The sequence below is a fragment of the Neovison vison genome, chromosome 13 (genome assembly GCF_020171115.1).
Source record: "Neovison vison isolate M4711 chromosome 13, ASM_NN_V1, whole genome shotgun sequence".
In the NCBI taxonomy this organism is placed as follows: domain Eukaryota; kingdom Metazoa; phylum Chordata; class Mammalia; order Carnivora; family Mustelidae; genus Neogale; species Neogale vison.
The window spans coordinates 73573516-74150231 of record NC_058103.1 but is presented as its reverse complement, the minus strand read 5'-3'; the positions used below and the strand labels follow the sequence as shown (position 1 = coordinate 74150231).

The following is a 576716-nucleotide window of genomic DNA, read 5'->3' as shown; positions in this document are numbered from 1 at the left end:
TTTGTTTTCTATGCATTCAGTATGCCAGGTTTTTTTTTAATAAGGGTTTGCATGGTCTATTTCTTTCCATCTTTTGCATTCAGCCACTGTGTGTACTATATCTCAAACTTGCAATGAAGTCTCATATATATACATCCTCAACTATTCATTGAAAAAAAATAGAAACAATAAGAAGAGAATTTTCACAAGCTTCTAAACTTACCATTTACCAGTATCTATGCTCAAATATTCTGCCTTTCCTCTTACTATATTGTAATTCCATGAGAGCAAAGTCTTTGCTTATTCTCAACACGTACAAGCATACCTGACAAAGAGTAGGTCTACAAAAAAAAATTGTTGAATTACAAATGATTAATAAAAAATACCACCATCAGTACTAGAGAAAAAAATTATCATTAATTCATTCAAGGAAACCTTGTTATGTTCCCATTTTTACAAACTGACGGTATAGTAGAGAATAGAACAGATATCCTAAGGAGTTTATATTTTAGTTAAGGGAATAAACTATTCCCTGCTGTAGGCACTTTATATGCATTTTATCTTTTGTTTAAAAATTTTTTCCAGCTTTCCTGATGTAAAGTTGCCTATATATAGGCATATATATATAGTCTAAATTGTCTAAATATAGACAATAAAATTTTCTAAATTGTCTAAATATAGACAATAAAAATTGTCTATATTATTTTATAGACAATATAAAAATTGTCTATATTTAGGGTGTCCCACATAATGTTTTGATATATGTATACATTATGAAAGGATTACCACAACAAAGCTAATTAACATATCCACTATCTCACATAGTTACGTGTGTGTGTGTGTGTGTGTGTGAGATAAGAACACTTACGGTCTATTTTCTTAGCAAATTCCAAGTATGCAGTACTATTAACTATACCCTAACTAATATCCTAATATCTTAGATATTAGGTCTTCAAAACTTACTCACCTGGCATGACTGAAACTTTATTTCATCTTTTGACATACATCTCCCCATTTTCCCCACACCCAAACCACCTTAACACCACCATTCTACTCTCTATTTCTGTGAGTTTGACTTTTTAAGATTCCTCATACAACTTGATTCATGCAATATTTGTCTTTCTGTATTTGGCTTATTTCATTTACTGTGTGTTCTTCAGGTACATCCCTTGTTGTCACAACTGGCAGGATTTCATCTGTTGGTGGACATGTAGGTTGTTCTCCATTCCTTGGCTATTGTGAATAATGCTGCAGTGAACATGGGAGCACAGATATCTTTTTGAGTTACTGATTTCATTTCTTTTGGATTTATACCCAGAAATGGGATAGCTGTATTGTATGGTTGTTCTACTTTTAACTTTTTGTGGGACTTCTATACTGTTTTCCATAGTGACTGTACCACCAACAGTGCTCAAGGGCTCCCTGTTTTCTTTCTTTCTTTTTAAAAAAGATTTTATTTATATATTTGACAGAGAGAGAGAGAGAGAGAGAGAACGCACAAGCAGGGAGAGCTGCAGGCAGAGGGCAAGGGAGAAGCAGATGCCCCACTGAGTCCCACTTGGGACTCAATCCCAAGACCCTGGGATCACGACCTGAGCTGAAGGCAGGCACTTGACTGAGTCACCCAGATACCTGGCTCCCTGTTTTCTACATCCTCACCAACATTTGTTATCTCTCGCCTTTTTGGCAATAGCCATTCTAACAGGTATGAAGTGGTATCTCATGGTGGGTATGATTTGCATTTCCCTGATGATTAGTGATGTTGAGCCCCTTTCTATAAACCTGCTGGCCATTTGTATGTCTTCTTTGGAGAAATTTCTATGTAGGTTCTTTGTCCATTTTTAAATTATTTGTTTTCTTGTTTTTGAGTTGCTTGCGTTCTTTATATATTTTGGATGTTAGTCTTTTATCAGATGTGTGGTTCACAAATATTTTCTATAATCCCATATGTTCTCTTTTCACTCAGTTTGGCTATTTCCTTTGTCATGCAGAAGTGTTTAATTCAATGCAATGTAAGGGTCTATTTAGCCAGAATGATTTTATTTCGGTTAAACAGTGATTTTGTTGTTTATGCAGTAAAACTTAAACTGACCCTGCCCCCCGCCCTGCGCAGGGGAACTTACTTAAAAGCAAGTCCAGGAAACCAGTAACATGTGGCCCACTAGTCCCTGATAACAGAGCCCAAATACAAGGGTGGGTCAGGTCAAGTGGAGATTTAACAGAGCCCGAATGCAGGGATGAGTCGGGCCAGGTAGAAACATCCAATCAGTGGGGAGGGCATACTGTCTCCCTAACTACCAAGGAGTGTGGGCCCCGACTTTTGGGCGCCTTTTGGGCACCAATTCTGACCAAGGTGATAGGCTTGTTCAAATAGCTACTATGGGGTGAATTGTAATTCAACTGGCCACCTGTGTGTGACCTAGCACGACTGTGCAGCTTTCTCTGTGTGTTGCAATCTCATTGGCCACCTGTGTGTGGCCAGGCTCAGCCACATGGCTTTTGCTCTATAAAAGTTAGTCTGTGAGGCTAGGAGTTGCTCACTTTCTCCATAAGAGGTGGCCCCAAGTGGTCGGTTTGATATTTGATGCTTGGTGTGAAATAAAGCTTTGCTTGGCCTTCGCTTTGTATCAGTCTCGCTCCTTTGACCACGGACCTAACAGCAATCCCACTCATTTATTCTTGTTTTTGTTTTCTGTGCCTTTGGGGGTCATATCTTAAAAAAAAAAAAATAGCTAGCTGAGAGGCTCAAGCTCTGACTGTCTTTCAGTGCTCTGTATGAGGTGAGTTAGAAACTGCTCATGGAGGGTGGTTGGAATTACCAAGCATCAGGCCTCCTGCCTTTCCATCCCTTCTTTGTAGGGGTAAAATCTTAGTTCTGCACCAATTCCCAATCTTGCAAACCATACCAGTGGTAGAATGATGCCTTTCCTTTACTTTTGTTCCCAGCTGTCTTAACAGATTGGGCTCTGCCTGTGGTTCTGCACTGGTATGAGGCAAAATAGAACCCAGCCCCACAGAGGGGGGCCCCGGAGGCTGGGAAGCCAGGTGTATGCTTGATTCTTACTCCCCACTCTCCAAACACCTACTTCTCCGTGGAAGAAATCACAGGCCCAGGCAATCTTCTTGGTACTGAGCTAACTTGATGGGGTGGAAGGACAGACCTGGGTTCAGTGAAACTGGTCTTCTTACCTGGATCAATGTAGCTATTCTCAGTTTGTGTTCCTCTGGGGTGCTTTTAATTCTTAGCTGGATTCTGAATTTGTCTCCAAGGTACTAATATCATTGTTAAATCAGTGTAGTGGTTCTGTGTAGGAAGAGATGGTCTGCATCGTGTCTTCTAAATCTTTCCAAAATTGTCAAAGAACTGTTACTACACTTATTCTTAGATGAGAAAGCTGAGGCTTAACTCTTCGATCCAATATCCGCTATAGCCAGAATTCAGACTGAAGTGTTCAAACATATATTTTAAGTACTAGTCTACTGTGCTTATACAGACACATCAGGGCTTATATCCTACACTATATTGCAAATGGCAAGGAGAAAACCTGGCAAGAAGGTTAATCAGAGCGGGTCACCTGGGTGGCTCAGTGGGTTAAAACCTCTGCCTTCGGCTCAGGTCATGATCTCAGGGTCCTGGGATCGAGCCCCAAATTGCGGGGGTGGGTGTCTCTGCTCAGCAGGGACCTTGCTTCCCCCACCCTCTCTCTGCCTGCTTCTCTGCCTACTTGTGATATCTGTCTGTCAAGTAAATAAATAAATAATCTTAAAAAAAAAAGAAGAAGAAGAAGATTAATCAGTGCTTTTGAGGAACTGTAGCTACAGCAGCAAGATGGCAGTGTTTTCAACGGCCTTGCCTATAGAAAGATCGTGTGTAGGAGGGGCGTGTTGTCTCTGATTGGCTGATCACAACCCCTGCGAATCCCTTTGTTTAGTGTTTTAAAAATGTTGAATAGACGAGTCAGCTTTTGGGGGCAGCCCTGTGCAGAAGAAGGATGGAGAAGCATCTGAGAACCCTGTTGGTGGTTTTGTGGCTCCATTTTTGTTGTAAGTTAATGCCGAGTTTTAGCCAGGTTGACGCAGGATGTTTAGGGAACATTCTCTTGGGATTTTCAGCAAAAGTGCATTGCATTGGGATCGGAGAAGGGAAGAAAATGGGGTCATTTTATAGTTTACCTGGGATTCAGTGGAGAGAAGGAAGAGTGGCAGATTAGGAAGCATTCAAATGGATATTCTATTTCTTAAATCTCACTTTGCTTTCTGGATAGGGGTGAGTGGCAAAGACCAAGTGGAACAGAACCCTCAATCCCTGGTCATCTTGGAGGGGAAGAACTGCACGATTCAATGCATCTATTCAGTGACCCCCTTTAGCAGCTTAAGGTGGTACAAGCAGGGCACTGGGAGAGGTCCTGCTTCTCTGATAGTCATGGCTAATGATGACGGCAGAAAGTCCAATGGAAGGTACACAGCGACTCTGGATACAACCTCCAAGCACAGCTCCCTGCACATCAGAGCCATCCAGCTCAGCGATTCAGCCCTCTACATCTGTGCAGTGAGCGCACTGTGTTCCCTGGGCATTTGCAGCCAGTACCCAAATCTGCACCTGCAGCTTGTTAAGGAAGTTTAGGAGGTGAAGTAGAGCATTGTTTTTTTTATGTCATTTATACTTTCACAAGTGAGCTGATACTTCTTTCTTGCATATAATTTTAAACTTAAACTGGGATGTCTACAAAGCATAAAGTTCTCTTCATTCAACACATAAATTTAACTGCCACATCTGGCTATTCCCAAAGGTAAGACTGTCATATTGCATTACTGCTGTTGAAGTAAATAATAATTTTGCTTTAAAGGGACAGATCAGCTCTGTCTGGTGTCTGGCGACTAGTAGAATGTCAACCAAGTGGAAAAGCAACAAGTTGATAGGCTGAGGACAATATCTGATAAGCTTCCTTCCCCCTGACAGATTTTAGCTCTCACTTAATGGCTATTCAAGTTCTGAGGAAGTATTCTGTGGGGAGAGATGTGCTTTACCAATCTATCCATGCTCCATATCAAGCCACCTTTCCAGATGCACCCCCAACTCATTTATTGCCTTTTACAGCTGCTCCTTCCGAGAACGTCTCTGCTCATACTATTATGCCAACATAATACTGGCAGGCACAGTCACTCTGAGACAGCAGGGCAGCCGTCCCAGGCTCTTCAACTAATAGTATTCTAGAAAATAAACATAAGGGACAGAATGTCTTCATGCTATGGGTAGTCTTAGATTGCACAAATTAGCTATGATGTTCTTTTTTGAGACACTTTGAGAAATTTAAATATGGTTTGAGAGTTAGATGAGATAAATATTTGTTTTATTTGAAACGTAGATATTAACTGAGAGAAAGAAAGAGAAGAATATATAATAAGATATTTAAAAAGGTAATCTCTGAGTGCTAAGAATAATTTTATTTTTATATCTTTTCTTGTTTATATATCTAATTTTCTATACTTCACAGGTTCTGCTATATCAAAATAAAGGTCATAAAAAACAAAAACTTGGGACTTCCAGTTTCTTGTTCTGTGTGTAAGGAGCTTTATTTTTTATTTTTAAGATTGCTTGATTGGTTGATTAGTTTATGAGAGAGAGACAAGCAGGAAGGGCAGAGGGAGAGGGAGAAGGAATCTCAAGCAGACTCCACAGTGAATGCAGAGCCCAATGTAGGGCTGGACCTCAGAACCCTGATTTCAACACCTGTCTGAAACCAAGAGTCAGATATTGAACTGACTGCACCACCCAGACAACCCTGCATGTAAGGAACTTTAAAGTTACCACTTGTCCTAGCAACTAAAGAGTTGAACAGGCTGAAAAATTGACAACTGTTCTTGGGTATGTAGAGGAGGAGAACACAGGACAAACTGCTGTCCCTTTTGGAGAGACAGACAGTGGAAACATAGTTGCAGCTTATTGGAGCAAAGAGTCATGAGCACAAACTGCATGGGGAACCAGTGCTGGACAAGAAACCCCAAACTGTAACAAGTCTCAGACAAGTCTGAGAGTTAAAAACTCCAGGGCACACAGTCATAGGGGAACCCCACAATATTGTGAGATTACATCTAGAAGCTCAATCAGGTACCCACAGTATATACTGGAGAAAAATCCCCTAATGCTCTGCAGAGAGGGGTGGGGGAAGAACTACTTGGAAATGCACTAGAGCAATCTATTCTTCCTTCGCAAGGCTTGCCCTCAGAGGAATAGTTAACAGGCACTTAACCTGCCAGGGTCCTATCAGAGCCTAACTAACCTAGGGGAAAGGAAATACCCAACTCTGGCCAGTTTAGCCATCTTGTCCCTCCTAATGAGGGAGAAAGAAATAGAAAAAGAAAACTAGAGAAGTTCAAAATCCAGAAGCACAGGCTTAGTCTTCCACTTCCCTTTAGCAGGACCATGGATGCTTTCCCTCTTCCCATCTCTCACCACCACATTCCCAAAGGTTTATTTCAACAAATCCTTTTGCCCAGTACATCCTGTCTCGCTATTAAGGAAAATGACAAGGCAAACCAAAAAACCAAAAGCACACTTTGGAGAAACATAATAACAAGACGTGACAGAGATGTTGGAATTATAAGACCAGGAGTTTAAGACAACTACAATTAATATGCTAAGCCCTCTAATGGATAAAGCAGACAGCATGCAAAAACAAATGAGCCATTTCAGCAGAGAGATGGAATCGCAAGAAAGAATCAAAAAGAAATGTGAGAGATCAAAAGCACTTAGAATAGAAGCACCTGAAGAAAAAAAATCTCTGAACATGATGGTATCTCAACAGAAACCTCTAAAATTGAAAAGCAAAGAAAACAAAGATTGAAAAAAAAAAAAAAAAGAACAGAGTATCCTAAAGACATGTCACAGCTACAAAAGTTGTAACATATGCCTGAAGGAAATATCAGAAGAAGAAACAAGAACAGTGAGAGGAAAAGAATAAATAATTGAAACAGTAATGGCTGCTTATTTTCCTCATTTAATGTCAGACACAGATTTGGGGAACTCAGAGAACACCAAGCAGGATAAATACCAAAAAAACAAAAACAAACAAATAAATAAATAAACGACTCTTAGGCGTATCACTATCTACATAGATAGTGATTTCTATCATACATAGAAAATCAAAGGTAACACCCACAACAACAAATCCCTAAAAAATCAAAGGCAAAAAAAACCCCTGCCTGTAGAGGAACAAATATAGGCATTACATCTGACTTCTTTCAGAAACTACACAAGCAAGAAGAGAGGGAAGTGAAATGTTTAAAGTCTGAGAGAAGGAAAAAAACCCACCAACCTAGAATTCCGTACCCTGTGAAATCTTCTTTCAAAAGTGAATGAGAAATAGAGGCTTTCTCAGACTAGCAAAAATTGAGGGAATTTTTTCCTGCTAGACCTGCTTTGCCACAGACATTTAAAGTTCTTTAGAGAGAAGGAAAAGAATATAGGTCAGAAACTGAGACTGACATGAAGCTGTAGGGGCCTGGTTAGCCAGAGGGAGCCATTTGGTTATAAACTTAGATTCACTCCACCCCTCCCAGAGGAACTCACTTGCAAACCCCGATACAGGCGTGGGCCAGGCCGGATGGAGACATCCAGTCAGTGGGGTGCACATGTATTTGCCATGGTGAATTGGAATTCAATTGGCCACCTGTATTGTTGACCGAACTTGACTGTGCAGTTTTCTCTGTGTGTTGTAATCTCATTGGCCACCTGTGTGTGGGCTGGACTCAATCACCTCTATAAAGGTTAGTCTGTGAGGCAGGGGTGTAGTAGTAGTAGTCGTTGGGGGTAGTCATGGGGAGCATCGGGTCGTGGGAAGCAGCATCGCTGGGAGCAGCGTTCCCGGGAAGGGCTGTCGTGGCGTAGCGTCGTCATAGTGTCGTCATCTGGTAGCATGGTAGTCGTCAGGAGCGTTGTCGTCAGGTAGGGGAGTCGGGAGCAGCGTCGTTGAGGTTGATGTCCTTGTCGTCATCTCCTCTTTGTAAGAGACACCCCGACGGGTTGGTTTGATTTTCTATGCTTGGCATGAAATAAAGCTTTGTTTGACTTTCGCTTTGTGTTGGTCTCGTTCCTTTGATCATGGACCCTAACAAAAGCAAGGGAAAACATCAAAAAAAAGACTAAGTGAAGGTAAAATAGAAAGTTTCATTTTCATTTTAGTCATAATTGATCTAACAGACACACATTGATTTTATTTGTTATACGATTATTTATTGAACACACAATAAGTGACAGATGTTTTTGTAGATTTATAATGTAGAGTACTGAACAAAACAGACAAATGAAGATACCAAAAGACCTTCCCTAATGAGGTGTAAATCTAGATTGATCTATGGTGTTTACTTTCTTATAAAGGAATATACAATTAAATTTATTTTCCAATGTATGCATTTTCTTTGCTTGCTTTCTGTAACTGGCATGTTTCATGTGCTGATGAAAGACATAGACATTGAAATTTGCACTTACTAAATGATGTGATGACAAAATTACTAAACTTAGAGCACCTATATTTCATTATCTATAACAACATATAACCTCATCACATAGTTGTAAGGATTCAATTCAATTAATTAAATTAAAATAATGGCATTAGCAGAAAATGATTTTTCAACTAATGTTTATTCGTGGACATAGATGGAATGAGACAGTGAAGATAATTTAAGAAAAAAATAACAAAAAATATCAAATATAAACTAAGGCTTAGGTTTCCATCATTCTACTATTGATTATGTTATTTTCCTATGGTGATGGCTGGGAGTCTTCCTCTATTTCACATATCCCATCCAATTATCTGAACAGACTGTAATGGCTTTCTTGGGTTTGTTTTTGTTTTTGTTTTTGTTTTTATTTCATAAGTGTTACGCACAACAAAATCACAATTTCTTGCTTCTATTGTATTTTTTTTTTCTTTAAGTAGGCTCCATGTCCAGTGTGGAATCCAAAATGGGGCTTGAACTCACAACCCAGAGACCAGGACCTGAGCTGAGATCAAGAGTTGGATGCACAGCTGACTGAGCCACCCAGGCACCCTACTGCTAGTGTATTTAATGTAAATTGTAAGACGGATCCACACGACTTTATGAGCAGGGGTTAGATACAAGATCACTGTACTGAGCTACAGTGTCACTAGGTAGGTTCCGATGCAGGGGCTCATTTAGTAGATTTCTGCACTGAGAAAAGAGAAAAGACCCTCTCTAGGTTTTCCTTGGTGGAGGGATGCTTTTTTTATTATTCAATTTATAACTTGTACATGATACATGCTGAAGAATTTTATAAAAAACAAAAGGAAAGAAAACAGTCTAGGGGACAAACAATAGGTGTAGCTCTCCAACTAATCTGCACGTGGTCTTGACATGGTGCTCTTCCCTTATGATCACTTTAGAGATCAGGAGTAGCTGAGTGAATATGTGCCCAGGCAAATGGATCTAATTCTGGGAATCTCTCTGCTTCTTGTGACAACTGAAGGATAAACGAGGCTTGTAGTGTCTGAGAGCTCTCAGACTCCAAGCTGAGTCCTCTAAAGTCTGAAGATAGGAAAATGGAGAAGTCCTTGGGAGTTTCACTTGCTACTTTCTTTGGCAGCTGTGCTGTGAGTTTTGGGGCTTTGGAGATATGAACGAAAAGATCAGATCCTATTCGTTTTTGCCATAAATCTGCAAGCTATGGAAGGGTGGCTAGAAGTACCAGGTTCAGCTGGGGGGATTGTGAAAAGACACTCTATTCTCGCAAAAATAATCAGCCATTAATAAATCTTTTTCTGTGGTTCTATTTAACCACAGTTGAGCAGCTCATATACATTTGAATAGAACCCTTCATTCCTGAGTATCTAGGAGAGAGCACACACCATTCTTAATTATACAACTTCCATTGGTTCAAGCAGGATTCTGGGAAAGGGTGTGCATCTTTAACTTTAATTCAATCAAGCTGAAAAGAACAGGCAGGCAAAAATTTTAAAGAACTTCCTGGAAAGGAGAAATTGTATAGAGTTTTGCATATTCCAGCCTGTCATCCTGGAAATTAGACCATCTACTTCTGTTTTTGTGGTCCAGTGCTCTCTGAGCACAACCCAATAGCTGGGCCTCTTGACACAAGCGGGTGGGAGCGACCCTGTTTTCTTTATTTATAGAGGGAATTTTCTGTATCATTTTTGACTCCAAACAGAGGTGAAGGATAATATACCAACTCCCTTATGTGATGAATCTGAATTTATATTGACTTCAATTTCCTTTAGTTGCTACTGAAATTTCATTGCTCACTGCAGATTATACTGATCCTGGACCTGGGTACCCACAGAGTGCCTTCCACTGCTGTCACTGGAAGAGGGCAGACTCCTTTGTGGTTCAGGCTGTCATTCCTTGAAGCAATTTTTTTCCAAGTGACATCCTCACCAGCAGCATTTTACTCATTTGTTTATAATCTTCATGACATCTTCTATATCCATGTACAGTTTATATCATTATTTAATAACTTAATACTAAATTGACTTTTATATTAAATAGACTTTTAAAATAACTACATAAAAATAATGTAGCTCGCTTTAACTGATGCCATCTGTGAAACCGTGTATTTGGTGTGCTCATATATTTTTATTACAAATTAAAACAACGTGATTTATATATAACAAATAAAAATATACTACCTAACAAATTTCTAGTATCAATCACACTTTAGGAAATACTGATTCAGCCATACCCTTTATTTAACAGACGGAAGAATTAGGATCTATAGGCATTGCATGACATACTCAAAGCATGACTTACAACAAAATGGAAGGTAAAGGTAGAACTGAGATAGTTTGACCCCTTATCAATTTCTTCTTCCACTAAAGATGCAAAGTAGGATCTAGAATTTGAAGGAATGAGTTATGTGTCTTAAATTTAAATTAAATTTAAAATTTTATTATTTAATTTCCATGTTAACCTTAGATTAGTTAGAAGATATAAACCCCCCTTCCAAAATAGAACAGTCCGGTAATTTCATGATATAAAAATGGTAAATATTATTATTTTTCAATTTTTTGTGAGTGCACACATACAGCTATATTTTTTCTATGAAAGGTACTTACAATGTACCTGGTATTTATTAGCACACTTCTTTCTCTCAATATTGTAATAAGGGAGGTATTTCCCTGCCAGGAAACATATATGCATGTGAGATACTATATATATATTTTTTTAAGATTTTATTTATTTATTTCACAGACAGAGATCACAAGTAGGCAGAGAGGAGGCAGAGAGAGGGAAGGAAGCAGGCTCCCCACTGAGCAGACAGCCTGATGCGGGGCTCAATTCGAGGACTCCAGGATCATGACCTGAGCTGAAGGCAGAGGCTTTAAACCACTGAGCCACCCAGGTGCCCCGACATATATATATTTTTTAATAAGTAATCTCTATGCTCAATGTGGGGCTTGAACTTATGATCCTGAGATCAAGAGTCACATGCTCCACCGACTGAGCCAGGCTGGAAGCCCCAGGAAACACAAGAAACATATATTAAGGGCTGGGTTTCCATTATATAGATGTATTTTTTAAAATAATCACTTTGTTTCATCTTTTAAAAATTTAATTTAATTTATTATTATTTTTTAAGATTTTATTTATTTATTTGACAGAGATCACAAGTAGTCAGAGAGGCAGGCAGAGAGAGAGGAGGAAGCAGGCTCCCCGCGGAGCAGAGAGCCCAAGGTGGGGCTCGATCCCAGGACCCTGGGATCCTGACCTGAGCCGAAGGCAGAAGCTTTAACCCACTGAGCCACCCAGGCGCCCTAAAATTTTAATTCAATTTAATTATAATTCTAGTTTTAGTTAACATGCAGTGTTATATTAGTTTCAGGTATACAATATAGCAATTCAACAGTTTCATACATCACCCGTGCTCATCACAAGTGCACTCTTTAATTCCCATCACTTATTTCACCCTAAATTAACCACTTTTTGATATTATTTCCAACCATCCAGTACTACAGACAATGCTTTTATGAACATCATTAAAGCTGTAGCTTTAATGGAATTGAAATTGCTTGGATAAGGGAAAAGACATGACACTGAATGTCTGATTTCCCTGAAGAATTTTGTAACTGAGCTATGACTTCAATAGGAATATAGGAGGCTGCTGATTTTCTAACACTTTACCAGATAAGGATATTATTATTTTAAGGTGGTTTCCATTTTACTAAGTGAACATTTTCCGTGTTTTAATTTTCTCTTCTTTTAACCTGCAGGTTTATGCATTTTGTCATTAAAAAATAAGATTGGAAAACACCGGGGTACACTACACAGTTAGAATAAATATCCTTTCATAAAACATTAAACAGAATTTGAAAAACACTCTTCTGGTCCAAGCTACCTTCTAACAGGTCTTTTTTCTCTAAAAGCAGTCTATTTCCTGCTATCTCTATCAGTCTGTCTAGCAGTCTATCTCTGCTACTCAAAATGTGGACCAGCAGTATTGCAACTTGTGCAAAATCTCGGGCTCCACCTTAGATCGATTGAATTTAAGTCTGCATTTTACCAAGAGCCCCGGGTAATTCTATCACTTAAAAGTTTGAGAAGCAGCAGCCTGATTGGTAGCCAGAGGGATTGTTCAAAGCATAAGTCAAAAGTTGTCTCTACGTGCCTAAAATGCTTCAGTGGTTTTCTATTAACTCCTACAGTAAAATACAAACTCCGGGTTGTGATATACAAGATTAGGCATCATTTGAATCTCTCCTGACCCCTCAGTCTCAGCTCTTAGCCCTCCTTCCCTGTCTCTCTGTGCCACAACGACACTGATCTCCTCTCAGTTTTCTAAATTTGCCATATCCTTTCCCACATTTGGTCTCACTCTTTCATCCATGTGAGATGCTCTTCCCCTACAGCTCAGCAACCTGACTCGTTTTCATCTCTCAGCTCAAATAGCACGACTGTAGAAAAAGCCTTCTGACTTCTGCTGGTCTCTCTGACTAATGCGACCCCCCACAGACCTCCTCCTAACTCTCCATCCCAACACCCCAGCTACTTCCCTGGTGGTAGTAACCTCCGTGTGCAGTTATATGGTTGACTTACGTATCGATGTGGTCATTGCCCATATCTCTGATTAGAATACAAGCTCTGTGAGGCCAGAGGTATCATTTATTTTGCTCATGGGTTTGTTCTTAGTGACCCACAATTGTCAATTAAATGAGGCAAAAGAAAACTCAGGGAGCTTACTGCTCCATCATTCTACTGAATGAATGCATGAAGAAATGGAGGAACGAATGAATGTTTTGGCCCTCCTTTCTGTCCCCCTTTTTCATTCTTCTCATCCCCAACCCAACATTATCTATATTCTCTTTGCTTAAGTATGTGGTACAATTTAGTTCTCTGTGGCCCTTATCCTCCTGATTCAGATCCTGGCCTTCCTTTGCTCAGTGGGGTCTGCCAAATAATTATATCCACTCAGAGTCTCAGCCTGTCTTCACTCAGCTGAACTCACTGTAACTCACTGTATAATCTGAATGAGCTGAGCCAGCTCAAAGGCTAGTAACCCCATAATGAAACACCTAAAAGGAAAAAGAAAAAAAGACATATCCAAAAGGCTTTGGAAAGTAGAAAAGTGAACTCAAGTCAAATAATCATGAGCACATGTCAAAGTTTTATTTCAAATTATTGCAAGAGGAAAGCTCCTCAGGAAACAAGTTCAAATAATCAGCCTTGTTAGAGACATTTCGTAGGAGACTAGATTTTTTTAAAAGTCTGATTAAAGTTCATTAGTATGGTCAGAGGACTGGTTCATTATTATTCTATTTTTGAATGTCTGTGCACTGAATATTAGGTTCGTCAGATTATTAATAATCATTTGAGTGTGTTAACACTAATTTCCCAGGAGTTTATTTCATTAAAGTAAATCAGAAAATTGCTCTAGCATTTTATCAGAAATTATAAGTCCCATATGGGGCTATACATTACATTCTTCAAAAAAAAAGTCCATTCTAGACCAGTTTGGGGAAACTTATCTTTCTCAAAGGCATTCTAATCTTTACTATAGTATTTATAAATGTGGGAGAGAAGGGGTTTGGCAGACTTGGATGTTAACCTTCTTACAAGCTAATAATCTTATTGTTTCTTTGAAGATGCAGGACTCCTAGGTCACAGACAAAGCATTTTATTTTTGCAAAGCAAGAACACTGGCATATTTGCTTCAGTTGCCTTTGCTCTTAGTTTTCACAGGGTGATATAATGGGTGCACAGAAAAGTTATGCATGCAGTGGGATTATGTCATAGCTAAGGAACACTGAGCTTGGGGAATTTACTGCTTTTTTAGCAAGCAGCAAGCAAGCTTGTTCTTTGTCTCCGAGAAGACATTACCATATTGCTCAAGGTTGCTTGCTGCAAGCACAGTGTTAAAAATTGGTTCAGGTTGAGTGGTCATGACCTTACATTACTGGCACACCTAGCAAGATTTGTAGAAGTATGAAAGATTCATGGTGGATAGTCTTTCAATAATAACCACTCCATGGTCTTACACTGTGCATTTCTAGACATGTTTCTCATGAATATGCCAGTCCATCAGCCATGCTGATTAGTCTGACTGAAAGAGACCAAGACTAAATCCATTCAATTTGTCTTCAACAGCAGTTGATTCAAGCTACTGTTGGCAGAACTCTAAGGAGCATGATGACACCAATTTGCAGCATTAACCTCAACCATGCCTCCTAGGATCCCAAATTCAGTCATCTGTGATTAAATCCCAGGATACAGACAGCTAGGATATAAGTTAATATTCATTATGATCCATGCAAGGGAGTTTAAACTGACACACAGATCTTTGGTTTAATTGTCAAAAAAAAAAAAAAAAGACAAAGAAACAACCACGTTCCTGATAAAATAGTGTTCTCTGGCCCTTTTCTCCCCAGACATCAACATATAACCCAAGAAATCACAAGTTAACCCAGTTAGGGATTTATTGTTAAACTTGATAAGAGTCAACATTCCATCACTTTGGTTAAGCTATATGAGCATTGTTACTGAGTATTTGCAAACTCTAACACTTCATGAGGCATTGCTCAAGACTGCTTGGATGTCAGAAGCATATATGTTGGTACCAGTCAGATTGGAAAAAGGCTGTGCTGATTTATATTTGTGTGCACATGTGGGGATAGGACTCCATGTTGAGAAGCTTCCACTGATGGTGTCAGACACAGCAGAATAGTTCAGGACAGGCCATATTCATTTCAGTTTTTCTGTTTTCGCAGAATGTGCAAGAGGATGCCCAACCAGAGGAGGTCAAATTGCCAACTGCAGCTGTTGCTTGGCCCCAGCAGCCCACATGGTTGTCTTGCCAGGTGGCGTCCTGGATCCAGCACACAGAGACAGCATTCATCCCTCCCCCTTCCTGGCCTCTCAAGGTCTAAGGTTTTCCTTTCTCAGGTGCCAAGACTGTTGCTCTTTTTCTACTGCCACAAAACTGGAGATTTTTTTTTTAAAGATTTTATTTATTTATTTGACAGAAAGAGATCACAGGTATACAGAGAGGCAGGCAGAGAAAGAGAGGGAAGCAGGCTCCCTGCTGAGCAGAGACCCCGATGCGGGACTCGATCCCAGGACCCCGAGATCATGACCTGAGCCGAAGGCAGCGGCTTAACCCACTGAGCCACCCAGGCGCCCCAAAACTGGAGATTTTTATATGCAAGGAAACACACTCGTCTTTACCCATTGTGTGCTCGTTAACATCACTGTATTGTTTATGTACTTGACTTTTAAATTGTACAAAAAAAAAAAGAGGAGATACATACAATGTATGGCACTGCCATGTCATCGGTACCCAGAAGGTGGACCTGAAGCACATTTGAAATAGGTGAATTTAAATGGACACAAAATTATACTAGCATTTTCAATCTGAGATAAATCCCCTTTGAATGGAGGCTGCTCTGCAGTCCTTTAACGTTCACAAGACATATCTTAAAAATGTACTAGTGTTGAAAATGAAGACTACTTAAATCAAATGAGAGAGGGGACTGTGGATTTCCTTTTTGATTGATTTCTCAGCACTGTCCTTCCATCATCCGAAGGAGTTCCATATATTCTTTAGACAGCATTAGGCACGGAAGCTTCTGCAGGCAGGACAGCACTGATGCTATGTGGATTCTGTCATTCTGCCAGCACGGATATGGCTTTGCAGCCACCACAGTATTAAGTCTATTGGAAATTTATATTCATTTTTGTGACAAATCTTAAAAAAGGGTGGGGTGCTTCATATAAAGACTCTGCTTCAGGTCCACGTTCTATTTTTAAGGCTTTGTATTTGGTGTTCATAAATTTCCCAAGACCATGTATGGCTGCTATTTTCTGTGGCTGTCCCATCTCCTTTGGTTTTTACCTTTACTGAGAAGTGACTATGCGGTTTCTGTCCAGTGGAGTGTACTGTTAGAGAAGGGATTCCAATATTAGCCTCTTTTCCCTCATTCTGTTTCTGCCACAGTTTGGGAAGGGCCTGACCAGTCTCGTTGGTCTGGATACTGATTGCATGACTAAATGGCCCCTGAACGGAAGAGGACTGTGCCACTGCTCATCCGTAGCCACCAGCTTCTGTGAGGACACGTGACGGGCTGTGGACTAGGAAGGACAGCTATTGTCTGTGCTTGTTTCTCTGTAGCCCCAGGGAAGCTTCTGGCATACATTGCCCTCAGATAGACCTGGTTTGCTGGCTAGGGTAGGATGGATCTGCATAGAGTGCAAGACCAGATCTGCAACTTTTGGAAATGAATCCCTAAATACTAAAGCCTTATGCAAGAAAAGGAAATAAGAAGAATTAGGAAAATGAACATGTACACTAGGTTTTATTTATAGTTTACATATTGAAGTCAGATCCATCTCTATAGTAATAATGATAATAATAATAGCAGCTATAGTAAGCAGTATTTTGACACACATGTGTCATTGGTGCAAAACGGTATGAAGAATCGCAAGTTCCTCTAGCCCTTGGCCTTGCTAAAAAAAAAATATTGCCCAAGTTTTGAGCTAGAAACATGTTTATTTGGTCATATTTGGGGCCACTGTCTTGAAAGGTTTCTTTTGATTTCGAATAAATTTCTTTAAAAATTGGAGATGAGGGAATGAGATAGGAAGTGTCTGGCCTGATATGGAAAAGAGTACACAATATAAAATCCTCCTTGAATCGCATGAACCTCACAGGGCTTCTAAAATAGAATCCTCTGACTGCTTTTTCAGTGCAGGAAAGTGGCTGTTTTCTGTAATTGCTTTTGCTCAGACAAGTGTTACCATTTTATGTAAAACACATAACTGACTTGGACCACACACACTGACTTGGACCATGTGCTTCTTAAGATTTTAATTTTACTAAAGTGGCAGAGTTTTACTCTATCAGTTCATATAATAAGGATCTACATTTTGAACATTTCTTTGATGACTATCATGAGTCCACAAGATGGCAGTGTTTTCTCAGGGAGTGAAGAAACCTCAGGGTGTGTGTGTGAGAGAGAGAGAGAGAGAGAGAGAGGAGGGGCTTGGTGGTGTAGCAGGGGTGGTGAAAAAGTCTCTTTCTTCCTAATTGGTAGGAAAGCAGAAGAATTTGAAATGTCTGACCTAGACTCATTTTTTAGGGCTTAAAATCTGAATCCTCAGTGAACCTGGGGAAGAAAGAACGATGAAGTCCTCAAGAGTTTTACTGGTGATCCTGTGGCTTCAGTTAACCTGTGAGTTTGGGGCATCTCTCTGGGAATATAAAGTCCAGTATTTGGAGTTATCATCTATTCTGGGCCTGTGGGTAAAAACATGAATGATTTCCCCCACGAAGGGAGGGGTGGGATAGGAGGCCTGTGAAAATTCATTTAAATTCTGGAGAGTGAGCATCCACTACCCAAAGACTATCCTTTGACTGACCCCTGTCTTTTTTCATAGGGATGAGGAGTCAACAGAATAGAGTGGAGCAGAGTCCCGGATCTCTGAGCCTTCGGGAGGGAGATGCTGCCTCTCTCAATTGCACTTACAGCGACAGTGCTTCCCAGTACTTCACGTGGTACAGACAGTATTCCGGGAAGGGCCCTGAGTTGCTGATGTACATGTACTCCAAAGGTAACAAGACGGAAGGAAGATTTTCGGGACAGGTTGATAGAGCAAAACAATATGTCTCCCTGCTCATCAGAGACTCCCAGCCCAGCGACTCAGCCACCTACCTCTGTGCAGTGAGCACACAGTATTTCCCTGGCACCTGCTGTCTGTACCCAAACCCTCTAGGATCCCAGCACTGTCTGATATAGAGCCTAAGCTTCAGGGTAGAGAAATTCTCTTTGCTCTCTAGAAGCACACAGGAATTAAAAGCATTAGCCATGGCCATAAAATGCCTTATACCCATAGGCAGAGCATGGGAGCACAGAATGACTTCAGATTTCCTGAGAAGAATCGCCAAGTTAAGTATATAAAAAAGTTCCAGACACTGAGGAGTTTTGTTATGGTGATTAAAGACCTGCATGGATCAATTATGAAAGTACCATATGGTATTGAAGATGATGTCTTAGAAAATGTTGTTGAGGGAAGGAAGTTGATAACACCAAAGATTATACCAAAAGACCCCTCCTCTGGGGGGCGCTTGGCTGGCTCAATGGGTTAAGCCTCTACCTTCGGCTCAGGTCAGGATCTCAGCGTCCCGAGATCGAGCCCCACATCGGGCTCTCTGCTCAGCGGGTAGTCTGCTTACCCGCTCTCTCTGCCTGGCTCTCTGCCTACTTGTGATCTCTCTCTGTCAAATAAATAAACAAAATCTTTAAAAAAAATAAAAATAAAAACCTCCTCTGGAATTGCCCTACAACTTATGCCCAAGTCCAGGAAAAATGTTTCTGGCTTGATAGAATTAAGGCCTTGTGGTAGATGTTACAATTACAGGGGGAGAATGTAAAAGTCACATTTACTATAAAGCTGAAGATATGGCCCATTAGACAGGACACTGTTTATGTAGTCTAAAGTGTGGGAAAATCTGGAAATGGGGAGTTAAGATTTCTGTTCATTTTTGTTCCCATAATCACTGATAAAAAGATGCAACCTGGAATTTCCTCTCATTTCCAGTATGCTGGCTGCACTCCATCCAGCTTTATTGAGTTCATATAGATTCACTATCTGTATGTTGTATTTTTCTTACAATTATAATTCTGCTCACTTTTCTGTTTTTTTTTAGTGTGAGGCCTCCATCATTTGGCAAAATTTATCAGTCTGTTCTGACCACTGACAATTAGAACAGGACTCTCCCTTTCTCTGCTTAAACATGGGGTGCCCAGATTATTCTCTCATAGCATAAACACACATCAAATGTGTTCACCCGAAACCAAGGAATCTTCTTCACACTTTCTACCTGACAAAGAAAAGTACTGCCTTTGTAAGTCTTCACTGATTAGATAATGTCACATGTTCCAAGCTAATTTTAAGTATCATCCAGCAACACAAGGACATATGAAGCTCAGCTCCACTGAGGCAATTGATTTTAGTCCTTCTGCCTGATGAATGGCTTTCAAAGGTAATATAAAGCCTCTCAACCCTACTCCAAAGCAGAATATTCTCTTCTGTGACTAATTTCTCAGTGAAGTAAATTACTCTTCTATTTTTACAAAACTCCCATTTCTCCCTTATTTTGGGACTAATACCATGTACTACAGAAGGTGACGTGATCACAGATTCAGAGAGGAAGGAACACTTTCTGCTGAAGTTCTGATGATCACCTCTCTGAAATGGGAACAGAAGACAGCTAGCTCTCTCAGATCCTTGGTCCTGCCTGTGGAGGCAGAGTGTGAAGCTGCACAGAAGAGATGTTTGTTCTGGTTCCAGGTCCTCACCAGACACTAAGCCCCTCCTCCCTGCAGCTGGCTGACGTTATGCAGAGAAGAAACCATGACAAAAAGAGGCCAGAAGAGGAAGACTCCTTCTTACAGTTGTTGAAACTCATCAAAGCCACGGACTTGCCCAGCCCCACCTCCCCACTCTTCCTGTAGCTCTGAAGGCTCAGTGATCTCGGCTACTGTCCCACCTGCTCAGGAAGCCCAGAGTGTCTCCACTGCTCAGCCATGCTCCTGCTGCTCATCTCAGTGCTTGACGTGATTTTTGCCCCAAGTGAGTAACATTCCCTTTCCTTTCCTCCCTACACAAAAGTGACCATGTTCTAACTGGATGCGGAATAAAGACACCTTCTCTTACCAGGTAAGTCCGTCTTGGACTCACTGACTCGGCATTGACGTTACAGGAGGAATCGGAGCTCAGTCGGTGACCCAGCCCGATGCCCATGTCACTGTCTCTGAAGAAGCTGCTCTGGAGCTGAGGTGCAACTATTCCTATGGTGGAACTCCTTATCTCTACTGGTACGTGCAGTACCCCAACGAAGGCCTCCAGCTTCTCCTCCGGTACTTTTCAGGGAACACCTTGGTTAAAGGCATCAAAGGTTTTGAGGCTGAATTTAGGAAGACTGAATCCTCCTTCCACCTGAGGAAACACTCAGCGCATGGGAGTGACACGGCCAAGTACTTCTGTGCTGTGAGTGACACAGTGTCTGGGACTGCAGGTGGAGCTGAACACAAACCTCCTGAGACACTGGGACTTTTTGTGACTCAGGACCTCAAGAGAGAGTTTCCCCAGATCTCTTCCTCAGTGAAGAAATATAGGGCAGGACAGGCTGGGCTCTGGGAAACGCTTTATTCTTGAGTAGTTGCTTTAGCAGTAATGCTGTGTTGCATTAAGATAGACTTTGTTCCAGATAGAGGTCTTCTGATGAATTTCTCCAGGAGAGACGCACCTCCACCAATTCCCACGCCACTTCCACTCTGAGTATGTCATGAAGTGTCAGAGTTCTGAAGTGGAAAAGGCAAGAGCATTTGTATTTTTAAAAAATCACTTCTAGCATTCATTAAAGTAATTAGCACTGCCTCAGGTGTTGATCTCCATGTGGAAAACGGAAGTACTTGGTTATGATGTTAGCAGACAAGCTAGGCCACGTACGTTCTCAACAAAGGCAATGTGTACAGCATAGATTTTTAATCAGTGTAATATAGTCTCCACCTAGATTTGAAGCTTAACTGCTAGCACCTAAATATCCAACTGTGTGACACTGACATACTTTAACGTAAAATAGACTTCACAATACCTAGATTTCCATTCTTGTGTAACAGAAAGCCAGTGAACCTAATTTACATGATTCTTAAAGCAATATTGAGAATCTAAATGCCACCCAGTCATAATTGTTTTCTGAAATAGTTATCCCAGTGATTTTTGAATTAAAAATTTAAGGCTCTTAACCCACAAAAGGATATCAAATGTAATATCTGCTGAAAAACTCTTAGGTATTTTGTAAGAAGCCACACTAATTCATGATATAATATAAAATAGCATACTCAACAAAGATTTCTAGTCTTTCAAACCACATTAACGAAGTTCATAGGAAAATAGATCTCCATGACCAAAGCTCACGGTGTCAAAGATTACATTAATTCTAATAGGGGTATCCAAAACCAGGGAATATTTTTATTTCCTCTGAAACAGCTGTATCAAAGAGCTCATATGTTTAAAATGTTTTATATAAAAAAATAAAATAAAATAAAATAAAATGTTTTATATACACGATTATAACTCTAAATTATTATATGTGATTTATGTGATTTAAAAAATTGCCCCAAAATGTTATAAAAGTTTGTACACACAGGAATTAAGCCTCACAGAGCAGAAATTCATTTTGAAATTAGTAGTAAGTAAGCAATTATACTTCATGTCCTCCAACTTCTTTCTACATCTCTGTTCACCTCCTCTTTTTTACAAAGATTTTATTTTTAAGTAAGCTCCACACCCACCGTGGGGCTCAAAGTTACAACCCAGAGATCAAGAATCACATGCTCCTCCAAACAAACCAGCCAGGCACCCTATCCCCCCTCTTTTATTTTCTTCTGGGAAACATCTCTAGTATACTCCCAAAATAATATCTCTACTTAATCTACTGATAACATTTCTTTCTATCTTTTCTGGGGAAAAGGACAAAATGATCATGTTCTTATTAAATCTTTATCTAACTGTCCTCTGTTATAAGAAATGTCTCCTTATTTCTGGGTTCATTTTGTACTTTTCTGGGATGCTATTTGGGATATGAATACACACACACTCACATGTTTGTCTTTCCTGCTATCTTAAGTGTCTTAAGAATAGCCACAATGTTTCATTCAGTTTTTGATTTCTTAAGACCTAGCACAAGATCTAGTTTAAGAAGACCTTCAATAAATTGCTGTGGAATTATTTTTAAATAGATTGGAGAAATTACATGCAACCCTGAAGGTTCGGTTTGACAAGCTATTTTAAGATAATAGCCTTCATTAAATGGCATTTTGACAAAGAAACCAGTTCACTTAAAAAAAAAAAAAAAAAAAAATCCCCAGCCTGGTTTTCGACCAGTAGGGGCACTCTAGGCATTACTCTAAATGAGCGACTTTTTCCTTCTAGTTCTGAGATAGTTGATGTTAGTGAAAATTTGAATAAGAGCTAGCAGCAGTTGGGAGAGCTTCTGAACTAGTCATACCTTTTCAGGACAAGGAGATCACCATATACTCATCTGTGAGAACGGTCTGCTGCTGTGATGGGTGTGACAGAGAGGACTCCAAGCAGAACTGAGCATCATCTAGAACAAAGGGAAAGCTGGAAGCTCCAGGAGAAAACATTTACAATACTTATTTGCCATTTTGATGTTTACGACTAAAAATTATAAAGTATGAGCCTTTATCCTCACTTCAAAATTATTCCAAAGATTTCTACTTTCTGTTATACCTCTTCTGAGATTAGAAAAACAAGATAAAAAGGAGATGAGAAGATGAAATGGGAGAAAAATAATGAGCATAGGTAGAGAGAGAGGAGAAAAGAGAGTGAGGAGAAGAGAGATTGGGGAGAAAGAAATAGGACACTTCAAAATGTGTCCTATATGTCATAGTCACAGAACAGAATCGGCCAGGTGTACCTGCAGGGTATACGGGGAAAGTGTTGGAAAAGAGATGAAGGGAGATAAAAATGAGATCAGGGTGACCATCATACACATGTTCTATTTCCTTCCATCAACCAAAGTCTTGTTGGAGACATTGTATTTGTTCATGATGACCACAAGTCTGAGATTTACAGAATTCTCCTAATTACATTTAATTATGTTCACTTCTTTAAGGGAATTGAGTAAATTAACAATGCATTCAATGATGTATTCCTTCTTTGACACAGCTTTCCTTTTTCTTTTTTTTTTTTAAAGATTTTATTCATTTATTTGACAGAGAGACAGAGATCACAAGCAGGCAGAGAGGCAGGTAGAGAAAGAGGGGGGAGCAGTCTTCCTGCTGAGCAGGGAGCCCGATGCAGGACTCGATACCAGGACCCTGAGAACATGACCTGAGCTGAAGGCAGAGACTTAACCCACTGAGCCACCCAGGAACCCCATGACACAGCTTTCTTATAAGTGAATTCTCAATCACTTTTCAGATTATGTGTCCTGATTTTCGGCTAAGGAAATTGGGTCACTGACCCTGATCATTTTTTCAGGCTGTACTTGACCCAGATGAGGACTTTATTTCTCTCTGAAGCTTCTTTTTCCTTTCTTTACTCCCCTCTTGACATGTCTGATTCCTGAGGGCAGTCTATGTGGAGGCGATCCTCCACATAGAGAATGATAAGCCTAGATGTTTCTGTGCCCTTGGTCAGCTGTGTAGCAGTCAGCAGGGCAATGTCAGTACCCTGCTGAAAAAAACTAGAAGGAAAACTTTTTGCTCTCTGATCTCTTTGTACTGCTCTTCATTAAGGACAGACTCAGCCTACTTGTTACTTTCTTTTCAGCTATTTGGGGGCTAGAGGATAGGCTTTCTCAAGAGAAAAGCTTCCTTCTCAGAGCCCAGTGATCTTGGCAGGCCAAGCTCTCTCAGTGTTCCATAGTTTTCTCCTCTTCATCCTCGAGTTCCCTGATATCTGACCCCAGATTTATATGTGACTCCACATAGGATTCCCCACTTGAGCTCTCTTGGCATAGCCTGGCTGGTCACCACTCTTTGGCAAAGCACAGGGAGTCAGGGACACTTTCAGTCTATCATTTTTTCTAGAATTGCCTTCTTTCTAAGCTAAATGGGTGTTTATTTTTATTAACATGTAATGTATTATTTGCCCCAGGGGTACAGGTCTGTGAATCATCAGGCTAACACACTTCACAGCACTCACCATAGCACACACCCTCCCCAATGTCCATCACCCAGCCACCCCATCCCTACCCTCTTCTCCCCAGCAACCCTCAGTTTGTTTCCTGAGATTAAGAGTCTCTTATGGTTTGCCTCCCTCCCGATCCCATCTTGTTTCATTGTTTCCTTCCCTACCTCCCAAACCTCCTACCCTGCCTCTCAAATTCCTCATATCAGAGAGATCAAATGATAATTGTTATGACCTGTTTTTTAAAAAAACTTGTAGAACTTAAATTCTAAAGCGCCACTTCTTGATGTAGGGAAGGTCAGAATCAATGATGATGGATGAAAAATCTCTTGATCTGGTAATGTTTAAACATTTCATTAGCATACTTGTACAGAAGTTTAAATTTCTATGAAATGTGATCTATCAATATTTTCTATTATGCTTTCTGACTGACATGCTTAAACAAACTATGACCACCCTAAATTTATTAAAAAATAGCTTATCTTTTATTTTATTTTAAAATGTTAAGTATTATCTCACTTGGAATTTATTTTGTAACAGATATTAAGGTAGCTGTCCACATTGATTTGTTAATTTCTAAATGACTCTCCATTTATCAAGGCACATTTCATTTTTTTTATCTTACCTTTCCCCATTTTTGTTACAACTAAGTTTCCATCAGTAATTTGTATGTTTGAACTTTCAATTCCATCCCATTGATCTATCTGAACCTTTATAGTAGTACACTTTTTCAATTAGTAAGGCATTCCACTTTGTTTTATTAACTGTAGAGGAAAATGCCTCTTCATTCTGAGAATGTCAAGGCTTCCTGAAAGACCAAGATCATCTGCAGTATCCAGTTTTGCCTCTAGAGGAAGATGTTGCACAAATTGAACTTCACAAAAGCCAGAAACCAACCAGGTCTTTGAAGAAGAGCTTTCACTTTACATACCGGTAAACTCACTTACCACTCTGTCAGTGTCCATGTGGCTGAACTGTTTGCAGAAAAGAGCCCGTTTCTCTGCAGCTCTGACATGAAGGCCACCCTCCTCTCAGTCTTGGTGACAATATTCACACTCGGTGAGTATAATGCCTTTTTATTCTCTTTCTGGTGTCTTCCTGATTTAGATTAGTTGAAAGGAATATTCTCCTCAGTCTGCAAGACTTCTCTGATGTTAATTTGGTGTCACAGGAGGAACAGGAGCTCAGACAGTGACCCAGCCTGAGGACCACATCTCCGTCTTTGAAGGGGACTTCGTGCAGATCAAGTGCAACTACTCGTATTCTGGGAGTCCCATACTCTTCTGGTATGTCCAGTATCCTAAACAAGCCCTCCAGTTACTCCTGAAACACATCTCAGGAGAGAGTACCAAAGGCTTCGTGGCCAACCTTAACCGAGATGAGACATCTTTCCATCTGAAGAAACAATCAGCTCAACAGGAAGACTCAGCCATGTATTACTGTGCTCTGAGTGACACAGTAACTGGTTTCATAAGGGAAGCAGAGCACAAACCCTTTAGGAGTTACAGAAAGTAACCTGAGCCAAAATCAAGAGTCTGACACTTAACCGACTGAGCCACCCTGGTACCCCTCTTCATAAGTTCTCTATACGGCCATGGTGGGGTATTCTTTCTCTGGAGACTCACGTTGAGTTTACCTCTTAGATATAATATCATTGGTTGTCAGTTAGCTATAGATTAATCTCAAAAATTTGTCCAAGGAAATTCTCATTACCAACTCTGTTTAATTAGTTTTAAAGATAGAAGTGTGTTTCTTCTGTCTAGTAGTACCTGGAAAAAGTACTTCTGAAATAAACTATATAGCACAGCAAAAAAAAAAAAAAATTTTTTTTTCTTGGCCCAAGACAACTCTCCAGTGGGTTGGGTCTCACCTCTCCAACTCCTCTGCCACCCAATCCCACCCCACATATGTTCATCACCTTATACCTAAGCACAGTTCCTTGAAGGTACTATACTGTTTCATGGCATGTGAATGCCTTTCCTGTCATGCACTTCACGGACTCCGACTAACTCAACCAGAAGAAAAAAGAAACCCACAATAATCCGAATCTAATCAGTAATTATTAATACAAGTAATTAAAAAGAACTCTAAAGAACATAGAAATAGCATATGCAGGGAGAAGCTCTTACTTTAGGATTAAGCCAGGGTTCCCAAGTAAGTGACATATTATAATACCGTACTCTCCAAGGATTCTGATCTCGCTGGGGAGTATGTGGCTGCAGCTTGCAGAATGGTGGAGAAGTGTGCTAAGGTGCCAGAGAAAAAGGCTGGAAAGCAGAAAAACACCTACCAGGGTTCCAACAAAGTTATAGGAAGCTAGAAAAGGAGCAAAACTTGCTCTGGGGACTCGGCAGTCTTGCCAGGAAGCTGATGTGTGGCTGTCACTGAACCTTATTGCGAGTGAATCCCACTGCATGTCCCTCAGGCTGGCTGGACAAGAACTTCAGGAACAAGAAATGCAAAGACATGCCAGCACCAGGAAAAGAAGCTTATCCCTCCTGCCCTTCCACGTTCCTCTTATTGGCATAGCTTGATATCATGTCAGCTGGTGACAGAGAATGTTCCATGGAGCGGGTCCAATATCGCAAAGGGGGCACTTATTTGGCAATAAGAAAGAAAGGCAATAAATCAATGACTGGCACACTTTATTCTTATGGTTACTTATCTTTCATAGGTACCTCTGCATGCACATTTGAACTTCTAAACAACAATGAAATGACTATGTTACAATCTAGCAAGCTAAAACTGTCCTTTGAACAAGAGAAGTTCTTAATCTTTCCCCAAAATGAGACCTGTAGTCCCAACAGTCATTAGCCCTCTCTTGCTGTATTAATCACTTCTAAAAATTCAGAGGAAATTCCATTGAATATGCTGTTATGCACAGACTAAATCACAAAGTTAATCTCTGACAATTTATACATAGTGGTGAGAAGGAGGGAGAAAGAAGAAAATGACAGCATATACAGAAGAACACACACGTATAAAGAACAAAGGGAAGACAGAGAAAGTTACCACGTTCTTGGAGTCCAGATTTTGTCAGGGGGCTGCAGGTGACACAGCTCCGTTTCCCTGCCCGAAGCCAGAACCCTGCTGGATTTGGGTTGTTTGCCTTGAAAAGTGACCCCAAACTTCATTCTCAAAGGATCTGAGCCCTAAATGATCCTGCTTTTTCATGTATTGCTCTGGTGTTCCATTAACATTTACAATGAAAAGTTTCCCTTTCACCCCAGCTAGCTCACCTCCCAGTTCTTTCCAGAGGTCAGTAATGTTTCCATTTCCCTTTTTTTTTTTTTAAGATTTTATTTATTTGAAAGAGAGATCATGAGTGGGGGAAGGGAAAAAGGGAGAGAGAGAAGCAGACTCCCCCTTGAGTGGAGACCCCAATGTGGGGTTCCATCCCAGGACCCTGGATCATGAGCTGAGCCAAAGGCAGATGTTTAACTGACTAAGCCACCCGGCTGCCCCTCTGTTTCCTCTTCCTGCTTCTCAATATACTTTTCCTGTATACAGCCAAGTAGATACAAATAATAATGGAGCTAGATTCTTGGGAAGCGGTAGAAGAGTCACTTAATTTCTTAGAGCCAGGGCTCATCTTTTAACCACTAGTAAAAAATTTCATCACAAATTTTTTCAAAAGTATGTAGCAGAGACCAGACAGATTAAAATGTAAACTCCTTAAATTACATCAGTTCTTGCTCAGAAAGCTTTACTCTTTCTTTGTCTCAGAGTGACAAACACCCAGGTTTGCTGTGGTAGTCACCCAACACAAACCTTCTTCTAGAAGTACCTCCTAGCACTCTCCAATCTCCAGCCAACAACCTCTCCCCTTCTTCCTTTCTTTCCTGTCTTCCTTATGTTTCTTCCTTCCCCTCTTCCTCATCTCTCTAGTTTACACACAGAACATCTTAAAGTCAGTTTTTGAAACCATTTAGAAAATACTCTAGGGGGTGTTTGCCATTCTTTTTTACTGCTCAGCATCAGGAACCATTTTCTTGTAACAACAATAATTTTTGAGTCATTATTAAATGTCAGGCTCTGCTCTAAATAGTATTTTATTATCTCATCAATCATTTCCAGAACTCTAAAAAAGCAATATTATTATTACGCATCATCCACATTTTATAGTCAAGAGAAAACAGGCACAAATGATATAAACAAGTACTGAATGGGTAGATCTAAACTTGACCTTCCTGGCCTGATTGCAAAGCTGGTTCTCTTCCTGTACCCTACCGATTGCTTCCATAGAAACAGAAATATCAGATACTCATTATTAGGAGATGCATTGTCTCCCCACCCAAATTTGTACGTTCCTAGCCCCCCAGTACCTCAGAATGTGACTGTATTGGGAGTAGGGTTATTAAAGAGGTAATTAAGTTAAAATGGAATCATTAGAGTAGGCCCTCCTCCAGTATGACTGCTGTCTTTACGAGAAGAAATTAGGATTGGACCACAGGCATAGAGGGAGGACAGTGACGTCACGGCAGGAAGTGGCATCACTGCTTTATAATGGTTTCTGATTCGCCCTTTTTTCCTTTTAAGAGTACATTCTATCAGGGAGCCTGGGTGGCTCGGTGGGTTAAAGCCTCAGCCTTTGGCTTGGATAATGGTCTCAGGGTCCTGGGATCGAGCCTTGCATCGGCTCTCTGCTCGGCGGCGAGCCTGCTTCCTCCTCTCTGTCTCTCTGCCTGCTTGTGATCTCTGTCTGTTAAAGAAATAAATACAATCTTTTAAAAAAAGAGAGAGAGAGAGAGAGAAAGTACATTCTATCAGCAATATGATGCTGCTACCACAAGATGGCAGTGTCTCTCCCCAGACTCAATAGGTTTGAAATCAGTTTGTGTGTATTGAAAACGATTGGTTGGCTTCTGATTGGCCAGGTAAGACTCCAGCATCCAGACAGAACAGATAAATATACGCCATAGAAACAATGTTTTCGATTGAGTACCCTGGCCTCATTTCAGTCCATAGAGCCGAGTCCGCTGTGATCCCAATAAGGAGAAGAATGGAGAAACTCCTGGAAGTGTCTTTGTTGATACTTTGGCTTCAACTGCCCAGTAAGTTGGGGCTCTTGGTAATGGAAACGGGGGGGAGGGGGACCAAATTTATAGGAACAGGGTGACCTATGCTCAGAGACCACAAGACTGAGTTTGGGCAAACTCTTCTTGTTAAGTTGAAAATGTACCCGAAAATTATGGAAAGAAATGTAAATACTAAAGAGTAAAAGTTCAATGACTGACTCTTGGTGTCTGTCTGGCCTTCTGTTTTTGCCTAGGGGTGAACAGCCAACAGGAACAGCATCATCAGGTCCTGAGCTTCCAGGAGGGTGAAAATGCCACCATGAACTGCAGTTATAAAACTTCGATAAGCAACTTACAGTGGTATAGACAAGACTCGGGTCAAGGCTTTGTCCAGCTGATTTTAATACGTTCAAATGAAAGAGAGAAACACAGCGGAAGGCTACGGGTCATCCTGGACACCTCCATCAAAAGCAGTTCTTTGTCCATCATTGCTTCCCAGACTGCAGACTCTGCTACTTACATCTGTGCCACAGGACACAGTGTTCACCAGGCACTTGCAGCCTCTGCACAAACTCTGCCCAAGCTGCCCCTTTGAAGCCCCACAGTAGGAAGCATTCGTGGTTAAGTCTTCACAGGAAAGAGAGTCTATAAAGAGCGGGCAAGATGAAAGACGGACCCTCTCATATTCATGATTTCTTTGGAAGCACCTTGTACCAAGGCGAAGGGCATGAAGTTTAGAGTGAGAAACTACAATGCCAGGTTCAAATCTGCTAATCCCAGTTCTATGGCTTTGGGCAGAGCATCAGCACAGCAGCCTTCCCTTTCCTCAATGGAAATGAAGGGCTTGGAATGACAAGCCCGAAAGGCCCTCCAAGCTCTAATTTTATCAGGGAAGAAGCTAAACTCTGGACACTTATAGAGGATGAGGAAGGAATTCTCTGTATTAGAAGGTCTCATATGTTCAATCCTCTGGTGACCCAGATGGCCCCTTGAGATGTATGTGTGAGATTACTATCACCTCCCTCCAATTCCTGTATAGAAAAAAGAAGTAGAAAGGATCTTGGAACTCTTTCAGCCAAATTTCCCAATTTAAAGCTGAGAAATGGAAACATTGTGTACCCATAGAAACAAAACTCCAAAAATTATTCTGCATTTACTAGTCCTGTGATTTCCAAGCCTCAATCTCCCCACAAATCAAAGGAGAACTTACAAGATAAAGGCAGAGCAAGTGGTTCTCCCCACTTGGGTGAGAGATGTATGTTCCCCACTGCCACTGCCCTGAAATTTTATTTTTAAAAAGTGGGTACTTCTATTATCAAACACATAGCAGTTTTCATTTATGTCTCTTCCTAATAGTAAATAAATGTTGGATATAGTTGTCAAGTATAATTCAATTATCATTAACATACAGTGTTATATTAGTTTCAGGTATACAGTATAGTGATTCTACAACTCTATATATTACTCAGTGCTCCTCATCATAAGGGTACTCTTAATCCCTTTGCCTATTTCACCCATCCCCCCATCCACCTCCCCTCTGGTGACTACCAGTTTGTTCTCTATAGTTAAGTTTGGTTATTTATTTATTTATTTATTTATTTATCTATTTCTGTGTTCACTTGTTTTGTTTTGTGAATTCCAAATATGAATGAAATCATATTGTATTTGTCTTTCTTTGACTGATTATTTTGCTTAGCATTATACCATCTAGGTCCATCCATGTTGTAGCAAGTAGCCAGATTTTATTCTTTTTCATGGCTGAGTAATATTCCGTTATGGTCATCTCTAGCTATGTCTATAGATCTCACATCTTCTTTACCCATTCATCATCAATGCATACTTGGATGGCTTCTACATCTTTGCCATTGTATATAATGCTACTATAAACATAGAGATGCACATATCTTTTCATATTAGTGTTTTCCTTTTCTTTGGGTAAGTATCCTGTAATGGAATTACTGGATCATATGGTTTGATGTAACTTTCTTAATTAAATTTTGATACTACTGGAAATGTGTTTGTGGAGAAAATTGGGCATTTCTATTTATGTACATGTTTGGTGAAAAAGGTGGGGGAGGATAGAGGAATGTTCTACAGGGCAGTGGTTCCCAAATGCCAGACTTCAACCATCAGCATCACCTATATCAGAATCATCTAGAGCACCTTTGAAGATCTGAAGTATTAGGCTCTATCCCAGCTTACTCCCTCAGTCGCTGATGGAAACAATGAGTTTGTGTTCTTAATGAACATTTTCTGTATCAGTTTAGAGATTCGTTCGGGCTCATGTCACAGAAAACTAAAGTGATAATATTTTTAACAGGCTGGAATTTATTTTCCTCTCACACAAAGAAGCTCTATCATATGCAGGGGTGGTATGCTGGCTTCATCATGTTAGGAAAGATCAAGTGTCTTTCTAGTTCACTGCTCTCATCCTGAAGGTGTCACTGTTGGTTTTATACTTTAAAGAAACAGCTAGAGATCTGTCCATTTTATACACCCTCCAGGCAGAAAGAAAGAGAAAATCAGAGGGCAAATGGGCACATGATGGCTAAGTTAATCTTTTCCAGAAACTATACCCAATGGCTTCTATTTCCATTTCATTTTCCTGAGTGTTATTTAATGTCTCTACCTCTCTCCCATCTGCAAGTGAGGCTGAGATATCAGGACTATCTTTTGTTTTAACATGTTGCCACCCACGTTAAAATCAGGATTCTATTAGTAACAAAAAGGAGACAATGGGCATGACCGAGGGAATGAGCAGCTTCTGCCACAGCCTCACACCAGGGTGTATCAAGGCTCATATGCTTTTTACCTATTCTTAATTATTTATTTTTGAAACACCAAAACCAATCTATCTCCCAGTTCTGTTAAATTTCTCCAAAAGTCTTCCAGAAGACATCACAACCCCCACAACCTCTCAGACTCAACTCCACAATCCTAATTACAAATCCACCTTAATCCTTCGTTTCCCCACTCTTAGCACATTTAACATTTGACCTCATGACTCCTCAGTGTAATCCTTTGGAGTCTGGTCAGAGTGCAAATTTGACAAGGTCAGTCACCTGGATCTACACCTGCTCTTAGAATAAAGAAAAACTTAATGACCTACAAAACCTTGCATGATCTAGGATCTTGCTACTTTGACAAGCTCATTCCACAATATCTCATCTCTCTCTCTCTTCTTCCCACTCCCTGTCTGCCTGTCTCTGTCTTTACAAATACTGGTGTTATTTAAGTTCCTTAAAAGCATTTTGTTTCTCCTATATGACCCTTTCAGAGCAACTTTCGGTGATTTTCTCATTCTTTTTCCCTCTCTGAAATTTCTTTTCCCTCCCTTCAAAAGAGTAAAAATTACCAAATGTCTGCTCTTTCTTGTACATCTGGTGAAGAGTAACTGAAGAAACCTTGATGTGTACTCTGAGAATCATAGACCCCTGCCTTTTCAAACTTGTAGTTTTTCTTTTATTTCTTTGATTATTTTATTAAAAGCTATTTCCACTACTACTCCGTGAGCTCCCTAATAGCAGGGACTATATCTGAGTTTTTACTCCTTAATCCTCAGCACCAAAATATCTTGGGCATTAAGATCATCAAGTCTCCTTCTTCTCCTTTCTATTATTTGCTTATTTAATATCCTTCCTTTATTTTAAGCATCCTCAAAGATAATATTGATAATATTGCAATGAAAGGACAAAAAATGAACACATGGCTGAGTCTCTCAGACTGTAACCTGTGGGACTTTGGAGGTTTTTGGGTAAATTCCCAGGGCTAAGTAGGGGTTGGCAAACTATAGCCCACAGGTCAACCTGGCTGCCACCTGTCTTTGTAAATTAAGTTTTATTGGGAAAAGAGCCATGCCCACTTATTTGTGCACTGACTCTGGCTGCTTATACTGTGACAGCAGAGTTGGGTGTCTGCTCAGAGATATGACTTCAAAACCTAACATATTTACTATTTTACAGAAAAAAATTCTGGCAACCCCTGAAAATAGGAATTACTTGAGAATTTTTAGATTTGTGGAGTTTTCTGTTTGATGACAATAAAATAAAACAATAATAGCATATTTCTAACAGTCTGTATGACCAACTTAGAATACTCTCCTTGGTTTTGATACTTTTGTTCTTTATGTCACTTTTCCTAAATTAAAGACAAAAGAATTAATGACATTTTACAAATAAAGACATCACAGTTGTTTAAATGGAGAAAATGGCTTGAGAAATCTTGGTTATGATATGGCATGTGGTACTAAACACGGGCCAGACTCCCAAGAACCTATGTTACCATGGTTACCACAGTGTTTCCATTGGAAAAGGGTGAGTCACTCACACTCAGTGTTTGAATATATACAATTCAATAGATTTAAGAGTAGCAGTAAATGCATAATATGTTTTTCTTTTCAGTAGTGAATTTTGGGAGTTTTATTACATTATTTATTTTACTTTTGTAAAGTGCTAAGTTAAATGACTGTTTTTGAATAGGAAAAGTAAATGTATTCGGAACAACTGATTATAATAATCCAGACAATAATACATGAAGCTCCAAATCATTTCAATCCAGTCAATTACTGAACTACACATATCTTTAGTATTCCTCTAATGAGTCTACACGAATCCTTTAGTTTCAACAGATGATCATCCTTCATGTTATTTGAACTTGAATTTGATTGATTTTATATTTTGTTTGCATTTTTTGTTTGATGTGGTAATTGTGTAAGAACTATGAGCCTAAAACATTTATACTGAACTTCATTTTGGTGTATATTATGGCATCATAATATTTTTAAAAAAATAGTATGAGAGTGGTTCCTTATATGAAGATCTGTAACTTACTCAATTTTGAGAAATACTGAATGCACCTGTTATTGAGGTCTGGGATCTGACTCTGGAAGAAGCTGGGAACAGGTAATACCAGCTTACGCTTCATAAGAAGATAATTGTACCTACCAGACATATCCACTCATTCATTAATCACTCATTCTTAAGGTAGTTTTTGAGCATCTCCTAATGGCTTATATATTTTGAGAAACTGGCCACTGAGACTAATGAGATTAAGTTCCTGATCTCAGGAGCACCAAGTCTAGTTTGAAAAACAGAACACAAATGATTCTACTATGAGGTAGTAATGACAGTGTAGATAGATATGTAAAGTGGGAACAGAGAGGGACTCCCTTGAAGACCTGGGGGTGTCCTTTCGCAAGGAAATGCTGTGTAAATTGGTTCTTAAAGAATGACTAGAAGTTACTTAAGCAAAATCAGGGGAGAAAGGGAGCACATTGTCAGCAGAAAGGCTCTTCCCTTGGCTGGAGGGGGAACAGTGGATGCATGTGTCAAAGAAAGTCTCAGATCATGCTTTTTTTACACTCTCAGTATATCCTAAGTATACTAAGATAACCTCAAACTAGCTTAATACTCAGCGTGAAGAGACACTAGATGCTAGGATTAAGGAGATTTAGGGAGCCATGGTGCCCTGCATCTTAGAGAGGGTGATAGAGGTTTACCCATTGTCTTAGTCTCAGGCACCACCTTGCAGTCTGCAAAAAGTCCTTCCAGGAGCCCTCCCCCTCCCCCTAAACTCCTATTTCCTTTCTATGTCTACCACTTCAGCTCTGGGCCAGGGTAAATACCAGTTCAGTTGGAAAGTGGCAGGCAGGATCACGGGGGAACCACAGAGGGCGCTGCTCTCTTCAGTCTGTGGTTTGACACAAATTCATCTTCCATTTCTGTACACGTCTTCTTTTTTAGAGCCTGTGAGATGAACTTGCAGAGCAGTTTGTCTTGCTAAACACATGAACCCAGATTTTCTAAAAGAGTCCACTAAAGGATCAAGAAACTAGAGGAACAGCCCTCTCAGCTTTGGATGTATCCCCAGATAAAACCTTCTGCTGCTTCTCCACAAGCCATGCTGTCTACTTCCTACTCAGGACTTGTAATCCTGCTGATACTGAGTAAGTAACATTTATTCAAAATTCCCAAGATGTTCTATTCTTTGGTTTTAGGATGACTTTTTTTTTTTTTTTACCCTTCCTAAAATGGAAACTATCCTTTTTATATTATCAATATAACAAAGTCTTTACTTCTTTTTCCCCTAGGAGGGACCAGTGGAGACACAGTGACCCAGACAGAAAGTTCTGTTACCCTCCCTGAGGGGACACTGTTGACCTTGAACTGCACCTACCAGAGCAGCTACTCGGTGTTTGCTTTCTGGTATGTCCAGTACCAAAACAAAGAGCCCAGGCTCCTCCTGAAGAGCTCATCAGAAAACCAGAGGGTAGAGAATCACGGTTTTCAGGCCAGTCTTAAGAGTGACAAGTCCTTCCACCTGGAGAAACGCTCCGTGCAAATGTCAGACTCAGCCGTGTACTACTGCGCCGTGGAAAGCACAGTGAGAGCAGCAGTAGGGGGAGCTGAGCGCAAACCCAGAGGGGCACAGCAGGGGCCTGGATGTGCGCAGGCTGGAGGGCAGAAAGGCGATTTCTCTGGAGTCAGTGTGCTGGGCTGGACACGGATAGAGGGGAAGGAACGAATTCCAGCTCAGATGTCTCCTCGCTCAGGAATCCTGGCGTTACTCTGAGCTAGGAATGGAAAGAGGTGATCTAGGTGAAAACGTAGGTTATAGATATGCTTGTAAATAGACTCCTATAGTACATGGCCTTTTGTGTCCAGCTTCTTCACATAGCATCATCTTCTCAAGGTGTATCTATGGGTCAGTACTTTATTACTTTTATGGCTGCACAGTAATCCATTGTATGGACACCTCATATTTTCTTTCTCCATTCATCCTTTGATGGGCATTTGGGTTGTTTTCACTTTTTGGCTATTGTGAATAATGCTGCTATGAACATTCATGTATGGCGTTCTGCTCTTTTAAACTCTAATATATTGGTTAGAGGTTTCTGAATATTTTTGGTTTTTTGATTTTGCTTTTTTTGGTACTAACATTTCTTTGTGGATATAAAATGAACAAATATATGAGAAAGTGCTCCTTACAAATAACGATTTATACCAAAGTAAGATATTACTATTCTAAGGCATAACTACAGTCATTCAAAAAAATTTCTAAACATCTACTCATATGTGCCAGTTATTTTAATAAGTATTGGGAATACAGTTTAGGTAACAGAGTTTCCTGTCTTAGAATTTTATAACACAGTGCATTAAAATACCGCATAAGTCTTAAAATAATAGCTTTTTTCACAAATCATTTTATTCATGCACTGACTTCTATTTGTTCCCAAATATTTATGGTGCTTACAGTTTTATGGGCATTGGGCCAGGCACTTTAAATTCCTCTCCACCTCTCTCTAGATACTACCAAATTCTCATTTTACAGATGACAAAATTGAGGTTTAGAAATGTTAAGTGACTTAAGGTTACAAAACCACCTGGGAGCAGTAGTTGGTCTAGGCCCAAATCTGATACGTGACCAATATTCTTAATATTGAGGCTTCTAGAAATCTGTCCTTTTTTTTTTCTCCCAGAATACTATTGTAATCTTAGATTTCATAATTGTCGATGTTTTCCTTTGGTGGAGAAGAACCCAATGCAATAGTAAAAGCTGTAGTTTACTCAACTGGCAATCACAGGAGTCTAGATTCATTCTTACTAAAGACAACACAGTCACCATCCTTTACGTTCTTGAACCACAAGGCTGCTCATACACTGTCTGACTGAATAGCCTGGCTATTTGAGGAGTCATCGCTGAGCCCCAGGGGCTGTTATCAGGAGACATACAGGTATTTAGCATGGAAATGGGGGCTATATTTTCCAAATACAAACAAAAATACTGGATGTGGCAAACACATCTAGTCATTGACTGCAGGACACAATATTTTTGCTTTTGCTACAGTGTAATATCTCATTTAAAAATTCTTTTTCAAATAATTAGTAAATGCAGGTATAATGTCAATATGATGTGAAAGTTTTGATTCTCATGGATTTTTCCAAACACACTGATAATTATTTCACATCAAAGAACTATGAGGGGCAAGTTTCTCACTACAAGAAAACCTGAACTCTACTTTAGTGTCAGCTGAGTTTGTTTTAATGGTTTTAAGAATTTCTAGGGTTTTTAAGGTAAAGTTACCATATGAAGCTGAGAGTGAGAATAAAAGGCCAGGGAGCTATCGTCACCTCTTGTGATAACAATTCTGATTTATGAAGAGTAATAATATTAAAAATGTTGAAGAACTGACTCTCAAAGAGATACATATTCTCATGGACCTAAATCTAGAGAGGCAAAACACAAAAGTACCAATATTTAAGGCTGTGAAGAGTTTACTGACTATAATGCAAGGGCCAAATGCCAACAGATATTGAATTCCACTGCTATTTTTGCTAAAATTTCTGTTGTTTTTGAAAATGCTGTGGCTACAAAGTTGTATGTTATTAGGATTTTCCCTCTTCTGTTTTCCACCATAATTTATGTCTGTAGTTTGGAAGAGCAGGGCTATTTCAGAAATATGTGTATTGAGTTATTACAGAAATTCCCGAGCTTAGGCACTGAGTAGCATTTTCTAGACAGTAGCTCCTGTGTCTACTGAGAGGTAGGCAGGGCCACTTTATTTCCCTTAACTAAATAATTTAAGGTATATTTCCACATATTTGCTGACAGTCTAAAGAAGAAATGTTCTAAGATGTGAGCAATAATCACACCAGCCTTCAAATTGTATTGGTTTCAACCTTGAGCACTACCAGAATAAACATCATCAAAATTCTACATGTCAAGACAAAAGCTAACAAGGAAATGGCACTTTCCCCTGAGAAAATATTCAACTCATAGGTAAGTTGCAAGACACTAAATCTTTATAGGTTATGGTGGGGTTTTTTTCCCTTCTTATTTTAAGAGTATGTAAATATTTTTTGATACACCTGAAATATGACTGACGAATGAATTTTCCCCAAGATGAGGTCATAGTTGGCAAAGAGGATATTCTCATCCTCTATCCAGTTAAAATGCAAGCTGCCTTGGAAGTGGGGTGAGCTTTCTAACCTGCTTCAAGAAACTAGGAGAAAGTATCGTCCACTCTCAGAGCACGAGACAGTCTCTCAACTCCTCTGCTCATCAATAGGAATATGGATGGTACTTTGGTCACTGACCTGTGTCTCTACTAATAGTGTTGCCATTGAACAGATGACAAAATTGAGGTTTAGAAATGTTAAGTGACTTAAGGTTACAAAACCACCTGGGAGCAGTAGTTGGTCTAGGCCCAAATCTGATACGTGACCAATACTCTTAATAGCTAATTGATTGAGCCTTCTAGAAATCTGTCTAGATGCCCTCTCTGCCTCTTTGTGGCCAACGACCTGTCTATATACACCTCTGGGGATCATACTTTCTGGAAGGAAGATGGGGAGCACAGCAGGAGACAAAAGATGTGTTTTGCTGCTGGAATATATGGCCTAGGCACCGAATCACTGCCATTTCATCATTTCTTAAAATGTGGAGTAGTCTTGGAGAATAGATAGTCACCCTTCTTACCTTACAAGGCCTAGGTCTCCTTCCAAACACAACAGATGTAATCCCTCCTCTAAACTTTCCAATCATGGAATGCCTGGGTGGCTCCATGGGTTCAGCATCTGTCTTCAGTTCAGGTCGCAATGCTGGGCTCCATTATCCGGCTCCCTCCTCAGTGGGAAATCTGCTTCTCCCTCTCCCTTGGCTGCCCACACCGCCCTGCTTATGCTTGCTCTCTCTCCCTCTCTCTCTCTCACTCTGTGTCAAATAAATAAATAAAATATTCATTAAAATTTTTTAAAAAATCAAATAAATAAACTTCCCAGTCACTCCTTAAGCCTTCTTGGTACTTGCCACTTGATACCTTGTCTTGTGGTCCTGAAAATTCGTATCTAGAATGACACTACAAACAGAGTGGGTAAAGTGAAGAAGACACGGAGTGTCTACAAGAGCATGGAGCAATGGGAGTTCTCAGATGCCACTGGAGGCAACGTGAACTGGTACAACCCTGCGAACCATTTGACAACACCTACTGAAGCAGAACATATACATAACCTGTGACCCAGCAATTACACTTGTAGGTATATACCCAACAAAAAAATGTGACCCCTGTTCATTCAGAATCAATGTACAAGAATAAGAACACATACAGCATCAATAATTGTAGGACCCTTAAGCTAGAAAACAACCCAGGGGCCCATCAGCAATTTCAAGGGTAAATAAATTCTGATACCAGACTACACAGCAAGAGAATGAATCAACTTGCTATATGCTCAATATAGAATGAATAGAGTGAAAAATGTCAGACACTAAAGAAGCTGAAAAATCAGTCAGACTAATCTAAGAAATGATAAGTCAGGAGAGTAGAGGTGGTGGTTATCTTTATGGGGAGATAGTGACTCAGAGATTGAACAAAGGAGGTTTCTAAGATGTTGATAACATCCAGGACTTCAAACTGGGTGTTAGTACTATGGGTGAGTTCACTCTGTGAGAATGCACCAAGCCCTACCCTTAAGTTTTGTTTATGTACATATAATACACTTCAATAAAGTTTTTAAAGGTATACATTATTTCTCCATTAATTGGATTCTGAGAACACAATTCATAGTCAATCTATTTTCATATCCCCATTGTCCCTCACACTATGCCCTCATTTAACAGATGCTTAATAAAGGTTTGTTCAGTAAGACTGAGCTACTTTGGATATGTATTTGCAAAGATTCTTTGCTCCCAGTTCCAGGAATACAACATGCCAGGTGGACTTGAACTTCCTTCTAGAGTTTTCTTCTCCAGAGGGCTGCCCAAGTTGAGACACTCAGCTGCTCACATCCAGTTTTCTGTAACAGCCTTTGAACTTGCCTTCCTTTTACCAAGGTCTCCTCCCTGGATCCTACTCCATATCTCACAGGATAATTTACTCTTTTAAAAAACACAGCATTGATCACAGTAATCCTCTGTTTAACGACCTTCAGTGACCATCCTTTGTTTGCAGTATTAAGGTTAAAGCTCTCCGTGTGACTCTCAGTGGCCTCTAACAGTTTTGTCAGGAACTTTCTGCTTCAGCAGATTAAGTCTGACTCAAGAATGAAGTTGGGGAACATTCACTGTACTCTTTAAATAGCCCTGCCTACAGCCTATTTCTCCCATGATCTCCTCTAACTGAGTGCTTGCCATTCGATTCCTCCCAATCCTAGAGATCTCAGACCATTCCTGCCTCATGAAGAATTTCCTGGTCATTCCAGCTCACAGTGACCTCTTCTTTCCTGTGAAAGCCCTGCCACTAATTATTGCCTCTGATAAATTAACTGATATTTTAAAAATATTTCAATTTTACCACCTAACTTGACAATGCACTTTCATAAGCATTATCTCATTTACCCCTCCTAATAATGTGAGTAAGCCATGGAACAGAGAGTTAATCTCATTTTCCAGTTTAAAAGCCCTAAGGTTCAGAGAGGTGAGGTGACTTAAACCAGTGTGCTCAGCCATGGGTACATCCCAGGCTCATCCAAGCTCTCTATACTGAATTACCTGGCTGTGGATGTATATAATATCACCCCAGAAAGATTATACATCTTTTGAAATGTGCTTATACTTTTGTATCCTTCAAGCACTGGACAAGGCATTTAGGGGCTCAGCAATTCTACCCCCACATTGTCCCCACTCAGTTCTTCTACCCCCACATTGTCCCCACTCAGCTCAAGGACTGATAAAAACATACTACTTTGGCTCTATGAGACTTCTGTAGCAAAAGTTGAAGAAACACATCATTTCATCTTCAAAATATTTAGCTTTAGGGAGTAGGGAGAAGGGAGGAGCCCTTCTAAGGCCAGGCAGTCTTAATTTTACCTCTGTATCCTAGGCTGTAAATTGGGGGAAAAAAAAAAAAAGGTTCAAAGGAAGCCAGTTGAAGTAGTAGCAATGAACTTCAAGAACCTCAATTTAATCACAATAAAATAAATTTCAAATTGATTGCATTCCAGATATCATTTCTCAAATAATTCAACTTTCAGGCAAAATGGAGAGCTTTTTAATTCTGAAACTCAGTTTTAAAAATGTTAAGATATATCAGGGACGCCTGGGTGGCTCAGTGGGTTAAGCCTTTGCCTTCAGTACAGGTCATGATCTCGGGGTCCTGGGATGGAGTCCTGTGTTGGGCTCTCTGCTCGGTGGAGAGCCTGCTTCCCCCTCTCTCTCTGCTGTCCTCTCTGCCTACTTGTAATTTCTCTCTCTGTGTGTCAAATAAATAAAATCTTTTACAAAAATTTTAAGATATATCAATAAAAAAAGCTTAATTTTATTTATGCCATGGATAGACAATACTAAATCTTTCCAGAAGCAAGTCAGAGAACTAATGTGATGAAATGAGAAGGGAGAAGGATTTAGGCTATGTTTACACACGAACCCTGAAGGTAAACACTTCCTTAACATTCTGGACTCCTTCACACTGGGTATTAGATACCTGAGCAGCGAAGGTTAAACCTCTTGATAAACAGGCTGAAGAAAGGGGTAGGGAGACAGAAAAGCAAAAGTAAAGCTAAACACTAGAAATAAGATATTTAAACAGGTTTCATTCACCCAGTGATAAATGCATCAGCTATCTATTACCTGTCTGATCCCTCATTCCACCTGCCTAGGCCTGGGCTACAAGGGAGTACGGGCAGGAAATAGAATTTACTCTACTTATCTGATCCTCACCAACTGAAAGCAATTTGAGATAGGAATCACATCTTGTTTTGGTTTATATGCTTTTCATGGTGTTTTGCACATCATAGATATCTGCAAATTTCCAGAATGAAAGCTTGAGCTTAGGGATTCCTGAACATGCAGAATAGATTAAGAGCAGCAAGGTGATATGCTTAGCTAGAGAACCTTGCCAACATAACTCTACTCAAGACCATAATTTTAGTAAGAGTTAAAACAAAGTTAATTTTAATTGGTGACAAAAATCTATTCAAAGTGAATATTTATCATCTGAAGAAGAAGAATCATTCTTGTATTCACTGATTTGATCATAGTAATTTTTATTATCTAAAAGACGCTATCCCTCAGAGCCTATGTAAGAAAATATCACAGCTGTGTGTTCACAATAAAAAAAGTCCCAATGCCTAAAAATTACATAAGCCGGGAACACTGTTTTGACTTCTTACTATAATACAATCATACCCTGCATAAAGCAAACCCAATCTGCAGAAATATAGAAGCAACAAGCTATGGAAGTGACCCTTATAAATCTGCTGGGTTTGTTTCATTAGCACAAGTAATTACAAAAGAAACTAAACAAACAAACCAACTGAGACCTTAATTGACATTCTTGAATTCTGTAATAAAATAACATAGCAGCAGACAGCTAAATACTATATGCATGCCTCTGGAATGAAGAGAACCTGGCTAAGAATATTAAACCTCTAAGCCTGGCTTTCTAAAAGAAAATACTAGGGTGCCTGGGTGGCTCAGTTGGTCAAATGTCCGACCCAAAAATATGACACAGGAGTTGGAAAGATCAGACATGTACTTTAAAATAATTATAGTAGGGGTGCCTGGGTGGCTCAGTTGGCTAAATGGTTCAAATCTTGATTTTGGCTCAGGTCATGATCCTGAAGTCCTGGGATCAAGCCTTGTATCTGGCTCCCTGTTGGTTGGACAGCCTGCTTCCACCTCTCTACTGCTTGTGCTCTCTTGTGTGTTACTCTCTCAAATAAATAAATAAAATCTAATAAAAAAAAAAATTCTTTCTCTCCTTCTGTCCCATCTTCCCGTTCATGCTTGTTCTCTCTCTCTCTCTCTCAAAAAACAAGTAGTAAAGTAAAATAAAATAAAATAAAATAATTATGGTAAAAATGCCAAAGGATTTAATAGAAAATGTAAACAATACACATGCAATGATGTAGAAATTTAGGAGAGGTTAGAAATATGCATTAAAAAAAGGAAGTGATTAAAATGAGCTAAAGAGAAACTTGGCGATAACAGAATAACAGATCAGTGAACTTGAAGACAGGTCAATAGAATTATCTCAGCTAGAATAAAAGAGGTAAAATGGTATTAATAAATAAATAGAAGAAACTTTTGAGATGTGAGGGACATAACAAATGGCCTAACATGTGTATAATCAAAAATTCCCACAAGGAAGGGAAAGGATGGAGCAAAAAATATGTATTTGAAGAGATAATGGCTGCGAACTTTCACATTTTTTTCAATTAACATATAATGTATTAACTGCATCAGGGGTACAGGTCTATGATTCATCAGTCATACTCAATTCACAAACCCTCACTGTAGCACATACCCTCCCTAATGTCAAGAACTTTCACATTTGAAGAAAGCTGTTAATGGACAGATTAAAGAAGGTCAGAGAATCCCAAGTGTGAAAAATACAAAAGGAGACCCATGTAGGCACATCACAGACAAAATTCTGGAAAACAAAACAAAACAAAAAAAAAACAACTTAAATGAAGATCAGATCTTAAAAAGCAGTCAAAAGAGAAAGATAGACCCATTATCTTCATGTAGGATCAAAGATACAATTGATAATTAACTGGCTACTAAAAACAGTAGAAACAAGAAGACAATAAAACAACATTTTCTTTTCTTTTTTTTTTTTAAAGATTTTATTTATTTGACAGAGATCACAAGCAGGCAGAGAGAGAGGAGGAAGCAGGCTCCCCGCCGAGCAGAGAACCCAACATGGGGCTTGATCCCAGGACCCTGGGATCACGACCTGAGCCAAAGGCAGAGGCTTTAGCCCACTGAGCCACCCAGGCGCCCCTAAAACAACATTTTCAAAGTGCTGAAAGAATCAAAATATGATCTCCTCGAATTCTCTTATTTGCAAAAATATCCTTTAAAAATAAAGGCAAAATAAATATACTTTCAGAGAGACAAAATCAAGGATTGTTTGCCTCCAGCTGATGTGCAGTCCCAGAGGTGTTGTAGGTCTTCATGTTATCATATGGAAATGCAGATTCACAAAAAGAAACGAAAAATATCCGAAAGGGTAGATACCTAAGTAAATTTTTTAAGTTTTTTTGGTAATTATAATAACTTCACTTACTTTAAAAAGCTACTATTTCTGGGGTGCTTCAGTGACTCAGTTGGTTGAGCATTAGACTCTTGATTTTGGTTCAGGTCATGATCTCAGAGTCGTAGATCAAGCCCCATGTGGGACTCCACACTGGGCATGTAACCTGCTTATGATTCTTTCTCTCTTTCCCTCCACCTCTCCCCAACGCCAGTTCACTTGCTCTCTTACTCTCTTTTTCTCTCTCTCTCTCTCTCAAAAAAAAAAAGAAAAGAAAAGAAAAGAAACTGTTTCTTTAAATCAACATAAAAACAATGTGTTGTGGTCTTACAGCATATTCAGATGCAGCAAGAACACATTTTCTTCATAAGGGGAAATAATTTTACTTGAAAACAAGCTAGGACAAATTAAGATGTTTGTTTTCATCTCAAGTGCTACTCCTAAAACTTGCACAAAGCAGCAGAGAGTATCTTTGAGACCTCAGAGCAGGCAGCGATTTCTTGGCACGGTACAAAATACACTAACCATGAAAGAAAGTCTGAGAAGTAGGACATGAGCAAAATTTAAAATTTCTACTCATCAAACAACAATAGTAAGAAAATCAATAAGCTATCTAAAGTCTAGACAGAAGTGATGAGGGAGCAGGAGGCTGGTTGAGGACAAAGCAAAAGCTGGCACCTTGCCCCCCCTCTCCACGCGCTCCCCTCGGTAATATGTGTAACATTCCTCAGGCACCCCTGACCGCCATAAACGAGAAACAAATAGTTAACTTGCAGAGATCACAATCCAGCAAGACAGGAATCTCCCAACTATCTTGATGTTAATGGCTTGCTAAAAGACTGCGTGGGTCTCTCAGCACCTCCTAGGCCCTCTTTAGCATATGAAAACTCCGTTGAAAACTTCCTTCACCTCATCTTCCCCCAACCGCAGGGTACATAACCTGCCATCCCTCACAACCCGGGGCAGTAGCTCTTCCTGCCCACGGGTCCTGTCCCCGTGCTTTAATAAACCACCATTTTGCACCAAAGATGTCTCAAGAATTCTATCTTAGTCATTGGCTCCAGTCCTCAGCCCACCGAACTTCAGCTCTAGGCTCTAGAACTTCATCAGAAGTATTCCAGAAAGAAGTATTTGGAAAACAATTATTTCCAGAATATAAAAAGAACCCTCATAAATCAACAATAAAAAGATAACACAATAATAAAATACATAAAGAGGATGACTAGTAAGTAAATAAAATGGACTCAACACTATTAATCATTAAGGAGATTCTGATTAAATTCATATGCAGATGCTATTTCACCCCCCACCCCCCACCCCCCACACACACACTAAAAGGCCTAAAACAAACCATAGGACAACTTCAAATATTGGCAAAATCATGGAGCAGCTGGACCTTCCATGCACTCCTGGTAGAAGGGAAATTGGTACCATCACTTTGGGGAACAGCTATGGCCCAAAAAGTCCTCAAATAGATATTTACTGAAGAGAAGTGAAAACACAGCCCAACAAATGACCCATACAAAAATGTTTGTTGTGGGCTTACTCAGATTTGCCACAAACTGGAAACGACCTAAATGTCCATCAACAGAAGAATAGGTAAACAATTAATGGTATGTAAGGAATCTTACTCTGCAGTAGAAAAGAATGAACCACTGACTGATACACACAAAAATAGGATGGATTACTAAAATCTATAGTAACTGACAGAAGCCAGGTCCTTCTGGCTGTATGATTCCATTTAGATGAAATTCAAGAAAGAAAAAAAACGAAGCTTGATTGAAAGTAGAAAGGCGGTTTCCTCCGGGGAGGACAGTTTGACCAGAGAAGGTCACAAGGGGACTTCCTGGGGTTAAGTAAATGTTTTCAATTTTGTTTGGGTGGTGATTACATGGGTATATAAAATTCTCAGACTCATTGAAATGAGCATATAGACACTGTGCATTGTTTTGTAAAGAAGTTATATTTCAATAAAAAGAACCAATATACTGGGTGGTTTAGTGGGTTAAGCCTCTGCCTTCGGCTCAGGTCATGATCTCAGGGTCCTGGGATCGAGCCCCACATTAGCCTCTCTGCTCGGCAGGGAGCCTGCTTCCCTCTCTCTCTTTGCCTGCCTCTCTGCCTACTTGTGATCTCTGTCTGTTAAATAAACAAATAAAATCTTTTAAAAAAGAACCAAGATAAATAAAATAACCCATACATGGAGAAGTGTGCACCTGAATAATTACAGAGCGAGGTGAATTGTCACATACTGGAAACACCCAAGTAACCAGCACCAATATAGAAAAACAGGACATTACCCATGTACCAGGCCACTCCTGTACCTTCCCCCTGTCTCTACCACCCTCGGTAAGCACTATCCTGACATCAATTGAACAGAATAGTTTTCTCTGCTTTTGTACTCTGTGCAAACAGAATCAATTAGCATGTACTCTCATAGCTGGCTTCTTTCATATAATCTTACCTTTGTGAGATTTATTCCTATAATTAAGTGTAGCTGCTGAGGTCTTTATTCTGAGAGCTGTATTCCATTTTGTATAATCATCTCATATGTATATATTTAGCCTTTCAGCATAGTCTTTGTCGCTTCTTAGTCTTGGGTGGTTGTCAAAAAGGTTGGGAGTATGCTGTAATCACAGCAGACAGACCACAGCTGTTCTGTAACAATTAAAAAATATAAATAAATTTCTGCAACACCTACAGAACATTGGACAAATTAATTTTCTCTGTACACATTTTATTTTACTGTGGTTCACTTTTGTTTATTGAGGTATAATTTTTTTCTGCAATAAAATGCATAGATCAGTCTGGTGTGTCTTGAGAGTTATATATATCCAAGGAACAAAACAATATATAAAATATTTCCTTCACCTCAGAAGTCCCCTTGTGCCTCCCTCCAGTCAAACCTCTCCTCTTGGAGATAACTATTTTCTGATAGTTGGACCATCCTGGACTCCTAAAAAACTCTTTTCTCACAATATAACATGGATGTTAGATGTCACTAAATTGATATATTCTCTTCAGGAAGAAAAAATAAATAGGTGATTAAAAGCTGCAGTTGACTGAATCCCAGTCATAAATCAGCACATTGATGCCAAGCAAATCAAACACAGACTTCCTCGCTATGAAAATAGGAAGCTATTGAGCTACTGTTTCTTGTGAAACTTCTGAGCCACAGCTGCTGCTGCAGAAAGCTGAAGAGATATTTGCAATTTGTGAGTGGCTACATTTTTGATATAAGAAAATAAGAATGCATAGTCTGGTGAATTTGACCTTGTTTCAACTGGAGGGTGCAATATTTAAAAGCAAGATTTTTCTAACACTCTTACTATTGGTTGCTGTTAGACACGTGCTGCTGGTCCCATTTTGTCAATCACGAAACTTGCTGTGATAGCATTAGAAAGACAAGGAACTTTATCCAGTGGAAATTTCCTCAGAACCCAATGCCTTGGAGTGCATGAAGAAAAGTTATGACAATTGAGGGTGAATAGTTTTCGCTTCTTGTCTGGAAGAAATTTCTGTGAGTATATTTTATTGTAGACTTTGGCTGGAGATAAAAAAAAAAAAGCATACACTGTACAAAAAGATGGATGACTATTTGTCCTTAGAAGTCACCATAATCATAAGTAATTGTATTTCTTTTGGAAACTTACCAGTCCATCATAGATGCACTGGCTGAAGATGGCAAATGGTTGCATCCTTAATATCCTACAATTCAACTTAATTCATATACATGTCCAGATATAATGGTTGTGAATTAAATTACAAAAAGACTAAATAAACAAAGTAGACTCCGTCCCCACCATGTAAACAAGCCACACATGACACAAGCCCACGGATAGCAAATGGTATTTCCTGTTGTGGCACAGAAGTTTCTTACAGCTCAGTAACGGTGTGTGCACCCTGTGAGGCACAGGGCAGGCATTTAGATCTGAATTTGAGGCAGAGCACAGCACATTTCACTCAGAGGAAGTGCTCCAACATGCTACTCCCCAGCCTGCTGAGAGCAGTGATAGCCTCCCTCTGCCTTGGTAAGGCTAGTAAGGATGGCCACAGACATAGATTCAAGCTCCTCTGAGTCCTGAGTCCGGGGCTAGAGGCAGGTGGGGTTATTATTGTCTGGTGGGGTATAGGAGGGGAAATAATGGGCAGGGAAATCAGAACTCTCAGTCCTATGTGAGTTCCTTAAAACCCTAGGGATACTACCAGAGGAATCAGCCTCATTCTCTCTCTTTTCTTTTTGCAGGATCCAGCATGACACAGAAGGTAACTCAAGCCCAGTCTGCCATCTCTACACTGGAGAATGAGACTGTGACCTTGGATTGTGTATACGAAGTTAGTGGTTTGACTTATTATTTATTCTGGTACAAACAACCACCAAGTGGGGAAATGATTTTCCTTATTCATCAGGAGTCATACATGGAGCAGAATGCAACAGAGGGTCGGTATTCTCTGAACTTGCAGAAATCAGACCATTCCATCAACCTCACCATCACAGCATTACAGCTTGCGGACTCAGCAGTGTATTTCTGTGCTCTGAGAGACAACACAGTGATGCAGCACCAGAGGGAGGCTCACAAAAACCTCAGATCTCCACAGGAGGCATCCCCCAGCTCTGAACACCTGGGGAGTGGCGAGTGGAAGGAAGAAGCAGGGGCTGCACTTATGGGGGTGGGGATTCTGAGGTGGATGCTTCACTGGAAGGAAAATGCTATTTCCCTGGCTCAGAGAGCATATCAAACAGTGTCATTCAACAAAAGCATCTTTATCTTCAATTCTTTACTTTGCAATAGATCATTTAGCAACAGATTAAAAGGAATTTGTTGGTGATGATTACATTAAAATGGAAGACACCAAATCTAAATGGTTTCCTTGTTTCAATCCGTAGTGCCAAACGCAGTCATATGGTGCCTAAATCTGTCTTGGGGTTGGAAAGGGGGTCCCTAGGAGGCTTCATTTGAAGGATTCAATGTCTTCCACAACCTGAAGCTAAATGTGCTTCTCTGTCATGGATATACTTGTGCTCTGCAGAACGTCCCCCTCCTTATGCCCTCTTCTGGTCACTAACTGCTCTTCCAGAGAAACCACAATCCCATAGATTCATTTTGCCTGGTTTTGAACTTTATATTAATAAAAGATTCAAGTTTGTGTTTTTTCTATCCCATCTGGATTCTTCTCTTAGTACTCTATTTCTGAGATTCAGCCATACTGTGTATAGACTAGTTTTTTTTGTTTTTTTTTGTTTTGTTTTTGTTTTAATTACCGTGTGACTACATTACAGGTTAGCCATCTACTTAAATGGTTATTTGGATTTTTCTAGTCCTTGGCTATTATCAGTAGTGTAGCATGAATATTCTTATAGTGTTCTTTGGTGAACATAACTACATACTGCTTTGGGGCATATATGTTGGAATTTCTGGATGATTCCTAGAACTGTAGGCTCCACAGAGTAAGGAAGACTGCATGTATTACATGTACAGAATACTTGGCACATAGTGGCTCCATATTAAGTATTTGTTGTTTGAAGAAGAATAAATTGATAACATCAACAGATAATGAGTTTCTAGACTTTGGATGCATATGATAAGTATGGGTTAATTATTTCTTGTATTTGCCCATTTCTATGACCATGAGAACACTCCTTCTGTTTGCCAAAAATTCCCTTTCTTTTCCTACAGATTTTTCTCACATGACACTGTTTTCCAGGTTTGCAATTTAGATGGTCTCTAATTGGTAGCATAGATGGGGGCATCTTCATCACCTGAGTGAGGATGTAGAAAGGCATTTATCTTTTTCAGTTTCTTGTGGCCTAGATGCCTCTTATATATGTGTGTGGATTCCTCTTGGTTTAGGCTAGTGTTTTATCCCTTCTCTGGTTTGATCTCTTGGGTTTTTATCTTAGGATTTGAACCTTAATATTTACTGTGGCTGGAAATAGGAGTCCTATAAAACTAGGGGTGATGATGGCAGGGGCTGTGTGGTCTAGGCTGAAAGAAAATCACAGCTAACTCAGTTCTCTCTGTGTCCCCATATTTTTCAATTTCATCCCGATTTCTGGACCATAAATGAAATGACCTTTATACTACAGGTGTTCTCCACACAATAGATATTGTCCTTGTATATAATTGTATTGTCTCAAACTGTCTATTGCCCTTTGTCTTTACTCTTGCCATCGTGTGCTCTACTTCACTGTATATTTTTTCTTTCAAGTCTAGTGACCTAGTTGATTTACTTAGCTTTTGGGTAGACATTCCTGTTATTGGATGTCTTAATCTAAGACTTAAGGAAATGAGCTTGTTTTTCTAATTTCCTGATGCTGATTCCAAGTGCTGAATTATTTCAATCAAGAATACTTTAAAGCTCCTAGATTCTTAGCCCTTAATGAAACTTTTAAGATAAAGTTTAAAAGTTTATATTAAGGGCTAATAAAACTATTAAGCCCTTAATAAAACTATTATCCTCAATTGTAATACTGGTCTTTTCAAAATCCTCTCATGAGAGAAAAATCATCCCTGTCCCTGTGATAATAGGAACAAACATCACTACATCCTAGAGGAACTGAGATATTTGGTCTTGGAAATGTGTCTGTGGAAAAAGATAGTTAAAAGAATATGGTTTTAGTGAAAAGTAATAACAAGAAGAGAATATTCTTTTCTTCAAGAAACATGTGCCCAATTATCAGAAAAGAAGTTAAAAACAAGGAAGGAGAATCCCACTTTTAGTTCAGGTTAAAGTTCAGACTTAAAGATGATAGATGGGTATTTTTCTCAGAGAATTTCAAAATTTAAAAAAATGTGAATGTTAGGCAATATTACAGTTACCCTTTGTCATGTTACCCTTTGTCATGTGACCACTTAGCAAATTTATACTAGAAAACATTTGAGAGCCTGATGAGGTGAGAAAAGTTTGATTTAGGAATCATATTTTTAAATTTACCTTTTAGGTAGAGAAATCATGGTAAGTATAAAAAAAATTGCAAGCTCACTCCTCTGTGAGAAGTCTTCAACTTACATTTTGGGTATGCTGCTTTAAGCTAGTTACATGATCAGAGCAAATTGGCAAAGCCCAAGACAAAGATAAGGGCACATTCCTCTTTTTAAAAGAATCTTTTAAAAAATTATAAAAAGTTAACTCAAAATGGATCAGGGACTTAAATGCAAAACATAAAACTATGAAACTTCTGGAAGAAAACATAGGAGAAATTCTTCAAGACTTGGGGCTAGATATGATACTAAAGTTCTAAGATTTGACACTAAAAGTATCACACACACACATACTTAACTACATCAAAATTAAAAACTTTTCCTCTGCAAAAGACCCTGTAAAGAAGATGAAAAGATAAGCTACAGATGGGGGGGTGGTAAACATTTACACACCATGTAAAGTTAAGGCATAGGGCTTGTATCTAGAATATAAAAAGAATCCTTACATCTCAACAGTAAAAAACAAATAACAATTAGAAAATAGACAAAAGAGTTGAATAGATATTTCACCAAAGAGGATAAAAAGATTGCTAATAAGCAAATGAAAAGATGTTCAACATGATTAGCCATCAGACCAATGCAAATTACACCAACAATGAAATAGCACTATGCACCTACAACAGTGGCTAAATTTTTTTAAAAAATAGTGATAACACCAAATACTGGCAAACATGTGGAGAAACTGGATCATTTATAAATTGCTGGTAAAATGATAAGGCACTCTGGAAAATAGTTTCATAGTTTCTTAAAAACTAAGTATGTCCTACTATATGATCTAACAGTTGCACGCTTGGGTACTCATCCTAGAGAAATGAAAGCTTATATCCACATAAAAGCTTAGACATGAATATTCACAACAGCTTTATTCATAACAACCAAAATTTGGAAACAACCCAAATGTCCTTCAGTGGGTGACTGATTAAGCAAGCCGTGGCATATCCATACCATGGAATACTACTCAGAAATAAAAAGTAACCAACAGGTTGGATATACCCAATATCTTGGATAGATCTCACACTTTTATTACTCATGTGGAGTGAAAAAAAAATCTCAAAAAGTTATGACTATGCAAGCCTATTTATACAACATTATTGAAATAAAATGGTAGAGATGAAGAACAAACAGATTAGTGATTGTCAGAGCTTAAGAGTGACATGTCAGATGTCATGCTACAAAGGGGATAGCATGAAGAAGACTTGGGGTAGGAAATTGTTGTGCATCTTGATTGTGGCAGAGGATCTATACATATAATACACATGAATTTATCTATCTGTACATGTATAAAATTACGCAGAACTACACATACACACATACAGTCAAATGAGTGAATGCAACACTGTGGAAATCTAAATAAGCTCTGTGGAGAGCTTATTTATTGACATTAATTTCCTAGTTTAGATATTATTGGAGCAGACTCAGTGAAGTGTACGTGTGACCTCCGTGTAGGTTTTTTGAAGCTTCCGTGAATCTATAATCATTTAAAATTCAAGATATTTTAAAAAATTTCTATGTATTCATTCATTCATTCATTCATTCATTGCGAGCACACAAACAGGGGGAGGTTCAGAGGGAGAGGAACAGTCTCAAGCAGACTTCCTGCTGAGCACAGTGCCCGATGAGGGGCTCCATCCCATGGCCCTAAGATCATGACCTGAGCCAAAGCCAAGAGTTGGATCCTTAACCAACTGAGCCATACAGGAACCCCCCAAAATTTAAAATGTTTTTTGAAAATTTAACAAAATTCCCATCAAACTCACAGTTGTGAATTAACTTCTCTGGCTCTATTACACATCACATATTCAGCTCCCCGGTTCTTGTCATTCCTGTCCTCCACAGAGCTCCTGCTCTAATCTTGCAGTCATCTTTTCATTTTCTGGGGTACACATATTCAGTGACAGAGAAAAACTGCCTTTAAATATGATTTGTACAAGTCAGAGTTTGCTAAGTCTGGCTAGAATAAATCATATAAGTCAATGATAAATTGTATACAAGTTAGTGCAGTGACTTTTAGATCACTAAGAAATTATCTAACTCTCAAATAAAAAGCCAAAAAACCAATGAGCGTTGTACTGTTAGCACTACACATTCTGTGTATCTCGTATTTTCTGGTTACTGAGTGAGAGGACAGCAGATGGAGTGACATCAAAGCAGTGCATCAGAGAGCTGATTTTTTTTTCTGGGGTGCAAAGCATGCCATTTGGACAAGTCTGAAGAGAACTCATACAAATGGTGGTTAATGCAACAAGATAATGCATATTCAATGACAAAATACAATGGCATGTCATAGAACCAAACAATTAGACAATACTAGTTTTGCCATAGCCTAGCTTAGTGTTACTAATTTCAATATTAGTATGAATACTATTTTTCTGAAAATAAATAAATTGGAAAAAAAAGAAATATTAGTTACCCTCTAAATTCAATAGCTCTTGTTTTTTGTAGTAATGTGATACTGTCTAGAACATGATTACTTTGAAATTTTTATCATATTTACTTAAAAACAGACATGCTGCTTCTAAAACTCAAGTGAAAACAAAATGTGCAGAAAATCAGAATCAAGTTTGAAACAGAAGAATGATGGGGATGGAGTAGACCCAAAACTCTATCATCCATCAAATATTATAAAGCTGGAATAATTAAAAATAATTAGTACTAGCAAATGTAGAACTAGAGAGACTATGGAAGAGAAAAGAGAAGACAAAAATAGAAACAAATTATGAATAGGAAATTACTATACCACAAAAGTACTGCTTATCAGGGAGAAAACAATGAAGGAGCAGATAATGTTGGGGCAGTGAACTAGCCACTTGAGAAAAATTGGCCCCAAACTTCCTCCTTAGATCAAAGTAATTCCATGTGGTAGACTAAAAATACTAAATTTTAAACATAATAGGAAATTTCAGGACTCTTTAAAAACAATCTTAGCAAGAATAAAGACTTTCTAAGCATGACTCAAATTTCAAACTTCAGGCAGAATGAACAACAAATATTAATAATATATAAGAGCACATCAAAGCAAACATTTCTACATGGCAAAAACTTCATCAAAAGCCAAAATCAAGTGCCAAAATGGAATAAAAGGGTTCAAAACCAGAGAAAATATAACTTTACTATATAAAGAGCTTTTTAAAATTAATAGCTACATTAACCCTCCAAAAGAAAATTGCAGCAATAATAGCTACAATTAATCAGGTATATTTACTATGTCCTAGCCATTATTCTAATTGCATATAACTATATAAATATATACATAATCTATCCATCAATATATATTTCAAATGATACAGCAATTCTAGAAGGTATGTACTAATCTTTCCCCACTATTCAGAAAAGCAGGAAAAAGGAGGCTCCCCACTAAGCAGGGAGCCCAACACGGGACTTTATCCCAGGACCCCGGGATCATGACTAGAGCTGAAGGCAGATGCCTTCACCCAGCTGCCCCAGTAACACTTACTTTTACCATATATCATTTACTTATGTAAAATGTTTGTGATTTGCATGGATAATAGTTACCCTCCCCCAACACAGTAGTGACCTTCTGTTTCCTTTGAGATCTAGAAGTGGAGAGGTCTTTCTTCCCCTCTGTTATGCTCTTCCCTCCCTTCTATAACTCTCAAGTTTGTGACCCTGAGTTTTGGTCACAGTTGGTCCCTAGAGCCAGGCATAAAATTATTTGAAGAAATGGATTTCTTATATTCCCTATCTCTAATCAGTGAGGTTTCCAGACATTGCCACACCCTATTTGATTTCCCTCTTTTTGAACTCAGGTCCTTTTAAAGGTAAGATTCTGCTAAGATTCTCGTGTATTATATGAAGAAACACAATCCATTACACCTACACTTGGGTCCAACTCCTTTATAAACTCTGGTAGCAGTTTAAAGGCTATTCAAGGAACAATGAAATAACTAAAAGTGTAAATAAGAGAAGGCTTTTCTGACTCTTTGAACCTCATAGACACTATGCTCACCAAAAGCAAAATGTCCTTCCCTCAATCTTTTCTTTGTGGGCTGCATGGAGTGGGTGCTGTGAGATTGTGTTGTTGACCAGGAGGTGGCAGTGGTTCCATTCCTCTCCTTCCTTGATTCTTTAAACATCAAAAGCATGAAAGTTACCCTTGATTGGCTGAGTCACTAAGAGAAAGGCTCTCTCCCCTGTCAGAGAACAAGAGCCAAGCCGCAGAGACAGCGCCTCAGAGAAGATTTGGAATCATTACAAATTGTACCAAGACTCAGACGTCAGGATGGAGAACATGCTGGAATGTGCTTTCATAGTTTTGTGGCTTCAGCTTAGCTGTAAGTTGGAGATTAAGAGAGGAGAGCCACCAAGGACACATTTATCCAAAGCTGGGGAGAAGAGATAGGGGTTCCGTGTCCGCTCACCGCCGGGTTTTTTCAAAACTGTTGTACCAAAGGCTTTGTATCATTTCTGATTTTGTTTTCCTGAACAGGGTTGAGTGGAGAAGACCGGGTGGAGCAGAGTCCTCAGACCCTGAGACTTCAGGAGGGAGACAGTGTCAGCCTCAACTGCAGTTACACAGTCAGCACCTTTAACGGGCTACAGTGGTATAGGCAGGATCCCGGGCAAGGCCCAGAATTCCTCTTTGTCCTATATGCGGTTGGTGATGAGAAACAGAAAGAAAGACTAAGAGCCACACTATTAAAGGAGGGAAGTTCTCTGCACATCGAAGCTTCTAAACCTGAAGACTCAGCCACTTTCTTCTGTGCTGTGAAGACACAGTGCTCCCAGGAAGCCTGGGAGCTGTACCAAAACCCTGCAGTTGCATTCTGGAATAAGGGCATCTCTGTTGTTCCTCTTCCTCAAGGAAGTACTTAGCATTCAGAGCCTCTTTCCAAGTGGTCCTATGTAGAACGAAGTCTTGTGACACAACTAGATGGCACAGATTACTGTTCCTTCTGTTCTGGTCTCTAGGATAGTTTCCTTTTCCTTTGTGTGTTCCTGCATCAGTCTGCTCTTTGAAACAGCCCAGGGCTTTCCTCACCTGGATACAGAAGGGATAGCTGTGCAATGGACAGCCTTGGTTTCTTGTTTTGGGTCACTTGAAAAGAGATTGACTAGAAATACACACTCTTCCCAGAAGTTTTTTTTTTTTTTTTAAAGTGCTTTATATTCTCTTACAATAATCTGGTCACATCTTTATTAAGTGAATCTTTCCCATTTTAATACAGTCTTCTTGAAGCCCACATCTTCACCAGCCACATTTCTCTATTTCTCTTCTCCTTAATCACCAAATTAATGGAAAGAATTTTCCATACTCACTGTGTCCATTTCCTCAACCCCCATTCTTCACCCCTGCCAGAATCTGGCCTCTGTTAGTATCAGTCCAACAAAATCTTTATCCTTCATTCCCATGACTTTGGTGTTGTTGAAACCGATGGATTGATGTTTTATCCAGTCCTCATTCTGTCTGAAATTCTCAGCAGTCTCTCTTCCTTTCTTTTTAAAACTAAATATTCTTTTTTTTTTTCTTACCACGATCATACTTCATATATTTACAAAATCAAATAGCACCCTTTTTTGGTCCCCACTTCTCCACATACTTCAGTCCTCCCTCCCTGGTGGAAATGCTTTTAATTCTCAGGTGGTGGCAGTGATATTCACTTCAATATTTTTAAATGCTGTTTCTTTGGGGCATCTGGGTGGTTCAGTCAGTTAAGCATCCAACTTGGTTCAGGCTTAGGTCATGGTCTCAGGGTTCTGAGATGAGTCCCAGATGGGGCTCTCTGCTCAGCAGAGAGGCTGCTTCCCCTCTCTCTCTCTCCCTCTACCCCTTCCCCCCTTCATGCACATTCTTGGTCTCCCTCTCTCAAATGAATAAATAAATCTTTAAAAAAAATAAAATTTTCTGTTTCTTTGTTTTTTCCCTCTTTTTTGTAACTGAGTTACAACACGTATAACCAAGTGCACAAAACTTAAAGCCTACAGCTCAACAAACCTTTATACTTCTTTATAGCTATGTAATACCATCCGGATCTGCAGAGTGAATATACCTGTTGCTCCAGAAGATTTTCACATGCCCCTTCCAATTCAACAGCCCTTCTTTCCGCTCTCCACCCTGAGTAACCACTGTTCTGACTTCTGTAATCCATTCTGGAACTTCACTGCCTAGAATTGTGCAGGATGGTGTAGTATGTATTCTCATATCTGGTTTCTTTCACTCAGCATAGTTATCTTTGCAATTCATTGATTCTGCCCTGTGTATCAGTTGTTTACTCTTCCTTATTGATACGTAGAGTTTCTTTGTATGAATAAACAACAATTTACTTCTCCATTCTCCTTGAAATAGACATTTGGGTTATTTGGATTGTTTACAGTTTGGTGCCATTATGAAAAAGTCTGTGTTTTGGTGGACAGATAAACTCATTATTTTTGGATAATTCCACTAGAATGGACTTACTGGGTCAGAGAGTAGGATATATTTAACTCTAGAGCCAGCTGGTAAACATTCTTCCCAAAGCATTGAACCAATGCATGAGAGTTCCAGTTACTCCATATTCTCACCAAAAAGTGATATGAGTTTTCATTTGTTTTTAATTTAAGCCATTCTGGTGATGTATAGTGTATCCATAAAATTGTGGATTTAATTTTATTTTCCTGAGGAATATTGATGCTGAGCACCTTTTTATACGCTCACTGGCCATCTGGATATTCTTTTGTGGCCAGTATGTGTTTCAAGTTTTTGCCCATTTGTATGTTTATTATCCACATGCATACATTCTTTATATTTTCTGGCTATGGACTCATGTTAAAATTCTGTACTGTGAATTCCTTCCTAATCTGCTGTTTGGCTGTTCACTTTCACAATGATATCCTTCAATATACAGATATCCCTAATTTTAATAAAGCACAGCTAGTCCTTTTTTCCTCATATCGGTTAATATTTTGTGTGTGTGTGTGTTCTGTTGAAAAATCTTTGCCTACTTCAAGGCATGGGCATGTTTTTCATTTAGGTCCATATTCCACTTCACTCCAGTATTTGTGGTAACATGCAATGGGTGTCAAGTTTCCAGTTGCTTCATAACCATTAAGAGAAAAGATCATCCTTTCTCTCCTAGAATTGCAGTGGCATTTTTGTCACATATCAAGGACCTTACATATGTAGGTCTCTTCTTGCACTATCTTCATTCCATCTATCGAACAAAGTGTTTATTAATATAGTTTTATAAAATTTGAAACTCATTGTGTTTTTCCTTCATCTTTGTTCTTCTCCAAATTATTTTATCCATTCTAGGTCCTTTACAATTCCACACAAATTTTAGAATCGATTCCTAAATTCTAAACCTTTTTCAATTTTCACAAAATTTCTGTTGCAATTTTGATTGGTTTTGCATTAAATCTATGAGATCATTTTGGGGAGAATTGATATCTTAGCCACCCTGAGTTTTATGTTGTAAATTTAGACTATCAATTTATTTAGGTCACCTTCTATTTCTCTAAGCAATATTTTTTGTTTCTTTTTTATTTAAATTTAACTAATTAACATGTAGTATATTATTAGTTTCAGAGGTAGAGTTCAGTGATTCATCAGTTCCATAAGATGCACAGTGCTCATTCCATCAGGAAATGGTTTTAATTTTTAAGATAGTGATCGTACACCTCTTATGTCAGATTTATACCCGTGGATAGAGATCTCAAGCAATTTTTAAAATGTTATTTTCCAACTGTTGCTTATATATAGAAATACAGCTGGTTTTTATATTGACCTTGTGTTCACTGAACTTGCTAAATTTAGTAGTTAATTCTAACCGTTTGTGAATTTGTTTGGATTTCCTACCTCCATAATGATGCTACTTGCAAATGAAGAAAGTTTTATTTATTTTCCTTGCCTTATTTGCCAGCCTTTGTGGCAGAGTCAGTTTCCTGGGAATACTGAGATCTGCTTATTATGACAGGTGGGCAAAGATTTAAAAATGCAAAGAATATAAACAGACCGAGTGGAGTCTGGAGGCCTACCTTTTCAGTTAGACCAACAATTGATCTCCTCATAAACGGACTCTGAACAACAGACTCAACTGTCCCATCCCTGTATTGTGGAGAGGAGATGGGGGAAGGACTAGAAATCAGGGAAGCAGAAATGGAAGCTTCCTGACTTAGGGAGAGAGACAGAATTATTCTTTTATCCACATCACCTGGTTTTGTCCAATTTTAGCCCATTGGGTTTATAGCTTTACAGTTTTACCCAACATAGCGAATAATCCCAGGATTCTTCTTTTAACCTGCCCTCATCTTTCCATCCTCATTGTGACCACTGTTGCCTTTATTATCATTTATTGAACATTTAGCATATGCCAAGTACATTGCCCAGCACTCTACTTACTCATTTCATAATACAAAAAACTGTGAAGTAGTATTAACACATTTTCAGATAAGGAAACGGAGACATACTGGGTTGAAAGGTGAAGGAATTTCTGAGATAAAGGATAATATTGTGGGCACCGTAACATGAGATTTAAAAATAAGAATGCCTGAGCTAACCAGCTGGACAGTACTTCTCAAATGTCTGGATATTTAAGAATCACATGAAGACTTTTTTCAAAAGTACAGATCTGATTCTGATCAATAGATTCTGAGTGAATAGGTCTGGCATGAGGTCGGGGGCCACATTTTGGTGAGTTAGTGGTGATTTGGGTTTAAGGGACTAGAAGATCTTACCTTGAGAAACCACTGTCATTGTGAGGCTGCTGCCTTTCAGGAGGATGGGTGACACAGACCTGTAGGTATTGGGGGTAAACGTAGATGAGAAGTGCTGAGGGACCCTCAAGCCCTACTTTGACATGCCTGAGTGCAGCTCACACCTTATTTCTGCTTAAGCCATATCCCATTTTAGTTAGTAGAAAATTTCCTTCTTAATGATAAAAAGACAATAATTTTTTTTCAAAAACAAAAAGAAAATTATCCAAGGTTTGAAAAGCAGCAGAGAGGAATAATGGACAGACAAGCCTTCTGGTTGCAGACTTAACCAGAAAAAATGGCCAGAACAACTTCTTCTACTCTCCAACATGGATAAAAGTTTATTCGTTCTTTATATTTTTTTTAGATTTATTTATTTATTTATTTGAAGGGGGCAGCAGAGAGAGAGAGGGAAAGAGCATCTCCAGCAGACTCTGCACTGAGCACAGAGTCCCACATGTGGCTTGATCTCATGACCTTGAGATCAGGACCTGAGCTGATAATCAGAGTCAGACGCTTAACCAACTGAGCCACCCAGGCACCCTTATTCTTCATTTTTAATTAAAAATTAAAACCTTTCTATATGTTAAAGGCCATAAGTCAATTATCCCTTAATATTTTCTCCTCTCTTCCAACATTTAAATATATTGTATTTAATTTATTTTAATTAATCTTTTTACTCTTTCTGGATTCTTTACAACATTTTAACTTCATATTAAAGAAAGCTGGTTACAACACTCATAAAGATCTGCTTGCTGCAGAATATAGCACACTAGTTCTCTAATCTCTGCCTTTATAGTTCTCTTATTAATTTCCAGTAAAGACTACAAGATAATGTATAACCGTTTCATGACCATGTTTAATCTTTTGCCATATCCTTATAGTCAGGCTTTCCCTTTCCAATATTTATGTTGAATTTTGTTTAGTATGAGGTTTATTATTTAATTTTGTCCCCCAAACTTACCCAATATTAATGGAACAGTCTTAATGCTCCTAATATTATTGGAATATATAAGATATATTTATTTATATATTTATAATCCATATAATATTTATACACCCATATATATTTTTATAATATATTATTATGAGATATTTATATTATATAATATATAATTATGAGATATATTTATATATTATGTAATACATAATTATGAGATCATATGTGTATATATTTTCATATTGTCTTTTGAAGAATTAGAAATCTTTATTTAGAATCATCTAGGGGTGCCTGGCTGGCACAATTGGTTAAACCTTGGACTCCTGTTTTAGGCTCAAGTCATGATCTCAACATGATAAGACAAAACCCCACACAGGGCTCTGCTCAGTGTCAGGTCTATTTGATATGATATTCTCTCCCTCCCTCCCTCTCTGCCCTCCCCCCTTTCCCTCTGCCCCTCCCCTTGCTCGCATCCCTTTCTCCCTCTAAAATAAATACATAAAATCTTTTTAAAAATAAGATAAAGAATTGTCTATAGAATTAAATTGTCTATAGAATTAAATATTCTTTTTCCAGTTAGATGAATAGTATGTACTGAAGGGCATTTTCCACTGCCACAAATTTGGCAGCTAGGACCCAAAACTAGGGACCAAGAAGGCTTAAGCATCTACCATTTTCCATTAAGAAAGTCTCACAGCCAGGCATTCCCTCTAGGATTTATGAAGAAGTGAGTGAACAGGCTCTATATCCCCCAACCTCCAACCTTCACCCCCTTAAGCTGATATGAAGAATGGGAGGAGCCAAGAGGGAAAAAAAAAGTGTTCCCCTTTCCCCAAAAGCCACTTGAGGAGTCTGCTTCTGAATCAGATTGTGATCTATGTTTACACCTGTTTAACAGAAGACAAGGAAATTGGAGAAAGGTGGTGGAGTGGGGAAAGGTAGCAACCTGGCTGCCTGGGTTTCTCCACTAGGCATGGTGAGGACCAGCGAGGATCATCTGGGCAAGTGGTGCCTCTGAAGGCAGCAGGGCCTTCACTGTTCTGCAGCGCTCCCAGCAGAAGAAAAGAGAGCGCGAGAAGCTGAGGAGAACGCCCCTGAGTGGGGACCCTCTGGGAGGGGACCATCAGCAAGGGGAGAACCCAGGCTTGAGGAGGCCCCTCGGGGTGCCCTGGTCTCTCATGGGGATGCCCGCCTCATGGAGGCCATCTAGAAAAGAGGAGAAGGAAGTGAACAGAGTAGCCAAACTGACCTCACTGTAGCCAGGGGCCAAGACTCAAGTTCAGAGAGCAAAGAAGAGATGGCAATCTATGGAAGATATAAACAAGACTACACTGAGATTTATTTAATAACTGAAAATGGCCCAGAGGTTTTGCTGTTTTCTTTCCAGGAATTCTTTAAGGGAATAAGGTCCAGCATCCCTCCAAAGCACCTGCCAATACTTTAAGCCTCTTCACTTGTCTTTGATACTCTTTCCTATCCCCTTAGAAAATGTTTGCTCCACCTAGCAAATGTTGATTTTGTCTTGGTTAAGTAAACTTGCATTATATCTTTGTAACATCTCCTAAATCTACAGTTGTTTCAGATCCTCCCATTTGCCCATATGGCTGAAATTTTGAAATAAAATGACAAGCAAGGCATCTGTATTTTCTTTTTCCAGCTGTGTGTCCTCTCCTTGAAGTGATGAGCCAACAATTACACCACTGTCTGAAAGGAAGATAATGTGGGTTTTTTTTAACAATGAAAAAAAAAGCAAAAACTCTTAATATTCCAAAAATTGTCCTGTCCCACATGGTGATCATCCTGAAACCACAAATGACCAAAATTGAAGTCCTTTCTTTTTTTCTTTTTTTTGGGGGGGGGGAGATTTTATTTATTCACTTGACAGACAGAGATCACAAGTAGGCAGAGAGGCAGGTGCAGAGAGAGGAGGAAGCAGGCTCCCGCTGAGCAGAGAGCCGGATGCAGGGCTCAATCCCAGGACCCTGGGATCATGACCTGAGCCGAAGGCAGATGCTTAACCTGCTGAGCCACCCAGGTGCCCCAAGTCCTTTCTTTATCATCATAAACACATCTCATCGATTCTCCTCTAGGTCTATAAAGCAACTTTACTAAAGCAGACTGTTGGACTTGGATGGGGTGGGAAGGAAGGCCTTCATGTGTTTAGTCACAAGAGGGGGATGGATGCTCTATTGTCAATAGCATCCCTGATCCACTGGGGGAGAGAGTGTTTGGCTAGCATTCAATATTGAGGTTGTATAGAACTGTGACAAATGATATATTTTATTCTCTTCATTATAAGCAGAACAGTCTGTGCACAGCTTCCAACATTCAGTGATTCCTGGCCTTGTCCCAATCCATTATGAAAGGTTTTCATTCCACTTAAAATAGGACGACAGAGGAAGATGGGAAGTGGCTTTGCCACTTTCGAGCATAAATAATCTATTTTTGTCATTTTTTTTGCAATGATAGAGAAAAGTAGAATTTGGGGGGGGAGTGGGAAGGAAATTATTTTATTCAATCTATTTCAGTTCTCTTAAATTTGGGAAGATAACAGGAAGAAATTTTCAAGGTCACTCCTCCTCCCTTCTTACAGAGCTTTTCCTCTCCCTCCTTTCTGTCCTCCTCTGTAGGTCAGCTGTGTGTGATCATGAAACACACACAAACACACACACACAGAAGGAGGAAGGTGGGTTTTGAGCCGGTTTGTGGAATATAAAAGCGGGTGCCATTCCAGGTCTCTTGTTTTCTTTATACCAACTTGTGAAGTCTCTGAATGCCCTCTAGAGATACATGATCCCTGGCGGTATTTTAGGAGACCAGAGAACCCGAAAACCCGCCTTCTAGATCAGGCTCTGACCTTCACCTTCCCAGTCAGTTTGAGCACGTCACTTTCTGCATCTGAGTCTCATTTGCTGAGTCTTATTTATCTGGGCTTTCTTGGTCCTCTAATGTACATTATTTGGTGGTTTTCCTGAACATAAAGAAAAATCCTTTGAACTCCCAGACCATCAGTTTATTGATAAGCTATATCCTCTCTTGGGTTGTGAAAAGGCAGTAAGAAATGGGTTCTGGGCGGATGCTGTCCTTATTTTCCTCTTTCAGACTCATCTTCTTAGAGTTTAAAACTCATAAATCTCCTCAAGAGAACCCCTGGGTTGAAAGCGGATGCCTTTGTTCATGTTGTTACCCTGGTTCCAAGGACAACACTAAACCAGGGAAGTGTTGTCAACCAAGAAACTACTATCTCACCTGCTACTGGAGGCCTGGAATTCCCCAGCATGACAGCCACCAAGGGAGGGGCTACAGTGACTCAGCTGGTGTGTCTGTTGTCTTACCTGTTACCTGATGGGTGAGAAATGATATAAAATGATATAAAGGGGGGCGCCTGGGTGCCTCAGTGGTTTAAGCCTCTGCCTTCAGCTCGGGTCATGATCTTAGGGTCCTGGGATCGAGCCCCACATCGGGCTCTCTGCTCAGCGAGGAGCCTGCTTCCCCCTCTCTCCCTGCCTGCCTCTCTGCCTACTTGTGATCTCTCTCTGTCTATCAAATAAATAAATAAAAATCTAAAAAAAAAATGATATAAAGGGACTTCTCAAGAAGGTGTGAGCTGAGGAAAGCCAGCACTTCCGGGTTGAAGTGGCAAGAGGAGGGAAGTAGTTCTAGGAATCTAAAGAAAGCAACAGCAACCGGATAGTAAAAACTTAGATTTCTTTTCTGATATAAGCATTTATAATTTGCGTTTTTCTCTATGCAGGGATATTTGGCAGTCAACACATTTGGTATTTAAAACTTTGTTGTCATTCAGGAGGAGGAAGAGAGAGAAACATTTCTCTGGCAATGCTGGGGTGGGTCCTCAGATGGCAGTGTTTCCATTTCTACCTCCTACTCTTTGCAGATTAGTATGGGGTTGGGGGTGGTGAGTGCAGCTGTGTGAGCATGTGACCTTCCTCCCTTTGGCTGGGCTGATGCTGTTTCCTATAAATGTTTGAACATATGTGGCAGCAAAGCAGATTCTTCATCTTGTGAGACCTTGCCAATACTGCAGAAACAAGAACAAGTTTCAGTGACTCTAAGTGGCAGAAAGAATGGACAAATCCCTGGGCTTGCTCATCCTTTGGTTACAACTAGACTGTAAGTTAAAGAGATTTGGAAATGGGCAAAGAACAGACAGACCCCAGGGCATTTCTACTGGGGGTGGGGGAGATAAGGACTTGTATCCAGTGTGATGTTTTGCATAGATTGAAAAAGCAAAATCATGTTTTTCTGAAAATAAATAAATTGGAAAAAAAAATAAATCTCTAGGAATAATTAAAAAAAAAAAAAAAAGAAAAGAAAAAGCAAAATCAAAAGTAATTTCCAAAGAAGAGTTAGCCACTAACCCGCCTCTCTGTGTTCTCTTTCTGGGCAGGGGTGAGCAGCAAACAGGAGGTGAAGCAGAGTCCTGAAGCTCTGACTATCCGAGAGCAGGACAGCGTGGTTCTCAACTGCAGTTACACGGATGGCACTCTTTATTCCCTTCAGTGGTTTCGGCAGGACCCCGGGAAAGGGCTCACACTCCTAATGATAATTCTGTCAAATCAGAAGGAACAAACAAGTGGAAGAATTAAAGTCTTGTTGGATACCCCGGCAAGACAGAGCTCTTTATACATTGTAGCTTCTCAGCCCAGCGACTCGGCCACCTACCTCTGTGCAGTGAGGCACAGTGCACAACAGGCTCCCGCCACCAGTACCCAAACTCTGCAGCTGGGGCTCCAACCACACGTCCTGTCTTGAAGCTGAGGGGCCTTTCTCCATCGAGGGGTTTTGTAAATTGACTCTCTCCCCAGATAGAAGCAATTAAATATGCAAAACCTCCTCTATATAGGTACCTATACATAGATACACACACATACATATATGTTTGTATACATACATATATGCATATAATACACATATGCATCTGGAGTTAAATTTGACCTTTCATTTTTTATCAACTTCAATTTAAATAATAGCTTTACTGAGATTAATTCCCATGTCATACAATTCACGCTTTTAAAATGAACCATTAAGGGGCACCTGGTTGGCTCACTTGGTTAAATGACTGTCTTTGGCTCAGGTCATGATCTCCGGGTCCTGGGATGGAGTCGCGCATTGGGCTCCCTGCTCAGCGGGAAGCCTGCTTTTCCTTCTTCTACTCTCCCTGCTTGTGCTCTCTCTTTCTCTCCCTTTGTCAAATAAATAAAATCTTTTTTAAAATTTTTTTAAAAATACAATGAGCCATTAAGTGTCATCTAGTACATTCACAGTGTTGTGTAACCACCAACTCTACCTAGTTTTAAAACCTTGTCATCAGCCTGAAAGGAAACCACATACCCAGTAAAAGGTTATTCACCCTTCTCTACTTCCCCCACCCCCTGGTAACCTCCTTTCTGTCTCTATGGGTTTGCCTATTCTGTTCATTTCATATAAATGGAGTCATACTGCCTTTTGGGTATGGCTTCTTTCACTTAGCCTATTGTTTTGGAGGTCCACCCAACCCAGGATCAGCTGGAGAAAGGCAGACACTCACCACTACCCAATCACATAGGATGCCCTACTTCTAGTTAGGCTGCTACATCTTCTCCATTTTTTTTTTTCCTTGTTTTGCTAGAATTTTGTCAGTTTTACTGAACTTTTTAAAGAACCAGTTCTTTGTTTCATTGATTTTCTCTACTGTTTTTCCATTTGCTATTTAACTGTTTTCTGCTTTTGTTATTTCCTTCCTTACACTTGTTTTGGATTGATTGTTGTTTTCGGGTTTTTGAGGCGAGCCCTTAGATGATTGATTTGAGACCTTTATTCTTTTCTAATATTTGTGTTTAGTGTTATAAATTTCCCTCTCAGCACTACTTTGGCTATGTCCCACAAATTTGGATATATTGCATTTTTATTTCCATTCAGTTCAATATACATTTGATTTCCTTTGAGACATTCTTTATGACCCTTTAGATTAAGAATTGTGTTATTTAGTTGTTAAGTATTTGGAGATTTTCCTGTTATTTTTCTGTTACTTATTTACAGTTTTATTCTATTGTGGTCAGAGAGCACACTCTTTATTATTTTTATTCTTTTACATTACGCTTATTAAAGTTTGCTTTATGGCTCAAGATACGGTTTTACTTGATATGTATTTCATGGGCACCTGAAACCAATGTGTGTTCTGCTGTTGTTGGGTAGGGTGTTGATGGGTAAAGCTGGCTACTAGATTCTGCTGATTTGTGGTGGTGTTGAGTTCTTCTACATCCTTGCTGATTTTCTGGCTAGTTGGTCTCTCTTGTGGACAGAGAGGTATTGATGTCTCTATAATTCTAGATTTGTCTATTTCTCCCTTTAGTCCTGTCAGGTTTTGTTCCACTTATTTTTCAGCTGTTGGTGGGTGCATACACATTTAGGATTGCTATGTCTTCTTGGTAATTTACCCTTTTTATCAGTATGGAAGCTTCTTCTCTGTTCCTGGTAAATTTTTTTGTGCAGAAGTCTATCTACTTTATCTGATATTAATATAGCCATTACTCCTCTCTTTTGATTAATGATGACATGATATATCTTTTTCCATCCTTTTACTTTCAACATACCTGTGTCATTTAAAATGAATTTCTGGGCGCCTGGGTGGCTCAGTGGGTTAAAGCGTCGCCTTCAGCTCAGGTCATGATCCCAGGGTCCTGGGATCAAGCCCCGCATCGGGCTCTCTGCTCAGTAGGGAGCCTGCTTCCTCCTCTCTCTCTCTCTCTCTCTCTCTTTCTGCCTGCCTCTCTGCCTACTTGTGATCTCTGTCTGTCAAATAAATAAATAAAATCTTTTTAAAAAATTTAAAAAATAAAATAAATTTCCTGTAGAGAGTTATTATCGGATTATGTTTTTTAATCCACTTTTTATTTTAACTCTCTCTTCATTGGTATATGCAGGACAGTTTCTGTATCTTAACTGATATACTTATATAATTTGCATTTAATGTCATTGATATTTTATAGATAGATCTGCCATTTATATATTTATTTTTTTGTTCTCATTGTTTTTTGTTTTCCTGTGTTCTTTCTTTTGAAATTCTGTGAGTTACTTAGCATTTTCTAGAATTCAATTTTAGTATATCTACAGTGTTTTAGATGTATCTTCCTGCATAGTTTTTTTTAGTGGTTGCTGTAGGTACTACATTGTATATACACAACACAGTCTACTAGTGATGTCATTTCACCAATTTGAATGAAGTCTAAAAACACCGTCTCCTTTTTACACCCATTTATCCTTCCTTATTCATAGTATAATTTTCTTGAATATTTCGTGTATATATATATATACTTAGAACATCATTAGACATTGTTACAATTTTTGCTTAATCCATTAAATGTAATTTAGGAAACATATTTATCGGTATTTTTGTTTACTGTGTTCTTTCTTCCTTCCTGATGTTCCAAGACTCCTTCTTTTATCATCCATTTTTCTGTTCTGGATTGACAGCTCTTCTGTTTTAGAAATTGGAAAACATTCGTTTACTTCCTTCTGGCTTCCTTGGTTTCTGTTGAGAAATCCACTGTCCTTGGAATTGTTTTCCCTTAGGTAGGGTGTCATTTTTCTCTAGCTGCTTTCAAAATTAATTTCTTTCTTTCTTTCTTCCTATCTTGCTTTCTTTCTTCCTTATTGACGAAATTTTTCTTTTCTTTCTTTTCAGATCTTACTGTGATGTGTTTGGGCATGAATTTCTTTGTTTTCTGATTACCGTGCTTTAGCCTCTTGAATCTGCATATTTATGTTTTTTAATGAAATTTGTAAGTGTTTAGTCATTACTTCCTTGAGAATTTTTCAGGCCTGCTCTTTCTTTTCTCTCTTCCTGGGATTCTGATAATTCAGATACTGGACCTTTTGACCTAGTCCTACAGGTCTCTGAGGCTCTGATCACTTTTTTCAGTCTGCTTTTCTCTGTTGCTCAAATGGGCAGTTTCTATAGTTTTGTCTTCTTGCTCATTGATTGTCTATTCTGACCTATCCATTCTGCTGTAGTGCTCATCCGCTGAGTTTTTCATTTTGCTTTGTATTTTCAGTTCTAAAACTTCCATTTAGTTCTTCCTCATATTTCTTTGCTGAGTCTTTCTTAAAAAAAAAAAAAAAGATTATATTTATTTTATTAGAGAGAGGGAGAGAGAGAGAGAGATCACGAGCAGGGAAAGAGGGGTAAGAAGGAGAAGCAGTCTCCTGCTGACCAGGGAGCCCAGTGATGGATTCAATCCCAGGACCTAGGATCACAACTTGAGTGGAAGGCAGATACCCAACCAACTGAATGACCCAGGCACCCTCTTTTTTTTTAAATCTATTTTGAACATGTTTATTGTTGCTTGTTGAAGCACTTTATATGATGGGTGTTATAAAACACTTGTCAGATCATTATAACTTCTGTTAGAATGAGTGAGGTGTTGGTGTTGATTGTATTTTCTCATTCAAGTTGAAATTTTCCTTGTTCCTTCTATCATGATTTTTAGTTGCAGCCAGGATATTTTGAGTATTATGTTGAGAAACTATGGAGCTTATTGAAACTTTTTGTTTTAGATGGATTTTTCTGACATCATTCTGTCAGAGGAAGAGAAGGTTCAACCTCATTATTGCCAGGTAGAAGTAGAAATTTAGGTTCACCATTCAGCCTTCTTGATACCCAAGAAAGATAGTGCACTTCATTACTGCTGGGTAGGAGTTGGATCTCCAGCTCCCCACATGGTCTCCACTAACACTGTGGAGGTGGCCTTGTTACTATTGGGCAATAGTGAAAGTCCTGGCCTGTATTATCCCTATTAGACCACTCCCGTGGGGAAAGGGAAAAGCACTTCATTACTCCTGGTGACAGTGGAAGTCCAGACTCCCCAGAGTGGAGATTCTTCTCCACTCACACCTAAAGAACAAAGTAAAGTTCATTACCAGAAGGCAGGAATTAAAGTTCCAATTCTCTATTTGTCCTTCTCTGACACTACATTAGTAGAGGCACTAAAGGTGCCTCTTTATGTTTGGAAATCAAAAGTCTAGGCTCCCCACTTGGTATTTGATTGTGATGGTATGCATGGGGTCACAGTTTTTTCTGTGGTGTTTGGCTAAAATATAGTGTTTGTCATCTAAACATTTTCTATCTTGTTAAACAAAACCCTTTTCTGGCCCTTGGACTAGAGAAAGCAGGCTTTTTCAAGTCTTAAAGGTAATATTCTCTGTAATATTTAGACCTTTTCACCTGGATGAACCATGATGTTCCCTTCAGGTATGAACCATAATGCTTAGAATTTGCCTAGGTTTGCAATGGAATGATTGTCAGTATGCACGGAGATGAGGTCTGTGGCCTATGTAGTAGAAGGCATTTGTTTTTCCAGCTAGGATTCTTTCCTACTTATTTTAGTAATTATACCTCATACTTGCTTTGAGGCACAACTCCTCTTCCACTTTAAGTATACGTGGTTTAGGTGAGGTTCTAATGTTGGCTTTAGTGATGGAGTCCAGACTGATCAGTGGACTGGATCTCTCTTGGCCACGTTTTTCAGCCTTGAGAGCCCACTGGAACAACCCTGGGGCTTAAAAGAGCATTGAGGGGTGCCTGGGTGGCTCAGTGGTTAAAGCTTCTGCCTTCAGCTCAGGTCATGATCCCAGGGTACTGGAATCAAGCCTGAATCGGGCTCTCTGCTCAGCAGGGAGCCTGCCTCCTCTCTCTCTCTCTCTCTCTCTCTCTCTCTGCCTGCCTCTCTGCCTACTTGTGATCTGTCTGTCAAATAAGTAAATAAATAAATAAAAGAGCACTGATAGATACCTGGGTCCATCTCAGGCAATTAAATCACGTATCTTTGGGTGGTTCCCCAAAACTGAAGCATTGTGTTTCTCTCTGTCTCTCTCTCTCTCTCTCTTTTTTTTTTTTCTAGCTGTCCCAGATTCTAATGTGCAGTAATGATAAAAGCTGGATCCAGATACAGTTACTGGTGTAAGTGGAGGCTTATGGCTCAAGTCTTGAGAATTAGCCCAATTCTATACAGACAGTGACTGGTTCAAGGGTGAGATATGATTTGAGGGCTTTTTTTTTTTTTTTTTTGAGATTTTTATTTCTTTATTGGGTGCCTGGGTGGCTCAATCTGTTAAGTGTCTGGCTTCAGCTCAGGTCATGGCCCCAGGGTCCTAGGATCGAGTACCCCACCGGGTCCCCTGCTTGGTGGGGAAACTGCTTCTCCTTCTCCCTCTGACTGCTACTCCCCCTGCTTGTGCTCTCTCTCTCTCCCTCAAATAAAGAAATAAAAAAATTTTAAAAGATGTTATTTATTTATTTGACACAGAGAGAGAGAGTGAGTACAAGCAGGGGGAGGGGCCAGTGGAGAGAGAGAAACAGACTCCCTAATGAGTTAGGAGCCCCACATAGTGTTCAATCCCAGTACCTTGGGATCATGACCTGAGCTGAAGGCAGATGCTTAACCTACTGAGCTACCCAGGTGCCCCAACTGGGGAAGTTTATTCAAGTGAAAAGTACGCTCTCAAGATAGGAGAGAGAGTGAGCTCCGGAGAGAGTTGCACTGCAGGGCTTCCTGACTGAGCTCATGGGTGTTTCCTGATTGTCAGCTTCCTCAGCTCCAAATCTGAAAGGAGACAAAAAGAAAAACCCAGGAAACGCACCATGTTATTCCTTCTCAGGTCTCAAAGTCACTAGTTGGTTGGACTTCTTATCGCCACCATTTTTTATTTTATACACAATGTTTAGGGATTTTAATCATACAGGACTTAGAGAAAAGTACATCTATTCCATGCTCCCAGTAGTGAAAGTTCATGCATTTAATTATCAGAAGAAGTTCATAACATTGTGTAATTATTTAAGCTTCTTTTCCTGCAGTTCATATTTCTAAACCTTATGGCATTACATAGTTCTGCATTTAAACAGATTTGAAAAAACAATAATAGTATCATGGATGCAGAGAGAAACATAGTATTAAGTCACTCAATTTTGTTATTCATGTGATCATTTACAGTTTCTATTTGTGTTTAATATAAAATGGAGTGAACATTACAAGGGGTAATTTTTAAGTGCAAATTTAAGTCACAGACAAATCATTTATTGAATTTAAGTAATATTCTAAAAATTGAAATACCTTCTTTATTAAATTGTTAATTACTTACATAAAAACTAAAGACTGAATCAAGAAAATAAGTCTTCTCCCAAATATACCATAACTATTAAACATTTTTGTGTATAGTGGAGAAAAGTCTTAAACTCTTAACTTAAATCTTAAACTTAAACTTTGTTTGATCCAGATGTCAAATAAGCTAGTCATGCCACTAGTCATGGGCCAGAATTTTTCCATCACTGAAGTCCTGCTTTGTCAGATGGCGATCATCTGTTCTGATTTCTCTCATTTAGCTACTCCCACCAAATCTGTTTTTTAATAACATTTGATCCTCAGCTCCTTCCTGTCTTCAGTCCCATCCTCTATGTTCTCTTTCTTCGCATCCAGCATTCTCCATGTCATATTTCTTCAACTGCTTTGTGTTTGTATTCTCATCTCATTTCATCCATTTGTTATCCTATGACACTTGTATTAGTCATGGTTCTTCAGAGAAGCAAAATTAATAGGATATACAAATAGATAGATAGATAGATAGACAGATAGATAGGTAGATAGGTTGATTGATTGATTAAAGGAATTGGCTCACCCATTATAGAGGCTGATAAGTCCCACAGTCTACCATCTGCAAGCTGGTAGGAAAGCCAGTGGTATAATTGAGTCCATGTCCAAAGGCAGGAGAACCAGGAGCTCCATTGTATGACAGCAGAAAAGATGGATGTTCCAGCTCACGAAGAGATAAGAAGTAAGAGGGAGAGAATTTGCTCTTCCTCCACCTTTTTGTTCCACTCAGACCCCCAGTGGACTGGATGATACTTGCCCACAACAATGAGAGCAGATTGCTGTTCATTCCACTCAATCAAATGCTATTCTCTCCTGGAAACACTCTCAGAGACATATGCAGAAAGAATGTTTTACCAGCTATCTGGGCATCTCTCAGGCCAGTGAAGTTGACACAGAATTAACCATCACAACACATCTGCTAGATTTCCCTTCTGGGCCAATCATAATTTTTAGTCATATTGCTTGACTGATGAGCATAGTTGGTAAAAGTTACATAGCCATACAGAAGGTTGTCTCCATATAGTTATGGTTTTTAATAGCAATTGTACATGAAATGGTGCATGAAGATATTTTATGTTTCTGTAATCTGTTATCATCCCATACTCCGCAATATATCCCTTGAACCTCTACACTGCCAAAATGATGTATCCACCACCTTTTGATTAGCCATGGTGGATGACTATAAAGAGAATTGATATCAATAAATGAATTTTCTTCAACTTTCTGCATCCCAACTAAAATTTTGCTGCTTTTTATACATATAATTTACCCCCCCATAATAATGTAAAAGTCATCCCTCCTATTTTGAAGCAGTACCTTGTGCCCAAACTCTTTATCCATACCATTCTGTCTCACTTCTTGGGCACTTTAGCCCACTCTAATTACCCAAACTCTATAGTCCTTTTTTTGGGAGGGGACACTGTTTCCCTTTCATCATTTAAAATATTCAAGCTTTCTCATCTTAAAAAAATATCTAAACTACTCCCCAAACCCATACATGCCTCTCCTGCCACCAATCCATTTCTTGGCTCCTTGTCCCTTTACTTGGTTCCCTGTCCCTGAGTCATAAATGCTCCCATCTTGTCACCTTTCATTTCGTACCTCCGCGCATTTTGGTTTTTGCCCCAACCCTTCTTCAAATCTGTTTTCTCAGAAGTCATCAATGACCTCTTCAGTGTTAAATCCAAAAGCTATTTTTAAGTTGCATTAAAACACTAGGTGAGTATTTCTCAAATTTTAACGTGCACATGAATCTTACTAAAATACAGATTCTGATTCGGGAAGTCCAGTTGGTGTCTGAGATGGTGCATTTCGGAGTAGCCCCCAGTGATGCCCATGCTACTTACCACATTTAGAGCAGCCACTTCCTACAGTGTTAGCCACTGTAGGAAACTTTTTGGAAACTTTCTCACTCTGATACTCTGCACTCCCACTTAAATATTAAAGATCTGGGACTTTCTCACTCTGGTACTCTGCACTCCCACTTAAATATTAAAGATCTGGGACTTTCTCACTCTGGTACTCTGCACTCCCACTTAAATATTAAAGATCTGGGGACATCTGGGTGACTCAGTTAGTTAAGCATCTCCCTTTGGCTCAGGTCATGATCCCAGGGTCCTAGGATGGAGTCCCTCATTGGGCTCCTTGCTCCTCCCTCTGCCTGCGTTTCCCTGCTTGTGCTCACTCGCTCTCTCTCTGACAAATAAATAAATAAAATCTATTTTAAAAATTCAAGATTTGGGTGATCTTCTGCATGGTCCTTTTATACTAATCTTTGATTATTCTACATCGTGAGCCTTCCTCCTGCTGTAAGCCCTCTTTCTCTCTCAATCCATATGCTGTAGTTCAGAAATTCCGTCTACTCATCTGGCTTCAATTAGGCTTTCAGCAGTCTAGAAGACTAGAAATAAGACCGGGTTCTGGAGTTCGATCTAGATTATAATTCCTGCTCTGCCACTTAAAAGTAATGTGATCTTGTACAATTTCACTTAACTTCTCTGAAGCTAGGTTTACTCATACTAAAATGAAGAACAAAATTAGTAACCCAACAGATTGTTACATTAAGATATTCCTTATGAAGTATATAGGTGACAAATAATTCCTAAATCATTGTTTTTGTTGATTTTTGATTGTTGATTGATTGAAAGCAGATTTAATGTGGGGTTAATCAGGTTTAAACTTCAGGGCCCCTTATTTGGTTCTTTCCAAGACCCTGGGAAGGGCCCTAGCATTGTGCTCATGTGTCATACATTTTGTAATGCGTGACAATCTTATTTCAAAAAATAAGATTATAACCACAGTCAGTTAAGACTCTTGCTGTTACATTCCAGCTTGCTCTCGTTGCAGTTCTACTCCTGTCAGGGGCTGATAAACTGGCCACAAGCATACTTTTGTCTAGCATACTCACTGGCTAAGGTGAGTTTGAATTAAGGATACATTTAATTTGGATTTTGTGGGGCCTATGTAAGTGGCTCAGGGTCACATCAGTATATTTTTAAGTGTCTAGCAAGATCTCACAGGCTAATCATCAGAGACAAATTTTGAGCAAAATTTTTTTGACACTAATATTAATTATTTTATATTACACTATATTGCTGTTCCTTTGCTAATGTCCATTAACAAGTCTTTGTTTCTTAGGCCTGATGGTCTACTGTTGGCAACTTTCCAGTGTTTAAAACTATATCCTACCTTCCTAGCTGGTTCCAATCCGCTTTCATAGTTTTACTGCCTCCTGTTACTGTATCTGGGTATGCCACTCTATATAAACTTGATTCCCTAGCTTTTGCTAGAGGATGCCTTTGTTTATGTTTTCCTTTGGTATAAAATGGCCTTACCCAGTTGTATCTATTAAAGTTTTTATTAATTTCTTGCTGATTGGTTATAAACTTTTTATATTTATGGGAATAATGTAAAACTTATAATACACCAGAACAATGAAGACATTAGCAACTGTGGTAGGCAAATTCTAAGATAACACCTAAGATGTCTGCCCTCTGGTGTATATGTCCTGTACAATCTCCTCCTCTTGAGTGTGGCAGGACCTAGACTATGATGGATGCCACTTCTGAGACTAAGTTATGTTCGGGATATGGCAAAAGTAAAGAGATTCTGCAGACATAGTTAAAGCCCCTAATCTGAGTTTGATTTTGAGTTAGTCAAAAAGGACATTATCTTTTGTGGGCCTGATCTAATCAGGTGTGCTCTTTACAAGAGGGCTTAGGTTTTTCCTGAGATCAGAGAGATTCTCCTGTTAGGCTTGAAGAAGCAAATTGCCATGAGCTCTACAAATATAAGGAAATGAATTCTGCCAACAACTACATGAGCTTGGAAGAAGACCCCCACACTTCAGACAAGACGGTGGCTTTAGTTGACTTCTTGACTGTAGGCTTGTAAGTTCTTGTGTAACTGTGCCTACACTTCTGACCCACAGAAACTGTGAGATAATAAGTAGGTATTGTTCTAAGTCACAATGCTTGTGGTAATTTGCTACACAGCAGTAGGAAACTAATATAGACTTAATAAACTGGTTGATGAGTATCATCAGTTCATAGAAAACTTGAAATGTAATAAAATCTTACAGTAGTACATAGTAACTTAATAGATGTTTTCCAAAATTTGACTATAGTCTTAAAAATTTATGTAGCATTATCATAATGCACTGTGAATTAAAAATTTTTGTGATCAATCATGCTAGGAGTAAAGACTGAATTATCTTTTTTTCTGTCTAGGAAATATTACAATTTGTTGTCAAATGAAGGGAAAACTAAAAAGCATGGAGCCAAAAAACAAAGGAACAAAAAATATTACATAAATACAAAAAGCATTACATAAAGGTATTTATGTATTTATTATTACATAAATTACATAACAAAATATGTAATTTTCTAGATTTTATGATGTTGGTGGTATTCATTTTATAAAATTTGTAATCGTTGTGATTTTAGTTTTCATTCTAAAAAATTATTTTGTGAGGAAGGTTTGCGAAAAAACATGAATGTGTCCTTAGCGCCACTTGGCCCCTAGAGGGCGCTGTTGCCTAAATTGGAAATGCTTTTTCTGTGAAAGCTCCCAATAGCCCAAGAAAACCTTCTTTCCCTGCAGCTTAAAGAGCTGTTCTGGTGACAGTGTTAGACAAAGACATGCAAAGAATCTCAGACACTGGGGGCAGACAGTTTTGCCCAGACAGCATCTCTTCGTAACAGTCCCTAAGAAAAAGGAATCTAAATCCCCTATCACTCCTCCTCAACCTCAGAGCCATCTGGATTCAAGTACCGGAGGCATCAGATCTTATTTTATTTATTTTATTTGTGAGGAATTTTCCAGAAAGAAATTCCCTGCTTCTTCAGTGTTCGGCCACTACCTTCATGTTCATCTTGACGCTTGGGGTGCTTCTGTTCCTAAGTAACATTCCATTTAACTCCCTTGTCCGCAAATAAAACATTTTTCTGGTTTGACTCTGAACATGGACATTTTCTTTTAGCAGAGTTCGCTGACTCAGCGTTGATGTTTCAGGAGGAACTGGAGTTCCAGTCAGCGACCCAGCCTGATGCGCACGTCACTGTCTCTGAAGAATCCCCTCTGGAGCTGAGGTGCAGCCACTCATCTTCTTTCCAGCCCTATCTCTACTGATACGTGCAGCACCCCAACCAAGGCCTCCAGCTTCTCCTCCTGTACATATCAGGGACACCTTGCTTCGAGACATCAAAGGTTTCAAGGCTGAATTTAAGGACAGTGAAACCTTCCATCTGAAGAAACCCTCAGCCCATGGGAGTGACTCAGCTGTGTACTTCTGTGCTGTGAGAGACACAGCGTCTGGGACTGCAGGGGGAGCTAACACAAACCTCCTGAGACATTGTAACTTAAAAGACTCAGGGGGTGCCTGGGTGGCTCAGTCCTTAAACCTCTGCCTTCAGCTCAGGTCATGATCCCAGGGTCCTGGGATTGAGTCCCACATCGGGCTTCCAGGGAGTCTGATACTCTCCCTCCCTCTGCCCTTACTCCCGGCTCATGAGCAGGCATTCTCTCTCTCTCAATCTCACTCTCTCTCTCAAATAAATAAATAAAACTCAAAGAAAATTTTTTGAAATAGTGATGGGCAAAGATTGTTTGGGGTTGGCCATGTGAGTTGGCATAAGGCAAATCAGAGAATTGCTCTGCAGAAACCCAGGACAATTGCTTATGTCAACCTGTATTATCTCCAGAATATTTTACTAGTATCCTGAGAGGCTTCTTTCAAGAACTCAACACTGGGGCACCTGGGTGGCTCAGTGGGTAAAAGCCTCTGCCTTCCTCTCAGGTCATGATCCCAGGGTCCTGGGATTGAGCCCCACATCGGGCTCTCTGCTCAGCAGTGAGCCTGCTTCCCTTCCTCTCTCTCTGCCTACTTGTGATCTCTATCAGATAAATAAATAAAATCTTAAAAAAAAAAAAAAAAACCTTCAACACTATGACTAAAATATTTGAGAATGGGCCTAATTAAAGCTGACATTTTAAGGATACATACAGGTGACCTTTAGAACGAAGGGAAAAGGGCCTTCTTTATTCAGTGGTCCTTGGAAACAGACACCCTAAATCAAACACACTGTCCTGTTGGAGTTCCGTGCGAAATCTTAGGTTTCTTTGTTTTATGAGTGACCAGCCTTTCTTTATCAGACACACCCAGGTTACTGCTCCCCTCTTTTTCTTTCCTCTAATTCAATTTCTCTAGTACCGTTGAATGCCTAATAATAATTAGTGAATCCTTCGTCATCTTTTCTTTCTTATACTTTTTCTCACAGTACCATTAATAAACATTTGCAATATTCTTGAGCAAGTCACCTGATCTTCTGTGTCTGCAGATCACTTGACTTCAGTAAAAATATGGAGACCCTCATTTTCCATTCCTTGAACATCCAAATCCATCTGTTATTTATAGAGTCTGAGATAAGAGCACAAACTAAAATTATATTTATGTTTTGAAACTTATTTTTCTTTTAAAATTATCAAAGCTAAAAAGCAAAGTACAAAAAATAGTAATCAACATTTTTAATAAAACGTATTTAAAACTGAAATTTTATTTTAAAATTTTAAGCTTAGTTATATATGTTTTTTACAAAAATAAGATTATTCACAGTTTTAGTGTCAATGTTCATCTAGTTGCTAAAGTAAATAACACCACTTTTTATGTAGGTTTGGCCTAGAATAAATATGCATCATTTTGAAGTAGTATTGGTAAATTCTTCAAAGTGTTCCAACCATCATGAGCAACTGTTGTGAGTCCCATACTGATGTGAGGAGCCCTCAGAGCCACAGCTGTGTACATAGAGAAGCAAGAAAATGGATACTCAGCGCTCCCAGGAAATAATATTTCATTATGCAAGAACCTGTTATATCTATGCCATCTGAAAGGAAAGCCTGGGTTAGTTCACTGATTTTTTTTTTCTTTTCCCTCAAATCCACCCAATTCCAAATCAAAATCTGCAGCAGCAGAGTTCACAAATTTTTCTGATAGTCAAATGCAGTTTCAGAGGCAGTCATTAAGGTATGTGAATAAGCGTTTTCCCTGAGCCTACATGGAAATTAGTAGTGATTTAAGGTTGCGGACTGTGCCCAGATCTGAGTGACAGAGATGCCTGAATACTTTGATGTGTGTGTGTGTGTGTGTGTGTGACCAGTGGTCCTGTCCACATACTTGCTCATCTTCACTGTTCTTTGTATTTAAAAAGTGGACAACCCTTCAAAGATTGCCCATGTTTGCTTTTGTTACTCTCCACTCTTGTCACCTGCATAGAAGGCATACGGTATCACATCCTACATTGAGCTCCCGCCTATAATAGAGATTTAGAGTAGTTGTTGTTGTGTTGGTGTTCGTGTAGTATTTATGGCATGCTTTTATTGCTGTGTCCTCCAGACCTTTATTACATTTGAGAGATGTTGTCTCCCTCACTATTATCATAAGCTCTCTGAAGGGAGATCTAGTGGCTAATTCAATTTTGTATTTTCCCAGATCTGGAACGCTCTTAAATACATTGGCTAAACTGCATTGAATCACACTGGAGGGAAAATCACATTGGGGGCTTCATTTTTTATAAGTTCCTAGCTAAGAATTAATTAAGTAGACTGTTTTCATAGCATTACCTAAAATTATATTACATGAAAGTATTTATTTTCATAAAAAGGCACTGGAGGGGGTTCATGGTCTAATCCATGGTTCTCTCCATCCTTGTGTACACTTCTGTGTTTTGAAGTCAGTCCACAGGTACACCCCTGACAAGGATGGCTAGGCTGAGCTATGTATACCTACTGAGTAAGAGGTGTTTCTTTTTTAAGGTTCTAGCCCATTAGGAGGCACTATAGGCTTTTCTTAAACCAGGACTATGCTCAGGGACCTAGTCATGAATAGTACTAATAACAAGTAGTAGAGAAAGCAAAATAATTCTGTTTGAGGAAAAACTAAAGCATATAGGAAACGTGCTTTTAGCTGAAATTCACTTCAATTAATAGCTCTGCCTTATTCCCTGATTCAAGTGCCAGAAGTTTCTAGCTGTAATGCATATATCTGTGTTTACAGTGTTATGATCTTTATCTGTATCATTACCTTAATCTGGCTCTACCAGAAAAGACTTTTAGGGGCCCCTGGTTGGCTCAGTGGGTTAAACCTCTGCCTTCGGCTCAGGTCATGATCTCAGGGTCCTGGGATTGAGTCCCGCATCTGGCTTTCTGCTGAGCAGAGAGCCTGCTTCCCCTCCTCTCTCTGCCTGCTGCTCTGCCTACTTCTGATCTCTCTCTGTCAAATAAATAAGATCTTAAAAAAAAAAAAAGAAAGAAAGAAAGAAAAGACTTAGATTTGAGAGTCCTATAAAGCAAAAGGGAAGATGAAGAATTCCAAAGTTCAGAAATCAGATTTTTCTGATTTGTTTCATTTTTGCTGCCTAAGAATTTTCTGGATCAAGGGAAATAGGAACTTCTGGTCACAGATCCAAAATTATTTCTAAATCATCACATGCCACCTTTTCTTTAGTATTATTTCTGTCTCTTTCCTATAACTAGGAAACTAAAAAGAGAGAAGACAGAAAAGCTAAGAAAAAAAGGAGAAAATGAGGAAGTAGAAGCACACTGAGGAGAAAGTTGGAAGGAAAAGAGAAAGAGAAATTAGAAAAAATATTCACAGAACTGCAAGTGTGAATCACAGGAAAATTTATAGCCAAGAATTAGAAAAACAAAACATTATGCAGCAAAGTGAATATGTAGAAATAATGTCCAAATTGACCCTATTTTTTCCCCTCACAATTTACAGTCTTATTAGGTTCATTCCCCATAATAATATTTACCACCAGTCTTGGTAATTCCAGGAGAGTCTCAAGCCATAAATATTTCACATATTCCAATAATAGGAACTCATTAAGTATGTAATATATAACATTTATGTTTTTATTATTTGGCACAACTGAAATGACTCTCATATAATTAATTCATAGGTGAGTAAACATCTTTTTGTCAGAATACTTGCTTTTCAGATTTTAAAATGTGGAGATTCTTTCTGTGATCTCCCTCCCCCATTAGCTTAGATGAAGCCGGCTCCCCAGGGGGCATCCTCTTTCCTTCTCCCATGCTGTGACTTCCAGGATTACCAGCAAATGTTCCTGAAGTATCAGAGTAATGCTCTTTGTCATACCCCACACAGCCCCTTCTCAGTGGGCTGGGGGTGGGGCTTTGTGTCCCAGAGGTCAGGCCAGAGCAGTGCATGGGTGAGGATGATTGGTCGCAGAAGCAGAAACAGTTCAGATACTAGCCGTGACACTCACGCTCCAGGGTTTAGTTAAATATATCTGGAGGTAAAAATGTCCTGGTCATCAAGGAAAAGCATCATCGAGAGGCTATCAGTCACTGTGCTGGGACTTTTGTGCACCCAGGTTTGCTGTGAGTAGTGATTGTCCCCCATGGGAATCTTAAAGGATTTAGTAGCTGCAGTATTATTGAGGGAGGAGGGAAGGGGCTCACAAGTCTTATAGACTTTCTATCCACATAATCTACGGGGATGTTTTCCAGGTTTTGTAGGTGTTACAGTGACCATCACCCTGATCGTGTCTCCGTTTCTTATCAGGTGTGACAGGCGCGGAGGTGGAGCAGAAGCCCCCAGTCCTGAGTCTCCAGGAGGGAGCCAGTGCCACGCTACAGTGCAATTTTTCCACCTCTGCCACTAATGTGCAGTGGTACCGCCAGGATCCTGGGGGCCGCCTCATCCTCCTGTTTTACATTCCTTCGGGGACAAAGAAGAATGGAAGGTTAAGCTCTACGACAGTAGCTAAGGAACGCCGCAGCTCGCTGTACATTTCCTTGTCCCAGACCACAGACTCAGCCACTTATTACTGTGCCGCAGAACCACAGTGCTCCCCAGGCACCTGCAGCCTGTGCACAAACCCTCAGCTGTTCTTGGCTCCTCCTCCAGCCGGCTCCTCCAGCAGGAGCCCATCACGCAGCACCTGCACAGCTCACTACTCTTTACTCTATTGGTAGAGTTGGAACCAGACACTTTTTGGTCCTACAGATTTGGGACGTTGGTCTTCATCTTCCCTTCTCAACCCGGTATCTCTTTCTCTGCACTATAAACCACTATAAACCTCTAACTTGGAACATGCAAAATAGCTAATAAGAAGACAGAAATAAATATTTAAGCCACAGTAGGATGGACTCCAAAAGGGCAAAAAGTGAAAGGAATTAAAAGGGAAAAAAAAAATCACTCCAATAAAGATGTTACTAGACAATGATCCCCCTTAGCTGGGTGTCTCAGAAGTGTTCAGGTTTGTTTCAGCAGAATGTGTCCCAACAGACAATTGCACACAGTTGCATTCCATCCTACTAATGCAGCCAAACAACAAAAAAATCTTTTGCTGAAAGTTCATGTATGAACTTGGTCACTGAACACAAAACAATTTTTTTTTTATAGTTTTGGACTCAACATGTCTAAAATTAGTTTCTCAATCTAGTAAAAGTTCTTGGCAGCATTGAGTTCTTCTGAAAGCTCTGGAGGAGAACCCATTTCCTTGCCTTTTCTAGCTTCTAGAGGCCACCTGGATTCCTTGGCTCATGACCCTTTCTTGAATCATTCTAGACTCTTGCTTCTACTACTGTATCTCTTTCCTCTTCTGGAGCCAAATCTCCTACCTCATTTTTATAAAGACACTTTTAATTCTATTTTGGTCCTACTCAGAAAATCCGGGATAGTTCATATCAGGATCCTTACATTAATCACATATCTAATCCCTTTTGCCATATTTGTTCACATGTTCAGATACCCAGCATATCAGGACCTGGATATCATTGGGGGCCATTATTCAGACCACATGTAGTATAGCAACTCTAAATTTCCATTCCCCACCTCCTTTAGGGCTTGTTTTTGTTTGCTTGTTTATTTGTTTGATGACCTGACTTTTTCAGTTAAGCCAATTTTCCCCATGGTATGTGGCCTCTGACATTGGTCCTAGAAGAACGGTGTTGGGCATATGCCCAGACATGCAGGTATGACAGTGGTTTTAGCGAGACACTCTTTGGCAGTCCTTTTCCCTGATCTATAGTAAGTAAAGTCCCTGCCCCTATTTGTATGACACCTTGCAATTAGCCTCAATTAAGTGTCGGATGATTGTTCTGTCATTTTCAACAATGTCTCAGGGGGCATAAATTGCTTCAAGCCCCTTCACAGAGGTAGTCTTTGAGATTTATTATTGAGGCTTGTTCTGATGCCTAGAGCATTCTTTCTCTCTCCCTTTCCTGTTAAATTTCTAGCCAGTTCATGATTTAGCTTATTGCTGTCCTTGAGCTACCTGCCTTTTATTAATTGCTTACAACCAAAATCTCCACTGTTTCTAAAGTACCCTTCAACTTGAACTTCCCGATGCTCTGTTCCAGATGAAGTCATCTCTAGGGGAGAGTTCTGTTCTTACAGCTTCTTCTCTCCCTGGGCATAACCTCCGTGCCACTACTCTGGAGTGCTGAGAAAGGACATTGGTATGCATTTCTCGGAGTGATATTCCTGCTTTATGAGCAGTGTGCTAAGGGCAGTAGTTTCTGTCTTCTGGACAATATCCAGAGACTTTAATTTTTTAAAAAGTAATTCCGCCAATTTTGATTTTCACTAGTTATGATTGCTTTGCTGGGGACAGTATCCATGAATCTGATGTGGGAAACAAAGGTAGAAAGAAATGTAGATAAAAATGCCTTTATAACCTGCAGCCCATTGACAAATACTTGAGGCAAGCAGAGTATAATGTTCCTCCAGGAAGCTCCCAGCTATCTTAATGTTAACGCCTTACTAGAGGGAAAAACAAGCTTTGTTTGACAATAGCAAGGCCTTCAGAATCCTGAGAGTCGTCTTTAGTGTATGAAGATCCTTTTGGAACTTCCCTTACCTTTACTTCCCCCAACCTCAAAGTATAAAATCAGTTGCTCCTTACAATCCTGGGGCAACAGCTCTTTCTGTCCATAGGTCCTGTCCCCATGCTTTAATGAAACCACCTTTTTGCATCAAAGACATCTCAAAAACTCTTCCTTGGCCATCGACTCTGGGCCTCACCTCACCAACATTCCAAAACTACCTCAGATCTACTCACACTGCCCTTCTGGAATTTACAGCCTCCTATTCATGTTACTAGCACATAGAATAGGCCTACAAAGAGAATAGTCAAAAGTTCAGCTTTTCTTTGAGATACACGGATTTTCTCTATCGAGAAAAAAACCCATCGTCTTGCTTTTAGCCTAACCTTGCCCCAGATATAATTAATCAAATACACCCTGTATCATCATCGTAAAACAACCATGGTTGGAATACCATATCTTTTTTCAAATCAAAAAGCACTAGTTGTGCTTAGAGCTATTATCCAAAATAAATGAAAACTAAGGCTCATCTCTGAATTTCTGACTCTTTTTTTTTTAAAGATTTTTATTTATTTATTTGACAGGCAGATATCACAAGTAGGCAGAGAGGCAGGCAGAGAGAGAGGGGGAAAGCAGGCCCCCCACCATGCAGAAAGCCCGACGTGGGGCTAGATCCCAGGACCCTGAGATCATGATCTGAGCCAAAGGCAGAGGCCCAACCTCTTGAGCCACCCAGGCACGCCTGAGTTTCTGACTTTTTAACAGAAAACAGCATGGTGTTGATTTTTACAAAGTCCAACAGTGTCGGTATGAGGTATGAGGTAGGAAAGGGTTGGAGTTCAAAGCTAACAGCCAAGAAATAATTCTTGAGATGTCTGCAGTGCATAAAGGTGGTTTTATTAAAATGGGAACAGGACCTGTGGGCAGAAAAAGGTGCACTGGGGTCATGAGGAGTGGCCCATTATATACTTTCACGTTGGGAAGTGGTTGGGGATAGGATAAGTCTCCAAGGAATTTGGAAGTAAGGTTTCCAGGAGCTTGAGGAGGCTAGCTATTGTTAGGAAAAGGTCATTTATTACAGTCTAATAAAACCTTAGTCAAGAGACCCTTCAGATGTATATGGGTGGGTCATATACCTGGGGGATTATTGCCAACATATACCTTGGGGATAGAGATGAAGGAAGTTCCCAAAGGAATTTTTATGTGTTAAAGTAGACTTTCAGGATCCTGTGGGGTTGGGATAATGTTAAGCTAAGATTGCCTTTTGCCCTCAGCAAAGTATTAACATAGAGGCAGCTGAGCTTCCAGAGAATCACTCTGCCTGCTTCAAGGACTTGTCAACGGGCTGTAGGAAGTAAGGAAATTTAATTTTTTCTCTTGTCTTTGCTTCCCACATCAGGTACATCACATCTGTTGAAGATATCACAATTAGAAGACTATTATATGATTATTATATAAGACAATTATATGACTATATTTTCCACCAATAGAAAATAATGAACAACTTAGACACCCATTGTCTTCGGTTCTATTCCCCAGAGACGCACCTTGAGATGAGGATTTGTGCACCTGAAAAGGAAAAGGTCAGATTTCAGATGATGTTCCCAGATATTCCATCAGCCTGATTTTGTGGAGAGCTCTAGAGCATAAATCCCACCACATTTGCCTTATTCTTTGATGGCAGTTGGTGCATATTTTCTTGTGAACTATTTGGACTTGGGCAATTAAATTTTTAAAAAATCTTTTACTATCTTTTTCCTGCACCCCACAACAAACCTAACATCAAAGATGTCTGTTCTTGTTTGAAACTCAGTATCAGCAGTATTTGACATGATATCAAAACTCATAAAATCATCAACATTTATGATTATGGGAAAACAAATTTCTCTTTGCAGCTCATTCTAGTCAGAATTATGATGTTTACAGCTCTGTACATCTGCTAAGTTGCTGGTTCCAAAGTCAGATTTTTCAAAGCAGTTGTGGACTGTGTAGTGATGGGTGATTTTGTCCACATGGCAATAAGATTCTTCATTGAATCAAGAACACAACATTAAAAAAAAAAAAAAAAACCTCTATAAAAGATAAATTACCCAGTTTAAAAATGGGCAAAAATATTTGAGTAGACTTTTCACAAAAGCTATAGGAAAAGACCAAAAAGCACATAAAAAGATGCTCTACATCAGGGGTCAACAAAATATGGCCCACAAACCAAGTCAGGCAAGCCATCTATGTTTGCAAATAAAGTTTTATTAGAATGAATCAATGCTCATGTATTTTTGTGTTATCAGTGGCTTCTTTCATTCCACAACAGCAGAGCTGAGTAGTTGTGGCAGAGACTGAATGGCCTGCAAAGCCTGAAATATTTACCATTTGGCTCTTTATGGAAAAAGTTTACCAAACTTTCTACATCATTAGTTATCAGAGAAATGCAAAGTAATACCACAAGATCACTATACAACCATTATGTTAGCTGAAAAAAAAATAGCTGACTATATCACATTTTGGCAAAGATGTAGGACAGTTATCTACATTAGAATTTATTTAAGGACATGTTCTCTTCCATATAAAGGGCTCTCCCTGATCTGATATGGTACTATAGGAGGAAGGAGAGCCCACGCAGTGACCCAGTCAAGGGCCAATTTCCGCACCTGAAAGGACCATAGGGCAGGTGAGATTGACAGGATCCCTCTTGCCTCTTGGTAGGTCCAGCCTCACAACCAAGACCCCCAGATCCATCTGAGATAAACCTCAGTAAACAGAAGCAAGGGTTTCATAGGGGAACCCAACAAGAACAAAATCTCCTCCATCTGAAGAAATCACTGGCTCAAGAAGACTCAGCCACTTACTTCAGTGCTCTGACTAATCCAGGGATTTCTGAACACAAACCTTTAAGCAGCTGCAGAAAATTGTTCAGTGTAATTTTCTATATGGCCACCAAGAGGCAGTGCTACTTCAGAGAAAATTAACCTTGGTCTCACACAGGATCAACTCATCAGAATTTTTAATCTTTTAAAAATTTAATATATGTCTTCTGCTTTGCTTCAATTTGTATCTATCAGTCATCTATCTATGTATCTACGTAACTATCTGCCTACCTATCCATCCATCTACCTAAACAATATCTGTGTTTATTCTAGTCTGTTTGAAAAATATTACTTTGAAAAGCAACACTTTTTAAAATAATATACCTTGTCCTTCAAGGTCAGGACCATATTAACTCCTTTAATATGAACTTGTGTTATTTTCACCATACACAACCAACCTCCAATCACTAAGTTAATGTGTGCCTAGAATTCTTTTATCCCATTATTTTTACTGGGAAACCTACAATGAATTAAGTCCCAGTTCAAGGGTCTCCTCCATTGGAACTCTCCTCTTTCTGGGCCCAGAGACAGAATTCATTATTCTTTTCTTTGTCACATTGTATAGATACACCATTCTCTTCTGTAAGGCTTTATTTGGCTAGACTGGAGTACTGCTAGGTTGACTAAAGATCAGGACTGTGTCTCTTTCATGAATGAGACCCAAGTGTTGCCAATTTAGTAAGCAATTAGCAGGCACTCAACAGGCAGTCTGTTATATATTTTGGAAATATGCATTAATGAATGCATAAGTGAAAAAGAAAAAAACACATCACAAACTCAGCAAAAAATTTTAAAAAATCTCTTTAGGGTACTGGACTGGAATGAGATTAGATTGTAGAATGAGGAATGGGGACTCTTAACATTGACTCCTGTTGGACTGTGATATACTTATTCTTTTATTAGATTTGAGATGATATCAAATACAGATATAACAAAATTTTCTCTGTGTTCAGGAAAAGAATATGTGCTTCTTAGTTCTTCTAATTTCTATTATTTATAATGCAGATCACCCCTATTTTTAGGAATGTTTTGGAGTTTATCCTCAATTTCTGTCTCTGTGTCCTGCTGTGTTAATATCTAAAGCCAAATTGGTTCTTTGTATTTTCATATTTTACCCATAAAGACAAAGTGTGGAGAAGTTTCATGTGTGTTCAAAGTCAGGTTCAGCACTACCAAAAATGCTACACCACTGGATGGTCAAGGCCCCAGATCTTTTGAAATCTTCAGAATCTTTCCATTCTCTGTACCCATTTGGAGATCAAAGCTCCTGAAGGACAGATAATTCAAGTACTTCCTAACTTCTTTCCCCCAGGCATATTCTTAAAGACATTTAATTTACCTAATTTCTATTTTAGAAGAAATATAAAGAAGTTGAAATTGATTTAATTACTTTCTATCATTTCTTCGGCTCATATAAAATATGGACATATCTGAAAAATTGTAATAAAATTTAAGTTCCCTAAGGGGAAAGGGACCATATATTCTTTATGCTCTGCTCCATTACCCTAGCTGGTAAGGGGATATTGTACATTTTGTGTGTCTTTAATAGGCTTTAATTAGCACTTGTAATAAAAAAAAGAAATGCCCCCATACAAGCTGATCTTGTGGCTTCATAGTCCACATAGTCCCTCTCTTCCCCACCATAAATGTAATCTTTATTGACATATTATAAGTCATATATATATGGCTTGGTTTATGATTTTTAACATTTTAGGAGATATGAGGAAAAGAAAGGGGGATTTTGAAGGAAAGATAGTCTAAATGCATCCTGATCTGTGTGTAAGGAGGAAATCTCTGATTCCCAATGAAAGTATTTTCCACCATTCTAAGTTAAGACAAAATGAGGAAGTGCTTTCTTTGACAGAAATACTTTCAAGTGAACTCACTTGTGAAGGGGCGGGGACTGGTGATGGAATTAAAAGCGGATGTGAACTTTAGGTTAGAGTCCTAGCAGGCTAGGAAGACCAGAAGACCAGCTGAGTTGTCACTGAGCTTTGGTGTCAAGAGGAATGGCCAGGATCCTGAGAACACCCATTTTAATTCTATGGCTTCAACTAGGCTGTGAGTTGTGGAGGAGTAACTCCAGGATACGTCATTAATCTGGGGGGGCGGGGGATGCGGACTTTGGTATACAGACAACCTCATGCAGGTAGGGAAATACAAATTTGAGGACCTAATGACTTTCTGTTATCTTTTTAAGCAGGGGTGAGTGGCCAGCAGAAGAATAAGAGTGGCCAGCAGCAAGTGAAACAGGTTCCTCAATCTCTGACAGTCCAGGAAGAAGAGATTTCTACTCTCAACTGTACTTTTGAGAACACAGCATTTGACTACTTCCTATGGTACCGACAATACCCTGGTAAAGGCCTTGAATTACTGCTAGCCATGATGTTGGTTGGGAGTACAAAGGAAGATGGAAGATTCAAAATTTCCCTCAATGTAAGTGCCAAACAGTTCTCATTGCACATCACGGCTCCCCAGCCTAAAGACTCAGCCACCTACTACTGTGCAGCAAAAGCACAGTGCTCCGCAGGCACCTGCAGCCTGGCAGCAAACCTGAAGCTGAGGCTCCAACCAAACCCTACTGTGTAGAGGAAACACACACACACACACACACACACACACACAAATTGTTTGGTCACAAAAAAATTTTCAATCCATTTAAAAGGACTGAAATTTTTATAGAATTTATTCTCTGACCAAAGTGAAACTGATTGAGAAAATCAATTGCAAACAAATGTCTCTTGAAACTTATCTAAAGAGACAGTAGAAATTAAAATTTTATTAAGAAAAATTATGCTGAGTCAGTAAGTTTTTAAAAACTCTGAGAAAAAGGAACAGCTTACTAGACAAAATATATTATCAAAAAAACATTAGTAATAAAGGGGAATTTTAGCCTGCATGTGAACTTCACTACAAAATTAAAAATGAGATGAAGGATGTATTTGTAACCATATAACCAAGAAAATACTAGAAATTATTTTTACATAGGGAACTCCTACAAATAAATAAGGCAAACATCCAATATAAAATAAGTAAGAATATAAAAATACCCTAAGAAGAGGAACTAGACATATGAATGAAGTGAATATATAAAACATCAACTTCTATAGTAATCAGGGGAAATTAAATTAAATTAAATTGAAAGAAATTACTATTTCATTTCTATCAGGTCAACAAAGAATTAAAAGTTTGATAAAAGTATGTTGACAAGAATACAGGGAGATGAGGACTCTTATCCCTTTTCAATTGGAGAAAACCATACAGAGAACAATTTATTCAAACACTTAGGAGAACAATTTGCCTAACATAATAAAGAAGATATACATATCTTAAAAATCCAGCAGTTCCAATTCCTGATATCTACACTAAAGAAATTCAAACATTTGAACAAGGAGTCATCTACAGGGTATTCAAGACAGCGCTGTTTTAACATAAGAATAATCAGTAATGGCCATAATCGATAAATAGTGGAGTATTCACACAATGGAAGTGTAACATAGCTATTGCAAGCAAATAAGTAGTTCTATGCAGATTTTCTTAAATGTGTCTTTAAAAAAGGGGCAGAATGGGATGCCTGGGTGGCTCAGTTGGTTAAGCAGCTGCCTTCAGCTCAGGTCATGATCCCAGTGTCCTGGGATCGAGTCCCACGTCACACTCCTTGCTCAGCAGGGAGCCTGCTTCTCTCTCTGTCTCTTCCTGCCACCCTGTCTGCATGTGCTTGCTCTCTCTCTCTCTGACAAATAAATAAATTAAATCTTTAAAAATAAATAAATAAATAAATAAATATAAAAAAGGGGCGGAGTGTAAAAAGTACCATGATATGTACTGCATCACACTTATTTATGAGAAATGTCAAAATACAGAGTGTGATATATTGTTTAGTGATATGTATCTGTAAGGCTAAAATTTTAAAAGACATGCATGGAATATTCCTAATAGTGATAAGTACTTTAGAAACAGGAGAAGGAATAGGGGTCACTCTTTTAGTTCTGTTTGTAATGTTTAAGAGAGAGAGAGATATCTGTAGAAAACATAACAAAATTAAATATTTGTTTGTTCTCATTGCCAGGGCAAAGATGTCTGCTAGACAATTTTTATACTTTTCCATGTGAAAATTATTTAATAATTTTTTTCTAGCTCCACCAGTTCATAGAATGGAGAATGCAATGCTTATTACCTTACAACCTCACCAGATGTGTTCCCAATAGGCTAAATAAATGCCAATAAAAATTTCAGTAGAAAAATCTTTCAATTGGATTGGGAGTTAAAAGGTATTCAACCTGAAATAAACAACACGGAGACTTCCTTCCCCAGTTCACACTGTGCATGTTTTCAATACATAAAAAGGGAAAGTGGGGGGAAAAATCAATTGGCTCAGCAATGAGAGATATGCCCCAAGATGTCAGTATATGTTAGAAATAATATATGATTTCAATGAAGTTGTGGGGTACAAAATCAATATACAGAAACAAGTTGTGTTTTTATATGCTAATAACAAACTATCAGAAAAAGAAATTAAGAAAACAATCCCATTTACAATTGCATCAAAAAGAATAAAATGTCTAGGAATAAATTTAACCAAAGGGGTGAAAGACCTGTATAATGAAAACTATAAGACACTGATGAAAAAAATTGAAGAAGACACAAATAAGTGAAAATATATTTTATATTCATGGATTGGAAAAATTGACATTGTTAATACAGTCATACTATCCAAAGTAATCTTTGGAATCAATACAACCTCTAGAAAAATTCCAATGGCATTTTTCACAGAAACAGAATAAACCTAAATTTGTATGGAATCACAGAAGACCCTAAATAGCCAAAGCAATCTTCGGATAGAAGAACAAAGCTGGAGGCATCACACACACACATCCTAATATCAAACTATATTACGAAGTTGTAGCAATCAATACAGTATGGGATTGGCATAAAACAGATACAAATATAAATGGAATAAAACAGGAATAAATCCATACATATTTGATCAATTTATTTGTTATAGAGGAATCAAGAATATACAATGAGGAAGGGTAATCTCCTCATTAAATGATACTAGGAAAAGTGGACAATCACATGAAAAAGAATGACACTGGACCCATCCATTTATTACACCATACACAAAATTCTACTTAAAGTGGATTAAAGACATGAATGTAAGACCTGAAACTATAGAACTCCTGAAGAAAACATAGAGGATAAGCTCCTTGACATCAGACTTAGTAGTGACTTTTTGGATTTGACACCCAAAGCAAAGTCAACAATCTAAATGTCCATCAAAAGATGAATGAATAAAAAGAACTTGGTATATATATGTACAATGGAATACCATTCATCTACAAAAAGGAAGGAAATCCTGCCATTTTCAAAGAATGGATGGAGCTTGAGAGCATTATTCTAAGTGAAAAAACTCAGAGATAAGACAAATAGTGTATGATTTCACTTATTTGTGGAATCCAAACAATAAGGGCAACAATAACAACAAACTCATAGATACCAAGGACAGGTTGCCAAGAGACAGAGATTAGGTTGGTGGGCAAAATGGGTGAAGGTGGTCAAAAGATATAAACTTCCAGATATAAGATATACAAACCTTTGGGATGTAATATACTGCATAGTGCAGTAAAAATTATAAAATAAATATACTATATATAGTATATGAACTCCCCTAGTTCTCAAAGTTTGTTTGGCTTCTTTTTCTAGCAGTCTGCAAAGTTGGATAAGAAATATGGAAGAGTATATATGTATGACTAGAGTAGCTTTCATTGGATGGAGAGAGATGAGATTAAAAGAAAATAATGCCCATATCAGAATGCATGTGCAGATCAGAGGATAGCCATTATCAAGGATATAAGAAGGAGGGAGAACAGGGAAGATGTGGGACCCTCAAGAGTGATTCTGTGGCATCATAAGATATGTGAGTTTGGGGATCTCTGTAACAAAACCAAGAAGAGTCTGAGGACAGTTTATCATAAAATAATTCAATTATTCTCATTTGGGTTTCTTTATTAGGTGGCCAAACAAAAATAAAATTGGGGGAATTTGATAATGTGACATAAATCCCTTCACAATAGGATAAGATGGAAAACAACCTTTAGTCCTTCAATGTCTAGAGAGGGGAAATACTTTCACTTTGAAAAATATTTATACTATTAATAACTTGGGAGGTTCTCACTGATAAAACAGCATTTTAGGAGAGGTTTTGTTTTCACAATAACTATAATAAGTATGGTAGAATTGTACCAAACATTACCTGTGCACACTCCTGGCAACAACGTGGCCAAATTTATTTGAATTTAGAGGACTCACGGATTCTCCCTTCCTGTGCTTTTTGTTTTGTTTGCTTTGTTTCTTTTTTTTTTTCTTCCTATAACTTCTAATAATTAAGCATAGAGTTACATCACAAATGAATATGATTCACTGCTGTTACATTTGGTATTCCAGTACACATCTGGAGAGGTTACAGAAGTCAGAAGCATATTTTCTGAGCAATGTTTGCTGTTGTGAAGTTACCAGTTCTCATGGTTTGGTGGTAAGCAGGAAGGAAAGGAAGTCATGATTTCTCATTTTTCTCATGGAGGGAAGCCAAAGTTCCAGTGAGCCCATTTCACCTTAGAATCAGTTTGGAGGCAAGAGAAGAATCGAAAGATGAGTAAGTATTTGCAATCAGAGCCATGATTTGAAGTAAATTTGTTTCAGGTAAGCCTGTCAGATCTTATCACAGATTAATTTACTAAACTTGGAAATTTTAAGTAATAAATATCCTTCTCATTATTCCGTAGGTATTAAGCTTGAGGCTTGTTCTTTAGCAGATATAAACATTTATTGTTAAATCACGAGGAAAGACGCAACAACATTTGGGACAGACCGAGTGGATGTCATAGCACACTCAAACTTGATCCAGCCAGAAATCACATTTCAGAGGCCACTGCTATATGCCACTAAGGGACCTCTGCCTCTACTATCAGAAATACAGCAGGGCCATTTCAACAAGAGGGAAATCTTGCCATCATGCTGTTCCCCAGACTGCCATGCCCACAGCACATGGTCTCCTTTGCTAGGTTACAAATAATTGCCCACCAAGGCATCAGTTACCTGTAAGCACTCAGAGGTGCGATGGGACAGAAGGGTGGATGTCTCAACTGATTATAAACTCTCTTCCCTGCAACATTCATATAAGTTACTTGGACCTTAGAATCAAAGAACTGCCATTGTTTTAAAGATCTTGTCTGTACTTTCATATCTAGCTATTCCCCTTTGGTACTTTTTGATTAATTCATTCATTTAAACAATGAAACCAAATAGAAGAATGATGGCTACATTCCATATGGTCAGTAACAGGATATAAAACTTCAGCCACTGTCTGGTGTTGACATGTCCTAAGTGTGTACAACCTATAGATGTCGCATCTGTAGGAGCATTGCATCACCGAGAGATCTAACATGCTTATCTTGACTTTATTTTAAAGAAAAAAAAAAAAAGCCACAGAATTTAGTAGGTGAGACCAAACACTCTGGACCAATGAGAGAAAATGGGACATCAGGGAAATTCTCGGACACATAATCTAGTAAGTACAATTCTACTCATGGAGGCAATAAGATTGAATATACTGATCCTTTTCTGAGTCTAATAAGTGAAATTCAATGTCAGATTTCAAATGAATAATATTTTATTTGTTTTAATTTCATGAAAATAAACTGAATGGATTCGGAAAGTCAGAGGGCTGATTATTTTTGTCATTTGATTTTGAAGTAGCTTTATTTACTCTAAAAATTAAGTATAGCCTTAGGAGTCAATAAGGAAGAAGAAAAAGAGATGCACTCATTTCTTTGGATAGGATTGCCTTTCACTCTTTCACTGAGAAACCAAAGATCTGTGAGTGTTGGTGTTTTTTGATTGTTGTTGGTTTTTTTTTCTAAAGATTTTATTTATTTATTTGACAGACAGAGATCACAAGTAGGCAGAGAAGCAGGCAGAGGGGGGGTGGGGAGAAGGCTCCCCGCCAAGCAGAGAGTCTGATGCGGGGCTCAATCCAAGGACTTTGAGATCATGGCCTGAGCCGAAGGCAGAGGCTTCTACCCACTGATCCACCCAGGTGCCCCATTGGTGTTTTTTTTTTTTTTAATCATTAGGTTCTGGGTAGACAAAAGTATGGATCAGTTAAATTAACAACCAGTAAGTAGATTTACAAGGAAAGTCCACGAGCCACAATAAATTCTATTTCCAATGGGCCCCTAAAATTATTCCTCTGCAGATTATCAATGTTATGTCAACTGGTTCAATCTTTATTTCCCCTCAGCTCAAAACGTCAATGCTAGTTGCTTTTTCCATGTCCCTTTTCAGGTACTGTCTAATTTAACTATCAGGGAAAGACCAGTAGAAAAAGTAAGGGTTTGGGGTGAGCCAGACTCTTATCTGTGCATGGACCATGTGGTTGATGAATATAAGAAACGCTCTTTCCTGTTTGGGGGAATAGCATCAGAACTCGGGAACTCTGTGTATGTGCTGCCAGGAACTCAGAGACATACCTCTCAGCCTGAGCAAAGCTAAACACATCTGTACCAGGGAACACAGCCCACATGCTGCTCCCCAGCCTGCCAAGGGTATTCGTGGCCTCCATCCACTCTGGCATGGATGGCTCCAGATAAGGGTAAACATGTTAAGAATGAAAGAACTGCATGCTGGTGTATGGTACTTCAAGTGCCTTTGAGGAAGGAAGGAAGACTGGAGAGAAAGAAACATTACATATTATTATTTCAGTTTGGTCTGTCTTTGGGTCCTAAATTAGTCTAATTCTCTCTCTCTCTCTCTCTCTCTCTCTTTTTATCTTCTAGAGAGAGGGGTATGGATCGGGGTAGAGGGAAAGAGAGTATCCCAAGTAGGCTCCACACTCAGCATGGAGCCTGACACAGGGCTCAATTTCTTGACCCTGAGATCATGACCTAAGCTGAAATCAAGAGTCAGAGGTTTAACAGAAGGAGCCACACAGGCACCCCAAATTTGTCTAATTCTTTTTTTTTTAAGATTTTATTTATTTGACAGAGAGATCACAAGTAGGCAGAGAGGCAGGTAGAGAGAGAGAGAGAGAGAGAGAAGCAGGCTCCCTGCTGAGCAGAGAGCCTGATGCAGGGCTCGATCCCAAGACCCTGAGATCATGACCTAGGCCAAAGGCAGAGGCTTAACTCACTGAGCCACCAGCAGCCCTCAAATTCTTCTAATTCTTAACCATATTTTATTTACTACATCAGCTCTGTTGTCTGATTTTCCCTTCAGGATCCTGTATGGTCCAGAAAGTGACTCAAGTCCAGCCAGCCCCATCCATGTGAGGGGGCAGCCATCCAGTACCCTGAAGTGTCTGTGTGAAACAAAGCAGAGCACATACTATACTTTTGGGGACACGTATTTCCCTGTGGAGAGATCACTTTCCTTGTTCATCAGAATTCTTTTGACCAGAACGCAAAGAATGATTGCTATTCTATAAACTTCCGGACAGCGGCTAAATCCATCAGCTTCACCATTTCAACCTTACAGCTGGAAGACTCAGCAAAGCATTTCTGTACTCTCCAGGAACAGAGTGTTTGAAATGATAACAAAGCTGAACAAAAACCCCAGAGCTCAATGAGAGACCCCCTGCTACAGGAGCCAAGCTGAAATGCATACCTGAAGATCCCAGAAAAGAAATGTTAGTGAGTGTGGTAGCTTAGTCTGTGGTCTGAATCAGATTTAGTTCTAAGTTAAACCTTTTTCTATCTAATTTGGAAGCTGGTGTCCAGAGTAACTTTCTTCTAATACATTCTCAGTCTTGAATTTTTGACTTAAAGTCTATCATACAAAAAATGTGCAAAGTTGTCTGAAGTTCAATAAATTTGCCCCATAATGATTTAAAGTGGCAGTATCACTTAAAGATGTTTACATCACAAATCTGGGTCCACTTATCTGGAATCATCATGAAAACCATCTCCTTAGACTTTTCCTTTTAGGCTTTATGTCAGTTAGGGTATAATCAGAGATGCAGAACCAGCAACCACAATGAGTAGTGTAGAATCAGAGATCAGTTATAAGGAGGTGACCTCATGCAATTGTGATAGCTGGTGGGGAAGTCTATGCCGAAATGCATATGCAAAGCTGTTGTCTATGCACCTAGTATTGAGCCTGAATTTACTGGATGTCAGTTAGAGTAACATTTGTGAAGGAAATGTGGATGTAAGCAAAGTCATGGACAAACTAAGACTTGTAAGAACATACTAGAACTTGTAAGAAGACAAGTTCTTCTTGTGTAGAAGAACTTGTGTAACCCACAAAGACAAACTAAAACTTGCCTATCTCCTACCTCCTTCAATGGTGGTGGCTGACCTTCAGGAGGGGTGGGTATTCTACCTGCATAATTGGCCCAAGACAAAGAGAAGCTGAACTTGGAGCTGTGGTGGGAAGTGAAGGAGGTAAGAGCCAATAGAAGACGAGCAAGTGAATTGGCAGCAGCATGTGGGAGTTGCCACAGTGCCTGGAGCCCTACAGCAACCTGCAGAATGTGAAAAATATGGCTGCTGCTTCACAGCTACCTTCTGATCTTGCACAAATGTCTTTTGTGGCTAACCCAGAACAGTACAAGGAAGCAAACTCTGGGAGACATACTTCCCGCTTGTTAAGATGAGACAGTACAAAGCTACCACAGTACCCTTCCTGTGGACTTGGCATCCATATGTACCTCTTCTAACAATGCTTAACTTTCAGTGAAGACAATAGCAACATCACGCCTTCTGCTATTATGACGCAACTATTCTTCATCCAACCAAAAACAAGATAGCCTTCTCCCACACTGAAGATACAAAGTTTATTTATTGATTTTGGGGTGGTGTTCATTTCCTCTTCCATTTGAGTCACCCTCTGCTAGTCATATCCTGTAGCTTAACTACTGAGATAAAATGAGATATGATTAATTTATGTTACCATATCTTACGCTACTATGTATAGGCAAATGGGAAAAAGAGGAGTAAAAAAAGGTTAATATATAAATATATGCATATGAAAGGGAAAAAATAAATTCTCATAGGTGCTGCTGTTTGTTTCTGTAAATGGTCATTTGATCGTAGTTGGTATTCATGACCACCTTTTCCATCACCCGTTCCATAACCTTTTTGTGTATAGCAAGCACTTCCACTCACTGTTATACTTAGCTTTCTATAATACAAGTTCCTTATTCAGCAGCAACGTTATGTAGAATTCCACAAAGTTGCATAAAAAATTCTGTTAAGTAGGGGCGCCTTGGTGACTCAGTCAGTAAAGCATTTGACTCTTGATCTCAGGGTTATGAATTCAAGCCCTGCATTGGGCTCCATGCTGGGCATGGAGCTTACTTTAAAAAAAAAAAAAAATCAGCAAGTCCACCACTGTGGCTTTGGCAGAAGCATTGCAGGCACTGAAGGCAAATCCATATTCAGAGTATCTATTAAGTGGGGAAAAAAAATATTGTGATACCCTGAGAAACTTGATACATTGTGTTCTAGGAAACATCCTTAAGAATGATACCTGACTAAAAAAAAAAAAAAAAAAAAAAAAAAAGAATGATACCTGACTTATCATCAGAACCAATAGAAGATATCAAGAGAAAACATTTTTAAAGTCCTTAAAGAAAACAAAACTTTTAAACTGGCTTCCTATGAATATGAAAGTATATCTTGATGTTTCTTTACTTTTAAATTGAAGTATAGTTGTCATATAATATTATATTAATTTCAGATGTACAATATGGTGATTTGACAATTACATACATTATTAAATCCGATGATGAATGTAGTCACCATCTTTCATCATATGAAGTTATTATAATATTATTGACTATATTCCCTATGCTGTACTTTCTGTCTCTATGACCTGTTTATTTTATAATTGGAAGTTTGTACCTCTTAATCCTCTTTGCTTAGATTGTCTTTGTTAAAAATCACTTCTAAGAAGGTGAAAAGTCAATGCACACTGGTAAATTATATTTGCAATGTATATTTCTGGAAAATAATTCAAATGCAGAATGTATAAAAATCTCATATGATTCAACAAGAATACCACCGATAAAAATGACAAAAACATGAAAAGTCACTTCAGAAATATGATATCCAATAGCTAACAAACCTACAAAAAAACCTCTTAATAGTATTACTTGCTAGGAAAATGAAAAAAAAAACAACCCACTTGAGTATTTCATTTGCCCTGAGTATATGAATGTAGCTAGGTGGAAATAACCCAAATAGAATAGCAAGAAAAAAATGACTACCTCTCAGGAAACAGGCAAGTGAGTGAATTTCCTAGAAGCTTCTGTCACTGAACCCATGTAAAGAGAAGAAAAAGCAGTAACAGGTCACAGACCTGGACATTGAATTAAAGGCAGGCTTTACTAGGAAAAAAGAAAATTGGTATTTATTAAACTTATTATATGTTAGACACCGCAGTATGCATTTTAAAAAATATTTTATGTATTTACTTATTTATTTACTTAAGAGAGAGAGCACAAGCAGGGGAGGGAGGCAGAGAGAGAGAAGAAGAAGCAGACTCTCTGCTACGCAGGGAGCCCAGATGAAGAGCTCCATCCCAGAAGGCCAGGATCATGACCCGACCTAAAGGCAGACTCTAAACTGACTGGGCTACCCAGGCACCCCTGCAGTATGCATTTAGATTCACTATCTAATTTTCACATTGCAAACCCTTTGAGATAGGTTATATTGTTCCCAGTTTTTAATTTTTGTTTTAAAAAAATTTTAAGGAACATACGTGTTCCCATTTTTTATATTTAGGAAATAGACATAGCTTTCCTAACTTTAAGAGCTTCTCTAACTTTTATTGTCAGCCAGGGTGTAGCATCTTACAGGGCTCCTACAGAGTAAAGTTGGGAATATGGAGAAGAAATTGGCCCCAGTAAAGGGTAGCTGCATTTCCCAGCAATGGTGACATTACTGGTTTCAACTGGAACTCAAAAGGAGCTGGAAAAGAAGATAACGAAACCAGCTTCAAATTGCCCTATGATCAATAGATGAAATCATCCACTAACCAGTTAACAGTGCTGAACGCTTTAGCAAATCTCTCATACAACAGTGTTCTGGGGATAATACAGGGCTACAGGAAAAGAAGAGATATTGTTCCTTAAACACTCGAAACATGTTTCCATATAAAGTTATGCGCTGCTTGCCTTTGCCCTCTCTGCCTGTAATACTCTCCCCTCCAGATATCTGCATGGAGTATCTCTGAACTTCCTTGACATCCTTATTCAGATGTCACCACTTTGTGAATCTTTTATCTCTCCATTTTTCTACCCGGAGAACCAGGTTCTAGTATACCTCCAGTAGCAATAACAAAAGCAGGTCTTTGCTGAAATTCTGCCACCTGGTGTTCTGCTAAAATACTCTGTGACACTGACCAGCTCTGCCCTCCAGGGATGACAGACAAGTTAAATAGTGGTGAAGACTAGTCCCACTGGGAGCCACAATGACTGAATCAAAATCAGTAAACTTCCCATTGCAGTAATCACGCAAGAGAAGAAGAGGAGGGCTGGCTGATTTTTAATCTTTTGCCTCGCCAGTTGTAAAAGTGATTGACTTTAAGTGATAAATACAATATGTGGGATGATTTGGGACGGAGAGTAATAGGTTATCATGGAAATAAAGCTTGGCATTGTTGCAGAGGTTGGGAGGTTTTTCTTTGTTAAGTGAAATTGTGTTTACTGCTCTGTCCTCTATTGTTGTATGGAAATAACCTGAGAAGCAGGAGCAAGAGTCAATGATGGAATAAAATAATAATTGCATTGTAGGGAATCATGCTTGATTTACTCTGTTCATGTTATAACATGCCACCCAAACTCCCAATACGACATCATAATGCCCTGACATCCCATTAACGTTAAGAAACATGATGGACCAGGGATACTTACAGTAATACCTGAAATAGGCTATGGAAATTACAAAACACATCTCAGAAAATACTGAGCTTTATCTTGTCAATAAACTCCACTGCAATTTCAGATTGTGTCTCCCAACTCTTCAATATTTTATACATTACATGCATCTGGTTGAGTGCCTAAGGTAGGGAGGTTATTATACTAGGTGATTTGCATGTGTGTTCTCATTTAATTCTTATTGGAACAGGTCAAGGTTGGCTGCTTCATCCTTTCAGGAGGCAGTGTAGCTATGTGCTTGAGACCGTAAACCTGGGTTGGATTTCTAAATCTTCCATTCATTAGTTAAGATCTTGGGCAAATTATTTAATAATTTTTATGCTTCAGTTTCCTCATCCCTACAGCATGGGTACTGGTGGGAAGTAAATGAGATGATGCATGCTAAACCTCAGCCCAGTGCCCAATAGAAAGACACTGGCTACTTACAGAAAAGAAACTTGAATATAAGAGAAGTTAAATACCTTGCCATGTAAGTGACAGAGTGGAGGCTTCCCTCCATATCCTATGTAGAGCAGATAACTTTTCCTCTCCCCAAAAGTAATTTTCTATTTCAGTATAGTATTATATATTCTTTACAGTGCTCATCACTATTTAAAATTACATTATTTTTAAACCTGTTTGTTTAATTTTTTTTTCTTTTCCCACTGTACCTTGGGCCTTTTCTATCCTCTTCACCACTGCTTCTTCCCTGCCTGAATGATGCCTAGCCCAGAGGAGGTACAATCAATATATATTTGTTGAATGATTATGCAAAACATGTTTTGCATAATCTTGAACAAGTTGAACACTGGGGACACGGAGCCCCGTACGATTGAAAATCCGTGTTTTTAAATTTTGACTCACCAAAAAAACTGCTGAGAGCCTGCTGTTGACCAGAAGCCTTACTGATAACAGTCAATTAACATATATTTTGCTTGCTATATACATTATATACTATATTATTACAAAACTAAGCTAGACAAAAGAAAATGTTATCAAGAAAATCGTAAGGATGAAAAAATAATTTACTGTATTTATTGACACTGTAAGTTTACAAGATAAGTTGTCTGTTTATAAGATAAGTTGTCTGTCGGTATCTACATCGATATTGTCTTATAGGATACAAAACACCATAGATGCGATACATATTACTGACATTAGACGTCAAAAGTGAAATGATAATGTGAAAAAGAAATTCATATTTATTTACCGGTATAACAGCTCATGCATTGATAATGAAGAAGCAGCAATATGATTGCTTTATGGAAATCTAGTGTAATCGATATGACTGCTTCCCAATCACAGTGTGTAGCCTTTGCGTATAGCTATAGTGTAATGATTATGACTCGTCATCACTAGGGTATAGCCTCGCCTCTACACTGATGAATGAATCATTATAAAATTTTTATGGCATACGGCACCACAGTCATATTTATAATATGGTACTGGAAACATGGTTACATTTTTTAAAAACCATTTACCTAATCCACAGTTTTTCCTATAAAGAGAGAGAGAGGCATACTTTACAGTAATGCAATTCTTTGAAAGCAAAGTGGTAAAACGGTAAGAAAACTAGTGTATTACTAATTTTATATGAACTCTCACTTACCTATGCCTCTATAAGGATACGTTGTGAATGGTTCCATGTACAGTAAGTATTTGTGTGTGAAAGTTTTGATCAGTTTTGACTTTTATAATACATTGGTGTATATTTTATAGTAGTAAATGGTAAAATAGCCTAGTATCTTCATATATTTTGTACATTGACATATCTAACTTTTTCTTAATTTTTCCCATATTTCTAGTCTATCCAGTTCATCTGCAAGTTTTCCAAATTATTGTAAATCCCCCACAATTTTCTAATATATTTATTGAAAATAAACCTCTATGTGGTCCTGCACAGTTCGAACCTGTGTTGTTCAAGGGTCCGCTTCATGTCTAGAGTCCTTGTGATTCCAGTAATAATGTAAAGGATCAAGCTGGACTAATTCTCCGTGTTTTTTATCTAGAATTGTCAAGATTTCTACCCTGCAAGTCGTTTAAGACACGATTTAATCTATGCAAGGTATCTAGTGGTCAGTTGGCGTGGCTTCTATTTCAGGCAAAATAGGCAGTGACAGCTTGCAGATTTGGCCTTACTGGGTATGGGAATACTCCCCCTGTTCCAGGTACCCCTTTCTTGTTAAGGATGTTGTCCCTCCAACGTGTGAGCGAACTTAGCAGTGGACCAGTATTTTCATCAGATACAAACTTCACAGCAAGTTGTCTTTCTGAGTAGTGAGGCCAGGTGCTCCCTCTAACTGAGGCATCTGAATGCCAGGATCCAAAGAAAAAAGGAGCTTGACTTGGAATGGCCTTTGTTTATCGCAAAGCTCACCCCTAGCTCTAGCCCTTACACTTCGGAATCAGGAGACATTTCCAGGATTCTCTTTTCTTAGAGAGGAAAACTCTAAGTTAACCATCGAGATGCCTTTGCAGCCTATTCCATTTTTCAGAATACGGTTTGAGTATGTGGAAGGCACTCTCTTCTAGTATTAGCCACTAATAAAATACTGTTTCCTTTGCTTATTTTAGTTGTTCATAGAAAAGGTTTGAAGTCAACTTATAGCACTAATTTCCCAGAGGTAGGTGTATATTCTGAATCATCTTAATTAATGCTATCTTACACTATTAAATTTTTCCTGGACATATCTTGTTTCTCCAACACATTTTCACAGACAGCAGAGAATGTTGCTTTTGTAATTTTCAGAGCTTGGAGGGAAATTCTAGACACAAAAATCACTGTTTAAGCAAATATGTGTCTGTTAAATCAAACTAAAATTACACCTGGACTATGACACAGGTAAGACAGACCATAATTACTATTTACTTTTTAAAACAGCTTTATTGAAGAATAGCTTATGTTTCATAAAGTTCATCCATTTTGAATTTATAGTTCAATGGCTTTTAGTAAACTAACTGACTTATAAAACCATTACAATAGTCCCTTTTTAAACATTTTATCACCCTCAAAAGATCCTTCATTCCAATTACATTAAATCCTTGTTTCCATCCCTAGTCAACCACTGAATCTACTTTATCTCTCTCTAGGTTCCTCTTCTGAATAGTTAATATATATGGAAGGATTGAATAGGTTCACTCTTGTATCTGGCTTCTTTCCCTTAACATATTTTTTAGATTCATCTATGTTGAAGCATATAGTAGTATTTAACTCCTTTTTATTGTTGAATAGTATTCTGTTGATGAATATACCACATTTCATTTATCCATTTTCCAGCTGATGGATATTGGAGTTTTCCCTCATTTTTGGCTACAAGGAAAAATATTCGCAATATAGATGCCCGTTATTCTTAGAACATATATTCTCTAACATTTAAATCATTTATAGGGCATCACAAATGTAGGTGGCACAACAGTTTCCAAAATTAGACTCCAGAGAGAGAGAGATTTATGTTCTCATTCTTATTATGCCACTTACCAGATGTTTGACCTTGAGTTAATTAGTTAAACTCTTTGAACTTTAGTTTCCTTGTTTGTACACTGGGAATAATACTACTCTTGTGTGACTTTTGTATTAGTTTAGCACCTACTATGGATAAACATTCACAATTTGAGGTGATTTGCAAGTTCTAATTTTTTTTTAATTCATAGAAAGATTTCTAACCAAAATGCTTCTCTTAACCCCTAGATTGCTATGCACCTGCCACTCTCTCTGCAGCTGAGTAATGGCAGTCTGTGATGAAACAGATGAAACGCCGACTTCTGAAGGGCTGTCAACTCTCTTTTTGTTAGGAGCCCATGGGTATTTCTTCAACACTTGTGAAGCTAGCTGGACTCAAGACAACAGTTTGAACCCCAGGAAACTGAATCTAGGGCAGAGTTGGTTGGTGTGTTTCCAGGACATTTATATGAACTTGTCTCTGATTGGCTGGACAATCAGATGCAGAATTCTGTTTTCTGAAGCAGAATATTCCACAGATCTGGGCTGCAGGCTGTTTCCTCTGCTGAGATCCTTGCGCGGGATAAATGGAGAAGGGTCCTTTGGCAGCCTCGCTGCTAATCCTGTGGCTTCACATTGGCGGTAAGTCCTTGGAATTTGGAAGACCTTTTGAACGTGGATGATGACAGAGAAGGGGGGGGAGATGCAGTCAGGCACCCCTAGGTTTTACTTGGGAACGTGTGAAGAAAATGGAAACTGTAGAGAGACCAATTTCTATGTCTGACTCTGTCTTTCTCAACAGGAGTGGGCAGCGTATCGAATGTGGAGCAGAATCCTCCTTGGCTTCATGTTCAGGAAGGAGAGAACGCCAATTTCACCTGCCGTTTTCCTTCCAGTAATTTCTACTTTTTACACTGGTACATATGGGAACCTGCACAAAACCCCACATTCCTAATTTCAGTTACTTTAAATGGGGATGAAAAGAGGAAAGGACGAGTAAAAACCACTCTTAATACACAGGAGGGTTATAGTTCCTTGTACATCAGAGGATGCCAGCCTGAAGATGCAGCCACGTACTTCTGTGCCATGACACAGTGCTCTCCAGACAGCTGCAGCCCATACCAAAACCTGCAGCTGATGCTGCTCTGGCACCAGCATTGACAAGGGCCATGTGTGGGGCACCTGAGTGGTACAGCTGGTGAAGCCTTGACTCCTGGTTTCAGCTCAGGTCCTGATCTCATGGTTATGAGATCCAGCCCCAGGTCCCTGGTGCTCAGAGAGGAGTCTGCTCGAGATTTTCTCTCCCTCTCCCTCTGCTCTTCCCACTCATGCTCTTCCTCTCTCTTAAATAAAAAATAAGTCTTAAAAAGAAGAGCCATGTGTGGGTAGAAAAGGCAAATTCATTGAATTATAGTGTTTTCAATAATAGGGGAGAGTGCAGACATAGATAAACAAGTCTTCTAGTCATTGTAGCTCCCTCAACTAACTGGACTGTTATTGAGCACGACGAACCTCAACACCCAGCAATATATCAGCCACATCACTGAGTTAGATCCCTTGCCTCCTCTTGGCACAACCAATTCCAAATGAACTAGATGGTTACTCCGCCCTATCTAAAATAATCTGGTTAAACTAGGGTAATATTTACTCTTCATTGTTGCTACATCTAGTCATTCTGTCATATCTCTTCACAGGTGTGAATGGGGCATGTAATATGCACTCTTCTCACTGCTGGCATGGAGATCTGAATGTTTCATACCAGAACAGGCAATACTGTCTCTGTTAACCCACTGAGGGTTTTACTTTTGGTTCAGTTCAACCTTTCCCCTACATGATGTTCCCCTACATGAATATCTGGATTTCATTCCTTCTTATATGTGACTATTTGCATTTTTGGCCATTTGCATTTATTTATTTATTTATTTGTTTATTTATTTAACATAGCCTCCATGGTCCATGTGTAGCCCAACATGGGGGCTTGAACTCAGGACCCTGAGATCAAGACCTGAGCTGCGATCAAGAACTGGCCAACTGAGCCACCCAGTCATCCCTGGCCATTTGTATTTTTTAAAAATCACTTGTGAAATCTGAAAGGAGAACTGATAAGGGACGTTTACTAGGACACTTGGTCTGTCCTCCAGCTTATACTGTGATTGTGCTAGGTACCTGAATGCTGTGATGATCTAAGTTTCTTCATTTGTAATTTCCAGGCATAGGAGGTGAATGGAGTATCTGGAGACATACATATGGAAAGATTGTTTTTCCAAAAATCATTCACAGAGTAGTAATAAATTTATTTGACCATCTGACTAGGAATGGTTGAATCTTTTATATCATTGGCATGTGTGTAGAAAAGGAAATGTGCAATACAACACTGAGTGAGGAGAACCTACAGTCCACTGCACACTAGTGTTGGTAGAATAAAACAACACAGAAGAAGACCAGTCGCTGTTCAGCTGTGGGTCAGCTTCCCAAACAAGATCTCCATCATTATTGGCAAAAGATCAATGGTAGGAATTTCGAATATTTTTAGTAATGATCCTGTGGCTTTAGCTAACTGAATTGGTAGAAACAAAAGACAAAGGAAGTCGTCAAGGACAGAGTTTAGTTCATTTGTGCATTGTTGCAATACAAGACTTCACAGGCTTTTCTATGTAATAGACCATAGAGAAGTAGATTATGTTTACACAGTGATTCCAAATAGAATGCCACTTGGAACTGGTCCATGACTCCAACTTATCTGGGCCCCTTGCTTATCTTTGGATGTGAGGCAAGAAAGCTCTCTACACACATGTGATCAATTCCTGGATACAGTGGCATGTAATTTGGAAAATCTACTGTTAAAAGTATGGGGGGAAATGTAAAATCTGGAATGCAGAGTCCTTACAAAAAAAATCCATGTCTTTACAAAAGTCGTGTGTAACCAAGGAAATATGAATAAAAATTCTCAGTCTCTGTTCTAAAGTTGATCTGAAATTGAAAATAAATCTGTTAAACTTTGATTATTCACAGAAATACAGGCACGTTCTTGTAAATAGTCCCCACAGTTTTGGGGGGGGGTTGTTTGTTTGTTTTTTAGAGTTTAGTAAATGGAATGAGAAGAACAAGTGAAGTATAAAAATGACATTGAACAAGAAAACCTTCCATCTCCCTGTTTTTTTAGGGCCCCAACTTGAACAATTTGCCACCTGTTCCTGGGCTGTGGAGACCCAGAGCTCACATTACACCCGAACATTGTCACCATGTCTTCTATGCCAGAGCAGGAGCCCAAGGACCATATTCGAAAAGAAGTTTGGTGAAATAGGCAGCTGTTCCACGTTGAGCTATTAGAGACCATCAGGAATCAGATAGTGGAAAAACATTTTAATTCTTGCCAATTTCCCCCAAGTCCTCAACAAGAATCTGCAAAGGACTTCAGTGCCACCCGTAGTTTGCGGCATAACAAACCGCCCCAAAACTCAATGGTTTTAAACAGCTACCATATTACTATCTCATAATACTTCTGCTCCATGTGACATCTGAGGATTGACTGGACTGAAACACCCCCAAATTGCTCACTGACATATCTGGAGCCTTAGAGAATGTCCGGAAGGCCGGGCTCAGCTGCGACTCAATTAAAATGAATCACAAAGCTTGCCCAGATTCACTGTGGAGGGGGAGCATGGAATTCAGGAAGCACGGACATTGGGGGCATCTTGCCAAAAAGCTAAAAGAATAAACACATTCCTTAGGACAGATAGGTACCAGAGTGCTAATGAAGCACAGCACATATCCAATAATTTTCAAGGTCATGTCAGTTTGATCTCTTAAGCAGCATTCATAGCCATTTCCTTATCTTTATGCTCCTGCGACTGTCCTAATTCAGGCATTCAGCATCTCTCACTTGGATGATTGCTATGGCCTCTTAATCACGTGCTGCCTCTAGTCTCAGCTCTTTGAATCTCACCACACAGCCTCTAGAATTATTAAAAATATATATATTTGATCAGATCACTTCTTGTTAATCTTTGGGTAATGAAGAACCATTACAAGTTGTAAAGATCAATCTTATATTAAAATAGATGAAGCCATTTATCATTTTCCCCTAAGTTATCTTCCTTTTTTTAACTTATTTGAAAAAAAATTTTTTTTTACTTATTTGGGAGAGTGAGAAAGGGAAAGAGTGATAAAGGGAGAGAGTGAGAGAGAGCACAAACAGAGGGGAGGAAGATTTGCTCTATCCCAGGACTCTGGGATCATGACATTAGCTGAAAGCAGTCACTTAACTGACTGAGCCACCTAGAGATTCCCTCTAGTTATTTTCTAATTTCACCGTCCACGCTCTCTCACTACGTACTCCAGATGCATATTAACTATTTAAAAAGTCTAACCATTTATGTACACACTGAACTCTTTCTTAAATCTGTGCCTTTGCATTTGCTGCCCCCTTTGCCCAGATTATACCTTCCTTATTGTCAAATGCACACAAATCTATGCGTCCAATGTGTCCCAGTTCAGACAGCATTCTTGATTTCTTTTTTTTATTTTTTTACTTTTTAAAAAAGATTTTATTTATTTATTTAACAGGAAGACAGTGAGAGAGGGAACACAAGCAGGGGAGGTGAAAGAGGGAGAAGCAGGCTTCCCACCAAGCAGGGAGATGATGTGGGACTAGATCCCAGGACCTTGACCTAAGCCCAAAGGCAGACCCTTAAAGACTGAGCCACCAATGCATCCCTGGCATTACTTATTTCTTATCTGAAGGATATCCTTTCATAAGATAACACATAACATTTTAGTAAAAATAAATATTCTTGAATCTATCCTCCCTTCTGATAGCTTTAACAAGAATATTTGCTACTTTGAGCTATCTTATATTTATATTCAGTGCAAGCATTTCCTACCAGGAGTGTAGAGATTCCTTCTACTCCTTCTGCCAATGCATGGTCAGGTCCTCTTCTCCTCACTTAGCAAATTTCTACGTCAGGCTGATGAACCCAGAGAGAGGTTACACCAGAGACTACAGTTTGTGTTAGGGAAGAACGCCAGACTTCCCTGTGCCAGGTTACACTTCTTTAACATTCTGTGACAGAACGATGAATACACTCGCAGGTGCCCCTTCCCCACTCTCTGCTCTTGGGGACGGAAAGGAGTCTACCACTAGAGCACTGATAGCTTTGTCTTCATTTTGGGACCCATGTCCAACACTCCTGTTGGGAAGAAAAAGTATTCCATAGTGTGCATGTCCAAAGGTTTATCTTAACCCATAGGATTTTCATTTTCTGGCACATCCAGAGACTGCCTCTTGTTCTGTTTCTGTATTACACATCGATTCAAATTCAGATCCACCTTTGATTCTAAATGAAGTGTTGAGATTTCTACTATTAAAAACATTTACATGGCAATACTTCAAAGACATGAAAACTCCTATAGTGGGCTAACCGCTGGGCCCCCAAAAGATAAGCCCACATCGTAATCCATGGACACTGTGAATATAACCTGATCTGACAAAGAGCCTTGCAAATGTAATTAGGTTAAAAATAGCAATATAAGATCATCCTGGATTATCCCTGTGGTCATAAATCATAAATGGCAAGTGTCCTTTTAAGAGACACACAGATGAGAAGGCCTTGTGACACATTCTTGCTGGAGGTAAGAGTTTGGAGTGATGCAGCCCCAAGCCAAGGAGTGCCGGGGACACCAGAAGCTGGAGGAGGCAGGGAAGGATTCTCCCCTAATGCATTCAGAGGGAGTACTGCCCTGCTGACGCCTTGATTTCATGCTTCTGGCATCCAGCACTGCTAGTAAATAAGATTTTGTTCTTTTGAGCCACCACATTTGTGGTAGTTTGTTATGGTAGACCTAGGAAAAGAATAGTTTCTCCCCCAAAGTAACATTTCTTAGAACCTGAGGAAGTGGAGTGCAGAGGGAAAAACAGACTCCCCACTGAGCAGGAAACCCTACCTGGGCCTCTGTCCCAGGAACCCAGGATCACAACCTGAGCTGAATCCAGATGCTTAACTGACTGAGCCAATCAGGCACTCCTCCAAACTAACATTTCTAAATAGCTACAACCAACCCTTGATTGTTTACCTTCATAGAAGGATATATTTAGATTGGTCTTTGGAAAATTTTGAGTTCAAACTTTCACATATTGTATATGAAAGCAACTCTTTGCCAGGTGTTAGAATAGTTTCTGCGAACATTGAGATGAATAAAGACAAATATTGACTGAGTGACTATCACATGTCAAGGGACTTTACTCGTGACCCATCAGTGAACCAAACAGACAAAATTCCTTGTATTCATAGACCCCACGTTCTGGAGTAGCATGGTCCAACAGAACTTTCAGAGATGGTGGAAACGTTCTATACTTGTGCTGTCCACTACCCACTAGCCACTAGCCCTTTGTGGCTACTAAGCATTTGAAATGTGGCTCATACAGCTGAGAAACTATATTTTAAATTTTATTTAATTTTAATTACTCTAAGTAGTCTCGTGTGGCTAGTAGCTACCACATAGGACAGCACAGTTGTTGAGGATGATACAGTACATACCCTCAAGATATACGAGGCAGCTCAGATAATGAACAGATCATTATAAGACAGGACAGTTAAGTGCTATGGTAAGTGAGAGTGAAAATCTGTGAAACCATATAGAGTTATTCTACCCAAGTGTTGTGTTTTATGGAAGCCTTCATAGAGAAATTCATGTCTGCTATTTCAGACCTTTTTTTTCCAAATTATATTGATTTTTTAAAAATCCCTAATATGTGGGAAAGTAACATAGTGGGGCAGTAGAGATGACCTCTAAATAGGGTAATTAACAACCAGGGTAATCTGTATGACGACAGAGAATTCGGTACTTTTATCTTCTCCTTAGAGATCATGAGTGACCTAACAAAAAAAAGTGAGTCTTTTCCCCATTTATTAAAATATTTGTGGCCTCGTATGTTCTGTTAACACACGCACAGACCCATGCTACATGATTCTGGATGAAACTGGAAATGACAAATGGAATTTTTTTTTTCCTTTTCACACCCCAGTTGTAAATCACAGAATCCATTTTTAAAAGACAAAGTATTACTCCCTTAACAATATTAATGTCATTAAATTCTTGTTTCCCCAAGTCTTGACAAATATATATACCACTGGAATGAGAAACCATGTGTAAGAAATCAGCTATAAAATCAGCAATTCTCGAGTCCGGCCACAGGGAGGCAGCATCTGTAAGCATAGACCCTCCTCCGAAAGTGGCTGAGGAAAACGGTCTGATTGGCTGTCTTAAAATTACAGTCACTTCTTTCCCCTACTCTCCAAAAGGTAGCGGTAGACTACATTTCTTTGGGTCTGGAAGACGCTTGTGCAGGGGAAACACATTTAGGAGCACCCATATTAGTCTACTCTTTCTGAAGAGGGAGGAGAGAGATGTTACTTACAGTACCAGTGCTGATCTTATGGATGCGAATATCACGTGAGTTTGAGATTTCCCTCATTGTTTCCCGAGAATCCAATACAGTGGATTATTATCAGCAGGCACCTGCAGGAATGAGGTTTTCTGATTGAGAGCAAAAAAATGGAAGGGGGAAACTAAAAAAAAAAAAAGAGAAAGAGGGACTTGGGGAGGGAGACATGGAAAGAAGGAGAATATTAGACAAGAGTGAAAGGCCATTGTAGCTCAGAGAATGGGGATCCAATGCGATTTTCTCTGACGTCCCCCCTCCTTTTTTAACAGAAATAAATGGACAAGAGATAAAGCAAAATCCTCAATTTTTGCTTCTACAAGAAGGAAAGGACTTCACCATTTCCTGCAATTCCTCAAGCATTTTAACCAGCTTCCAGTGGTACAAACAGAGGCCTGGAGGTGGTCCTGTTCTCCTGATCTCGTTGCTTAAGGGTGGAGAAGTAAAGCAGAAAAGACTGACAGCTCGGTTTGGAGAGTCTAGAAAGGACAGTTCTCTGCACATGGAGGCCTCCCAGACTGCAGATGCAGGAACCTATTTCTGCGCAGGGACACATTGCTCTAAGAGCACCTGCAACTGGTCCCCAAACCTTGATGTAGAGATCCAGGAACAACCCCTCTTATCTCTCCTTAGGAAGAAGTCATAGAAAGCTGAAGTCATGGGGTGTCTGGTGGCTCAGTCAGTTACGTGTCTGCCTTCAACTCAGGTCATGATCCCAGGGTCCTGGAATGGAGCCCCACATCTGGCTCCCTGTTTCATGGGGATCCTGCTTCTCTCTCTGCCCTCCCTCCTATTCTGCTCTCGTTTGCTGTCTCTCCCTCTCAAATGAATAAATAAAATCTTTTTTAAAACGCTAAAGTCAAAATGTGAAAAACTAAATGTTAAATAATAATAATAATAAATCTCTAAACTCAAATAGCTTAATTGGAGAATTCTATTAAAAATTTGAAGAGTTAGCATAAATTTTACAGTTTCTTCCAGAAAAGAGAAAGAAAGTAATTCCTAACTCATTTTAAGAAGCTGGTATTTCCCCGATACCAAAACCAGGCGAAGACCATACAGAAAAGAAAACTGCAGAGAAATTTCCCTTGTGAATATAGGCACAAAATTACTTCACAAAATATTAGCAAGTAGAATTCATCAATTTATGAAAAGAATAATACCAAATGCAAATGGATTTTTTTTTTCAGAGACTCAAGTCTGCTTCAATGCTTGGAAATTAATTGATGGAATCCACCACATTAACAGACTAAAACAGAAAAATCATGTTAATCTATGCAGAATTTTTTTTTGCCATAATTCAATGCTCATTCATGGTAAAAACTTTGAGTAACATAAGAGTAGTGGGGGACTTCCTCAATAGCTAATGGTATGCTCACCAGTAAAATACTATACACTTTTGCACTAAGATCAGGAAAAAGATGAGGTTATTCACACTTGTCAGTTTAATTCAACATAATACTAGATGCTCGAGCCAAGGCAGTAAAGTAAGTACAAATAAAGACAATCATATAGATCAGAAAAGAATTAAAACTTCCACTCCTTGTAGATAACATTATTGTCTAATGTAGAAAATTCCGATGTGTATACAAAAAATATCCTAAAACTATTCAGTGGGTTCAACAAGGTCATGGGATACAAGATAAACATACAAAAGTCAAATGCATTTCTATATGTTAGCAGTGAACATGTAAACACATAAATTAAAAATATAACGCAATTTATAATGCTTCAAAAGGATCCCAAACTCATAGGTGTAAATCTAATAAAACATTTATCAAAATATTGTGCTGAAAACTCCAAAATGTTGATGAAGGAAATCAAAGAAGACAAATGAAGACACCTCCTGTGTTTGTAAATTAAAAGGCTCAAAATGATAGATATGTCAATTCTCCTCAAAATGATAAATACATTTTACATAGTTCCTGTTGAAATCTATGCAGGGTTTTTTATATGCAAGATTATTCTAAAATTTATATGAAAAGGCAGAATACTAGAATACCTAGAAGAATCTTGAGAAAAGAAGAATAAAGTGGGAGCAATCAGTCTATGTGGCTTCAAGCCACAGCTATACTAATCAAAATGATGTGTTATTGGTGCAGAGATAGAGATATAGGTCAATGTAAAAACTAGAGAACCCATAAATAGATCCACACAAATATACAAGACTGAATTTGTTTTTCTTTTACAAAAGTGCCAAAGAAACTAAATGGAGGAAAGATAATCTTTTCCATCTATGGTGTTGGAGCAAGTGGACCTCCGTTGGCAAGAAAAATGAAACTTGATTTAAGCTTCACACTTCATAAAAACTAAGTTAATAAAATCAACCTAAAGTGTATCACAGACAAATGTAAAATGTTAAATTGTAAAACTCTTAGAAAAAGCATAAGACAAAAAAATTTTTATTGTGTTATGTTAGGCACTGTAAAATACATCATTAGTTTTCAATGCAGTGTTGCAAGATTCATTGCTTATGTATAATACTCAGTAAAGGTCTGTCAAAAGTATGTGTTTTTATCTAGGGAATATTGATAACTAAAAGAACATCCAGGTTCTGTTTAGAAGGATGAAGAAGTAAATTCACTATTTGTAGGGGACAAGCAAAACCTGCCATAACCTGAAAAGACTCTCATGGCATCATGGTAGATTATGTGGTCAATGCGATTTGTTAGCCAACACCTTTCCCAAATTAACAGTACCCTAGAATCTAGTGTGTGGTTCCAGTTTGTTATGATGGTGTATGAGGGAGTTCAGCCAGTCTTTGTATTTGGCAGGATGTTGAAATGGAAGAGAGAGGAATGTGTTGCTCGATGGCGTCTATAAAAGAGCTTTGGAATTGTTGCCTTTGGGCTTCATGTTAAATAGGAAGCAAAAGAATATAAGAGAGGAATGATGTTCAGAAACAAAGTAGGAGAGTCAGGTCCTTAACACCAACAGAAATAGATGGGAAAGAAAGAAGATTCACAGTCATCCAGAATAGACATCCCAGACTCTCCTTGCACATTACAGCTTCTGTTGCTGAGATCCAGGCAATTATGTACAAGCAATGAGGGCAGCGATAGTGGGACTTCAGGGATTGTGCTCCAGGTGTGTCCTCTTCCACATGGGTTTTGAATGGGAGGTAGACATGCTTTCCTCTAGGGCTTCTATCTATAATTAGAAGCAGATGCAGATTTTGGAGTGGGATGTAATGCAGTATATGAGAGCTGATTCAGCTAGACAGCCAGATTTTGCTGATTCTTGACACCTGCTGAGAGACTTGAGCACCAGCTAATCTTACTGTGACTGTGATTCTCTGTACTAAGACCCCTTGCAAGCACGTCCAGTCCTTCCTGTGATCGACTTTTTCCAGAGAAGAATGAGGCCCCAAGGGATATTTTTTTAAGCTGACATAACTGTCTCTTACCCTCCAATGAAAAGTTTCTGCTGTGTCCTCTAAATTCCCAGTCTGTTGCAAACAGACATCCAGTAGCCCCTGTGGAACGTGCTTCCATGCTTTAACCAAGCGTGACTCTTTCTCTTGTGGTTGCTCCTTATTCTCCCTCATCTAAAACACCTCAGATTTAGAGAGAACGACATTCTCTTCACCACCACCCACAAAACCCAGACCATTGTCTCTATACCTCTCACCCCTACTTTCCCCACTTCTTTTTGCATCTTTATAAACACCAGATACTTTTCCTTATATATTGAAGGCTATAACACAGTTAGGAGCCCAGTGTAATCTAAAATACCACATGACTTAAGTGTTCACAAGGGCCATTCAGAGAGAGCCTGAATTAATCAATTGTAAAGACTGTTAATTAGAATCCCCTTTAGTCATTAATTCCTGTGCCCACACTCTAGAAATATCCCACGATAATTCTCTGGTTAGATATTGTTCCACCAATGAAATCTTACATCAGGTCTAAAACCTCACATGCTTACTTTCAGCCATATCCACTGGCTTATTCTGTGGCGATATATGACCATTTGGTTCCTGGATCTCTTTAATGTCATGTTATTTCTCAGAAGCATTTTTTTTTTAATTTAGAGAAAGAGAGAGCAAGAGGGGTGAGTGAGGGTGGGAGGGGAAAGGGAGAGACTGAATCCCAAGCAGGCTCCACACACAGAGCAGAGCCCCACAGAGGGCACAATTTCATGACCCTGAGATCATGACCTGAGCAGAAATCAAGCATCAGGCACTTAACTGACTGAGCCACCCAGAAGCCCCCTATTTTTCATCTCCTTATCTACACCATCTGAATTCCATGGCCCTACTTCAATCAACTTTTAGTCATTACCCAATTTTTTCTCTCCCCAGTTCTGTGTCCTGTCAGTGGCTTTATTAATTCCTAATTATAGATAAGTATCTGCTTTCTCCTAATGTATGCCTTATCTGATAAGCAGAGTTCAAAATAATCACACAAGTGTGCAGACTGGTGCCATTAAGACATGCTGTCATCTTTGACACTAACCAGGTCCCCAGTGTTGCCTCAGAAGTATTCTCTGTAATCATCTCCCGCTGTCATTTCCTGTAACTATTTCAGAAATTCTCACACTCCCCAGACTTTTTAATCCAGAACTTCCTCCATTTGCTTTCTTGGGAGACACTTAATTTCTATTTATAAGAACAAATAAGATTCTATTAGAAATTAATAAACATTTCAACTTTCTGCCATCACACTTTAAAAAATTGTTACAATCTAAACAGATCCTGTCCTCCTTCTTTCCAATAAAACTGGAAATAACTATTTCTCCCCTTATCAAAACTTGATCCTTCTACCTTTGATACATATTCCAATGTTTTCTGTCTCATCAGAAGTTTGATCCATTGCCTTGAGGACATGTAAATAGATCCTAATCTTTAAAATTTTTAAAGACCCAACTACCACTTTAACAGCTTCCTCTGGTTAACATCATATTAGGGGGTGAGTTTCAATAAATGAATTAGGGTGGGGGGACATATTAGTCCATAACAAGCAGCCAATGTGATTCTTTAAAACTTAGGTTTAAAACATCCTTAGGAAGCCACTAAAAATACAAAACTACAAAAAGAAAAAGTCGAATAGCAAAGAGATAACAGGATGCCAAGGAACAAAAACAGAGGACGCAAACAGAAAGTGAACAATGAAATAATAGATCTAAATCTAACCACATCAATAATTACATTAAACACAAATAGTCTAAATACACAAAGTTAAAGAAGTTTAAAGACAAAGATTGCCAGTACAAGTTTTTTTAACCCACTTCCGTTCTATTTCCATGAAACCCATGTTAAATATAATGACATAGAAAGATTAAAAATAGAGTATGGAAGAGGACAGTCAAGCAAACACTAATTTGGGAAGACTATTAATGTCAGACAAATTGGACTTCAGAAAAAGAAATATTTCAGAAATGAAGAGGGATATTACGTACTTAAGAAGACATAACAATGTTAATGTGTATGCTCCTAACAATAGAGCTTCAGAAGACTGGAAGCCAAAACTGTTAGAACTGAAAGGGAAAATAGACAAATCCATAATTACACTTGCAGACTTTTACCCTTTGTGCTCAATACATAGTCAGAAATCAGAAAGAATATAGTAGACTTGCACAATACTATCTACAGATTTGATCTTACTGATACCTATTTCTAGAACACGCTGCTAAACAACAACAGAAAACAAGTAAAGCATTGCTTAGAAGAAACAACTTTATTCTTTTATCTCTTAAAAAATTACCAGTTACAAGGGCACCTGGGTGGTTCAGTCAGTTAACTGTCCGCCTTTGGCTCAGGTCATGGTCCCAGGGCCCTGGGACAGAGACCCACATCTGGCTCCCTGCTCAGCGGGGAGCCTGCTTCTCCCTCTGCCTTTCTCCCTACTCATGCTCTCTCTCAACTAAAATAAAAACAAAATCATTTTTAAAAAATTACCAGTTATGATGATCTGCCACAAAATGAACACTGTATACACATGTTGAACTGTACTAGGATATTCTGAAGTAACTGGTAAACACGTAACATGTTTTCACACAAGGTGGAACAACACTAATTATTAAAGGAACTGTGCCACTGTGCTTTCCCTTAGCCTCTGAAGATCAAACACAAGAATTTTCAAGTCATGTAGAAGGTCAAGCCTAGGAACAAATGATAAGGCTGAACAGTAAACCATGACTCAGAGTAGCCATGGATTAGCAGAACCAGCATACCAGGAGCACATACGTTCAGAATGGAGTGGATGGGAGAGTATATGACCCTTTTCTATAGTAACGTATCCACTTCCCCTTTACTTTTCATGGACTGCATCCCAATATAACAATAGAACAATGTGCTCACATCTCATTTAACTGTCAGAAGGCCCAGAAAACATAACTTTTTCTATAATCACACATCTAGTACATTATGGAGAGTAAGTTATGACTATTCCTGGTTGTAAATTTAAGCCAAATAATTTAAATTTATGGTATCATGGGAATATTCTCCTGTATACCCATGTCAAGGACAGGCAGGGTGGAGGAAGGGCAGGGGGAAATAGAGAAAACTGGGAGAAATACTTTGAAACAACTCAGCACATATGACTGTTCAGCTGTCCAATCACCAGATAGATATACTCTATCGATGCCTGTTGAACATTGGGGTGTTAATAAGCATAAATACCTTGATATGATGGGAAAGTATATACACACACACCTATGTGGATAGGGTTTTGCATATATATATTTATTTGTACACATAAATATAGTTTGCCATTATTTTGTTGTGTTTGTTTATATTTTATTTCTCCTTGTGTGTTTCTCCTTCCCTCTCACTTGTGTTTGAGCAAGTGGTGTGTCTCTGCCTCAACATGTAAATGATGATGTCTGGCAAGAAAGCTGTATTTCTTCTGGCTTGTTTCGAAAAACATAAATTTATTCAGGAATGTATACAGTTTATGGAAGCAGTAGAGGTTGAACAGAGGGTTTGTGGTAGGAAATAGGAAAGAGAAAGTGGCCAGGAGAGGAGAGCAGGGTCTCCAGGTCCCAGAGCAGGGGAGAGTGGGGAGGGGTGGGGGGGGAATGAAAGGGGCAGGTCATTGTTTCTTGACAATTCTTTTAGATTTAGTAAGACCCAGAGAGAGAAGGTTATTTGGTGACTTTAGGAAGAATTCTCAGCCTTGCAAGAGATTCTTGGGTCTCCATAAGCCTGAAGGCAGAAGTCTTCTTGGAATACCCCACTTAAAAGAACAATTTACTGCATATTGGATAATATTTTTAATAGTTATGAATCCTCTCCAAGAGGGTCATGTTTGTGCTTCCACTCATAGATCCGAGTGACACCATTTACAGTTTGTGTGAATGATGATTGGCAAAGAGTGGAGCTTATCTCTGATTGTGTTCATAACCACACACATCATTCTATTTCTTGAAGTTTAAGATCTTGAACTTAAAGCATCTTAGGTTTTGTTACTCGGCCAGAACCAATGGAAAAGACCCTGGGGTCTGCAGTTTGGATCTTGAGGCTTCGCCTTGGATGTGGGCACCGAAGCTGTCAAAGACTTTCCCAACAGGCTAAGGGAAATAACATAGTCATGCTCATTTGGGATCATTCAGGGTTTCCTGCAAGAAGGGTACAAAAACGGTCTAAATTCTATAGTAAGATTAAACTTAGATGTCTTATGCTGCCTTGCCAATCAACAGGGAACTGGGTTCTTGAACTCTGCATTTCAAAGCAGGAGAGAGGTTGAAGGTGCTATTCCTGTTTCTTTGTATATTTCCCAGGTATGAGCAGAATCCCAGGAAGGATGGCCAATATCCTATTTGTAATAAATTTAATTTGGGTTGGAAAAGAAGGGAGAAACTAAGAGCCACCCTTGCTTATAAGGAGACTCAGAGCTCCCCGCACACTTCTGCCTCCCAGGCTCTGTGTTCTGTGTCCTTTGGAAACCTGCAGCCTGTTTCCTATCCTGCCGCTGGAGTTGTGATCCGGTGTTGAGGCAGCAAACTTGTCTTCAACAGGTGTTTTGAAAAAGTAACCCCAGTGAGTTAAATATTTTTTTTTCCAATTTATTTATTTTCAGAAAAACAGTATTCATTATTTTTTCACCACACCCAGTGCTCCATGCAAGCTGTGCCCTCTATAATACCCACCACCTGGTACCCCAACCTCCCACCCCCCCGCCACTTCAAACCCCTCAGACTGTTTTTCAGAGTCCATAGTCTCTCATGGTTCATCTCCCCTTCCAATTTACCCAAAAGCACATACCCTCCCCAATGTCCATAACCTTCCCCCTTCTCCCAACCCCCCTCCCCCCAGCAACCCACAGTTTGTTTCGTGAGATTAAGAGTCACTTATGGTTTGTCTCCCTCCCTATCCCATCTTGTTTCATGGATTCTTCTCCTACCCACTTAAGCCCCCATGTTGCATCACCACTCCCTCATATCAGGGAGATCATATGATAGTTGTCTTTCTCCGCTTGACTTATTTCGCTAAGCATGATACGCTCTAGTTCCATCCATGTTGTCGCAAATGGCAAGATTTCGTTTCTTTTGATGGCTGCATAGTATTCCATTGTGTATATATACCACTTCTTCTTGATCCATTCATCTGTTGATGGACATCTAGGTTCTTTCCATAGTTTGCCTATTGTGGACATTGCTGCTATAAACATTCGGGTGCACGTGCCCCTTTGGATCACTACGTTTGTATCTTTAGGGTAAATTCCCAGTAGTGCAATTGCTGGGTCATAGGGCAGTTCTATTTTCAACATTTTGAGGAATCTCCATGCTGTTTTCCAGAGTGGTTGCACCAGCTTGCATTCCCACCAACAGTGTAGGAGGGTTCCCCTTTCTCCGCATCCTCGCCAGCATCTGTCATTTCCTGACTTGTTGATTTTAGCCATTCTGACTGGTGTGAGGTGATATCTCATTGTGGTTTTGATTTGTATTTCCCTGATGCCGAGTGATATGGAGCACTTTTTCATGTGTCTGTTGGCCATCTGGATGTCTTCTTGGCAGAAACGTCTGTTCATGTCCTCTGCCCATTTCTTGATTGGATTATTTGTTCTTTGGGTGTTGAGTTTGTTAAGTTCTTTATAGATTTTGGACACTAGTCCTTTATCTGATATGTCGTTTGCAAATATCTTCTCCCATTCTGTCAGTTGTCTTTTGGTTTTGTTAACTGTTTCCTTTGCTGTGCAAAAGCTTTTGATTTTGATGAAATCCCAAAAGTTCATTTTTGCCCTTGCTTCCCTTGCCTTTGGCGATGTTCCTAGGAAGATGTTGCTGCGGCTGAGGTCGAAGAGGTTGCTGCCTGTGTTCTCCTCGAGGATTTTGATGGATTCCTTTCTCACATTGAGGTCCTTAATCCATTTTGAATCTATTTTTGTGTGTGGTGTAAGGAAATGGTCCAATTTCATTTTTCTGCACGTGGCTGTCCAATTTTCCCAGCACCATTTATTGAAGAGGCTGTCTTTTTTCCATTGGACATTCTTTCCTGCTTTGTCGAAGATTAGTTGACCATAGAGTTGAGGGTCTATTTCTGGGCTCTCTATTCTGTTCCATTGGTCTATGTGTCTGTTTTTGTGCCAGTACCATGCTGTCTTGATGATGACAGCTTTGTAATAAAGCTTGAAGTCCGGAATTGTGATGCCACCAACTTTGGCTTTGTTTTTCAATATCCCTTTGGCTATTCGAGGTCTTTTCTGGTTCCATATAAATTTTAAAATTATTTGTTCCATTTCTTTGAAAAAGATGGATGGTACTTTGATAGGAATTGCATTAAATGTGTAGATTGCTTTAGGTAGCATAGACATTTTCACAATATTTATTCTTCCAATCCAGGAGCATGGAACATTTTTCCATTTCTTTGTGTCTTCCTCAATGTCTTTCATGAGTACTTTATAGTTTTCTGAGTATAGATTCTGTGCCTCTTTGGTTAGGTTTATTCCTAGGTATCTTATGGTTTGGGGTGCAATTGTAAATGGGATTGACTCCTTAATTTCTCTTTCTTCTGTCTTGTTGTTGGTGTAGAGAAGTGCAACTGATTTCTGTGCATTGATCTTATATCCTGACACTTTACTGAATTCCTGTATAAGTTCTAGCAGTTTTGGAGTGGAGTCTTTTGGGTTTTCCACATAGAGTATCATATCATCTGCGAAGAGTGATAATTTGACTTCTTCTTTGCCGATTTGGATGCCTTTAATTTCCTTTTGTTGTCTGATTGCTGAGGCTAGGACTTCTAGTACTATGTTGAATAGCAGTGGTGATAATGGACATCCCTGCCGTGTTCCTGACCTTAGTGGAAAAGCTTTCAGTTTTTCTCCATTGAGAATGATATTTGCAGTGGGTTTTTCATAGATGGCTTTGATGATATTGAGGTATGTGCCCTCTATCCCTACACTTTGAAGGGTTTTGATCAGGAAGGGATGCTGTATTTTGTCAAATGCTTTTTCAGCATCTATTGAGAGTATCATATGGTTCTTGTTCTTTCTTTTATTGATGTGTTGTATCACATTGACTGATTTGCGGATGTTGAACCAACCTTGCAGCCCTGGAATAAATCCCACTTGGTCGTGGTGAATAATCCTTTTAATGTACTGTTGAATCCTATTGGCTAATATTTTGGTGAGAATTTTTGCATCTGTGTTCATCAAGGATATTGGTCTATAGCTCTCTTTTTTGATGGGATCCTTGTCTGGTTTTGGGATCAAGGTGATGCTGGCCTCATAAAATGAGTTTGGGAGTTTTCCTTCCATTTCTATTTTTTGGAACAGTTTCAGGAGAATAGGAATTAGTTCCTCTTTAAATGTTTGGTAGAATTCCCCCGGGAAGCCATCTGGCCCTGGGCTTTTGTTTGTTTGGAGATTTTTAATGACTGTTTCAATCTCCTTACTGGTTATGGGTCTGTTCAGGCTTTCTATTTCTTCCTGGTTCAATTTTGGTAGTTTATATGTTTCTAGGAATGCATCCATTTCTTCCAGATTGTCAAATTTGTTGGCGTAGAGTTGCTCATAGTATGTTCTTATAATAGTTTGTATTTCTTTGGTGTTAGTTGTGATCTCTCCTCTTTCATTCATGATTTTATTTATTTGGGTCCTTTCTCTTTTCTTTTTGATAAGTCTGGCCAAGGGTTTATCAATTTTATTAATTCTTTCAAAGAACCAGCTCCTAGTTTGGTTGATTTGTTCTATTGTTTTTTTGGTTTCTATTTCATTGATTTCTGCTCTGATCTTTATGATTTCTCTTCTCCTGCTGGGCTTAGGGTTTCTTTCTTGTTCTTTCTCCAGCTCCTTTAGGTGTAGGGTTAGGTTGTGTACCTGAGACCTTTCTTGTTTCTTGAGAAAAGCTTGTACCGCTATATATTTTCCTCTCAGGACTGCCTTTGTTGTGTCCCACAGGTTTTGAACCGTTGTGTTTTCATTATCATTTGTTTCCATGATTTGTTTTCAATTCTTCTTTAATTTCCCGGTTGACCCATTCATTCTTTAGAATGATGCTGTTTAGTCTCCATGTGTTTGGGTTCTTTCCAAACTTCCTCTTGTGGTTGAGTTCTAGATTCAGAGCATTGTGGTCTGAAAATATGCAGGGAATGATCCCAATCTTTTGATACCGGTTGAGTCCTGATTTAGGACCGAGGATGTGATCTATTCTGGAGAATGTTCCATGTGCACTAGAGAAGAATGTGTATTCTGTTGCTTTGGGATGAAAAGTTCTGAATATATCTGTCATGTCCATCTCATCCAGTGTATCATTTAAGGCCTTTATTTCCCTGTTGATCTTTTGCTTGGATGATCTGTCCATTTCAGTGAGGGGAGTGTTAAAGTCCCCTACTATTATTGTATTATTGTTGATGTGTTTCTTTGATTTTGTTATTAATTGGTTTATATAGTTGGCTGCGCCCACGTTGGGGGCATAGATATTTAAAATTGTTAGATCTTCTTGTTGGACAGACCCTTTGAGTATGATATAGTGTCCTTCCTCATCTCTTATTATAGTCTTTGGCTTAAAATCTAATTGATCTGATATAAGGATTGCCACTCCTGCTTTTTTCTGATGTCCATTAGCATGGTAAATTCTTTTCCACCCCCTCACTTTAAGTCTGGAGGTGTCTTCGGGTTTAAAATGAGTTTCTTGGAGGCAACATATAGATGGGTTTTGTTTTTTTATCCATTCTGATACCCTGTGTCTTTTGATTGGGGCATTTAGCCCATTAACATTCAGGGTAACTATTGAGAGATATGACTTTAGTGCCATTGTATTGCCTGTAAGGTGACTGTTACTGTATATTGTCTCTGTTCCTTTCTGATCTACCACTTGTAGGCTCTCTCTTTGCTTAGAGGACCCCTTTCAGTATTTCCTGTAGCGCTGGTTTGGTGTTTGCAAATTCTTTCAGTTTTTGTTTGTCCTGAAAGCTTTTAATCTCTCCTTCTATTTTCAATGATAGCCTAGCTGGATATAGTATTCTTGGCTGCATGTTTTTCTCGTTTAGTGCTCTGAAAATGTCATGCCAGCTCTTTCTGGCCTGCCAGGTCTCTGTGGATAAGTCAGCTGCCAATCTAATACTTTTACCATTGTATGTTACAGACTTCTTTTCCCGGGCTGCTTTCAGGATTTTCTCTTTGTCACTAAGGCTTGTAAATTTTACTATTAGGTGACGGGGTGTGGGCCTACTCTTATTGATTTTGAGGGGTGTTCTCTGAACCTCCTGAATTTTGATACTCGTTCCCTTTGCCATATTGGGGAAATTCTCCCCAATAATTCTCTCCAGTATACCTTCTGCTCCCCTCTCTCTTTCTTCTTCTTCTGGAATCCCAATTATTCTAATGTTGTTTCGTCTTATGGTGTCACTTATCTCTCGAATTCTCCCCTCATGGTCCAGTAGCTGTTTGTCCCTCTTTTGCTCAGCTTCTTTATTCTCTGTCATTTGGTCTTCTATATCGCTAATTCTTTCTTCTGCCTCATTTATCCTAGCAGTGAGAGCCTCCATTTTTGATTGAACTTCATTAATAGCTTTTTTGATTTCAACTTGGTTAGATTTTAGTTCTTTTATTTCTCCAGAAAGGGCTTTTATATCTCTGGAGAGGGTTTCTCTAATATCTTCCATGCCTTTTTCAAGCCCGGCTATAACCTTGAGAATTGTCATTTTGAACTCTAGATCTGACATATTACCAATGTCTGTATTGATTAGGTCCCTAGCCTTCAGTACTGCCTCTTGTTCTTTTTTTTGTTGTGAATTTTTCCGTCTTGTCATTTTGTCCAGCTAAGAGTATATGAAGGAGCAAGTAAAATACTAAAAGGGTGGCAACAATCCCAGAAAAATATGCTTTAACCAAATCAGAAGAGATCCCAAATCGTGAGGGGGGATTTCTCCCCCCTGACGATTGGGTGAGGGATCTCCTCTGATTGGGATCTCCTTTGATTGGGATCTCCCAATCTCTTCTGATTGGGATCTCTTCTGATTTGGGGATAAAAAGAGGTTCAAAAAGAAAGAAAGAAAAAAAGAATTAAAAAAAAAGAGATTGAATTAAAAATTCAATCAAGAATTTAAAAAAGAATTAAGAAAAAAAAGATTGAAGAGATTAGGATCTCTTCTGATTTGGGGATAAAAAAAGGTTCAAAAAGAAAGAAAGAAAAAAAAAGAATTAAAAAAAAAGAAAATGAATAAACAAAAGTATAAAAAAGAAAAATATATATATTAGATAATCTAGTTAAAAAACGTTAAAAGAGAAAAGGGTAAAAGTTATAAAAAATTTTAGCAGAAGAAGAGAAAAAAAATGAAAAAGAAAAAAATTAAATTAACTGCAAGACTGAAAAATCACAGGCAGAAAGCCATGAGTTCCGTGGTTTGTTTTCTCCTCCTCTGGAATTCTGCTGCTCTCTCCTTGGTATTAAAACTGCACTCCTTGGTAGGTGAACTTGGTCTTGCCTGGATTTCTTGTTGATCTTCTGGGGGAGGGGCCTGGTGTAGTGATTCTCAAGTGTCTTTGCCCCAGGCGGAATTACACCGCCCTTACCAGGGGCCGGGCTGAGTGATCTGCTCGGCTTTGCTTTCAGGAGCTTTTGTTCCCTGAGCGCTTTCCGTAGAGTTCCGGAGGACGGGAATACAAATGGCGGCCTCCTGGTCTCCGGCCCGGAGGAGCCGAGAGCCCGGGGCCCCGCTCCCCTGTGCGCCCTCAGCGAACAGCTCCCAGTAACTCACGTCTGCCCAACCTCCGGCCGCGCTCCGAGCTCACCGAGCTTGCGACCGGTTCAAGGCAACTCCAAGCTGCGAGCTTACTGTCGGCTCTGTCTCTGCAGCCGGCTTTCCCGTTCCAATATCCGCAAGCTCTGCGACACTCGGACACCCCCGATCCTTCTGTGACCCCGCAGGACCTGAGGTCGCGCCGACCCCGTGTGGGCTTCGCCCCGGTTTAGCCTCCGGAGCGATGTCCCTCAGCGGAACAGACTTTTAAAAGTCCTGATTTTGTGCTCCGTTGCTCCGCCGCTTGCCGGGAGCCGGCCCCTCCCCCCGGGGTCTATCTTCCCGTGGCTTTGGATTCACTTCTCCGCCAGTCCTACCTTCCAGAAAGTGGTTGTTTTTCTGTTTCTAGAATTGCTGTTCTTCTTCTCCTCGATCTGCCGATGGATTTGCAGGTGTTTGCAATCTTTAGATAAGCTCTCTAGCTGATCTCCTGCTAGCTGAGGTAGTCTCAGCCTGCTACTTCTCCGCCATCTTGACTCCTATCCGAGTTAAATATTTTTGAGTCTGAAAAAATTATCTCAGAATGTAAATATATATATTTGATAATGTAGCTACCTATGCCTTAATTTGTCAACTTCTCTTCCTCTGCATCAGCCATGTCAGTAACTCAGTTAATCCTCTCACTTTTTGACATTACATAATGTGATGTTTTAGATCAATCAGACCTACACACTGAGTTACAGCAATGGTTTTTCATAATTTCCCATCTCCTAAATGTTGGTTATATCAACTTATTCCCCACCCTTGCATGAATGGGACCTGCAATGTGAATATTTTACTTTTTTAAAGATGTATTTATTTATCTTAGAGAGAGAGAGAACATGAGCGGGAGGGGCTGAGGGAGGGGAGGGAGCATCTGAAGGAGACTCTGCTGAGCCCAACACAGGGCTATATCTCATATCCTTGAGATCATGACCTGAGCAGAAACCAAAAGTCAGCCACTTAACTGTGTGTACCACCCGAGGTGACACGTGAGCATTTTACTTTTGCTCTGGTTTCTTCCATACCTACATGGACATTTCTTTCTCTGTCCCATCTCACCATTCCCTTTTTCTGCTTTTCTGTGGTGCCCTAAAACGAAGAGGCAAGAGGAAACTGACTTTTGACTCTTGTCTATTCATCCCTAATCTGCAATCATAGACAGGTTTCCTTCTCTACTCTGAAAGGACAATTTCACCTACCTTACCTCTCACAGGGTTGTTCTAAAATGTATTCTAAAATTAAGATGTCCATTGATCAACTAATAAGAAACTCATAAAGAATTATAAAAATGATGGGATGAGCCTCATTGTGTGGGTAGGGTAAAATGTACACTATTTCTGAAATGGATTGGATAAAAAATTGCAATCTGGTCAATGTACAGTTATTCATATAAAACAGAGTTAGAGAGAGTGGTGTTGATGAGTCAGCTAGAAACACAGGCCAGTTAATTAATTAATAGCACTTGTGAACACCCAAAGGCCCTAAATCCTAGACCCCAAAATGAAGCTCTAGCTCTGCACAGAAAACACCTTCAGAACTGTGTAAAGCTACAAGTTGACTTGAATAAATTGAGCAAGATATGAGATGTTTTTCTTGGAAAGAAAAGAGGTAATCTCAGCCTTGGATAGAAAAGATTTCCCTAGGCCGAGATTTAGGAGATAAAAACACAAGATATCTCCAGCATCCACATTACAGACTTAAGTTAAGGGAATAAAAATATCTCAGTGGTTGAGTTGAGAAAACAAGTCAAGGAGAGGAATATCTACAGCTGCTTTAAGAGGAAATATATATTAGAATATTCATAAATTCAAGGTAATTTTAATAGCTAAGTGTATATTATTTTTCTTGAATCCACCACAATCCTTGGATGCATATTTATTTTCTTCAAAGAACACAATGATCTGGAGTGGTCGTTCTACCACTTCCTTATCAGAGTTCTTCAAACTTTGATCATGTGGAAATCTTGTTAAACTACAGACTATGATTCAGTAGGACCTGTAGATCTGCATTTCTAACAAATTCCCAGGTGATGCTCTTGGTCTGCTGACCCGCTCGTGGCCAAGTTTACACAACCTGAGAGACAGTAATCTAAGGTGGTCAAGTTTATGCATTTTTTAGCATAGACTCAAATCTGCCTAGATTTGAAGCCTGACTGCTTTATGATCTTGGGGAGCTTCTTAACCTCTCTCTACCTTAATTTGCTCCTCAGTAAAAATGAGATTAATATTAGCTACCTCCTAGTGTTGTCAATGGGATTAAAGGAGTTGATTTATATAAAGTTTTTAGAGGGGTTGATAGTACTGCTAGTTGTATGCATAGTTTATTAAGTTTACCAAATTAAAAATACCTCTTTTGACCTACCTGGATACTTTGTATACCAACTGATTAAAAAGAGAAAGGTGACTAATTGGATCTTGTGGGCTTATCCTACCTCTTCACATGACCTTTTTCAGAGGGCAGGATGTTCACACAGTCTGGGTGTTTTCAGTTAGGATGATTGTGACATGCTCTTGGATTTTTCTGAATAAGGACCCACCTCGACCTTTTGCTAAGAACTGTTGCAGAGGAATATGAGGAGTAGAGATGTGCTATAGGGAATCCTTTAAATAGGTTGATTGAAACACAGTCTGATTTATGTATATAATCCCAGTGTATCCTCAAGACATACACATGGAATAAGTAATATAAGCCCCATTCTACTGCATAGGAAGCTATTAGATGAGTAGGTGAAGTAAACCGATGTCACCTCACTGGTAAATGGCAGTGGTGCAGTGGTGCAGTATCAATCTAAATATGTCTGATTCCGACATCAAACATTTAGTCAGAATGTATTCCTCTACCACCAAAAGATTTTGTATAATTTGTTTTTAATATTCAACATGCTATCTGTGTTAATGAGTTCTACGCTCCCTTGAGAAACTTTGTGGCACTGAAAAGAATACAGAACTGGCACCATGAACTCTGTTTCCTTCTACCACACTTCTTCTGCAAGGCAGACCCAGGGGAGGACCATCCATATGGGCCAAAAGGCTGTCATGGCTGCATGCCTTTGAGGGACTCAGTGGTTCTTTTTAAGTTCTGAGAAATGGGGGGAACACCCCGGGGTCAACAGTTGACCTCAGCCCTTCCCTCTCTAGCTTCAGAGCACTATTCTAGTTCTCATGCTTCTCACTTAACTCTCTGTGTGTAAAGACAAGTGGGCAAGCTCTCCCCAAACAAATCTTTGTTGGGCTACCTCTTTAGAACTTTAATAAAATCTCTTCGACAAAAGTCTGCCTTCTCCCCAGGTGGCTAGCCTCCTGAATAAAGTTCATATTCCTTTTCAGTCAAAACTCATCTCTTGAGTACTGGACTTTTGTGAAATGGGCAGCTGAACTTGAAGATCAGTAACAATTATACGTGAGACAGATCATTGTGTTGTTTGAGCATGACTAGTTTTTATTTTCATTTTATGTATGATTACAAACAGATCCATTTATAATGGGCATCAAAAGAAACATTTCTTTGACGACTGATTGAGGTTGATAGTGATTCTATTTTGCTTCAGAATATGAGTAGTTACGCAAGCTGATTCCCTCTCCAGGGGGCCTGCTCATGTCCCTCTTCAGGAAAGTTACAACCTGGAAGAAAATCTGGCATGCTTGCGGTTGCTGGAGGAGAGACCATTTCTGTTTCCCTTGTCTTCCTTTGGCTGTGTACACTCACTCCAGTCCCTTCCAGCTCGATTGGGTCCCCTCCTCAAGCTCATGCTGATGTGTCCTCTCCCCTGACGTAGACCAGAGGCATTGATGTGCAGCAGATTTCTTTAGTCATCAACTATGACCTTCCCACCAACAGGGAAAACTATAACCACAGAATAGGTCCTGGTGGATGATTTGGCCCTAAGGATGTGGCTATTAACATGGTGACAGAAGAAGACAAGAGGACTCTTCAAGACATCAAGGCCTTCTACAACACCTCCATTGAGGAGATGCCCCTCAGTGTTGCTGACCTCATCGGAGCGGCTGTCCTACTACTTAGCCCCACCCAGGGTACAGTCTGGGGGGCTGAAGAGGAGCAGGAGAGGGGAGGGAAGGGATCCAAGGGATGGACATCTTGTCATTTTTTTCCTTTTTTTTCTTTGAATAAATGCCACTTTTTGAGGCAAAAAAAAAAAAAAAGAACATGCGTAGTTAAATAGTGTGGCTTAATTCTATCAGATATTATGACTAATATAACTCATGACAAAAGGATGATACAGTACTTAAAACTCAGTAGTACCAGATGGAGCATAAGATGGCAGAGAAGGAGGAAAAACATTCACCTGGACATCCTTCATACCAAACAAAATCTCATTATACTTGGATACAACTAGTCACATGGCCAACACCAGTGATCTTTACCAATGGGTGTGAGCAGTAGCTAAAACAATCATGATGCTATTTACCCAAGATTTTAGGAAATCTGAATACATACTACATTCACATCACAATATATACATACTTGAATCACTAGATTAATGTACACACACTCTCTTATGCATTCATTCAACAGTTTGTTAACTATGTATCGACATTTTTCTGCCTAGCAATTGCTAAGGCCACAAAGGTGAAAATGGTACCATCTTTTTGTCGAGGAACTTGTAGGGGAATCCAACAAATGCAATCACAATACTATGTGTTGAAGACTTTGCTGATCATAAGTCAGGGACCTAATGGAAGAGTAATGCAATAGGATATCAGAAAAGTATTCTTTTTTTTTTAAAGATTTTATTTATTTACTTGACAGAGAGATCACAAGTAGAGAGGCAGGCAGACAGAGAGGGTGAGGCAGGCTCCCTGCTGAGCAGAGAGCCCGATGTGGGGCTCGATCCCAGGACCCTGAGATCATGACCTGAGCTGAAGGCAGAGGTTTAACCCACTGAGCCACCCAGGCGCCCCAAAGTATTCTTAATTAAGTAATATACAACAAGGTTGGGGCACCTGGGTGGCTCAGTCAGTTAAGTGTCTGCCTTCGGCTCAGGTTGTGATCTCAGGGTCCTGGGATCAAGTTCCCCAACAGGCTCCTTGCTCAGTAGGGAGTCTCCTTCTTCCTCTCCTCCCTGTTACTGACCTCTCTCTCTCTATCTCTGTCTTTTTCTCTCTAGTAAATAAGTAAAATCTTAAAAAAAAAAAAAAGTAATATACAACAGGGTTATTCATCTTTAATTTGGCAAAAATGGGTTTATGACCGGGTGCTTACCTATGCCATATTGACCCAAAAAATATACTGTAGTTTCAAGCACAAAACAACACACACATACACACACACACACACACACATCTAGAAATACAGTTTGTGGACACAGTACTGCTCACATGCTTGTTAAGGATACCAGAAATTGTAAGATGATATTTCCTTTATCGCTGTTATTCTGTCTGAAAATGATTTTTTGAAGAATGTGTTTTACGTTTCTGAAAAAGGTCATTAGACTCTACTTAAATCTTGATTTTTGTGCATACCCAATGAAATTGGGAGAAAGAGAAACATTATTGAAAGTAAATCACTTTCCCATCTCTCCACAGGAGGGTACTATTTCAAAAGGCAAAATCTTCCCAGAGTCAAAGCAGAGTGTGAAGGTGGAGGAAGGGGAGGCTGGGGGGGGGGAGTGATTCGATTGGCTGCCACACAGAGACCTCTGCCTTTTAATCCAAAGCATCGTGGGTGGCAAGAGTTAACCCAGCTCAAAAAAGCCTCCTTCAGAAGGGTATCTTTCATGGGCAGCTAAAGTCAGTGACCAAGGCCATCCTGTGACAGGAAGAAGAGATGCTCCTGAAATTCTCAGTGTTGATCCTTTGGATTCAATTGGCATGTGAGTTTGACAAGTTCCTGGTTATATTAACTGAAAATCCAAGGGAAAATTAAAGGAAGAAAGGGAGAGAGTGAGGGAAGGAGAAGGGGGATAGGAGCAAGGAAAAATCTTATCAGGCTGGGAAAGAGGCCCCAGGGCTCCTCCCCAGCGCCCACTGCTTTGGTTTTAAACAGGGGAGAGCACCCAGCAACTGGAACAGAGTCCTCGCTTTCTAAGCATCCAGGAGGGAGAAAATTTCACTGCCTACTGCAACTCCACGAGCACTTTCCCCAGCTTTCAGTGGTACAGACAGAAGCTTGGGGAAGGTCCAGTCCACTTGATGACATTATCTAAGGGAGGAGAAATGAAGAAGCACAAGAGACTAACAGCTCGGTTTGGTGAGATGAGAAAAGACAGCTCCCTGCTCATCACTGCAGCCCAGCCTGTGGATGCCGCCATCTACATCTGTGCAGGCACACAGTGCTCTCAGGGAACCTGCCACCTGCACCGGAACCCTGCTGCAGGCTCTGTCACACTGTGTTCCCTGGTTCCTCCTCCCACATCTCTTGACATGAACAGTGGTAACAATCCACAAGATGTGGTAATCATCCACAAGATGATTCCTCTTGTGGAATCATCTCCGCTTTCTTTCCAGGTATTTCCCACATACACTGGAGAACACGATTCCTCTGTTATAAGATGAACTTCTAAAAATGCAGCTCACTATTTGTACCAGTAAAAATATGGGTCTACAGCTCCCTGGGGAGGGCAGTGAAGGAGGAAGGAAAGGAGTTGGTACAGAGGGACAAATGGTAGATCTCAGCCACAGTGCAGCATAATTCCAAGGAGTCGTTCCATCTTCCTAAAGACCAAGGCAGGGATGGTTTGTAACAAGGAGACAGAAGTGAATGATTCTGCAGCTTTATTCTAGTAGAGCTGATAAAATTGCTACCTCCCAGTCTATTAAACTAAAATAAAAGGATAGTAAAAAGTAAGTAGAAGAAAGTTGGTACTTTTTTGGGCAGGAAAAATGTCTAACATATACTCCAGTAACATCCAACTGTGATTTCAAAGTAATATCCCCATTTGGTGGATCTGAACTGTTTCAACATTAACTACAATTGCCTGTATTTACACAGGATTTGCTTGGCGATTATTAGACTTTGAAAGGCAGATATCAATAACTTCAACTTCTCTAGGCTGAAGAAGATAGGATATTTTTGGTTTTTAAAAAAATCCTCTATTTGAGTGTAGCTGACACACAACGTCACATTACTTTCAGGTGTAGAACATGGTGGTTCTACAAGTTTATACATCTTGCTATGATCACCATAAAGATAACTACCATCTGTCACCATACAATGCTATTAAAATATCATTGGCCACATTCTCTGTTATGTCTTTTATTCTGGTGCCGTGCCTGTGCCTCTCACTCCCCTTCCTCCTTGTTGTTTACCCCTTATCCCTTCCCTTCTGGAAGCCACCAGTTTGTTCATAAGAAGTTGGAAGCTGATGGTTCCCTCCACCTGGCAAGCCTCCCACTGGCCCAGTTTTATACTTGAAGAACTCCTATTTGTCTCTAAAGCAAGATGATATAATGCAAAACACATGGGTGTTTTGAGTTATCAAAGCCAGTTTCAATTCCCATGTGCAATTTTCTAGCTCTGTCTCCTTAGGCAAGTATTCATCTTCATCCAAGCTTCCTATTAATACATGAACTACCCATCTTGTTGAACTTCTGTGACTTAAATGAGATAAAATGTGTAAAATTACATGAAGACCCAGGTGCAACTTATATACTCAACAAATGACCTATAAATACGATTATCACTGCCTCTAAGGAAATGTGATCACTACTGTGAAATTTTTACTGACTTCTCAAGGAGGAAACACTTCATCTCTGCCCAATATTCTGAACCTCCACCTTAGTGGTCAAGAAGGCAGACACTGCAAGTTGCCAACCTAATCACCATTGTCTTCTGCCTCCTTATTAACAAACCATCAGTGTCGATTTGGACTATCTCCCAACTATCTCCTCACCTCAAGAAAAAAAGGGGGAGTGGCACTGGGTTGCCCAGTCTGTTAAGCATGGGACGCTTGGTTTTAGCTCAGGTCATGATCTCAGGTTCATGGGCTCGCCCCACATCAGGCCCCACACTTAGCAAGGGTATGCTTCTCTCCCTTCTCCCTCTGCTCCTCCCCACACTTTCGTGCTCTCTGTCTCTGTCTCTTTGTCTCTGTTTCTCTCTATCTCAAATAAACATATAAATCTTTAAAAACAAATAAACAAACCCGCACTATGTCTCACATCCTTTCTTACAACTAAGGGTTGCACATAACACAGTTCTGACCAATGAGATATAATCAGAAACCTGCTAGGAGTTTCCTGTAATGGTTTTGCTGTCCTGGTACAGAACTACATTTTTCTGTCCCCCTTCCCAACTATTTTCTTCCTGCAACACAGAAGTGATAACTTTATCAAAAAAGCAGCTGTCTCCTCCCCAATCCCACATGTGTCCTTTACATGTCAAGTCAAATACCTCCCCCACATTTATTTGTATATGAAAATTGAAAATTTTTAACAAACCATTGTTTGGTTGAATTTTCTGTTACTCACAGCTAAAGTGTAGCAGAATTGACAAAAAATGAGTTTGTGATTTTCGGGGTTCATGTGTAAATGCAGAAAAAAAGATGTGAACAAAGTGGTGTGTTTACACAAAGAAGGAACCTGCATTTATATTGATTTTATGTACTTCTTGAAGTATTAATGTTCTTATAATTTTTTTATTAAGAAAAAAACCTTCATCTTCCACAGTAAGCGGCCTCATTTAAAAATTTCCATCAATTTCCTACACTCGTGGGAGACTATGGAATTCAGTTTCTCATCTGGTCTTTTAACCATAGACGATATCAGTTTCCATGTAAATAATTGATAACTGTAGTCATATTTTTGCCCCTTTTAGATTCCAAAGGTTATTTTTTGTTGTTGTTTTAAATTCTGTATTACTCCAGGAACCTATTCTAAAGAACTCCCTGAAAGTTTTATCATACGGAACTCCTTCATCTTGAAGATTGTAAGGGCAATTATAAATTAAAGCTAAAAAAATAAGTTCTAATCCTCCCAGTATAAAAAGGGAAAACACTCTCCCTCTCCTTTTTCTTAAAGTATTTACTTTAGAAAACTTGTAGTTATGAATTTCTCTGTCCCTTTGAGATGTATAAATCTTTTAAAAAGCTGAATAGATCTCTTGCCAGCTTTATAATCCAAGAATATTTTTCTCAAGCACCTGGAAGCCATCTCTTTGAAATGGAATCATCAAGAATGATGGCACTCCTCTCTCTCTCAGTTTCTGTGGGAGGATAGGAGACTGAACTCCACAGACACCTAGCTCTAAGTTGCAAACTTGCCTTCTGTCATAAGGATATGAGAAATTCTTCTTTCAGATAAAGGCAATTAGCCAACACAGGTGCTATCCCAATTACCAGGTAAATTAAGGAGGAACTGTGACAAATGGCCCTGTCAAGTCCTTTTACCTGAGGACTAGTTATTGTTTATTTTGAGAAAATGCTTATAATGGGTTGTTTCTGTGGGGCGATATAAAGGGGTAAAATTTCCTGCTGTTTGTTCGCAATCTCTTTAATGGATTGCCCATGGTGCCTGTCACCTCTGGCTTAATGATTCTTCAATAATAAATCTGTTTTCTTCTCTCTCTTCCTTTGGGGAGAAGTGTTTTGGACTGGCAGGAGATTTTGTTTTTATTGTCCCAGAAGATGGCTCCCATGCCTTTCCATAATCACTGTTCTTCACTGGCTGTCTCCCTGAAAAGTGACCAAACACTGGGAAAAGTACAAAGCTTCCCATGGCTCTTCCGCTTAATGGCTATGTAACTTTGGGCATTTTAGAGAGGAATGATTTTCTCCCAAGTACCTTGGGAGAAAGAAGTAAGCACAGTACCTACAGTGTCATCATGAGGATTAACAGTGTTTTGTGACTTGCCTAGCACAATGGATTAAAAATGAAAAAACTGGGGTGTAGGAACCACAGCTTGGAACTTCACTGTGTCCTGGGATATGTTCTGTGTATATCAGGAAATAAAGAAAGGGCTGTTCCTGTCTTGGGACAGAGGAACCCCCTGTCTTGGGGACAGAGGGGCATTTGCCACAGCCATCATGCTTGCGAGACCTAGAAGCTGAAGAATCCTCTGCCCTACCACCGCCAATCAGAGCAATTATTTCGAAGAGCACCTGGGCCACTCATCATGCTCCGGGAGCATTCTGAAACATGCTGTTTTGTTTTGTTTTGTTTTGTTTTTTAGACTTGAAAAGGACTTTGTTCATTTTTTTAAACTACATAAATTTTATTTATTTTTTATTTTTTATTAACATATAATGTATTATTTGCCTCAGGGGTACAGGTCTGTGAATCGTTAGTCTTACACCGATCACAGCACTCACCATAGTACATATCCTCCCCAGTGTCCCTCACCCAGCCGCCCCATCCTCCAACCTCCTCCCCCTCCAACAAACCTCAGTTTGTTTCCTGAGATTAAGAGTCTCTTAGGGTTTGTCTCCCTCCCGATCTCATCTTGTTTCATTTTTCCCTCTCATCCCCCCACAGACCCCAGCCCTGACTCTCAAATTCCTTATATCAGAGAGATCATATGAAAATTGTCTTTCTCTGATTGATTTATGAAACAAGCTGTTGATGTCAGAGGCCACACTCAGAAACTCTGGGTCAGGACTGCATTGCTCCTGGTACATGGTGTCAGCATGAGGTTAGTCCACAAGGGAACACTTGACCCTGAGAAAAGTACATTTCAGCTTTCAGGATCCATGCTGAATGAAGAATGCAAATCCCTCAAACAGAAAGACAGCTACTAATTTAAGCCAGGGCAACAAAGGAGGAGAAAGAAATAGGTGGGCCAGAGAACTGTTAAAAACATACATGATCCTGCTTTCTTTTCTTTTTTTTTTTTTCCCAATTTATTTATTTTCAGAAAAACAGTATTCATTATTTTTTCACCACACCCAGTACTCCATGCAAGCTGTGCCCTCTATAATACCCACCACCTGGCACCCCAACCTCCCACCCCCCCGCCACTTCAAAACCCTCAGACTGTTTTTCAGAGTCCATAGTCTCTCATGGTTCATCTCCCCTTCCAATTTACCCAAAAGCACATACCCTCCCCAATGTCCATAACCCTACCCCCCTTCTCCCAACCCCCCTCCCCCCAGCAACCCACAGTTTGTTTCGTGAGATTAAGAGTCACTTATGGTTTGTCTCCCTCCCTATCCCATCTTGTTTCATGGATTCTTCTCCTACCCGCTTAAGCCCCCATGTTTCATCACCACTTCCTCATATCAGGGAATGATCCTGCTTTCTTATCACCCCTTTTCTTTTTACCTCCAAAAGTCAGAATGAAGCTGGAGATTAAAACAAGACAATTTGTTTTATTCTTCTGTAACTTCTGGGTTTCATGAATCCATATTTTTTAGCATCAGGGACCACTATGAGCTTTCATTTATTCATGTAGAAATTGTTGTTCTTCTCTAAGCCTTGCCTATACCTCATGTAAGATCAGAAATTGAAGGATCAGAAAAATAAAAACAAAGAAAGAGGCCAAGAAAGAAGAGGTAAAGTACCTAAGGGCAGAAGCAGGTGGAAAAACAAAAGGTAAAAGAAAATGGCTGAGGGTTTTTGAACTGAAGACCATTGTCTACATGAATCTCTCAGCAGAGCATCAGAAACACTTAGGGCCAGGGGATTTAGGGCGAGTGGCTGTCCTATGCATCTTAAATATTTAATAGCATCCTTGGCTTCTACTTAGTAGATGCCCGTGGCAACTGTGGAGGCCGAGAAAAATTAAGGCCATCCCACCTCAGGTTTAGCCTTAGTGTAAGTACAGCCATCTTAGCTTCAGCAGCCATCTCAGGCCCAAGGGCTGGACTTTCCTTTAGTTCCAGGGACCCCCACCCTGCTTTAGTTCTAAGAAAGTACCCCACCCTGCAACACCCCGGCAACAACTAATCAGCTTACTGCAGAAAAGTCTGAAACTTCTCCTCCTCCCCCCGCAAACCTCTTGTAATGACCCATAAAAACCCCTGCCTTAAATAGCCTCAGAGTCCAAGTCCCTACTCCGCTGCGTTGGGCATACTTGGGCCCAAGCTTAAGCATGTCATCTCGGGGTCCAAGTCCCTACTCCGCTGTGTTGGGTATACTTGGGCCCAAGCTTAAGCTTGTCAAATAAACCCTCATGTGATTATATCGGTGTTGGCTCCTTGGTGGTCTCTCAAACACGAAAACTTGGATGTAACAGCAACCCCCTCCCCTCCCCAGTTGTGACAATCAGAAATGTCTCCAGGCATTGCCAGATATCCCCTGGAGAGCAATAGTCCTGATTAAAAACTAATTCTCTATATGTTAAATTGATAAAGTGGAAATTTTCAGGAAATAGATAGATGATGGAGAGAGATGATAGATATTTCAGGTATTGTGTATACACACACACACACACACACACACATACACACACACACATATATATATCTCCTAAAAGTATTTGCTCTATCAGTTAACTTATAGACTATTTAACATTTACTTCCTCAATCCTTTTCACATATATGTAAAATATATATGAAGTGTGTGTGTGTGTATACATACATATATATGAAAAGGACTGAGGAAGTAAGTATTTTTCTTTCTATGATTTTGATGAATTTCTTATTTCTATAGTGTTCAAATGTCCTGACCTCTTATTCTATCATTTGACTTTCATAAATTCAAGAAATAAGATACATGGAATGTAAAAAAGGTCAATTGGTTATATATATTTGTAATATTTATGTGACTCTATATATCATGTGTATATATATAATTCATATGTATATATGTACGTGTATATATGTATATATGTATATGTGCATGCATATATACATATATATATAATAAGTCATTCACAACTGAGAAAATTTTCTCAGTCTGATCATGTCTCAGGTTTCTGTCTGTCAGTATCTCTTCCTAATAATATATAAACTGTTTCTCTATTCTCCCACTGAGCTAACATTTTTCCCATTTTTTAACACTAATTATGCTACCTAAACTCAGAGTTTAAAGAAAAAAATATTCTTAAATGCTGGAAAGACAAATCTTCCATTATCCTCAACACACACACACACACACACACACCCTTACAGTGTGGGAAGGTGCCCTAAGCCACAAGTAGGCGGAGCTTCCCTCTACAAAGCTGAGTGACAGTGCTTTGGAGTGGCTGCTGCCAAATCTATGTAATGAAACTGACAGGTTCCAGAACCAAGTTAGCTTCAAATTCCAGGTATGATGTATACCATTATTTAAAGGGACTTGATGCAAGGAATATCCATACAACAGAAGAGTCAAGAGCCATGCAGACACAAATGGGAGTCCTGCTGGGCCTCCTGTGGGTACAAACTTGCTGTGAGTTAAGAACATCCCAGAGGGAACTTGAAGAAATTTCACAACTGACCTTGGAAAGAAGCAAGAGAGGGAAGGAGAAGTGGAGGAAGAGAGAGAACACCAGTCTCTTGGGCTGTGTCCTCTACCATGCGGATGGAGGCTAGGGGAAAATATCCTACACTTGGGAACAGCAAGTCATTTTGCAGTTACCCTCACCCATGCTTATTTTTCTCTTTCTCAACAGGGGTAAGAGTACAGATGAAGGTGGAGCAGAGTCCTAGGGTCCTGATCCTCCAAGAGGGCAGAAATGCCTCTATGATGTGCAATTATTCTATCTCCATGACCAGTATGCAGTGGTTCCAACAAAGCCCTGAAGGACACCTCACGTTCTTGTCGTACATTGCTTCTGGAACGCAGCAAAAAGGAAGACTAAAATTCACAGTCAATATCAAGGAACGTAACAGCCACCTATATATCACAGACTCCCAGCCTGGGGACTCAGTCACTTATTTCTGTGCTGTGGGGGCACAGTGTTCTCCAGACACCTGCAGCCTGTACATGAAGCCAGAGCTGAAGACCTACCCAACCACAGAGTGGAAGCAAGGGCCCAGTATGATTTGAATTGCATGTCCATTGTCTTGCATCTCCTGATTTATGCAGAAAGCAATTCTAAATGAACCACAACTTGGCACTACATTGCAAGCATGTGCATGGTTTGTTCTGAGGTCCCTGTGGCAATCGTGGTACTAAGTAAATACTACAGATTGATCCACTCTCTCATACCTGATTCTCTTTCTGGACAGGAAGGAGCAGTCAACTTCAATGTGGACAGAGCCTCTCACTTCATCTCTATGAGCAAGAAAACAGTGATCTCACCTTTATCTCTTCTGCATCTTTCTAGCTTACATCTTTCTAGCTTACAATCTGGAAAAAGCTCCATGATCCGTTTTCTAATATATTTAAATGGGGCATAATAAGAGGAGAAAAAACAAAGGACCACTATTAGTATGAAGGATGGGCAGAACTTTCCACATCCCAGACCAGAGATTTAGCCACCTGCTTCCATGCAGTGTACACACAGAGCTTCCCACCTGAAGCCTGAACCCAGGAGTGTGACTATAGTCCCTGAAACCAGCAACACAGGAGAGATGTTTGCATGCTTTCACTCGCTTCTACCATGATGTGGAGAGCTGCACATTTGATCAAAGTGATTCCACTTTCAAGACACTTGGAAATACTGACGAATATTCAATGTAGTGAGCATCTCTGTCCTAGATTAAACCATGCGTAACATCCTAATCCCTAAGTCAGGGAACCAGTGAATTAGCAAATCCAGTGAGAAGATCCCTGAAAACCAATTATAAGGCTTATGTTAAATGGGTATTTTCAATGGGTATTTTCACCCTGAAAGCTGTTTTCTTCCCTATAATATAGCACAAGCTCATGTATGAAGGGAAATCATAAAAGAGTCAAACCCACGACATAAGGAAGTATCAAAGAAAGAGCAATGCTATGCTTTGTAATCCTTCTCTTGTTTTTTGTTCCAGATTTTTACAGTGCATTTAATTCTTCATTCTGTTCATATTTAATACTACCTATTTATATCATTTCCCTCTCTGTTGTTATTTGGAAAGCCATTGGACAAAAGCTAATTTCCAATAACAAGTATGCTATATCATCTGGGGCGAATAAGTCACACTTTTTGTACCTCAGCATTTCCTCATTTAGGTAAGGACAGTGTTTCCTGCTGCCATTACTCATACTTCCATACATTCAATTATTCAGCAAATATTTATTGATTACCTGTGAGATCCTGGATAGGCACTTTGACTAAATGAATAGTTCCTTTCATTGAACAAACAGTTTAGCAAAGAATACATTTTTGCTATCATAATGTTCCTGCAAACTAAGAGAAGAACTGAATTAGGAGAGAAAAGGATATTATGAAAACCAATAGCTGACTGTCAGTGATAGCTTTCTGGGGTATGTGATGCCCCAGCCTGAAACTTAATAGTTTAATAGAAGTTCATCAGGCTGAAGGATGGAAGAGAGTGGGGAAAAGTGCTTCAGGTCAAGGAAAACTGTGGGTGGAGTGTGTGTGTGTGTGTGTGTGAAACAAGATAGATCATAGCAAATTTAAATCCTAAACTATAATTTGCGAATGATAGGACACCATGTATGGGTGACTCTCATGCTATGAGAAACTTAAAACAAACCAGATCCTTGAAATAAGTTGTCTATATATTATAAGACAGTAAGGTGAAGGGTATTGGGAGCACTCAGCATGCCTACATAGTTACAGAGCATGGACAAGGATAACTGCATTGAGGACTAATAAAAAGAATTGTGAAACTAATTAATGATAAGAAACCTTGCTTTTCTAGAGACCCTGATTCCTTTTTAAATGTGAAGGCATTTCTTTTCTTTTTTTTTTTTAAAGATTTTATTTATTTATTTGACAGAGAGAGATCACAAGTAGGCAGAGAGGCAGGCAGAGAGAGAGGAAGGGAAGCAGGGCCCCTGCTGAGCAGAGAGCCCGATATGGGACTCGATCCCAGGACCCTGAGATCATGACCCGAGCCGAAGGCAGCGGCTTAACCCACTGAGCCACCCAGGCGCCCCTGTGAAGGCATTTCTAAATAAGCTGCACAGATATGATAAATATGATACATTTTGACTATAGAATAAAATGGACAATTGCCTTTAAAGAGAGAAAATATGTAAGAGTATTATCTTAAGAGAAAAAGATTTTCTGTTCTTGCAGTATAGCTGATAGTGGAATTATCTTCTAGCCGTAAACTACTATGAAATTGGAAAACAAAAGGAAGAAGTGTTTTCAAGGAGTGCAGACCGTGAATGCTTGCAATCCTTGGGAGAAAGCAAGCCTGCAAAGGGACTCCCCTGTGCACTCAGCGTTATCTCTTCTGAGACTGTTTTCTACACCTTAGCACAAGGACTTGGAGCCCAGCAGAGAGAAGGAGGCTTGCTGAATGGCAAAACAAGAGATGATAATCAGGGTTGTTAATATAACTAGGATCAGCGGGAAACTGGTATTGGAGAGAAATGAGCCTCATATAATAGGACTGTGACATCGGTACAGGGGTTTTTCTGAGCCTACACATAAACTGTGCATGCACAGAGAAAAACATTGGAAAGCCTGGCAGAAAACAGCATCTGAGGGTCTAAAGGCTCCAAGGAGATTTCAGAGGTTGCACTATGCTGAGAAAACACTGAAGCTCTGGCCTTTCCAGAGCAAAGAGGTCTTGCTCAGCACCTTAGACTTTCAATTGAGTTACCAGAATAAGGACTGAACACTAGGAGAAGGGCTGTGACTAAAACAAAAAGAAAATTGAAAAGAAAAATACCTCTGCTGTAACAGAGGTTAAAGTCAGCCTCAACAGAATCTAAGTGATCTGATAGTAATTTAACAAAGTTAATATTTTTTAGAGGTAGACAAAATAATCCAGGGTTTCTGCAATTATTACCCACATTATGTAGCACACAATAAAAAATATTAAAAATGTTATGAAGCAAGAACAAGGGTTACATAATGAATAGATGCAGACCCAAACTGATTCACATTTGGAGTTCACACACAAAGATTTCCAAAATAAATATGAGTGCATTGTCCAGCACTGTCTCCTGTTGCTGACTCTGGTGACCAACCACTACTATCTATCTGGCAATGAACTCATGGGGATGATAACCAGATGGGGCAGTAGCTTCCCTAGATCCCTCCATAAACTTCCCCTCAAGTCACACTTCCACAGCTAGATGTGCTTGGTTCTTAGATTGACTGGTTAGGGATTCCTTCTTTGACTATCCAACTGCCCTTAGACCTTCACTACTCTGGCTCATGTCACAATCATGTAAGATGAGTTTCCTGTAACTTACCTTTATCCCACAGCACTTATGGTAACTCTGCTTCGCTGACTGTACCCTAATTGATATCCTAGGCAAGAATATAAGTGTATAAAATGAGAATCTTTTTCGTTTTCAAGAAATGTGTGTCCAGATACGGATTGGAAGAAGTAATAGAAACCTAGTATATGTGCTTGCTAGAGCCACCATAACAAAATAACCATTGTGTTTTCCTCAGTAAGAACTCTTACTATCATGCCGTGTTGTAAGGATGTACCTTCACAGTAGTCATCCAATGTAGACCAACAGGTGTTTAAGATCGAAGATTGTTCCATAACTATGTCTGGAACCTTAAACCAAACATAGTGCCAGGTACCTCATAGAAATGAAATAAATGTTGACAAAATATTTAAATACATGAATGAATCAGAGAACATTCCTTCACTAGAAAGTTTGAATTATGAGGTTTTAAACTATATAATATAAAATACAGACAACTTATCAGATTGTCTTGAATTGGTTGGTTAGTGTGATCTGGAATGTTAGTTTCATTATTATTCAAATAAAATTTTAAAATGTTTCTTTAAAAAAATATTTTATTTATTTATTTGACAGAGAGATCACAAATAGGCAGAGAGGCAGGCAGGGAGAGAGAGGAAGCAGGCTCCCTGCTGAGCAGAGAGCCCGATGCCAGGCTTGATCGCGGGACACTGAGACCATGACCAGAGCCAAAGGCAGAGGTTTAACCCACTGAGCCACCCAGGCGCCCCTAAAATGTTTCTTCCCATATAAAATACGCACTGAAAGTTATTTATCTTGTGTTCTGTGTCTTTGCTCAAATCAATTCTAAAAAACTATTTTGAGATTTATCATTAGCTGAAATCATTAGTTGCCCTACTGATTAAGCATTGAAAACACAATAAATTCTTCTTGCCTAGTCCATTGGATTCAAATGAGGAGACATAAGCTATTATACAGACCAAGAGTGAATATAAACAAACATGCTGCCCTTTGGCAACTTCTGATGCCTTTCAAGATTATGGCTTCATGCTGTTTATAAACTTTACAGGATCATGTAATGTTTTCTCACTTGACAATAAAGAATACACGAAATGATCACATCTTAGTTCTAAGAGAGATAATCCACTGCAGAGGATGATTTAATAAAGAGGATAGATTCTGTTGTGTTGATTTGGGTTTTTAAGAGGAGTGTCCAGAATTTATATGAACATTAATTGCCTTGTGGATTTATTTATTCAGGGCAAGTATAGACAGCCTTAAAGATCATGTTACAATGCGATTACATTAAAGGCTAAGCTATCAAACTCCCTGTGTTCTAAATCTGTAATCATGATAAAGACATCATACCCTGTGTTCTCCCAAAACACTACCACTCTCTTATCTTAAGGTTTTTATGGGGCAGGGATTGCAAACTGATTTTTAGGAACAGAGAAATGCATTTTCAGATTTTTCTACATGAGGACTAAAGGGGGCAGTGCTCTCTTTCATAAAGATAAACAGCTAAAAACAAGGTTGTTCATGTGCGGAAATAGGAGGCTCTGGGGAAGAAAATGAACAAAGAGCAGGAAGTTGAAGTCAGATTTATGGTTGCTTGGGCAGAAAAGAAGACAACCTGAGTCCACAGGAGAAATGGACAAGCTCCTGGGAGCATCACTCTTGATTCTGTGGCTTCAACCAGACTGTGAGTTCTGGGCGGGAGGTCTGAATCTGGCAGAAAACCTCCACAAGGCAACCCAAGGCTGGGAGATGGCATAATTGGGAAGTTGTGTTTTATTTTGTTTTGTGTTCTGGCTTATGATGTTTTTCTGTGGGGGCTTTAAAAGTAAAATTTAAAATCTCTTATTCTCTTTCTGAACAGGGGTAACTAGTCAACAGAAGGGTGACCAGCAGCAGCTCAAGCAAACTCCATCCTTAAGTGTGCAAGAAGGAGAGATTTCTATTCTGACCTGTGACCACAATAATGACTTATTTGATTACTTCTCATGGTACAAAAAATGTCCTGCTAAAGGTCCCAATTTCCTGATATCGATACTCTCAGTTATGGATAAAAATGAAGATGGAAGATTCACAGTCTTCCTCAACAAAAGTGCCAAACACCTGTCCCTGCACATTGCAGGCTCCCAGCCTGGAGACTCAGCCTTGTACTTCTGTGCAGCAAGTGCACAATGTTCTCCAGGCACCTGCAGCCTATACCCTAACCTGCAGCTGGGTCCTTGCCTCTTTGGGGTCTCTACAGGGAGGCACCTACTTGCTTCCATTTACGCACAGCAGTGAGAGAGGCTGTGCTTTAAAGTAGGTGAGTGGGATGAACTTTAAAGAAGACTAGATACATAGCAAGTCCTACAAATGAGTTAAGAATGTTCTTTGGGTTTTAGGGTGTCAAAAGTCTAATCAGTCTCACTTTTAGAGAGAGGCTACTATTTAGCTAAAGCACCCATCTCTGCTGATGTTTTGATCCCACCAGACCCTAGAATGAAGATATAGTTTTCCCTGTAGTTCAGGGGAAAAGATTCCATCGAGATGGGGAAACCAGGGTCCTACTGCAAGTTCTCCCAGTGAATGTTTGTGTATCTTTAAGTACTAGCAATTATGTGCTTCATTTTTGTGTCAAATGAACAAAATAATCTCTAATCATTGCTTTTGGATAATTATACCTTTACATTACATGCGTTTGAGGATGTACATGTTATAAGTCACAATCATTCGTTTCATCACTCACAAGATACTTCCAAGCATTGCTTCAGTAAATCACTTACTGTCTTTTCTTTTCCTGAGGAAGACATTGAACTATTTGACACACTGTTCATCAGTAAAAGGTGCTGCCCTGTGGATCATGATAATAAATAAAAGCATGTCATGAAGACGGTCAGCTGCAAGGATCTTGTTTAGAGTAGCCATCCTGATTCCCAGATGAGATGGTTACATCGCATTTGAGTATGTAGGATGCAGTTCAAAGTGTGAAGAACCAGGCCAAGATCATTCTAAGACTTAGAAGATGTAAGAAATACCCCAAATATCCCAAATGTGTATTAATCAGGAGTCTCCAGTAGCTTTTCAGTTAATCAAAAACATAAGCAGTTTGCAGCTTCAGACTTAAGTGATCTGACTGGCCCAAGTTACTTACCTGGGAGTCCCCTTTCCAACAAATGAGTGGTAATGAAATGAGTGTCATAGCTAATAAAAAATATCCTGGTGTTTTATATTTTAACTTTCCCACTGTCAATTTTTATGATTTTAGCAATTTTATTAGTCACTAAGATTTCTGTGAAATACAGGCTAGAACAAGCTGATACTGCAGTCCACTGAAAGTACATGATTCCACTCAAATGTTTACTGACCACGGGTCTTTTTGTTTTTCACTTATGTGATGAATAGAAGGAAATTAGTCAACCTAAATTTCTATGAAAAAAATTTTTTCTTCATGTCTTGAATTCTCAGTCCCTTAAATGTAGAATTTCAAGCTGAAAAGAGAAAAAAGATGCCAACTATTAGAAAGAAAAAGAGAAATAGGATGAAACACCCATAGCTCTCTTGAGAAAACAAGAGACTACTTGTGTACATCATGTATGTGTAGTGTAGTTTGTGTACGTGTGTGTGTGTGTGTGTTTAATATTTGCAAAGGAACTTTCTCCTGATTCTTCAAAAAAAGCTAAAAGCATTCCTGAAAAATCTTTCTTTTCTTCCACTTTATCTTGCTTGTTTGATTTTATTTTTTTAAATTAACATATAATGTATTATTTGCCCCAGGGGTACGGTATATGAATCATCAGGCTGACAATGTCATAACCCAGGCACCCTATCCCTACCTCCCAACTCCCAGGAACCCTCAGTTTGTTTTGTGATATTAAGAGTCTCTTAATTTTTTGTCTCCCTCCTGAAATATCTTTTTAAGAATAAAACCATGTGGCCATTGAAAGTGGTCCCTGAGTCAGGAAGCTATATTACACAGGAGACCATTTCAACAGCCATTCCATTTTGGATGGGCTCAGAGATTCCAGAGCTCTGGAACCGTGAGACATCTAATCGTGGAGTCAATACAGAGCTCACTAGAGAGCCTACCTATTCTCCTGTAATACAACATGTGTTTATCTTTTCAAAGCCACACCATAGGCTGTTCAATTAAGTACGCACATCTCCTGCTGTATCTGTAAGTGACTTACAATAATGGTGCATAACTCTAAAACTGAGATGCTTAAAACAGCAAATCATTTCACTCATAAATTTGTGAATTGACAATTTAGACTGGGCACAGATGAACACTTCTGGGCTTGGCCGAGCTCACTGTTATGTCTGAAGATCGATAGGCAGTTGGATGGTCTGGAATGGCTTTGTCTAGGATAACTAAGACTATTCAACTCTTCTCACTTGCCTTATCCTCCAGCAGCCTAGGTCAGGCATATTTCCATGGCAATCATGGGGGAGCAAGACTTGAAACATGAAAACATCTTTTAAACCTTTACTTCCATCACAACTTGCAATACCAAATTGGCCAAAGCAAGTCTCAGATTCCTACCACACTATATCACTATATATTGTACATATATAATGTTTATATATATATATTTCTCATATGTATATTCCACAACAGCAAGAGCTGGCTGGGAAAAAAAAATATATATATATATATATATATAAAACATAATAGAATATTATATACTATTTTATATAGCACATACTATTTATCTATATATATTTTAATATTTATTATATGCTGTATATTATTATGGATTCAATTTTTTATCATTTATTTTTTATTTTTTCCCCAATCTCTCCCTATTTCTTTTACTGCTTAGCTCCTCACAACCACTTTTCTACTCCTTTGTGTAAGTTCAACTTTTTTTAAAAAAGATTTCACATACAAGTGATACTGTGCAGTTCATTTAAACTTCAAACAATATGGAGATATGGATTATCAGTCTAGTTATTGCACATTCCTGTTCTTAACAAAACTATTTCTAACATCCTAAGCCAATAAGTCAAATACCTTTTCTCATCTTCAGTTAGATTTAACATGATTTATAAATTATTCAAACTTAGTTATAAGTCCCATTACAATGGACATTTTTCACTCTGCTTGTCATTTATATTTACCCTATTCCATGTCTATGTATGAGGGAGGCTATAACGCGGGTTAGATTGATACCTTTTTTACATTCCTAAGAGTACCGAAAACACCATACTAAAAAGGAATGCTATATACACTCTCATCCATATTATTTTTGGTCAAGCTCTATTTCTACAGTGTTCACATTTATTCAGTCCCACGCTCATTAATCTATATGCTTTCCTTATTTGATATACTTGAGAAGCGACATTGATAAAGAGTTGCTTTCTACCGTTTACCTAGCCATGAGCATGCCGGGTCATCTTGAACAAATGATCAACTTCTTAGCATCTCATATCTGGACTTCATGTGTAGTGCGAGGTTAATAATTACCAGCTAATGTGGCTCTCGGACTTTATTCATTCAATCAACCAACAGTTAATCATTGAGTACCTGCTAAATTCTACATATGTGTTACATGCTGGGAAAAAAGGAGCTATGAGAAAATAAATAGTATCTTCTCTCACTGAATTTGTACTCTAAAATGAGTCAAGAACTAAGCTTAAGACAACAAAGGCTGATCTGAAAGCACCACCCAGCCTTAGTAGCGAGTCAAAAACAATATAGAGTCTGTGATGTGATGCCTAAGCTGAGGCCTGGAGTTTAGTAGGAGTTAATCAAGTTGAAGAACAGTAAAGGTGGGGAAAGTGATCTTAAAAATAGGAACAGCACAGGGGTACCCAGGTGGCTCAATCAGATAAGTGTCTGCCTTTGGCTCAGGGCATGATCAATCCCAGGGTTCTGGAGTCCTGGGATCAAGTCCTGTGGGCTTCCCACCCAGTACGGAGTCTGCTTGTCCCTCTCCCTCTGCTCTCAGCCCCACCTCCCCACATACCAGACAGTAAAGATCATAGTGAACTTTAGAACAGAAAGCCAAGGTTATGTCATAAATAAAATTATATATTTATCTATTTATATTTTTCATACTAACAATGAAAAGTAACCATATTCTCAATTTTACAAATGAGTAATCATATTCTTTGTGAAGTTGCCAAATGTCTTCTCTCTTTACTTGAGATTCTTCTAATAGTTCATGTATTGGACACCTGATATGTACCTTAGGCTTGAATACAGGAGATTCAATCAAAAAGAAATCGGCATTGTGTCTGCCTTCAGGAAACATGTAATATTGTGGAGTGTATTACAAAATAGTGTGATCAAAGCTACCATAAGAGGCAAGTGAAATAAAAACCACCTAACAGGCATCTAAATTGGAAACAGAGTGTAATGAATGGAAAGCTACCTGGGACAGGTGTTGTCTTACTTAGAAAACATTTATCAAAGAGGGAGTCAGGAAAAGAGTATTACAGAAAAAGAGAAATAGAATATCCAAAAGTATAAAGACAAAATGAGTTTAGGAGAATTACATTAAAGGAATTCAGAATGGCTGGAGCATACAACTCCAAATGGACAACAGTAAATATAAAACGAAAGCAATAGGCAGAAATCACTTTGTGAAAATAATTATAAGCCATTATAAGATGCCTGTACATTATCCTGAAGGCATTAATGAGCACTAAAAGGGATCTGAACAAGCAAATGTGCAATGAAATGTTATACTATTTAAAATATTATTTTGTTTTCATATATGCAGATATATGTTTATACATAATAGCATATATATTTTCCCTTAATTTTTCTTTTTCCTCTTAATGTTGGAGTAATTCTCTCTCTAACACAGTACATTGAGAGGCTCTTCCTCATAGCAAGAAAAAGACGTATCTTGGATGTAAACTTACTTTAAAAGGATTCTATCTAGATGTATGCAATTCCAGGGGAAGAGTGAAAGTGTTGTGATGTCTCTCTGATTGGCTGTCCTCCAAAGCTGCAGCGTTCTGGAAGCAATTGCAACGGGCCTCACTCTGAGCTCCAAGGTTAACTGCTGCTTAGGAAGCCCATCAGAAGCTGACCTAGCCCACTCTCCTGAAAGGGCTTTTGAGCACGCTGTTGTGGCAGTTGGCCTATAAGTACCTGGTTCTGTCTGGGAGAGGCTTATAAGTTTCTTATAAGTTTCTCTTATAAGAGAGGCTGTGACAGTACCCTGAGGGCAGGAACTGAGTCATCTTTCTGTCCTGGGAAGGATCTTTTTGAGAAGCAGACACAAGAGGAAGTGTGGGCCATATTCTGTAATCTGTGATTATGTTTATTTGGACTAAGGAAGGAGGGGAGGAAATCACCCTTCCTTTTATGAGATTGAGATATCATGGTTCTAGGTTCTGATCAGGTATGAGAAGCCAAGAAGTGGAGCAGAGTCCTCAATCCTCGATCATCCAAGAGGTACAAGACTCAAAGATCTGCAATTCCTCAAAGACTTTATATTCCTTACCCGGGTATGGGCAGAAGCATGGTGAAGGTCCCATCTTCTTGATGATGTTGCTGAAAGGTGGTGACAAAAAGAGTCATGACAGAATAGGTGCCACATTGAATGGGAAAAAGCAGCAATACTCCCTGTACATCATGGCCTCCCAGCCCAGCCACACATATGAAAAAAGCAAACAGAAAGTCGCTTTGAGTTGGCGCAGGTTATTGAATTTAGCAGACAAATATAAAGTGCTAAATAAATATGTACAAAGAACTCAAAGAATATGTATTCCAAAAATCGAGTTCTTAATAAGTGAACAGAAAGAAAATCTCAACGGAGAAACGTAAAACCACAAAAAAGGAAACAAAAGGAAATCTTAGAATTTAGGACTGTATCAACTAAAAAATTCATGGGACGGCTCAACAGCAGATTGGGTGTGGCAAAAGAAAGAACACGTACGTGAATAAAGAAACTAATAAATTCACAAAATTGAATACAACTCAGTAACAAAAATAAATGGCTGATTCATTCATTCAGGTGGAGGAATGTTTCATTATCCTGAAGAAAAGAAGCTAAACACAAAAGAGTATCTCATCCATTATTTCATGTATATGAAATTCCTGAAAAAGGCACTCCTAATCTGTGGTGACAGAAATCATGTCAGTCGTTGTCAGGGGCTGGGGATGGAAGGAAGGCACTGACCACAGTGGATCAGAAGGAAACTGGTAGGGTGATAAAAATAATCTATGTATTAATTGGGGTCGTGGTTATGCAGGAGTGTACATTTGTTGAAACACCCGCAGTGTTACACTTGAGATGTGACGTATTACTTCATGTAACTTATATCCAACAAAAGGAAGTTAAAAAATAAGGTGGATAAAAGCTGTTTAGGTACTAGATCTCTCAACATCAGCAACAGTTCTTTCAACTCAGCAGTTAAGTAATTTTTCTGTTTCAATTTAGAAGAAAACATGAAAGAAAGAGAAGCAGAAGGTGAAGGAATCTAACAAGAAGTAGCATGTAATAATTAAAGTTCAGGCTCTTTAAAATCTTTTAGCTCCCAAGTCCACCATTTACTAGCTCTGTGGTCTTGAGCAAATCTCTGGGTCTGTCTCCCCTCTATAAAATAGGAGGGGTGGGGGAAATAACAACCTCTCACAAAGTTCACCTCTCCCAGAAGGCGAGGATAAAGTAGGATTATGTGCATGAAGTTCCTAGAACATGCTAAGTGTTCAGTAAATTTTACCTACTGTTTTTATTGTTAATCAAACGTGATCATTTCAAGTCGGTCTAGCTTGTTCAAACGAAATTGTGGGAGATGATCAATATGGTATGGTGGGTCCAAGATTTCTTGCTTTTAGTTGTCAGTGGGAGTTGAGGATAGAGAAAAAAAGGTAATTCTTGCCTGATCTCACAGATTGGCTAGCAACCTGGAATCATGGTAATAACATTTCATCATAGAAGTGATCTTCTGTTATAGCTGAGCCCAGCACAAATAACATAGAATGAAATGGAAATTTTCTTTTGCCTAATGAAATGTAATTACTTAGATCACAACCAGAAGTCCAAGACATTCAGAAAAGGGAGTGGACTTCAAAGCAAAGTGTTTGAAAACATGAACCAAGAGGGAAAGGAAACAGAAAAGAATGCATGGCCACCAGTAATCCATGAAATTCTTTGTGGAAAAGTATCTTATCTATCCCCATACAAGGATATAGAGCCTTAACTGCATTTCAGTTGAAAGTATCTTTTCTTTATTTGGGAAAGAAAACACTGGTATTGTATTTTTTAAATGTCATACTAAATCTGAGAATAAATTTACACGGTCCCCAAATTTCTGGAGAACAACTTTTTCAGGAGGAAAGTGGCTATCCTAAATACGACTAATGGCTCAACTTTGTCTATGCAAGTATGAGCAGGATATGGTCTAACAGCATTTCTCTACCACATGCTTTGAGACAGCGGCAAACTGAGTAAGACTGAATTCCAAGCTCAGAGCAGGAGATTATTTTCCTAGAGACAGAGATGCCAACATGACTCTTCTCAGCATGTTATAGAAACTGATAGCCTCTGTCTTCCCTGGTAGGAACAGTTGCTGATAGTGAAGCTGAGGACAGTCTAGAATTGAGGGGAGATTGTGGGAAGGGGGCGGGGGATAAACAATGGCTAATTATGATAGACACTCTTGGGAGAAAAAAGGAGAAAGAGAAAGGAACAAGATTTTTTATTCCTTTTGCTTTGACTGAGGCTTTTACTCGTGCCTTAGTAACCAACTCCCTTACAGATCAGTTCAGCCCATCAGTCTTGTTATTTCTTCTGTCTAGTATGTTTAAAAAGGTCATTCAATCACAACCAATAACATCAACCAATAAGATCAAAGAAATCTCAACCAATAACATCAATCAATAACATCAAAGCAATAACAACCAATAATCATCAAAGATTGAATGATTGGACATCATTCAATCTCAACCAATAATATCAAAGCAGTGAAACTGGACTCTTTATATGGTGCCAGGGTTATATATTATGTGTTGTATTGGTACAGAAGGCGTCCCAGTGGGGAGATGATTTTCCTCATTTCCCAGCACACAGATACAGAAACCAATGCAACACAGGATCAATATTTTGTGAATTTCCAGAAAACAACTAAAATGATCAGGCTCATCATAAAACTGTCACATTTGGAAGACTACAACATATTTCTCTGGTCTCAGAGAGGGCCTTACAGAAAGTCTTGAACTCAACCTGAGACAATTGCCTGTTCCCATATTCTCAGAAAGTCTCAAACCTTACCCAGACTTTTGTTAGTAGCAGGTGGTTAAGGTGTGTAAGATAAGATCTAGAAAGAAAGTTGTTAAATTCATTCCAGGAAACACTCCTTCACAGCTGGCTCAGGGACCACTCAGCATTTGCAAAAGTCATACTCTTCAGATACCATCATATTTCTTACTTTTTCCCATGGAGTATATAATTTTTTAAAAATCAGCATATGAAAGACAGTATTTTAAAATTATACTTGATTGTTGCAGATTTTATACCTGCGCAACTCAATCTTTTGGGGCAAATAGTTCTTTTTGGGTTCCTGGACCCAATTCCAAGATGAGAGAGAGAAAGGATTCCCATAACACCAAGCAATTCTCCAGACACTAGCTGGGTGTCCTACAATTCAACTCAGTTCTGACACTATCTGGAGATAGAACTCACTGGTTGAGGACTCAGTCCCACAAGACTGTTCCCTCACAACTTCAGATGCCAGTTGAAAACCCAAGTTTTACTTGTACTTCTGACACGCTGGCTACATACTAGAGGTTCCAATGAGCCCCTTCAACTCAGCAGGCCAATCACAACACCAGGTTATTACCTGTACTTCTGACCAACTTGCTATAGGTGAAAGACTCCAACAAAACCTTCCTTAGACTTTTGGTTCCAGGTGCAAATCCAGGTTGCTATCTGTACTTTTGACAGGCTGGCTATATATCAGAAGTTCCCATGACCCCATCCTCAGGACCAATTAATTTGCCAGAATTATTCACAGTACTCAAAGAGATGTTTTACTTATGAGATTACTGTTTATTATAAAAGGATGTAAGGAATTCAGGAACAGCCAGATAGAAGAGTTGCATTGAGCAAAGTATAGGGAAAGGGTGTGGAGCTTCCATGCTCTCTGAGAACACCACTTTCCCAGCACCTTCCTGTGGTCACCAACCCAGAAGATCTTTGAACCCTGTCCTTTTGGGTTTTTATGGGGACTTCATTACTTAGCCATGATTGTTTAAATCACTGGCCATTGGCAATTGATTCAACCTCCAGCCCTTCTCTCCCTGGAGGGTGGGGGTGGGTACTGAAAATTCCAAAAGAATCACATAGTTGTTTCCCCAGCAACAGCCCCATCCTTAGGTTGCCTAAGGGTTTTCCAAAAGTCACATCATTACATAAAAGACAACTTCTTTGCACTTATCCCAGAAACTCCAAGGATTTTAGGAGCTCTGTGCCACAAATGGGCTTAAAGACCAAATACATATTTCTATTAAAAATCATTAAAGACACTGGGTGAAAGTAAGCACACAAAACAGAGATTTATTTGCTGGGATGCCTAAAGACTGACCAGAGAAGTGGAACTTCTGCTATTATAGACAGAAGTATATCACACCATGTAGTAGAGTAACACGTTCTGGACCACTTTTTCCTATCACCTTGGCCACGTTTCCTTCTAATTCTTGCCAACTCCAGTTTGGCTTACCATGCCCTTTGATTCTCATGCTCCATGTAGCTGGGTTTGTTGATTGAGTCCCCCTAAAGTCACATACCTTTCTCAAGTTTAATTAATCATGACAGAGAAAGGATGAATGTGGTGAGACACTATTAGAGACACTGGAGTCTGAAGTTGATCTCATAGCCACCTGACTTGTTCATAGGAAACAAGAAACCAGACCATGGTTTCTAAACCAGGTATTTTTTTGTTTTGTTTTGTTTGTTTGTTTGTTTTTAATTCAGATGCCTATTTCCCAACTGTTTCTATCAAGTCCACAGGACTAGTTTTTCAGTTCTGATGAGTCATTTTCCTTTCCTTAGGAATTCCCTAAAATCCCTCTTAGGACTTCTCTGCTAAAGATCATGAATGGCCCCTATCTCACATGTCTGCAGGTCTGACACGGTGCCAAATCCTTAACTTCCTTTCTTCTTAGTCTTATGCCCTGAACCAAGGCTTTGACAGCTCATCAGAACCAAAAATGAAATACATAAACTATCAAATCTTTTGTGATTGTTCCCCATTGCTGGACAGTTTGGACATTCCTCCCCTGAAACTGTATCTGTGTATACTTAAAGTAAGATTGCTATGCTTGTTAAATACTTACTCCCATTGGTTTAGTCAGTCACTTGTTCATTCAGGTCACATGTAAAATCTTTCAGTTGTTTCTCATTGCTTTAAAGGAAATGTCTATGTCCGAGTTCCCTTGTGTATATTACAAAATGTTCCTCCTTATGATCTTTGGATCAAGACCAAGGTGAATAAGAGAGGATGTTCTTTGGATATCTAAACTATCCGTAAGCTTGTCTTCAAGACCGATTTTTAAAGATTCCAGAAAGAACCATCTGGGCCAGAATAAACTACCATTGCCTGATTCCTCAGCCTTGCAGCTGGGATTTATTCTTGTTGGGTCCTGATTTACTTCCCTGATTCCCAACCTAGCTGAAGCCACAGAATCAGCAATGATGCATTCTGGAACTTGCCTATTCCTCCCTCAGCAAAGCTCCAATAAAGATTCTCATTTCAATGAGATTATTAAAAATAAAGTATAAATAAAAAAATAAAGTATAAATAGGCTCAAAATACAACCAGCAGAAGATAAAACAGTGCCATCTTTTTCTGATTGAATAGGCAGGAGGTATTTCAATTATGAACTGTGATTTACAATGTAATATGTTTTGCAGTGTTGCATTCCTTATACCAATATTTCGATTTTAGGTACACTGGAAGATGGACAGAGTTCCAATTTTGCATAGGATATACAAAGCATGAAAGAGGGCCACTTCCACCCTATCTTATAAAACTAGATAAACAACAAAATCATAAAATCATTGCTTTTACTCAGAGACCTGAAGTCACAGGGAAACCAAGTAAGCTGGACTCCAATGAGGAAGAGGCTTCTCAAAGAACAGGACTGACATGCATATGGACTGACACCACATTAGCAGAACATAGGTAAAACGGGTGCTGACTGTCATACAAGCAAGAGGAAATCAGCCAAAAGACTAAGACTGAGTGAGGGGTCTCATGACAATGTAAAACTGTAGGGAGTCACAGACTTAAGAGGAGTTTGCATTCACTGGTGGGACCATTTTCACAGACTTCTGCTATATGTTCACAAAAATGACTGGGAGCAGGGAGGGTGACAGAGGGAGCTCCATCAGAGATGTTGGTCTGCATAATGTGATTGGCTGTGACTGCAGGAGGCACGAGCCTAGGGACCTTACCTAGATCAGTCTTTTACATGAAGGAAAAGTGTGAGGCTGTTGGGCATGAAGATAAAGAGCAAATTCTTCGTATGCGTGTGCACATGTGCACAGGCAAACACACACACACACACACACACACACACACACACACTCCTAGGGCACAGATAAGATCCACTGCAACAGAGTGAATAGTCAAGGAAAAAGTCCATTACCTTTGGTTAAGGTAGAGGGGCAGGAAAACATTCTGAGCTGAAAACCCTGTAACAGCACCATTAATCATTCTGCTATTTGTAACTTAACTAGCATGAGTTCCCTCCCTTGTGAGTTACAGATGGAGACTACACAGAGCAGGGAGTTGTCACACAACATAATCTTTATTTGCAGTAAACAGGGAGATCATGGGGAATAATTTCCAAAGTCATGACGCCCCAAACAACAAAATTGGGAAGTTTTAAGCCTAGGGTGCATGTGTATTCAGGAAGGGCTTGGCAAAGGAGAGTTCAGTGTAGAATTGTGGCAGAAGCCATCCTCAAGCTGACAGAGTCCAGGTCCCGGCTGACTGAAGTCATGAAGGCCAGCAAGGGTCAGTATCTTCAATTCTCTGCTGCAGTCAGTCTGGTGTTTGAGGCTCAAAGGGGTTTAAATCCTGCAGAAACAACTCAAGAATGTGTGTTAGGTCAATCCTTACTTTGGAAAAATACGGGGACTTTTACCACTGACTTACCATCTCTGTATGTTAGGCTCTCTCCGGGCTTAGTAGAGACTGCTAGTTTTTGCATTCCCTTTGTTTCTTTAAAGTCCTTAACTGTGGAGGGTTTTTGCATTCTTTTGTAATTCTAACACCTCTTAGGCAGCTCTGCCAGCGATGTGCTTACGCAGGCAGTCCCACTGGGCATATCTCATAAAAATAGATGAGGGCCTGAAATAATTTCTCTCGTGTCTTGAAAGCTGTGCCTCATCTGTCTTTTTCTGAGGATCCCTCTTTCCGCTTACACAATGTGGAAGAGGCAGAAAATCTTGCTCAAGAGGCACAGAGAAACATGACAATGTTTAGCCTCCACACAGAAGAGAGCACAAATGCTGAGAAAACCTTACATCCGAGATCCAGGTACACGGACCCATCTAAATTGACAGTGGATCAAGACAACAGTGTCTACCTGCCCACACAGTAAGCCTAGCAAGCTCTGAACGACAAACAGCCGCCTGTGTCTGCTGCTGGGGGAGGAGAAAGGGCACATAGAGAGATCTCATTGCCTTGGAAATTCAGGGACAGCTTCAAGGTGGGGATGGAGCTAAAAGTTTAAAGTGGAGTACTCCAAAAGAAGGAGATTACTCTTTAACATAACTGCAATAGAGTTATTAAATTTATATATATTAACAATAATTTGAGAAGCTGGAGTTTCACTGGCTCCTGAAGCAGTAAGATTGTTTCAGGAAAACTTAGATCCTTAAGTCAGGGTAGTCTTAATGTAGAACTCTATATTTTCAGGGCTTCTACTTTCTGTTCCTAGAGATGACATGACTGGACACTCCTGTCAGAGATGTTAATTCATACACTTTTGTTCACTAGGTATCATTCTGAAGGAGTAGTTTTAAAAAAAAAAAAAAAAAAAGGATGTTTCTTGTTAATATTTTCATCTGTCCAAGATTTGTCATAGATGCTGACACTCTAAGTGCAGGGGCTTCTGGAAAGAGCCATCACAAGTCTGGGAAAGAAGAGGGTCATTCTGGTTCTCAAGTTTCCTATAGACTCTAGAAATAAAACGTAAATTCAAAAATTGTCCAGTAACCCATCTTCATTGTCTCAACAGGGACACGTGACCAAAAAAAGGATGTGGTACAGAGTCCTTCAATCCTGAATGTCTGGGAGAGAAAAATGGCTTTTATCAACTACAATCACACTGAGAAGACTTTGAGTTTTTTTCTTGGTAAAGGAAAGAAACCGAGAAAAATCCCTACTCCTCTAACAGAGATTCACCCGAATGTGGATAGAAAACAGGACAGGAGATTCACAGTGCTGTTGAATACAAAAGTTAAATGTGCCTTCCTCCATATCACAGCCACCCAGCCAGGAGACTCAGACTTGGATTTCTGTGCAATCATCACACACAGAACTTTCCAGGCACCTGCAACCTGCAGTGAGGGACCCAGTCACATTCTTTGTCCTTGAATTGGTTTGAGGTTGAAAGACTTGCCATAATGTGTTTGTTTCCAACTTGAAATGAATGCAGAGCTCTAATTATTGTGAATATAAAAAACTCAGTTTCCAATGAAACTGAGCTACTACAAGATGAGCTACTACAATTTGTACTAATTCCAATATATTCTAGAGGAGAAATGATAGTGTGTTAAGTAGATATGTAAATTGTAAGGGTAACCTCATTGGGATATTTAAGGTTCTCTGATTGAAATCCTGCATGTTTCATAATGTGCCAAAGAGATCTAAAAGTCTTCCAGGTGACAACGTGGGTGGCTTTCAGGAAAAAAATATATATGTTGTCTTTAAAAAATATTGTAAAATCAACACATATTCATTATGGACACTTTTGAGAGTATAGAAAATGTAATAGAAAAATTAAAGTCATTTAAAATTCTGCTGTCCAGCGATGATCATTTGCCACAAATATTTTTACTCTAGGTGTCCTGCATGTGTCTTCATATCAACTTAACATATAAAATATACTTTTCTTTTAAAAATTGTTATTATTTTATTTATTTGAGAGAGATAGAACAAGGAGGGTGGAGGGAGCAGAGGGAGAGGAAGAAGCAGACTCCCAGCAGAGCAGGAGCCTGACATGGGGCTCCACACAGCGCTTGATCCCAGAACCTGAAGATCATGACCTAAGCCGAAGACAGACACTTTAACAAATGAGCCACACAGTCTCCCCTAAAATATATTTCTCATATAACATCTGTGTCCCTTCCCCTCTGTACAATTCATCTTCAAAGTTGTGGGTGCTTGGTTATAAAAGATACAATTCAAGTAACAATCAGATGAATTCCTGCAAAGTTTTTCACATTGCGACTATTCCGTATTCAACAAAAATTTACTGTCTCTATCTGTCTGACACTGATTTGGGTGCTAAAGATTGAGCAGGATGAACAGAATGGGATAACTCTCTTTTGCATCTCTCCTCTGATGAATGTCTGTTCACCAGAAATCACTGAGAAAATTTTTGACTAAAGTGTACATACACCCAGGGTTCAATTGATACTACTCAAGAGTACTGAGATTTTGCCCAAACATACCACCAATCCCTCCATAGCTCATAGGTCTGTATATACATCAGCAACAGTATGAAATCCTTAAGTTTTTCCCAACGTTCTTTCTTGAAAGGAAAAAAATAGCTATTGTATATAAATGATTCAAATGAGAGAGGAATAAATTTAACCAACTCCTTTATATAGCCAAAATAGTAATTAATATTTATAAAGGAAAATTAAGAGCAGTGAAAATAATTATAATACAAATTATCCTTGGGTTTTGGAATAGGTAATAAAAACACAAAGTAGAAAATAAAAATTATATAAAAGAAATATAATGAGGGGTGCCTGGATGGCTCAACCAGTTAAGTGTCTAGCTTATGAATTCAGTTCAGTCATGGGATGAAGCCCCATGCTGACTCTGTGCTCAGCAGGAAGTCTGCTTGGGATTCTCTCTTTCCCTCTCCCTCTGCCCTTCTCCCGACTCACGTTCACTCTCTTTCTCTCAAATAAATAAAAATCTTTAAATAAAATTTTTTTAAAAAGGAAATATAGTATACCTAGGAAAGTAACATTCCCTGTCACCTTTTATCCCCACTATCCCCAGCAGCCTAAGAAAACCACTGTTAAAATTAAAATTTTCGGGGTGCCTGGGTGGCTCTGCCTTCAGCTCGGGTCATGATCCCAGGGTCCTGGGATCGAGCCCCATGTCAGGCTCTCTGCTAAGCAAGGAACCTGCTCCCTCTCTTTCTCTGTCTGCCTCTCTGCCTACTTGTGATCTCTCTCTGTCAGATGAATAAATAAAATCTTTTTAAAAAAAATTAAAATTTTCCTTGGGTTATTTGGTTCTTATAATCCTTAAGTTATACAAGTTCTTTATATATTTTGGACTCAACCCTTGACAGGTATATGTTTTACAAACAGTTTCTTCCATTTGAGGGGTTGTCTTTCGCACTTTCTTGAGAGAATCTTTCAAAGCAGAGGAGCTTTTAGTTTTAAAGAAGCCTAATTTATCTATTTTTTTTTCTTTATTGCCTTGTGCTTTGATGTCATGTTTTAAAACCATTGCCTGATTCAAGGTCACAAAGATTCACATCAACGTTTTTTTCTAAGACTTTTAGAGTTTGGGTTTGCATGTTGAGGTCATAGATCCATTTCAAGTTAATTTTTTAATACGGTGGGAGGTAGAGATACAATTTCATTCTGTTGCATATGGATAACAAGACAGTTGGAGTCCCTAACTGAAAGAATCCTATGTAGCTATACTGATATCAGATGAAGTAGATATTAAACCAGGAATTATTACTAGAGATACAGAGCAACACTTCAAAATGATTAAGTGCACAATCTACCAGGAAGATAAAACAATTCTATTTTTATACACACCTAATAGCATGGCTTCAAAATATATCAAACATAAATCAGTAGAATTAAACTAGTAGAATTCGTTTATTTAAAAAATCAATAAACAAATATACAACTGCAGTGCCAGGCATTAACACACATCTCTTAGTAGAAATGGAGAGAAAATGTGACCAAGACAATTAATATTCTTTACCTAATTTACATGTATAGAACGCTTTAACCCCCAAAACAGAATATATATTCTTTTTAAATGTACACAGACTATTTATCAAAATTAACTATTTCTGGATCTTAAAGCAAGACTTAACGGCAAAGGATTTAAATCATTCAGAATATAGTTTCTGATCACAATGACATCAAGTGAGAATTCAATAACAAAAGGATAATTAAACTTCATATTTGTACCTTGCTGGATATAAAAGCCATTCTTCAAATGAATTGCTACAGAAGAACATCCAAGCAAAACAGAGCTTTGCAGTGGGATAGGTTTTCAGTCTCTGAATAGAACAGTGTAACACCCTATTTGCGAACTTTACTTCCTGTGTTGGGGCAGAAACATCTTATACCCCCAGGAACTCTAGTCTCAGGCATTCAGATAAGGGCCAGTCTCTAGATTGGAGTGAGAACAAGAGAAATTTCAACGAGAAGAAGAATTTCTATCATGCTCTGCCCTGGCCTGCTGTGGGCATTTGTAGCCTTCTTTGGCTTCAGTAAGTGTGGCCCAAAACATGGGGCTCAACTTTCTCTTGGAGTTAAGAATGGGACTACACAAGTTGTAACTGACTGGGGTATTAAGAGGGAAGAGAGATGGGGAAGTGAAATGTTGTGTGATTCTTTGTCCTTGTGTCATAAATTAATCTAGTCCCCATGACCCATCTGAGACATTTCAGAGAACCAACCTTGCCTTCTTTCTCCACAGGATCCAGCACTGCTGAGAAAGTCATCCAGACTCAGCGTACAGTAACAATGCAGGAAGGAGAGTCAGCCACCTTTTACTGCAAGTATGAAACCAGTTGGAGTAATTATTATACTTTGTATTGGTACAAACAGCTTCCCAGTGGAGAGATGATTTTCCTCATTTACCAGGATGAAAACAAGCCAAATGCAGAGCAGGGTCGTTTATCTCTGGACTTTCAAAAGGCAATAAAATTCATCAGTCTCACCATCTCTCCCTTAAAACTGACAGACTCTGCCATGTACTTCTGTGCTTTGGGTAGCCCCACAGTAATAAAAATAATAGTGGAAGATGAACAAAAACCTAGCTCCATAAAGGCAGACACCTGCCCTGGGGCTTAGGAAAAACCCGTGAGCCACTGACAGGAAGAAGGCAGGAGTGTGGTAGCCCAGTTGAGCCCCCTAAAATAAACTTCCCTTCTATAAAAAAAATGTTCTCATAATTAAGCTCAGTGTATAAAATATCACTGTTTCCTGAGATTTCCAGGTATTGGGTTTATATCTTGGGTGAAAATAAACCACAAAGTGGTTTTTGAAATGATCCCTTAACAGTTAGATTTGTTTAAAAATAAAAAAAGAAAGAAAGAGGAAGCTCAAAATGGACTCATTTGTGCTAACACCCATATCAGTAAACCAAGACTTAATTCCTAACCTAACTATAGTTCCAACCTCCCAGGAATGTGACCATTGACCTGTCAACATGGAATTACCTGGTCAGCACTAGTGAGATAACCTGCTGGAGAGAGTCCTCTGTCTTCCTCTTAGGAAGGTAACCTTGCCTAAAACGATGCATTCTTTGCTAATAATTTCTTTTTCCTGCTCCCTTTCTACCAAATCCCATGCCAAACAATTAACAATGTGGACTTTGGCAACTGCCTTCAAACACAGGAAGAACAAAGCCCTAAGGAAAGTAAAAGGAATTTGGTTGAGAGGGATTTTTAGAACTACTTCTGGGAGAAAAAATATCATAGAAATAGTTCTAAAATCCCCAATGACTGAAAATAATTCAGTCTTATAATCTCTCAATATTGTGGTAGAAAGCTCTTCACTGAGCCTTGCCACTAGAGGGAGGTAGCATATACAAGGTATTTATCTTTAGACCTAAAACACAAATCTTGAAAAGAAAGAGAGGAACAGAGAAAGAGAGGAAGGAAGAAGGAAGGAAGGAAGGAAGAAAGAAAGAAAGAAAGAAAGAAAGAAAGAAAGAAAGAAAGAAAAGGAAGGAAGGGAAAAAGGAAGGGGGAGAAACAGAGAGAGGGAGAGAGAGAGAAGGAAGGAAGGAAAAGAAGGAAGGGAGGGAGGAGGGAAGCAAAGGGAGGGAGGGAGGAAGGAAGGAAGGAAGGAAGGGAGGGAGGGAGGGAGGGAGAGAGGGAGGGAGGGAAAGAGAGAAAGAAGACGGAAGAAGAGAAGAGAAAGAAGGGAAAGGAAGGGAAGGGAAGGGGAGGGGAGGGAAGGGGGGAGGAGAGGAGAGGAGAGGAGAGGAGAGGAGACAGGCTGTGGAAGGACTTAGTTCCTAGTTCTAAGTAAAGGAGTTTGTACATACAGTCACAAGAGGGAGCTGTTACACCTGCAAACAAATGCTCCTTGGAGAGTGAGAGGAAGATTATCACAGAGTTGTGCAAAAATTTAATTTTCCTCCTTTTTGTCACCTTGTACTTCATAATCTCACATGGAGTGTGTGCACAGCTTCAAGGATGCAGGCAAACCTCTTCCCCAATACAAAGAACTGACCACTCCTAGGAAGAAAAGAGAGAGGTGACTAAGTTTAATTTTTAATGGCCAAACATTGGTTCCTATAGTAGAGTGATAAGCTTTTATTATAGCAGAGAAGGATGAGTAATTTTAATTTCATTCATTCCATTTCTTTAACAACAATTGTTTTTTAGAATAAACAGGGAAACTCTTTAATGTTTATTTCCCTTATCTTGGGAAATGACTTCATATCAAATCATCTCTTCTCATTCCTTCTTTCTTTTTAGTGGCCTCAATGCATTCCACAACAGGCATGGGCATGGAGATGAGAAAATATGTGTTAAAGAGGAGCTCTGGTGGGACAGGAATAAGTATCGCTCAAGTCATTGGTTCCTGTATCAAGACAAGAAACCTCCAACAATGCCTGTCTGGAAGATACTTAAAACATCATTCCCGGAGCCAATGTGGGAAACCTGCATACCAGGCACCTTGGCCCTGAGACTGGATTCCAATTTTACTTTTTCCCACTAGACTGAGTATAGTACGATCATAAAGCTCTGAAGTTATTTTTTGTCACAGAGTTGCAAATATTTTCTTCTTATTGGATGTTTAACTCATTTATTATTATTATTTTTTTAACCAGGAAGAAATCTCTAACTTTTGAAGTTAAATTATCTATTACTGCTCTTGAGATGTACTTGCTCTGGCTAGGAATATGGATAGGAATTCTCTTCTTCCCTTTGCAGTCCAGGGCTCAACATAGTTTTCTTAGATTAAAGGACATTTCATACCAACTCAATGGAACATCAAGCCACCGATTAGTGATGGGTTTTGCCGCGTACCACAAATGAGAGATGGACAATCTCTTTGGGGATGATTTTCCTCATTCCAGTTCACTCAGACCTGTTTGAGTTTCAACCTTGAAGAGGATCTCAGTGTAAACGCTCTGAATTAAGGCTAGACACTGGGAAAATATTCTTAGCTCTCTTTTCAAAAAATTTTTTAATCCTAAGGGTGGGAGTAGACCCAACCAAGAGACTGTTCCATCCTTAACCAATGCTAGGCAGGGGAACACCCAGATTGAAAGCTGCCTGATATAGAGCTGTGCTAGTGGGTGCTGTGCTGTTCCTGGGCCCTCCCCCAAACTAGGTTAACATACAAACCTGAGCTCAGAGACCTGGGACCCTGGTTTGCACTGGAACTATGAGATCACTAACAAAAATCACTATTCTCCTAACTTTAGGTAAGTGATCTGGGTCTAATAAGGATGACATTGTATCTGCTACTTCTCCTTCTTCCACTGTCGTTACTACACTGTTGGGAAAAAAATGCATCTATACTTTTCTGTATGTCTATATGATTCTCTATAGAGTCTGAGTATCATTGTGAGGGCTGATCATATCCACTCTTCACAGAAGGTCTCCTGAGTCTCACAGCTCTCAGGCTTGGAAGGAGGTTTGCGTTCATTGAGCCCAATGGTCATGGAATGCAGAAACTTATCTTTGGCCTTGTGGCTCTAGATGGTTCAATAATGAATACCAGTAATATTTCTCTTGTCCTGTGATGCAAAAATGCTTAAGTTTTGGTCTAAAGCCAGAGAGGAGAGTTCTGGGAGTGCTTGTGAAGCTGACCTTAGGGGTACCCACATTTGACCAGCCAGAGCTCATCTATTGTTTCTCAACCCCTCAGGTATTATGAGCGATGCTGACACCACACAGCCAAATGCAATGGAGGGTACTGAAGGCGAGCCTGTCCACCTGCCCTGTAACCACTCCACAATCAGCGGAAATGAGTACATATATTGGTATCGGCAGATTCCTAACCAGGGTCCGGAGTACATGATTCGTGGTCTAAAAGACAATGTGACTGAAGGAATAGCCACTCTGATCATCACAAGAGCTAGGAAGTCCAGTACCTTGATTCTGCCCCGGGTTACCCTGGGAGATGCTGCTGTGTATTACTGCCTCCTGAGAGAGGCACACTAAGATAGATGGGGCTGCCGCCATACAAGATCTGCCTGGTGGGGGAGGGGAAGGAGCAGTGGCCTTCTCCAAAGGCCACTGCACAAGAATGAGTGGGAGCCTGATAGGAGAGAGAAGTAACACAGAAAAGAGTAAAGAAATGAAGATAATGAGGGAATCAAAGAGGAAAGAATAGAAGGAACAAAGAGGATGAGGAAGAAGAGTTTAGGTTATTAAAGGGAGGGACTAAAAAGCTCACAAGAAAACTAAGAGACACAATTGGAAACCTGCAATAAAGGGAAAAGGAAATGAGAATTTGCCATATCTCTTAGTCTTAATCAAATGTTGCTTTCTAAATAGGTCTCCCTAAAATAGGTGAGAGCAACCACGGGGTTGTCCCAAAGACTTTCTTCATTCAGACCCAAGGAGGTGCCCAAGCTCTGGGTATCGCATCATATCAGTCCTTCCAACTCCTCAAAAATGGGAATGAATTTCAGAAACTGATTCATTTGCCCTTAAAAATATTTGCTTATCTGTAGCACACACATCATTGTGCTAGCGGGTGTTGTGCTGTTGCTGAGACCTCCAGCAATAAAGACAATTTGGTGGAAGAGATAAATAAGAGACACATATGTGGATATTAATTTCATTTCTAGAATTTATGCTGAAATATTATTATTACACACAAAAAAAACACACAAATATTTTCTCATTGTAAAAGACTCAAGTTATTACATAAGGATGTAGAGTAAAGCCTAAAAGCTCAGTCTGAGTCTCCCCACTTCCTCTCCATTCCCTTTTCAATTCCTACAATAACCTATTTTGACAGTTTGGAGTATGTCTTAACAATCACATTCTTTTTCATTTATCAGGATGCTCATGTAAATACCCAATTTTCTCACACAAATTGGATCATATCAGGTGTATTTTTCTGCAGTTTGTTTGTATTTTTTTTATTTAAAAATATATTTTTAACTTTTTTAATTTTTTATTTTTTTATTATGTTAGTCACCATGCAATACATCATTAGTTTTTAGTGCAATGTCCCATGATTCATTACTTGCTTATAACACCCAGTGTTCATTACAACATGTGCCCTCCTTAATACCCATCACTGGGGTACCCCATCCCCCCACTCCCCCTTCTGAAACCCTCAGATTGTTTCTCAGAATCCATAGTCTATCATGGTTTGTCTCCACCTCTGATTACATTTTAAAGACTTTATTTATCTAGAAAGAGAGAGAGAACATGCAAGCCGGCAGAGGGGCAGAGGGAAAGGGAGAAAAAAAAATCTCAGGCAGGCTCCCTGCTGATGCTGGAGCCTGACATGGAGCTCAATCTCATGACCCAGAGATCAGGACCTGAGCTGAAATCAAAAGTCTGATGCTCAAACGACTGAGCCAACCTGGCATCTCTAAAAATGTATTTTTGAGGTGTGTTCATATACATACACATTCACATATGGACTTTATCCTGTGTATAAAACTTCAATTAACTTGCACACATCCTAATAATATTTCAGTTTTTTACTTCTCTTAGGTCTCATAATCAGAATCACAAATCAACAAATATATATATACATATGATTTATATACAGATATTTTTATATGGATGAATTCTTAGAGGTAAAATTGCTGGGTCAAAGGATAAGCCTAATGTTATATTTTTACAAGTATTGAAAAGTTGCCTTCCAAAATGGCTCTAACACTACAAAGCACAACATATGGGAAACCTATTTCCCTGCATCTTGGTTAACACCATTATCAGTCTTTTTTAGATTTTAGACAACTTGAAAGTATTTTGTTGGTTTCATTTTGCATTTACCTGATTACGAGGGCAGCTGAACAACTTACTCTGTACATTTGCACTTTTATAGATTGTCTTTTCCTTGTTTTTTTGTAAAAATTATTTTAATACAATGAACATTACTTTGCCTGTTACATGTATTACACACACTTACTCCAAATACACTGTTTATTTTATGTTTGTTTATTCAGTGATTATCAGGGATATTTTTATTTTTATATTGTCAAATCCAAGCCTTCTAAGAAGACTTTACCTATTCCAAGTTGATAAATCAAAATTCTTACAATGTTTCCTAATCAAGGACATTCTTTTAATCAGCCTGAGAGTGATTGGGAGAAAGAGAGATTGGGCGCTCTGCTAGGTTTAGATATTTGACAAAGGGAGACAGGAGTCTCAGTCAAAATGACAGACTCCACAATTCTGCACTTCACTGTAGAAGGGACAATGGACAAGGTGATTTTTAAAAATTAAAGAGTAACAGACTTACTGATTTAAAAAAAAACTACTTACTGTTTATTAGAGGTTGAATTGTGTCCCCCTACACACATACATCTCACACACACACACACACACACACACACACACACATTGCAGTCCCAACCTCCAGAACTTCAGAATATGACCTTATTTGGAAATAGGGTCTTTACAGAGATAATCAGTTAAAATCAGATCATTATGGTGGGCCCCCACCCAACATGACTTCTATCTTTATAAAAGACAAAATTTGTGTTCATGGATTAAAAGACTCATATTAAAACATTAATCCTCAAGAGACCTGGGTCCTGTAGTCAGTTGGGCATCCAACTCTTGATTTCAGCTCTGGTCATGATCTCTGGGTCATAAGATCAAGCTCCAGCTCTGTGCTCAGCATGGAGTCTACTCAAGATTTCTCTCTTCCTCTCCCTCTGCCCCTCCTTCTCATTCTCTCTCTCTCCCTCAATCCTAAAAAAAATGTTAATTCCCTCCAAATTGATTTATAGATTCAATGTAATATCAATAAAAATCCCAGTAGGAAGTTCTGTAGAAATTGTCAAAAGGATTCTCAGATACACATGAAAATTAAAAAGGACTATGTTAGTAAAAATATTTTGAAGGGAATAACAAATTTGAAGAAATAACACTACTGATAATAAATTGTTTTTATGAAGATATAATTGAGAAATTATAGGATTGATGTAAAGATAGATAAATACAACGTTGGAACAGAATAAAAAGTCCAGAAATAGAATCACACATATAAAATCAGTTGATTTTCAATAAAAGTACCATAACAACTCAATGAGGAAAAAATCTTTTTAATAAATCATGCTTGAACAGTTGATAGCCATATTCAAAAATATAAACTCTAACCCTCAGCTCTCACTATATAAGAATTTGACTCCAAATAGACCATAGATCTAAATGAGAGGGCTAAAACTATGAGCTTCTAGAATAAAACATTGGGGAAAATCTTAGATACCATGGGTTTGGCAAAGATTAATTATGACACAAAGGATACATGACATAAGATTTCAAAAATCTACACAAATTAAAATAGAACTACCATATGATCTAGCAACTCCATTTCTGGGTATATATACAAAGGAACTGAAATCAGGATCTCAAAGATATCTGTATTCCCATATTCATTGCAGCATTATTCACAAGAGCCAAGGCACGGAAATAAGCCAATGTTCATTGACAAATGAATGGATAAGGAAAATGTAGCGTTTATATACAGTAGAATATGATTCAGCTTTTAAAAAAGGAAGAAAACCCTGTCATTTGTAACAACATGGATGAACCTGGAAAACATAATGTTAAATGAAGTAAGCCAAACACAGAAGAAAAAAATACTACCTGACCCCTTATATGATAAATCTAAAATGGTCAAATTCATAGTGGCAAAGGATAGAATGGTGGTTAGTAGGGGTTGGTGGGAGAAGAAATGCAGAGGTGTTGATCAAAGGGTATAGAGTTTCAATTATGCAACATGAATATATGCTAGAGATCTACTATACAGCACAGTGCCTATAGATAACAATATTATATTGTATACTTTAAAATTTCCAGGGGCTGGAAATTTTCCAGGGACTGGCTGGCTCAGTTCAGCAAAGCATGCAACTCTAGATCTTGGGGTTGTAGGTTTGAGTCCCACATTGGGTATAGAGATTACTTAAAATAAATAAAATCTTTAAAATAAAATTTGCTAAGAAATTTTTTAAATCCTATGTTAAGGGTTCCTATCACAAAAAAAATTAAATTTAAAAATAGAGTGTAGGAAGAAACTTTTAGAGAAAACCACAATATTAATTGTAATGATAGTTTCATAAATATAGTCTTGTCTACAAAGTCATCTAGTTGTACACATTAAATATATACATCATTTTTTATGCCAATCATACCTCAATAAAGTGGATTTTTAAAAAATCAATACTCGGGACTTCACAATATTAAAAATATTTGCTCTTTAAAAGAAACTATTAAGAAAATAAAAAACTAAAGCCAGAGACCAGAAGAAAATCTTTACAAAATGTTTATCTAAAAAAAAAAGACCTGTATCTAGAATATATATTTTTAAAACTCTTACAACTTAGTAGACACTCAATTTTTTTAATAGGCCGGAGATTTGAACAACAAAAACAACAAATTCCTATTTATTGTAAATATGCATGAAAGAATGCTCAGCATCAATATTCTTAAGGAAAATGCAAATTAAAATGATAAGATTCCACTACATACTTACTAGAATGGCTAAAATATAAGTGACTGACCACACCAAGTATTGGTGAAGTTTGGGAGCAACTGGAACTCTCAACATACTGTTGTTGGGAATGCAAACGGTACAATCACTCAGAAGACAGCTTCACCTTTTACGAAAAGGTGAAACATGTTAAACATGTTCGAAAACAGTAATTGGAAATAACCCAGAATTCCCCTAGCAGGTGAATGGATAAATAAATTGTGGTACAGATAAACAATGGAATACTAGTCAACAATTAAAGGAATGAATTACTGATAAATGTGACAATGTGGATGAATCTCAAAATAAATATGCCAAAAGAAAGCAGACAGGAGAGAGTATATACTACTATGAGTCTATTTACATAAAACTCTAGAAAATGCAAACTCATCTATAGTAAAAGAAGGCAGACCAGTGATTGCCTGGGCTGAATGGTGGGTGGAGGGATGTGCCAGGAAATTATAGAAGAGGGGTTCAAAAGGACCACAATGAATAGGGTCACAAGTGGGTCTAGGGAGGTAGTGATATGCTCACTACCTAGATGGTGATTATGGTTTTGTATCTCCATGTCAAAAATGATCAAATTGTACATTTTCTTTTTTTAAAGATTTTATTTATTTATCAGAGAGCAAGCAACCACAAGAGGAGGAGTGACAGGCAGAAAGAAAAGCAAGCTCCCTGCTGAGCATGGACCCTGGGATCATGACCTGAACCAAAGACAGACGCTTAACTGACTAAGCCACACAGATGTCCCCAAATTGTACATTTTAAATCTATGCAGCTTATTATATGTCATATTGGGTATGCCTCAATAAAGCAGTTTTTTATAAAACTAAAATCAAAAGTAGGCAGAACTAAATGTTGAAAAATAATTAGTTCTAGAGAGCAGAATCTTTCACTTTCTTTTCATTATAAAGAGGAAACTGTTTCAAACATGCAAAAGTGGCAAGGTATTTTTGATATCCAATAATAAACACCATACTCATTGCAATAAATAAATGTACCTCATCTGTCTGTATAAATTAATTCTAGAAGTCATCCATTATTCAGTATTTCTCAATCTGGCCAAAAGGTGGCAGTGTTAAAAAAAAAAATTTGAGTTCAGGTTTGCAGTGTTGGAGGAACTGGAAAGCAGGTCTGGTATTTCTGATTGGTGCAGCGTTCTACACCAGTGAGACCCCACTGAGCTCAAGTAACCCTTGCTAGGGAAGCTCATTCGAGAACACCCAACTGGGCTGTCTCCTGAGGAACCAGAGGATGGAGACTCTCCTGCAAGTACTCATAGGGATATTAGAGTTGCAGGTCGCCTGTAAGTATGGGGTCAGTCTAGGAGAGTTAGGGGTTGTTGACAGTCCCTGGGGTCAAGGACTGAGTCATCTTCTGCCCTGCCCATCTGAGAGCCAGATACATGCTGAAAAGATAGACAATATTCTATGTTGTTGTGATAGTGTTGCTGCCCCAGAAGAACTGAAGGGGGGCTGGGGTGGGCAGAGAAAACCCATCCCTTCTATGAGCATGAAGATCTGATGTGGCCACCTACATTTTCTTTTCACTGTCTTTTTGAACAGGGGTCAGTAGTCAAGGACTAGAGCAGAGTCCACAGTCTCTGATCGTCCAAGAGGGAGAAGATTTCACCATAAACTGCAGCTCATCAAAGCCTGTGTATGCCCTACACTGGTACAGACAAAAGAAGAGCAAAGGTCTAATCTCCTTGATGATATTGTGGAAAAATGGGGAAGAAAAGAATCACGAAGAAATCACTGCCACATTGGATGATAAAAAACAGCAGAGTTCTCTGCATATCAGAGCCGCCCAGCCCAGCCACTCAGGCACCTACCTGTGTGCAGCAGATGCACTGTGATCTCCAGGCCTCTGCAGGGTGTCCCCAAACCTGCCGCCAGGCCGCAGGTGCTCTGCCAACACAGGGCTCCTGAGCAGTGCTGGGGCATTTGCCAAGATGAGAGGCTTGAAGAAGAGGCAGTAGTCTCATCGCAAAAAAAAAAAAAAGAAAAAAACAAAAAAACAAAAAACCCCCCAAAAACGAAACGTTCTGGAGTGAGAGTGGGAGAAGTTCTACCTTTATTTCCAAGTTCAATTTGACTTTTTGTCTTGGTAATTGCTTTCTAGTAGGTAGAAACCTCAGCTTGGGATAAGGATGGCATGAAGTTCAGTGATTTTTGCAATCACTGTGCACAGATCTGGTGACTTTATTGCTCCAAGGAAACTTTCTCCCTTCTTCTACTCATTTAGCTTGTTAATAGAAAAAAATCTGAGTCATTTAGATTCCTTGTGGCATTTTAGGACTGTACTGTGAGCAATATTGTCACACTGGGAGGAGTCAGGGGCAGTGGTTTTTCCCAAGTTTATATTGTAAGCATAGAGATACACAAATGGATGCATATGTAGATAATAAAGAGGGTTCTAATCCAGTCTCAGACCGTCCCTCACTTCAACAACATGGCCTCACCTGTTCACACTGCCCACCGCCTCAGCCACACCCAGTTTGCCCCTCAGCTCTGATGTAGCTTCAAAAAGAAACAGATTATATTCAGTCCTTGTGGCAGAGCTCATCTTGCAGATTTTGTTTTCACTTGTCTTGCCCACTATCCTTGATAAAAAGATGTGCACTTACAGCCAGATGGAGCACGCAAAGATTTTGTCCTTATTTCTTCCACATGCCAGCACCTTTATTTGCCTCCTTCCTGAGGCTGCTCCTGTTCCCTCCCTCACTCCTAATGGTACTCTGTGACCTTCAATACTCTTTTGCAAACCCAAACCCTAATGATTTCTAGTCATCGAATTGCTTTCCAAAATCTTCTCCCACTTTATTGATTCCATATCCATTTCCCAGCTCACGCTCCAAAATGGAGTGGTTTGTAACCTAACTCATATCTCGATGCAACTTTCTAGATTAGCTCTCCCTGGATTGCTTGTATTTGAAAGGGGAATGTTGGAGGAGACTCAGAGGAAGTCACCTCAACTGGTGCACTTTCACTTATGGTGACAGTTGGAGAGGAAGGATGTTTCATAGCGTTTTGCTATTTCCCATGCCGCTAAACCATCATGTAGGCCACCTGCCTGTATGTAGGGCAGTTCTCATGGGCAAGAGGTGCAGACACCACACTGCAAGCATTGGTTAAAAAATACATTATTACTCAAATCTGTTTAGAAGGATAATACGAGGGGACCTGGGTGGCTCAGTGGATTAAAGCCTCTGCCTTCGGCTCAGGTAATGATCCCAGGATCCTGGGATCGAACCCCGGATTGGGCTCTCTGTTCAGCAGGGAGCCTACTTCCCCCTTTCTCTCTCTGCCTGCCTCTCTCCCTACTTGTGATCTTTATCAAATAAATAAATTAAATCTTAAAAAAAAAAAAGAAGGATAATATGATCCAGCAAAGAACAAGGACAGAGATTCTAATGCTTGACACTGCACATAATAACTTGCAGCATGGGTTATCTAAGATAGACTCCATCTCCATACAGTTGTTGTGATGGGATGTGTGATACCCCACACTGAACACATCATACCCACTTAGAGTTAATACCATAAAAGGCACAGAATGGCATATATAATTATCTGCATTTTACTTATAAGAAAACTGAGAGTGAGAAGAAATTTCCATCAAGGAGTTCTTTTGAGAACTTGAATGCTGAGGAAGCATATTGGAGGCCACAGACACTCCAGAGACACAGAAGCCACTCGCCTCCCACTCGCCAATAACGTGGCGCATCCTCACCTTCCCTGCTTCCTTTCGCTGAACACATTTTCTCATGGTCACTGCCCACTGAAGCCAGGAGGCAAGCTGTGCTTTGTACTCACTTCTGTAAAATGCCTATCAGAAAATGATGGAATCAGGTCACTCTGCTCCTAGCCCTACCAGAGAACTGAGCTAGACCTTTGTTGTGTCTCAAATGTCTCCCCTGGGACAATAAATGCCGCCCTAGAGCTGTGTCAGTTTCCTGTACTTAAAAGTGGCCCTTTGTATTTACTTCCTTTTGTTCTGTTGGGATCCCTGATTGGCGTCTTCCTTCTCCAACTTTATATAGTAATAATCCATCCTTTTATGGCAGAGTTTTCTTTCTGCAAAGCTCACTATAACCATTTGTTACCCTTGATTTTCCGGCATACTAATTATAATTAGAAAATCATCTGGACAATTAAGTTAGAATACACAGCAACCATATTTCTTAGGTTGCTGTAGAGACAGAGGAGTCTTAAGACCTGTATGAATCTTCTGATTAAGCTCAGTGTTTTTAAAAATTTCCTTACAACCTCCTCCTAACATCCAGGAGAGTGAGGCTATATTCGTGTAGGCCTGGGAGATGTGGTCTATATATATGATATTTCTTTGAAATCTCATGTTCTACCTAAAATTCACATGTTGTGTTCTGTAATATGCCCTCATTTGTTTCAACATGCAAAAAAAAAAAAAAAAAGGCTTTAAATTCATGATCTAGAAATGTAGGCCATGTTTATCTCAATGCCAACTGTCATCCTACTTAGGCTACTACCTGGCCTATTGCTCTGTTAGGGAACAGAGATGGACTACCAGAATTCTCAAGAAAATGGGGACACTCTCAGGGCTGAGACAGTAGGTCTTCATGGAGAGTGGAACAGCTGCTCAGCATCAGGGAGACTGTAGCAGCAACCATGATGATCACAAGGGGGCAGTAGATCTAGTGGTAAACTTGACCTATACCTCTTTGCCTCCCACGTGCCATAGAGTATCAGAGTAATGCAAATCTGTTCGTGTATTGTGTGTGTGTTCTTATTGGATTTATTTTTTTCTCTCTTTTTAAAATTTTTTTATTGACATATAATGTATTATTAGCGCCAGCAGTTCAGGTCTGTGAATCATCAGGCTTATACATTTCACAGCATTCACCATAGCATATACCCTCCCCAATGTCCATAACCCAATGCAAATTTGTTTTTTTCTAAAAGGAAATGTCTTGGTTTTTTGTTTATTCTGTTTGCTTTTTTTTTTTTAATGCATTACTTCAATAAAATGTTGCAGAGTCATTAAAAAAGAAAGAAGGGCTTTCTTCTTTCTGGTTGGCTCAGTTGGTAGAGCATGTTAACTCCTGATCCCAGGATTGTGAGTTTAAGCTCCATGTTGGGTATACAGGTTGCTTGGAAGGAAGGAAGGAAGGAAGGAAGGAAGGAAAAGAATGATGTCAGGTTATCAGTATTTTTGCTTTAGGAAATATACTCATTTGGTACGAACACAGAAGAAACAAGATAAATATATACACAAAGGTTACTCACTGGCAAACCTAGACCTAAATTAGCATTGACCCTAGAAGGAGAAAAGGAGACTCAAGAAAACAGAAATCCATTTTCCTATTCTTCCAAGTCTGAGAAGCCCAGTGGGATAGAACATGGCGGTCAGGACCTGGTAGAAGCTCATTTATGTAAATTAGGACAGAAGCTTCAAGGCATTCCTCAGGTACTCACTCCAGATCCTAGGCATTTGAAACTCTAAGTTGCCATTTCAATTTTTTTTCTTAAAGATGAAACTTCCCTCTAAAATTCCGTTCCATAATAATGATGTTTTGCTATTATTCAGTTTTGTCTCTTTAAAAAAAGGAGTTAGAATTTCACAGGACTATGTTAATAAGCAACAGTAACCTTCTTCCTGCATTGTCTCTGTCAGGGTCCTTTTCTCTTTTTGTTTTTGTCTCTACCTTTCATGTTAAGGCAATCTTTTCAAATGCCTAGTGATCCCAGATGCTCATTTATACTTAGTGGGATATAAATCTGGGATTTGAGCAAAGGGAGGACAGCTCTGGTTCCTCTGTTTTTAAATGTTTGCCTCTCTTCACTCTCAACTGAGCTTGGTATCCCAGGCTCTTATATGCCTCCTTATTCAATATCTTCAGAAAGCACGAAAGCAGGTGGGAAGGAGCGGACATCTGACTTTTCCAGGTCAGGCTGGGAGATCTGAGAGTATAACTGTACTTAATACTATTTTACTTTAGGCCTGATACATTCTGTTTAAAGTCCCCTTACTCCACATTCATCATTCTGATCTTCTGAGGTATCAAGAGCCCAAATTCTTGAGACTCTCTGAGCACCTGGATTTTTTTTTAGCATTCCCCTCTGTGGGCCCTTAGGATTCAACTTTCTTCAGTTGACCAAACCAGTTACCACCTGTCCATTCACTCTCAGGTCCCAAAACAGCTTATGGATGTCATCCTTTGTCTGTTCTTTATGTCCTTTGGGGTTTATAACTTTAAAAAAAAGTTTACTCTTATTTCAGTGGGTTATGAGAAAGGCACAGAGAAAAAAAAATGTCTTCAAGTCACCATGCTTAATCCTAAATCTGTCTTAATCTTAAATCTGTCTTCTTCATGTCTTTCTATGTCCTAACAGATAGTGGTACTCAATAAGGCTTCATCAACTGAATGGGGGAAATAGGATTATTTTTTACAATTCTCCAAGAGTGGCATGAAGGAACAGGGATCTACTGACTAGTCATAAGGGGGCAGTGTCTCCATTCATAGTTCACCTTCAAGATTGGCTCAAAACTCAGAGAAGCCTCCAGTTAAAAATCAGATTGGCTGATAAAGAGAATGGATATTTTCACACCACAGCGGTATTTATAGTGTTACCCTAAGCTCAGAGGAGTTTCTTGAAGCAAAAACCCTTTAAGGAAATAATTCTCTCAAGGACGTGTGATGACCATGCCCCTTGTAGATTTATTAATATTCCTGTGGATGCAGCTGGCATGTGAGTCTTGGGGGTTTCTGAGTCTCACAGAGAGAATTTCAAAGGGGTGGAAATTCTCCGAAGGCAGGAGGTGAGGTTTTATTCAGGTCCATAAAAAGAGAGACACAGGAGAAAAGCTTTAGAAAGGGAGGGAGGAAAGGAAAAAGCACAACTGTATGGCTGGGAGTTGGAGTTAGGGAAGAGTCCATCATGGCTCCAACAAAGGTGATCTAAAAATGATTTTGAATACCTTCATTTGTCTTCCTACACAGGGGCGAGTGGCCAGCAGTTGAATCAGAATCCTCAGTCTGTTTCCATTCAGGAAGGAGAGGATGTCTCCATGAACTGCAATTCTTCGAGCAAGTTCAATACCTTTCTATGGTTCAAGCAGGATCCCAGGAAAGGCCTTGTCCTCTTGATAGCCTTATATAAGGCTGGTGAACCAATCAGAAATGGAAAACTGACTGCTCAGTTCAGCGGAACAAGAATGGACAGCTTCTTGACCATTTCAGCCTCCGAGATGAAACATTCAGGCACCTACTTCTGCAGTGGGCAGCACAGTGCCCCCTGAGCACCTGCAGCCTGCACTCAAACTGGCAGCTGGAACCCCAGTCACTATGTTGCCTCCAGCAGCTGCTCCTCTTGGCGTGAAATAAGATCGTGCCACTATGTACCCTGCTCTCCCATTACTGCAAATTCTCACGCATCCGAGGCTTTATCTTCCAAAGATTGTGCTCTTTGCTTAATGAACACAAACCCATATATATACATATATATATGTATATGTACATATATATATATATCTTACTTACTTTGTCAGTATATAAGGAGAAATGATCAGTACATAAATCACAGTAGATTTAATACAGCTCTCTTTAAAAATGGGGGGATATTAATGAAATAGAATTGAGAGTCTGGGACTAAACCCGGACATCCAAGGGCAACTGATTTTCAACAAGGGTGGTAAGACTATTCAGTGGGAACATAGTGCTAGGACCACTGGATAGCCTCATGCAAAAAAATATACACATATTCAGATATTAACTCAAATGGATCAAAGATCTAAATGGAAGAGTTAAAACTATATACTCTTAGCAGAAAATACAGGCAAAATTTCAGTGATCTTGGACTATGAAACTGTTTCTTAGATATGATACCAAGAGCACAGCAACCAAAAAAATAAATAAATTGGCCTTTATTAATACCAAGAACTTTTTCAAAGACCACAAAGTTTTCCACAAATGAAAGTGAAAATACAACCTACAGAATGGAAGTCTGTTTGCAAATCATATATATATATGTATATATATAAATCATATATATATTGCAAATCATATATATATATATAAACTTACAACTCAATAATAAGAAGGCAAATATCAATTTAAATATGAGCAGTGAATTGCAAATAATGGACTATTACTCAGCCATTTAAAAAAAGAATGAAATATTGCCATTTGCAACACCATGGATCTAAAGAGTATAATACTAAGTGAAATAAGTCAGTCAGGGAAAAACAAATAACCTATAATTTCATTTATATGTAGAATTCAAGAAACAAAACAAACAAAAAAGAAAAGAGCAAAGCAAAAACAGATTCTTTTTTTTAGTTCTTTTTTTAATTATATTCAATTAGCCAATATAAAGTACATCATTAGTTTTGGATGTAGTGTTCAGCGATTTATTAGTTGCATATAAGACCCAGTGCTCATCACCACACGTGTCCTCCTTAATATCCATCACTTGGTTACCCCATCCTCCCACACCCCCCCTCCTTTCTGTAACCCTCAGTTTGGTTCCAGAGTCCAGAGTCTCTCATGGTTTGTCTCCCTCTCTGATTTCTTCCCAATCAGTATTCCTCCCTTCCCCTGTGGTTCTCTGTGCTATTCTTTGTGTTCCATATATGAGTGAAATCATATGATAATTTTCTTTCTCTGCTTGACTTAATTCATTTAGCATAATTCCCTCAAGTTTCATCGATGTCAGTGGAAATGGTGGGTATTCATCCTTTCCGATGGCTGAGTAATATTCCATTGTATATATGAACCACATCTTCTTTATCCATTCATCTGTTGAAGAGCATCTCAGCTCCTTCTACAGTTTGGCTAGTGTGGACATTGCTGCTATGAATATTGGGGTGCATGTGCCCCTTCTTTTCACTATGTCTGTATCTTTGGGGTAAATACCTACTAGTTAGGTATTGCAGGGTAATAGTGTAGCTCTCTTTTTAACATATTGAGGAACCCCCACACTGTTTACCAGAGTGGCTGTACTCATTTGCATTCCTACCAAAACTGCAAGAGGGTTTCCCTTTCTCCACATCCTTGCCAACACTTGTTGTTTCCTGTCTTGTTTAATTTTTGCCATTCTTACTGGTGTAAGGTGGTATCTCACTGTGGTTTTTTTTTTTTAATTTTTAATTAAATTTTTTAAATTAACATATAATGTATTTTTATCCTCAGGGGTACAGGTCTGTGAATCGCCAGGTTTACACACTTCACAGCACTCACCATAGCAAATACCCTCCCCAATGTCCATAATCCCACCCCCCTCTCCCAACCCCCTCTCACTGTGGTACCATCCCTTTATCTGAAATGTCATTTGCAAATATTGTCTTTTGTTTTGTTGACTGTTTCCTTTGTTGTGCAAAAGCTTTTTATCTTGATAAATTCCTAAAAGTTCATTTTTGCTTGTGTTTCCCTTGCCTTTAGATACATGTCTTGAAAAAAATAACTGTGGCCAATGTCAAAGAGGTTACTGCCTATGTTCTCCTCTAGGACTTTGATGTATGGAACTGGAAAAGACCCTGAATCACCAGGGGATTGTTGAAAAAGAAAATCAAGGCTGGGGGCATCACATCACCCGATTTCAAGCTATATTATAAAACTGTGATCATCAAGACAGTGTGGTACTGGCACAAGAACAGACACATAGATCAACAGAAGAGATTAGAGACTTCAGAAATGGACCCTCAACTCTATAGTCAGCTAATCTTAGACAAGTCAGGAAAGAATATTCAATGGAAAAGAGACAGTCTCTTCAATAAATGATGCTGGGAAAATTGGACAGCCACATGCAGAAGAATGAAACTGGACCATTCTCTTAGACCATATACAGAGATAAACTCAAAAAACAGACTCTTAACTATAGAGAACAAACTGATAGTTACCAAAAGGGAGGTAGATGGGAGATGGGATGAAATACATGAAGAAGATTAAGAGTACAATTATCATGATGAGCACTGAGTAATATATAAAATTATTGAATGACTATATTGTATACCTAAAACTAATATCACATTGTATGTTAACTATTTGGAATTAAAATTTTAAAAAACATAAAATAAAATAAATAATAAATAAACTGTTTAACACAGTTAAGAAAGGGAAATTAAAGAGAAATTTCATTTATGAAAATAACTGAAAAAATACAAATTAAAAATATCAACAAATATAAACTAGCAATGAATATGTGACATAATATAATATGAGTAATTAGAATTTATCTTAGAAAGGTGTAGAAGGCTTAACATTAGAAACATTTATTATGTAATTCCAACATTAGCAGATTAAAGGTGAAAATGAGAAGGGCATCTCAGTAGATAATATTTTTTAAATTAATGTTTTATTATGGATATTTTCAAGGGTGCACAAAAGAAGAAAGAATAATATCATAAATATGTACTCATTACCTGAGTTCAACAATGATAAATTATCACTCCATGACCAATGTTTTTTCATCCATATTCCTCATCTCTCTCTCTTAAAACAAATTCTAAACATTAGTCATCCTATCCATAAATAATTCAAAATTCATCTCTGGGATAGATGTATTTTTAACATAACCAGAAGTACATGATCACAGCTAAAATATGTAGCAGTATTATTTGTTTGTCAAAGAATAAGACCTTGATCGTACTGATTCCTTGAGATTTGTGCAAATATGCTTTAGGTCTAATATTTGGTTAACTTTTTTTTTTTAAGATTTTATTTATTTATTTGACAGACAGAAATCACAAGTAGGCAGAGAGGCAGATGGAGAGAGAGGAGGAAGCAGGCTCCCTACTGAGCAGAGAGCCTGATGCGGGACTCGATCCCAGGACCCTGAGATCATGACCTGAGCCGAAGGCAGAGGCTTTAACCCACTGAGCCACCCAGGCACCCTGGTTAACTTTTTTTTTTTTTTTAAAGATTTTATTTATTTATTTGACAGAGAGAAATCACAAGTAGACAGAGAGGCAGGCAGAGAGAGAGAGGGGGAAGCAGGCTCCCTGCTGAGCAGAGAGCCCGACGCGGGGCTCGATCCCAGGACCCTGAGATCATGACCCGAGCCGAAGGCAGCAGCTTAACCCACTGAGCCACCCAGGTGCCCCTGGTTAACTTTTTAAAGAAGATTTTGTTTATTTGAGAGAGAAAGAAAGAGGGGGAAAGAGAGAGAGAACACATGCAGGGGGTGGGAAGAGGGAGGGGGCAGAGGGAGAGGGAGAAGCAAACTCCCTGTAGAGCAGGCAACCCAACCTGGAGCTCCATCCCAGGACCCCCAGATCATGACCTGAACCAAAGGCAGATGCTTTAACCAACTAAGCCACCGAGATGCCCCAATATTTGGTTAATTCTTTATTATCTACTTGTGCTTCAGAAGAAATATTCTTTCATTTTTTGGTGCAGAGTTTTATATATGTCAATTAAATCAACTTTGTTTGGATATTCTATACGTTAAATAATGTTTTTCTCCTTGGCCTGTCAATAATTGATAGAGATGTATTGAAATATCACTACAAGAGTGAAGTTTTCAATTTCTATCATTCTATCAATTCTTCCTTTATGCATTTAATAGTGAATGCATGGAAGTTCAGAAACATTATATATTATATATAATATATAATATAATACATATATCATTATATATTATATATTATTATTATATATTATATAATCCAATATTATTAAAATCATATTGGAATTAATTAAAACTTTTATTATGGTTTAAAACCCTTCCTTATCCCTAAAAATGTTTCTTGCCTTAAAGTCTCTTTTTTTTTTTTTTTTTCAGTTATTAACATAGATTGATAAGGGGTTTTTGTTTAGGATTTTCCTGAATATATTTTTCCATCCTTTACTTTCCCAAACTTGCTTGACTCCCATGTTTAAGTTGTTTTCTTCAAAAAAACCTGTGATCAGATTCTGGCCTTGTATCAATCCTACAATCTCTGCTTTTTAATCAGTGAGTTCCAATTACATTTTTTATAATTTTTCAGGATTAAGACTTGATTCCATCATCTAAATGTGTACTTTTTATTTGTTTTCTCCTTTTTTCCCCATTTTGTATGTGGTGAAGGGTGATTCAATTTGTGTCTTTTTTGTTGTTTTGTTTTGTTTTGCTTTTTTCTTATTCCATATCCCCCTCTATTGGTTTAGAAATTACATGCTCCTTTTAAAAATAATTCTTTAGTATTTATCTCTGAAGTTTTACCATGCATACTTAAAATCTGAAGTTAATCTATGGCTTAACCATGTTTCTGAAAAATTTAAAAACTGTAAAATACAACTTAGATCAAACTATACTGGCTTATATGCTATCATCAGCCAATGTTTTAGAAACTGACTTGAAAAGACATTATTAAAACGTTCACTGTTACTGGATTTTTACTGCCAAGATTTATTTAGATTATCGTATTGCCAATTCCTTTGCTCACTATCTCTTCTTGCTTCTCAGCCCTTCCCTGAGATCATTTTGCTCCTTCCTCAGATACATCCTTTAGAATTGAAAGTCTGTTGGGAATCAAATTCTGTAGCCTTCGTTTCAGCATCATCCTTGCAAGATCGTTTACTTAAAATTCTAGTTTAGTAGCCATCTTCTGTCAGCATTTTGAAGGTCTTTTCCAGTGTATCACGCTTCCACTGTTGATTTTAAGAGGTCTGCTCTCGTTGTTACTGCCCCTCCTTTGTCAATAACCTCTTTTATTTTCTTACTGCTTTCAAATCTTTACTTGGCAGTATTTCTAAAACTTGGTGATTTATACACATAACCTGTATAGTCATCCATTTGGAAATGAAAGATTAAGAACAGATGAATACAGTTCATTCTTTCTCTCTTTTTCATGACATCTAAACTAATGTTGATTGCAAAGATACTCTTGGTAGACATCCCAATGCAATTTGCTAGAATATAAATGAGAGTGTTTTAGGCACTGCTATGAACTTACTCTGCCATGTTATGTTAGAATTGGTTGGGGATTTTTTTGTAATGAAGATTGAAATTTAAGAATTTGTAGATGTGGCTGGCTGAAGAATGGAAATTAGTCATGCAGCCCATCTAGCTACGTATCCAGAGAGATGCAAGAACTAAAAGAATCCCAAACTAAATGGTAATGTTGTGCTAAGAATTCCTTACAATCGAAATTCATTACTAAAAGAAAGATGGAAATTAGAAGAGTCCTAAATCTATTACTAACTAAAACTTCACAATATACATGATGGTAGAGAAACTAGGAGTTATGTGTTCAGCACTCAGTAAATGACGAAATAATTATATATCTATACTACAGAATACCATCCAATCATTAAAGAAAAAAAAATAGTACACCTCCATGTAATGATGTGGAAATACATTTAAGGTAGACTGTTCAGGTGAAAAACAAATAAGTTACAGAATAATATAAAATAAAATTTTATTTTCTTTACAATTCATGTTCCCTTGATCTGAAAATCTAGCCATTTTATCTTCTTTTGCTCTCATTCAGCCCATTATGGGTTGGGTCGTGAGAAGTCACCTTGTCTGGTAGGGATTGTAAATACCTCATCTTCCCTAGAACTAAAGAAAATAGACTCCATATTTCCTGTTCATAAAGCATGAAGTTCTGCTTGAACAAGCACAGAGATTCTTCCAGGAGAAACAAATGAATAAAAAAGAAGTTAATGAGACTTTTGATGTAAAGGGATAAAGAGGATTTTAAGGGAAGTCAGGGGAGGCTGGAGAGTCAGGAAGATGGGGACATGCAATGTCAAGTCCTTGATGCCAGAAAGGACTTAAGAATGGGGCAAGAGGCAAGACGCAGCTGCTAAGGACACAGTTTAAGTGCCCAAGGGCCATGCTAGTCCATGTCCTTCACGACCCACTAGCTCTTATTCCAGGCGAATCTCCAGAAGTTTGGTGGCCCATAGAGCCTGTTCCAGGTGAATTTCCACACTTCACACGAGTGACCACTTCTCTCTCTCTGCAGCAAGAACCCTCTCGAGCCCTCAGTCAAACTCGAATGCACCACCTTGCAGTGTCTTTAAACAACTCAAGGTCAAATATTGTCTTGGACACTTAGCAGGATGGTTAGGAGATTCTCCAGCAACCATGCACTTGAGTGGGCAGGCAAGGTGGACACCAGAGTTGAGTACCTTAGATTAGATTATATGAGCTGGGACAGTTAGGGGAGGAGCCACTACGTTTCCAAATGTTGAGCAAACATTCTATCTATCCTTTTCAGCACTGCTTAAAGTCTACAGTGCTCCAGAAAATTTTAGAAAATGAGAAAAGAAAGCAACCTTATTTTGAACAAATCTATGATATATTTTGTTGATGAAAAAGAAAAAAGTTCTGGATGGAGCTATGTTGAAGGTAAAGGTTAGAATTGCAGGGGATTTATATTTTCTTCTTTGTGTTTCCCTGTAGTTTCCAAATGTTCTGCAATGTCCATATATTTCTTTAATAATCAAAAAAATGTATTTGCAAAGAATAAGTAGAAATCTTTTTTTTTTTTTTTTTTTTTAGCTTAAAAAGAGGAGATAGTGACACCTGGGTAGGTTCAACCAAGAGTCTGACTCTTGATTTCGGGTCATGATCTCAGGGTTGTGAGATCGAGTCCACTCTGGGTATGGAGCCTGTTTAAGATTATCTCCCTCTCTCTGCCCCTCTCCCCCTCTCAAGAAAAAAAAAAGGAAGAGAGACTCATATCACAATTTTGTGTTGGAATACGTACCCAAAAATACATGGACAGATACACCTTAGTCATACACAGTACAAAATGTGTTCCCACCATTGCATTGTCACCATCTGGAAAGAAAATGTATTTAGCACAGGACTTCAAAGAAAATAGAAGTCTATAGAATGGATGAATGGAATAAACAATGGATTTCTGGGCGGAAAGCAATATTTGTATGAGGGAAGGGTCTTAGTGGATTTAGAAATGAGGTTATTGGGGTGATGCTTTGATATTTGTTTTGATGAAATTATGATGAAACAGGAAAGAACACTTTGACATCTGCATTTCAACCAAATATACCTTTGGGTGATTATCCATGACCCCGGTGTTTTTCAGGAATACTACTTTCCAAGTATGTGATCCAGGATAATGAGATCAATAGTGAACCTTTAAAGAGCTTTTGGAAGGACTGTTGCCTCTTTCCCACCTTTTCCTCCAACTCCCCAGATTGCTGCTCTCCTTGCCTCACAGGGTAGATTCCTTCTTGAGTATTGGTTCAGCATTTTCCTACTTCCCAGTGTACTGTTCCTCTCTGCCTTCCCTGAGCCATAGAACCCCAGACTATCAGAGCTGTAGGTCACTTTGGGTAGCCGGTCCTTCCCCCATGAGGCAATTTTGGAAGATTCTATTATCTTGGATAAAACACGTGGAGTAGGGAATTTGGGTAAATTGGAAGGGGAGGTGAACCATGAGAGACTATGGACTCTGAAAAACAGTCTGAGGGGTTTGAAGTGGCGGGGGGGTGGGAGGTTGGGGTACCAGGTGGTGGGTATTATAGAGGGCACGGCTTGCATGGAGCACTGGGTGTGGTGAAAAAATAATGAATACTGTTTTTCTGAAAATAAATAAATTGGAAAAAAAAAAAAACAAAAACACGTGGATACAAGTTTTCAGCTATTCTGCACCAGCTCACAAGATGGCAGTGTTCTGTTCCAATGACTGCCCTGAGTGACTGAGTAGGAAGGATTTGAACTTGAATTAGGGCCAATTGATGCTCATTGTTCTGGTTCCCGAAGAGCCAAATTGTTATTTCCCCTTCAGGGTGTGTGTGTGTGTGTGTGTGTGTGCGCGCGCACGCACACGCATGTCTGTCCTGGAGAAAAAGAAAAAGAAACACTCAGGGCAGTGAATCACATTTTGCCCAGGAAAACAAACCCAAGAGCTGAAGGATGGAGAATTGGCTACGAGCTTCACTAGCCATCTTTTGGTTTCAACTGAGCTGTGAGTAGCATTATTACAAGCAGCTGGGGACGGCCAGGAAAACCTGAAGACTGATCCTCAGGAAACTAAGGCACAGGGAGTAGAATGCATTCTGACTTATCAGAGAGCATCTGTGGTTCCAATGGAGAATAATTATGATCTCTGAGAAGACTTGATCTGACATCACTTTTTCTCTGAGTGATTTATTTGTTACTTTTTTTTGGAACAGGGGTGAGCAGTGAAGACAAGGTGATCCAGAACCCCCCATCTCTGGTTGTCCATGAGGGAGACAGTGCAACTTTCAGCTGCAGCTACGAAGTGACCAGCTTTCAGAGCCTGTTTTGGTTTAAGCAAGAAGAGAAAACCCCTACCTTTCTGCTTAGACTAATTTCAAGTGGGACTGAGAAGTCAGGACGGTTAAAAGGCACGTTAGATAAAAAGGAACTTCTCAGCACCCTGCACATCACAGCCACCGAGCCCGGAGACTCAGCTACGTACTTGTGTGCAGTGGAGGCACAGTGTTGTCTTGTCAGCTGTTCCCTGCACCCAAATGCTCCAGCTGAGGCTCCTACACCTGTTAGATGGAGAACTTGCTAAATCAAAAAGAAGCCGTAAGGAAAGGAAAAGCAACTATTAGTCAAGATCCTCATGCCCCTGATGGCAATTACTGGTGTGGTTTATGGAGTCATGTCATCACATTCCCCACCTTCTCTGTGCTTTTCTACGGGAGTCGGCACAGTTAATACTTTTAGAGGGACACTCAGATGATACCAGCTCCATGACCACCCCATTCCAGCCTGTGAGAGAAGAAAGCCTTTTTACCAGGATTGCACCAACTGGTGTGTGCACCCCCCAACATGGACTCTCCCTGACAGCATGATGGATGGAAAGTCCAGTTTATTTTTGGTCAGATCTTCCCACTAGAACAGACATGTTTCTAGGTAAAGATCTGCTTGAGACTTTCTTTGCGGGACCTATTAGCAAAGAACACACAGTGGGAACCAGAAAGCTCATTACTTGACTCAAAGAAAAGCTTTTCTTTGTCACTTGCAGTACTGTTACTCCTTTCATCTTTGGGCTGCTGATGCCAAGTGCTTCATGAAAGCGGTGGTCGGCTTTCCCAAGATGTTACACGTTAATGTGATCAGTTAGTACTTTCAGCCGTCTTCCAAACAAAAGGACCTAGCTAAACTAAGTTATGCAAAGCGAACATAAACTGAGCCTAGTTCTGTTACAGTATATTTTTTCTGTGAAATATTATGTCCTCATATATATTATATTTACAGAGTTTGCAATGGGAAACACTACTGGTTTTTTAGAGTAAATACTATGGGCCTAGTACTTTGCAAATATTACCTCATTAAATTTTCAAAACAACTCTGGTGGATCATTGTTTTTATTCTCAGTTAATGGATTAGGGAAATGCAAATGCAGAAAGATCAGAGTTGCCTCCTCCCTTCTGAAAAATAACTGATAGAATTTGAAACTAAGTCTATTGGACTCCAAGGCTACACTTTCTCTATTACATGCCCCACGTTAAATATCACAGAAGGAAAAAAAATACCCATGGTATGACCACAGTTACATACCAAAACAGTACATTAAACACTGGAATAAGATGTGTTTGTCATGTGAATAAATTAACATGTTCACAATGACACCAAAATGTTTGCAACAGAATTAGTGTTTTTTGAGTACTGGGCTTAACACTTTTTACTTTCTGCTTTATAATAGGAGTGCTTATAAGGTAATATTAAGTTAAAGAAACAGACAATTCTGTCACCCCATTCCCCAAGCATTCTCACTGTTGTGCCCACTAAATCCATTTGTTTCTCTAAGTGTCTGTCTCAATAATTATATGTTTCTTATGCAACAGGGTTTTTTTTTTTAAAGATTTTATTTATTTGACAGAGAGAAATCACAAGCAGGCAGAAAGGCAGGCAGAGAAAGAGAGGGGAGAAAGCAGGTTCCCTGCGGAGCAGAGAGCCCAACGTGGGGCTTGATCCCAGAACCCTGGGATCATGACCCGAGCCGAAGGCAGAGGATTTAACCCACTGAGCCACCCAAGCGCCCCTGCAACAGGGTTTTTAAGGCTCTCCTCACCACCTTCCTCTTTTTGTCCTCACCTGACACACCTGGATCCAGAAGAGCCCATACCTCTTCACAAATCACCTGAAAGTCCTCAGGAGATACACTCAAAAAATAAATAAAAGTGCATATTTTTATAGGCTTCCAAGGCCTTGAGCTTATACCTCAAAGCTCATGTGTCTGGGGGTGCCTGGGTGGCTTAGTCAGTTAAGTGTCTGCCTTCAGCTCTGGTCATGATCCCAGGGTCCTAGAATCAAGCCCCACATTGGGCTCTCTGCGCAGGGGCACCCTGCTTCTCCCTCTGCCACTCCACCTGCTCTCTCTCTCTCTCTCTTCTCTCTCTCTCTTTTTCTCTCTCTCTCTCAAAAAAATAAAAATAAAAATAAAGTAAATTAGAAAAAAAAAAGCAAAACAAAACAAACAAACAAAAAAACACACACCTCACCTTGATGGAACCGCAAACTTCATGACCAAAACCTCCTTTGGAGGATGTGAGCACTTTTCCCTGAACTGGTTCAGAGCTGCCAAATCCTTCCTAATTCAGGCAGAAGAGGATCCAATTCCTGAGATGCCAGAAGGGAGTCGGGGACAAGACTCACAAGTGATGACACTGAAAGGAAAGGCTCCTGAGACCTATTCCCAGCCATCCTGTACATAGTAGGTGTGCACTGAGTGTGTTTAGTATTACTTTGTTTTATTACAGTAGCTACATTGTACCTAATGGGCTCTTCCCACAAATGCTATTCCAGGCATTGATGTCACTTAAAACTTCACAAGCAACAGATCTCCCCACTTAAAGCCAGTCAGACCAAAAGTGTCCGGCTCTCCCTTTGGACTCAACTATTCCAAACTATGACCTCCTCTACGTTTAGTTATACTTTAAAAAAAAGAAAACACTGGTGGTAGACTTTTTTTGTTTGCTTGCTTGTTTGTCTGGTTTTACAAGAAGACCTGTAAGATACAGAGAAAGCATTAGTCCTCCTGTGGCTGGTCCAACCAGGCTCAGGGGTATGGAGAATTTACAAGACAGACACCAGAGGCTTAGCTGTCCTGGAGGGGGTCTATGTCCTCCCTCCTGGAGGGAGGACAGCTTCTTTTTCACTCGTAATTGTTCCCTGCTGTAACAAGAACCAAACAGAATTTACATCTCAAAAGAGTAAACTCTTACCAAAGTAACACTCTAATTGCAAGACTAAAATACATTTGTTCCAAAAGAAAAACAACAAATTGAGGGAACATTTATAACTTCAACCTACAGAAATTACCACTGTTAATTGCTTAGCAATACTTTGCATTTCACTGTGTTCAAGGACATGAAAAAAAAAATAGATCTAGAGAGATGTGGGGAATTCACATTATTTCAAAGAACAGGTGTTTCTCAAAGTCACTGCAAGGAAATATTTCTGTCTCTATATAGTTAAGTTGAGCTCCTCCCATTTCTGACCTGTGGGTCCTGGTAAAAACCCTCCAGAAATCCCTTTCCCATTGAGTTGATGATGAGACATTATCAGTTTGAAACATCCCCTAGATAATGTACATTCACTAATGAGCCATTCAGGAGAAACAATGGATATCAAGTTCACTTTCACATCATTGCTAGCACTGCCCTCCCTACCCCCCACCCCCCACCCCCAGGTAACTGAGCCCCATCCTGCACCCTGAGCTGCCCTCCTGCATAAGCCAGCTAGAATGGCGCTTGGCTGATGGGTGCTTTATGTTGCAGGGCCTGGGACAGCAGGCCGGATCAGACCCCAAGGGGCAGAAGTGATTGGAACAGAGGGGAAGACTATGGACCTCTTTTGTAAATATGGTGCTTATTCTCCACACCTTGTTGATCTCTACTGGTTTCAACAGTATTTAGGCCAGGCACTGGGATATAATCACTACAGAGGGTGGGGATGCTCTGGAAAAGGAGATGGCCAGTTTTGCCATAGGAAGGTTTATTCAAAGCATGCAGTAAGGGCAACACATTTGTACATCAGAAATCTGGTGCCTGCGGACACTGACCTGTATCACTGTGCTCTGAGAGAGATGCACAAGGAGAATGTCACGTACAAGAACACCAGTGCACAGGAGAGGGGAGGTCAGGGCACAGCCAGGTACACCTATGGTTTTTCTAAGGTGGTAATTAGGAGATACTGGACCTGGAAAAGTCTGTTCTAACAATATAATAGCTATTTAATTGTAGGCAAATAGCTTGAGCCTTTGGAATTTCTATTTCCTGAAATCAGAGATAATTATTTTATAAGCTGTTATAAGACACAGCTTCAACACGTGGGTTAAGCGCCTGGCATGTCCTGTGTGCTCAAGAAATAGTAGATACCTTTTTGCTCTTTCTCAATAACTAACTTTGGCCTCAAAGACCTTTCTATCAATATCTGAGGATCTCTTTTACACCACACTGGTAAAATAATAATAATAACAATAATAACCACACACCCAGGACCCATGCCATCACTAGTCACCGTGATATGCATTGAAGAGCATGCTCAGCAAATGCAAGGGTAAAAGGACAAAAGGACCCTGAGGCATTCATCCCTGAGCTCATGGCCAGGGGCAGACCTGCCCACCTGTGCCGCCCAGCCTGCCATGGGCACTTGTGGCTCCCTCTTCAGCAGAGACTGAGCCACAATCGGGGCTGAAGGTGGGGAGATGGACCTCGGGGAACATGTGCCAGATGCTTTGGGGCCAAGGAGAAGGAGTGACGGAAGCCAGGCTGGGCGCTCTCCTGAAGTCCTGCCCATCTTCTTCAGATGGGGTTGTTCTAAATGGTCTTTCAGGACCGTCTCACTGTGACTCACAGATCCAACCTGCCCTGTACTTTCTCATTGTCATGTCCTCTGCAGAACGCAGTAGCACCCAGAGAATCAATCTCAACCTGAGATATTTACAAGGGGAGTTTGTGGCTCTGAACTGCAAATACTTTACAAGTAATCCCACTTAAGTTCTTTCATGGTTTGGGTGCCACCCCGGGGGGAGATGCTTCAAATGATTTTTTTCAAAGAAGTTCAGGCTCCTCCAGGAATGGACAGTTTCCTGGGAGACGGCAGAAAGCAGCCAGGACCATCATTCTCATCATCTCAGCTGTGAGGTAAGGGAAGGAGACTCGGGAAGTATTTCTGTACATTCAGGCTGCCCATGGCAGGAAGAATAAAAAAAAAAAAAAAAAAAAACTGGTGTTATAAGTGAGAGAAGGAAGGATAACCAGTTTCCTAGTGGAAAAGAGAAGATTGATAAAGCAAACCATTAGCAAATATTGGGAGAAATTAAAACCGATTCCTGTTTTTATGCCATGACTTGAAATACTTGCATCAAACCAGTAATATTTAGCTCTTTTTTGGACTTTATCATGTTCTGCTTACTGGCTTAATCCTGTGCCTAGATCATGTTGCTTTGTTTGGAGTAAGTTTTTATGTAATAAATAAGAAAATTCCTGGGGTGCCTGGGTGGCTCAGTGGGCTAAGCCTCTGCCTTCAGCTCAGGACATAATCCCAGGGTCCTGGGATCAAGCCCCGCATCGGACTCTCTGCTCAGCAGGGAGCCTGCTTCCTCCTCTCTCTCTGCCTGCCTCTCTGCTACTTGTGAACTCTGTCAAATAAATAAATAAAATCTTTAAAAATAACTAAATAAAAAAAATCTTTAAAAAAAGAAAGAAAGAAAAGAAAATTCCAATTTTAATATTCTTTTTCAAATGTAGTTCACAATTCCAGGATATTTGTTCTATCTTATTCATTTTGTCTGGTTCAAACAATGGAATTCTGATTGGAATCAGAACATGGGGACGTTTGACATTTTAGGACATTGTGTTTTCCTATATAGAAATGTTATCTGTCAGCTCATTTATTTAGGTCTTATTTTAGCCCTTCAAAAGTACATTTTGCTCATTTGTTTCCAGAAAAGTTGAGGAAATGAAATGAATCATGATTAAGTGAAGAGCAAATATCTCATCTTCTGCGTTTGCTTCTCTCTCTGAGCAGGGCAGACAGCCAGCAGAAACTGGAGCAGCATTCCCAGCCCACAAGGACCTAGGAGGAAGATGATCCTATTTTTAATGGTAGTGACACAAGATAATTGGTTTTTATGTTCCAGACACAATGCTGGGAAAGACCTTGTTCTTCGAGCTTTCCTTATGCCGGAGCTCAAGCAGAAAGCAGGAGTGAGAGCCCCAAACAGTAAGAGGAACATGGCTCTCTGCAGGACATAGACACAGGTACCAAGTTCTGCCCTACGATCACAAGGACCCTGGCACCTTCAGTGACCCCACAAGAAGGCCACTGACTTCCGCTACTAATCAGCACAAAATGTTTTTCATGTTTATAGCTGAGGCCTTTCTGTTTCCTTCTCTTTATGCACTTTGTTAGGTAATAGAAAATATTTTAGGCATAAGGCCTATACATGAGAATATCTTGCTTGATATAAGCAGCAATTTTTTTCTTACCAATAAGCATTCACCTAATGAGAGCTGAATGAAATGATGACCCATGTGTAGAGAGGCATATTTATAGCCAATGGTTAGAATTTATATGGAAACAAATTTCAGCTAAAGTTTTTTCAAAACAAAGTTGAAAACTATGAAGTATAAAATATGTCTCACTACAGAAAATATTCAAAGAAGAGTGGAATATCCACTTTCCAGTGATGTTATAGAAAGAATTACATATGATGTGATTTTGTGCAAAATTAAGAATTTTAAGTTTTGAATGGGGAAAATGCCATAAAAGAACCAAACAACTAAAATACTTGTAAAATTCACCACCAATAAAAAAAAATTACTTCCAGATTCATGGAAACTGGAAGTGGAGTTTGTATTCGAAGCATATGTAGTAATTTAAACGAGGGGCATTCTAGGTAGGGTAAACCTATTAATGGCAAAATCAAGAAATAATAAGCAAGAAAAGTTTAGGAAATTAAAAGATTTTAATATTACTAAAAAGGATAATTTTTATTGGGTAGTACTGTGAGATAATATGAAATGCTAGCTTGAGGCAACTATTAGTCCAAGAGACTACACAGAACCGGGTTTCCTTTCAGACAAAGAAATCAGATTATCTGTCTTTACCACAAGCAAAATTAAGGAATAATTTAAAATTGTTTTTCAGAATGATCTGCTCATCTACACTTAAACTGTTAAGTAACATTAAAGATTTACTTTTATAAGCACATTTCTAAATGTATGGAAATATTAGATTTCCATAACAATCCATTCAAAGAACAGATAAATTTCCTTTTCCCTGAGCAATTCAATCAGCAACTAATAGTCCATATTGGAGAAAACGAAAAATCTAAACACTTTCCCAAATGTGTTTCCATTCTATAATCACTTTCCAGCCTGAGTTTCATTCGTGGGAAGGGGAGATTAACCACCTCTCCCCATTCATTGACCTCATAAAGAACAAACTTTTAAATCAAATATACAGACCAAAAAAATAAAACATAGCTACATTCTGCTTCACTTTATACTTTGTTCTCTTCCTTGTCTGGCTGCAAAAGCCCTTGCATGATTTTCATTGAAAATAACTCCTGAATTTACATGAGATTTTACCCTCCTTTGAACCTGTACTGATGTGGTTCAGCTATGTTCCCATCTACTTTCTTGCTGTTCAGGGGATTAAATTGCCATAAGGATAAAACAGGCAGAAAGTCCTTAGATGTTAGGGTTAAATTCTAATTTGCCCCCCTGTGTCTTTCTTTTATCAACATGAACATGTTTGGTGTCTAATTTGGTTTAATCTTAGAAAAATATGGTTTGGTATACATAAAACAGAATGATTCTTTAAGCAGCAATATGCTAAGTTTTTAGGGATCTTGTAGCTCTGTTTTTCTACTAATTGGTGCAGCTTTTGAGAATCAAGTAAACACTTTAAAAAGTAGACATTAACATTACACTAAAACTGATATGGTGGTTCTGTTTTTTTGGTGATTCTATCTTATTTCCACATCATTCAGGAGAGAAATGCATTCTTTAAAATTAGAAACTGACAACAGTGAGAAAAAGAAATCTATGTTATCAAATGGCAGGCTTTCCATAATAGTATTCAGTGATGGATGAAGGAAGCTTTCCGTCAAAGTTTGCACCATTTATTTTTATGAGTATCTACAATCTACCCTGGAAAAGCAAGCAGTAGAGTTAGAAAAATCCCACTCACTCCAGAACCTCTGTTCCTGTCAAGGGAAGATTTTTCTCAGTGCAGAATGCTGGGTGATGCTAGACTAGACTCATTTTGGATCTTGAATGGTGGAAGAGAACAAAGACAATTCAGAGGAAAGAGAGAAGGAAGAGCCACAGGCCATGCACAAAGAAGATGTGTCCAAAAGGTCACATTCAAGATTTGTTATTAGAATAAGCTTACAGCATCTCAAAACTAGAAACCAGTGTGGAAAAGAGGGTACACACAAAGATGCAAGAAATAAGTTAGTATAACTGCTTTGCAGACAGATTTCTTTAAGTGGATTACGGTGCCTTTCATATCCCCCCCCCCAATATTTTTATGAGTTGTGTAAGTTATTAACTGTACATGTGGGAGCATCGTTCATATCTTAGTCTAAGAGGCAGAGAAAGACAATGCTGAGATATGAAGAAAGACAGTTTTCTGAGAGCAGCATCTGAGTCTGTAGATTCAGTTCTACCTGAAGCTGTAAAAGTCAAAATACTGTCTTTGGGGAATGACCCAGATGAGTCAAGATTCTGTCATTTATAACCAAAAGATCCATAAGTATTACAGCCAAAGTGGGGGAGAAACTTCTGCACTATTTTATGAGCTGAAATCATGGTGCATATAAGCATTTTCTAGCCAAAATAATTAGAATTATATAAAAGCAGATAATCATCCACTTATCTTCATTATACTGAATATGAGTCATGTTAATCCTAAGTATGTTTACAAATTTCTGGCTGGAAAAATTTGGAAGAATACTGAAAACATTCACAGCTCTGCCACAGAAATAAGCGCTCATTTTTACTTGTTTCTCTCACTTTTTTGCGCATTATTACATCATATGGTAGGAACAATTTTATGTTCTTTTATTAGCAGCCTCATTTTTGTCATTTAATACCTTGCATTCATAGTTTAAGCTGATTGATGATCTACTACTCTACACCATAGGCATGCCACACTTAACTTTATAATTTTCTTGTTTGGGGATATTTTGGTTCTTTATTTCAAATTTTAAATCACTTAAAATAGCATTATGGTAACCATCTTAAATCTAAATTTTATTCATTCATTCATTCATTCATTTATAAGCAATCTCTACACCCAATGTGGGGATCAAACTCACAACCCTGAGATCAAGAGTTGCATGCTCCATGGACTAAGCCAGCTGGGTCCCCCCTAAATCTAAATTTTAATTTAAACTTTTCATCTTTTCATTAGGACAGCATCCTAGAACCTGACTTAGGTGTTCAGGTTTAGGTTTAGGTTACTTAGGTAAAAACAGTTAACACCCTTTTTGTTCCCTGCCTTTCTAATAACAAAACTCCCGTAAAACGTTTTCTAAATTTATTTTCTCTACACTCTACCCCCTGTATACTGAACCCACTCCTGTCAGATTTCATTCCTACCATTTCTCTGAAATTACTCTTGCTAAGGTCCCAAATAGGTTTCTGATTAACAAATCCATGATCCATTACAATTCCCTATTTTACTGAATCTCAGAAAAACGTGACATTGGGGTTACACTCTCCCTGAACTCCATCTTTGCATGAATTCTGGGTCTCTGTGCTCTCCTAGTTAGCCTTCCACTTCACAAACCACTGCTGCCCAGTCTCCTTCTCCAGCCCTCCCCACTTCTTGCTGGCCTCTACACATTGCATTGTCTCAGCGTTCAATTCTAAAATATACTCCCTATCTATATTCATCGTCTTTTTTTCCCCAAGATTTTATTTATTTGTTTGTTTGTTTGTTTATCTGAGAGAGAGTGATCAAGAACGTGAGTGGGGTGAGCGATAGAGGGGGAAGAGAAGCAGACTCCCTGCTGAACAGGGGGCTTGATCCCAAGACCCTGAGATCATGACCTGAGCCGAAGGCAGATGACTAATCAACTGAGCAGACCAGGCGCCCCAACATTCATCCTCTTTTTAAATAATCTTGAAGGGGCTCAAGACATGCCACCCAAAAATATGTCACTTTGACATATTGGTATTTTGAGCTGAAGGCACTTAGAAAACAGCAGGGCAAGAAGAGCTTTCTGACAACCCCCTCCCCCACCACACACACCTCTTTTTCTTCCTAATAGCATGGGGTGAGACTCCTATATGAAAGATACCCTCCCAGGTGAACCATGAGAGACTATGGACTCTGAAAAACAATCTGAGGGGTTTGAAGTGGTGGGGGGGGTGGGAGGTTGGGGTACCAGGTGGTGGGTATTATAGAGGGCACAGCTTGCATGGAGCACTGGGTGTGGTGAAAAAATAATGAATAATGTTTTTCTGAAAATAAATAAATTGGAAAAAAAAAAAAAAAGAAAGACACCCTCCCTATCCCAGAAAAGAAGCACTCCTAACACCAGAGCTAGAAGCTGTGCAGACAGACCTTGTCAAATCATTCTTATCTTCCCCTCTTATCTACCCATATGTTCTAGTCCTTTGTCTGTAGTTGCCACTCTTTGTTCAATTCAGCATATAAGAGCTCAGACCTGGCTGCTCCTTGGTCCCCATTTTTCCACAAAATCTTCCATGTACATGTGCACATTATTAAATAAAGCCCACATGCTTTTTCCTCTGTTAACCTGTTTATTTTAACCTAATTTTCAGGCCCAGCTGGAGACCCTACGAGGGTGACAGTATGGCTCTACCTGCCCTATGATCTCACCTAGAAATATGGCTTTAACTACCACTGACTTATCCACTGATGACTCACAAATTTATGTCTTCAACCCAGCCCTTTCTGTCAAAAGCCAGGCTCATACCTACTGTTATCGGTATACCATCTATACTGATGTATAATTGGCATCCAATATTTAACATTTCCAAAGCATAATGCCTGATTCCCTCCCAAAGGCCCTTCCCTTGCTCTTCCCCATCACAAAACAAGAAAAAAGAAAGCAGTATAATGTACCTAGTGATTAGAGCTAAACACCCTGGAGTCTTCCTTAACTTTTCTCTTTTCTTCATACCCCACGCTGTCAAACAAATCAGCCACACAAAAATTATTTCCTGTCAGAAAAAAAAAAAGTCTGATTTCATTTTTCAATTCAAATAATAATGCTACCTGCTGGGTTTCAGTGAAAATAATGGGCGTCGGGGCAGGCCACCCCAAATTATGCCATTATGGCATATTGATTACTTTGAATTAAAGTCACTTAAGAAGCAGCCAGTGCAAGAAGGACAGTCTGAAGCTCCTCTCTCCCCCTGAAAGCAGGAAATAAGTTCCCCATGTGAAGGGGTACACTTCCTGCACCTGGAGGGTAAAAGCTATTCTTATTGCTGGAGATAGGGAATTTAAGGCTGAGAATAAGTTTAAACAAAACTTATTACTTCTTTGCTAATTTACTACTTCAAACCTAAACCCCTTTGTCTCGTCAATTCTTGATAAATGCATTATTTCTATGGATAAAAGATGGAAAAACTGGCTTTGTTCACTTCTTTGAGACTCATATATCTTTGAGTTCCTCTGTGTACAAATAAATGTTTTCCTTCTGTTAATCTGTCTTATGTCAATGTAATTATTACACCAGCCAAAAAACCTAAAAAGGAAGAAAGGGAAAAGTTTCTCTTTTCCCGCAAAAACCAATTAGTTTCTAAATGCTAATTCTAAGTTGATAGATAGATAGATGCAATGAATCTTGTCTTGAGGTGTTGCCTAGTTGAACTATATCCCTGTCTTATTATAGTTCTTGCCTACCTGTTAAAGAATTCTCCCTCCAAAGAAACAACGAATTATCTACTTGTGTGGTACTTTGGAGATTTTGGCACTCTGGAGTAATATACCACAGTAATAAGATTTGGCATGGTTGAAACGTATACTTTTTTTTTTTTAAAGAGAAGGGTAGAGTGGAAAGGGAAATGGGAAAGCTGCAGTATGACATTGGGATCTCAAACATGTTCTAGGGCAGAGCAGTTTGAAGAAAATCATATACACAGCTAGATTCCTTTAGATATTATCTATGCCTACATAACCCATGGGAAGTCTTTGTACAACTCCGAGAGTACATGAACCCCAGTTTGAAGACTACTTCTCTAAAATGGGACTATCACAACCTAGTAGAAGTATCTAGAAGAGATACAAGTTCTTAAAACATACAGAGAAGTCATCCTTTCCACCACTACACACACACTGATTTGAGATGCTGTCCATCATGTACTAAATATTCAAATACAGTTGGGCCTCTTTGTTGACCTGCCGTTCCATTTAGTTGACCCATCTGCCTCCTCTTAGTATGCACTTAAGAATTTTCCTTCCTTTCTCTTTCTTTTTACTTTTATGCAATAGAAGATATGCTCTTTTCTTCCACATGTTCTTTTAACTGTTTCTTGGTTTTGTGTATAAATGCTGTATTTAAGTTTTTGTTTATGTTATAGCCTGTCTTTTGATAGTGGTTTTTTTCTTCTCTTTTAGGTACTCTGGTATATAATCATTTCATCTGCAAGCATGCAGGTGATATTTTACTTCTTTCTTTCCAATTCTTATGTTTCTAATTCTTTTTCTCTGAGCAAAACACATTATCTAGTAGCTCCAACACAATGTTAGATAGTGGTAAAGATAGCGGATTTTGTCTTTCTCTTAAATCTCATAGGGAAGTTCCTAGCATTTCCCCAGAAGTAGATGCTGGTTTGGGCAGGTGCATTTTTTTTTAATGTTAAGGAATTCATTAATAATTTTTTTAGTGTTTTTAACATGAATATGTGTTGTACTTTGTCACACAGTTTTTCTGCACATTGGAGATGTTCATATGATTTTTTTTCCTAGCTCTTATGCCAGTTGTTAAGCTCTTAGGCCAGTTATTATTAATACTTACCTCTTGCACTTTGCTTATATTAAGTGCTGATACTATCACACACTGCCCCCTAGAGTTAGTGAACTTTCTATGTGTTTTTCCAGTCTCCCCAACAGTATAATTTGAATATTTTATTTTGTAATATTTTATTAAACATCCTCCCAGGGTTAAGTTGAATGGATTTCTGGTAGCAGGCACTCAACAGCTGACCTACTACAACCCCTGTCTATCATTTCTCTAGAAAATTGTCAGTCCCCTTGAACTAGACACATTCTTGTGTCTAGAAAAAAAATTCCAAGAGAAACTCTCATATAATTGTTACTTCTTCCAAATAACTGAAACAATTCCTTCTATTCTTCCCAGACTAAATTCCTACCTTTGAGAACATCCCTGGTAAGTATCCTTATCAGTAGAGAGAAAATTTCAAGAAATACACCCAGAAGTTTGGCTAGCATTACTGTGTTTCCAGAGTTGGTTCCAGAAATCGGAAGACAGGGGAAGGTAGAGCACAGTTAATTTTTGACTCTGCATCTCTGAGAGGGAGCTAACTCCAATCTGAGTTACAACTGCACTGCTCTTCAGGAAAAATATTGAAAGAAGCAGTCTCTCCATTGTACATAATTTCATACATGAAGAATGGAAGACCAATATCCACAATTAACATCAGAGAAGATCACAGCTCTTTACTCATCACCAACTCTCAGCCACTTATCTCGGGCCCACAGCAAGAAGTGAAGGAGAGAAGGATGAGGGTAGGTGTGCCCGGGCCAATGCTTTGTCCAGGGAATAAAGCCAAGGAAATCTGGTTAAGTGGTAGGTACACAGAATCATCAGAGTGAGGACTGGATGCAAAGAATAGAAGAGAACTTTCTTTTTTTTTTTTTTTTTTTCCCAATTTATTTATTTTCAGAAAAACAGTATTCATTATTTTTTCACCACACCCAGTGCTCCATGCAAGCTGTGCCCTCTATAATCCTTTCTGTAAATATAGGAAACCAGAAAATAGGGCTTCAGATAACTAATATGTAAAAACTAATATGAGAAATTACTGGAATTTGCACAGATGTCCATCAAAATACAAGAAATACGCAGATTTTTGCAAAAGCACATTTTTTTTAAAAGCACATTTTTAAAAAGAATTTTCCTTATTAAGCACTTGGGTGGCTCAGTCAGTTAAGTGTCTGCCTTTGGTTCAGATCATGATCTCAGGGTCCTAGGACCAAGCCCCAAGTCAGGTTCCCTGCTCAGTAGGGAGTCTGCTTCTCCCTCTACCTCCACCCCTCCCCCTGTTCATGCTCTCTCTCTCCCTGAAACGAATGAATAAAATCTTTAAAAATGAAAATAATTTTCCTTAATTATTTTACGTTCCTTGGAATAAACCCCAGAGGGATGCCTGGCTTCCCTGTAGATTTCATTTCCAGAGCTACATCATACCCCTCGCTTGGCCGTTCCCCTCCCCCTCACTCAGATTAGCTGGACACACAGGAGCATTTTCAGCATGAGCCAGATACTAGATTGCTTTCTTACATCTGAGAACATATTACAAGAAAAGATATTATATTTCTTTTCTTTATATTTTCAGAGGGAATGTGGAAAAGGTCTAACTTTTTCAGCTAATTTAAACCTGTTCAGATTAAAAGATATAACAAAGCCATGGCAGACACTAACCAACTAAGGGAAAAAATCAGAACTTTCCTCAACTTTTGATTTATGCCCCTCAGAATATAGTCAGGAGTCATACAGGCAAAGAACTTCATAGATTTCCATTAAAGGTGGGAAGTGGGAGGAAGAGAGTCCCAGGCACAAAGAATATTCAGACAGTCATCACTGAAGAGCATTTGGCACTATGTTTTGTTGTCTTCCTTTTTGTTTGCTTTTCCCTCTCCATATGGTCTATCTTCCTTTGATCTACCAGAACAAGTTACATCGTATTGTGGAAAAACTGGAAAAAAGTTTAATAAAAAAAGTTGAGACCACATGGGGGCAGTGCTTCCATGGGCAGAAGTGACTGGCTGGGAATTAGAACTGTGTGATGGGAGAAGCAGGAAGGAGGATATTCAATAGTGAGTTTGACATGACAGGTCAGATTTTGATTGGTTGTGAAAACAGAATGAAGCTCACCCAAGCTTCCAAGCCAAAAGAAGCAGAAGAATCTACAACAATGAACCAGTCCCACTGAACATGGTCAGCTCCAGGTCTCCAAACTGAATCCTCAGAGAGTCCAGGAAGAAGCAGGAAAGGAGATGCCCCTGAGAGTGTCACTGACGTTCCTGTGTGTCCAGCTAACCTGTGAGTGAGGGGGAGAGGAAGGGCCAAGGGCGGGATATGGTGCAGCTCTGGAAATGAAATCTACGGGGACCCCAGGGATCCCTCTGGGGTTTATTCTAAGGAATGTAAAATAAATAAGAGGAATTCCCTTAAAAATAAAAATAAAAATAACAGTTTCTCATGTATGAAAATCTTCTCACTCCTTCTGAACAGGGTCAAATGGACAACCAGCAATGGAACAGAGCCCTCCTGACCTGAAAATTCAAGAAGGCAAGAGCTTCACAGTGAACTGCAGTTACAGAGAAAACACTTTGGGTTTTTTCCAATGGTTGAGGCAGGATCCTGGGGAAAGTCTCCACATTCTGATAGACATGCGATCAAATGAGAAGGAGAAGATCAGTGGAAGATTCAGAGCCAGTCTTAACAGAGAGGATCAGTACTTTTCCTTGCACGTAAACGATTCTCGCCTCCAAGACTCAACCACGTTCCTGTGCGCAGCGAGTGGCACAGTGCTGTTCAGACACCTGTGTCCTGCACCCAAACCCTGCTCAGACCTGCACGCCCTTCCACAAGGGCTCCAGGGCACTGACTCTAACTTTGAGCAAAGGGAAACACGAGGGGCTTTTTAATAACCTGATGTCAAATATTTCATTTGAAGATCATGGGCAAAGAGGTGATGTTTTCAAATACCATCTAATGTATTTTGTTTCTCAGTGTGAGTCTTTCCTCTGTTAAAACTAGTCCAAAATCCTGAGGCTCAATATCAGAAAGGAGAGAGAACTAAAGAACAAAGAGAGAACAGAATAAAATTTTTGCCCTTGAGCTCTTTTGTAGACTTTTACAAATATACCGAAAATACAAAATCTTAAAAGCAATGACCATCAAATTCAGTAGTGAAAGAAAATAGATTTTGACATTATGAAAAGATTGCCTTAGAAGATCAAGTACCAAAAGCTGAGGGGAAATGGTATAAAGTTTATAAAGGGCAGAGTGTAAAGATAGCACGGTGTGATTGAAAATCTGGTTCCTCCTGAAAAGAGGATAAAAGTCCAACTGGCAGGCTGGGGAAGAGTCTAAGGGGGTATAACCAGAAGTTATAAGGCAGAGGTCTTTGAAATGTGCCCAGCATCTGCTCTTCTCTAGGGTCAGAACCCTGAGCAGGTGAACGGGAGGAGGGCGAGTTCCACTTGGGGTGACCATGAACTGAGGAGCAGTGAGTGTAGACACAGTGTTTGGATCACTATGTCTCACATCAATACCCACCACAGAGCATCCACCACAAGGAAGTGTCCAATAATCACGTGGACAAGAGGATCCATCCAGAGAATGTCACCAGCCTGTCTCTCATCTATTTCAATGCTTAAGCAGGTTTGTGAACAGATTAACCAAGGTGACAGTAGTTCTCCATGAGCCCAGAAGCATGGGTTTTCTCTCACTACATCGGATTTAGCTCTTTTGCTGCCAAATATCCAACCTGTCAACAGCAGACACAACACTTAGGTTTCAATACACAATAGTCTCTCAGGGAGCCAGCCACTGGTTGCCAAATTGATTACACTGGACCACTTCCACTCTGAAGGTAGCAGAACTCTCTTCTTACCAGGGTTAATACATACCCTGGGCATGATCTGCTTTCCTGCCACACTGCCACACATAGCAGCATGAACTGAGGGCTCAGGGGGGCTGCTTGATTATCATGATGATTATAGGATTTCAAATCCCTTTGCATCAACAAATCTACTTAACAGCAAGGAGGTGTGACAATGGACATGTGGGATACTGATGGTCCTACAGTATTATCCACAAACCACACTGGAATGATCACTTAAAGTTCAGGGAAATCCCCAGTTAGGGACATTGCTCTGAGAGCTTAGAGAGCTATTCTTTATGATGCTATGTTCCTATGAGATCGAATACATGGGTCTGGGAGCCAAGGGGTAGAAGTAGGACTATCTCCCACCAACTCTCATCTTCAGTGACACTTGGATGTTGATGCTTCCTGTTCCCACATAGTTCTGGACTAGAGGACCTATTTCCCTCTGAAGGGAAAGGAAAGGGGGACATTGCCACCAGGGAAACACAGAGAAGTTTTCACCTCATCTAAAGTTTTATATACCACTTGGTCATTTGGAGGTCTTCATGCCAGAAGACCATAAGTCCAGGAAAGGAGTTACTACTCTGGCAGCGGCAATCAGTTTTGATCATCATGAGGATACAGGTTAGTTGCTACATAATGGGAGCTGGAAAAATATGGCTAAATCTCAAGGGATTCACTGGAATGACTTCTAGTGCTTTCGTGGCAGTGATTACTATAAGTAGGCAATTGTAGCAACTATGACCTGACAAAGGAAGAATAATGAGGGGCTTAAACCTTTCAGGGATAAAGATCTTGGTTATGTCACTGAGATAGAAATTTAGACCAAGGGGCGCCTGGGTGGCTCAGTGGGTTAAGCCTCTGCCTTCAGCTCAGGTCATGATCTCAGGGTCTTGGGATCAAGCCCCGCATCGGACTCTCTGCTTAGCAGGGAGCCTGCTTCCCCCTCTCTCTCTGCCTGCCTCTCTGCCTACTTGTGATCTCTCACTCTGTCAAATAAATAAATAAATAAATATTTTTAAAAAAAGAAAGAAAGAAAGAAAGAAATTTAGACCAAGAGATGTATTAGCGAAAGTTCGGGAAGATCAAGAATGAGTGGTGTAGAAGATAGATGGAGAGAGATACTAAATATGAATTACAGCCATGAAATCAACTATTGCAATTATAATTTGTCTCATTAATCCTCCTGTTAATCTTTTTTTTTTTTTAAAGAACTGGTGATCTGAGTGGATTTAACATAGAGCCTAAGTGGATCTCAGCAGTGCAAGGGATAGGGTGTATAGATGCTATTGGTGTTCTCCTCACATCCCTCTTGACAATCACCTCTACATACTGAGAAACCCAGGAGCTCTAAGAACTGTTTTCTGGTCATGGGAACAGATGTGGCCAGTGTGTGCAAGGCTAGCCAGATGGGCTGGAGAGTTAATGCTTCCGCAGCAGCCCTCACTCAATGATGGACAATGAGTATACGGATTAATTCTCCAGGTCCTTCATGGATCCCTTGGAATAACTCCAAAGAGTGTGCTATGCTGTCTTCCAGAGTTACCAGCTAGATTAATCTCCAACTGGCAATAGTAATAATTGTCTTACTGACAACACCCTGTACTGGCTTCTTTCCTTCCCTGATTCACTTCCTACCAATGTTTCCTGGAATGACCTGCAAATAAACTGCTTATACACAAATCCTTGTATTGGACCTGCCTTTCAGGGATCCAATACCAAAGTACAGGAATTCAAATCAGGGGCAAGATTGAGATGATCTAGAAGAAATAGGTTTGAGGGCTCTAGAGATTTTCACAGCCTCATTCAGGGCTGGTCCCAATGTCATGACTCCCTGCACATATCTCTGAGTGGAGAGACTTGACCACTAACTTCTGTGTCACAGAGAACCTGTGCTCCTCATACACTGCCTCCTCTGTCACAGGACCCCATTTATACTCCGGCTTGGGCACTCCAACTCTGGAACTACATGAATATCTCTGTCACTCCCTTTGAAAAAGCAAAATTCTAAGGGATCATAGTTCAGTGTTTTAAACGTTCTTTTTTCACAACATTTCCTCAAGATAGAATGAGAGTGAGGAGGACAACTCTTTATATGAGTTGTGAAAGCCAACTCAGTGCTGCGAGAACTCCTACAATGGTGTTTGTGGAGTTTCCTGGTGCAGCACAAACAAGGGCTTATTTTTTTAAGAATCCATGGAAATAGGAGCACACTCAGACAGGACATGTCCCACTTCTGAGTCCAGTCAGTGCTCTTTTCCAGTTATAGACATTGATCTTTTTCTCATTCTCTCTGTGAATAAATTGTAGAAATATAAAAAATGAATACATTCGTATAATAAGGGTATAATCACCACTCATAACTAATTGTACATATTTATCATACTTGTTCTGTCATTTTTTTTAAAGATTTTTATTTATTTATTTGACAGAGAGAGATCACAAGTAGGCAGAGAGAGAGAGAGAGAGAGAGAAGTAGGAAGTAGGCTCCCTGCCGAGTAGAGAGCCCGATGCAGGACTCTCTGAGATCATGGTCCTCTGAGATCAGGACCCTGAGATCATGACCTGAGCTGAAGGCAGAGGCTCAACCCACTGAGCCACCCAGTCGCCCCTCTGTCATTTTTGTTTTTGAAGAAAAGAAAGAAAAATTACAGAGTTTGCTATCGTTGTCAAGGAAACCCTGCCTCTTCTGCCCATCGCCCCAGGTCCGACTCTCCTCCCCAAGACTGGGGCATATCAGAAATAAATTTGCTGGCTCCGTTCTCCTTTATTTTCACCCCAGAATAGAAGAACTCAGGAAACATTTTACATTTTCACTTGAAATCATATAACCAAAGGCCTATTTTCTGAAAGGGAGACCAAAAAAGTAAAACTTTAAAAAAAAAAAAAAAAAGCAAACTTTCCTCAGTGAGATAAAATCAGGCACCCACCTGTCAGATCATTTCCGGCTCTGAAGCAGAAGTGCCACCCAGCGCAGAGGAGGGCCCAGATCCGAGCATGAGACCCCTCTTCACCCTCCAGGGGAGAGCTGTCAGCATGCTGCTTGTCTGCCTGCTGTGGGCAGCCGTGGTGTTCACCTGGCTTGGTAAGGAAGGTGTAGATCTTTGTGTGTAGTGTTACCTAATGGGACTGGGAAGGAGAGAGTCCTAGCGCTGGAACTGCATCATCCCAGAGCCCAGCCATGGAGAAGCAGAAAGCAGATATGTGCTGCCTGGGGTTTGGATCAAAGGCGGCTGGGGGATGGGATCTGCCTGTGAGTCTGCCTGCCTTATCTGCCTGGTGTGAGATACCCTCTCCTCTTTCCCACAGGATCCAGCACAGCCCAGACGGTCACTCAGACTCAACCAGACACGACTGTGTGGGAGACAGAGACTGTGACCCTGCACTGCACGTATGACACTAGTGACACTAATTATTATTTGTTCTGGTACAAACAGCCTCCCGGTGGGGAGATGAGTTTCATTATTCGCCAAGAATCTTATAATCAAGAGAATGCAACAGAGGATCGCTTCTCTGTGAACTTCCAGAAAGCAAAAAAATCCTTTGGTCTCAGGATCTCAGACTCCCGGCTGGAGGATGCTGCAATGTATTTCTGTGCTTTCACTGGTGGCACAGTGACATGAGTGGTGGGAAGAGGCTTACAGAAACCTCAGACCTCAGTGTAGGTGTGGAGGTTGGGGGAGTGGTGGGTGGTGGCTAGGGTACTAGGAACACAGAAAATCATTGACTCCTTTTGAAATAAAAGCTCTTTCTTTCTGAATAGAAGAAACACAAAGAGATGGATGTCTTCAAACTATAATCCTTAAAACAACGGTAGAAATAATAATATGGGTACTGCTTTCCAGTTATCGTCATACATTCTGTCACATGTAACCCTCATCACTTTGTTTGGTATATGTAACAGATCAGACTTCCTAAGCCTGTTTTCTATCCAGCAAATCTTTGTTATTTGCCTGGGAGCTCATACCTCCAAAATTCTTAAGTTTTTCCATTTTGCTAGTTGGTGAGTGTTTTTTTAAATTGCCATCTATGTCCAAAACTGAATCTCTCTGAACAAGATACCTATTCTAGAACATGAAGGGTAGGGGTGCCTGGGTGGCTCAGTCAGTTAAGCATCTGCCTTTGGCTCCAGTCATGATCCTGAAGTGCTGGGATCGAGCCCTGCATCTAGTTCCCCGCTCAGCATGGAGTCTGCTTCTCCCTCTGCCCTGTACTCTGCTTGTGTTCACTTTCTCTGTTTCAAGTAAATAAATAAAATCTTAAAAAAGAAAAAAAAAAGAACACAAAGAGTGTAACAGTTGAAAGCATAACCAGGGAAGGGATCCACTGGTCCTATCATGGACCTAAAAGAAGACCTAGACCCATGGCACTCAGGTCAGACGACTTAGAGGATGATAGAATGGCCTGTTAAAGGCTCAGTTAAGAAGCCAGCTCAATGGCATCATCCTCAGTGGTTGGAATGCTATAGTCCCAGAAGCAGTAATATTCATTAAACTGGTAACTGATAAGGTGACTGGCACCTTGGTTAAAATACACAAACTTAGAAATGAAGGAACGGAAATATACCAGACTCTTCTACTATCACACCCAGTACTCATTTCCAGAATTTGTGTTTTGCTTTCCCACAGCCTTAGGCTCTGCTGGATTAAGGTTCCCAGGACCCAGGGGAAGAAGGCTTCCCCCAGAGGCTTCAATGAGGGTTCCACTGAACGTGCAGCTGTGGCTGCTACCAAGACCACTTTGAACTCCTCATGCCAATGGTCCAGAAGGCAAAGAAAGGAGGGGTAGTTGACTCTGATTATCATGAAGCATCAGGTTGTTACCATACAGTGAGGGCAAGAAGGGACTCTAAGAATTTCCCTGTGGGTATTTCATGCTCAATAAAAACAGCAGGTGGCAGTTGTGGCCTGAAAAGGACAAAGTGATGAAGAACTGAGACGCCTCTGCAATGAAGGTCTGGATCACCCGATCCAACCAGCAATCTAGGTACGCTTTATGGGTCACCCTGTCAGGCCAGCAATCTAGGTCCACTAAAGTGCTATCCAATGGCAGGATATCTAGAGAACGTGGTGGTGGAGGGAAGAGACTATCAAGGAAGATAACCTTGGTACCAGTTAAAGAAGTGGGGCCTGGACATCTTGTGGTGTAACCCCCCCTCTACTGAGTGTTTTAGATGGATTTCAGCCAGCCATGACCTTGAAGACTCAGTGACTCAGTAAAAATAATACAGGGCAGGCCCCCATCTGAGTAGAGCAAAGAGAATATTGTAACAAAGATCATGTGTTTTGTGCTCACATGCAAATGCCCAGCTCTGATTTTATCAGTAGGTATGTAGATCATTCTATGGACACTCAGGCTCCTTCTCTGGTTAATAACATCCAACATGACATATGCACTGCGTACTTTTAAAATTTCCTACCCCAGAGCCTCCTCTGACTCCTCAGGAGTTCACTCGGACCACAGGGAAACATAGCCCAGAAGTAGAGGGGAATTACCACCTCTGCTGGCAAGGTTCAACCAGTGGGGAGAGAGGACCTGCATGCCCTAGCTTCCTGCCCTCCAGCAGACAGTCTCTGAGAGGTATCCTATGTGCTTGCCGGGAGAACCTGGCAGAATCAAGCCCCCAATCTCATGCTATCAATTTTCTCACTCCTGCTTCCTCAGATCTCTTCCTAAACAAACTACCTTCACCCAAGTCCTTGCTTCAGGCTCTGTTTTGGGGAAGAAAAAATTAACATATTCTTTGAAAATTTAATAGAGAAAGAACAGAAGAGAGTTCAAAGCAAATTTTCCTGGGCTGATTGCTAATAACAGCAGGTGGGCACTTGAGCAATTAATTGGAAACATAGAAGATGTCACCTTATTTTTTCAAAAGATGGTGAAGCAGATCACATTCATGAAACTCCAGTCTCTGCAGATGTGTGATCATGTCTTTTCAGTGCAGGAAAACTTTATGTACCAAATCTACCCTCTCCTGTCATTACCCCTTTCCCTGTGTCTGTTCACCCTCTACTAGTCAAACCTCATTCTTACTTCTTCCCCAAACATAGCTCTATTCCAGTCCATCTAGCCTCCTTACTGATCCATCAACACTTTACGCTCTTGAATTTCTTGCATTTTTTGAATTTCTTTTCAAGTTCTCTTTATTGACTATAAACAGAATTCTGAAATTTATATAAAGAACAAATTTCTTGACTAAACAAACCAAGTTCTTTTCTGTGTAGAGAAATAAATTATACTAATTGTCTCAATTATTACTACTTTGGCCTAAAGAGGGCACTGCTTGCATTCGTTGACAACAGTTTTTTACAAAAACTTGTCTCATGTTCCAGCATCTAAGTTCCTCACACATACCAAAAAACTGGAACAAACACATCTTTATCTGAAGAATCTAAGTCAGATGTCCACATTCTGGAATCAAATCCTCTATGGGCTTACGAAGGCCAAAACATAAATGAACTTCTAGAAGCAATATTTATGATCTAGTGGCTTCAGATGGGATGTGTGCTTGGAGAACTTATGTCATCAGGAAGCCAGAGGACCCAGAAGTTTTCAAGAACTAGCCTCTGTCTTTCATAGAAGGGACTCAAAGTACAAATGAATTTTTGCAATCCACTCTTCAACATTTCCTTTTTAAGAAATTTAACCTTCAAATGAAAAAAAAAAAAAAGTCCTTTCTAAAATGGACCATTCAAGAAGGAAAGAATTTTACTATAATTACATGCGTAGTATTTTAAATCCAGGGGTATAGTATGGAAAGCATCTATAATAAATCTGGTACCTTGGTTTTTGTTCTGGTTAAACAGGGCTTTGGGGCGCAAGGGATGATTAGCAGCCTCCTCCCATATTGGTCCCAGCTCCACCACTCCCTGCACATCCAGACCGCCCACTGGAGAGACTCAGCCATCTCTGCGCTGAAGGAAGCCCATGGTCCTCAGAGAACACTCAAGTGCCCTGGGCCTTATCCCTGCACTGGGGCCACTACTTGGGAGCTAGTAAACAGTCTCCATCACCATCTCTGACAAAAGAAAATTGTAAATGAATATAATGGGTACACATCAACATATAAAAAAATTTTTTTACAAGCTTTTTGTTCACTATATTTTTAAATAAGGAAATGATATCATGAGAACACTAAACACTAAACACCATCACAAAGGTGATGGGGGCTGAGACCCTCATTGTTCTTCAGTCAAGATCCACCCAAGCAAGAGGGAGTATCTTGACGTCTAGAGCAGCTTCTCCCACTTGGGCCATTAATTGTTGATGTGCCTGTTTCTGCCTCTGTAAAAGTTACCCCATGACAACATGGGAGTAGGCATGTGATGTCCACATATTTTCTTCTAGTTCTTACTCTTTATAGTCTAACTAGCTGACTCTCATATAGTCTCACTAGCTAACTCTTGGGAGAAATGACAGTAGTTGCCAGATCCTGTTGATATCCCAAGGGAGCACAGTAGACCTTCTCAGACTGCCCAGGTGGGGCACTCCTTTTTGTTTTTTAACCGCTTCTCCTATTCTTTTCGCCCTTCCTTTCTGTTTAATATTCTATACTCCTCTTTGCTCACCACTTTCTATGGATTTCCTGAATGACCCTACCAAATCATTGTTCTTATTTCAAACAAACAAAAACCAAAATAAAAACAAGGATCATCTGGACATAATACCTATTAAAAAAAAAAAAAAAAGGAGGAGGAGAAAGGAAAAGGCAGCTTTCTCCCCAGCCCCATATTTGCCCACTTGAAAGCTTTTGCTTATGCATTATCTTCTTCAATCCTCAGAGTTCAACAGTCAGATCAGCTGTGGCAGCTAGGGACTGACTGGATAAGGATAGAAAATACTAAAATTCTTATTGGTGGGGCTCAGAGGAGCAGAAAAAGATCTAAAATACAGCAAGAGAGGCCCTCTGGTTTGGGATCCCCAAACATCATTATGTGCACAATAATGGGGGCAAGAGGTAGAAAACATTCCCTCCTGAGATCCTCATTTGTGAGTTCATAGCTTCAAGGGGACTGACATGGAGAAAAAAGACAGTCCATCATTTAGAGTTTTCTAAAAAGACTGAAGAGAAGAAGGGAGAAATTGTAAAATATATCACATTTTACCAATGTTGTGGGACTCTGACCAGAAAATGGTAGGCATGGCAGAAATTTAATCACTAAACAAATAGGAAGAAGAAAGGGGCCATCTACAGCAATTTACCAGGCTGTACTATAAGAAGTTTTCTGGGGGCACCTGTGTGGCTCAGTCTGTTACATGTCTGCCTTCAGCTTGGGTCGTGATTCCAGGGGCCTAGGATCGAGCCCTGCATCAGGCTGCCCACTCAGTGGGGAGTCTGCTCATTCTTCCTCTGCCCACTCCCCACCCATGTTCTCTCTCTCTCTCTCAAATAAATAAATAAAACCTTTAAAAAAAAAAGATTTCTGAGGTCAAGAGTGGTGTCTGTGGTCAAATGCCTTCTGTTTACCACATTTCCCAAGTGGAAATTATAATGAACAGGTTGGGGGAGTTGAGGCTACCATTCCCTAGACAGCAAGACAGCTTTTGCCTTCTCTTTTTTTCTCCCTTCTTTAATACTGAGGAAAAGTTTGCATAAAGTTGGACCACAGAGATGGCCTTTTCTAAGATTGGATGACAGAAACTCAGTAGGAAGTGAAAATTAATGCAAATGAAGGGCTCCTTGCATCGTGAATTTTCATTTTTGTTCAACTGCCTCCTCATAGGAGAATGCATGCATGAGGAAAAATGACATGGCAGTGAAACACTGTCAGGTGTGCAACATGGAGTGCTCCCAAATAAGTTGTATATCAACTGTACTGATTCTTCGTTCACACAAGCTATGTACACAAAAATCCTTACAGGAATATTTGCCACTAGTACTGGAGAGTTGTGGAGCTCCTTGACACTCCCTAAGAGAGGTATTCTTTTTTTTTTTTTTAAGAATTTATTTATTTTATGGAGAGAGAGAGTATGTGCAGGAATGCAGCCAGGAGGAGCAGAGGGAGAAGGAGAATCCAAGCAGATTCCCACTAAGCATGGGGCCCAACGTGGGGCTCTATCCCAGGACTCTGAGATAATGACCTGAAGCCGAGAGTTAGCTGCTCAATCGACTGAGCCCCTGAGCGGCCCCCTAAGCCAGGTATTCTTAAAGGAGAAGAAGGAGGAGGAGGAGGAGGAGGAAGAAAAGGAGGAGGAGGAGAAGTCTTCAAGCAAATAACAGTGAGTTATCAAAATCCTGGTTCCAGTTTTCTCTAGACTATCTGAGCATTGCTGTTGTCTTTATTACTGTTTGGAAGTTTGGAGGAATCAAGACCTGAGTTATGGCATCCCAGAGACCATTATGATACTGGCTTCAAGACTTTAAAAAAGAAAAGAGAGAGAAAAAGCAAGCTGACCGAGAAAGCCAAAGTCATTCCTTTAGCTTTGCCTGTCTTTTTTCCCCACCCATTCCATCCACCTCTCTTAGATTAGGTCATCGCAAACACAGTTTAGCAGCTTCTTCTCTTCTTGATTTTATCTCAGAATAAGTTACAGTTCTGTCCTCTCTTTTCATGTGGCACTATAACCAAACTTTTATTCTGAAGCCAAAGACAAAAAGCCTTGACAAACTTTGAGCAAGGCATAACCAACCACCCACCTGACATACTGCTTCCTGTCATGGAACAGTGAGGTCACTGAGCACAGCTGATACTCAAGATTCAGATCAGAACAGGAGCCTTTTTCACCCTGCAGGAGAGGGCTGTTGACATGGCTTGCCCTGGTTTGCTGTGGACACTCGTGGTTTTCACCTGTCTTGGTAAGGAAGACACAGCCTTTTGCTTTTACTATTACACAACAGGACTGGGAATTAGGGAGAAAGATTACAAACACAGGCATTTTACCTCTTGTTGATTCTGGCTATTGGGGGCAAAGAAGCTGATGGATATTGCCTGAAGTTTGATCAAGAAAAGGCTGGGGGATGGGATCTGCCTATGAGTCTGCCTGCCTTATCTGCCTGGTGTGAGATACCCTCTCCTCTTTCCCACAGGATCCAGCACAGCCCAGACGGTCACTCAGACTCAACCAGACACGTCTGTGCGGGAGACAGAGACTGTGACCCTGTACTGCACGTATGACACTACTGACACTGATTATTATTTGTTCTGGTACAAACAGCCTCCCGGTGGGGAGATGAGTTTCATTATTCGCCAAGAATATTATAATCAAGAGAATGCAACAGAGGATCGCTTCTCTGTGAACTTCCAGAAAGCAAAAAAATCCTTTGGTCTCAGGATCTCAGACTCCCGGCTGGAGGATGCTGCAGTGTATTTCTGTGCTATCACTAGGGGCACAGTGACATGAGCAGTTGGAAGAGGTTTACAGAAACCTCAGACCTCAGCATAAGTGTGGAGGTGGGGGTGGGGCAGGGGATAGGGGGAGTGTGTGGGGCACCAGGAACACAGAGAGGAAATCATTGACTTCTCTGGAGAAAAAAAATACTGTTCTATAGGACTGAAGGAAACACAGAAAGGATGTCTGTAAGTCCTAGTTCTCAAAATAGTAATGGAAATAATGAATGTACACAATGTGTTACATGTTCGCAGAGTACCTTCACCTGCTTTGTTTCATTTAACCCTGATGGCCCCGTGTTATACAGACCAGGTCAGACATTCAATTCAGTGATTCTCATAGCTAGAACAAAAGCTACATTCTAGAATCGTGCCTTAACCTTTTCACAGTGTATGTTACTCATTTTGCTATTCATCTGAACATCTGATCATACCAAAGGCAGCATATCCAAAATTAAATTTCCCCACGAATCTTTTTTTTCCATTATTTTTCCTCCTGTGCCTCTCTCAGGATTCAGGCACACAATAGAAACCTGCTGCCACTGAGTCTGGAGAATTTCTCCACCCTCCACCTCCTATCCTAGGCTATCTGATTTTTTTGCATGTGTAACACATTATTCCTTTCTAATTACAAAACTGAAAAAAAAAAAACAAAAACCATCATGTCTATCTCATTGTTTCCCAGCTGCTCTATCAGCCATTCTCCCTGACTTGAGTCTAATTTTACCCTGTATTTCTTAAACATCTTTAATGCACCACTGGTCCAACCAAAGAAAATGAGGAAAACAAACAATTGTCAAATAGAATTTCAGATGTTGTTAACACTCATCAGCAAAAGCTTAAAAAAGGTGGGGGGGGAAGGCAAAATTCTAGTAATGCTATCTTCTTCTTCTAATGAGTAAACTTGGGAGGAAATGGACCATTTAGAAGAATCACCAGAATCACCACCCCAAATGCCCTGAGATGTGGGGTGTGTCTGGACCTTGAGAGAAGTCCATCTTGCTTATGCAAAAGAAAAACAAAAACAAAAAACAGGGCACCTGTGTAGCTCCGTGGGTTAGGCCTCTGCCTTCAGCTCAGGCCATGATCTCAGGGTCTTGGGATGGAGCCCTGCTTCGTGCCCTGTGCTCAGCAGGGAGCCTGCTTCCCCCTCTCTGCCTGCCTCTCTGCCTACTTGCGATTTCTCTTTCTCTGTCAAATGAATAAATAAAATCTTAAAAAAAAAAGAAAAGAAAAGAAAGAAAAAAAACAGTCGGATAAAAAAGGTAATTCCAGCATTTCCTTTTAAGTCCATAATTCCCTTAGTACATAGTGTTTATTGTTAAGACCCTTGCAGAGTATTTAATTCCATCTGCCCACCTTGAGTGAGTGGGAGAGACTTGGATAAGATATTCTGTGGCTGAAATACTTAGTCTGCTGTGTGGGTCTGGAGTTGAGGATGGAGGAGTGTTTAGAAGGAGTGGTGGAAGTTACTAGAGCTAGGAGATGCCAAGGGGAACCAAAGCCAGATTGCTAAATAACAACTAACAGCAAGTATTCACAAGAATACCTTGTCACCCGTGAGTTATCAGTACTAGCATGCAGAACTCAGCACCGAGACTGAAACCGGAGCCAGTGCTGGTAACATGCAGAGGAGCTTTGGGATTCCTTGTGCCTTCTCCACAGTCTTCTTTGAGATCTTCTCTACTGGCTGCTTTAGGCCAAGACCCCATAGCTCAGGGCCCCACTCATAGTCCCATCGAACAACTTGGAGTTGTCTGGAACACCCCCCTTTAGTTTCACATGCTGGAGCCTGAGGGCAAGTCACGTCTCCCATGCTCCCCAAATTCCATCCCCTCTGATCTCTCACTGTAGTCACATTCCTTCCAGCCTCAGCTCCCAGAACACCACAACCCAGCCCCGGCTCACACGCCTGGAAACTCAGTGAAAGAATTATGTCTCACACAAGTCAGATAACACTGGGCCATTCAAGGTTACCCTCTCCTATATCCCTCTTAGGTCCAAGTAGTCACCAAGACTTACAGATTCAGGCTCATTGTTAAGTTTCGTATCAAAGTTTGCTTTTTTTTTTTTTTTTAAATTTGTGAGAAAGAGAGACATACCGTGACAGAGATAGAAAGAGAGAGCACAAACAGGATGAGGGGCCGAAGGAGAAGCAAACTCTCCACTGAGCAGGGACCCTGACATGGGGCTCGATCCCAGGACCCTGAGATCATGACCTGAGCCCAAGATAGGTGCTTAACTGACTGAGCCACTCAGGTGGCCGAAAGTTTTTTCCATCGTTGCTGCCAGGGCCTTCACAGAGCTCCTCTTGGTTGAATTAATTAATTGTCATCTAGGGATACACATCAAAGGGGCAAACCTAATACTTTATGGGGCTTACATGTGTTTTTTGCTGTACCCCCACTGAAGTGCAAGCTTTAGTTTTCAGAGACTGTTTTATTCATTTCAATAGCAACAGCACCTACAACATTACTTAATTCACAGATACGATTTTTTTTTACTTTTTTTAAATGAAGTTAATTGATGCATTTTCCTCATTTCCTCATTAAACAGGATAAAATAAAAGTTGATTCTGGGCTAACTCAGAGGAAACAGAGACTATGGTATACAGAAAATTCCTATTATTAGTAATAGTAATATACTATCAATATTGAATAGTAGTTGACAATATTATATTAATAATAATAATAGTAGTAGTAGTAGATGATACTTACTGCACATGTCTATGTGCCCTATCCCACATGCCTGCACCCCATAGGTGCAGAATATAAATTGTTTCGCTTAGTAGTTTCAACAAAACTATGTTGTAGGTAATACTGATAACCCTATTTTGTATGAAGAAATTAAACTCCAAAGAGGCTGACTTGCCTAGAATCACACACACTATATGTATGGCTCATTAATCACTGGAGCCTCTGCCTCCCCAGAGAATAGCAAATGCTACAGCCTCTCGGTCTTACTAATTTGATAGACACATAGATAGATGATGAGAAAAAAAGAAATGCACAATAACAGTGCTATAATGTGCATACACTTATAACTGGCTCTCACTTTTTCCAGGTTATAATTGAATACTGCTTGATTTCATTTATCTTTGTTAGTGAAGTTGAAAGTAGAATTAACAGTATTATCATAATTATCATGATTGTGTTTCTACATACAGACTTTGTGCCTTAATACTAGTTTATAATTATTTTGCTTGGAAATTTTCAATATTTTAAACTTCAAGGTATTTTTCAATAGCTTTTTAAGTTTAAAACACAGTTTTTAGCACAGGTGTTAATAAGTGTTCCAAGTGCCATGTTGTGTCATTCAGTGAAGAATGTCGTTAAAAAAGCTTTTTTTAACGTTTCCAAATTATTATAGGAAAACCTTTTTTGTAACTTTTTTGAACTGTTGGGTGTTCCTATGAATGTTCTGCCCTGCATTTTTTCCTCTAGTGAAAAACTATTATATTCTAAATACTTTCCCACATAAATAAACAGTTCTTCCATTGCACGAGTTCCCGTGGCTATAAAATTTTACATCTTTGGGATATACTTTAGTTTACTCAATCAGTGAACATCCGTATATTGTTACCAAACCAGGACTATTCTAAGTAAAATTGAGACAGTGAAGAAAAATATTTGTACATAAATCTGTATACAAGAAAGAAAGAGTCAAGTCAAAGAAGTGGAAGCAAAAAAATAAAAAATTTGTTGACTAAAAAAATTGAAAAACCCAGGCTTCAAGAAGTCTGGATCCAAGTACTCAAATGATATTACCCAGAACTTGCCTCTCACAAGGCTCTTCTTTATTTTGGCTTTATTCAGAAGTAATCTGGCCAGCTGATGGCAGAAACGACCACCAGCAGCCTCAGACTCATAACTTGTTCATTTCCTATTGTTGCTGAAACAAATAACCACACATTTAGTGGCTTAAACAATAGAAATGTATTATCTTACCTTCTGAAAGTCAGAAGTTACACTGAGCTAAAATCGAGGTGTTGGTAAGGCTGCATTCCTTCTGGAGTCTTGGGATGGGGTGTAGGAGGGGAGGTGAAACCTTGAGCCTATTCTGACCTCCAGAGGCTGCCACACTCCCGGCTCATGGTTGTTTTCTGTCTTCAAACCCAGCAGTCATGTCATTTTGACCTCTGCTTCCACCACATCTCCTTTTCTGTCTTGATGTTCCCATTTACAAAGACCCTTGTGCGTACATTGTCCTCACCGAGGTATTCCAGGATAGTCTCCCTATCTTGATACCCTTAATTCAAACCTTAAGATTCCTCTCTTTGTGTGTCTTCATTAGCCTGCATCGGCTTTCTCTCACCTAGTAGACTCTTTGTTATAGAATGATATTGTATATATTGTGTTTGATGTAGGAAAGATGTTAGGGCTCAAAGCCAATGGTCAAGAAAGAATTCTTGAGACATCTTTGGTGCAAAAAGGTGGTTTTATTAAAGCATGGGTCAGGACCATGGGCAGAAAGAGCTGCATTGGGGTCATCAGGAGTGGCCCATGATATACTCACAAGGATAGTGTAAGCCTCCCAGGTATTTTGGAAACAAGGTTCCCAGGATCCTGAGCGGGCTAGCTATTGTTAAGAAAGGCAAGTTATTACTGTTTAGCAAAAACTCAGTCATTGAGACCCTTCAGATGTGTATCAGTGGGTCATATGTTTGGGGGATGACGCCAACATGTATCTTCGGAGGGCAGAGGCAAAGGAAGTTTCCAAAGGAATTTTTATAGGTTAAAGTAGACTTGCAGGATCCTGGGGGGCTGAGATAATATTAAACTAAGATTCCCTTTTGCCCTCAGCAAAGTATTAACGTTGAGGTAGCTGAGTTCCTAGAGGAATGTCACTCTGCTTGTTTCAAGGACTTGTCAGTGGGCTGTAAGTAGTAAGAAAATTTAATAATTTTTCTTCTGCCTTCATTTCCCACATCAGTGTTTCCTTCCAGGAAGGAATGATATTAAAAATGTCTAGCCTAACATCTAGTAACCTGTTTGGATTTTATATTAATATCAGAATAGACACAGGGTGGAAGGAGACGGTCATAGTGTTAGAACAGAGTCCTGGTGGGGACCCCTTACTCTGCCAGGCATTTGAATTGAAAGGTCCATCCTGTGGTTGGCTCCTCTGCCACCAGCCCCCATCCTTAGGTGCTTTCCCAAAGTTGCCTCATTAAAATAACCAAAGTCACCTCTATCCCTTTCACCAAATGAAATTCCAAGAGTTTTATGTGATCTGTACCCCAAAAATGTGGACACAGACCAAATATATATTTCTTATTATAAGTCACAATATAATAGGTGCCTATATTAATCTTAGTCTTTGCCTTAGAACTTGGCCAGAGTAGAACCTTTAGGTGTGGAGATTGCAGTAGTTAATCCTGATGGATATTTTGCTCCTTACTAATGTGCTTGCTTCCTCTTGTTGCCTGCATTGGTGGTAAACAAAAGCCAGCAACATGGAGCTGTAATGCACTCTCCCCTGCACTTGGGTTCTTGTTCTTAGGTCGACACCTCTCTTTGGCCACTTTATTCCTGCAGCACCAAGAATCAGTCATTGTAAGCAGAAGTTTCAATCTCTTGGCAGGAGGAAACACTTTCTGTTCATGGGGAGGCTGAGGCAGACAACCTTAGATACTGCAGAGACAGTATCTCAGGATGACAGCTTGATCATTTCTTGCACAGAATGTCTGCAAATTTAGAAAGATGAATGCTGTCAGATCTAAAAGTCCCTTGTTCTGTCTTATTTTGTTCAGATTCACATTTAAGGAGAAACATTCAAGAAGTTGCATGGATTTCCGCTATATTTTCCACCAGTCTGTAGAAGATACAAATTTAAGGAATGGCTAATGGATTGCACATACATATCTGATGTGGGAAGTAAAGGCAGAAAAGAAATTATTAAATTTCCTTACTAACTACAGCCCACTGACAAGTCCTTGAAATAGGCAGAGTGACATTCCTCTGGGGACTCAACTGCCTCGATGTTAACACTTTGCTAAGGGTAAAAGACTCTCCTAGCCCGAACCCCTACCCCAGGATCCTATAAGATACCTACCGGCAATAACCACTCAGCCCCCAGCATACGACCCACTGATACATATCTGAAGGGTCCTATGACTAAGGTTTTATTAGACAGTAATAAATCACATTTTCCTAACAATAGCTAGCTCCCTCAAGGTCTTAGAAACCTTTCTTCCAAATTCCTTAGAGACTTACGCCTCGCAACCTAAAAGTATATAATGGGCCACTCCTCATGACCCTGGTGCAGCTCTTTCTGCCTACGGGTCCTGACCTGTGCTTTAATAAAATCATCTTTTTGCACCAAAGATGTCTCAAGAACTCTTTCTCGGCCATTGGCTTCATAACATCTTTCTTACATCAATATCCATTGATAATAATTCTGCATGCCATCAAAGCATGTTCTTGTTTGTAGGCCAACCAGCACATTAGACTAATGGCAGCCAAACTATGTGACCACACATTTTTAAGATGACTTCTAAAGTATCTTATCATTACTTTAAATGTTTAAATAGCCATGGAGGTCATGAATTTCCCTGTATTACAAATATTGACATTTTCAAATAAAATTATGTAATAGCTTTTAAATATATGCAATGAAATCTTAATATGAGGTGATTTGCTACCCATAAACATCCAATTAAAATTTATGAAAAACTCTTTGTTAACTATTGAAGATTTTATTTTGCTCCTTTCTTTCCTCAAAATCATATTTCCTTTCAACTTCTACAGATTGAATATAACAGATTTTTCATTAAAAGTCTTTTGTTGACTTAAAATTTCTGCAACAAAAACATGTATGAGATTGAATTTTTTTAATTTAATGCTCTAAGCATAGACAATAGCATTAGACCATAATTCTCTAATTGTTCTTTTTTTTCTGGGTTGAATTGTAAATAGAACAGTTAATAATGCACATTTGATGAAAACTATCTGAATATACTACAATTTTAAAAAGATTTTGAAGATAAAGGACAAAGCTTCTTTGGAAATGCATTTCTTTTAAAAATGACAGGGATCTGTAATTATTTGCAGGAGTTTTCCTTTACACACATAAAAAGAAGTGCTCCTTCCTTAATGACCCTGAGATTCTCAAACTGAACAATAACATTGCAAAGAAAGATTCCTTCTTGTGTAGAGCTGGAGAAGCACACTTGTGAAATAAAAGTCACAGTCAAGTTCTCAGGCACATCGTTTTTAGGAAAGGACACATAGAGAGGTTGAGGATCTAGAAGTTGATTCCCTCAAAATACATCTCTGTTCTTTAGTTTGAAGATCACTGCATTAGACTGCTCTCAATATTACTGACTCATCCTTGGTAAGACTTTTTCCAGTAATGAGGTTTGAGGAAAATCTCATTTGAAGGAAATTTGAAGGAAAGTGTCCTCAATTTCAATAAACCTGATAAACTTCCTAAAATCTGTTTGACATTTGTGCATTGGAAGAATAGCTACTGATGAGTCGGAAAACAATGGGACTGAGCTCTTGCATGACACAAGTCATTCTGTACACTGACACTGTTTGATATGATTTCAAATCCATTTGTTCATGACTTAAGTGAAGTGATGTTTGTGTTTATGATGCAGTCATGACAGGTCGTGATCTCAGCTTCCTGGGATCCAGCTGCACATTGGGTTCCTTGCTCAGTGGGGAGTCTGCTTCTCCCTCTCCCTCTGCCTGCTCATTCTCTCTTTCTCTCTCTCTAATAAATAACAAATAGAATCTTTAAAAACATATATATATAATTACCAGGATCTTGTGAGGAGTCTCTGAGAGTCTTCAGTCTGGACAAGGAGATTCTGCTGTTCTAAAAAGGTCTCTGAAAAGCTTGGGATAATTAGCTTCTGCCAAGATAAAGACTCTTCCACCAGCAGTGGGGAAAGCCATACAGTGGATTCATGAAGATCATCATCTTGACCCTCAGCATCAACTCCGTCGTTCCCTAGCAACATGCTGTAGCAACGGGGGACTTTTACTTTGGAGCTTGGAGCTGGGCACCAGCTCTTGGCTGGCTAAGACCACCTCTCCCAAGTACCAACTCCTATAAAGGTACATTTAACTAAAGAGGGAGTTTGTTCCTTTCATCTCCCCTTGTCTGGAATAATAGTGTGATTAATCCATCATTGGCTTGGAGTATTTTATTTATTGGCTTATTAAGAAATATTTTCCTGCCTGCTATTGGCTTGTGAAATTCCACAGCAGACCTGTATTAAATACATTGCTGGCAAAGGCAAATCAGTCTCTGAGCATAATTTGTCTCCTCAAAACAAAACACACATGTATCTTTATCTGGGAAAAGCACTTTTAAATGCCATGGTCATTCATTAATAACATTGTGGAAGAGGAAGTTGTTCCCTCTTGGATGGAAAAAATGATGATAGCTAGAGCTCTCTTTCTCTATCATGCAGAGGATTTTCCAGTAAGAACTCACCTGATATTACTAGGGAACAGAACTTTGTTGTCACAGCGTATTTACTTAGCAATCCATAACTGAGAAAGGCTCATATGGTTTATACTCCTGTGTATTGGAGGTTAACCCACAGAAATAGAGGAGGTTTTTGAGTTCATAGCCTGGAAGAAAAATTAACCTCAAATTGTTCTATCAACTCTACCAATACTTTAGTTTGCTGTCTGTACATTTTTCTTTCCTCCTATAATCACTCATGGATTTAGCTATTTTTATTATGAATGTTCTCTCACCAAAAACTTTAATAAAACTTAGACACAGGCTCACTCTTTTTAGGACATTTTTTTTAGGACATTTAAGGGCATTCTGGTTCTGAATCAGATAATTACTTCCTAATACCTAAACTATAAAGTCTTGGTTCCATATACATCTAGGTTGAATGAGAATGTATCTGGCCTTTTTTAGATTTAATTTGATATCCTGACATTTAAGATTTCTTTGTCAGAGGAAGTCTAATGGACCAAGTGTCTTGAAACATTCTTAATTATTTTTTAGTAGTCTGAATTTAGCAATGAAGTTCAACAAAAGTGGATAATTCATTTATAGTAAGAATGTGAAATCCCATAGACTGTACATATATTACATATACCTTTCTCCACAACCATGTGGCATATTCTGGCTTTGAACACCAGCTTCACAAAAGCAGAATGCAGACATAGAGATCTTTTGTGAGAAGAAAACTCAAATTCATATCTTCCTCAAAGGGTTTCAGAATTCTAGGCCAGAGTTACTCTTGGAGATGAAGAAAGTCTATCAAATGTCAGCATGAAGTCCTCTCATACTTGAAATGACCTCACTAATGTTATCTTGATACCCTGAATACAAAGCCCACCCTGATAGCTAGGACATGCTAGGAGTTCATTGGTCATTTAATAATTCTAAAGTATGATTTCTCAAAATTCTCCAGGTTTTTCTCTGACCTTCCTAGCCACCCCTACTTTCTTCTTCCTTTGAAGGCTCTACAGTCTCTAGCAACTACTTGACTTGTGGGGTTCCTAATCCCACTTCTAAAAGGGAGAAAATATGTCACCTCAAAATGTGCCACTTTAGCATGTGGATTATTTTGAGTGGAAGTCAGTCAAGATGCAACAGACTTAAGAAAAACTTTCACCTTCTCCCTTAAACTACCTAAAAGAATTTAGATGGGGGCCTGGCACAGGAGAGGAATTACCAGAGACAACTTTTTATTTGAAGAACCTATTTCTCTGGCAGGGCAAACATCCAATCTCCATATATCTGCTCTTTGTATCATCCTGTGAATGCCTGCCCCTTCTCCCTGTTAAATCTCTGTACCTTTATTTCTTTAGCTGAGAATGGTATGTAAGCCTCAACTTCTCAACTTGCTCTTGAGTCTCCAGTATTTGAGGCTCCCATACACACTGAATTAAATTTGCCTTTCTCCTGTTAATCTGTCTTATATCAATTTAATGATTAGACCAGCCAAACAACCTGGAAGGGAGAATGTTCAGGCCCTACACTATACACAGATTCTAAGCCATCTCATCAACTCCTAAACCCCAAACACCTGTTGATTGGTCTATACTGACAAATTGGTGGCTGTAGCCAAGACCCTTCTCAGTACAGACCCACCTAGATGCTTCAGTTTCAACAGGCCCAAAACTGAGCTCATGATCTCACCAGTATAGGTCCTGATCCTCCAGAGTCCCCATCACAGTAAAGAAAATCATCACTCCCTCCAACATATTTTCTTCACTATAGCCAGTTGCCATATAAATATGCAAATGTGATCATTTCACCCCTGCTAAAAATTAACTAATAACTGCCCATTTCCTGCAGGGCAAAATCTAAAATCATCACCAAGGCTCACAAATCTTCTTTGCTCTGGGCTTCCTTCTCTGGCCTCTTCTCCCTCCTCTCAGCTTCCCCCACACTGGATTGTGTGTTTCATATCTCCTGTTCATGCTTCCACGTCCTCTCTCCATCCTTCTGTACCCTGCTCTGCTTCCCAGCTGGCTGACCTGTAGGGACTGCATCAATGGGCTCTTTAGTTGGTTTGGGCTCAAGGGGAGCACCTGCAGAGAGAAGGGAGAAGGGGAGCATAAGGTCAGGATAGGTAGGCCCCCAGCATCTTCTCTGTGAGATTGACATGGGCTGGCATTGACCCTCTATCATGAGATCAGCTCTTTAAGACAATCTGTCCAAACAGCCGCTCTAGCTCAGATTCCAGGAATCACCCTCTCAGTTCCATTTAAGGCCTTGACTGATCCTCATCCCAGGTTACAGCACTATCCCTTAAATGTTTCCTATATCCTACTTATACTTTTATGACTAATGCCTCATTAAACTCTACTTACATTTTGCAATTTTTGCATATATGGGTTTCCTGCTAGAGGCCTGACTGATGCTTCTGCTTTCAGATCCTAAAACATGCCTATTTTGACTTAAATGTTACTTCTTCAAGGAGGTCCTTCCTAGCCTCCTGATTCAGGTATAATCACCTACTGAACCTCCTGCAGCTCACTGTACTTCTCCTGTCACACATCCTCCAGGCTTAGTGGCAATCACCCAGTTTGGTCATGTCACCTTCTCTAGGAGGCTGCACATTCCACTGATCAGGGATGGAGTCTGTCTTGCTCATTATCGTAGCCTAAGAGCTCCACCTGGGATCCAGAAGATTCTTAATAGTGATTTGTTGAGTTCATAAATGGATGGATGAACTCATGAATGAGTCCACTTTCATTCAAAAACAAGACTGCATCAGAAAATGATAAAACAAAATTTGTTGGAAATATAAGAATAATTTGACAATATGCTAAGTATGGGATATTTTAATATAAATTTCTCAGAGAGATAAAGAGAAAGAGGGAGATGAAAAATAACCTTGTGTTTTATATATATATATAATTTACCAAAACATGAGCATGTATTATGACTCAAAGAAGCAATAGGAAAGATTCATAAAAATTACATCCTATGAACACAATGCAATAAAGCTAGAAATTAATAATTAAAAGATAGTCAATAAATGACTGGGAAGGGAATTAACCAGTTATGGTATTCTAAATAATTTCCAGTTCAAAGAACTAAAAGTTAAAGCTGCAGGTCATTAAAAATTAACACTAATGATAACACTTCATATAAAAATCTGTGGATTTGTTCAAAGCTAAACCCATAAGAAAATGTGGAGCCTTGAATACATTTATTAATAAACAGTCAAATAATGGAGCCAAGTCTTCAATTCAAGAAATTTTTTAAAAGATAATAAGCAAAATAAGCCAATATGAAGAAGGGAAAAGTCTAATAATAAAAGTAGGAAGTAATTGAAAAGCAAAACAAAAATTATAATTTATTAAGCCAAAAATTCAAGAAAATCTGTTAAGAAAAAAGAGAGAAAACACAAATACACATTAAGAATGAGAAAGGTGATACACTACCATCTCAAGAAGGAATTTTTTAAATTATCAGTATTTTCTGTAAATAGATATCAATGAAATGGATAATTTTTAGAAATATGTAACTTTTTCATTTGAACTTCTTTATAAAAATTTATATTATTTTATAATTCCAGAGTCTGCATTGAGTCATAAGGAAAAAAATCCTGAAATCTGTCTCTTCAACATTCCCCACACACTCAGCACACAATTACTACACATGTAATTCCTCCTGCCAAGCTGAAAGGAATGTTCCCCATTATTGGTCTTCCTTGTCCTTTGCCCCATCCTGCCAAATCCCAACCACCCTCTGTACCACTGCCACACCCTTCTTTTTATATCACTTCACTATTCAAAAATCTCATAATAATTCCTATTTTTCACACAAACATAAACTCCTTTGACTAGCTTTCAGTGGCCTCCATCATCCGTTCCTCATTGTACCAACCCAACCTCATTCCCAGAGGCTACTTTCCAGCCTCTGTTTCCTATGTTAGTCAGACCATTCTTGTCACTTTTTCACAAACTCATCCTCCTCACCCTACCTCCCTACATTCCCTGCAATGCCTCTCTCTCTGTGTCAAACATTATATATTCTTCAATTCTCAACTCCTCCAAAATGACTGCACCAAGTTCCTGCAGCCTTCTGTAATCTTTCTCTTCTTTCTGAATTTATATAGCCTATATTCCCCCATCCTCACCTCCCCCACACACAAAAAATTCATCCCTTTCACTTTTAACTTTTGTTCTATGCATGTTATTTTAATCTTCCTCACTTACAACTCCATTCAGACCAAGACTAGATGCTGTGAAATTATTTAATACTCCCATCCCATCATTTATCACATTACCTGACCCTTGGTGGTTGCTTGGTATACACATTTGACTATAATGTGATTGAATGTTTCTATCGGTTATGGAGAGTTCGTGCAGAGGAGGGAATTTCAGTGGGAGCTTGACTGAGACAGTAGAGGATTGAGTTTAGGATTTTTAAAGATAGAGGAAGTATATCCATAAAGCTGTCATGGGGCTTCATGACTTCCATGAAGTTAATGAATGAAAAATCACTGCCCCCAAATCCTAAACAGAAGCCTGTTACACAGAAAAGCACAAGATGAGGCCTTAGCTCAGTAGTTAGACAATTGGGTTGGAATCCCACTCCATCACCACATCAGCTGCATGATCTCAATCTTAACATTTATCCCCTCTAAATCCCACTTTCCTTCTCTGTAAAATATATGTTCTGAGGAGTAAGTGAGATTGTTCATTCATTTACCACAGTGCTTGGAGTATAGTGCAGCTTGATACATATTAATTATTATTATTATCATATGTTGTCTTTTTTCCACAACTTGTGTAAGAGGTATTTGAGGACTTGAAGAGGCTGTGATGGTGTTCTCCAAAAGCTAATGTGAGTGCTCGCTTCGGCAGCACATATACAAAAGCTAATGTGAGTCAAAAGTTATACACTGCTCTTAGGAGGGCAAAATAAATCAGAAACTAACCCAGTTCATCAGAAGTAGCCAATCACATTTAGGGGAGTCCTAAAGAAATGAAACCTTCCCACCTTCCCAATCTCCACCCCCACCCACAATAGTCCATACAGTTGAGACAACACTGTGGTGGTGGGCATCTACTGTTTTGTTCATTTAGAATGGTAACTCCCAATTTACTTCCTCATCTCTTCAGGCAGACATACTACCATCTCACATTATTACAGGAGGCAAAGTCAGCTGTATCTCCTGATCTTGAAAGTACTCATTTATGAGAAGTCCTGTGATGGTCAATAGCACAATGTCACCTGTTCACCATAACTAACATTTCAGAAAGAAGATATGATCAAGAAGAGTGGGAAAAGCAAACTCCATTCTAATCCTGGAGGATGGAGAATAGGGGAGAAATAAGAAATGAAATCGAAGGAGGAAGGATGTCAGGCAAGCACATGTCCCCATGTCCCTTCCTGAGACTCCAGCCTACATAAAGGAATTTAATAAAATCCTTGCATATTTAACCTTGTACCAATGGCTGCTTCTCAGATGACCCAAACTAACAGAGAGGTAAATTTCTGTGCTGTTGACAACACTGCCTCCCCCATTCACGTTTCTTCAAGTGATAGTTAATAAAATGTCCAATTCTCTCAAAGAAAAAAAAAAAAAAACAGTAACTCCCAGTAAAGGATATCCAGTAAAGGATAAACTCTAACCATGTGGTTTTGAATGGAGGCTGCCATCTTACTTATAGCCACCAGAGACACCCTCTCCCAATGACCCAGAGGTGGCCACATGATCCAGCTGAAACAAACACATCACCATACACTCTGCTGCAGTCACAAACTGACTCCTGGAGGAAAAGCTGACTCAGACTACTGTAAGCAAAACATCACCCTAAATTTTTTTAATTTGGGAAGGGAAAGTGGGATCTTCAGTCCTTCCTTAGTGGCTATGCTGGAAGATGAACTCTAGCTAGAGAACGTTTGCAGTGCGGTCCCAGTGAACAAAGCTAAAATACAGAAAGCCATGGAATGAAAGAGGAATCCTTGCAGGATTCAGTTCCCTGACACCTTGGACCCACGAAGCCCATATGTACCTCTGCACATGCCAAGATTACACAAGCCTAAGCTTACTGGTGTGACATTTCTGTCATTTGACTAAATCAACCAGATTTTTAAAGATTAATTTGCTAAGAAATTTTGAGAAACTCCTTGCTGGCTTACAAAAGGTAAATTCTGCTTGTGTATACAATAATTCTGTGAGTTAATTTTTCGGTAATTTCTCTTAGCATCCTGAAAAGGACACTGTTCCATATGCAAGTGCGCACGTATCAACACACAGACACACAGACACACATACACACATCAACTCCTATCCAAAGTATTTTTTAATTTTTATTTTTTAACATCTTGATTTTTTTTTCAGTGTTCCAAGATCCATTGTTTATGCATCACAGCCAGAGCTCCATGCAGTATGTGCCCTCCCCAATACCCAAAGTATTTTTTAAAGGAAGAACTGAATGAATTGCATGAGGTGATTGTAAGTGGTTGGAACATCTGCTGAAATGGTGCTTCCATGGAGAAAGAAAAAACTGCCATATGTGGAGGTCCCTAGCTAACTTTCAAGACACTTACATCTGAGTGTTCAGTGAACTGGACAGGAAGAAAAAAAGCTATTAGTAGTGACTCTTTGGCTTCATCTAGACTGTGAACTGAGGGTTTACTGGAGAGGGAACCATGGGGTTAATGGAATTGTCTTACAACGTTCACGGATGGAGACAAGGTTCAGTGTGACTCATCCAAGGTTTGCTTGGGGAAGAACTGGATCATAGGGATAATTACACTCCTCTTTCTGAAATGTTCTTTTGGATAAGGTTAAATGCAGAGATGAAAGCAAAGCAAAGCTTCTGTCCCTGAACATTCAGGAAGGAAAAGACCGTACCACCTGGGTGCAGTTACTCGAGCACTACTTTAGACAGACTGCAGGAGATCTGGAGAAGACAAGATCTGGAGAAGAGCCTGGAATCTGTTTTTATTGGTATCAAAAAGATCAATGAAGCAGGAGGATGATTTCCATCTCTTCTTGATAGCAAAGCCCATGGCAGCACCCTGCATGCCTTGGCCTCCCAAGTGGCCTCTCTGCCACCTACTTCAGTGTCATGGATGTTTGGTGTCCCTGATGTTTTCAGTCTGTACCCAAACCTGAGCTGCAGTTCTGGTCATCCCTGCTGCAAGGACCACAGTTATGAGGCTTATTTAATGGTCTCTCTATCTCTTCCTGCAAGGGAATTCTGAAATGGTGGTTTTCTCTATTTCTTTACTGTAAAAATTTTCTTGAAAAGAAAATGGGGAGGAAAGAATCCTAAAGTTGTCTTTTTTGAGAAATGAAGTCTCATCCTTTACCACCTCATAGTCAAAATGCGCCAGCCTTCCACATTATGATTTCACATTATGCAACTGTCACATATAATTCCTATGAAACATGGACCCATTATTTGTTTTAGATATAAACTTAACATATAGCATTTACCAATAGATGGAGAAAATAAATAAATATTTGTTTTAGATATAAACTTAACATATAGTATTTACCAATAGGTGGAGAAAATAAATAAATGCTTTATAAAAGAATCTTTTTTTTTTTTAAATAAAAGAATCTTCTGTAAGAAGGTCCTTCCCTAGTTTTTCCTCCCAAAGTACTGACTACAGTCGTCAGGTAATAGCCATGTGATTCAGATATTTATTTAGCCCAATGTGTGAAGAGTTTCTTATTAGAGGACCTTAAAGAAAAGAAAAAGGCTAATTGGAAAAAGCAGACCTCATGCTATTTAATGGAAACATTATGCATATATGTAGCCTATAAACCCAGGGTACAAATACTCTCAGGTCTCTTATTTTCCCAGCTAATTATTAGAGCAACAACCTGTCAAATAAGCAGCAAGTTTGTCCCTCTTGAGGCCTTCTCCACACCTGTCCCTGACCTCTCAGAATGGAGAGACTTAGGCAGTGCAGAAAGGACTAGTCCCGGGGTGCCTGGGTGGCTCAGTGGGTTAAAGCATCTGCCTTCAGCTAGGTCATCATCCCAGGGTCCTAGGATCAAGTCCCACATTGGGCTCTCTGCTCAGCAGGGAGCCTGCTTCCTCTTCTCTCTCTCCCTGCCTCTCTGCCTACTCGTGATCTCTGTCTGTCAAATAAATAAATAAAATCTTTAAAAAAAATAGAAAGAAAGAAAGAAAGGACTAGTCCCACTCCCTCCTCCAGGCAGTAGCCCCCTCTTCATGGACTCATGCTTTGTTTCTTGCTTGCACCCAGCAAGAAGAGTGACCCCACTCCTTCAGTGTCAGCTTGGCCAAGAGAAGCCTCATGCCTTGATTACAGAGCCCTGCACTCATCTTCATAGACACACAACCATCATCCAAATCCCGGAAAACCAAAGAATGCTTGGGTTTAGAGTAATCCTGGCATTCATATGATGGGTCCAAACATCCTCTCTTCCAACTTCCATGGAGAACCTTGGCTAAGTGATAAGTATCTTTTGTTTTGCGTGTCTCAGCCCCTATCAGTCTAATTCCACTCACTTTATCTAGAATGACTGTAGGGTTAGGCGCTGACCCTCTTAAGGAAAGATACTCTTAATAACCTCTGAGGATTCTGCAGCCCCTTCCAACCAAGGGTACCTTCAGTGACTCAGGGGTGATTTATCCCCCAAATGAGATTCTCCAAGGTGACCTATGCCAGTTTTCTCAGAGGGCCACCCAGAATGATTCCGTAGTATCGATACTTTCTTTTCTAAGGGATGCTAGCCTCAGTAAATATACAATGGTTTTCTGGGATTTTCTTACCAAATAATAGAACTAACTCAAACTATGCCACTGGTAGGCACCCTACAAGATGCTTTTGTGAAGTGAACTGAGCACAATTTAATACAATGACATGAAGTTACACATTAAGCTCTAATCTCCCTGCCAAGAGATTGTTGAAAACAAATTACTTTTTTGGCGAAGTTAGTGGTATCTACTTTGATAGAACCTAGGTTTATCTTTCTCTAGGTCCCGTTTACCTCTACTTGTCTTATAATACTCTTGTCCCCAAATAGTTTTCAATGAGAGGTCACCCTTATGAAATTTCAGGATGTTTCTAGTGTTTACTTACTCACCTTCTCAAGGCCATAATATCAATCTTTATTGTTTTTGAGGCTTTGATTCCCTCTAAGTATTTTGCAAAATGTCCATGCCTGCCTTTCTTACCACCCAGGAATGATGGCACTGTTACCCAGCTCTGCTCCCTCCTCTGCCAGCAGAGTCTATGTCCTGAGTCTGGTGGTTTGTTCTGTCCCCTCTTCTCTGTTGAGTAATGCTTGTTAGTGGGCTGGTTTAGTTACTATCTAAAACCCAAGTTCAAATCAGATTCCTTCACTATGTAGAAAGATAGATCCCATGACACTTAGGTGAACATCAGTAAAATCCTCACAGGCATAAAAGGTCAGAGATGTTACTTCTTGGTCATTGTAGATGCAATAGTGTTTGTATCTGTGACCTGTTATCCATTTTCTTCATCATTCAGGAATATATAAGGAGCAATGTACGGCCACACATATAAAATACAGATTTATTTATACCGTACATTGGCTTTGAAGTTCAGTCCTTGAATAAAAATTGTAAGACAACACAGCAGGACTACTTGGTCCAAAGACATCAATGTGTCCTTTTTTCTATTCTTTTTCCTGTTTTCTCATTGGAGCTTTATAGCAAAAGAACATGACTTTATTTTTTTAATGTGAATGAGAGACCCCACCTTGTTGGTAAATTCTGAGTAGGAGACTCAGCTTACTGACTGGGTACATAAGAGAAAATATGCCACACAAGAGAAGGAACTTTTGACTAAAAAGTTCCCTGATAATCCCAAATTCATAAATATGAAGACCCCAGAAATGACACAGTGGCTTCAATTCTGCTGTGAGTAGCAAAGATACAGGGATCTGTCCCATTCAGCTCAAAGATCTTATAGAGGCTGTGAGAAAAGGAATAAAGTCAGAGACTGATGCACAAATGACTTATCCTGCATGCGTCACTGTGACTCTAGGAGCAAAAGTGAACATGCAATGGGAAACAGAAAGAACGTTATGATCTGCCAAAAGTACTCCAGAAGCATTTTAAATAGACTTCTGTGAAATAAAGTCAGGAGAGAACCTACCAGCTACTTTGGTAACTTTTTAAAAGAAGGGATTGAGTAAGAGAGCCATCCATAATGAAGCCTTTCTTATTAAAGCAAATCGAATTTTTAATAACTTTTCACCTTTTTCATGGGGGAAGTGACAGGGGATGGAGAATAGAAGGAATATAAGAACACTGAGCATGGTGGTGTTTCTCCTCAGACCAACCAAAGCCAAGGAAGACAACGGCATTCTCTGTAAACACCAGCAGTGACTGTCTCCGAACGGGGACTTTATTGTTTTCCGTCCTCCACTGTTCCCACATCTATAAGATGGGGTCAATAATTGAGCAGCTTTCTCAGTCCTGCGAGTGATTTTGAAAAAATAAAATGTTCCCTGAAGTCATCAGTCAACAAAACTGTACTTTTAAAATTCTACCTAAATGTAGCTGTTTCTTGCCACTCAATCATGAGCAATTGTGACCCACTTTCCCCATGATTCCAAGCTCCCCAGTGCCTACAACACCTCCTACAGAAGTAGCAGGATAGAATCTCAGAAAAATCTAATTTTGGGATCTTATCTGGATTTGCCTGGAGACTAAGTATATCCTTGCCAATCCGAAGAACCTACTTTTTTCTTATTACCTGCCAGTTCCCTTTCCTTCTCCTTCCATTTTTGTTTGTTTTTTATTTTGTTAAATTGTGAAATCTACTTATACTTTGCCCTTTTCTCTCTAGATGAGAATAAATTTCACTGTCAGGAAAATCATCCTATAAGAATGAGCTCTGGGGGTGCCCTGATGGCTCAGTGGGTTAAGCCTCCAACCCTTGGTTTCTGCTGAGGTAATGGTCTCAGGGTTGTGAAATCAAGGCCTACATCAGACTCCATACTCACTGTGTAGTCAGCTCAGATTTTCTCTCTCTCTTTATCCAAAATAATTAAACCTTAAAGAAAAATTTTAGAGATTTGTATAGAAATCATTGAGAACAAGTTTTCCTGATCTACCCAGAGATGGAAAAAGCTTAATCAGTACCCTCAGATACTGGTTTCCTCAGATTTTCCTCCAAAACCCCTAAAAAATAATAATCTTGATTCGGTCAGGCTTTTAGGTGAAAATATTCCACAAATAACAGTACAATGTAAAACCTGACCTTAACATTTCAATATTTGGAATCTCTTAAGCGACAGCACATTTTTAAAAAGAAAAGAAAAGAAAAATCTTATTTCTCCAAATAGCCCCAGGATCTTCACAAGCTAATCAGCATCCACAGCAACTGGCTGGCAGGATAAGAAAGGTCAGGTCCAGCAGTGTATAGACCAAAAGCTCCTTACACTGCCCAGAACCTACAGCACTGACTATAACAACTTCCAGATTTAGACAAAATGAAATTTGACTTAAAGAACTAACTTAGTTCCATCTTCTGAGTCAAGCAGAGGCTCCACTCTTACGAATTAGGCTGAAAGAATGTTGACCTTGTGTGTATAAATATTCATAATGTGTCTTGAATTTCAAGTTTCCTGAACTGCTACAAAAGTGAGCTTCCTTATTGGTGACTTCTTGTGGGGAAGTTTTGATTTAGCATTTATGAACTCACTCTCGGCATCATTATGTAATCAGACAATGGTTTTCTCTCAGAGTTCCTATAAGCTTTCTGTAACATTAACATCGTCACCACACGCTGATTTTGATGTTGACAACAGTTTCACAAGGAAGCCACTCATGACAGAAAGAAAAAAAAAATCATTGCTTAATCTATTTGAGTTTCTTCAGTAAACTTGAATCCCTAAATCTCCTCCTAAGTATAGGGGAATCAGATTCTGAGATTAACTTATGAATCTTTTTAGGGCAAAGAATATAAGCAAATCCCAAAACAGATGAATATGAGTCAGCCATTTTAAAGATAGCCATTAATTTGACATTTAAAACAGAAACACTAAGGGGGTGTCTAGGTGGCTCAGTTGGTTATGCCTCTGCCTTCAGCTCAGGTCATGATCTCAGGGTTCTGGGACCGGGTCCCACATCAGACTCTCTGCTCAGCAGGGAGCCTGCTTCCTCCTCTCTCTCTCTCTGCCCACCTCTCTGCCTACTTGTGATGTCTATCTGTCAAATAAATAAAATCTTTAAAAAAATAAATAAAACACTAAGTTCTTCTCACCGCCCCTACTGACCCTTCACAATTTATAAATACACAGATTTTTATTTTTTTTCCTCAGATCACCTAGTTTTACTAAAAATATATCATTACATGTTATCCTAAAAGATACAGATCCAGGTGGTCAAAACCGAACCAGTTGATTTTAAGGGTATGATGGTATAATAAGAAAATATTATCAGAGCTGAAGACATCACCAACACACCAGATCATGTAAAACTGAGTACATTCGCCCTGGGGGGATTCCCATAAATGCTTCTGGTAATGTTGATCCCACCTTCCAGCAGTTGCTGCCAACAACTAGAGCTTTTACTAACAAGATCCATATATACTCAGAGCTTCATGATCAGATGCACCAGTTACCAACTTTGCTCATTCTAAGGATTAGGAAAGGAGAAATTTTTTCTCAATTATGCTATTTATGCCTTATATTCTTCCACTCTGTCTCATAGGTTTTGGTGTGAACTATTCTTTTTCTTTGTTTTTGGCATCCTAAGTTAATTTTAAGTTTGACTCTGCTCCAAGGTTTATCCAGAATTCATTTCTTCATTTCAAGAGTTAATATTTTCTACCTTTTTATATTTTTTATGTTAATTGGATTATGATCAGAGAATATGCCTATAAAAGCTCTACTTTTCAAAAAAAATTTTAAGGTTTACTTTGAGGCCAAGTACATAACCATAATTAATTTTATTTGAAAGATATGAATTTATATATGCATGGATAACTACGTACTCCACTTTTTTTATTGTATCATTAAATTCTTTTATGCCCTTGTTTTGTTTTCTACTGAATCTGTCACATTCCTAAAGAGGGCTGTTGAAATCTTCTACTTATTTTATCAACTTCTTGAAAATTGCTTTTGTTTCATTTATTGAGTTTCTGTGTTTTTGGTGAATACGGTTTATGACTTATATCCATAAAGTCTCTCTGTTTAGCATAATGTCCAGAAAATCATCTATTTCTTCTTCATCCTCTGTAATAAATACAGTCTGCTACTTTCCCCTCAATATCCATTCTGCTCTCTTTCCCTCCTTTACTCTCCCTTAGAATAAAATCTGTGTTGCCCAGACTTCCTTGAAGCTAGATATGACCATAAACAAAGTTCTAGTCAATGTAAGTGTAAGTATCATATGGTAGCTTCTAGGAATTTCTCTAAGACTCCATGTGCAAGCTCTTTGGTCTCTCCCAGCCATCCTGGCTCCCAACTGCTTTCTTATTGGAGTTGTTGATCCTAGAAGATTCACCCATGTCCTTCACTTGGTCTGTGCATCATGTACCTTCCTTAATTAGGTTCCCTTGGATGAGCACAGCAATTCTCAATTTCCAGCTACCTTCCATGAACTCCTTCAGGCAAGCAAAATATTTTCAGATATTTTTGAAAACCAGTATTTAAATAGACCATAGTATTATTTCTACTCTTATATGACTGAAATGTGTTGGGGTGCATCATTTTACAGAGCTGGGTCACCTCAGAATTCCAGACAGAAAGCAGAAAATGTTCCCTTTGCATTGGATAGCCACTGTCCTGTGTGGTTTGTTTATTTGTTTGTTTCATCACCAGCATTACTAGCTCAGGGTTTTAGACTCAGAATTCATGATCAAAATTGCCCCCAGGGCACCTGGGTGCTCCATTGGTTAAGCACCTCACTCTTGATTTCAGCCCAGGTCATAATCTCAGGATTGAGATCAAGTCCCATACAGGGCTCAGAGCTAGGTGGGGAACCCGCTTAAGATTCTCTCTCCCTCTACCCCTCCACCCCCTCCTCTCCTCTCTCTCTTAAAAAAAAAAAAAAATGCCCTGAAACATCAGGCTTTGCCCTTGACATATAAATTTTCAAAACAAAAAATGGTCAGGTGCCTGGCTCTTGCAACTCAAAAACGCTTTCATTTTTAGGATGTCTTCTCCTCTTAAGACTTTTAAAGTCTATTTTGAAAACCAAGGTCAAGAATTTGAATCTTTGGTCTCATTGGATTCTTTTGCAATCTCCTTTTCCTGGATCAATAAAATTCATCCCCAGAATTTATGGCAAAAGGGTTACGGGTGGGGGGAATGAATTTTAAAAAAGGAAAATATGTCAGATGATATTTGAAATTCTTATCCCACTGCATATAGAATTGGAAACTCTAATAATTTAATAGCATGAACACCAGATTTGATGTCAGAAGGAATTTGTTGATATTCAGACTTACTATGAGCTCAGTGCCCTTAGGCAGGTTACATAATATACCTAAGCCTCATTCTTCTCATCAGAATATGTGGAAAAATAATAACCACTTGCCAAAGTTTTTATGACATTTAAAATGAGATGGAATATATGTCAAGTAAACAGTACAAATACCAGATCTCCTAGAACAGTGTTTATTGAAGGAAAGTCACAAAGATAGGAGAAGGGGCAGGTCTGGTTTCCCCAGAGGCAGCACATACCCCCACATCCTGGGGCACCACATGGCACTCTAGCAGGGCCAGACTCCAAGAACAAGATCCCTGTCTTGAGCCATGCAGATTTTAAGCTGCTTTATCGGGAAGCACCAGACCTTATCCCAGCATAAAGGTTGGGCTCCAAACTCTGTAATTACAGCAATAGAAAGTATGGAAACTGGCCTTCAGTGCTGATCTATCACCCCAACACTATTCCGAAACTGACTGACTTAAGCGCGGGGCTGGAGCTATTCAAGCCAACTTTTCCTCTGTAAGACCAGCCTGTAGGGAATCAGTTATCTTTACCTCTCCGTCTGTGAAATCCACAAGCACAGTGCCTGGCACAGAGCTGGTATAAATGTAGAAAGAATGTGTGTGGCCACGGGGACATGTGTCCAATCCCTTTGTAATATAGGAAGTATGTTTGTTCTCAGGTTAAATATCGTGTTCACAAGCGCTTTATGAAATGTCCACTCTATACCAAGCTTTCTTCTAGGCACTTGTGATATACCTGTTAAGGAAATGCTCAACAATATCAAATTTATGGAGATTTCATTCTTTCTTTTTTAAGATTTATTAATTTGTTTGAGAGAGAGGATGTGCAAGGAGGGGATGAGCAGAAGGAGAGGGACAAGCAGACTCCTCACTGAGCACAGAGCCTGATGCAGGGTTCAATCTCGGGACCCAGAGATCATGACCTGAGCCAAAATCAAAAGTCCAATGCTTAGCTGACTGAGCCACCCAGGCACTCCTGGAGATTTCATTTGAATATGCATTAAACATAAAAAGTAAGTATTAAAAGATAAGTATGTAAAGATAAGCATCAAGCAGGGTGAAGGGTAGAGGGATTGCAGGGAGGGGGCCTGGGGAGGACAGTTCCCTTTGTAATTATAGGCAAGGTGGTCAGAGTAGGCTCACTGAGAGGATACCATTTGAGCAAAAATGTGGAGAAGATAAGGCACTGGGCCTTAAGGATATCTGGGTAAGCTTTCCAGGCAGAGGAAAGAGTCCAGTTTTAAGTCAGAAGTGTTCAATGTGTTCAAGGACTGGGCAAAATGAGGAGCCACAGGAGAGTTCTGAGAAAGGAACAACAGGATCTGACTTGCATTTAACAGTCTCAGAGTGGCTGCTGCATGGAAAGCAGACTACAGGTAGGTGAGATGAAAGCAGGGAGGATTGCTTGCTGCGTAAACATCAGAACCATGGTGTCTGCTGCGCCCCTGAGCTCAGAGGCTTCTCAGAGGCTTCTTCAATAAGAACAGCTGGTTCAGGAGCAGCTGTGGTCTCTGCTCCTACTGATGGAGAGGTGGAGAGGCACTTGATAGCCTTACTAGGAGTCCTCGGCAGTGGACAACTGTGCGCTTGGGAGAAAAGGATAAGAAGGAGACGTGATTGCAGATACCAGAAGGCTTGTTGCCAAGACATCTCCCTGAAGACTCATATTTGAGTCTTGTTCTGTTGTGTCAGACCCCGTCCTCAAAGTCAGGCACATTTAAGGACCTTAGAAAATTGTACTGGGGCCCCTGGGTTGCTCATTGGATTAAAGCCTCTGCCTTCGGCTCAGGTCATGATCCTGGGATCCTGGGATCTAGCCCCGCCTTGGGCTCTCTGTTCAGCAGGGATCCTGCTTCCTCCTCTCTCTCTGCCTGCCTCTCTGCCTACTTGTGATCTCTATCAAATAAATAAATAAAATCTTTAAAAAAAAAAGAAAAGAAAAGAAAATTTTCCTGAGGGTGATATGAAACTGAAGGTGTTATGAAGCAGGGGGAGAGTCAAAATGCCTGGGAATAAGTGTCTCTGCTGTCTTGTTACTCTGAGCAGGGGCCAGTGACCTACAGTGGAGAAGAATGCTCAGTCACAAGCTCCCAGGAGAGGAAAGCCTCTAGCAGGACTATCTGCGAAATTGGTATGACCCAGGGCCAAGTGAAAATGCAGGACCCCTTGTTCAAACTTATGAAGAATTTCAAGATGGCAGCAACAAAATGTTATACTAAGTAAACATGGGCCTGGCCAGTGCTGGGTCTCACGAGGATACACATTTTTCACACCCAGGAAGACAGTCCTGGGCTTTAGTTTGAATTTCTATTAGCCAAAATAATTGTTCAGAAATGGATGATACAGACAGGAGCATGGGGAAGACCTTGCGTTAATTTAATAAAAGTTAAGTCTCATGGAAGTCACACTAAAGGCAAATTAACTGTGCCATTTTGCGTGGCACATTGCCTCTTTCAGAAACTTCTGAGCTGGTGAAGCGCCCAGTTCTCTTGGCATCTGAAGACTGAATACAATCTGTTTAACTAGACACAGACACAGAGACCTAGGTAGTTGGAAAGATCCATCTGTAAAGGGAAATAGTATAATAAAGGGGTTATTAGTCCAAACAAACAAGGGGCTTAGCTTTACTATGAGCTTTTTTACAACTTTAAAGTAAGAAGCATCCGCTGCCCTTACTCCTAGGTGCTATCTAGGCCGGTGTCGGAGAAAGTCATTGAGAGAACATGACTGGTGGACCTGGGCAACTGGAGGCTCCTCACCCCCTCCTCTGTCTTTGGAATATGCATTCTGCCTGTTGTTCCCACAGTGGGAGCCATTTTCAAGGACGCAGCCTTGAGAGAGCAATGGGTTGTGAGACCATCTGGATGGCATACTTGACTGAATCCCAGTAAGGCCTTTATAAATGTTAAGATTTTGGCAGGTAGGAATGGAGATGTCTAAGATAAGGAAGATTTCTACATGGCATCACAAGTCACCCTGTGGCCACCCAAGACCAGCCTCATATGTAAATTCCCTGGTTCATTACCTGCCACACACCACCCTGGAGTGGTCTGCCTCTTTCTTCCATCTTTCCCTGCCGTCTGCATATGGGGGCCAGTTTTTGAACCAAGAGCAGACTCCCCCACTTTGTCCCTCCTGATATTATTTCAGAGTTCTACTCTAACAGGAGAAACTACATCATCATTAAAAAGCATTTAACATAGCCAACCTGCAGCTTTTTACTGAAAGCCTTGGTTGTCTTCTCTCCTAGGGCAAGGAGCAAAAATATAAACAAGTAACCCTTAGAAAGGGTATATATTCTAGTTAAACAGCCAGGCTCTGAGAGCAAATATTTATTCATTCCTCATTGATTGAATCATTCATTTATTTGACCAATATTGGACTTCTATTTGACAGTCTTGTATAATGTTTGAAGTCTAATGAATATCCATGGAATGAACTAAGAGCAGATACACAAAGCCCATGGACTCAGACCTAGGAGAGGCAGACCTAGTGTTGAGTAGTGTGTGACCTTGGACAATTTATTTAGCCTCTCTGATCATCAGTTCTCTCATCTGTAAAGTGGGAATGACAACTATACCAACATCCACTTTTGTAGTCATATGGATTAATGTATGCAAAGCCTCTGGTTCAATGCCCAGCCCTTAGTATGTCTCAGGAAGCTCTAGCTATCGTCATTACTATTCATTTCTATTGATTTAACTAGACACAGAGAGGGCAGCATGTGTCTCACAAACCAGAACTTCCCTCTTCTTGTCACTAATTCAGTAAGAATTATGAGGAACGTTCACTTCCCTACTACCCATGGTAGGGTGCCATTCTGTTTTACTTTGTTTTGTTTCTTCCTTAGTGCTGAAACACTGGCATGCCTTGGCATGTCTAAGATAAGGAAGATTCCTCCCTGGTTTTACAGGTACTTCTATACTCATACTTCTAAGGACCAGGAGATACAATAGGTCCTTAGATACATGTAAGAGAAATCACTGCTCAAAGAACCAGTCCCCAAGGTCAAAAGGAAGGATGTGCAGCATCCCTGCTACAGGTTAGCAGCCTAAACCCTCACCTGTGCTGTGTGGCTCGTCCAAGACAAGGCAGGTCTTGGGATCCAAGGAATCCATGATCCTTTTTCCAAGGAGAAACTGCAGGCTCACTTACAGCAACTGGATCTGTGCTTCTGCCAGGATGCCTGAGAGCTTATTACCCTCTGGTGAGTAAAATGACAGTTCAAAACTCTGGTTGGTTCTGTCATTTCTCTTACCTCTTATTCTATTAATTGAATTCAGTGCTGTTTCTACTCAAACAAAACAAAACAAAAACTTGGTTCTTTCAGGAAAGACCATCGGAGACTCTGTGACCAAGACAAGGGGCCATGTGACCCCTCTAAAGGGGTACACCTGACATTGAAACACGCATACAAAACCAGTGGTTCCCCATTCCTCTTTTGGCATGTCCAGTATCCCAAAGAGACTTTAGAGTGCCTCTCTGAGGCATCAGGAAAAATGTAGAGAAAGATCACAAAGGTTTTGAGGTCCATCAGGTTAGACACAACCTTCTAGCTACAGAAATCCTACATCCAAGCAACAGACAAAACTGTTGTACTTTGTGTTCCTAAAGACACACTGAGGGGGACCAAAGGAGCAGCCAACTGTAAATCCCAAGGGGGTTTAGTGGGAGCTGGCTGGGTACAGTCGTGAGTGTGCAGTTTCCTTTTCCCTTGGGACAGAGCTCAGTAGTGTGGGGGCATTTCCAGGAAGGTGGACAAATCTCATGTTTGGCTATCCTGGGTAAGAACCATTGTGAGACTGCTTTTTGAGAATGGAGAAGGGAAAGATTCTCAAAATCCTGCCCAGACCAGGCAGGAAGCAAAGCTTTGTTTAATGTTAGTTCATTGATCAAAACTATAAGCCTAACAATACAGTGAAGGAAGTTTCTTTGCCATCAGTTATTTTAAAATATGCACCATGTGATTTTATGATAATATCATTGTAATTAAAATGTCCTTATAAATCAATAATAAGACATTAAGATGAAAACTACAGCTTAGGGAATATAATCAATAATATCGTAATAACGTTTTATGATGATATGACTATGTTGTACACCTGAAACTAATATAACATTGTATGTCAACTGTATTTCAATCATTAAAAAAAATTAATATCCCTGGGGGTGTAGAAATGTACTTCACAAAAAGAAGGACAAAGGGCCAGTCAATTTATAAAAGGCATACAAATTCCTTAGCCATCAAAGAAACAAAATAATTACAGGGTGATCCATTTTTCCACCTTCAAAATGGTGAAGATTACACACAAACACACACACACGATCATGGAATTTCTTCCCATTCCTTCTTTGTTACTCCAAGAACCTCCCCAAACTCTCCTCAAACGCGCACCATTCGCTTTGAGCTACCGACTCTATAACCAGAGATAAAGACGACAAATACTCAATTCTTAAGCCCAATTACATCTAGTGTCAGTGCAGGATTGTATACACAAAGAACAATTTTTCTAGTTCTAAGAAACTAGATTAAATGATGCCAGGGCTGAGGAAGAAAAAACAGGGAGAAAACAAGCAAGAAAAACAGAACAATGTTAAGTGTAAAAACCACTTTGCAGGAAAGACAACTTCAATGAACTTGCACCAATTTTAAAGTCCAGGTGCAAAGGGAGTGAATGTACCACTGGCATGACCCTCTCTTAAAAGAGCGAGTCAAAAAATATCTTGCATTACTACATTTTCAATACAAAGTTTTGCAAATGTGAAATAGAGTGATAACAGGGGCAAATAATAGACAGTCCTGAAAAGTTATTCTTCCTGTACTGTAGCACTAAATTTTTAAAATGTGAATGCCAAAACTTTTAATAATATAATTACAATAATAATTAAATTTTGAATAAAATTTTGCATTGATTCTTGTTTTACTGAAGTTAATTCTACTTTGTTGATATTCAAGTTCACCTTTAGCTTTGGCCAAATATTGACTTTGAGCATCTGGTCAAAATGTGTTTCCAGTTACACCATATCTTAAGGGAATAATAGGATGGACAAACAAAGTTTATGTAAGCACATATTTATCACAGCATTGTTTATTAAAACTGGGGGGAAAGATGGAAACCACTTTATCTAAAATACTGGAGTTGGGCTAAGTTCTAATGGAAGTTATTCTCCCATAGAATATGTGTCCTAGAAACAACAGACTTATTAGGGATGCAGTAACTCCCCTTTGCACCTAAGAACCAATTTATACCCAACAGGTTCATTAAGAATGAGGACAGTGGGGTGCCTGGGTGGCTCAGATGGTTCTGCAGCCACAGTACAGATCCCTTCTCAGCGAGGAGTCGGCCTCTCTCTCTCTCTCTCTCTCTCTGCCCCTTCCCCTGCTTGCCCTCTCTCCCTCTCTCTTAAATAAATGAGTAAATTCTTTAAAAAAAAAAAAAAGTAGTGAGGACAAAAAGCAGATTTTTGAATCAAAGATTATTTTATAACCTGTTCACTGACTTTTCACATGGGGGCGCTGTTCGCTAAGACAGTCATCATTTCTGCGTGAATTCTGAGCAGAGCTGTGATCTCTTTGTTTCTTCATTTCAATAATGATCCTTCCCTCCAATAGACCAGACACAGGAACATGAACTCTTCTCTGGGCTCTCTGATTCTGATCTTAATGTTTGGTAAGTACATCTTACTGAAATGTTTTTTATTATTTCAAAATAGTGAAAACTTTTTTGAAAAGATGTAACTCTGGTCAAATTCATGAAACAAACGCTTTTTTTTTCCCCCCTTTTCCTTGCAGGAGGAACCAGTGGCAATTCAGTCCAACAGACAGACCAAATTACTGTCTTGGAAGGAGAATCTGTGACTATGAATTGTGTATACACATCCACACATTACCCTACTCTTTTCTGGTATGTCCAATACCCCAACCAAGCTCTCCAGTTTCTTCAGAGAGAGACAATGGAAAACAGCAAGAACTTTGGAGCCAGAAATATTAAAGACAAAAACTCCCCTATTACGAAATCCACAGTCCAGATGTCAGACTCAGCCGTGTACTACTGTCTTCTGAGAGATACGCACAGTGACAAGGGCACGGAGGGGGAACTGTACAAAAACCTCAGAGGCCTGGCTGAGGGAGGTAGTTGGGCTGGGAACCCCAAGCTGAGGAGCCTTGTTCTCTCACTCATAGACAGTCCTGTTGGAACATTGTTAGAAGGTAAAGAAAGGCAAAATCAGCTGCAACTCCCTCTAATTCCAGAGGCACAGTGGTTCTTTTACTGAAAAAGGAGGTGAGGGGGAAGGGAAATTGTTCCATCAAGCAGAATAATTTTTGAACTGGAAAGAACAAATCAGAAAGTATAAGTGAAAAGCTACTAAGACATAGATGCTTTCAATATAATCAAGCCTCCTGGATCATTTAAATTAATTTGCAAAATACAAAAAGAATTTTCTGGCGCAATTTGAGAGATATTGGGCCATATCTTTGAAAGCCTAAGGGAAATGAAGGAAATCCCATGTGCGTAAATGTGGAAGAAATGCATTGATATCCAGCATATTATTAACAGATAATGTGTGTGTTCTTAGAAAATAATGCAGTAATCAGTATGAGCTAGAATGAGTTCACTAGAGATATTTTTTAAACAATCTTGCTAAATCCAAGGTACATCTTTAGACTAAAATAGTCTCAAATATTTGCAAGTCACTTGATTAGTTTGCTTCTCATTATATCGTTAGGAAAATAAGTATTATCATATATCCCTTGTTGAGTGATGTATTTATCACAGACCCTATTGTCCTATTAAAAATAATAATAGCTAGCATTTATCAAGTGCCTAATAGATCTGAAGTTTTGTTTTAAATGCATCACATACATTTACTCATTTTATCTTCACTACAACCCCGTGAAGCAGGTACAGTTATTAGTCCCAAGGAAACTGAGGTACAGAGAAATGACCTAACTCGCCCATGAAGTTAGTGAGAGGAGAGCTATTGTACCCATACAGGGAGATCAGCCCAAAGCCTGCACTCTTAACTGCTGGACTTTGTTAACTGCCAGGGTCATCCGCGACCCTCACCACAAACCACAAGTCTGTGTGTTCGTATCCCCATTTTACAGAAAACTGAAGACTGGAGCATTGGGATAACTTCTCAAGACCCAATATCTAGTAAGTGGCAGGGCTGAGACAAACTGAGGTCTATTTGACTCTCCGAATCCTATTCACCTTTCGTACTGCCCCTCTGCGTAACGCTACAATCCGTGGCCCTTGGCGGAAAGAAGGGCCTAGAGGTCAATGATCAATGGAAAGAACCATCTCTATTGTTGTATCACATGGTTTTATCTTTCATCTTGACCTGTTCGTATTCATCTTACCTGAATTCACATAAGGTATGTCCATCAAATGTGCAAATAGTACAATATTGAGGTAGGTAGTTACTATATCGGGTCATATTAAACGAACTGAAACAGCCAAAATGGAATTCATTGGGGATAACTATATATTTCTGCATGTAGTTTTATAAAAATAAATTCCAATAGATCCTCCAAGGGACTATGAGTTTACAGTGTTTTTTGTGAAAATAATGTGGGCATGTAACTCACAAGAACCTAGCTCAAGGATAAGATTTGCTGAAAGGTCACAGAGGAGTCTCATAAAATCTATTTGTGAAAAATACCACACCTGAGCTTCCCAAGAAGAGCACCACCAATTGGCTATTCTTTCTGAACCACTTCTTTCTGAATATATAATCACTTCTCCTTTTAGGAGACCAGATTCCATGGTAAGCCTGTTAAGTTCTACTCCACAATAACCCGAGTTAGAACATAACCAGCTTTGCCAAGGGTTGACTCTGGTTCAAACCCCATAGGGTTTTATAGCTGTAATGACTAATGATATCTAACAACTGTTTGTATACCTAGTCCAAATTAATAAGCCCAGTATATACCCAGATCCAATAAGCTATAACTAGGGAAGGAAAGCACTTGTTACAAACATGACCTCTACATGTGTTCCTTAAGGGGCACCTCCAATAGAGGGGCTGGAAAGGAGGCCCCAAATTAGAAAATGACTGTAAATTCAAAATAAACCACTGAAATGATTTTAGGGAACCCTCACAGATGAGTGGAACACGGTTGAATAAAGCAACACTCCCTCAAGGCAACAACATCTGAAACATCTTTGGATAGGTGTGGACAAAAAAGAACAAGAAGACTAAGAAAGAAGTCTGCAATCATATGATAAGGAGAAACAGGGATGTTATGCAAAGAAACCTGAGATATTTATAAGAAATACCTTTAAAAAACAGAACAGAACTGTCCTTGGGTTTTTAGAACATAGACAGACTGGAACCGCCAGCTGAAGCCAAAGAATCATCGGACATCTTTTCCCCACCCTACCCCTCCACCCCTACCCCCACCCCAACCCCACCCCAGGGACTCCTAGTTGGGTGATGCTAACCTTGGTTCTTAGATTTGTCTTGGTTTTTCCCTGGTGCTTGACTTACCTAACAAATTGCTGTGCATCTTGCCACTAGGTGGCAATGTGGGCATTTTATTTAAAAGATCAGGAAATGTACATTGGGCAGCTAGCTCTATAAATAGAGCAAATGTGCATTTGTGCGGTCTCTGATGGGCTGGGAATCCCATTTGATTTCTAAAGTAAATGTACAGAAGATATAATAATAAAACACTCCTTTGACCAACTAACATATATTCCAAACCCTGTAAGAGAGATACCGTGTGAGACTTAACTGCAGTAATAATGGTGAAGACCCAGCAAGTTTTGTTGGCTACTCTGTGGCTTCAGTTAAGCTGTAAGTTGGGGGGTTGGGGGAATATGGGAACAGGAAGACTAAGTGGATATTTTTTCAAAAGTCTTTTTTTTTTTAAGGATTTATTTCGACAGAGCTCACATGCACAAGCAGGGAGAGGGGCAGAGAGAGAAGCAGACTTCCCACTGGGCAGGGAGTCCAAGGCAGGGTTCGATCCCAGCCCTCTGGGATCATGACCTGAGCCAAAGGTAGACACTAAACTGACTGAGCCACCCAGGCACCCCTATCTTTCCAAATTCTGAGGAGGGGAGGTATGGGCCTCCAAGTAGCTAACCTGGAGTACCCTCTGGGAAACGCAAAAAGGAAAGAATTTTGTAGAAATGTTGTAATAATACTGATATTCTGTGCTTGACGGTGTCTTTGAGAATAGGGGTAAGTGGCAAACCTGGAGTGGAGCACAGTCCCCAGTACCTGACCGCCCAGGAAGGAGACTCTGTCACGATCACCTGCAGTTACTCCATAGGAATGACCGCTTTACACTGGTTGCAGCAGAATCCTGGAGGACACATTGTCTCCTTGTTTATACTGAGCCTAGAGATGAAGAAGAAGGGGAGAGTGAGGGCCACGATAAACACAGAGGAACTCCACAGCTCTCTGTACATCACAGCCTCCCAGCCCAGAGACTCTGCCACCTACCTCTGTGCTGTGGGACACAGCGTTCCACAGTCATCTGGAGCCCGTACACAAACTCTGCAGCTCAAAGACACCACTTCCCCCTCATTCTCGTGTTTCTAAACTTACCTATCTCTCTCGTTGGACAGATGATGTCATTTTAAGTTGTGAAAATGTAATATTTTTCCCCTCTTGACCATCCCTAACCCACAAAGCCACATATCCAAGTACTTTAACCAGAATAACGCATGACTTAGTATACTGGGAGTAGCATATACAGCCTCTGGAGCTAAATTGCCAAGGTACAAAAACCCTGATTCTACCACTTAACTATCTGGATGATCCTAGCCGAGTTACTCTTTCTCTGTGCCTTGGTTTTTCCTCAACTATAAAAAAGAGAAAAGAGAAAACTTAAAAAAACTATAAAAAAGAGAAAACCATGTACCTAACTCCTATGTGGGAATTACATGAATTAATAAATACATGCAAAGTGCTTAAGAGAGTCCCAGCACAGAGTTAGCATTACACAAGTGGTAACTATCACTAAGATTTGGTTTAGATGTGCCATGAGTTGGCTAGTACTCACTGATGGGTTAATACCTTATGTCTTTGGAGAAATAAATAAATGGGATATAAACAACAAGCACCTAATAGTAATTTTAGTTTCCAAATTATTTCCTCACAATGCCCAACAGTCATCAACCTTTTAAAATTGTATTAGGAAAAACAGAGAGGGCCTTTAGAAAACCCAGTAGAGGATGGCACTAGGATCTGGTTTGAGTGTTGAGTTAGATGGGTAAGAACGCTTTTAGCAAAGCTCAGGGACTTCCTTTGGAGAAAATGCAGTTCTAATTCTCACAACTGGGGTCCCTCATAGAGACTTGCCTTTTCAGCAATTCGTGGAACAAAATAGCAAACCCAGTGGGTCTCGATCACTGGGTCTCTACTTTTCATTCACCAAAGATTTCTTCCATTATTATTCCCCACACCGTGGGAGTTCTTATGTTGAAACAGAAGTATTTCTGTTCACTTGGTTCTTGTTAGTCAGCAAAATGAATTGCACATATTAATTTATAACGAGGTCTTTTTCTTTTAAAATCAAAAGGGTTCTTTTGTGGTTGTTGTTCAAGAACTATCTGCACGTATCTAAAAAGTCATTAGTGTTAAAAATGTCTGTTCCCTCAGGCTCCCCCAAAACAGCAATGCCATGCTCTGCTCCCAGTTTCCAAACCAATGCTGTTTTAGCAAGTTCTAAATTATATGTTTACCCTTGATTTATCAATATTAGACTTTATCTATTTACTCTTCCTACGGTCACACACCACACTCTCACCTTCTGAACATAGTTATATCACAGTATGGAATTAAATCAATAGTCAGGCGTATATGATTATGACCATGTAAATATTGTCACTCTCCAGCCAAAGTGAGTATTATGATTACCTTTCCTTTCTGGTACCATTTGTTTTTAGTTAATAATTGCCTCATTTTTTCATTTATTCTATATCCGTATCCTCACTTTTGTTTTTGTTTTCCTGAGTTCTATAGCAGAGTTCTAAAAACTGGTTAATCATTTCCCCCAAGCACATCAAGGTGATTATCCATTTTTTTCCTTTTTACCCTAGAGAGGTCCCTCCAGGACCTCTATCCTTTGGCCTGTGCAAATTGATTGTTCTTAAGTCCTGGTGCACAAATGTTATTCTAGGACCTTTTACAGTTTTTGCTATCTTGCATCTTGAATCTCAAACATCTTTATTTCTTGGTTTAGTCTTTGTTTTACTAAAACATGTTCTCCAAAACTTCTGTAATAAAGCATACGTAAGGATTTTTTTTCAGTCAGTCTTTGCATGTTTGAAAATACCTTTATTCTACCTTCATGCTTGATTGCTATTTTCACTGAATATAAAATTAAAAGTTGAAATGCCCTCAACATTTCCAGTATTGGGGCAGCAAAGTATTTTTATTGGATTTTTTCCTTTCTTTCTTTTTTTTTTTTTTTTTTGAGAAAAAATGTGGAGAGTACTCAGTTCTCCCTCAGTATTTTGAAGGTATAATTCCCCAACTTCCTAATATCCAGGATTGCTGTTTAGAAGGGTAGTGCCATTTTGAATCATTCTTTTATGACCTTTTTATTCTCTCTGTACAAGTTTAGGATTCTGTCATTTTCTCCCTGATATTCCAAAATTCCAATTTAGCAAATATATATGAGTAACTGGGTAGAAAGCATTTCTAAGCTCCATGCTTATAATATGCCTGAGACACTGTGGTTGCCGCAGAGGAATTTGTAACTGGTACTACTTACTGTTCATCCCGAGTTATGTTCACCTCATATATGTCCATATTTGCCCTGGATGAGACTATCACCGAGAGCAATAAACAGGCACAGCTTGCTTTTCTGAGTCTATCACATCAATAAAAAATAAGAATAAAATATTTCCTCAACATTAAAGGAGAGTTCTCTTCATTAAAAAGCCAAGAAAAGTGATGTTGAACCATCTTTCCCAAATGGGAGTGGGAATGTGCTGTTTTCTCAGAGATGCTGGGTACATTAATCATGCTGTTTTATTCATTTGTTAACTTAATAAATATTTATTGTGGGACCCTGAAGGGCCAGACATTATTCAAGACACTGGGTACACACCAATGAACAAAACAAGCAAAGTCCTTCTTATCATGAAGCCTATATCAATATATGGTACACAGAGACATAAAAATACAGAAATAAACAAATAAGTTCAATTATTCCACTTATATTTGTTGAGCACCTGCTATTTACCAAGTGTGTTCTAAGTCCTGAGGGTATAGCAGTGAACAAAATAAATGAAAAAAAATCTGCTCACATGGAATCAATATTCTAGTGAAGAAATAAACAAGGTAAATCAGATACTATAAATATTCAGAGGAAGATAAAAGAAGCTGAAATAATGGATTGAGAGTGGGGGACACTTGCATCAAGGGGTTAAGGGAAAAAATACTCTGAGCTGATATTTGGGCTGAAACTCAAAGGAAAATAAAGACCAGGTTATGCTAAGATATAGAAAGAAAGCATTCTAGGCACAGGGAAAGAAAATATAAAGCCTTAAAATGTGGAAAGGGTCAGTGTATTCCAGAAAGAGGAATAATAAGGGAGAAGCCAAAGCACAGTGAATGAGACAAGTACAAAATGATTCCTAGAGGTATTGTGGGGCCTTACAAAAACCATGGTAATTTGGATTTGGGATTTATACCAGGTATACTGAGAAGCCACTGGGGAATTACAAATAAGCCAGTGATATTTACTTTTGATTTATTTTTTTAGACAACATTATTTGGCTCCAGTTTGGAAAGTAGATGAGGAGAGAGGTGAGGAGGAAAAAAAAAAAAAAGGAAAACAAACAAACAAAAAACAAGAACATTTAGTAGATTGCTGAAGTAATCCATGCAAAAGTGATGGTTTTAGACTAGAATGGAACAGTGGATATGAAAAAAACATTCATTTTTTTTTTTTTAAAGATTTTATTTATTTATTTGAGAGAGAGAGACAGTGAAAGAGAGCATGAGCGAGGAGAAGGTCAGAGAGCGAAGCAGACTCCCCATGGAGCTGGGAGCCTGATGTGGGACTCGATCCCGGGACTCCAGGATCACGCCCTGAGCCGAAGGCAGTCGTCCAACCAACTGAGCCACCCAGGCGTCCCTGAAAAAAACATTCAAATATAAGATATAATTGACAGTGAAATTAACAGAATTTGCTCATGAATTAAATGAGGAGTAGGGCAGAGGAAAAGGACCAGACCAAGATGACTTCTTGCTACATGGCCTAAGAAACCGAGTACATCTTGATATGAGTTCTTGAAAAGCCTGGAATAGGAACAGTTTCCAAGAGAAATCAAAATTTGTGTTTTAGCCATACTGGGTTTATGATGCCCATTAGAAACCCAAGTAAAGATGTCCTAGAGAAGTTAGATAAATTAGTCTGGAGACTAATAAAGGGATAGAAATAAATCTTGTCATTGACATGTGGGTGGTATTTAAGGCCAAAGGGCATGGGAAGATAGTTTTGCTAGGGAGAAAATATAGTGAAGGGATGAGAGCTTGGCTCAGACTTGGACACTCCAGAAGAAGGTGAGCAGAGAAGAAACAGCACAGCACAGGGGCCTAGAAGGAGGCAGGGCAAAGCCAAAAGGCCAGAAGAGTCAAGAAAAGGGCCTGTGAGGGGGTACTGGTCTACCAAGAGGTTGAGTAAGACAACTGTGGAAAGGTGACCATTAGCTTTGCTGCAGGAAGTTTCTAGTGCATTTAAGAAGAGTTTCAGTGGGTGGTGGGAATGCAGATGAACTGAAATTGGTTGAGGAGTTAATGAGAGACAAAGAAATAAAAGCAGAAATAAAAATAGTTCATTTCAGACATTTTACTGGGAAAGGAACAGAGAAGTGGAACACTAGCTGAAGAGGTACCAGAGGTGAGGGAGCAATTTGTTGTTCTGTTGGTTGTTTCGTTTTTAAAACAGTAGACAACAGAGTTTGCTTTCAGAAGATAGAGCTATTTTAAGGTGCTACTTTATTGTTGCTAGTGATAGAAACTCATCTCGAATTTATAAAACTGTGGATATTCAGGATTAAATCACTAAATAAATACAAATGATTCACTTGCAGAAAAGTGACCTCTGGGGGATTGCCTAACATTCTTCCTTCCAATTTAAATGTATTTTTCTGCATCAGCCCTGAGGTTTGAGCAACTCAGGTTTGAGACTTTTGAGTTGAATTAGCATCTGGCCTGGTTACATTCCTTATTAAGGCAGTACCTGAATCTCTGATAGGGTAACAAATGTATGAAAAACTAAACGATGACTGTGGAAAGTCTAACATTGTGTCAGCCAAAGTGAAGTACTGAGGGGAAAGGAGAATTTTCTATCATTTTCCAAAAATCTCATGACATTCCTCTCTTTGTCTAACTGAATTCAAGATAGCACTTCAGAATTATATTTACCGTATTTGAAATCCCTGCAGTTGAAAAGAAAGATCTGTAAAGAAATCATGATTTAAGCAATAATAGCCACCTCGCTGTCTGTCACACAGGTGACACAAGAAACCCAGAGTCCCAAGACTCTACCCTCAAGACCTCCCCATTGCACTGCTTGGAGGGTAGCACTCATGCTTTGTTCTATGTGATGACACCTTCAAGAATTTTGCAATACAAAGACTAAATCAACCAGCCATTGTTCACCCTAAGAGCATAGCCCACAAGCCCGAAAAGGCCCCTTAAAATCTTTAGCATGGGTGTGTACCCACGAATTTCAGTTTGTGTCCTTCCCACTGACTTCTGTCTGTCCAGGCTTGGATTTGATTACTGTTAAATTAGATGATTTTTTTAAAAAAGTATTCTTTCAGGGGCGCCTGGGTGGCTCAGTTGGTTAGACAACTGCCTTCAGCTCAGGTCATGATCCTGGAATCCCGGGATCGAGTCCCACATTGGGCTCCCTGCTCAGCAGGGAGTCTGCTTCTCCCACTGACCTCTCTCTTTTCATGCTCTCTCTCTCTCTCAAATAAAATAAAATCTTTTTTAAAAAAAAACAAGTATTCTTTCAAAACAGACATTTGTGATGACTTGCAACGTGTTTGTGTACATGTATACGTGAGATTCAATGATATGAGAATTAAATTCCCTCTCTGTTCTGATTTTTTAAAAGGTTCTGATCAAGAAATAAGTTTTATGAATGAAGTATCTTTATTTTGTCCCTCTCCTAGAAGTCACAATGTACTCTCATACAGAAAAATTGGGCTATCAGAGAATATAAAAACTCATTTATAAGATTGTCTTGTCATTATAAAGTTTAGGAACATCACTGCTTGGAAGCTGCAGAATGTACAGAATGACCCTTAAATTTGTCTTTTAGTCATGAGTCAGAGACTTCATACATTACACACACACCCCAACACCACAGTCTATGATATGATGGGAAATTCTAGATGATGCCTAACAACTTCTCCCAGCCTGAAATGCTGCATTTGTCCTCAAGTGTGAAGCACTTAAAAATACATCAACTAAGGATGAGACCAAAGATTCTGTGATCCCTAGAACTTGAAATAAAACTCAAAGCACAAATGAACGAGCAATGTTTTTCATTTAGGCAGGATGGTTGTGGAATTTGTGAAAGCATATAGATAGCATTATTCCCTTAAAGAAAAGAAAAGACAAAGGAGTTATTTGCTGAAGATCTAAACTCAGGAGACAAGGAAAAAGAATGCACAAATGTTGCAACTCCATTTATTCAGACTATACCTGAGATAAATGGGTCCTGTCAGGCAATAAATAAAAGCATCTTCCAAAGAGGTTTATAGTATTGGAGAAAAAAAAGAAGTCACAGGGCACTATTCCATACTAGCGTTCCGTAGATCATGAACATTTTCTGTTCCTGTGAAAGACAAAAAATATTTTCTTAGTTTTATGGCCCTTTCTTTGTGGAGATCTTATTAACAAAGCTGATCTATCCCTGAAGGAACGTATAGATCAGTGAAGGAGAAAAGGGACAACTGACCAAGGTCAGAAAGATCAGAAAAAAGACTTTCCCATCCAGCAATCCCATGAATTACATGATTCCAGGTGTCCCTAATTCTTCCCTGGCTGCTCTGAACTCAATCACAAGAGCGTGAAACATTTGTATTTCAAAAGATTAGACACTGAAAGAATTAGAGGTTAAAGTCTACTGACTGAAGTACAACTCCATCCATGGGCACAGGCTAGTCAATGGGAACAAGGCCAGATCTTCAGCTCTAAAGGTTTTTTTTTATCCTGCCTCACATACCGCTTACAGAGGCCATTTGGTTTCCAGGTGCAATATTATTTTTTTGTTTCCAGGAATGGTTTTAGCTATCACTCTTGTTCTGCCCTGGTACATTAATTGACATTCATTGACTCCACTTCCTTTTCAAACTTGGCAGGTCTTCTTGAGTTGTGAAACATTGCTCCTTTTTCCTGTTAAAGAAAGATGCAGACTCATCTTCTAAACCCCGTTTCCATGTCAAGGACAGATAGTCAACTGTCATCCATCAGACATATTTTCATTTCATTTGTTTAAATCTTCCACTATTTCAACTACCAATAAAATGTTCAAATCTCTTCAGTGAGGTCTTAAGGTAATGAATCTTACACATATTTCTGCTGGGGAAGAGGGAGTTTTATAGCAAGTTGTTCAGACAAAGGCAGTAAGTCACAAAGATTGCCCTGATACCATGCTCTGGGGAAGCCAACTGGGGGAAAAGACACAAGAGAATCAACTTTAAACAAGCAGACAACTTCCAAAATAGGACCCCAGTAGGAGCGAGAGTATCAATGGCAACCTAGAGGAATCCATCAAAGTCCTTTTACCACGTACCACCAGACTCTAACAATGCTTTCTCTCTTCTTTATCTTTTTTCTTCCCTCTTTTCTTCTCTTCTATTTCTCTGTAAGACCCAACAGAGCTCTACAAAAGCACAACAATCTCTACTGGCCTCAGGCCTGGCTCCATTTCCAAAGCCTTATTATATAGCCATATCAAGTCAATTCTAATTTCGAGTCCCCATTTCCTGGTGAGGAACCAATGTTGAAATTCCATGAGGTGTGAACAAACTTTTAGAACACCTTAGGTTTTATTGAAGTTGAAGTGGTAGAAAGCAGAAGCAGTGAGATTTTGTCAATGATGTCTTGGGGAGGGGATAATTAAAGCTGAAGTTGAAGAACCAAAAATGGTTCCTAGACCTAGACTGCAGGAAAATAACTAACAGCTAGGCCCATGATTTGGGACCATATAGGAGCAAATACTTTGGGAAAAAGAAAAAGTGGCTTAAATCATATCCTCCTGTACATAACTTCATAGCCCATCAGCCCCATCTTTTCTGTTGTCACTTATGTGACAACCAGGTTTCTGCAAGCTTCTTCTGGCTGGATGTATGCACAGCATGTCAGTGCCTCACCTCAGCTGGCCAGAGAGATATTTCTCTTATTTCCTGACTGGCGACTTCTCTGACATCAAGGTGTAGGATATCTTAGGAACCTGCTGGGCACCCTTATCACACAACCTAGAAGTGCAGGGGAATTAATGCTTTCGAGACTGCTTTTGAACAATGAGGAAAAACCAACAAATACATGGTTTTGCTTTCACCCCAACCCCCACCTCCACAGATGGAAAAGTCTGTGGCACATTCCGTAAGGCTCTTTAGAAGGTCCCGACAGGATCAAACACTGGTATAACAATGGTAGCCAGCTCCACTGAAGGTGTGGTCTTTCCCCACTGTCCAGTTCCACTTCCTTTATCCTTCACTCCTGCTCCCAGAGATCACTTCCCAAATAGATGCCCTGCACATAAACCTTGGTCTCCAGCTCTACTCTTAAGGAGACAAAGACTAAGACACTGTTTTTTCTCCCATGGAGGGGACACAAAGCAGGAAGACATGAGCCCCTTCCCATCTGCTCTCAGGAGTGCCTCTTCCCCTTCAAAAGCCATAGATGCTGGCCTGTGTGCTATCTCAGCAGCCTCCATGTCATGATACTTGTTCCCAGCTTTAAGGACTGGATATACCTAAATCACTTTGTGAAAGAAAGTAGAGTGTTGAAGTCAGAAGGTCTATGTGGAATTACACAGTGAGACAGAGGGAAGATGGAAGAGAATGGAAGAGATGGAAGAGGGAAGATGAAGAGATAAAGTGAAAAAACTATTCTTATCTGTTTGACAGCCCATTGGTCCTTCTCTAGAACCAAAAGATTTTTTCCATCTAATAAACCTACAGGTAACAATAAAGAGAAAACACAAACATGGATGAAAGTTGCCTCACAGAATTGACAAGATCATCCACAGAGACAGACTTCTGGGTCTCAATTTCCTCAGCATCCTCAGTGATGACTGTATGGAAGATACAAGCACAGAGTCTCAGGTGTAAAGATGTAGAAGCTAACAGTTGTATCCAATAATTTCTGATAGAAATCAATATCCTCTTGTAGGCAGATGAATGAGCTGGTGGAAACTGGTCCAACAAAAAGCTGTCTTGGTTAGCTTTTTCTGTCCTGTATCTGGTCCTCAGTCAGTAAATCAGTAGATACTTGTAGGTGTGGGAACTGCAAGGGAACACCAGAACACTCTTTGAGGGAACTCCGTCTAGCCCAGTGTGTCTTACCTTAAGCCTCATTTTCATGAATCAGGCTGTTCCTGGAATTGAAAAATTACAAGCTCCATGAGGGCAGGAATCACATGTTGTCATTACTCTGTCCCAAGTGCTTAACAGAATCCCCAGAGGAGGAAGGTTCTCATTGACCCACCCGGCTTCGTCATCTGTTTTGGTAATGAAAGTTTCTTGTGGTAGGGTTATGTTTTGTTCACTTACATATCCACAGAGTGATTAGCACTTTACTTTGCCAAAGGAAAGAAAAAAAAAAAGCAATTGTGTGGAATCACATTACATTGCTTTCCAGTGACTGACTTGTTCCTTTTGATTTTTCTTTTACACCACCCTGTGTTGCCTCTTTGTTTGCTGACTTGCTGATTGTCTTTTTGCCCCAGGGAGAATTTAAGTAAGGACAGAGCCTTGAGTTTCTAGCTCACAGATGTTTCTCCTGTAACTAGCAGTCTGATATCTAGAAGGAGCCCAATTAGTCGTTTTAAGAATAAGTAAATAGAATAGTTATTTCTAGGCTCCTATTGAAAAAACCTCTTTGCAAGGTTTAGGAGGCAAAGCCCTGAAATCCTGGTCCCAGTAACCTGGGAGCATAACTTTAGAGAAACCACATCTTCAGTTCCTGTTCTTTCAACACCTGGAAAACTAGAATAATAATGAACACTCTTCTTTTATCAAAAGATATTAGCATTAATAAGCTAGATCATGTACAAAGATTTATGTTTCTAAAATGATTATGAGAATTTCATTTAAAAGAGAAGGAGAGGGGCTCAGAAGAAAAGGAGGGTGGCTCAGTTGTTAAGCGTCTCCCTTTGGCTCAGGTCATGATCCCAGGGTCCTGGGATTGAGCCCCACATCAGGCTCTTTGCTCAGCAGGAAGAGGGCACTTCTCCCTCTCTCTGCTCATGCTGTCTATCTCAAGTAAATAAATAAAATATTAAAAAAATAAAAAATAAATGATACCCAAGGATGGCATTAACAAAAACAGTCATTAGTAAGCCTGTTTTTTTCTGATATCAATAATACACTTGTCTTTAAAAACCACTTTTTATTTCTAACCCCTAAGTTCATTTACACATGGTTTCAGGTAAGGATAAATTCGAACCATGCTGATATTTATAACAATGTGTTTTGTATGATGTAAAGCCCTTATACTCAAATCACCTTAAAACCTCAGCTTTACTCAGTTTTTTATGATCAAGTTCATTACACTATCTATTGTGACATTATTAAATGACTAAATACTTTCTATAACTTCTCTCATTCTTTATCTAGTGAGATTGAGAATTTCTAATTCTTTAGAATCTTCCTTTTATTCCTTTAATCCTCTTTGTTGTTTTATCTCTTTGGGTATTCTTTTTTACTTTGAAGAATGACCACCAGTAATGGCTTCCAAAAAGACTCAAACATGATCCCCACATTGACAGTTCCACATGCTGTGAATTCTGCCCAAGGTAGAAATGTTTTTAATAACTAGATTTCCCAGGATCCCTTGCAACTGGGGTTTGGACCTAAGCCTTTAATTAGGAGATGAGCCACATGAAGAATAGTCTAAGCAGGGATATCCCTTTTCTTGCTGGTGGTGAGGAGGGGAGTGGGTAGCAGTGACCTCTTTACCGGGCTAGGATGAGTGGCTTTGGCCACTGCTCCTAGAAGTCAGGCCCAGAGTGTTTCTCCAACTTGCATGATGATTCTGTGAGTCATCTAATATGCCTCCCCAAATTCCTAGCTGCTTAGACAAAGTAAAGCAAATTCTCTTTCTTTCTTGTCATTTATCACATAGACCTCTCACAGTGGCCCATCATGGCTTTCATTCCAATATACTTCAAGCTGAGTATGAGAGATGCTTCACCATTTCACTGGGGCACACTTGGCTTATCCCAACAAGGAACAGGTCATAATGCTTTACAAGGATTTCCGGTTCCTTTCGCAGGCAGAACTGTGGCTATGCGTGAGAACAAAGTCGATTTTGATGACTGGCCCAGGACACATCATGGAATGAATGCACAGTAGATCTCAGAAGCTAGATTCCACAAGAACTAACCTCCTGAACATTACAAAGAGCCTTCAATGCTACAGACATGGAAATGAGATGAACGGAAAACTTCCCAAAGCCTTCTCTTCTTGTAGTGTTTCTTCACGACTTCACTAAATGGCGTCACTCGATTTCTTTCTGACCCCCCAGAGTCAGTCAGGACCTCGGATACAAAGGATCTTTGAATTTCAAGTTTAATTAAGGAACATTTTCCTCATTTGGTGGGAGTGGGGAGGCGGTTCCGAGACTAAATTTAAATCTTACCTCATGCCTTTCTTACCAGCTCCTATCAAATCAGTTTCCAGTCATTTAGCTAATCTGTACCCATTCTTTAAATCTGGAATTAAATGTCACTTCCTCGATGAGCACTTTCCTGCCCCCAATCTAAATTTGTTCCTTCCATTTTATTCTTTCAAAGAACCCTGTAATTTCTATGAAATAGTAACCCAGGTTTGACTTTATAGGTCTTATCATAATTTCTGTGTATTTCTGTGATTATCTGTGTAACAAATATCTGTCTTTCCCATTAACCTCTCAGTTCCGCTGAATGCCCTGTGTTCAGAATAGTGCCTGCCACAGAGGAATGGGGTGGTTGATGAAGGAATGAATCTGATCCATCAGGCATCTGTCTTACTCTGCCCTGGACTGCTGTGTAAGTGTGGATGCTCCCAGTGACATATCCATTAACTCAAATACTCAAATGCCCAAAGAATTTGGAAGCACACAGAACAGTGTTTCTGAGAGTGAAGCTATAGTTCACTATGAGTGAAGACAAAAAATAAAGACTTTAAGGAGAATTCGTTCACAAGTAAATGTCGACGTGGAAAACCACAGAGAGTATGTTTGTATGGAGAGAGGACACAGTAACAAAGTTAGACTACCCATCTCCAAACTTGAACCAGGTTGAGGTGAGACCCCCTCAGTGGGCCAGGTCCTGAGAGAGAAAACTTGGATCACTGACAGTGAGATTTGCTTACTTTTCCACTAAGTGCAGTAAGGGATTTAGCTTTGCCTGAAGACTGGACTTTGTCCCAGCTCCTGGGACGTAACTCATAAAACCTTGGATTTTCCTGAATCATAGTGATAAAGTTCTAGAATATAGGTGAGGTTCAGTGGGGTGAGGTCCCCAGCTGATGGCTAAGAAAGTATTCTTAAGACATCTCTGGTGCAAAAAGGTGATTTATTAAAGCACAGGGACAGAACCTGTGGGCAGAGATGCTGCCCCGGGGTTGTGAGGGGTGGCAGGTTATGTACCATGGAGTTGGGGGGAGGAAGGGAAACAGAGGTTTCAATAGAACTTTCATATGGTAAAGAGGACCTACAAAGTATTGGATACCTGAGGCCTTGTCAGCTGTCAAGGTTGGTTTTCCAACAATCTTAGCAATCTATTAACATTAAGATAGTTGGGAGATTCCTAAAGAATGTCACATATGTCCCACCCAGGAATGGAGGGTGGGGGAAGATTGCAAGATGTCAGCCTTTTGCTTTGTCCTCAGCCAGCCTTCTGCTCCCTCATCAATAGGAGTATCTTTGTTGTAGATGGTGGGCCTCTCGGATCCTACCTGATAGTTGCTGCTAACAGGACAACTCTGCATGGGATTGGCTGCACCCAGCAGTCTCAGGTTAGGGGGTTGACCATGCACCAGAAAGACTGGCCATATCACTTATGGTGGAAGCTTTGGGTTATATGGTGTTAATTAACCCTGACTGAGTTCAATCACATAGGCAATCAATCAATCACACCTACATAATGAGGTCCTAATAAAAATTTGGGACACCAAAGCTCAAGGAAGCCTCCTGAGTTGGCATACTCAGTGAATATTTGTCACATATCAATGCTGAGAGTGTAACCTGCCTCTAAGGAGAATAGAAACTTTGAATTTGGAATTCTCCCAGACTTTCTTATGCACCTTTTACCTTGGATGCTTCAACATATTCTTTTTTGGTAATAAAAGTAACCATGAGTATAATACATTTCAAAGAGTTCTGTGAGTCTTTCTAGTGAATTCTGGAACCTAAAGTGGTTTTTGGAAACTCCCAAGTTTGTAGTTGTCAGAAGGAAGGACATTTTGTAGACGCTTTCCTTTAGCTATATAGTTGATCCCTAACTCCTCACAGCTGGGGTCACAAATTCTGCGTAGACCTGTCAGTCCCGGAGGTTTATGCCCTCAACCTCACAATGTGACCAAATCTGAGTGGCTATGTTGTGCATGGAGAAATTCCATGTGGATAAAATAAGGTGTATCTGTGTGATTCCTAGCAACTTATCAGTTAAATCAAGAGAGTGGGGGAAAAAAAGTTAAAAGTTGACAATATGGGCAAAGCAACTGGAAAGGGAAGTAAAGGTCCATGTGTGTTATTTGGAACACAAATGTATATGAGATAATTATTTTAAATGTTCTCAACACAGGAGCTGGCAACATCTAATAATAATAATTAGTATTTGTTAAGTGCTTACTATTGAAAGTTTCTGTTCTGAATGTTCTACTTATATTAACTAATTTAATTCTCAGAACAACCCAAGCTATCAGCCCAGTTTATAGATAGGGTGGCACAAGGAGGCTTAATAATTTGCCCTGGTTTACATACTCCCAGGATTTGAATCCAAACCATCTGACTCCTTAACTCATGTTCTCACCAGGGCCCCCATATGGTTTCTTAGTAGGTAGTAACTTATATTTTCTCTGATTTTGTAGAAAGGTGTCAGTAAACTGGTTATCTTAATTCCCAATCTTAATCATTTTTGTGACAAAGTAAGATTTTTATATGAGCAGATATGTATTTTATTTCTGATAATCCCCTTTTATGTTAGGCAGGAAATCCTGACATCCCGTACCGGAGGAGGGAGAACACAATGAACACAAAAGAAAAAAGAATAAAATCTTTGCTTTCAAACTTCAAAATAAAATTTGGAAACTTTCTCTAGAAACAGTACAATGAAAGAAAGGTGTTTGAGTTAGGGTTATGTATTTGGACTTTAAAAAAAAAAATCTGTGACTTAGAAAGATCTCTAAGAATCTAGGTTGATACAAAGACCAATTAATGCAGCCCTAGATTTAATGCATTTTTTTGCTCTGTGGCAATTACTAGGGGTGATGGACACAAAAGCAAGAAAGTAAGACTTTGGTGACAATCTTTGTGGCCTACCCTTATGGGGTAGAAGGATCAATCATGAAGTCCCAAAGTAGTTTGTAGGAATGTGAGAGTAGAAGATTTACAACTATTTCCTGTCAGAAAGCCTCAGTGACATATCCCTGCAAGTTTCCAGAGACAACTGGGTAATAGTGCCTGATAAGGGAACAGAAGGCTGGCTGAGGACAAACAAAAGCTGACACCCTTGCAACCTTCCCCCACCCCCACTCCTGGGTGGGATATGTGTGACATTCTTTAGGAATCTCCCAACTTTCTTTTTTTTATTATTATTTATTTGACAGACAGAGATCACAAGTAGGCAGAGAGGCAGGCAGAGAGAGGAAGGGAAGCAGGCTCCCTGCAGAGAAGAGAGCCCGATGTGGGGCTCAATCCCAGAACCCTGGGATCATGATTTGAGCTGAAAGCGGAGGCTTTAACTCACTGAGCCACCTATGCACCCCAGGAATTTCCCAACTATCTAAATGTTAATACCTTGCTAAGGAAGGGAAAGATGACCTTCACAATGGAAGGCCTCTGGTATCCAGTATCTTGTAGGTCCTCTTCAGCATATGAAAGTTCTATTGAAACCTCCCCTTTTCCTTACCTCCCCCAACCCCACCATACATAATCTCCCAACCCTCATGACCCAGAGGCAGCAGCTCTTTCTGCCCATAGGTCCAGTCCCCGTGCTTTAATAAACCACCATTTTGCACTAAAGATGTCTCGAGAATTCTTTCTTGGTCATCTGCTCGTGAACCCACCCCACCGAACCTCACTTGTATTCTAAACTTCATCAGTGCTGATGGGGTCAGAAAGCCCAAGACAGCCTGCTTCTGCTAGGCTGATGTCACTGCAGATAAATTTTCACATGCACACAAAATGCATGGGAATTAACTGAGAGAGCCTCAGTGAATCTGGAGTGGCCTCAATTTTATGATAAAAAGGACACAGAACATGTGGATCAACAACCAGAAACTTACTCAAACATCTGGACAGATGACCCAACATACTGCACCCTAGAACGTGCCAGTGGGGGCCCGGTGCCCCCAAGCAATGCCAGGGACATTTAAGCCCTCTAGAACTTCTGTTATTCCCAGAAGGTGAGAGCTAGGGGGTGACTCGAACTGATGGAGAAAATCCCCAACGGATTTCAAAAATTATGATTTAATTGTGAAAACCTTCTATTTGCTTAACTTGGGTTTTTTGATACCAGGCAAGTGGTTGCTGGAATTAGAAATTCAGTTGTTAGAGAAAATAAAGCTGTCCTGTTTTGTACATCTGAGTGGATGGCAAAATGTTTAGTCACAACATCTCTATTCATCAGATCAGCCATATTCAATGTCTTCTCTGTTCCTACACAAATGACAAATGGCTTTCAAGTGTATTACATCCCCCATCGGGCCCACCAAAGTTCATGTGCTCTTTCTAAGGCCAAGAAACCAAAACACTACAGCTGAAAAACCAGTATCTTGAATACTTACTAAAAGAAATAGTTTGGGTTAGTATGGAATTTGGTATCACCGTGAAATATGAGAATTTGTTACTAGAGGCACCAGGGAAAGACATACTCCCTGTTAGGGGACCCTGCTGACAATGAAAAGAATGAAGGTGGTGATTGGCAAGCAGTCGTTTCAAAAAGGCACATAAACAAACATTGAAAAACAGTAAACACATAAGATAATTCATTTGGACACTTTTATATGCAGCATGTATAGGATTTAAAATAACATTCCCAAGTTAAACTGAAAACATTACTATGTAAATGCCACAACTAAGCCAAATGAAAGAGTAAATACCAGCCTTGCAAATTGGGCTCCCTTAAGGGCACTCAAAGCCTAGGACTGCATGCTGCTCTCTAAAGAAATGTCCTCCTCTCTATCCATCTTCTCTGTTCTGACAGCAAACCCATTGACCGGCATATGTTTTGGAATTTCTGAACAATTGACTTTCAAGGCCTAGTAAACACTCATTCTCCACCTTCGTAGAAACCTCATAGGAGCCACCATTGCCAATTAAAAACATCATAAATCTAGCCCCAAAATTGCATTATTTCATAAAGAGAATGGACGCCCCCATTCTCCACGTTGTTTGTACACATCTGTGTCTGTCCTTTTGTTGAATAGGCCACGCCAGCAGGAGATCATCAATCAGCAGGTGTCACCAAGCTCAAGTACAGAATGGCTTAATAGGAAAATGGTGTCTTTTTTTATTCCCTGTTGTCACCTACTAAAATGTAAGTTCCTTGTTGATCTCATCACACTGAGTTATGTTTTAGTAAAGTGCTGAAAAGACCCAGCCTGCACATATTCTGGAATTTTTGAAATAATGTCTCAGTGAACAGATGTATACTTTCTCCCAGCAGCTCTTTGTGGAAATGAATTTTTATGAGCCCAAATCATCCTTGATTCGACCCCTATTAAAAGCCAAGTTAAAACTAAATACTTTTATTAAAATTATATTCTTGAAAGAAGAAAGGAAGAAAGAAAGAAAGAAAGAACGAAAGAAAGAAATATTAATTTGACAGAAATGTCAAGAAGTTATTGACACCAAGACTTTTGAGACTGAAAAACTCTGGGTTAACAATAAACCTTTGTTTAGTGAAACAAATTTATAGTATAGGAGAGAGATAAAAAGTGCAGGCTCCAGGTACAGACTATCTGCATTCAGATCTTTCATTTTTCAGTTCTGACCTTGAACAAATTACTCCACTTCTTGCTTCAGTCTTTTGGAAAAATTGGGATAGTAAATAATAGGTACCTCATAGGGTTGCTAGAGCCTGGTACATCGTAAGTGTCCAATCAATACTAATTATTATTTGCATGTAGGTAGATAAGAGAAACAGTTAATGTATAGTTATATGCCAGTGACTGTAGAATGTAAGATCCATGCTTTGTACTTTATAAGAGCTTTGCTTATCTGTTCATCGAAAAGAGCAAAAAACTTTCCTATAAAGAACAAAGAGCTTTTCCTATAATATTGAAAATACTATCCTAATGTTTCTAAGAGCTGTTACTAGGAATGTTTGCTACAGAAACCTCACTTGTGAGATGTTAGAAAACACTGATTATTGTAATCGTAAACTATGTTTACCATGGGAGGCTGTTCTGATTCATGGCCGGTGATTAGTAAGCACTAAATGTAGCATTGCTGATTTAGGTCTAATTTATTCAATCAATATAGAAGGACTGAGCAGATTCACCTAAATTTTGTAACATAGCTAAAGGCATTTCTTCACTGTAAAAATAAATTTAAAAAAATAAGATGATTCTAACAGATTTACTTTAAAATCACATTGCAATTTCTTTTTTTGAGATGACAACAATTATCTTCTGTCTGACAGCATTCAACTCGCTTTCAGATTTATTCAGTGTTTTCTCAACTTCAAACACACTTGAAAACCCATAACGAAGGGAAATAAGATCCTTGTTCATTTTCAATAGTTACATGAAGCATGTTTTGCAAAAGTCCTATTTATCGTGGCTTCCACAAGGAACCCTTACGGTACTCTGAGAGTGTGAAAGTGATGAGGAAGAAAAGTCAACACTGTTCCTTTCTTGTCTTTCACTGTGTGAAATAATGTAATGTGTCCTTTTCCTAAACTCTCTGACTCCACCAGGATGAGGAAATAGGGAAGATGTAGCTGAGGACTCAGGGATCAGGAACTCCTAGGCCCGGGATGGTTTGACTATGGCCTGGAGTCCCGGGCTTGGGAGAGCAAAGGGGAGGGAGGAAAAGAGGGAGAGCCAAGGCTAATGACCAGGACTTTTTTTCCCATTGAAACTAGGCAATTAGCAGACAGCCAGATGTGCTCCTTCCTCTCACACTCAGTTTTGGCTTGGCTCTTAACTCCTACCCAACCCTCGCTAAACCCTGATAATTAATGTCCAGAAGAGCCCACACGAACTGAGTGAGGCACCAGATACCCCAAAGCAGCCTCCAGAAAAGACCCATGGTCTCTCAGTGGGAAGCCTGCTCTTCCTACCAGGCCTGAGAACTAAAACCGGGTGCAAAAAACAAGGACTATGTGATAGCCTCAGGTTCTGGGCCTAGAAACAGAGAATAAACTTAACATTTCACTGTCTGAATTCCTGAAACTTACCCCCGGTGAATCACACTTTTATTCTTATGTCAATCCTCAGTAAGAGAGGTTCTGTCCCAAGCCCCATTTATTATTGGGGACGTCTCCACCTTTTTAAACATGGAGACCTCCTTTTTATATCCAAAAATTTTGCAGGTAATAATAGATCTTCAATATCTACTGATTGAAAAATAATATTATGAATACATTAATACTTTTAAATAAATGTGCTTGTTTTTTAGTAATCACAATACATCCATGTGAATGTTTAACCTAGAAGGACAAGTACGTATAAAACAAACTTGTCGTAGCACCTGGATGGCTCAGTCGGTTAAGCATCCAACTTGTGATTTCAGCTTAGGTCATGATCTCATAGGTTGTGGAATCAAGCCCCATGCTGGGCTCCACACCAAGCATGAAGACTGCTTGAAGTTCTCTCCCTCTGCCCCCCACACCCCCTAAACAAATAAATAAATCTTAAAAAAAAAAAATAGGGGCACCTGGGTCGCTTAGTTGGTTAAGTGTCTGCCTTCCACTCAGGGCAATCCCAGAGTCCTGGAATGGAGCCCCACATCAGACTCCCTGCTCAGTGGAGAGTCTGCTTCTCCCTCTTCCCCTCACCCCACTTGTGCTCTGTTGCTCTCAAATAATTTTTTTAAAAATAAAATGAAAATAAAACAAACTTTTCACAGACTCTGGCACAGTGAAAGGACTCAATAAAGGGTAGCTACTAAAGATGCTGCTAATGAATGACAGTGCTGTGTTCAAAGTATACTCAGTCCATCAGTAATACCTGGTGTACATGCGGATTCTGAGTCTTTACAGTTCCTCAGTAACATAGGAGTTATACACTAGCATCCAAATTTCCCATAACAGTAACTTTATCTAATTCATATTTCGACACCAGCAGTATCGAGCGCTGTGTCTTGCTTATAGACGATTCTTGATAAATTAATTGAATTGAATCTTCTTCCCTCAAATGTCATGAAGAGATGAACTATCTTGGCTCTGCTTCTTGGCATTTTTAAACTACTCCATTGTTTAAAAAAAAAATTTATAGGTTTCTACTTCCTAAAAGAGAACAAGATGAAGAAGAAAATCGATCTGAATGTTATTCGTGTAAACTAAAGGAAAGTCTTTTTGGAGGACAGGTATGGCAGAGTTCTGCTGGAATTTGTTCTCAGCATAACCTGAGCAAATTCTACTCAAAGAGCCAGGGCACTGTCTAAGAAGGACTCAACTTCTGGTACCTGAAAAATGGGTAACAAACAAAACTGGCCTGCTGGTTTCTTGTATAATCTGAGTTCCCATCCTTTCATAACAGATTGGCTTATGTACTAAAACAAAAAAAAACTTATGAACAAATAAGAAAATTTCACACCTCAGTAGAAACATGGACAAAAGCCATGAAAAGGCAAATCACAAAAGAAGCAATAAAAATGGTTAATAAGATTTTGAAAATAAATTCAACCCCACAGATAATGAACAAAATACAAAATCAAATAATGAGATGTAGCATATTTTTACTACAAATTGATGGAGATTTGAAGATGGGTCCTTCCTAGAATAGTGAAGTTGTGGTAAGACACACTCTCATATACTACTGATTAATGTGTAAACTAGTGCAAGCTTCTTGGGCACTAATATTTATCAAAATCCTTAAGAAGATTAATACTGGTGACCTGATTACTCATCAATACTAGGTTGGCAAGCTGAATGATGGAATGTGTACATGTGGTAAATAGCAGAAAGGGGTACAATTGCATGTGTCTCCCACGGTCTTTGCAACCTGGCTGCTCTTCCTTGAAGAGGTAGATGTTATTTCTTCATCCCTTGAGTCTGGGCTAGACTTATGACTCGCTTTGGCCAACAGAATGTGGCGGAAGTGACAGTGTCCAAGTTCTGAGCCTACACCTCATGCGACCTTGACTGCATGAGACTCTCCTGCCCGATCTTTTGAGTCTTCCATTACTGCTGTGTGAATAAGCCCGAGCTAACCTCCTGCAGGATGAGAGACCATGTGGACCTCAGCCACATCAGCCCAGACACCCCGGAGGCCCTGGACATGTGAGAGAGCCCAGCTAAGATCAGCAAAGCTGACCTGCAGCTGATCACAGTGGACTTCAGATGTATGAAGGAGATCAACTAAAACTAAAAGAAGTACCCAGCTGAGTCCCGCTTACATTGCTGACCCAGAAATAGCAACTAATCTAGAATATCATGATTATTTAGTCACCATGAGAAAAAATATGTTGTAATGATATGCATTGGCCTGGGAAGATGTTTATGATATACTTAATGGAGAAGAAAAGCTGACAAATATTGCTTATAGTAAGATTCAGTTTTCTGCAAGAGCAAAACAAAAGAAAACCTATATACATTAGAACCTATATAGTAAGGTGCTGTGGCCATGCACTCCTGGTTGCCTCAGGGTTGCTTGGCAAGAGAGGAGGAGCATGGGGAAGGAAAGAGGACTGGGAGAGGCTCTTTTTTTTTTTTCCCCACCCATCTGTTATATGATGGTAACAGCCAGCATGAAATCGTTTTTGCAATTTAAGGATTTAGATTTTTAAAAAAAGTTACGGTGGCCAATGTTGAAGTGAAGGGCTAAGGAAAGCTTTGGAAAACCTGAAGCCTTCTGATTGAAGACACAGAGGTCCAGTGGTAGAAAAAACATGTACTTTGGAGTCTGAGCTTTGCTGCAAGGGACAGAGAGAGAGAAAGAGAGGAGTTTATGTGCTTGTCTCATTAATTCTACTCCTACAAATTTAATTCATAGGAATTAATCTAAATGTGCATAAATAATTATACAGAAGTATTTCATCGTACACTTTTTATTATGTCAAAAATTGGAAAAATATAAATATCTACCAGTTGTGGAATGATTAAATAAATCATGGCAATTTCTCTCCAAATGCAGCCATTAAAGCCATATTAATAATCTGAAAATACTCTAGCCATTAAGAAAAAAATACAATAAATACAACTGAATATGCCACATTGTTACAATTCTGTAAATGCACATATATAAAGCTAATACACAAGTCAACAAAGCTTAACTCTGCATGTTTGATTTAGAAGGGGATTATTATTTTCTTCATATTTTTTTCCTGTGTTTTCCCAATATATTGAATGAATATGCATTCCTCTGAAGTCAGAATTAAAAAAACATACTATAAATATTTTTAAAGACTCCTGGGAGAGGGAGAAGAGGGACACAACAGAGAAATAGGTGAGAAAATATAAGGACCCCCCTTTTTTTTTAACTACCATGATACTGAATTAAAAACTGCCAAGCAGGAGATATTTTATGGGGTGAGGAAGTATGAGAAAACATTGATGGCAGAATTGATATACACTGACTGAAATGATCCATCAGGGAGAAATTGATAATGCAGAGGGAGAGCCTAACATTATAAAGTCCTTGAGTTGGCAAAGGTGACAGGGTCCAGGACATAAATGGAGGAGTCAGCCTTAAGATGAGCAAGGAGTATTCATCCATTAAACAGAAGGCAAGGCAGAGACCACGGGTTCACCTGCAGTGGGGTCAGCCGACTTGAAGCAAGCAGGTGAAGAAGTTGCCCTCTGGTCGCTTCTATTCTCTTAGGGAAACGGGAAGTGCTTTTATTAGTTGAACATGAAGAATGGGAGGGAAAGTGTGAGAAGAGTCTGTGTCCTGCCTGTTTTCCCTCTTTCTAACCTCCATTTATAATGTAGCAGAAAACCCCATGTTCAAGAAATACTTTCTAAGCACTCTTACTGTTTATCTGTTTCTAAAAGAAGAGAAGAAATGGGGTGGTGGAACAAGGTTCTGGACCATGCTGAGCTCTCATGTTTGTGGATGAAATACAACACCTATGAGATAATAAGAAAATAATTCAGCCAACAAAAAGAGGCTTTTCAATCAAGACACTTACTAAATAAAAATGGTGCACCATTTACAGTACCAATGATAGTACCTTCATGTAGTAGACATATTTTTATTGTCTATAATTAGCCTTCTGAAAGCCAGTGTGGGATAGCCTCTAAAAGGTGGTTGTGTAGGTAAGGAATTAAGTCAGAGTGGCTGTGGGCTCAGAGCTGGAGTGATGTCCCTATCTAAAAACAGAGAGTAGCCTTAAGTCAGCCTGTGAGGAAAGAGCCAGGTCACACCTCAAGCGCCTTCTGTAGCAAGACCCCTACTGGAAAGGAACAGACCTTCAGGGTATTGGCAGAGCCCATGCTTGGGCAGCTCAAAACACAAGTAAGTCCAGAAGCCCACAGACGATCCTGGCCCTTCTCGCATTTATTTCCTCTGCCTGGTACCTTCTCTCTCTAACCAGCACCTGCCACTCCCTGCCTCCCACCAAACGCACACACACCACGCACTCAAAACCATCATTAGATCCTAACATACACATCACTTCTGATGGGGATCCACCTACCAGCCCAGATCTAAGCTGTGTGAGATCAGCAATCACGTATCTCTTATTTACAATACCTCCAGCACTTAGGACAAATATCTGAACATGGTGGGAACCCCGTACTTGTGGAATCAGTGAACCTCAGTTCTCACTCACCCTGCAGCACAGTCAAGCTTTGACCTGGAGAATATGCGACTGTCACTTTAGAGATGGGTCTGGAGGTGTAAAAGCAGAAACAAGGAAACAAGATCAACAGGCAAGGGTTTGACAAGATGTGCTGTTAGCCTGTCCTTCCAGAAACCCCACTTCCTCTTCTGGGACAGTAGCGCCAAAGAGCTTCAGGGACTCTGAATATGACAGGTCAGTATCCCCAGCAGAAGGGATACTGTCAGGGGTGGAAGACGCACCCAGTTGCTCTAGCTAGACCGGAGCTGTTCGTCTTCCCAGTCCAGGAGGGCCCAGGCTTGGGGCCGGGTCACGCCTCAGGCTCAGCAGCCTTGGGAATGCAGAGAGATTATATTTGCCAGTGGTTTGGGACCTCTATAATGAAGAATTAACTTGCCCAAAGAGAAGTCTGGTCTTTATCCTCAGCCCCTGGGAGGTGATCTCAAGGTCCTGGAATGTTCTGCCTCATAGGGAGTATCCTTGTTTGCCTGAGGGCTTTGGCCACCATCTGTCTAACAAAGTGATTTATGATGAGGGCTTTGGAACAACATCTTTTGAGTTTCTTGACCTCCACAGGAACCGAAGACTAAAGGTATTACCCAGAACCTCCAGGAAGTGTGTCCTAAGGCTAAAGGTCAGCCACAGCAGCAATATGCATGATCAAGTCCTAATAAAAACTCTGAACCTCTGGATACTAACGGCTCACGGAAGCTTTCCTGTGTGTGTCACATACCGTGGTCAGGAAGAAATAACACAATCCAGGTCTGCACAGGGGGAAGATGACCAGAAGTTTCATGTTCAGAGCCCTCCCAGATGTCACCCTATGCATCTCTTCCATTGGCTGATTCTGATTCTTATCCTTTTGCCATAATAAGCCCAATTGGAGCTTTGGCACTTTTCCTGAATTCTGGGAATCATTCTCTAGGACTATCAAACTTGAAGGGCTATGGGACTCTCTGAATTTGTAGCCAGCTGGTTAGAAACAAGGACGGCCTGAGGATCCAGAATTAACAATTGGTATCTGAGGTGAATGCAGTCTTACAGAGGCCTATGCCCTTACCCTGGGAAACCTACCCTACCTCCAAGTAGTTTGGTACCAGAATTTATCGGAGGGCTATTCTGAGGGAAGCATGGGAAATTGAACCAATGCTACCATTGTTTCCTAGGAGTCCCTAGAGTCCATAGGAAGCCCATCAGGAGAGTCCTCGGCTCTCTTCTTTGACCCATAGGTCCCAGAGAGCCCCCGGGGCGATCAACTCCAACAGCAATGTCTGTGCAGGTGAGGAGCTGCGATTCTAGTCTGGAAGAACACTATCTGTGTTATTGATTAAGATTCTAATGTTACAAACAGCTTCCCAGTAGGTGGAAGATTTATCTTATTCTTCTGTGTAATTAGAATGATTGTTCGACAAATGGATGCTATTCAGTGAACTTCCAAGAAGAGGCTAAATTCGTCAACGTCATCAGCTCACAGCCTGGCCAGGGACCCATATTACTGTGCTTCCAGAGAGTGCATAGAAAGCAGAGTTGTGGCACAAAAAAAGTTCCAGGCTGCAGGAGCCTGGAGATGCACACACACACACACACACACACACACACACACCTGGAAAAGAGGAATTGTGAGTACTTGGTCCTCCGGTATCTGGGGAGGAAACTGCTGATTATATTTGAAAAACATTCCCACAGCCCAGAAAATAGAGACAGTCATGGTGCCCAGACCTCCTTCTGGGTAGCATTCTTCTCCCTGAATCTAGTACCTGAGATAACTGGGCAGCAGATGAAAATAGTATTTGCTCAAAACAAAGCAAGTCATTTTTTTAAAAATGGCCAGCTGTTTGAGCTTTCTCTCCCTGTGGAACTCAGAAACCAAGCCAAGACCTCTAGCTGACACACTGGTTGCATGTCTCAAATGGAATATTTCTGACTTCATTCCTACCTCTCCCCTATCATGCAGGAAGGAGAGGGGCCTGGGACAAGCAATTAAGACAGCTGTTCCCCTCTGCTGGCTTTACTGCAGTCCCCCAGGCCCCTGACGCAAGCCCAGAACCCTAAGGTTCTGCCCAGTGCAGCCAGACCAGTCTTCTGGACCGTCTTTCTCCTCAGAACTGTCCCAAGATTCCTCCTAAGAGTAGCAGGCTTTCTCTGAAAATACAGTGTGCATTCCCACTTCCACACTCAGGCCATTCCATTTGCCTCAAGGACTCTCAACTCCCCATTTTCTAATACTGAACCCCTGATGCATGCCTGTCTGAAGACCATTTCCCTCATCCTCGCCCGCTCTAAAACCTCAGCACAATCATGTTGCTTTAGATTGCATTTGTTAGTGGACAGGTCGCGGGCACTGTGTTAGATGGCAAAGATACAATGCCCGACAATACCCGACAGCGGGCCCCATATTGTCTAACAGGAAAGACAGGATAAACAGATACATAAACAAATATATATGCAAATTGGGATGAATGTTATGAAAGCAATAAACAGGAGGCTGAGAGGAGATTAAAGAGTGCAATTCACATAGGGTAATCAGGAAATGCTTTTCCCTCCTCGGGAAGCAGAGAGTGAAAGGGTGGAAAAAAGTCAGAATTTTTACACTAATGAACATTCTACTGCTGGCAAACACAGAACAAGGGGAAAGGAGTTTCCACCCAACAGAGGGGTATGAGCACATCGATCACACGGTCTAGCGAATGACACTACTCCACAGGGAATGTAACTCAGATCGATGCCAATCCACAACACTTCCAAATCACGCTCCCTAAGATAAGATGGCGTGTGTTTTCCCTGTATCTATCCAGGAAAATTGTATTCTCAGAAGAACAGAGCAAAATTTAGTTGATTTTCATGGCCACCAGGGTTCTCTTTATAATGGTACTCTAGATAGCTGTGCTAATTGGCCAGAGATCAGAATGCATATGGGTGGATATCTAGTTAAGACACTGAACTTCTCATGTCCAGCCAGGTTCTAAGTTCCTGTTCAGCTCAGCAGCTCATTATTGTGTTCTTGGAGTTAGAACCCCAACATAAAAGATATCATTTGCATCTGCAGTTGCCACTTTTTTTTTTTTTTAAAGCAGAATCTATACGGACCTTAAGGGTGCAAATCTGAAAATCCCAGGGCATTTTCTTTAAATTTTCTAGGAGGGTTGATGGAAGTCAATTGGAGGACAGCAACGAATGTGGTGTGACATGATCTGAAGTTAGGCAACCTTGCTTTTCTTATGCAACCTTTTTGGAAATGTGTGATACCACATCCAAACCAAAATAGCACACATTTATTATCTCACAATCCCATGGGTCAAGAGTCTGGGCACAGCCTCGCTGGGCCTCTGCACGGGGTGTCACAAGGCTGCAGTCAAGGTGCTGGCTGGGATGCATTTTTCATCTAAAGGCTTGACTAAGGAAGAATTCACTGCATGCTCATTCAGGATGGGGTCACCATTGATTTCCTTACAGTTACATGACTGAGGAGCCAGTTTTTCTGCCAGCTGTCACCTGAAGGTACCTGCCACCCCCATCTTATTCCCTAGAGGCTGCCCAGAGTTTCTAGCAATCTTCTGCAGTTCCTCGGGGCGTTTCCAACATGGCTGCTTATGTCATCAAACCAGCAAGGAGAGTCTCTCATTCTAATCTGCTGAGACAGAATCTCTTCTAATATAACATAAAAACAGAGGGATGGCCTATCACCTTTGCATATTGTGTCAGTTAGAAGCTAGTTACAGGTCCCTCCTACACTCAAGAGAGGGGATGTCCAAGGGCGTGGACACTAGGAGATGGGATTTATCTCTCTACTACAGTTCACCATCTGACCTCCCAAAGTTTATATCCCTCCTACTTGCAAAATACATTCACACACACCCCAAACATCTCAAGAGTCTCATCTAATACCACATCAGCTCATAGACAAAAATTTCATCATCTAAATTACGTACGAGTTCAAATGCAGCTCCTGGGTGTACAATTCCTCTCTATCTGTCAAACTGTGAAACAAGTGGTCTGCTCCCAACACCCAGAAAACAAAGTTAGAACAGACATAACCAGGAAGGCATAGGATAACAGCTATAGACATTCGGGTCCAAAAGTAGGCAAAATGAAAGGTAAAAAAGACTGACTGAAATCCACCTAGACAAATGTTAAGAGCTCCTTGATTAGATTTGAGGCCTGGAAATAACTCTCAACTGTGTCTTCCTGCTTTTAAGTTCCACCCTGCGTCATAACTCTTTGACGAAAGGTAACGCATGTTTACAGTTAAGCAGTTTTATCAACTTGCTTCCTGCCAGTAGAGTCTTAGGGGTCTGACAGCCTTCTTTTATTTTTGTCCTTTGTCCCTCTCTATCCAAGCTGGTAGTGTTTCTGCTGAAATAATTTTCTCAAAAACTTCACGGGTCTCCCGTGAATTTCAATGATGTTTACTCCTTTAGGAAAAAAAAACCACACCCACAGATCCTTTCCAGATAACCTATACCTGTGGCTCCTGCTCAGACAGCTGAGGGACCATCCTCTTAAGCTTCCTAGAAGTCCCATGGTTTGGTCGAAAGGCATATCCAAACCTCTTGAAAGAGCTCCTCGTGTGACTGAATACTCTCACCTTTCAGTCTTTCCGAGGTTTGAATGAAAGCTTATACAGTCACGTTCTGTTTTCTTCGTGCCACACTTTTCATTTTAGCCTCTTTTTTCATTTGAAAAGACTGAGAACTTTCATATTCATCCAGTCCTGGTTCCTTTTTGTTTAACAATTCTTTCCTCAATGGATCTCTCATTTCTTCATTTCATTATAAGCAGCAAGAAGAAATCCAGTGGTACCTCCATCCTTGGCTTTGAAATCTCCCCAGCTCTACAACCACATTCAGCCTCCCGCGAAACTATAGGAGGTGATTTCAAAAAGCTTTCTACCACCTAATAGGATTCCACTCCTCCAGTTCCCAATAACATAGTCTTCACTTCCTTCTAAGACTTCACTAGCCTTATCCTGGAAGCCCAGATTTCTGCTAACCCTTAATATAGGGCAGATAGAGCTGTATCTAGAAAAACATGGCCTCATTTCCCTTTCTGATGCACACCAGGAAGCCAGGACCCTGCAGAAAGTCAATTCATAAAGCCCATGAAGCATCAGACCTGAGAGTCTGAATACCTAAGAGGTATTTCAAGGACTATTTCTCTTCTCTCTCTCTCTATTTCCAACTGTTCAGTATCCACCATGTTTCTACATCCAGAAATAGAAACTCCCAGAAACAACTTAGGGAAAGTCCATAGGACGGCTAGCAGTGCTTTGCTTCTTTTAGGGAGAGACAGTGGGAGAAAAATTCTATGGCTATGACTAGAAATAGAAAGAATTCCCAGGTAGTGTGAGCTGAGAATTTTCGGAGCTTTTATATCCCATTACTTCAGAGTATGAGAGGATCAGGAAATCATAGAGAAGAAGATATTTAAGTCTGGTAGTCATACTTTACCTTTGTTTGTTTGCCCAAACTAAAATGTTCTAATGGCTTTTTCCATATTGTTAAAATAAGGAAGTTAGGCTGGGTAGCCTCAAAAGTCCCTTTAACCCTAATTTTTGTGTGTGTGAATCTATGATTTGAAAAGATACAATTTAAATTAGTGCTGGTGTTGAAGTGTAACTCTCAAAATGCTAGTCCTGGCACTGAGGCCAAGCCCTTGGTGAAGGTTTAGCTGATAGCTCGGAGTTGTTGGCCCCTATTCCAGCCACCCAGAACTCAGAGAAAGCTGAGTGAAAAGTAAGTTCTAAGAATTAGGAGACCAACTTTGGTAATCAGCAGTCAGCTTATATGTGAAAATGAGCACCTTTGTTTGAACATCACAAATACACACCGAAAATCTGTCACACTCCAATTCCAGGTCTCAGTGTTAGACTTCATAAAATGAATTACCTCCCCTGACTGGAGGTAAGGTAAGCCTACAGGTAAAATACCTCCTTTTTTCATCTACCAGCATCTTTCATCTGCTCCGGTATATGTTTAGATTGATTTCAGAGCGGGCGCTTTCATTGTCGTCTTATTTTTTCACTCAAGTGTAAACTTTAATACGGTGATACTGGAATGCATCCTCACAGTCCCAGGGGTCTAGAGCTCAGGACTGAGCACTTTTTGTTAAAACTCTTCAATTTATTGTAATGTGCAGCCTGCCTTGAGAAGCACTGGCCTCGAACATTTTAAAGAGGCTGCTCCTCTGTCTGGCCTCTAGGGGGCAGTCCTGCCCACTAACGCAACTCCCAGAACTATGGAACTGGCAGACATACTCTGGGGACTCTTGAGAGTCCCAAGGCCAAACGAAGGGCAAAAAAAGGCTAGGGCTGAAAATTAGAAGCCTGAATAATATTGAGATAATTGAGGATTTCTTTAAAATTCTCCATAAATTTGGGAAACTCTGTGAGCAACACTTTCCTTCTCCTACAAGTGCAATTTTCCCAAGGCCTATCTTATACCCTATCCCAGGTTTGTAAATCTCTTCATTGTGAGAACCTTCCCCATTTCATGATCATTTCTTTGGATATAGTTCACTTAGTAACAAGTTCATCCTTTATTACAACCGCTCTCAGAAGAGTAACTTGGTCAGAAGAAGTTGTTCCTTGTCTTGAGAAGGTCACCTAAACTTTACATGTACCCATTGGTACTCATGTCATCCTTGACTCTTCTGTAATGACAATTGCAGCAGCCAGGATCTCAAGATCCTCTGAAATATTTCTCAGAAATGACCTGGATAAAGGCCACAGAGGTTTTGTGGTTTAAATGTAAAGATATATCAAGGTAATTGTGAGTTGTGAAGTTGGGAGGGCCCATGTCATGAATTTTGTCATGAAACAAAACTCTTAGAAAACACTATAGAAATATTAATGTGTACAGTCCTTATAAGGGTAGTTTGTTAATACATATAAAATTATTTTACTCAGCAATTCTACATCCAGAAACTTATCTTTAAGAAATAGTCAGAATAATTGACCACAAAAAAGCAAATCTTAACAAGTATTAAATAATTAATATCATACAGATCAGGTTCTTTTAGTACAGTGAATGAAGTTAGGTACTATTAATAAATAGCCAAGTTCAAATAAAAAATTGCACTCCTAAATAATTTATGAATCAAAAAAGAAATTATAATTGAATTGTTAAAATATTACAACTGAACAGTCATGAAAGACCCACATTTTAAAACTTATGTGATGTACTTAAGCACTACACAGAGAAAATTATATAGCCTTAAAACTAGATCAAAACAAAAAGACTGAACGTAATGAGCTAAACATTCAATCAGAAAGTTTTGAAAGAGAATATGAGTATACAACAAAAGTAGTAGGAAGAAAACAGTAATAATAAGAGATGAAATTAAGGAAATAAATACAAAGAAGCAAATTTAAAATGGTTCTTTGAAAAGAATCAGAAAATGGACAATTCTCTGATAAGATTTGTCAAGGAAATAAATAAAACAGAAAAATGTGAGGATGATTATAACTATGTAGTAAAAACTTAAATAATTATAAGACAATGCAAGAGATAAATTTCTACAAATAAATTTGAAAATTTGAACAAAATGTAAAATTTTCTAAAAATTATAGTCTAGCAAAACTAACAAGAAAAAATTGAAAACTTGAAATTATATGTAAATTAAAGAAATTAAAAACTCTGTACATGCATATGGTTTCATAGGCAAGTTACAGCAAACCCAAGACCAATAATTACCATACCTGAACACTGAGAAAAATGAAAGTAAAAGACTACTACTCAACACATTTTATGAGACTAAGAGAACCACCATGACAAAAATAAACAGATGGATGATACATGAAAATTATAGACCAATATTACGTATGAAAAGCAATGACTACTCCTAAAAATATTACCAAACCAACATTACATTTAAAAAGTATTATCAGTGCACCATGATCGATTAAGATTTATTTCAGGATTATGAGGAGGGTTTAATATCAGTGCAAAGTACTGCACAGAAAAATATTAACTATAAAATTCTCTCACTAAAATGCAAGAAAGTAGAGTGCGTGGGTAGCTCAGTCAGTAAGCATCTGCCTTCAGCTCAGGTCATGATCCCAGGGTCCTGGGATTGAGCCCCACATATAGTTCTCTGCTCAGCAGGAAGCCTGCTTCTCCCTCTCCCACTCCCCCTGCTTATGGTCCCTTTCTCACTGTGTCTCTCTCTGTCAAATAAATAAATAAAATTTTAAAAAATAAATAAAATAAAATGCAGGAAAGTGATTTGGTCAAGTTTAACATAGTATTTATAATTAAAGGTTTTTCACAAGCTAGGAAGAAAAGGCAACTTCCTTAACCTGGCAAAGGGAATCTTTGAATTCGTTTTCAAAATGAGATGTTAAAAGAATACGCTTAAAAAAAAAAAAAGATTTCCAATATTATTCTGTCTATTCTACATTTCACTAAATTTCTTAATGAGTGCAATAAAATAATAAAAACATTAGAACTGGAAAAAGAAAACACATCTACCATTAATCACACATGGCTGATTCCATTTCTAGGGGAAAAAGTGTACAAATGAGCTTAAAATATCTCTTCCTCCCTGAAAACTAGGAAACATCACAGACCACAGAAGAAGCCATGTCACAAAGACCAGCAGCCAGACTGAAAGGATTTCTGCTGGCAAAGATGGGACAAGTCCCACATCAATAAGATAATGAATCCAATAGATTGAAACAGATGAAGTATGTGTAAATCCATGAGTTCATAAAAGAATCCTCTTCAGTTACTGTTGGGGATTTATCTTGGTTGTCTGAGATTTGCTTGGGGGTATTTTGGTGTTAGTACTGAAAAACCCCATGTCATGAGACACCCCTCCATCTCATGCAAACAGGAATGGTTGGCCACTGTAAAGGTCACCAGCTCATTATCTTGAAAACTAATAAATGAATGGAAAGAATCATACACTTAACCTCAAGGAACAATCAGGTAATTACAGAATACTTCAGTTAATGAATGAAGTAGGAATATCAGAATATCAGAATATCATCATTTTGCAAACCAACTCCTAATCAAACAATAGATCTAGTCATTGCTTATCAGGAGTCACTAATGTAACACATACACACACATGTGCACCCCAAAAGACATCTCCGGAGTAAAGTACACAACCCCACAATGTTTGCTTTAAACTAACCAGAACTGGGAGAGGTATAGATGTGTAGAACGATGAGGGTATAGACTAACAAGATTGGCCGTGAGGTGGTAACTGTAGAACCTGGGCAATGAGTGCACATGTTTTCATTACACTATTCTCTCTTTTGTAAATGTTTGAATTTTCCATAATTAAAAAAATTTAAAACAACATGGTTAACATACAAATTGTCAGAAAGGTGAAGACTTACATTTACAATGTACACGGAATCTTTTTTTTTTTAAGATTTTATTTACTTATTTGACAGAGATCACAAGTAGGCAGAGAGGCAGGCAGAGAGAGAGAGGAGGAAGAAGGCTCCCTGCAGAGCAGAGAGCCCAATGTGGGGCTTGATCCATGATCCCAGGACCCTGGGATCATGACCTGAGCTGAAGGCAGAGGCTTTAACCCACTGAGCCACCCAGGCACCCCTGTCCATGGAATCTTATTTAAACCAGTCAAAAGAGGAATCAAAATGACGTCAAACAATGATGCTTGAACAAATTCAGGTACCCTTATACAACAGAGTGTGAAGCTGGAAAAATCACATTTTCACATATAGTTGAATGACATATGACATCTTCATATACCTAATGTTAAACAACAACAAAAAAAAATTTAATTTGATGCCAATTCCATGAAAGCATCATATCTGCATCAAAAAATACTGAAAGAAATACAGCAAAATGTTAATAATATTTAACTCTGGGTAATGAGATTATCATTGGATTTTATTGTCTACTTTGTCCTTTTTGGTTATGTCTACATTGGACGAGTTTTCTTTCATGATAAACAACATACACCATATTATAGATCAATTAGAGAAGAAAGGCCGGGAAGAAGAGGGGTAGACACAGCTGACAGGAAGTGTGACTCAGCTTGCTTAGGCGGAAATCCCGCTTCCAGCTCTATAGAAGCAAGGCCACAAGGCCTCCCAGCTCCAGTGACACTGCAAAGGTCTTAGCAGGTGGCAGGCAGAATACATGCCACTTCGCCAGCAGGAAGGACCCCGAAGATGCAGTCCAGACTGCCGGCTGTGCTGTGCACAGTGGTGGCCTTCATCCACTTTGGTAGGGAGCCCACCAGCCCTTTAGCCAGGGCCCGGGGAAGGAGGTTTGGGAAAGAAGTTAGAAGAGAACATGACTATGCCTTTCCCCACTTTGTTTTCTGGGTCAAAACCTGGCTTGGGAGCAATGGCAGCAGCTAAGTCCTATTTTTCTTCTTTCCTACAGGTTCCAGCAATGCAGACAACATCCGTCAGTCTTCAAGTGTGCATGAAGAGGAGGGAAAATCTGTGACCTTGGACTGCAGCTTCACACTCAACTTTAACTACTATGTAATGTACTGGTATCACCAGCCTCCCAATGGAAAGATGACTGAAGTTATTAGTATGTTTTCTGATAGCAGCAGCAACATGGAAGGACGATATACTCTGTCCTTGCTGAAACGAAGCAGAATCCTAAAGCTCACCATCACAGGCTTGATGCCTGCAGACACAGGCGTCTATTTCTGTGCTATTGGGGAAAATTTACACAGTGAGAAGAGTGACAGGGAGGGCCTTACAAAAACCCCCTGGGCTCAGCATGAAACAGCCACCTGCTCCAGGAGCATAGGAGAAAACAACCCGCAGGACAGGAAAAGGGTAGACAGAAGGCACGGTGGGTGGCACTGGTGTGTTTAGAGAGGAAGCTGATGAAAGTCCTAACAACAATCTTCCCACATCTGATATCAAAGAGAGTTGTGGGTATAAGATCCCAGCCTCAAGAGCATTTTCATCTCGGATTCGTGCTGCCTAAGAATGATCACATAGCTGATCGAGATACACAGCTGTCTTTTCCACCTGTCCAACACCCAACCCCCTTTTTTGGTGACAACACCTGGATTTTCTCTGGGTAACCAAGCCACACCCCCTCCTACCCATGTTTGGGTGTAGACGAGGCTGACCCCAGCCTTGTGCCCCCTGGCCAATTAATGTACTTCTCCTCTCTGACCACAGTTGGTTCAAGGATATGTACCTGACCCAAGCCCCCATCCCAAAACTTAATATGAAATTCTTGGGAGTACTGTTGGTCATGTAAAAAGCTAAGATGGAAACCTAGAGCTGCCAGCATCTCTCCTCCCACCACAGAGGAAAAGTATGATCCTGAAAAGAGAGGGTGAAACTGAGCTCCCACAACATTGCTTGAGGCCCTGAACCCTGCAGTGATTATGGATCTACTTGGGAGTTTTCAGTTATACACCCCACTTGCCTTGGCTTATGTTCCCCCAGAAGACAAGGATTCAAGTGCAGGTGGTTTAGATGGGAGGTGATCCCAGGGGCACTGGGAAGAGTGACAGGAAGGGAAGTGACCCAGTAAAGGACATGTGTGTTCCCAAGCCAGTTGCCACTGTGGACACCCAGAGTTCCATCCTACCAGGGAATCTCTAAGAACACGTGTGAGACTCCTGCCTCAACTTATCCCACCTGAGCGCCAAAAGGAGCTAAGGTTTTAATACTCCAAATCCTGTGTGGAAGACAGCTCCTGGGGATTTGAGCGCTGATTCCCCAGGACTTAGGCCTGCCAAGCAGGCTGGACAGTAAGAGGAAGCCCTTAGGCCAAGAAACTCAAGCTCTGGCAGGAGAAAGGGGACAGTGGACACCCAAGTCATAAGCACGAAGGGAAAAACACAACACAACTATTTTCTCTTTTTTTATAAATTATTTTGGGTTAGGTTTTCTATAACTTGCAATCTAAAGAGACCTAAATAGAAAAGATGAAAAGATAACAATAAAGACAACATTGGGTAAAACAAATAAACCAAACAAAATACTTTAAAATTATTTTTATAAGCTTCTGGCTTGTTGCAGTTGAAAAAGGTTACAACTCCTCAACTGCTCAGATTAGATCAGTTGTTCACCACTTTCCTCCCACAAGATCCAGGGTACCAAGGAGGAGGGACACATCTAGCACCTGCACCTATTATTGTCCTGGGCATTTAACTGTTCCTCCCCTTTCAGACTCTTCCTGCTCAGGGTCACCTTGCTTAGTGCTGCCAGATGAATTGCCCTGTCGAGTCCATCTAAAGAATCTTGCTTGCTTGAAACTTCTGGATTCCCTGCGAGGCTGTGCTTTTCCCAAATCCAAAATTCTGCTCCTTGCTGTTTGCCTCTCCTGCAATGTTTCCTTCCATTTCTACCTTTGGAACTCACCATCTCTCAAAATCTGTTTAATGCTTGATGTTCCTGAGGATAGCACAGAAGCATTGAGCATGCCTAGATCTCGTATCTTGGTTTCTCCTTTTTTTTTTTTTTAAAGATTTTATTTATTTATTTGAAAGAAAGAGAGAGCATGAGCAGGGGGCGGGGCAGAGGGAAAAGCAGACCCGCAGAAGTGCAGAGCCTGATAGGGGGCTTGATCCCACAACTCAGAGATCATGACCTGAGCTGAAATAAAGAGTCTGATGCTCAACTGACTGAACCACCCAGGGAGCCCCCTCATATCTTAGTTTCTAATATCATTTTTCAAAAAAGGGACCAGAGCTCCTTGGAGAAATGGCTGATTCTAGGTTCTGAGGCAAGATGAGGCTGAAGCATCTTAGACTGTCCAAAAAAAGAAAACAATCACCATCATCCATGATGGGACTATGTTAAAGGGACATAGGAATCAACTGAGAAAACTCACTGTGGCAAAAGCTGGAACAATTTGAGCAAGAAAACAAAGTAGTATTGAGTAATAACCTGAAGTTTACAATGAGTATCCAAGTGTCACTGACATAAATTACTGAATGAATAAATGAGGGAGAACAGGCAAATCTCCCATGCTGAAGAATTCTAAATAGGTAGATACTCCACACTTCCAACTCCCTAAGTGTGTGCTGCACACAATGTCTTCCTTCTAAAAGGGACAGTATGGAAAGAGTGACAAAGGGTAACTTTACAGTGGAAAAAGCTGACAAACACCACCTTAGCCCAGTGATCACATTCAACATCAACAGAGATCATCCATGTTGGTAGCATGTCCGCTTGATATGACATGACGAGAAAGGACACTTTACCTCCATGGTCTTCCTCCCCAAATCCCATAACCCGAGTCTAATCATGAGGAAATTATCAGAAAAATCTCTATTGAAGGACATTCTACAGAATATCTAACTAATACTCCTCAAAATTGTCCAGATCATCAAAAATAAGAAAAATCTGAGAAACTGTCATAGCCAAGAGGAGCCTAAGAAGGCATAACTAAATGTAATATGGTCTCCTAGTGGGATTCTGCAGGAGATAAAGGACATTAGGTAAAATCAAAGTAAATCTCCTATAGTATGAATTTTAGTTATTAATAATGTATCAGTATTGGCTTATTAACTGTGATAAATGTACCATTGTCAGGTGTTAATAATAAGGGACACTGGATGTACAGTGTATGGAAACTATGTATACTCTCCTCACAACTTTCCAGTAAATCCAAAACTGTTCTAAAATTAAACATTTATTACAAAAATTTACAAAAGTGTAAGTTTCATAGGGTCTGCATTTTGTGAAGGGAGAATCACAATTTTATGTATAGCCATATTATTATATGGACACCAGAAGAATCTTGAACTGTGTGTCCAAAACATAGCCACTGACTACACGTAGCTCTTGAACACTTGGATTGTGACTAGTCCAAATTGAGATGTGCTGTGAGTGTAAAATATACACCAAGTCTCAAAGATTTAATATGAAGAAAAGAATGTATACAGTCTCATTAGTTATTGCTTTATTGACTAACATTGAAATAATATTTTGGGTTTCTCAGGTTAAATAAAATATATCTTAACAATTTTATATATTTATTTATAGTTTCTTCTAATGTGGCTACTAAAAAATTTAAATTATCTATGTGGCTCACATTATATTTCTATTGATAGCAGTAGTCTAAAAGGATAGGCATGAAATGTTAACAATAGCTATTTCTGGTAGTGGAATTCAGGGTGATTTTTTTTTTTTTAGCTTTCCTTTTTCTAATTTTTCTTCAGTAAATGTGGGTTCCTTGTACCATAAAAAAGGTAATAAGAATAAAAAGACACAAAGAACTATTGCTATGAAATGTCACACTAAAAGACAGAAGCACAGAACAGAAATGTCAAGCCATGGAGTATTTCATTAATGATTATTCACCCACTCATTTGAATATACATATATTAAGTATCCCACACATAAGGCACTGGGATAGTTGCTAGGAATATAAATACACACAAAAAAGATGAGCTATAATTATTTCCTTCAAGTTCATAGTCCCCCTGGGAAATTAAGCTTGAAAATAAAATATTAGAACACTGTATGGTCAATGATATTATGGTGATTCCTATAGTCAATTCTCCTCTATTTCCTGCTTTAAATGCTGGTGTTTTTCCGGCTCCTACCTTAGTCTAATTCCTTGTCTACACCTTGATTGCAACTAATAACTATGTTCTAATGCCGCAAACCTTGCTTTTGCTCTAAACCTATGTACACCTCCAACATCCTTTTGGTCAGAGGAACTTTGAGCAATATTAACCTAAAATTCATGATGTTTTTGCCTCCCCTACTCCAAACTCTTCTACCTCTCTGCGTCTTGTCTTTGTTAATGATATTCTCTTGTCTCCCACCTCTGTGTAAAAGGCAAATTTAGTGATTTTACTTCATTTCTCAAAAGTTTTTAGGCTTAGCCTGGCATCAGTCCACATATGATTTCCCTTTAGCTACCAATTCAACCTCATTGCCTGACACACCTCTCACCAATGTTGATCTAGAAATAACAAAACACTAAATTCAGGAAATACCATGAGTGAACACTTCTCTTCCCTCCATCCTTCCCTCTACCCTTCCCTTTGTTTGGAGTTTCCAACCTCAACATCACGTCCTCGTCATGGTCTTCTGATACCTCTCTGAAGCCTTCTTTGATCTTTCAGGCAAATTTTAGGTCTCTCTCCTCTTGTTCCCTTTGAAATTTGTACATACCTCCAGAATAGAGGTATCTCCGTACATATTTATATATTTATTCCCTGTTTCCTCTAGGATACTCAATTCCTCAAGAGCAAGAATCATGTCTCTTTCACTTAATACCCCCAACATTACACAGAACATGAAAAGTAGAAGACTCTCAAGTTTAATGAATATTCCCCATCTTCCTTCACCTTTCTTACTCTATTGTGGTCACTCTTACCTCTCAGATTAGTTCCTTGAACGGCCCAAGCAGCTTTCACCTCTGGGTTTTTTTACTTGAATACTCTTGCTTCAAATGCTTCCCTTCATCCCATCATTCAGATCACCGCTCAAATGCCACCTCATCAGAGAGGTCTTTCCTTCAGTCCTACATAAGATAGTACTCACCCAGTCCATCCCTCTTCCCCCTTACCCTGTCTCACATTTTTGAATGGCAGTCATCATTAGCAGACATCATATTATATATTTGTTGGCAAATTTTTATCTGTCTCTCCACCAGAATATAAGCATCTGGAAGCCCAGGACTTTATCTGAATTATTAAACAAATAAATAAAGATCTGATGCATGTATAAAAAAATAAATGATGTTATTTACACCTAGACATGACACTGTCTGTCTTATATTTCCCCTTCATCTGCTTTTATTCTCATCAAGCCATAAATCTAGGACAAATGAAGGATTAAGACACAAGACTCCAAGAATTGTCAAGTATAATAAAGCTGAGTAAGCAATAATATTATAACTTGCAAATGGGTGGTTCAGCTAAGCATTTATTAAATTTATTTCAAGAATGTGTTTTATCTTCTAATTCATTTATTCAACAAATATTTATATCACATCTATCACTTGTTCTTTTTGAAAAGTTAAAAGCTGTCTCATACATTTGTATCACTGTTTATAGTTTACAAGCTCCTTTCTGACACTTACTCCAATGTATCCTCATAAACAATTTTTTGAGGTAAGCAGGTCTTACGAGAAATGAGTTGGTTACCAGATTAAGAATCACTGGGTTGTAAAAATTTTCAGCTAGGAAAGCAGTCCATCATTTTATTGTTGATACAACTATGTACAGAAGCCCATTATCAATTTATTTATTTCACCTCTGAGGGCTATAATACACACATTGTCCATCAGTACCAGTCCATTAATTCTCACTTCTGGGATTCCCAGCTTGCTCTAAGCCTCAGTGTTAATATGAATATTTCACGGTACAGTGTACAAACTTTGAGGATAAATTCAAAGCCTTCTCTGTTTCTTCTACTTACTTTAAGGCCCTCACACACTGTGTGTTGCCCATAAATACTTGTTAGTAAAGAGAATAGTTATTAAAGTAAGAATTTGTCTATTTAGAAAGTTTTCAAGGCAACTGTAACAGCTAGTCTCCAAAGATGGTCCTCCTATGAACCGTGCCTCTCAATAGTCAGACTCTGTGTCATCTCCTCACCTTGAAATCTGGACTCAACTGTAACCAGCAGAATGTGGTAGAAATGATGTTAGGTGACTACTGAGGCACTGTTAGAAGCAGCGTTGCAGTTTCTGTCTTGGTTTCTTGGAACAGTCACGCTGGGGGAGGGCAGTCATCATGAAGCTGTTCTGTTACTCAAATACTACCATGCTGTGAGGAAGCCAAATGAGAGAAAGATGCCTCATCAGTCCTCACTGGATTCAGGACAGCACCCCCATCCCAAGCTCCGTCATGTAAGAAAAGAAGCCACAGAAGACATCATACCCAGCTGAGCCATCGGATGACTGCCGTCCAGCCAATAGCTGACCGTGAATATGAAAGACCTTGAACAAGAACCACACAGCTGAGCCCAATCAACTCATAGCACTCTAAGAGATGAAAATAAAGAGTGCTTCTAAAGCACCTAAGTCTGGGGTAGTTTTTTACACAGCAGTTCTAACTTACCATTTTCCAGAACCCTCGTTGTGACTTCTGGTGAGAGAGCATCTATTTGGGGGACCAGGACCACCAATCCTTCAGCTCTCTTTTTCTAGGCCCCTTTCAAAATTAGAAGCCTTTCAGATCACCCAGTAGGTAGGTCTAGGCTATAATAGCACAATCAGATAAGGTATATGTTGCCTCCCAAATCCAGCGCAGCACACAAGGTATTATGACCCTTTCTTAACGATAGGAGAGACCAGATTTAGCAGCTTGACCTTGACCTTGACCCAGCAAGAGGTATCTCAATTTGTCTCAAATCATGGAAACCCAAAAAAGTTTATTGCGTGAGCTAGACCCTAAATTTTTCTGGGACGTATGTCCTACCTTCTGGCATATATGTGTCTTACCAAGGTGTCTAAAGTAGTTGGCCCATCAAGGTAGTGGATCTATGTGATGTCTTGTGGAGTAGAGAGGCAATCAATTCCCTGTGGAACAGAACAGGACAAGGTGGGGAGGACTGATATATCCTTAAAGAGAAACAATGAAGGTGCTGGCCCTTCTGGGTGGAAAAAAAAAAAAGTTTCCTGTAGTCTCTGCTAATATGAATATAAAGGAACAAAATTATTTTTCTATCAAGTCCCAAATCAAAGAATTTTTTTAATTTAATCCATCAATGAAACCACATCTGGAACAGCAGCTGCAATTCTATTCACCATTTGATTAAGTTTACAGAAAGCTTTTGTCATTCTTCAAGAGCCACCTACCTTCTACTCAGGCTGAATAGATGAGGTGAAGGAGATGTGCTGGGCCTACATCTTTTAAGTCCTTTATGGAGTCACTTATCTCTACAGTTTCTCCAGGATGCAGCATTACTTCAGATCTACTGCTTTGGAACACAGAGGCAGTTCTAATGTCTTCTACCTGTCCTCATTCCACAGATCAGATAATGGGTATAGTGATTCTGCCCTTTGTTGAGCATGTCTCTGTCAACTAGGTATTCTAGAACTTGGGAAATAACCATTAAGTGAGTTCAGAGCCCAGCTGGATACACTGTCAGATGGACCTGAGCCAAAATACCATTAATCATTCAGTTTTAATAAATCCCTACTCTGATTAATAGACAGAGGAGCATATTGGGTTTCCAAGACTTAATATTATTTCAGAGCCAGTGTCCAGAAATCCCCCAAAAGTCTAGGTATTTTCCCTTCCTCAATGCACTATCACCTTGGTAAATGGCTGCAGGTCTTTTGGGGGGAGGAAAGAAGGAAAATTTATAATTATGTAAAATTTTAAATATTTTTAAATTATATAAACTTAAAATTTTTAATCATATAAACCTTTGGCCATATAAATATAAATTAGAAAATCTTACAATTCTATTGGCACATATGACACCTCATTATTTTGTACTTGTCCCCTTTGGGCTTGCGCCATGTCTGGCTTTAGACACAAGAAAAATGAAAGATGTTGAGGGTGTGTCTCAAGGAGTCTCAACATTTATCCAGACGATAGGTTATCACAGATTCTTCAAGCAAGGAGGAACTAAACTCCTCAGATGAGGAAGGAGGTTTGCTTCTGCAGAAAGGACACTGAGGGGCTGCGAGGCCTCAGTTTCTTCAGAGTTGACCCACCATTGCTATCTCAATTTTCAGGGACCTAAGTCAATCCCAATCAATGCCCTAATTTTTTTTTTTGTTTTAAAGATTTTATTTATTTATTTGACAGAGAGAGATCACAAGCAGGCAGAGAGGCAGGCAGAGAGAGAGGAGGGAGCAGGCTCCCCGCTGAGCAGAGAGCCCGACACGGGCCTCGATCCCAGGACCCTGAGATCATGACCTGAGCCGAAGGCAGCGGCTTAACCCACTGAGCCACCCAGGCGCCCTCAATGCCCTAATTTAAACCACAAGAGGCCTTGAATCAAATTAGAATTATCCAGCTACACAAAAGATTAGCCTTTGAGTTTGGTTTTCAGAAATATGCAGCTAGAAGAAAGAAGAATTTCCATTAGGGTAGTCACAGAAAGTTTCCAGCTCCTTGCTTGGAACTTGAGCTGAAAAGGTATTGCCCTAAATTCATTATTTTCCTTCTCCAATTTCTCTATGGCACTTAGAAGCAACCAATAGTCTTTATACTCTTTATCTGCACTAAATTGTTCTATGGCAACAGCTACCTGGTAAACTTAGTCCTTTTTTCTACAGGTATCTGATGTCAGAGATGACTAGTGTCCCATTTACCATTGGCAATGGGATTGCTAATCCTTGTCAAATCAGAGAATCAAAGCTAAGTTCCCATCTTTAAGGTTCTGTTCCCCTGAATCAGTTTGAGGACAAATTATTGTTATCACTTAGAGGTCGGCCAGGTTAGCAGAACCACTGCTAGTGGAGTCGGCTACCACTGTGTCCTCTTCTATGGACCCACTGCCAGCCTCTGGTGATGGGCCTGTTGGTCAGCTGAGCCAAGAGACAAAAAGAGTAGCTGGACGTAGAATGGAGGAGAACAAAGACAACAAGGGACCTGCTGAGTAGCTCTACATCTATCCTTGTCTGCACCTGAACACAGTGACCCTACAAGAAGAATTATAACCCTTTCACTTCTGCCTTCCAGATCATGTGTGATTTCATCTTTTGGGCATCTCTACTGCAGGACTACATGCGGAAAGGGATTCTGGGAAACAGAGTTGTCAGCTTAACCAAGTTGACCAGCACAGTCCAGCAGTCTTAAAGTGTGTGTCTTTTCCCAGATCTTAGAAGTCAGGGAATATGTGCAGAAGGAACAGTAGAGAAGACCCTGGAACTCATTGGTGATCTTGTGATTGCAGCTAGCCTGTGTGATTTGGGATATGCCTGGAGACAGCAGTCAAGGCACACAGGGAGCTTTCCTCTCAAAGATGAGAACGCCCATCTGGATCTACTGGGATTCTTTTTGGAGACCATGAAACTAAAATGTACACTAGATGATATGAACAAAAGGCTCATTTCTTGTCTCAGACTCGGTCTTCCAAATGGAGGGGAATACCAAAGGCAGAGCAAACAGGGTCCTTGGGTCCCATAAATTCTAAATTATAAAGAACTTTGCTCTAAACTGTTTTCCACAGGCAGTGTCTGCTTATCAGTGATTCAGGCAGGACCTCGTCAAAAGGCAGAAAGAGAGAAATGAAGCAGAAGATTTCTAACACAGCTCAGGAAAAATGCTGACCTCTCCTTGCACATCATGATTCCCAGCTCAGAGTATTGGCTCCCTACCTGTGTGTAACAGTTACCCAGTGCTCCCCAGCACTTGCCTCCTGCAAGTAAGGGCTATGATGCAAGCTCCAGCCTCATCCCCTGCCAGGTGCTCTGGCTGCAGTGGTAGCACCAGAGAACAGAGACGAAAATATCTGCAAAAGGAGCCTCAGAGTTCCCAACCTGCCAGTGATGTCTCTGAACTGGAGGCAGATATATCTCCTTTAAAGAAGAAATCGTTTTCACAGACCCCAGTGTTAACTACACTACTTTGAACATGTTATTTAAACACGTAGAAACATAAAATGGTGTTTAAACTCTACGTGCTCGTCGGTCTTACGCCAATAATAAAAAAAATAAGTTAAACATGTACAAAACTTCAAAACCAATAAAACTTTAAAGATTTTATTTTATTTTAATATACAGTATTACGTTTTACTAAAACTAAATCATGGGGGTGCTTGGTGGCTCAGCCGGTTAAGCATCTGCCTTTTGCTCAGGTCATGATCCCAGGGTCCAGGGCTCAAATCCCACATCCAGCTCCCTGCTCAGTGGGGAGTCTGCTTCTGCCCCTCCCCCTACTCCTTCTCTCTCTCTCTCTCTCACTCTCATTCTCTCCTTCAAATACATAATCTTTTAAAAAAAATTTTTTAAATAAAACTAAATCTTCAATTTTGAACTGAATAGATTTTAAAAAGTATATATATGTGGTATTGGGTCTTATCAACTTGGTTCTTCTGATTTTGTGCATGATTTTCATCATTGTTATTTTTTCTTTGTCCAAAAATAAATTCATATTGAATCGTTACTCCAGTCACTGGATGATCCAATTAATTTATTCTGCATAAACAGCACAATATTGAAAGAAATATATATATTTTTAATTTATTTGACAGAGAGAGAGATCACAAGCAGGCAGAGAGGCAGGCAGAGAGAGAGAAGGAAGCAGGCTCCCGGCCGAGCAGAGAGCCCGATGCGGGGCTCGATCCCAGGACCCTGCGATCATGACCTGAGCCGAAGGCAGCGGCTTAACCCACTGAGCCACCCAGGCGCCCCTTGAAAGAAATATTTTTAACTTTTAATGAAACATTCCTTACTAAATTACTACTACTATACCTATAGTTAATCAATTGTAGTAAAAAGGCTTACACAATAGATGAGTTCCACACCGCACAGCCACACGAATAGTGAATACACTATTGATCATACATCGAGTTTTGCATGTTTACGGCATGCAGCTTGTGAGGATCCCATTCTCTTGTAATTATTTTCTATTGAAATCACCAGACATCATTTGACCTTCATTTTGTGTTAATATTACTAAAAAAGCAATGGACGGCATTGGAGTCTTGTGGCAGTATTTGCTTATAAAATCATTATCAAGATAAGCCCCAACTTAGATCAGTTGTATTTTATAAGAAATATATATTCCTTACAGTCTTGCATAATTCAGGATTGATTTCCCAATCGGGGAAAATGAGGAATTGGTTTACGGAGCCCATATATATACAAATTCATAACACGTTTCTGTTTTGATGCTGCTCTTTATTTTCTTAGCATTATCTATAATAGCAATTGATCTTCTTTATTTTTTACTATTTTTTTTAAGATTTTATTTATTTATTTGACAGAGATCACAAGTAGGCAGAGAGTCAGGCAGAGAGTGAGACGGGGAAGCAGGCTCACCGCTGAGCAGGGAGCCTGATGCGGGTCTCCATCCCAGGACCCTGGAATCATGACCTGAGCTGAAGGCAGAGGCCTCAACCCACAGAGCCACCCAGGCGCCCCAGCAATTGGTCTTCTTTAAATTAATAATAAAACATATCAAAGCAGTCATTTGGCCTTCCTCGTGGCGCCAAATTATTTAAGCAGATTTAAAAATCTGTTTAAAAGTTATGGATTAAAAAAAAATTATGGGGCACCTGGGTGGCTCAGATGGTTAAGTGACCAACTCTTGATTTCAGCTCAGGTCATGATCTCAGTGTCCTGAGATGGAGCCCTCATGGACGGGCATGGAACCTGCCTAAGATTTTCTCTCTCCCTCTCCCTCTCCCCCCACCAAAAAAAAAAGTTAATGTGTTTAGATGCACACTTTGCAGGATGAATTTTGGTACCAACGCTAATATAATGAGACATAAAGTACCTTTAGAAATTTTCTGTGACTATTAAAAATAACAGCAAAAAAGTAACCAGTCTCTCTTATAGATATCATCATGAAGCAAAAGGTCGAACACAGCATGCTAACGAAGAATGTCCAGGTGTTTCCACTACAAGCCGAAGTGACGCCACCATGTGGCAGGAGTAAAAGTAATTTACAATTCTTTTGGCTTGCCAACTGAAATTACACAAATCTTAATTTAAATCGTGTGAAAACCCAATATTACAAATTTTGCTCATAAACCATGGATTATTAATTTTTATATCATGCTCCTTAAATTACATATAATTTATGCTGTTCAACTGCATGTTTTAAACTATCACTCTATTGAAAACACATTCTTAATTCTCATAAAAATATGAAGACTCGTAAAACTTCCGAGATACACCATTCCATAAATGATAAACACAAAATATAAAAAAACTTTTAAAGTCCAATTTTAGAATAATCCATATTACTATTATAATTTCCACATGGGTCTTGGAAATGACTTAAAAGTAATGATAATTTTGTCTCTACAAAAGGAACGCTATTCAAAAAAGGGATTAAAAATTTAACAAAAATAGAATACTGTCACTAACATATAAAATTCATAAGTGCTCTGCTTTCTAAATCATTTAATCAGAAATTTAAATAACTTAAAATCTTAATATATTTAAGGAATAATTTTTTAGCTTGTTTATTTCAAAACAGCATGATGTAACTGAATTGTTAAAATTAGTTATTACCAAATTATGATTTTTTTAATCTCTAGAAAAGTATCTCTTAGTGAGTACTGAATATCTGAGCTCACAGGGTGAGCTACCTATTTTCTTTTCTTTTTTACCTATTGGGTGACTATCCATTTTCTTTTCACTCTTTCATATTTTCTAAATTTTCAATATAATAAATATATATTAATTTTATGTGGAAAAATGAAAAAGTTTGGTGCAGCAATTTGAGGTTATAACAAGCTGGACATGACATAATTGTATAACAAAAGTGGTATAATAAATTATAATCAGTCTATATTCCATACAGTTAAAAATAATGAAGTGAATCTATACACATAAGAGGAAAAGATCTTCAAAATGCATTACTGAGTGGGGAAAGAAGTTGCAGAACAATATATAGAGAATGATGCCATTTATGTTAATAAAAATCCTTGCATAATGCAAACCCTGAATATTGCATAGTTAAAAAGATACAGGTTTGAAAGTTGACACCCAGATACATTTCATCCATATCTGTTCCTTTTGATAACTTTATTAGAACTAGCAGATTTTACTGACTCTTTTCCCAATCTTAACACATTATGTTTTGTAATATATTTATTTTACAAAACAAAGAAGCAGAAAGCAATTGTTCTCCAAATGGCTTTTTGAGATAGTGATAAGTTTGCTGCTGGCTAGAGGAATCTCTCTGTGGCAGAATAGCCATTGAGAAATTGATTTTTAATTTATATGATTAAGAAAGTGCATGGTCTTAGACCCAGAGGTGATTAGCCCACCAATGGCAAACTTAAGCTAGAGATGCAATTCAGGCTTAAACCCAAATGCCAATAGATTTGCACTTTTATTCTCTATGCAAGGAACTTCTTCCCTTGCTCATTATGATACCTTGGAAACAAAATTATTGATCACAAATTTGCTTGCTGGGAACATGGGAGTTTCTGTGGCTTAGGAGAAGGGATGTTAACTTTCCCCAAAGTTCCAACAAACCACCATGAAAAACCAACCTCCCAACAAAAACGTCTCTCCGACAAATGGATTCCACAGGTATTCACAATCTTTTTTTTTTTTTAAGATTTATTTATTTATTTGACAGACAGAGATCACAAGTAGGCAGAGAGGCAGGCAGAGAGGGGTGGGGGGAAGCAGGCTCCCGGCTGAGCAGAGAGCCCGATGTGGGGCTTGATCCCATGACCCTGGGATCATGACCTGAGCTGAAGGCAGAGATTTTAACCCACTGAGCCACCCAGGTGCCCCAGGTATTCACAATCTTAACATCCCTCTCCTCTGGACAGTGCAGACAACTGTCCTCCTGTGAATTATTATTTCCTTAGAGATATAATGCCACAGTCAAAGGGGAACTTCAAGCACTCTCCTTGCAGAAGTGGGAGGCATTATTGTCTCCTCTCTTTATACATTAATTTAATTAGGCAAACTTTCACAGTCTCTCATGATCAGCCTACAGTTTCCCTGCCTTTCCAATCCTGGCAGAAGCCGTATCACACTGAGAAAAATAGTACCGGATGTGCCACCTAAAGGGACTTCCTGTGCACCTTTGCAGCAAAGAGACACCTGGCTCCGAAGTCTGTTAATATGATCAACCTCTGATCAGAAAGTCCCAATCAAGTTTTCCTCCCAACTTAGGCTATTCTTCCTCTGTCCAAATTTTGTCCCCTCCCTCTGAAAAAGGAATTTCTAGAGTAAAGGCAGTAAACAAAATTATCAGGATATATACAAATACAGAAATTTGACTGCATAAAGTCAAAGGATTTCTAAATGTCCAAAAATGTTTTAATTAAAAGATTGATAATAAATTAGTTTTTTAAAAAAAATGAGTTGCATAACAGCCAAATGCTAATATGCTTAATATAGAAAATAGAGTTCCTGTAAGTGGATAAGGAAAACATTTGCCTGATAAATATATAGGGAAAAACTAGACACAAAAATTATATATAAATTGCTAATGAATATTTGAAAAAGTCAACCACACTTAGAGCCAAAAAATTAAAATGAAAACAACTCTCGTTTGTACCAAATAATATGGATCTTTTTAAACAATCGCACTTCAGTGCTGGTGAAACTGGGCACATGAAGGGCACCTATATCTGTTGCTGCTATGATTACAAGTTGATACAATATAACATAGATATTAAGACCTGTTAAGATGGCCATCTTAAGATATTACTCTAGTATAAATGGAAAACAGAAAATTGAATATATAATATGGCTTCAACAACGTAAGAAAATATACTAAAGACTAAAAACTAAAAAGAAATATAACAAAATGTTACAGTATATATCTCTGGATAGTAGAATTATGCATGATGTTCTTTAAAATAAGTAATAATTTTTTCTTCCTGAACACATATAGTCAGAAAAATAACCTAGTAAAAACACCTTTCAAATACTAGATTATATGTTTTTAAAATGTTCCTAGTTTCCCTTAAAGTGGGTGCCCTAACATAAATAATATTGTCTAGATCTCACTAGAACATACATTAATATACTCCATCCCTGGAGTAAGGAGTTCCTAAAATCAACTGCCTACTGTGTAAATTAGAACTGTCTACCACCCCCCCAATTTTAACTGTTACCAAACTTCAACTAGAGCTCTCTATTATTTTTATTTAACAATACAAGCTAAACACGGATCTGTTTGGTGAACCATTTTTGTTCAAAGGTAAAATAATGCTTTGTTTCTAAACAAAGGGCCAGGAAGAAGAGGATGCCTAACACTGAGGACAGAAGGAGCAATCTTAATTGACCACAGAATCATGTCTGACCACCAACCTCAATACATTCAACGGAATTCAGTCATTCTGAACACCAATTTATACCAAGCACCCTGCTAGGTCATGAAGCCTGAAATTCACAGGGAATTCAGGGGAATTCTAAAATGAGCAAAATGTAGAGCCATGAGGGTTCACCTTAGGTTCCCGCCCCCTCTAAAAACTGACCAGTAAAAGGGAAGAAGTGCTTTACCAGTTATTTCAGAACGAAATGGGACACTTAACCGATGTTTCTATAAGGAAATCTTAACTGGAACCAATCTATTAATAGCTAAACACTTTACACTCCCTAAAAGCAGAAAGGACAAAGACACTCTCCAGGATTTAAAAAAAAAAAAAAAATCATCCAAAAAACTGTTAGAATAAACAAACAAACCAAAAACACAAAAACAAAACCAAACAAAAAACCTCTTGTGCAGACAATCGAAGAATCACTGCCCTTTCCCCAACAAGAGGAGAGTGGGTAGTCACCCCCTGACTGGCCCCAGCAGCAAACCTGCATTCTAATCATGAGGCCCCCAAGCTCCTCATGAGATCTTGGCACTCTGTGATCTGTCTCCCATCCATAAGAGGAGGGAAGGGACTCAAAGACTAAATTTTCTGGCTCTAACATCTTATGAGTCCATGAGGAGCTCGGTCTTGGTGGCCCCCAGAGGCACCTGGAGACGGGGTTTAGAGAATCCAAGAGTCCTGGCCCTGAATGAGGACATAGCTCCTCAGTGTGGAATTTTGGACCTTCTGCAAGGACTTTAAAATAATTGATTGGTCCCTGAGCTATCTCTTAAAACTTTAATATTTACTTTATGACAAAGTGAAAGTTCTCATTAGTGGTTGATCCAAAGCAGTACCATTCTCTTTATTCATTCCAACGAGCCTATTTTACATTAGCAAGAAGAAGTTAGAGAGCTAGAGAAGCCCAGGGGGTATTTGCCTAGCCAAAGTGGATTTCAGATGGAAATACAGTTGAAAAGCATGATCCAAGGAGTCTTCAAGAAGTGTGTCCTTGCGCCTGACCTCCAGAGAGAAAGTGAGGTCCCAGTACATGACTTCCAGCATGCCTGCCCTGGTTCATCCTAGAGATGTCCACGGAGAATGGGGGAGGTGACAGCAGGGAGGGGCGGGTAAACAACAGGGGCAAAAATCTCTCCCATGCTTCTACTTCCTCAGAAGTCCAGGTCCCCTTAAGATCGCATTTTCTTAGTGACCTACCTCATTTGTGATGAGTATCCCAAAAAGGAACAACCCCCACGTAAATGTATGATATCTTCCAATTCATTTCCAATGGAGTAGGTCATGGTTCCGCTTAGAGTATGTCCAGAGGCTCATTTCCCTTCAGTAGAGGGAGTTGAGCTCTCATCTCCCTGGAATAGCCATGACGTAATGGGAGGCCGGGAGCACACGTAGTCATTGGGCCTGAAGTAAGTGACGTCACTGAATGGGACATCCTCCTGCCCTGGGGGCTCTTCATCTCCACGGATGTCTCCTGTTTCATCAGAGGCCTCTGGCTCCTTCTGAAATATCTACCAGAGAACAATCTGGTAAAGCCCAGCAAAGGTTTTTGAGGATTAATTCTGTAAGAACTTCTTACACAGAAGGGAATTCTCCTCCAAGGGAAGATGCTGAGCTCTGACAGTCACGCCATCCACAGGGCCTGCGGCGGGAGAGCAAGCATCACCCACCTCCGCTGCTTCTCTATTGTTCCAGGAAGTGGCCAGAGGGACAACACGCTGTGCGGGTTTGATGTTTTCTCTAACATCAAAACCTAAGCGTGATTTGCATTTCAAATTTTCCACGATGCCTTATTTTAGGTTGGGACTGGCCTTACCTAGAAGTTAGTTACATGGTTAAATAAATAAATAAATAAATAAAAATGAAAATAAAAATTCCTCCACTAAAAGCCCCCATCCCCTCACTGTAATACCCAAAATCTCTCCACCAGTCACCCTTTGGAGTTTAGTCATTTAGAGTGCAGGTTAAAATGCAAATTTGTTACCTGAAGAAGTATCTTACAGAACATTTCTCAGTTAATAATGCTCTAGTATTGCTGGAATGTCAGACAAGGAAGTTTGGGTTAAAATCAACATACCAATAAATGAGGTCTAGCCATACAAATATATATTTAATTTGTAACACTAGAAGGTAGTACCAGAAATAAATAGATTCAAGATCATTTTGGATCAATGAATTCATGACAGATACTTGATATTCTGTTCAGGGGAATTAGTGTGCTGTTACAGTTGAACCTCTGAGAGTAGAAGAGCTACTTCCCCTGCCGCCCATGTCAGAAGCAGAACATGAGCGGATTCCCCCTGGATCAGATTTAGTTTGTAATTCAGTGAAAGCAAGGTATATGATAGAGCAGAACAATCTGGTTTTGACTGTCTCTACTGCTTATACGGTGTGTGACCCTTATCAAACCACCTAACCAATGTGAGCTTCAGCTTCCTGATCTACCGATATGGATATGGAAAAGAAAATGCATTGTAAATAAATCTAACTTTTGTTCAGCTATTCTTCACTAGAGAATCTCTCCCTTTCCTCCATTCACACCACCCACCAGGGAGAGGAGTAGGAGGATGGTGCCGGCCGCCACCTTCAGCAGACCTCTCCCAGAGCCCCTGTTGGCTCTGAAATGGAACAGGCATGTCACTCCTGTGCTTAATTTCTTGCTCACCCATCCGAAACGTGCTGGTTTACAATGTTGGTGATCAGGTTACTTCCTGGGTAGGAAAGGATAATTTTTTGTTGCTTTCACAGTAGTCTCACAGTAGTCTGAACCATCTCATTGATTCAGACTGGAAAGGTCAAGAAGGCAGGATTTCTTGTCATTGAATGGAAGGAAGATGATGCCCACTAGAGAACCACACTTGAACAGGGACTAAATCGTCAATAACACACTTGTGACACCATGATATTAAAGGAGATTTCTCACCGAAGAGACAGCTGCTTATCTCACTGAATTAGTAATTCCCATATCCTGTGAAAACAAAACAAAACTACAACCACCACCATACAAAGGAACCTGGGGGCATTGGCTATAGCGACTAAATACTCTTCCTCAGCCAGGGTGATTCTGGAAGTTTCAGAGCCTGGGAGGAAACCTCTCTGTGACCCCCTCACCCACTCACCCCCACATTTCTACACAAGGGACATCAAATTTGACTGAGTGACTACAGCCAGCTTCCAGAAGAAAGCAGAGCAAACAGCTTTGATTAGCTCCATAGGCGGTCTTCGCCCCTTGAGCAAGGTTTAAACCAGTTTCAGGCCAGGAGCCCACTGTACCTCTGTGCTGGGGGGGGGGGGGGTTTCACCCTTGTCCTAGTTCTGGTGATGCCTTGCTCTGTAGTATGACTTGTGTGGCCCCTTCCAGCCTCACAAACATTCGTGTCAATTCTTCCGACATGTTCCAAAACCAAGCAGCCTGTTGTCAAAGGGCAGACTCCCTGCTGAGTCCCTGGGGTATGGCTGAGGCCAAGGAATCTGGGGTCACAGCCAACTTTGTCACTTCCCTCCTCCAAAGGGATGGAAGTCCCCAACACATCACGGTCCCCTGTGATGGTGGGGATTCCTACATCCACTTCAGAGGAGCCCAGGAAAGACTGGAGCCGCCCAGCCCCCTGTGGGAAAGACCTACGTGGTCACCTCACCACTGATTTTCTCACTCAGGTCTAGACTGTCAGAGCATAGAGTGCCACAGTCAGACTAGGTATCTCCTTCACCCTCTTCCCTCCTCCTCAGAGTAAAGGAACTGCTGTGACACCGGTTGGTTCTGACTCTAAGGACACTCAGCGTGACAGAGGGCTGCTGAGGACTGTGCTAGTGACTGGCCTGTCCCCTGCATCCTTCCCTGCCCAGATGGGGGGGGCCTGACGTCTCAGGAGTAGGGGTCCAGGGCCACAGGACACAGCCGAGGGGTCTTCCATGTCCACACCACTCCTTCCTCTGACAGACAGTGGTGGGCAGAGCAGGCAGGAGGAGAATGGACCTACCCTCTCCTCTTTGCTGCCTGTGGTTCCAGAACCTGCCTTATTAACTCTAAGACCTTCGGAAACTCCTCGAACAGCCCATGGTCACCTCACTCATCGGATAGGAATACCACACATACCTCGCCTGGCTGTGAGAGCTGAGGGAGTCAGTGCTATAGTAAAGTTGAAGAAACACAATAAATACTCAGTGACAAACTCCCTTGTCCACTTGCTGGTTTGTGCTTTTGCAGTGAAACTCACATAATCCCAGAGAAGACGTGATGGAGGCTAAAGGGAAGAGGATAGCGTAAGGGTCGTGGTCCCCACTAATCCTCACCAGGCGTCACGTGACACGCTGCCCTCACAACTCCATGAAACTGAAAAAAATTGTTCTTCTGAGCTGTGGTATTTCCATAAATGAGAAAAGAGGGAACCCGAGGTATGGGGACTCCCATACTGGTTTTACTTTGGTTCCAAAGCCAGGAGATGATGGCATCTGGAGGGCCGTTTGCCTGTGCAGGGCCGCGGGGAGACCCCCAAGATAACTCAGCCCACCTTCAGGACTCCATGAAGTCAAAGAGCCACTGTGCTCCTCACCGACGGGGAGGCATGAATTACTTGCCGCCTACTCTCTCCCAGCAGTCTCTGTCTCCTGAATATAGAACTCCAACCACACAACTGGCAAAGAAACGAGGCTCCAGGGTATATCTCATATACCCCCTCATTTCGTGAGGTTTCTTAAAAGGAAAAACAAGGCTTCAGGGGAGGGAAGAGGGACAGAAAAGGATGTCTATGGTTTTCCTACTAAAGGGAAGACACACGCACAGAGGAAGAGAGAGAGGGAGAGAAAGTTAAAGTACTAAAAGTTTTGTGAGTTCATTTACAACCCGGTTCAACAAATTATATTTCCTACACAAACATTCTGAGGATTAAATGAACAATACAATACTTGTTTGAGCTCCTTGTCATCAAACGCTTTGCAGCACAAGTTCTGTTCCTGGAGAGTTGGTATCAGAGCTTCTTGCTCCTTGTCAGTAAACATAAGAAGAGGCTAAACCTGTGTAAATTTAAATTACATAAAACCTTTCCCCCAACTGCCTGGTCTCTTAACAGCTGCTTTTCACCAAGCTCCCTGGTCGCGGAATGTAAATATCTTTATCATAGCAGCACAGACTTTTGAAAATGTGACATAATGGGATTTCTTCCTCACAAGGCATATCAAACACCAGTGCAAACTAGAGTCTTTTTTATTCTTCACCAAGACTAAATCAAAGGGTGCTTTCTTTATTTTTAGACTTTCTTTCCCCACGACACATCAAGTGTCCTTGCTGTCCATCCTGCTGACCAGAAGTCCTGCGAACCGGCCCAGAGTCAGCCTCAGAGACCCGAGTATGGCGGGATTGTGAAAGCAGGCAGCCACAGAGCTGGGCAGCATCTCTGTCTGAAGTGCTTTGGGGGGAGCAGAACAGAGGGGATGACCACATGGGCAGATACGTAAAAGCAAGAAAGAACCAATCGGTACTTCAACAAGGTGACCTAAGATGGGGACAAAAGTGACAATGATTTTAGCTCATCTCATCTGGTTCAGTGGCAAGCTGGTGTGAAAACTTAGAACTTTTTGTGGATTTCCTTCCAGAATCCTCAGGCTAGAACAGTATGTTTCCTGAATGAATAAATGAAGGACACGCAAACCCAGTGAATGAACAGCAATGTCGAGAAAGGGAAGAAATCTGTTACAGATCAATGAACGGGGGGCCCTGGAAGATTCCCCTTAGTCTCCCTGTGTCTTCTGATCCAGGGAGAGTGGCCAGCCACCCGAGCAGAGTCCCTAGCTATGGGGACCTAGGTGGACCACACCTGAGAGAGCATGTCCACATCAGCCCCAATTCCTTGGGCAGTTTGAATCATGACCTCCATGATGTACTCCCCCACTGTGGTAACCACCAGCCATCCCTCTCTTCTTAGAATCCCTACTTCCTGTGGTAGATGTTGTCCTCATTTAGGGAATCCATCAGTACTGCTCTAACTGGTGTACTCCTTCATTCCTTCTCTAGATAACAAGCTCCTGAAAGGTTGAGACTGTGTCCTACGCTGCTGTTTGTGTCTACTTCGCTGCATATTCCAGAGCTGAGTAGTATGGAAGAATGAATCAATTAATGAACTTAACGAACACGCGCCAAGGCTGAAAGAAAAAGGACATTAGCTGCTTGGCTTGGCAACAAAAAGCAACATCACTCTTTGTGTTCCAGTCCCCAGCCCGGAGATGCAGTCACCCTCCTCTCATGTCGGGAGCCCACGGTGATGCACAGGCACCTGCACCCTGTGCAGAAACCCTGCAGCTGGCGTGTGCCCTGTCTGCTCTCCGCTCACTCTTCTTGTGAGTCGTGGTGTGTTGCCCTGGGTCCCCCATCACAGATACACACTCATCCTAGCATACCCGCCCAAGACCCAAGCTGAGGAGCAACGGCTAAAAACCCACTCCGGTGCCATCACAGGCAAGGCAGCCAATGTCAAACAAGGTCGGTCTTGGCGACCTGGGACCCTGAGTTGAGAGCATGGGACGCAAACTGGAGCAAGCCTCCACTTGCAAGGACTTGCAGCTGAAAAGACCCATGGAATTCCCCTGGGGCGCTGTGACTTTCTCCATCCCAGTCTCTGGGGATTCCTCAAGATGTTGGGGGAAATATCAGCAAGGCGGGGGTGGGACTCCGTCTGCCCCGAGTCCCAGAATTCACATTGGCTTTCAGCAAGACATGTTTAATGTGCCAGATTTTCAAGATTTAACGTTTAGTGTCTTGAAGATAAATTTGTAAAAAACACACAAAAAAAACAGACGCCTTCTCGCCAGAGGGAGGCTCCAGGAGACAGTGCCAGGTGGTCCTGGGACCCTCTGCAACAACAAGGAGCCAAAGAGACCCATGGCTGTGTGGCTTATGTAACCTCACTCCTACTTCCCAGGCACAGGACCTTTAGCGCCCCAAGGAGACAACAATGCAGAGAAGGGGGCAGTGGCCACTAGATGGCAGCAGAGGGTAAGAAAAGTGAGTTCCAGGCTGCTGGGGTGTTGGGGGAGGCATGGGGTGTGAGGTTTGCAGCCCCTCCATTTTGCTTTACATCTTTAATGTGATATGTGAAGAAAATGAGTCCCTTACATGCCAGACACAGATGCCAGAGCATATGGAGAGATGCCGCACAGCAATATTTCTCTGGTTATTAAACAGGAGGCACCTAACTAGTCATTCACTGCATCCTCATGCAGAGTCGTCCTTTGTGTCTTGGATGCCACTGTTGACAAGGTAATAACAGGAGAAAGCAGTTGAGAAGACTGATGCAGGGACGTGGGCCTCTGGGCTCGCAGCATCAGCCCTCGGGGGGCGGGGGGAGGTTCTGGGCCGGTTTCCAGTACACGCCCGCAGCCCAGCCTACGGGGGCCACCTTGCCAAGGGACGTTGTGTGGCCTCCAGACTCAGTCCAGGACTGATTTGGCAGCTTGCTGGTCTTCCTGGCAGTCCCAGAGGCCTCATTTATTCAGAAGCCGATTACCACCAGACAGCGCTGGAGTCTGACCTTTCACCACAAACCCAAATGGAAATGGGAACTCAGGACATTTTAAAGAGCAAGGCCTGCTTGCTTTTCTGGTGGAACTGAAGATGTATGGTATCATGAAAATGCATTCAAATGCACAGAGATAGGGGAACACTTTTTCCATGTGGCCCCAAAGAAAGGTGAGCAGTCCAGTCCCGCTGAGCCACGAAATATTTTCACTGACGGAGCGGTTTCTCCTGACAGACTGTGACCAGGACAGAGAGCAAGCACATATTACTCCATTTGGTTTCCGTATTCCATGCACTTTCCCACTCCCCACACTTGGCCCTAGCCCTGGCCACTCAGCCTGACCATTCTTTAGTTAATTCTCCCACCCTCCCAACCCAAGGTTGTATGCCGCCATTTTTCGTACAGAGAAACTGAGGCATAAAGCTGAGATACAGCTTTAGGTCTCCAGGTCCCCATCCCTTGCCGATAGGTTCCAATCTGTGACAGTCTCCAGTGGAAAAGTAATAACAAGATTCACCCGCCACTATTTCCCTCCCTGTTCTGGAAAACAAGGCTCTATGCTAGAAAACCTCACTTCTCTGTGTGACCTCAGACAAGACCCTTAACCTCAGTGCCTCATTTTCTCATCTGTGATGTGAGGGGCTAGAATCGGATGATGAGCAAGGCCCCTTCCAGCTCTACGATCCTGTGACTTTCATTTCACAAGCCTCTGCCAGCCCTCGAAGAGTGTCACACACGATGCTTTTTCCAATGACAGCCACGCTCACCAGGAACAAGTAGAATTTCCTCCTTGGGCTGGGAAGAAATGTGGTCATGGTTGGAGTCTTGTTGGTGTTCTCTGTCCTCAGAGCAAGAGAAACAGGGTCGGGGACATTGCCGATGTTATTGACACTCACAGCAGGGTCTAGAGGTGGCCACACTCTCGAGGAAGAGATCCTGCCGAGCTGTCTCCACGGGCGGTGGAGATGCATAGGCAAGACTGGAGGACGTTTTAATAACTATTTCTCAACCAAAAAAAAGACCTATTCTATTCCGCCCAGGGGTTTGGGGGCAAATCCAGGTCTCCCAGGAGGAAGCTACTCTCGCCCATAATGGGGGATTGGTTCAGCTCAGCTGCTCCTACAAAGGGTTGAATGCAGTGCGCCGTGCTGAAGGCAGCTCCCCACAGCTCCATGTGAAAATGACTCACAGCAGTTATGAATATCAAGCCTCCTTTGATGTATTCCCAGACATGAGGAAGAGCCACAGCGGGGAGGAGGAGGACTCTGGACGTGAGCTCTGTGGGGTGGTGCACAGAGGGCCTGGGCGCATCTGGCACCATCGCGAAGCTCCAGGAGAAATCCAAGCTGCCTCATTACCCCAGGACTTCTCAAGACCACAGAGCTCCCTTTCATCCAGCCCTCTCTCCCACTCTCTCTCTCACTCTTCCTCGCTCCGTCTCCAGCTACAGAGGAATTAGATTCTCCAAGAATTACAACTTGTTTTTATACCTTCACCCTTCCCGAGGGGATAACAATTCACTTCCCTGAATAAAACCGGTTTTATTGAGCGCAGAATGAACGGGCCCCCTCACTCAGCATCTGCGCCGATTGCTTTAAAAGCCATAGACCTGGCCCCCGTCAGCCAAGCGGAAGGATTTGCCTCTGTAATGGCCATTTCTAGACACTTAGCCTTTCGAGTGGCCGCATGGCACCTTGTTCTCCTAATAGGTTCTCAACGATGATTGAAAACAAAGCCTCCGAGTCTCTCTTGTGTTGGCGGCTCCTGACCCCAGGTCAGTCACAACTGTCCAGAGCAGGAAACCCAGCCACGCCGACTGTGTAGTAAGCGTCCGGGCTCAAAGCAAAAGGGGAGGGTCAGTCATGGCCACCTCAGGCCTCTTGCAGGCAAGGGCTTCTATAGGAGCCGAGGGTCCTCCCACTCTGGACAGGCTTCAAGAGTCTGGTGGTTCCTGGAAATTTGGAAAAGTCTTTCCAGTTATAGAAAGAAGGAGCCAAGGGTATCCAGGGAGGGAATCTGCTCAACCCCACGCCTGCACATGGTTGTTTTCTGAAATGGAGCTGATTTTCTCTGCTAGTTAAGTTGGGCTCTGACTGGAAAACTCTCACGCAGCCACAGAGACTGGCACATGCACATGTAGGAGAATAAAACACCTCCTCCAACTGAGCACTGACCGTGTGCCAGGTGCAATGCCCGGGGCTGCACATGGACCAGCTCCTTGGAGCCTCACAGAGGCCAGTGGGTGGAGGGGGTGCAGATATTATTATCCCTGCTTTACAGATGAGGTACCCAAGGCTCAGAAAGGCTAGAACCCTTGCCTAAATGGAAAAACTGGGGCGCTTGGGTGGCTCAGTGGACTAAGCATCCGACTGTTGATCTCAGCTCAGGTCTCCATCTCAGGATCATGAGTACAATCCCCACGCTGGGCTTCACACTAGGCAGAGAGCCCACTTCAAACAAACAAACAAACAAAAAAGGAAAGAGAAGGGAAGGGAAGGAAAGGAAAGGAAAACTGAATTTAAAAAACTTGGATTCAAGATTGCTGGATTTTAATGCATCGTCTCCTAACCCCAGTGCTGTCGGGCAATCCGTTTATCTTCAGGGGCTTACTGTGTCTGAGGCTCTGGAGTTCTGAGGGAGAGCAAGAAAGGTGCAGTTCCTGACCTCAGAAAGCTTCTGTTTAACCAGTCAGCAGTGCACACAGAAGTATTGCGGCTTATGTCCCCAAGACTCTGACAACCCAGGAGCCCACATTCTGTCTTTGCCTGTCACACTGCTCTGGCTCCTGCCCTCCATTCACCGTCTGAAGAATGTGTGTTCCACAAAGACCAGGGACTTCTCCCTTAGAGCTTCTGATGCTTGCACTTTATAAGCAATTTTATAAGCATTTTATAAGCCATTGGAACACTGAGGCATTGTGCTACAGTTACTAAGCTCCTGAACTAGCCACTGCTTTTTAACTTGGTTGGGTGGTTTCTCTAACCCATACCTCTATATTTGCAGAGAAGCAGGGCAGAGGAGCAATAGGGAAGGGCCAGGGAAGATCTCAAGTGTGGAGGTCCAAGAAGCCAGGCGATAGATCAACCAAAAGAAATAGAGCCAGGTGGGCTGAAATGCCATTGCTTCCGACCTCCGAAGGGAAGAGTTGACATATGTGAAAGACACTGGGATGAAGCAGAAAGAAGGAAGTGAATGTTGAACTAATTGCAGATTTTGCCAACACCAGCTTGGTCACCAAGACTACTTCAGCCTTGACTCACAGATCCATGATCTGGGAGACAGCACGGTGTCTAGCTGTGCTGGACATCTTCCAGGAATATCGACCCAACATGGCGTTGAGGGGAGGACTTCCTGATGCTCAGAACCAGAAACTTCCCTCCAAAGTCGAGTTCCTGTACCACCTATATGACTGACATGGGAGGACGGAGCAAGATCACTTGAGTCTCAAGAAGGGCGCTGAGAGCAGAGTCCAGGTCTACGGACTCCTAAGAGTAAGAGATTGAAATTCTTGAGGTAGTATTTGAAATAACATCTGTACCATGACAACCCTGCTGTAATTAATAACCTGGCTATCCTTAGCTGTCCAGGTCTACAGACTAGACCCCTTCGCAAACTGAATTTCTCACAAGTTCATCACACACAAATTTGCATCTGATTTCCTTTTAGATGATTCATGCTCCTTCCTGCATGGCCCATCAATCTCAAGAAATTCATTCGAGATCAAAGTCTTCCTAGAACCTTGACAAGGGTGGATTGAGAGCACAAGGGGGACAGCTCAAGGCCACCACCCCCACCATCACCACCGCCACACTTACTAAACCCCGAGGCCATCCCATCGTCTTGTCAGCCAGTAATTACTTCTGACAAAACTCAAATTGAGAAACCCACGCGATCTTCTGTTTCTGGTTCTCTCTATGCATACCATTCAGGGACCCAGTCATTGCTGAATCTTAGTCCTCACTTTAGTTTCTCAGCTATGCCTTCTGGTTCCTACTTAGCCAGCCTCATCGGGGGCGGGGGGTGGGGGTGGGGGAGCCAGTCCTGAGACACCCTCATTAATCCACAAACACCCTTCTCACTCTAGGAATCCGTCATTCCTCAAATGCCCATATTTGACCACTGGAGGGCAGTGCTGGACCAGCCAAACCTCTTCAAGAGCCTGCCCCCATCTTTGTCCCCATCAGGCCGGGGCAGAGCCGGATGCAGACTTTGGTTGGAAGCCAAAACCGAGGACCACTGGAGCACCCAGAGAGCAGTAACACAGCCAGGCCTATTACAACAGCTGCCCGCACCTGGCGTCCCAGGAACAAAAGGCAGTTCAATGGAAAGTGGATTTGGCTCCCAAGGGGGCCCGATCCCCTGGGAAAGAGGTTGAAAGGAAAACTTACCTCATCATGTCATTAACCAGGAACAATCTGTGTTTTAGAACAGGAGTTGCAGAACCTTACCTTGCTCTACCCACTCAGGTGTAAGCTCTTGGCAGCACACACGGTGCTTGGCAATAAGGGTTTGCTGAAAGAGTGGATGCGTGCACGCATGTGTACATGTGCGCAATTGAAATGGGCCATTTTCACATTTGCCGCTGTTTTCCAGCTCTTATGACATCTCAAGCTGAAGCCATCAATTAGCCGCTGAGCATTCTTGGTCCTGGAGACAGCTAAGGATAGCCAGGTTATTAATTACAGCAGGGTTGTCGTGGTACAGATGTTATTTCAAATACTACCTCAAGAATTTCAATCTCTTACTTTTAGGAAGTCCTTCATTATGTCACCCGGGTGTCCTCAGCCCTCACCAGGCTGTAGATGAAAAAAATAATACAGACATTGTTTTCTTAATATCCAGCCCACAGAAACTGCAGTCTCTAATGTGAGAATATGGAGGGGCCATTCTCTCCGTGGGGGGATTTGTGGTGATTTTGTGCCACACTGGGGCCCCATTGGGCTCGACAATTCCCCTCAACCAGAGCGCCGCCTCAGGCCACCTGGGATCATCTCCTGAGGCTCATGTCCAGCCTCCTCTCCCCTCCTTCTGGCCCCCAATAGATCCCATGTCTGTGTGGACATGGCCTGCTCCGTGATCATTTACAGCATGGCTACATGCGTGAGAAGAGAAAGAAGTGCACATTTTGAGACCCCAAAACCAAACATGAGACCCTCCCTGTCTCCGCATGGGATTTCACATGGCAGGGACCAGTCTGTGCCCCAATAAAATCTGCAAATGTCCCCACGTCTCCAAGTTCAGAGTCCGAAACTAACTCCTTTCCTACCCTGAGTTGAGGGACAGTGGCAAAAGTAATTTCCTGCTGGGAAGTTCCCCCAACACGCTCTACTCTCTCAGGTGGAGTCTGGCCTTCATGGCCCTACAGGACAAACACGGTGTTATGAGATCCTAGAATATGGGGTACCAATGGCCCTGATTAAATTTGTACTGGGGAGGTGGTGGTGAAATCTTCCCCTAATTCTAATTAGAAAGACACCAATTAATTTTTAATCGAACACTTACCATCTTAGTGTCTAACCTCTGCATTTAGTTCTGTGATAACTTCATCATCTCTGCTACAATGAGAGGATATTTGTTTCAAATGTGAGTAGATTCATTCTCAACCGCATTCTAGTTTTCCCCACAAAAGAAGAGTGCTCTAAACTTCACCTAGGGTGTCTACTCTCCCAGTGGAACCCCAACATCCCCAAGGGCTCTCAAAGAACAGTTCTCCAGCCAAACGAGGGAAAATAAAAAGAAAAGCCCTCCCATCGTAAGTTGTCCCATTTGTGAAAATTTCTAATCAAAATTTCACTATCCAGTTCACAGGTGCTCAGAGGACATGGCTGGTCCCATCCTTCTCATAAAAATGCTGTAAATCAAAGGATACCTTTCCTGAAAGCAAACAGAAACTGGAAAAAGCAATTCATTCCAACACAGCATTTTTCTCTCACTGTCCATGGGAGTTGAGTTGACCGTATGTTAAGCGTATCCTCGCCTATGTACTTTGTCAAGATGCCTTCACTGTGATTAAGGGACAGGTCTCCAGGGTAGTGTCTCAGTTCTGTACCCGGAAGAAACAATGTAAGGAAATTTCTGGAAGAGAGGAGACTGACAGTCAATACATAAGAGAAGGATGGTCCCCAGGGTTAGCTCCTGCATTCAAATACAGACCTATGTCAGGCTCTCATTGCCAAATTTAGGTCTCTGGTAGGTGGATGATGCTCAAGGCCTTGATACTAGGACTGATGTCCAGATTTGACACTAATGGCAGGCTTGTGATTTTGAAAAATTCATAATCTTTCCCGAATTCTCAACCTTCTGACACCTTGTCCTAGGGGAGAAGTGTCTGAGATGGTTTCCTTGCAACCACAGGCCCTTCTTACAATTCCAGGGCCATGCAGTCCCGGTTCATAATGGATGGGTTTTATTTTTCACACTGCTGTGGCAGTGAGATCAGATATCAGGTTAATGTAAAAAGTGAGGTAGACGATGAGAGGGATCAGAAATAAGGACCTGTAAAGAGGAAAGAGATTCAAGAGACACTTCAAATGTGAACTAATGATGTAGAGGGCTGAAACAGAAGGGAGAGACTACCTCTTCCTGGTATCCTGGTTGTGTGCTGGAATATTCTTTCGTTCCCATGTTCCATGGCCTTTCCATCAGAAATTAGTTCTTTGCTTTTTAGTACATGAAGGCTTAAGGTATCATTCCTCCTGAAAAGTTAGGAAAATGGCTTTGGGTGTCACGTTTCCCCCACCACCAGGGACAGCCTTCTCTCTAGGAATCTTTGGTAAGACTGTCTGCAGTCACCATGAGCACACATGTATCTTCCCAACCAGCTCCCAAACATCATTCATGCTGCTATGGTTGTGCCTCTGGAGGACCCCCGGCCACCCACTCACACCACCTGCTTGACAGGCACACCCACTGCCATGCCAGCAGCCCCCACCTCCAGATGCCTGTGTGTGTGTGTGTGTGTGTGTGTCCTCAGCCGTCTCCAACTCTCCTCTTTGCCACCCCGAGTCCAGGCATTCTGGGATGAGTGTCTCCTTGTTTCTTTGTCCATTGTCCTGTTACGCCTTTAAAGTTGCTCATGAGAATATCTTGCAGAAGGATGAGATGTCTTGGGAAAGAGACAAGTAAAAAGATGAGGTAAGTAAGATGGGAGCAGAGGTGGGAGGAAAAGCTTGGTTGGATAAAGGCGATAAAAGAAAAAAGAATTCTTGACCTCCATCAGCCCTGACTCTCAAAATAAGATCAGCCCTAAAGAGAGCTTATTATTTATCCCAAGTTAAAATTTCCTGGCTCTGCAGTCATTGTGTACACGATGCAAAGGAAGCCATCACACAAGAGATGCAGTTATCCTCACAGCTTGAACAATCGCAGCCAAGCTGATTCTGCTCCAAGAATAGAACGATAACAGTGCTAAGTCAGGAACTCCAAGACTTGGGAGCGTCAACAAATGGAATGATCTCTCGATAGGAAAATGGCAATAAGGGAAGGTCAATGGAAAAGGAACCCTCTGACTCTTGGGTGGGGTGTGGGTCGCCCGGGAAAACTGCAGTCTGCGCTCCTCCACAGTGAGCTCACAACCAGCTGTGTTGACTGGGAGAAAGCCCTGCCTGCACTTGGGCAGACCCCAGAAGCCCCTTGCCCCATCCCTGGCCAGCTTCATATACATCATATGATGGGCTGTATCTCCTTTTCCCACCTGAAGTTAAACATCATCATCATCATCATCATCAGACTTTTAACTCCACAGAGGCAGAAACTTGGGCTGGTTTCTGCCTCCATTGTGGCCTCAGCGCTCAGCAGAAAGCTTTTATACCATTGGCACTCAATGACTATCTAATAAATGAACATTTGCTTGATTAATCGATTAATGAAAAATGAACAGATTACTTCCTCTCTGTCTGGCTTCTGAGGCGTGGGTCCCAGAAGCAGAAGCTGCCAGGTAAGCTACAAAAGACACAGGACATTCAAAAAAGGGACTGTCTCTACCTTCCTTCATTCTTATGTGCACGTCAGATCCCTGAAACTCAGGAATAAGGACCCCAGTGATAGTTACCCCCCCAAAATGTCTTTCAACAAAAGACTATCTCCCTGGTTGTTTCCTTTCAAAGAATCAGCCTCCTGGGGCTGATAAGAGAACGGCACCATATGCTGGAGACACAGGCGCAGAGCAGCGGAGGGACACCAGCGCCTCCTCTACCAGGGCCTGTTAGATTGCTGCCTTTGAACGAATCTGAGTGTGTCTTTCGATAGCGCAAGCACCAACCACCCCCAAGGACCTCTTTCCTTTATTGCTGCCGCAATGAAGCAGCCACATGGCTCTTGCAGATAAGGTGGCCCGAGTGCCTTGTGCATGCAAAGTAGGCTTCGTGGTAAACAGCACAGAGAAGGACCGCAGACGCACCATGTTCTGGCTTCTCTGCCTTGTGCTGCCCTTCCTCTGTAAGTGGCTCCCAGGTACGTGTGTGCGATTTCCCCCAACTTCTCAGTCCTCATTTCCTATCCTTTTTCCTTTGCCAGATGGCTCCTGCAGGACTGAAATTATACAGTCTTCCAACCTAGCTGCCATGATTGGGACAGATGTGACATTTCAATGCCAATATGATATTCTTGATGGGAATTATGACTATGTGTACTCGTATCTGCAAAGAGCCAACCAAACGCTCACCTATATCAACCATACATCTCAAGGCACCATGGAATTGGAGCATTACCAGTTGTCTGTGAACAGAGAGCTGTCCTCCAGTACCTTAACCATTAAACATGTGCAGCCAAGAGACAGAGCCATTTACTACTGTGCTCTCCGACACCATGATACAGACTGTGCATCACCCTGAACAAAAACTATAAGCTTCAAGCAAGTTCAATGCTAAAAATCCAGAGGGTCATCCAACAAGACAGAAGGTGTTCAGTGTCATCTTGAACTTCCCCCATTCATTCTTCAATTCATTCATTAATTCAAAACTAAGGGGCCCTTATGGTTTACAAATGAATATGTTAAGTGCTACAGAGATACAAAGATAGAAAACAAGCACTTCTCAAATAATAAAATATCTTCAGCGAGTAGCACCTCCTCACTTTTATCTTGCTAAACCATGAGCAATGAAAATTAAATACTGTGGAACTACTTGAATCTTTGACCTGACAAATAAAAGCATAGTCCCCAATACCCAGAGAGACAAATGAATTCGACGCACACACAAATTCAAAGCCAACAATCAACATCTTAATCACAGACCCTTGAAAACCTACCATCATTTCTAAAAAGCTGAAAAAAATTTATTAAATATACATATGTATGTGCCCGGGAGATTAGATAAATGATAGATAGATAGTTAGATAGATGTAGAGTAGGCAATATAATACCAATGACTGAGCTCAAATTCAGACTTGAAATTCAGACTTCTTACGTTTTGAATCCCAGATCTTCCATTTACTGACTTGCTAAGTATAGGATCTTAGGCAAGCTATTTTATGCCTTGCTATCTTCATCTATGAAATAATGGTAATAGGCGTGCCTGGCTGGCTCAGTTGGTAGAGCATGCAACTCTTGATCTTGGGGTCGTGAGTTCGAGCTCCATGTTGGGCACAGAGATTACTTAATAAAAAAAAAAAACTTACTTTATAATGATAGTAATCATAATTACTGTAGAGAATTGTTGCAAGAATTCAGTGAACCATTACACATCGTGCTCTTAGAGCTATGTTTGGCACACAAAAAGCACTCAGTCAGCACCAGCTACCTTCATTGGTGGTGGTGATGATATTGTGACGATAATTCTTCCAACACAGCCATGTCCTTACCACTGCGCTGGGTCAGGCCTTGAGGAGCTTGTTGATTAAAAAAAAAAAGTCCATCTCTTGGGCAAGTAGGAATGAAATATCAATGAAAATTGAGAGAAATACAATTCAAAAGATCCTCAGGACCTTTTTCACTAGATGCTGATAAATTATTAAAGGCTTCTTACATAGAAAAAAAAAATAAAAACCAGAGGAAAGTAATTTCTGCTTGACCCTCATAAAACAAGCAAATAGAGACTTTATGAGATATTAAAATATAAGCATGGCCCCCACTTATTAAATGGATAGTGGAATAATTTACAAATGTAGAGCCCAAAGTAAAATTAAAGCAGTTTATGAGCATAATTATAAATAAAGAATTGGTTCCATCAACATCACAAGCATATTACATGACCTGAAAAATTTCCCACCTCCGAGAACATTGCAAATTAAGTCAAAGCACACCTGACCTTAGGACACCCTAAAAAACTATCAAATAAAAATTATCCCAAGGTTCTGAAAGTGCATAGGCTCTACACATCCATATCGACCTCAGCTTATTCAAGGAACCATCCGGGGAACCTCCTTGGTGAGACCTGCTGAGCTCAGAACCGGGAGTAAATGGGACTGTCTTCCCAATCTTCTCTTCTGAAGATGAACATCTCCCACTGCTTCAAATGCTGTATTTATTCATCAGTGGAAACCCTAATCCCCTGCTGTCTTGCTGGCTTTCTCATTTGCAGCCAACATATGGGCTCCTCAGCACTGGGGACCCCCAAGAGCAGCATTTAAGGGCACAGAATCACACAAAACAGGAGGGCTTTCTTGGGATAAAGAACTGAAGAAAAACCCTTTGCACAATTTGGCTTTGGGAATCAGATTTCAAAGTCTTCACCCTGCCAGGATGGGCACAGAGCCAGAGAATGTCTGGGGAGGAAGCAAAGTCACTTTCCTCCTGGGCTTGCTCTTCTTCAGGGCACCTCAGGGTTATTGATGACACATCTGCAAAATTGCTGAATGTTGAATCAGAGAACCCAGGTTTTCTAAAGGACACTTACAACTCTAGTAGCCCTGCAGAGCTCTCTGCCAGTGGAAAAACTATTCCATAATTCCAGGCCTCTCATTCTGCCATGCTAAGAGTCTCTGTGAGAGGAATTATCTTTCTTCCTTGACAAAACCCGCTACTACCAAAGGAGAGAGAAAGTCTGGAAGAAAAACAGTCATTAAAGAACAATGTGTGGACTGCAGAGTCTTTCCCAAGGGCCGGCTTCTGGGTAGTGATGAGTCCCAACCACCTCATCCTAACTGGAAGATGTCCAGTCTCTCCCTGTGATCCTCGAAGGACAGTCAGAGAAGAAAAGGTGAGCAGGAAGGTTAACAAGTGCTTGTCAAGCATGGATAAGCCTCACAGTATAGAATTGGCATGGTTCTTTTTTTTTATTCAAAAGTATGTATCAAGTATCTACCGTGTGCCAGACACCCCGCCAGAGGCCAAGGTGACTGAGTCACATGCCGCAACTTTCTGCCATTCTGGAGTTCACGCTATAGTAGGGCTTCCAGCCCAGCCGAGGAACCAGAGGAGACACACATGGGAGCAAGAGAGGTACTTAGTTACAGAGTGATGACGGGCGTGTTCCAGGATCAGCAAGCACGGATTGGAATGAGGATCTTGAGATTTCGGGATGCGATGAGAGATGGGAGCCAGGAAAACATTTTCAAGGAACTGAGCTGAGACTAAATATGGAAAAGTTTATTTATTTACATCTCGAGGTCCCAAGTCAGTAACAGAAGCAGAATTACAACTCAGAAAAGTCCCAGCTGGCCCCCGCGCGGCTCTGCGTGACAGCTGCTTCATTCAGCACTGTGCAGCTGGGGAAGCGAGCCGCAGATGGAACGGTGGCAGCCAAAATCTTTGTAGAGACAAATGACACTGTGATTTTCCTTGACACCCATTGAAATTCCTCACTAATTTCCAAAAATATCTTGTGTTTGCTTTAAAACAACCAGTGGGGCTCAGACATTTCAGCTGAAACACATCTGAGAAACAAAGCAATCCCAGCCACCTAAGCGTTCCGAGTCCGAATCGGCCAGACCGAGAACGGCTTACTTACTGAAGGCCAACCTAGGACACCGGACTGCTGAGGTCCTGGCCAAGGGCAATGGGAATGGTGTTTTCTCTCCTCAGTCACCTCCATCCCTGTTCTTGGTTGCTTGCCCGACCAGCTGGTGCCAGAGCAGAGGAACCCAAGAGCAAAGATAGCAAGTGGAAACGGGGCGGACAGCCCATAACTGCTGTGCCTGGACAGAGAGCAATTGTGGCCACACATCAGGGTCTGATTTTGATATTCCTAAAGTTTTATGGGAGAGCTTGCAGGCTAGTGAGGATTATAAAACACAAGAAAAGAGCTTTCTTTCACTACAATTTCTCTTTTTTTCTCCCGAAAAACTCAAAGGGAATGGGGAAAGAATGGACATGTTCTCAAATGAAAGGCTAAGGAGCTCCTGAAATGTCCAATTAGAGAGAAAATCAGAAGTTCTGGCACTCTATCCCACTAAGATTTCAGTGATCCTATGGATAGATGCTTGATATGAAGGACCAAGAGTGGCAGAGACCATCAGAGAGAATGACACTGGGCACGGGAATGTAGGAGTCAGTGTGGGTTGATTTCATCTGACCGTGGGGTCTTTTTGCTTCTTCAAGTCTTCCTATTCATTCTTTATTTCAGATAGACAAGAAAAAACAAACAAACAAAAAACCCACAAAAAACACAAAACAAAACAACAACAACAACAAAAACCACCAGGACTAGGATTCTGACTCTTACTGGCCTCTATCTTTAGCGGCCCAGACTCCTTTGCCTAAGGGCATAGAAGCGAGTGACCCAGCTCCGTTACCCTCCTCCACCTGCACTGCCCAGAGTCCTAACATAGCTCCTTTCTTCAGCAGAATGTTTTGAGCCACACTTGAAATTACAAGCTGTGTCTCCCTTGGTGACTATGTCTCAGGTACAGAGCTATGACTAAGGCCACTACCCCAATCATGGCAAATTAGAAGGGATGTGGCAAAGAACCAACATCTGGGGGCACCTGGGTGGCTCAGTGGGTTAAAGCCTCTGCCTTCGGCTCAGGTCATGATCCCAAGGTCCTGGGATCAGGCCCTGCATCGGGCTCTCTGCTCAGCAGGGAGCCTGCTTTCCTTTCTCTCTGCCTGCCTCTCTGCCTACTTGTGATCTCAGTCTGTCAAATAAATAAATAAAATCTTAAAAAAAAAAAAAAAGAACCAACATCTGCCCTGGGCTTACCAGTGTGTGCCAGGCACCGGATAAGTGTTTCACACGTTTTCTCTCATTTCAACTTCACACTTCGGGAAGGTAACTGCAATGACCCTATTTGCCGATGAGGAAATCAAGACTTGAGGAAATCAAACTTACTCAGCTACTGGTAAGTGTCAAAGGAAGATTCAAAAATCAGAGCCATTAGCCCTGCAAAGCCAATGCTCCTTTTGCCTGTAGATGACATGGGTAGTGATACCACCTAGCCACTCGTGGGTAATATCAGAATGTTGGCCACTGCAATGACAAGCAGGGTCCAGCCAAGTGGGAGCTATCCTGCTGCTGCAGAGGGCCCGCCTCTCCCTACACTTACAACAATGGATAGAAGACCTCCTTCCCCCAGGTTTTGGCAAATCTTTTCCTAATCCCATCCTTCACTAGATGAGCAATCCAGAATGTTCCTTGAGAGTCCGGAAACTCCATACAGAAATCCCGCTTAGACTAGCAAATCTCTGCAAATCTCCTAATGTTGACAAGTCCCATGCTGGGCACTGAGAATGAGAACATAAATAAGACACAGCCACTGTTCTAAAGTATCTTAAAGTCCAGCGCAGAAAACAAACAAATTACCAGATATTTATAATAGAGGTGGTAAGTGCCACGACCCAACAAGGCCAGGGAACCCAGGGGACACTTCCCTCAAGTTGGGGTGGGGAAGGAAGAAGAAAGGTCTGGTTTTTCCAGGAAAAAGGAGCAGCTAGTGCAAAAACTGAGAATATAAAGACTGTAATACATCTTTGAACCAGCATTTTGTGCAGCTAGAGTACTGAGTGCAAGTGGTCAAAAGTGAAACTGGCCTTTTGACCAGTTTCAAAAAAGCAGATCATGAGATCATTAGAGCCATGAGATGGACTTTCATAGTCCCCTAAAGGCCAGGGACACTACTAAAAGAGTAGTCAGCAGAGGCATGACCCGATGTCCTCTGGTCTGGAGAAAAATTGGTATGACGGCTGCTTGGAGCAGGGGTGAAAGCGGAGAGAGTCTGGAAGCAGGGAGACCTCTTGGAATAGCTTGCAGCAGGTGAGGAACACCAAGACTGAAGAAGGTGGAGGAGGCCAAAGGTAAAGGGACCCATAACGGGAACTACAAGGGGACAGAATTACCAGGCCTCGCAGGCTGTTCGGCTCCCCACAAGCCCTTGCACATTGATGATGCAGGGCTGTTCCCGGGGAATGCCATCCAGAGGCGTTCTCAACTCTCACAGCTCCCCCTCCAGTCAGCAGAGAGTCTTCTTCATGTCCCAGGACGGGGGCGGGGGGGGGGGCCTGCTCCCTCAAAACTGAGTGTTTTTGAAGACAGAAACCACGTCTTTTTCAGCTCCTCTTCTCCCAAATAGAATCTGACCTGTCATAGTTAATTAGATGGGGTTTGTGGGATTTAAAAGTCCAACCCATGACCTTGCAGGCCTGTCACCCCTCTCTCTAAGGAAGTGACTAACACCCACCCCCCTTGATAACAGACAGAACCTCTCAGGGGCAGACAGCGGCTGATCGGGGCCAGCCAGGGAGCACCTGCAGACTGCGCAGCTGCTTCCCAGAAGCCATGCTGTGGACCTATTCCCTCCTCCACCTCGCCATCTTCTGTGCCGGTAAAGATGAGCTGCTGGTCCCCTTACTCTTGGGGAAATGTGCTTCAGGAATGATTTGCAGCAGAGGGAGGGGTCCATCGGGAGTTTGGGGGGGCAGCTATGACACCCATCCCCACGTGATGAAGGGAGTTCCCCACAGCCTCTCGACCTGGGCTTTTGCTTTCAGAGGTCTCATTGGATATTGTTTTGGAACCAGACGCCAAAACCCTGACTGTTCAAGTCGGGGAGCCTGCCACCTTGCGCTGCAGCGTAACGGGAGGGGACCTGAAGAACTATCAGGTGAGCTGGTATAAGAAGAATGAAGATAACTCCCTGACTTTAGTATACAGACCAAGCAATAATACTAATGACGATTTAAGAAGTAATTTTAAAGGAAATACCAACCCTTCAAAGAGTCAACTCGACATTCAAAGAACAGCAGCAGAAGATGCTGGGACATACTACTGCGCGTGCGATATCCACAGTGCTCCAGTCCTGCTTCTGGTCGCCTCAGAAACTCTGGGTCAAACCAAAGTGGCAGGTCCGATTAGAGACCACCTGTGGTTAAAATGTGTACCATATCCGAGCTGAGACCACCTGACAGCCTCAACAGCAATATCTGATAAGAGATATAAGAACTAAGTTGGGGAAAGGACGTTATCTTTGTGGTTGGTTGAAAGCGGGCTTCTTTATCAGTCGAGAGGGCAGAACGTTCATTAGGGTTTATGCAAAGAGATCAAGGGGCCCTTCCGTCTGCCTCTCAGGGACTTCTGAGAAAAGGTTGAAATGAACAACCTTCCACACTGAGGAGGTTTTCTTATTGTGGATGCAGGCTGCGATGAACAGAATTTCTATCATGAGTGCTGTAGTTCACTCCAGAGTCTTTATTGTGAAAGCACTCGTGTGCATAAACTAGATAAAGCAAGGATGGTTTTCTATTACCACCCTAATCAAAATTTCCAAAACTATTAGAGATAGCTTTAACTCTTAACTCTGTGAAGAAGGATGAATAGAGTCATTTTCTGAAATGCCCCATAACTATTTTAGGTATAGAATGTTTTAGATCATCCTTAGCTACAGAGGAATCCTGGGGGCCCACGGGGATGGCCAGGGTGGGGTAACACCATTGCCTTCATGTCTGCTGCTAAGAGAGATCTTGGAGATAAATACTTATGGCAATGTGGGATTTCTGAGTTGGTCATGAATCAACTGAATAAAATAATAATAATAATAATAATAATAATAAAGATCCCAAGTCCCACGTTGAAATGGGTGAGCCAAAAAGCGTCAAAAGTATCTGAGTATACAGGGAGCCAAGGCATGGAGGAACCCACTGAGCAGACTGACAGGCAGGAGGGCTTACAGATACAAACATTAAATAATCATCAAGGGAGTGCTTTCGCCTTGTTGGCTCTAGTAACCAACTCTTTGCTTTTCTGCTCAAGTGTCTGGTCTGGAATCCTCTCTCCACATTAAGTTACAACTCAGGCATTAGGATGCAAAGTAGACATTGATTCGTGAGAACAACAGCTCTCCTGATACCTTCTATTCAATATTCCTTCCAATGCAGTATCATATTCATCACACATTCATTTATAGGGCAATTATTGTGCTTAAGATATTGGGATAGGTCGTGGGAATAGAAATAGTTGTAAGTCACGTTCTAGCCTAAGTTCTGTTCTCATCAGCATGTCTACATTTATTTTGGAGACAGAATTAGAATTACAATTAAAGATTATAAACAAATACAAAAATACAAGAAAGCACATACTACCTAACAATGAGTGCTATGGACTTCATATGTAGTGCTCTAGGAACTTATAAAAAGACAATCACTGTGAGAAAAATTTCTTAGAACAGCTAAGGCTTGAAAAAGGTAGGGTTTGGGTAAATGGGAAGGAAGATGAGGGTTATTTCAAAGTGGCTGTACAAGTTATTTATTGCTCTAGTATTACCACAAAATTTAGAGGCTCGAACATTCGTTATCTCACAGTTTCTTTAAGTCAAGAATCCAGGTGTAGCTTAGTAGATTAGTTGGACTTAGCTTAGCTGTGTTCTTTAGCTTAGGGTCTCTCATGAGGTGTAATCAAGAGGTTGGTTGGGGGTGGCAGTCATCTCAAGCACTGACTGAGAAAGATCCATTTCCAAACTCACTCAAGTGGAGTTGGTGACCCTTGCATGAGCATCTCCGTAGGGCTCCTTATAACATAGCCGCTTGCCTCCCTAGAGCACGAACTTGGAAAGAAGACTTCCAAGATGGAAGGCACACCCTTTTTGCAACCTAATCTTGGAAGTGACATCTCGTTATTTCTGCCATGTTCTATTCAGTAAAAGTGAACTCATAAGTACAGTTCACATTCAAAGGGAGAGGGTGACTGCACGAGAACATGAATACCAGGGAGGAGAGATCACTGGGGCTGTCTTAGAACCTGCCTACCACAGGAGATTAACACAGTAGAACAGGGAAAGGGAGGGCTCAAAAAATCTGGTTGAGACCAACTTGTTTAGAGACCCTTGACCTATAAGGCTAAAGAGATTGGATCGGATCTCATAAGCCAGTATTTCTCAAACTTCATGGTGCATGGGAAGCACCTGGAGAGATTGTTTCTAATTATACTTTTAAGCCCCAGTTCAAAAATTCTTATTCAGGTTAGCTGGGGGAAGGCCTGGGAACATGTATTTATGACAAGTGCCCAGGTGATTCTGATGCAAGTGGGTTCAAGGACATGCTTTGAGAAATTCTCCTTTAAGCAGCAAAACTCTCAGTTTGATACAAGGAAGATGTGCCCAGGTTCTCCTGCTCTCACTACAAAGAAATGGATATTAGATGTGGTCGGGGCATCACTTGAACAATAGCTCTCAATTCCAATTGCATATTTTAAATGCCTGAGGAAATGCTTTAAAAATACCAATGTCTGGAACACATCCCCAGAGATTCTGATTAAATTGGTGCAGGCATGGACCTCTGGTTTCCCAGGTAATTCAACCTCCCTCCCCAGTCCTCTCCACCTCCCCTCTCCAGTCTAAGATCTTGCTATTTCAAGTGTGGTCTCCGGATAGACAGCACCAGCGTCGCTTGGAATTGCGTCACAATGCAGAATCTTATGCATCACTCTGGATCTAGTGAATCGGAATCTGTATTTTAACAAGATTCTCTGGGTGAGTTATATGCATATTAAAGTTTGAGAAGCACCAGTCTAGCAAAGCCATCACTATTGAAAATTTCATAGAGGTGGAGAAATATAAATGTGTTTTTCCCAAATCCCACCCAAAAAATTCCATATTTGTAAGAAGCTCCTAAAGGGATGCTGATATGCAGCCAGGTGTGGGACTCACGACAAGCAATCAGTCATCCCCAAATCAGGTTACAGATTATTCATGTTACCAATATAATAAATATTCTTATTGAGTCATTGAGGTGCTATCATGTCCTTGTACGCTCCTTGGAAGAAGGCATTACATAAATTCCACGTATGATCATTTCTCATTCATCCACAAGCAGATTAGGAAATGAATTAATATTTATAGAGCCAATGTACTTTTTACCACACCACATGACCGTCATAGATTATCCACTGTAACCCAGAACCTTGTGCCACAGACCTTCAACTCAAGATCAAACCAGAAAAAAAGAACATGAATCATTAGGGTCTAATTAAGTCTGATTGGGAAGAAAAGGGACAAGAGTGAGTGCATGTGTCTCTAATTGTCCATTCCTCCTTCAGGATAGATGAGAACATGAAGTTCTGATTCACGTTGGGATGGGGCATCTCAGAACCTGAGACAGGCATGGGGTGAGCATGAAAAACAGCCTAGAGCAAAGGAAGAAGGACATCTTGGGAGAAAAAAAGCAGACTGCCCAACAAAGATCTGAAAGAGTCTGAGCACAAAACAATGAAAAAGGAAACCAGACATAAATTAAGATTAGAGACCTGGAGAACACCCTGAGAGTACTAGCACGTAATTGAGAAAATCTTTTATATATTACCTGGGGCTCCAGACTGAGGTGGGGATAGGGCCACCAAAGGCCCTAGCATAATATAAACACGGACCAAGTGTTTCTGCAGAAATTCCAATGCCAAATGAATGATGGGAAGTTCAGGTGATATTTTTATATTGTCCATGTTCTTCCCACTGCACTGGTAAAGCCAACTGATTGCTGACTGACATCGTATTATTGTTGTCCCTGTTATCCTGCTTTCTGTGATTCTTATTCATCATAAAAAGTGCTCACTTGAAAGAGTTTGGAGAAGTGAAGAGAAATCCCAGAGAGTGTCTGTCTAGGTTGTAAAAGGTCTTTAAGTTCAACTGTCAGGGGGGTGGTAATAGGCATGGTAATTCCACCAGGCTTCCTAGCAAAGGAGTCCTTAGGCATGCCCTGTGACTAACAGTGGAAGATATGATTGCTCAAAGGCAGCAGAAGGTGATAGCCTGTGTCTAGAAACAATGCCATCAACTAGCTACATGTATGAACAGGTCACCCAGCACCAGGGAACCATGGTATGGAGTGACTGGCAAGAGAAAAGAAGGGAATCGGGGTATACCTCTTCCTCTGCGTTAGAGGAGGCCACAGCCAGCAGAGGAAGGGAAGGTGATTCCTACCACACATTGTATTTTTCTGAAGGGGTCACCAGCTTGAAGAAGTTACTGTTTACAGCACCCTGAAAGTGCCCAGGGAACATACAGATAGGGTCCAAGTAAGGAAATGGGCTCAAGGAAATCCAAGTTGTGACCTTCATTCTGAACAATTAGGGCTTTAAACAGAAAATTAGAGCCATTGAATGTGAAAGCCAGAAGGGATCTTAAAGGCCAAGTAGGAATCCTGCTATTCAATTTTTATGTTCATTAAATAATAATTGAATAAATGATCATCCAAACTCAATTAAAATATTTTCAATGACAGTTCTTATTTTAAAAAATCATCTCATAAGAAATTGAGGTCTGCTTTCCTATGACTTTTTTTTTGAAGTATAATTAACATAAAACATTATGTTAGTCTCTGGTATAGAACATACTGATTTCACAATTCTATACATTTTTCAGTGCTCAGCATAGTAAATGTGCTCACCATCAGAGAAGGGGGGGTGACTAGGGGAATGGGAGAAATAGATAAAGGACATAAAGTGGTCCAAACTTCCAATTATAAAATAAATAAATCACAGAGATGTTTCCTTGTAACTTTCTATGTTGGCATTTTTTGTGCCTTCTGAAACAACACTGACTAAGTCCCTACCTTTATATTTTTAAATATTTAAAGACAGGTATCATATCTAACCTCCCAAGCCCTCGTTTCTCTATACCCAATAGTTTTAACAATTCCTCATGGCTGTCTCATAAGCTTTAGGTCCTCAAGAGGAGATTCCAAGCAATACTGACTCTCATGTGGTAGGGAATCAATAAATATGAGTGAAAGCATGAATACCTATGTGTTCAATGACTGTTCAGTGTGTCCACCTAAATGTCTCAAAGTCACTTCAACTTAACTCCAAGACTTAACATCAAAATCTTCCATCCAAATATGGTCCTTTCCTGAGGTTGTCCATCTCAGTGAATAACATCACCATCTCCAAACCAGCCTCCCCTCTCCATCTTCCACTGCCAACACCCTTGGTCCAAACTTCCATTTTCTCCCTTGAAATATTTCATTAGTCTTTCGAATGAGTTAGCTGGCCTCTGGGACCTTCAAGTATGTCCTCCCCACAGCAACCAAAGTGATTTTTTTCAACATACAAATATGTTATACCCCTGCTTCAAAACCCTTCAGTGACTTCCCATTGCTCACAGGCAAAAGGCCATACACAATCCCCAAAGTGGCCTCCACAACCCTGCACAGTCTGACCCCTTTTCTCACCTATACAGCCAAAATATTTCTTTTTTTTTTAAAAGATTTTATTTACTTATTTGACAGAGACAGATCACAAGTAGGCAGAGAGGCAGGCAGAGAGAGAAGGAGGAGGAAGCAGGCTCCCGGCCGAGCAGAGAGCCCGACACGGGACTTGATCCCAGGACCCCGAGATCATGACCTGAGCTGAAGGCAGCGGCTTAACCCACTGAGCCACCCAGGCGCCCCAGCCAAAATACTTCTTACCCTCCTCCCTCATTTCCCATGCTCCTGTCAAACACACCTTTTTCCAGTTGCTGAAATGAACAGGTGCCCTCCCACTTGTGCACATTATATTACTCCCTCCTTGTGGAACACTTCTCCTATCTCTTCATCACCTGTTTAACTTCTATTCACCTTTGAATCAAAGTTTATACATCAATTCCTCAGAGATGTCTTGATATCTCCCAGCAAGTTCAGATGTTTGTTTGAGGTTTTTAAAATCTGCCTGTGGGGGTGGAGAGGAGGTGGGGCAGAGAATTAAAAGAAAAGAAAAGAAAAAGAAAATATGCTTTCATATATCAGTTTGTAATAATTTCATTAATTTTATTAATGTCTATTTTTCTAGTTTGTAAACTCTGAGAGATCAGGGACTATATCTGCCTTTGCTAATCATTGAACCTGACAAATTACATAAATGCATTTGTATGAATAAATGAAGGACTCCAGGATCTTAAGATTTCCCCAAATTTGGTGCTCCTCACTGACTCTGGGTTGCAGTAAGGTCCCAACACTTAGCATATTCTCACTTTTCAGTGGTCTTGGAGACCCCAGAGTCACTCTGAGTTAGAGGCCAAGCATTCTCAGAGACCAAGGATTTTACCCATTCTCTAGTGGTCTAACATCCTAAGGAGCCCATTTTGGGGCACACAGGACAACTGAGAGGTCAAAGGGTCCTGCATATTTTTGAGCCAGTTACCACATGGGGATTTGGAACAGGTAAGCAAAAGCCACCCAGAGACACTGGCCAGCTATGAGGAGATCAGAGGAGCCGCTATGATTGTTATTTTCTCTGTGACTGGGCTTATGATGAGCCCTTTTGGTGTTTTGGATTTTGCGTGGATGTTTTCAGTAGCTATATTATTAAAATATGCAAGTCTGTAATTATGGGGATGCATAGCCTCATCCCTCAAATATGTACTGAGCACATATAATATTCCTGGTGCTGTGCCATATGCTGAGTTACACAAACCACCAAAGCTCAATTCCTGTCCTCAAGGTGCTCTTTCCAGTGGGGGAAACAGACACGCAAACAGAGACTTATTAATGGAAGAAGGAGCAAACACCTGTGAAACGTAGAAGACAGTGATGGCTGGAAGCTGGGGAAGGCTTCTCAGAGGAGGTGACAGGAGCTCATCACAGAGAAAACACTTGCTTCCCTGAGGTAATGCACACTTGGAGAATTTTTAAGATGATCCAGTAAGGAAGATGAGCATTCTTAACCATTACACGCACACACACACACACACACACATACACACAGCTCTTCATCAACTATGTTCTCAATTTAAGTAAGTAAATAAACAAATTGATGGAAAAATACTGATCTTGGGCTAGGCACAATCAGCTTCTTTGTGAGGAAGCTAATGTCACAGGGGCTCCTTAACCACAGACGTAGCAAATTCCCTGCCTAGGAAAGCCTAGAAATTTCCAAAATGCTGCCACTGTACACATCACAAAACAGACAGCTCAAGGGTGGTGGTATGGGTTGAGAAGATAAGAAGTAAGCAAAGAGGAAGGGAGAGGGAAAGAGGACCGTTGTTTCCTTGGATAATGATCACTCCCTTTAACTTTTTGTTCTTATTTAAGAGCCCTCCCAAACCTGCGATTTCCCAGAATTTGCTTTTGGGCAACTGGCTGCCTCCTATCCCACTGATGACAAATGTTAGGAAATCTGGAGAGGTTATTAATTAAGTAATGTGCTCTACAGGGAGCAAATAATGCTAGCAGGACTGGCCATGAACGTCCACTTCTGTGTGCTCTTTGATTTCATTCAGTTTGAAATATCGAGATTTCTTCTCAGATATACATCTATAAATCTTGATCTTGGTTGATTGAGTTGTTTCAATTCATAGAGTTGTTTTTAGTCAGAACAAGAGTATAACTTTTCTTCCGTAAAGTAGAAAAAAATTAGCTATCAACAGACCTCTTTTCTGCTTCTCCTCCGGAGTTGTCTCTCTTCTAGAAACTCTGGAAAGAAAGAGCTGTCACATTTATAACCGCCTTGCATATTTTCCTCTTTGTATTAGTCAACTCTGTTGTGGTAACAAACAGCATCAATATTTCAGTAGCTTAAACTGTGAATATTTCCTGTTTGCTCCTGCTTTTACTACAAGTCAGTGGCTATGAGGTGTCTGCTAAACTCTGCTCCCAGTGTCTTCCCATTCTAGAATCCAGGCTCAAAGATAATCCACTGTATGGGATTTCCTCCTGGCAGAGGAAAAAGAACAAGGGAGCTGCTGGCAGAAACCCCAGATGCTCCTTAAATCTTCTGTTCAATCATCATCGTCATCATGTCCACTCACATTCATCACCCAAAGCCCTTCCATGGCCAAGACCAATATCAGCAGGGCAGGGATTCACACCCTTCCCACAAAAGTTAATGCAAGACCAGCAACAATCAGGAAATGGTAATCTCACATGGAAGAGGGAATCAATTGTTTCACAACAGTAATCAACCTACCATTCCTTTTGACTCCACCCACATAATTTGTATCCAGTATAGGGAATCTCTCCCCCGTCAACTAAAAAGAAATGTGATATGGGTTTTTTTTCCTCTTAGAATTATTACAAAGCCCTAGGGCAACATTTGCCAAAATGGTTCTTCAGAATATTACTGTCCCTTGAGACGTTAACAATTGTGAAACAATTAAAAAGGATTCCATGGTCAAATAAGTTGGGGAAATGCTCTATATTAATTGCTCTCTCTTACCATTCACAATTCTTTATTATCAGATTAAATGTTCTGACAATGCCTGCTGTAAAGATACTTACTTAACCCAAGACTGGGATCACAGATTTCTGTCCAAAATAGCATAATCATTAATAGCTCATGAGATTCTAGTCACTAACACTGCCCTAAATGATTATGGGCGAACCACTCAGATGGATTCTTGTTTCTTCATTTGTGTGGCCAGATTGAAGGACACCTAATGATGCTGAAAGGGGATATGCACAAGGCCAACTCGTCTGTGCGGGCCCCCAGATTAAGGCTCTCGTTTCCTGCTAAGGTCAAACTCTGTGTTAGAAATCTGAAAACACTCATTCGGATACTACCTTTTGCCTACTGAGCTAAGTATAATTATTGCAGACTGGCTTTGACGTCTTCCTTCCTTTATGCAACGAACACATCTTGAGTCCTTCTCCATGCCAAGTACCCTGCCAAACACTGAGTACATAATGTGAACGAAATAAGCACAGGCTGGGCACCTGGGTGGCTCAGTGGGTTAAAGCCTCTGCCTTTGGCTCAGGTCATGATCCCAGGATCCTAGGATCTAGCCCCGCATCCTGTTCCTCTGCTCAGCAGGGAGTCTGCTTCCCCCTCTCTCTCTGCCTGCCTCTCTGCCTACTTGTGCTCTCTGTCAAATAAATAAATAAAATATTTTAAAAAATAAAATAAAATAAACACAGGCCCTGCCCTCATGGATTGACCAGTTTAAGAGGAGACAAACCTAAAACACACACAGGCATACACAGCCAATGATCAGAGACCCTCTCTGCAGTGGATGACACAGGTGTCCACCCTTTCCTCTTGCAATGCCTCCTGTGCACAGCTTCTGAATTGCCACACCTCGAAGATTTTCTTCTGCATCACTGGCCTCTCCCTCCTGCTCTCCTTGGCTGGTTCCTCCTCCCCCAGCTAGCTTCTGAACACAGAGGACCCAGGGCCCTTGCTTGGGTCCCTCTCGCCATCTGTCCACCCTCCACCCATGATGATCTCATTCACCCTCACCGCGTTAAACTCCATGTATGTGCTCCTGACTCCCAGATTCATATCTCCGTTGCAGAACTCCCCTCTGAGGATATAACCTCCCCCAGTCAGACCACCTTAGCACTTACCTCTCTTGACTCATTTCACATGCTCTCTCTTCTTCCAGGATTGTTTGGATACTTCCTTTACACTCCTCCTAATTTATAAACTCCTCGAGGGCAGGGATCCTGGGTCTGTTTCATGTTCAGTTTCCAGAGTGTGTCACATAATAAGTGTTTAATATCTGATTATTGAATTTAATGTTTGAACTGAATTTCTGCTTTAGGGATCACTGAGACACAGATGCAATGAAAGGGAATATTTTATTTCAAGAAATAATGCCTCACCCTTCTGTATTTCCAAATGAACAACCTCAGATGAGAGAATACAGCTCCATACATTGGCATGAGAGGAATACTTAAATTCAAAAATGCTAAATTGAGCCAGGATCATCCCTTGTGGTCGCAGAAACGGCCGCAAAGGTTTTATAAATTGCTTGCAATCCCGCACCCCATCTGGCAATGTTGGCATCTTACAGCCACGGATGACTAACTCTTCACAACAGTCCCCACTTGAATGCACTCCTTACTTTAAAATGAAAAGGTAAAAGGAAAGAGCAAGAGCTTGCCCCAGATTCTCTTGCCCAACCAGAGCAGATTCAACCACATAATGCTGACTCCTCAATTTAGACATCAGGCCCAAAGAGGAGGTCACAGACAAAGACACTCCTCCTCCCCCCTGCATCCAGCCACCTGGGTGGCTCAGTCAGTTAAGCATCTGGCTCGATTTTGGCTCAGGTCATGACCGCAGGGTTGTGAGATCGAGTCCCATGTCTGGCTCTGTGCTGAGTGTACAGATTGCTTAAATTCTCTCTCTCCCTCTCCATCTGTCCCCACCCCCCCCCAAAAAAAGACAAAGAGAGAGAAGAAGATTCCCTGCATTGCAGAAAGGTGTCTCCGCAGCACCTCTAACAATAGCATGCAGGACCTGCCCCTCTGAAGCTTCATCTGAGTATTGATCCTCTTTTTATCAAGCCTCTCCCAAGGCCCCTTCCACCATTTGAAAGCAGCTCAGTTTTATACACCTTGGAAGAACAGAGGACCGATGGAAACTGAGCATTGTCTAGAGAAAAGCCAAGAACCTTTTTGTACTCGGTGATTGGCACTCTATGGCAAGGGGTGCCTGCGTGGCTCTCATAGCAGAGAGGGGGTCCCCAATGGCCACACAGGGCAGCCCTGATTACAGGACACAGTCCTGGTGGCACAGCTGCTTTGTGGGTGTACAGAGAGGCTGCTGGTTCTTGTCTTGGCTGTCCTTGTTTGCCTGTGACAATGACACGCTTGAAACTTAGAATTCAGTCTCTCAAAATAAGAAGAAAATTGTCTGGATTACATCTTTTCTGCAAAAATAAATATTTTTCAATGGCCGCAGCTTGCTTTTTTCTTTTTTTTTTTTTTCATAGCATTTTACTTGCTTTTTTAAAGAGTTTATTTATTTGACAGACAGAGACCACAAATAGAGAGGCTGGCAGAGAGAGAGGGGGAAGCAGGGTCCCTGCTGAGCAGACAGCCCCATGCGGGGCTTAATCCCAGGAGCCTGAGACCATGACCTGAGCCGAAGGCAGAGGCTTAACCTACTGAGCCACCCAGGCACCCCTTGCCATAGCATTTTAGATGGTCTTCTGTTTTCTGGGAGCATCCCTTCCCCATCACACTTATCCGGATAAACACATACTTATTAACAAGAGGTCCTTCCCTGGACAGACTCATATTTACTAACAAGGGGGAGGGTGGCTTCAGGATTTCCACGGGAGTTTGGGGTGCTGTCCAGCTGGGTCCCTGGCTGCACTAGGAGTCAAGACAAACACAGCAGATTGGGAGTAGAGGCAGCAGCTCCCTCCCTGGCATGCTGCAGCTGTGACCCTCTGCTCAGTGTCTGGGTTACCAATCCAGAACTTGAGCTGGTACTTTTAAAAATAAAGTATTCTGACAGCGAGAGATCATTATCAGCTGAGTCTTGCAAAATTCCTCTTTCCTGGTGCGCTTCAAGTCTGTCTTCTTGGCATGTGCCATTCCCCATGCATCTTCGGTTATCCTATGTCCCCGATTTCTCACCACAGCCGGACACTGCTGTCGGTTTAGACTGATACCGTGCGCTCTTTAGCTACCGTGATGTCCCTCGTAATGCTAGAGCCATTTGATAGATGCAGGTCATTCGCCACGCGGAGCAGCCCCGCTGTGCCCGCCTTTGGTAACTTTGCAAGTTCACATAGTCACTGCTCCATCATGCCCACGGGCAAACTCTCAGGCTGCTTGCCAGTTAAAGCCTTGCCAGCCGGAGAGCTTGTTTTGCTACTCCACAATCTTAGCTTTCACTCATACTGAGCGTTCATCACGCGGCCCCATGTCCACCGCACTTTCCCATGTCACATCCACACTCGTGTGTACTAGCACCCGCATTCCAAACTGGTCCGCCCCCAACAGAGCCGCAGCGATCATAAACACTCCCCTGGAACTGTGATGAGCCAGATGAGTGTGATCAACAATATCGTACTTACCTCCGCCTTTGCCCCTCTACCCATCTCCACTTTCCACCAAAGACTCACCACAAGCCACCAATAACCAACCAGAAAGTAAGGGGCCTTGGGGTGTGGCAATGGGGCAGTGGCAGGTGCAGAGTGGGCTGGGATCCTGGGACATGATGAGGGCACAGGGCTATGGGGACCCAAGCTGCTAGACCAACATCCACCCACTCAAATACTAATTTTTCCATTTCATTGGTTTGTTAAGTCTCTCATGCTAGCCCCCAAAGCCACCTTGAGGCCACTTCTTTGTATCTACACAGCTGCCTTCCCCAGAGCACCGGAGAATGGAACCACATTTCTCATCCATTGTTTCCTCAGTGAGCTCCGTCTCTTTAGAGCAGAGGCCATGTTCTAGCCATTCACACACTTGAAACTTAGAATTCAGTCTCTCAAAATAAGAAGAAAATTATCTGGATTACATCTTTTCTGCATCTTCAGGCTCATTTCTTTTTTTCCTCCCAACCTGTGATAAAACTAAGCAAAGTAGTAATTGTGTTAGCTCAGAGCCCAAGAACTGGAAGGTGACTGTGGAATGGTGTCTGGGCCAAATGTTCAACTACAAGAACCATGGAGTATGCCAGTTGCTACTGGGGGCTGTGGAAGCCAGTGGCACAGAGGACCAAACTATTGGGCACCTGGGCCCACCACATGCCTCTCCCAAGGAAAAGAAAGTGAGGCCTCCGCCATGATGTCATTTGCCTTCCTCTGGCAACAAAACTCAACCCAGAGGATGGAGTCATCTCACTCTCTCCCACTAGAGATAGAATAAGGAATCTCACTCCCCTCCTCTCCCTTTCATTGAAGGGTAAGGGGCTTTATTTGCTTCCCTGTGGAAGATCAAGCAGAAAATTTCTCTAGGGTTCTGGGAGAGCCCAGTTATGTTCTAGGGGACAACTGGCAGGTTGGCAGATACACGATCTGCATGGTAAGATCTTATTCCACAACTGTATTGCTCCAGAAACACAGAGTTTGAGCCCCCTGTAAACACTAAAATAATTACATTCTACTTTTTCATAAGCTTCTATCACCAAAGGAATAAAAAAAGCATTTTTCTTCTCCCTATCCTTGCCCTGTCCTCCTGCCCTACTCCCAACCAAGAACCTTAAGCAAAACATTTTTCTCCATTTCAGAGGAGAAAAGCAAGGAGTGCTTTTTCTAATGTTCAGAGAACTACTAAAAAGGAGAAGGGGCTTCAATTTAGCCCCTTTTAAACTAAAAGCCTATCTACGCCCAATCTAAGTATTTTCCCCTTTTTCCTCTTTTGGGCTATTGTTGAATGGAAGGACAGAATTATCATTGTTTCATTTTGTTTTTTTTTTTTTTCTTTTTTTAAATAAAGAGACTTCTACCAACAAAGGCACAAGATTAGTCTCTTATCAGCATGAAAATCTCTGTTCTGGCCTCTCCATGTTCTACCTGAGGACCACCAGACCCCCCCACCCCCCACCTACACCCAGTTCTTCCAACAAGCAGGGGATTTCAAAGAGGATTTCCAGAGGCAGCAATAACTTTACATTCTGCCCATGGCTCTCTGTGTGTGGCAGCAAATCTTTGCTGTGAAATCAGCAATTCCAGGAAAGCAGAAGGTAATTCATCCCTTCCAAACACAGGTGGCCACTTCAGAACACTGGACATATTTTCACTCTTAAAGGCAGGGCTCCTTGGATGACTATGGTCTGCTGTGAGTCTAGGAATTTCAGGGCAAAACAAGGAAGGGAGGGTGGGAGGGAAGGAAAAGAGAACACAAAGTTGGAACACAGCAAAAACCCATTACATTCTGGGTCTGGTGTGCTCCAGGCTGCATTCCATCTCTTCTCTCTCTCTCTCTCTCTCTCTCTCACACACACACACACACACACACAGTGATTTGCTGTCCAGTGTAAAGAATCACAGTGAGTGGGGTCCCCTGGCTGAATTCTGCCTCAGAGAAGGAAGCTGGGTGGAGCAGAAATTGGATCTCAAAAGTCAAGGTGGGATTAAGAGGAGGAACAAGAACCACAGACTTAACCCATTTCAGTCAGCATATGACCTGGAAGGACAAGGAACATAGTCCCTAGCAAAGATTTACTAAGCACCCAGTAAGCGCCCGGCACTGCTGCAGGGCCATCAGGAAAGCAGGGAGATGGCTGTTGCTAATGTAAGCAGGTCCTCCTGGCCTCTGATTCATAGGAGGCCGGTGGCAAGCCATCACCAGGGAAGAGAGCTGTTGAGGGTCTGTGCTGATCCTGGAGAAAGGGCAAGAACACTGGCAGACCCCCTTGGTCACAGGCTTTGCCTTGTCTCCTGAAGACCACATTTTAATAAGCCTTGACTGCACTACAAGGCTTATTCTTTGACTAAATGATTCTCTTACACAATGATTTTCAACCCTGGCTGCACGTCAGAATTGCCTAGGGAGATTTTCAAAATACTGATGCCCAGACCCCATCCCAGATCAATTAAATCGGACTCTCTGGGGGTAGCACCTTGGCTTCAGTATTCTTTTTTTTTTTTTTTTTTTTACAGAGAGAGATCACAGTAGACAGAGAGGCAGGCAGAGAGAGAGAGAGGGAAGCAGGCTCCCTGCTGAGCAGGGAGCCCGATGCGGGACTCGATCCCAGGACCCTGAGATCATGACCTGAGCCGAAGGCAGCGGCTTAACCCACTGAGCCACCCAAGTGCCCCTTGGCTTCAGTATTCTTTAAACCGCCCCTGGTGATCCCAATGTGTGGCCAAGATTGAGAACCACTGCATGGAAGTAATTGTCCTAATTACTTCTCCAGCTTGTTCCTACCTCTATATTCCTCTCACCCAAGCTGTTATATTCTCTTTTATTTTTAGTTTGTTCTACTTTGTCCTTTCAGTAGATAATTCTATAATACTCCATTAAACTTTTTTTCATGCTTTAACTCTGCTTTCTCCCATTTAATTTTCATTGCCCGCTCCACTTATTCCATCTTCCCATTATGTGTGTTTTGTGTTTTCTTCAGTCCAGCATCAACATTTACAGGATGCTTGATATGGGCAGAGTACAGCAGTAGGCACTTAAGAGCTACTAAAAATTAAATCCAGTGCATTTTCTAGTAAATTCTGTGCTACAGTTATGGGCTCCCATCCCATGGAAGACAGGCACAGTGGCAAAGTCTATCTCCCTTCCTAGGAAGCAGCTCCCTTGGTATATCAACAAAAGATCCAAAATTAATATATTGCCACAAAAAATAAAAGGGACATCCACAAATAGGGGAGAAAGAAGGATTCAACGCTGCCCAAAGCTAAATAACATCTCCCCTGCCAGAACCTTGGCCTCACTCTAGCAGGGAGATGCCACCATTTTCAGTTAAAGAAAAAGTCGCTAGGAGGACTTAACCCCTGGTAGAGCTGTTCTCTGGGGCCAGAACGTGTGCTGATTCAGGTTCATTTCTTCATTGTCCTGAGGCAAGCCTGAGAGCACACAGGAGTGACACTGAACCACTTGGGGCTGAGATGTTGAAGAAAGGGCCAGAAGATGGTTTTGGAAGCTAAGGACTTCACTCCTCAAGAGAAGCCACACAGTGGATCTGCCTGCTTCTTCTCCTGCTGCCAGACTGGAAAAGCAGCCATGGAGCCTTGGGATAGTAGACCTGAGCAAGGTGAGTCCCAGAGCCTGAAACATTGTCACCCCCAGAGAGCCCAGCCCAACCCTGAGCACACCAGAGAAGCCGATGGATGTTTGCCCAATAATTGGGTAAATAAATAAATGGCTCCCTGAGGAAATTACTCCTGGTAGAGTTTGTGGAAGGACTGAAATTGGAAGGTGGCTCTGTAATCCCATCCTTGTACATTAGTCTCTTGATATTCCAACGTGGTTCTTCAATTTCACCTATCTTCCTTTTTCCTTAATTTTGTTTTTCAGAAATAAAGCCAGCTGCCTTGTTGAAGTAACAAGAGATGATTGTTCCTTTTAGAGGAAGCAAAATTTTGTAGTGTAAAATCACAGGGGGCAAAAATGAATAATTACACTATCTACTGATTTAAGAGGAACCAAGATGGCATCCTGAACTTTGTAATACCAACAAGGAGAATTCTTTGGCCCTGATTTCCAAAGTGATTTTACAAATAGATGTCAGTTCTCCCTGGAGATTCTTGAAGTCCCAGTAAGAGAGGAGGGGATGGATTATTTTGCTGCCCTCCCCCACAGTACTGCCCCTCTGCCTCCAGAGTCACAAACCAAAGCTCTGGCCTTCCACACTGACCAGCTGACCCCCAGTGCAGGTCCAACTGTAGATAAATCACAAGGTGTATTTACATCCATTATTTCATGGCCAGCTGAGGCAGTATTATCCCCACTTTCTTTTTCACCCAGAAAACCAAGACCTAGAGAGGTTAAGTGACTTGCAAGTAAGTTGTGGTGTCAGAGGCAAACCCAGAACTTCCAAGCCTAAATCCAGTGGTCTCTCCATAACAGTACAGCTGTCTCTTGAGAGCTAGAGGGGACAGTGATAAAAGAGGATCCCCAAGTTCTGGACCCTGTCCAACCCAGACCATATTCTGCCTGACTCTTGCCTGAGCAAGGTAGGGTTACCCAGCTGCCTGTTTTCCACTGTCTGTGCCAAGTCAGAGAAATGGATTAGAAACTCAAGGATCGCTTGGATTCAAAGTCTTGCAAAGGTCCCTGTTGATGAGGGAATGGAAGGCTGGCTGAGAATAAAGCAAAAGCTGACACCCTGCAACCTTCCCCCACCCCCACTCCTGGGTAGGACATACGTGACATTCTTTAGGAATCTCCCAGCTATCTTAATGTTACTACCTTGCTAAGAAGGGGAAAACAACCTTGACAATGACAAGGCCTCTGGTATCTGGTATCTTGTAGGTCATCTTCAGCATATGAAAGTTCTATTGAAACCTCCCTTTTTCCTTACCTCTCCCAACCCCATAGCACAGAACCTGCCATCCCTCACAACCCCGGGGCAGCAGCTTTTTCTATCCACGGGTCCCGTCCCCGTGCTTTAATAAACCACCATGGTGGCTCAGTGGGTTAAGCCTCTGCCTTTGGCTCAGATCATGACCCCAGGGTCCTGGGATTAAGCCCCGAATCGGGCTCTCTGCTCGGCGGGGAGCCTGTTTCCCCCTCTCTCTCTCTCTGCCTGCCTCTCTGCCTACTTGTGATCTCTGTCTGCCAAATAAATAAGTAAAATCTTTAAAAAAAAAAAAATGTTAAGGGTCAGATTTGTCCCTTGATGTTTAAAAAAAATAAACCACCATTTTGCACTAAGATGTCTCAAGAATCCTCTCTTGGTTGTCAGCTCTGCCCACTCCCCCCACTCCACTGAACCTCACTTATATTCTAAAACTTCATCACTATCACCCTCAAACCTTTCATTCTTCCTTCTTTCTCCATGAGAGCAATAGGCACAACGTCCTCTTTTGCCATGTGATCTAACAATTGATTTGTCTGGGACTTCCAGGCAGGACCCCAGCCCTGAACATGAAATATTAATGACCTCAGCCTTACAGCCATCTCTAGCCATCTTACACTACCAGAGAAGCAGGAAGTGCCAGTGCCAATTTATATGTTGGGTCATCAGTGCCTTTGTCAACCCTCCCCTGTCTAGTAAGGCTGAAGGGAGCAGAAGTTCCTGCGATGATATGGCCTTTCTTTGGAGCCACAGCCCAAACATCTGGGCTCCTTCTTATTGGCCGCCATGTTGGGAATGCACTCCTCAGTGGTCTTCCTTTGCTCTCCTTGTATGGTATAGACAGCAATTCACTTTCAGGTCAGACATCCTGCGGGCAGAAGAAATCATTTCACTTCAAAAATAGAATTTTTGAGAATCAGTATGGGCTCAACAGGCACTTTGGAGAGATTACACAGGAGATAAAGACAGACCAATTAACAAGTGCAAGGCAGCATTCATACATCATAAAGCATAATATACAATGATGACTTCAGAACTTCTACAAATGAGAGGCTGAGGTATCTATCTGGTTGGGAGAGGCCTCAGGACCTCGCCTTGAGGCTGTATTTTAATAGCACCTAAGATTGAGAAAAATGTTTAAGAATGAAGGACTGGTGGAGATTATGGGGGCGGCAGGGGCAGATAGGGAAGGTCCCTGAAGCACTCTTCTTGCCTCTCCTACAAATGGTTAATGTCTCAGGTATCTTAATTTTTATTTTTACTTCTCTCTCTCTCTTTTTTTTTTTCACCGTGGTAAGTAGTGAAAGAAGAGATAACTCCCAGGGCCCACGAAGCTATGGCCTAATTGGTGGTCTTGACACAGAAAGAATGACTGAGCACAGGGTACATGGGCTGCACAGAGCCTGAGAAAGGCAGAGTCCACTGTCTGGGCCCTGGCACATTTATCACCTTCCACCTGGGCACCCCAGGTGGAATATTCTCCATTTGTGCTCAAGTTCCAGCTTATTCCTGCCCTGCGCCCAAGCCCGGCTGTCCGCAGCAGGTGCCGGCTCTCCCCACCTGGGTGGGGCACGCCTTCTAGCCACCCTCTGTACCAAGCTTCCGGCAGAGCATCACCTCTTCCCTGACCCTACTGTTTTCTACCTCTGGCTTTGATTTATTATTCATACAAACTCTGTCCTAGCCAAGCCCAGAGGAAGGTTGCTTTTGTCCATTAACAATAAGCTCTTAAAATTACTCCTAAGCTGTGGCAGATATAAATCACAGTCATAAACATAAGCACATTCTGGGGATTTTTCAGAACAACTTCTTGCATGATTTGGGATAGTTCTACAATAATTACCTAGCAAGACAGGCTTATTTGAGCCCTGCTAACTGTTCTTTTGATATTAATGCAGCTTTAAGCCCACAGCACTTCCTTCTGCCTCGGGGCTTGCTTTCTCTCTCTCTCTTTTTTTTTTTTAGTGTCCTAATTTCTTATTTTGAAAGTTTTTTCCCTACAAATACATCTATCCCTGGTGTATCAGGCGGAGTCCTAGCAGGAGACAGAGGACGCACTCGAAGGCATGATTAGGGGGAAAAAAAAAATCTAACAAAAGGGACATTCAGAAGATGCTAACAGGTATTATGGATTTCATTGTATCTCTCAAAAAAAGATACATTGGGGTGTCCAGGTGGCTCACTGAGTTAAGCAACTGCCATCGGCTCAAGTCATGATCTCAGGGTCCTGGGATGGAGTCCCGCTCAGGGAAGCCTGCTTCTTTCTCTCCCTCTGCCTGCCACTCCCTCTACTTGTGCTCTCTGTGTCAAAAAAATAAATAAAATATTAAAAAAAAAAGAAGATATGTTGAATTCCCAACTCCCAATACCCAGAAAGTGATCTTATTTGGAAATAGGATCATTGCAGTGGAGATAATTAATTAAGATTAATGGAGTAAGTTAAGGTCATACCAGAGTAAGATGAGCCTCCTAATCCAAAATGACTGATGTTTTTGTGAAAAGACAGTCATGAAAAGACAGAGACACAGAGAGAACACCATGCAACCGCAAAGGCAGAGCCTGGAGTTGTGCAGTTGTGAGCCAAGCCAAGGAACACCAGAGATGCCAGCAAACCTCCAGAAGCTAGGGAGAGTCAAGGAAAGGTGGCCTACAAGTCTTAGAGGCAGCATTGCCCTGCCGACAACTTGATTTCAGAACTTGAGCCCTCAGAACTGTGAGACAATAAATTTCTCTTGGTTTAAGGCATCCCATTGGTGGTACTTTGTTTAGGCAGTCATAGAAAACTAATACAGCTGGGTTATGGGAAACCAAAAAAAAAAAAAAAAAGATGATAAATCACCCTTGGGTCTGGCAACAGAGAAGCCCACTACCACTCTAGGACCAAAGCCTGGAGAAGAGGAGACTTTCCTGAGACCTGCAGCTGCAGGGGAGTGGCTGAGAGGAGCTGTGGCCTCCTGCAGAAGGAGGCAGGTGCTGCCAATCCTGGCAGGAAGGGACCTGGGGTGATACCACTACACCTCTCTTTCTTTTCCTTCTCTCCAATCTCCTGATGGTGCCTCCCATTGGCCAAACTAAATGGTATGCCAGAGAGCCAAGGAACTAGGCAAATGCTGTCCATTCAGGTCAGCCTCCTCAAGTAGAGTAGATCCAGAGTGACAGACACTATCTAGCAAGCCTGGACAACTTCTGTTTTTGAATCTCAGCTCTAAAGTCACTTCCTCAGGGAAGTCTTCCCTGATCTCCTGACCAGGTCCTGGCCCCTATAACATGCTCTTATAATCCCTATGCTTCTACAGAGTGCTTATCACAACTGCAGTGAAGGAATTTATTATGCAAATCGTTAAATGATGATTGGCTCCCATGTTAGAAAGAAAACTCCAGGAGAGAACCACATCCGCCATTTATCAGTGAATCCCGAGAGTCTGGTGCTTCGTAAAAATGACTGATTTCTAGGATGTGCCAAGAGCTAGGCAACCTGATAGAAAAAGGATCAAGTATGGAAGTCCAGAGACTTCCTTGGCAACTTTCAAGGAACTGAAGAGAAAGAGAACCTACAGGTAGGTAGTGATGGTGTAATGTGTAATTCCAAAGAATGTGACCAGCTTAAGTACTTAGTAATGGTCCTCTAGAAATGCTGGGTAAAGTGGACCATTGGGTAATGAGATGATCCAGGATAGAAAGAGCAACCACCATGAGGTCAAGCCAACTTAAGCTTTTGCTTCTATCAGCATTTCCTCAGGCCAGTCTGGTTCCAATCACACTGGAGAAAACAGAAACCTTCGGTGGGTGTCTCCTTTACTAGCATGAGAATGTATGTCCCCCCCACACACACACCCCGCCCCCGCCAGGTGCTGGATGCCACCTTTCCTCTGACCTCCTCACGTACCAACTGACCCTCTTCTCAGCTTCGGCTGCACCATTTGGTTTCCATTATTAATTTAACTGTTTTCTTCCAAAATTTCGTGGATTACTGGTCTTGAAATTCAAAAGTGTAACTCCCAAGAATTCACACATTCCTCTCCTTTGAAGTATATATATGCATGTAGGTGGTCATAAACTAGGATGGAGTGGTGGTTTTAAGTTTTTTACGATATTTTGCTTCATGTAATTCAGCTTAGGTGACCTAAGAACTCTTCAGAGTAGAAGATAGATGAGCCCAATAAAGATCAGGAAGCTCTGGCTCAAATGTGGAGACCGTGCTTCATTTGGATTGCTCTTTTACACTTGGGTGAATCACCCTTATCCAACTTCCCATGGAGGGAATTTGCAGTAAACACAGCGGTCATTGCAACACCCGCAGTCCTTGTGCACGTCCCATATTGATCTGTTTAGTTTTTGGTTCTTTTGATTATAGCTGTAAATATCAATAATTCTTCTTGGAATTAACTGTTAATGTCACCACAGAGCAGACAACATGTACATCTAACATGAAAATGAAGAAATAGCAACAAACTTAACTTCTAGGGCAAGAAGCAAAAACCTTGTCATCAATCAAATAAGCTGCCTTCACCTTCTCTCACCTATCTGGACCACATCATGGATCTTGAAGGTAGCCTTGTCATCCCATTAACAGGCAACAGGCTCTGCCCACCTCCCATGATTGGCAAAGTCCCTTCTGGGGAACAAAGCAGCTGCCCATGGGGGCCGGTTTCATCAGGTACAAATGCATCCCAGAGTTGACTCAGAAGAAGGACCAGGCAGAGGGCATGCTGCAGAGCTGTCCCTGGGGGGATCCTGTGGAGGGCATATTCCCTCATCCATCTCAGCCTCTTCTGGACAGGGGAGGCAGATACTGGGACCTCAACTAAGCAAGACTCAGTAACAATGAGGCATGGCGGCTGCCAGGTCCTCACACTCAGGGTCAGTGACCCTTCCATGGAGATCTCAGGCCCCAATCTCATGGATCCCCTCTCGTGTCTTTTCTCTCAAGAGTCAGGTCTGCTGTTACATTGGTGCCAGACCTAGTAGTGACTATGTGTGTCTGGCGGCAGAGGGAACTGCTATCCTCCAGGGCTCCATGGAAGGAGAAACCATCACTGACTACCGTATCAACTGGCACAGGAAGACTCGGAAGAACACAATGACTTTAAAATGTCATGAAGGACCATCTATTACCCTGGTTTTCAGGACAGGTTCTAAAATGAAATTGATGCTTCCAACAACCAGGCTCTACTTGAGATCCTTGAAGTCTCAGAGAAAGATAAAGGCTCTTCCTACTGCACCGGTGATCCCGCCATGCTGCAGGTCCACTTCTGAGTAGCTCAAAACCATGGTGATCTATATAGAATGGCAGTTCCAACAAGACTGTGATTGTCTCTTGAATAAATCATTTAAGAAATGGGGGCCAGATAAGGCTAGCATTCCTTGCCTTTCCTTCAGGCTCAGTCACTCTTGGCCTGCCCAGTTACTTACACCCTCAGTGTTCAGACAGTTCACTCCCAGTGGGATGTGACCAGGGGACAGCATGCAGGAGAGAGGAGAAATATAGCCAAAGTCAGGAATTGCAGCATTCCCTGACCACTCCTCTTTTTTAAAGACTTACTTATTTATTTATGAGAGAGAGAGTGTGTGTGTGTACACATGGCAAGAGGGCCAGAGGGAGAATGAGAGAAGCAGACTCCCCGCTGAGCCCAGAGCCTGACCCTAGACTGGATCCCATGATCCCAAAATCATGACCTGAGCTGAAATCAAGAGTCACACACTTCACCAGCTGAGCCACCCAGGCACCCCTCCTATACTTTTAGTGGGGTGTTTTTTTGTTTTTGTTTGGTTTTTGGTTTTTTGGGTTTTTTTTTTTTGAGCTTTATAAAATATTTGACCACACACCCAAAGTGCTTAGGGCTTGGCACTTTCCAAAGTACCATAATAGGTGATGTCCTGTTTCTCCCTAACCAGATTCACCAGAAATCTAGCTGTGCTATAGAAGGAGGCTGTGAAGTTGGGAAGACCTCTCCCTTCCTCCACCATTAGCAGTTTGCACCACTCATCATCTTGTCCAACTTGAAGGACAAGACTCCATCTCTAGCATTTACATTGTTTTCATATTACTCAATGGATATGTCATTTGCCCTCCCTTCCACCTCTATCTCTTCACTTCCTCTTGTCTGTGTGCTAGAGACAAAACATTGACAACTTTCTTCCACTGGCACTTCCTCCTCCTCCTTCAAACAGCTTAATTTAAACTCCACTTTAATCTTGAAAAATGTACTTTTCCAGATTTAGGTGATGGACAGCCTATGCTGAGCCTAAACCTAAGGCCTTCCTTTCTGCATCATCAAAGAAAACTACAACTCACCTTATGAAACACCTCATGGGAACTTTGGGTGATGATAGATATGTTCGGCAAGTTGATTGAGGTGACGGTCTCATGCATGTACAGGGATCTCAAAATTCATCAGACTGTGCACTGCAAATATGTGTGGTTTATTGCATGTCAAGTATAATTTGATAAAGTTATAAAAATACTTTTTAACTTAAAAAATACAATTTTTTAAAAGCTTCCTTGGACTACTTCAGTCAATGTCTAGGGAAAACTTTCTCCAACTAACGCTTCTAATCAAAGATACTGCCCTCCGCAGAATTATAAGGAGGCTGACAAGTGTTTACTAAACACACACAGTAAATTTCAGTCAGGGCCTCTCACTGTTCCACCGAGGGTCTTCACAATCCCCCCATCGCTCATGATTCTGCCTGAAATATATAGATATATATATAGAGAGAGAGAGAGAGGGGAAGGGAGGGAGAGAGACAGGGAGACAGAGAGATAGAGACACAGAGACATATGATTAGATAGCTATAAACCCACATAAATGTATATAAAATATATAAAAACACTATATATAGTGATAAAGTGTAATCATTCTGTGTATTTTAGCCATGACTCCATGAGCTCTCATCATTTATCTCCCCAAACACCTACATTCCAACCCTTTAGGGAGTCTCTCCTTTTCAATCTCCACTCCCACCCACTCATTCTGTCCTAGTGTCCTGATTTCAACACAGATCTGGGCCTGGCATCCACCTCTCCCTGTTGGGTTGCATCTTTAGCTGAATGGTCAGCAAGGCTCTGGGTATTGACTCTGCCCGTGGATAAAACCAAGTTCCGATCCTGATCTAAGTCAGGCATTCTGAGCCCCACATTCTGAGAAAGGAGTTTGCACCCAACCTTCCTAGCAGGCATCTGTGTTACCACACAGGCCCTGTCACAACTCATCAAGCCCACTGCCTGCTACTCGTTTCCAGTTTTTTTTTTGGTTTGTGTGAATTAACAGTGGGCAGGAAGGTGGAGTGCATCTCTAAGACTAAAAGGGTACAATTCTTCTTCCAGTTTGAAATCATGACTTTAGAAAAGAATGACATTTGGAAGCTAGTTTCACAGATGGTGTCAAAGTTTTGGAACCATGGTTTTATAAGGCCTGTAAGATGAATTCCTAGGAAGATACCCAGTGGGTCCTCCTGACAGACACTAGGAAGACTGTCTTGGAGGAAGAGGAGAAAAACTATGTGGACTGATCCATAAACCTGCAGTTAGCTGTACTAAGCACTAATATCTGTGGAATCTTACTGTACATCAGGTGCTACTGAGTACTTTACATGTGTTATGATTTAATCCTCTCAACAACTATGGTGCATTTTCTATTATTATCCCTATTGTTCAAATGAGGACAGAAAAGCTAAAACACTTGCCCAAAGTACCCTCTCTAGTCAGGGAGGGTGACAGGTTTCTGACTGTGGAGTCCTCTCGAGGACACAGTCTCTAATTCAGAGCAGGGCAGGTACCACAGAGGAGGCAGTCTCCAGGATGTGTCAGAAATAAGGAACAACAGAGACTGTGCCCTCACCACGAGACCTATTCAAACTGATGATCTGTGACCACTTGTCAAGAAACTGGGACAATGCATCAGCGGTCCCACATGACTTCTCCAGTGTTTTCTAATTCTGAGATTTTGTGATCCTGGCATACGCTTCACACTGTCTTCTAAAATCATCTGTAACTCTTCATCTTTGAAATGCAGATAATGTTTTCCAACTTCACTGTATTGTTGTAAAAAGGATAGAAAGTAAAGTATACTACATGTAGTAGCTTCTCAGTAGTTACATTTCATAAGAATAAATGATAAAATGGGATCATCAAGGAGAGAGCAAATGCAATTACTGAGGGCCAATGATAGGCAGCCACTTTGCAGGTGTGCATTCCCTTAATCCTTCCATCAGTCTGTGAGATCATTACTGTCAGTTGTGTTTTACAGATGGGAATACTGAGCCTCAGAGAGCCCAGGTGACTGACCTAAGGTCACAGAAGCAGAGCCAGGATCCAGGTCTGAGTTGAAGGCTGATGGTGCTGGCACTGGGGTAGGGGCTGGAAGATCTGCTGATGAAATGCATCACCTATTAACAACATCTGAGTTAAAGAATGGCTGGGGAAAGACGTGTGATGTCCAGTCATCTGGTGCTACAGATGTCTCTCCTTGTCCAGTCCTCAGAAGAGGGGATGGGGACAGGGGTATCTAACGCCTTCTACCTCCCATCTCTTGCTCTCTTGCTTTAAAACTCCAGTTGCAATTTCAGCTTCCAAGCTGTTCTCCAGTGATACCTCACCCTCCTGGCTGAAGGAGGACAGCTACAACCGCCTGCCACTTATACTCCTGAGCTCCACCCCTAGGTCAGCAGCTTTCCTCCCAGGCCACAACACAGGAAATGGACCCATATATTTTTTCCTCCCCTCTGATGTTTGTCAAATGTAATGTCTTATTGGACTCCCTTAGAGTTTCTGGGGTGATAACATACTCCCTGCCTTCTCCTTTCCTTCTCGGGGCCTACCTGGAATGGCAGCTACCAGGGTCTGGGGCTAATGTGAAAAGAACTTCAGAAATTCTATGGGTCTCTGGCAGATCCATGGGACGGCTAACTTTACCATCCATAGATATCGCCACTGCACAGCGATGTACCTGAGTTTGTCTCTTCCATTTTTTTTTTTTTTAACTTGTTATCCCTCATAGGAAGAGAGCAAAAGGGCTCAAGATCTGTCATTTCCAGTTCTCAGCATTCAAAATGAGCAAACTGACGCCATTAAGCCCTTCCGTGAATAAAGGCTTTAGGGAGGGTCTCAGCCTGCTGTGGGGGTCTCAGACAGGAAGTTCTTTAGGGAGGGTCTCAGACAGGAAGTGCTGTCTGATGACTCTTCCTCTTCCGGGCTAGCAAACTGAAGAGACTCCAGACTGGAGGCTTCTTTCCTACTCTTCCTTTCAACGTACTGCCCCCAAATATGAGTGGCAGTGAGAGGATTAGACATCTGTAATTGTCTTTGTCAGAACACCTCATTCATTCCTCCTGCAAATACCACCTGTCCTCTCTGCTTACGTGTACGCGCAGCATTTGTCACCATTTAAGGGGTTGTGTATTTTTCTCACTTATTTATTTGTTTCATTCTCTGCTGGAATGTAAGATCCACGGTGGCAGGGATGTTTGTTGTCTGTTTTGTTCAGTGCCTTCACTCCAGCACTTAGATTTAAGTCTGGCACAGAACAGGTACTCCATAAACGCAGAGTGAGTGAGTGGGCCCTACGTTCCTGGGCTGGGCTGGAGGCTAGGGGCATAATCGTGCACAGGCCTACTGCTAACTCTGCCTCCTGACATACTTTTTCCAAGCCTCATCTGTCCACTAACAAAGTGCTATAAACTGTAATAAGATTTTCTGAGGGGTTGATAATAGTCATCTAGAACGCCAAATAACTTAGTTTTGGAGTGTACACATTAAGGCTCCTCTGTTCCTTGAACATCCCCCATGAGAGGGATAAAAGAGAGAGCATGGCAGGCTTTCTCCTTTGACACCTTTTTTTCTTTTTTCCCTTTTAATCCTAAAGCCGCAGGCCTTGAGTCTTGAACGGGTAAACACTGAACACTTCTACTTGATTTCACAAAGGAATTTTGTAAACTTTCTCTCCAGTAGGACCTGCAGGGAAAGTTCAGCATTTTGTAACTAAAAGCCACAGTAACCTATCTTCCAAAACAAAAGAGCAGTTCCTAATTCCCTGTCCCCTCTACCTCCATCACAACTACCACCCACCAGATGATTTTGTTATTCTTCAAGAATGCAGAATCCCCAGGGGTCTTATTTTTTTAGCAATTCACACACAACATATGCATTGTGATTGGTAACAGTATACAGTAATAGGTATCAACTCCTGAAGGAATTCTCTGGACGCTCAAGGACTTCCAAGACAGTAGTCAGCCTGGGGTGGGAGGAAGGGAGGGTGAAGAGCCTGTACCCCCAAGCATGCAGGACTCAATAGGAAAAGGATCTGATGAGAGGTCAAAAGAAATCAAGCCAAAACACAATTGCTGTCAGTAATTTCAACAAAACAGCAGCTTCTCAAACTCTGTGTTTAAATAAGAAATCTAATAGCCATACGTGTTTTATTTACCCGCATCCACGTGGGAGAATAGGGAAATTTAAATTATTTTTTTCTGGCTTAAATGCAAAGCCTCATGAGTATTTATAACCTTCAGAGAAAGAAATGTCAGTATAAATATATTACCAGGACAACAAATTATTAAGAAGGAAGACCGATACAAAATCCAGTTTGGGAAACTAAAGTTGCTTTCATAGAATGTGATGACATTCATCTGTTTCCTAAATAACAATTTATTGTACTTAAGTACCTACTATGTGCCACAGACTCATCTAGATATAGCGAGAGGGTCTTAAGTTTCTTAATCAGATGGTCTTAAGTTTCTTTTAGTGAAAATAAACACCAAAGAAGAGAAGAGATATGTTAGGTGGTGGCAGTTGTCATGGAGAAGACTCATAGGAAGAGAGAGAAGGTGTTTCCAAGGATATGAGGGGAGATAACTGCTTTAAATCAGGTGGTCAAGAAAGGCTGCAATGGGAAGCTCACATTTCAACAAAAGCCCCAGGGAGAGCTAGGAGAATAGTATTTGGAGTCTGAGTGTTTGCCAGACTTTTTGGCTAAAAGTGATATTTTATTTATTTTTTAAAATATTTTATTTACTCATTTCACAGAGAAAGAGATCGCAAGAGAGGGAACACAAGCAGGGGGAGTGGGAGAGGGAGAAGCAGGCTTCCCACAGAGCAGGGAGCCCAGTGGGGGGGCTCAATCCCAGGACCCTGGGAACGTGACCTGAGCTAAAGGCAGATGATTAATGACTGAGCCACTCAGGTACCCCAGAAATGATATTTTCATGTCCAGGTTTGTGACCCATAATAGTACCAGCTTTTCGGTAGCCTGGGGGAATAGGCAACAGCCTTTCCTTCTTACTTGTTAAGAGTTCTCTCACTAACAGTTCAGACTTTCATTTTTCAAGACCAAGTGATAGAATTCCATTAAATAGCACAAAGTGGAGAGGAAGCAATCCTGAAAAGATCAAAACTTAGAAAACATAGAAAAGGAAAATGGCGGAACTGGATTATTGGCAAATGGAATATGGGACCTTTTTTTTTCCTTCTGTTTGCCTTCTCTCCCTTATGTGACCACATCCTTTGGTTGGTGAGTATCTCCTCCCAATCATAAAAAGAAAATACACAAATCCAATGATGCATTTCTCTCTTTTTTTCTTTTTAAATTTTATTTATTTGTTTGACAGACAGATCACAAGTAGGCACAGAGGCAGGCAGAGAGAGAGAGAGAGAGGAGGAAGTAGGCTCCCTGCTGAGCAGGGAGCCCGATGTAGGGCTCGATCCCAGGACCCTGGGACCATGACCCGAGCCGAAGTTAGAGGCTTTAACCCACTGAGCCACCCAAGCGCCCCCAATGATGCATTTCTCTTGATGGTACCCAAGAGGACCCTACACCAACATCCCCAGGAGAAGATCTGCAGCCTCATCTATACTTGCAGATCGACGTGCCTTCCAAAAAACCATCCCAATAGACAGAGAAGCTAAATTAAACATGTGTTCACCTCAGTTAGGTTCTTGGTTTTTCCTCATCTCCAGGAAGCCAGCCACAGGTAAACCAGGGGGATTTGGAGTAACTGTGGAGAAAGGTGGAGTATCTACTATTTCCCTCAAAGCTTTCGGGATTCACCCTTGAGGGCTTCTGGGTCTGCTGGGACCACAAGTCTCAGGATTGGCCCCAGAGTTGGTTTCCATCTTCACTCGCCACCTGACAGAAGTGAGCAACATTACTTAGAGGCAGTGAGAAGGAAAATCAACAGCCATGGGGACAACACCAAGGAAACACAGCCCAAGTCTGCGCTATCAAAAAAAGTTCTGTCACATCGAAGGCTCTTCATGCATAAAGACTTGAACTGTTTGCATACCACATATTATAATCATGAGGGATGGATGGAGGATTAACTGTCTCAGTCATCTAATGAAAGACAGAAGGGTTTTTGTTTGTTTTTTTTTTCATACACTGAGTTTATAAATAAGGACACAAAGAACCACAAAGGGGCCAGTGTAACTGGCACTATAAATTGAAATCAGAGCAGTGGCACAGCAATTATACGCCTCCCTAGGAAGAATCAACTTGACAGTCTTTTGAGTTCACAGCCAGAAACCATTAAGTTCATGTGAAGGATATTCTTCCTCCTCAGCCCTTTAGCCCTGCCGCTACCCGCACCCTCCTCCCCTGGGCCCACAGAACACACACACACACACACACACACACTAGAACAGTATGAAACTCTAACCACCTCTTGGTTCAACCTCTTTAGTTGAAGAAGTAGAAACTGAGGAATGGAGAAATTAAGTGACTTTCCACCATCACATAGCCAGCTGAGTGCAGGTGTCCCAACTCCTGGTCAAGTACTTCTTCCACCACACTCTGACCCCTGGTTACCACAGGAAAGCACCCCTGTATTTCCAGTCCATTCCCTGATGTGCTAATCTCCTCTCCTGTCAGCTAGAAAATCTTTCTCCTCCCAGCCAAGGTGAGCACTGTATAGTGCCCTTGCAGATGGAAGAGTAGGAAGTCTCTTCTGTGTTGTGGGAGAAAAGACCCCTCAAAGAATTCCGAAGGGCTTGACTTCAGTTCTACCTTTGCTTTCTACGTCTTTCTAAAGAAACTCCTTGAAATCTCCAACCCTGTCCTGGGTCCTTTTGCATTGCTGTGGGTGCCTAGCATCATACTGAGTGCACAGCAAGTTTGCAGCATAAAGAAGGAAGGCTTGGCTTCCTCTCACTCATCTCAACCTAGGTAAGCCTCACTCCTTAGGGCCCCAGCTCCATACTCCCTGCCCTTTGTCCCCAGGCAATGCCTCTGATCCTCTCTGCTGAGGAATTGATGAATCAATGGCCAGAGCCTGCCTTCAATTCACACACAAATTCTCCCCTCTTTTATTTTTTTTTTCCAAAATAAATGAGAGCCAACAATAGGATAATGATGTTAAGAAAGAGAAAACCAATTGCAGGGTCATAGGGAAGCTCTATTTTTAATTTCTTGAGGAATCTCCTCAAAAGATACAGATGTAATGAAAAGAAGGGCCATCTGTACCCCAATGTTTATAGCAGCAATGGCCATGGTCGCCAAAATGTGGAAAGAACCAAGATGCCCTTCAATGGACGAATGGTTAAGGAAGATGTGGTCCATATACACTATGGAGTATTATGCCTCCATCAGAAAGGATGAATACCCAACTTTAGTAGCAACATGGATGGGACTGGAAGAGATTATGCTGAGTGAAATAAGTCAAGCAGAGAGAGTCAATTATCATATGGTTTCACTTATTTGTGGAGCATAACAAATAATATGGAGGACAAAGGGAGATGGAGAGGAGAAGGGAGTTGAGTGAAATTGGAAGGGGAGGTGAACCATGAGAGACTATGGACTCTGAAAAACAATCTGAGGGGTTTGAAGGGGCGGGGGGTAGGAGGTTGGGGGAACCAGGTGGTGGGTATTGGAGAAGGCACGGATTGCATGGAGCACCGGTGTGGTGCAAAAACAATGAATACTGTTACGCTGAAAATAAAGAAATAAATAAATAGATAGATAAATAAATAGAAAGGAAGGAAGGAAGGAAGGAAGGAAGGAAGGAAACCAATGAGGTGTTATGGGATTGTGAGAAGGACAATGTTATACCCAACATTGGTCAGTGCCTCCCCCAGGGGCACACGACTGGCATGTTCCTGAGTTAATCCGAGTAAATCTTAGAAAAATTAAACAGTGTTGAACTGTGGCATATGAAGAGTTATTAGACAATGGAAGAGAAACCTGTTGGACTAGAAACCATGTTCAAAACCTAGTTCTGCCCTGTGAGTACTTGAGTACTTGACCCCATCACTTTGCTTCCCCAGCGTCACTTCTAGAAGGTGAAGGAGCTGGAACTGGTGCAGCCTGAGGTCCCTTCCAGTTCTTCCCCTCTATGACTCTATCATCAGTTGTCCTCATTTCCTAGGAGCTGAGAAAAAGATAAAACATTCTGAGATTTCAGCAAGAAGAAGTTAAAAATGAGGATCTCCTTGAACTGAAAATCACCAACAACTGTAATGAGGTACCGGTAATAAAAATTGATGGTATACCGTCATGCAGTACTTTTTTATATGCAAGTCACTGTTCAGCATAGTGTACAGGTTTTAATTTGTTTAATCTTCACAAAAACTCATTGCCCTTATTATCCTTATTTTACATATGAAGGCACTAAAGCAAGGAAGGGGTAAGGCTTTGCTCAAGGTCAGGCTGCTGGTGAGTGGCTGAGCTTGGACACAAGCCCAGGAAACCTTGCTCCAAAGGTACTGTGCCGCACAACTCAGGAGTCTCCGTTTCCTGGACTAAAGTGATTTCTTATTAAAAGTGAATTTTTAAATAACATCTGTGGGCAAAAAAGTGGGCCCAGTACCTTCCCAGAGTCTTTTCTGACTGTAGTAGGCTTTCCTCTGTAAAAGGAAGCTATACAAGGAGGGTAGAACTGTTGCCTATTAGGGACTCACAATTCTACCCTCACTTGTTGCCCCCAGGACTGATAGCTTCTGTGTGTGGTGTGGAAGCCAGTCTCCAGCCTGGGCTATCTGCCTGGGCTGACCTTCCTTGTGGTGGTCCTTTCTGGCAAATGCTTGAGTCATCATTTATGAGGCAGTATGAGGTCTGTGTCTGAAACTTCTTATCAGTGCTCCTTCTTTTGCAGATATCTGATCACTAAATTCTCGGTTTTCAGAAAACTTTGCTTAACCAGCTTTGAGTATACTCTCCTGCAGGGCCTCCCCAGTCTTAGAATAGATTTAACGTACTTTTTTAGGAATCGAGAGATCTTTTCCCATCCTTACAAAGGAACAAATGAAGCGGGGTAATTAACCTGTGACGGGTTACATTTCTCCGTCATCATGCTATCTATGCTGTCCATATGGAGTAAGTTTCCACTAGAGTACTTGAACAAGAAAACCAGTTCCCCTAAATGAATCCCAATGATAAATATCCTCTATTCCCATTTCCATGCTCTGTCTTCTTCTGTTAAAGAAACACAGGGAACTTATCCAGAGGAGCTGGAAAGAAAAGCTAGGGAATCAAAGCTGTTCTCTTGCCAGAAATGCATGTTCTGACAGGAGAAGATAGTGAAGGGTACCCTGTGCCAAATCACATGCTGGTAAGAAGTTGTCTGAGATCTGGGGAAACATCCACCTGCTAAGAGCTAGCAGCCTATTAAAAAAAAAATAAGATGGGAGTCAGAATTCTTACTTCTTTTCATACAAATTTAGATAATTCAGTTAACCTCTTCAAGCCTCAGATTCTCATCACTACAATAAAGAGTTTATATTTGATCTCTACGGTACTTTCAGCATGACCACCAACAAATTGTAGGTCCCCATCCAGCAAGAGAGAGAAGGAAGAAACCATCGGACAAAAGAGATCAAATTTGACAGATTCCCAAGATCGGGAAGCACAGATTTCTGCTTAGCTGATTCCTTTATGTGACCCCATAAGGGTAGAAATTTTAAAAAAGAACAAAATGAAATACACTCATGGTTAATCAAAGGGGATTGCAAGTCATTGCTAACCTCACACCTACCTTGCTTCGCCTCCAGCTCACCTCCCTTGAGACACTCCTCCTTCTCTTTAATGCCTCATCATGATTCTCAAAAACTGTGATCACTCAAGGTTGAAGCTTTTAATCTCCCATGTATAAAAGGATATGCAAATAGAGTTCAGTTTCCTGTTGAGTCTCTGCCAAGGTCTTAGCCTGGCAGTTCTGGGAAAGGAGCCAAAGACCTCATATTTCTTGGCTGTTAACATTCTCCCATCTGTGCTCAAGTCAGCAGCCTGGGCTTCAGGCTATAGCTTGTCTTTAGACTTACACTTTCCTAGATTTTCTAAAGGAACTCTTTAGAATGTTTCTGGAAGAAAGTAACTTGGCTCCCAAGTAACCAGACAGAGGATTATCTGATTATATTTTGAGTCAGTAAGAAAAAGACCAGGAAGTCTATATTCCTATGTCATAGCCATAGAATCCAATTGTAAGCTACTTGAAGTACTGATATTAATTAGGTCTTAGGCAAGGCTTGCAAATAAGTCATCTGTGTCTCCAACACAGGGTGTCCCACATCATACATACACATGGTGAAAAAGGCAAGCCCCTCAAATGTACTAACAGCCCTGAACAGCCTTCACAAACAATAGACCTAGAAAACATAAGACATCTCAATGTGTTTCTGGGCTAAGAGGTTCTGCTAAACAAAGAATTGTCCCCTGTGTCTCCCTGATTGAACTCACACAAAATACCAGCTGCCATTTTTATTCAACACAAGGCATCCAGACCCAAGTTTACTGAAATGTTGTTACCAATATTCTGATGGAAGAGTACATGTTCCAAACTAGGCTAAACCTGACCATTCTCTATGCATGAAAATTTCTCTTTTTCTGTAAATGCTCTGGTCTTATTTGTATTTTCTAGTATTTCCCTTCTGAAGCTAACTCTCAAAGGGCTTTCCTGGGCATCCTTATTTCCTTCAGAAGGTCAGTATACAACTTAGGTTTCTGAATTTCTTCAGAAATCTCTATGGACAGATTTTCTCTCTCATTTCTCTGTTAACCCAGGCAGTTACCTGGAGCAAAGAGTTCAAGCTTGGACTACCTTGAGAAAGTACATTAGTAAAAAAATGTTCTCAGCGTTCTTGTTCCATACCAATTACTCACTTAATGTTTTCTGCAGCATTGATTTCTAAATATCTTTCTCTAAGCTTGATCCTTCATCTTCCTCTTTATAACATCACACTTTCCTCTTTGAAATCTGCTTATAAAAGTGTTGATGCTCTACAAACTTTCCATCCCTCAGTTTTTCCTTACAGCTCCCTCACCCAGAGCCTTACATCCCCCGCAATAATTGTTCCCAGATCATTTGCATCTCAACAGAGAAATGAGGCAAACCAGGTCCCCTCTAATTCTCCTTCCTGCTTCTCAACCCTAACCGCCTTCCATTCCCCACCTCCTCCCTCCTACCCCTACCCCCATGCACCCATGCCTGTAGTTCTGGAAAGTTAGCTCCACCTTGAGCCACTTGTGGGCGTTTTTCTCAGAGATCTGTCCCTGAAGCAGCATTTGGGGACAGAGCCTGAACTCCATTGACATTATGAATCTTGAAGATGCCTAACTTAGAAAGACTTGGCAGTTTCTACCTAAATCCAGGACCAGCTACTTTATCACTGTAATTTGCCACACAGATCAAAGGAAAAGTGTGGGCTATTTACATATCGTTTCCTATAAAAGCTCAAAACTAAATCTTAGATTCTACAGGATATACGGGTCCTATGAAACTCCAGGGCAAAGGCTTAAATGCACCAGTTCTGTGGACTGTAATAGGAGCTGTCCAGATCATTTGCTTTCATTGGAAGAAAGAAGCATTGTCACCTTTGACATCTCCAACTCTCTGGTCTGCATTTGTCTTCCTAATATTATACCTTCTATTGTGTATTTACAGCAGATGTAGTCCACCCAGAGAAAACTGGAAGAAGTCATCATGGTCTTGTGTTAGTCTGGAGGCTCAAGCTAAAGCAAGTGAATCTGACTCCAGAGTAACATCTTCCTCTCTCTCTGATGCGAAGAGTCCGAAGGCTATGTATAAAGCAGCGTTCTAATCACCTTATATTCCATTTGGATGTATTTTCCTAGCTTCTGTACATTGTTTCTGCACATAAAGAATTCAGTGATGAAAACTGAAGATCTATCTTACATATACTAATTAACTCAACAATCAGTGCAGATTGATTGTAAAGGATGGGGAGACGATTTTGCACCGAGATTCACTAACCTCTATTTTAATGAGAAAAATAATAGAGAAACTTTCTTCCTACAGTGACTTTCTCTCTTGTTAGATTGTTTGCCAGGAGGGGGTAGGCTCCTGGCCTTTGATTTCCACACCCCAGATGTGTGGTCTCCATCACATCTGGAGGAATGATCTCTTTGTTCAGCATTGTTCATATGCTCACATATGCTCACACTGATCCCAATAGTCAGAACTGACTATACAGACTGGCTAATAAACCTAGACAAGCCCATGTTCTAAGGGAAAGAGGTGGAAAGCAGTGGGACGGGTGTGACCTGGTGCTAGGAAACTGCTCATGTCCACTGCTGACTCAGTCTTCTACCAGCTGTTTAATCCAACAGATGCATTTTCCTTATGAGGCATCAGAGACCCTGAACATCCATATCCTGTGGTGCCCTATACCCTAACACCCCACTTTTGAGTTCCTTTCCAATTCAGAGAACAAAAGCCGCTGGCTTTGGGCCAGTTCACAACAGATGTGAGTTGCAACCGCCAACTACCCAAGACAGGGTATGAGAATCAGCTTCTTAGAAATTCCCATACTCTTGTTCCCATCAATCATCTAGCACCTGCTCAAAAACAGACTGGGAGACTTTCTCCTGAGCATCTTTATGGATTTAATGCATCCTGTTGGGAATTAAGAATATTGAGTTTACTAAGATTTAAGAATACTGAGTTTAGGGGATCATTGGAAAGTAGGCATTACAATTCATATAGACTTAAGGAAAACCTGCAAATCTATCCAAAACTTTGACATAATGCCTTCCTATACCATTGACCTTGCCGATCTCTCTCTCTCCAGCCCCCACATGGTGATCTCTCTCTGTATAGGTATTCAGAGCCATGAGCAGTAGGACCTTTCCTCTGTCCACATGCAAGACAATAGGAATGGAATTCTGCCAATCAGAGTATCATTACTGGTTGGTGCCAAGATTTGCAAGATCTTTTCATCGTTCTGCAACTGTCTATATGAGATTGTACCCTGGTTTTCCCTAAGTCTGTAGATTTCTTTTACTACTTTTTTACATCAGGAAATGGTTCCTACTCTGCACCATTTAGTAAAGCTAAGAAAAATAAAAAGGACAGGGACAAAGTGCAAGGAAAAAAACAAAAGACATATACTATTGTTGACTCAAGAGTATTTATCATTTGAATTGATAATTAACCTGGATCTTCCCCCAAAAATATTAAGGTCAGTATTAAGATATGTATTTTCATAGGGTCGCTGAAAGAAAATATGAGAATTCGAGAAATGCAGAAGCCTTGAATCCTACAGAATCCACCACGCCCCCCAAAGTGCTTAGCTGTGCTCAGAATAATCCGACGTCTTGGATTGATAGCTAAGAGTCTTTGTGGTAAGAGTAAGAGTCTTGTTGATAAGACTTGGTGACAAGCTTGTCTTGGTGGTAGCTAAGAGAGACTGCTCCTGGCAGCCCTCTGCAAAGTATAATGTAGGTCATCCATGGCTGCCCCATTCTCTTCTTTCTGTGCCTTTTCCTTACGCGCGTCTCCCCATCACATTCTTCATATGGTTTCGTTCTATTCCCATCAAAACCTGCTGTCAAGAAATGAACTGAAACCAATTCACACTAATTTAGTGAGTGACAAAATTTAGATGGAGGCTGAGTTCTTCTCAGGTTGGAGTGGAATGGAGGAAGCATTGTATGTTAAAGGGGATAATAGGATAATAGCTGTAAGCTAAAGTCTAAGACAACCATGGCGAAATTTTCAAACTTCAGAAACATTGCCCAATGAAAGATGGAAGTTTGTTCTCTACTGGGAGGCTTAATTTGGATCATTCAAGGAAAGTCTGGAGTCTTCCCTAGAGAAGAGGCCCCGCTGGCGCACACAGCAAACATCAACCTGCCCATGCAGAAAAGCATGCAGCAAAACCCAGAATTGGGGCGAAGAGGAAAAATACATATATATGTCAATAAAGGGAATAGTTTTGTAATAGTTGACAGCCATTCAGCAGGGAAACAAGCATCCTAGTCAGAGAGTGGGTTCAGGTGGATGCCCACACTAGGAAGGTTGTTTACAATCTGGCTGGGTTAGAACTCAATGGTCTGAGCTCTTTTTCCTCCCTAAAATTCCTGACAGAAGTCTACGTTGAAAGAAAATCGGGACCACCATCAAACAGCAACCACAGCTATTATGTTGGTATATTCCTTCCCAGTTTTCTTTTTCAATGTATAGATTATTACTCTGTAAAAGTAATCATACTCCATATACACATTTCTCTTTCTTAATATTTTGTAATCAATTCCTTATGCTATTAGTTCCCTTTCCTAATTAGCATTTTTAGTGAACTACATTAATATTATGTCTAGGAACATACTACTATCTACTTAATCAGGTCTCTTATAATTGAGAATTTAGAGGGCTACTAGATTTTTCCTAATAATAAAATGTTGTGATGACCATATCTGTATATATTTTTTCATTATTTAAAGTTAATATATGTATATGAGAAAAAAATACATAAAAATTTTGTTTACAGATCTGAAGTAGTCTCCATTTTTCTCATTTAGAAGATTCAAAATAAAGGTTTTTAGCCAACTTGGATATATAAACCTTTAGGGTTATAGCTGAAATTGTCAAATTCTACTTTAAAATGTTTAATGTTCTGGGGCACCTCGGTGGCTCAGTGGGTTAAGCCTCTGCCTTCAGCTCAAGTCATGATCCCAGGGTCCTGGGATCAAGCCCCATGTCAGGCTCTCTGCTCAGCAGGGAGCCTGCTTCCTCCTCTCTCTCTGCCTGCCTCTCTGCCTACTTGTGATCTCTCTCCCTCTGTCAAATAAATAAATAAAATCTTTTTAATAAATAAATAAATAAATAAAATGTTTAATGTTCTAATTTAGTTACATGTACATATTTAAAATCACATATTATATGAAATAGATTTGTTTGGAAATATTGCTCTTTTCCATCCTCATAACTCAAAAATTTTATTCAAATTCTTCACAAGCATCTCAAATCAATGTATTTGTCCTCAGTAGAGCTGCTTCTTTTAATCTTCAAATATTTTTCCAGAGTATATCAACCCCACTTGTGTCTAAGTTGTTTGAATTATAGCACATTAGGAATCCATGGATTCATATGAGACTATGTATGATTCTGTCATTGAATATGAAACTATCACTGAAACATTTTTGAACCAAAATACCTATTCACAAAACATTAGAAATGTTGTCTTCTCATTTATCCTGTAAGCAAATATTCATGGTCTCCACAACAAAACATTTACTTTAAAAGACTGTGAAACAATAGACATTTAACCAATATTCAACACTTGCAGTTTCGAAGGCACGCTCGCAAGAATAATTACTAAGTCCTTGTTAAATTACTCACTCATCTTTTTCGCAATCTCAGCTGTTGATTTTTGTAAGTAGCCATGAACTAGCATTAACTGAGATCATTCCAGGTTAATGTGTCTTCTCTGAACTGTACCCAACCATACAAAATAAAATTGTGTAAAAGCATTGTGATACTGCCTTTTATAATTGTTTAAGGAATCAAATATAAGGGACTCTCTCTTCTCTGAGGTTAAGAAACCTCACTTTACATTCAAACATACATAACATTTTCCTTCAGTGAATTCCTCAAAGTGGAAATATTTCTTCAAACTAGTATGCATATTTTCACTCTCTTGATATTAAATAATTGGCTTCCAATAAAAAATAACAATTTATATCATTACCAACATTTGCCAGTATTGGGAACATCACCTTTTCTATAATTGTTCAACTCTCTGTCAGAGGGAAAAAATGGCTTGTTAATGCTTTATTTGCATTTTCTATTACTAGAAGATTAAGACATTTTTCCAAGTTTGTTAACCAGTGGCTAACTTTCTTTATTTGTTCTTTGTCTGCTTTTTTTTCTGAGTTCTTAGTATTTTACTTACTGATTTTTGTGACTGTAATAATTTTGTGCCTTTGAGTTTTACAGCAATTAACCACAATAACAGCACTGGTGAAAGGAAATTTCTATTCTGGGTGGCAAAGTGCCAAGAAAAGGGAGGAAGAAAGAAGAGAGTTTTTGTACTGCTGTGTTTCACTGTGACGGGCTACCACAGAGGTTGAAGAGCTTTAAGCCTTTATTCAAAAACACCCAGTTGTAATCCTCTATGTATGTCTCAGCATCAGGAGGAATCTTCTGAGTGTTTCTGGGAGAAACTAATATATGAGCTTGCCCCTGACTCCCTTCTTTAAGGATTTATTCCATATCACCTACTGCAGTTGTTCCAGAATGTGGGCAAGAATCACCACAGTCATCAGTAATAAATAATTCCAACCACACATTTTAACAACATTTATTAAATATCCTTGTGGCAGCATCAAAGAGAATATCATAGGAGTAAAGAGAATGGAAGTAACCATGGCCACGAACCTGGCTATTAGGTGGCACACTTGTCAGTGATGATCTAGGTGCACCCATGTCTGTCTAATTTACAAAATTCCTCCCTTCAAACAAATCAGTGCCTAGTACAAAACAAAGCAAGTGCTTGGGAAGTGATTGTTGTGAATTGAATTTCATCTGGTTGGAATATGACATGCTTATAGAGTCCTTTTTTTTTTTTTTTTAAATAACCAGAAAGGAATCCACAAAATGAACCTCTGACACCAAATCCCCAAATCCTAACAGTTCATGTGTCTTGTTCAAATGAGAAAACTGGAGAATGAGGGACTAGAGATGGCAAGAAGGCCGCTATCAGGCTGTCCTGGACAAACGGCCCAGGGATGTGGTGGAGAATATGGATTCTTCATGAATAAAACCTGAATTATCAGAAAGTCACAAGTAAGTAAACAGATGGTGGCAGGGGAAATTTTGCAGGTAGAGTCAGCTGGGAAAAGCTCCTGGAGATGAATCCTGAGTTGGTCTTTGAAGCTAGTGAAAGATCTACCACAACTGGGAATATTATTTCTGAGTCAAGGAATCTCCTTCTGTGACGAAATGCCACCAGTTTCCTCATTGCCGAGCAAAGGCACAATGTATCCCTACCCACTGAAACTGTGTGTTTTTGAAAAATATTTCCTGGGACCTAAGCGATATTTCTTTTCACTTCAGAAAATCAGTCAATGTTAATACCATAGATCTGAGAGTTTACCAGTCCTGGACTCTCCTTTGCTCTTCTCTTGACCGGGCGTATGTTTGATCCAAGAGCACAGGATTAATCCCTTCATCCTGGGATTATAATCACCAGTTAGCCCATCAAGCCCAATTGCTCTTTTTATGTCTAGAAGAGCAAAAGCATTGCATAGGGGGGGAAAAATTAGACCCAGGCTTCCTCCCAGGTTGTGCACAATAACGAGGCTTATGGCTTAAAGGATAGAATACATCAACTCAATCCAAATAAAATCAGAAGAGCCCATTTTCAGGGAATATAAACAGTTCACCAAGATAACACTTAAATGAAATTCTTACTTTTACTTGTTTTCTAAAAGCATAAACTCTTTTAGATATTAATTTTTCAGCATATAATGATGAATTTTAACATTTCTTTCTGGTATAGAAGACTGGAGACATTCACAGCCACAGAAAGAAGAAATAGGATGAGTCTGCTGCTTCACGTAAGAAATCACGCAGAAAAAAATATTTCAAACAAAAAAATAAATAAATAAAGTTCTAAAACCCTTGAAAGTCTCAGGCTACTTGCTGGTTGCAATGGGAATATGTAGCTTTACAAAAGATAGATTTTTCTGTCACTGTCTTATCCTAGGGATCGATCTTCGCCTCATTCAGTCATTATGTCCATCTTGGCATGATGCAATATACAAGATTCAGCCTCACCACACAGTAGTCCTGCCCCAAATCAGTAAATTCACTAAGCCTAAGCCAACCTTTAGTTCTAAAAGGAGACAAGGGAGCTAGAAGAACAAGTTAAAGAATTCCACAAAGAAACAATAAGACAAATCCCAAAGGTGAAATATTCTACAGGACAATAAGCCCTGTCCCTTCAATAATCAACGTTATGAGAAGAAGAAAAAAAGCACAGTGGAGGGAAAGCAGTGGAAGGAGGATTGCCTCATATTAAAGAAACATAGAAGCTTTAGCACCAAATGAAATAATCTTTAACTAGATTCCTGTGTTGTTGTCCTTCTTCTTAAGTTTTATTTATTTATTTGACAGAGAGAGGTCACAATAGGCAGAGAGAGAAGGGAAAGCAGGCTCCCTGCCAAGCAGAGAGCCCAATGTGGGGCTTGATCCCAGGACACTGAGATCATGACCTGAGCTGAAGGCAGAGGCTTAACCCACTGCACCACCCAGGCGTCCCTGGATTCCTGTTTTTAAAAACCATCGGTAGAAGACATTTGGGGAAGAATTGGGAAAACTTGATCACTGACCAGCAACTAAATGGTTTTTAGGGAATTGTTAACTTTGTTAGGTGGGAAGTGGTATTATATTTATGCAGGAAAATACTTTTAAAAAATGCATCTTGAAATGTTTAAGAATGTATAGCCTTGGGGAGCATCTGGGCGGCTCAGTCGGTTAAGCATCTTGATTCTCAGGTCATGATCTCAGGGTCATGGGAGCGAGGCCTGAGTCAGGCTCCACCCTCAGCATGCAGTCCACTTGAGATGCTCTCTAAATAAATAATAGATAGATGGATAAATAGATAAACCTTTTTAAAAAATGAATTGTCATGATGTTTATAATTTATTTTTAAATACTTGACCAAAATATGAGTGCTGTGAAATGTGTAAGCCTGATGATTCACAGACCTGTATGCAAATAATACATTATATGTTAATTAGGAATTAACATATATTAGGAAATAATAATAACGGGGTGCCTGGGCGGCTCAGTGGGTTAAAGCCTCTACCTTCGGCTCAGGTCATGATCTCAGGGTCCTGGGATTGAGCCCCACATTGGGCTCTCTGCTCAGCAGGGAGCCTGCCTGCTTCCTCCTCTCTCTCTCTGCCTGTCTCTCTGCCTACTTGTGACCTCTGTCTGTCAAATAAATAAAATCTTTAAAACAATAATAGTAATAATAAATAAATAAATACATACATACATACATATTGACCAAAATAAATAGGAAATACAGCAAATATTAATCACTGTTAATCTAGGTGATTGAGCCTATAGATATTGATTCTATTAATCTCCTTTTTGTATAGTTCAAAAACTTTATAATAAAATGTTTTTTAACATTTTTATTTTCAAGTGACCAAGAAGTCTGTAGCATGTTTAAATAGGGGAAAAGTGAAATGCAGTATGTTTCTTATCCTAGAAAATTAGCATACCTTCTTAAAGAATACTACTCTGCCCAAAGAACTTCCTAAAGCTGGAGGTGTTTGAATGAATTAAAATGGTATGTTCATATGGAGTACTTTTCCCCCTCAGCTTCCCACGCCCATACGGCACATTTTTAAAACAACCAAGAACTCTCTTGCTGCTACATAGGCAAAATAAATAAGAAAACCACTTAATGGTGAAGTTGCACATTTTGGATTATTCTTATTTGAGACATAGGCACAAGTGAGGTATCAAAAATCACTGCCTTGGGGTGCCTGGGTGCCTCAGTGTGCTGGGTATCAGAATCTTGATTTCAGCTCAGGTCATGATCTCAGGGGTGTGGGATTAAGCCCATGTTTGGCTCTGGGCTCAATGGGGCATCTGTTTGAGAGTCTCTCTCCATCTCCCTTTGCTCCTTCAACCTGCTCTCTCTCTCTATCTCTCTCTCTCTTTCAAATAAATAATCCTTAAAAAAAAAAAAAAAACTGCCTTTCCAGATCAGAGAAAATGATGATAGCACAGGATCAAGTCTTCGTCTTGGGGGAGGGGCACTCCCCAACTTCTACAGACGTACCAATGAACTCCAGTCAATTGATTCTCAAGCTTGCTTCTCCTGCAGTTGGGTGAGCATCCTAGAGGAGGTAAGAAAAGGTTTTGACAAAAATCAGGGGATGCCAGAGGTCTCTAAAAGAAGGGAACTTGCCTAGACTTATCCATACCTTATATGACTCTCTGTTCAAAATCCTTTCCTCTTTTCATCGCTGCCCAGTTGCTAAGTATATCATTTGACCCATTAACCTGGCAAGCCGTGTTGCTCTATTCCTTCTCTTTGTGGTTTTGCCAGACACTCAAGTTACCGCCCCAACCACATGCCAGTTAAATAAGTGAACATTATTTATAATGGAAAGCCTGAAACAGCCACAGAAATGTTGGATGGACACTGAAGTCGATGCAGGCAGACTCTCCATCTTCACTGAGCCATCCCTCTCTCACCAAAGTACAACCATCCTGGATCCAGCATCTGATCCCCAGATTACCATCATGAAGACACCAGTGGCAGATGACCTACAATCCATGGTCCTTGACTCTAGAGAATCCAACCAAAGTATCTAAGTCACCTTTATCATTTTTATAGAACTAGAGCCTGCTGCTCACAGCTTCTGACCATTGTGATGGTCAGATTCATTGATTAGTTGAAGCATCTGTTACAACTGATCTGCTAATCATAAGTCGAGAGTGCTGGAACCAGAGAGAAAGCTCAGGCCTTCCAGCTGCCACTGCAGCTTTGACAGCACAAATATAGATGTAGAACAGTAAGCAGCTCCCAGGGTCCGCAAGACCTTTTCAAGGCATCCATGATGTCAGAACTATTTTCACAGTAATACTTGCCTTTTTCATTGTGTTGCTATTTATCCTGATGCAGCAAAAGCAATGCGAGGTGAAACTGCTGACCCCTTAGGATGGATCCAGGCAGGGGCATCAGTTCTGTATTAGTCGTCATTGTGTTCTTTACCATCATGTCTCTGCAGGGGGGAAAACGTCAGTGTTACTTTAAAGCATTATTGACTGTATTAATTTGCTGGGGCTGCCATAGTAAAATATCACATGCAATATGATTCAAACAACAGAAATCTATTTTCTCATAGTTCTGAGGCTAAAAGTCCAAGACCAAGGTGCCTGCAGAGCTGGTTCCTCTGGAGACCTCTTCCCTTAGCTTATAGATGGCCAGCTTCTTGCCATGTCCTCACAGGTTCTTTCCTCTGTGTATTCATAGCACTGTGCTGTCTCTTCTCTTTGTGTGTCCAGATTTCCTTTTCTTATAAGGATGCCAGTTAGACTGGATTAGGGTCCACCCTAAGGATCCATCCTAATCCAATGCAACTGGCCTCTTTCTAGTTTAATCATACCTTTAAAAATCCTATCTCTAAATACAGTCACTCTGAGGTAATGGGAGAGATGACTTCAACATATGAATGGGGGGAGGGGGTAAGGGCACATAATTTAGGGCACAAAACATTGACAAAGCAGGAAAACTATTTATTTTATTAAATCTCATCTCTTGTATGTGTGTCTTTTTAGTATTCTGTGACAAAAGAGGGAGTACACATAAAAAAAACTTCTCCTGTGTTCTAAATTATGATAGTTATCTCAAGGGAAAACATTTGTGCAATAGGTTGAATTGCAAGCTGAACTAGCCACTTTTTCCATGGAACATCACTTTTGCTTGAAAATATAACTGACAGATAAACTGTGGTTATTCAGACTTGAGTATTTGGTAGGCATCTTCTTGAAAACGAATGAACTGAGCCTGTCACATCAAGATGAACAACTGAAAGTTGTTGCTAATGATAAAAATCTAAGCTTTTAGGTAAAAGGTAGAGTTTAGGAAAAATTCTATCTGTCACCATGAGCTGAATGGCCCCCCAATGTTTAAATACTTTTCTGATTTAAAGGTACTGATGGTGACACTAACAACTATGATAGTTTGATACTGTATAATGAAATGTGTCAATGTGTGGAAGTTGCCTAAATCCTTGAACCAATTATCTCCCAAATAAACAAAGGCTAATGTTACAAAACCATGCCTGGGTGAAAGTTTTGTCTGAAATGCAAGTTAGACCGTGCTTGCTTCCGCAGCACATATACTGAAATGCAAGCTAGACCAATGGATTTTAATCAAACAGAATATGAGAAGTTCATTAATATGGTTTCAGATTCCACATGGCAACTAACATCACTTTTCAAACTACATATACATGTAAGGCCAGAGTTTTCTCATATCTTTTAACCAAACCAGCATATTGGAATAGATGGAATGCCTAAGTACACCTGAGAATCCAGCTGCCTTCTAATAAGCCGGCTCTGCCCTGACAGATACTTGAATATGATCAAACACCCCCAGTATCTCCCTTCCTTCCGTCTACACTTCCCCATGTTTTCTAGCAGTTCCTTCCTGTAGGGGATATAAAGTACCTTCAACAGCCTGATATTCTCCTTTGAATTCCCTGCAGTTTGTCTATAACCCTCAGAATACATGTCAATACACCGGGGTAGAAATAAATAGAGCTAGTTCAAAGTCCACAATCCCAAATATTTCCAACCTGCAGGATGCCCCTGACCAACACTTACTTCATTTTTGCCTTGGTTTCCCATGAGTTTTCTCAAAGTGTCTCTAAGAGTCTCTAAGCATGGGACCTGGTCTTAGCTGGGACTGGATAATACCATGGAAGCCCAGTTTCCACACAGTTTCCAATTCTTCTGTTCCACACACACACCGCCTGCCCCCACCCTGAGAATGAGGTTGCCCAGCACAGAGAATGGGGCTCAGCATCCTTCCAGAAAGAGCTGAACTTTAAGAAACACCCACTCTGTGTCTGTTCCTCCCCTTTCCCACAGAAAAGCGTCTCATACTACACCGTGACACCACAGAGAAAAAGAAAATGACAGGTTTTCCAGTAGTCTCTGGCCACTTCAGGGAAGGAGGTCAGCTATGGGACTGAGATACTTTCAAATGATAAATGCCAAAACAAAAACCAAAAAAGGCCAGGTATCTGCCTAGTGTGCCAAAAAATAACACAGGACTAGGCACTGGGGTACTTGATTTCTTACATGCTTCTTTGAAACTAGGTCTCTTGGAGAAGTTATGAAGCCTCTCTGGGTCTTTCTAGACACTTGCATCTGAACACCCAAGGAAGCGAATATTAATGATCACTGAGGTCTCCCCAGTTCTGACCTTCCAGGCTTCCTCTCCAGAGACAGAGACACAAGTGATCCTTGATGACTCACATGAGTGGAAAAGAATGTGATTTGAATGTAGACCAGGTGAAACTCGTTTCTCTGTGACTTTAGAATATATTTCACGGTGTGCAGCAAATCACAACAAATTTACCTTCCCGATGATACTTAGCTCGGGCTAATGTTAAAAATCAGCTTGCTTACAAGGAATGTTGCTAGGCTCCACTACACAAGCGTAAGTAGTATTCCATAAGGCAGGCTGGTGCCAGCGAGAGAGCAAGGGACCTGGAGTCAGGAATGTGTAGGTTCTGGCCATGGCTGTGTCACTTCCTCACTCATCCTGTCTGAACGTGAGTTGTTTCATCCTTAGCATGGATTCAGAAGACACTTTCTGAGCATTCACTGAGGCTCCGGAGATATACAGAGATGAACCAGACAAATCCCTTCTCTCAAGGGTCTCTACCTATTGAAAGAGAGAAAAATGATTTTGATGAACTCTCTTCTGCACACCTCTGTTGCAGGGAAACAGAGGGAAAGGGTGGGTATAACCCAGTGCAGTCTTCTGTTATCAGAGAATTCACCAGCAAAGCTAAGGCCAGAAAATGAATAAGAGATAAGGAAGTGGGTAAGATCCAAATTAGGGAATGGAAGAAGAGAAGGGCTTTTCAGGCAAAAGCAATTGCATAGCAAAGGCAACGAGGTATGAAAGGACATGGAGCTTTCAGGAAGCAAGTTGTTCAGGGCAGCGGAGTTCAAGGGAGCAAGTGAAAAGTACAAGATGTAGACCTGATTGGTAGACAAAAGCCTGTGTTCCATACCATTTCATCCTGAAAAGAATGGGGAGCTTCCAATAATTTCAAGCATGTAATTTCATAGCCAAGATCCCCCCCTAAGGCTTGGCATCTGTATTAATTAGCTATTTCCACTGTGATTATAATCTGTAACAATCCCGAATCGCCAGTTGCTTACAACAACCAACATATATTGCTTTTGCTCGCTGTTCTGCAGTCCAGCCGGACCTGACTTCAAGATGTGAGTTGGATTCAGCTCTTCCCAGCATGTCTTCTTTTTAGGACCCAGAATGAAGCAGCAGTGACTTCGCAGAGCACACTAGTCTCATCGCAGAAGAAAGAGGTTTAATAGTGCTGGTGAAAATCCATGATGGGACTTCTCTTGGAGCCTCACATGCTGTCACTTCCAGCCATGTTCTATCAGTCCAAGCACGGCCAGGCCCCAAAGTCAACACAATGGGATGTATACTCTGCTTGTAGTAGGCCTTGCAGAGTCATGGGGTAAAGTACCTGAGCACACACTTCTGTTGTAGGGAGGGAGTGAAGGGTTGGAAGCCACACAGGCACATTCTCATCAGGATTCATTACCCCAGATCTCTCTACCACAGCCAGGGGATTGTAAGATTCACTGCCCCAGACCCATAAGGTTGCCTGGTTTAGGTTTTGATATTACTCTTAAGTTTCCTGATTTTCCATCCCCAACTTTTTGTTTCCTATAACTAGTTCTATTCAAACCAGCTTTTAGTAGTTGCTTGGGAAAGCCTACACCAGCACTGGGAAGGGGTCAGTGGGTCTCAGGCGGGTTAACAAGTATCTTAATTCACGATCCCACACAGTTAACCATCCACCTCCTGCGGTTTCAAATCCTACCACCTAAAACCAGTTCTACTCAAGAGTTCAGGCTGTAATTCCTTGTTCTCATCTGGCCTTCCCCATGAGACCCACATTTCCTTGCTTTCTGTCCAAAGCCATCCCATTACATTAATACTGAGAGAGGGGCACCTGGGTGCCTCGGTGGTTAAGCATCTGCCTTTGGCTCACGTCATTATCCCGGAGTCCTGGGATTGAGCCCCACATCAGGCTCTCTGCTCTGCAGGAAGCTTGCTTCTCCCTCTCCCACTCCCCCTGCTTGTGTTCCCTATCTCCCTGTGTCTCTCTCTGTAAAATAATAACCAAAATCTTTAAAAATATATACTGAGAGCATAACATTTCTTTTCTTTTTTTCCTCTTCACTCTTTGGTTTTTGGCTTTTGGAGGGGTTTGGGGGGGGTTGGCAGTGGGACTTGTTTGGTTTTGTTTTGTTTTTCAACAAAAGAATGTTGGACTCTGTATATGAAGATGAAGTTGCTTGGAACTTATGGAACAGGAATGTAACCGTATGTAGGGTGGGAAGGAGTTGTCACAAAGATTATAAGCAGAATTGTGATGACTTAAGCCATGGATTTGCATAAGATCTTCTAGAGAGAGTGCAAAAATAAACCTTTTTAAAATCTTGGTCCTGGGGCATCTGGGTGGCTTAGTCGTTAAGCGTCTGCCTTCGGCTGGGGTCATGATCCCAGGGTCCTGGGAATGAGCCCTGTCAGGCTCCCTACTCAGTGGGAAGCCTGCTTCTCAGTCTCCCACTCCCCCTGCTTGTGATCCTGCCCTCGCTGTCTCTCTCACTCTGTCAAATAAATAAATAAAATATTTAATAAACAAATAAAATAAAATCTTGGTCCCTTTTGATAGCAACAGCAGCAAAATGCACACTTTCCTTAAATGTTTATCATTTAATATTGCCACTTTGTTTTCACAGTGATAGACACAGAGATCACAGGCAAACCAGGACTAGTGTGTAGAGGTCCCCAGAGGAGTTTTCAAAAAGGGAATAACTTGTCAAAACCCAGAGGTCAGACAAGAATATAAATAACAAGTATCCACTGAATTGGGCCAGCGTAGCCGTATCTTGTGGTATGGGCCCCGCCTTGCACAAGGACACTCAGCTGAAGGGACCAGCAAGGCTAAATTCAGCTCTCGCCCTGCCAGCTGAGCCAAGGCCCTGGTGCGGGGCTGCATCAACTGGAGAAAGGGGTGGCTTTTATAAAGCACACAAAGGTGCCATCTGTTTGCCAAGCTTGAACCAGCCCGAGGGGCTGCCTCTGCATTTGCCCTGCATTTGTGGTTGCCTTTTCAGCATCACACAAAGCACCATATGGCCCACTGGCCCTGGATTTAGCAACCAGAGAGTCAATGGAGAGGATGAAATTTTAAATTTACATGACAGCCCTCTGTCAACTATATAACACTGTTCAGGTGTAAAATGGGGCAGGTAGAGGTGAATGGGAGGCTTAGCAGGTCACAGAAGTCTCACTGACCACAGACATCTTCTGCCCAACTCACAGCATGTAGAATCCCTTTGAGACATCCAGAAGTCTGACCGATTCCTCTACGGGAAACCATCTGAGAGGAGACTGGCCAGAAAACACAGATGGGAACAGACGTGATGACTTCTGAATGAACATTCTGGTCTCAAACTCCAGGGCAGATCCAGCCAACAAGGCAGAAAAGCCTGAGACAGAAGCAACCAGGCAAGCCTGCCTGCACCCCCACCCCCCACCCCGCAGGCAGCCCAAACCCTTTCATCTTGCCAGAGCCTGACTTGAAGCAAACATCAGGCCCCAGGGGTGCTCAGAGGCCACACAGAGTGAAACCAGGGGAGGTTTTTGTAAAGCTCTGAAGCACTGTGATCGGTGGGATACCCACAGTGCTACAAAAGCCACAGCGACCCATACAAAAACTGCAGAGCATTTCCCTGGGAAATCCTCAGCCGGGCTGCCAAGCCCCAGGGGATGAGCACATCAGGGAGCCACCCCTCTTTACTCAGGGACTCAGGAAAGACACCAGGAAGTTGACTGGACCAGAAGGGACCCCCAGCGGCTGACCTCTCACTCCCCCGGATGAAACTGGCTTTTCAACATGTTCCCGCATCCGCATGTGGGGAACACAAAAAGGGTGTCTCTTCAGAACATGTCCTGGTTCATGTTGATTCTATGGTAAGAGTTATATGAGCCATCTCATATGGAATTTCTGAATCCAAGTCCCTAGAGAGATCTGCCTGAGTGCTCGGCTTTGCAGTTGAAGAAGACAAATTCAAAGAGAGATTGACTTGTTTTTAGGCAATCGCCAGCCATAGCTGTTCATTCTAGTGCTGACTGTACCATAAATCCCTGGCAGCTCATCAGGGCTTCACGCCGGTCCCTCACCCCTTGTTATGCCAGACCCTGTCTGTCCTTAAAGTAGCACTGGGGAATGTGAAGGCCTTGACTCTGGAACAGTCAGGAATCCAAGATCCATCTTCTTAGCAATGCTGGTTTTCCAAGACTGAGAGTTAGGTGTGGGTCTACAAGGGAGAGCAATCTAAAACAAGAGAAAGCAACAATTCAGAGGACATCGTGAAGCATACTATATTAGAAATGGTCACTGTAGAAATGGTCCTACCTGCCCCTCAGTCAACAGCCTCCCCAAGGCAAACACCCCCCCACCCCCCACCACGGCGATTGATTAAATCATCATAAACCCATTGAATAAGCAATGAGGGGCATCTTTCTAAGAGCTGAGCCCTAAAGACCCTCCCATCCTAAAGGTGATAGGAGGAGGAGCTCCCAAGAAGGGCTGCTGAGGTTTTTGGAATGGCCTCAATTGCTGTGATACAAACAAGCTTTTCTTTGGAAAAGGAACTCGCCTCACCGTGGAAGCACGTAAGTAACTCATTTCTTTACTTTTCGAGTTTAGAGGCTCCTCCATTTACGGGGGGGGCAGAAATATCAGGAAATGTGATAGGTAGTAATAGCACCAAAGGAGGGAAGAGGTGAACTATGGTTAGTCCCCTCGTTAGGAGTTAGGAGGAGGTTTGTCTGTAAAAAAAAAAAATAGAGTCTGGGGGCACTAGGGTGGCTCAGTTGATTAAGCTTCTGCCTTCAGCTCCGGTCATGATCTCAGGGTCCTGGGATCGAGCCCCACGCCAGCTCTCTACTCAGCAGGGGACCCTGCTTCTCCCTCTGCCTCTGCCCTGGACTCGTGCTCGCTCTCTCTCTCTCTCTCTTTCTCTCTGAAATAAATAAATAAAATCTTTAAAAAACAGAAGAGATAGAGAGAAAGAGTCTGGGCTGTGAAAGAACCCACACAGCTCTGAAGAAACTGAGAAAAAAAACTGCCTACTCTGTGGGATTCCTGCCAGACTATAGAGACCAGATTCATTGGCTTCACTCCCCTAGGAGAGAAGTGATAGGGAAAAAGGCTGTTCTGAGTCCGTGATTCTATCAAAGTTCTCCAGATATAAATAATTCTGACCTTCTTCAGGCTGAGAATGAGAGAGAGAGAGAGAGAGAGAGAGCGCGCGAGCTCGGTGGCCATAGAAGGTGAGGCCAGAGGGTGGTCACTGGTGCTGCTACCTTTCTCTTCAGAAAAAAAGGAACCAGGCATCTGCTTCTAATTGATTGAGCTACAAATGGAAGCTAGGTTACTAGTGAGGAAGTGGGAACATTCTGGTTCCCAGTGAGACCAGATTCCAAGCAGAACAAAGTGAATGTGTAATGTTTCCAACTAAGAAATGCTTTAAGCCTGTAGGACGCAGCCAGGAGTAATCCCCTAAGGACTCATGGTGTTCGTCTTCCTCACTAAGAAGATCTGGTGCCACTCACTAATTAACTGTTATAAAAGAATCAGTGCTAAAGTTGTCAAAGGATTGCACTCAACACAGAAGGCATCTTTTCGTGTCATATAAGTGACATTTGAATCCAACCTTGTCTTGCTTTAAAAAAAGATGCAGTCTCTATTTGGCAGTAGCTTCCAGTTAGATAGTGGATATTAATATTAAGCCAGCAAAAGTGAAAAACAAATACAAAACGCCATTCCAAAGGTCCTAGGGAAGCCTAACAGTGGGGTCAGTGGTCCCAAATCTGCTGAGGAGGCTACTGGACAAGTGACAGCACACTCTGGCCCGGTGCCTGGCATTCAGCTTGTGTTGTCCGAGGTAAGCACAGGTTACAGAGAGGTGCAGAGGGAGAATGTGATGGGGCGGGCTCCTCTCAAAAAAATGCGGAGGTGGATGAGGTGGAGGAGGGGTACCATTGAGGGAAGAGGAGGGAAAAGAAGGAGAGCAAGGGGCACCTGGGTGGTTCGGTTGGTTAAGCGGCTGCCCCTTGATTTCAGCTCAGGTCATGATCTCAGGGTCATGAGATCCAGCCCCGTGTCGGGCTCTGTGGTCAGCATGGAGTCTACTTCAGGATTCTCTTTCTCTATCTGCCCATCCCCATGCTCGCATGCTCTCGCTTGCTCTCTCCCCTCCTCCTCTCTCTAAAAATAGAGAAATAAATACTCAAAAAAAAAAAAAAAAAAAAAAAAACGAAAAAAGGAAGGAGAGCAGGCTGGCCATTCCCAGACCACATACACACACTATAGGGAGAAGCAAGGTAGGACTTTGCATCCAGAAAGAGATAGAGATCCAAAGCTGTGCTAGCATGGTCAGAGCAGAGAAATTCCAATTTTAAAAAACAAACAAACAAAAATCATAGCAAAAGTTTGAAGATTCAGAGTGCCTGGGTGGCTCAGTCGTTAAGCTTCTGCCTTGGGCTCAGGTCATGATCCCAGGGTCCTTGGATGGAGCCCTACATTGGGCTCCCTGCTTGTCCAGAAGCCTGCTTCTCCCTCTCCCACTCCCCCTGCTTGTGTTCCCTCTCTCACTGCATTGCTCTCTCTGCCAAAAAAAAAAAAAAAGGTTTGAAGATTCAACTACTTCAGCCCCTTGTCCTTACACCTCAGTGGCATCAAAACTTCTCACTAAAATAATAGTTTATCCACATTCTCTGTGAAGTTAGTGACTGATTTCTCTAGTCTCCCTTTGTTCACCACATTCTTCCTAATAAATGAAGTCCTTCTGTTTCCTGAGGCTATGATCCAGTGTTTCCCTAAGTGTTGATGTACAACCCCTGATAAGGTATATAGACTTACTTTTCATTTTAATTGTGCTATCTTTTAATGGATATCAAAATAGTGACAACAGTTTGTAAAACCCATGTGACTTAAAGTTTCCTTTTAATTATATTTTAAATTAAAAAGTGAACAAATTTAAAGAAAACTATAGGCAAATTATATGACCAAAAAAAAAAAAAATCCAGAGATGTGATTAATTGATGTTTGAGAAACACTGAGCTGATATGTTCCATCAAACTTTGAAATGAAAAGATAAGGGGCACCCAGAGAGAGAAGGACCAAGAATATCTTTGAATGGTGTTTTCTTTTTTAGCCAACTAGTATGGCATTGAAGAGGCCTCACTGCAAACCCAGAGCCTTTATATTCTCAGAAGCCTACTTCCTTCTGAAGCTTCCTTTCCCTTGGATGCTCCTTTTTTTTTTTTTTTTTTTTTTTTTTTTTGTTTTTGTTTTTTTATTTTTTTTTTCCCAATTTATTTATTTTCAGAAAAACAGTATTCATTATTTTTTCACCACACCCAGTGCTCCATGCAAGCTGTGCCCTCTATAATACCCACCTGGTACCCCAACCTCCCACCCCCCCGCCACTTCAAACCCCTCAGACTGTTTTTCAGAGTCCATAGTCTCTCATGGTTCACCTCCCCTTCCAATTTACCCAAATTCCCTACTACTCTCTAACGCCCCTTGTCCTCCATGCTATTGGTTATGCTCCACAAATGAGTGAAACCATGTGATAATTGACTCTCTCTGCTTGACTGATTTCACTCAGCATAATCTCTTCCAGTCCCGTCCATGTTGCTACAAAAGTTGGATATTCGTCCTTTCTGATGGAGGCATAATACTCCATAGTGTATATGGACCACATCTTCCTTATCCATTCATCCGTTGAAGGGCATCTTGGTTCTTTCCATAGTTTGGCGACTGTGGCCATTGCTGCTATAAACATCGGGGTACAGATGGCCCTTCTTTTCACGACATCTGTATCTTTGGGGTAAATACCCAGGAGTGCAATTGCAGGGTCGTAGGGAAGCTCTATTTTTAATTTCTTGAGGAATCTCCACACTGTTCTCCAAAGAGGCTGCACCAACTTGCATTCCCACCAACAGTGTAAGAGGGTTCCCCTTTCTCCACATCTTCTCCAACACATGTTGTTTCCTGTTTTGTTAATTTTGGCCATTCTAACTGGTGTAAGGTGATATCTCAATGTGGTTTTAATTTGAATCTCCCTGAGGGCTAATGATGATGAGCATTTTTTCATGTGTCTGATAGCCATTTGTATTTCTTGATTGGAGAAGTGTCTGTTCATATCTTCTGCCCATTTTTTGATGTGTTTGTCTGTTTCGTGTGGGTTGAGTTTGAGGAGTTCATTATAGATCCTGGATATCAACCTTTTGTCTGTACTGTCATTTGCAAATATCTTCTCCCATTCCGTGGGTTGCCTCTTTGTTTTTTTGACTGTTTCCTTTGCTGTGCAGAAGCTTTTGATTTTGATGAAGTCCCAGAAGTCTATTTTCGCTTTTGTTTCCTTTGCCTTTGGAGACGTATCTTGAAAGAAGTTGCTGTGGCTGATATCGAAGAGATTACTGCCTATGTTCTCCTCTAAGATTCTGATAGATTCCTGTCTCATGTTGAGGTCTTTTATCCATTTTGAGTTGATCTTTGTGTACGGTGTAAGAGAATGGTCGAGTTTCATTCTTCTACATATAGCTGTCCAGTTTTCCCAGCACCATTTATTGAAGAGACTGTCTTTTTTCCACTGTATATTTTTTCCTGTTTTGTCGAAGATTAATTGACCATAGAGTTGAGGGTCCATATCAGGGCTCTCTACTCTGTTCCACTGGTCTATGTGTCTGTTTTTATGCCAGTACCATGCTGTCTTGGTGATCACAGCTTTGTAATAAAGCTTGAAATCAGGTAAGGTGATGCCGCCAGCTTTATTTTTGTTTTTCAACGTTTCCTTAGCGATTCGGGGTCTCTTCTGATTCCATACAAATTTTTGGATTATTTGCTCCAGCTCTTTGAAGAATGCCGGTGGAATTTTGATCGGAATGGCATTAAAAGTATAGATTGCTCTAGGCAGTATAGACATTTTAACGATGTTTATTCTTCCGATCCAAGAGCATGGAATGGTCTTCCATCTTTTTGTGTCTTCTTCAATTTCTTTCATGAGTGTTCTATAGTTCCTCAAGTATAGATCCTTTACCTCTTTAGTTAGGTTTATTCCCAGGTATCTTATGGTTCTTGGTGCTATAGTAAATGGAATCGATTCTCTAATTTCCCTTTCTGTATTTTCCTTGTTAGTGTATAAGAAAGCCACTGATTTCTGCACATTGACTTTGTATCCTGCCACGCTGCTGAATTGCTGTATGAGTTCTAGTAGTTTGGGGGTGGAGTCTTTTGGGTTTTCCATATAAAGAATCATGTCATCTGCGAAGAGAGAGAGTTTGACTTCTTCATTACCAATTTGGATACCTTTTATTTCTCTCTGTTGTCTGATTGCTGTTGCTAGGACTTCTAATACTATGTTGAACAAGAGTGGTGAAAGTGGGCATCCTTGTCTTGTTCCTGATCTCAACGGGAAGGCTGCAAGCTTTTTCCCATTGAGGATGATATTTGCTGTGGGTCTTTCATAGATAGATTTGATGAGGTTCAGGAATGTTCCCTCTATCCCTATACTTTGAAGCGTTTTAATCAGGAACGGATGTTGGATTTTGTCAAATGCTTTTTCTGCATCAATTGAGAGGACCATGTGGTTCTTCTCTCTTCTCCTATTAATTTGTTGTATCACATTGATTGATTTACGAATGTTGAACCATCCTTGTAGCCCAGGGATGAATCCCACCTGATCATGGTGGATAATCTTTTTAATGTGTTGTTGGATCCTGTTGGCTAGGATCTTGTTGAGAATCTTAGCATCCATATTCATCAGTGATATTGGTCTGAAATTCTCCTTTTTGGTATGGTCCTTGCCTGGTTTGGGGATCAGGGTAATGCTGGCTTCATAGAAAGAGTCTGGAAGTTTTCCTTCTGCTTCAATTTTTTGAAACAGCTTCAGGAGAATAGGTGTTATTTCTTCTTGGAAGGTTTGGTAGAATTCCCCAGGGAATCCGTCAGGTCCTGGGCTCTTGTTTTTTGGGAGATTTTTGATCACTGCTTCAATCTCGTTATTAGATATCGGTCTATTCAGGTTGTCGATTTCTTCCTGGTTCAATTTTGGTAGTTTATATTTTTCCAGGAATGCATCCATTTCATCAAGGTTGCTAAGCTTATTGGCATATAACTGTTCGTAGTAACTTCTGATGATTGTTTCTACTTCCTTGGTGTTAGTTGTGATCTCTCCCCTTTCATTCATAATTTTATGAATTTGGGATTTCTCTCTTTTCTTTTGGATTAGTGTAGCCAGTGGCTTATCGATCTTATTGATTCTTTCAAAAAACCAGCTTCTAGTTTCATTGATACGTTCTACTGTATCTCTGGTTTCTCCCTCATTGATCTCAGCTCTAATCTTGATGATTTCCCTTCTTATGTGTGGAGTTGGTTTGATTTGTTGTTGATCCTCCAGTTCTTTAAGGTGTAGAGACAGCTGGTGTGTTCTGGATTTTTCAATTTTTTTGAGCAAGGCTTGGATGGCTATATATTTTCCCCTTAGGACCGCCTTTGCTGTATCCCATAGGTTTTGGACCGAAGTGTCTTCATTCTCATTGGTTTCCATGAATTGTTTCAGTTCTTCTTTGATCTCCTGGTTGATCCAAGCATTCTTAAGCAAGGTGGTCTTTAGCTTCCAGGTGTTTGAGTTCCTTCGGAACTTTTCCTTGTGATTGAGCTCCAGTTTCAAAGCATTGTGATCTGAGAATATGCAGGGAATAATCTCAGTCTTTTGGTATCGGCTGAGTCCTGATTTGTGACCCAGTATGTGGTCTATTCTGGAGAAGGTTCCGTGTGCACTTGAGAAGAATGAGTATTCTGCTGTTTTAGGGTGGAATGTTCTGTATATATCTATGAGGTCCATCTGGTCCAATGTGTCGTTCAATGCTCTTGTTTCTTTATTGATTTTCTGCTTCGATGATCTGTCTAATTCTGAAAGAGGCGTGTTAAGATCACCTACGATTAGTGTATTCATATCAATATGACTCTTTATCTTGATTAACAGTTTTCTTAAGTAATTGGCTGCTCCCATATTGGGAGCATAGATATTTACAATTGTTAGATCATCTTGGTGGATAGTCCCTTTAAGGATTATGTAGTGTCCTTCTGTATCTCTGACTACAGTCTTTAGTTTGAAGTCTAATTTATCTGATATGAGAATCGCTACCCCAGCCTTCTTTTGAGTCCCATTGGCATGATAGATGCTTCTCCACCCCTTCACTTTCAGTCTGCGTGTATCTTTAGGTTCAAAATGGGTCTCTTGTAGACAGCATATGGATGGGTCCTGTCGTTTTATCCAATCTGCAACCCTGTGCCGTTTTATGGGTGCATTGAGGCCATTCACATTGAGAGTGATTATTGATAGATACGTTTTTATTGACATCGAGTTACCTTTGAAGTCTTTCTTTCTGTAGACTGTCTCTATATTTCTGTTCAATGCTATTCTTGGGATTTTTCCTCTTTTATAGAACCCCCCTTAGTATTTCCTGCAGTATCGGCTTGGTGGTTGCATAGTCTTTTAAGTCTTGCCGGTCTTGGAAACTCTTTATCTCTCCATCCATTTTGAATGTCAGTCTTGCTGGATAAAGTATTCTTGGCTGCATGTTCTTCTCATTTAGTGCCCTGAATATATCTTGCCAGCCTCTTCTGGCTTGCCAGGTCTCTGTGGACAGGTCTGACGTTATTCTGATGGGCTTCCCTCTGTAAGTAAGGAGCCTCTTTGCCCTGGCAGCTTTCAAGAGATTATACCTACAATTATAATTTCTCAATTTGACTATCAGGTGTCGTGATGTTTTTTTGGAGTGTATAATCTTGGGTGGAGACCGTTCAGCCTCTAGTACATGAACGCTGGTTTCATTCGCGAGATTCGGAAAGTTTTCATGAAGGACTTGTTCCACGACATCTTCTAGACTTCTTTCTTTCTCCTCCCCTTCAGGAATTCCAATAATTCTGACGTTGGAACGCTTCATGGCATCACTTATTTCCCTAATTCTGCTTTCGTGGGATCTAAGCTGTTTGTTCCAGGCTTCCTCCTGATCCTTTCTCTCTATCTGTTTGTCTTCCAGATCACTAATTCTATCTTCTGTCTCAGTTACCCTAGCTTTGAGAGAGTTTAGATTGGATTGGAACTCATTGAGAGCATTGTGGACCTCCTCCCTGGTAGCTTTAAGCTCCGCCCTAACATTGTGAACATCCTGTCTGGTCGCTTTCAGTTCGGCTCTAATCAATTCTGTTTGGTCATCCATGGCTTTCTCCAACCTAGCTATTGCCTGGATAATTGTTAGCCTGAATTCTCTTTGCGACATATTGTCTATGTTGATAGCCGTTAGCTCTGTTGCGGAAGGTCCATCCTCTGTATTTTTCTTCTGTTGGGCATTCCTCCTCCTAGTCATTTTGGTGGGAGAAGACTGAACAGATGTAGCTGGATGTATCAACTCTGGTGCAGTCAAGGTGCACCCTGGAACACTTCCTGATCTCCGTCTCAGAAGCCTCAGTCTGGGTGCAGAAGCTGAATAAATTCCCCCTTGGATGCTGGCAGTGCAGGTTCCAAGTTAAAGACCCTGGGGGCGCAGGATCTTTTGCTCGTCCCCAAAGCCAAGGCAGTGGCGGCTGTCTGGGAGCTCCTGACCACCAGAGAGGTTCCAAGCAGCGATCGCACACTGAGATTTTGCCGCTGGCCGGGGCTGGGAGTGCCCGGCTTGCGCGCACCTCTTTTCAGAGGCGGCTGTGGGTCGGGCGCGCGTCTGGGGCACTGAGAACGGGGCACTGGTCCGTAAGCCGCAGGCTGGGCTTTTGCGCGCCTCTGTCCGGGGAAGAGTTTCGCGGGCGCGAGGCTTAGACTTTGAAACAATGGCCCGGGTCAAGAAGCGCCCCAGGGCCTTAGAAACCCAGGAGAGCTGGAGCGACGTGCACGCGCATCTCAAGCTTTGTGGTAGGGCTAGCGCGCGTTCTGCAGACCGGCTCCCATCCCCTCACAGGAGCCGGAACCCCGCGCTCTGGGGCACGCTGGCGGCTTAGGGACCAGGAGCCGGTTTCCCCGCCGCACTCTCTCTGCCTCCGCGCCGGGGAGGCCGTCTGGGACCGGGGACTCAAGCCCCTGTCCCTAGCCGCCCCGATTCCCACAGTTTGCCCCCGCGATCCTTTGCTCTTTTGGAGTGCTTTCAACCAGTCTCCGAGTTAATGCTGGTCCCCAGACGCAGGGCACTCTCGCTCGTATCGGGGTATTACTTTTGCACCGGTCGCCTCTGGTGGCTCCCTCCCCCTTTTGTTTATCTTCCGATATCAGTCCGCTGTTCCCATTCCGCTTTACCTGCTCACTGGCGTCTTCTGCCCCTGTAGAGATCCAGACGTGTATAATTCTGATCTCAGGCTGATTTCATGGGTGATCAGAGTTCTTTGGTAGGTAATCAGCTCACTTTGGGGTACCAGCTGAAAAGACGCCTCTTCCTAGTACCCCGCCATCTTGTCCCCCCCCTGGATGCTCCTTTTGAGTCCTTATTTCACCAGTCCTTACCTCCCGGGTAGCACAAAGCTAACAGTAGTTCTGCACAAACCCACAGCCCCAAATCCATCAAACTTTCAGCCCTCTGGATAGAGAAAACCTGGGAATGCCACTTAACTTCATAAAACAGAACCAGAGAACAGGACCAAAAAGCATGGAATAAAGAGCCACAATGCAAATGTGTGCTACTGACCATGACAATGACAGGAGCTTAGAAAAGACGCATGGTCAGGAGCATCTTCTTGAGATACACTTGGAACAACTTGTATTTTTATATGTCATCACTATGTCAACTACCACTTTCTGGGTGTCTACTGTGTATCAGGCCACTGGACGAGGCACATTCATTATTAATGAATGTCATTTTATGCACTTCTCACAATGACCATGCTGAACTATGACCCACCTGTTTACAGGTGGAAGACAGGTTCTCCAAGATCACAGAGCTTAGGAAAGGCAAAATGTGTATCATCTGTCTGATTCCAACATCTGTGCACTTAAGGACTTTTCTTTTCTGTGGAGACTCCAGTTTGATTAAGGCACCCGTGGAGGCTTTTCTCCTATGGCCCAGTTCCCTCCCCTCCCACCCTCTACACTGGGCTCCTTTCCAAGCCGCCAACAGAGTCTGAGGCCACCGTTAGGCTGTTTCCCTTCCCACCACCATCTTCACCACCGTCCTTCACCAAGGGAAGCACTTCTGCCCCACCATACCAAAACCAGTTACCCAAAGAGGTATAGGCCCATTCCCCACACTATACCCCTGGACTCGAGGGTCCCTATACTCAGAAAGATCCAGATAATGACCAAATGATCATCCTGAGAAAAAGGAGTCCAGAAAATCCCAGGCTCATCAATGCATTACCAAGAGATAACTTTCTCATTCCTGTCTTTGGCATTCCCTCTCACTCACGATGAACATCTCCCAGAACTGAGTGTATTTTTTTAAAATCTGAGTGTAGCTGACACACAATGTGACATTAGTTTCAGGTGTACAACATAGCAACTGAACAAGTTTATACATTACACTATGCTCACCACAAGCGTGGCTACCATCTGTCCCTGTACAACACTATTACAATATCATTGACTATATTCCCTCTGTTATGCCTTTATCCTAAGCTACAGCTTATTTATTCTGTAACTGGAAACTGTATCTCCTCTTTCCCTTTCCCCATTTGCCCTTTCCCCACCCCTCCCCTCTAGCAAGTATCAGTTTCAGAATGGAGCCTGTGGTCTACAGTGTCTTTGCCTGGTATCACTTTCTCCCAGGGATTCACAAAGCTCTCTCCCATTCCTTCTCCAGGTCTTTACTCAATGTCACTTCTAGTGACACCTTCCCCAACCAGCTCCTATAGTCCCCTTACCCTGTTTTAATTCTATATACTCCTATCCACCCAAAACTTTCAGATGCTCATTGATCATCTGTCTCCTTTGTTCCCTGAGGGCAAGGACTCTGAGTCGTTCCTCACTGTATCCACAAAGATAGTGAAGGCACTAAATAAATGTCTATTGAATGAATGGATGGATGGATGGATGGATGATCAGTTGTGGCATAAGGCAAAGGGAACAGAAATAAAAGCCTACTAGGAGCCTCATCCTAGCATCCTAGCTCCCCAACCTGTGACAAGTCCCTGTCCCTGTCACCAGGCTCTCTTCTCGCTGCTGAGCGAATCAGCATGAACAAAGCAGACAAAAATTCATGCCTTACTGGAGCTTTCATTCTAATGGCTAAAGAGAGATGGTAAACCAAATAAATAAATAAAATATATAGTATTATGGGTGGTAATAAGGCCCGTGAAGGAAATAAAGCGGGAAGTGAATGTAAAAGATGAGAGAAGGGAGTGGTGTGCAGTTTTTAACAGAGAATTCACACAGATAGCCTTCCTGGAAAGGTGACATTTGAGCAGAGACCTGAGGAGGTGACAGAGTGAGCCATGTGCAGATATCTGGAGGAAGAGCACCTCTAGGTCGGTGATGAGAGTGAGGAAGCCCGTGTGACTGGAGGAAAGTGGAAGTGACAGGGAGAGAATTTGAAAATGAGGTCAGGTTGGTAATAGGCCTGGGAAGGGGGCAGCTCATGGGCCACCGTTAGGACTCCAGTCCTTACTGGGACTGGGAAGGGAAGATTGGAGAATGCAATGGAGGTCACAACTGACCTTGAGAAAAGACCAAGGGAGACAGAAACTTGGATTCCTGGCCTCGCCCACAGCCCTAAAAAGTGAGCACTGTCATCTTAAGATCCAAAGAAATAGAATTCTGTTCTCTCTTGGTGACCTTTCCCTACCAGCCTGCCCCTGGGAAGCTCTGTGCTTGGGGAAATTACACCCCTTGCTTCAAGTAAAATGTATTTTCTCTGAGTCTAACATTAATGAACATTCCAATCATTCCACCAAGACTTTCTAGTTTACAGAGTGCTTTATATATCCCCTTTCATTTAATCTTAGGAACCCCCAATATAGAAGATATTATCCTCATTTTATAAAGGAGGCAAATGAGGCTCCCTGAAATTGGCTAAGATTACACACCCAGTGAGCAATAGGGTCCAACTAGATTTCAGGTCTTCTGATATCTTTCTATTACTGAGACCCACTTTCCATCTGAGTGATTTTCAAAGTATGATCTCCAGTCCTTTATGGACTGTAAACGGATCTGAAAATGTATACTCTCTCCCTGGTTCTCATAAGTGACATGGGCAATCTTATAGACTCTGATTTTTACAGATGACAGAGGCTAATTTAACTGTCACTTTTAAGGGTGAGTAGATCATTGAAAGCATGTTACAATGTGATATTCATGAGTATGTTATTAAAATGCACTGAAGACTCTAATTCTATTTTATACTAAGAAGTCTGGCTGTTGCACAATGCTGGACAACGATGCAAAGCTCTGACTGGACATGAAATGGAATTCTGCTAAAATGAGGAATGAGTGGGGGTTTGTAACTCACTAGATCTTTGTCCCACCTCGCTGTAGCCCCAAGACTGAGACCCACTACTATATGACCAGCGTTCCACCTTTCTTCCTTCAGGATCAAACTAAGAAATTCCTTTCCGGTCTCTCTCATTCAGCGTGCGAGTTCATTCTCTCTCATTCAGATTGTAACAAGGCAAAGGCTCAGATTTCTATTTAACAAAGGAATCACCTCCTGCTTTGGTCCTGAAGGATAGCCCCCAAGTCTGAAGAGCAAAGAGGTTAGTCGAGATGGGACAGAAATACCATCCAATAGTTATCACGTGACTTGGCAACTGGCTCCAGGATTGCCCAAAGAGAAAGCAAGGCAGTTTTTAGATGAGGTCTATCGGCTGTGCTGTCCAGCACAAATGATCCCCTGGTCTTTGGCAAAGGAACCTATCTGGAGATGGAACCATATAAGTGACTCCTTTCTCCTTCTTGTGACAACAGGTTTAGTGATTATCTTTGTTAAATACTTTCTCAAGTCACCAGCTTGGGAAACACTTGAAAAGATCTAGCCAACATGTAATTTGGCAAGGGATGGTTTGAGGAGCAGCAACTCAGTCTCTGATAAGGTCCAGCATGAAGTATGTGTTGCAGTGGTCCTGGTGACCCACTATCTTTCCTGGAGAATATATGTTGTCTTCCTTCCACCTGACTAACTTTAGATAACTAACTTAGCACCTGCGCATTCGCCATTTACAGATCCAGGTCATAATCAGACCTGTACTAAATACATCTAGCAATGAGAGGTTTGATGGTGAGAATGTCAGATCAAGAGTTCAAAGACCAAGATCCAGTCCTTATCTTTGACTGACAAGCTCTCTGACTTGACTTCACTGAACTTTAGTTTCCCTCTAGGTAAGCCAAGGGGTTTCTAAGGTGTCTTCCAGCTTTAGCACACGATGATTCTGATTACCATCTAAGACCAATTCTTAGGGAAGATTTAGTAGGAAAAGCAAAGAAGTCTGTGAGTGTCTTATGACCCAGTAAGAATTCTGTGATTTGATTTTTTTTTTAAGATTTTATTACTTATTTGAGAGAGAAACAGAGAGAGAGTATGTGTGTGCTCAAGTCGGGGGAGGAGCAGAGGGAAAAGCGGGCTCCCAAATGAGCAGTGGTTACCCTGGCATCATGACCTGAGCTGAAGGCAGATGCTTAACCGACTGAGCCACTCAGGCTCCTCCCTGTGATTTGATTTATTTTTTTTTTTTAAGGTACTGGAAAAGGAGTCAAAACTGTCCTTATGTCCTTATGGATCCATTAACCCAACCCAGTTGCCAAGTCACGTGTGTGTCATCACAGAGGTTTTGACAAGTGTCAGAGTGCTGAGGCTCCTCCCAGTCCTATCATCTATTACTTGGGTCCTATGTGTGGAAACTAGAGTCTGGAGACCTTGGAGTAAGGCCCAGCCCAGCCACTCACTACCTTAACCATACTTAGCTTCAGTGACTTTGTCTGTAAGAAGCATCTAATAATATCATCTCTCATGAAGTTTGTTGCAATAATGTTTGCTGAAGTAGTATAAACACAAGGCATTTGTAAGTAGCAAAATACTTATACAAATGGTAGTCATCTATGATTATTATGACCATTTGGGTGGCCTCCAATCTTTTGTATCAATGGCTCTTCCTCCAACGATCGTGTTCTTTTACCTCTAACTGAGGCATAGTCCTTTATGATTGACTTGAGCCTCATAGTTATGTTTCCACTAACAATAGCCATTTGTCAGCAAATTTGTTAGCAAAGCCAAAATGATTCCTTTCTCCCTTGGGAAAATATAATCGTGAAGCAAGTTTAGAGGGTAAGTGATGATGTGTTGAGGAGGTAATAGCAGAAAACCTAGGGACTTCCCTAAATGCCAGTACTCAGAAGATAACACATATCAAACAAGCCTGCCAGAATATAATGTTTAGACCTCAGAAACTGCTGCGGAGTTTTATGTCTCCAGCTACACTCGTTCTGCTCTCCCCACCCTTTCCAAACATGGACTACGAAGAGGGCAAATAGGTAGTGAGGTTTTTCGTAATGATGTGTGAAGTGGTGTAATGAAGCACAACTTGTCTTTGGAAGAGGAACTTGACTCATCGTGGAACCAAGTAGGTTATGCATTTTACTTCAGAGCATATATTCCTCTGGACTTGTAGCCTAATCCTGAATGAATGGAACTTCTTGGGAAGTCAGGAAGTTCCAAACTGGAAACTCTCTGCTTTGTTGTTCCAGAGAGTCAAGGTAAAATATGAGGACAAATTCATTAGGTTTCTCTTAGGAAAATATTATATATATGCATGGAAACTCAGTTCTGAAGATTTATAGCAGTAAGCCTTCTACAATGGCCTGAACTAATCCCTTGGTCAAGCTTTTGGTCCCTTGCTCAGTCAGGAACTGGGAACAGGGAAAAGGCAAGCTCTAGGTGAGGAGAATCTTCCACTCTTTATGAGGACAGAGAGTCCTAACCATGGTGTAAGAAGAGAGATGGTTAAAAAGAAGAAAAATATTATTAAGGAAGGAGTTAGATCAAGATAGTCTTTTCTCCCTCAGATGATAAAAGCCAATCTTTCCCTTGTGTCGATCCCCAACACCCCATCCTAGTCTGGGTCAGCCAAGAGCAGTTAATGGGCTCACCTCTTCTGTCAGCCCTGAATCCAAGGACTCTACATTGAATGTAGAATTCGGGAGACTACATCCAATGTAATCACAGCCACCAACTTCAGGACAATAGGGAAGTAATGGGGCTCTCCTAAGGATATTGTCCACTGATAATCTGTTCCAGGGCTTGGAGATCCAGGGGTGATATTCAAGTAGTTTGCCGACAATCAGTCACTGGGACCAGCCCAGAGAACAGTAATTTTTCAGAAGCTTTTCTAATTGCAGGCATTGCCCCTTACATGGTTAAATTTTATCTCAGAGGAAATAAAGAAGTGGAAAGTTACATGAATGGAGCAAGGTGGATAGTCCTGAAAGCATCCAGTAGTGTCAATATGGCATCTGCCACTCAGAAGGAAACATAACCTTACATTGCCTGTTGCTTCCAGGGAACTAGTGAAATTTGAGGAGTTGTCTCTGAAAGGAGAGAGACTAGAAAGAAAGAGGGAAACAATCGTGTTGTAGCTGATTGCAGTCTGATCGATGTTGGGCAAATTGAATCTGAGCACAAAGTATTGTGTTTCATTTTCCCTTTAAATCATTTCCACTTGAAATTCAGAATTATCTGCAGTGTTAGAATCAAATCTCTGAGGCTGTGCCTTTGGGAGCCTTAGGGAAGAAGGCAAGAGATGAAAGTGATGCTTAGCCCCTCTGCTGGGACGCTGACCCGTGCTCTTCAGCAATACTCCATTTACTTCTTTAGTTTTCTCTTCCTGCCATGATGGAGTGTAATATGATTACATGAAGCTCAGGTAGGGAAAGTGAGAATTTCAAGTCAAGCCCTCAATCCTTAAAGTTTTGACAGCAAATAATGGCCCTATCCAACTGTCATTCCCTTTGGCTCTAGCCCTAGACTCTTGATTTCTGGTGATGAGACAGAGTAATCCATATGGTCTTAAAATTCTATTTCACATGATTATTGTATCCTCCTGAAGCTTGCATCTGGATCCAGAGACAGGAGAAATTATAAAATGAAAACAAACAGTCCAAAGCAAGCAGCAGCTTCCCTGACCCACATCCATGACCCATGGCACTACTGGGCTCCCTGTCGGCTACCAACTTCTTGTTCAACCCTTGGATCATTAGAATGCCTTTTCCTGGGCTCAGGGAATTAGGAGACAGATTCCTTATTATTGTGAGACTCAGTCTGAGTGATGGGGAAGAAATTAGGTTTCTAATAAAAAAGCAGAATTTGTGACCCAAGAGAAGGAACCAGAATATGAGAACGAGACCTGTGTCTAAGCCCTCTTCAGCCTGACACTTGTTATAAGAAATGTCACCAGTCAGTGCCCCATCCCTGTTTCCAAGCTATCATGTTCTTCTTGGGGAGGCCTCCCAATAAACTGAGAGTTAAATTTACCATCTTGAAGGCAGCTACCTGTACCTGTCACCTTCCTCTCTCCCTCTATGTCAGCCCTGTCCCCTGTACCAATGCTTCCTGGCTGAGATTCTGGGCTCACAACCTCATCCAGCAAACTATTATTAGCTTCAAAAGGAACTGAGACGCTGTGCACTCAGCCCCTTGATCTCATCAAGGGCACCTTTGTAGTTCTCACAGTTGTGGGGTCTCTAGGCTGAGACCCCGGCTGGGGAGGCAGGGCACAGATGTGCTCATCCAGGCCCTAGGGCCAGCCCGAGGCTGGTTAATTGTGAGGCAGCATTGCGATGTGCTCCTGGGATACTCGACAGATGTTTTTTGGAGCTGGCACCAGACTCTCTGTGGAGCCACGTGAGTTGCCTTTTTTCCCCTCTATTTCTGGGGATAAACTGAGTCCTGGCACTGGGGCTGCCATCCAGTTTACATTCCTTGGGAAAGTTGAACTAGATGGAGCACCCCAGGTGTGGGGGTAGGCCAGAGTAAAGTCACCAGGCTGTCACTGAAGTAGCTCTGTAACTAATTTTGTTCTGAAAAAGCATATGTTAAAACTATAGCCTTGGGGCGCCTAGGTGGCTCAGTCAGTCAAGCATTTGACTCTTGCTCTCAGCTCAGTTCTTGATCTCAGGGTGGTGAGTTCAAGCCCCACATTGGGCTCCATGCTGTGTATGCAGCCTACTTCAAAAAAAAAAAAAAAAGAAAGAAAGAAAAGAAAAAAAACCACAGCCCCACTTATTTCTGAAATCTTCAAAGCAGCCAAAAAGACCAGAAAAATTTTAGTAATTATTGGAGCATATGAGGAGGTAAGGGATATGCAGGGATGCTTTGGCCCAAAATCTCCAGAGGATTCTTTCATTCTAACCTATCTCTTTGTCTAAGATGACTAGTATACATGCCTCATTGCAACCTGCAGACAAATGTCCTATAGCTTGGAAGATTCAAAGGAGAGAGGTGGTTTACCAGGTCAGAGTAATCAGGTAGAGCAAAGTTGTATTTCAGTGTTCAAGTTAAATCTCATATTGCCAGAGAGCCTTGAAATTGTGAGTGACATTTGTTACAGGTGGTACAATTCTTAGGGAGCCAGTAGGACTCTCTATGCAAATCTAAAACATAGATGATTTCCACACATAGAACTTAAGAAAGACTATTCAGGAAAGGGATATACTTCTTCTGGTATTGTTGACCAGCACATAACTAACTCTAGCATTGAGTCAGTATTCATAAAAAGAGAAAGCCTGAAAGAAAACAGCAATTGTTCGAACAAATAGCGCTCTGGAACCCACGATGAAATGAATTTAAATTGGTGGGCCAAGAAGAAAGACTGGAAATTCTCAAAAAATAAACAATTAAATCTTTCAATTTTGGACTATAATAGTGCAAATTTTACCCAACTCCAGATTTGGGTTTAAGTTAAATATAAAATAGACTAGGTTACATATGGAAACAGTACAAAAAATGAATTCCATTTTTTTAAATTTTAATTCAGTCAGATAACCTTTTTATTTATTTATTTATTTATTTATTTATTTATTTATTTTTGGTTACCATGATACCAAAGAATAGATTAGAAAAAAACACTTTAATTTCAAAAAATTGTTTCCAGTAGGTAGGTATTAAATGAGAAAAAGAGTCTGAGAAAAACGTTTTGCCAAATGAATGCATTATGAGTCATCTGAAATGCTAACATTGACATTAAGAGCTCAATATCACAAGGGTATTACCTTCTGCAGACGTTTGTCTTGTCAGCTATATTACATTGTTCAAATTATTTAAACCAGGTCTCTCTAGCCCAGAGTGAACATTGACGACTGCCTTAAAATCCCAAGCAAGCCTTAATTATCCAAGTAAATCAGGCTAGGATGGGGCCAAACTCTTAGGTAACCAAGGAGATAGGATTATTTTGTTTTGTTTCATCGTTTCTTTTTTAATGGACTAGTTTCCTTTCGCTGTACCTCATAACTCCCTTGAAACACAACCAGACAACATGTCACCAAGGTCAGTAGAGTGAGCAAGAAATGTCGCCAAGTCTGAAGACAGGTGAACGAGCAGAACGTGTGGTTTTTCAAGCCGTTACAGCCAGAGTTATCAGCGTCTGTTATCAGTGGCTTCCCCGATGCTGGAAAGCAAAACAAAGAAAGTTTTCTCACATAGGTTGAAATCAGGTTCCAGAAGAGCCCCTTGAAAAAAATCCCCAGCCCCTCTCTTGTCTAGACCTAAAGCCAAAAATGTAAGGAACCAGATTCTTAGGAATGAGTTTCCTGCCCTGAGTGCCGGAAACAGAATCCAGTTTTTCAGCTGAACTCCAGGCAGAGAATAAAGTAGAGAATCTTGATGCTAGTGATGGGGGTGTTTCTCTGAACAGCTGATTCCCTAGGGAAGCTGTGACTGGCCATGGTCCATTTACAAAATGGTGACCAGCAGGAGCTTCCAGACTAGCAAACACTCCATCCCAACCAGATACAACCAATTAATTTGGTTATAGCTCTATTACCATGAGCTTTACAGCTAAAGCCCAAATCCAAATTCAGGACTGAACATTAGAAAAATCATTGCATTTACTCCCTCATTACAAAGACTTCTCATTTAGCATTACCTTGTGTCTTGATTGTAGATCATAGTAAATAAAAGCACACTGGAATTCAACATTCTTAATTTGATATCACAGGTTTTAAAAACTCACCTAAGGTTTGCTTTGTTTTGTTCTGTTCTGTTTTTGAGAGAAAGAGAGTGTGAGCAGTGGGGGGAAAGGGGAACAAGAGGGAGAAGGAAAGAATTTTAAGCAGACTCTGTACTGAGTGCAGAGCCCCAGGCAGGGCTCCGTCTCACCACCATAAGATCATGACCTGAGCAGAAATGAAGAGTCAGACACTTAAAGGACTGAGCCACTCAGGTGTCCCAAAAATCACCTAAGTTTTTGATATAAGAGCTGTAGTCACACAGCAATTAATATTGAAAATTAGCAGTTAAACTTGTAGTTGGAAATATATCTAGATCATCATTCAGAGATTCGTTGTCTCTCCTGATTTCAGGCATTTTCAGTTGCCTCCCCCTCACTTCTTTTTTAACAGTTATTTGAAGATCAGGGCACCTGGGTGGCTCAGTCAGTTAAGTGCCTGGGACCTGGAATCAAGCCCCATGTCAGGATCCCTGCTCAGCGGGGAGTCTCCTTCTCCTTCTGCCCCCAGCCAACATGCACCCTCTCACTCTCTCTGTGGTTTCTCTCTCAAAAAATTAAAATCTTTAAACAAACAAACAAAAACAGTTATCAAAGATAGCCTAAGAATCCATGTTTCCATGGCCAAAATTTATCATAATTCAGAAACTTCAGTAAGTCATGAAGGGAAAGAATCATTACTCCCCCCCTCAAAGCTTTAAAACTTTCAGTTTCAAGGAAAGAAGATGATGCAGGTACAGAATGGCAAGTAGATCATAGCGCTCAGGGTGAGGCGTGAATGTAAGAGGAGACCAGGGGCACATAAAATAATGGAGACCAACATTCCACAGCTTCACTTAGAATAAAACAAGAACTGGGTTCAAACTGGTTTTATGTCTATAAGAACTTCCTGGGAATGACAGCTGTCATTTCTGATTAAAGACTCAAAACAAACTGCAGGATAGTCCCTTACAAAAGAATAAGTATCCACCTAAAGACACAGAGATGGACTCCTTAACTTCAGCGGTTATCCTTTCTGATCTGTAAAATGGAGATGAGACCCTGAAGTGATCCCATCACTACCATCCTCAGAGTATTTGAACCAGTCAGCTAGTCCTTCTCAGACTTGTGTTTTTGATTGACACAATGCCAAGAACAAGCACCCAGCCTGCTCTCACTCCAAGGGCTGACACATTTAAAGTAAACCAACGATGCAGACAGCTACTCAGCCTGACTGCGATTGTCCAGAGGATTGATGAATAAAATATAGATAATTGAAACTCAGGCGATCTAGAAACTTCTTTGTAGTTGTTCTTTTCCATCTCAGCTTCAGCCGTGTCACTTAGCAACTCCTACCTAGAAGTCAAACTGACTGCCTTTCATTTCCACTTCCCTTGGCCACACTTTGATGGGAGCACTAAGAACCCCAGGTCACTCACAGGATGCACGATTGTCTGGATTATAATGTTTGTCCCCAACGGAATTGAAGTAAACACCATTGTTTAACTCCCACACTTGTGGATAAACATCTTCCAAAATAAATTGATTATATTTACAGGAAGCCAGCCTCCTGCCAAACCATTCGTTTTCACCATGAAAAATGGCTCCACTGTTGCTTGTCTGGTGAAAGATTTCTACCCTAAGGAAATAGACATAAAGCTTGAAGCACCCAAGACTATAGTAGAATTTGACCCTGCTATCGTCGTCTCTCCCAGTGGGAAGTACAGTGCTGTCAAGCTGGGTCGGTATGAGGATTCCAATTCAGTGACCTGTTCGGTTGAACACAACAATGAAATCGTGCGCTCCACTGACTTTGAACCAAAGAAAAGTCCTTCAGGTAGGTCATATCTAGCTTCAAGGGGTTGGAATTGTAGGGATGAAGCGTTAAGGGAAAGGGAAGTTGGAGATGTAAACTCTTGACCGATCATTGTCAATATGACATCACGCAGGAAACAAGGCTGAGCAACTAGGCCCATCATTGACTTGGATTTGAACTCTGCATCCCCAAGCTGGAACCTGAGATAAAGCCCAGCTTATTTCACCCCCACCCCCACTTCTTCTTCATCAACCACTGTCTACTTTGTACTGATGACTGTCCTCCTACTAGACCCTGGGTTAAAAATTCATGTGCAGTCTAATCCAGTGTGAATACCAAAACAAGGGGGCAGGCTGGCCTATCATGGGATTGAGAATCCTAGTTCTTCCTACAGATTAGAGGCATACCTGATTGTGGAACTCACAGTGTAACAAAACAAAACAAAATCCAGAATGGGAAGAAGGTTGGCTATGTGAACAGCTGTCTGAACTTAACCAAGTCATACCCCCGGTCCTCAGTTTGCTTACTTAGAGTCTCCTCCACTTTTAAAACCTGAAATCCTTTGAACCTCTCAGTTGCCGGTAGATCCCTGACCACTGCTGTTTGTTCTAGATAACGTAAAACCAACAGAACCTGGAAGCATGGAGCAAACTTCAGAGAACCTCTATGGGCGCAAAGGTTAGTTGTAACCAAGGGCTAACTTCAGAACTGAGGGTTAAAGCAAACTCTATCATTGTCAGATGGGGCCAAAAGTCACCATCTTTCAAAAGAAAACAAAAACCACACCCAAGCCCAGTTGGTTCCCTATGAGTCTCTCAGCAGAGCTTGCCTGGCTGGGAGTGAGCAGCAGCAGGGGGTCCCAGAGGGCAGCGAGCTGGACTTGCAGACCAGGCAGAATGCTGGTGATGGGGGCGGGCTGCTTGGCAGTGTTGTGGGCTCAGTCTCTGGAAGGGAACTTAATCTCTTGCTAAAGCCACCGTCTTTACTCTTGTTCAACCACAGTTCACCAGAGCTCACAGTTCACAGCCGGGAATGTGAACATGCTGTCCCTCACAGTGCTCGGGCTCCGAATGGTGTTTGCCAAGAGTCTTGCCATCAATTTTCTCTTGACTGCCAAGTTATTTTTCTTTTAAGGTAAGAATTGGCTATTTCTTATTCCTACCCCTACATAAACTATGCTACACAGGGAGAAAAGGAGTTTAGCAATGTAATAGGCCAAGAAGCCTTGGGAAGAGAAAACCACATAGAGACATATTGTGATTTAATAAGGTGGGCCTCCTCAGATACTCATCATAACACCCCGTCTCCTGTTATCCTCTTGTTTCAAGCCAGACTCAAATGCATTATGTAGTATAATGTGATACCAGCCAAAAATCCTCACCTCCATCTCAGTAGCTAAAAAAAATTATGGAGCTAAGTAAGGAGAAATAGTTTTCTTTATTTACTATTTTGTTTATCTGGCCAAGGGGCCAAGGGTTATTGGCAAGGCCGTCAGTAAAGCTTTGCCCAAGGAATTCCCAGAACCTGCCTTTGCCTAGACAAAAGGGATGCCAGCTCCCATTCCTTTATCACAGGACTCCAATGTGTAGACCAGCCCATCTTTGGGATGAACTTCCACCCCCATTAGTAGTGACCAGCCCAGTGCTAGCTACTCACGCTGCATATGGAGTCACAGCTGAGACATTATTTGCCTGCTACTTATATTCCTTCTTCAGGTAATCTCAGACACGAAGTTCAAACTGGGGCCTAGGTTTGCCTACAAACCCCCTTCCCCAGCTCCCCCAAACACTCCTCAGTCCCAACTCCTGATCTAAGGACAACTGTGGATTTTGAATGTCAGACTGATCCAACCCAACCTGAAAACAATGTCCAGTCACTTCCAAATGGTTCTGGTTCTAGGTGGTGTGACTATCTAGAAAGAACCAGACACTAGGAATCAAAAAAGATGTGGGTTTTCACCCTGACTTTGTCCCTAACACTCTGGTACCCTAGCCTGTTGGCTCCACCTCTTTGGGCCTGAGTATTTGTGTCCATAAAACAAAGGAGCTATGACTGAGGAGAGCAAATGGGTTCCATGGCTTATGCCAACATTGATGGGTTAATACTGACTGACTGCATTATGGCCATGTGCAGAAGGGAACCAGGCTACAAGAGATTAGTGTCATCTGCAAGGATATAACCTTGGAAAGTGCTGGCCAGCCCCAGATGACACGAAGACCATGATTCCTCTCAGCCCTGATGGTCTGTGATCTATGACATTCTGACAACTGTCCTTCACTTGCAGGCTGACCGGCATGAGAAGACTCCATTATGAGACTCTCACGTTATGTCTTCACAAAAGCCTACAGGGTTGCTGTCTCCTAGGTTCTGACTTCTTGGTGATTCAAGTCGACCTCCTGCAGCCTTGTATAAATGGCTGCTACCAAACCAGGTTTCCTTCAGAGACAACAAACCCAGCTCATTTCCCAGCTGAGTGGAAAGACAAAAGTCCTGGGGAGTTAGGGAGGTTATTATTCTCCTAACAGCTCTATATGCTGCTTTCTAAAGAGATATAGGACTCATTTTCTTTTTTATTTTCTACAACTAATATGCTTGGGGAAAGGTGTTTGTTCCTTTGACTTTCTTTGCCTTAGGAAGTAGAGAGTGGGAGCCAAGGATTCCCAGCTCCATGGTCTCCGAGGAAAATAGACCTTGGAGGTTGGAGAGCAGATGTCCTTTACATAACATGAATGGCTCTGCCCAGCCCAGCACTAGATTTGCCCCAAGCTGGCATTTCCAGCCACAAAAGCCCTTTCTGCTTTTCCCAGTACTTTACAAACAAAATCACATTTGAATTCCCATTCATTTGGTGGGGTTTCTAAAACCTCATCCAAATGCTCTCTGAGCAAAGATCAGAGTAAAATACAGAGAAAATGCACTTATTTCTATTAACTGATTTAACAAACATGAATTGACTCTCTACGTTCCGGGCACTGTGCCAAGGGTACAAAGATAAGTAAGATGTGGGCCTGCTTTCAAGCAGCGAATTGTGCAAGTGTTTCTGGAGGGAGGGAAGAGGAATGAGACCCTCAATTTCGGCTGTAAAAAGATTATCTTTCGAGGGGTTTGCCTGCCAGTCTGTGCACAGGGAATGTGAGGTCAGGGGACGATGATTCTTGCCTTCCCCATGTTGTTGATGGTTTTCTGCCTTTCCTGGTGCTGTTCTCTGCTGCATTTATTAAAGTGCATTGAGTGTGCCTTGCCTCTAGCTTTACTCATAACACACCACCGCAGGGGGTAAGGGGGTGCTGTGAACTCTCTGTTAGGCAAAAAGAAGCCAAACTGAGCTTATAGGTCATGCTGTGGCTTTCTGAGCCCCAGACCTGCAGGCTCCTGCCTTGGGGACCTTAACCTGGGTTTCCGGCTGTCGCTGCTTTTCACAGCAATGACCTTTCTGTGGCCTATGAGCTCCACTACTCCCACCTCAGCAAAGCCACAGCTTCTTCCAAGTGCACCCGCCCAGGCAGCAGAGCCCCTGCTCCCCAGTACTGTGGTTTCCTTAGCACCCAGGACACTATGTAGGGTACCAACTGGGGGTCTGTGAGGTCACAAATGAAAAAGCCACCCTCACTAACTCCCCCTGCCATCACCATCTGCAGACTGCCAGGTTATGTCTTCATGGCCCAAAGTGAAGAAAGACACAGTAGCACTCTGATTCAGAGGGTGTGGGACCGTCTAGGTGGATACACAGGTGCACGCAGGGAAAAACCATTAAAAAGGCTCCACACAACATCCCCTAGTCTGTGGAAAGAACTCCTCCTTCCAAAACATTCCCATCTGTTACCTGGGGCAACAGCAGCATGTTTCTGTGAGTGGCCAAGAACAAAAAGATCACACCCTCATTTTTTAGATGGAAAAAATATGCCCTCTGGAAAAGGTAACATACCTTGTCTGAAGTCATGCACTGAGGCAAGGACGGGGCTGTGGGCTGAACCACATTATCAAGAGCGCCAGCCCGAAGTTGGTTCTACTGGAGTAGAATGGCGCTGTCTTCAGGCTCCACCAGGGAGAGTACCCCCAAGACAAGGACAAGGTGTTGATTTGATTTCAGCTGGACTGGACTTCAGGGTTGTCCTCTGTTTAGCATATAAATGAGCCACCCTCTGGTCCACTTTGGTGAAGAAAAAAAAAAAAAATCCTAGTTTATCACAGGATCTCTAATTTCCTCCACCAAAAGGAGCCTCCAGAAAAGATAATTGGCAGGAGCCGGGCATGGGATCATGGCTGTCTTCAGGTCTGGGGAGCATCATCCTGCAGATTCTAGTTTCCCAGAGCTTCCACATACAGCACCTCATTTAAGCCCACAGCAACCCTGAGGGAGTCCTCCAGAAGACGGCTGCACACACTCAGTCATGGGCAGAACAGAGACCCCGAAGGCTGAGTCAGCTGCCCATGGCCTTTGGCTCCCTCACCCATGCTCTCTACGTTCCTCTCTCTAGTGACTGTCTTTCACCCACCTGTTTTGAAGTAAACAGCTGAAGTAAAGCCCGCTGGGGCACCCCTGAGAGGGAGAGCCCTAAAATGTGGCACCTGCCCTTGGCTCTGTCATTAACCAGCTCTCTCTGACCTTGGGAATGAATGTCCCTCATGTCTCTGGGCTCCAGTGCTGCAATAGCTAAGGCTCCTACCCTCTCCTAGGTTACGTCTTCCAACTCTACTCATTGTTTTAAGGCAGAGAATTCAACAGAAATGAAGGAAAGAGGGACCCGCTCCCAGGGCTTAGGGTTTTTCTATTTTGACATCACATACTTGGCTTTCCCTGAAGATGATGGTCTTCCTTGGAGACACCCCTGAGCTCCAGACTCAGGGGCTTTGAAGCTGGTGTTCTGGGAATCACAGACAACCTGCTGGGAGTATCTCAAGGCTCTCCAGTGAAAGAAAAATGTTCTCCAAATAAAGTAAATAAAATGGTGGTGTCAAAGAGCATTCGAGAAAAATAAGGTAACTATACAAGAAGACGCAGGAAAAAAAGGTGAATCGGGAAATTTTTTGAAGTAACTTTGTGTCTAATTTTGAGTCTTCAAAAGAAAACAGAATGAATCACAATAAGGGTTAAATGATGGAGACTAAAATAAAGACCCTCCTGATGAGCTCTCCCTAGCCTGGCCTTTCACATGCCCCATTCTAGAATCTTCACAGGACTCACAGCACGTACTTGTCAGCCCTGCTCTGTGAGGCATGAGAGAGCTGGGCATTAGGGACGCAAAGACGAGAATTCTTCAGACATCTCTCCCCCCCTCTGCTACCACCAGGGCCCACTGAGTCAGAAGGGGCGAGGTGCTCTGCTCCATCTGAAGCCAGGGGGAAGCTGGCTTTTTATTATTCAGCAGACCCCCTGGGGCACCTCTGAAGGCCAGGCCAGAGCACAAAATAACTGGGAAGAAGGATCGCATGTCTGGGGACCTGAGCTGCCCTGAGAGGTAGCTAGAGGGGGCTGTGCCCGGGGTTTATGTTCAGACTTCCTGGGCACCTGAGTCACTGTGGGGGGTTCAAGGCACAGAAGTAAGTGGTGCTGTCTTCAGGCTCCACCTGGAAGATCACCAAGTGGAAGGTTCTCTGGGACGGATTGTGCAGCACAGAAAACCGTCCCCCAGTAAAATCTGCATTGTGGGATAGAGTTTTATCCCGGTAAAGGATAAACTGAAAGGAGTGATCTGGCCATATCCGGTACCAGTACAAATCAGGGTTTGATTCTGAAGTGTAATAGGTACAGAACAGCTTCACGCTACTGCCACTGGCCACTGTCTGGTCTGGGGGGCTCTGGATCACTTGGTCACACAGCACGCTCTCGTCTGTGAAGAGAAGAAAGAGGATATAGTGAGATCCCGCACTCCACAGGCACTGGGTCCCACATGGGCCCATCCAGAGGGAACTCCGTGGGCAGAGGCAAGAGGAGGAGAATAACTAGAAAACCAAGTATACAGAGAAACAGGACAGGCGCTGAAAGTGAGAGAAAGGGAAACAGGGTGGTAGGGTATGAGGAAGGTACACAAGTGAGTGTACTCACAGGAAAGCAAAAAGCTAAAGCCCACAAGAAAAATCATCTTCACCTCCTATCAGGGCCGAGGCTGGAGAATAAACTGGGGCCCCTGAGGTCTCTGAGACCATCTTAGGGCTTCTGAGGAAGGAGGTGGGAGGGAATGCAAGCAGGCAGGCGCCGGGAGGGTCATGTGACTAAATGAGCTCTAGCTCTGCCAGCAACTGCTTCGCCCAAGAAACTGTTGTTATTGTTCTTTTGGTCCTCCATCCATCTTGAAGGAATCCTCCTGTAAAACACAAAGAAGATGAATTACTTAAACACATACACAGAGAACTAGAACCTGCAAACCCAATGATCACATGCTTAGACATCCAACTGCTATATGAGAGGCTTTCCGCCCTGCCTATATACTCGGGCCCAGACTGTGGACCAGGCCCAGGTCCCCCAGCATCTGGCAGAGCCACACTTGTGCCCAAGAAATGCTGTTCGTCTTATCTCTTAGTCCTCCATGGAAGGAGAGAGGGAAGAGGATTGAATAAGATCGATTCTAAAATCTCTCCCAGCCCTGAATTCTAGAAATCTAGATCTCTGATGCCTGGATGCACACCCTGCCTTCCCCCCGCACCCCCCTGCCCCAGAGTGCGTCCTGCATGTCACACAGTGTGACTTTCCATCTTTCAGGAGGCCCCTTGCAGCCCACACGGGCTCCAGCTGGCAGATGTTCCCCCAAAGCAGAACTTCCCATAGGCGGAGCTGCTGTGACTGGGTTCCAAACTTACTGGGCCAGTGCCGGTTGGGAGTCCCTGGAACCGGCCCTTCCAGCCACATGCCAGACAAATAGCTTGTTCTCTATAGGCTAGGACATGACAGTGGCGGGAAAGCACTGCCCTGAGAAAGAGAAGACTGACTCCCTCACTGCCCCAAACCCAGGAGTGTTTGTGGGAGGGTTTGTGAGGGTATAAATCAGATGGTAGCAGCTGGACCCCTTTCCTGGGCCTGTAACACCCTGCAAATGGTCCTCCCGCTGCCTCCTGTCCAACCTCACGTCCCTCATACACACGCATACACACACACACCCCATAATGCCAGTTGCATGAGGGCAAAGACCTTCCCCAGCTGGTCACTGATATACCCTCAGCGCCTAGGATAATAATCGATCTGTAAACATTTGTGGGATAAAGGAATACAATATTCTTCACTTAAAAACTCACCATTAACGTGGGTCAGTTTGCAGGACACCCAATTAAGCTCGAATTTCAAAAGAACTTTTAGTGATATTGGGGATGCATTTATACAAAAAAAAAAATTGTTGTAAATTTCAGATAAGTGAGGAGTGAGGAGCCCAATGCAGGGCTTGATCACTGGACACCCTGTATTCTATCTGGCAACCCCAGGCCTGGCGAAAGCAAACACTGGGCAGCTCCAAGCCCCCACCATGAGCATCCCCAGTCCGCCCCCCCCCAACACACCCCAGGAAGGGGTACCAGGATGGTTCAGTGACCACGCTGCCCTGGCCAGCACTGCCCCCTGCTGGCTGGGGTCCCCTCCACAGGAACCCAGCCCTCTGCTGGCAGAGGACTATCTCAGAGCCTCCAAGTCTCCCACGTCCAGGAGCTCTGCCAGGCCCCACCCAGATTCTGGGGTCTGTCCCTGCCCTAAAGGTGTCAGCAGCCTTGATATTTAAAAGAGAGCTGAGTGTTCCCTTCCTGATTTAGACAGTAGCAATTTTCAAATTTAGCTACTCCTCATCTTCCGGCTGCCCAATGTCTATTCCCCCTGACCACAGCCAACAACAGAGAAGACAGTTTCAGACACCCTCCCACAGAGGGACGCCCCATGCCCTAATGCTTCTCCCAGAACATTCGGACTCTGAGACCTCCTTGGGGTGGTGTAGTCATGACTCTCCCCACCAGGCTGTCCTCCCAACAGTCTTGAAGGCCTCCCTCCAGGAAGGGCACTTCTTGGAACAGCAGTGCAGTGTCATGATGAAGAATGAGCTTCTGTCACAGAAACAAAGTAGAGTGGTTGTCACCCGGAGTCGGGGCAGGAGATACGGCAAGATGCTGGCCCCCGGGTACAAATTGCCAGTTAGAAGATGAACAAGTTCTGGGAATCTCATGTAAAGCCTGGTGATTATAGTTGATACCATTGTATTATATACTTGAAAGTTGCTAAGGAAATAGACCTTCAGTGTTCTCTCAGGGCACCAGGGTGGTGCAGTTGGTTAAGCATCCTACTCTTGGTTTCGGCTCTGGTCGTGATCTCAGGGTCCCAGGATCGAGCCCCTCATCGGGCTCCTCACTCAACATGGAGTCTGCTGACGATTTTCTCTCTCCCTCTGTCCCTCCCCCCTTGCTCTTGCTCTCTCTCTCCCACTCAAATAAACAAATAAAATCTTTAAAAATTTTTAAAAAGATCATAAGTGTTCCCACCACAAAAAAAAAAGTCATGGTGATTATGTCACGTGCTAGAGGGACAAGCTCACACTGTGTTGGTGACCATCTTGCAACAGGTGAAGACATCAAATCAAAGGCTGTACACCTTAAATGTACACAGTGTTATATCCATTATTTCTCAACAAAGCTGTAAGAGAATTTTTTTTCATTTTTAATGAAAAAAAAAAGAGAGAAGGGGTTTCTGGAGGCAGGTGCCTGGGTTCACTCAGCTCCAGCATTTCTTTGTTCCATGACCTTAAGTGTGACCTAACCCTTCCGAGCCTCAATTTCTCCCTCTGTAAAATGGAGGTGACAGTACTAGCTTTTTCACAGGACTGTTGGAATATTAAATGAAATAATGTATGCAAGACGCCTGGTAAATGATGTAGGATTAGCTTTGTTGTCGCTCTTGCAATGTTTGCTAAATGGACTGATAAATATAACTCCTGAGAGCTTTATTCTCCTCAAAAATATTTAGAGAAAAGATGCTGAATAAATCTAAAAAAAAAAAAAGTTGTGAAATCTGGTGAAAGTCACATTGTACCAATTAATGGTCAAAAAAAAAAAAAGTGACCCACATCTTTAATTTCTTGCCCATTTTGCAAGCATGTCATAGAGCTCCATGGCCTCCTGAGCCCTGAGACCACAGGGCTCTTCCCAAATCCTTAAGATCAGTGGGAGCCTGAGAAATGAACCTTCCAAGCCTGCTTGTATGTTTTCTAAAATTTGCAACAGGCTTCTTCATGAGAGACCGCAACTGAGTACAGTCAAGTGACCCCCAACGTTTCAGGAGAAGAGAGACTCTCAGAATGTAATGACCTATTCCAGACTTCTCACCCTTGAATTTCTCTATCACAGCCCCTTTAAACCTATGATGCCTGCAGCCTGAGCAGCTCCCCAAGGCCTCATGAGTGCCCCAGACTGCCTTTCATTAGCCTGAAACCACACCTCCAGAGCAGCCCTTGGGCTTGGCGAGGTCCCTGGCGGGATTTGGTAGACAAGGCCATTCTTGTCCCACAGCTTGGCTCTTGGTCACTGCAGTCCCTCAAAAAAGGACTTTTCTCCTCGCTTCTGCCTAGGTGGGCAGCTCTGTTTTTGACCTTGCAGCGCCCTCTGCTGCTCTAATTAGCCCATCTCCATAAATAGGTCATTGGGGATGGTGACGGAAAACAGGTCAGGGGAGGAAAATATTCTTTGTTCACAACTTAAGTCAAAGCTGCTGCTTCTGTTCCCGTTTCCCTTTCAACCCCCAGAGCTGCAGCTGTTTCTCTGTTGGCCTATCCTCCCCAGTCACTCAAAGAGGACCTCTATAAGGATATAAGACAGTACCCTAAGAGGGTACATGGGCATTTTCCTGTCAACAATAAGTGTAATGCAGCAGTAGAGGCCATGGGGAAATGTCCTTGGGTGGATATGGACAAATGTATCTCTTTTTATGAAAGAATAGAAACGTGATCAAAAGGAAACGCTTAGAGACATCTGAATGTGTGGTGATGGGAGCTGAATGGTCTAGAGAAAGGGTTTTTCCATCACTTTTTCTCTGTACCACATTCCATTCCAAGCCCCCCCAGGACAGACCTGGGCTGATGGATAACGGGAAGTAGGTCAGACGGGGAATGAGGTCCCACAGATGTCGTTCACCCCCAGGCAGGGAGACCTCCCAGGACCTCTGTTTTGGGAAAGATCTTGCTGAAGGCCCTTTGGGCAAGAACTGGTGTGAAGAGCCCCAAAGCCAGCGTTTGAAGGAGAGCTGCGAGGAAGAAGCGAAACTTCTGTGGCACTGCTGTTGCCACGTCTGGAGCCACCTGTGAGAAGAACGGTCTTGGTCCAGCCAGGTCAGTGACCCCTTTTGGGATGGGACGGTGTGGGACCTGACTCTTGTCAGCCAGGTTTCACAAGCCTTCTTTAGGGTCTTTTCAGCGATCACTCCCCAGGGCGAGGAGGCTGAACAGGTTCTATGTGACTGGCCACAATAGTGGCTTTCTGGAACACTGTTCGGAAGGACTGTGAGGCCACATACAGACTCAGAGCTAAAGAGTGATGTGTCTATTAGCAAGATATGTCGTGGGAGCAGGAGCAGGAGGCAACACCACACGGTTTCGTGTTTGCCACCTTGCTCTAGATGTCATTCCTGTAATGAGTCCCGCAGAGAAAGGATGATCAGAGCCAACATTCTGTTGGATTAGCCTTTTGGTAAAGAACAAATTTTTAAATCTCTGTCTTCCCTTTGGCTTCCCTGGAATCTCACGGACCATTTCCCCTACTAGCAATTGCTGGTGCCTGCAGCCTAAGAAATTAAAAAAAAAAAAATTTAATGAGTTATGATGCTCTCTCTCTCTCGAAATTATAAACTATGCACCAAAATCAACTGCCTTGTTTGTATGGCTTGCCGACTGTTTAACAGGGATAACCATACCTGCGCTGGCCACAGAATTCCTAGGGAAGATCCTTATGCTCCTGAGTCACAGGAAGGGAGCAGCAGAAGCAGCACTGGGACTCAGGAGTCCTGAGTTTTAGCCCTAGCTCTGCCTTGACCTACCTACATGACCTTGAGCAAATTTATCTCTCAGGACTTCCACTTCTTCATCTTTGAAATGGAGGTATTGGTCCAGGAGGTCACTAAGCTCCCTTTCAGGTCTCACACCCTAGGATTCTAATATGAAGCCACAGAGCTGACCTAGGAGAGTTACTAGTTTATAGTCCTCCCATGCATGTTGCTTGAGGTCCTCATTGCCCAGCGAGGGGGAAAAAGCAAAGCAGGCTTTTTCACTGGGGAATAACACAATTTCTTGATTCAGTATGTGTGATTCATCAGAGCCTGGAGGTTAGGCCCAGATGCCAACTTGGAATCTGGTTATTATTGCATGTGGGAGACAGAAAGTGCTGAAAACAGCCTTTGGAAGAAACATCAATTTGGCCAAAAAAAAAAAAAAGAAGAAGAAGAAGAAAGAGGCATCTTTGCATAGTGTGATAACATTTTGATATCTTATTTATCTGAAATCTACTCTGCTCTCTTCTGTGTCTGCTCTGAAAGAGGGAAGCAGGGCAGACCTTCCCCAGGGAAGATGGGGCACCTGCAGGGGACAGACAGGCATCTCAGTCTAGCGAGGAAACAGAACAAAGTTGATGCCACATGCCTTTCAACCGTGCTGATGCTTCTGGTTTTTGTAAAGGTGCTCACCCCTGTGGGAACGGGGTTAATAGGAATCTGACATTTAGAACCAAGACTAAAAAGAATCATGAAACTCAGCAAGTAATATCTGGCAGAATTAATTTTTTTTCATCTGAAAATTGTCAGAGAGATAGTCAAGTGTTCCTCGAGGACTAGGAACAAAAGATGAATGTTTAATACAATTCAATTTAACAAACATTTATTAAGTGCCCAGAGTTTTTCCCAGGGATCATCTGGGCCCGTTTCTGAGAAGACATGATCAATGCCCTAAGGGAGGAGGGGGTTTTATCAATGGGCCAGAGGCTGGATGACCGGTGACTACAGATTAACTTTTGAGATCCAGGCATGGTTGAATGTGGACCTGAGTAAGAAGCTGAGCTTCAGAAGAAAAAAATTAAAAAATGTGTACAACGGCATGGAAAATCTAAAACACGAGGTAATCAAAAATGTTATTTTCTGATAGGCTTTAGCATGTATTTCATTATTTTCTAGGGCAGGCTTACTTTCCCAGTTGTAAGCTATCTTGAACTGATCTATAAAGTCTTTGGGAGGAAAGTTTTTTAAGAATTGTACATTTCTGAAATTAGGCTTCCTAATTTTCTGTCTTTCTGATCATGAAAAAAGGGGCCTGGCCTCCCTCCTATACTTGATGCCCACGGGGGTCTCCTTCCCAGCTCTAGGTCAGAACCATCAGTGAACAACCAGGCAGTTCTAGGGTAGGCAAGAACGAACAGCCTGCTAGGTGTTGAGGATAGGGAGATCCCAGCTGCCCGTGAAGCCAGAGAAGAGCTTTGGGCCATCCTAACAGGCTTGGTCCTGCTCTCCTCACAGCCTGCGTCCTGGGCTGCATGAGCAGGACAGGGCAACCCTAAATGACCTCATTATATATGGTGCCTCTGATTACACTAGAGGCAGGTCTGAGAATAGGAAGTGGCAACCTAGCACTAAGGAGGGACTTTTGGTAAAGGGCCCGGGCACTGTGTAAGGATGTTAAGAAACCCCACACGGGGAAGGGGATTCAGTCCATTGTCAGTGTGAGTAAGTACCTCCATTTCACACCCAGTGTTAGCATCGAAACCCCTCAGTACCCAGAAAACTGAAACTCTTGGCTAGATGATGAATTCCATTATCCTGTGGGAAAAGGCTGTAAAGATCAAACCACCTTTGCTGTGGGGAAGCAGGAGCCTGGAGTTTATGTAAAGTCGTCAGCTCCTGTGGGAAGAAAGGAAATAGGAAATTTACATTTGGAACCGGGACTGCAGTGAGAGTGAAACTTAGTAAGTACAAGCTTTGTGCCAAAGGTGTCGGTTTATTTGGTTTGGTTTCTGAATTTTCTGGAAGCTCCAAAGAAAGAATACTTCTCCCCTGAGGATTCAGTTCCAAACTCCCGACTACAAACTTCCAAAAAGATTAAATGTTCAAGTAGATGGGAGGCCTGGAAAACGCTATTTCTCTATGTAATAAGTAGATACTTATCTTGCTTATTTATTTTGTTTAGGAAGTGGGGAGGAGGACTAGACACCCTTGTAATGGGGGGAGGATTGCACAGCATTTTTAGATAAATCCAGAGACTCAAATCAAAAACCATTAGCTCAGAAAGCCCTTAAAGACCACGTAAGTCACTTCTTGAATTTTGCAAATGAGGACAGGGAAACTCAGAGAGGTTTCAAACTTGCCCAAAGTCACACAGCTGAGCCTCGTCCAGGGCAAAGCCAAGACGGCTCATAGCTCTCACCGGGCCTGACCCAAGAGAGAAAAAAACACCTTGGTCTTTGGCCATAGCAGCTCCCTTTTGCACCCCAGACATTCTTTGTCCAAGACTCAATGAACTTCAAAACAGAACCTCAAACTGCCAAAGGGAGATTAAAAATCATCGGTGTCTATTTCGGGTGAAGTAGGAACAATAGCCGAACTTGATGTTTGGGGAAAGGCTCAACCTTCTGCAGACTGGGGCAGGGACTGAAAAAGTCAAAATGAAAATGCTGGCCTTGTCTTCAGACAATGACCATGACCATCAAACACTACCTAAAAATACTGCAGAGCTCATTTCTTTCCCAGTGGGCGTTTTTATTCTATGAGAGATTGCACCCATCAATGCAACTGCTTCAGACCACAGAATATGTGCACAGCATAGGCTGGCTAACCCTTCTGGTGTCTTAAAGTGACAAGCCTATCTCTGGATATAGCCCTCGGCCCCAAAACCCTGGACTACCCTGTCTTAGAGCTAAAGTTGAAGAAGTTAGTAAGCAATTCCTGGGAAACTCTGCAAAGCTGGGTTCACTATTAAGTTGACTCCACAGGTTTTCGCAAAGCCCCTCATCATAGTGTCAACAAACCAGTGGTTCTAAGCTGACGTTTGGGAAGGGAACTCAGCTCACAGTGCATCTTGGTAAGTGGAGGAGCATTGAATCCTCTTCTCAAATGTGCTTTGAGATCCATTTGACTCCAACTAATGAAAAAAGGGCTTTTTGGCCCATCTCTGCTCATAATCCATTCCTGTCTGGCTAAAGGCTGCCCTCTCCACGTCCCCGGAAACGGTCCAACCGTGAAGGTGTGCTCATGCAGCTTTTCCTAAGTTCTCACAAAATCACTTAACCCTTTATTAAACTGCCCAGCGGCTCCTCTGTTGCCCTCAAAGCCCTGCTGGTCCATCAGTCAGAGGAAGATAGATCATTTTATAGGTCATTGAGAAAGGAGGCTGTTGACATGTGTTTGCCTTCTGGGGAGAAAAAATAATGATTTCTTCCTTGCTTACTATGTGTTAAGCAATGGGCTGCGTGCTCTCCACTCATTAGCACATTCAGCCCTTATCCCAGCTCTGTGTGTTAGGTGCTATTATTACCCTCATTTTCTAGAAGAGAACTTTTTATATTTTTATATCTTATGTTTTTATAGAAACACAGAAAGGTTGAATAACTTGCTTAAACTGATTCAGTGAGAAAGAAGGCCTAGAATGTCATTCTTGGCACTCAGATTCCAGTGCTAAATGTTTCACTAGTTGGGGAGTGGAGGGGCTATTTGGGCAGGCGGGGAGTCACTGATGTCCGGTCTCTAACATTGCTAAAATAATGCCCAGGGAAGCATGCTCTCAGCACGTAAAGCCAGTGATCCATCAACAGGCCCACCATCACGACCTACCTACATATCCTAATCCCCACAACAATATCACCCCGCAGTTATTATTCTCCCCCACTTTACAGACAGGGAAACTGAGGCATGGCACGTTAAGGACCTTGCCCTGGTCCCCAAAGCCAGAGCTATTTCAAATTAACTGCAACTGTCGGCCAGCTAGAATAAGCAATTAATTAATGACAAGCCATCTAGCTGGCTGTTAGGTAGAGAGTGATTCATTTTTTCCATGGTTCCTCTCCCTTTTCAGGAATAACCATACAATTGTATAATCGCGCCGCATTGTATCTCTGCCTTTGTGCCGCCCCTGGGAGAGCAGGAGGGGCCCTGTTCCCAGCACCCCTTGTAAGGGCTTTGGCAGTGTTTGTAAAGCGGTCTGTGGGGGTGTTCCTCGGGGCGGATCTGAAAAACTCTTCTTTGGAAAAGAAATAAAACTGACAGTAAAGTCATGTTAAGTCTGAATAACGAATGCTTCCAAACTGCTCTCTGGAACCCTGCTTCCTAAATTTTCCATTCTGTTTTATAACCTAAGCCCAAACCACAGCAGTCCGTTGAGGGAATCCAGTCCACACAACCACCCGCGTTTACCTACCCCGTGAGGGACGCGGCCGCTTGCTGCCTGGACTGGTGCAGCTCACAGATGGCAATGAGGGTGCCTGGGGGGTCACTGAACTAAGGAGTCGTTCTGAGAGAAGTCTTACTTGCTTATTAGAAATGGTGGGATTTCCCAGGAACTCTGAGAAATCAGTGAACTCTCAGAGCTTCTGTGTTCTTCCTCTGTGAAATGGGGGAGGCCCTCTCTACCCCTATTCTACCAAAGCAGGGGTGCTGTGCGGGGATGTCCACACACTTCCAAGAAAAGGAACGGGAATGCCTCAGGGGTCCCCAACCTCTGCCATCAGACCCTCACTCTAAAGAGCTGGCTTTATCAGGGGGAGTCTTGGGTGACAAGTAAACATCTGAGCAGATAGCAAGGGGGTGATGAGCAACTGAGTTTTTGTAGGGTCGCGTGTCACTGTGTGTGGGAAGCAGTAATAAGTGGATATTTGGAAAAGGAACAACTGTGAGTGTTCAACCAGGTATGTTTTAAAGATGACTTATGTTTAAACATAAGCCACCATCCTTAGAAATTCAGGGGGAAATTACTGAATTACTCGCCCAGTTCTTAGTATCTTCAGGCGCTTGGTGCCCTGTGTCTTTCTGGTGACAAAGATGACAAGGACAGCCTCCAATGGAGCCCTTTTAGGACCTTTCTTCTTCCACATCTTTAAAGACTTGGAAATGTTGAGCTTGCTATTGTTGTTGTTGGAGTTGTGTGTCTAACAAATGGAACTGGACTCAAGGTTTTAGTATGTAGGGGCAGAAAGCATCTAGAAAGAAAGAGAGGAGATTCTCTAGAAAGACAGAACAAATCAAAGTACTTAACAATGGCACTGTACAATGCAACTTGACCCAAAAGGAGACAGTGAGATGCAGCCCTATGGGTACAACCAACACCAACAACCTCTCTCGCATTATCTGCCCTGTCTTCCCAAGGCCTCTTTGTCCATGCTACTAGGAAAAGAATCTTCTAATCCTTGTAACTCTCCAAATTTTGGAGCCCAGCTATTTGGGTAAAGCCATGTCAGATTTTCTGGTGTCAATACTGATGACAAGCTGATATTTAGGGAAAGGGTAAGAGTGAAAGCAAATATTCAAATTAGAAAGATCATAAACATCTGGAAACATGCCTCAAGGCGCTGTTAGGCACTGTGTTTCCGACTGGGACGTTTTCCTCCCTGCCTTTGTTGAGCCCCTTTGGACACCCACTTGTCTCTGTGCTCTCAGTGAAAAACTAGCAGCTGAGCTTGGAAATAGGAGAGAAGCTCTCCCTAATCTAAATGTCATAACAGCCCTTTTCTCCAGCTTGCAATACCCACCGGGATATTTGGAGTGCCCACCATTCTCAAAACAAACCTAATTTCAATTAACTTGAATGTAGCTGAAGACTGGAGACTCCTGAGAGAGTCTCCATTTACAAAAGAAGCTCATTCCAGACCATTTTTTGAGGCTAAGTTTTGTTTACAATTCCTAAGAGATTCCAACTACCCAATGAGTATTGGAAAACAAAACCTCTACTTCCATGGTCCAATTATTATCTACCATAGAAAAGCTAGAATCAGGAGGCCCTGGCGAGTATTACATAAGCTCCAGAGGACCTTCCTTAAGTCCCTTATGCATCAAACAACGTAAGATTTAAAAAAATAAGAAAGTTGTTTCCATGCTGACCTATGTGTCCAGTCGCTAATGAGAGCCCAAAGGGCAGGTGCACCAGCAGCTGTATTTCCAAACTCGTTTGGATATTTAGAACACCCCTCCCCCAGATATTAGAATTGATCATTAGGAAAAGCATACACAATTCCATTTTTACTTATAATCTCATCTCTCCCAGAGAACTGTTATAAATTTTCTCCCAAAGGTGTTACATTCATCCTTCTTTTGGTTCCTTTATTTGTGATGTGTACAGAGATGAAATATTGGTTGAGATTCAAAAAACATCCAGGAGATTTACCTTAAGCTTTGCCTGTCAGAGAGATTCTCAGAGCTAAAAAGATTGGAAGCTGGCATTTTGGAACTAGATTAAAAAGAAAATCCAAATTAATCCCAAGGAGCAATGATCAGTAGATAGTTATTTAGACATAAGCGCATCAACCCCACAAGCCCAGTTGCTCACTTGGCTGGACTGCCCTGATCTTAGGTTCGCCCGGAGAAATAATAAGAGCTGCCCTGGGAAGAGAGAAATGTCAACCTCCAGCCCTAAAAACTCCTCACGAATTGGTTTATTTCAATAGAGTTTATCATTACACACAGTGTTCTGGAAGTAATAGGCAAGTGCATTAGATTCTCCTGCAAATGGAAATGAAATGTAAATTTAGATTGTAAATATATGACTGCGGTAAATAGTTAGCAAGAAAAAAAAAGATAAAGAGTTTAGAAACTTGCCACATTTCTCTAACCCCAAAGGGGATGTTTCTGTAAATAGTTTAAAAACTATTGAAGACGAGTGGGGAGGAGGAGGAGAACAGAGGCAAACAAGAGGTAATCCTCTTCGCTTTGCAAAATTGGAAGTTGTTTTTCAACAAATTTCCACAGGCAAAGGAAGAAACCCTGTCTGATTTCAGACTAAATGGCACGTGGGTGGGTTTCTGCTAAAACCCATCTTGAGGAGGGCTCCCTGGAGGTGGCAAGTGCTGGCAATGTCCTGCCCCAGAGGGGTGAGGGGGGAGGGAATGAGGGCAGAAAGGAGTCCGAATAATTGTGCAGAGACAAGAAGGACTCACAGGGCAGGATTTCCCCTGGATTTCCTGCCTTGCCTCCTAACCGTTCCTGTCTTAAGCTGATGGATTAGGTCCCAGGCGATCCGGCCCTCGGATGCAAACCAGAAATTTTAAGGAGGAAGCCAGCTTGACTTCACTCAGGAGACCTAGCGTATTCTGTTTTCAAAGATCCTTTTAATCCAGCTGTTTTTAGGGGGAGCTCTGTAAAGGCAGAAGGAAAGGTTAAAGCAAAAATGTTAAAATTTTTCTTCTATGAAGAAGAAAGAAAGACATTAAATATTTGACTGGCAAAGAGATTAAATATGTGGTACATGTCTACAAAGGAGGCTAGAGGAGACTTCGTCAAGGAGAGCAGAGGCAGCCTCAAGGAAACTCTGCCCCAAAACTTGTCTGGTTTTTTAGTTAGACTCTGGCCACTGTCGGCAGCAGCTGGGGTGCTAGGAAAAGCAAATCAGGTGTCCTCTTCAAGGGGGCAGGGGCCCTGTGTGCAGTTTATGTAAAGCCAACTGCTGCGGTGTGACTGGGAGCAGCAGTAAGAATTTGGTGTTTGGCCAGGGGAGCAGGCTGACTGTCAGTCCCAGTGAGTATGAAAGGTGAAGCTACGCGGTACCCTCTCCTTTTCAGGCCAGGCCTGTGGGCGCTCCCGGCTGGCAGAACTCACATCTACTGGTTTAGCCTAGCCCATCCCAGGGAAGCAGGCCAGGAACGACCACAAAACCCTCAGACTGCTTCCTTCAAATTTGTCCCTGGAAAAACTCCTTCCCTTCCCTTTAGCAAATTGGTTTCAAGTAAACCAGAATCTAATGAGTTAATGTGAGCAATTTCAATAAAAAGTAGAGAAACAGCCCCAACGTACAATAGAGTAGAAACTATGTGACTGCCAGCTAGAGGGGAGACCATGAAGGAAGAAGGAAAAGAAACAGATTATCCAAACTAAGGCAGCGACTTGGTCAGAAAAAGAAAAGAAATAAAAAAAATTAAAAATAAGCAGTGCATATATTTTTCGGGGCTCACTGCCCCATGGAGGCCCGGCTCTGCCTGCAGCAGCCCTCTACTGGGCTTATTGTCCAGTAACGTGTAGTTTTAGCGCAGGGTTGAGGGATCAAGACCATTCTGAGCCCCAGGGCCCTTCTGCAAAGAGCAGCCCTATTCCTGTTTTTGTAAAGCCTTCCCTGACAGTGAGGAAGTAACATCTACAAACTCACTTTTGGAAAAGGAACTCTCTTAACGGTGAATCCAAGTAAGTTTGAAGGGACTGGTAGAGAGGGGGAGTGCGGTGGGCAGATCAAAACCTTTCTTTCTTTGGATTTAAATTACTTGTCCACCCCCACTCCAAAAAAAAAATCCCAGATTATCTTCTACATCTCATGTTGTGTTGGGAGGATAGGATTCCCATCAGAGAGATTAGCACTCCATTGTACAAAGACTAAATTACCTTCAGCCCAAAGCATTCCTATCATCCATCTTAAAGGAGATTATTGGTACAGGGAGAAAAATTGAATACAGGATCCTGAGGGATTCCGCTAAAGCCAGGAAATGTTTGCCAAAAAATAGAGAGGAAATTGGCATATCGAGACGATGCAAATTCAGTAGACCAAAATAAATCTTCCTGACGTAGATACTAAAATCCTTACATTTATCTCCTGAAATAATGGGACTCTGTGATTTCATTAATGAATGCAGGAAATTCTACAGGCAGATTTCTTTTCTACTTTTACCTCTAGTTCACCTCCTGTAAAGAAGCAGTTAGTTCTCAGTCCCCAGACCAGTCAGTGAGGTCTCAGTGGGTGGAAATGTCTGGTTAACTCAGAACATTTAACCCCACTTTTCCCTCCATTATACAAATTACTAATGAGGCTGCCACTTAGTTCAGCAGAGGAGAGTGGGGGGAATTCATTTGTCCCTTGAGTCATGAGAATAGAGCAATAAGTTCTCACCATCGAATATACGCCCATCCTTTATGTAACAGTAGTAATGTGTGTGTAAGTAGTTGGAAAAGTTTCAAATGCTACATAGAAAGGTAAGGAACTGTGGCTGCTACTTGAAAATCTGTGTTTCTGGTGGGCTGCTGACAGTGGTGTGAGGCACTAGTGCTGGGAAGGCTGACGTATAATAAAACTGGGGCAACGTGGAAATGGGGAAAACCTATTGAAGGGCCCCAGTCTCCTCTTGACATAAGCTGTTGCTGAGGGTCATTGATTCAGATCTGCTTTCTGGGATAAGGAGATGACACAGCGCTGGGAAAGACATGTTGCCAAACGCAGCCTGGTGAAAGTAGTTGAAAAGACCAGTTCGGCGAGGTGTAAATAATTCAGTGATCCAAGGTGCATAGCACTGAAGGAGTTAACATACTCGGGTCGGAGACAGCATGGCATGTTCTGGGATAGACCCGGCCTAAGGAACCCGCAGTGTGGTTAGCCATGAAGTTGTCAGGCGCAGAAGTGCCTTGCTCAGCAGGGACAAAACCAGCTCATGCCTACAACAACAGAAACAATGAATAATACATGATATTGTTAAATCCCATGCCTTCGGGAGTTTCTGAGGTCCTATCTAATTAAGGCTCCGAGGGGATTCGTATGAACATCCCGGGAGACTCAAGGATGTCCCTTTTCAGAGGGTGGGCAGTCCAGCCTGGAGACCAGACAGGAGGTTTTATCTTTTGTGTCTCGCTCTTTCTGTGCTCGGGATACAAGGCAGCAAAGCTGGAATCCAAAGACGCGTGATTGAATTCTGTTTTCCTTCCATCAGCAGAGCAGAGATTACTGCCACAGCCATGCTTGGGCGCCGTCTGAGGACGCAGCTGAGGGCAGGCCTCTGTTTTGCTCATGTCCTGCTGCCAGGGCGGCTAAAGTAGGGTGTGGGGAGCTCTGTGAGGCTGTGAAGTAGGGGAGAGTCGGGAAGGGTCATTTGAACTCCTACCTGCTGTCCTGCTGTCTTAGCTAAAGAGTAGCTTTTCCTCTCCCCCTTGCTATATTGGTAAGCAAGCTAAATCTCTGCCGCCTTGCTAATTAGTTGCTTGAAGAGATGACTAGACAGATGCACAAATTCAGTCAAAACAGTTGAAAGGCTTAAAAAGTTGAATGCAGTTACAGAGCTAAAATATTTGTTTTCCATCTTCTTTGGGGATAGAGTTTGGTCACCATCGTACCAGATAATGACACTGCCCCAACTTGGTTCCTCACATCTTTTGTGGCATCCACCACACTGCCAGGGGGACACCTGGTCTTCCTGTGCTTGTGAGGGTCAGCCATGGAAGCTGTGTCTGGTCAAAGGATGAAATTTTATAGCAACCCCAAGTAAATATGCAAGAGCCTGTTTCTGACAGAGACCCCACTACAGCCACTGGGCTCTGTGTGAGGTCGGGACACCTCTGGTGGGACAGTAGGGTGATCAGCTGTCCCAGTTTGACTGGGATTGAGGGTCTTCCGGGGACAGAGGTCTTCTTTGCTAATCCCAGAACAGCCCCCAGGAGAGTTAGTCACCATAACAAAGCTCAGTGTAAACTTTCCGTGAGATACCACTAACATCTCCCCAGGTTCAAGACTGACAGAGAAGCCGCATGTGTGAAGAAAGTCTCAGATGTGCCCGTCATTTTCATTTCTCACGCTGGGGCATAAAGGGGAGCTCAGGAGATAGTGTTCCATAGAGCCAAAGCCTAAATCTCATCTAATTCTAGTCAGCCTCCACAATGCTGAACACTCTCCTCCTGTCTCCTTATCATCAATTCATTGTCATCAGAAATGTGTGACACCGCGAAGGGAGGGGAGGACATGTCTTGAAAATTGATCAGAGAAATTGTCCTGAAAATGATGCAGTAAAATGGAAATGAGACCTTTAGAAAGAGAGATGCTGAACATGAGAAATCAGTAAGCCTCAGGATGGAATCCAGAGGAAATGGAGAGAGAGAGAGAGGGAGTAGGGCCCTCAGGGGATCCAACAGGCCAGTGTCCCAAGACCAGACATGGAAAGGTTCCTCTGGTCCGCAGTGGGAAGGAAGAGCCCCACAGTCCAGGATCACCTGTAGGTGAGTCTCTTTTCCCCAGAGTTAAAGAGGAAGATGTCTACGAGCCTCAGATCTGCCCCTGGGGTTTTTGTAAAGTCTTCCGTTACGGTGTTAATACTGGTAGCAGTGGCTCTGGAAAGCTGACATTTGGAAAAGGGACCATCTTGACTGTCCATCCGAGTAAGTGTAACAGGACCCAGCAGCATACTGGAAATTCCGGCATTTCACCCCTGGTATCAGGTTTGAGGGAAATGTATATTGCGTGGGCACCAGACCTTGCTTGAAGTCATCTTGAGGCCTCCAAGGTCCTGTCCCTTCTTTAATCTCAGTATTAACAGATTCCCTTTTGGCCCCTGAGCTATCAGGTCTATCTGATCCCTGCTGTTGAGTGAAGTTGACCTTGAGCCAGAAAAGGTAGAAAAGAATCTTCACTGCTTTCAGAGCCTTCTCTGGAGATGATGCCCAACTTTAGGGACAAAGTGCGGGGGGTTCACCCTTTGCAGTCAACACCCGTGAGTAACTCATTCTAACATTCAGTACTGCTTCCTGTCAGGAAGTTCTTCCTTCTATCAAGCTTAAATTCTTCTTAGCGCAGCTGAAGCCATTCCCACCGGCATCTTCTGCAGTGGAGAGGGATAATTGAGAGCAGAGTTTGAATAGGTACGTGGCATTCAGTTTAGAATGGGTTTTAAATGAAAGCGGAGAGGAAAAAAATGAAAACTGAATGGGAATCTGAGGTCTTATTTCAAATCCCTCTATGTTCTTTGAATGTCTCCCACTGCTACTGTAGATGCAAAACTACAAAAAAAGAGAGAGAGAGAGAAATACACAGAATGGAAAGAATTGCACAGCCTCTGTGTCCATTCCTATCGCTGAAACCACCAGGCAAAGGATTACAATTAATTCCAAAGAGTTTCAGATACAAGGCTTAATACCTTTTTCCTCATGGTGACTTGTATCCTTGCTGATAATTAGAGCAGATAGAAAGGTTCGGTTTTGGTGTGTTTGCTGTTGCACCCCGCTGGGAAGAGAGGAAAATCTCTAACTGGTTGGAGTTTTTTGTTGTTGGGGTTTTTTTGGTGGGGGGGGGTTGGGGTTTTTTTGTTTTGTTTTGTTTTGTTTTGTTTTGTTTGAGATTCATAAAGTTCCTTCTGTCAGTTGCTGTAAAACTCCCTGCTGCAGGGAGAAGCGTGACAGCTCTGAGAAGCCAATACTTAGGAGGGAGATGAGACTAACCGTGAAGCCAGGCAAGCTGGAAAGACCCCACACTCCGTGTCCCCCATGCATTTTTGCACGTTAGGCCTTTTGGGTCTTTTTTGCAGGGATTCTAATGGAGTCAAATAGAAATGGAGTGAAGAGAGTCTGGAGCCATGTGGGTGCTCAGAAATGAGAAATGGAAGGCATGAGAGACGGAAAGGGGGAGAGGTAACCAGGTAGGAATGTATCTTTCATGGTGGCCCGATAAGACTAGGATGGGGAGATGGGTCCAAGAGCAGGATGTCAGCACTCCCACTGGTATTTCGAGGTGCTCTGCTTTCCCAGGCTTTCCATCCAGGGCAGGGTCCCCCATGCCAAAGGGATGAGAGCAGAGGCCATGTTTTTCTGTGCAGGTCTAGACTAGGAAGCAGAGAGCCCCTGCTTTGCATGTGCAGGGAAGATGGTCTGACAGCCCCGAGGCTATCTGCTCCACTGAGTGGCAGCATCCGTTCATGCCAGGTGGGTTTGGAGCTAGAATGTGCCGGTGCTATTCTAAGGCACAGGGTCGGGTTGGTATGATCAGCCTGAATGAGCAAGATGCCCCCAAGGAAGCCTGGTTCGAGTGAGCAGGGAGTCTGTTGGACCAACTGCCCAGGGTTTGTTGAGTTTTTCCAAGTCCAGACGTACAGGAGCCAAAGCCGAGAGGTTGACATTTGAGCTGGGGATGCTTTTGACTGAAATATGCCAACAGGGTCCGAAAGGCCCAAATTGCCTTCAGAGCTCTGCTTTGGTTGTGAACCTCCGGGCCCTTGTCATCTCAGCAAAACGCATCCACTTAGAAAGGTCAGCTCTTCATTAGCCAGACAAATGAGGACAACATATTGACCAGAGATAAGGAGCAAGGAGCCCACATCTCAGCCTCTGAGAGCCTGGCATTTCCAGTCTTCTAATCACGGCGCGCTGGGGAACGTATGCTGTCTCAGAGAAGGCAGATCGATGGTGCCTGAGGACCTGGTGTCACCAGGCTAGAGCTTGGAGATGGAAATGAGATGCAGATTGGGGTGTTTTGTGGAGGGGGCAGTGACGGAGAAGGGAGGAGGAGACCAGAGCTCACTGATGCTTTTTCAGACTGGCAGCATGTCAGAAATTGGAATCCGAGGTGGAGAAGCACGCATTGGTAGCAAGTTTCCTACTGTTGCCTACAGAATATGGCCTAACTGCGGCCACACACTCACACATCCCATAGATACCTGAGATGCCTTTTGAAGTGGCAAAGCGAGATCGGGGTCTGAGATCTGTAAGTCACCTGCCAGTTATTGCAAAGGGTTGGGTGGCTGTGTGACAAGCTCTAACAACAAGCTGACATTTGGGCAGGGGACAAGCTTATCAGTCATTCCAAGTAAGTCTCCTTGGGACTTTGCCTGTGGAGTTTGGTGGGGCTAGTCATCACGTGCCTCAAAGGGCTATGCAGGTGGCATGGTGGCTGAGGGCCACACACAGAGAATCCAGGTATATTAACTCTAGTCAGACCAAAGAAGGTCGAAGAGTGGCAGATGTAGCTTTAGTCCTTAAAAATTAGCATACAGAGCTTGGGGCTTGCAAATGGCCATTTGAAAAACATGTCACCAAGCTGTGTCCTCCCCACACAGCCTCACTGTACATGGGGGACAAGGTGGGGTGGAGGGCTGGACAATGGACTGTGCATAACTGGGGTGTGCAGGAAAACAAGCAGGGTTGGAAAGGAGCTAGGTGATCAGAGCCTCAGGCTGAGCTAATCTGGAGATAATAGATTGTTCCCGAAATCTCACCAAGAAATAAAATCCTTCCCAGACTCAAAAGATATAATCAAGAGATCTAATTAAAATTCACTTCAAAATCATATGATCATCAAGAGAGAAATTAAATCTTTAAAGAAAAAGAATTTTTTAAATGCCCAGGCATAAAACAAATGGCCTACACCTTTAATTAGGCAACGAGCATCAGAAGACGCACATTAGCCTTTCCTCTAATCCCCTCTCAGGAGGGTTCAGTCCCTCCAGCAATACATGGTCACAGCTGCTCGAAGCCCTGAAGCTCCTTTTCCAGGAAAGCTTTGCTCCCACGCCTGTCTGCCGAGGGAGAGAGATGATCTGCCCACCAGTCTGCCTGCTCCTAGGGCCGGCCAGCCGGGCGGGGCCCCAGGTGTGAGCACCGGCTCTCTCATCTGCCCGGTTTTTGTTGAGCTTCCTATCACAGTGGAACACCGGTAACCAGAAGCTCTATTTTGGGAGAGGGACAAGTTTGACGGTCGTTTCAAGTAAGTCAAAGAAAATTTTCCATCACCATTGTGTTGAGCAAGGCCTTGAAATGCCAGCAAGAGTTGTCAAAAGTCTGCTCCTCTCTTTCTCTGCTGCCGGGGATAACTTTCTCTGGAACATAGCTAAGAGCCCCTCCCCTCCACCCCAAGAATGATTTATGGCTTGACAGGTCTTTATTTCCCCAGCCTGAAATCCCTGGGAGGGTGGGGAGGGGGAGCGGGCTGTCCCCTCGCTCACCCTTCACTTCTGCACTGACCAGAGATGTTTGGACCTTTGTGGCACAGGCCACAGGAGCTGCAAATGGAGTCGGGGGGGACAGCTGTCAACTGAGAGGAAATGGGTCAGAAGGCTAGAGAAGGAAAATGAGACGATTTGGGAGAAAACTGAAATATGGGGTGGAGTAAAGATGACCAAGACAGCAGGGGAGTCCAGACTCATCGCTGGGTTTGGACCTGAGGGGTCACTGACAGCACCCACAGAGAGAAAGAGGATTTCTGTTCTCTCCAAAGGAAAAGTTGGCAGAAAAATCAAGCCAGACCTCACATGTCAAGCCTTTCCTAATTACAGCCTTTTATCTCAGTTTCTCTCAGTTGCTCCAGCAGGAAAGGCACGAAAGAGTCCCTGGTGGCTTTGAGCCATAGAAGCATTGCATGGGGGGCGGGAGGGGGGGGCAATAAGAAATAAGGGAGGTTTACAGTACACTTCAAAGTATTTGGAGCAATGGTTTTTGTAATGACTTAGCACACTGTGTGTCCAACTATGGAAGCAACAACTTAATCTTCGGGACGGGAACTAAAGTCACTGTTATACCCAGTAAGTACATTGTCCTTGGTCAGGTAATCAGTTATACTTTAATTTCCAGGTCTTCTGCATAAGACTGGGGTGGGTGGGGGGTGTACATACTAGACCCTGCAGGCTCAGACACGAGAATTTCTATCTGTTTTTTCTCATAAGTGGGGTAGAGATGGGTGTCAACCAAATATCTGAGCTTTCTGGGGGAACTTCAGTCTTGAATCTTTAATTCAAAACTAGAAAATATGATTCACAATTCTGTTTTTGCTGCTGCCATTGTGCGCTAATGTGACATGTGAAGAGAATTCAGACAGGATGACTTCATCTTCCCTTTTATCTCGCATGATAATTTTCACTTTGAGTACTGCATTATGTTTGGGAGAAACGGTAGAAATATAGGCTGTCAAAGAGACAAGCAGCCAGGAGACCCAGAGAGGCAGGCAGACAGAATGCCAAGCAGTATAATTTTACAAAATTGGTCCAGCGTGTGACTCTTTTTGCAGATGGCAAAGGTATTTGGAAAGGTGCTAAGAGCTGATGTTCTAGGTGGGGCAGTCTTACTCAATGGCAACACTAAGTAAGCACTGATGCCAAGGGGAAAGTTTAAACTTGGAAAACTCAAGGGTTTGGGGTTTTTTTTGTTTTGTTTTCTGTTTTCCGGTAGTTTATCGGTACAGCAGCACATCTGCATTTAGTAAATTACAGTTTGGGCAAGGCACAAAATTAACTGTTAAAAACAACTCTGTCCAGAGGTGGGAGAAAGAGAGGGATACTAGATATACATACAGAGTAATGGGGAAAACATAGGGCACATACATTTCTTGCACCTGAAATTAAAAGCTGTGGAAAATTCGAATATGTTCACTTTGTAACCAAAGACAGTTTCACAAAATGGAAAGAAAAGCATACCGCATAAAGCAAAAACCAAATGTATAGAGCCTTTCCAAGTCTGCATTTTCCAACTGTCTTAACTACTCAGTTACCTAGAGGAATCTCCCTCTCCCTCTCTCCCCCCTCCCCACCCCCTTTTGCTGCATCAGACCTTAAAGGCACGAAATTGAGGATTTGGCTATTTGAGGCCCTTCCAATGCCAGGTATGTGATAAAACGCCTACCAGCTAGGCCAGTTGGAGCACCTTTAGACATCCAAGCTTTTTCTCCTCTCCTGTCCAGATAAGATAGAAAAGTGGTACTCTCCTCATTCTGTATCCAGGGACAGGGAGCTCAGAGAGTATCCCCAAGTTACAAAGTGAGGCCTGAGCAGTGGGATCTGGGGACCCGGTAATGGTCAGTCGGCTCCCAGCCACAGATGCCATAGTAGCCAGAAGCGTTCAGGGAATCGTCCCGGGTCAAAACATAACACACTGGGAAAAATGCCCCCCTTTGCTGCTCCGCTGAGAGCAACTCAGTGTAAGAATGCTGTACCCAGCAGGGGACAGTCAGAATGGCCCTAAACCAACTCAGAGCCCCAGTAGTTGAGAACTGGGTGTGGAAGCCAGCTCTGATGAGTTTGTTTCCAAGCAGTGCTTCCAGAAATTGTTAGTGGTTGGTAGTTTCTATGGGTTTTGAAATTAGAGGACATCACAGCAGAGTAGAATGGTTTGGAACAGGGGAGTATGATTAGGATTAATGAGATGAAAGAAAATTCTGGCTAGAGGGCTAGAAAGGCCCTGGAAGAAAAGATACACTAGCCCTTCAGAGTGTTCCTTTCAGTGAAGAATTGCAACATTTATCTAGGCCGAGGAGCAGAGAGCAACACAAGCCAAATTCCATACACAATCGACCTTTCCACATTTAAAAGTTTCTGCAGTTACTCCGACGTCCTTGTCTTCTTGGCCAAACACCAGCAGTTCCTAAAAGCAAAAGGGAACAGTCCTCTGTTTCCAGGGCCAAGCCACTGGCCCCTACCCCACCCCACGTGCTCCCACGCCCATGTGGTTTTTGTAGAAGAGGTTCATGCTGTGGGAAACAGGCCATCTTTGGCTCAGGAACCATTTTGACAGTCAAGCCTTGTGAGTATGAAACACATTCTGCCCCCTACCCCAACCCAGCAAGAGTTTCGTCCCATATCTGGTCAACTTTCTGGCTTAGAAATATTCGATTCTAAAGAAAGACAAAGCAAGATTTCAGGTGCACCGTAAGCACCTCTTGAGTGTGATTCGCTTAAGAATCACCAAGTATGGCCTCTGAGAAAGTCAATCACACCAGTTAACTGGTGTGACCCACAGCTTTAAAGTAGAATTTTAAAAAAAAAAAAAAAATCTTTTTTAAATGTTGGTGTCTCCATGGACCACGCTGCCTGCTGTTTTGTGTCTAGACTCCGAAATGGAAACCTTAGTGTGTAGTCGCCAGCTTAGTGACTTCTCCCAAGCCTGTGACTGAGGGCAGTGTGAGAACTCGAGGGCATTTCTGGGTCACGTCAGGGGAAAGCCAGGCAGATGGGCTGGCGGGGCGACACTCATGACAGGTGTCTGCCCTGTTTCTGTAAAGCTGCTGACAACAGTGAGAAGACTGGCAGCCGGGACAAGCTGACTTTTGGGACCGGGACTCATTTAACAGTCAGGCCCAGTAAGTCTAAGGGGATGTGAGGTATTTATGTCTTTTCCTATTATGCGTTCTAGCCTGACCTTTGAGTTGTCCTGTTTTAGATTCCAGACAGACAAACCACGACGTCTTTCCATGTCCCTTTAAATGTCCAGCGTAGCCATCCTCTCCTACATGACAGGAAAGATCTGCGGCCACGACCATTCTCATGACACAGTCGGTAGCTGGGTGATGGCACTCACAGTCCTCATCCTTGGGCCCCTTCCCGTGGACGTGTGTCTTTTGAGCTTTTATGAGAGCAACGAGGGAGGGGAAGAAATGACCAACAGCACCGGCCAGGCCTACGAGCTCTCCTCGGTGTTTGTGGGCTTCAGAGCTGCTGCGAAGGTTCTGAGAGCTTCAGGGCATGGGTCTCTGGCCGAGAGGTTTCTGTAAAGGGTTGACTCGGGGTGCCAATATAGGAGGGAGTGCTAACAGACTCACCTTTGGGAAAGGCACCCAACTCGTCATCCAGCCCTGTAAGTTCCTCTTCCTGGGATGCGGGGATCTAAATAGAGTCCCCACAGGGACATTTCCAACCACTGCTGATGAGTCTCTTGTACCACGGCCTTCAGTGGCACCATCACACACAAAAGGGGGGGATGAGCTGTGTAGGTGAGGGGGTGCTACAGCCTGTGATCATCCCCTGATGATACAGCCTGTGCTTCGGAGGACTCCTGGGTGCTTTTGTGATTGTGTTTGATTAAGAGGCCATTGGAAATTCTGGGCTTCAGCAGACAAAGGATACCACTTAGGACGGGGGCAGAACATCCTCGGGCAGCTTTCTTAGCAGCACCTTTGCCGTGCGAATGATTTCCATAGGCATTGTGGAAATGGCTGTGCATGCGGAAGTTTGATTGCTTCTCTTTTTCTGCCGTCATGCCCTCTTCTCTGCCTGACTTCACGACCTTATATTAGAACAGTGATTCATCATTTGATTTCTGAGCCCCATCACTCATCATGTCTGACAAGAGGGATCCATTAACATAAAACCCAGAGAGGAAAAGGACAAAGCGTTTAATTCCTAGAGTCTGCAGAGTTTAACTTGACAACTTTTTGGCTTGAATCAACTTGCCAGCACCCCACGATCAGTTGAGGCCAAAGAGGGCCACGGCAAGTAGGGTTAGCCAAGCAGGTGTCTGACCAGAGTTCTGCAGCCCTTCTAGCGACCACAACTGCGGTGTCTGGAAAGCGGAATGGGTCCCTGAGGGCCCACCTGGCTGCGCATCTGGGAGGAGGTCATGGAGAGAGCTCTGTGCTGGAAACTCCAGCAGCAGGCTGTTGTTATGGAGCATCTCGCAGTGTGACCACTGATGGTGCTGGGAAATTCATCTTTGGGACCGGAACGAGGCTTCAGGTCACCCTGGGTAGGTGATGGGAGCCCTGAGGTAGCCTAACCCTGTGTTGCTTTAAAACAAGGGGTAGTGGAGAGGGGCTGTCCTGGCAGGACATAGTCCTTCCTTCCTTCCTTCCAGCAGAGCTGATCTCTCGGGGGATACCTGCGTTCAGTCAGAACCTGTGTTCTTTTTATTTCCATTACTGAATCTTTCCTTCCACCTGTGAAAACAGACTTCTCCTTGCTCCGAGCTTCTTCGGTCTTCACACTCGGTGTGTTTCCTTTGGAACAGTGGGTTTGGGAATTAATTCATCATCAGGACTTTGTCACTCCAGGCAGCTGAATGAAAGGGACTCTCAAATGGAGAATAGAGAGTCTTGCTTGTTCTGATAACTTCTCAGAGGTGATACGCTATAAATGAGAGGAAGTGGGTTAGATGACCTGCTAATGACTGCTTTGGAGAGACTCTGAGGAAACCTGCTGAACATCCTACACATTCCACTCCTGGGAAGAGTCATTTGGTTGGACCCTCAGTGCACTAAAAGCAAAACCGTGACCCTCCGAACACGTAGTCAAATGCCCACCCTCTCCCCGCAAGCTCTGCTGTGTGTCATTATTTGCCGATTATGAGATGATTACGTGATAATTCACATGAAATTATATAGATGAGTAGCCTGAGTATTTTGAACCCATAATTAAGATGCAAATTATAGAAGTTCTGGAGCGTTCCACCGGGCAGTACCTCATACCTAGTGGTCCCTGAAGACAAACAGTGTGTTTGGGCATGATTTGTTTGTGGCATGGGTTTATACGCAGCTCAGGAACTTGTTTGAAAGCTGATTAGATGTCTCAGAGAGAGTGCCAATTTGGGGTCTTGATGAGCTGTGCTTAGTGAGTTGAGACGTGCCCACTTTTACAGGCAAGAAGCCTGACCGTGGCTGGGTTCCTCTCAGGAGAATAGGACTGTCCTGTCGTGTGGTATTGGTCGGTACCTCTCCCCACTGTGCCTGCAACGCTGGGAGCCTGGTTGCAGGGCTGCCCCACGAGGTTTTTGTTAAAGGGCGTGTGACTGTGTCAATAATTACAACGACCTTCGCTTTGGAGCAGGGACCAGACTCACAGTAAAGCCAAGTGAGTGAGGAGAACGGGTCGATCTCAAACACTGGGGAGAGTGGTGGTTGTCTTTGGTTCAGTTTTAATGGGATTAAGACACTGACACTGCCCCCTGGGTCCAGGCACCTCGTTTCTTTGGGCCTGAGCTGATGGGAAGTCTGCCAGTCAATGGAATTAGGCAATCCTCAGGACAGGCATGAAGAAGTAGAGGTTTTCACGGGTGTTCATTGGCTCTGGATATAAAGAAATGCTAAGGATAGTAGGCAACATCCCTATTCTGTGATAAGACAAATGAAAAGACCTAACAACCCAGAAATCAGGTTTTCCTCAGTAAGAATTCCTCCAGTCCAGAAGGAGTGCAAACAGCTCTCTTAATGTGTCTTTTGGGTTTTGTTGGTTTTGTTGTTGTTTTCATTAATATTCTTTTTTTTTTTTTTTATTTGTCAGAGAGAGAGAGAGCGAGAGTGAGCACAAGCAGACAGAGTGGCAGGCAGAGTCAGAGGGAGAAGCAGGTTCCCTGCGGAGCAAGGAGCCCGATGCGGGACTCAATCCCAAGACGCTGGGATCATGACCTGAGCCGAAGGCAGCTGCTTAACCCACTGAGCCACCCAGGTGCCCCTCATTAATATTCTTTATCAGAACTATGGCTCCGAGAGCGGCATGGTGCTCCTGGTCCCTAAAATAGTCACTCCTCCCCCCACCCACCCCGTGTTGGCCACCTGTGCTAGCTGGCATGTCTCTGCCTGAGCTTGTGATTGTTCCATGTGTCTCAGGCATGAGCAGGATACCAGTGTTCTGGGAGCAAAACGGGTAGTTTAAGATCCAGCTCAGATCTCTCTGCACCGTCAGCTGTTACTTTTAGAGGAATGTCCTAACCCTGCCAAGGATCTGGGAGCTGAGGCTGTGGAGTGCGGAGGCTCCCACCAAAGGGGAAAGTGGCTTCCCTTGGCCAGGGTGCCTCTCAGTCCCCTCCCCCCTCCCACTGGTTATTGTAAGGCCCCATATGACTGTGTGAATTATGGAGGCGGCCAAGGAAGGCTCATCTTTGGAAAAGGGACTCAGCTCTCCGTTAAACCAAGTAAGTGCTGGGCTGTGCGGGTCTCAGAAACTAAATCAGTGAGTGCAACTCAAATACCACCCAGAGTGAAGGAAGCAAAATTCACCAACCCCTTTCTCTGGTGTCTTCCCACCCTTCACCCATGAGCCCCCAGAGCTGCTCCTGGTCCGTGCTGCCTGCTGTGCTCAGTCTGGACGGGCACTTCCCTCTGCTGGAAAACTCTGGACATGGTGATATGAAACAAGGTTCTTGGCCCAAGGAGGGCAGTTCTCGGGAGTGATTGCCCTCCTCACCGTGGTGAGTGGGTGACCTTCTCCACAGCCATCTTATGGACGAGCCACAGTCAGTGTGACTAGTGTGTGTTTGGTTTTCAGACGTTAGAGTCAATGGAGGGCCACATGAGGGGGACAGCAGAGTGGTTACTGCAAAGGGCTTTTTGTTTAGGGAAAACACACTGTGGATCTCGGCAGCGGGTATAACCTCTACTTCGGCAAGGGCACCTCCCTGCTGGTCACACCTGGTGAGTTCTAGTGGTTAACTAATTGTCCTTTCTGGAAGGGAATCCAATGGGACCTGCTGAAACCCAGCTGAATTTAATTGCTTCGTTTGGCGTGCGGTTAACTATGTCGGATGTGTGAGCCAGATATGAAGACGCGTTTCCCCAGAGGCTGGATTTGGTTATCAGGTCTATGGGCAGTTTGATAAATTGTACTAATACTGCAGGCGGTGTTTCTCGAAGGTCCACAGAGCACGTTGAGGCTTTAGGAAAGAGGCAGAGATAAGAGGAAGAAAAGCGTTGTGATAGAGACAGAAACAAGCCAAAGGAAAGGGAGGCGACCCAAGCGGGAGTGTGGAGCCAGGGAAGCGTGTCCTTAACAGATAAGTACTGGGGACCCAGTTGAGTTGATGCCCATGTCCCCTGGGGGTAGAACTGAAAAATCTGGCAAGTGGACTGAGGACTCGGGTGAGGGCTGGGCAGCACGGTTACAACTTCTCGTGGCTTTCCTCCTGTGGGAGAAGAGCAGAGGAAAACTTCCTCTGGAGACAGGATAGCCCCTGTTCGCCAGAGGACAAAGCCTGGCTGAGTTGACCGTGTGGGAGGAGCTGAGAACCCCAGGACCTTAGAAATCTCCCCAGCTCCACAGGGCTCTCTGTGTTCAAGCCAGTCATGCAGCTGTCAGGGAAGGAATAATAAAGATGGATTATAGAAAGCAGTATCGAAGAGGTACGGGCTGTCCCCACGCTTGCAGAGTTCAGTGGTGTGTGGTTTTGTTTTTTGTTGTTATTTTTCTCTTTCCTGTTAGAGTTACTTGCCACAACGCCTGCCACTTTGCATTTCGTAGTATTTCTCCTCAACAACCCTCTGTGCCTGAAGGAGGTGTGACACTGAGGTGATGGGGCTGATTTGTTAACAAAGAGAGTTGATATATTTAAATGCTTGGACCAGGCAAGCCACTCAGCTGAAAGTGGCTGGTGGCTCCCTTCCGCTTTTGAATCTGCCCTTAAAGGTCAAAGCACAACCTTTTTTTTTTTCTTCTTTCTTTTCTTTTCTTTCTTTTTTTTTTTTTAAGGGTATATTCTTTTTGTAGCATCCATGATGGCTTTATCTTTTGAAAGTGGATTTCATTTCTGTGAATAATCAAAAGCCTCTCAGAGCTATGATTTCTAAAGAAAGGAGGGACTCAGACCCGTTACTGGCACTATTGTGGTTCCAAAATGGGGTATGAATATAAAATCGTGTCATGGCGGGGTACGTGTGGCTCATAAACTGATTCTCATGGAGAGTCCTAAAGGGACTACTTCAAAGGGGTCAACACTCATTTAGATGTTTAAATCCTGACATGTTTGTTAGAACAGCCTCTTAATAAATACACTTAAGATAAACATAACATGAAATTGAGGAAGTTTTGCAAACTCAGACTTCATCAAAGCAGTGAAGATTTTCTCTTTAAATGGAGATATTATCTCAAGTAAATCCCTTTTAGAAAAACATGAAGACAGGACCTTCCAGTGGAGAAGAGCATACGATGTCCTACTTATTGACGCAAAGCTATTCCAAGAAATGGTAACCTTATATGGGTTTATGTAGAGCCACATAACACTGTGACTAACTTAGGAGGCTACCAATATACCTTTGGCAAAGGCACTAGCCTGAAGGTTTTACCAAGTGAGTATACAGACAAGACTTTATTTTTAAAGGTGTTGGTGTTAGAGGGTCAAGAAAAGGTAAAATGGGGGAAATAGTCATTATAAACTATAGAAGCAATCATTATTGCTAAACAAAGTGGAAATTCTGTGTCTCTCTACCCCAGATAGGGGCAGGTAAAGGAGAGTTCCGAGGCTCACTATGATGGACTTATCACCATTTTCCTCAGAACTGTATTAATCATTGGAAAAATATTTATTAGCTAAAGAGATTGAAAGACCCTCTAAAGACAGTAGGAATTCTTTGTTTCTTATTCTCTTCTTTTAAAAACTATTCTCATCCCACACTTTTCACTTTTCTTACCTTTCTTTTGGCCTTTCCCCTTGTCCAACTCAACATTTCATGTGGCTATTCATATTTTGAGAAACTGTTATGTCCAGTTCTTAGCCTGTCACTTAAGACTCTCTAAAACCTGGGCCATTTCCATTCTCTAAATTTATTCTCAGCTGCTCCCTTCCACAAATGCTCTGCTCTAGGCGAATGGGACACCTACTTCCCCTGAATGTTTACACAAGCCCACACCTATACTTTGTGTCCATAAATCAGTCATCATGGACCCACCACTATAAACAGACTTGCACACATGAAACAAATTGAGTTTCACAATGTCTTAGCCAGGACACGCAACAGAGGTGACACCAGACTTAATTTCATAGGAAGAGCTTGAGAAATTATAACCCTTTTTAAAAATTAAAGAGGCTTGGGTAAGAGATCCAGCAGGCAAATAGCAAAGTAGGAAGAAAGGGGATCCTTTTGTAATGGATGTGGGAGGGAGGGATGCGCCCACAGGAAGATTTTCTCAGGAGGAGGAACAAGATTGACTAAATCCAAGTAGGAAATTTATGGACTGCCATATTACCTGCGTGTTACTTGCTTTCCCATCACAATGGCCAGTTCCTGATTGTTGCTTGTTAAGCCCCTGGTCCTCCAGGCAGCCAAAGGGGAGGAAAAGGGAGGCAACCATGCTGTCCCCTCAGCAGTGGTGCCCATGGAGCTTCCTTCTCAGATTTTCCTTCAGGTTACCTTCAAATTAAGAGAGATCCCAAAGGACCACCTAGACAGAATAAGAGAAGCTACCAATAAGAGAGAGATTTCATGCTAGTGCAGAAGGTGTGTTACCTGGGGAAAGGGACAGAAAGAAGAGAAAAAGTTTACCCCAAGACAAAGAAGGAAAGTGTCCTTTTTCCAGTGACCCTCTAAGCAGGGAGCGAAAAGGTCTGGAGTTGGAGTCGGGAATTCAGGGCTGGCCAGTGCCTGCAACTGTCTCGAGCTCTTTGGAATGAGAAAAGGTGGGAATCTCCTTTGATGTTCCACAAGCTGGACCTCGGTCAGAGGTGTCTGATTCCAGCACCTTGAGGGGTGGACCAGAATCCTAACCCCTCCTGCCAGGGGTGCTCTGGCGGCTGCCCTCAGTCTCTCCCACGCTGATGACAGTATCTCTGACTGCTTGGGCTTGGTGCCATGGACACGAACCGCTCCTACTTTGTCCAAATGATGAATATGATCCTCAGAACTCCCTGGAGAATTATTATCTAAAACACCAGAGGATCTGCTAGGGTTCTGGCAGTCAGCATTCGGGACTTGGGCAGGAAAACTCCCTCTTTAGACTATTTAGAAAGAATATCCTTCATTTATCCAATGTGGAAACAGTCCTGAAATCCAAGCTGGTGCTAGGATTCTGTGCCAGGTTATTACTGTGACAATTACTTAATATTCTCTGTGCTCATGGTATCGCTCCTTCCAGAAGATCTTTAGGGAAAACTTAGTACAGTTTCTAGGAGGTTTTCGCTGAGCTGAAGATCACTGTGTGAATAATAATGCAGGCAGCATGCTCACATTTGGAGGGGGAACAAGGTTAATGGTCAAACCCCGTGAGTATCTCTGCTGAATCCATAATGAATGCTCTAATTTCTAAAAGAAGCTGTAGCACTGAGCTCCATTTGGGGGCTGTTTTCTCCACCCAGTTTTATTTTTTATGTTAATTCTGAGTAATTCTGAGATGATACAGTGTATACATATGCCGTAGGCACATGTGAACATGGGCACGTGTGTGGTCGCCTGGCATAGGAACAAACGGGCTGGAGAGTAACAGATTCCTTGTCTTTTCTGTCTTAACCCTTAGGTCAGAAAGTTCTGACTATGTTGAGTGCAGGGATGGGTCAGCACTGGAGTGGGAGAAACCTTCTCCAGTGGGTTTACCGGGATTGCATCCCTCCTTGCTGGTCAGGGGGCAGCTCGGGCTGAAGGTGGAGAGACGAACTATTTAATCTGAGAGGGGCCTTTCCATCCGGCCATGCTATGAATTGACCACAATAATAAACAGTCTCCTCCGCTGCCTCTTTGGCCAGGGTCCCAGCTGGAGGAGCACGCTGCCTGGATTTGGGGATTGAAGGGGATTTCCTGATAGACATTGGCCTGGTCGGTTTCTATAAAGCTTCCTATGGCTGTGTAATATTGGCAACAACCGTAAGCTGATTTGGGGATTGGGAACAAGTCTGGCAGTAAATCCAAGTGAGTCTTCAAATTAACTCTCTCAAACCTGTCTGTGCAGTTTGAAATATCTCAGAAACTGTCTCCCTGTTTGGGCCCTAACGTTTAAAATGTGCTCTCTCGGGTAGTGTTCTTCTCTTGCCCACCCGAGCTGAGCCCTTGCTTACCCTTCAATCAAAATAACTAGATAGAGGGACCCAGAAAGGTATGGTAGAAAGGCAGTTGGAGTATTTGATTGATTCCTCCTGGAGCAAACAGGAGGGCCCATTCCCAAAATAGTGCCACTAGGGAGTACTAGAAGTTGGAGAGGATGGGAACATGCACCGTATGCCCAGCTTTCTCTGTCCACACGGTGCCATCGTCACATGGGCCATTGTAAGTACTGTGTCCCACCTGCCAAAGATAAGTCAAGCGCTGCTGGGAACTCCCAGGACTCAGGGCCATCCCCATGGCCACCCTGGAGAGCGCCTCCCCACCGTGGGCAATCCAGAAGGACTCGGACTTGCCGTAGAATTACTGCCTCTCTCAGTCCTTTTTGGCTTATAAGCTTATAGTGGATTTGCTGAAGTAACAGGAGTGGAGTTGGTTTCATCCTAATTCTGGCCTCCCCCGGGGAAGTTCTTCTCTCCAGGAATCTTCAGGAACATCTTAGAGACCACCTACCCTGTTTGGAATTGTGCTTCACGGGACCAGGCTGTGTCCCCAGTGGTGTTTGCTGTGGCTTTGGCTGGGGCTAGCTCCCAGGACAGTTCTAGGCTTGGCGAAGCTCAGGGAGAAGAAGAGGAGTTTGTGGAGCCAAGAGGCTTCGGGAAAGGCATCTTTGATACAGGTGTTACTGAATTTCTAAATGAGTTTCTGTGTGTTAACCTGATAAGACTCTCCAGGGAGAAGGTCACCTTACCTTTGCAGCTCTAAATGTAAGACCTGTGTTGTAAAAAAGAAAAAAAAGAAAGAAAGAAAAGAAAAAAGGGAAACTTCAATTGCAGTGCCAAAATGAAGAGACTGGGTATAAATACTGAATCAGTTTTAATGTTCAGTTTATGAAATGCATGCCTTTCAGGAGAACAGGCACAGGGTACATTTAGTAGGGTCAGTGAGCTAAATATTTTGTCAATGTTACTGACATACACACTTCAAAGGAGAACCCCAAATAGAGAAAATGAGTAATAGCATAGTGCTTAAGAACATGAATCTTAGAATCAAACTGCCTGGGCAAACCAAATTCTGACATTTACTGGATGTGTTACCTGGGGCGGGCTACCTAATCTCTTTATGCCTCATTTTTCTCATCTGTAAAATGGGGGTAATAATGCTACTTAACTCGCTGAATTGTTATGCAATTAAAGAGTTAACACCTACAAAGGGCTTTGCTTAGCGGCTGGAACTTGGTAAATCTTCAACGAATATCAGTTACTATTACTAGATCAAGTTACTGAGGGGAAGGAAAGGGGGGAAATTACATCCTTTTAAAGTTTTTGTAAAGGCCAGCACTAGAGTGTGGCTCTGGCACCACAGGAAAACTCATCTTTGGGCAGGGGACAACTCTACGAGTAAAACCAGGTGGGTCTGAATGTTTCCAACTGAGGCACGTTGCCTACTACATTCGTGTGTTTTGGAGACTCTCCTCAGCCTCCTCAGCTTCTAACCAAGGACTTTTACTGTTTGCTTCTGTTCTCCTTTTGTACTACTTAGTAGGGTGTGTAACACCTGGCTAATAGAGTCTTCCTTAATCCATTCGGTTTCATCTAGAGGCAAGACTGGAGGTGAGCCGGGTCTGGAAATTCTAGACTAAAACTGAGAGAATATAAGTCTGGCTGACCTTAGAGAAATAAAAACATCCAATGTGAGAGAGTCACAAGAACAAAAATTGAGGGACGTCTGGGTGGCTCAGTTGGTTAAGTGGCTGCCTTCAGCTCTCGTCATGATCCCAGCGTCCTAGGATCGAGTCCCACATCAGGCTCCTTGCTCGGCAGGGAGCCTGCTTCTCCCTCTGCCTCTGCCTGCCACTCTGTCTGCCTGTGCTCTCTCTCTCTCTCTAACAAAAAAAAAATTTTCTAAAAAATTTCTTTAAAAAAAAAAATTTGTAAGAATAAAAAAAAAAAAAAAGAACGAAAAGTGATTTTTCTTAAGAGTTTACTAGAGTAGGGTGCCTGGGTGGCTCAGTGGGTTAAGCTGCTGCCTTCGGCTCGGGTCATGATCTCGGGGTCCTGGGATCGAGTCCCGCATCGGGTTCTCTGCTCAGCAGGGAGCCTGCTTCCCTCTCTCTCTGCCTGCCTCTCTGTCTACTGTGATCTCTCTCTGACAAAAAAAATAAAATCTTTAAAAAAAAAAAAGTTTACTAGAGTAGAAACCACCCATGTGGCCACTAGAATCTCTAAGAACTGTTGTTCAGGGAGAAAACTGTCTTTCAAGCATGGAAACGGCAAGCTCTTTGGCGGGTGGAGGGGAGGACAGAAGAGAAACTGTTGGGACTTGGATTTGATTTTTTATTTTTTTTTGTCAAGAAACATGGAAGACCGCATTTTCCGTTAGGATGGTTTTTAGAAGTCTGTCATCAAGTAGGAGTTGCAATGTGTATAGCTTTATGGAAGTCAGCTTTACAGAGGAAGAAGAGGAAGGAAATTTAGCAGAGTACGGAGTTTTTGTACTGGGCAGAAACACTGTGCCAATTTCTGGGACAAACAGACTCGTCTTTGGGACTGGAACAAGACTCACCGTTATTCCCCGTAAGTCCTTTACCACCTGAGAGAAAGCCCTTAATCTAGAATGACCAGCTCTCACCTTCCAGACACCTAATGAATTTCTAAATGAGCTTCCGTGTGTTAACCTGATAAGACTCTCCAGGGAGAAGGTCACCCTTACTTTCCTGGCTCTAACTGTAAGGCATGTTTTGTAAGAAAAAATGGGAAATGTCAATTGCGGTGCCAAAATGAAGAAGGCGGGGTATAAATACAGGACCGGTTTTAAGGTTCAATTGATAAAATGTAACCCTTTCAGAAGAACCATTTCAAGGTACATTTATTAGTTTGTGTCTACACAGCACAACTGTCCATTAATTTGATTAACGTCCGTAGCTGGTCCAGATATTTAGGCACTTCCTTGAGACACCTTCTCTGTGCTCAGAATTGCCTGAATTGACTGTCACATTACCTAAATAATTGCCAGATCTGTTTTACTTTGTGCTATATAGACTCAGCCTAATAAAAACAAATGCAGTTGTGTTTTTTCCCCAGTCTGTCTCCTCGCCACACAGAAAGTTTTCCTTCTATTCACACAAAGAGATACCCAGCACGCCATTTGACTTATTGCTGCTGCTATTTTGCATTTATATGACTCCTTTCCTTGGAAGAGATTAAGACACTTCATACGACTTATTAGCTAAACAGATTGACAGCCTAATTAGAAAAAAAGAAGCAGACTCTGAGTATCTTTTTGTGGCTGCTATTCCTGCCCCCTCATGTAGAACATTTGGTCAGATTGCTCTGTGATACGGGAATAAGAAGGGGAGATGAGTTTCGTCTGTAGTGGGGGCCTTCTCAGCTGTACGTGAGAGATGGTTACAGGAGGTAAGAACAGCCCTAAATAGGTCAGGGCAACCGACAGAGCCAGGAACATGTCTTTCCCCTAGAACTCATGTGTTCCAGCAAAGCAGAGCATGACAGATTTTGACATCAGCTGTTGGTGTGTACCTACTCCTCCTTCTTGTCTCTTCAGGCCCTGTCACTCCAGGTCTGTTCCTTCCACCGCGAACTCCTTTCTCTCTCCTTGGATTCCTGGCTGCCATGCCCACCTTAGCCTCAACCCCGCCACATGCTGCCGGCTGCCTCTCGGGCCTGGCAGCGGTATTCCTGAGGAGCTTCTTAGCTCTTTCAGTGATCCTCAACTTGCTGAGGCACCTGAGGGAATCCTCCCTGAGGCCAGGCCCCAGCAGAGTCCCCATGGAGATGGAGGCTGCCACCAGGGGCTACCACTGTCTACGGGAAGGCCGGGGCCAGGGGGCCTTGGATGAGGAAGCGCCTGTGGAGGAAGGTCTCCATGGAGTAAGGAACACACACCATGGTTTTCGTGATACATGAGTCTGAATCCTCTCCTGTCTGCAACCTGTAGCTTTCTCCTGGGGATCTGGGACATGTGTCTCTGAAGAGGTGGCAGGCTTTTTGTAGTAGAGTCAACCACTGTGGACAGGCCAGGGGAATGTGCTGCATTTGGGGTCCGGCACTCAAGTGATTGTCACACCACGTAAGTGTCTTTTTCTCATCTCTGTGCACTGGATGTCTGTGAATCCTTTCAAGGAATTCTGGTCTGTTCCCCCATTTCTCAGGGAGTTACTGAGCATATGGTTTCTGGATCTAGCTACACTGCCATTGACCATTAAGATGGTCAAATTTAGCTTTAAAAATAACTTTGACCGGTTTCATTTAATGCTGCCCGCAGACAGCAAAGGGAAATTAGCAAGTCAGGGAAGCTAATCGATGCTCATTCACTGCCTTGAGGAAAGGGACTGGCATTTCTTTCTTATCTCCCTACCCCCACCCGGGCTGGCTATGAGGCCTCAGAATTCAGTTGACCTTTTCCATGTCTCTGTCTTCTGGCAGATTAAGTGGTCGTGTTTGCTAACTTTCTCGTGGAAAAACACATGAGTCAGATAGATTCTCCTTCAGTTTTTACTAAGAAAGCTTTTTGTTAGTGATTTTGACAATAAACTTCAGCTCCCATATTCCCTCCGGTTCGTGTTAGTAGTATCTTGGCTTCGACAAGCTCATTTCTCCCAGATTATTCAAAACACGTTTCTCTGGTGTAACCCACTGCACTCCCACACGCCCTTCTATCTTCCCAACGCTCTCTAATAAGATAAACAGGGTCACACATCATCAGACGTATTTCACGGACACAAAAGCCGAAGCGCAGACAAGTTAAATAATTTAAGCCAAACCAAAAAAAAAAAAATCAGAACTGTGATGAGAGCTTGAGATTCCGTCTTTTCTCAGGGTGAATTATTTTGTGAATTGAAAACAGTTAGCACAGGCCATAGGAATGCGCAGGGGATGAAATTTAACCAGAATGAAAATGGAGGACAGTTTCACCGTGTTGGTGTCTTTAATGTATCTCCAAATGTTTGCAGTTGGTCGTTATTTGGTGCTAGTTATTCGGTGCTTACTGGGCCCCAGGGGGGTTTTTGTAGACCTCGGTATCACAGTGTTACCAACAACGACAGACTCTTCTTTGGGGCCGGAACCAGATTGCAAGTGATTCCAAGTAAGTGCTGGAAACTCAGCAGCGATTTAGAAAAGGTGGTTTCTGTCAACAGCTGACTTGCATTGGTACATATCCTCACATTACTGCAGGCCACTGGACAGGGTAGGGCCATCCATGCCTCTGCCTCCCTGGGCCCCTGGTGTCGGGACTCCACGTCTCACAGGTCGATCACTCTATAAACGAAATCAGTTTAATCTATATGCGAATACCACGGTTCTGACCAGAATCTTATCAGCAGTGAAAATAAGACACTAGAGAATCAGATGCATTATGACTCCAAACAAATGATCTGTTTCTGTCTTTAGCATTTTTATTTAAAATATCAGGGAAGGTGAAGCAAGTTCAACTTTGCCAATCTGAAAACTTTATGAATTATGCTCCTCTTATATGCAGAGAGAACTAGATTGACTTTGGGTGTTTAGTCATTCAATTTCATCATCTGTGTGTGGAATCTGTAATGGCCAAGGGAATCAAATATAATTAAATGAGCAAATAATCTTCAGTAGTCAATATTCCTACATTGTTTTATGTGCTTTGCTCTGGACTTTTTATCTGGGATTTATCTCTAATAGGCTCCCCGGAAGGACAGTGAAGGTTTTTGTTAAGGTTTTTGTGTCTGTGTGGATAGCAACTATCAGTTGATCTGGGGCTCTGGGACCAAGCTAATTATAAAACCAGGTAAGTCTCAGAGATGCGCCTGTAAGGGAAAGGAGACAGGAGTTGAATAATACAGGAAGCATAGCATGCAAATTGTATTCTTAAGAACAATCCGTCTTGCTGGAGACAATGCACTCAACCCAAGTGGGGTTTTCACTCCCAGCGAGAGGCAATGTCAGCCACCAACTCTCTTGTTTGGTCTAGTTGTTTCCAGAATGAATAATATTTAACTAGCCCTCCAAGAGAGCAGAGCTGGGCTGTTAGGGAGTATCTGATTCCCTCTGAAACCGTTAGAATGCTTTCCCGAGGATAGAAACAGCCTTATTCCACTGGAAGAGCAAATCTAAGAAAAGAGAATAGCTCACAGGCAAAGATAAGCCAGTGAAAAGTAGTGTGCCTGCAGCCATCCCCAGTCCTGGCCTCTGGCTGGGGTCTTGTGTTGCAAGCAGATGCCTACAAGCTTCCAGTCACTTGCTGGTGCAACACCTCGGGTTCTGGGCCTTAGTGCAAGTCCTACAGGGATCCAACTTAAAAGGCAGTATCAGTGCAGATCAAGGGAATATGGAGGCCAAAGGGATGGCTGGCAAGTCAGCCTTGGCCGTGGTGGGACCACGGTGTGCTGAGCCTGAGAGACTAAGCTCATCCTCACCCCATCGTACCCTGCCCCTTCCTGCGGGTTCTTGCAAGGCTCTGAAAGGCTGTGTGAACTATGGGGGTGCTACAAACAAGCTCATCTTTGGGACCGGAACTGTGCTTTCTGTAGAGCCAAGTACGTGAGTAGTGGGGTTCTATGTCCAGGGCAAGCTGGAAGTAACAGTCACTCTCGTGAAAAGGAGGGCTGAGGGCTGACCCAGTAACCCCACGGTCACCCCTTTCCTACCATGATACGGCAGAGAGAAGGAAATGGTACGAATGTGGAGATAAATCCCAGGAGGGAAAACTTCGGTGCCAGTGTTTGTCCCATGTGGACGCTGCAGGCTCTCTGTTCTGTGAACCCCATTTCCAGGCCACATGTCAGCTCTAGTCATGCCTGTACCTGGGTAGATACAGCCTCTACTAGCCTATGTGTTTAATTGTGTGTCAGCTCTTCTACCAGCCACATCTTCTTTCTTCTTTTTCTACCGAAAGAGTCTCCACAGCTACATTTGGGGAAATTGCTGATAAGTCAGGCAGAACTGACCCAAGGAGGAGGCTTAGGATAGGTTAGTTCAGTTTTCAAACAGGAGCCCTTGTAAGACCTCCCCCGTATTTCCCACATTTGCCTCTGCTTTCATCTTCTCTAGAATAAGTCCTTTGGGTTTGTTCTGGACCCCCACTGCTTCCAGGCCGAGAGGTCAAAGCATCAGTTTTGAATTCTTTCTCTTCAAATCTGAAGAATCAGCAAGTCACAGTCCTGTTGGAGATGAGCTCAAGTCTCCTTCTCTCTCCAAGTTCACAGTTCTGTCACTCAAGCTCTACTTTTAACCAAGTCCTGGTTCGGCTGTCTTAGAGGCTCACTTTCTCTCCTTTCTTTAATACCTGACGTATATTACCATCCAGCCAAGGCTCAGCGTTGTGATGAAGGGGCTCCCGTGTGCTCTTATCCTTGCCTCTAGGGTGTGCCTTTCCTTATAACAAAAAAGGTTCACTTCTTCCATTTATTTCAGGACCAGGCTTTCTTAAAGGGTAGGAGATGGTGTGTCATAACTCCCTGCCCTTGTCTGTCTAAAACATCATGGGTCCATGGTGGAACTTCTTTGGGAAACAATAGGACTATTTGCCTTTTATCACTCTTCGCTGGTGAAACATTTTCTTTGGCTACCACATAGACATTATTGCACAGTAAGAAAGCTTTGAAACAACTTGGCCAGTGAGTAGGGCACAGGACCGTGAAGTTTGGGGGGAGTATGGATGTGATTTCAGATGCCTCTGTTGCTAGGAACCTTCACTATGGAGTAAGACTGCATCATACCTTCAGACCTGTGTGTCTAAGGCTGACCTCACACATGTGAGAGCAAGAATTAACAAATTGCTTGATTCAGCTTTGGCAGATTTAAGCCTAGAAATGCAAAAAGTTCTGAAAAATCTCTTAAGTTTGGTCTTTTAAAATAAGAATGTATTGTTTTATGTGGCAGAACCATTTTTTTTTTCTTCCAATCCTCAGAGACCAATTTCCAGAGACACAGGAAAAAAAAGAAAGCATAGGGAGTCCAACTGCCCCCTCACCAACGTGCCATGTTGGGTGGAGTTTTACTAGGGGTTTCAGTAAAGGCAGGAAATGCTGTGGCAATAATAATGCCAGAATCTTCTTTGGAACGGGAACCCAGCTGGTGGTGAAGCCCAGTAAGTGGCCATGTTCTATTTATATTTGACCAAACAAATAAATCCTGGGAAGTTAGTGGAGATTTAATTTAACATGTAGACAAATGTACCATTTGAAAAATGACTTTTGCAAACAACATGAAACATTCATGATTGTTGGGAATAGAGTAATAATGATAAATAAATGCAAAACAAGACCACCCCAAATTGCCTTTAATGTGGTAGCTTAGCTCTCCTTCTTCTGAAGAGATCTTGGGGCCATGAGTTATTTACAGTCACAGTCTCTCTTAAACTACATTCAGCAATGATTTGTGTGTTTACTGTGGTTTTGCCCACCAAACTTGTCTTCCATTCTATTAAAAATGAGAATCTATCTCATTTTAAATGTCACTAATATGTATAAGCTACCTTCTTTGTCTTTCATGCCTGCATATGTATTTATTCTAATAGATCCAGTCCGAAACCCACACATTTTCCCCTTTTGACAAATGTCCACATCTAGTCCCATACATGTCAGATTTTGCTAAAAACATAGCTTTACTATTCAAATGTAATGGGGGATAAAAACCATTCAGAGATGAATTGACGATCCCAGATGGCTTTATAAACACCTGAGAGGAAATTCAGAGTAAAATAAAATGGCAGGTGTGATGACAAGGCTTTTGTTTAATGATCAGTTCCTCCATAGGGAGTAAAAACTTTTAAACATGCCCCACAGGGGAGGAGAGAGAAAAGGAATTCAGGAGACTGGCCTTCCTGGGGGTGCACCTGCAGTGTCAGTTCCCCCATGGTGCCATTTTGGGAACAATGTGGCCCATCCAAATGTCCGTGAAAAAGTGAATTTTAAGAGGCATGTGTCGTCAAGTTGGCTGAATGCATTATTAAGCCCTACAACAAGTTATAATCGAAACTATGAAATGACCAGCCCAAGGAGCTTTAAAGTAGGATAGCCTGTTTCCAAATGGTTTAGCTGTGGGAAATGCCAAAGGACCAGGAACAAGCTAGATCACTCCATAGGTTTGCTTAAATCCAGTAAACATGACCAACCCACATGAATCCTTTTTAAATGACATAATAAATAGCATCTGAGGGTCAGTTAGACAATGAGGAGGAGACAGTAGGGCTTGGTTCTTTGTGAGTCAGAAAAGGAGCCCATCAGGGCTGATGGTGATGGCATCAGGTGTCCATCTCTTAGTGGTGAGAGACTATATCTGTGGACTGTGAAAGGAGAACATTTCCCAAAAGGCTAGGATCCCTCTGGGCCAAAATGAATGATCCCCACCGCCCCGGCTGGCTCAGGGCTTTAACGAGTGCAGCAAACCGCATGCTTGTCCTAGAATGAGGCATTTTTGGGGTCTGGTGATATGGCCACTCTAACAGAGCCAAGGGTCAGGTAAGGCCTCTGTAATGCAGCTCTGTTTCAGACGTGTGGCTGATGGGGCCTCTACCTGCTCTCATCTCTCTTTGGGCTCTGAAGAGTGAATTTCTCACCCAATGGTGGTTGACCTGCCAATTTTTGACTTCCATGATAGAATTGTGTTTGATATGGAAACAGAGTTTGCTGAATTGTTGCTTTCATAATTTGCCCTCTGTGTTAAATGAGGTCATCCAATTTCCTCTCTACACATTTGCAATAAGCAGCATAAAATTCAAGCAAAATAACCAGGAGACACAGAGAAAGATGGCTGAAGAGATAATGAGGCCTGTTTATTATAGTAGAAGATAGTGTGGGGATCTCTTAAGTCCCAGAAAGATGAAGTATCCATTAAGGAATGTGTAACTTTCCTGAAAAGAGTCACCAAGAGTTTGTGTTGGCACCCCAATCACAGTGTGAATGTTGCAAGAATCATCTTTGGAAAGGGGACTCAACTTCATGTTCTCCCCAGTAAGTGCATTTCTTGTGATTTTCTTATACTAACTCCCACTGAGCTCAAGGTGCTTTTGATATTGGGTTTGAACAGTTTATTGGGCTCAAAGACGTGTGGGCAGTGTCTGAATCCTGAGCCCTTCCGCTCTCATGGAGTCCAGGTTCTTGGCCCTTCCGCAGCTTAGCCAAATACCAGTTCTTTCCCCACCAGAGCTGGAAAGTTGCTGCCAGTGTTCTGCTGCTGACGTATCAATTATCTTTTTCATTGTTTGTCTTATCAAGAGTACAACATCAAGAACCTTTGCCTAGAGTCTATCTTCAAGTCTCCCCCGCAGGGCTCGACCCCAGTGGACTTTGTTTGAACACATTGTTAAAACCAGTGTGATTTCTGGCTCCATCCAAAGTGGTTTTGGAAGTCACGGCAGCCTACCTATGACCCTCTCCTTCCACTCTTCATAAAAGACCTACTTTTTCCTGTTTGGCCTCTGCTAAGATTCCTGGCTCTGATGCTCCACGCCTTCTCATTTCCCTTGTTTCAGGGATGGGTGGGAGATAGCTTTGTAAAGACTTACTTAAATGCCAGAGGCAACAAAGTTGGTGTGTCAGCCAACAGCAACAGCGTATGCTCAGCCTTCTTGCACTGTGCCATTTTCCAAATCCCTCTCTTCGTATAGGAAAAGTAGCCACTCCCTTTTCTTTCTAGCACAGCCAAGAGTCCAGCATGAGGCCAGAGACAGGGGTTTCCTTTGGAACATTTTTCACAGGCTAACAATAAGCTGGCAGTTTGCGGGTTTCAGAAACGCACTCTTGGGCCCCGGCTCCATGTATGGAAGCTCGTGTAGCCGGTCAAGGCCAGGAGCGTCTTCATGACACCACGTTTTGTAGAGTATCTGGGAGAAGGAGGCAAAGACAGGCTAAGGGTAAACAAAACCCATTGTTCTTTGGGAAGAGTTTGGTCTGGGAAAAAGATTAACAAGAAGAAACATCCAGAAAAACCTGGGCCAGGCAGTTAGAGTTTTTGTCATAGAGGCAATCACTGTGGGAATTCAGGAAACAGCCTGCCTGTCTTTGGAAAGGGCACAAGACTTTCTGTGATTGCAAGTAAGTGTCCCTGGCCATCCCTAATGTTGATCAGTGTGGCTTCTTCCCTTAATGATTTTTCAATGTTCCTAGGAATGCTTTTGCGCCCACCCCACCCCCACCTCCAAAAGGTCTGTTAAGAGCTAGGAAGTAAGTTCTGAGCAGGAAGATAAACAGGTTACTCTGGCTGGATTCAAAAGCCCGCCAGACAATCAGAGGCAAATTTGAGCACCTCAGTCGGGCCTCATGCTGAACCACACAGATTGGCCCAGTTCCCTCCTCTGGTCCCAGGAGACCAAAACCTTAGGATAGAAAACTGGAGACTCCTTGGCCTGAGGCGCACAGGAAGGCTCGGCTGAGCTTCAGGAGCCATTTAAAATATTAATGTTGTGATTAATTTTGATTTGTCTAAGTAATACATGAAAATTTCTCATTATAAAAACTATTCAAATTATGGATAAATCCAATATTCACCTTGACCTACTTCCCTCAGTATGAGTTTTCACCCCTTAGAAACAACCATTGGGACTGGTGTGGTATGTTATGATGAGTTTCTACGGGGAGTTTGTTGACATGCAGTCTCAGGTCTTCAAGGAAGGAGGCTGGAGACACAAAACACTCTGACTGCAGCTTGAAGATTTCAATTAGATAAAGCACAGTTGCTTGAATGCAAAAAGGCTGTTGGCAAAGGAGAGCCACCTTCCCAGGAGCTCTCAAAGACTGGATGGGTCTTTGGTCAGAGAACACCTTAGCTGGAGACAGGAGGACGGACAAGATGGCCTCTGAAATCCAGCCAGGTCCCTGGGGATGGTCCACCCTATGGCCAGCCTCTGTCACAGCTCTTCTGCCCACCATCTGACTATTGTCACGGTCTCAGCTTTTGTCAGCACTGCTCCTGTGTCCTGAGGGCTTTGATTTCCTCAGTGTCTGTGGGGTTTTTGCAAAGAAAGGAAACTCTGTGCATACTCTACGGGTGCGGGTTACGGACTCACATTCGGGAAAGGCACCAAGCTCCTGGTCACACCAAGTAAGTTCTTCTTTCTGGCTAATTATTCTTCCCAAGAACCCTATCCTCCATCATGCAGAAGCTGTCAAAACACAGGTGGTGTTTTCTTTGCTTGGTTTGTGTTGGATGGTTCGTGATACCAGTTGGAAAACAAGGTTATTAATGCATAGATTCCCTAGGGCATTGTGCTTGGCTTTCGCTATCCATGGAGTCTCTCCATGAGAAAATGTGTGAGCCTCCACAAGGAGGAAGGTCCAGGGAAAGTGGGGAGAAAAAAGACAGGAATTGGATGAAAATAGACAAAAGGCCTGCAGGAATAACAAATAAGAATAGGATCCCAAGAGACCAGCCTTAGCCGCACTGAGGGAATTTCCCAGGAGGTGGCTCCTGCCAAGGCCCATTCTTTCAAGGAAAATTATGGCAAGTACAATCGGGCTGGAAAGTTGCTAGTTATTAGCATTCATCCCACGTTCTAACCTAATTACAAGGAGATTGTTTTGGCCATGGGCAGTCATTTCAGGTTCTGTTTTCCTGCTTGCCTCCTCCACCTCCACCTGTCTTCCTAGAGGCCCCAGTCAAGGTTATTGCAATAGCACCGAGCACTGTGTAACACTAATGCAGGCAAATTAACCTTTGGGGACGGGACCACGCTCACTGTGAAGCCAAGTAAGTTGTGTTCTTCTTTGGCGGGGCCTTTAGGGGCAATCAATCAAATCATTAGTTTGAAAAATACTTTAATCCTGTGCATCTGCTTGGGCTCTTTATTCATGTTCTTTCCCCGGGCCAAAGAGAGCTGGTTCCTTCTCTGCTTTAAAATGAGATGCGCACACACACACACACACACACACACAGTCTCTAACTATGGCTCATGGTGAGGGGCTCTCAGGAGCATAGACAACACTTTCAAAGAAATAGAGGTATCAACAATCATTGAGCCAACGAGGATATCAGGAAGGACCTCCGGAGGGGAAACCAGGGCCACACCACCCCTAACTAGGCTTCCCTGCATGCACCCTGGCCATTTGGGATATGCTTCAGCTCCTTCTGATGTTCTGGGGCAGGAAATTCCTCAGCGCCTCTCTGTAATCAATTCTGAAATTTAGCAAGCCTTGCTGCCAGAAAGTACTTTTTTGCATCCAGCTTTGACCACCACCACTAGCCACTGCCATTTAAATCTCTCAAAAGAACCATTAGAACTTTGGGCATCTCATTTGGGAGCAAAATTCTTTCTGTAGAACGTGAGACTCAGCACTGCGTCTACTTCTGCAGCATCCCTGAGTGGCCTTGTGTTCCCTGGGAACATTTCAAACCCAAGTATTTATGGATTAGGCACTATAGCATGAACTATAGAGATAGAAAATAGCTATAGAGATAGAAAAACCAAAATTCCAGTCCTGGCTCCACTACTTTGCTTGGCTGTGTGACCTTGGGGAAATTACTAAACTTCTCTGAGCCTCAATTGCCCCAACCATAAGATGAGGATTTAAAAAAAAAATACCTACCTTGTTGAGTTAGAGTAAGGATCAGATAAAAGAATACAGCTAAAGTATTTAGCATAGTGCCCAAGACATAAGAAGAGCTCATTAAGCCCTAGCTATTAATAATAATGATAAACATCATCTCCAACACACAGTCGAACTTCTGTTTTGCCCCTCGGGCTTCTCTGTCAAGACTCTGTCATGCATCAGGAGAAGAGCTGGCATGGGGGGAGGATGGAAAGCGTCAGCCTGTTCTATGAAATTCTTCACCTGGGATTTGAAAGTATCTAAGTGGAAAGAGAAAGAATCTTGGCTCATTTAAATACAAAATCATCTGAGTGTCAGAGGCAGGGGAGAAGTTTCTGCAGAGAGCTGCATGGCCAGAGCTCCTGAGGCTGCTCACAGGCCCTTGGAGCATGGGTGGACGCATGGTAGCCGAATCCTTCTACCTCCCACCACGCTGACCCCCGTGTGACTTCCTCCAGAGTGCCCAGGACACAGGCTTCCCGTGTGGAGGGACAGGGACAGAGAGAGAATGGAAGCCCCACAGGAAGGAGCAACCTGTCCCCAAACTGTCCTCCTGCTCCTCTGGGCAACGAAGCTCGTGATGAACTATGGCACCCTTCGAGGGGCTATGAAAATAGCCCCTCTAAGACAGTCTCAGGCCCAGAGATGGGGGATCAGTAAGTCCAAAGAGGCAAACCAGGGCAGTGAATATGGAAACAAGAGGTGGAGGGGAAAGTGGGATCAAGTCACAGAACTCGGTCTGGGGTGGGAGGCATCAGACGGAAGCCGGAAGGGCTGTGTTCTCCAGCTCCACCACGACTCAGCCCACAGGATGCAGCTAATACTGCAAGAAGAAGGGAGTGAGGTTAGTGGTAAAACCTTCCTAATAGGTTTTTGAACAGTGAAAATGAGCTGTCAGGAGTAGTTGCCAGAGCACTGTCTCTAGCGGGTTTTGAAAAGAGATAGACACCCTCCTATCAGGGGTGATTGACACATAGCTCTGCCTTGAAGCACAAGGAGAAATGAGAGAACCTCTTTAAGCCTCTTTCCAGACCCAGGAGTCTCTCTCCGGGAAAAAAAAACAAAACAAAAAAACAAAAAACCCTCCGGCTCAGTAATGCAAAGCTGCAACCTTCAGGACACCAGGGTCACTGAGTTAAGTTTCAGAACCTTTTGCTTAGTGTGTCCCAAACCTGTTTTGGTCCTCAGGACTGGACAGGACAAAACAGGCTGGATTTTTCAGCCTACAGCTAAAAACACAGGTTCTGGGTCTTGGGTCTTGGGTCCTGGGTCCTATGTCGTTTGTGGTGTTGAGATGAAGTCAGGGGAGTGCTTGGGGTTTTTGCAGAGCCCAGAGACACTGTGGGAATAACTATGGCCAGGGTTTGAGCTTCGGTCAGGGAACCAGATTGTCCGTCCTGCCCTGTGAGTACAGTTAACCGGGAAGGGGGATGAGCCCGGGCTCAGAGTGGGAGAGAGCCAGAGAGTCCAGAGGTCTGGGTCCATAGCGACCTCCGGAGTGGGGATGGAGAAGGAGGTGGAAAGGGACAATAAGAAGGGGGAGGGATCACTCATTCTGGGAAGAAAATCACAGGTCTGTGTGAATAACACCAGAGGAAATGCAGGGGAGGTTTCCCTTCTCAGGAGGGTTTGGTGTGGAGGAAAGCTGAGTTGGCAGGTTTTTGATGCTGAGATAATCACTGTGCCCAAGGACAAGGCTACTCTTTTATCTTTGGGAAGGGGACAAGGCTGCTTGTCAAGCCAAGTAAGTGGCATATAATTTGAATTGTGTGCTGAATGCTATTAACTCCAAAAGGAGGACCCGCTCGCTTTTCGTGGGGGCCTCGTTAGGTCAAAAGAGCATTAAAGGGGTTGAGCAGACCAAGGTCCAGTGCCTGGCCATCTTCCTCATCTTTGAAGGAGCTCTGGGAGGGCTAGAGGGGAAGGAACCCGCCAAGACCCCACCAATATTCCAGTCCTGGGTTCTGTCCACTCTCCCAGACTTCCAGTAAGTAAAACCATCTGATGGCAAGTCTTCCTCAGAAGGAGATTCCAGTAGAGTTCTCCCTATTTCATGGACTTAAAAACTGAGGCGAGTAGAGGCCGGTGGTGGATACAGTTCCAAGAGGCTCAGAGCTCAGAGTTCCTAGAATAGTTTTTCCAGGAGACTCCTGAATTCAAAGCACCAAGTGATTCAAAGGTGAGGGCATCAGTGGTGACGGCCTGTAATGTGAACTCCAATGGTGCTGAGGTGGCATGAGGTGAACTCCTAGACGTGGTGGGTTTTTGTCACTTAAGAGTCTAGCATGAGGGCCCGGGCTTTGTTAACCCCAGAGGTGCTGAGCTCTGGCCCTTAGAGCCCAGGAAGCACTGCTCTTGGCAAGTATCATCCTGGGCATCTTGAAAGAAGAGCAATTAGAGGAGAAGGGAGGGAAAAGCTTATATCTCATATCATGCAGTTACTTCATTTTGTAGCAAGATTGTTTCCCCACGAGCAGTTTGTCTTCATTTAGCAGCTGTCTTCTCTGGGGAAGCCATTTTGTAGAAGTGTTTGTCACCAGTGTGACAACTGATGGCTGGTGGAAATTGAATTTTGGAGCAGGGACCCAGGCTGTGGTCACTGCAGGTAGGCCTGATTCCCTGGAGTCTCACCTGCCCTTAATTTTAACCCCCCGTGTGCCATGTATTTCTAGCCAAGGCCACGAGAAACAGATTTGAAAGGAAGCCATTTCCCTGAGCAGCAACACCCAGAGCCATTAAGCAAAAACGAGAAATCGGTTTGGATAGAAACATTTTGGGATAAATAGGAATTCTCATTATTCTCTGTCAGTCCCCTGTGTAAGTACTTTATTCCCCTTATAAGAAAAAAGTTACAAGAAGTATAGCCACAATTCATGCTATGGTGGGAGAGAGATCTGCTGTGGATTTTTGGGTAGAGGATTAGAAATGTGTTCAGGAAGATTGGATGTGTTTTTGACAGGATATGTAACACAGTGTGAATTATAACAAGGGAGGGAAGCTTATCTTCGGACAAGGAACGGAGTTATCTGTGAAGCCCAGTAAGTAGAGAAGTGTATCCCTGGATTAAGCAATGTCTGTGGATTAGGGGCTGATTTAGACCCAATTATACACTATATGAAGAATGTTTAGAAAGGGTGAACGAGCATCACATAGAAGGAGGACAAAAGTCTTCCTGGCTAGGATCTGACATCTCAGTGCAAAATGGGCTTGAGGGGGGTCCTGGGAATTGCTCCCAGAATATATGTGGTAAGACTAATGAGGTGCAACTGATTACTTGTGGTACTGGCTAGGTCCCATAGCCCTGGATTTGTATAGTCATCGGTGGACAAGACTCCTAATTCCCTAGCAAGCCTCTAAGTCACTATTCTTTTTTACTCAGATTATGTCAACTTATAGAAGGAAACTTGTAAATAATGATCATCGACCCAAATAACTGTGATTAGCCTCTCTTAGAGCCTGAAAATCACCTTTTTTTAAAAAATATTTTATTCATTTATTTGACAGACAGAGATCACAAGTAGGCAGAGAGGCAGGCAGAGAGAGAGAGAGAGGAGGAAGCAGGCTCCCTGCCAAGCAGGGAGCCCGATGCGGGACTCGATCCCAGGACCCCGAGATCATGACCTGAGCTGAAGGCAGCGGCTTAACCCACTGAGCCACCCAGGCACCCCTGAAAATCACCTTTTAAAAAAATGTTTATTTCTAATAACAGTGGGACACCTCCTGTTTCTGAAGCTTTGGGCCAAATATTTGTATACTGTAGCCTTGTGGAGCAGAGAGAACCCTTAAAAAATCCCTTCTGACCACCTCCACTTACGATGGCACTAAGGCCCATGGAGGAGACAGATCATGGTCCTACAGCCTCTCTGTGCCTGAGCTGGAGCTAACACCCAAATCTCCAGTTTGCTGAGCTTGACTCAACCATTAATTCTCCTGGTCTGAAGTTTGAGGAGTCCACAGGACTCCTCTGGCAAATATTTCTGTTCATCTACTTACTCTATGCTAGACTTGGTGCTCGGGCCAGGGACCCACCAGGGAACAAACTCAATGTCATTCTGCCCTCAGGGTACCATATCCCCTGACCTTCCGGAGGTGGATCTCATTTGTTCCCTCGAATATGACAAACCATATTCTCATCCCTCCTGGGCATGACCCTTTGGTGCTATGCTCACTACTTCAGGAAATATTAAAATCCGTTTTTCTTGCATTTTTTATGTCTTTTAGCAGCTAAATCAACATAGGGACCCCCTCAGTCAGGAGAAAACAAATGATCTAAAAGTAAAATGGAAAACTAGAAATTTCCCCAATAATTTAATCATTATAAAATTATTTTATCAGTGTCCAGCTAGCAGCCAAAGTAACTAGATAATGGCAGCTTTATATCTCATTTCCATCCTATAGACTCAGTCTGAGTATGACTCAGGAATTGATCCCTGGTTGCACAACTCAGCAATGCCCAGAGTGAAGGAGAAAGAGTCCCTGTCCTAGGCTTTGTGAGTTTTCTCAAATAAAAAGATGTGAACCCTGGTTTAACATCGAAAAATCAGAGAGCACTTACTCTATGTTTATATGCAAGCTTATGTTTGATGCTTAGAACTCTGTGGTAGAAAGTAGAAACCAAAGATTCCTTAGAAGACAGTGGGATTGTAAAGACAAGGATTTATTCATGATCTATAGATAGGCTGTATGGTTACTCCAACAGACCTAGGCTGACAGTGATGTAAGGCCCAACCCGTAAAGGAATTGCTGACTCTTTCCTCTGTGCTCTGCCAGCCTGGTCTATTTGATCTGGTTTTTGTTGTTGGGCATATCACAGTGTTTCTTCTGGTTCAGGCTGGCAACTGACCTTCGGATCTGGGACCCAGCTGACTGTTGTACCTGGTAGGCTGCCACGATCGAATACTATTTACGCTGGTTTAGTAATCTATAAATGTATACTGTACATACATGAAATTTGATGGGTCTGGGGCTGGGGGCGTGGGAGAGACACCAGGAACACATCCTCAAAAGCGTAACGTAGGAAGAGAAGTATTTATTCATCAAAGGCCAAAGAGAAAGAGAAGCCTTTTTGCTATGTTTGGAAGGGGAGTTGATGAAAGTGAGTAGAGAAGAAGCGATCCCAGCCTAGAAGAATTGCTGAGTAATAGGAACAGATTCCATAAAGGGAGCCTCTGTTTCTCAAAGTATTTTCATTCGAACCAGAGGAAATGCTACAAGACGGTTTGACCAGGAACTATCTTAAACCAAGTCTAGCTGGCCAGCTCTATTTCTAGCCTATCCTAGCTTAATTCTCCATAAGTTGCTAAATACAAAGGTGCCTATTTAAGATATTTAAATGCAGCTCTATTTCTATAGCTCTCTGGTGCCCTTCCAGCAAAGTGTTCCCGTAACACCCTCCTTGTCATTTCTACAAGTAAGAACAAGTAAGCCCCTTGCCCTCCAGAACTGCATAAGTATTATAATTACTTGGCTTAGACGGAAGTCACCTCTATTTTATTTCTCGTAACTGTGTTCATTTGCTGAAAATTTGTTTAAATCCAAACTGTGTGGGCGTCTAACTGTTGGCACTAAGGTTTCCTTTCTGTTCTTATTGTCAGCAAAATATTTTGTTCATAAATAATGTTTCATCTAGACTTGCAAATGACAGCCAGCACTGTGGCCTCTTTTCTTTTCCCCTCGTGAAAGGGAACATACAGGCAGAAAGAAAGAAAAAAAAGAGAGAGAGCCAAAATATACAGTTTCATTGTGGGGGCTGGAAGGAGAATGTCAGTGTGGATGGTAAAGTACATTTGGTTATATAATGTAGGTACTTTGACAGACAGGATACAAGATCTTGGTAGATGATACATGCAGACAGATCAGTTAACTAGCTGGTGTGGTTCAGGATATCATTAAAAGTAGCTCAGGTCAAGTTGTCGAGCACAACGCAGATCCAGGTACAGACTCCGGGAGAGAAGCTTCCAGATAGCCCTGGAACTAAAGGCAATGTAAGGATCTTTCTCATAATCCAGTCCACCTGAGGAGAATTTTCACTTATAATTAGGAAAAGAAAAAGGTAAAAAGCACTTACTGGGAGTGTCCTTGTTTCAAATATTGTATGTATGGAGCACAGAAGACATAAAAATGAACCCAAGCAGAAAACTAAAGAAAAGAAATCGATAAAATCACTGAAGAAAATCAGTTGCCCTTATCTTGCCTGTCTCTGATAATGAATGTGTCTTCTTGGCTCATTCCTCACTTTGGTTCTTGAACTTTCTAGGAAAATAGCAAGAATCTGGTGGGGCTGGTTTAGCCTTCACCTACCTTGATTGGTTATCTGTGTTCAGCACGCCTCCCTTTTAAGAAGACCCAGACTTTTTGTAATGATAACAAACACAGTGTACAACGCTAACAGATTTTACTTTGGATCTGGGACCAAACTCAGTGTAAAGCCAAGTAAGTTATAATTATATACAAGTAAAGTCACCAACCTATTATCCTAAATTCCTCTTACCAGTTTATATTTGCTTTGAGTTCTTTCATTTTGTGTTTTGGGTTCCCACCTGTAATAACTTATCATTCCTTATTAATGTGTCTCTTAAACAGACATAAAACATAGTAAACAGATCCTGTGATTCGCTAAGCATTCTGAAGCTGCCAACCCTACTCTTGGGATGGTATCCAATGCAAAGAACATTCCCAAATTTTAAATATAGCTACTTTTACTAGTTGACCAAAGAGCATTTGGATATAATTTAAAGTACCTATCAATGTCCCAGGTTTCAGAGAGAAGACGTGACAAACTAAAATTATATGTATTTTTTAAGAGAAAAAGAATTAGTTAATCTTGATCATAAAAAGCTCTTACTGAATGTTTGTTGTATGCAAAGTGCTGTGTAAATGCCTCTCATACTCAAACCCATTTCACATTCCTAACAATCCCCTAGGATAGCTATTAGCATCCCTGCTTTCACAGATGAGGGAATTGTATGAAAGTGAAAACCAAAACAAGAGGTTAAGATAGTTAATCCATTAGGGCATATAAAGGTAAAGCTAGACCATAAGGCAACCTTGATGAGGTTTGTGTAGGAACACCTAGCACTGTGGCTAGTATAACTACAACTACATTTTTGGAGCAGGAACCACAGTATCCGTAAGAGCAAGTAAGTGAGAAGGAAAAAGTCAGAATAATTTTAAAACAAAATGGCAGTTATGATCATGGGCAATTTCACCTGGGAAACCCAATGCTCAATGCTCATTCCCAAAAGCCTTCTAGGTTTGCATGAGGTTCATAAACTATCTGCTTCACTTGTCTTCCTCACCTTCTCTTCTACCCCCAGAATGGCTCTCCCCATCAGAATCGCCTGCCCAATGGCAAATATTTTGAAGGCCCAGGCTTCATGGTCAGATAAAAATCAAGCTAACTATCTGAAGCTATCTCCAGTCCCTAAAGAAAAAGTGAAAGAGGATGTCACTGGACTATATTAAGACAAGATAGAGCTCTTTTCAAATATTTGAGGAACTGGCATGTAGATGAAGAAGGGGTTAGTAGAGAAGGCAAAATCAAAACCAGTGGTTGAAAGGAGATGCATCTCAACCTCTTATGGAATCTTTTTGAACGAGTAGAACCTCCCCGCAGCAGAAAGGCTGCTTTGTGAAGTGCAGAGCTCCTCTTCCTTGGAGGTCTTCACGCTGGGTCCTTAAGGCCAAGCATTGGATGTTAGAGAAGGGATTTCTATACCATTTCAGCTATTGGAACAAATCACCTCTGTGCTCCCTTTCAACTCTTAAGTGCTAAGATCCGAGGATTCAAGCCTAGAGGATGAAAAGGTGAACAAGGCCCGTTCCTTCTATTTTTATTATTTTGATAGCCAAAGAAATAGGTCATCAAATTATTCATGAGCTAAAGGCTATTTGGGATTTTTTAAGCCTAAAAGATGGTGGGGTATGATTTCCCAGTGCAGTAAATGGGAAAGCAAAAAGGGGATATCAGGAAGGGAAATAGAAAGAGGAGAAAAAAGAAATGCCTGGAAGGAGGACCAGAGGTTGAATGAGGAAAATGAGGTGATTTTGCAGAGGGCAGATCTAGTCTATCAAAGTTTTCACGAGTTCAGCTTTGGAAAGGGATCCAAACATAATGTCAATCCAAGTAAGTGAGCAGTCTTTTATACTGGGAAATAGGGCCAGGGAAGCAAAGTTCCTTCCAATTTAAACACTCTCAAAAGGACGGGTAATTGCTTTCTGATGGGAGGGGCCTCTGCAGGTGGGAAGGCTATTGTTACCACAGACCATTTGTCCCCTGAGAGAGAGCCTCTAAGTACTGACTGTCCAACTAAGACTGCTGGCTGCACGAGAAAAGACTTAAAGACACTTAAAAGAAGATAGAGGTGGATTTTCAACCCCAGCTCCAGGGCAGGGGAGAGAGAGGTTGGGGCACATTAGGACCAGGTTCATGTAAAGGGGGCCAGCACTGTGTCGATAGAGGCTCAGCCCTGGAGAAGCTGTACTTCGGGAAAGGAACTCGGCTAACTGTACAGCCTGGTGAGTGGGTTGTTTTCTACTCTAGGGAAACATTACTGTGAAGAAATAGAAAAAGGTGTTGAATGAATTCCCTCAGTCTTAAAACTAAGGGAACATGAGTATTGCCCCTTCTGGAGACCCTCCTTCCTAGGTAGGCTGGGATGGGAAGGCAGAAGGAAGATCAAGATGACCTCGGGTCTCTTTTAGGAACTTGAGAATCTAAAAGCAGACTGTGTTCATCCCCACCAAAGACAAAAAAAGAGGGCAATCTCACTAGAGTATGTGATGCCTCTCAAAACACACACTCTGGTTCATACTGAATGACTGGGGAAGAATTTAGCCCTTGACCCAGAACAAGCATGCCAGATTGGAAGATAGGTTTACAAAGTTTATTTTCATGGAGTCTTATGATTCTTAGTCATCTCCCTGTTAGAAGCCGCATCAACTATTATACTCCTTTCTTATCAAGAATAACTTCTCCATCATACTCTGTAAACTTTCCCCAAGAAGCCTCCTCACTCCCTTCCTTAATACTAACCTCACCAAGTGGAGGCTCTAGAATAGCTAGAGGGAGTCTGGCTTTGAGGCTTAGAGGAAAGTAGGGCTGATCCACAGTGCACAGCAACTCACAGAGCCTAGGTGGACACACGAATGTATCCTTCCTCTCTTTGACATCTTCTTTGAGCACTTTGAACATAGAGATCCTAATGTGCACACCTGTGTGTGATTGTGTTTATCAGCATTTCCAATCTGGAACATGAACAGCCTGATCCCAAAGGTTTCCACAGCTTATAGGGCTTCCTGTTCTCAGGTTCCTTTGTGGGTTAAAATGGTCAAATGGCCCCCAAACAAGGCTATGGTTGAGAGCTATTATCTTCACTCACAGATCTAGGCTTGAACAGCCAGAGCAGAGAAGTAAGGAAATATATGAGTGGTTAGACCCAAATTTGTGCCCACATACGGGCATTCCACTCTGTAAGGCAGATATAGCACTAGCAGGCAGGATTACCCTAAACACCACACCCCCCCCCAACTTTGTCAAGGCTATAAGAAATGTCCTTTGTCAAGTATCTACAGAGTGTGATTTCCTTGGTCACTTATGGTCTTGATGCGCCTCAAGTCACTATGTGACCCACACCTCAGGAAAGAAGCTAATTTGGGGAGGAGAAACCAGGGTGTTAGTCAAACCCAGTAGTAGTGGGGCTTGAGCCACAGTCCTGCTTCTAACACTGAAGCCTAGCCATTAATGTGCTGTGTTGGCCCAAATTAATGTGTCTCAAACTTGTCTTAAAACTGTTTAGTCTTGCTCTTAAGCGTAAGCACTTATGGATGCACAAATTCAATGTGGATAAAAGATGTTGCTACCCTGATATTTTCTGGAGTCCATTTTCTTAAGAGAGGGAAAACAAGTAGGTACTTTTCTTACTTCTTCACATCTCTTATCTGATTGTCTCAAGAGGCAGAGGACAATGGAAAGTTGTGATTCTCTCTATTCAGAGTGGTTGAACATGGACACAATAGCAGGGCAAGGACCCATGTTTTCTAAGGTTCAATATATTGCTGTCTGTACCAGGCTGCAACCTCAGTAACCAGCATCCTGATTTATCTCCTCAGGCCCTCATTTTTCCCAATTAATGCAACTGAAATATTGGTAACTCTTATCTCCCAGCTCACAGAAAGCATGTGAGGATTGAAAAAACATTGCTCTGGGAAGGAGTTGAGCTGGAGCTTTGCTTGGGTTTTTTTGTGGGGGAACAAGGGGTGACAGGGAGAGAAGTCTTTTTGTAGCTGATGATATTGTCTTTTTCAATGGGGACGGGAATAAGAGAGGAAAGAATATTTGAAAGGCATGGTGATGTGTTCAATACATGGATGTGTACAAAATAAATCATGAAGCCATTCAATTAGGAGCAAAAGATAATGTGGACCCAGCTCAGCCACTCACCTACTCTGTGGCCATGGGAAGACCATTCAAACTCCCTAAGCCTTAGTTTATCTGTCACATGGAGAGTATAATTCCAGCTCTGCCTAGCCCAAAGGATTTTGTGAGATTCAAATGAGATGGTATGTGTGCAGTCCTTTGAAAAGTATGGGCAGTTGGATACTTCATAATTTAAAAGTCAGATATTGTGAAAAATTGCATTGGAAGGTAAATCTGAGGGTCAGCAAGTTTAACAGATGTCAGTCATGGCAAAGAAAGGGTTGAACTGGCCTGTTAGGCGAGCCCTTCCAATTATGAGAAAATAGAACATGAGAATAAGTGAGTAGGATTGTCCCTGGAGATCATCAGAAACCTGAGGTCACGTGTGTGAGACAAATGTGTGAGTTTGGGAGCTTGTAATTAATGGTTTCTGAGGTCTCCTAGCATTCCAAATAGTATGTGAGTTTAAGATCTTTCTTGAGTTTACCTAAGTATGTGCTTGTGTTGAGTTGGGTTTCAACCAAGTGATTTCAAGCACAGCAACCAAAAGATTGCTGTGCTTAAAAGTGAAGCAGCCTTTGGTTTTTGTGGTGACGTAGATCACTGTGGTGGCTCAAGTGCCCAGAAGTTGGTGTTTGGAAGGGGGACCATGGTAAAGGTGGATATTAGTGAGTATCGCCATGTATTCTGAATTTGATTGGTTAAGGAGACATGTCATGAACTTTTTAGGAAATCTCAGTGGACTTCCTCATGTCCTCAGTTTATTCAGAATTACGGGGAGCAGAGCAATCTCTGTGCCCTTCCCATCCTTACTGTAAGAGCTCATTCTGCTGGTAACAGTTTTCATTCTTTGCCAACTTAATAGGAATGCAGAATGGAAAGAGCCTCTCCCTCTCTCTCTTTAATTGAAATGAAGGTAGTCTCTTCATGTCAGTGGCCAGCTCCATCAGAAAGACATGCTCTGAAATGCCAACACCTTCTCTTCTGGTTGGCACCCTCTCACAGCCTTGATGCCCTCGATGGCCAGTGCTAGCTTCCAGTTACCCAGGTAACATCCCAGAGCCACTTTGGAAGAACCCCTGTCTTGCTTTAGCCTTTTTAACCAGGAATTCACGTGGCAGAACTAGATATAGTAGTTCAGTAGAGAGCAGGCATGATCTAAGCATTGATGTCCATGGTTGACGCTGTGTGATTTGGATCCAGGCTTTGACCTTTCAAGCCCTCATTCTGCTTATCTGTCAGTGGAGGTGATGTTTAATTCCTCCATGGCTGGATCTCACTTCATGTCCCCTCCTCAGGGAGACCCTTCCTACCAGGCCAGTCTAACAAGCCACCAAACACAGCTGGTGCCTGGTTATTCTCTCTCCCATTGGCCAGCCTGATTTTATTCATGTACTCCTATCACTTGACTTGTATTTTCTATGGATTTGTTTATGTGTGTCACTCCCTGGACTGTGAGCACCTACGTGTGGTGGACGGGAATGGTGTCCAAGTGACCCTCCACTGTGTCCCTTGTACCTGACACACAGAGGTATTCAGGGACTACTTACTGAGCAAGTGGAGGACCTACTACCATCTAGCCTCCTTCTCACAAAGTAAGGGAGCATCGTTATTGCATATCCAAACCCTGAAAGCCCACTGAGCTCCTTGCAGAGGGTAGACAGAATACAAGATTCATTGTTTTTGGTGATACACAAGGAGTGAGTAGGGTGAGTGGGTACCCGAGGTATTTACAGGGCCTCATTTCACTGTGCCTACCAGTCAGGACGTACATTGACTTTTGGGAAGGGAACTAAGATATCAGTGAGCATCAGTAAGTACCAAGTTATTACTGATTATAATGCCTGAGCTTTTTCTGCAGTCTTCTATACTAAATGTGTCCTTATTCTTTAACTCAATGGGTATTGGTGTTTACTGATGAAAGCCATTAAAACAAAAGGAAAAAAAGAGATGCTATCCCCATCCCCAATACTCCAGCCATATCCCATGCTCTGCTCCATGCTCACTAAACTTTTTAAATACATTAAAATGATTAAAAAAAAAAAAAAAGGAAAGATTACCTACAGGGATAGAACCAATTTGCTAGCCACTGGTAAAACGAGATTGTGTGCAGGGGTTTGTTCCAAAGTAAAAATGGGGATCAGAGCTGATAAACTTTGGCTGGTAAAAAAACAAGATTACTCAGTGAAATTTTGCAGATCTTTTTGAAGGAAATGAGTGTCAGAATTGTCTAGAGACTATCACTTGGACTCTTCTCGGGTTTTCCTCTACGTCACTACTATTATGCCCCAAAAAGAGGCTTTCACGGACTTAATTCCATGGCTTAGTCTTTAATTCAGTGATAGAAAAGGGGGAATCCCAGCTAGAGCTCTCATAAGGGAGGGTGGATGCATGCTAATCACATTAATCTATTATCATGGTAGTTCAGGCATTGTCAGGAAGCACAGTGCTCTGGTTTAGAGCACATTCATCTTTGGGAGTGGGACACGATTATCAGTAAAACCCAGTAAGGAGGCAATATGTCATTAAAGTCAGAAGCTTAATGTGGCTACTGAGGCCCATTGAACTTACTGCAGTATTTGTAGGGCCCAAATGTCAAGAAATTAATGGTTTATGCAAACTTAAGTGCATTTGATGTAGAAAGAAATGTTAAAGAGGATAGGAAGATCTAGCTGTGGAGAAAAATAGTCATGTAGATGAACCAAAAATAACAGACTGGAACAGCCCAGTAGAGAGTTGATCCTAAAGAAAAAGGCAGAAAGTTTGGCTGAGCCTGTTCTAAATTTGGTTTCATTAGGGCCTCTGGGCCACAATGTCTTCACCTATACAAAGAAAATATTTAGTATCACCTAGGTAATTTTTTAAAAGATTTTATTTATTTATTTGACAGACAGGGATCACAAGTAGTCAGAGAGGCAGGCAGAGAGAGAGAGCAGGAAGCAGGCTCCCCGCTTAGCACAGAGCCTGATGCGGGGCTCAATCCCAGGAGCCGAAGTCAGAGGCTTTAACCCACTGAGCCACCCAGGTGCCCCTCACCTAGGTAATTTTAAAACTAAAATAAGATTATGTATTTGAAGGTAGTCTATAAATTATTAAATGCTATACATGTGTAAAATAATATGTGTCTTCAGAACAAAAAGGAAAGGCTAGGTCAGCTGGTATAATTCTTTCAAGGAATTATATATGTAGGTTCTTAGTACAATCACCATTTTCGTGTGATCTATAGCCATAGGCATTGGTAAAAACAACTCTCTTCTACAGAAGTACAGTGACTCAAATGTTACCCAAATATAAATGGCAGGAGAAAGGAAGTGATTTTATAAAGGCCTGAATTACAGTGAATACAGGGGGTAACCGAAAGCTTACCTTTGGAACTGGAACAAAGCTCCAAGTCACCCCAAGTAAGTCTAAACTATCAAGCATTTCTCTTTCCTTAGTCATCTCCTTTCTGATTGTAATATTCGAAGTACATGATGGGCTAGAATAGACCTTTTCTGGCTATTTTCAGAATATTTAAATACAGATATGGGAGAAGGATAACCACGGCCGTCCTTTAAAATTCTGATAAAATTGTTCTGTGTGAGTTGGGTTCTTTCTCAATAGAAGAGAAAGCCAGGATATTGTTTGTGAGGCCAGTGGAAAACAGCAGATACGCAAAGGATAAGACCTAGAGAGAAGACAAGTGGTGTTTTTTACCAGAGCTGAAGTAGACAGGGTGTCCTTTAATCAGAGAGACACTCAGCTTTGCGGGCAGAATAGGACTTGAGTCAGTAACAAGGCTGCCATTGAACCCGCAAAACAAGTCGACTGGAGGGACAGGAAGCTGTCACTCATAATGATTTCGATGTTAGTCCCTGAAGTTTCAGATTGATTGAAGTTAAAATGAAGAGCGACACTATGGCAGGAATCTAAAAATGGATGACTGCAATGGAGACAACAGAGGACTAGATTTATCTGTTGGATAAACTGAGTTGAAAATCATGAGTTTGATGGGGATAGATGCAGAGGTGTGGTAGATAGAGGCTTCATTTTAAGTGTTGCACAATAAATGCCCAAATTTCAGTCAAATGGCCTGTGTGTTCTGTGGAATATCAAAAGAAAGGGAAGATGGAGCCCTCTTTGTAGGTGAAAGGACCCTACCTCTTGGTCTGAGGTAAGAGAAGAGTACGTGGACTTGTGGGTGTTTTTGGCTGACTAGGAAACAGTGTGGGAACGATGGAGGCTCTAGGTGGAGTTTTGGGAGCGGGACTCGACTGCTGGTCAGGCCTGGTGAGTAGCATATCAGAGGGATAAGGGAAGGATTGAGGGCAAAATGTCTTCATGTTTCAAGAAATGGTCATGGAGGGTGAGCTAGAGTTTTGGGGGATCACTGCTATTAAAGTTCTGACATCTGGCTCTAGCAGGAGAATTAACCCCAATGGATTAATTCTATAATCTCACTCTAAAAAGGACAAGAAGGAGGATTCTTCTCTTGTAGCTCCTCAAGATTTACCTGTCTTGAGCATCTGGGTGACTTCTGTCTTCCGTACAGTGTTGGTTCAAGCTGCTCAGCCTCAGATCACCTGTTCTTTATTTGTAAAATAAGAATAATAATATCCGAGCCCATGGCACAGCTGTGGCCTGAATGAGGTAAAGTGATGTATGTAGGTTGTTAACCTGCTTGGCATGTAATAGAGTCTCCATAAATGATAGTTTTCTTTCCCCTTCTCTAAGTAGATCAGAAGTTGCAAAGCCCAACACTATAGGCCATTTTGGTATGGTCGTTTACTATGGTGGGGAGGTAGGATACAGCAGACTCACCTTTGGAAAAGGGACCACACTTCTAGTCTCTCCAGGTAAATGTTGGTCCCCTCCTGCCCTTATTTCCCCTTCTCTGGTTTAAGGCCTCTGCCTGTACTTACATGTGTTTTACCCTTAGGGATGCATCTTCCTTGTTTTATCAGTCAACCTATGAATTTAAGACAGAGCCTTCGTGGGGGACATTAAAAATGAAAATAGGGGGAGGGTATGTGCTATGGTGAGTGCTGTGAAGTGTGTAAACCTGGCGATTCATAGACCTGTACCCCTGGGGCTAATAATACATTATATATGAATAAAAAATTATTTTTTTTAAAAAAAAAGGATGCACAACCAGAGGAAACAAAAAATGAAAATAGGTTGGGGTGCCTGGGTGGCTCAGTTGGTAAGCATCTGGGATCAAGCCCCATGTCAGGCTCCCTGCTTAATGAGAAGCCTGCTTCTCCCTCTCCCAGTCCCCCTGTTTGTGTTCCCTCTCTCACTGAGTCTCTCTCTCTGTCAAATAAATAAATAAAATCTTTTTAGAAAATGAAATAGGTAATAGCAGAGTTGGAAATAACAGTAGAACCAATTCGCTAGATCAGAATGGAGCAGAGACAAACACTGGAGATGATTAGGACAAACCTGGTATCTTTGGAAATAGCCTGGCTTCCTGTTCGAAGCCTGGCTATAATTTCTCCCCAGGCGTCCCTCCCATTCCTCTTAGCCTTCATACTGCAAATTGAGCTGTGAAATCTTGGACAATCTGTGACATATACGCTAAGGGGATCTTTCATTATTGAGAAGATCTTCCCATTAAAAGTGAAAGATCCTTGAGAATAGACGCTCTTGTTCTAGCCTGGGAAGCATCTAATATGGTCCTTTTACCAAGCAAGTGCTTCATAAATTCTTGTTTAATGGAAATCAAGCACCCAAGGAAACCAAGTTTCCAGGCCAAAGGGAAGAAGAAATGAAGTAAATGCCGCTACATCCAGGATGTGGTGGAGAGAGGAAAAACTAGATTGGGAATCCAACAGACCCGCGTTTTGTCTCTGCTACCAACTAACAGTGGAACAGTGGATTTTCTGGCCTCTGGACCCAAGTTTTCCCTCCTTTAAATGGGGAAGCAGGTCTGCATGACCTCTTTGCCCCCTAACCCCAGCGGTCTATGAATGGGGGCGTTTTCTCTCCAAGAATATATGTAGTAGCTATATGAGATCTGGAGTGTTTTCTAACTCATTAGGGCATATCAGGAAAAAAGGTGAAGTGACAGAATTTCTTGCGAGGCGTCAGACACTGTGGGACTGACTGGGAGAAATGACAGACTTGCCTTGGGGACAGGCGCCTGGCTGAACGTGGGGCTGAGTAAATGGTAACCGCAAAATGTTTTCTGGTGACAGTGATCAGCTGAAAAGGAGATGTCATTTGCATCATCTGTGCTTTACTTCTAATGAGCTATGATCTAGTGCTGATGTATTAAGAATTGCGGCACCCAGAGAAATTAGTGAAAGTATTCCAAGACTGTACAAGCATATTTTCTCCGTGGTGGAATTGAGCCAACGATTAAGACTTTTCCCCGAGATAGGAGGCTGGCAGAAGCTCTAATACCAGAGTGCCAGAGTGTTTAGCGCCAGAACTGAACTAAAGGGAGCTTGACTCAGGGGAAAAGCCAGAAGAGCAGAAAATTGCATGGCCTTGATCTAACAGACCCTTTCTACGTCCATGGCCATTGATTCAGAGACAAACTGGGGCAGAAGATATTCAAGGTCATTTTATACCAAATTCACTCCAGGGATTGCGTCCCTTTACACCACACGTGGTTCGAGAAGAGCCAGTGAAGTGCAGAGAAAGGAGTCCAGGGCTGCTTGTTTCAGTCTAGAGTTCTTAACTCAGCCCCAGCTGGTGGCGTGACATTGAATAAGTCATTGGGCCTCTGTGTGCCTTGGACTCCTCCACTGTGAGCTGAGTAGGGCAAAGCATTCAAAATCTTTTCTTCTGGAACCTCACTCCTATACTACCCAAGAGTTTATATGACTCAAGGGCTCAGACTGTCGTGATTATTTCATAAACAAATATTTCTATAACCCTGAGAAAATAATCTTGTTAATCAATATTCTAACTTAACACAGAAAGAGTAACTACCTTCCCAGGGTGTGTGGATGCAGTGCTAGGTCCATGACATGCGGTATTGTTTATCCTCAAACAATTCTAAGGAACAAGGAGCAGTGTCCCTATTTTACAGAAGAGGAAACTGAGGCCCAGAAAAGTAAATCCCCAAGATCCCAGTGTTAGTGAGTAGGAAAGTCTAGACTCAAACCAGGCTCTGATCTCAAAGCCTTCCTCTTTCTACTGCACTCGTCATAGACCCTGTACCAGGGCTTACTTAGAAATGAGAGACAAGGCCAATCACAGTGAGTAAGGAAAAACATGGAATTGATCTTTTCTATTCTTAAATACTGCCATGACTTAGAGATGGAGCTTTGGGAGATCTTGATTTGAATGCCCCAAATGTCCAAAGGATTCTCTTCCCTTTTTCATGAAGAGACAAAGAATACAGGGGCTACTGGGAGAATTTACCCTCATGAAGACAAGGGAGCTCACAGCCACCACTCCCTTGTCCTGACTCTCCCTTTGTTTCACTGTATCTTGTGTTTTCCCCAGGGAGACCAGTCACCAGTGTAACTGATCAGCAAGTGCCTGACACAGGTGTGATTTATAGAAAATGCAACATTAAAGGCACTTTGGACATTGCTGGATCCCAGAACTTCTGCTCTGAAAGGGAGCTTAGACATCATCTAATTCAGAGCTCTTTATTTTTCTAATATGGACATTAAGACTCAGAGAGGTTGGTTGAACTGTCCAACATCATCAAGTCAGTGAAAAGTAGGGCTGGGACTAAAGCCTGGGTATTCTGGTCCCCGGATTTCGTAGAATAGTGACTAGTGTTTGGTGAACCTGGTAGGAGGTGTGAGATATGTTCAACACGGGAAAAAAAAAATGAGTTTTACTAGGGAAGTATAAAAAAAAAGTGTTCCTTATTATTAGCACCTTCCCATAGGCGCCCTGGGCCTGTTTCCCAAGCTGTGGTATAAAAATGGAAGGAGAAGGAAATGGCCCATTTTGTCATAGCAAAAATCACTGTGGGAAATAATGCAGTCTTCAAAATTGGGACAGGAACAAGACTATTTGTTAAAGCAAGTAAGTTCTATGAAATATCTTGATTTAGATATAGTTGAGGGACATCTGTTCTCGTTGATTTGTTTGAGGGGGTGTGCATGGTTTTGTCTGCCATTTATTTACTTATTTTTAATGATTTTATTTACTTACTTGACAGAGAGAGAGACAGTGAAAGAAGGAACACAAGCATGGGGAGTAGGGGACTGGGAGAGGGAGAAGTAAGCTTCCCACTGAGTAGGGAGCAGGATGTGGGGCTCGATCCAAGGACTCTGGGATCATGACCTGAGCTGAAGGCAGCTGCTTAATAACTGAGCAACCCAGGTGCCCCTTGTCTGCACCTTCTTAAATAAGAAGATAAGTTAGCAATGATAGAGTTGCATTTTTATCCATGAGCATCAGTAATGCAAGAAGCATGTCCTGAACACTTAGTGAGAATGGATAAACCCATAATATTACCCTAGGTCCTGGCTAGCACTGAAAGTCTGTAATTATATGAATGAATTTTTCAACCTGAATTTTCATGACCTTTTTTGTACAACATTTTTTATATAATCTACTGTATATAAAGCAGAATCTTCTATTGGGTTCTGCCTTATTTCTTGTCATCTTCCACTGGTCTTAGGAAAATGAAAGTTAAACAGTAAAATTATACACCTCCTCCCACTTTGGCACATGCGCACAGATGCGGGAACATGCTTGGTATTTGACCTCTGTGTGACATAGGAATCCCAGACTAGGGTTCAGTTACAGGGTACCATTTTGTATAAGGTTATGTCAGAGTGTGAGCACAGGCTATCAGAAGCTCATATTTGGAACCGGCACCCAACTTTTGATCAGCCCAAGTAAGTCAGATCTCCATAAATATGTAAACCCACCTGCAATATTGGATTTACATTTTATATGTGGCAATTTAGCATGGACTATAATAGAATGTCATTATTACTACTACTGCTTTGTTATTATTGATCATAACAATGCTGCGAGCTCAGAATATGTATTTTCTGCCATGTTATTTTTCTTACCCTTTAAGGAGAATCAGTGTCATGTTGAGATATTAAGAGAAAAATGCTTGAGTTTTCTTTGGAACCAAGTAACTTGCTTGTTCATTCAGTTGCCCCCTCTCTGTTGAGGGTCAATATGAACCTCACAATCTTTGGGGTTTTACACTGCCTCCTTATTATCTGTCTTAGAAATGCTTGCTTGATTTTTTTCCTGCCTAAGGACTTCAATTTTGAAGCTCACGTTTACCCAGCGTATACTTTGCTTTTAGCCTCTTCCAAAACTGGCCTCTTTGTCCCAATATTTGTGCCCAGTAAAAATCAGTTCAATTCATTCAATGATTACTGGGTATCATCAATAAGCCAGGGACCATAGTTGGTTTTAAAACAAAGAAAGAAACAAAAGAAGAAGCATAAGCCCCTGCTCTCAGGAACTTCCAGTCCATCAGGGAAACACCACTTACATATTAAAAGTCCAATAACAATGCAGATGTGAGTGTGACAAGGTGGCTACTGTATGTGGCCACGCACATGCCCAGGGGCCTGGCAGGGACCCCACTGGCTGGGGACAGGACAGTGGTGACAAGGGTCAGTCCACATGCTCTGGCAGAGACCAAGCATGATTTTGCCTGTGTGCTTCTGGAAAAGGATTTATGTCTGTTATCTGCTGAAATGTTTGACTTTCTTGAGGACAAAAAGCCCCCTTGGCAGAATCCTTGAGTGCTGTGAGGAGAGAAACAGCTATGAGTCCGGCGTGAGTCACCAGGACTCTGGCTCAGCGCCAGAGAAGAGGTGACTGCGTCCTGCAGAGGCATGGTTTTAGCATGTGCCCCAGCGCAGCATACTGGAAATGCTCTTGCTCCTACTCTTTCTAGCAATACATTCGTGCATATGTCCCCCCAAAAAACTGATACCTTCTCAGGCATGGCTGCTGAGGTGAGAAAATGCTCCCCCCAGCCCCTAGCCCTGGCCTTGGTATCTTTAGAAACACACCCACTGGCCTCCGTAGGAGGCAGGTTTTTCACAAACTTTAGTGAAGGCTGTTTTTCCCAGAGAAGAAATAGCTAGAGGCTGTTTGTTGGTAGCTGTGTTTAGGAAAAGGGGTGGGTGGGGGGTGCTGCCAAACCCCGTTAGGCAGGCTCAGAGCTGGCATTATAGGGAAAATGTGCAGATCAGCCTTTCCAGGTCCCCAGCTTGTAGAGCTCCAGAGAAGGCCGGGTGTCTTCCATGAGACCATGCACAACCCCAGGACCTTTTTGTAATGCACTTACCCAGAGTGTAGCTATGGGGACAACAGGCTCACTTTTGGGAAGGGGACCCAAGTGATGGTTATACCAAGTAAGTAAGCTGGGGCCATCCTCTACGAATGACCCCCTTCAAGACACCCCCAACCACTGCAACCACTGTGCCTACCCCCAGTGCTGGACAACTTCTTCCGTCCATGGCGGGGGTGGGGGGGTAGAGATACAATGTCATTCATCAGTGCCACAGCTAAGGTTCTTAGGCAGTCACTGTCCCAAACCTTTGCCTGTCCCTTGTTTCTTCTGCCCTCTGCTTCTCTTGGCATCTCTACCAACCATGCTCCCATCCTCTGTGAAAGTCTGCCCTGCTCTTCCCTGAGGCTGGGTTTCCAAATGAACAAAGACCCACAGACCATGAGAGGTGGAAGGGTCCTTGGGGACATCTTGCCCTTGTTGTAGGGGAATCTGGAGGCCCAGTGTCCAAGCATCTGTCCTGCGCCACATGGTACAGGCAGTGCAGGGCAGGGGCAAAGCCCCAGCCCCTCAATCCCAGCCCTGGGCTCAGCAGAGCCGCACAGCTCTTTGCTAACATGGCCCTCGAGCCCAGAGTGTGGTAAGCTGAAGGCCAGCAGCACACACCAGCCAGGAGCTGACGGCTGAGCTCCCGCCTTGGTTCAGGACCTCGGCCCAGGCCATGCCTTCAAGAGCTTAGTTTCCGCATCTCTGAAGTAGGGAACATGGTCTCTGGTATTCCCCTATTTCAAAATTATATGGAAACTCTTGTGATTTTTTTTTTCCTCTGTCCTATGTTTTCATAAGAGCCAGTCCCTGTCTGAATCAAGGTCATTAGAAATATAGGAATCAGGGGCACCTGGCTGGCTCAGTCAGAAGAGTATGCAACTCTGGATCTGAGAATCATGAGTTCAAGTCCCACGTTGAGCATAGAGCTTATTTAAAAAAAAAAAAAAATCAAAGGGCTTTGGATGCTTTGGCCTAGCACCAATCACTGGGAAGTGCCTGGATCCCGCTTGGAGTCTGTCCTGGAACCAGAGAAATGCAGGGACCAACCCCTGGGCCTCACACAGGAAGATGCCTAGGAATGGGTAGTTCTAAAGAGCTAAGGAAGGGGGAAGACAGGACAGCAGCATTTCAGGAACAGGAGGTAGACAGGCTTCAGCACGATAAATCATCAAGCCTCCTGGGCCCTCCAGCCTCACAGCCTTTCTGAAGCCCCTTGTATCTGACAGAAGAGTAATGGGGTCAGACCCTTAGTGACCTGGCGAAGCAGGCAGGGTGTGGCGGTTTGGGAAGGTTGCTCCCCACTGCTCTGTTGACAGGAGTACGAGTGTTCTGGGTCAAGGAGGGTGAAGCACTCTTCAGCCCTCACCCCCAGCTCCCGACACCCCCACCCCTGACTCTATGGCTAGGGGCTGCAGGAGATTTCCTGCAACTCCCAGAGCGTCCACCAGTGGTTTTTCCCTGGATGGTTGCCCCAACACCACTAGGGCAGTGGGTCGATGGTGGTCACATGAGACAGGTTTGATCAAAGGCTTTCCTCACTGTGTGTATCAGGAGGAAGCTACAGACTTACATTTGGAAGAGGGACCAGGCTTGTTGTTCATCCCTGTGAGTATTTTAGAATTCTTCATTCCGATAAGGGAAATGTGGTAGACAGGAATAGATTACGGAAGGATACTTTAATAATGAGAGCCCATGATGTGGTCTGCTCCGTCGTTAAGAATCCTTGGTTGTCTGGGTGTAACTTAGCAGGGCATTGGGTCTAATGACATGGTCGAGGCTATGCTGAACAAGGGTTTTGCAAACAGTACTTTTAGAAGACAAATCCTCAAGTTTTGGGGGGGAAAAAAAACAATAATTTACTCTTGGTTCAGTTTCAGAAGCAGAACTTTCTCCTTGGCAGCTAAGGGGTCTACCCCACCCGTCAACCCTATGGCTGAGACTCTCTCTCACACTTCCCCCTGGATCCATGAAATACCTGTTCTATGGGAGAGCATCCCAGCCAGGGTGGGACACTCAGGGGTGCTGGATGGGAGTGTGGGGAAGGGATGGGTCTCCTCGAGCTGCAAAAAGTTTCATGTCTTGCTCTTCGTGTGGAGCACTGCTGAATCATTACATTACAGCTACTATTGACTGAATGCTTGGCATACACCAGCGACTACTGTCTTTCACGAAGTTCTCACTCCATGTTCAATTTCATCCTACTGTTAGGTAGCTGGCATCATGCCCACTTTACAGATAAGGAAACAGAGCTTCCCGTTAAGTAATGTGCCCAGGATTGCACAGCTAGGAATAAGAGAGTTATGAGTGGAACTCGAATCTATTTGACTTCTATTTGACTATTGTCTTCGTGTTATCCATGCTAATCACTGTGAGCGCCATCCCCCCTCTCCCCGTACTCTGAGAAGGAAGAACCCAGACCTGGGAGGCCACTAATTGGTCCTCAGTGTGCCCACCCTGAGCCTTCTTGCCATGGTGATTGTGGCAGCCTTGAGGCAGGGTTCGGCATTTCTGTAGAGATCAACCAAGTCATTGAATTGGGTTGTCAGGATGTAGGGATGGCAGTGAGGGAAGTGGAAACCTAGAAGGACTGTCTACTGGGCATGAAGTGACATGGAAAGAGAAATTTATCATCAAAACCATAGAATAGGCTGTTTAATTTTTTTTAAGATTGTATGTATGTATTTATTTATTTAGGGGAAGGGAAAGAACAGGCGGGAATGGCGGCGGGAGTTAAGGGAGCTTAGGGAGGGGGAGAAAACCAAGCAGATTCCACACTCAATGGGGCTCGAACCCCACGACCCTGAGATCATGACCTGAGCCAAAATCAAGAGTCAGACGCTTAGCCGACTGAGCCACCCAGGCCTCCTAGAACATGCTGTTTAAAAGCTCTGTTCCTCCAAGAGGGAGTGCTGTAAACCTGTAGGGGACTGGGCAGCCACCCTGGGTGGCAGAGGGCAGGTATTTGTACTAGATCATACCACAGTGTGGACACAGGTGGCCGAGCACTCACTTTTGGGAGTGGAACAAGACTCCAGGTGCATCCAAGTAAGTGCCTGAACTGAGACTCTAGCCAAAGACACAGAAAGTCCCTACTCTGCTTTCTTAGATGATGAATCTGCACTTTCTCAGCCAATTTCTCATGTTTCTTCATGAGGCTTGAATGTTTTGAAATTTTAATTTCCAGCCACTGGCTCAATAGCGGTTTATTTTCTAATGCTAGAAATTTCCCATGGGTATTGGCCTTTTCATCATTACTGAGACGGACTCTTTTGCTGCTTCTAGATTCTTTTGAGATGAGAGATCTTTTTCAGGAAAGAAATTATGACTGATTATGCCAAAAAATGTATTTTTGTTATCATCGAGTTTTCATGAAAGGTGGGAAATTAAACTTCCCAAAGACACTGGCCATTGGACACACTCTCACAAAACTCCATATCTAATTGAGAGCTATAGGAAGAGCTTAAAGCCTAATTAATGGAATAAAAACAATAAAAAGTTTAGAAAAGAGAACCATACAGAACACAAAAGAGAAATGAAATCGTCCTAATAAAAGATAGACAGCAGGACTGCATCGAATAAATATTTACTAAGCAACTATTACATTCTAAACACTATGCTAGATGGGAGTGAGAGGAAAGGAGAGAGGGAGGAGGGGAGGCAGAAGTCAGGCAGGCAGGCAGGAAAGAAAGAAAAGGAAGGGAAGGAAGGAAAGATGGCAGTCTCTGCCATCCAGGATCTCCCAGCAGGTAAACGTCTATAAACAGACAACTGGGCTCAGTGTTACAATGTAGAGGAGATCCATGCAAGCTGCAATGGGAACAGAGAGGAAGGCATGCCCAACCTCCTATCTTAGTTCCCTGGTACTTCCATGCATCCTGCCCTGCACTGTAAGCTCAGTGAGGCCAGGACCCTCTCTCCTTCATCCTTACACCTCTACAGCCCAGCCCAATGTCTGGCACAGAAGTGTCACCAAACACGAGTGTTGAAAAAATGCCTTCTGGCTAGGGGAGTGAAGGAAGGCCTGAGTGGAGAGGTAGGAACTATTCAGAACCTGTTGCTTTAGACAGTAGCAAGTATTCCACAACGGACAGAGTTGTCATAGACTTCAAAATGGGAGATTATAGCATCCATCCAAATGCACAAGGGTGAGAAAAAGCCCATCTCTCTGGGGAAAATGTCCGCTGCCTTTACCTGTTCATTTGGGCATTTTAACAAAGACTCTTCCCTCCCAGGCTGCATTTGGAAAGCCTGAAACCCAAGCTATTTTTCAAGAACCAGAGTTCCAGTGCATGTAAGAACTATAATGTCTGTGATATAGAAGTAGCACAAGAAGGTTTTAACAGGAAAAAGGAAAAAACATCTCTTGATAAATATAGGAAGTCTACGTCTCCACTTGAGAGACCACCCAGGAAACTTCCCTCCATTTGTTCTAAGGAAACTTCTCCCTTAGGACCAAAATCTTCTTTGAGGTACACAGCTCCAAGGTGTGTAGGAAGGTGGGTGGAAAGAAGACTGGTAAATTCACAATTTGGGAAAGATTTTAAAGTTGCCGTTGTTTCTAGAAGGTAAACTCTGCAAAGTGTGGAAGCGTTGTGGTTCCTGCCTGTTGATTGCATCTGTGCCTGCCCTCGAGCTATTCCTGATGGCAGCAGGAGAATTCACTGTACAGCTGACTACATGTTCAGCAATTCCCCAAATAGAATGAAGCTGTTTTGTGATAATCAGAAAGAGATAATCAGAATCAATAAGACCCCTAATCATGTCCACAGGAGCAGGCAGGAGAACAGATTCAGAACACAGAAAACTGAAGGATTAAAGTTTGGATGGAATTTTAAACTCTTGGAACTAGAAAAGGGACTTCTAAGGAATATATTTATATTTATATATACCCACATGTTCCACAGATCTTAAGTGTTTAAGTGTTTTAAGAAAAGAAGTTTACTAGATCAAGTAAATTTGAGAAGCTCTGGATTTCTTCACTGCAGGACTTCTCAGAGCCTTTAAAATTAGCTAATATGGCTTGTCAGTATAGAGTATAACAGCACTTTTCAAACTAATTTGAGCTTAGAATCTTTTTTGCAGAAAAATTTAGGACTAGAGTTCTGTGAAACTCTCACCAAGAAGTACCTGTCTAAACCACTCTCAAACTTTGGAGATTTATTTTTCCCCATACGGATGTCAACCTTAATCTTAGAAACCTCTGGAGAAAAAGATTCTGGGGCCCTGTATATAACTCATTCTGATTCTCACAACCATCAGAGTTAAGCAGTCCTCCCTGTGCCTTTATGTGACTATTCCGCTGGCAAGTTTAGCCTCTCTCTCTGCCCTCAAGGAATAACAATGCCTTTCTAAAAGAGCCTTGCGCAGGCCTCGAGTCCAGGATTTAGCCGTCCCCTAGGTGTGCCAGGGCTCTGAATTCCCCCTCCAGATTCATTTCCCAATTAATTCCTGGCTCTTCTTCAGACACCTCCAATTTTCCTCCTTTGCTTTCAGTGTGGAACCCAGAAAGGATGTCTACCCTCCAGGAAGGCCGATCAGCTCCAGTCTGACTGTGAGGGAAAGGTCTGTGGGCTTATTACACCAAAAGCTGAGGAACTGGGACTTGGTGAGCCAGACTTTTCTCTTGGGTCAGGGAAAGAGTGATTTGGAGGAATCTGTAGCATGGGGACAGAAGACATTGCTGCCCCCGGAAGGCTGACCCTGCCCAGCTTAGAGTTCTTGTAAAGCGCCCCGCTATTGTGTTGTCTGGTAGTTACAGTCAGTTGACCTTTGGAGCTGGGACCAGGCTGGCTGTGAACCCATGTGAGTACGATCACGCACGAGTCTGGGGCAAAAGTAACCCTCGGCTTGTCTGTGAGAAAACCGGCAATGATTTACAGCAAACTCAGGGGAACGGTACACACTTGTTTTCCATTTCCTATAAGCTCTCTTGGTGACTTAAAACATTCCCATTTCTCATATTAAAGACAGAAGTCCCAAGAGCCAATTGAGTAAATGAAAGACCAGGCAGAATAATTTACGGAAATGTAGAAAGAATTCCAGATACTCAGCACTCTCAAACAAAGCCTATAGTATCAGCACCAGATAATCAGAACATTCAGGAAATTAGCATTCCCTTGTGGGGAAGGAATGACTTAATGGGCGAACCTGAATTCCCTCTTATTGCCTATCGCAGCCCTTAGTGGTGGCATTCCTTGTTTCCGCTAATGACGTGGTATGGGGATACCTGCTCCCAGAATCTTCTCTGGAGTTTAGGAGTCTTGAACCTCTCCCAGGGAAAAAAGTGACCCTGACCCCTACCTAAATGGCAGTTATATTTTGTGACATATCAAGGCACGGAGGCAGGATTGTATGGGCTTCACAGCAAACTTGACAGGTGGACAGATCTGGGGGAAATTCTGGCCCTACCCTCTCTAAAGTCTCTACTTCCTCAGCATCAAAATGCCAAGAACCACATCATAATAATATAAGACAATGCCCAGCAGATAGCAAGCAATTAATAAATAATAGCTTTCTTTGTTTTTTGTTTTCTTTTGTTTTGTTTTGTTTGCTTTTTTGGTTTTTGGTTTTTGTTTTATTATTAACAAATAATGTATTATTTGTTTCAGGGGTACAGGCCTGTGATTCATCAGTCTTATACTATTCACAGTGTTTTTCTAGTGATAATTTCATTATTATTATTATTCTCCCCATCTTCATCAAGGCCTTGCTATAAAAGGTTTACATTATTGTAAAAGGGAGGGGTAAGAGCTTCCCTGGGAAATAGAAAATCTAAGAAACAAAGACCCAGGGAGACTTTTAGGATGGTGCTTTCGCAGCCTGGTGGGTTCCAGTAGATTAATGTCAAGAAGGATATTACAAATACCTTAGCTGCCATGGGAATGAGAGTACCATGTTAATCTTTGGAGCAGGGACCAGACAGAGAGAATGTCCAGCCAAGTAAGTAAAGTGGAACAAGGGTCAACCTTGACAATTAATTCTTCTTTGTCCAGGATGCTAAGTTGAGCCCAGGTATTTTCTTCTGTAGGATTCCTAATGGTTCTTTTCACTCATCCCCAGAAAATTCTCCCATCCAGCATTCAATGCTCAGGAAACATCTTTAGACTGAGACTAGGAATCATGAGGCAAGTGTTAAGTACATAGTCTTGGGCCTTCCACGAGAAGATCCAAGATACCGCTGCCCTGGACAGGGATTGTGCCCTACTGAATTCTTGGTTTATTGAGATCACAGGGTACTATAGCAGGATAAAGCAGGGGGGAAAGGGCTGAACAACCAAATCCTCAACACAAAAGAGCAAGCAGAATGTCTAACTCTAGAAAGTGTCTTGTCCCCTGGAGGAGATCAGTACTTCTACTGAAGCAAGAGGTAGATTTCGTGAGTTTCTGTAATGGTGTCACCTGCAGTGTGAATACTGGAGGAATTGTGGGCAAATTCACATTTGGAAAAGGATCCCAAGTGTCTATAATAGCTGGTGAGTCTTCCCACGTGGCCCCATTTGCAATCCCATGGGCCAGTGAGTGTCTCTATTCCTTTCCTTGGGAATATCAGTCTTAACTATGGGGAGGCTAACTGTGTGTGTTACAATGAATTGTCTTACAGAAGCCTCTGTGAAAGGAAAAGCCATCACTATCAATTTTGAAAATCTGTGTTTCTCTAGGTCAAACACATTAAAACTTGACTTTAATCGTTCAATGGATATTTTCTAATGCCTTCTATGTGGCCATCACTCTAAAAAATGTTAGACTGACTGCAAAGAAGTCTAAGACAGATGACTGACCTATTCCCAAATTGGATAAGAACTAGCTAAAGGGACATAACTACTGTAAATTTAGCAAGTTGAAAACTATTTCAGTGTGAACAAATTGATGACATCAATAGGCACAATTGAGATTCAGAGGAATGAGTTTACAGCTGGAAGTTGGCCTAGACAGATAAGGTTTTATGCAGTAGAAAGGATTCACTAAGGTTTTATGCAGTAGAAGGATAGGTAAGATCTGTGTGGGCAAAGACTGGAGAGAAGGGGACTTTCAAGCATAAGGAACAACAACAAAAAAGGCAGGATCTTGGATGTGAATAAGGCATGTGCATTTTGGCCTAAATAAACACATCTGATAATAAACTGGAAGCAGGGAAAAGCAAATAAAATGTCTTTTTAAACAATAGAGAAAAGGAATTCTAGGCCCTTCAAGAGAATTCAGACAATTAGGGCCAAGGCTGGCCACTAGGAACCTGGGGATCCAATTTAGAAATGGAGACCAGATATGAATGTGAGAGGGGGCCAGCCCCTTCCCGGATGCCTCATGTCCTAGGGACCCCCCCTCTCCTTCTTCAATAGGCTCTATGAGGTAGGTTACCCCATTCCTCAGAGGAGGAGAAACCTAAGGGTTTCTGTAATGGAGACATTAGGTGTGGTAAGAAGGTGTTGCCTCACGTTTGAAATTTGGCAAAGGAACCAGAGTTTCCATAACTCCTGGTAAGTCCACCCAGGCTCATTGTTTCTTGATCTCACCAGAGGCTCTGTGGGACCCAGAGTCAGGACTGCTAAGTGGGAACACTTCTGGGTTCCTAGTACCTAACTACAAAGCACTGATTTCGTGGGAGGGAAGCTTTCATGGGAGGAATCACTGTTGTGCCCCGACGCATCAGAAGCACTAGAGCTTTTGGACATGTGCCTCTGCAGTCAGTTTTGAATTATAATGAAAAGTTAGGATCTAGCAGAGCTGAACTTCCACACTGGAAACTTGATCCAGTCTTCCTAAGGCCAACGTCTGAGATGTCATCAGTAGAAGGATGGGCGTTGCTAAGGTGGAACAGGATAGGATGCATCTCCTCCCAGGGCTCTGGCAGAAGGACCCTTAAAGACCTCCAAATTAAAAGTGATTCATTTCTCGTCCTCAGACAAAAAGAGATGGTTGTGCCAGAGGTACATGGGAGTGGAAGTAAAAGGACTTAAAACAAAGCAAGTTTAAGGATCAGTACCCAGCTTTTTTTACCAAAAAGTTCTGATAAGCAGGAAATTTTGCGAATCTGTTGGTTACTAGGCCATTTATGATCCAACAATCGTTTCTTGAGCACATACTACATGGCAGACACTAGGTGAACTTGACTTTTTTCTCTCAAGTTCCTTATGTGCCCTAGATGAGTAGGCCTTGACCTGAAAACTCTTCCTGTGGGCCTGCAGGTGAAGCTCTATTCATTTAAGGCACAGAAAGGACTTGAGAGAAGAAAATTCAAGCTCTCCAGATCATGACAGCCCCTGAATGTCATGCCAGGAAATTTGGACATTATTCTGTGGGCACTAGGGAGTCCCTGAATTATTCTGAACAAAAATGATGCAATCAGCTCTAGGTTTTAGACAAGTACTTTGGAGGATGAGCTCAAAAAAAGAGAATGGGGAGACAGTGGGGGTAGAGAGGGAAGCAAGAGAGGAAATCAGAGGTAAGGAAACTGGACAGGAGAAACAACAGTAAAAATGCAGATAGGGAAGCCCAAAAATGAATGAAGTCTTGGTAAAAATGAGACCTGGGAGCGGCGAATATCATCTCAAGTCTTCTGACTTCATTGATTTGCTATTTCATGTTGATTTCTCACTAGTGAAGTTGGGCAAAAATTGGCCTTTCCCTCATGGAGTCACCCTCCCATCCTCACCGACTTAAAGATGGTTTTTAAGGCGCACAATCAGCCCTCAGTACCTTTCCTTGAAAACTCTCATATTCTGTAGCATAGCTCTCTCCAGACCAACACTGTCCAACAGGACTTTCTGGGATGATCGAAGTGTTCTATCAACCTGCACTATCCAACACGGCAGCTACAACACTCTTAAAATGAAGTTTTAATTTTTAATTAAATTTTAATTTGATTTCATTTTCATTCATTTTAATTTAAATAGCCACAGGTAGCTAAAGACTATCACATTGGACAGCATGCTAGACCTTCTCCAGCCTGACACTTAGTGGCTCTAGAAATTGATTTGAGTGTTTAACCACAACTCAGAGTTGGACATCGGGCCCCCACAGCAACCCCTCTTCCCCCACTAAGCCCAAACTGTTCTAGTGGCACCTTACCCTCTACCTTCTCCTCAAGACCACATTCTCTCAGCACCTCCATACCCTTCCACATCCCCATTCCCAGCCCCATCCATGACTCCCATCGAGGACTAACAAACCCACTGGGGTATGTTGGTGGCACATAATGGCTTTCGGTCTCTTTCTCTCCCTATAAAAGATTTATGCCCTAGGGCCTTAATCCACAGTGATGTCAGACCCTACCCCCAGCCCCAGATATGGGGACATTGAAGAGGAACAGGCAGAATCCCTCAGGGACAGAGCTTTGGATGTCCCTCACATGAGACCATATACCCACCCGTGTTATGCTGCTCCAGGGACAGCCCCACACCCTTGACTTGATACCCTTGGGATGCCTTGACTCAGCAACCCAAGACAAGGCCAAAGGCTGGTGTCCCTGATTTCAGGTCCAGCTGGAAGTCTGCATTGCGAAGGCCACCATGGCTGGACTCACAAGTGGGGTGCACCCCTGGTCTGAGAAACCTTGCATGCAGGGTGGGGAGCCGTGGGAGTAGAGAACCACAGAGGCAGGAAATTCTAGTCCCAACCCTGCTGTAAACTCTCTGGGTGGCCCCAGTGTGTTAACCCTCCCAGCAAACCTCTGTTTCCTCTTCTAAAGGCAGGAGGTCTGAAAGAATAAACAATAAGAGTTATATTAAAAACACAAAATCCTAAAGAAATACTGAAGACTGATTCTCAGCTCTAAGGAAAAGCCTCCATTGACCCTTATTTCCTGGGGGTGAAGAAATAGACTGTGTATAACTCAGTAGTACATTATCATGGCAGTATCCCAGCATTATCAAGAGCTACAGTTAATCTCATCGATTCAGTGCTTTATAGTTTGTTAACTGTAATTCTATAGAGAGAAACTCCCCCTTTGATCTTCCATGGAGGATGTAATGTCTCCATTTTACAGATGAACTTCCTGACATTTAGGGAGCTGATGTGCCTTGCTCAAGACCTTGGATCTAATGAATGGTAGAACAAGGATTGGGAGGCAGGTATTCCAACTTAATGTCTAAAACTTTTACCAAGGAGAAATCTCCTCATTGTGATGTGACCGATCTTTCATCTTAATGCCAGCCGATAAGAAACCTCCAATTGCTGTCCACACCCAGCCTAATTTGGAGGAGGCCACCCCTGATTCCTAGATGTATGGTTTGCTTTGCTGGGCTTCTATTCTATTCTAGGCTTGCTTTGTCCTGTCAGAGCAGCGTTGCTGCTTACTAGTCCCACCGTGCTTTGGAAGATGTTCCTATTAAGTGAAAAAATGAACAGTATCATTAAGGAGCCCTGCATTTCTGGTTTCCTTGAATGCCAGGCAGGGCCAGCCAGAGAGCCTCCACTGAGAACCTGGCCTCTTGGCCAGGACCCATGGCTTTTGCCTGGCCCTGACTTCCAGTCCACTTAGAACTGGTTTCCAGAATGTTCTTTTCTACCCAAAGCCTGAGAATGTGACTTGCCAGCCCCACAGAGCCTTGCTCTTGCCCATCACTGGCATCTGGACTCAGACCTGGGTTGGGGCAAAGAGGGAAATGAGCATCTCCTAACCTGGGTTCTTTTGGCCCACAGATATCACGGACCCTGACCCTGCCGTGTACCAGCTGAGAAGCCCTAAATCCAGTAACATCTCTGTCTGCCTGTTCACCGATTTTGATTCTGAAACCAATGAGGAGCAAGCCCCAGAGCCCACGATGACCAGGCTAAAAAGTACCGTCCTGGACATGTGGTCGATGAATTCCAAGAGCAATGGGGCCCTGGCGTGGAGCGCCAGCACTGATTTTAAATGCAATGAGACCTTCCATGAGGAATTCTACTCCAGCTCAGGTGAGAGCAGACTCGGTGCCTGTGCCAGCCGAAGCTTCCCACTCGGGAGATGCCTGGTTCTTCCCCTAAAAGCTGCTCTGATGGGTGGTCTCGGCCTCATCCACTGTCAGTGAAGCCCCTCCACTCCTGTGACTGAGCACCAGGGAGCTCCATCCTGGCATGTCCCAGGATGTCCTAAGCAAAGAAGGGATGGGAAGAAGGTGGTGGGAAGGGTACTGGCTTCTCACCTGCCCCGAATTCCCACCTCCCTGCCTCTGCTCAGGCCGTTTGCCCCCTCACTGCCCCGTCTAATGCCTTTCTCCGAGATACCTCCCCTTGGTTCTGTCTCTCTGCCAAAGAGCCAACCTCAGCCAGTCATTCATTCACTCAACAAACACTGGTTGTGCATATACAATGTGCCAGGGGCTGGAGTGAAGGAGTAAATAAGTCAGATGAGGGGTCTGCCCTGAGCAAGCTCCACTACATTGGGGGAGGCCATCCATCAGCAAGCAGAAATCTAGAGAACTTCGGATTGTAACATGTGCTTTAACTTGGGGGTAGAGGAAGCAGGCAACTTAGGGACAGAGTCTGGGCAGGGATCTCTGGGGAAATGCTAGATGAGATGAGAGTTAAAGGAGAAGAAGGGAGCAGCTGTGCCAAGGGTAGAGGGGGGAGCCTGTGGAGGGCTGACACAGGGGCACAGCGAGGAAGGGGAAGAACAGCAGGACAGGAGATAGACGAAGTAGGGAAGGGCCTCATCACAGGGCCTCCTAGGTCACGAGAGGGCAGCCACCCTCCTAAGTCCAATGAGGAGCTATTGATTGGTTTTAAGAAGGAGAATGACATCCAATTTGCTTTTTTAAAAGAGCACTCCAAGTGGAAAATGGATTGTAGGAGCCAAGAGTGGAAGCAGAAAGGAAGCTGTTGCCACAGACAGATGACGGGGGCCTGGACAGGGGGAGTAAGGGAGTTCAGTGGCCAACATGATTTCAGATTCAAAGGGAGAACCAGGCAGGGCTGCAAAGGAAAGAGGAGAGCAAGGAAGGTGGCTGGATTTCCTCCCCAAGCCGCTGAGCCAATGAGAGTGCCATCCACTGAGATGGTAACAACAAAGGAACAAATTTGAAGTGACTCCATGGGACACAGAAGGGCATCTATACCCCTAATGGCACTCTGCCACTGTGTGGTGTCTTACTGCCTCTTTCAGACTCCAGACTGGAACCTACCCAAGGGCAGGATCTGTTCTGATGGTTCCTTGTGGCCTTGTGTTGGGTGACAGGTCCTTTGCACAAGCAGCGTTTGTGAAGTGAATGCAGTAGTCCCCAGAAGCCAGGGCCCTCCCAGCGGGTGTCCACAGGCAACAAGTCCCTTCCAGATCTCTCCAGGGGAGCACATGGAAAACCTGTAGACAGAGGCTCATCTGCCCAAACTAGAAGGTCTGGCATGGGAGAGTCGGCTCACTCAACTCTAAGAAAATGTCTTTGTTTCTCCTTTTAGACTTTTCCTGTAATGCCACTTTGATAGAGAAAAACTTCGAAACAGGTAAGAGAGGGATCTAACCCAGCTTCAAGATGTACCCACAATCACCCTGACTAGATAGGAGAGGCGGGAAGGGATATATGGATCTGGAAGGAAGTTAGGAAGAACAGGAATATTCTTGAATCCCCAGGCTCCTCTCACCATCTCTAACGTGCTTTCCCCCTCTGAGGACTTTCAGGATGAGTCTCTAGTTTCCTAGAACCCCATGACTCACTCCTAGGTCTCTGGAGAACCAAAGAGAGCTTCTCGGTGGCCCAGCGGTGACATTTCCAACTGGCTTGTGCAGGGCCCTGAACTCACCAGCTCCTCCTGAGGGCGTGTTCCCTCTGTGCCAGTAGCTGGGGTTCTGCCTTCTTTCAAGAAAAGCAGCAGGATTCCTGTAGGCAGAATCTTGTCTCTCAGGATCCCCACCACTCCCGGCCACCTGCCCTGGGCCCATCCATTTCCATCTGAGTTGTTTTCACTGAATCGTCCCTCTTGGAGTTCAGGTGCCTGCTAGTCACCCGGGGACCCAGACCCAGGGGGTTACAGTGAGTTCTGAGCCCTGCCCCATCCCCACTCTTGAGGGAGACAGACATAAAATAAGGATTGAGTGCAGCTCGTGTTTTCCTTTGCAAAGAATAATACAAATAGGGTTAGGAAGGGATATGCATGCCAATAACCTCTTGTTTGGCAGATATGAACCTAAACTTCCACAACCTGTTCATGATCGGGCTGCGTGTCATCCTCCTGAAAGTGGCTGGGTTTAACCTGCTCATGACGCTGCAGCTGTGGTCCCGCTGAGGTGAGCGGGCATCTCAGGTGGGAGGGAGGGCTGTGAGGGTCTCAAGCTCAGAAAGCAAACCTCCCCCTAGGACTTGCTTTTAGGTCCTATAGCGGGGCCCACCAAACCCCTCCTCCTTCTCCGGTTAGGGGTTACTACTGTAAATAACAGTGGCTTGGAACATTGGTAGGACTCCTCAAGGGACAAGAGGCACCTCCGCTGAGCCATGTCTCCCCTATAAATTATGAAGAATAGTTGTTATTCTCCTCAGTTTGGAAAGAAAGACATTGAGGCCAAGTCACAGCAAGGGCCAGCCACTAATGAGTGGAAAAACATGAGAAACTCAGGACCCAGACTCATTTACACCCATGCCTTCCATTATACTCCTTTCAATGCAAAACCTACAGGGGCCCCCAATTCCTTTCCTCATGTCCTCTGCCCCCAGTATGACGCAAAGATGTTATATGCCTCTTATGCCCTAACCCTAGCTCTCTCCCCATATCCCTGTCATCCTACTGACAAGTGCCTCCTGTTCCACCACCATCAACAGGAAGTCCAGTGTCCGTTCGCTCCCAGAACTCTACAAATGGAGGCATCTCCATCCACATCCCTAACTGCCCCTGACTCTGTCTCCTCGGTAGTCAGCCCTAACCACTGTGCTTCCTCCACCCAGGTCACCAAGAACATGAGAGCGCCTGGCACTCCCTCGCTCCTGGCTCCCCACCGTACCTCTTCCCCCTCTTCAAGCAGAGAGGCAGACTGTCTGCTCCCCTGAACAGATAAGAAGGCTCCCTCTGCCTCTCTGGCCCCACTGGCAATGGCCACCAGCTGGATCCCACCAGATACTCACCATCAAGGTGCTGAAGAGCTGCCAAACCCTGCCTCTGCCCCCTCGGTTCCCTCACTGCTGCTTGTCACCACTGGACGCTCACAGCAAAGTCAGGGGGCCGCTGCGGAGAGACTCCCTGTCCCTCCCCTGAGACTGCCTCTTACATCCCCTGTCCCCTATCCTCTGGGCGAGGAACCCCCAGTGGGTCCTCCTGGGCTCTAGCTCCCGGAGAAGGTTGTGAGGAGTCTGTTTTTTTAAATAATGTTCATAAATATGTATACCCTTTTCCCCAAGATGTGGGGGAAATTATTACGGAGACCCTGCTGTGCTGTGTATCTGAGCAGCGTTGTATATCCTGCTACCCGTGATTCATTAAAGGCAATTTGGAAGAGCCCAAATGTGCTCCTGTTGACTGGGTTTGGTCAGGGTCACGTATGCTCAGCTTGCTATTGATCCCTGACTGGGCAGAAAGAAGCCAAGGCGTTTGTCCTGATGTTGCTCAGGGTGCCTAATTCAACAAGTTGCTGAAGTCAATCTCATCCTGGAACAACCTCTAAAAAAATTCCACTTAGAAGGCTGAGCTGGGGGGGTGGGCGGGGGGGGGCAGGCAAACCCACTTAATAGTTGAGGTCCCTGCTCTTCTGTCTTCCTGCCGCACCACTGGGCCACCCATAGTAGGAGGCCCATGTCCATGACTGATCAGGATTGGCCGTGGAAATCTGGCAGGCAGGGACCACACAGCAAGCATCCCCCAAATGCCACCCACTGTCTCCTGCCCTCCGGGACCATTTCCTTTCAGACTGGATTCTCACTGAAACCGGGCATGGCCCCTACAGATTCATGGCTGGGGACCACCGACCAGTCCACTGCCTGGGTCCCACCCCAATGCCCCAACTTTGGGGTGTCTCGTCTAAGAGCAGGGAAAGGGAGTGAAGATTAGCCAGACTTTCTACTTCCTCCCTACCCGCCAGCCTGGATATAAGAAATGAATCCTCTCTCCTCAAGCTCAGGAACTTTCCCAAGGAGAGTGTGTGTATGTCTTAAGCTTTTAGCAAGAGGACAGAAGGTAGGGCTCCCCAGGGTCCGCGGTATTCTTCTGGGCCTGAGTGTCCTTCCGAGATGCAGCCATCCTCCTCACAATTACTGCCATCAAGCCCAGGGCTTATGGATTCCCAGAGGGAAGGGAGGGTCCTATCCCCAAACACATCTATGGTTCACACATGTGTCTCCAACCACATCAGCCGGATATATGCAAGTCCTTCCAGCTACAAGTCAGGCCTGCTGCTTTTCACAGGGATCAAGCCCCCAGCTCAACAGGGGACTTGGGCATAATACGGAGGGGCTTCCATAATTTCCAGGGTCACCGCCTATAAAATATCCTCTAGGACTGGGAAGCTGCCTCCAGCTCCACAGGCCTCTGACTCTGTAGCCTCTGTGGAGGAGGACGGTCACAGAATCCGCAGTTCTCACTGAGTCCCCTCACCTGCAGCCTAAATCCAAGTCCCTTTAAAGATCACAAAAAGGGACAGCCACAGAGGTCACCCCATCATCACGGGTCCCTCTCACACACAGCAGGACAGGTACCACCTTCCCAAAGGTAAGGTTCTGCCTCATCGCCCTGACACCATTCCAGAGATCCCGCCATTGGGAATTTCTTTTAATTAAAGTATTCTCCTCTCCCGATTCAATGAACATGCCCCTGGGAGGGTTAATAGAGCAAGCCTTTATCAACCCTTAAAAACCTAAGGCAGATTAATTGATCTTTTTTTTTCCTCCTAAAGTAGTAATTCACTCTGGTATGTATACAAAAGACCCCAGTGGTCAGGGAGGCAGCTCTACTCCTGAGAGTTGGCAGCAAAGATGCTGAGCCTGAGGGGGACATGGGGGCTTAGAGCAGGGGACAGGAGCAAGGATCCTGGGAGGCAGTGAAGGGGCTAAAGACAGATTCCTCCAAGAACCTGGGAGGAGGCCAGGGGAGTCTGTGGAATCTTGCCATCCCAGGGCCCTCAGTTGTCAGGCCCTGAAGTCATGGACCCCTAAGGCCACCCAAGGACCTATGAGGTGACAGGCAGTGGCTAGGGACCCACCCAGACCCACGAAGGGAGCAACGGTTCCTCCTTCCCGGCCCAGCCCTAGCCAAGCCTCAGGCACATAGGAGGCCATCTGGAAAGCAGGGTCGACACACCCCTGAGACATTTCCATCTCAAACCAGGGCTCCTCAATCCCAGCAAGAACCTTCCCTCAAATCTAAGGCCGTTAAGCCTAAAGCCAATTAGAGCAGAGTCAGAGGGCAGACGGGGAGCAAGTGGGTGTGCTAAGGGGGGTGATAAGGACACTCCACTTCTCGGTATCCACTCTGTTCTCACCTCTGGCCCCAGGCCCCACCTAAGGTGTCAGAGGGAATTAAAACATCCTTGCAATCCCAGACCAAGAGTTTCTGTGCCCCTTAGGAGGTCAGCACAGGGCCTAGGGTCACTGCAGCAGAGCCCCTCAGGGCAGTTAGGGACCAAGGCACTGCTCAGCCTGGAAGGAAGAGGCTGCTGAAGAAACCCGGTTACACCATCATCACATCCATACGAAGGCCCAGCCCTGGAGAACCCCAGGCCCCATGAACAGAGACCAGCCTCGAGGAGATAAGGCCTCTGTCCCACTAGGGAATGTGTCACCAAGGCCAGCTGTAGAATGGATTTGTCTGGACAGATACCCAACTGCCCAAAGAGCTTAATTAAACACAGGTCAGCTCTGGAGGCAAAAGAAAGAACCAAACGACTTCTCACAACCCCAGTTCTAAGATTCTAGAAGATTCTCTGACACTTCACCCAGAGACCTGGCCCCTCGCCAGTGTAACTGGAATAACTGCCCCTCAAGAGAAGAGGGCTGGGGTACCTGGGTGGCTCAGAGAGTTAAGCCTCTGCCTTCAGCTCAGGTCATGATCTCAGGGTCATGAGATCGAGCCCCGCATTGGGCTCTCTGCTTAGCAGGGAGCCTGCTTCCCCTCTCTATTCACCTGCCTCTCTGCCTACTTGTGATCGCTGTCTGTGTGTTAAATAAATAAAAATCTTAAAAAAAAAAAGAGAGAGAGAGAGAGAGAGAGAAGAGGGCTAATCAAGGATGTGCTTCAGGAACACCCTAAAGTGGGGTGGGGTCTTCAACTCCAACAGAGTGACCCCCTCTGCTATAACCCACCATTGGAGGGGCAGCCACATGAGTCTTGAAGGATTATTTACCTTCTTGGTTTGACCATTAAAATCCCACTCCCCTGGGTCACATGGAAAGCCTTAACAGATATCACCGTAGTCACCACATAATATCTTGGCAAGAAAGTCCACTCAACTCTGCACTCCTCGGGATGGCCAATGTATCTTGCTCATCACTGGGTCCACAACACCTAGCCCGGTGGCTGGCACGCCACAGATGCTTAATAGACACTTAACTAGCAAATGAACAAATAAATACTTAGTGCCATTAGGCACTGGGAAGGAAGCCAGGTTGGTGGGGGCCGTGGGGGGAACATAAGAGAAAGGAAAAGAGAGATGAATAGAGGAGTCGGCTGGGTGAGCTGCTATTTCATGATTTTGCCAAGAGCTAAGAGTAACCTGTCAAGAACTATCAGGGAAAGAAAAACCTGAGTGATGGTCCACTGGCCAGTGAAGCCCCCAGGCAGGCAATCATCCGACAGAGTCTGGAGGATGTGGAAGGTGCCAGGGAGGCAGAACTTGAGTCACTGCCCAACTATTCCAAGATCAGGGGCCAAAGGTCACACTACCCGGTCCACCTCACTTTACCCACATGTCCTATCTTAAAAGCGCTTCTGCAGACTACTTCCTCAGCCAGCGTGTGGGACAGAGAGCTCCTGAGGGTGGACCTGGGGAGCAGCCAGATGGGGCCCATGCGGTCACTCTGTTAAGAAGCACACTGACCCCTGAGGACTTTGTGGAAGGCCACCTGGTTTCCACACTTCGTTTCACCGAGACACATGCATGCAGAAGGTTTCCTTTGAGCATCACACGGAGAGCTGTATTTTGAAATTAATAAACAGGTCAGACACTGAGTCAGTAGCCAGAAGTAGGACAGGAAGTGGAAAAAGTCTCCCACTTCCCGCCAGGTGTCTGGGGGCTCAGGGCCTCCCCTCCCCATTTCCATGACGTCATGGTGGCCCCGAAGGGCAAATGGGGCACCTTTGAAGCTCTCCCGCAGAAGCCACATCCTCTGCAAAGAGGAGTTAAAAATACTGAGTTCGAGATAGCATCGCCCCAGGCCACGTGCCTGGGCCAGGCTGGCTGGGCCGTTACACCGCCACCGACCGCAGGTGCAACAGGAAGAGGGGGAGCTAAGAGGGGCTGGCAGGCACCCAGCGGCGCTCGGGGGAGGTGCCGCATGCCCCGCTGCACAGAAGCCTCCCCGCCTCCGCCCCTGCTCCGAGCCCTAAGATCAAACCTTGACCACACCTGTTTAAATATTTGCTTAATACGGGGCAGGTCTTCAAAAGCTTCTGTCCAGCCCACCTTCCCCCAAGGTATAGGGGCCACATATGCTTGGGCTGGCTGGTTCTCCGAGGAAGACCCTTACTTCAGCACGCAGCTGAAGTGCCGGGTGACGATCCTGACAGACATCTGCCTCTCGGAGACCAGGAGCCCAGGAGCCCAGGACCCAGGAGCCCAGGAGCCCAAGAGGCCAAGGAAGGGTCCGCGAACTCAGACCAGAACCCAAGAGGCAGAAAACGCGCCGTTTGCACGTCCTGCTCAGTGGTAGTATCCCCGCCGCCCAGCTGGGGGCAGCAGCGCTCCACCAAAAAAAAGGCCTCTTCCCTTAGTCCGTTTCTTCTGGGGAAGGAAAGCCCCCAGAACTTGGGGAATCTCCTTCAGAGGAAGATAAAAGGGCAGGTGACTTTCCTTCCGCGAACGGAGCCCCTGCCCTTCGCCAGGCGCTGCACGGGGCTCCAGAGCTTTGGTGATCCTCGCACCTCCCATAGAGGGTAGTGGGGCCCGGGTCAGGCCCCACAAGCGGCAGGGGGCACCACCCGCCAACATCATCAGGCTCACCCACACAGGGTGCTGAAGGGGAGGACAGGGCCGGGGAAGCTAGGGGGAGCCTTAGGAGAGAGGTGTGCATTCAGAATGGAGAGCCTGGGCTGACACCCAGGGTCCTCTGCTGCCCTGGCCTTGTGCCCCTGGGCAGGTCACTAACCGCCTGAAGCCTCAGTTTCCCAATGAGATCAGTGCTCTCTCCTAGGGTAGTTTAAGAACCAGGACTTTCTTTCACGTTGCATTCCTGCCACGTGCCAGACCCTGTGCCAGGTTCTGGGATTTTCTCTGTACAACTGGATGATTCCACACAGATGAAGTTCAAGTTTAGGCAAAACTAATCACCCGTGATAGAAATGAGAACGGTGGGGCAAAAGGATTGACTGGAAGAGTGCATGAGGGGTTTTAGGGTGATGGAAATTACCTATCTCGATCTGGGTGATCATTATGTGGGTGTACAGTCATGTCAAAATGCATCAAAATGGACACCTAAGGCTTATGCATTTTACTGTATGTAAATTTGATCTCAATAAAGTACTGTTCCTATTAAATACAGTCTTGGTCCTTAAGGAGCTAACAGTCCAGTATGTGGGCATGAAAGATAATAAGCGTCTATTACTATACTTGTATGATGGAGGTTTCGGTTATCAGATTTGGGGGACGAGTCCTCAGCAGGAGTCAGGAGAACCAGTGGTTATCTGTAAGAATCTCACCTCCCCTCTCACTAGTCTTCAACATTTGAGTCCCAATTTTTCATCAGTCATGTGGATAAAATATAAAGTTGCCCGCCCGCTTCTTGATGCCAAAGGGATAAGGGTGTACAAGCTTAGTAAACACACATGTTCAGAGAAATAGCTGAGAAGAGGGACTGTGAGCCCACATGCTGACTGTCAGGGTGGCCCACCATGTTGACGGAGGCCAGCCCCTGGCCAGCTCCAGGCTCCCAGGCCCCCACTAGTGTATGCTGTTTCCCACAGCAGCGAACCCTCTCCCTTCACCATGGCCCCAAGAACTTCTCACTACACCAGCAGGCATGTTTTCTTGCTCCCTCCCTGGCTCCCAGCTTCCAGGAGAGCTTGAGGGAGAGCCTGCCAGAGACAATGGCAAGGGTGCGGTCCAGTTTCTGACAATAGACACCATTCCTAACCTCAGAGCACTCTAGGGCTCCCCAATCACCCACCCCAAATACTTTTGGTTCTTATCTCCCCTCTCACCTTCTGGGGCCTCTCTGCCCTCAGAAAGGAGGCCCCACAGAACACAAGGTCTAAAAGCATAAGGCAGACCTCTGCAGCACCCTCCCATGGGCTAGCTTCTCCGGGTGGCCATCTTCTTGCGGGCCAGAACACCCTAGGGGGCTCCGGGGGGCTTTCACCGCCTTTGGGAAGAGCCCGGCCTTCCTGTTTGCTCTGGAAATGGGAGCATGTTTCCATTCCAGAGGCAGTAGTGTCCATGGGAGAGATCCCCCCTTTCAAAAATCCCAATGACGGAGAAGAGAATGCCTATCCACCCTTTCCCTGAACCACCCAAACACAATTTAGCCAAGGAGGAGAAAAGAAAATATTAGGGGAAACGCCCATAAATGCAAGACAAGGTTGGCAGGACTTAAGAGAATTTAAGTAGATGAATGCGGTTTAGAGTGGTGAGCAACTGTCTCCATTTCATGCTTCCAGCCTTGATCAAGGGAAACTGGGTTAACCTTAAAAAGGACGTCTCTCCAACGGAGACCTCAAGACACTATTTTTAGCAAGCTCAAGGGTGTCCTCACTTCTCCTGGCTCACCCGTTATTCCAGTGATTTACCAAGCAACATGGTGGGGCAGCATCCTTATCTAGAATCTTTCGGCACACTGGCCTCTTCTGACACCAAAGCAAACATTATCTCCTCTGATCTTTATGGTAAACCCAAGCAGGAGGCAGAGTACATCTCCCCCTTTCACAAGGGAGGAAGCAGGTCAAGTAGCTTGATTGCAATCACAGAGCACTAGGCCCGCAGCAGCACTAAACTCAAACCCCCTAGTTTTGCACGAAGCACTGTGGATGCCCGGTACCACCTGGTTCCAGATGCTGCCATCAGAAGAGTGGGAAAGGCCTGGGGTCCCTGGACTTCCCCAAGGCCTGTCTTGTATTCCGCCTGGATGTCCCTTCCCTCTACTGGGACTGTTTGCTCCTACTTGATTCCCACTTTAGGATTGGACTAGAAGGCAAAGCAGAGGCCTGCACCTTTAGTTAGTCCCCTGAGGCAATACTTTTCTGCACGTGCAGACTCCACAACTCACTCATATGGCAACACGAGTTAGCAAAGTGATAACCAGGCTAGCAGGGCCTTCAGCTCTCTCAAGGGTCAGATCTCAGCCTAAATGTCACCATCTCAGAGAGGGCTTTCCTGACCACTGCTTCTCAGGAGCTCCCTCCCCAGCTCCATTTAAAACCACAGCAGTCTGTTTATTTCCTCCACTCCCCCATAGAACAAGATTCTATTTATGTGTTCACCTGGCTCTCCCCAGCTAGGACTTAGGGCTAAGAAAGGGAGGCACCTGGTCTCTTCTGATCACCTCTGTTTCGTACCTGACACAGAAGAGACATTCAGATATTTTTTAACTAAATAATGGAGTCATAGAAAGAAGGCACTCTCCCTCCAGATGTCTTGCTAAGTAATAGCCTGAAACTAGATTGGGGGAAAATTTTGCTAATTGTTGAAGCTGAGTTTTGGGCATCTGGGAGTTTTTTTTACTAGTCTTGTGTGTGTGTGTGTGAGAGAGAGAGAACATTTCAATAATAAAAAGTTAAAAGCAAAGCAGTTCATCCCTGTTATTTTAAAAAGCAGAGCAAGCCTGAACAGCTGACCCAATGAGGAATCCTAGCAAAGTCTTCTCCTCTAGGGAAAAAGGAAGGCCCACCCTGGCCACGGTAGTCCCGAGGCCCAAAACTGAGCAAGAAAAATCAGTGTGAGAATGGTCCTCAGCATTTCTGATCACTGCCACGAGAGTACTGACACATTTGTGGAACAATTACATTAACAAGGTACTCTCACGTACATTTTGCTGGGACGTGTGAAGTAGTATTATCCCTGTGCTTACTATTTTATTATTTTTCACAGCCAAAGCCTAATCCAAATGCTTTGGAATAAGACGGAAATAAGATTCAGACCCTAACCCTTGCAAACTGAATTTCCATTTCCTCCTCTGTAAAGGAACACCACCTCCCCTCCTCATGGGATTTATAGGGAAACATAAACAGCAGGAGACCACTTCGTGGAAGACACAAGGCAGACACTGAGTGCTAGCCTCACTCACTTCTGGACAGTAAGGGCCATGTCTTATCTTTAATAATTCTGTGCACTGCGGAGTGCAGTACTTAGGTGCCTATTATTCACTAAGTTGTTTTTTTTTTTTTTAAGATTTATTTATTTGAGAGAGAGAGAGAGAGCATAAGCGGTGGTGAGGGGCAGAATAAGAGGGCGAAGCAGACTCCCTGCGGGGCAGGGAGCCCCAAGCAGGGCTGATCCCAGAACCCCAGGCTCAGAGGCAGAGGCTTAACACTGAGCCACCAGGCCGCCCCTATTTACTAAATTTTAGGGGCACAAAAGGTCAATACAGACAATAAATGGCAGAACGGATTCTTAAATTAACACTCATCAATCAAGCAAAAAGCTTTGCAAAACGCTTTCTGCAACACCAGGCTGCCAGGGGCAGGGGCTGGAAAATATACCTCTTTTTCATCCCATTGACAGAAGTTTTGCAGTAAGTTTGGACCCTCTTATTAACACAATGTAACCAAATAAAATGTGTTTTATTTTGCTCTTCAGGAGCTTCCTCCCACTCTTTTCTCATCTCCTCATCTAAGAAGCCTTGTTCTGGGAAATGCTGCCTTCCCTCACAGGAGAGATCCATTTTTGGTGTTTGATAAATTTTTTAAAAATTAAACGTAGTTACAAAGTCATATAGCACTCAACTTTCGTCTAGACACTCCGAGCCTCTGGTAACTGGCCAGTGCTAGCTCTCTTGAGCCTCCACAACCAGGGAACAGGCCTCTATGACCTCGCTGCATATTTTCCAACCATCATAACAAAAGTATTTTGAAGCCTGAGATGAAAGGATATGATCAAAGAGGCCACAGGTATAAGCTTCGAAGAGAAGAAAACACGAGATGGTTTCCACGTGACAGGGTACAGGAAATGTGTGGGCAGGAGGTGCTCCGGGCTGGACTTCCCACGGCTGCAGAGAATGGCAGGGAACAGACTATGTACAGTGGTTGTGGCAATTGACTTCCGGCCTCACAAAAGCGCACAGAAAATAAAAATAAACCCACCTCATAAAGGGTGTTGAGCTAGAGGCAGCAGGAAATGCTGCTACTCTGTATACCATAGTACTCAATACCCACTCGTTCCACATGCTGTATCGAGCACCCATGTGGAAGGTCCGTGGAGAGGCATCATTACAACACAGGTGGTGGGTATTCAGAAAGGTCCAGAGAAAGGAAGAGGCATCTTATGAACAGATGAACTATTCTGGCTCAGTGCTTCTCATCTACCATGTCTTTAGCTACTTCAGCTAAAAAAACAAAACAAAACAAAACCCACCAAAGAATCTAACTCAATTAGGGGAGTGGTATAGGGGGTAATAACATTCCTTTGAAGCTTAAAGGAAGAGTTCCACAGCTAATTCTTCTGGATATACGGAGTTCAGAACCACTGAACAAGTCAACAGCAGCCTAAAAAACAAATGAGTCACTTGTAATGAGCCTTTAAATTTAAACTCAAACTCCAGAAGCATTCTATAGGCTTTTTGCCCTACTACAAATGTGAAAACACATAAAAAGATGGTCACTGGCTTGAGTAAATTATCTCTAGATAATCTAATAAATGCCCCACATATCTCAAGATCACTGAAAGACATTAACAAAACCTGTATGTTAAAGGCTCTGAAAATTGTAATGTCTTCCCTGATAAACTTCTTGAAGATTTATTTGAGTGAGAGAGCAGGGGAAGGGGCAGAGGGAGGGATATGGAGAATAGCAAGTAGACCTCCCACCCCTCACTGAGCACAGAACCTGAATGCAGGGATTGATCCCACAACCCTGAGATCATGACCTGAGCGGAAAAACCCAGAGTTGGGCACTCAACTGACTGAGCCACCCAGGGGACCATCCTTGATAAAATTCTTGTTCTTAGTTTACAACCCATTTGCCTCAGAGGTCAGACACTCTTTTTATACAAAATAACCTGTTTAACAATCTAGACTAAAAATAATCTAGAAGCCTCCTGATAAAGCTCTATCTGTGTATGATTTAAAGCAAATTATGTTGCACTGTCATAATTTTCGTGAACTATAATTCCTAGGAATTGTGAAATACACCAAAATTTGAGAACCACTGCTCTGGCTCAGTGCTTCTCAAACTTTAATATGCACATGAATCACATGGGACCATGTTAAAGATTCTGCTTCCACAGGGTCTGGGGTGAGGCTTGAGAGCCTCCTTCTCAATTAAGTCCCTAGGTGGTTCTACTCATCAGTGAACTCCATTTTGAGTAGCAAGAATCCAGACCAGGGCTCCTCCAGTCCGGCTGCACGTGAGAATCAGCTGGGTAGCTGTACAGAGTATAGATGTCCCCCTCAAAGATCTTCATTTAATCGGTCTGGGATTATGACCTGGGCATTGAGATCTCACAGTTCCCCAAGTGATTTTAATGGGCAACCAAGCTGGAGAACCTCTAAAGCATAACTCATCATCTCAGTAGTCAGCTAAATTTAAATAGGGGAATTCTCAGCATAACTTAGGTCCTATATATAGCACCCAAGATGGAAACATGCTAGCATGATACATATAAATATGCCTTGACTTCAGCCAGCAGCTCTGTTGCTCTATACAAGCTGTGTTGGGACTTCTGATCCTCACCAAGTGACAAACCTCATCTTCAATTCCTTCACATATCTAATGAGGATTAGACCCCCGGAGACAGCTGCATTAACAAAATAAGAGAATATATGTGCAAGTGGTTTGGAGAGGACTGTGTCCTATCAACAAACAGATACACAAGTCTCACTTTTGCACTTGCTGACACTGCATTCACATATTTCACTTTTCACCACCAAAGCAAGTTGAAACAGATGCAAATGTGGAAGCACCAGCCCAGTTCAATTCCTAACAAAGTGCTTAATGATGCAGTTCCAGAAATGCATTGTGTCACTCGCATAAAACCACCTGTAACAAGTGAAGGATTAGTAAAGGATTACCAGCCTCAGGGAAAAGACAAAGGACTGTCATTTCCCAGGGTTGTCAGCCCTGCCTTTCGTCATTAAATTCAGACATACTTAATGAAAACATGGAAGTAGATTCACAGTTGCAAGTGATCAACTCCTAAAGAGATTTGCGGAGGACTGAAAGGAAAGAAGGATTTTAATACCAATAAAGAATAAAAACAAAAGCCAAAAAAGAGAGAGAGACAGAGGCACAGGAAGGAGTGGCATGGAGTTTTTTTTTAATTTGGAAGGCAAAAAGGTTACATTTAATGGGAAGCAGAGGTCATGTTAATAAATGCTCATGACGAAGCTGCTCTAACACAGAAGCAAGGGAAATACTCTGGGCTCGCCACCTACAGTCCCAATCAGAGTCGGTAGGTCAGTATAAATCTGAAGAACACCCACATGTCCAAGTTGTCATCTCAAAAGCTCTCATCCAGGGGAAATCAAAAAGTGAACCTAAAAGAAAGAAGCAGAAAGGTAAGAGAGGCATTCAAGGTTTTTAAAAATGTCCTACAATACTACAAGACAAGGTCCTAAATCCTTCAATCTACATTCTGAACCCACAAAGACAATCATGGGGTTCCCAAGTTCTAGAGTAGTGAAGTCAGGCTAGAATAACCAAAATAAAGCAAATATTTTTCACCGAACATTTTATAATGGTATCCATAAAAATGAATGTTCCAGGGGCGCCTGGGTGGCTCAGTTGTTAGGTGTCTGCCTTCAGCTTGGGTCATGATCGTTCTGGGATAGTGCCCCACATCAGGCTACTTACTCAGTGGGAAGCCTACTTCTCCCTCTCCCACTCCCCCTGCTTGTGTTCCCACCCACCACCACCACCCCCCTCCCCCGTGTCAAATAAATAAATAAATAAATAAATAAAAATGAATGTTCCAACCTGAATCCCAGGCACATCAAGGTAAAACTTATTAGGAGTTGCAGGTATGGGTTCTAACTCCAGCTCTGCAATTAATAAAGTGCATGATCTTCTGTAAGTCACTCTGACCTCTCTAGCTCACAAACTCTTAGAGGTGAGAGAGGCTGCAACTTAGCCTCAAAGGCTTTTCTGGATCGAGAAAGCATACAAAGAACTAAATTTCAGTTGGAAAGTAGGGGGTAAAAGGAAGACATCAGGGAAGGAAAAAGTAGAGAAAAATTCCCTATCTTGAATTTAACAAAGGAACAAAATAGAAGAAATAATTTCATTTTCATTGCAAGATAAGGTTATTTTTGGCAAGAAGAAGGTGGAGGATAACTCCAAGGGAAGCAGCCACATTGCTGCAGGCCACACAAGATTGCGATCTGTGCCTAGTGAGACAGAGCACTCTCCCAGCAAACCCAGGCTTCCTTTCTAGTCCCTCCAGGAGTGCTGCTGGCCTAGTGCACTACAATACGGGTGCGGCCAGAAAGTGACCCCATAGTCTTAGGGGCGCCAATATTTCCAGCCATCAGCAGCCATTTTTCCTGCCATTTGCCATTAAAAGACTGCAATCTTCTTTGGGTGTCATGATTTGAAAAAAAGATTGGAAAACACATCCTTTCAGAAGTGCTGGGCTACCCTGGCAGGTAAGAGGGCATCACTGTATTTTGCCTACTAGTTCTGGTGATCTGCAGATTCTAGCAACAGAGCTTAAAGGAAAGATCTTATTAGACTTCTAGCCAGAGTACTTTTATTTTACTAACAACAGTACTCACAGAAATGGTACGGAACTGTAGAACATTCCTACATCAGAATTATGAGAAAAAGAAAGAACAAAAAACAAGGAACAAAAAGCATTCACAGTGCCAACCAAGAACAAACAGACCTATTAAACTCACCTACTTATACTCCATCAAATTTCTTTTTTTTAAAGACTCTGTTTTTTTAAATTAAGTAATCTCTATAGCTAACATGGGGCTCGAACTCACAACCCAGAGATCAAAAGTTGCATACTCCGTGGATTCAGCTAGCCAGTCATCCCACTCCATCAAATTTCTTAAAGCAAACTCCCTGGCTACAGACTATGTACTATGAGTGCTTCTAGTTCTAATGGCCAAGGTTAAGAGCAGACACACAGGGCCATTTCAGTGAGAAGCCTTAACAAAGAATTATAAAAGAAATCCTAGTTTAGTACAAAAGTCAAGTTCTGAGCTTCTCAGTATTAAAACAGTTAAATAAATCTCACATACTGGGGCTGGTCGATTTAGAAGGCAAAATGACTCATGGGATTAAGACTCTTTGATAGTGGTTTTCAGAAAATTCTATTCAACAAAGATGTGCTCCCTTCTTTTAACACAAAACTACATTTACCAGATAGTATTCTAAAAACAGAGGATCTAGGTTTCTTTGAAATGTTAATTCAACAAAACTGGACTATGCAACAGCTCAGAAGAATGCTTCCACTGCAAACCAGGGGATGAAGGGTTCAGGAAACTAATAAAATTGCTTCCCTTGAGACCGAGACATGCAAAATGGGAGACACCTACTGAGAAAAGTTCACATGACTCCTTCAGTCTATTTCACCCATGCAGAAAAGACCATGCCATCTGATCAATCTGTTCTAATCATCTTAAAAGAAAACCAGGCACAAAGCAAAGTTAAAAACAATTATTCTCTGTATAGATATAAAAGACTACGCCAGACAGGGTCATTTCTATTTGGAATCTCCATTCTTCTCCAGCAGTGTCTCTATTCAGACACCAGTACTAAGCAGATACACTCAAATACTGATTTTCCTTCAAATCAATTTCATCCTGGATATCCTGGTCACCCAATTAACAATGAAATTAGAGAAAATGTGAATCAAGACCATTCTGCAGAAATTCTAGGTTCGGAACTCAATCTGAATCATAATTTCAGAAGGCACAGATCATGGGTTTCAAAAGATGGCAGGAGCTTTTTGCACATGAGCTGCTGTGAGCCTCTCATTTTATAGATGAGGAAGCGATAACCTGGTAGGTTAACAGATCAGTTAAGAGCTGTGCTGTCTATTACTGAAGCCACCAGCCATATGTGGCTATTCAAACTTAGTTAAAATTAAGTAAAATTAAAAACTCAGTGCTTCAGTTGGTAGAATATTTGACTTTTTTTTTTTTGAGCATTAACTTCATCTCAGAGCTGTAAATTCAAGCCCCATGCTGAATGTAGAGATTACTTAAAAATAAAACCTTTAAAAAAGCAAAACAAACAAAACTACATGACTAGTGATTACCGTACTGGATGGAGCAGGCTTATAACACTTCCACATTGCCGAGTTCTACTAGCAAGCACTGAGCCTATGTCATCCTCTCTAGATAAGGTCAGGTCTCCTGAGCTGCATTCTCTTGCATGTCTTCTGACCCCAAGATGACTGACTTTGCAGACATTTTTTTTTAAATTTACATATATACGTAATCTCTATGCCCAATCTGGGGCTCAAACTCATGAACCCGAGATCAAGAGCTGCACGCTCTTCCAACTGAGCCAGTCAGGTGCCCCACAGAAACATTTTAAATAGCCTATCTTCATCTTTTCTTATCATCTCTCCTAAGTTTCTCCCATTGAAAAAATGTAAGTTTAATATTTTTAATGAAAACCTTTTAACAAGATGTAGATATTCATCATCCAAGTCTCCGAACATAATAGAGGAGAAGGAATATAAATGTTCAGAATCAAAATGTCTGTTATCAAGTTTCCACTTGGTCACTTACTAGCTCCAGAGCCTAGACAAGTTAATACAAATTTCACCAGGATTGGAAGCCTGGCTGGCTCAGTCAATGAAGCATGGGATTCTTGATCTTGGGGTCATGAGTTTGAGCCTCGTGTTGGAATGAGTATATTTTGATGGGTAGCTTCCTCATATGTTGGAATGCTGGGTGAGATTTTTTTTTTTAAGATTCATTATTTTTTTTTTTAAGATTTATTTATTTATTTTAGAGAGAGCTCCTAGTAAGGCAGGGAAGGGCAGGAGGAGAGGGAGAGAGAAACCTACTCTACAGTGCAGAACCCAATGCGGGGCTCAATCCCACAACCCTGAGATCAGGAGCTGAGCCGAAACCAAGAGCTGACACTTAACCGACTGCATCACCCAGGTACCCACTTCACCAAGGTTTAATTACCTTATGTGTAAAATGAGACTACTACTATTCAACTACCTCCCTCACAGGGTGGGCCATGAGGATCACATGAGTTAACATTTCTGGGAGAGTGAGTCCCATAAGCCTAGTAATGTGATAACTATAAAACATTTTATAAATGTTAATCTAATTTTGTAAAAGATCTTACACAAACATTGTGCATTTTGTTACATATGGACACATTAATTTCCCACCCCCTGTGAATGGATGATGGAAATCTGGTAATACAGATAAAAAGCAACAACTCATGAAAAAAAAGAAAAAAAGAAAAGCTCGACTGAGGATCCACACAAATGGCACGAATCGTCTCAAATACAATGAGAGAACTATCACGAATTCTAATAATCACGGGCTGTAGCAGCTTTAAGAGACTGATGAGCATCCAGGCCAATTCCCTCATTGTGCAGACAGGGAAACTAGGCCTCAAAAACAAGCTTATGTGTCCAATCAACTAGTTAACAGAGCAAAATCTATAATGCAAGTCTTCCAACTTCTAGTCTCATACTTGCACCCCACCCTACAGCCTTTCATACGAATTTTTTCCTTGGCTCCTTTCTTCCACAGCATTTTCCATGTGTTAGCATCCATGTAACTAATGACTTAGCTATTTTCATAGCATTTTCTTAGGGCTGAAATTATTTATTCATACACTCATTCAACAAACATGCACAGTGACTGTTAGCCCTGTGCTAAGCCTACAGAGAATTCAAGAGTTCAGTGGGAGAGACAGGAAAGCAGATGAACAATTTCATTAACTATTGTTAAATGCAGCATTAAAGGTGGACACAGTGGGCCCCAGAAGAAGTCCTATACAACTTGGGAGCAGGGATGACATGGAGAAGGAATCATGTGAGCAGCAAGGATGGAGAAATAACACAAGGAATTAGGGTAGCAATGTACTTCATAACAATATTTGACATATTTTTTAATGGGTAGCTTTAAACAGACCAAATACAAAATAGAGTTCAATCACTAATTAGTCATTAATTAGTGGCTTTTTTAGTAAATAAAATAAGCAGACTCGGGGTTTTAAGAATAATGGCTTAAAGAATTCATCTCCCTCTCCAATTGGAGAAAAAGGGGATAGTGAAAAAAAGATCATACCATGTGCTTAGCTCAAAAAACATTCCTCAAATTTAAAATAGTTCCCTTTTTGGGAACTTATTTGGTGGCTAGAACTAGTTCAACATAAGATGAAATGTCAAAGATAAAGTGAAATAAAAACTGAACAGTTCCCCACAAATAAAAAATTGAAGATTATTACTAGTGGAGGTCATGTTGGGAGCAAATAAGATCTAGAATGAACCAAAAAGGGATCTCCTGAACTGACAAGAAAAGAAATTAAAGGGAAAAGCAGTGGGTCTCCATGCACTTGAGGCCGTAACAAAATCCCTAGGCCACTTTCAGGTTGAATAACCTTTTGTGCCTAACTCCACACTGCCCACCTCTGGTGAGACTATAAAGCAACCCCCAACCAGCATCTAAGCCCACTTGGACCTCTGCTGCCCTCAGGTGACTAGAAAGAAACTAGATTTTATCACAAATCTAGTTTGGTGGTTTCCCCCCACAACTCAACTTTTCTTTTACTTTGTAGTACGTTCTCAGCAAACGAAATTACAACCCCACTAGGTGGCAGTAGAGCCTAAATAATAATATTTAGATTCCCTTCCACAGGTAATTTTCTAGGCCACTACACAATAGTACCCCCGTATTCATAGTCACTGCAATCAATCACAGGAGAAGCAGATGACCCACCTTCTGACCTGTCAGGTCAATAGTAGTCTAGCACTAGGTCACAATGCCTACATCATTCCCCTTACTTTATCTCATCACATAGGCATTCTATCATCCCACATCATCACAAGATGGGTGAACACAGGACAGTAAGATATTCTGAGAACACATTCACAAAACTTTAATTACAGTATAATATTATAATCGTTCTATTTTCTTAGTAGTTACTGTTGTTAATCTCTTACTGTGCCTAACTGATAAGCTGAACTTTACTATATATATATATATATATATGAAAAACACTAGTGTATGTAGGGTTCAGGACTACTGGTGGTTTCAGGCATCCACTGGGGGTTTGGAATATATCCCCACAGATAAGAGGGGACTACTGTACTTTATTGATAAAAAAAAATTCGAAAAGTCAACAGCAATTGTTTGTAAATAGCCCTGCTTGTCAGAGTTCTGTTCTGCCCAGCCCGGTCAGTCCCCTTGTTCCAGCCAGGATTAAACACTATGAATTTTTAAAGATCTGTGGGAGAATTATAAAAACAAAGCAACACTAACAAGATTTTAACATGAGCATTTGAACATTTGGCAAACAAAACTCCCTCCAGGCTGAGCATATTTCCAAGCTCAGGCTTGTCCCTTTGTGCCTGGTTCACTTTTCCTCAAATCCAGGGGCCATGTATGTCATCAGGAATTTTCCTTCCCAAACTTTGACACTATGTAGTTATGTCCCTCTTCTCCTCAATTCCCTTCAGAACCCCTTATATAAGCTGACAATTTTTGAAAAGAACTTCACAAAGAGACATGAAGAAACAACAGAAAATATTTAGATACTATGTAAATGTTAATATATTCAAATCTACTGAATTTCTGTGTCATACATTCATTCAAAACAGATACACAGCCACCTAAGTACCAGACACTGATCGGCAACTCCAAAGCGCATGAGGAGCATTTCTTACTTCTGCATTTCCATTTTTATGATAATCTAAAAAATATCATGGGAAGGGCACCTGGCTGGCTCATTCGGCAGAACATACAACTCCGATCCCAGGGTCATGAGTTCAAGTTCCATGCTGGGTGTGGAGATTGCTTAAAAATAAAGGGATCTCAAAGCAAGTCTCATTTAAAAAATAAAAGTATAAATACACACATACACACACACACCCCTATCTCGTCGTGAATTTACTCTTGGCCCTTGGGATAGACACCTATATAAACCAGTGCTGTCAACTGAGTGGCTCTTTTACCGCAGGATGTGTTTTCAGGAGACCACAAAGGCTGAAGCTTGGAAAAGGCTATGTTAACAGACCTAGGTTTTACATCAGGCCTGGGTGAAAGAAACTGTCATGAAGCTCAAGTCTTACAGCAGACGGAAGGAACAAGGACTAGAGAAGGACTCAAAGGGAACTTTAGCTGAATCTACAATGTCTAATCTGTTCAAAACCCCCTTTTTTTTTTTTTTTTAAAGATTTCATTTATTTAGCGGAGAGAGAGAGAGAAAGTGCAAGCACAAGCAGGGAGGGGAGAGGCAAAGGGAGAAGGAGAAGCAGACTTCCTCTGAGCAGGTAGCCAGACACAGGGCTTGATCCCACCCTGAGCTTAACCAACTGAGCCACCCAAGTACCCCTAATCTATTCAAAATCTTAATTCCCCGTAGTGGTTGGTTACATTATTCTCTGTACTTTTCTGTATTTTTTAAACTATCATAACAAGAACAATAAAGAATAATTATGAGAGAACGATAACTTTTTAAACATTTCTTTAACACTGAAATTGTCAAATACTTTACAGTAAACAAACTGGAGCAAAAATAGGGTATAAAAAATTTTTTTGAAGTCAGACTGGATTATCAGACTTTCTTATCTATGAATGGAATGAGCAAACCTATCCTCATGAGGTTATTTTGAAAATAAAGACACAGAACAATAAGCATTTAAAGTCTGACCCATGGTGAGCTCTCACTGTTAATTTATTTGCTTCTCCTTGAATAAATTTATCTTTTCAACTCAATGCCATTTTCTTTTGATCTGCCTTTTTCAGAGTAGCTGCTGGTTTTAAATGTCATCCCCCAATTCATGCAAGAGCAGTACATTACAGATGTTTATTCTTTTTATACCCAACCCTCAATGTACTTGGCAAGTATGGAGAATGTTCAATCTGTTTTGTTCTACCTTCTAAGTTGGTATAAATATTGACAACTCACTTGGAAATTATTTTAAAAGTGTTTTGGCACACTACCCACATAGCTGGGTTAGAAGCACATAAGAAGGGCAAAAAGATGTTATGTTTAAGAATTAAAAGCAGGACAATGTAACCTATGTCAAATGAAAGATCTCAGTGAAAAACCTTTTGGGCAGTGTCCCAGAGAGAAGGATTTTTCAATGAGTACATGCTCTAAAGAATGATTTAACACTGTAATCTGGCACTTGAAGATTTTGCTGTACCTTGGGCCCGTAATTCCCAGTGGAACAGGTGGCTGTAAGTTGTTAATATGGTCTGCAGTACGCAGTTCCTGCTGAGCCTGCTTTTTTGTCTCTGTTTTTGTCATAATTTTGAAATACTGAGCTCTCTGCAGCAAAGTCCTCCTCCAATCATGACAGTCCTAGGAAATCATTTTCCATGCTTTGGTATCTCCCTGAGCCTAGAGAACATCCTTGAATTGTTTGTTCTGTTCCCTTCCTAAACACACATGACTCATCTAGAAAAAATTATTTTAGTAATCTAAAGTAAGGCAGTTAGACGTTAGGACCTTTCCAGCAAGGTTACTATCAGAGAGCCCAAAAGTGACTCATGAGGTTTGCCAAATGTAAGGTCAATGTTGATTTGGTTTTCTAGCTTTGCTCAAGGAGTTATCATTCTCAGACACCGTGTCTGCTGCTTCCGCTCCCAAAGAGCACATAGCTCCCTTTTCTGGACTCCCACAGCACTGTGTTCGGACTCCCACAGCACTCTGTTGTGGCTTTAACTATGCCGAATTTTAACTGGTGTGTTCATAGGCCTTCTCTCCTACTATCCTGGTAACAAGGCACTGAACGGCACATAGAAGGGGTGGTAAGTGGAGGGACGGGGGACAACTCAAGTCCTGATCAGGTGTCCAAAGAGCTAAATTTTATGAGAATGGTAGAAAGAGAGACACCTGCGTGGCTCAGGTGGTTAAGTATCTGCCTTTGGCTCGGGTCATGATCCCTGGGTCCTGGGATCAAGCCCCATATCCGGTTCCTTGTACAGTGGGGAGCCTGCTTCTCCCTCTCCTTCTGCCACTCCACCTGCTTGTGCTCTCCCTCTTAGTCAAATAATTTTTTTTTTAATAAAGAATAGTAGAAAGAAGTACTTCTCAAACTTTTTCACTGAAATAAACCATTTCTGTTAACTTGCCACTACCAAAAATGAAACCTTACATGAATTAACAGAACTGTTTTTGAGGCGATTATCAATAATAGAAAGAACTCATGTAACATTACCAGTTAATGGATTCATTCATGCCAAAACTGATGTACAATCCTTGTCACGTTACTGCATACACTTTGTAAATGGTTGCTAATTCACGTGCTATATTACTAACTAGTACAAAAATGAAAGAATTCTTTTTTCTTGTTTTTAAGATTTTATTTATTTATTTGACAGCTAGAGCTCACAAGCAGGCACAGAGGCAGGCAGAGAGAGAGAGAGAGGAGGAAGCAGGCTCCCTGCTGAGCAGAGAGCCTGATATGGGTCTCGATCCCAGGACGCTGGGATCATGACCTGAGCCGAAGGCAGAGGCTTTAACCCACTGAGCCATCCAGGCGCCCCTAAAAATGATAGATTTCTAAGTAGTGACAGAAAGAAGAAAGAAATTCTTCCCCCAAAAAAGATAACATTTCCTAAAGTTCTTTATCTGCCACCCAACAGCAACAACACTAAATTTTGTAGTGGAAAGGCACAGAAAAGAGCACATTCATCATCAGTAAACTAGGTGGGCTACTAGAAAAGCACTAAGCCAAGAGCACCACTGTCTAAGGCACTTCTTTGCAACCACTTAGCTGGCCACAGAAGGCCTCTGTTTTCTCATATGCAAAATAATAAGGTCAACATACAGATTGGAAAATACTCACGTACTTCTTAGAGATTTAGGATTCTGCTTGGAAGGGAGGGATAAAGCGAAGGGCATATCACCCCTGAAAGAGGGGCCAAGCACAGAGGGCTTCTCAGCTATGTCAGTGAGAACAACTCCAGCTCCACTGCTTGTTTTATAGACTGGGATTCTACGTAGGAGTTTATTTAGAAAAAAAAAAAAGGAACTCTACTGTGAATAAAAGGAAAATGACAAATGAACCAAATGACATCTCATCGTAGATTTTAAAGTCTTCTCCCAGGCCAATCCAAATTCCCCATCTATTTCCACTTTAGTACACACATTATTAGTAAATGGCCACATTCATTCATTCAGCATGTACTGGATGGCATATGCACCATATAAGGTATAAGCACTAGACTAGTTACGAGGGTGGACAACGGCCCCACAATTTAAGTTATCTGAGATCAAAACCAGAAAGAAATATGGAGCAAATCTCCAGGAAGAACCTACAGTTTACGTCTCTTCCAAGATCTTAGTTGTTTTCATGGAGTTATTGATGTAGAAATTAATGTATTAGCTAGAGGCAAACTTACTTTCTGTTATCTTAATGATTTGCAAAACAGTGAGAAGGGAAGGCAATGACCAAAAGAGGCAGCACTGATGAATCATGATGATATTATGCATACTTTGCATTCTGACAGAAAATTCTCCAAGTGTCTTATCAGCAATATGGGAACCTTGGTAACCATAATCAAAACCAGCCACACTCAATTTCTATTCCTAAAATCAACATTATGGGGCAAGGGATATGATCAGTACTTACATTCTTCTGGTCTCCTACTCCCCAATTAAGTAAATGGGAATAATTCAGCCAACGAAGTTCATTACAACAAGGTGCAGGATGGTACTGGCAAAGAGAAAATCAGCAAAGGCTCGCTCTGGGGAGATGCCTTGGAAATCTGCCTTGTTCTGTGGGTTGATCTGTATCCTGAGGCAAACTGCACAAGAAGCAAAACATGAAAATGATTATCTAGAAACATAAAACACATAAACTGCTAATGAACACACCCCTACCCTACGTTTCAATAATTCTAACAGTAATGATACGTTAAGTGCATCCAAAGGAACGATACCCATGAGAGCCCCAAACTAGAAACACTCTAAATGTCTCTGAACAGTAAATGGGGTATAATTATGGCATATGCACACAATAAAATACTATACAGCAGTAAAAAAGAACTTCAAAATATGGATGCATTCCACAAATATAATGTTAAGCAACACAATTCAGACACAAAAAAGACACGCTGTATGATTCCATTTATATAAAGCTTAATGCGAGGCCAACCAATCTATAGTAATACAGACCAGGATAGTGGTTTTTATCTTTCAGAGGAGGAGGAATGACTGTGAAAGTGCAAGGAGGAGGCCTCTAGGTGCTAGGAACAACCTGTAGCTTGCTCTGTGTGCTGGCTAGATGGGTAAATTTAGGAATTCATGATTGTATACTTATGTTTTTATGCTCTTGTTAAAGAAAAAAAGTATGACTTCTCAGGCTAAAAACCAAAAGCTTACTCAGAAAAAGATAGATATAACCAAAATATCTTCAGAACTATCTTATCTCCCGATTTCAGTTTCTAATTATACCTCAATTGGGATGCAGGTGAGGAAGTTACAAAGGGGCTGGGCTAAATGACACAATGTTGTAAAACTGTGGATTACTTTCTAATAAAAAGTGTATAATATTGGATAGCACACAGTATAAATATAAGATTGCTTATCTATGAGGACCTCATAAATTTAAGTTTTGATCTTAAAGTTCTAGCAGTTGCTCCTCCAAAAAAATGCAAGAGACCTAAACTATATAAACTTGACCGAGACCTCTCTCCTGCCTCATTCTACATCCTTGAAGATGCCAACCTGCTAAATTCATTAGCCATGGTCACCATTTGAGACGAAAAGCAAGCTCCAGCAATACAATTCCCCAAAATGTCTTTATGCCTGTGTTAAATAATTATGCCACTTAAGAAAACCCAAATTTGCTTCAGGCTAGCATCCGCTCCATCACCAACCAAGAAAGAAAATGAACTGAGATCTAACCCAAAGATCAGAAAACTACCAGACCAGCTCTCCAGAGGCCATCACCACAGCAACAGTTTTCATTATGCTTAAGCATGTAAACACTGTGGAAACACCACTGATCTTTTCAAGCACCTGGACCCTTCAAAATAATGAAGGACATTGACTGAAGCAAGGGCAACCAATTAAAATCCTGCCGTGGAGAGTACAGACTGGTTCATCCATTTGGGAGAACTGGCAATACGCATTAATATTTAAAATGTTTTTACTTTTTGAGTAAGGAATTTATCTTACAGAACAAAGAATTTCTAACAGCATGTTCATAAAGTTGAAAAAAAAAGTAAAAACAGTCCAAATGTCACCAAGAGGATTATTTCAATAAATTACACTAGACATGCAATGAAATCCCATGCAATTATTCAAAAAAAAAAAAAAAAGACAAATTCTCTACAGCAAAGATAGCCAAGATATATTAAGTTAAAAAAAAAAAAAAAAAGACAAAAAAATCATTCCATTCCAGGGGCACCTGGGTGAATCAGTCATTAAGCATCTGCCTTCAGCTCAGGTCATGATCCCAAGGTCCTGGGATAGAGCCCTGCTTATGAAGCTCCCTGCTGGGTAGGAAGCCTGCTTCTTCCTCTTCCACTCTCCCTGGTTGTGTTCCCTCTCTCTCGCTGTGTCTCTATCAAATGCATAAATAAAATCTTTTTAAAAAATTATTCCATTCTGGGGCACCTGGGTGGCTCAGTGGGTTGAAGCCTCTGTCTTCGGCTCGGGTCATGATCCCAGGGTCCTGGGATCAAGTCCCAGGTTGGGTTCTCTGCTCGGCAGGGAGCCTGCTTCCCCCTCTCTCTCTGCCTGCCTCTCTGCCTACTTGTGATCTCTGTCAAATAAATAAATAAAATCTTTTAAAAAAATTATTCCATTCCATATTTCTCTTAAGAAAAAAATAGGTATCATTATTTTCTCATTTCTTTTAGTTGGAACCTAGGAAAAATTTGGAGAAGGAGATACCAAACTATTAACAGTGGCTACTGAGATGGAGATTAGGGATAGAGTAGTGTTTCAGGAATTTTAACGGAACAAAAGAGAAGCTCCCCATGAGGGTGAATAAGGTAATGAACTGGGGTGTACGGTTACCGTGGTCACAGTCACCCAGCTTATTTTAATGACAACATTAAGAGACCGATGGAGATGGAAAAGACCTTCGAGTTATAAAGACCAACACCCATTTTGATACATAATGCCCAAGAGGAGGTGGGGGTGAGCATTCTGGGGGAGGCTGCATGATCACCCAGGAAGTTTTCCAAAGTACACTCACCACTTCCCGAATCTGACAAGCATCCCCAGGTGGAGAATTACAAACTTTCCAGAACCTGTGTTACTGATAGGGGTGTCTTATTCCTCAGACACACTGGGATACAAAAATGGCCAAGAACATCTGTTCAAAAAGCTCCTCCACAAATGATCCTTCATTATCTCCCTAAACACTTCCAAAGATGGAAATTTACTATCTCCTAAGGCAGCCTGCTTCATTTAAACATCCTAATTTAATCTATCTCCTTAAATGTTCATTCATCCAGCATAATATTTACTGAGCATCTATTATGTGCCAAGCATCATCCCAGGTACTGGGAACGTGGCACAATAACAAGAGTCTGGCTCCCAAGAATCTCACACTGTAATAGAGAAGAACAAGTAAGTAAGCACTAAACAAGGGAAGTATCACTTAGTAATAGGTGCTATGAAGAAAATAAAAGAAGGTAATAAGAGAGTGACCAGGAAGCTATTTTTATCTGGTAGTCACAGAAGATCTAAGAGATGTTACTTAAGACCAAAATTTGAAAAATAGGAGACAACCATGCAAAGATCTGGGGCCAGAGCATTCCAGGTAGCAAGAACAATCCTGACATATTCTAGGTATAGGTCAGACTAACTAGATTATAGTGATCAAGAGCAAGAGGGAGACAAGGGCCAAATCCTGTGGGGTTGTGTAAGCTTCAGGAAAGAGTCTGGATGTAGTCTAAGTGCAATAGAGCACTTCAGAGTTTTGGAGTTTTTTTTTGTTTTGTTTTGTTTTGTTTTGTTTTTAAGATTTTACTTGTTTATCTGACAGAGAGAGATCATAAGTAGGCAGAGAGGCAGGCAGAAGAGAGAGAGGGAAGCAGGCTCCCTACTGGGCAGAGAGCCCGATGCGGAATTCGATCCCAGGACCCTGGGATCATGACCTGAGCTGAAGGCAGAGGCTTTAACCCACCCAGGTGCCCAAGCATTTCAGAGTTTTGAACAGATGAGTAAAATAATCTGAATTATAATTGTTAAGGTTGCTAGAATTGCACCAGAGAATGGTTTATGGAGTTAAAGGAGCATAGGAACCACTTAGGAGCATGTAATGGTAGTAAAAACAAACAGAAGTGAAGAGATACAGACTATATTTTGGAGAAGACAGGGCTTGCTGATGAAATGGATGTGACGTAGGAAATAACAGAAATAAGGGATCAAGGCTTCAACCAGTGTACTGACTGTGAAGAGGCAGATGGCTGGGCAGAAAGGTTCAATTTGGAGTTTTATATACCAGACATCAAGTGAAGATGTCAAGTGGGCAACTGGATTTACTAATTTGGAATACAGAGAATGGGTCAGAACTAAAAACGTAAATGTAGTAAATTACAGTTATATAGACATTATTTAAATTCACCTACGGAAAAAAAAATCAGAGACCAGAGGAGGTCTAGCTCCATGTCCTCAGACTGCAAAGCACCCAGCACAAAGAGTAGGAAGGAAAAACCAACGCGGTAAAAAGGAACAACCAAGAGTGCTATAAAAGCCTCAAGAAGAAAGTCCACACAGAGAAGACAGCAGCCAACAATATTAAATGCTAAATGCTGCTGGGCATTCAAGCAAGGTGAGGGAGATGGCCATTAGGTTTGTCAAGATGGTAAGTGTAGTTGAGCCAGAGTGGTGACAACAGACCACCACAAGAATGGGGTGAGGAATGAATGGAAAGTGAGAAAGCAGAAACAGCAACTAGACTATTCTTTCATGGTATTCTCTGAGGATTGGAAAGAAACAGAATGGCAGCTGGATGGGCATCTAAGACCAAATAAACACTTTTTATTTTGGCAATATCAGAGCATGCTTGTACCATGGGAATGATCCAGCAGAGAGATATTAATAATGCAGCATGGAAAGATGATCACAGAGGTTGAGTCCCTGAGGAAGCAAGAGAACATTGGTTCTTCTGCCCAAGTGAAGGCGTTGGCATTGAACAGGAAAGGGACACATCAACCATTATCAGGGGAAGTAAAAGAGTAGAGGTACAGGTGCAAATGAGCTGCTATATGACTTCTCACTGGGAAGATGAAAGGATTCCTGTCTACCTTTTTAGTAAAAAAATTAAAAATTAAAATTAAAAAAATAAAAAGGTAAAACAAGATTATCAACTGAGAACAAAGGAAGAGAGGACATATGGAAAAGTCAAAAGAACTTATGATGCATATTTTGGAAAAGCTAAGATATTAGAGAATTATTATAGGACCACTGGGCAAAGCTGAGTGTCCATTTGTATTCCTAGTTTCACCAATACTTCTCCATCACAGCACTATAGCCAATTATCTCTATCTCCCACTAGATTACAAACTCTAGAATGGCAGAGACCATGTCTGTGTGTCTCACAGCTCATCCTCAGTACCTTGGCAGAGAATCTGGCACATAATTGCTTAGTATTCATTTACTTATTATAGGTGCCCTCACAATTTAATTTTTACAGTGTTAAGCAGTTAACAATGCAGAGATGAAAAGACAGCCCCTATCCTCGAAGGGCTGACCCTCCAGCAGACAGACAGACACAAAAACAAATACAGCGCAGTATCAACGTGCCACACCTTCCTCTCTTCCACCCTCTTCCCCCCCCCACCAACAGGTAAAACATATACAAAAAAAGACCCAGATCTGCTGGAAGAGTCAGGGAAGAGTTCCAAAAGGAAGCAGCACTTGAGCTGAGTTGTCTAAGAAGTGAAGGTATTTCCCAGGCAGTCAAGCCAAGGTACAAATAGCTTAAGACATCACAGTATCTTCAGAGAATACCAAGTTAACTCAATAAAGCAGGGGTATAAAATATAGAGGAAGCAGAGGTAAGAGGTGAAGCTGGAGATAAGAGCCTGGTGTCACAAAAAAGATTTTTAATTTTTCACTGGGAACCACAAGACTATATTTCCACAGGGAGAGGCATGAGCAGATTTGCAAGTCAAATCAAGCCTGGGGGAGGAATGAAGAAGATTACAGGGGTCTCGACAAGAGGTCGTGAGAGCCTGAGACACTGAGGATGGAAAGCGAGCAACAGCTATGGAAGATTTATAAATGAAATATTTCTAAACAGGACTCTCGGGCACAAGGTTAGCAAACTTCAATCTCTTGGATAGCAGTTATGATAGATATTAGGGCCCATAAATCCGACAGATAATGCCCAAAGAAATGCTGGACCCCCCAGTCCACATGGCCCAAAAGCTCCCATGAGAGAAAAACATTCTGGATTAGGCGTCCTTGCCTTTCAAATTCAAACTGCTTTCGGATTTGTAAATTGGAAGAAACAAAACTTTTTTTTTTTTTTTTTTTTTTTTTCTTTTTAAATCCAAAGAGCCTGGATGGCTAGGTTGGTTAAGCACCCAACTCTTGATTTCAGCTCCGGTCCTGATTTCAGGGTGGTAAAATCCAGTCCCACATCTGGCTCCCTGCTCCACAGGAAGTCTGCTTGAGATTCTCTCTCTCTCCCCCTCCCTCTGCCCCACTCCTCCTCTCAAGCGCACATGCTCTCTTTCTCTCAAAAATATAAATTAATTTTTTAAAAATCCAGAATTAGGGGCACCTGGATGGCTCAGTGGGTCAAGCCTCTGCCTTCAGCTCAGGTTGTGATCCCAAGGTCCTGGGATCGAGCCCCACATCAGGCTCTCTATTCGGCAGGGAGCCTGCTTCCCCCTCTCTCTCTGCCACCCTCTCTGACTACTTGGGATCTCTCTTTGTCAAGTAAATGAATAAAATCTTTTAAAAAATAAAAAATAAAAATAAAAATCCAGAATTGTTTCTTATAGAAAATAAAATAGACGAAGTTGTAAAAATGACTTAACTGATTTCCAGATCAAAGACTTATTTAAAAAACAGTCTTCGTGTTTTCCATTTGTCTCTCCTAAATAGCACTCTGAATGAGCAGAAAGAGGGATTTCACTTAAGTAAAAAAGGAAACTAGAAGGGCTGCCAACACAGGAATGTTACTCTACCAAAGGGACAGATGTCCTCAGCTAGAGATATCTAACCATAAGATAAACAGTCTGCTGCTAAGGAAATCTGAAATTTGTCTCTTAAAGCTTACTATACTTTACACTGTTGATCCACAAAAAAAAAAAGATTTCTCAATGACAATTTTCTATCTCGGGCTCCCTTCTTAAAATCATGGTAAGTCTCCCAGCCATAAGGAAGTAGAAGAAAATAGATCATTTCCACTGAGAGCAAATAACACCAGGCTTTTTAAAAGTGTTATTGCATTCTATATGGGTTAAAAATACACTGATCAATTTTCAAAGAGCATATGCTTAATTAACACATGCAGATGAAATGTAAGAAAAAAGACTGCCAAAAAGAAATTAGGAAACCAAACTAAATAACTTTTCCCACCAATTCATCTAGTGTAGGCTAACACCAATTCTAAGTCTCTCCCTTACTCAAATTTAAAAAAAAAAGTTGGCAGGGGCGGGGTTGGGAGGGGAAGACGCCTGGCTGTCTCAGTCAGAAAAGCATGTAACTTTTGGTCTCAGGATTGTGAGTTCAAGCCCCATGTTGGGTATAGAGTTTGCTTTACTAAATAAATAAACTTTTAAAAATAAATAAAATTAAGGGTGCCTGGGTGGCTCAGTGGGTTAAGCCTCTGCCTTTGGCTTAGGTCACGATCTCAGGGTCCTGGGATCAAGCCCTACAGCAGGCTCCCCGCTCAGCGGGGAGCCTGCTTTCCCCTCCCCACTGCCTGCCTCTCTACCTACTTGTGATCTCTGTCAAATAAATAAATAAAGTCTTTAAAAATTAACTAATTAATTAGATTTAAAAATTTTTTTAAACTCCTTAGATGCTTTCCTATTACCTACAGAATAAAATCATTGGCCTGGCCCTGTCAAAGCTCGAGCATCCAGCACTATCTAAACCATCCTTATCTCCTACAATTCCCATTCTCCAGCTAAACAGGCCTCCTCCCTTCTCTTCCAACAGGACACAAACCACCAGAAAATGAGAAACCCAGCACCATAAACAAGTACAAGGCTTCCCTTCCCAATAATCACAACAAATAAACTCCAAATTTCAAAATTTCCCATTAACACATTCCCTGTTGAGCATCTGAGCTAACAAATGGCACAAGAGTTAGGACCTAGTAAGGGCAACGCTGTCAAAAGAAATGCAAATGATACCCTTTGATGGTTAACTATGAATTGTCATAAATACTTCCTTTCCTGAAGCAACTTTCATTTCTCTGGCCTAATTACCTGTTATCTAACAGCTTTGGAAATCCCAATCCCCCTGACTCCACTATCACTGTGCCCTTTAACTAGACATTGTCTTCAAAGACAAGCTAGGACTTTCCCACTGGGGAGGAGGGATAGGAGTCTGCCAACTCATTTTTAGCTACAACAGCCTCAAAAACAAGACCTGGCATAAGAAAAAAATTATTTGGGGGCGCCTGGGTGGCTCAGTGGGTTGGGCCTCTGCCTTTGGCTCGGGTGATGATCTCAGGGTCCTGGGATCGAGCCCCACACAGGGCTCTCTGCTCACGGGGAGCCTGCTTCCCCTCTCTCTGTCTGCCTCTCTATCTAGTTGTGATCTCTGTCTGTCAAATCAAATAAAATCTTTAAAAAAAATTATTTGTTAAAAAAAGATCTTCTGGGGGCGCCTGGGTGGCTCAGTGGGTTAAGCCGCTGCCTTCGGCTCAGGTCATGATCTCAGGGTCCTGGGATAGAGTCCCGCATCGGGCTCTCTGCTCGGCAGGGAGCCTGCTTCCTCCTCTCTCTCTGCCTGCCTCTCTGCCTACTTGTGATCTGTCTCTGTCAAATAAATAAATAAAATCTTTAAAAAAAAAAAAAAAAGATCTTCTGGCTTCATCACACCAATAATTTACAACTGTAGTCCACACACTCTTCAGTAAATCACACTCTCTTTTGTAGCCCTGGGAAGGCATTCTTAACCTTAAAAGGCTTATAAAGCCAGGGTGACTGCAGCAAGAAACGTTCTTTTCAATCAACTTGGGCCCCACCCATTCCTAACCTTGCAGACATGGAAGACAAAATCGTCAAACAAAAGTCACTAGAGGTTCTCAAAATTCCTTCTCCAGTTTGAACAATAAAATTCTTAGTCTTGAACAGTCTGGGGTGGGGGGGGGAGTCATGGGGAGTCGGATAGGAGGTCAGGAATCTGGAGCAAAAAGGGTAGTGTATCTATCTGGTGTATACGGCCATAGTGACAGTTCAATTCCTGATATCCACAATGCTGCCACAGAGAACCAGGTCTTGGTCATCTAGGACAAAACTCAAAGATTATAATGAAATATCCAATTAACAGGCTAGTGCACAAATTATTAAGTCCTAATGCTTAAGTTCTGAGAGAGAAGGCAGAGTACCTTTGGTATGAGTCTGAACTAGTATTTATATAAAAAGCATGCTCGCTCTCTCTCCCTCTCTCTCTCTGACAAATAAATAAAATCTTTAAAAAAAAAAAAAAGCATCCTATAGCTCTACGGACAGAGAACCACTATAAATGAACAAAAATGAACAATTCTAAGGCTGTATTTTGTCTGTGCCCCCAACTAGACTATAAACTCACTGAGGACAAAAAACACAAATCTGATGCACCCCCCAAAGCTAGTACCTTGTATTAAGACTCAAAATGCAATTGATGGTCTGACTTATAACAATCACAATGGAAGAAAAATGAGTTCTGGCTTGTTCTAAAAGTCAGAAGGAAGGCAATACCAGTGACCAGAAAGGCCCAACTGGTGGCCATCTATAAAGTGGACTGGCCATCTCTCACGGGCCAAGCCTGAACTTAGCATTCACTTGAGTTCCTACTGGGCCAGAAAGGTCAGATTTTGGCAAAAAAATTTATGGGAGAGGGGTTCCTGCGTGGCTCAGTGGTTAAGCAACAGCCTTCAGCTCAGGTCATGATCCCAGAGTCCTAGAATGGAGTCCTGCATCAGGCTCCCTGCTCAGCAGGAAATCTGCTTCTTCCTCTCCCACTCCCCCTGCTTGTGTTTCCTCTCTTGCTGTTTCTCTGTCAAATAAATAAAATCTTTAAAAAAAAAAAAAATTTATGGGACAGTCAGCTCTTGTTAAGTATGGCAGTCTACAAGGTATCAAATGCTGGGATTCAGAATAATACTGCTAAAATAGAGTTCTGCGAATAAAAATTGAGTTCAGCACAACAAAGTAAAAGCTTCATACACATACATACATACATACACACACACACAAAGTAGGAGGGATGCGTGGGTGGCTCAGTCAATTAAGCATCTGCCTTCGGCTCAGGTCAAGATCCCAGGGTCCTGGGACCCAGCCCCTCATCTGGCTCTCTGTTCAGCAGGAAGCCTGCTTCTCCCTCTCCTATTCCCCTTGCTTATATTCCCTCTCTCGCTGTCTCTCTGTCAAATAAATAAAATCTTAAAAAAAAAAAGGTGAGTCAACAAGCAAACCACCTATGTATTTCTTACGCTGTTCACAGAATTGTTTCACTAGCGGTTAGCAGTGATGAGGCTGAGGCGAGAGAGATGCTTCAGAGTTGCGTTTTCCATTTTAAAGGTCTACCAACTTTAAAGGTTATGTTAAGGCTAAGTGAAATGGGAGTTTTCCTGGACCAAGATGAAGTGAAGTGGATCACCAAGCTGAACAGCAACATAAAGAGGGTTTCTCCAGAATTCCAGCTGTTTGACACTGGGCTTGTGGCAACCTTTCTGAGCCTCGGTTTCCCCGTTCACAAAAGAGGGCAGTGCAGGCTCCTCTCATAACTTCCCATGACGGTGATCTGATATAAAGGAGGGTGCTGTAGGAACAAAATCAGCGCACCAAAGTAAACATTGTTACTGCGATTACGTATAGAATCATTACCCGCTAGGATGAAGCTCCCCACACAAGAGATGAAGCCCGAGAGAAAAGAGTTGAAGGGGAAGGTCCCCACGAGGAGACAATAACCGAACTGCAGCGCTCCGGTCAGCAGTATGTACAGGAGGTACGCGTCAAGCAACTTCAGACGCTGAGGAGTGGAGCTCAAGTACTCTTCTAGGAACCGCGAGATGACCGACACTACCGACGCCGACATGACTACACACTCAGTTCTTCGGCCCGCGATCCCCGAACTCCCGTCCCAACGACGACCACGCCGGATGTAGTCTTGGCGCCTGCGCACCGCTCTAACCCAGCTCCACCCTCCCCGATTTGCCTCTTAGCGCAGGCGTATACGCGGGCCAAGGCGCGAAACAACTAATGCGCAGACGCAGAGTACTTCTACGGAAGAACGCTGCGGCCAGAGAAAATTAAAGCGCCTGCGCTATGGCTCTGTCCCAGGGCTGAAGACGTGTACTCTTTTTGTCCTACTTCCGCGGTCAGGTTGGTGACGCCCACGGTTGCTCTAGCAACAAGATACTGTAGGAGGAAGAGGGGGACACGTTTTACAGCGGACTGCGTGGCTAACCAAGGGTTCCGGCTTTCTTTGGTCCACCCACGTCTTCAAAGATTAACTGTTTTGGATCTGCTGTGAGGCAATTCCTGGCTCTCTCCGGGTTGGGGACTTACGCAGCCCTGGCTTTGTTGGGGTCAGATGCCTGTCCCAGATCATTAGAGCAAGTTAAGTTCTCCCGCAGGGAGAACAACCGCTGCTAATCACCATGCAGTCACCAGTTTAGACTCGGTTATGGAGGGAAGGAAGTGTGGAACGGATGGAGGAAGGAATCTTGACCTCTGCCTGGCCCTGAATAGGACTCGGGATCTAGCCTTGGGAGAGCTAACGAATAAGCGCGATAGAATCCACGGGGATTCATTAATTTAGCATTTATAGGGCGCCTCCTCAGGACGTTGTGCCCAATTGTGGGTGCCGTCCGGGGAATCAGATTCGGTCTCGAAAGGCCCGGTATTGGAGGTGGGCACTGAAAGAAAACAAGTCGATTAACATGCATACAGTAAATGATCAAATTTAGCAACAAGCTGGCATCCTGAACCCGGTGTAATATTCCGGAATATCAGTGCTGGAAGGCCCGAAAGAGCATTTCCTGGTTCACACCCTACTCCATCCAACTCATTTTGCAGAGGAAAGTGAAGGTTTATGGTTTTGTGTTTTAAACAAATGGAATTACCTATTTATATTTAAAGTTTTAACTTAAAAAAAAAAATAAGATCCACTTTAATTTCTGGCTTTCGCTGCCCTTTTAGTTGTCACATTAATCTGACCTTCCAGCCCTACTTCTCTCATCTTTTAGTTGCATGTCCCGTGTAACCATGTGCTTTTTAAGCTTATTAACAACTTTGAGCTATCCTAGGTACTCAGTCAAAATTCCTAAAGCAGCAAGTAAAGACAAAGGTCCTTCATTTTCACTTTTTTTTTTTTTTGAAGATTTTATTTATTTGACAGAGAGAGATCACAAGTAGGCAGAGAGGCAGGCAGAGAGAGAGAAAGGGAAGCAGGCTCCCTGCTGAGCAGAGAGCCACATGTGGGGCTAGATCCCAGGACACCCCCCCCCCAGATCATGACCCTAACCGAAGGCAGAGGGTTTAACCCACTGAGCCACCCAGGTGCCCCTCATTTTCACTCTTCATTTGTTAAAGTAGAAACTACATCAACGTCAACAAATGTACTGATTAGCAGTGGTGAGCAAAACTTTGCTTAGGGCCTAGAAAGAAGAGAAATAAATCACGTCCTCAGAAAGCTTTAGAATCTATCTGAAAAATAGATTCATAGTCACACCCACAGAGATTTGTGCTGCTATATGAACTTAAGTTCAGCCTAAACTCTCTTATGTTGCTGAGAAGGAAAGGAGGGGGAAGTGAATAACCTGTGGGTTCCTATTTCAATATAAGAAGGCTGGAAGCTTCACTTTTTCTGACAAGTTGAACCTTTCTCCCTGCTTCATCAGCAAGTTAGAAGGTAGCTTCCTTACCAGTATTCAACTTCAAACTTTAAAGTCTAGGCTGAAGCTTTTTAGTCATTCAGGAGTGGATTCCTCAGGGGCTTTCTATTCCATCAGCCAGGCTCCTGCCAGCGGTTTCTCCCTTATGTTTTGTCTGCCTTTGATCCATGTCAACTATCATCATTAGCATCTCCACAGGAACTCCCGAAGGGGGAAAGCAGAAGAAATGAAAAATACCAAATTCACTTACTGAGCGCATCCTTTTCTGAGACCTGCAAAGTCAAACACCAATATAATAAACTAAAGTTTTTCTGGACTACTTAAAACAGCAAGAAAAGCTCTAGTTCTTTGTTCAGTTTATGATTCTAATAATCACTGAAATATTTTTGACTGATCTGTCAATAGGAAATTGCTAATACTAGTACTGATTTCAATAGTTTAAATCAGAATATATGTAAAAGTTCACATCCAGAATAATGGATAAGAGTGCTAGCTCTAGGGTCAGAGGGTCAGGGGTTTAAATCTTGATTCTGCTATTTACTAATTGCCTAATGCATAACAAGTTAGTCTCATTTTTCTTTTCTCTGAAATGGAAATAACAATGCCAGGATGGCTGGAATGTTGTGTTAAAGAGAAAAGCACAGGCCCAAAATAGCACCTTAGGCTGAGTCCCAGACCAGGAAATTAATATAGAATCTAACTGCAATTTCAACCTCTCCCAGAAATGTAGTCTTAACTAATCAGTCAGAAATTTTACAGTCAGCACCAGTGAGTCTGCCACATGGACCCTCTCCGTGCACCTAGGGAAGATAAGACCCCTTGCTTTAGCCACCATGAAAAAGTAGTCTGAACAATCCTTCCCTTTGGCTAATAACTTTCTTGCCCTACCATCTTTCTATAAAAGCCCTCCATTTTGCAAAACTCCTCAGAGTTCTCCTCTATTTACTAGATGAAATGCTCCTCAATTTATGAATCATTTTTTTAAACCAATTAATCTTTAAAATTTACTTGGCTGAATTTTTTTGACAATTTTGAGGATTAAATGAGATGTTAACACTCAGCACTTAACATAGTATTTGACACACAGTAATGTTCTATAAAAATTTGCTCTTAACAATCATTAATGCTGGTAATTAACTATGCTTCCTCTGTATCTCTGACTAAAAGTTGGGCAAACCACAGAGTCCCAATATCTTGGGCATGCAAGGAATGGCACTGCAAAACTGCCACTCAGATGGCTCAAAGGGGCAAAACAGGTTTATAAATTGAAGCTGGAAGTCAGAATAGACCTTGGGAGTTTTATTATAAAAGTATTGTTGGAGAAGAAAATATTCCCTGTAACCATCTTGGTTTTATTGACCATGCAAATTAGACTTTAAAAAAAAAGATTAACAAGAGAAAATAAACAACTTTATTAACATGTGCATCACATAGACACATGGGAATACTCAGTTATGAGTAACTCAAAGGGGTGGTTAGAACTTGGGCTTAAATCATGGTAAGAAACAAAAGTCAACTGAGTATATTTTAAAGATCTTACTGGCTTTATTTAATACTCATGAATCAGGCATATTCAGTCTAACAGAAAGGATTTCCAAGAAGCTATATAAAATGTAAGACTTTTATAGGCAGATGGGAGAAAGAACTAGGAAGTTATACTAGACAAAAAGCAGATTGGTGGGTGCCTGGGTGGCTCAGTGGGTGAAGCCTCTGCCTTCGGCTCAGGTCACGACCTCAGGGTCCTGGGATCAAGGCCCACATTGGGCTCTCTGCGCAATGGGGAGTCTGCTTCCCCCTCTCTCTCTGCCTGCCTCTCTGCCTACTTGTGATCTCTCTATATATAAAATAAATAAATAAAATCTTTGGGAAAAAAAAAAAAGGCAGATTGGTGATGTCAAGGTCATTTTCCTTTGGGGGATGGCAGGGATCTATCAGGCACATTTCCTGATGAAAGCTAATTAGGTAATTCCTGATTGATTCCATTTCTGGGAAAGCCAAAACTAACATTTGATGATGTGGGACCTATTATAAGAGACTCTATTTGGGGACTGTTGTTTTGTTTGTAGCAATAGCATTTTACCAAAAAAGGAATACACTTTCGAAGAAGTAACAATACAAAGGACTTTGAGTTTCTAGGGCACCAAATTGTGGAAAGGTAAAAATGTATGAGGGAATTAATAAAAATAAGGATTAGTTAATTAAAGTTCATTAGGTAGATTCCTCTGGTACCCTCTCTGGATTGATAAGGATCTAGAGTTCTTCTTTTCTTCCCTTATAAAGGCTTGGGTGGGGGGGGCACATTTACAAAGTTATGTCCCGCTTTTAGGCAAACAGGAAGAGGGCAGAGAGCTTTTCTTATATCTGCTTCTCAGTTACCTTCAGCTCCAAATAATGCTTATGCTAGCTACAGTGATACATTTTGGGGTGGCATGTTCTGCTATTCAACACTCAACATTTTAAAACAATAGGAAAGTGGAGGGGCAAGAGAGTCCCCTTACAAACAAAGGCCACATCTTTACAGTAAGAAATGAAACCCCCTTTCCTTTTATATTTTAATATAAGAAATGTGTAGTCTTCACTCCTTTTCCTGTTGGAGGGCTCCTAAAACCCTAGTAATTTCTTAAGTGATGATAAAAGCACTAGTGTTACAGGATTTCTTTTCCTTCAGTGCCTGCTGTTCTCAGTCAGACAGCTTCAAGGAATGAAGAGGTAGACCAGACAAAGGGTGGTGGGGAGCAGAGCAAAGTTTATCAAGCCATAGTAAAGTTTATTGGGTGATAGTACAAAGTTCCCAAAGAGGGAGGGGACCTGAGAGGGTTGCCCCAAGTGTCTAAAGTTTTGGGTTTTTTTTTTAAGATTTTATTTATTTATTCATGAGAGACAGAGAGAGAGGCAGAGGGAGAAGCAGGCTCCCTGCTGAGTAGGGAGCCTGATGTTGGGATGTGGGACTGGGTCCCAGGACTCTGGGATCATGACCTGACCCAAAGGCAGACACTTAACCAACTGAGCCACCAGGCACCCTAAGTCTAAAGGTTTTTATGGGCTTGTTGGTGAGTTATTTTAATCTGATTAATCCTCTGTGCACCTGTCACCCAATAAGGTTTTTGTCATCTATCTATCAAGTGGGAAAGGGTAGAGGACACCTTCCAGGGTGGTATAAAATCCTTTTAAGGGTGGTCTCCTTTTGGGGATGGGGGGGTGCCACTTGTCACTGCCTGCCTCTCCTAACAACTATCCTTCATTACAAGGAGCATTATTTATTATAATATTTGGTTTTGTTCCCAGTTCCTGAAATAGCTCCAGAACAATAAAGGTGAAAGGAGTGCCTTTTGTTATTCATAACAAGCCCTTTTCAACCACATTTGAATATAAGTTAATAAAGTGACTTTTGGAAAGTCTTTAATGGTAGGGACTGGTTGCCTGGGGAACCAACTCTATGATTTCAGGCTAGGAACTTTAAGCCACAACCCAAGAGGAGAGAGATGCACTGGAGATTGAGTTCAATCACCAATGGGCAGTTGTTTAATCAATCATACCTATGCAATAAAGCTTCCAATTAGAAAGAAGGAAGGAAGGAAGGAAAGAAAAAGAAGGAAGAAAAGAAGGAAGGAAGGAAGGAAGGAAAGAAATGAGAAAACCTAACTAGAGGAGTTTGGAAAATTTGTGGGTTGCTGAGCACATCCAGGTGCTGGGAGGGTAGTACAACCGGGGAGGACATGGAGGCTCTGTGCCCTTTCCCCCCAATACCTTGCCCTATGCAGCTCTTCCATATCGCTGTGCCTAAGTTGTGTCCTTTTATAACAAATCAGTGTTAAAAAATTCAACTGAGTAAATTTTTTTTTTAAGATTTTATTTATTTATTTATTTGACAGAGAGAGATCACAGTAGGCAGAGAGGCAGGCAGAGAGAGGGGAAGGGAAGCAGGCCCCTGCCGAGCAGAAAGCCCGATGCGGGACTCGATCCCAGGACCCTGAGATCATGACCTGAGCCCAAGGCAGCAGCTTAACCCACTGAGCCACCCAGGCGCCCATCAACTGAGTAAATTTAAAATGCTTTTTTTTTTTTTTATTAAACTTTATGCCCAACGTGGGGCTTAAATTCACAGCTCTGATATGAAGAGTCGCATACTCCACTGCCTGAGCCAGCCAGGCCCCCCTCAACTGAGTAAATATAAAGATCTAGAGGTGCCTGGGTGACTCAGCTGGTTAAGCCTCTGATTTGGCTCATGTCATGATCCTGGGGTCCTGGAATCCAGTCCCATATTGGGCTTCCTGCTCAGCAAGGAGTCTGCTTCTCCCTCTCCCTCTGCTCCCCCTCCTGCTTGTGCTTTCTCTGTCAAATAAGTAAATAAAATCTTAAAAAAAAAATCTAGTTGGCATTATATGATAATTTTTGAATCACGGAGCATCCCATCTAGCAAATACAAGTGAGCTCCAAGGAGTCATACAAAAACAGGAAGGTATTTTAGGCCGGAGGAGAGTGGGACAGGAAGCTAAAAGAGGATGATTTCAGGTAAGGCTACTTCCCCATAGGTGAAGTCCCAGGGTCTCAAGCCAATTACCTCACTGACCAGGAAGTTCCAAAGACAACAACTGCAGTTAAGTATTAAGTCTTGGTGGGGTCTTAGCAAAAGTAACTCCATTTTAGATCTTGTGTTTCTTTTTAACACCAATAATATAGTAAACTGTCTTCCTGGGTTCTATGAGCCATTTTAGCAAGTTACAGAACCTGAGGAGGGGGTTATGAGAACTTTCAATTTGTAGCCAGTTGGCAGAAGCACAGGTGACAACCTGGACTTGATTTTCTCCTGTTAATTTGTCCTGTCAGTTTGATTCTTCATCCAGCTAGAAAGTCAGAGGAAGTTCTTCCTCCCTAACATAATCTTTGGGAGTCCCATAAAGAGAACCTCTAATTCTTTCACCCTAGCATCCAGAATCCAGTGTATGTCTTTCGCAAGGGCAGAGCACTCCCCATGGTGTCATGGAGACTGAACATATCACTGCTTGAGCAATATCATCTAACAGAATTTTCTGTGATGATGTAAATGTCTTAGTGCTGTCCAGTATGGCAGCCACTAGATGTACATGGCTATTGAGCACTTCAAATACAGCCAGTTGTATCTAAGAAACTTTTTCATTTTTTTCTAATTTGAATCTGTTGTAAAAAACAAAAACAAAAACAAAACCACAGGCCCAAAATGGTTTCACTTAGACCAAATTCCAATCCCAAGCGTTAATATCTATTCTAATTGCAGTTTCATCCTCTCCCAGAAATGTAGTCTTAATGGGTTAAGAAAGAATTTTTCCATTAGTCCCAAGGAATCTGCCACATGGGCCCTCTTCCTCCCCCAAAAGAAGATAAGACCCCTTACCCTCCCTACTGTGGCACAGTGGCCAGATCAATTCTTTTGCTAATAGCTTTCTTGCTCACCCCCTTTCTGTAAAAGCCTTCCATTTCATAAATCTCCTGGCATTCCCCTCTATTTGCTAGATCAGATGCTGCCTGATTCATGAATTGTTTATTAAAGGCAATTGGACCTTCAATATTTAACTTGGTTAAATTTTGTTTTCTAACAAACCTAAGTAGCCACATGTAATTAGTGACTATCATGTCGGACAGAACTACTTCAGAACTATTCCACTCAGTTCCCATGTTTAATCTAAGGCTCATGTCTTGTTCATAGTTCATTCAAAAGGCAGTGACACACATTCGAAACTGAAGAATGATTTCACTCAGCAGTGAAATCAGTCAAGCAGAGAGAGTCAATTATCATATGGTTTCACTCATTTGTGGAGCATAACCAATAGCATGGAGGACAAGGGGCGTTAGAGAGGAGTAGGGAATTTGGGTAAATTGGAAGGGGAGGTGAACCATGAGAGACTATGGACTCTGAAAAACAGTCTGAGGGGTTTGAAGTGGCGGGGGGGTGGGTGGGAGGTTGGGGTACCAGGTGGTGGGTATTATAGAGGGCACAGCTTGCATGGAGCACTGGGTGTGGTGAAAAAATAATGAATACTGTTTTTCTGAAAATAAATAAATGGGGGTAAAAAAAAAAAAAAAAGAAACTGAAGAATGATCTATCCCTGCCAGGCCTGAGGTATCAGGTTACCAGCTCCACCCACTTCTAGAATATTTAATGTGACTTACAGGTACAGAAAAGAGGGTTTGTCAAAATTCATTTCCATCAATAAAGATCATATTAATACTTTAATCATCCATAAAATCACACATGATGGCAATAGAAGGAAAATCTTTTCTTTTGTACTTACACAGTGTGTCTTGTCTTAAAGATAAGGAGAAAGAAAGTCCTTACATTTCTTTCTCCTCAGAGGCCTGCCAAGAGCAGGCACCGAGAGCCTTCTCCACTCTATAATTCTAGCAGATCCAACCCAATCCTAAATTATCCCAGCTCTGGGGATATCGTAAAGGACCTATTAACTTTGGTTATAAAAGGATTTTCCATACATACACGTTTCCTACTTCTGAGTGACCTCTTTTGTAAAGAATGGCTTAGCACATAGAAACATAATACACTGCCTCCTGAGATGAAGTCTAGAGAGATACAACCAGTTCCAGTCAGGTCATCCTTGCTGCAAAAAATTCTACGTCTTAACAGGTTTTCAGTAAAGGGAGAGATTTTGTTGCCCTATCTTGGAATGATGTAGCCCAGAATTTCCTATATGGTACAATTCAGAATACAGCTCCCCAAGCCCTTGACACTTAGCAAATTAGTTTATAGGTCACTGTTCACAATATTAGTTTATAGGTCACTGTTCACACCCCTGCCTCCTAGCTAGACTTTGTATCCGTGTAGTCATCCAATAAGTAGACCCATGTATCTACTCTGAGCCATATCTGCCACTCTGAGTCACCCTGTAGGTGCTGGCATCAGAGCAGAGAACAAAACAGACAAGGCCCCATGTGAACCTTAAGTTCTAGTGGAGGGAAACTGATAATAAATGAGTAAACAAAAAGTCACAATAATTTCAGATGGTGATCAGTGTTACGAAGAAAATACAACAGAATGGTGTGATAGAGTGACTGGAGATCTCTTTTAGACCCTGCGGTCAGGAGAGGCCTCAGAAGAGGGGAGGTCTGACCTGAGCTCAGAATCTAAAGTTGCCAGTTCTGCAAAGGGACAAATAGCCTTGGGTGGCAGCAGATGGTATTCTTAGAGCGAGCCTAACATAATGCTTGGCTTTGAACAAATAAATAATAATAATAATAAATTTTAACTTAAATGTACTGTTCATTAGAATTATTTTGGTTAATCCTCACAACAAGACACAAGTCATGGAAAGAAAATTAAGAGACGCTAAGTAACTTACCCAGGGGCATGTGGTGGGTATGTGGCAAAACCAAGATTACCCTTAAGCCAGACTTCTGACTCTAGAAACTATGCTTCTGATTAACCAATGAGTCTCACTGAGCTCCAGCATCTGAAGGGCTTCCTAAAAATACAGTTTTTAGCATCAAGCCAAACCAACTAATTTAGAATCTGAGAGGTTAAGGATTAGAAACCTGAATTTTTAACAAGGCCTTCAGATGACTTTTATGCACACTAAAGTTTAGAATCACTGTGCTCTGTTGAAAGAATGAAATGAGACATTATCTTCTATTTGTACTGCTTTGCCCCACATCTTGCAAATTGCTAGGCCCCTAAACTCTATAAATGCCCATTCTCTTAAACTTTGAGCTCTTAGAGTGATAGAGCAATCTAACACTTACAAAACAGAGGAAATCTCAGAATCTAAGACCTGTAAGAGGGTTAACCAAAAACACTTAGACAAACCCTTCCCCACAAGGAGTCTCCCACCCACCCTCCACCACAGTTTGGTTTCAACCTAAGCTAGGGGATGACCTGAACCCCAACAACTCCAGGGACGTTAGGACTTGTTTACCACTTCAGGTAAGTTCTGGAGCCAGCCTCAACATTTGGCTCCATTGCTCAACAAGCCTGAAGTACACTCAGGACCTAAGAGATAAGCCAGACGCCCCACACCCCATTCCAGCAACTTAAAGCAGCTAGGGCTTACAGTTCAGGGCCACTGATCCTCCAAATTTGGAAGCAGGAATCCTCCAAACAGGGACAGCTGGGATTGAGTCCATTATTTCCTGGGAACTAGATTGGGAAATCTCCAAAGCAGAGGAACTGCATCTTGACATCAGCTGCTAAGGTTTAGGGTTGCCTGATAAAATTTCGGATGCCCACTTATGTCCCAAATATTGCACGGGATATGCTTATTCTTTTTTTTTTATTATTTACTTTTAATAAGTCTTTATTTATTTGACAGAGATCACAAGTAGGCAGAGAGGCAGGCAGAGAGAGAGGAGGAAGCAGTCTCCCTGCTGAGCAGAGAGCCCGATGCAGGGCTTGATCCCAGGACCCTGAGATCATGACCTGAGCCAAGGCAGAGGCTTTAACCCCTGAGCCACACAGGCGTCCTGGGATGTGCTTATTCTTTAAAAAAAAAAAAAAAAAAAAAAAGTGTCTGAAGTTCAACTTCAACTTTAGGAATCCTGTTTTTTATTTGTAAAACCTGACAATTTACTTGTCAGGCCCCCAGCCCCTTTGTAAGAAACATTCAACCAGTAGTATAGTTTCCACAGGCAACTTAAACATCACATTACAAAAAACTCCGGGAGGAGGCTATCAGAGGAGCTCTACGGGGAAGCCCAAACAGTTTTGTGAGCGTGCAGGGGTAGTGGGGTCACTTTTTAACTATGACAGACTGGAGGGCTGAAAAAGGTCCTGTGGGAGACCCAGCCCTCTCAGAACTGCCCGTCTCCCTCACTGTCCCCCCAAACCTATGAGCAGGATTACGGTCCTATTCCGTGAGCCCCCAGAGGCCCCTCGGTGGGCAGGCGGAACCGGTCTGCACTACCAGCCGGGTTCAGAGTCCGCCTCCGCCCCCCGGCCCTGGCCACGCCCCACTTTGTTATCCGACCCTTTTCTGGGTCAGCTGGTGCTGGCGTCAGGCGGAGGGATGGGCTGGCTCAGCTCGACCCGGCAGGGCTTGTTTACTATGGCTGATGATCTGGAGCAACAGTGAGTTAATCCTGTGTCTTTCTCTTCCTCTCTCTCTCTCTGGGCCATGATCCCGGGACTGTCGGTGACTGAGGAACAGTTGTAGACACCTTCCCGCCTTTCCTTTTTCAGGTCGGCTTCATGGGAGGGCCGGGGGTTGCGTTTGCTTGCTTTGCTTTTGCCCAGAAGAGGAGGCAGCAGAGCTCGGGGAGCGATGGTACATAAGCTTGCCTGCAGCTGAGTGACTCTGACTTGCCATCGTAGTCTTCGCGATCGCTCCTCGCTCCTCTGGTCGCGGTACAGAGGGGTTAGACTTAGTGGTGATGGTCCGGATCCCCCGAGGCAGCTTGTGGGATGCGGGCGCGGGGGTAGCAGTCAGCAGTCAAGTCTGCTCGTCGAAATTCCCCAGGACTGGGGGGGGGGGCGGGGGAGGGACGGGAAAGGGCCTCTCCTAGCCGGGCAGGGAGAGGGCATGGGAAGAAGAAAAGGCTCCCGCGCTGGGATTGTCTGGAGTAATGGGCACGCAAGTTTCTTCGGCTCTCCACCGCTGAGACACTTAGCCAACCGCTTGCGATCCTAGTTGATAACGTTTTTAATCATCACAAGATCCTTAACGCCGTGGTTTCAGAATTACAGGTTTTGGGATTTGTTTTCACTCTCTCAAGGGCATCAGGTTTGGGATGCCACCTGTAGGTGGTGTCACTAGCAGTGCGCAGGCTGGTAGAAGCAAGGAAAAGTTGCGTCCAGAAGAATGACTCAGCTCCCAGCCAAGCCTAGGTTGCACCAGAACAGGGCCTTTCCTGGATCCTATGTTCCTGCTCCTCAGAGCTGCAGAACTGGCAGCTTGCAGCACTAATTAACTTTACGGCCCGTAATTGCTTCCTGGGCTTGAAGGAACTGCTTAGGAAGAGTTTTGCTTTCTAAAGATGACCTTCCCAAAGGGAAATTTACAATGGCTACAATGACTTAGGGAAACACAGCTTAGAGCTGGTAGAGATGCAAGTAGCTCAGCTCCTTTTTACAGGTGAAGAAGTCAGTGCCCATGAAAGTTAGAGCAGATTGCCCAAGTCACAGAGGTCCAGAACAGGCTTCTGACCCAACACAGAACCCCTTCTGCCACACCCACCACCGGGATAAAAGCCCTCTAGAGGGAAGAGATCACTCTGGCCAGGCTAAGTTCATGGCTGAGTGGCTTCTCTGACTCTTGCCTCAATTTCCCACCCTAGCCCTCACCTCCCCAACAGTAGTGGGGAGGTAACAGTGCAGCAGGTACTATTTCCAGTGCTTTAGCTGTAACATTTTTGGTGAAGAGAGGAAACTAAAGCTCCTCCCTGAAGAATATCTGCTGAGCAGCCCATGATACTATTGGCATCGGACATCTTGCCTCAGCACTCCTTTGGGCAGGTACAAGGCAAGGTGGGGTCCACATGTCATGGTCTGACTTGTCACAGCCTCTGATATAGGGGGGAAAGTTCATCTTTTAAGGCTGGCAAAACTCTGCAGTTTTGGTGCCCATGCTTCGAGTCTATGATAAGGAATTACAGTAGAGTACTACATGGGTTGAGTATCCTCATGGAATTGGATTGATTGTGACTGACAGCTCTCGTCTGGCAGAAGTCACAGAGACACCACTCTTAGCCGCAACCTCGGGATTTCTTACAGTCATTGACGAGTTGAATGGATGTAGGCAGCTTACGACTTAGCTGGGGAAAAGAACATTTTTTTTTTAATTTTATTTATTTATTTGACAGAGAGAAATCACAAGTAGATGGAGAGGCAGGCAGAGAGAGAGAGGGAAGCAGGCTCCCTGCTGAGCAGAGAGCCCGATGTGGGACTCGATCCCAGGACCCTGAGATCATGACCTGAGCCGAAGGCAGCGGCTTAACCCACTGAGCCACCCAGGCGCCCCAGAAAAGAACATTTGATGGGAGCTTATGTTAGGCATCATTCTGTGTGTTTCAGGGGCATAAGCTCATTTAATCTTTATACAGACCCTATGAAGTAGATACTGTTAACTACCTTTCTCTTAACGACAAGAACACAGAGGCTCGGTAATGTGCCCAGAGCCACATTGCTGGTAAGTGACAGTGTCAGGATTAGAACTCTGGTCTTCTGATTTATTTCACACTTCCTTTCAGAAAACAGAGTGTGAACATGTGGTTATATACCATGGGTTTGAAAAGCTGGCCTGGGGGCCCTGGCTGGCTCAGCAGAGCATGTGACTCTTTTTTTTTTTTCTTTTTTTTTTTTTAGATTTTATTTATTTGAGAGAAAAAGCATGAGCAGGAGGGAGGGGCAGAGGGAAAGGGAGAAGCAGACTCCCTGATGAGCAGGGAGCCCAACTGGGATTCAATCCCAGGACCCTGAGATCATGACCTGAGCTCATGGCAGACATTTAGCCAACTAAGCTACTCAGGTACCCAGGCATGTGACTTTTGATCACAGGGTTGTGAGTTTGAGCCCCACGCTGAGTGTAGATATTACCTAAAAATAAGTCAATCAATAAATAAACTTTTAAAATAATTCTCCTTCGAAAAAGAAAAAGCTGAGGCTAGAATTTCCAGAGGAACAGTACAGAGAAACCTGGATTTGAGATGTGGGCTCTAGCTCTGCTTCTTTTTCTAACTAGCCACTTAGCCACCTTAGGCCTCAGTTTCCTCATCTGTGAAATAAAGAGGCTGGACCAGATGACTCCTAAGGAGCCATCCTAATCTAAAATCCTGTGCTTCGAATGATGTATTGGGATGTCCAGTGTGTGGCAAGAGGGATTGGTAATGGTTCCTCTCATTCCCTCACAGAACACCCAGCCTAACTATGTTCACAGACCCTTCCCATAGCTGGTGGTATCCATTCTGTAATCCCCTTTATTCAGGCAGAGTTCAAGAAAAGAGAAATATCACATATGATGGACAAAGAATAATAAACTCATTTAGCACCGAATTTGTCCCAGGCACCTTCTGACCTGCCTTACATATCTAGATGCTCGAAGACCAGTTATGGTTATTTATCACACCAAAGCCATTCTGCTTGTAAATGACGATAGTGTGATGCAGAACCAGAGGGTTCCCCCCACCAAAAAAAACCCTGGTGCTTTCAATCTCTGCCCTGCAACCTTAAATTTTCTTGGGAATAAAAAAGACAACAGAATGAATTATCATCATTTTACTGTGTGCCATTGGAGGTAAGGACGTATGTGAACTTTGTACACATTTTGTAATCTGGAAAACAAGGCCAGAGGCAACCTGGCAAGGCAGTCCCAACAGAATTTGAACCCAGGTCTCCTGCCTCCGGCTCCCTTCCTGTCCCATCTTGTTGTTTCAGGCTGGACTGATTGACTGTCTGAGAGCCCAGCTGGGTACTGACCCCACTCTACTTCCAGGGGCTTGGAAGAGGGCACACACAAACCCCAAGGCCCTGCCAGGAGGGCAGGTGGCATGGGAATTTGTCCTACCCTAAAGGAACATACAGTCCTGGGCATGGCAAAAGATGAAGATAACTGAAACATTAGTTAATAGTTGGCTTTTTTTCACCCCTTGTGATCTTGAACATTATGATAACCAGTAACAAAGGGGAGTTATAAAGCCCAAATGAGATAATACATGTGAAAGAGCTTTGCAAACTGTAAAGTGGGATTCACATGGTGCCCTGAGTATCTGTTGAAACAAAGGGCATGTTGTTAATTGCCATTTGCTGGGGAAAAGTAACAGTCTATCAGGCAGCAGGGAATTGCTGACTGCCATAGAGCTGGTCTCCTAAGCCTGGGGAACACCCAGATAAGTCCTGTAACTGTCAGCAAGGCTGGGAGCATCAATGTTGCCAGTGGGTATCACTGTGTTTCTTTGTCCCAGGCCTCAGGGCTGGCTGAGCAGCTGGCTGCCTGCTTGGCGCCCCACTTCCATGTCTCAGCTGAAGAATGTGGAAGCCAGGATCCTCCAGTGTAAGTAGAAGGGATGGCTGATCCCACCTCCATCAGGAGTCCCAAAGAGGATATAGGATCTCCCCAGAGGTTCCTACACTGAGCCCACTGCTTCCTGACTATCAGCGCTTGGGGTGGAAGGAAAGGATATCAGTGATCTGAGAGAAGATATTTGCATGGGGGACACCATATTGTAAGATACTATTTCTCGACAGCTCCCGCCCTATCCATCATGCTAATGCCTGACACATCTCACAACTTCACTTCAAACCCAATACCAGCTATCTCCACAAAACAGACACACACACACACACACACACCCCACTACGCATTCTCCTTCTCTCCTTCTCCCCTGTTCCTCCCTTCTTCCTATTCTCCATCTTTCTTCTTCCAAACACATAAGCACTTCTCAGATTTACCACCTTCCTACCTAAGGCCCAGCAGCAGTCCTGTATTCTGATATGACCTTGCTTGTGTACCATCCAGTTAGGCCCACCACTTAACGTGGCTGCTACTGTGACTTGGGATTCCCACGGGCCAACTCTCCTGGGCAGTATTATGTTGGGGCAGGGCATCCCTTGATTGGCAGCAGCCACAGGCTCAAACAAGACCCTGGGTCCAGGTCTGCCCACATCTCCCTTATGATCCTCCCTGCCCCGGACCCACTGCCCCAGCCATGGATACCCTCTCTTCCTATGGGCCTGCGTGAGCACAGCTGCAGAACAGCCACAGCTTTCAAGCCTCCTCCCGGGGTCCAGGCAGCTGCTCAGTCACGTGACTGTTATCATGCCCGCAGAGCAGCCACTGCCCACTGACTGTCTCTAAGAGGAATAAGCCTATGGCTCAGTCCATACCCATCTCCCCCTCAACCTGCCTCAGCTCCAGTCAGAAGCTATCCCTGCAGACACCCCCAGGGAGGATGCTTCTGTCCCTCTGTTGAGCCCCAAGCACATACAGGTACAAGAGTAATGGATACAGGAGCTCTATGAGGTCAGTGGGGTCACTCCCATACTGGGCCCGAAAGCGGCCAGACACACGATCTGGAGGAGTAAGATGGCTCCTCTAATTTCCTAGAGACTAGATAGCCTACAGATCGCACTTGGAGTTGATCTCTTGGGACATGTGGTCAGAGGGTTATGAAAGGAAGGAGGTGAGGACGGTTGGGATGGGTTTGGCAATGGAGAGAGGAAGCTGAAGGACACATGACAGTGCTGTCAGAAAACAGTGTTCTTGCTCTGCCTTGCGTTCCCCTCTCCCCAGGCCTCCAGAACAAGTTCCTGGCCAGATATGTGTCCCTCCCAAACCAGAACAAGATCTGGACAGTCACCGTGAGCCCGGAGCTGAGGGATCGCACCCCCCTGGTGATGGTGCACGGCTTCGGGGGTGGTGTGGGCCTCTGGATCCTCAATATGGATTCACTGAGTGCCCGCCGCACTCTGCACACCTTTGATCTGCTTGGCTTTGGGCGAAGCTCGAGGCCAACGTTCCCTAGGGACCCCGAAGGGGCCGAGGATGAGTTTGTGACATCCATAGAGACGTGGCGGGAGACCATGGGGATCCCCAGCATGATCCTCCTGGGGCATAGTTTGGGAGGATTCCTGGCCACCTCTTACTCTATCAAGTACCCTGAAAGGTAAGGAGTCACCCCTCTTGCTTATGACCTAATTCCTTATCTCACCGGCAACCTTCTTCCTGGGCAAGTTAAGGGCTATGGTTCTTCCAAGCCCATACAACTTGCCTTTTATTTTTTCTTCCTTTAGAGTTAAACACCTCATCCTGGTGGACCCATGGGGCTTTCCTCTTCGACCAACTGACCCCAGTGAGATCCGTGCACCCCCAACCTGGTTCAAGGCTGTAGTGTCTGTCCTAGGGCGTTCCAATCCCCTGGCTGTTCTTCGAGTAGCTGGGCCTTGGGGTGAGTAGCCTGCAGATAAAGAAATTTTCTCTTTACACCAAGGCCGTTCCATTCTAGAAGCCCCACTCCCCATTCTAGACAGCCCCACTGTCTCGACTCCCACCGTGCCCTCTTGTCCATGAGAACTAGGAATAGGCCTAGCATTGTTATTTAAAGCTCTAAATCTGGACCAGATCTCTTTGTCTACAGTTTCAGAAGGTTCTTTTTTCCTTCATCCACATGCAAAAAACTTTCCTATGTAGGAGACAGATGGAGTAGAACTAGGCAGAACTGTGCCTTGGCTAGACCGCCAGAGAGAGAGAACAGGGCCATGAAGGGACTCGTCCTCTGCTGAGGTCTTAGGGTACATGTATGAGTTTATGGCAACCTGTTGGTGACTCACCATGGTACCCGCCCCGCCATCAGATCCCGTCTCTGCAGCTCACCCAGCACCTGCAGGAGCCAGAGCCCCTAGCATAACCCACAGTGCTAGGCAAGCCCCTCTAAACCGTGCCTACTCCAGTTCTGTGGGTGAGGAAAGGGAAGGAAAGGGGGGAGCCAGCCAGAGTAAGTAAAATTAGGAGGTCTTGGCCTTCTGACCTCATACTGCCAGCACTCCTCCTTTCCGGGGGTCGGGGGAGGGGTACTTTTTAATCTGATGAAGTAGAAAGCAGATTCCCTTTATAGAAAAGATAGGTGACCTCCTATCCTGTAATGATGACTTTTGTATACATAGTGATGTATATGTAATGTAGCCAGTTACTGCAAGCAATGGCTGCATAAGAGTATCTCTCAAGGCCCTCCAAGAGAAACAGAGTAACTCAGGAAAAAGAAGAAAAATGGATTTGAGGAGAAGGCAGGAGTTTGGGAAGAAAGGAAAGTTTTTGAGACACATAGGTGCCAAAGAAGAATGGTCAGAGAGCTGACCTTCCTAGCACTCACACTCCAGCCAACCCTCTGTAGTCCTTTTCCAGGGAGCAGCCCTGCTCTAAGCGTTCTCCCCTTCTCTAGACTTGCATCAGGCCCGATTCTTGCACGGGCCTCAGAGCCAGGATGGTCGAGCAGCTGGCTGGCCGCCACGGAGAAAGGCCAGGGCCCAGGGGACCCCAGCTATGCCTCCCTCTCACACCTCAGTCCTCACGCATGGAGAGAAGACCAGGAGAGAGATCAGAAGTTGACCATTAGGCCCAATTTCTAGTCCATTGTGGGTGCCCTCCTGCTTGTATGTGTGCTAGAAAGGAAGGTGAACGGAACAGATTGCTCTAAAACCATGGCCCAAGTCTGAGATGCTGGACTTAAGTTCACGTCTCCACTCGCATTCTATTACAGGCCTGCACTTGAGAGGACTCTGGGCAGGTAGTCAAGCTTCATCTGTCACCTTCAGAAGAATAAAAGGCCCTAAGGGTCTCGGAGTGCCTGGCTGACTCAGTCGCTAGAGCATGCAACTTTTCTTTTTTAAGATATTATTTATTCATTTGAGGGAGAGGGGGAGCACAAGCAGGGGGAGCAAGCAGCAGGCAGAGGGAGAACCAGACTCCCCGCTGAGCGGGGAGCCTGATGTGGGGCTCCATCCCAGGACCCTAGGATCATGGCCTGAGCTGAAGGCAGACGCTTAAATGACTGAACCACCTAGGCGCCCTGAGCATGCAACTCTTGATCTTGGGATTGTGAGTTCAAACCCCACATCAGAGATACAGAGATTACCTTTAAAAAAAAAAAAAAAAAATGCCTAAGGGTCCTAAGGGTCTCAGAGAAGCAACATAGCTCAGACTGTTAAAAAACAAACAAACAAACAAAAAAGGCATCTCGGCCATGAGCTCTTTTCTTTTCTTTTTTAAAGATTTTATTTATTTGAGAAAGAGCGTATGTGCGGTTCGGGGAAGAGGAAAGTGGGACACAAGCACTCCCACTGAGCACAGAGCCCAAAGTGGGCTAGTCCCACAACCCCAAGATCGGGACCCAAGCCAAAATCTAGAGTCAAAAATTAGACATCCAGCTGACCGAGCCACCCAGGCACCGCTCAGCCGGGGCCTCTTACAGGGCTTGAGATCCTCAGAGGAAAAGAACTTGGGACTTGATGGAGCTGAGGCTAAGCTGGTTCCATTGGGCTGTCTGCGGTCTTTGGTAACAGCTGACTCCCTTGCAGTCCTCTGGGGCTCCAGACAGCTCACACAGTCTGTCCGCCACTATAAAGTTAAATGTACAGAGCGCACATACCCATAGAGAAATAACATTTGGTGTAAGTTGTTCGAACATGCACATACAGGGGGGCGGTCTAACCGCACCACCACCACCACCCCTGTCCCCCAGACTGGCTACTCCCATGTTTTTCTCTCCCCTTCCAGGGCCTGGCCTGGTTCAGCGATTCCGGCCGGACTTCAAGCGCAAGTTTGCAGACTTCTTTGAGGATGATACTATATCTGAGTATATCTACCACTGCAATGCTCAGAATCCCAGGTGAGGAGCCTCCCAGGGCCAGCTTGGAGTGGACGGGTGTGGAGATGAAACTCCCAGCTGCTGGCCACACTCCAGAACTCCCAGGACCATTCTCTGCTGCATTTCTTCTTGCATTCAATTAGGGAAACACGGGCGCTAGCAGGCTCCATTATTTCCAGAGACCTCCCCAGGGAGAGGCACAAAGGGATGGAGAAGATAATAGATTGCTTAATCATGCTGCCCATCTCTAGAGGAAGACTCTTAACTCTTCCCTGGAGATAGGCAGTTAGCCTGGCAGGGAAGAGTCTGGAAAACATTTAAAAGTTTGGTTTGTTTGTTTTTTTTTTTAATTGAAAAAGTGAAATGAATATGGTATTTTTTAAAAGTCAGGGGGAAAAAAAAGTCTTCTCCATTGCAGTCTGAAGTTCCACAAATTCTGTTGCTATTTCCAGTCTGAGATACTATGTGACACTGCTTCAGAGAACCTCTTTGTGTATCTTCCTTCACACACATACGTGACTATATCTAAAATACCTTCCTACAAATAGAACCGCAGATGGAAAGAGTGTGCATTTTAAAATTTCATTATGTGCACCTTGAAATACTCACTATTGGGATAGGAATTCCTTCCATACCCTTTTGAATATTGGGGGTGGCCCCCAAATCTGGAGAAGTTTCAGTCTTTGACTGTTCACACAGCAGGCCCCACAAGCCCGCTGATCTGCAGTCTTGGCAGCTGAGAGGCAGGGAGGTTGTCTTCTACCCCAGGCAGTGCCCTGTGAGCGGCTGACACAGGAACTGTGTTGGTGGCACTCCTCTGGAAGCCTCACCCAGCCTGCTGGGAGGCGTGTGGTTCGGAAGTTAAGGTCACTGGAGCAGCAGCCCTACCCCGCCTCATTCCAGGCCTGGCCAGGTCACCCGTGGTGAGCCCAAAGCTGTGACGACAGTGGGGGTTGCATTGCAGCAGGTGCTGTCTGAGCACTAGCTTCAAACCCAGCGGGCTTTGGGGCAGCGTGGGAACTGTGTCCCCAGCGTCCCGCAGGAGCTCAGCTAATTGAAGTGTCCCGCTTCAGCAGCGGCATTGAGACTCCGCTCAGCAGTCGAATCAGGTAGCCCCTGCTTCCTGCTCTCGACCCCTGTCTCAGCCCCCACCGGGCTCAGTGCCAGTCTTCCTACCCACTCAAGGCCCAACCCCAGCTCCCTGCTCAGAACTTCTCCAGTCCCAGACCTAGTTGTGTGGAATGAATGGCCTCCTGATGTCAGCCTCAGAATGTATAATCGTGCAACTCCTTCGGGTCCTGGGGGAAGCAGAGATGACATCAGTGGTCATCAGGCCTCTCCCCACAATGCCATCACTCAATGTTATAGCCGTCCGCATGTTTCTGAGTTGTAACCCTGGCATGCTCATGGTAACTCTTACCCATTCCTTGGAAAGCATGAAATCCAGCCAGGGAAAAATATCTGGGGTTACCTCTTGGCTTCACCTCATCTTAGGGGCCTTGTGCATATTTTCATTTTCCTCAGTGAATAAATAAAGAGGATATAATTCTCTAATTTGTAGATAAAAAAATTAAAGTGTGTTCTGGTTACCTGGCTTGCTAAGAAAACAGGATTTGAATTCACATCTCTCTGACTCCAAAGTCCATAATTCTCCACCATGCTGCTATGTCTTAGAGAGGAACTCTGTTTTTTATGGCCTGTACAAAACTTAAGCTCACCTTTATCCCAGGGTACGATACAGGAGGCTGGGAGACAATATCCGAACAGGCTGGGCCTGGAAGACAGCTGTCTCCCGAACCTCCCGTCCCTCCTGCCTCCCACAAAAACTGCAGAGCAGCCCAGAAGTGGCTGGTTTCGTCTCAGCCTTGCAGACCCCTCCTGCTGCTTCTCAGTCAGCGCTGCCTAAGGAAGTGGCCAGGGAGCAACGTAGATTAGATCTGACCTGCTTCCCCCACTGTGTCCTCTGGAGACCAGTGTTCCATTCCAGAGTCTCGTCAGGAAGCCTTTGGCACTGCTCGTGTTTGCTCCTCACAGCGCCCCTCACATGAGCCCCTCTCCTCTCTCTTCCACCCCCAGCAAGCTAAGCCCCCTTTGCCCGGTCACCAGCCTTTCATCATTCTTGAGAAATACGAAGTTAAATAACCATATCATCAGCTATTTATTAAAAGATGTATTTATTTGAGACAGAAATAGCATGAGTGGGAAGGGCAGAGGGCGAGGGAAAGAATCTCAAGCAGACTGTGCCCTGGAGCAGGGAGCCCAATGCAGGGCTCAACCCCAGGACCCTGAGATCACAACCTGAGCTGAAACCAAGAGTCAGACACCCAACTGACAAGAGCTCCCTGGGTGCCCCTTTATTTGTTTATTTTTAATAATTAGCTACGTAATGCCTACCTCCCTAAAGCACGAGAGAGTTGTGAGCACCGGCAGAGCCAGCACCACCTCTATCTGACTTGGATGTCCTCACTCTCCACCCAGGGCACGACAGGGGAATATCTGTTGAGTAAATGTTAACCCATTGCATCTTTGGACAGCTGTCAGCGTCAGTTTTCCCGAGTGCGTCCGTAGCTGTCTCCTGCGCTGGGTGGTCTCGGCAGCTTGGGACCCGTCTCCTCGTCCCAGTATTTCCTGAGCCAGATGCGGGGTCCCGGGAGGAGTACACACATGCCGGGGGTCCTGTACCCCCGTCCCCAGCCTCCAAAGAGCCTGCACGCGGACACCAGACACCGGACGCGGCGGGGTTTACTCTGGGCGTGGTCTCACTGTGTTTTGCTCCTTCAGTGGGGAGACAGCATTCAAAGCCATGATGGAGTCCTTCGGCTGGGCGAGGCGCCCCATGTTGGAGCGGATTCACTTGATTCGCAAAGATGTGCCCATCACCATGATCTATGGGGCCAACACCTGGATAGATACTAGCACAGGGAAGAAAGTAAAGATGCAGCGGCCAGACTCCTACGTCCGAGACATGGTATGTTTGTTGGCCAGCCAAGGAGCTGGACTGAGGTAGAAGTGTGCGGTGAGTGCCGGCACACAGCAAGGAACTCTGGGCATAGAAGAGCCTCGGGGTGGGGCCGGGGGAGCCAAGAGTCAGGGGCCAAGAGAGCGGGTAGGTTCAGATTGTGCAGTGGATTTGGAAGGGTTGACTCTGTGATACTGTGATAAGGGGGCTCTCCCTTCTGTGGCATCCAGTTCAGCTGAATGACAGGTTCTTGTTCAGTGCTGCCACACTGGACCCCCTGGGCCACCCCAAAACCAGTGCCATGAACAATAGAGCAGGTGGTAGAGGCTGCCTTCATGAAGCCTTTCCTTTTTCTTGTCCCTCTCGCCCCTCATTTGCTAAGCAGTGTGCTTAATGAGGCTGGGGGCCACCTACAGGCCCTGGTGTTACCAGACCCATGGATGAAACGGGATGGCAGTGGGGCCGCATTGAAGGAGGTATAGTGAACAGTCAGAGGAGAACCAAAATGGGACGCAGGGATTTGTTGACCCCCACAGGAAAAGTGCTGAAATTCTAGGAGAAAGATGGAATGTTATTTCTGATAAGTGCTCCCAGGCGATGGGCAAGCAGGTCTACAGGAGAAAGAAATGGTGTGCCAGCTGCCTAGTGCTTGGAATAAAGGGCCTTCACACCTGCGTTGGGCTCCTTCTCTCCCCACAGGAGATTGAGGGTGCTTCGCACCACGTCTATGCGGACCAGCCACACATCTTCAATTCCGTGGTGGAAGAGATCTGTGACTCAGTTGACTGACCTGCTGCCCATGGAGGAAGAGGAGAAAGCCAGAGAGCCGCTCTCGCCTCCCTGTCCGCTTACTCGCCCCTGTGTCCTTTCCTCACCAACTAACATGTGCCAGCCAGGCAGTCTTGGGCTGTCCCCAGGGCAGGATCACAGTGAAAAAGAGCACTCCCGAACCCACACGAAGGGTTGGAGGCTGAAGCCGCACGAGGCCTTGAGCACCCCACCCCGGGGAAGAACATAAAGGGTTGCATAGTGCCACCCATTCTCTCCATGCCAAGTGTTACCCAGATGGTGGTTGTGACGGGATCGCACTGAGCCACGTTCCCTCCCCGTGCCAAAGGCGGGGGGTGGGGGGCGGCCTCTTCCCCTGGGTGAGGGAGAGGCTCCCGGAAGCCTTTCCCAGCTCTGGAATGCTTGTGGGGGTAGGTTCCAAGCAAAAGCATCCTCCTCCATCACCCCCAGCCTCCATTCCATGCCAGTTTTGTCCAGAGTCTGGTTGGGAGCTAACTACCAACTAACTATTAACTTCTTAACTACCAAGAGCAGGTCTCAGAGCGCCCTTGACCTGTGAGGTCCCTCCCATGACCTAAGAAGTCCTGTCCAAAGCGCTCATTAACGGATAAGGAACAGGCCAGGGCAGGACATGGCTGGCCCATGGTGATACAGCTCTGCTCCGGGAGAGCTAAAGCTCGAACCCAGGTCTGCTGACACCCAGTACCCACTGCAGACTCCATTTTGCTAAAGTTCAAGGCAGACACCATTGCCATGAGGCTGGTCCTAGTCACTGGCCGAGGGTAAGCCCATCCCTGTCCCACTTTCTAGCCCCATTGTGCAGGCGTGCTATTGTCCGGCCGTGTGTCTCGGCCCTGGCTGCCTAAGCGGGGGACACTCAAGTGCTTCCTTCCCTGCCCCCTCATCCTCCCAACTGGGAGGCCTCTTGGTCTCCCTCTGTGCCTTGGGCCCCAAAGCCCCACCTGTAGGATAGAGTAAAGATGGCCCCTGGTGGAGAGATAAGGGAAAGGTCCTTCAACCCCAGGGCTATGTCTGGATTCCTTGTTCCCACTAGTATCCGCGGAGTTTTTCTACCCTGCCCATGGTCTGATGGAGAGCCTCAAGCCAGCAGTTCCCTGTCCTCATCAGCCACAGGATGGTTCTCACTGCCTGGCCCTCTATCCCTGCCATCTGTCCCATGGTCTTCAGCTCCTCCTGCCTGCGACCTACCTGTCACTGTCTCCCAGGGGCTGGTTCCAGGTGCTGCTCTGAGGTTCTGGGCTGTGGGCTGGGCCTGGCCCCAGAACCAGGGCAGCTTCTGTCTGCCCCTTGAGTTTTGTAAAGCCGACCCTTTCACCAGAATAGTATTAACTCCTGGTGCTTTGTACTACTGGTCCAGCTGCCTTGGGCTCCTTTTCTATATTAATAAAGAAATGAGTAAAAACTGGAGGCAGTGATGTTTGAAGCTCTGACAGGAGTGATGGGTGGTGCCTGAGTCGGAGAAGGGGGCCAGAGAGCTACCTGCTTCCACGCCACCCCCTCCTGTTTTTTTTTTTTCCCAAGATTTTATTTATTTATTTGGCAGATAGAGATCACAAGTAGGCAGAGAGGGAGATGGGGTGGGGTGGGAGGAAGCAGGCTCCCCACCGAGCAGAGAGCCTGATGCAGGGGTCAATCCCAGGACCCTGAGATCATGACCCAAGCCGAAGGCAGAGGCTTAACAACTGAGCCACCAAGCACCCCTGGAAGTTCCATTTTCTGCTTACTCCAGAACCACTTCTCTTCAGGAACCTGCATAACATGCTGACCCGATTTTCTTGAACCCAACACAACGCAGACACATTCCTCAGGACCACAAGCAAGAAGAGTCTGAGAAAGGGCCCCCACAGTACCCTGTTTACGGGCCCCCACAGTACCCTGTTTACATTCCTAGGCCCACACACACGTATGCACGTACACATACACACCCCCCGCACACACATTCCATCTGACTGGGTCATTCCTAATGTTCTCAGGGCTGGGACTAAGAAATCACTATGACTATCCCACTTGTCTACGCCTTTCCTGGTGGGTTCTAAGGATTTGGGGTACCGTTCACTCTATAACTTGGGTTCTGAAAGGCCAAGCAGTCTGCAAGGAGAGATTCCACAAACAGACATAGAGGACTGAGAAACCCAAGACTGGGGAGGTCCTGTCCTATTCAGTGGCTAGCAGGGAATGTGCTAAATTTAACTTCCTTCTTGGGACAGACAACAAAATATGCGTGCTAAAAATGCAGTCTGGTTTCGTTGCCAAAAACATGGTGAAAGCTTGGTGAATACATCTGTCTGCTTTGACTATCACACGGTCAACCCATGAGTGCAGGTGCAGGCAGTTCAGGACCAGAAAGAAAGTAACCCTACCGGCTGATAGCAAGCACAAGTTGCCATGAGCAGTGAGAAACGTCATTCCTCTCATCATGTGACCTTCCAATTCGTACAGGGTCCTCCTGGATAGGGTCTGGAAAGTCCTTTTTCTCCGATATCCCTCCCTTCTCTGCCTTCCCCCCAAAGTCTTCACCTATCTTGCAGAAGCAAGCCAGACATGAGATTTTTGAGGGTCAGAACTGAAGCCCATCCAGATGAAATAGCTCAAAACAAACCATCTTTTCTCTTGTGAATGTTGACTGTTCTTCATAGCATAAATTCAGCATTATTATGCTAGAAAAGTCTTTGTCTTTATCCTACTAAATATCACTCTTCAGGAGAGTTGAGGAGAAAAGACAATCCCATCCTGACATTTCCACAGGAATAATGGCGTCCTTCGGTAGAGTACCCAGGAGGATTGAGTTTCATTGATGCCAACAGAGGCACACAGCCCTCCCTCCACCCCAGGAGGATGAGACCCCATTCTCTTAGTTGGTAACTCTGTAAGGGGATAGGAGGCCGGCCCTGGCCTTGTGAATGATTAAGATCCTTCCCCCAAGTTATTCTGAGGCCTGAGATAGAGCTTGTTGTAATTCGGCAACCTCGTATTTTAATTGAGCCATCTGAGAACAAATTATACAAGCAAAAGAAACCTGGGACATGCTAGTTACTACAGAGGACTCTGAAGGACTTGTGGTTGTGGTGATATTTTCAACTACCCAGTTCGAAGAGTGACTGGAAAAGAAAGAGCACGAGGCTGGACAACCTGACAACTAAGGCTAATGTCACAGACCAGGATTGGGGGGACTGCTTGTGGCCTGTGACAGAAGATTTATGGGCCTCTGATAAATGACAAGGGAACTAACATCATAGACCTCCCAAAATTTCGGAGGAAAGGGAAAAGCGTCCAAAGAGAACTGCAAAACCATATATTCTATCTGTGGTTTCCCACATGGGTCTGTGGACTGGAGCTGGATTTCAGGTCTACAATGAAATAACACCTTTTTTCAATATTACTAAATTTTGAAATTAATTAATTTTGAAATTAAGTCCTTTCTAGCCTTTTCAGGATGAAATTATTGTTCTTCTATGAAAAGATAATGATATTCTAAGATTGTGTGGGGGTGGGAGGAACTGTCATTTCTTGTTGCCAAAGACATTAATTTGGGGGTTTTTCTCCCCAAAATTTTAATTAATTTTAGTAAAATCCTAAAGTCTGGGAAGTGCTATATTATAGAAGACCAGAATGGGTGGGGGGGGTGACTGGGTGGCTCAGTGGGTTAAAGCCTCAGCCTTCAGCTCAGGTCATGATCTCAGGGTCCTGGGATCCAGCCCCGCATCAGGCTCTCTGCTCAGTGGGGAGCCTGCTTCCCTTCCTCTCTCTGCCTGCTTGTGATCTCTGCCTGTCAAACAAATAAATAAAATCTTAAAAAGAAGAAGAAGAAGAAGAAGACCAGAATGGGAATTTGAATTTTATCACAAGAAAATAAATAGATTATAAGGAGCTTATGACTGGTGGATGACCCAGGAAAGATAACAGGGCTCAGAGGAAGCAGATCTAATTACAGTTTTCAACAGTAGTGTATATGTCAAAAAGGAAATCACAAACCTTCCGAAAAGAAGCATTTGGCTGCGGATAAAAGAAGAAGCGAACAGGAAATAAAACCTGGTAGGAGTACAGAATAGATGTTAAAATAAACAGAGGACATGGGCAATGCTTTTTTAATTCAGATGGTAAATGTGATCTAAGGCAGGATACAGCTGTGCCAGAGGTCGCAAGCATCAGGACATCAGCTCTTTTTGCTAGAAGCAGAGCACCTAGTACATTTTTGCCCTGCTAACAATTTCACTTGCTAGAATGTTGAAGGAAGATGGCCAGATGCAATTTTTATGGATTTTGAGAAGTCAGATCTTAAAATGTTCTAAGGAAAATTACCTAAGAGGCCCAAAAGGGACAGCAAGCTCTCAAATGTGAAGTTCTAGTAGTTTTCTCCCAAAGGATCCTGCTGAGGAAGGAAGGAGGGCTTCACCAATCAGGAAGCAGCTGCACACTCTGTCTTCTGATGTGATCAAACTGTGGGCAGAGATGAAGGTCACATCTCCTACATTAAAAAATGAACCAAACAAGCAAAGCAGGGACAGTTTGTATAAAAACATTCAACTAAAATGAAGGTTTTAGTGGGCTGGGCGCTCCGTTTGAAGCAGTAAAGAATGAAGCTGCCAAGAACCCTAACATAATGGGAGGTAAATGAGACCTGCATTCATGGGGGAGACTCAATTAGGAAACCTCATTACTTTCTGATCTGAGTGGAGATTCAATTCTGAGAACATTTTGCCTTTTTTATGCGAACAAAACAATTTCATTGTTAAAAAAAAAAATACTTTTTAGAAAAACCATCCAATGCTTGCTTCGGCAGCACACATACCAAAATTGAAACAATACAGAGATTAGTATGGCCCCTGGACAAGCAAATTTGTGAAGCAATCCATATTTTTAAAAGAATTAATTAAATCCATCCATAATTTACTATGCAGAAATAACCACATTAAACATTTTGGAATACACACACACACACACACACACACACACACACTCCCCTAAATGTTTTATCTTTGTGTATAAGATAAAAAATATGAATAAGTAGGGGCACCTGGGTGGCTCAGTGGTTAAGCCTCTGCCTTCAGCTCAGGTCATGATCCCAGGGTTCTGGGATCGAGCCCCACATCAGGCTCTCTGTTCAACGGGGAACCTGCTTCCTCCTCTCTCTGTCTGCTTCTCTGCCTACTTGTGATCTCTGTCAAATAAATAAATAAAATATTTTAAAAGTATATGAATAAGCCATTCACAAAAGATATACAGATATCCAATAAACATATGAAAAGATTTCAACATCTCTAGTAATACAGTAAATACAAAATAATAATGAGATACTATTTTTTTACATGAATATTGTCAGAAGAATTTTAAGACTGACAGCATCTGGCAGCTGAGTGGCTCAGTCAGTTAACCTTCTGCTTTTGGCTCAGGTCATGATCTATGGGTCCTGGAATCAAGTCCTGCTGTGGGCTCCTTGCTGTGCAGGGTGTCTGATTTTCCCTCTGCCCCTCCCCCTGCTTGTGCTTGCTCTCTCTCTCCCTCACACTCACTCCCCTCTCAAATAAATAAATTAAATCTTTTTAAAATAATAAATAACTAAATAGATAAATAAGATAAAATGGCATACACCTTGAGCCATGAGTCCTAATAGTAGGAATTTATGCCAATAAATGTTAGCACCATTTAACAATCTGTGTCCACTGGCTATAAAAGTGACATATAAAATTATATTATATGGTTTTATAGGTACTGATGAAAGACTCCGCATATAGACACCCCCCCAGCCATTGATTAACTAACTGCTTCTTGGCTTTTCTGTAATCGTTCGCCCTTCCCCTGTTAGACCCTTCCCCCAGTTAATTGTTTAACCGCTCTCTTGCCCTTCTGTAACCGCTTGGCTTTTAGGGGGTGATACTGGTCTCCTGTTTAAACAGGATACCTTATGTGCATAGTCATGTAGGCAAGGGGGGTCGCCTAGGTACGTGGGCCTAGTCACGTAGGCAGGATGTTTCTCTGCTGAGTAATAAGGTCCAACTCCCCCTCCTCACTCCCCCTCCCCACCTTTCTCTTCGCTCGCCGGGGTCCTTCAAAGCCAATCTACAAACACCGAGTATGCCTTACATTCAAACCAGCCAATAAGAACCTTGTAACTATGTTTCTGCTTCTGTACGTATGCTTTCGCTTCCCCAAACCCCATAAAAAGGCCCTGAACAAAGGGCTGGCGCGCGAGTCTTCCTAAGACTTAATCGCCCGCAGGTACCTGTGTCAACTCAATAAACCTCGTGCTGTTTGCATCTGATCAGTGGACTCGGCTTGGTTTTTGGGTCCGGGGGTCTCCTCCCGAGAAGGGGTCCATTCCGGGGTGCTTGGAGCCCCGGGGGGGATCTTTCACTGACATGGAAAGACATTTTAAAACATCAAGCAGTAAATAATTCATGTAACCCCATTCCATTTTTGTAGAATAAAAGCTACTTCTGTGTGGATAAATAGATGTATGTCCTATAAGCATAAAATATATTTAACAATTTTTGTTGTTACAGAGTGGATGGAATTGGCTGGTGAGATTCCCATGTTTTACTTACGCACTTCCATCCTGGCTAAAATTTGGCAATGAGTATGTGTTTTTACAATTAAAGACAAAAAAAGCTCTGCAGTCAAAGGTGATCCTAATTTTGATTTACATTCATGATGTCGGTTTCAGGGGTAGCTCCCTTAGGCAGGAAGCAGGTCTGCTTGCCGGGCTTTATACATGGTCTAGCACAAATATGTACCTGGAGTTGACAAAGCATTATGGAAGCAAAGAGCACTGTGGGACTGGGCTCCCAGGGCCAGTTGTATTAAGACAAATGCCCAAAAAAAAGTCTTAAGTCAATCAGAGAAAGACAATTATCATATGATCTCTCCGATATGAGGAATTTGAGAGGCAGGACAGCGGGTAGTAGGGAGTAGGGAGGGAAAAAATGAAACAAGATGGGATCATGAGGGAGACAAACCATAAGAGACTCTTTTTTTTTTAAGATTTTATTTTTATTTATTTGACAGAGATCACAAGTAGGCAGAGAGGCAGGCAGAGAGAGCAAGAGGAAGGGAAGCAGGTTCCCTGCTGAGCAGAGAGCCCGATTCGATTCGGGGCTCGACACAGGGCTCGATCCTAGGACCCTGGGATCATGGGATTATGACCCAAGCCAAAGACAGAGGCTCTAACCCACTGAGCCACCCAGGTGCCCCCATAAGAGACTCTTAATCTCACAAAACAAACTGAGGGTTGCTGGGCGAGGGGAGTGGGAGTGGGGGGTGGGGTTATGGACATTGGGGAGGGTATGTGCTATGGTGAGTGCTGTGAAGTATGTCAGCCTGATGATTCACAGACCTGCACCCCTGGGGCAAATAATACATTATATGTTAATTTTTAAAAAAGAGAGGCTTAATTTTTGCTGCTGCAAATAAACAAAGAGACTTCCTCCCTCTCTCTTTTCTTAGACATTTACTTGAAAAAAATTGTAAGTTCTTTCTCAGTCTTTTTGAAATACATTCTATAAATCTTTTAGAAATCTGAATGAGCCTCTGGCCATTTTTGTAATCCACGGTGTCTTTCTTAAGGACCTGGAAACCATCTCCTTGAAGTGCCATCTTTAAGAAAGCGCGCTTCTCTGCTTCTCTCCTTTGCTCCCAAACAACCTCCTGTTATTAAAGTCAACTAGCTAACAGATGCTCATCCCAATTACCGAGTGATTATGGGATGAACTGGGCAACAAATGCTGCTATCAAGCCCTCTTACCTGAGGACTAGTTTTTGATCTTGACAAAATGTGTACAATTCTTCTTACCTGTTGGAGCGGTAGAAAAGGGTGGGATTTCTTCCTCTCTCTGCAGTCTCTGTAGAGGGTTGCCTGGGATGCTCAGCATGGAACAGGGACGGTACAGGGCTGTATGTGTATGTAAAGAAGATAGGGAATATGCCAAACTATTAGCAATGGTAATTATTTTTTTAAGATTGATTTATTTCGGGGCACCTGGGGGGCTTAGTTGGTTAAAGCCTCTGCCTTCAGCTTGGGTCCTGATCCCAGGGTCCTGGAATGGAGCCCCGAGTTGGGCTCTTTGCTCAGTGGGGAGCCTGCTCCCCCCCAACCCCGCCTGCCTCTCTACCTACTTGTGATCTCTCTGTCAAATAAATTAAAAATCTTTTAAAAAATTTTTATTTATTTCGCGAGAGAGAGAGAGAGAGAAAGAAAGAACGCCTTCATGTGAACAGTGCGTGAGCAAACAGAGGGAAGGGTAGAGGGAGAGAGAATCCTGAAGCAGGCTCCTTGCTGAGCGGGGAGCCCAACTCAGGGCTCAATTCCAGAACCCCAAGACCGTGACCCAACCCAAAATCAAGAGTTGGCCACCTAACTGACTGAGCCACCCAGACAGTGGCTATTACTTGATGGCAGGACTCTAAGCTAGAGCTATCCTAAAATAATATGTATGTGTAATTTAATTGTAGCTCTGAGGGGTAGGGGGGAAATGTATATGAGCAAGCACATAATGACAGCTGACTATGTAGAGGGCTCTACAATTGATTTGAGTCTTTGGAGATGATAGGAAAGATCAAGCTGCCCTTGAACAGCTCTTGCTCTTCAAGACAAGTGAAAGAACCTGAGTTCAGGGACGTCACAGAAACAGAGGAAAAAAGTAAGGGAGAGCAAAGTTTCTTTCATAGGATATTTGCCCTGGACCATTAGTCTACACAGCAAACCAAATGCCAAGGAAATGGGTAGATTCCAGGGTTAAAGTCAAATAGGGCTCAGATAACCAGGTGGCAGGGCTGAACACTAGATAGAAGGGACCATGTGCTTACCAGTACCAAGAGGTCTAGGGACTGGACAGGAAAAACAGAATACATCTATAAAGGAAAGACAGTAAAAGTCCTGACGACTGAAGTAACTTCTGCCCATCCCAACCAAACCAGAATTCTGTATCAGCCACTCCCACTTGGAATCTGTCCCCAAGACCTGCCCCCACATCCGTGCAGCCATGTCACATGGACAATCTCTCCAGCTAACTCGCTACACACAAGGATCTTTCTTTTTTTTGAAAACTTTATTGAGATATAATTTATAGACCATACCATCCATCCACTTGAAGTATGGAAATCAATAGCTTTAGTACATTCAGAGTTGTGCATTCATCACAACAATCAATATAAGAACATTTTTTATCAACCCCCTCTAACCTCTGATAACTATTAATTTACTTTTCGCATCTGTGGGATTTTCCTAGAAATGGATCATATATCACATGGTCTGGCTTCTTTCAATTACCCCAATGTTTTCAAGGTTCATCCATGTTGTAGCATGGATTATTGCCAAGGATTCTGAAGAAAGAATGTGGAAGAAGAAAAGGCCATGGCCTCAGGGAGAAGCCCTGACCCGCCTAGGTATGGCAGACACACTAGCTTATACACACACACACACACGGCAATTACTAAAAGCAGATATAGATATAGATAGATATAGATATAGATATAGATATAGATATAGATATAGATATAGATATGTTTTTTTAAGATTTTACTTATTTATCTGAGAGGGAGAGGAAAAGTGAGCATGAGTAGAGGAGAGGCAGAGGGAGAGGGAGAAGCAGATTCCCTGCTGAGTAGGGTACCCAAAGTGGGACTTGATCCCAAGATCATGACCTGAGCCAAAGACAGAGGCCTAACTGACTGAGCCACCCAGGAGCCCCTCTGGATAGTGCCTTGTCCCCTCTCCTGCTAGCATATTCCCTGCCCCGTCAGTTTTCTGTCCAATACCTGTAGCCCAGTCTTCATTGCTTCTTGGGAAGAGGAACGCCTCATTCACCTGATGGGCAACAATTACCATTCTGCTTCTCTCATTTACTCTTTCCATGTCCCCTCAATCCAACATGTACCACCTCCCCATCAGATTTCGTCAGAGACTGGAAGGCCAAGTGTCCGTTGGGCTAAACTTCTTCTGGAAGTAGAATCCTGCCAAGGGGCAATATCACTAGTGCACAGAGAAAACTCTGGACTTAGAGCCAAGAGAGCTGGTGTCAAGTCCTAGCTCTTACCATCCTTACCATCACCTCATGTTTCTGGACATACGCACATGAATCCTCATGTGATAATCAAGGATAATACTATTTTCCCCATCTTTCTTATAGCCTGGTTGAGAAATCAGAATGGAAAATAATTCATATGAGGTACCTTATAAAATCATAAGATGTTGCTATTATTTCTAGAAGCTCTGCTATTCTGTAATTTTAGCAAAGAACAGATTCTGTTTTCCTTGTCCCTACTGAGATATTGACCATCCCGCCCAACCTACCAATACATCTTGTCAGGCCATAGTGCCAACTCAATCAATTGTTTTCTCCTTGGACAGCATACAAAGGGAAGATACTCCTATACGGGAGAATTTTGCTTAAACCTGCTTGCCTAGGTTTCCTGGAATAAAGAAACCAGCGCCCTGTCCTCCACCATCTGCATTCTACAAAAGGATCAGTAATACTCAGAACAACTCTCACAGATGGAACTCAGCAATACTCATATTTACCTAAATGAGGCAGACTGGCCAGTCCCCAGCACATCGTGCCCACAGGGTATTCCCAGGCTTGGGCACTGTCATACTGAGGTTTCTACTGCCACAGGCAGACTCTGCACTCTCAGGGCCAAAAGGGGCAACACAGGGGAATGGTTTCCTGTTTGGGGTCATGCTTGGACCCCATGGTGGGGGGGAAAGTGGGGCAGGTTTGGCTCAGGTAGGAGCATGCACTTCCTGAGAAGGATACAATCACAGGGAGTCTTCAGGGACACAATTTACAAAGCTATCTCTGAACTGTCACTGCCTGATCCTGATAACTTTGAAGCCAATGTAGGAAAGAATGCAAACCTAAACATGTGTACATGAGCAGGTACCAGAGTAGGAACAGAGCCAAGATCAATACCACCAGACATGCCTCAGAGAATCCCACAGGACACAGTCCTCCATCTGCCCCATCTCTAGTCCCATCATGACAACTGTTTCCAACTACCACTCCATGCTCCCCAATATCCTCTTCTGGAACATTCTAAAGTACTGCTATCAATATGCCAAATGTTAAGTGATTTTCCACCATCCAAAAGAAAAAATGCAAGCTACTGATCCCAGCCCTCAAAAGCGCCAATCCTGGACTCCCCGAGAATTACCTCCTAACCTCAGCTCCCACCTGATACACTCTATACACACCATTTACTTCCCACAAGCCATTATCTTCACCCTGCCCCAAATGGGCCCTGGGCCCCATGCGTCTTACCACTGGGAAAGTCTTCATACACCTAATTTCTAGAGCCCAGCTCTTGTCCCACCTGCTTAAACCTAAGCCAGGCTGTCCCTCTTTAGACATACTTCTCTTGCACTTGGAATCAGGAATCTGCAGTGTAGAACTTGAGTGTTTTTAATCTTTTCTTATTTAAATATAGCACATATAGAGAAATGCACAGAGAGTGTAAGTAAGCTCAATGAATTACCATAAAGTAAACACTCTCACGTGACCACCACCCAGATCAAGAGACAAAATTGCACTAGCATCCCAGCTGTTGCTCTCAACCTGCCTCCCTCCATCCCAAAGGTAACCTTCATCCTGATTTCTAACACCATGTGTTAGTTTTGCTTGTTTTTGAAATTCGTATCAATTGAGTCATATAACATGTGTTGTTTTGTGTTTGACATCTTTTGCTCAACCTTATATTTGAAAAAATCAACCACATTATTTGTGACTTAGCTTCAATGCTATCCACATGCACACTCACACATGCACATTGTACACACACACTCGCACACACAAGCACGTTTAGTTACCTAGCTTGAATAGGCCTCTGTTTTTTAAATTCAAAGTGTGATAGCTGAGGAAACAATATCACTTTTCTCATCAGAAAGTGATTTTTTTAGAGCACGCATATGCATGAGTGGGAAGAGGGACGGAAGGAGAAGGAGACAAGCAGACTCCCCACTGAGCAGGGAACCTGACTCTCTCCACTCTAATCTTGGGGCTCCATCCCAGGACCCTGAGACCATGACCCAAGCTGAAATCAAGAGTCATGCTTTAACCGACTTTCCTATCAAGAATAGGGACAGGGACAATCACAGAAAGACAATTATCATATGATCTCTCTGATACAAGGAAACTGAGAGGTAACGTGAGGGGTTTGGGGGTAGGAAAGGAATAAATGAAACAAGATGGGATCTGGAGGGAGACAAACCATAAGAGAGTCTTAATCTCACAAAACAAACTGAAGGTTGCCGGGGGAAGGGTAGGGAATGTGTAGTTAGGTTATGGACATTGGGGAAGGTATGTGCTATGGTGAGTGCTGTGAAGTGTGTAAGCCTGATGATTCACAGACCTGTACCCCTGGGGCTAATAATACATTATATGTTAATTAAAAAAAAAAAAAAGAATAGGGACAGGGAATCATTACCGAAGCCTCCTGAGGTGCTGATGCCTCTAGCAATTGTACAGCCCAGCCCATGTGGGTTTGCTTCCGCTCCTTTCCATTCAATAAACATTTATTGACACCGCTTATATCTCAGGCACTTTTAACAAGTGGTTATCACACATCAGAGAACAAGCCCAGTCCTTGCCCTCCAAGAATTGATAGCCTAGAGCAGAAAGCCCACGGATGAGCTTCAGGTATTCTGGGAAATACCATACATCACACGCAAACTAGCATGTCTATTCAGCTTAGGAGGGAAGCGGGAAGAGTCAAATTCTCAAATGGTTAAAAACTAGTGATTAGGGACCATCCGTAAGTGCATCCAAGCACTTACAGCACTTCTTGGGTGTCTAACCTTTTCCTGTGTGCCGGACTCGCCTTCCTCGCCAGCTCGTGGCAGACTCCTGGCGGTAGAGGAGGGAAGTGCAACTCGTGATTGCCATCGTCTCCTAAGTACCAGGAGGTAACCGGGGACTCCGCCCCATCCAGGGGCTGAGTGCCCCTGAAATTTTGGATAACTTTGGGCTCATCCAGCAGGCAGACCACTGTCTACTCCCTGACAGGCAGCATGACTGGGAGGAATTTTCATCTCTTTCTAAAGTAGTGTCTGCTTCCCTGGACTTCTCCAGTCTAAGAATACATGGACTGGCAATGGACGAACACCCTTCTTGGTTATGAAAGGTCAAAGAGATTTCAACAAGTGGTTCAGATGAGGAAGAGGACAATGCACTGGGTAGAACATTTCTCGCCTCACAGTCTTATTTCTCAGAGATATTAATAAAATGTCTTTCTGAAATGTTCATCATTCAAGTACATTTCTGTTAGTGTGACTCTCTCTCAAGCATGACCCACGTGTGCCTAGACACACCAAAAGTGGGGGACAGATCTCCCTGGCCTTCATTTGAATGACACCACCATTCTCTTCCTAGGTGCTTTACTGTTCTGATGACTTCTGTAAGATATAAAACACATTTAAAGTAAAAAAAAAAAAAAAAAAAAAAAAAAACCAGCCTGTTCTAATAAGCTTGAACCACAATTTTTTTTAAATATTTAAAGTAATGTCTAGAAGCCAAGATAAGTTATTTTAAAATTACCAAAAATTTTTTTATTCAACTTGGGGACTAGGGACTAGACTGTGTTTGTTAGTGTGTTTGGGGAAAACACTTCAATGGCTTTATGACTGTAAAGCCAAGATAATGTCCTCAATAGGTTAAGACGATGCTGAGCTATACTGCTTATGATGACAGTGAGTCGACTTACACTGGGGAAAGAACTCCATCTCTGCTGAACAGAATGTGTCCTTGGGCCCAAATGGGGTTTTCACTTCCCACTGGCCCTCAGAGATCAGGACCCTGCATCTAGCGGTGAATGGAGAAGAAGAGATATGGGAAGGACACTACATGGCTGAAGGCAAGTATTGTAGCAATGGTGGCAGCAGAATGAAGGATGAGGAAAGTGTAAAGGAAGTAATTTTTTTTTTTTTAAAAACCTGTGTAGCTTTATGGTTACTGGACTCTAAGAAAAATAATTTCTTCTTGTTCTTTGTATCTTATTCCATGGGATCCTCCCCCCATCCATTTTCTATAATGAATTTCCTCCTATTATCCCAAAGCTTTCTGTGAAGTTTGGGAAATTGATGCAGCTGGTCTCTCATGTACTTGGACAGATAACAGAGGGGGCCTTTGTTTGCACATGGAGTGGGAGGTCTGGGAAAAGAGTGACAGGTGGAGAAGATGGTCATAAGATGGCCAGAAGACCAGCTGAACTACAGAACCAGCAGGGATAGGCAGAAAATGTAAGCATCCTCTGGGAATTACAGGAATTACATGGGATCCAGGAGGCTCGTGAACTTTCAGATTGTTCATCAGGATCCAGGCTTGGTCTGTTGTGACTTTAAGCACCAAAGGGAGGGATGCCATTTGAAGACTTTGGAGAAGCCAAAAAAAAAAAAAAAAAAAAAGACTTCTGAGTTTGTTACCTGCATTGCCCCATTTGTTCATAGCTAAATCATAATTTGTGAGCAGTAAGACTTAAAGGAGTTCAGAGGGAGGAAGAGGTGTTCTTGCCCATGATGGCTGGGAGGGCTTCACAGAAGAATTTGAACTGGTTCTTGAAGAGGGGGTCGTAACTGGAAAAAGGGAAGAGTGGGAAGAGGACTCCTGATAGAAGAAATGACAGCGGCCAAAGCACGGAGGTGTGAGGTATGCTTTAAACAAGAAGTGGTCCTGTCTGGCTGGAAGCAAGTCTATATTCTTGAGTACCCATCCTCCACATTTCTTATCACTGTAGGTCCCATTCTTGAGGTGAAGATGAGAATATATTAAAGCAGTCTCAGTGGAGCAGTCAAAGGAGCTGAAGACATCTTGAGTTAACGTGCTGGTTTTAAGAGAGAGACCAATAATCCCAAGAAGACTTGAATTAGCCTAAATGATTCACCTTTGGTTTTCTCATGCCTCACATCCCCTTCTCAAAAGGGAACTTGTGCCCCAAACCCCGCAAAATGCTGCAAAGTGTGCTCATGCCTCCCCTTCTGACCATATGTACCCCACAGTTATTCTGTTCCATGCAAAAACGCTTCTGGGCAAGAGCTGTGTTGCTGTCTGTTTCACAAAAAATTTTTTTTCAACCCCTACTCTCTGTCAAGCACTGTTCTAAGCATAGGAGATATAGCAATGAACAGGTCAGTCCCTATCCTCATAGTTTTCCTCCTAGTAGGAAAAAGAGGCAAAAATAAATATGTAAATAAAATATTAAGTGGTGTTATGAATAAAAATAAATAAGCAGGGGAAGGGGACAGGGATTGACAAGGAGGGATCTATTTACATTAGGTAGACAGGAAAAGCCCATCTAAAGAGGTAACACTGAGCAGATGCCACAAGGGTGGGGTCTAAGCCCTGAGACAGATGAGAGTGTGGTTGAAGAGCTGCAAGGAAGCCATGGCTAGAGCAAGCTCAGTGAGCAGGAGGATGAAGAGGTCAAGTGGCAGGTGGAGACCCCTAAGAAAGGGGCAGAGGAGGAATTATCTTGCAGCTCCTGGAGCATGGTCCCCACCCAGGTACCACAGCCATACAATGCCCATGGTCCTAACTCACTGGTCTAGCCCTTAGAAAGAGCTTACCTGCCATTTTTCCCCTTACGCCCTCAACCAGACTCATCAAACTTCCAAAGTTCCTATGCTTTGCAAATGGAGGGAAAAGGGAAAAACCTCCAGGGTTTTTTTTTTCCAAGTTTTTATTTAAATTCCAGCTAGTTAACACACAGTGTAACACTGTGTGTTACATTATATTATCATACTGTAAACCTTACGGTGTAATATCAGCTTCAAGTGTAGAATTTGGTGATTCATCACTTACATACAACACCCAGTGCCCATCTCAAGAAGTGCCCTCCTTAATCCCCATCACCCACCCCTCCAGTAACCCTCAGTTTGTTCTCTATTGTTAAGAATCTATTTCTTGGTTTGCCTCTCTTTTTTCCCTCCTGTGTTTGTTCTGTTTCTTAAATTCCACCCATAAGTGAATTCATTTGATATTTGTCTTTCTCTGACTGACTTATTTTGCTCCCGTTTTTAAATTTTTTAAGTTTTTATTTATTCATTCGAATTTTTATTTATTTATTTGAGAGAGAGAGAGAGAGAGAATAAGCATAAGCAGGGTGGAGGGGCAGGGGGTAAGAGAAATGTAGGCTCCCCGCTGAGCAGGAACCCTGATGTGAAACTTGATCCCAGGACCCTGGGATCATGACCTAAGCCGAATGCCAAAGTTTAACCCACTGAGCCACCCAGGCACCCACTCCAGTTTGTTTGTTGGTTGATTTTTCAGTAATTTCTGCGTCCAGTGTGGGGATCAGACTCCCAACCCTGAGATCCAGAGTCACATGCTCCACCGACTGAGCCACCCAGGTGCGCCTAAACTTCCATTTTTAAAATTAGAGCAATCAACAGCCAAAGGATTTGAAGTGGCTGGGGCCTTGTTATCACAGCGTTGTAATGAGTCTCTGGAGAAACCCCACAACTTTTCTCCAGAGAGGGGAAATCTTCTCTCAGTGGATCCGTAGTTGGGACTCCAAGTTTCAAAATCCCATAGAAACTGGAAAAAAATGCACCTACTCCAAGTCTGTACTAGATGCACACACAGTCACAGAGTCTCCCCAGAACGGCTTATACCAAGTCCTTGGGCTATTACTCCAGAATGTAGATGAAGGATAATCCCGCATGCTACTGGGATTGCCTGTGGTTGAGCTACATGAATCTCATTACCCACAGTTACACCTTTAGCTCAAGAGGAGATAACAAGAGGAGAGATACCAAGGCTGTTTCCATGAGATGATTCACTTGCTCCATCACCCACAGAACCCAACACCAAGGGCCAGGGTCCTCTCACCTAAGAATTTAATGTTTTGATGAGGCTACAAAGGCAAGAAGCTCCTGAGAACCCAGGCATCCCCTCCAGCTGGGTGACCAGGAAAATCTAAGAGCTGCTTCTCAGCCCTGAAGTAACTTGGGTTCCGTTTAAGGTAGTTGAATTGTTGGAATGAGGAGCATGGGGCTTGTCAAAGAGGATACAACATGACTATGCTAAATTATAATGGTTAAACTTTACTGAGCCCTTTCTACATGACATTCCAAGCACTTTACATATGTCTTCTCTAATCCTATGACTAGGTGCTGTTATTATGATACAAAATCCACCCAGGGATCTGAGGCACAGAGACTAATAAGGCACTTGCTTCCAAAGTTCCACAGCTAGTTAATAGAAGAGTCAGGATTTAAATCCAGCTCAGAATCCAGAACCTGTACTCCTAGGTGTAAGGTACATGGAACTCTGGAAACTATCCAGTATCCTGAATATAATTCGTATGGCTCTGAACACAGTGGGCACCAACTATTGCTTTGCATGAATGACTTTTTACTGTCAGGGCATTTTGCCCGGCCAGTGTCATAAAGATTGTTTCCCTTGGAAAATCCCGTGCTTTTTTGAGTGTCAGTTTGGTATGAGTTCTTCATTCCAAGAAGAGCAAAGAGCTAGGCTCTGCGAACTCCAGGGCGCCTCCCTGCCTTGTGTTCAATGTTGTCATGGAACTGTTCTGGGTCAGATGCAAGGCAGATGCTGATTCACAGAGGGAACCTGTGGACCCCAGCAGGTCTGCTGAGGCAGAACCTAATCTGCATCCTTGCCTGGTGCCTTCCCACTCTTTTCAGGGCAACTGGACACCATCCCACTAAATCCATTCACTCATATGAGTTGCAGCTGCACCCAGTCTGTTTGAAGAACCATTCCACTGCCTCCTCTCTCCAGTCAAAGGAAGAGCCATCTCACCCCCATACATGGCCTCCACCTTGTTAGACAGAGAGCATCTCTGGAGCTCTTAAAGACCATCGAGGCAGAGCAGCTGCATGGTCTCCTACCGAAGGACGTCCCTTGTAATATCTAACCTAAATATTTCCTGACCCACTCCTGAGTATTTCTGCTCTCCATGAGGAAAAACAACAGAGGGTACCAACTGTCTGCTAGTAATTCAGTCACTAGTCCCTTCCCACGGCTGACTCCCTCTTCCTTCTTTCATTTCTGTAGTATTCCTAGATGTCTCTTGTAATTATATAAATAGATCTGATTTTTCCAACTTTTTATTGTGGAAACGTCCAAATGTAGAGAAAAGCATAAATAATAGTACAATGAGCACCAAACCCCTACCGCTTGATCCAAGTTTTTAATCCCTTAGTAAGCATCAATGCTTTTATGGATAGATGAAATGTTTAAGCATAGAAAGAAATTTCAAATATTCACAAGAAAACTGACTAATGATTATACTCAATGGTGAAATATTAATAATTCTAACTTTGAAATCAGAAAAATGTAAGCTCTGTATTTATTCATTTGATCTTGGTTAGAAATTGTAACTGAAGACGAAAGTCTTAATTAATAACTTAATGAGGTGACTTGAAAGAAAGGGAGACCATTGACATAGATCCTTTAAGAAAACAAAACTCTACACCAACCACTTCACCTTATGAGATAAATAAGAAAATAGTTAGATACCGGTTACTCAAAAATTTAGTTAGATCTATATCTTTTCTGTATCTTGTGCTTACAGAACTAAGCATTTGTCTAAATCGGCCAACTAAAGAGAACAAAACACTTTCTTACATTATCAAAAGATTTTTAAAAATAGTTCCAAGGATAATTGTCTTATACCATTTAAATTAAATGTATTTGTTATTGGGAATCACATGTGTCTAAAATGTTTGTTTTCAGAAGACTCTGTGCTCACTTAAAGTTGTAAACTCTATTTTCATGAAAGGCTGATTTATTCACCACTGTCATTGTTGTTGCCTCATTTATGGAATATATAGTTAAACAAATGCCTAAGGTAAATCTCACATCTTAAGATGCTTATATTAATAAACAAGAAATGATAAAAAAAATTAGAATGCACAGCAGTAAATTAGGAAGAAAAATAAGATAAACCTAAGGAAATTGGGAGAAAGTAATTAATAAAGAGAAAACAGAACAAAATGAATTTTATAACTAGAAAGAGCAGATTCAGGGGCACCTGGGTAGCACAGTCTTTTAGGCATCTGACTCTTGGTTTCAACTAAGGTCATGATCTCAGGGTCCTAAGATCAAACCCCGCCTCAGTGTCCCACTCAACGAGGAATCTGCTTGCATTTCTCATGCTTCCCCTCCCTCTGCCCCCCCTACTCTCTCTCTCTCGCTCACTCTCTCTCCCTCTCTCTAAAACAAATAGATAAATCTTTTTTAAAAGAGCAAATACAAAAGGGGATTTTTGAAAATCAACTGAATAGATTAACTAGCAAGTGTAGTGTTGTTTTTTTTTTAAAGGAGAACCCAAATGCACCAAATAGGAAAGAAAGAAGTAACCAGATAGAGCAGAAATTACTTATATATGTTGTTGTTGTTTTGCGCACATCTATCCGAAAATATATTTGAAAACTCATATGAAATAGATCAAAGCTGACCCTAAAAAAAATGGAAAACTTAAATATGCCAAGTAGCACAGAAGTAGCATAGAAGAAAGTTGTCAAAGTCTGTACCCTCTGTACAGTCCTCCCCAAATCACCACATCCAGATAACTTCATGAAACTGAAAACAACATAATAATAATGAAAATTTTTTCATTATTTTCATAAACTACCATTATACTGAGAAGAAATGTAGAACAAAAGAGCAAAAATAATATAAAAAGGAAAACTACCCATTTATGAATATCAATGCAAAAATCATAAAATATTAATGAGAATCCAGTAAAGCATTAAAAAAAATAATATACCATGACCAAGTGGAGTTTTTCAAAGGATGCAAGGTGAATTTGATATTAAAAAATCTGTTTCCAAAAGAAAAAGAAGAAAGAAAGAAAATTGGGGCACGTGGATGACTCATTTAGTTAAGCATCTGCCATCAACTCAGTTCAGGATCCCAGGGTCCTGGGATTGAGGCTGGCATCGAGCTCCCTGCTCAGTGGGGAGTATGCTTCTCCCTCTCTATCTGTCCTTCCCCCCGGCTCATGCTCTCTCTCTCATGCCCTCTCTCTCAAATAAATAAATGAAATCTTTTCAAAAATATTAAAAATTTTTAAAAAAGAAAATCTACTAATATAATTTCTCATATGAATAGATTTTAAAAATGGCCATTCCCACAGAAGTTTAAATAAACTTCTGACAACCAATTTCTATTCTTAATTTTTTTAAAAAGAGAGCTATTAATAAAATGGGGAAAGATGAATACCTTCTTTTAAAAAAAAAAGAATTTATTTATTTATTTATTTGATAGAGAGAGAGAGCGTGCACAATTAGGGGGAGGGGCAGAGGGAGAGAGAGAGAAGCAGACTCCCTGCTGAGCTGGGAGCCTGATCCCAGGACCCTGAGATCATTACCTCAGCCAGTCAGATGCTTAATCTACTGAACCACCCAAGCACCCAAAGATGACTACCTTCTTAACATTACATATCTCTAATCTCCAAAGCTAGAATTATTCTCAATGGAGAAAGATTAGAAGCTTTCCCATTAAAGTTATAAAAACACCAAAGTGCTATCACCTGCACTACAAGGTGCAAATATTCAAGAGAAATGGTGAAGAAATTAGCAAAGAAGAGATGAAAATTATACAATTTTAATAGAAGCTTTCCAAAATTATCTGAAAAACTATAAGAGCCAATAAATAAATTGAGTATGATGGCTGAGGACAAAAATAATATACAACAATCAGTCATCTTATTAGTGAGAAGTGGGTTGGAGATCATGGAAATCACTCAAATTGGTATAAGAAGAAGGTGGTTTTTTGTGGTTTACAAAGTCAATGGAAGGGCTGGAAGAATGGGGTCTAAGCAGAACTTTCAGGAACCCAGAGTACCTCTGCTAGGATAGGACATAATGCCATTTCTGCTGCAGGAAGCTGCTGAATCAGGAAAAGGCTGCCCCACAATCACACTGCCTGCCATGAACTATGTTGGAACACACCCTGAGGACTTTCTCATGCCTTCCTGTTCTCCCTACATAACACGGTCTCAGATACAGTTTCCTGCACGTACAAAATCTAAATTTCTTTTTCTTTTTAAACACTTTCTTTAAAAAAAAAAAAGATTTTATTTGTTTACTTGACAAAGAGAGAAAGAGAGTGCATGCACAAAAGCAGCGAGAATAGCAGGCAGAGGGAGAAGTAGGCTCTGCTCTGAGCAGGGACCCCCATGCAGGACTCGATCCTAGGACTCCAGGATCATGGCCTGAGCCAAAAGCAGATGCTTAGCCAACTGAACCACCCAGACATCCCACAAAATCTAAATTTCATGCAGAATGCTAATTAGTTATGATGCAGTCTTGCAAATGAAGTTTTTAGCCATAGAAAGTCAGCTCTAATGAAAAGACACTGTAAAAGTAATCTCCTCAGACCCGAGACACTTTTAAATTCAGATGCTGTTATAAAATGCCTTGTTCTGTGCTGATAAGAAATTTAAATTCATAAGTTTTCAGATTAAACACAGTTGATTAAACAACCAGGGTAAAAGACTCAACTGAGAACATATTTAACTGTTTTCTCAAACAAAAGTGACAGATTTCTTTTTTCTTGCTATTCAATGTAAAAATAAATACATAAATTCATGTAATTTTTTCCTCACTGTTAAATTATTTCATTATACATTTTAAATGAATACCTTAAAGTTTTATCAGGAATCATGAACTGGATTTAAGTATAGGAAATAATGAAGCAAAACTAAGTGAAGGAGATAATTACAGTCTATGAGTGATATTTCTGAACCATTTCCAATAAATATAATCTTCCAATGAACTCCCTTAAGATTTCTGCTTGGAGGGCGCCTGGGTGGCTCAGTGGGTTAAGCCGCTGCCTTTGGCTCAGGTCATGATCTCAGGATCCTGGAATCGAGTCCTGCATCCGGCTCTCTGCTCAGCAGGGAGCCAGCTTCCCTCTCTCTCTCTCTCTGCCTGCCTCTCTGTCTACTTGTGATCTCTCTCTGTCAAATAAATAAATAAAATCTTAAAAAAAAAAAAGATTTGTGCTTGGAGTTCAGATATGGTTCTTCACAACCAATAAGGCTTGAGTGGCTTTTAATTGATGAGCCAGGTATCAGAATTCATTGACGCCTTTCTGCAAAAATTGAAAACAGTCTTGACAGGATAACCAAAGAGTTGATAAATATTTTTCTTATAGAAGTATTCCAGCTACTAAATAAAGAAAGTATGAAAGAATTGGATACAACCATTATGAAAGGTTCTCACCAAGGAAATCAAACCTGAATCTGATAAAGCCTCTAAAGTCTTCAGGGAATACAGAAGGACAGAGGAAAACATTGCACCCCAGCATGAGAATGCCCACCGTAAGCAGAGACCATGGGCATGCTAAAGGACACACGTCTGGGTTCATGCAACCAAAAAACTGTCAGAAAAAGGAAGAGAGAGATGGACAGAGTGAAGATCTAGATTTTCAAAGTCTTAGGGGTACACCAAAAAATTACAAAGCATGGTTCATGTTTGGATTTTCATCCAAATTCTTCACAAATATTTCAAAATAATCAGGAAAATAAGGATATGAAACAAAAGGTTATTTAATGTATTAAGACTTAATATGTATTGCCATATACTAATTTACAAGATTATTAATATAAACATCAGGAAATTGCTAAATTTCAGGTGTCATAAATGCTGTTAGAGTTGTGATTTTTGAAAAAATAGTTCTTAGCTTTTAGAGATAAACATTGAATATATAGAGATGGAATTATATAATGTCCAGTATATGCATCGAAATAATCCAGTGACAGAAAAATCTAGATGAAACAAGTTTAGTAAAAAATTTATCATTTTGGGTACATGGACCTTCACCATACTATTTTTTTTAGATTATTTATTTATTTTATTTGACAGAGAGAGATCACAAGTAGGCAGAGAGGCAGGCAGAGAGAGAGAGGAGGAAGCAGGCTCCCTGCTGAGCAGAGAGCCCGATGCGGGACTCGATTCCAGGACCCTGAGATCGTGACCTGAGCCGAAGGCAGCGGCTTAACCCACTGAGCCACCCAGGCGCCCCACCATACTATTTTTTAAGTTTTTATTTAAATTCCAGTTAGTTAATATACAGTGTAATATTAGTTTCAGGTGTATAATATAGTGGTTCAAAACTTCCATACAACACCCAATAATCATCACAAGCGCACTTCTTTTTTTTTTTTTTTAAGATTTTATTTATTTATTTCAGAGAGAATGAGTGAGAGAGAGGATGGCAGAGGAGAAGGTCAGAGGGAGAAGCAGACTCGGAGCTGGGAGCCCTATGCGGGACTCGATGCTGGAAGCCCGGGATCATTACCTGAGCGGAAGGCAGTCACTCAACCAACTGAGCCACCCAGGTGCCCCTGCAAGTGCACTTCTGCCACCCACCTCCCCTCTGGTAACCATCAGTTTGTTTTCTATAGTTAAGAGTCCGTTTCTTGGTTTACCCACCTCTCTCTCTTTCTTTCCCCTTTTGCTCATTTATTTTATTACTTAAATTCCACATGTGAGGGACGCCTGGGTGGCGCAATTGGTTAAACGACTGCCTCCGGCTCAGGGCGTGATCCTGGAGTCCTAAGATCGAGTCCCACATCAGGCTCCCAGCTCCATGGGGAGTCTGCTTCTCCCTCTGACCTTCTCGCTCATGCTCTCTCTCACTGTCTCTCTCTCTCTCAAATAAATAAAATAAAATCTTAAAAAAAAAAATTAAAAAAAAATATAAAAATTCCACATGTGAGTGAAATCATATGATATTTATCTTTCTCTTACTGACTTATTTCACTTAGCATAATGCTCTCTAGCTCCATCCATGTCATTGCAAATGGCAAGACTTCATTCTTTTTTTTTTTTAAGATTTTATTTATTTATTTGACAGAGAGAGAGACAAGAAGAGAGGAAACACAAGCAGGAGGAGTGTGAGGGGGAGAAGCAAGCTTTCTGCTGAGCAGGGAACACGATGCTGGGCTTGATCCCAGGACCCTGGGATCATGACCTGAGCTGAAGGCAGATGCTTAATGACTGAGCCACCCAGGTGCCCCAAGACTTCTTTAGTAATATTTAGTAATATTCAGTAAGACTTCTTCAGTAATATCCCATTGTATATACATAAACACCATAATTTGTTTACTATTGATAATGCTGCAATGTAAACATTGGGGTGCATGTATCCCTTTGAATTAGTATTTTTGTATTAAATACCCAGTAGTGCAATTTCTGGGTCATAGGGTAGCTCTATTTTTAACTTTCTGAGGAACCTCCATATAGTTTTCCAGAGTGGCTGCACCAGTTTGCATTCTCACCAACAGTGAAAAAGGGTTCCCCTTTCTCCTCATACTCTCCAACACCTGTTGTTCTTGTCCTGTTGATTTTACCATTTTGACAGGTGTGAGGTGATATCTCATGGTAGCTTTGATTTGTATTTCCCTAATGATCAGTGATGTTGAGCGTCTTTTCATCATACTATTTTCTCTACATTTGTGTATGACAAAACGCTTCTATTATAAAAGGTTTTACAAGGAAAAGAAGTTTAAGTTAAATATAAAACCACTACTAATAGTTTATTTTTTTAATTTATTTTTTATTTATTTTCAGCATAACAGTATTCATTATTTTTGCACCACACCCAGTGCTCCATGCAATCTGTGCCCTCTATAATACCCACCACCTGGTACCCCAACCTCCCACCCCTCGCCCCTTCAAAACCCTCAGGTTGTTTTTCAGAGTCCATAGTCTCTCATGGTTCACCTCCCCTTCCAATTTCCCCCAACTCCCTTCTCCTCTCTAACTCCCCATGCCCTCCATGCTATTTGTTATGCTCTACAAATAAGTGAAAGCATATGATAATTGACTCTCTCTGCTAGACTCATTTCTCTCAGCATAATCTCTTCCAGTCCCGTCCATGTTGCTACAAAAGTTGGGTATTCATCCTTTCTGATGGAGGCATAATACTCCATAGTGGATATGGACCACATCTTCCTTATCCATTCGTCCATTGAAGGGCATCTTGGTTCTTTCCATAGTTTGGCGACCATGGTCATTGCTGCTATAAACATTGGGGTACGGGTGGCCCTTCTTTTCACTACATCTGTATCTTTGAGGTAAATACCCAGTAGTGCAATTGCAGGGTCATAGGGAAGTTCTATGTTTAATTTCTTGAGGAATCTCCACACTGTTCTCCAAAGAGGCTGCACCAACTTGCATTCCCACCAACAGTGGAAGAGGGTTCCCCTTTCTCCACATCCCCTCCAATACATGTTGTTTCCTGTCTTGCTAATTTTGGCCATTCTAACTGGTGTAAGGTGATATCTCAATGTGGTTTTAATTTGAATCTCCCTGAGGGCTAGTGATGATTAACATTTTTTCATGTGTCTGATAGCCATTTGTATGTCTTCATTGGAGAGTGTCTGTTCATATCTTCTCCCATTTTTTGATATGCTTGTCTGTTTTGTGTGTATCGAGTTTAAGGAGTTCATTATAGATCCTGGGTATCAACCTTTTGTCTGTACTGTCATTTGCAAATATCTTCTCCCATTCCGTGGGTTGCCTCTTTGTTTTGTTGACTGTTTCCTTTGCTGTGCAGAAGTTTTTGATTTTGATGAAGTCCCAAAAGTTTATTTTCGCTTTTGTTTCCTTTGCCTTTGGAGACATATCTTGAAAGAAGTTGCTGTGGCTAATAACAAAGAGATTACTGCCTATGTTCTCCTCTAGGATTCTGATGGATTCCTGTCTCACGTTGAGGTCTTTTATCCATTTCGAGTTTATCTTTGTGTACGGTTTTATCTTTATCGAGTTTATCTTTGTGTTCGAGTTTATCTTTGTGTAAGAGAATGGTCGAGTTTCATTCTTCTACATATAGCTGCCCAATTTTCCCAGCACCATTTATTGAAGAGACTGTCTTTTTTCCACTGTATATATTTTCCTGTTTTGTCGAAGATTATTTGTGCATAGAGTTGAGGGTCCATATCTGGACTCTCTACTCTGTTCCACTGGTCTATGTGTCTGTTTTTATGCCAGTACCACGTTGTCTTGGTGATCACAGCTTTGTAGTAAAGCTTGAAATCAGGTAGCATGATGCCCCCAGTTTTATTTTTGTTTTTCAACATTTCCTTAGCGATTCGGGGTCTCTTCTGGTTCCATACAAATTTTTGGATTATTTGCTCCAGCTCTTTGAAGAATACCGGTGGAATTTTGATTGGAATGGCATTAAAAGTATAGATTGCTCTAGGCAGTATAGACATTTTAACAATGTTTATTCTTCCGATCCAAGAGCATGGAATGGTCTTCCATCTTTTTGTGTCTTCTTCAATTTCTTTCATGAGTGTTCTGTAGTTCCTCAAATATAGATCCTTTACCTCTTTGGTTAGGTATATTCCCAGGTATCTTATGGTTCTTGGTGCTAGAGTAAATGGAATCGATTCTCTAATTTCCCTTTCTGTATTTTCATTGTTAGTGTATAAGAAAGCCACTGATTTCTGTATATTGACTTTGTATCCTGCCACATTGCTGAATTGCTTTATGAGTTCTAGTAGTTTGGGGGTGGAGTCTTTTGGGTTTTCCATATAAAGAATCATGTCATCTGCGAAGAGAGAGAGTTTGACTTCTTCATTGCCGGTTTGGATACCTTTTATTTCTCTTTGTTGTCTCATTGCTGCTGCTAACTACTAACAGTTTCTAAACCCAAACATAACATACAGTTTTGTTTGTACTCCAAGGATATATATGTTTGAAAGTTTCAGAACTTACACTATCTGATTTTAAGACTTACTATAAAGCAACAGTAGCCAACATGATTTGTCATTGGCAGAAAGATAGACATAATTCAAAGGAACAGAATAGATCCTAGAAATTCACTCACATTTATTTGGCCCATTGATTTTCCACAAAGATGCAAAGGTAATTCAATGCGGAAAGAATAGTTCTTTTAACAGTGTTGAAACAATTGGTTATAAGTATTTTTTAAATGATCATCAACCATTACTTTATACCAAACAAAAGTATTAACTTAAAATAGATTTGGGCACCTGGGTGGCTCAGTAGATTAAGCCTCTGCCTTTGGCTCAGGTCATGATCTCAGGGTACTGGGATTGAACCCCACATTGGGCTCTCTGCTCAGCAGGGAGTCTGCTTCCCCCTTTCTCTCTGCCTGCCTCTCTGCCTACTTGTGACCTCTGTCTGTCAAATAAATAAATAAAATCTTTTAAAAAGTAGATTATAGGGGCGCCTGGGTGGCTCAGTGGGTTAAGCCACTGCCTTCGGCTCAGGTCATGATCTCAGGGTCCTGGGATTGAGTCACGCATCGGGCTCTCTGCTCAGCAGGGAGCTGCTTCCCTCTCTCTCTCTCTGCCTGCCTCTCCGTTTACTTGTGATTTCTCTCTGTCAAATAAATAAATAAAATATTTTAAAAAAATAGATTATAGACCTCAACATAAAAGCTTAAACCATAACATTTCCAAAACAAAATGTAGACGACAATCTTTGTGATCCTAGGTTAGGTAAAGATTTCTTGGATAGAACCTGAAATGTATAAACCATAATAGAAAAAATTGTAAGTCTGGGGTGCCTGGGTGGCTCAGTGGGTTAAAGCCTCTGCCTTCAGCTCAGGTCATGATCCCAGGGTCCTGGGATCGAGCCCCGCATCGGGCTCTCTGCAAAGCAGTGAGCCTGCTTCCCTTCCTCTTTCTCTGCCTGCCTCTCTGCCTACTTGTGATCTCTGTCTGTCAAATAAATAAATAAAATCTTTAAAAAAGAGAGAGAGAGAAAGAAAAAATTATAAGTCAGACTTTTTCAGACTCCATAATGAGCTCTTAAAGCTCAGCAATAAAAAGACAACTCAATAGGGGTGCCTGGGTGGCTCAGTGGGTTAAGTGTCTGCCTTTGACTCAGGTCATGATCTCAGGGTCCTAGGATCAAGGCCCGCATTGGGCTCTCTGCTCAGCAGGGAGCCTGGTTCTCTTTCACTTGCCTCTCTGCTTACTTGCAATTTCTCCTCTGTCAAATAAATAAATTAAAATAAATAAATAAAAGGCAACTCAATTTGCAAAATAGGCAAAGAATAAGGACAGATATTACACATATAAAAAGTTACAGATGGCAAATAGGTCATCAAGGAAATACATATTAAAACCACAGTGAGGGGCACCTGGGTGGTTCAGTGAGTTAAGAGTCTGCCTTCAGCTCAGGTCATGATCCCAGAGTCCCAAGATCCAGCCCCGCACTGAGACCCCTGCTCAGTGCGGAGTCTGCTTCTCCTCTGACCATCCTCCCTCTCATGCTCTCGCTCTTTCATACTCTCTCTCTACTAAATAAATAAAACCTTTTGTTCTATTTTTATTTTTTAAATAAAATCTTCTTTAAAAAATAAAAAATCAATAAAGCCACAATGAGATATCAGCACAACTTCTAGAACAGCTAAAATGAAAAAGACATAATAGAAAAAATTGATGAAGATATGAAAAACAAAATATCATACATTACTGATGTACAACCGGTATAACCACTTGGCAACACAACCTGTCAGTTTCTTATAAAGTTAAACATACACTTACCATATCACCCAGCAATACCCTAGTTATTGGCCCAGAGAAACAAACAAACAAAGTCTACTAACAGACTTGTACATAAATGTTCATAGCCATTTTATTCATAGTAGCCAAAAGCAACCTAAATTTCATCCACAGGTAAATAGGCACACAAATTGTGGTATATAAATGCAATGAAATACTATTCAGCAATAAAACAGAATAAACTGTAGATACACACAATACAGATGCAAACTCAAAAACATTACAGTAAGCAAAATTAGTAGACAGAAGAGAGTACACATTCTATGATTCTATTTATATGATATCATAGAATAGGCAAAAATAATCCACTGGGAAGAGAGGCAGATCACTGGTTGCCTGGGCCCAGGGATGGCATTTGTGGGGTGGAAGCAGGGAGAGAGAAAAGGAGAAGCCATGGGGTTGATGAAAAGGGGTCTGAGACAACTTACCAGAATGATGGAAATATCCTATGTATTGATTATCATGATGGTTTCACAGTTGTATACATTTGTCAAAACTTATCAAACTGTATGCTTAAAATTGTTTGACTTTACTGAATGTATATCATACCTCAGTAAAGTTTCCTAAATAAAAAAGAATATGTGTGTTTCTACAAGTGTTGAATATCTCTAGAATACACACCAAAAATGCTAACTACAGAAGCCTCTGGAGAGTAGGAACTGGGTGTCGGGGGGAAAACATGGTAAGAAGATTTATTTTTCATGTTAATCACTTTGGTAGGGAAAAGATGGGAATAGGCAATTCGAAGAAAAAGAAAAACAAAGTACCAATTAATGTATGAAAATAGCAGATACAGGGGCTCCTGGGTGGCTTAGTTGGTTACGCATCCAACTCTTGGTTTTGGCTGAGGTCATGATCCCAGGGTCAGCTGAGATCTCATGTGTCAGCTCCATGCTCAGCATGGAGTCTGCTTGTCCCTCTCCTTCTTGTCCCCCTACTCACACACACACACTCTCTCTCTCTCTCTTTCTCTCTCTATCTCAAATAAATAAATAAATAAATAGAAAGTTAGAGTCTGGGAATGAAGGTAGTAGTCCAACAAAACTCTAGCATTATCAACAAGACAAGGGTTTTAGCAGCCAGAAGAGATTCATGTCATTTCAAGTAATAACCATTTAATTTAAAAATATATACATTTATGATGTTAAAAATGAAATGTATATGTATATACATATATGTGTCAACTATTAATTGAAAATGCTAGTTGCCAAATATGTGGATAGCATGTTCCCATTTATGTTTAAAGAAACTATATTTTGGAGTTAAAAACATGAAAATCACCTATGTTAAGAGAAATATGTCCAGAGAAAAAAATATAAAGTAAGTGTGGTTACAGTGTTAACATACAGGGAATCTGGGTGAAAGATACATGAGAATCCTTTGTACTATCCTTACAACTTGTCTGTAAACTGGAAGTTATATCAAAATAAAAGGCTATAAGAAAATAAAACTATGTCTCATTTCCAGCAGTCTCAACTAAAAACAAATTAACCAATACAGAAGGAAACTTTTTTAAGATTTATTTATTTATCTGAGTAATCTCTACACCCAATGTGGGGCTCAAACTCCTGACCCCATGATCAAGAAGAGTCAGATCCTCCATCCACAGAGTCAGCCAGGCACCAGATAATAGAGCTACAAAGTCCAGGTTAAAACAAAGGAAATTTACATATTCCAGACAGAATTAAAAGGCTTCTCATTTTCCCATTTGATTGCGATACACCTTTTCTATGTATATTAAGTTCTCACACATAATGGAATCTATTTTAGATCCTCTATCCAATTCTACCAATCTACTTGCTATTTTTATGTCAGTCATCCCAATTTGCTACATAGCTTCAAAGTACATTGTAGTATATAAGAAGGCAACCACATTGTTGCTAATGTTTCTACAAAAGAAATATTCCTTGCCTACTCTGAAACACTTACTCTTTTATGCAAACTCTGTTTATTTTATTCACATACACACACACACACACAGACACACACACTAGTAATCTAATTATAATTTAATTTTGAAAGAATTAACTTCTTTAATATTAAGACTCCCTAAGAGCACGGTATGTCTTCCCATTCGTTCAGGTTTTGCATAAAATAATTTTCTTCACAAAGATGTCTCTTGTTTGAAACAACATTTAATAATCCTTGTTGTGAATACATTATTTTCCATTTGCTTATTCCTTATTAACTCCAGTGATATTTTACTAAATCTCTTGGGTTTTATACAATCATATTACCAGCTTGAAGAAACGTGTTTATCTTTTCTTTTCCAATGTCTCAGCTGGCTATTTCATTTTGTGAGACTATATTTGCTAAAAAGCTTACAAGATAATATCAAATAATGTCCATAGCAAGCATCCTTATCTGGTTCCTAATTTTAATTGAAATCATATATAATTAGCTTTACTGGTGTGTTTTGGTAATTGGTTTTTGTTATATTTAAGAAGCCTGCTCTATCCTTATTTTTAGAGTTTTTAAATTAAGAATGGCTACTAAATTTTATCAAAAGTCTTCAGCATCTATTGATATCATCATGTTATTTTTCATTTAATTTGTTATTGTCATAGATTGTATTGCTACATTTCCTGATATTCAACATAATTGTATTCCTGGAATACACTTTTCCAGGTCATGATTTATTATCCCTTTGATAAATACTAGATTTAATTTACTAGTATTTAATATAGGAATTTTTCCTCCTATATTCTAAAGCAGGCTTGTTCTATATCCCTTTCTTCTATTTCTGGGTCTTATGTCAAAGTTATGTTGGCTTCATAAAAGGAATCATGGAGATCTCTAATTCTTTTTATGCCCTAGAATAGTTTAAATAACATTGAAGTTGTCTGGTCTTGAAATATCAGACAAACTATAGCTGTGAGTCTTGCTGGCTCTGCTCCCTTTTTATTATTAAATCTTTAGTCACCTTTCCAGTCTCCAATATTTAACTGGTCTCTTCAGGCTGCCACACCTTGGTAGCCATCCCCCATCATTAATATTGCACAAAAAAATTTTTGAAGGTCATGACTTTATGTTTTTGCCACAGCATTCCATGTAAGCTCTTGTGATTCTTTTATTCTTTTAAATTGTCTTAAATTTGGGGCGCCTAGGTAGCTCAGTCATTAAGCTTTTGGCTCAGGTCATGATCCTAGGATCCTGGGATAAAGCCTCTCATCAGGCTCCCTGCTGGGCAGGAAGACTGCTTCTCCCTCTCCCACACTCCCCCTGCTCGTGTTTCCTCTCTTGCTGTCATCTCTCTATCAAATAAATAAATAAAAAATCCTTTAAAAAATTTTTAATTGTCTTAAATTTATAGTTTTGTCTTATTTCTGATTCTTAGTCTCATATAAAGAATTCTTATGAATTAAAACAAATATTTTTCAACCAGGTGAATACCACAGTAAAAATGAGCAATGATCAAGCATGAGTAGTTTACAAAAGAAAAAATACAAGTGGTCAATAAACAAATTAAAAATTGGCTATATGTGTCACTCACTGTTGCCCAAACACACCTGTGTGTAGGAGAGACCACCTGCCCACAGTCCCCTAAATCCTAGACAAATGTGTAAACAAAGGGCCTTGGGAATATTTGGAGCTGTGGATTGCTCCCTTCACCCCCTAAAGGAACATTGCTAATAGCCAGGGCCATTGCTCTTAGACTAAAGCTGGAGACCTATTCTCTAAAGAATAGATGACCTATGGATCATCTATGGATGATCTAGAAAGGGCTCTTAGGGAGGGTATTGAAACCTGACAGAGATGTAGTTTCCTGTTTAGGTAACAGCTGAGTTTCATAATACAGAATAAAACATTAAGACAACAGAAAGGCAGCCCAGTCAGCAGATGAGATGTGCAGAAGTGTATCACCACCAGAATAAAGACTTTTTCGCTCTGGCAAACATCATGCGTGGATCACTGGCCTGCAAAATTCACACCCTGTTGCCCTAGTGAAAAATCTACCTCTTGACAATTACAGCCAACTAACACAGAGCCAAAGTTTTGGTCCTCTCATTCAGGGGATGGCCCTTTCAAGGAACTAGACCTACCCAACTAGGGAGAAAAATCCACACCAGCTACCTTTATTTAACAAAGACTTTTTCATAAATATAATTGGATACTTGAGTAACAGCAAATATTCAAATAAAAATCACTGGTGTGAAGAAAGAGGTACAAAGATGAATAAATAAGCAACTAGCATTGGAGGAATCTGAGATGATTAGGGAACTAAATTTTTACAATACTCAAAGTAATTGAGTAATTACTCAAAATCTATGGTATGCATAAAAGCACACTGTCTGTGAGAAAAAAAGAAGCAATCAGAGAACAGAAACATCCTTGGACATTAAAAATATAAATGTCAAAAAATTGCATTGGACTGTCTGAATAATAAAATGACCACGAAGACTAAATCAGAAATCAGAACTGTGTTTAATTTCCTATAATAGAAACAAGAAATTAAATAATTTAAAAATATAAAAATAAAGTTGAGACACATGGAAGTTGGATCCAGAAGTCAAATATCTGTCTAAAAGTTCTAGGCACCCCTGGGTGACAGTCACTTCAGTGTCCAACTCTTGGTTTCAGCTCAGGTCATGATCTCAGGGTTGTGAGATCCAGTCCTGCTTTGGGCTCTGTGCAAAGTCTGCTTGGGAGTCTCTCTTCCTCTCTCTGCCTTTCCCCCTCCTTTCTTTCTCTCTAAAGTAAATAAACCTTTTTTTTTTAAATAGTTCCAAACTGAGACAATGGCAAAAAAGAAATATGCAGAGAAAGAGCTAAAGATTGTCCCAAATTTCATGAGTCTTCATTTTGAAATTATTTAAGTTGAGGCAAACAAAATTAATTTTAAAAAGACTGACTCTTAGACTTAATGTAATGAAATTTTGGAATTCCAAGGGTAGAGAAAATCCCAAAAACTCCCAGAGAAGAAGAGGGAAAAACAGGTTACCTGAGAAATAAGGATACGAATGGCATCAAATTTCTCATCAACAACATTTAATGCTCAAAGACAATGGAACAGTATTTTCAAGCTTTTATGAGTGGGAAGAGGTTTGTGTATCTTTACTTATTTAATTTTTTTAATTTAAGAATTTTTTTTCTTAAAGTTTTTGTTTGTTTGTTTTTTAAGTAATCTCTATACCCAACACAAGACTCAAACTTACATCCCAGAGATCTAGAGTTGCAGGCTCTACCAACTGAACCAGCCAGGTGCCCCAATTAATTAAGTAAATATAATAATACTTTTTCTTGGCAAAAGAATGAAACTACATTAAAAATGTTCAGAACATCCCCCCTGCCCCACCATTCACCTCATTTTTCCACTCACCTACTTCCAAAGATAATAACCATTTCTTTTTTTTAATTGTTCCTATCACTCTTTTTTTTAAATAAATTTTGTTTTATTTAAGTTCAGTTAATTAACAGATAGTGTATTATTAGTTTCAGTGGTAGGGTTCAGTGATTCATCAGTTGCGCATAACACCCAATGCTTTTTATATCACGTACCATCCTTAATGCCTATCACCCAGTTATCCCATCCTCCCACCCATCTTCCCTCCATTAACCCTCAGTTTGTTTCCTAGGATTAAGAGTCTCTTATGGTTTGTCTCCCTGTTTGATTTCATCTTATTTTATTTTTCCCCCCTTCCCCTATGATATTCTGCTTTGTTTCTTAAATTCCACATATGAGCGAAATCATATGATAATTGTCTTTCTCTGATTAACTTATTTCCACTTAACATAATACCCTCTGGTTCCATCCACATCATTGCAAATGGTTAGATTTCATATTTTTGATGGCTGAATAGTATTCCATTGTATATATACACACATCTTCATCCATTCATCTTTCAATGGATATCTGGGCTCTTTCTATAGTTTGGCTATTGTGGAGCTCATTGTTATAAACATTGGGGTACATGTGCCCCTTAAGATCACTATGTTTGTATCTTTTGGGTAAATACCTAGTAATGCTCTTGCTGGGTGGTAGGATAGCTTTGTTTTTAACGTCTTGAGGAATCTCCACACTGTTTTCCAGAGTGTCTGTACCAGCTTGCATTCCCACCAACAGTGTAGGAGGGTTCCCCTTTCTCCACATCCTCGTCAACATTTGTTGTTTCCTGACTTGTTTATTTTAGCCATTCTGATGGGTGTGAGGTGGTATCTCGTCGTGGTTTTGATTAGTATTTCCCTCATGTGGAGGAACAATCATCTCTATTAGTTTCTTGTTTACCCTCAAAGTTAAGAAAATGGTTTTGAACTTAGATTTCTTTTTTTTTTTAAGATCAATTATCATATGGTTTCACTTATTTGTGGAGCATAACAAATGGCATGGAGGACAAGGGGCGTTAGAGAGGAGTAGGGAATTTGGGTAAATTGGAAGGGGAGGTGAACCATGAGAGACTATAGACTCTGAAAAACAATCTGAGGGGTTTGAAGTGGCGGGGGGGGTGGGTGGGAGGTTGGGGTACCAGGTGGTGGGTATTATAGAGAGCACGGCTTGCATGGAGCACTGGGTGTGGTGAAAAAATAATGAATAATGTTTTTCTGAAAATAAATAAATTGAAAAAAAAGATTTTATTTATTTATTTGAGAGAGCAATTGAGAGAGAGCACAAATGGGGGAGAGGGGCAGAGGGAGAAGGATAAGTTCCCACTGAGTGGGAACCCTGATGCACGGCCCAATCCCAGGACTCCCAGGATCATGACCTGAGCCAAAGATAGATGTTCAACTGACAGAGACACACAGGCACCCCTGAACCTGAACTTAAGGGTTTTTTGCTATTGTGTTTTTGTTGTTGTTCAGAGAGAGAGAGAGAGCACAAGCAAAGGAATGGCAGGCAGAGGGAGAAGCGAGCTCCCTGCTGAGCAAGGAGCCCTTATGAGGGACTCAATATCAGGACCCTCGGATCATGACATGAGCAGAAGCATATGTTTAAGCGAATGAGCTACCCACACATTTCTGAACTTAGATTTCTAAACAACCCAAATCAAGTCAAACAATAGATCGAGTTTGGGAAAAATAAATGCACATGATACACACAAGCACTCAGAGTAGAGAGTACCAATGGAGTTTTTGGAAATATAATGCTAGAGAAGGATTTTAGCAAAATGAAAAGGGAACCAAGAAAGAGGACACACAGGACACCAAATACATAGCAGTAGCTGAATGTGACCAATAAGAAGTGAAAGAAACCAAAATATGTTGAGGCAGATTTGTTAAACCCAGAGGCAGATTTGCTATGAAACTAATGAAAATAAGCCTCAGGGCTCCTCACACACTTCAGACCTTTCCAAGTCCAAGGGATGAGCCCTAACGGTTTCTATTTGTAATTCTACATTTTTTTTCTCTTAAAGACGACCGCCCAAATTGTAAAAGATTCAAGATCTACAAAACTTGGATCCATCCTTGATTAGACAGTTAGTATTTGGAAGATTTTTCTCTAAGCAAAAACCATTTAATGACATGAATTATATTTCTTTCCTTGGGTGGAATCAAACTATATTAGTATTTATCCGATAAATTGAAAAATAATGTTTACTGATTTTCCACTTCTAAAATTAATCTATGGACAAGATACAAAGATGTAATTGGAGTTATAGAACAGAATAGGAATGTTATAAATCTTGACAATCAATATAAAATTACAATACAGCTAAAAATATTAGGACAATAAAAATAGAGATTCAATTAAATTTTATTTATTTTATAATTACATGAAAAAAAATGTAACTATCACCATCTGGAGCTGAAGGAATCAGGGAAAGTGAGAGGTGCTATAGAAGCAATAAATTCCTCATCTTTCAGATTATAGCCATGGACACTGTCAAAAGATGATAAACCAAGAAAAAAAGGCAGAAATATTACTAAAGACAGAAATATTAAATATATAATTAACTAAAGAACATTAATTAAAAATAAAATAATAATTATGAGAATAATCCCAATCAGAAAGTATTTTTAGATGCTTGTGGTGAACAGAACTAAGGCAAGAGGAAAGAAAATTTTTTACTTTTCATTTTATAACCTCCTATAATGTTCAAATTTTATTTCTGCACTACCTCTATAATATTTTTTAGTTTTTAATTTTTTATTAACATTAATATATTCTTTTTATTGTTAATAAAATAAATATACTTATTTTTATTAACATTAACATTTTATTAACATATAATATATAACTTTGGCAGCACATATACTAATATATAATATTATACATAGTACATAATCATGCATATATAATATGTATGATATAATAATTATAATATATTATATATAATATTACATATTATGTATAATATTATATATCATATGTTAATATATATTATTATGTTATATATATAAAAATGTATTATTAGCCCCAGGAGTACAGGTCTCTGAATTGCCAGGTTTTTTTTTTTTTTAAAGATTTTATTTATTTATTTGACAGAGAGAGATCACAAGTAAGCAGAGAGGCAGGCAGAGAGAGAGGAGGAAGCAGGCTCCCTGCTGAGCAGAGAGCCCGATGCGGGACTCGGTCCCAGGACCCTGAGATCATGACCTGAGCCGAAGGCAGCGGCTTAACCCGCTGAGCCACCCAGGCGCCCTGAATTGCCAGGTTTACACACTTCACAGCACTCACCATCGCACCCAAAGTCCATAACCCAATACCTCTATAATTTTTTAAACAATAAAATATGTGTGCAAAATATGTTCTTTCTAATATTCTTTATAATTATTGGAGCTGGAAACAATCTAAATACCTACAGAGAGATGAATAGGAGACAAACTGAAATAATTTAAATCAATTTTATGTATTTACTGACATGGAAAGATCCCCACACTGTATCAAGGTTTTTTTTATTTTAAAAAAATCCAGGTGTTAAATAACATGTACATTATGATCCATTTTTTTAAAAATTTATGGTGTGATAAAAGAGAGATCACAACCAACACCAAATAAATACAAACAATTATAAGAACATATGATGAGCAACTATACACCAGCAAATTTGACAATCTGGAAGAAATGGATGCATTTCTAGAGACATATAAACTACCACAACTGAACCAGGAAGAAATAGAAAACCTGAACAGACCCATAACCAGTAAGGAAATTGAAGCAGTCATCAAAAATCTCCCAACGAACAAGAGACCAGGGCCAGATGGCTTCCCAAGGGAATTCTACCAAACATTTAAAGAAGAATTAATATCTATTCTCCTGAAAATGTTCCAGGAAATAGAAATGGGAGGAGAACTTCCAAACTCATTTTATAAGGCCAGCATTACCTTGATCCCAAAACCAGACAAGGATCCTGTCAAAAAAGAGAATTACAGACCAATGTCCTTGATAAACACAGATGCAAAAATTCTCACCAAAATACTAGCCTATAGGATCCAACAGTACATTAAAAGGATTATTCACCATGACCAAGTGGGATTTATTCCAGGGCTGCAAGGTTGGTTCAACATCCACAAATCAATCAATGTGATACAATACATTAATTAAAGAAAGAACAAGAACCATATGATACTCTCAACAGATGCTGAAAAAGCATTTGACAAAGTACAGCATCCTTTCCTGATCAAAACTCTTCACAGTGTAGGCATAGAGGGCACATACCTCAATATCATCAAAGCCATCTATGAAAAACCCACAGGGAATATCATTCTCAATGGAGAAAAACTGAGAGCTTTTCTGCTAAGGTCAGGAACATGTCAGGGCTGTCCATTATCACCACTGCTATTCAACATAGTACTAGAAGTCCCAGCCTCAGCAATCAGACAACAAAAAGAAATGAAAGGCATCCTTTCATCAAAGAAGAAGTCAAACTCTCACTCTTTACAGATGATATGATACTATATGTGGAAAACCCAAAAGACTCCACTCCAAATCTGCTAGAACTTATACAGAAATTCGGTAAAGTGTCAGGATATAAAATCAATGCACAGAAATCAGTTGCATTTCTTTACACCAACAACAGACAGAAGAAAGAGAAATTGAGGAGTCAATCCCATTTACAATTGCACCCAAAACCATAAGATACCTAGGAATAAACCTAACCAAAGAGGCAAAACATCTATACTCAGAAAACTATAAAGGACTTACAAAAGAAACTGAGGAAGATAGAAAGAAATGGAAAAATGTTCCAAGCTCATGGATTGGAAGAACAAATATTGCGAAAATGTCCAAGCTACCTAAAGCAATCTACACATTTAATGCAATCCCTATAAAAATTCCATCCATTTTTTTCAAAGAAATGGAACAAGTAATCCTAAAATTTATATGGAACCAGAAAAGACCTCAAATAGCCAGAGGAATATTGAAAAAGAAAGCCAAAGTTGGTGGCATCACAATTCCAGACTTCAAACTCTATTATAAAGCTGTCATCATCAAGACAGAATGGTACTGGCACAAAAACAGACACATAGATCAATGGAACAGAATAGAGAGCCCAGAAATAGGCCCTCAACTCTATGGTCAACTAATCTTTGACAAAGCAGGAAAGAATGTCCAATGGAAAAAAAACAGACTCTTCAACAAATAGTGTTGAGAAAACTGGACAGCCACATGCAGAAGAATGAAACTGGACCATATCCTTACACCACACATGAAAATAGACTCAAAATGGATGAAGGACCTCAATGTGAGAAAGGAATCCATCAAAATCCTTGAGGAGAACACAGGCAGCAACCTCTTCGACCTCAGCCATAGCAAATACTTCCTAGAAACATCGCCAAAGACAAGGGAAGCAAGGGCAAAGATGAAATATTGGGACTTCATCAAGATAAAAAGCTTTTGCACAACAAAGGAAACAGTCAATAAAACCAAAAGACAACTGACAGAATGGGAGAAGATATTTACAAACGACATATCAGATAAAGGGCTAGTATCCAAAATCTATTAAGAGCTTAGCAAACTCAACACCCAAAGAATAAATAATCCAATCAAGAAATGGGCAGAGGACATGAACAGACATTTCTGCAAAGAAGACATCCAGATGGCCAACAGACACATGAAAAAGTGCTCCACATCACTCGGCATCAGGGAAATACAAATCAAAACTACAATGAGATACCACCTCACACCAGTCAGAATGGCTAAAATTAACCAGTCAGGAAAGGACAGATGTTGGCAAAGATGTAGAGAAAGGGGAGCCCTCCTACACTGTTGGTGGGAATGCAAGCTGGTGAAACCACTCTGGAAAACAGTATGGAGGTTCCTCAAAAAGTTGAAAATAGAGCTACCCTGTGACCCAGCAATGACACTACTGGGTATTTACCCTAAAGATACAAACGTAGTGATCCAAAGGGGCACGTGCACCTGAATGTTTATAGCAGCAACGTCCACAAGAGCCAAACTATGGAAAGAACCTAGATGTCCATCAACAGATGAATGGATAAAGAAGAGGTGGTATATATATACAATGGAATATTATGCAGCCATCAAAAGAAATGAAATCCTGCCATTTGTGACGACATATTATGCTTAGCGAAATAAGTCAATCAGGGAAAGACTACTATCATATGATCTCCCTGATATGAGGAAGTGGAGATGTAACGTGGGGTGTTTGGGTGGTAGGAAAAGAATAAGTGAAACAAGATGGGATCAGGAGGGAAACAAACCATGAGAGACTCTTAATCTCACAAAACAAACTGAGGGTTGCCAGGGGCAGAGAGGGAGGGAGAGGGTGGTGGGGTTATGGACATTGGGGAGGGTATGTGCTATGGTCAGTGCTGTGAAGTGTGTAAACCTGGCAATTCACAGACCTAACCCCTGGGGCTAATAATAAATTATATGTTAATAAAATTTTTTTTTTTAAAATTTGTGGTGTGTGTCTGGGTGGCTCAGTCAGTTAAGCCTTTGGCTCAGGTCTTGATCCCAGAGTCCTGGTATCTAGTCCCACATCAGGCTCCCCATTCAGTGGGGAGTCTGCTTCTTCCTCTACCCTCCTCACCTGCTTGCAGTCTCGCTCTCTCACTCTGTCTCTCTCAAATAAATAAATAAAAACTTTAGAAAACATTTCTGGTGTATATGAAAGTGTGTATGCACAAGACGTTTATTGTAAAATGTGAATTAATTATTGCATCCGAGTGACAAGAATGCAGGTGATTTTTTATTTTTCACTTTTTGCTTGGATTTTCTAAAATTCCCTATGAGGAATATAAATTATTTTTTGGTAGAAAAAAATCCAAAAACGTTATTTTAATACATTTTTCCTCAATTCGTTCCACCTTTCTCCTGATTACAACAAGGTCACAAGATTCTTTTTGTAATTCTTTGCCCGACTGAATATTTATTTGAGTGAAAATCTGTTTGACATCACCGTCAAATCACAGTGTTCAGGTACAAAGATGTCCTTCAACCCACATTGATAAGATGAACACAATTTCATAGCTAAAGGCAGATAAAACTAATATCATTTGCTGGTACCTAGTGCAGTTGGCACATTAATTTCTGAACCAAGGAGAGAAGAATCTAAATCATCACAAATGACAATAAAACACAAGCTGAGTTTGTCAGAGATGCTCATTTCAAATCATTTTGGGAAGGCAAAGTTACTGCCGCTAAATTTCATCACATCTGAAAATCTGTGACTTTTCCAATCATAAAGAACAGAACTGCAAACCTTGATAAGGAAGTCGACATTGACTTCAACATTACAACAGATCTAACGTTAAGAAAACAAAGGCAAAAGCAATAGGCTGTTTATGGTCTAGTGCAAGTTCCCATCCAAAGTGTTTTCATTATCTTGAAGCAAGCAAGAGGGCCACAAAGCATTTTCCTCTGATTTGGGATATTTTACTTCTAAGTAAAGGCTGCTGTACACTTCATAATTCTTATAAAGTGACAAGAAGACACTTCAAAGGTAACCACAATACATTTCCATCCAATCTCAGTTGTATTTTTTTGCCTCGGCCTGTCTAATTTAATCAGATTTATCTGAGAACAACAGTAACAGAAAATCAAAATAGTGTTTACTCCAAGCTGGAAAAATTCTCCAAAAAGCACTGTAGGAATAACAATAATGATAACATTTACTGAGCTTTTCCAGTGTTTCAGGCAATATTTTAAGTACTGGTTAAGTGTTAAGCACTTGATTAAGTTAAATAATTAAATCAGTACTTAAGTGCTGATTCAATACTACATTACATACTCTTTTCATTCAGTACTCATAAAACCTTCTGAAGTAGCAATTGTTATTATTATTCATGTGCAGCAGATTATATTTTCTAAATATGGTTACAACCGTATCTCCCATCTCAAATGCTTTTCTACAATGTAATCTTGCTAATCTTCCCATCAACACATGTCCCTAAGTACCCTCCCTTTGAACAAGGGCCAGCTTTGACCTATTGAGTATGGCAGAATAAGGTCATATAACTTCCAAGGCTAGGTCAGCAAAGGCTTTACAACTTCCACCAGGCTCTTTTGTGATGTTTGTTCTGGGGGGAAAACAGCCACAACTTAAATCCTACTGCAGGTAGGCCATTATGCTATGCTGGTGAGGCCATGTCTATGTAGGTATTTCTAATCAATAGCGCCAGCCTTCACTGCCAGCCATATGAGGGAGCCATCCTGGATGTGCAGCCTCATGGAGCCTTCATATAACTGAAGTTCCAGTTGATCTCTCACTACAATGGCAGGAGAGATCCTCAAAGTGAGAATTTCCTAGCCATGCTCTTTCTGACACCCTGACCCATGTTTTACCTCACTAAGCTTAGGGCTGTTGACTATATATAGCAACTATAACCAGGATACTCCATTTTGCAAGTGAGGAAATTGAGACTTACAGTGTGATTTGACTCCAGGTTTTAGCCATCATTTTATCCTGCTGCCAAATGTCAGAATAATAAATTTTGTACTATGCAGAAGATATCCTTCTCAAGTCATTTGTTTATTTCAACATACCCATCAGCAGAACACACTGTGAAAGGAAAACTGGGACTTCATTGAAGTGAAAGCAATCTATTCTCCTATGTTTTGTCATTAAGTGGTTTTCTCTGTTTCATCTATTGATCTATTAACCAAAATGTTGAAAACCTCTTCTAAATTATGATGTTACAGAAAGGAAGAATGCTCCAACCTATACCAGGCAAGTGTCCTAATAAGAGATATTCCCAGGAGATGATTTAACATTTTTCTCTCTCTAAAATTACTTCTAGCAGGCTGTTGACATTTCAGAGGTCAACTCTTTCAGAATGTTCTCAAAGCATGAAGTATATGACTAATATCTTGGAGAATTTTAGACATAAACACAAAACAAATTTTATAGAAGCTTGTTTGAAAAATGGAATTTATGCAAAACGTAATTGAGCAATGAGTGAAATCCTAAGTTTCTGTAGAGTTTTTAAAATAGTGTATGAAAGACCTACCTTTCACACACTACTTTAAATACTTTATAGTAAAAGAGCACTGGTAAAAGCTGGATCCTTGAAGGTGTTTATTATGATGCAATTCAGTTTTGTAAGCTGAAGAAGATATAACTGTGGTCTATGATCACAATAACAGATACTAGATGTGTTTGCCAGTTCACATCCATCTCCCCTTCTTTGGGAAGCTGTGATCACATCTTTATTTTATTCCTCTTGAACTCCTTCCCCTAGCTAATCTAGCCAGGATATACAACAGATGCCTTGTCCTGAGAATTTGAAATTGGGATTCTTTGAGTCTGGTTATTCCGTGCTGTTCACTTCATTACATGGATTGAAACTCAGAGAATGAGATGGCCATTGTGGGTAGCCATGTTTGCTGATGCAGCCAAGGCAGCAAAACCCAGTTCGCATATAGGAAAGAAAAAGCAGATGCAGAGACAATGGACTGGAAATCAATGGAGAGAAGGAGAGAGAAAGACAGAGAGAGACAGAGACAGAGACAAAGAGACAGAGAGAAAAAAGCAGAAAGACAGGCAGGAATTTTATGCCCCTAGCATCCGGTTTTTAGGTCTTTCGTGAAACTAAGTGCCCTCTTACCGTTAAGATCCAGAAGGTATGCTGATACCTTGTGGTAACCAACTCCCAGATGGCCCCCAGTGGTTAGTGCCTCTCATATTCATGCCCTCATGCAGTCCCCTACAGCACTGAATAGGGCTTTCCAATGTAATTAATAGAATTTTGTAGAAAGGATGAGGCTAGGTCATAAAAGTTATTACAACTCCTGCCTTGCTCTCTCTTGGACTACACACTGGGTAAGTAGCTGCTCTGAACCTAGTTGAAGAGGAACTGAAGCTACCTGCCAACATCCAATAACCTCTTGTCAGACATGTGAGTGAGCACATCCTACAGCCCCATTCAGGCCTCCAGATGATGGCCTCCCCAGCCAACATCTTAACCGCAACCTTGCAAAACACCCTGACCCAGAACCATCCAGTTAAGCCATTCCTGAATCTCTGACTACAAAAACTGTAAGAGGTATTTGGGGTTTTTTTTTCTTCTTTTTTTTAAAATTTCTTTTCAGCATAACAGTATTCATTGTTTTGCACCACACCCAGTGCTCCATGCCATACATGCCCTCCTTAATACCCACCACCTGGCTCCCCCAACCCCCCACCCTCCGCCCCTTCAAAACCCTCAGGCTGTTTTTCAGAGTCCATAGTCTCTCATGGTTCACCTCCCCTTCCAATTTCCCTCAACTCCCTTCTCCTCTCCATCTCCCCATGTCCTCCATATTATTTGTTATGCTCCACAAATAAGTGAAACCATATGATAATTGACTCTCTCTGCTTGACCTATTTCACTCAGCATAATCTCTTCCAGTCCCATCCATGTTACTACAAAAGTTGGGTATTCATCCTTTCTTTTCTTTTTTTTTTTAAGATTTTATTTATTTATTTGACAGACAGAGATCACAGGTAGGCAGAGAGAGAGGAAGGGAAGCAGGCTCCCTGATGAGCAGAGAGCCCGACGCGGGGTTCGATCCCAGAACCCTGGGATCATGACCTGAGCTGAAGGCAGAGGCCCTAACCCACTGAGCCACCCAGGCGCTCTGGGTATTCATCCTTTCTGATGGAGGCATAATACTCCATAGTGGATATGGACCACATCTTCCTTATCCATTCGTCCATTGAAGGGCATCTTGGTTCTTTCCATAGTTTGGCGACCATGGTCATTACTGCTATAAACATTGGGGTATAGATGGCCCTTCTTTTCACTACATCTGTTTCTTTGGGGTAAATACCCAGTAGTGCAATTGCAGGGTCATAGGGAAGCTCTATTTTTAATTTCTTGAGGAATCTCCACGCTGTTCTCCAAAATGGCTGCACCAATTTGCATTCCCACCAATAGTGTAAGAGGGTTCCCCTTCTCCACATCCTCTCCAACACAGAGTAGAGAGCCCAGATATGGACCCTCAACTCTATGGACAAATAATCTTCAACAAAACAGTAAAAAATATACAGTGGAAAAAAGACAGTCTCTTCAATAAATGGTGCTGGGAAAATTGGACAGCTATATGTAGAAGAATGAAACTCGACCATTCTCTTACACCGTACACAAAGATAAACTCGAAATGGATAAAAGACCTCAGTATGAGACAGGAATCCATCAGAATCCTAGAGGAGAACATAGGTAGTAACCTCTTCGATATCAGCCACAGCAACTTCTTTCAAGATATGTCTCCAAAGGCAAAGGAAACAAAAGCGAAAATGAACTTTTGGGACTTCATCAAGATCAAAAGCTTCTGCACAGCAAAGGAAACAGTCAAGAAAACAAAGAGGCAACCCACGGAATGGGAGAGGAATTTGCAAATGACAGTACAGACAAAAGGTTGATATCCAGGATCTATAAAGAACTTCTCAAACTCAACACATACAAAACAGATAATCATATCAAAAAATGGGCAGAAGATATGAACAGACAATTCTCCAATGAAGACATACAAATGGCTATCAGACACATGAAAAAATGTTCATCATGACTAGCCATTAGGGAGATTCAAATTAAAACCACATTGAGATACCACCATACACCAGTTAGAATGGCCAAAATTAGCAAAACAAGATGTGTTTGTTTTAAGACACTAAGTTTCGGGTTGTTATGGAGCAATGGGTGACTAATATATACTCTTTGAATAATTTTTTGGCTTAGAGTAGTTTATAATAATTATTACTAGTTGTGTAATAGAATGTCCAGTGGAATCTTTCCTATTGTCTTAGAATTGTGGGCAGGGGAAAAAAAAAAAAAGCTGACTACAAAATGTCCTAAGTATCCCATATTCTAAGTTAGAGAAGCCAGTAACAGAGCCCCTTCAGCTTTCTCCTGGGGCTTACTGGAATGTAGTAGAGCAGACCAGTCTCACCACCAACCATCATCCCATCCACACACATGCACACATACATAGGTCTATATAGGAAACTACCAAGAAGGAACAGATTGCAGATCTCTGGGGGGGGGGAGACCTTTCCCTGAAACCATATGAGAAATGCCTTAAAGAATGCATTTTATTCCTTTCTTATTTCTGTCAGTTCTGCTCAGACAGTGAACTTGCTTATATGCCCTGTGTTAAACAGAAATGAGGTTTCTGTTTAAAAAGAAAAGAGATGACAAAGCTGAGAGATGGAGATGGTGTGCAGCCATGGGCCATTCTGCATACTCACTGGTGGGAAAGGATATATTTCTCAGGGTTCAAACATACAAAGTAGAGAGTGGGATCTCACTCAGGAGAATGGCAACCAGAAAAGGGGAACACAACAAGAGACCACACACACACACGCAGGAAAACCACCCTTGCCCCTTATCTCCAGAATCCCAGGATTTTCTCACGGTTTTTTCAAATCTTTGTAATTTCCCTCTCTGGTTCCCCTGTTATTGATCTTGAGGGAGGGAAACTGTAGTTGTGTTACTTCATTATCTTGCAGAAATTAAACCAACCTAGAATCCTATATGCAGA

General features: G+C 41.8%; 3 protein-coding genes, 1 non-coding gene, 1 pseudogene and 13 gene segments (V, D, J or C); 17 read left to right on the top strand and 1 right to left on the bottom strand.

Annotated features, from left to right (window-relative positions):
- The first annotated feature begins 17556 nt into the window (after positions 1-17556).
- Positions 17557-19955, top strand: LOC122894530. The segment is given in 3 exon segments: positions 17557-17672; positions 17878-18192; positions 19792-19955. Coding segments are annotated over 3 exon segments (528 nt in total).
- On the top strand, positions 19911-20658 carry LOC122894529. The segment is given in 2 exon segments: positions 19911-20073; positions 20204-20658. Coding segments are annotated over 2 exon segments (501 nt in total).
- Positions 20659-25127: 4469 nt separating this feature from the next.
- LOC122893314 lies at positions 25128-25730 on the top strand. The segment is given in 2 exon segments: positions 25128-25221; positions 25334-25730. Coding segments are annotated over 2 exon segments (390 nt in total).
- Positions 25731-29164: 3434 nt separating this feature from the next.
- LOC122894528 lies at positions 29165-29775 on the top strand. The segment is given in 2 exon segments: positions 29165-29216; positions 29435-29775. Coding segments are annotated over 2 exon segments (393 nt in total).
- A 5303-nt stretch (positions 29776-35078) lies between these two features.
- Positions 35079-35750, top strand: LOC122894527. The segment is given in 2 exon segments: positions 35079-35124; positions 35269-35750. Coding segments are annotated over 2 exon segments (528 nt in total).
- A 12383-nt stretch (positions 35751-48133) lies between these two features.
- Positions 48134-48981, top strand: LOC122894526. The segment is given in 2 exon segments: positions 48134-48182; positions 48398-48981. Coding segments are annotated over 2 exon segments (633 nt in total).
- A 6336-nt stretch (positions 48982-55317) lies between these two features.
- Positions 55318-55967, top strand: LOC122894525. The segment is given in 2 exon segments: positions 55318-55426; positions 55582-55967. Coding segments are annotated over 2 exon segments (438 nt in total).
- Positions 55968-64794: 8827 nt separating this feature from the next.
- On the top strand, positions 64795-65535 carry LOC122894523. The segment is given in 2 exon segments: positions 64795-64893; positions 65171-65535. Coding segments are annotated over 2 exon segments (411 nt in total).
- A 15643-nt stretch (positions 65536-81178) lies between these two features.
- On the top strand, positions 81179-82035 carry LOC122894522. The segment is given in 2 exon segments: positions 81179-81305; positions 81490-82035. Coding segments are annotated over 2 exon segments (625 nt in total).
- A 6567-nt stretch (positions 82036-88602) lies between these two features.
- On the top strand, positions 88603-89209 carry LOC122894521. The segment is given in 2 exon segments: positions 88603-88681; positions 88824-89209. Coding segments are annotated over 2 exon segments (438 nt in total).
- A 15314-nt stretch (positions 89210-104523) lies between these two features.
- LOC122893312 lies at positions 104524-105135 on the top strand. The segment is given in 2 exon segments: positions 104524-104616; positions 104777-105135. Coding segments are annotated over 2 exon segments (414 nt in total).
- Positions 105136-129139: 24004 nt separating this feature from the next.
- Positions 129140-129282, top strand: LOC122894727. Its single transcript, XR_006381801.1, has one exon. It is a non-coding gene; the product is annotated as a small nucleolar RNA SNORA67 (small nucleolar RNA).
- A 15019-nt stretch (positions 129283-144301) lies between these two features.
- LOC122894520 lies at positions 144302-149773 on the top strand. The segment is given in 4 exon segments: positions 144302-144383; positions 144561-144860; positions 148869-148929; positions 149632-149773. Coding segments are annotated over 4 exon segments (555 nt in total).
- A 21257-nt stretch (positions 149774-171030) lies between these two features.
- LOC122893315 lies at positions 171031-171783 on the top strand. The segment is given in 2 exon segments: positions 171031-171082; positions 171342-171783. Coding segments are annotated over 2 exon segments (345 nt in total).
- A 33652-nt stretch (positions 171784-205435) lies between these two features.
- On the top strand, positions 205436-475332 carry LOC122893311 (T cell receptor alpha chain MC.7.G5-like). Its single transcript, XM_044230236.1, has 8 exons — positions 205436-205628; positions 205853-206149; positions 415925-415940; positions 433825-433865; positions 471570-471824; positions 473301-473345; positions 474019-474126; positions 474779-475332. The coding sequence occupies exons 1-7, from the start codon at positions 205541-205543 to the stop codon at positions 474123-474125; spliced, it is 849 nt and encodes a 282-aa protein (XP_044086171.1). The 5' UTR covers positions 205436-205540; the 3' UTR covers position 474126; positions 474779-475332.
- An 11086-nt stretch (positions 475333-486418) lies between these two features.
- Positions 486419-507605, bottom strand: DAD1 (defender against cell death 1). Its single transcript, XM_044230206.1, has 3 exons — positions 507299-507605; positions 496912-497086; positions 486419-486655 (listed from the first exon to the last, which is right to left on the bottom strand). The coding sequence occupies exons 1-2, from the start codon at positions 507507-507509 to the stop codon at positions 496956-496958; spliced, it is 342 nt and encodes a 113-aa protein (XP_044086141.1). The 5' UTR covers positions 507510-507605; the 3' UTR covers positions 486419-486655; positions 496912-496955.
- Positions 507606-518279: 10674 nt separating this feature from the next.
- On the top strand, positions 518280-531755 carry ABHD4 (abhydrolase domain containing 4, N-acyl phospholipase B). Of its 2 annotated transcripts, none has more exons than XM_044229902.1 (7): positions 518280-518359; positions 522187-522275; positions 523515-523887; positions 524015-524169; positions 526494-526605; positions 529366-529552; positions 530243-531755. In XM_044229902.1, exons 1-7 carry the CDS (start codon positions 518298-518300, stop codon positions 530330-530332), a joined length of 1068 nt encoding a protein of 355 aa, XP_044085837.1. In that variant the 5' UTR covers positions 518280-518297; the 3' UTR covers positions 530333-531755. The 2 variants fall into 2 exon arrangements, with proteins under 2 accessions (XP_044085837.1, XP_044085838.1); XM_044229903.1 differs by having other exon boundaries at positions 518338-518470.
- A 3362-nt stretch (positions 531756-535117) lies between these two features.
- On the top strand, positions 535118-535212 carry LOC122894918 (annotated as a pseudogene).
- Positions 535213-576716: the final 41504 nt, after the last annotated feature.

What these genes read in the sequence shown, in the direction of transcription:
- LOC122893311 (XM_044230236.1), top strand. Translation starts at nt 205,541, where the DNA reads ATGAGACCCCTCTTCACCCTCCAGGGGAGAGCTGTCAGCATGCTGCTT. An exon ending in CGTGGTGTTCACCTGGCTTG is followed by an intron (nt 205,629 to 205,852) that starts GTAAGGAAGGTG and finishes TCTTTCCCACAG; the next exon opens with GATCCAGCACAGCCCAGACG. An exon ending in GGAATTCTACTCCAGCTCAG is followed by an intron (nt 471,825 to 473,300) that starts GTGAGAGCAGAC and finishes TTCTCCTTTTAG; the next exon opens with ACTTTTCCTGTAATGCCACT.
- DAD1 (XM_044230206.1), bottom strand. Translation starts at nt 507,509, where the DNA reads ATGTCGGCGTCGGTAGTGTCGGTCATCTCGCGGTTCCTAGAAGAGTAC. An exon ending in GGGGAGCTTCATCCTAGCGG is followed by an intron (nt 497,087 to 507,298) that starts GTAATGATTCTA and finishes CTTCTTGTGCAG; the next exon opens with TTTGCCTCAGGATACAGATC.
- ABHD4 (XM_044229902.1), top strand. Translation starts at nt 518,298, where the DNA reads ATGGGCTGGCTCAGCTCGACCCGGCAGGGCTTGTTTACTATGGCTGAT. An exon ending in GCTGATGATCTGGAGCAACA is followed by an intron (nt 518,360 to 522,186) that starts GTGAGTTAATCC and finishes TCTTTGTCCCAG; the next exon opens with GCCTCAGGGCTGGCTGAGCA. An exon ending in TCTATCAAGTACCCTGAAAG is followed by an intron (nt 523,888 to 524,014) that starts GTAAGGAGTCAC and finishes TTCTTCCTTTAG; the next exon opens with AGTTAAACACCTCATCCTGG.